This window comes from Oncorhynchus mykiss, chromosome 19 (genome assembly GCF_013265735.2).
Source record: "Oncorhynchus mykiss isolate Arlee chromosome 19, USDA_OmykA_1.1, whole genome shotgun sequence".
NCBI classification, from domain to species: domain Eukaryota; kingdom Metazoa; phylum Chordata; class Actinopteri; order Salmoniformes; family Salmonidae; genus Oncorhynchus; species Oncorhynchus mykiss.
This window is the reverse complement of record NC_048583.1, coordinates 45,543,563-46,120,278: the sequence shown is the minus strand read 5'-3', so window position 1 is coordinate 46,120,278 and position 576,716 is coordinate 45,543,563. Positions and strand designations below refer to the sequence as shown.

General features: G+C 42.4%; 20 protein-coding genes, 2 long non-coding RNA genes and 1 pseudogene across 47 annotated transcripts; 15 read left to right on the top strand and 8 right to left on the bottom strand.

The window, feature by feature from the left end:
* Positions 1–103,518: 103,518 nt before the first annotated feature.
* On the top strand, positions 103,519–106,559 carry LOC110498002 (MARCKS-related protein 1-A). The gene is made up of 2 exons (XM_021574527.2): positions 103,519–103,898; positions 105,222–106,559. The coding sequence occupies exons 1-2, from the start codon at positions 103,815–103,817 to the stop codon at positions 105,732–105,734; spliced, it is 597 nt and encodes a 198-aa protein (XP_021430202.2). The 5' UTR covers positions 103,519–103,814; the 3' UTR covers positions 105,735–106,559.
* A 7,683-nt stretch (positions 106,560–114,242) lies between these two features.
* Positions 114,243–116,213, top strand: LOC110498001 (interferon alpha-inducible protein 27-like protein 2A). The gene is made up of 4 exons (XM_021574525.2): positions 114,243–114,523; positions 114,670–114,699; positions 115,080–115,241; positions 115,580–116,213. The coding sequence occupies exons 1-4, from the start codon at positions 114,514–114,516 to the stop codon at positions 115,672–115,674; spliced, it is 297 nt and encodes a 98-aa protein (XP_021430200.1). The 5' UTR covers positions 114,243–114,513; the 3' UTR covers positions 115,675–116,213.
* A 2,320-nt stretch (positions 116,214–118,533) lies between these two features.
* On the top strand, positions 118,534–124,257 carry LOC118941484 (interferon alpha-inducible protein 27-like protein 2A). Its single transcript, XM_036954932.1, has 4 exons — positions 118,534–118,621; positions 118,768–118,797; positions 123,139–123,279; positions 123,618–124,257. Exons 1-4 carry the CDS (start codon positions 118,612–118,614, stop codon positions 123,710–123,712), a joined length of 276 nt encoding a protein of 91 aa, XP_036810827.1. The 5' UTR covers positions 118,534–118,611; the 3' UTR covers positions 123,713–124,257.
* Positions 124,258–136,189: 11,932 nt separating this feature from the next.
* On the bottom strand, positions 136,190–149,619 carry LOC110497998 (interferon alpha-inducible protein 27-like protein 2A). 2 transcript variants are annotated; one of them, XM_036954931.1, is made up of 6 exons: positions 149,481–149,618; positions 139,859–139,889; positions 139,676–139,703; positions 139,528–139,557; positions 136,524–136,688; positions 136,190–136,370 (listed from the first exon to the last, which is right to left on the bottom strand). In XM_036954931.1, the coding sequence occupies exons 1-6, from the start codon at positions 149,549–149,551 to the stop codon at positions 136,270–136,272; spliced, it is 426 nt and encodes a 141-aa protein (XP_036810826.1). In that variant the 5' UTR covers positions 149,552–149,618; the 3' UTR covers positions 136,190–136,269. The 2 variants fall into 2 exon arrangements, with proteins under 2 accessions (XP_036810826.1, XP_036810825.1); XM_036954930.1 differs by having other exon boundaries at positions 136,274–136,407; positions 149,481–149,619.
* LOC110498000 lies at positions 148,127–157,198 on the top strand. 3 transcript variants are annotated; one of them, XR_002469752.2, is made up of 6 exons: positions 148,127–149,162; positions 150,953–151,021; positions 152,595–152,703; positions 152,802–152,891; positions 156,502–156,633; positions 156,739–157,198. It is a non-coding gene; the product is annotated as an uncharacterized LOC110498000 (long non-coding RNA). The 3 variants fall into 3 exon arrangements; XR_002469750.2 differs by lacking the exon at positions 148,127–149,162 and adding an exon at positions 150,436–150,503; XR_002469751.2 differs by lacking the exon at positions 148,127–149,162 and adding an exon at positions 150,497–150,621.
* Positions 157,199–159,953: 2,755 nt separating this feature from the next.
* Positions 159,954–190,953, bottom strand: LOC110497997 (cytosolic 5'-nucleotidase 1A-like). Its single transcript, XM_021574522.2, has 6 exons — positions 189,442–190,953; positions 171,593–171,760; positions 171,346–171,475; positions 162,722–162,844; positions 162,120–162,307; positions 159,954–161,924 (listed from the first exon to the last, which is right to left on the bottom strand). Exons 1-6 carry the CDS (start codon positions 189,496–189,498, stop codon positions 161,544–161,546), a joined length of 1,047 nt encoding a protein of 348 aa, XP_021430197.1. The 5' UTR covers positions 189,499–190,953; the 3' UTR covers positions 159,954–161,543.
* A 10,650-nt stretch (positions 190,954–201,603) lies between these two features.
* LOC110497996 (protein L-Myc-1b) lies at positions 201,604–205,476 on the bottom strand. The gene is made up of 3 exons (XM_021574521.2): positions 205,176–205,476; positions 203,889–204,523; positions 201,604–203,174 (listed from the first exon to the last, which is right to left on the bottom strand). The coding sequence occupies exons 2-3, from the start codon at positions 204,475–204,477 to the stop codon at positions 202,594–202,596; spliced, it is 1,170 nt and encodes a 389-aa protein (XP_021430196.1). The 5' UTR covers positions 204,478–204,523; positions 205,176–205,476; the 3' UTR covers positions 201,604–202,593.
* An 18,942-nt stretch (positions 205,477–224,418) lies between these two features.
* Positions 224,419–248,440, top strand: LOC110497995 (sodium-dependent lysophosphatidylcholine symporter 1-B). The gene is made up of 14 exons (XM_021574520.2): positions 224,419–224,852; positions 226,931–227,059; positions 227,734–227,858; positions 231,826–231,949; positions 232,100–232,178; positions 232,286–232,455; positions 232,567–232,657; positions 232,988–233,106; positions 233,283–233,366; positions 234,085–234,168; positions 234,264–234,376; positions 234,494–234,637; positions 245,289–245,465; positions 245,775–248,440. Exons 1-14 carry the CDS (start codon positions 224,763–224,765, stop codon positions 245,827–245,829), a joined length of 1,584 nt encoding a protein of 527 aa, XP_021430195.2. The 5' UTR covers positions 224,419–224,762; the 3' UTR covers positions 245,830–248,440.
* A 306-nt stretch (positions 248,441–248,746) lies between these two features.
* LOC110497994 lies at positions 248,747–252,509 on the top strand. Its single transcript, XM_021574519.2, has 8 exons — positions 248,747–249,455; positions 249,550–249,659; positions 249,739–249,842; positions 249,974–250,148; positions 250,271–250,388; positions 250,576–250,655; positions 250,932–251,020; positions 251,158–252,509. The coding sequence occupies exons 1-8, from the start codon at positions 248,922–248,924 to the stop codon at positions 251,919–251,921; spliced, it is 1,974 nt and encodes a 657-aa protein (XP_021430194.1). The 5' UTR covers positions 248,747–248,921; the 3' UTR covers positions 251,922–252,509.
* A 5,189-nt stretch (positions 252,510–257,698) lies between these two features.
* LOC110497991 (uncharacterized protein KIAA1522 homolog) lies at positions 257,699–304,306 on the bottom strand. Of its 6 annotated transcripts, none has more exons than XM_021574507.2 (8): positions 303,985–304,306; positions 288,009–288,267; positions 264,282–264,422; positions 264,110–264,153; positions 263,811–263,967; positions 263,514–263,627; positions 259,981–263,355; positions 257,699–259,877 (listed from the first exon to the last, which is right to left on the bottom strand). In XM_021574507.2, the coding sequence occupies exons 2-8, from the start codon at positions 288,241–288,243 to the stop codon at positions 259,810–259,812; spliced, it is 4,134 nt and encodes a 1,377-aa protein (XP_021430182.2). In that variant the 5' UTR covers positions 288,244–288,267; positions 303,985–304,306; the 3' UTR covers positions 257,699–259,809. The 6 variants fall into 6 exon arrangements, with proteins under 6 accessions (XP_021430182.2, XP_021430184.2, XP_021430183.2 ...); XM_021574509.2 differs by having other exon boundaries at positions 288,009–288,260; positions 303,985–304,288; XM_021574508.2 differs by lacking the exon at positions 303,985–304,306 and adding an exon at positions 303,126–303,271.
* On the top strand, positions 302,501–325,023 carry LOC110497993 (syncoilin). 4 transcript variants are annotated; one of them, XM_021574517.2, is made up of 5 exons: positions 302,501–302,703; positions 317,550–318,111; positions 318,425–318,835; positions 318,914–319,038; positions 321,206–325,023. In XM_021574517.2, the coding sequence occupies exons 1-5, from the start codon at positions 302,666–302,668 to the stop codon at positions 321,249–321,251; spliced, it is 1,182 nt and encodes a 393-aa protein (XP_021430192.2). In that variant the 5' UTR covers positions 302,501–302,665; the 3' UTR covers positions 321,252–325,023. The 4 variants fall into 4 exon arrangements, with proteins under 4 accessions (XP_021430192.2, XP_021430193.2, XP_021430189.2 ...); XM_021574518.2 differs by having other exon boundaries at positions 302,502–302,698; XM_021574514.2 differs by lacking the exon at positions 302,501–302,703 and adding an exon at positions 308,448–308,617.
* Positions 321,467–326,389, bottom strand: LOC110497992 (histone-binding protein RBBP4). Of its 3 annotated transcripts, none has more exons than XM_021574512.2 (10): positions 326,158–326,389; positions 325,522–325,669; positions 323,838–323,983; positions 323,529–323,702; positions 323,328–323,443; positions 323,069–323,229; positions 322,795–322,921; positions 322,603–322,680; positions 322,226–322,471; positions 321,467–322,028 (listed from the first exon to the last, which is right to left on the bottom strand). In XM_021574512.2, the coding sequence occupies exons 1-10, from the start codon at positions 326,171–326,173 to the stop codon at positions 321,966–321,968; spliced, it is 1,275 nt and encodes a 424-aa protein (XP_021430187.1). In that variant the 5' UTR covers positions 326,174–326,389; the 3' UTR covers positions 321,467–321,965. The 3 variants fall into 3 exon arrangements, with proteins under 3 accessions (XP_021430187.1, XP_036810823.1, XP_021430188.1); XM_036954928.1 differs by having other exon boundaries at positions 323,841–323,983; XM_021574513.2 differs by having other exon boundaries at positions 326,075–326,197.
* A 4,619-nt stretch (positions 326,390–331,008) lies between these two features.
* Positions 331,009–333,573, top strand: LOC118941361 (protein archease-like). Its single transcript, XM_036953823.1, has 6 exons — positions 331,009–331,028; positions 331,342–331,417; positions 331,582–331,659; positions 332,033–332,070; positions 332,372–332,408; positions 332,685–333,573. The coding sequence occupies exons 1-6, from the start codon at positions 331,009–331,011 to the stop codon at positions 332,766–332,768; spliced, it is 333 nt and encodes a 110-aa protein (XP_036809718.1). The 3' UTR covers positions 332,769–333,573.
* A 12,660-nt stretch (positions 333,574–346,233) lies between these two features.
* On the top strand, positions 346,234–356,422 carry LOC110497990 (KH domain-containing, RNA-binding, signal transduction-associated protein 1). 4 transcript variants are annotated; one of them, XR_005037755.1, is made up of 12 exons: positions 346,234–346,605; positions 348,663–348,790; positions 350,989–351,105; positions 351,484–351,630; positions 351,798–351,940; positions 352,031–352,295; positions 352,935–353,011; positions 353,166–353,224; positions 353,441–353,610; positions 355,393–355,460; positions 355,883–355,917; positions 356,041–356,422. XR_005037755.1 is itself a non-coding variant. In XM_021574505.2 (9 exons), the coding sequence occupies exons 1-9, from the start codon at positions 346,446–346,448 to the stop codon at positions 353,545–353,547; spliced, it is 1,200 nt and encodes a 399-aa protein (XP_021430180.1). In that variant the 5' UTR covers positions 346,234–346,445; the 3' UTR covers positions 353,548–354,538. The 4 variants fall into 4 exon arrangements, 2 of the variants coding, with proteins under 2 accessions (XP_021430180.1, XP_036810821.1); XR_005037754.1 differs by having other exon boundaries at positions 355,883–356,422; XM_021574505.2 differs by lacking the exons at positions 355,393–355,460; positions 355,883–355,917; positions 356,041–356,422 and having other exon boundaries at positions 351,801–351,940; positions 353,441–354,538.
* A 15,783-nt stretch (positions 356,423–372,205) lies between these two features.
* LOC110497989 (transmembrane protein 39B) lies at positions 372,206–377,219 on the top strand. Of its 2 annotated transcripts, none has more exons than XM_021574499.2 (9): positions 372,206–372,387; positions 373,223–373,440; positions 373,765–373,984; positions 374,636–374,719; positions 374,974–375,128; positions 375,451–375,784; positions 376,196–376,383; positions 376,585–376,705; positions 376,839–377,219. In XM_021574499.2, exons 2-9 carry the CDS (start codon positions 373,310–373,312, stop codon positions 377,070–377,072), a joined length of 1,467 nt encoding a protein of 488 aa, XP_021430174.1. In that variant the 5' UTR covers positions 372,206–372,387; positions 373,223–373,309; the 3' UTR covers positions 377,073–377,219. The 2 variants fall into 2 exon arrangements, with proteins under 2 accessions (XP_021430174.1, XP_021430175.1); XM_021574500.2 differs by lacking the exon at positions 372,206–372,387 and adding an exon at positions 372,388–372,525.
* Positions 377,220–400,095: 22,876 nt separating this feature from the next.
* LOC110497988 (TOG array regulator of axonemal microtubules protein 1) lies at positions 400,096–435,421 on the bottom strand. 4 transcript variants are annotated; one of them, XM_021574493.2, is made up of 23 exons: positions 433,333–435,421; positions 427,128–427,205; positions 426,315–426,381; positions 421,358–421,483; positions 421,031–421,273; positions 420,635–420,936; positions 420,045–420,274; positions 419,730–419,830; positions 419,460–419,630; positions 414,072–414,137; positions 413,498–413,667; positions 413,168–413,345; positions 412,754–412,975; positions 412,131–412,254; positions 409,645–409,750; positions 409,125–409,360; positions 408,789–408,947; positions 408,547–408,673; positions 401,749–401,864; positions 401,329–401,509; positions 400,895–401,114; positions 400,722–400,808; positions 400,096–400,407 (listed from the first exon to the last, which is right to left on the bottom strand). In XM_021574493.2, the coding sequence occupies exons 1-23, from the start codon at positions 434,365–434,367 to the stop codon at positions 400,148–400,150; spliced, it is 4,605 nt and encodes a 1,534-aa protein (XP_021430168.2). In that variant the 5' UTR covers positions 434,368–435,421; the 3' UTR covers positions 400,096–400,147. The 4 variants fall into 4 exon arrangements, with proteins under 4 accessions (XP_021430168.2, XP_021430172.2, XP_036810820.1 ...); XM_021574497.2 differs by lacking the exon at positions 427,128–427,205 and having other exon boundaries at positions 433,333–435,418; XM_036954925.1 differs by lacking the exon at positions 427,128–427,205 and having other exon boundaries at positions 434,155–435,410.
* A 2,195-nt stretch (positions 435,422–437,616) lies between these two features.
* LOC110497987 (kelch-like protein 28) lies at positions 437,617–447,773 on the top strand. 3 transcript variants are annotated; one of them, XM_021574490.2, is made up of 6 exons: positions 437,617–437,738; positions 439,023–439,283; positions 441,506–442,143; positions 442,253–442,696; positions 443,488–443,696; positions 443,806–447,773. In XM_021574490.2, the coding sequence occupies exons 2-6, from the start codon at positions 439,023–439,025 to the stop codon at positions 443,967–443,969; spliced, it is 1,716 nt and encodes a 571-aa protein (XP_021430165.1). In that variant the 5' UTR covers positions 437,617–437,738; the 3' UTR covers positions 443,970–447,773. The 3 variants fall into 3 exon arrangements, with proteins under 3 accessions (XP_021430165.1, XP_021430166.1, XP_021430167.1); XM_021574491.2 differs by having other exon boundaries at positions 438,987–439,283; XM_021574492.2 differs by having other exon boundaries at positions 437,660–437,761.
* Positions 447,774–447,911: 138 nt separating this feature from the next.
* On the bottom strand, positions 447,912–457,137 carry LOC110497986 (uncharacterized protein C14orf28 homolog). The gene is made up of 5 exons (XM_021574489.2): positions 456,816–457,137; positions 453,989–454,513; positions 451,595–451,684; positions 449,699–449,833; positions 447,912–449,462 (listed from the first exon to the last, which is right to left on the bottom strand). Exons 1-5 carry the CDS (start codon positions 456,899–456,901, stop codon positions 449,279–449,281), a joined length of 1,020 nt encoding a protein of 339 aa, XP_021430164.1. The 5' UTR covers positions 456,902–457,137; the 3' UTR covers positions 447,912–449,278.
* LOC118941483 lies at positions 451,599–453,225 on the top strand. Its single transcript, XR_005037753.1, has 2 exons — positions 451,599–451,706; positions 452,820–453,225. It is a non-coding gene; the product is annotated as an uncharacterized LOC118941483 (long non-coding RNA).
* A 164-nt stretch (positions 457,138–457,301) lies between the features above and the next one.
* mthfd1b (methylenetetrahydrofolate dehydrogenase (NADP+ dependent) 1b) lies at positions 457,302–477,262 on the top strand. The gene is made up of 28 exons (XM_021574488.2): positions 457,302–457,587; positions 461,962–462,046; positions 462,414–462,473; positions 462,986–463,039; positions 463,202–463,338; positions 465,276–465,376; positions 465,483–465,619; positions 465,867–465,978; positions 466,192–466,319; positions 467,151–467,248; positions 467,493–467,666; positions 467,840–467,976; positions 468,097–468,143; positions 468,247–468,354; positions 468,482–468,556; positions 468,658–468,760; positions 469,076–469,152; positions 469,246–469,386; positions 469,504–469,572; positions 470,045–470,156; positions 470,255–470,394; positions 471,722–471,763; positions 475,455–475,555; positions 475,644–475,821; positions 476,207–476,314; positions 476,529–476,681; positions 476,833–476,945; positions 477,078–477,262. Exons 1-27 carry the CDS (start codon positions 457,550–457,552, stop codon positions 476,920–476,922), a joined length of 2,805 nt encoding a protein of 934 aa, XP_021430163.1. The 5' UTR covers positions 457,302–457,549; the 3' UTR covers positions 476,923–476,945; positions 477,078–477,262.
* A 7,853-nt stretch (positions 477,263–485,115) lies between these two features.
* si:dkey-248g15.3 (glycine-rich cell wall structural protein 1.8) lies at positions 485,116–486,645 on the bottom strand. 2 transcript variants are annotated; one of them, XM_021574486.1, is made up of 5 exons: positions 486,420–486,645; positions 486,221–486,265; positions 485,961–485,971; positions 485,848–485,874; positions 485,116–485,435 (listed from the first exon to the last, which is right to left on the bottom strand). In XM_021574486.1, the coding sequence occupies exons 2-5, from the start codon at positions 486,231–486,233 to the stop codon at positions 485,232–485,234; spliced, it is 255 nt and encodes an 84-aa protein (XP_021430161.1). In that variant the 5' UTR covers positions 486,234–486,265; positions 486,420–486,645; the 3' UTR covers positions 485,116–485,231. The 2 variants fall into 2 exon arrangements, with proteins under 2 accessions (XP_021430161.1, XP_021430160.1); XM_021574485.2 differs by lacking the exons at positions 486,221–486,265; positions 486,420–486,645 and having other exon boundaries at positions 485,961–486,157.
* A 20,087-nt stretch (positions 486,646–506,732) lies between these two features.
* LOC110497982 (coiled-coil domain-containing protein 9B) lies at positions 506,733–558,532 on the top strand. Of its 3 annotated transcripts, none has more exons than XM_021574482.2 (14): positions 506,733–507,070; positions 515,722–515,823; positions 517,391–517,495; positions 517,701–517,856; positions 518,055–518,219; positions 521,441–521,506; positions 551,860–552,044; positions 554,018–554,067; positions 554,190–554,240; positions 554,370–554,466; positions 555,670–555,703; positions 555,841–556,537; positions 556,871–556,953; positions 557,849–558,532. In XM_021574482.2, the coding sequence occupies exons 1-14, from the start codon at positions 507,059–507,061 to the stop codon at positions 557,906–557,908; spliced, it is 1,863 nt and encodes a 620-aa protein (XP_021430157.2). In that variant the 5' UTR covers positions 506,733–507,058; the 3' UTR covers positions 557,909–558,532. The 3 variants fall into 3 exon arrangements, with proteins under 3 accessions (XP_021430157.2, XP_021430159.2, XP_021430158.2); XM_021574484.2 differs by having other exon boundaries at positions 557,640–558,532; XM_021574483.2 differs by lacking the exon at positions 506,733–507,070 and adding an exon at positions 507,413–507,735.
* A 10,619-nt stretch (positions 558,533–569,151) lies between these two features.
* The window catches only part of LOC110498366, a 12,140-nt pseudogene continuing 4,575 nt past the window's right edge, over positions 569,152–576,716 (top strand).

Here is a 576,716-nt window from a genome sequence, read left to right as displayed (position 1 = left end):
AGGATCAAGCACGCCAACAATGTTACCCATAGAGAGGATAGAAATGTTTGTTTTTTAAATATACAGTGCATTCGGAAAGTATTCAGACCTCTTGACGTTTTCCACATGTTGTTCTGTTATTCTAAAATAGATTAAATACAAAAAAATCTCAACAGTCTACACCCAACACCCCATAATGACAAAGGAAAAACCTGTTTTTAGAACATTTTGAAAACATTTAGAAAACAGAAATACCTTATTTACATAAGTATTCAGACCCTTTTCTATGAGACTCGAAATAGAGCTCAGGTTCATCCTGTTTACATTGAGATGTTTCTACAACTTGATTGGAGTCCACCTGTGATAAATTCACTTGATTGGACATGATTTGGAAAGGCACACACATGTCTATATAAGGTCCCACAGTTGACAGTGTGTCAGAGCAAAAACGAAGCCATGAGGTGGATGCAAATGTCCCGTAGATCTCTGAGATAGGATTGTGTTGAGGCACAGATCTGGGGAAGGGTACCAAAACATTTCTGCAGCATTGAAGGTCCGGGGGAGAAGGGCCTTGGTCAGGGAGGTGACCAAAAACCCAATGGTCACTCTGACAGAGCTCCAGAGTTCCTCTGTGTAGATGGGAGATCCTTCCAGAAGTCAAACATCTCTGCAGCACTGCCCACCAATCGGGCCTTTATGGTAGAGTGGCGAGACGGAAGCCACTGCTCAGTAAAAGGCACATGACAGCCCGCTTGGCGTTTGTCAAAAGGCACCTAATAATTCTCAGACCATGAGAAACAAGATGGTCTGATGAAACCAAGATGGAACTCTTTGGCCTGAATGCCAAGTTTCACATCTGGAGGAAACCTGGCACCATCCCTACGGTGAAGCATGGTGGTGGTAGCATCATGATGTGGGATGTTTTTCAGCGGCAGGGACGGGAGACTAGTGAGGATCGAGGGAAAGATGAAAGGATAGAGAATATAGAGAAATACTTGATGAAAACCTGCTCGAGAGCGCTTAGGACCTCCGACTGGGTTGAAGGTTCACCTTCCAACAGGACAACAACCCTAAGCACACAGTCAAGACAACGCAGGAATGGCTTTGGGACAAGTCTTTGAATGTCCTTGAGTGACCCAGCCAGAGCCCGGACTTGAACCTGATCAAACATCTCTGGAGAGACCTGAAAATAGTTTTGCAGAGACAGTTTTTGCTTTGTCATTATGGGGTATTGTTTGTAGATTGATGAGTGGGAAAAAAACTATTTAACCCATTTTAGAATAAGGCTGTAACGTAACAAAATTTTGAAAAAGTCAAGGGGTCTGAATACTTTTCGAATGCACTGTATATATATATATATATACACAGTGGGGCAAAAAAGTATTTAGTCAGCCACCAATTCTGCAAGTTCTCCCACTTAAAAAGATGAGAGAGGCCTGCATCTCAGTGCCTTAGACCGCTGCTCCCCTCGGGTACAATTTAACAGAAGGCACTTACTGTAGTAATTTTTTATGTAACCTCGAGATGGGAAAACTTGTTTTTTATTAAGTTCAACATGTGCTCTTTATGACAGAATGTTAAAATCAGGTGAAATCAATGTTTTTTTTCCACCAAGTTACATATCTCAAAAGGCATTTCCGTTATGTGGCCAGTGATGTAGGCCTATAACTTAATTATTAAAATTCAAGATGGAGTGTTAAGTCCGTAAGGAATGAGTTGGACAGTGGTCAGTGGTGATAATTGTTTGTTTCTCTGATGAGAAGAATGTCTTGCTCTTAGAAAATCTCTGTGGAAAACACAGGGGCAATTCCTTTCTCTCCATTGACTTTGCCAAGGTGCAGAATTAAGCATTTCACTACACCTGCAATAACAGCTGCTAAATATGTGTATGTGAACAATAAAATATGATTTTGATTTGATTTAATCTCTAGGGATTTCGGAAACCCAAATTCTCTCAGCGTCTCTGTCTTGGCAACTCTTCACTGCAGTTTATTATTGTTTGTTAAGTTATTGTTGTCATTAAAACTTCATATTCATGGGAAGTGGAGGACCGGATATTGGTAAATCAACACATCCCAGCAATGTCGTTTCAACTATTTCCTGGAGTATATTTACACTTAATCTAATGGTGAGACTGAACAGAGGCTGAGTTTATTACAGCTATAACTAAGGCCTCCTAAACCTGACTGGCCTCATTGCAGTGAAATAAACGTGTGGATTGTCCTAGACTGCAAGTTGATATTGGATACCATGAAAGGCAAAAGAATGTTGTTGAGACAGATCTAACAGGCTAGTTTTCCTGCTTCTTGGAGAGCACATTTATATCTTTACAGAGACTTGTAAAGAGAGAAGAAAAAGCACAAAAGATGTTGCATAGCTTGCTACAATCATGTAGTTCACTTTTTTTCTGCCGGCAGTCAGCCGTTTATAAATTGTTTATAGTAAGCCTTGAATAACGGGCTCGACACTCACAGTGAAGGTCCCTTGGCGTGGCTCCAGCTTTGTGGGCGCACCACTGGCTGCATTGAGTGTTCATTGGTAACCGTGTCAGATCTCTGACCTGTGTCCTCTCTTAGCCTTGGTGACAGTAAGCAGGCAAGGCTGTGTTTACAGGAGCCAGGCGAGGTGTTGCTGCCAGACTCAAGGCGGACTTTCAGAACTTACCCAAGCGACAAATAGGACACAGGCCAGAGATGAGTGCACGCATACAGGCAAACACAGAGCTATGTGGACCTTTCAGTTCATGCAGGTCAGCTTGCAAAAATGAATGCATGCACAAATGTTTACCAGACGTACTATATTCAGACATGCAAACAGACATGGACAACACGTGCACACAAACAGAGGAAATTAAAATATGCACATTTGAAGCAGACAAGTGCAGGCATGCAACACACACTCACATAGAAGTGTCTTCTCTTAAGAGTCACGTGTTTCACAGCTCTTAATGTGAGAGGGTAAACAAGCACTTGTTTTTACTGCTCTGATGTCTCTCCATTCTCAGCTACTAGCAGCAGGGAATAAGGCAAGGGCAAGTAAGGTTACCATTTACAGTAGAAGGGAGTAATTAGAGTATTAGCTAATTGATGTAATAATCACCTACTGTGTATGTCTAGTGTTGAATATAGACTACTGTGTGTGATGAATTGAGTGTTATCAAGCAGCTAATGTGTTTTTTAATGCAATAAGTCAGTTATCCACACCCCGCTCTTTAGCAGTCTCCTACATGGGTTTGTTGAACACCACGGGATAGCATATATAATAGATGAATCAGTTGATTTAGTTTATGGGCAGGCGCTCCTAAAATGGCCTAGGACATGAGGGAAGGAGGACCGTATAGCATTCAACCTTTCCCCAGGTGACTTGATGTGGCTCTTGATAAAAATATGTTAACAAAGCATTTTACGTAAATAGGCAATTGAGCTGGATTAAGACCAGTGTTGGGATTAGTTATTTTGAAAAGTAATATATTATATACATTTAATTAAAGTAACATGCTACTTTACAATGTTACTTTGTGTGGAAAGTAACATCTTATGTTCAAGCAATAAGGCCTGGGGGGGTGTGGTATATGGCTTATACACCGCAGCTAAGGGCTGTTCTTAAGTACGATGCAATGCGGAGTTCCTGAATATTTATTCATTTATTTTATTTTAGTCAACCTTTATTTAACTAGGCAAATCAGTTAAGAACAAATTCTTATTTACAATGACGGCCTACCAACAGGTGAAAGGCCTCCTGCAGGGACGGGGCCTGGGACTTAAAGAAAAAATATATACAATATAAATAAATACAAAACATACATCACAACAAGAGAGACAACACAACACTACATAAAGAGAGACCTAAGACAACATAGCAAGGCAGCAACACATGACAACACAGCATGGTAGCAACAGAACATAACAACAACATGGTAGCAACAACATGGTAGCAGCACAAAACATGGTGCAAACATTATTGGGTACAGACAACAGCACAAAGGGCAAGAAGGTAGAGGCAACAATACATCACACAAAGCAGCCACAGCTGTCAATAGGAGTGTCCATGATTGAGTCTTTGAATGAAGAGATTGAGAATACAGCTGTTAGCCGTGGTATATTGGCCACATACCACAAACCCCCGATGTGCCTTATTGCTATTATAAACTGGATACCAACGTAATTAGAAGGGTAAAAATAAAATGTTTTTTCTTTCCCGTGGTATATGGTCTGATATACCACATCTTTCAAACAATCAGCATTCAGGGCTCGAAAAACCCAGTTTATAAAACTTGTGTTAGTTTGTGTTACTTCCACTAAAAACAACCTGACTGTCGGAGGGAGCAAGGCAAGCCGCCGATGCTCTACTAAAGATAGGCTACTTACTAAGTCAGGTTTGAACACTAGTTTCTCTTTTCATCTGTGGAGCTGCTTTCCTGTTCTAGTCTACAAGTGTTGCGCTATATATGGGCTGCTTAATTAGATATATATATATACTGCAAGCCAAACATCTGTACAGATTTCCTATATTTTCATAAAAAATCTTTCTTTCGAGCTACCTTTTCCGGTTATAGACCACACATACATGGACCCATAGAGATGTAAACAGGGCACACTTGCCACTAGTCAGGAAAGCCCTCTATGCGGGCTTTACTATCACCGAAGCGATCAATGGCAAAGAGTAGATGTGTGTCCTCTTTACATTTTTATGGACAGCAGCTGTCATGACATTTCTCCAAACAGCGTTTCTCCGCTTGCTCATAAACTAAATGAGGAAACATGTCGAGTTCGGATCATGGAAACACCTTACCTTAGCCCTAGGGTTTGTGAGCTAAAACATTCATCAACATTGAGAGAGAGAGAAAGAGAGAGAAAAAAACTGAAAGGAAGAGTCTGCGAGACAGACTTGGTTTTCTCTGGTAGGGAGGACAAAGTGGTGTGGGAACGCCAAGCCCAGCAGTCGGGGCTCAGCAGGAGGCCCAAGGCCTCCTTGGCAGGATGCAGGCAAAGGGGATTGTGGGAAATTACAGGGGATTAGAACAGGGCGTCTAATGGTTCTCATCCAGCGCAACATTTTCATCAAGGAGTAGGCCGCCTGACAGACAGAGAGAAAAAAGAACAGCAGACACTCTTTTCCAGTTCCCTGGGTTAGACCTTGCAGAACTTCATTTTCTCTTTTGTGTGGCTCTGGCAAGCTTGCGCCTCTCAAATCAATTGTCTGTGCACACAGAGAGAATGAATGAAAGAGGGAAAAAAGCTTGATGGTAGTGGGTGGGGAGAAAATCCTGCTGTTTAAGTTGTGATTAGATTGAATGCCCACCGTCCGTCCTCTCCTCTTCTCCTCTCCACATACACTCAGAGGTTTTCCTGGCAGAGTGGAAAGGAGCGAGAGCACAGAGCAGTGGAGAGTAGAGGCCTTTGTGGTGTGTGTGTGTGTGTGTGTGTGTGTGTGTCCCATGCAGACAAAGCAGCAAGAGCCCTATCACTGGACCAAGAGGTACTTCCTTGTTGAGATAACTGTGTCTATGGCCATTTTTATTGGATTGTTTTCACATGTTTAGTCTATAGTTCCATCTCACATGTCTTTACATCAAGATGAGGAGGATTCCCTCAGTTTAATTCCATGGTAAAGAGATTGTTTCACTTTAAATGTATGCCAAACAAAAACCATTGATTTCAAAGTTTAACAAACCAAACTATATGCAAAAGGACTACTTTTAACAATTTACACTGATGATTTTCCAAAAACACATTTACTGGAAGAACTGTGCAGATGTAAAGGTAGAAATATTCAATATCTTCCTTTGCATATTTGGGTATTATTGTACACACGGGCTATTATTCTAATGAGCTCCACCACCAAACTAAACCACATTTGGTTGGTCCGCACCGGACCAAATCTGAACCAATCAAAGATGTCTATGTTCCACAAGTTTGAACATCAAAGTACAGCACATTAGAGTACAGCTCAGTACAGTACAGTACAGTACAGTAAAGTAGTGTATAGTTCAGTACAGTACAGTACAATATATTGTAGTGTACTCAACTCATGTGCTCTACTGTGTACTGCACTGAACTCTACTCCTCTCTATTCTACTCTACTGTACAGTACAGGACTGTACCGTACTGTACTGTACTGAATTATACTATACTTTTGTTTTCTGTACTGTACTGAACTTTAGTCTACTTTTCTTTGCTGTACTGTAATGTACTGTACTGTGTTGTCTAACCTAACGTAGCAGGAGTAGAATGATGCCTGAGTGGAGTCCCAACCTCCGTTTTTCAGGGGAAATGGAAGTTAGGTTCAAAATACTGTATCCCTGAGAAGCAGAAACATCCGCTTTCTGCCAATGCTGCTTAGGGTTTGTGCTGTCCAAACTTGTGAAACATAGAAGTCTATGGTTGGTTCAGATTTGGTCCAGATCAGACCAAATTGGAAGCAATCATGGATGTCTATGTTGGGCCAAATGAATGTTGGTCCAAACATCTGTGGATGTTGAAATCAAGGCCAGGCTAGACTGGAACAAATATCAACTAGTTTACAACAGAAAGAGAAAGAAAACAGTTCCAAATTCCATATTTGTATTTCGTAATTCTGTTACCGATTTGGTTTTAATCACTTAATAATTCATAAACAAAATTGATATTAGTAAAGTCACTATAACTCATTGATAGGTCTAACTTTACTTGTTACATTTGTGAACTTTCTTTATCGTTAGAAATTAGAAAATATCTTTCCTTGAAACAGAATTTCAAGGAACAAGGCAATATTTCTTAAACTGACAGAAGGCAGAAAAACAATTTGAAATCTATGTGTTGATATTAGTTGATAGGGTTCTTAACTTCAACATTATTGTATTTTGATATATTTCTAATACCTTTTAAGACTTTTGCTGGTAGATGGTTTCTAGAACGTCTTTTGCATCTGTTTTACAAGAAATCAAAGCCTCCGCTTATTTCTAATTTTTAGGATGGAAAATGGTTGAAAATGTATACTATATATGTCTTAATGTGGTGATATGTTACTTTTTAGGCGACCTGCCAAATTCACATAGATATGTGAGTTATAAATCTATCATTCACCTTGAAAGTAAGTCCAAGAAGCGGTAGATCTGTTCTATGTATGTGCTATTTCTATCAGCCTATATCAAATTCCCCATTCCTCTCAACTTTTTTTTGAAAAAGCTGTTGCGCAGAAACTCACTGCCTTCCTGAAGAAAAACAATGTATACGAAATGCTTCAGTCTGGTTTTAGACCCCATCATAGCACTGAGACTTGTGAAGGTGGTAAATGACCTTATAATGCCGTCAGACCGAGGCTCTGCATCTGTCCTCGTGCTCCTAGACGTTAGTGCTGCTTTTGATACCATCGACCACCACATTCTTTTGGAGAGATTGGCAACCCAAATTGGTCTACACGGTCAAGTTCTGGCCTGGTTTAGATCTTATCTGTCGGAAAGATATCAGTTTGTCTCTGTGGATAGTTTGTCCTCTGACAAATCAACTGTAAATTTCGGTGTTCCTCAAGGTTCCGTTAAAGGACCACTATTGTTTTCACCATATATTTTACCTCTTGGTGATGTCATTCGGAAACATAATGTTAACATTCACTGATATGCGGATGACACACAGCTGAACATTTTGATGAAACATGGTGAAGCCCCAAAATTGTCCTCCCTGGAAGCCTGGGTTTCAGACGTAAGGAAATGGATGGCTGAAAGTTTTGTATCGTCTCAAATAAAATTGTGAAGGACCTCTGCATTACTCTGGACCCTGATCTCTCTTTTGACGAACATATCAAGACTGTTTCAAGGACAGCTTTTTTCCATCCACGTAACATTGCAAAAATCTGAAATATTCTGTCCAATAAGGATGCAGAAAAATTAATCCATGCTTTTGTCACTTCTTGGTTAGACTTCTGCAATGCTCTACTCTCCAGCTACCCGGATAAAGCAGTGCTAAACACGGCTGCTAGAATCTTGACTAGAACCAACAAAAAAATATCATATTACTCCAGTGCTAGCCTCTCTACACTGGCTTCCTGTTAAGGCAAGGGCTGATTTCAAGGTTTTACTGCTAACCTACAAAGCATTACATGGGCTTGCTCCTACCTACCTTTCCGATTTGGTCCTGCTGTACATACCTACACATACGCTACGGTCACAAGACGCAGGCCTCCTAACTGTCCCTAGAATTTCTAAGCAAACTGCTGGAGGCAGGACTTTCTCCAATAGAGTTCAATTTATATGGAATGGTCTAGCTACCCATGTGAGAGACGCAGACCCGGTCTCAACCTTGAAGTCTGTATTGAAGACTCATCTCTTCAGTAGGTCCTATGATTGAGTGTAGTCTAGCCCAGGAGTATGAAGGTGAACGGAAAGGCACTGGAGCAACGAACCGCCCTTGCTATTTCTGCATGGACAGTTCCCCTCTCTCCACTGGGATTCTCTGCCTCTAAACCCTATTACAAGGGCTGAGTCACTGGCTTACTGATGCTCTTCCATGCCGTCCTTAGGAGGGGTGCGTCACTTGAGTGGATTGAGTCACTGACGTGGTCTTCCTGTCTGGGTTGGCTCCCACCCCCCCTTGGGTTGTGCCGTAGCGGAGATCTTTGTGGGCTACACTCAGCCTTGTCTCAGGATGGTAAGTTGGCGGTTGAAGATATCCCTCTAGTGGTGTGGGGGCTGTGCTTTGGCAAAGTGGGTGGGGTTATATCCTGTCTGTTTGGACCTGTCCGGGGGTATCGTCGGATGGGGCCACAGTGTCTCCCGACCCCTCCTGTCTCAGCCTCCAGTATTTATGCTGCAGTAGTTTGGGTCGGGGGCTAGGGTCAGTCTTTTATATCTGGAGTATTTCTCCTGTCTTATCCGGTGTCCTGTGTGAATTTAAGTATGTTCAATCTTATTCTCTCTCTTTTTCTCTCTTTCTGTCTCCCTTTCTCTCTTTCTCTCTTTCTTTCTTTCTTTCTTTCTTTCCTTCTTTCTTTCTTTCTTTCTTTCTTTCATGCCTCAGGACTACCTGGCCTGATGACTCCTTGCTGTCCCCAGTCCACCTGGCCGTGCTGCTGCTCCAGTTTCAACTGTTCTGCCTGCGGCTATGGAACCCTGACCTGTTCACCGGACGTGCTACCTGTCCCAGACCTGCTGTTTTCAACTCTCTAGAGACAGCAGGAGCGGTAGAGATACTCTCAATGAACGGCTATGAAAAGCCAACTGACATTTATTCTTGAGGTGCTGATCTGTTGCATCCTTGACAACCACTATGATTATTATTATTTGACCATGCTGGTCATCTATAAACATTTGAACATCTTGGTCATGTTCTGTTATAATCTCCACCCGGCACAGCCAGAAGAGGACTGGCCACCCCTCATAGCCTGGTTCCTCTCTAGGTTTCTTCCTAGGTTCTGGCCTTTCTAGGGAGTTTGTCCTAGCCACCCCTGCATTGCTTGCTATTTGGGGTTTTAGGCTGGGTTTCTGTACAGCACTTTGATACATCAGCTGATGTAAGAAGGGCTTTATAAAAACATTTGATTGATTGATTAATTGATTGATTGATACAGTTGAAGTTGGAAGTTTACATACACCTTAGCCAAATACATTTAACTAAGTTTTTCACAATTTCTGACATTTAATCATAGTAAAAATGTCCTGTCTTAGGTCAGTTAGGATCACCACTTTATTTTAAACATGTGAAATGTCAAAATAATAGTAGAGAGAATGATTTATTTCAGCTTTTATTGCTTTCATCACATTCCCAGTGGGTCAGAAGTTTACGTATACTCAATTAGTATTTTGTAGCATTGCCTTTAAATTGTTTAACTTGGGTCAAACGTTTCAGGTAGTCTTCCACAACCTTCCCACAATAAGTTGGGTGAATTTTGGCCCATTCCTCCTGACAGAGCTGGTGTAACTGAGTCAGGTTTGTAGGTCTCCTTGGACGCACACGCTTTATCAGTTCTGCCCACAACTTTTCTATGGGATTGAGGTCAGGGCTTTGTGACGGCCACTCCAATACCTTGACTTTGTTGTCCTTAAGCCATTTTGCCAAAACTTTGGAAGTATGCTCTGTGTCATTGTCCATTTCGAAGACCCATTTGCAACCAAGCTTTAACTTCCTGACTGATGTCTTGAGATGTTGCTTGAATATATTCATGTAATTTTCCATCCTCATGATGCCATTTATTTTGTGAAGTGCACCAGTCCCTCCTGCAGCAAAGCACGCCCATAACATGATGCTGCCACCACCCTTGCTTCACGGTTGGGATGGTGTTCTTCGGCTTGCAAGCCTCCCCCTTTTTCCTCCAAACATAACGATGGTCATTATGTTCAAACAGTTATTTTTTTATTTCATCAGACCAGAGGACAGTTCTCCAAAAAGTACGATCTTTGTCCCCATGTGCAAACCTTAGCTTTTTTAATGGCGGTTTTGGAGCAGTGGCTCCTTCCTTGCTGAGCGGCCTTTCAGGTTATGTCGATATAGGACTCGCTTTACTGTGGACATAGATACTTTTGTACTTGTATCCTCCAGCATCTTCACAAGGTCCTTTGCTGTTGTTCTGGGATTGATTTGACTTTTCGCACCAAATCTCTAGGAGACAGAACGCGTATCCATCCTGAGCAGTGTGACGGCTGCGTGGTCCCATGGTGTTTATCCTTGCGTACTATTGTTTGTACAGATGAACGTGGTACCTTCAGGCATTTGGAAATTGCTCCCAAGGATGAACCAGACTTGCGGCGGTCTACCATTTTTTTCTGAGGTCTTGGCTGATTTCTTTTAATTTTCCCATGATGTCAAGCAAAGAGGCACTGAGTTTGAAGGTCTTGAAATACATCCACAGGTACACCTCTAATTAACTCAAATGATGTCAGAATCTTCTAAAGCCATGACATAATTTTCTGGAATTTTCCAAGCTGTTTAAAGGCACAGTCAACTTAGTATATGTAAATGTCTGACCCACTGGAATTGTGATACAGTGAATTATAAGTGAAATGATCTGTCTGTAAACAATTGTTGAAAAAATTAATTGTCATGCACAAAGTAGATGTCCTAACCGACTTGCCAAAACTATAGTTTGTTAAACCAGAAATTTGTGGAGTGGTTGAAAAACAAGTTTTAATGACTCCAACCTAAGTGTATATAAACTTCCGACTTCAACTTTATATGTATGTATGTGTGTATGTATGTATTTATGTGTGTATGTATATGTATTGTATATATAATGTATATATTATACATATTTTGGGATATAGAAAATATATTCCACAGTGATTTAGATTGTACAATTATTCTCTCCACAATACTAGCTTATTTTGTCACATGAACTGAAATTAGGCCAACTATTAGAGTTTTTTCAACCAGGAAATGGCGAAGCTATTTCTGCATAGTACAACTTTAATTTCTCAACAATATAGACTTAGCTTTGACATGTTCCAATGAGCTTCACATGCTTGTGATCCTTTTACACGGAAATCCCCTACAGTAAATAGGACAGGGAAAGGCTGAACAAAGAGCCAGACACATCTCCTCTGGCCAGCAAATTGTTTGCACAGGCTGACCGTAACTGATGTCCATGTTAGTGATTCCTGAAGATGGTTGTATATGTTCTATATGTTCAATGTGACCATAGAGCTCTTGGTTGTTGTGGATCCATCCTCAGTGGATGATCAGTTGGAAGCCAGTGGGCACCACATTTGGTAAGTGTGGAGGGGACTCCATAAGAAAGACAAGAGTGCAGTTCTGCTGCTTTTTAACACAGGTTATAAAAACAGATGGCTTTACTGCCATTCCGCACATCCTAACGATTGACAGCGTTTTTAACACACTGAGCCAAAAAACAGCCCTCCTTGGCTTACAGTACGTATCTCTGAGTTTCCTGAAAAACAGGAAGCCTGCGTCTTTATAAGCCCAAATAAAAAGTGAACAGTCTTTTTAATATTTCTGTTGCCAGGTGCTGCCTGCTCTGGCATGCATTTTTCCACGACATATAGAGAGTCCTATTCTCCAGGGTCCGTGTGGGGCTATTGAATGAATCCATATGAAGGAGCCTTTCTCTAACCTTGTGATGGTTTACATGGCCGTTAAATCAGGCTTAAACAGTGCCTATATAGACATGACTGCTTTGTGTAATTAGTCGTGGAGAGATGATTGCAAGGTCACTGAGTCTTATTGTAAAAATGGCTTAAAATGAACAAATGTATTGTGGACCACTAACTAATTAGCTGTTAAACCTTGAGAGAGAGAAACATAGCCTCTCTTTGAATTACAGAGTTAGGTGGAGAACGATTATTTAAATGTAACTTGTGTGGCATGACGTGATAAATGAAGATAATAAAGCCCACACAGTCCAGATTTGATAAGCCTCATAAGTTTAATGAGTTAAAATGTTTACACTTTTATGGGGATGTGTAGTCATGACTGGGGGCTTTGTGTGACATAAGGCAACCATGAAACAGTCTTATTGGACATCTTTTTAAATTTTAAGAAATATCTGTTATCCCTTTTCATTGGCAAATGGGAACCTCCCCATGACTATATACACTTCTGCTTTTGCTTTTGGTTAGCTCGCTTCCTCTCTCTCGCTTCCTCTCTCTCTCTTGCTCTCTCTTATCCGTTCTGTGTATTTTTTAAACGGTGTCATTTCTGGTGCCGAGGGAACTCCTGTGAGGACAATTGCCACAGGGGGTTTTACTAGACCTGGTCACATGCTGGCCTCTCCCTGGGGTTTTTTTCTCAACAGAGAGGGGTGTAATTTGAATATTCCATTTTGTGAAAGGGCTAACTGTACTGTCTGTGGGTGGGGGCATGCACAGTTAGTGATTCATTAAAATGTAACGGTATCTAAATATTCTGCTAAATGGCAGTTGAGTATTTTCTTTCTGTGAGAGAATATCATTCACAAACAGACCACATGCCTTGGTATCCTACTTCCAGAGAAAGCTCAGGACACACTTTCTCCTGAGAGGAGATTGTCATATCTGCTGTATAGTTAATGTGCCTATCATGTCATATGTCTTCTGAAGTAGGGGTTTACCCCTCAGGTACTGTAGGTATTTCCCTAAACCTCTCTCTGTTTGTCCTCCTCCATGTGCCTGTGTGTATCTGCGGTGTCAGTTCATTACCACAGCATTTGTAGAGGCGTCTTTCACACCATCTTAAACCTGTTTTGTCTACATTTCACCCATTTCCCTGCAGATAGAAAGTCAAGGGCAGGATGAGAAGTAAATGGGGCATAATATAAACAGTGAAATATGAGACACTGAGTGTGTGAAGTACAGAATGACAGGCTCTGGTACTATCTGGGTATGAACAACAGTGGAAAACCATCTTATCTTTATCATAACCCTCATACAACCTCCATCAGTCACTCAACCTCTGACATTAGAGGTGTTTCACATAGAGTAGTCACCCGCCCGCAGCCCATGACACAGAGACAATCTGCTGCCTGTCATGAGTGCTGAGAGGGTGAGTCACTGCCGTGTGTGCATTAACATGGGCAAGAGAGACAGGAAGTGACACGTTCTGCAAAGCTAAAATAAGAAGGAGAGGAAGAAAATACCAAACACTTGAGTTGCCCTTCTTGTGAAATTAACAGGAATAAGCATTTTAGTTGCTTCTCTTCTGAAATTCTTGGTATTTTTGAGTGTGATTGCTTAAAACTTGGGTAAAACTGTGATGAGGGAGCCAAGGGAGACCTGCATTACTATAATGTTGTCTTGTCTCATCCAAAAGTCTCCATGGTATTGTGTAGGCACTGTTGAAATAAAGTGAACTGAAAGGGTAAAGCGTTACACATTGTCTATCACAAAACAGGACTTGAATGTAATGGATATAGAATGGATAAGGTAGTGGACGTGATAAATGTTCACACCAACACACATATTCACACACCGACTGGCCAAAACACACACTTGGCCAGTGAAAAATCAACACAGTCACAGTTGGCTGGATGTTTACATTGCCTTACAACAGACAATCTCTTTAAACAATGTGAAAGTTTGGCAGCTACCCCCCCCCCCCCCCCCCCCCCCCCCCCCCCCCGCCTCCCTCTCTCCACTTGTTTGCATTCCCTACTGTATGACATCACCACACCACCCCCGGTCAAATCCCTGCGAGCTCACTCATTGGTTGACTGCAATGGAACTGCTGATCAGGTCCAAAGATCACAAAGTCTTTCCAAGAGGTGACGTCAGTGTGTGAAGCTTAGCCAACCAATGGCTGAGAGATGCCTGAATGGCTCTAAAGCAATATCCCATTGACACACACACGCCCAGTGTCCCAAAGCATACACCCACACCATGCACAGTGAGCTTTCCAGTAACAACACATTCAGCCATGTGTCCCTCATCTCCTCTCCTCTCTCGTCCATCTGTTATGAGGATGTGAGACAGCTGAGATGGATTCCTCGTAAATAAAAGATGTGCTTAGGTTATGATTTGGCCCTCTGTTTTTCTTGGAGTCACTCTTACCTTAGTGTCTGTGATGGGTTTGGCAAAATTTGACATGGTTCCCCAGATCCTCAAAACGTTTGACAGCTGCACCATCGAGAGCATCCTGATCGGCTGCATCACTGACTAGTATGGCAAATGCTCTGCATCCGACCATAAGGCTCTATAGTGGGTAGTGTGTACAGCCCAGTACAGCACTGGGGCCAAGCCATCCAGGACCTATATACTAGGCGGTGTCAGAGGAAGGCCCAAAGAATTGTCAAACACTTCAGTCTCCAAAGACTCTTCTCTCTGCTACTGCACAGCAAGCGGTACCGGAGTGCCAAGTATAGGTCCAAAAGACTCCTTAAAAGCTTCTACCCCCAGGCCATAAGACTGCGGAACTATTAATCAAATGGCTACCCCCGACTATTTGCATTGACCCCTCCCCCCCTTTTTTACACAGCTGCTACTCCCTGTTTATTATCTATGCATAGTCACTTTACCCCTACCTATATGTACAAATTACCTCGACTAACCTGTACCCCTGCACATTGACTCGGTACCGGTACCCCCTGTATATAGCCTCATTTTTGTTATTTTATTGTGTTACTTTAAAAAAATATGTACTTTAGTTTATTTAGTAGATATTTTCTTAACTCTATTTTCTTAAAACTGCACTGTTGGTTAAAGGGTAAGTAAGCATTTCACGGTAAATGTTGTATTCGGCGCATGTGACAAATACCATTTTTTAAAATTCGATTTGAGTTGACAATATGATAACGTGGCAGGCTCCCAGTCCACCCCTAGAGAGCGTGTGCATCTGCGTGTCCATTTGTGTTTTTCATAGGAAACTTCTCTGTTCTCTGTTACTCGGTAGCTTTGTGAATAAACTCATTTACCGGTGAGTCCCCTTTGATTGACAGCTTTCCTGGAACAGCTTTTGATTTAGGAAATATGTTTCTGCTTCACTCTTCAAATCTCTAGAGGTGATTTCCATTAGCTATTGAAAAGTCTGAATTCCTACATTGCAATAAGGAATTTTCTCTCATTGAAAACTGACTCTGATATACTCTGACCAATTAGCCCCCTAGAGAGGCCTGCCTACAGGTATCCAGGGTGCACAGCAGGAGGTCATGTTTACCCTGTTGTGGGCTGGTGTGGTGGTGTTGTGAAGGGGGTAAGGGAGGGGGGGTTAAGGCCCTGGTTATCCTTAGCGGATGGAGAGTAAAACGCAGTGGGGCTTGGGGCTTGGAATATTAGCCCAGTGGTTCCAGAATGTTTGTAGAATGTCTCCTAAACCTTCTACACAATGCTAACACCCTGACCCTGATACCATGGTCACTCCCCAACATGTTCCTCTTCTCGCCTCATATACCCAGACTGTTAGAACAGTGAGAGTGGTTGTGAAGTGAATATAGTCATGGTTCTGTGAGAATCAATGGATTCTAGAGTATGTGCATGTTTATGTTACTATCTAGAGCTTATGTTACTATCTAGAGCTTATCTTACTATCTAGAGCTTATCTTACTATCTAGAGCTTATGTTACTATCTAGAGTTTATCTTGATATCTAGAGTTTATGTTACTATCTAGAGCTTATCTTGCTATCTAAAACTTATGTTACTATCTAGAGCTTATCTTACTATCTAGAGCTTATGTTACTATCTGGAGTTTATCTTGCTATCTAGAGCTTATGTTACTATCTAGAGCTTATGTTACTATCTAGAGTTTTATCTTACTATCTAGAGATTATGTTACTATCTAGAGTTTATGTTACTATCTAGAGCTTATGTTACTATCTAGAGATTATGTTACTCTCTAGCTAGAGCTTATCTTACTATCTAGAGTTTATGTTACTATCTAGAGTTTATGTTACTATCTAGAGCTTATGTTACTATCTAGATCTTATATTACTATCTAGATCTTATCTTACTATCTAGATATTGTCTTACTATCTAGATCTTATATTACAATCTAGAGCTTATGTTACTATCTAGAGCTTATGTTACTATCTAGAGCTTACCACTTTGCCATTTTTGTCAAGTAAAGTGATGAAATCCATAATTCCAGTAGTCTGTGTCATAATTCTTTCTTGAAACAAGTGTTTATAAAGCTGTATCACATCCGGCAGTGATTGGGAGTCCCATAGGGCGGCGCACAATGGGTCCAGTGTTGTCCGGGTTAGGGGAGGGTTTGGCCGGGGTAGGCCGTCATTGTAAATAAAAATGTGTTCTTAACTGACTTGCCTAGTTAAATAAAGGTTAAATAAAATAAAACCTTTTTTTTAATAAAGGTTAAATAAATAAAATGCATTAAAAAAAGCGACATTTGGGATTAGGGGATTTTGGTAAACCAGCAGACTGTCAGGAGCAGGGAGGGCATATTAAACTGTCTGTAAACCTCTGTCTGTTTGGGGATTTCTACTGCTGCCTTTGTCTCACTGAGCATTCCCAGAGAACAAGGCAATCCAGCAGAATCCAGCATCTACAACAGAAAGTCTTACTCCACTAGTAAGAAAACTTACTCTACTAGCTTCTGCTTTTTGTTTTCTATTTCCATCACTGTTAAAAGCTATTTAACCTCTCAAAGCTTGAACTTTTATCCTATAAATAGAACAAGACCTTGCTTATTAGCCGATATCACAGACAACTTGTCCCACATTTCATAAGGGAAGCTACTGTTAAAATGTCATGGCTGCAAAGTATGTGGGAATGCCATAATTTCTGGGTGACAGATAGTGGCTGAATAATAGCCTTGTATTAGACATTACTGGGGGTTTACAGTGTGTGTTTACAGTGTGTGTATATGAAAGAGCATCAAATCCCTTCAGACAGTGCTGTCATGTCATCCCTCCCCTGCCCTGCCCTCGGCACTCTCAGCCCCAGCCTACTGCCCCCTACCAGACTGGTTTGACTGGGGATGTGTGGTTTGGGTGGCAGCGCTCGCTGTGTGAAGGGCTTCCATGCCTGCTGGCTGCCTGGCCAATAGGCATTGAGTCAGCTGTTTGGCTGGCCAATAAGCTTTGACTCAGCTGTCTGACTGGCCAATACGCTTGGACTCAGCTTTCAGGCTGAATGGACCTCCTCTGACAGTCAGAAGCCTTTAGTTACGTAATAATATCAATGAGATGACTGCTATGGGGTGGTGCTGAGGGGATAAGGGAGATGGGGCTCATTAATGCAGTGTTACAGTAAGTCTTAGGGGCTGGTTTCCCAGACCCAGATTAAGCCTATAGTCCTAGATTTAAAATCATTCTCAATAAAGGATCTCCCTGTTTAAAGTGTTTTTATTCCAGGAGTAAGAGCTTCACATGGGTCCGGGAAAATGGTCCCAGGAGTATCCTGACCAATAGGAGTGTTGTTGGAGCATGACTGCCATTAAAATATAACTTTATGAATGTTCTCAAGTGCATATGAATATCCTGGTCGCTGTCATAATTATGACTTCTCTGATAGTTGGCTAAATTGTGTTTTTGTTTATTCCAAATGTAGGTATGCCCACTGTCAGATTGGAGTCTAGGCGCCATTGGAGACGGTATCAGGAAAAGTATGAGGATGTACAGTACATTGTCCCTTCATCTCCAGACATCTTTGGGGGTTTAATCACACCTGGTCTGCCTTGTTTCTGTAGAGTCACTTGTGGTCATCTCTGTCTATATCAGTGCTGAATCATTTGCAGTATGTTGGCTGTGTTCTATTCAGTCAGCTGATGGGTTGTTTTTCTGTTCAAACTGTGAAAAAACGCCTGCAGCTCTGTAGGTTGCTGCCGATCTGGGAAAAGCTTGTGTTTGAAACCGTGGCCAAAGCTGGAGCCTGAGTCTTCACAAGCACAGAGCATGAGAGCTAGACTGGTGGGTTTCAAGGTGCCTGAGGACCCCTGTTGGCGCTCAAGAGAGTATGAAGGCTTTGATTTGGGACCCTTTCAGGTGCGTACATACATACATACATGAGTGTTTGTCGGCTTTTCACTGCCACCTGAGGTGGTTCGTTGGTTGGCATGATGTGCCCTTGCTTCCCCATGCAGAGACATCTCTGAGCAGTTGGGTATGTTCCACAGACTCAGTTCTGAGCGAGAGAGAGGCAGAGGGGTTTGGCAGGGAAGGAATTCCGTACTGCTCAATTTCACACTGGGGAGGAATCTGCTACAAGGGCGGTGGGAGAGGCAGGTGTGTGTGAAGATAACGGTACGAACAGCAGTCGCTTCAGCCACAACAGGAAGGAGAGAAGTGAGCTGAGGGAGAATACACACAGAGGATCCTATTCATGCACACACAATCAAGAACAAACTTACACACACAATCACACACAGATACACTCCCCTACTAACAGGTACAGTATTGTACTGTATCGGTGGAAGAGAGGTTTGTGTCGATGATTAATGAAACACCCTCCTCCTCCCCTCCTCTTCCTCCTTTCCTCCTTCCCCTACTCCTCCTCCCAACACTCCTCCCTCTCCTTCTCCCCTACCTCCTCCTCCTCCTCCTCCTCCTCCTCCTCCAAATATGCTCACTAGCATGGAAGTCCAATAAAACAGAGAGAGAAAAAGTAGGGCACGTCTGCAGATTTAATGAGGCAAAAAAGTAGTGTATGACAAGCTTATGTTTTCTGTTCCGCTCAGATTTCAGACTCGGTACACCTTTTGACATCTTAATTGAAAACCATGGAAATATACATTATTCCAAGAGTATCGTATACTTTTTAAACCATACAGAACACAGCTCAGGTAACTGAAACAAAACAGGCCCCAAATAATGTAGATGTACAGCCAATACGGCCAATGATTGAGTCCTGCTGATTGGGATGTGTGGCCAACTACGTCCTGAGGAAGGCTACAGTACAGTGTGTTTCATGATGTGGATGGTTGTATTGTGGATTATTGTTATGACATATCAGAAAAATGTCTTCCTCAGAGGATGATGTGTTCAAATCCCAGCCACGTTCTCTCTCAGTTGGCTCTGTAATGAGTGTAACTATAATTGAAGACATGAAGTCGCAAAAGGACATACTCATTCAGTGATATCATGTCACAACACGACAGTGACTGACGCCTGCCTGCATCACATCACAGCCTTCAATAAAGCACTACCAGCAGAATCCAGAGATCTTCAGCCAGAGTCCGATCCGGTCTGCTGGACACATCACACATACTCATGTTATGGCCTCCAGACAAGAGATAGCACCCACCTCCTGCATCGCTCCTCCCCCTACCTCGCAATGTTTTCTCCTTCCTTCCCACACTAAATAAGGCCTGCCCACCACCCCATAGCTTCCTCTCCTTCCTCCCTTTACTATGCTTAGAGCCAGGAGGCTTTCCTGGTCAGGCAATGTGGTCAGGAAAAACTCCAGGGCCAAACTGTGCCCTACCCCCTCCTCTCCTCCAGCCTGCTGATGGAGGGCCCAGCTAAGTTAACTTGTGGAGCCAGAGTAAATCCAGTGTCACCCTGTCTGGTTGGCACAGTGCCAGAACGCTGCTAATATTTGTGTGTAGGTGAGGACAGGTTTACTACTGTACAGACAAAGAGACAGAGAGCGAGAGAGAGAGAGGGACAGAGAGGGAGGAGAGATAAGGAAAGGTTTGACAGTTAGTATTTGCAGGCTTAATTGATAGTGTGAAATACCAGAAGCTTCCTCCAGTCATACGCATGTACATACGCACATGCATAGTACGCATTCTTTGGTGTTGTTAAGATACAATCTTAGAAAAAAGGTAGGAGAACCCTTTTTAGTTCCAGGTAGAACTCTTTTGGGTTCCATGTAGAACCTTCTGTGGAAAGAGTTCTACATGGAACCAAAAAGGGTTCTCCAAAGGGTTTTCCTATGGGGACATCCGAAGAACAGTAGTGAACAGTATGAAAGTAAGGCCAAGTTGTTGGCAGAGAGCTGCACATGTACAGGAATGTGGTGTTTCAATAGGAGTACAAGACAAGGAAATGAGTGTGTGTGCGTGTGTGTACTTGTGGGTGTGTACTTGTGGGTGTGTACTTGTGGGTGTGTACTTGTGGGTGTGTACTTGTGGGTGTGTACTTGTAGGTGTGTATTTGTGGGTGTGTACTTGTGGGTGTGTACTTGTGGGTGTGTACTTGTAGGTGTGTACTTGTGTGTGTGTACTTGTGGGTGTGTACTTGTGGGTGTGTACTTGTGGGTGTACACACGTATTCCTGAGAGCACAAATCTTGAAAGCTGTCATGAAGTGGCCTGGGTTGTCATCACTGCTCTAGAGAGGGAGATCACAGAAAGGCCAGGTGTCAGTCACCACTCAGCTACCTTATCAAGCCAGAGGCCCACAGCAGGCCCACAGCCTCTCATTTATCACTCTGTCTGTCAGCTAGGACACACTTTGTCATTGACTTACCATTAGGTCTGTCATCTACATGTAGGGCGGACACTCACATTCTGACCCTTTGAGCACTCTACCCTCGGCCCCCTTCCCCCTACTCTTACCGTGCCACTACTACTCCTATAACCACTACTACCACTACCCCTATCTACAGCCCCTGCTCTCCCTCTACGCCCTCTCCATCCCCCACCATGACCCCCACATCCCCGTCCCCTGCCCTTCCCACCATCCCAACCCACTATCATTACCTCCCGGGCGTTTTTCTCCTCCCTGGACACATTGACTTATATGGATGGGCGGTAATGGTCTCTATTCCTGATGCATCACTTTGTCACCATGGTTGGATGGTCAATCAAATCAAAATCAAATCAATCAAAGTGACCATGAGGGCCGTTTCCAACCAGCTACAGATGTGAACATCACTACTTAACAGGACCTTTCATTACTGCTCCATTCAACAAGCGTATCCTTGCAGGAGGATGGCAGGGCTGTTGCCTAGTCACTTTATTCCTACCTATATGTACATATCTACTAGGACCACCTCATACCCCTGCACATCAACTCGGTACTAGTACCCCGTGTATATAGCCAAGTTATTGTTGCTCATGTATTTGAATTGAATGTCGGCCCAGTTCCATCTCGCTCCATACACTCCCACTGCCGGCCACTGGGATTCCTCTCCTCACCATATTTCTATTTGTTCCTCGTGTTCTTTTTTAATATTTCTCTTTTTTTCTATCTGCATTGATGGGAAGGGCCCATAAGTAAGCATTTCACTGTTAGGTTAAGATGCATGTGACAAATAAAATTGGATTGTAGGAGTGAAATGAAAACCGATGAAGCAGAGATCCTACTGCTCTAAGACCCATTCGCCCCTGCCAGCCACAAAGAGCCTCCATGGGGGGAGGCAAGGATGGAGGGAGAGAAGGAAAGCCAAGGATAGAGGTAGAGAGAGGGAAAGATGTGGATAGAAAGAGACGGAGTGTCCGGAGAGGCGAGCTGAAGAGAGCCAGGGGGTTAATGGTCCTGGTCCAATCAATCGTGTGTGATGGCCACTTTAGACAGGGTTGGCTGACAGACAGAGCCCATCTCTGCTTTAGCTCTCCCCTGACTCCCACTATGGAGCTTCCAGCCCTCTGACCACTCCACTGGCGGATTTAACATTAGGCAGAAGAGGCAATTGTCTCAGGCCTCAAATCATCAATGGGCCTCATGAGCTGGGCATAAAAAAAGCTAGAGATACAGTGCCTTTAGAAACCTCTTGACTTATTATACCCCTCTGACTCACTTATAGAATGCTAGAATGCTACTGCACAGCTACTACATTTCAATTTAGGCGCTTGTGTCCAAATCTGCCATTTTCAACCTGTATACAGGTAGGAGTGTAAATTGCCACAGCAGGTGCAGCGAAAACACTTTTGTTCCTTGCTCCAGCAGTGCAGTAAATGTCACACAGACCATCACTGCCTTGCTGACTGGTTGGCTAATCAGCTCTCCTCACATCCTTTCAGGGTTTAAGAAAGAAATCCCAGCGTGGTCGGGGCTTTAATAACTGACATGGATGACGTTGAATGAGTGTGCAGCATTAGTTGTGGATTGATTCTCCATATACATTGATTCGACTAAATGTGAGCCGGGATTCATTTTATTTTGTCTTCATCTGACTGCCAAAGGGCTGGGTGAATTAAATACTACTCATACAATCACCTCCACCCTGTCGTCCCTCTAAACCTTAAGCCTTTTAGAGGAAATCAGGTTGGTATCTTACAGCACCATCAGGCCTGCCCAGCAGCTTGGATTAGCTAACAGGAGCTAGATACACAGAGGGGTAGGAGATTGTTAGAGTGAGTATGGGGCTCGGTTGAAGTAGCCAATACATCATTGACAGTCCAGGCCTGTTGTCCTCTATGTGGGGGGCTATTATCAGAGTCTCCGGACAGCGGGGGATGACAGTGGTGAGGGCTCGCTGACAGATGGATACTCAGCAGACCATCATTCTGTCCCCACTCTACCAGCACAGCTCCCGTCTCTGTCTAACTGTCTCAATACTCCACACACAACCTGTTATTAAGCCTGTGTGTTAACAGCTGCAGGACTCAGGTTGTTACAGTGCTGCTGTGTGTGTGTGCACTAGTCTGTGTGCGCACACATGCGTTTGTAAAGATATATACATCTTTCTTAGTATTCCAGCCACATTTACAGTATAATGTACAGCTGATCCTTTACAAGTCCAACAACTGTTTGGCCACCGAGCTGTCATGTCAGGAGAAAGTCAGGGTGGAATTCTGCGGCAGGGTGTCTTAAATCCCTTATTTCCTGATCCTGAAAAAGGGTCAAAGCAGAAGCACAGATGGCGGAGGCACGGTTGAGCTTTGGAGAAATCTAACTCTGCCCAGGGGTGGATAAACATAAGGCTAAAAAGGCAAAGTGGAAAAACACATGAATCTGGCTGGAAGTGAAAGAGGAAACATACAGGTCGTTCAGGTCCACTTCTCACACAGCTCTCGCACTGAAATACTAAGACTTTGACTTGGGTTATAACTTTTTGTCGCTCTTTATGTGGGTCACTTCTAAAACTATTCTGCCATGGTAGTGCTTAATAGGAAACCCTATTACAAAATGTATTAAAAAGTGAAACTACAACTATTAATTATCAGTTTAAATCAGTATTTATCTGTATTTTTCCATATGTTAAAAAGCAGATTGTGAGTGGAAGCCTGGTCATGAATAACCCCTTATGTCTCCATGACTTTGCCTGAGATGTTCAAGTATTGTATAAGTAGTTCATCACATGTCCAGGAAGAGGCTTATACTCTGGCATTATATTATGAAGGTAAAGTGTGGATCCCAGGCAGAGCAGGGGAGAATCACTTAATGAGCCTGCTAAATAAATGGCGCTGTTCTGACATCATTATCCCAGTTCAACTCAGCAAGGCCCAGGACACGCTCAATAACCACGTCTTTTGTAATTAACTCTGCTGATTAAAGGGATGATATCTAATTAAATTTGTCCTGAACAGTCGTGAGAATACACTGAAGTTCTGCCGTTGGCCTTTTGGCTACTCGAGATGAGAAACCTGGATTCTGAACTCTCGTTCTCTCAATGAAATGGATGTAGTATGGTTTCTTGTTGGTCCACGTTGATTCCAAATGGGCATTTATGCAGGAATCCTGAAAACCTGAATACCAGATGTGATTGAATATTTCCCGAGGTGTGTGTGGGTGTGAGGCTAAGTAGACCCTCTGGTGAACTTCAAAGTGTTGTATCTTTCGGATGGATTAGTCCTCATTGTTTGTAGAGTAGAGGATGATCTCAGAGGCATGAGACCCCCCCTCCTTTCCTCTGTGTGTAACAGGTGAGCCCTGTAATTACAAAAAATATACACATCAATGCAATATGAAAAAGAAAAACAGAGAAACAAAACCCAATCACAGAAAACAAACACATTCTTCTGTCAAAAAGGTCCTCAATCAGCAGTCTGAATTGCTCTAGAGCAGGTATTCCCAAACTGGGGTACGCCAAATAAAAATTTGATGCACATTTACAAATAAAAATAAACAGTCAAACAGTCCATTTATATTTTCCAACATTTGGGTGTGGGTTTTTCTCTCATCTGAGTAGCCTTGTTTCACTGCCAAAATACAATTAAAACCTTAAGTGTTCAGTGAAATAAAAACTCAATGTCAAGTACTGTTAGCCTAGTCAAATATTTAACATCCAATCACATTAACCGTTACTCTCTCATGGGAATTCTACTAACGGTCAGTATGTAGCCAAACGTAGCTGCTGCTCGTGTTGGTATCTGTACTGATGGCGCAAAAGCCATGACAGGGAGACATAGTGGAGTGGTAACGAGCATGCAAGCAGTTGCTCCTGCAGCATCCACCGAGAGGCTCTTGCTGCCAAAGGAATGCCTGACAGCTTGAAAGACGTTTTGGACACTACAGTGAAAATGGTCAACTTTGTTAAGCAAGGCCCCTGAACTCTTGTGTATGTTCTGCACTATGCAATGATATAGGCAGCGACCATGTAATGCTTTTACAACTTACAGAAGTGCGCTGGTTATCAAGGGGCAAGTATTGACAAGTATTTTTAAATTGAGAGACGAGCTTAAAGTTTCCTTTACTGACCACCATTTTCACTTGTCTGACCACTTGCATAATGATGCATTTCTTACACGACTGGCCTATCTGGGTGATGTTTTTTCTTGCCTGAATGATCTGAATCTAGTATTACAGGGATTCTCCACAACTATATTCAATGTGCGGGACAAAATTGAGATGAAAAATATAGGTGAAAACTCTCTTGATATATAGCGTGGTCTAATCAAAGAATGCACAGAATACAACAGGTGTAGTAGACCTTACCGTGAAATGCTTACTTACAAGCCCTTAACCAACAATGTAGTGATGGGCATTCCGGCTCTTTTCAGTGAACCGGCTCGTTCGGCTCAGCTCACCAAAAAGAGCCGGCTCTTTTGGCTCCCAAACGGCTCTTTAAAAAAATATATGTTTTGTATTTTTTCAAGTCAAACTGTTTGCGATAGTTTGACTATGATTGGTGTTAAAACAATTATTATTAAATTATTAAATGAAATCATACTCTACCTTAACCACAATGTATTTAAAAATGCATTGGTTATTTATGAAAAAGAACGCTATTAAACATTTGCACTTAAAGTCTAACCTTTTAATGTATATAAACAAAGTACATATAAATGTAACAATTCAAAACGAATACAATCTCAACAACATAATACTAGAATATAGCACCATATCAAAGAAAAATAAATAACAATGTGCAAAACTGCAGCATCCCACTTAAAACATTGAACTGGTCCCTCTTTTCTCTCTCTTCTTTATTGCCGTGTTATAACCAGCAGCACACAGCAGTGCTGACCATATTTTGCTTTTATGAGGGATTTGCATTCAGAAATGCAAGCTGCCTCACTTTCAAGGGGCTGATGCAGTTTCTTCTCACAGTAATTATTTGTCCCGTTTTCAAGAAGACCCTCTCGGAGGGAACGGATGCGACCATTATGCAGTCTCCCTGTCATGACTTTAGTAAGCCGTGAGTAGACAGAGGCCTTGTTCTTCCACCAGCTCAGATGATCTGCAGATCAGAGGATCTGGAGGGGCTCCTCCAAATAGGATCGGACCTCCATTATGGCATCTGCTGAGGTATTCCTTTGTGCTGCATCCCAGGTGCTCTCTCGTCAAACAGCATCCAAACAGCAGACGTTTGTAGCACTACTGCTGGTGCTTCTGCTCCATCTGATCCCTCTTCTTCCTGTTGCCCTGGTCCATGACTGCTGGGGCTGTCCCTCCCTGCTGCTGCTGAGGTAATTCTTTGAAGAGCCTCATCAATCGCTCTGGCATCACTGAAGGCTAACTTCTTAAACCTGGGGTCAAGTGCAGCGGTTTCTGAGAGCACGTGATTATATTCCATTCTGTGGAACGTTCTGTCCATTGATGAACATAGGGTGTCCATCAACTCTGTCACATGTCCTGTGGTTACATTTTCTTCTCTCTGGCGGCTGGCTGTGATCCGCTACAGACCCCTACACAGGAGTATCATTTTTGAGGCTGTCACAAAGCTGAAAAGAGAGAACAGTAACTTATTAGTTCAGGTTCATGTTTTGTCTCCTGATACTACATTCTCATCTACTGCTCATATACATACAGTTGAAATCTGAAGTTTACATACACCTTAGCCAAATACAATTAAACTCAGTTTTTCACAATTCCTGACATTTAATCCTAGTAAAAATTCCCTGTCTTAGGTCAGTTAGGATCACCACGTTATTTTAAGAATTTGAAATGTCAGAAAAATATCAGAGAAAATAATTTATATCAGCTTTTATTTCTTTCATCACATTCCCAGTGGGTCAGAAGTTTACATACACTCAATTAGTATTTTGTAGCATTGCCTTTAAATTGTTTAACTTGGGTCAAACGTTTCGGGTAGTCTTCCACAAGCCTCCCACAATAAGTTGGGTGAATTTTGGCCCATTCCTCCTGACAGAGCGGGTGTAACTGAGTCAGGTTTGTAGGCCTCCTTGTTCGGACATGCTTTTTCAGTTCAACCCACAAATGTTCTAAGGTCAGGGCATTGTGATGGCCACTCCAATACATTGACTTTGTTGTCCTTAAGCCATTTTGCACCAACTTTGGAAGTATGCTCGGGATCATTGTCCATTTGGAAGACCCATTTGCAACCAAGCTTTAACTTCCTGACTGATGTCTTGAGATGTTGCTTGAATATATTCATGTAATTTTCCATCCTCATGATGCCATTTATTTTGTGAAGTGCACCAGTCCCTCCTGCAGCAAAGCACCATCACAACATGCTTCACGGTTGTGATGGTGTTCTTTGGCTTGCAAGCATCCCCTTTTTTCCTCCAAAAATAACGATGGTCATTATGGCCAAACAGTTATTTTTTTGGACAGTTCTCCAAAAAGTATGATCTTTGTCTCCATGTGCAAACCATAGTCTGTCTTTTTTATGGCGGTTTTGGAGCAGTGGCTTCTTCCTTGCTGAGCGGCCTTTTAGGTTATGTCAATATAGGACTCGTTTTACTGTGGATATAGATACTTTGTACCTGTTTCCTCCAGCATCTTCACAATGTCCTTTGCTGTTGTTCTGGGATTGATTTGCACTTTTTGCACCAAATTACGTTCATCTCTAGGAGACAGAACGTATCTCCTTCCTGAGCGGTATGACAGCTGCGTGGTCCCATGGTGTTTATACTTGCATACTATTGTTTGTACAGATGAACGTGGTACCTGCAGGCGTTTGTAAATTGCTCCCAAGGATGAACCAGACTTGCAGAGGTCTACAATGTTTTCTGAGGTCTTGACTGATTTCTTTTGATTTTCCCATGATGTCAAGCAAAGATTCACTGGGTTTGAAGGTAGGCCTTGAAATACATCCACAGCTACACCTCCAATTGACTCAAATTATGTCAATTAGCCTATCAGAAGCTTCTAAAGGCATGACATTTTTCTGGAATTTTCCAAGCTGCTTACTGTACCTCTCTCCACTGATCTCCACAATGACCTGCTCAAAGGGTTCCAGGACTCTGCACAACTTTCCACCACCTTCCATTCCTCTTGGGTGTCACATTCTGACCTTAGTTCCTTTGTTTTGTCTTTGTTTTAGTATGGTCAGGGCGTGAGTTGGGGTGGGCAGTCTATGTTTGTTTTTCTATGTTGTATTTTGCGTTTGGCCTGGTATGGTTCTCAATCAGAGGCAGGTGTCATTAGTTGTCTCTGATTGAGAATCATACTTAGGTAGCCTTTTCCCACCAGTGTTTCGTGGGTGATTGTTTTCTGTGTCTGTGTTCCACACGGAACTGTTTCGGTTTTCCTTTCTGTCTTTCGATTTGTTATTTTGTATTTTCGTGTTCAGGGATTTTGTTCATTAAAACATGACGAACACGTACCACGCTGCATATTGGCCCGATCTCTCATACTCCTCGTCAGAGGAGGATGAATCCTGTTACAGAATCACCCACCACCAAAGGACCAAGCAGCGTGGTAGTGGGCAGCAGCAGCAGCAGCAGCAGCGATCTCAGGACTAATGGACAAGGGAGGAGATCCTGGACGGCAAAGGACCCTGGGCACAGGCTGGGGAATATCGCCGCCCCAAGGCAGAGCTGGACGCAGCGAAAGCTGAGAGGCGGCGGTATGAGGAGGCAGCACGGCAGCGCGGCTGGAAGCCCGAGAGGCAGCCCAAAAAATGTATTGGGGGGGGGGACACGGGGAGTGTAGCGAAGTCAGGTAGGAGACCTGCGCCAACTCCCCATGTGAAAGACCCATCACTACAACAATACAGCTTTAAGAAAATAGAGTTAAGAAAATATTTATTAAAGAAACTAAAGTAAAATGTTTTTTTTATAAATGAATTATTAACAATAAATTAACAATAATGAGGCTATATACAGGGGGAACCGAGTGAATGTGTAGGGGTACAGGTGAGTCAAGGTAATTTGTACATACAGGTAGGGGTAAAGTGATTATGCATAGACAATAGACAGTGAGTAGCAGCAGTGTAAAAATGAAGGGAGGGGGTCAATGCAAATAGTCCGGGTGGCATTTTGATAAAATGTTCAGCAGTCTTATGGCCTGGGGGTAGAAGCTGTTAAAGAGCCTTTTGGACGTAGACTTGGCGCTCGGGTAGCACTTGCTGTGCAGTAGCAGAGAGAACAGTCTATGACTTGGGTGACTGGAGTCTTTGCCTTTGTAGTCTTTTTTGGGGACTTCCTCTGACACCGCCTAATATATAGGTCCTGGATGGCCGGAGGCTTGGCCCCAGGGATGTACTGGGCTGTACGCACTACCCTCTGTACCTCCTTATGGTCGGATTCATTGCCATCCCAGGCGGTGATGCAACCGGTGATGCAACCGGTCAGGATGCTCTATGGTGTGGCTGTATAACTTTTTGAGGATCTGAGGAACCATGCCAAATATTTTCAGTCTCCTGGGGGGGGAAAGGTTTTGCCGTGCCCACTTCACTTTCTTGGTGTGTTTGGACCATGATAGCTTGTTGGTGATGTGGACATCAAGGAACTTGAAACTCTCAACCCACTCCACTACAACCCAGTCGATGTGAATGGTGGCATGTTCAGCCCTCCTTTTCCTGTAGTCCATGATCATCTCCTTTGTCTTGCTCACGTTGTGGGAGAGGTTGTTGTCCTCATACCACACTGCCAGGTCTCTGACCTCCTCCTTATAGTCTCCTCCCTAGCAGCATCGTTGTCGGTGATCAGGCCTACCACTGTTGTGTCATCAGCAAACTTAATTATGGTGTTGGAGTTGTGCTTGGCCAGGCTGTCATGGGTGAACAGGGAGTACAGGAGGGGACTAAGCACACATCCATGAGGGGCCACCGTGTTGAGGATCAGTGTGGTAGATGTGTTGTTGCCTACCCTTACCACCTGGGGGCGGCCCGTCAGGAGGTCCAGGATCCAGTTGCAGAGGGAGGTGTTTAGTCCTAGGGTCCTTAACTATGGTGTTGAACGCTGAGCTGTAGTCAAAGAACAGCATTCTCACCTTGGAGTTCCTTTTACCCAGGTAGAAAAGGGCAGTGTGGAGTGCGATTGAGATTGTGTCATCTGTGGATCTGTTGGTGCGGTATGCGAATTCGAGTGGGTCTAGGGTTTCCGGGATGATGGTGTTGATGTGAGCCATGACCAGCCTTTCAAAGCACTTCATTGCTACTGACGTGAGTGCCACAGGCGGTAGTGATTTAGACAGGTTACCTTCGCTTTCTTGGACACAGGGACTATGGTGGTCTGCTTGAAACATGTTGGTATTACAGACTCGAAAATAAAAGAGAGCCGCACACTCTAGGAGCTCAGATGCAAAAATGTAATTACTTAGGGTATACCCTGATGGTATACCCTGATGAAGACAGCTTGGCTGTCGAAACGTTGGTAATTACATTTTTGCATCTGAGCTCCTAGAGTGTGCGGCTCTCTTTTATTTTCAAGTTTTCTACTCCACTAGCCAGCACCTCGTCTTAACAGCTTGGCTGTCGAAACGTTGGTAATTACATTTTTGCATCTGAGCTCCTAGAGTGTGCGGCTCTCTTTTATTTTCAAGTTTTTTACTCCGCTAGCCAGCACCTCGTCTTAATAGGTGTGCATTTATTTTTCTTCTAGATCATATCACAGACTCGGTCAGGGAGATGTTGAAAATGTCAGTGAAGACACTTGCATGCTCTGAGTACACATCCTAGTAATCCGTCTGGCCCAGCGGCCTTGTGAATGTTGACCTGTTTAAAGTCGACCGATTAATCGGAATGGCCGATTAATTAGGGCCGATTTCAAGTTTTCATAACAATCTGAAATCGGTAATTTTGGGTGCCGATTTGCTGTTTTTTTGTGTGTTTTTTTTACACCTTTATTTAATCTTTATTTAACTAGGCAAGTCAGTTAAGAACACATTCTTATTTTCAATGACGGCCAAGGAACGTTTGATTGACTGCCTTGTTCAGGGGCAGAAAGACAGATGTTCCTTGTCAGCTCGGGGGATCCAATCTTGCAACCTTACAGTTAACTAGTCTAACGCAATAACGACCTGCCTCTCTCTCGTAGCACTCCACAAGGAGACTGCCTGATACGCAAATGCAGTAAGCCAAGGTAAGTTGCTAGCTAGCATTAAACTTATCTTATAAAAAACTATAAATCATTATCACTAGTTAACTACACATGGTTGATGATATTACTACATATTATCTAGCTTGTCCTGTGTTGCATATAATATGACTGAGTATACAAGCATACAAGTATCTAAGTATCTGACTGAGCGGTGGTAGGCAGAAGCAGGTGCGTAAACATTCATTCAAACAGCACTTTCGTGCGTTTTGCCAGCAGCTCTTCGTTGTGCGTCAAGCATTGTGCTGTTTATGACTTCAAACCTATCAACTCCCAAGATGAGGCTGGTGTGACCGAAGTGAAATGGCAGGCTAGTTAGCGCGCGCTAATAGCGTTTCAAACTTCACTCGCTCTGAGCCTAAGGGTGGTTGTTTCCCTTGCTCTGCATGGGTACCGCTGCTTCGATGTGGTGGCTGTGGTCGTTGTATTGCTGGTTCGAGCCCAGGGAGGAGCGAGGAGAGGGACGGAAGCTATACCGTTACACTGGCAATATTAAAGTGCCTATAAGAACATCCAATAGTCAAAGGTTAATGAAATACAAACGGTATAGAGGGAAATAGTCCTATAATAACTACAACCTAAAACTTCTTACCTGAGAATATTGAAGACTCATGTTAAAAGGAACCACCAGCTTTCATATGTTCTCATGTTCTGAGCAAAGAACTGAAACGTTAGCTTTCTTACATAGCACATATTGCACTTTTACTTTCTTCTCCAACACTGTTTTTGCATTATTTAAACCAAATTGAACATGTTTCATTATCTACTTGAGGCTAAATTGATTTTATTGATGTATTATATTAAGTTAAAATAAGTGTTAATTCAGTATTGTTGTAATTGTCATTATTACAAATACAGTATTTTTTTAATTGGCCGATTAATCGGTATCGGCTTTTTTGGTCCTCCAATAATCGGTATCGGTATCGGCGTTGAAAAATCATAATCGGTCAACCTCTAGTTTAAAGGTCTTGCTCACATCGGCAACGGAGAGCACGATCACACAGTCAACCGGAACAACTGGTGCTCTCATGCATGCTTCAGTGTTGCTTGCCTCGAAGCGAGCATAAAAGGCATTTAACCCATCTGGTAAGCTCGCGTCACTGGGCAGCTCATGGCTGGATTTACCTTTGTAGTCCATAATAGTTTGCAAGCCTTGCTGGTGTAGTAGGATTCAATCGTAGTCCTGTATTGAAGCTTTGCCTGTTTGATGGTTCGTATGAGGGCATAATGGGATTTCTTATAAACGTCTGGATTAGTGTACTGTTACTGTGGGGACGACATCGTCGATGCACTTATTGATGAAGTCGGTGACTTTGGTGGTATACTCCTCAATGCCATTGGATGATTCCCAGAACATATTCCAGTCTGTGCTAGCATCCGCGTCATCTGACCACTTCCGTATTGAGCGAGTCACTGGTATTTCCTGCATAAGATTTTGCTTGTAAGAAGGAATCAGGAGGATATAATTAGGGTCAATTTTTCCAAATGGAGGGTGAGGGAGATCTTTATACGCATTGCTGTGTGTGTGTAAGGGGGGGTATCTGGCAGGTAAGAGCGTTGGGCCAGTAACCGAAAGGTTGCTGGATATAATCCCTGAGCTGACAAGGTAAAATTCTGTCATTCTGTCCCTGAGCAAGGCAGTTAACCCACATTGCCTTGGATGTCGATTAAGGCAGCCCTACTCACCTGTCTCATTCAGAAGGGTTGGATTAAATGCGGAAGACACATTTCAGTTGAATGCATTCAGTTGTACAACTAGTATAAATTGCTGGTAGAAATGAGGTCAAACGGATTTAAGTTTCCCTGCATTAAATTCCCTGGCCACTAGGAGCACCGCTTCTGGATGAGCATTTTCTTGTTTTCCTATGGCCTTATACAGCTCGTTGAGTGAGGTCTTAGTGCTAGCATCGGTTTGTGGTGGTAAATAGACGGCTATGAAAAATATAGGTGAAAACTCTCTTGATAGATAGCGTGGTCTAACGAAATCAAATGTTATTTGTCACATGCACAGAATACAACAGGTTACCGTGAAATGCTTACTTACAAGCCCTTAATCAACAATGCAGTTCAAGAAATAAGAGTTAAGAAAATATTTACTAAATAAACTAAAGTAAACAAAAACTGAAATCAATCAAAAAGTAACACAAGAAATGTACATAACAATAACGAGGCTATATGCAGGGGGTACCGGTACAGAGTCAATGTGTGGGGGTACAGGTTAATCGAGGTAATTGTAAAGTGACTATGCACAGATAATAAACAGCAAGTAGCAGCAGTGTATAAACAAAGGGGGGGGGGGCATTGGGGGCCTGTTCAGCCCTCCTTTTCCTATAGTCCACGATCAGCTCCGACCACCTCATGATAAGCTATCATGAGGTACTCTACCTCAGGCGAGCAATACCTCGGGACTACCTTAATATTAGACACCACACACCAGCTGTTATTGACAAATAGACACTCATCCCCACCACTCGCCTACCGGACGTAGCTGTTCTGTCTTGCCAATGCACGGAAAACCCAGCTAACTGTATATTATCTGTGTCGTCGTTCAGCCACGACTTTGTGAAACATAAGATATTAGAGTTTTTAATGTCCCATTGGTAGTATAGTCTCGAACGGAGATCATCCAGTTTATTCTCCAGTGATTGCATGTTGGCTAATAGAACGGATGGTGGAGGCGGATTACCCACTAGCCAACAAATTCTCACAAGGCACCCTGATCTCCACCCCCTCTATTTCCTTCATTGACGGGTATTTGGGCCTTGTCTGCGAGCAAAACTATATCCTTCACGTCAGACTCATTAAAGAAAACATCTCTGTCCGGTTCGAGGTGAGTAATCGCTGTTCTGATATCCAGAAGCTATTTTCGGTCATAAGAGAGAGTAGCATCAACATTATGTACAAAATAAGTTGCAAGCAATGCGAAAAAACACACAAAATAGCACAATTGGTTAGGAGCCCGTAAAACGGCAGCAATTCCCTCCGGCGCATACTACTCATAAGCGTATTAAATGATTGATGTATTTTATGTTGGGACAAGATTGGGAAATAGCAATGGTTTGGTCAAGTTAATCAGTGTTGAAGAATGGTTTGTGGAAAGTTAATAATTTAGGCATAAATAACTTGAATGACATCACATAGATGTTATTCAAGTTGTATCAGTGATACAATCTGTTGAAAAATGTGTTGGCTCTCTTCCATATCAAATATCTCTTATGTCTTATCAACTTAATGTAATATTGTACTGACTGTACATTAGACTTTTGTTAATATAAATGTCAAAATAAAGTACTGTTGAAACTCAACACTTCAATGATGTACTATCTTGTTTTTCTATCTCTCTCTTTCTCTCTCTTTCGCTACATCCCCACCCTTCTATCCATGGCCCAGCACCTTGTCCCCTTTGACACAATGGGGAGTGCCAGCATTCTGTTACTTCACACTTACCTCGATCTTGTTCTTTCTTTCTGTCTCGCTTTCATTCTGTTCTTTTCTCCTCTTTGCATCGCTGCTGCTGTGTCTGTCATTACCCGAGCGACCGGCGCCGGTGTGGCACTCTGCCAATGCTGACAGCTGGCACAGAGAGAGACAGAGAGACAGAGAGAGAGAGAGAGTGAGAGAGAGGGAGAGAGAGAGACAGAGTGAGACACAGAGAGAGAGAGGGAGAGAGAGAGAGAGAGTAAAATGGACAGAATGAGAGAAAGAGTTAGAGGGGTCCGTCACTGTGGACAGCAGCAAAACTCAGACCAAAATTCCAATCACATTTGCCATTATTGTCTACAACCACAACAAAATACTGACAACAAGTGACAATTCTATGAACACTTTATATAAATGGCAATAATGAATGTACAAAGACAAATGTAATATCTTGCATTTCCCATTCCATCTTTTTATGTATCTCCATTCTTTTGACTCCGGTAACACTGTGGCAGTCTCAGTATAAAGATGTGATGCAGCCCCTCTCACAAGCCCTGTCTTTAGTGACTGTCATCCATCTTCCTATACATTGTTTTCCTATAAATCCGTGGGTATGGTGGTGAGTCCAATCAGAGAGCTCCAACTCAACTCTTCTCTTTCTTGACCTCTGTTTGTTTACAGGAGGAGATAAATAAACATCTGATGTCAAGCGTACGGGATGCTGAGGCACCCTTAAGGGTAGAATGCAGCTCATCAGTGGAGAGAGGAAGGGAGGGGTGTTGGAGTCTGTCAGAATGACATGGGCTACAGGGATCCCAGAGTGCACTCACTCCTTCACTCCATTCTGCTTCCACTGGGCTAAGGCTTGGAGGGTGGGACACCAGAGGTCAAGAGTGTCTCCATGGAATAGTGTTAGAACAGGCAAAATGTAGAGAGTTATGGTTGAGAGTTAGGAGGTGAACGTTAGAGGCCGAGGTGTCTCACGCTGACTGATATGAGGGATTGCGCTCTGAACTTTGTGTCCTGACAGTAAATCTCCTTCCCCTCATGTTGTACCGTCATCCCTGTATTGTTACAATGTCGAGAAAACCTTTTAGGTGACCAATCATGCAACTATGTGATTTAGTTCCACAGCGTTTATTTGGCTGCATGAGACATGTTTCACACTTTTCGGCACCCTGGTTATAAAAACAACAGTTGCATGTTTATTATGTATACATAGATATATAAGAGCTCCAGTGGAAAACTGGTTCTTAGTTACCAGGCTGGAATCTCAGGAATCATAAGGGTCCTAACTCTAACAGAGAGATGGAGAAGGGGAAGGGGTCAGGAGAAAGACAGAAAGAGAGAGCGAAGAAAAGAGTGAGTAGAAAGAGTAACTTTGGTCCAGTGACGACTGACTCTTTACAATCGTTCATACTGATACCAAACCTTTCCCATCGTGATGATCCAAGGCTCAAACAAACACTAAACAACATAGATCCATTACCCAGGAATCGTTCTCATGTCCAGGAGCAAACATGCTGTTAATTTGATTCGTGACAGATAAGATCTTATCAAAACAACTGTGTTTACAGGACACAGACAGTAATCCTCTGAAACGCTCATCCTTCACAAACACTCACATAATATGAGAAGATGCCCTTAAAATACCATAACTGAGGAAGTATATACACACATACAAACACACAGACACACATCCTTTTGAGAGAGAGAGAGAGAGCAGAGGGAGCAAAGTGCAGAGAACAATGATCAGAGAGACAGAGAGAGAGTAAATCTCAATTTTTCCAGCTGGAGAATTTGTGTCAGTGCTGCTGCTGCCGCTGCTGTGTATCCTGGCCTACATAGTATCTGTACCGTGTCACTGGGGTTGGGTCACTGCAGTACAGTAGTCCATGCCAATGGAGCAAATTCATATTCACTAAGCATACACAATCATTCAAACACGCACTGCACACCAAATGCTCCCATTGACTGCAGAAAATCATCCAGACACATGAGGAACAATGTCATCTGAGTTTCCTATAAACTTACTGTTGGACTCAAATCAGTCAATTCAATCACATTTCATATTTACATTGGCATATTTTCATATTTACAGAAGGTGTGTTCACAGTACCATGTTACATACAATAGAGGTATGTGATACAGAGGAAAAAAGACACTGGCCTAACTGTTATGTATGTTAGATATTTGACGTAAGGGTTAGCATTAGTAGATATTCTTCCTCTCCCCCTCTCAGACGGTGGGTTAGTAATGCAGAGGCATGCAGAGTATTCAGCACAGCAGAGGTGAAGCACATTTCCCTGATAAGCTGAATTATCCTCCTGTCTAACCGATCAATAAGACCGTAGAACGTGTTTCCTCGAGTAGTAATATCATTTAAATATTAATGGTTCTCCAGTGTTGGGAATCTCCCCAGAAAAAAAGACTAGAATCAAACTGAAGAGTAAATGAATGAACTATTTACAGAGTCCTCTGTGTGTGAGGTTTGGGTTAAATGCAGAAGACACATTTCAGGTAATTGCATTCAGTTGTACAACTAGTATAAATTGCTGGTAGAAATGAGGTCAAACGGATTTAAGTGTCCCTGCATTAAATTCCCTGGCCACTAGGAGCGCCGCTTCTGGATGAGCATTTGCTTATTTGCCTATGGCCTTATACAGCTCGTTGAGTGCGGTCTTAGTGCTAGCGTCGGTTTGTGGTGGTAAATAGACAGCTACGAAAACTCTCTTGGCAGATAGTGTGGTCTAATCAAATCAAATCAAACTAAATGTTACTTGTCACATGCGCCAAATAGCATTTAGACCTTACCGTGAAGTCCTGAACCAACAATGCAGTTCAAGAAATAGAGTTAAGAAAATATTTACTAAATAAACTAAAGTAAAAAAATCTATCAATCAAAAAGTAACACAAGAAATGTACATAACAATAACGAGGCTATATGCAGGGGGTACCGGTACAGAGTCAATGTGTGGGGGTACAGGTTAATCGATCTAATTGTAAAGTGACTATGCACAAATAACAAACAGCGAGTAGCAGCAGTGAATAAACAAAGGGGGGGTTCAATGTACACAACAAGGAACTCTCGACTCGCTTCACTTTTTAATTTTTAATTTAACCATGTAGGTCAGGTGAGAACAAGTTCTCATTTAGAACTGCAACCTGCCCAAGATAAAGCAAAGTAGTATGACAAAAACAACAACACAGAGTTACACATGGGATAAACAAACGTACAGTCAATAACACAATAGAAAAATCTGTATACAGTGTGTGCAAATGAAGTAAGGAGGTAAGGCAATAAATAGGCCAATAGTGGCGAAGTAATTACAATTTCTACATTTACACTGGAGTAATATATGTGCAGATGAGGATGTGCAAGTAGAAATACTGGTGTGCAAAAGAGCAGAAAAACAAATAAAGGGATGAGGTAGGTAGTTGGTTGGATGGGCTATTTACAGATGTGCTCTGACAGCTGACGCTTAAATTTAGTGAGGGAGATATAAGTCTCCAACTTCAGTGATTTTTGCAGTTTGTTCCAGTCATTGGCAGCAGAGAACTGGAAGGAAAGGCGGTCAAAAGAGGTGCTGGCTTTGGGGATGACCAGTGAAATAGACTTGCTGGAGCAGGTGGGTGTTGGTATGGTGACCAGTTAGCTGAAATAAGGCGGAGCTATAACTAGCAAAGACTTATAGATGACCTGGAGCCAGTGGGTTTGGCGTGTGGGTTTGGCGTGTGTAGCGTTGGCCAGCCAACGAGAGCATACAGGTCGCAGTGGTGGGTGGTATATGGGGCTTTGGTGACAAAACGGATGGCACTGTGATAGACCTCATCCAATTTTCTGAGTGTTGGAGGCTAATTTGTAAATGACATCGCCGAAGTCAAGGATCGTTAGGATAGTCAGTTTTACTAGGGTAAGTTTGGCAGCATGAGTGAAGGAGGCTTTTTTGCGAAATAGGAAGACGATTCTAGATTTAATTTTGGATTGGAGATGCTTAATGTGAGTCTGGAAGGAGAGTATACAGTCTAACCAGACACCTAGGTATTTATAGTTGTCCACATATTCTAGGTCAGAATCGTCCAGAGCAGTGATGCTAGTCGGGCAGGCGGGCGGGTGCGGGCACCGATCGGTTGAAGAGCATGCATTTTGTTTTACTAGCATTTAAGAGCATTTGGAGGCCACGGAAGGAATGTTGTATGGCACTGAAGCTCGTTTGGAGGTTTGTTAGACAGTGTCCAAAGAAGAGGCAGATGTTTACAGAATGGTGTCGTCTGCGTAGAGGTGGATCAGGGAATCACCCGCAGCAAGAGCGACATCTTTGATATATACAGAGAAAAGAGTGGGCCCGAGAATTGAACCCTGTGGCACCCCCATAGAGACTGCTAGAGGTCCGGAACACAGGCCCTCCGATTTGACACCCTGAACTCTGTCTGAGAAGTAGTTGGTGAACCAGGTGATGCAGTTATTTGAGAAGCCAAGGGTATTGAGTCTGCCGTTAAGAATACGGTGATAGACAGAGTAGAAAGCCTTGGCCAGGTCGATGAAGACGGCTACACAATACTGTATTTTATCAATGGCAGTTATGATATCGTTTAGGACCTTGAGCGTGACTGAGGTACACCCGTGACCAGCTCTGAAACCAGATTGCATAGCGGAGAAGGAACGGTGGGATTCAAAATGGTCGGGGATCTGTTTATTCACTTTGCTTTCAAAGACTTTAGAAAGGCAGGGCAGGATGGATATAGGTCTGTAACAATTTGGGTCTAGAGTGTCTCCCCCTTTGAAGAAGGGGATGACCGCGGACGCATTCCAATCTTTAGGAATCTCAGACGATACGAAAAAGAGGTTGATCAGACTAGTACTAGGGGTTGCAACAATGGCGGCGGATAATTTTAGGAAGAGAGGGTTCAGATTGTCTAGCCCAGCTGATTTGTAGGAATCCAGATTTTGTAGCTCTTTCAGAACATCAGCTGTCTGGATATGGGTGAAGGAGAAGCATGGGGGGGCTTGGGCCAGTTGCTGCGGGGGGGTGCAGAGCTGTTGGCCGGGGTTGGGGTAGCCAGGTGGAAAGCATGGCCAGCCGTAGAGAAATGCTTATTGAAATTCTCGATAGTCGTGGATTTATCAGTGGTGACAGTGTTTCCTAGTCTCAGTGCAGTGAACAGTTGAACTTGAACTTTACAGTGTCCCAAAACTTTGGGGAATTAGTGCTGCAGGATGCAAATTTCTGTTTAAAAAAAACTAGCCTTTTCTTTCCTAACTGATTGTCTGTGTTGGTTCCTGACTTCCCTGAAAAGTTGCATATCTCGGGGACTATTCGATGCTATTGCAATATGCCACAGGATGTTTTTGTGCTGGTCAAGGGCAGTCAAATCTGGATCAAGCGCTATATCTCTTCTTAGTTCTACATTTTTTGAAAGGGGCATGCTTATTTAAGATGGTGAGGAAAGCCCTTTTAAAGAACAACCAGGCATCCTCTACTGACGGACGCAGGCAATGAGGCAGTGATCGCTGAAATCCTGATTGAAAACAACAGAGGTGTATTTGGAGGGCAAATTGGTCAGGATGATATCTATGAGGGTGCCCATTTTTACTGATTTGGGGTTGTACCTGGTAGGTTCTTTGATCATTTGTGTAAGATTGAGGGCATCTAGCTTAGATTGTAGGATGGCCGGGGAGTTAAGCATATCCCAATTTAGGTTACCTAGTAGTACGAACTCTGACGATAGATGTAGGGCAATCAATTCACATATGGTGTCCAGGGCACAGCTGGGAGCTGAGGGGCGTCTATAAAAAGCGGAAAAATTGAGGGACTTATTTCCGGAGAGATGGATCTTTAAAAGTAGAAGCTCGAACTGTTTGGGCATAGACCTGGATAGTATGACAGAACTCTGCAGGCTATCTCTACAATATATTGCATTTTCACCCCTTTAGCAGTTCTGTCTTGAAGGAAAATGTTGTAATTGGGGATGGAAATTTCAGAATTTTTGGTGGCCTTCCTAAGCTAGGATTCAGACACGGCTAGGACGTCAGGGTTGGCGGAGTGTGCTAAAGCAGTGAATAAAGCAAACTTAGGGAGGAGGTTTGTGATGTTAACATGCATGAACCCTAGGCTTTTACGGTTACAGAAGTCAGCAAAGGAGAGCTCCTGGGGACACACAGGGCCTGGGTTACCCTCTATATCACCAGAGGAAGAGAGGAGGAGTAGGATGAGGGTACGGCTAAAGGCTATGGTCGTCTAGTGCTTTGGGAACAGAGAATAAAAGGAGCAGATTTCTTGGCATGGTAGGATAGATTCAGGGCATAGCGTACAGACAAGGGTATGGTAGGGTGCGAGTACAGTGGGAGTAAACCTAGACATTGAGTGACGATGAGAGAAGTTGCATCGCCTGTTAAGCTAGGTTCGGTCTCTACATGTGTGGGGGGTGGGACAACGGGGCTATCTGAGGCATGTTGAGCATGACGAGGGGCTGCGCAGTAAAATTAAACAATGAGAGCTGCCCTAAACAACAGTATACAAGGCATATTGACATTAGAGAGAGGCATAAAGCAATCACAGGTGTTGATTGGGAGAGCTAAGACAACAACTTGTGAGACAACAACGGCTAAACAGCTAAGAAAACAACAACGGGTAAATGGCGATAAATGGGCAGAGAGGGTCAGTTAGCTACACACAGTCTCATCGATGTTAATGGGGGCCTGTTTAGCCCGACTTTTCCTCTCCTATAAACCAGAGTGAGAGGGTAGAGAGAGAGAGCACTCAAACCTGTATCACATATCCAGGTCTGCTTGGTACAGACCCCAGTTCAAGGATGTTTTTGTATCGTAATAAGGTGGAAAAAGTGCTGATCTGTCAACCAGTTTGTTGCCGGTGGAAATGGGCTTGCTACGACCTATTCAATCCCAGTACAGTATAGATGAAACAGTAGGCTGGATAAAGAGAGAATTAAGTGTGATATTTTTGAGGAGAGCTGGTGTGTAGGAGCTCGTCTCTCCAGTTTCCTGTGTTTTAGGCCCAGTGCCCACAGCTGGGGGGGAAGTCAGAGTAGACATGGGGGTTTCAGAGTGGTGGAGGGGAGCGACAAGAGGGCTAGGGGGGTTTCAGGGCCCTGTTTCTGTCTGTCTCTGGCTCCAGCTTCCTGGTTGCAGGTGCAGTAAGATCACGTCCTGCTCCCTGGGTGTATCCGTCCATCCGTACGTGGTCTCCAGCTCCAGTGGTTTCCTGTCCATGGGGAGAGAGAGGAAACAGGATGAGCATCCCGGGCAGGCAGGGTCACAGGCAGGGTCAGGATGAGGTGGACCAGTAGAGGTAGGAGGGTGTGACCCTGGACATGGAGACAGCGAGAGAGAGGGCCAAGCAGTATGATGAACTACCAGGAGTTGTATTATTGAGGGCCAAACTAGTGTCTACTATGGGGCAATGTTCAAGCTCTTTATCATGGTCACTTCAGAAGTGTTGCCATAGACTATAGATTCAATGCTCCCCTCTCAACATTCCCTATTCATCCCTTCCTCTCGTCAATCATCAAAGTCAAACCATCCTCCCATCGTCTGCTCAGCTTCCTTGCCCACTCTCTCCCCAGGTGACAAGCCCTGCCCACCAGGCTCATAGGAGTGGAGGTGGATTGGTGTGGTGTGTGTCACCCTTCCAGTATGAGCACATGTCATAGGTCATGAACGATGATGTATCAGCCATTTCCTGTCCCCTACTCTGTCATTTTTCCTCTTAACTGATGAGAAACTTCCCCTTCACATCAACACGTCATGTCAGGACAGCCTCCGTGCTGTTCATAGTGAAAAGACAACACACTCACACACACATAAACTCTCTCACACAGAGTCATACATTGCCCAAGACCTTGGACCAGGTGATGGGCGTGCTCAGGCAGGTACTTGTCTGGATACTTCCGCTTGGTCTGTCTCCTTCTGCTCCTGTGGAAAACATGTAATCTAACCAATGATGCCATATACTATTTTACTTCAGTGAGGTTCAATGTGAGCATGTAGTTGCTTACAGTTTACTGACAAAATGACATTCAACATACGTTATATGAGCCTTTCCGTTATATCTGTCGTAAGTGGTCTGCACAAAATACAATTGGAAATTGAAAGGACGCACTTGTTCAGTATATTCCTTCTCCTTCCTACAGGCCAAATTTAGACTGTTATACAAGAACAATGTCCATATCAGATTTTTCATATTGTTCAGGAGTTAGCCCCACATATCTATGAACGGCTGAGACGTTTCCTATGTGGTAAGCTAGCTCATGAATTGATATAATGTATTCAAGTGAGCAGACACCTAAGGCAATTGATTCATGAATTGCCCTTCGTGTACGCTCCCATACCGTACAATTCTGGGTTTCTTTGTGACTAACTTCTATACAGGTAGACCAGAAAAGCCACATCCCTGATTGGCAGATAAGTGGCAAGCCTGTTTAGAAGCACCTGCTGCTCATCGGTTGTTCCCTACAAATGCTGTTTTGAATTCAAATAAAATGATATCTACACACGGAAAAAGACCGTAAAGCATCTCACTGAAGTAAAGTAGTGAATGCCACCATTGTTTAGGTGACATTCACCCTGATGCGGTGAAAATCATTTACAAAATTCTTATAATGAAGTAAGCTTTATGCAACATCTTTTTGAGTGCGTACCCATTACAGCTTTTTCTTTGTCATTATATTCCTCTGCCATGTTTGCTCAGTGGAATTCGTTTTTTAGTTAAATGCCTATCAGTAGGGTCACCTACCTCAGTTCAGCAGTCTAAAGCCTGCCCAGTCCCCACATGACTTTTACAACACTGTATGACAGGATTCTTGTTTCTCTTCAATAATTCTGTCTGATCTGTGTTGCTCACACCAACACCCATTCTGTCACACCACTCAGCAGTATGATGGGAAAAGCATTCCTCAGTAAGAACTCTCTCCTTTCTGGTCTCTGGTTATCAGAACATGGATCAGTCGCAAAACCAACGACTAGCCCATTCCCCGTCTGTCTCTGAGCAGCACAACCACCCACAGAGTCCCGATTTAAACTCAACACACAGCTGATTTCTGACCTCTCCATATCCTGTCCACAGTTTATGCGCATAAGTGTGTGTGTAAGGGTTTTAAACATGGAATTGTGGCGAACATACATTCATCTGCTTTACTGGTGGATTCCTTTGTGTGTGCATGTTTGTGTGTGTACAAGATTTATGAATGAACTCAATGGGTTGAATGGCAGCACTTCCTGACTCTGCTGGCGTGTGCGTCGTTGGAGCTTCCTGTCAGAAGATGTTTGACTTCCCGTCTTCTCGCAGCTGGTGCAGCAGGGCATGGGAAATCACCCCTGGAAATGAGGAATGGTTGGCTGTCCAGCTGCTAACTACACACCCTGCATACAGTACAGTCACATAGTGTACCACAGTACATCCTTCTACTCTTCTCTCTATCAGCGATCAATGTGGCATAGTTTTTGATAACAGTCATTGGGAAATGAGGGGGAAAGATGGAACTGGAACATTTCACGTTCCATGTATCCGAAACACTGCCCTAGAGCTTAGGTGTTTAAGACATGAAGTTTCCCAACTTCCAAAAATCCTGACATCCTCATGGCTGGAAAAAGGCCAGGAGGTGAAGAAGGTGAGAGACACACAGGAGTCCTTTAACTCGCTTAGCACACATTCCTATCAGCACATGTCATCAACCTCTTTCTCTCTCAGGCTGGTACAGAGAAAATAATACATGCTTGTATTGTTTTTTGTCGGCGCCATTCTCAAATAAAATAATATGTACGCTCACCACACTGCACCTTGGTCCTCTTCCTTCAACAACCGTGACACAAGCAGGCTTGATTACTGCAATGCTCTCCTGTTTGGTCTACCCAAGAAAGCCATTGGTTAAAACATACAGAATGCTGCTGCACGGGTACTGACCAAGACCAGACGAAGAGCACACATTACACCAGTTTTAAGGCCCCTGCACTGGCTGCCTGTGAGTTTTAGAATTAATTTGAAGATTATTCTATTGGTTTTTAAATCAATCCACACAGGTCCTCTGGCACTGGCCTTTTCACTATCCCAAAGCCTAGAACCAAGAGGCATAGAGAGGCAGCATTTAGTTATTATGCCCCCAGCCTCTGGAATACCATGCCAGAGAACCTGAGGGGGGCTGAAACACATATTTTTAGCTTTGCTTTCCTTAGGGTGCTTTTTAGTTCAGTTTGTGTCATTCTTTTGTTTTTTATCTTATGTGTGTTGTGTAGTAAATAGTTCATTCTTTTTCATGTGTTTTTTCCTGTTAAAAGCACATTGCGTTGCATTCCATCTGAAATGTGCTATATAAATAACGCTGGATTTGATTTGATCTACAGGCATGCCAATAGAATGCATGAAGAAAGAGAGAGAAGGGGAGAGAGAGAGAGATGGTAACAACCCAAAAACTCAATCAGGGAAACAGTAATGAAATCATGTGTTTTAGTATTGTGTCCGCATTCACAATACATTAAGCTTAATTAGGTTGGCTGTTATTGTCTTGTTTTACAGGTACATTAAGTGGATGTTGTTGTTTTGTACCAACCACACAACATCACTGTTGGCCCAGTCATGATGCTGACCCCTGACCCTTACCTTTAAAGTTCTGCCCTCAGAGAACTCTGACTCATGGAAAATGTTGTTAAGCATCAGATACAATACAATCTTGATGTTTCATCAGGTCAATGTGTGTGTGTGTGTAAGATGGCTTAAGTGATAGACACATGTTTTACTTTATTTGAACACTTGAAGTGTAACATGCGTTGTGCAATAATGTGGAGGGGACTTTTGAATGGCTGTAAATTCAGGCTCTCTAGTCATTCAGTATTCTGTAACTCACACACACAGATATGTTTGTGCAAGGTGAATTTATCACATTACTCAAACAAAACCAAGCAACTGTTTTCTATGGGCATGGCTTTAGGTAGATCTCAATCAGTGCTTCCCAGATCCAGAACTGTGGAATCCCACTCCACCAGTCTATACCCACCCCTCCCTGGAGCCCCCCCCCCCCCATTGTACTCCCTATCTAACATTCCCATCAGCCAGTATCCAGGGTGCCAGCCCAACCCTGACCCCTCACCCCTCCAGCTTTACCCTCCTCCTCTATCTTACTTATGGGCTTCTAATTGTTGCGAGCCAGCCTCTGGGGTCAGCAGGGATGGGGCCGCATGGAACCGATGTGAGATGGCTACTCAGAACTCTCCTGGGGGTAGGTTAACAGGCCAGGGTCTGGCCACCAGACAGAACATGAGTAGGGCCAGTCAGAGCTGAGAGGACAGCATGTCACAGCACTATTAAAACACTGCAGAAAGGGCGGCTTTGTAAGAGGTGTTGCGCCAAGTGGGGACGATACAGAGACGGTGTCGTAAAAGAGAAAACAACCTCACAAATGGAAGAGGAGGTCTGTCACGCGCTGATCTGTTTCACCTGTGATTGTCTCCACCCCCTCCAGGTGTCACTTATTTTCCCCAGTGTATTTATCCCTGTGTTTCCTGTCTCTCTGTGCAAGTTTGTCTTGTATATTAGTCAAGTCAACCAGTGTGTTTTTCCCCCTTACTCCTTTTCTATTCTCTTTTGATAGTCTTCTCAGTTCTGACCCCTGCCTGACTCTGGACTTACCTTCCTGCCTGCCTGATCATCCTGCCTGCCCTGACCTTGAATCTGCCTGCCCTTTGGTACCTATTGGACTCTGAACTGGTTTTGACCTTTTGCCTGTACATGACCATTCTCTTGCCTACCCCTTTATGGATTAATAAACATTGTATGACTCCAACCATCTGTGTCTGCATCTGGGTCTCGCCTTGTGCCTTGATAAGGACAAAAAGAGTGAAAGGGAATGAAAGTGCTCTGTTTTTCCTGATCATGTGACCAGACCCAGGAAAACTCCCAAAGTGTTCCTTGGTCAGGTAAAATGCTCAAAATAAACTTAAGGCAATAGAATTAGGATCTCTGTGCTCAGGGCCCTATGGTTAGAACTAGGCTTGGCATCGTTACAGGGCGTTGTAATAGAATCCTAAGGGCTAGTTAGATCCTAAGGGTGGCAGGTAGTCTAGCGGTTAGAGCCAGGTAGTCTAGCGGTTAGAGCGCTGGGCCAGTAACTGAAAGGTCGCTGCTTCTAGAACCCGAGCCAACAAGGTGAAAGATATGTCCTTGAGCAAGGCACTCCAGGGGTGCTATACTACTATGGCTGTTCCTATAAAACAACACATTTCACTGTACCTATCTGGTGTATGTGACAATAAAAATAAAACAATTGTTGAGGTTCGGGAAGTCCTGAGCTGATGAATCTGTAGTCAAGGTGGACTGGTGGCTAACTCACTGAGCTGGGCTCATTATCCATGAAAGGATTTCCTTTTTCCTCTCAGGACTCAGGATGGGAAGCTGTTTATCCACAAGTAAGAACTGCCCAGTTATTACTGTCACTTAATGTTCTGGACTTATCTGGACAATTAACTTACCATGTCATTGGAAATGAAGTGAGTTGATTTGGTGTGGTTGGTCTAGAGGGTCTCATTAGTCAGGGACTAAACATCAGCCCTATTACCCAATATCCTCTTCCCAAGACTCCCAGAGCTGCTCTAGACATACTGTTGTAAATTCCTGGAGAGTTTATCAGCTGTCTCGCTCTCTTTTTCACATGCGTGTCAGCCGCTCATATCTCCAGGGCATCGGAAGCTGAGGCATGGAGCAAACATGTGAAGGCACTTCCTGTTGGATGAGTGGTCAGCGTCCTGCACAGAGTCAGTTACCCTGCAGGATAATGTAACTTCCTGTAGCCTGGGGGGGGGGGGGGGGGGGGGGGACAGGGAAGGGAGAGTGAGTCCTCAGGGGTGGTGGAGTAGGGGTAAAGACATGAACAACATCTTAAGAATGAGTGGAATTGGATCCTGTGCATTCCTGAATGTGGGTTGTCGTAGCTGTGATAAGATAGAGATTGTGATAGTGTAAACAGTCAGAGTGACTCAAGAGCTCAAGAGTTTATGTCCTCAATCAGAACTAACGAATTACATGACTGTTTACTGATTCCAATTATTCATTAGGTAAATAGTTATACTATGAAAATGTTCCGCTGGCAGTCAGACGTGTCAGTACTTCAGCTTTATTCTGAGACATTTAGCAGTGTGCTCTGTGTATACTAGTGATTGGAAAATAAAGGCTTCCTGGCCCTTTTTACAGCTGTAGTCAACATGTAAGTTCCGGGTATAGAGAGGACTTTTAACACGTGACCAGTGTCTGGTCACAACGACCACAAAGACTGTAGAGCTCCTGTGTAATAACTACTAGAGAGGGAAGGCGTTCTATGTTCTCATTGTGAAATAAAACCATTAAGAAGTGTGGTACGGTTACAGATTGGAATGGAGTGAGGAGGTTACACAGATGACGCCGATTGGAATTGCGACACAAACATGAAGAAGAATGTGGTCAGGTACATACATGTTCACTCCCAAAATTGGCACTCCAGAAGTGTTAGCGAGAATGTAAGTCATGGATATTAGTGTGTGTGTGTGTGTGTGTGTGTGTGTGTGTGTGTGTGTGTGTGTGTGTGTGTGTGTGTGTGTGTGTGTGTGTGTGTGTGTGTGTGTGTGTGTGTGTGTGTGTGTGTGTGTGTGTGTGTGTGTGTGTGTGTGCGTGCGTGCGTGTGTGTGAATGTGAATTTGTGTGTCAACAGTGCCTTAGCAGAGTTGCCAACCTGATGTTCCAGTTGTCAGGAATACAGCTATTTTCAACCTAGCTTCCTTTTCCGCTGAAACTCGGCTGTTGGAACTCTGCTCAGGCGTTTCTCTTACGCCTGCTATGTTAGGTTAACAGTACCTAAACCATAGCTCATAGCTCAGATTCCTTTCGCTGTCGATGTTTACAAACAGCAGGCATAAGAGTTCCTCTCCATCCGTCTCCTTGACAAGCCTGAAGGAATGTTGGTGTTTAGATAGTGTGGAACTCTGAGGGTCAACGCCGGTTTACACTGGTCAACACTGTGTCAACCCAATTCCACCCTCGGCTAAAATACAAACCTAGTTCTCCTTTGTCATTGTTTCGTGTGTTATCAGTTGACTAATGGTCTTGAATGGTCCTGAATGTTATCATGCAGCCTAATACCCAGGAGACGGAATGTCTCTGAGGAAGCTCACATTTGGACAGGATGGCTCAGATTGGACCGAAACTGTCTCTCCCACCCTCTCTTTCCCCCTCTCCCTCTGGCCGTCTGCCCATTCACTCTCCCCAATCTCTCCTATCATACTCTTATTTTCTATTTTTTTAAGAAAGGTAATAATATTTTAATTTGACCTCCCATGACACAGATAATGTATGCATATAGGTGCAAGCAACCCCTGTATCAACATAAGCAAAGGCATACTACAACTTCAAATATTCAGAGCCTACCTCTCAGACCAGAGAAAGTGCTGAAAACGTGTGTCCAACCCACACACACACACACACATTTAAACACGTGTTCTCCCTTATGTGTTGCAAACTCACACGTCTATAGCATGTGAGTATAGCATGTGTGGTTGGCATAACAATCTTCCAATGGTTCCCAATGTTGGAAAGGAAACCTATTGAGATTATGTAACAGCTTCTGTTCATCACACTTTATTTTCAAGTCTTGGCAGCTTATCTCTCCCCATCTTCCACAAACCTCTTTGAACCTGCCCCCCCACCCCCCTTACTATGCCGTGATATGTGGTTGTCACACCTAGCTATTGTATCTTAAGATGAATGTACTAACTGTAAGTCGCTCTGGATAATAATTTTTTTACGTGTTATTTCTTACATTGGTACCCCAGGTAATCTTAGGTTGTAATACATATAGTCGGGAGGAACTATTGGATATAAGAGCAACGTCAACTCACCATCATTACGACCAGGAATATGACTTTCCTGAAGCGGATCTTCTATTTTGCCCACCACCCAGGACAATGGATCGGATCCCAGCAGGCGAAACAAAAACAAAGACGCCGTAAAAGGGGGGGACGAAAAGGTCTTCTGGTCAGGCTCTGTAGACAGGCACACCGCTCCTGAGCATACTACTCCCAATGTCCAGTCTCTTGACAAAAAGGTAGATGAAATCAGAGCAAGGGTAGCATTCCAGAGAGACATAAGAGACTGTAACGTTCTTTGCTTCACGGAAACATCGCTCAATCGAGACGCTATTGGAGTCGGTACAGCCATCTGGTTTCTTCACGCATCGCGCCGATAGAAACAAGCATATTTTTGGTAAGAAGAAGGGCAGGAGGTATGCCTTATGATTAACGAGACGTGGTGTGATCATAACAACATACAGGAACTCAATTCCTTCTGTTCACCTGACTTAGAATTCCTCACAATCAAATGTCGACCGCATTATCTACTAAGAGAATTTCCTTCGGTTATAATCACAGCCGCATATATTCCCCCCCAAGCAGACACATCGATGGCCCTGAACAAACTTTATTTGACTCTATGTAAACTGTAAACCACATATCCTGAGGCTGCATTCATTGTAGCTCAGGATTTTAACAAGGCTAATCTGAAAACAAGACTCCCTAAATTCTATCAGCATATCGATTGTGTTACCAGGGCTGGTAAAAACCCTGGATCACTGTTATTCTAACTTCCGCGATGCATATAAGGCCCTCCCCTGCCATCCTTTTAGAAAAGCTGACCACGACTCCATTTTGTTGATCCCAGCCTATAGACAGAGACTAAAACAGGAAGCTCCCACACTCAGGTCTGTTCAACGCTGGTCCGACCAATCTGATTCCACGCTTCAAGATTGCTTCGATCACGTGGATTGGGATATGTTCCGCATTGCGTCAAACAACAACATTGACGAATACGGTGATTCAGTGAGCGAGTTCATTAGCAAGTGCATCGGCGATGTCGTACCCAAAGCAACTATTAAAACATTCCCAAACCAGAAACCGTGGATTGATGGCAGCATTCGCGCAAAACTGAAAGTGCGAACCACTGCTTTTAATCAGGGCAAGGTGACCAGAAACATGACCGAATACAAACAGTGTAGCTATTCCCTCCGCAAGGCAATCAAACAAGCTAAGCGTCAGTATAGAGACAAAGCAGAGTCGCAATTCAACGGCTCAAACACAAGAGGTATGTGGCAGGGTCTACAGTCAATCACGGATTACAAAAAGAAGCCCCGTCGCTGACCAGGATGTCTTTTTTAAAAAAAATATTTATTTAACCAGGCAAGTCAGTTAAGGACAAATTCTTATTTTCAATAACGGCCTAGGAACAGTGGGTTAACTGCCTGTTCAGGGGCAGAACAACAGATTTGTACCTTGTCGGCTCGGGGGTTTGAACTTGCAACCTTCCGGTTTCTAGTCCAACGCTCTAACCACTAGGCTACCCTGCCGCCCCGTCTTGCTCCTAGACAGACTAAACAACTTATTTGGTCATTGCCACTGACATGGCCCGCTACCAAAACCTGCGGACTCTCCTTCACTGAAGCCGACGTGAGTAAAACATTTAAACGTGTTAAACCTCACAAGGCTGCAGGCCCAGATGGCATCCCCAGCCGCGCCCTCAGAGCATGCGCAGACCAGCTGGCTGGTGTGTTTACGGACATATTCAATCAATCCTTATCCCAGGCTGCTGTTCCCACATGCTTCAAGAGGGCCACCATTGTTCCTGTTCCCAAGAAAGCTAAGGGAACTGAGCTAAACGACTACCACCCTGAAGCACTCACTTCCGTCATCATGAAGTGCTTTGAGAGTCAAGGACCATATCACCTCCACCCTACCTGACACCCTAGACCCACTCCAATTTGCTTACCACCCCAATAGGTCCACAGACGACGCAATCGCAACCACACTGCACACTGCCCTAACCCATCTGGACAAGAGGAATACCTATGTGAGAATGCTGTTCATCGACCTCAGCTCAGCATTTAACACCATAGTACCCTCCAAACTCGTCATCAAGCTTGAGACCCTGGGTCTCGACCCCGCCCTGTGCAACTGGGCACTGGACTTCCTGACGGTTCACCCCCAGGTGGTGAGGGTAGGTAACAACATCTCCACCCTGCTGATCCTCAACACTGGGGCTCCACAAGGGTGCGTTCTGAGCCCTCTCCTGTACTCCCTGTTCACCGATGACTGCGTGGCCATGCAAGTTTGCAGATGACACTACAGATGTAGGCTTGATTACCAACAACGATGAGACGGCCTACAAGGAGGATGTGAGGGCCCTCAGAGTGTGGTGTCAGGAAAATAACCTCACACTCAACATCAACAAAACAAAAGAGATGATCGTGGACTTCAGGAAACAGCAGAGGGAACACCCCCCTATCCACATTGACAGGACAGTAGGTTGAAGAAAGGTTGAAGAAAGGAGGTTGAAGAAATTCAGCTTGTTAACAAAAAGTTGATGTAATACATGTATCACTAGCCACTTTAAACAATGCCACTTTTATATGTTTACCTACCCTATATTACTCATCTCATATATATATACTGTACTTGATACCACCTACTGCATCTTGCCTATGCCGTTCTGTACCATCACTTATTCATATATTTGTATGTACATATTCTTATTCATTCCTCTACACTTGTGTGAATAAGGTAGTTGTTGTGAAATTGTTAGGTTAGATTACTCGTTGGTTATTACTGCATTGTCGGAACTAGAAGCACAAGCATTTCACTACACTCGCATTAACATTGCTAACCATGTGTGTGTGACAAATAAAATTTGATTTGATTTGTCTACTAAATTATCAAAATGTAAAATGTTACCACGCAATATTTGTCTTCAGCATTCACTGTTGATCATTCAAATCAGTGTAGACTATATAGGACCCGCTTCGGATGACATCACAGTTTGACTACACAACCGCCAGTCATAACCTGCAATAGCCACCATATTTATGAACCTAATAGCTGCATGTTCTCCTAAATGTAGTGTCTGTTTACGAGGCTGAGGTCCGTGTGTAGCGTGGTGCTACTGAGGCCCAGCTCCTGTTTACGAGACTGAGGTCCGTGTGTAGCGTGGTGCTACGGAGGCCCAGCTCCTGTTTACGAGACTGAGTTCAGTTTGTAGCGTGGTGCTACTGAAGCCCAGCTCCTGTTTACGAGACTGAGGTCCGTGTGTAGCGTGGTGCTACTGAGGCCCAGCTCCTGTTTACGAGGCTGAGGTCTGTGTGTAGCATGGTGCTACTAAGGCCCAGCTCCTGTTTACGAGACTGAGGTCCGTGTGTAGCGTGGTGCTACTGAGGCCCAGCTCCTGTTTACGAGGCTGAGGTCTGTGTGTAGCATGGTGCTACTGAGGCCCAGCTCCTGGGGCTCTGTGTGTAGTCTCTCTAGCGTGACTGCAAAGAGGGATAGTGTGGTGTTGGGTATCAGCCCTCTCACGCCTGGCAGAGGACCTAAGTGGGGCTGGGGTTTTGACAGGACTTATTAAAAGGATCATGTTCCCGTCTGAAGACCCAGGGGCTTTGCTGCTTCCTGTGGCCAGCTAGTGGCCAGGCCATAAAGACAAGGCCAAACAGATGGGTCCTCTGGAGCCCCACATGTGAAGCCCTTCCGCTGGTCATAGCTTACCCTGCATCCACCCAGGCCCAGCCACTTCCACTGCTCCTATCACACACAAAACACACACACACACACACACACACACACATACACACACACACACTCTCCTCCTCTGTCGGTTTTCTCTGAACCTTCTTTCAAATCAAATCAAATTCTATTTGTCACATGCATAGACTTCACAGTGAAATGCTTACTTACAAGCCCTTAACCAACAATGCAGTTTTAAGAAGATACCTGAAAAAAGTAATAGATAAGAATAACAAATGATTAAAGATCAGCAGCAAATAACAATAGCAGGGCAATATACAGGTGGTACAGGCATAGAGTCAATGTCAATGTGCGGGGGCACCAGTGTCGAGGTAATTGAGGTAATCAAATCAAATCTAATTGTATTTGTCAGATGTTAATGCGAGTATAGCAAAATGCTTGTGCCTTTGGTTCCGACAGTGCAGTAATATCTAACAAGTAATCTAACAATGCAAATAGTCTGGGTAGCCATTTGACTAGCTGTTCGGGAGTTTTGTGGCTTTTTAGGAGCATCTTGAATCTAGACTTGGCACTCGGGTACCGCTTGCCGTGCGGGAGCAGAGAGAACAGTCAATGACTAGGGTGGCTGGAGTCTTTAACAATTTTTAGGGCCTTTCTCTGACACCGCCTGGTATAGAGGTCTTGGATGGCAGGAAGCTTGGCCCCGGTGATATACTTGGCCGTTTGCACTAGCCTCTGTAGAGCCTTGCGGTCGGAGGTTGGGCAGTTGCCATACCAGGCAGTGATGCAACCCGTCAGGATGCTCTCGATGGTGCAGCTGTAAAGCTTTTTGAGGATCTGAGGACCCATGACAAATCTTTGCAGTCTCCTGAGGGGGAATAGGTTTTGTCGTGCCCTATTCACGACTGTCTTGGTGTGCTTGGACCATGTTAGTTTGTTGGTGACGTGGACGCCATGGAACTTGAAGCTCTCAACCTGCTCCACTACAGCCCCGTCAATGAGAATGGGGGCATGTTCAGCTTTCCTTTTCCTGTAGTCCACAATCATCTCCTTTCTCTTGATCACGTTGAGGGAGAGGTTGTTGTCCTTGCACCACACGGTCAGGTTTCTGACCTCCTCCCTATAGGATGTCTCATCATTGTCGATGATCAGGCCTACCACTGTTGTGTCATCAGCAAACTTAATGATGGTGTTGGAGTTGTGCCTGGCCGTACAGTCATGAGTGAACAGGGAGTACAGGAGGGGACTGAGCATGCATCCCTGAGGGGCCCCCGTGTTGAGGAACAGCATGGCGGATGTGTTGTTACCTACCCTTGCCACCTGGGTGGCCCATCAGGAAGTCCAGGATCCAGTTGCAGAGGTGTTTAGTCCCAGTGTCCTTAGCTTAGTGATGAGATTTGATGAAACTATGGTGTTGAATGCTGACTGTAGTCAATGAATAGCATTCTCACATAGGTGTTCCTTTTGTTCTCACATAGGTGTTCAAATACAGTGCCACTGACACGGCCTGCAACGAAAACATGCGGACTCTCCTTCACTGCAGCCGAGGTGAGTAAGACATTTAAACGTGTTAACCCTCGCAAGGCTGCAGGCCCAGACGGCATCCCCAGCCGCGCCCTCAGAGCATGCGCAGACCAGCTGGCCGGTGTGTTTACGGACATATTCAATCAATCCCTATACCAGTCTGCTGTTCCCACATGCTTCAAGAGGGCCACCATTGTTCCTGTTCCCAAGAAAGCTAAGGTAACTGAGCTAAACGACTACCGCCCCGTAGCACTCACTTCCGTCATCATGAAGTGCTTTGAGAGACTAGTCAAGGACCATATCACCTCCACCCTACCCGACACCCTAGACCCACTCCAATTTGCTTACCGCCCAAATAGGTCCACAGACGATGCAATCTCAACCACACTGCACACTGCCCTAACCCATCTGGACAAGAAGAATACCTATGTGAGAATGCTGTTCATCGACTACAGCTCGGCATTCAACACCATAGTACCCTCCAAGCTCGTCATCAAGCTCGAGACCCTGGGTCTCGACCCCGCCCTGTGCAACTGGGTACTGGACTTCCTGACGGGCCGCCCCCAGGTGGCGAGGGTAGGCAACAACATCTCCACCCCGCTGATCCTCAACACTGGGGCCCCACAAGGGTGCGTTCTGAGCCCTCTCCTGTACTCCCTGTTCACTCACGACTGCGTGGCCACGCACGCCTCCAACTCACTCATCAAGTTTGCGGACGACACAACAGTGGTAGGCTTGATTACCAACAACGACGAGACGGCCTACAGGGAGGAGGTGAGAGTGTGGTGTCAGGAAAATAACCTCACACTCAACGTCAACAAAACTAAGGAGATGATTGTGGACTTCAGGAAACAGCAGAGGGAACACCCCCCTATCCACATCGATGGAACAGTAGTGGAGAGGGTAGCAAGTTCCTCGGCATACACATCACAGACAAACTGAATTGGTCCACTCACACAGACAGCATCGTGAAGAAGGCGCAGCAGCGCCTCTTCAACCTCAGGAGGCTGAAGAAATTTGGTTTGTCACCAAAAGCACTCACAAACTTCTACAGATGCACAATCGAGAGCATCCTGGCGGGCTGTATCACCGCCTGGTACGGCAACTGCTCCGCCCACAACCGTAAGGCTCTCCAGAGGGTAGTGAGGTCTGCACAACGCATCACCGGGGGCAAACTACCTGCCCTCCAGGACACCTACACCACCCGATGTTACAGGAAGGCCATAAAGATCATCAAGGACATCAACCACCCGAGCCACTGCCTGTTCACCCCGCTATCATCCAGAAGGCGAGGTCAGTACAGGTGCATCAAAGCTGGGACCGAGAGACTGAAAAACAGCTTCTATCTCAAGGCCATCAGACTGTTAAACAGCCACCACTAACATTGAGTGGCTGCTGCCAACACACTGACACTGATGGGAAATGATGTAAATATATCACTAGCCACTTTAAACAATGCTACCTTATATAATGTTACTTACCCTACATTATTCATCTCATATGCATACGTATATACTGTACTCTATATCATCGACTGCATCCTTATGTAATACATGTATCACTAGCCACTTTAACTATGCCACTTTGTTTACATACTCACCTCATGTATATACTGTACTCAATACCATCTACTGTATCCTGCCTATGCTGCTCTGTACCATCACTCATTCATATATCCTTATGTACATATTCTTTATCCCCTTACACTGTGTATAAGACAGTAGTTTTGGAATTGTTAGTTAGATTACTTGTTGGTTATTACTGCATTGTCGGAGCTAGAAGCACAAGCATTTCGCTACACTCGCATTAACATCTGCTAACCACGTGTATGTGACAAATAAAATTTGATTTGATTTGATTTGATTTGTCCAGGTGTGAAAGGGCAGTGTGGAGTGCAATAGAGATTGTATCATCTGTGGATCTGTTGGGGTGGTATGGAAATTGTAGTGGGTCTAGGGTTTCTGAGATAATAGTGTTGATGTGAGCCATGACCAGCCTTTCAAAGCATTTCATGGCTACAGACATGAGTGCTACGGGTCGGTAGTCATTCAGGCAGGTTACCTTAGTGTTCTTGGGCACAGGGACTATGGTGCTCTGCTTGAAACATGCTGGTATTTCAGATTCAGACAGAGAGAGGTTGAAAATGTCAGTGAAGACACTTGCCAGTTGGTCAGCACATGCTTGGAGTCCACGTCCTGGTAATCTGTCTGACCCTGCGGCCTTGTGAATGTTGACCTGTTTAAAGGTCTTACTCACATCGGCTGCGGAGAGCGTGATCACACAGTCGTCCGGAACAGCTGATGCTCTCCTGCATGTTTCAGTGTTACTTGCCTCGAAGCGAGCATAGAAGTTATTTAGCTTTTTTGGTATGCTCGACTATGCTTCCCTTCGTCTAATATTTTGCAGGCTCTGCCACATCCGACGAGCGTCAGAGCTGGTGTAGTACGACTCGATCTTGGTCCTGTATTGATGCTTTGCCTGTTTGATGCTTCGTCTGAGGACATAGTGGTATTTCTTATAAGCTTCCGGGTTTGAGTCCTTGAAAGAGGCAGCTCTAGCCTTTAGCTCAGTGCGGATGCTGCCTGTAATCCATGGCTTCTGGTTGGGATATGTAAGTACAGTCACAGGGGGGACGATGTCCTCGATGCACTTATTGATAAAGCCAGTGACTGATGTGGTGCACTCCTCAATGCCATCGGAAGAGTCCTGGAACACATTCCAGTCTGTGATAGCAAAACAGTCCTGTAGTTTAGCATCTGCTTCATCTGACCACTTTTTTATAAACCGAGTCACTGGTGCTTCCTGCTTTAATTTTTGCTTTCATATTTCTCTCTCTGTTAACCAAGATTCGCTCTCTGTCCTCTCCCTCCAGTCTGATTTAATGCCTTCTTTACTGTATGTCCTTTAAGTCTCACCTCTTCTTTCCAGAGCTCATAGGTTCATTCTCCTCTCCATTTTCCATTTTCCCAGAACATACTGTACACCCCTTCACATTTTCACTCTTTCTCTACAAGCTAATGTTCCCTTCTTCAATGTGTGTCTCTGTGGTCTCATGGGCAGTTCCAGTACCAGAGATTCCTCCAACAGCCAATGACAGAGGTTAAGGTGTTCAGGGGGGGCCATTGGCAGGGGGGATTAGTAGAGCGAGGGGTGGGGTGGGGGGGTTAATGATTCACACTAGGCATCTAAAAGGACGTGCTGTTAATAGATTAGGGCAAGTCTGCAGTTTATTTGGTAGCATACTACCCAGCATTGCAAGGGAGAGAGCTTAAGATCCACTAGTGAGAATGAGTTAGTCAGGAGGCCAACCCTCACAAAGTTATTACCGCTGAATGTATTGTAGGAGAGGGTTAGTCTGTCTGGGCTGGGGCATATGTGTGTGAGACTAGTGAAGCTGTTGGATGCTCCAATGTGAGAGTGAGCCGCTCTTAATGTTGACCTCCGACTTCTCCGTGCAGGGCGGTTGTGACCAAGCTTCTTTCCACTGTGCGTGCGTGTGTGTGTGTGTGTGTGTGCGGGGTGTGTGTGTGTGTGTGGAGGGGATCTCTGTGGAGTGAGTGACTGGGAAAATAATGATAATGTGAGGGCAATGAGGTCACAGGGCCCAGCTTCCCCACTCATCCACTGACCCAGATAGCAGTAATGGCCAGAGCAGACCCCATCCCCCACTGAGCTGACAGAGTGGCCCAGAGGCCTGTGTGGGGCCTGAGCCCCAGCTGCACACACACACACACACATGCTTACACACACGCTCACACACACACGCACACACGCACACACACACACACACACACACACACACACACACACACACACACACACACACACACACACACACACACACACACACACACACACACACACACACAGAACCTTTGCATAGTGCACACATTCATTCATGCCTACTGTGGTTTTCATTGTGAAACTGTCACACTCTGCTATTCTACTGACCACCAGTTACTATAACACAGGATGACGTTTGCACATGTTCTCACGTATGTTTGCTTCCTTTGTGTCTGTGCGTCTACAGTCAGTATGTCTGTTTGGTGTATTGTCAGTGCTCACGTATGTTTGCTTCCTTTGTGTCTGTGCGTCTACAGTCAGTATGTCTGTTTGGTGTATTGTCAGTGCTCACGTATGTTTGCTTCCTTTGTGTCTGTGCGTCTACAGTCAGTATGTCTGTTGTTTGGTGTATTGTCAGTGCTCACGTATGTTTGCTTCCTTTGTGTCTATGCGTCTACAGTCAGTATGTCTGTTTGGTGTATTGTCAGTGCTCACGTATGTTTGCTTCCTTTGTGTCTATGCGTCTACAGTCAGTATGTCTGTTTGGTGTATTGTCAGTGCTCACGTATGTTTGCTTCCTTTGTGTCTGTGCGTCTACAGTCAGTATGTCTGTTTGGTGTATTGTCAGTGCTCACGTATGTTTGCTTCCTTTGTGTCTGTGCGTCTACAGTCAGTATGTCTGTTGTTTGGTGTATTGTCAGTGCTCACGTATGTTTGCTTCCTTTGTGTCTATGCGTCTACAGTCAGTATGTCTGTTTGGTGTATTGTCAGTGCTCACGTATGTTTGCTTCCTTTGTGTCTATGCGTCTACAGTCAGTATGTCTGTTTGGTGTATTGTCAGTGCTCATATAGTGTATATGTATTTGGCGTGTGGTCTGTACTCATATACTGTATATATGTTTGGTGTATTGTCTGTACTCATATACTGTATATGTATTTATGTTGTTTGTTTATAATCAGACTATCTCACTTCTCTTGGCTCTGACTTTTAATGGTCTTTTGTGTTAGCTCCTAGGCTCCTTCCTTAGCTTAAAAACAACTTAAAAGGAAGGAAGAGAGACGAAAGAAAAATCAAGCCGAGGGAAGGATATGAAGAACAGGAAGAAGTACAGAGGGATATATTGTAGAAGGTATTTATAGGTGGTTCTCAGCAGGGTGTCGTGAATGAAGTATAGAAACGGCAGTATACAGATATGCACACCTTAGGTCTAACTTCCATGTTCATGTTGAATCAGCATGGGAAGGTGAACAATACTCTAAAATGGTGTACTTTAATCCTAGTCCACGGGGACCCCCGACCCCAAGGTATGTTAACACTGGGTTTAGACAATCCAGGACCAGGATTGAAAATGACTAAAATGACTATTCTAAAATGTCAAGATGTAAATGGATAAATCTCCCTAACAACTGACTCCATGTCAGACGTTTGCTGGAGAGACCAGGTTGGGAAGATTAGATCTTGGAAGGAGTGGTTGAAAGAGTAGAGGTGGGGTTGAGGGAGTGGTAAATGGAGGTCCTAACCCCACAGGCTCACAGTGAAGAGAACAGCGGGTGGGGGGGTTAGGCTATAACCTTTCTGCCCCTGAATTCTCACACAGCTGCCACCTCCATCCCTACCAATTACTGTCAAAATGGCTCTGCGCCAGCCACACACACACCTACACACACACACACACACACACTGTCAGAGCTGCCGTACACCAACGGGGGGTCTGAAAGATGTTGGTTCAGGCCTCGACAGGTCATAATAATAAAAACAAATCCACAAAAATAACCACACGTCTTATTACAAACGTACCCATTTAGATCAACTCTCTGACTCCTTATTTGAGAGGGAGGTCTTGTGTGGTCTGAGGATTTACTGAGAAACACTTGTCCAGCAGCAGTTTGAGATGGGTACACTGTGGTATTCATTCTCTGATTGGCACTTAAACTGCTTCCCTGGAACATTACATCAGTTTATGTTAAAAGAGGCAAGGCACCTGTATTCTGTACTTCACAGGCGAGGAATAGAAGTCCTAGAGACATCTATTGAAGGTCAAGTTGAGAATAGTTTAATGATGAGCACTTAGAGAAATGAATGAAGACAATCACAACATATCAACATACTAGGTTTAGAAAGAGGTGGATTGAGAGGATAGGTCCAGGTCTATTGTAATGGCCCAAAAACTTAGCCTAAGGGAAATAATCAGCATAGAAATGTGTGGCCGCGCCTGGGCATTAGATAGCAGGCCACGGTAAACCACGGTGCATTATAAAATAAACAGCTCAGGCCGACCTAACACAGTAATGTTATTGAGTTACCCCATAACTGGCTCAGCCAAATCTGCCTGCACTTTGCTTAATGTCCAACAGCTGGTGCCGGCTTGGGCCATGGCCGCCATGATGGATATGACGTCGCAATGTAGCCTTGCCCACTATGACCTCCCATGACTCCTCAGCTGCTCTACGAGGCCCATGTGTGTTGCCAGTTTGTGGTGTGTGTGGTGAGTAGTTTGTGGTAAGTGTTTGGTTGCACTTTGTGGAGATGTTAAGCTGTTGGGATGCAGTTTTCCTTTTCAGTTGACACTGTTTCTGGCATACAAATCAAGCCACTCACAATATTTTTGCTTGAACTCTCTCTTTATCCCTTCTCTCTCATTTCTCGCTCTCATCTTGTTTCTCTCTCTCTGTCACAGTGTCTCTTTCTTTCTCATTCAGTCTTGCCTTAGGGGAGGGCACGCCACTGGCCTTTACCCCGGCTGCTTCTCTCTCAGACTTTAATGCACAATGTTGGCAAGTCAGAGAGAGGTGGAGTTGAGGAAGGAGGGGTGGGGGTATTCTTGTTTTCCACCTCCTCAGTCCAACATTCCATTGCTCAGGTGTTTTCATTGAGGGGGGTAGTGATCTAGGTGAGGGAGTGAGAGAGATAGAGGGGGGTAGTGATCTAGGTGAGGGAGTGAGAGAGATAGAGGGGGTAGTGATCTAGGTGAGGGAGTGAGAGAGATAGAGGGGGGTAGTGATCTAGGTGAGGGAGTGAGAGAGATAGAGGGGGGTAGTGATCTAGGTGAGGGAGTGAGAGAGATAGAGGGGGGTAGTGATCTAGGTGAGGCAGTGAGAGAGATAGAGGGGGGTAGTGATCTAGGTGAAGGAGTGAGAGAGTTAGAGGGGGGTAGTGATCTAGGTGAGGGAGTGAGAGAGATAGAGGGGGGTAGTGATCTAGGTGAGGGAGTGAGAGAGATAGCGTTGGGTGGGGTTGCAAACACAGAGCTAGAAGGAAGAGACGGTGGGATGTGATTTGACCAAACATTTTGTAGAATAAACAGGACACACTACAAACATGCTGAAATATAGACTGGCTTGTAGTGACCCAGTGCCTTACATGATCCTCGTTTATGTCTGGCTGCTCTCCCTCCCTTTCCCTCCCTCCCTTTGTCTCTCTCTCTCTCTCATGCAGGGATGTTGGAAAGGGAGGTTGTACAGCAGGTCCATGTTTTATTATGTCCATGTTATTATGTTATGTCCAGGTCCATGTTTTAATTAATAATTTAATTAATCTCTATTTTGAGACTCCATATGAAGCGCTTACGTTTTCGCCTGAGCAGGCAAAAATCTACAGAGCACACAAACATTCCTCTCACAATTTTAACTTTCTCTCTCTCTCTCATACACATACTAAGCCATTGCACATATTGAATTCTCTCTCTCTCTCTCTTTCTCTCTCTCTTTCTCTCTCTCTCTCTCTCTCAAAAGGGGCTTTATTGGCATGGGAAACATATGTTAACATTGCCAAAGCAAGTGAAGTAGATAATATACAAAAGTGAAATAAACGTTTTCTTGTGGCAACAGGTCACAAAGCTTGCTGTGATGGCACACTGTGGTATTTCACCCAGTAGATATGGGAGTTTATGAAAATCGGGTTTGTTTTCAAATTCTTTGTGGATCTGTGTAATCTGAGGGAAATATGTCTCTAATATGGTCATACATTTGGCAGGAGGTTAGGAAGCGCAGCTCAGTTTCCACCTCATCTTGTGGGCAGTGTGCACATAGCCTGTATTTTCTTGAGAGCCAGGTCTGCCTACGGCGGCCTTTTTCAATAGCAAGGCTATGCTCACTGAGTCTGTACATAGTCAAAGCTTTCCTTAAGTTTGGGTCAGCTATTCTGACCCAAGTGGTCAGGTATTCTGCCACTGTGTACTCTCTGTTTAGGGCCGAATAGCATTCTAGTTTCTTTCCAATGTGTCAAGTAATTATCTTTTTGTTTTCTCATGATTGGGTCTAATTGTGTTGCTATCCTGGGGTTCTGTGGGGTGTGTTTGTGTTTGTGAACAGAGCCCCAGGACCAGCTTGCTTAGGGGACTCTCCTCCAGGTTCATGTCTCTGTAGGTGATGGCTTTGTTATGGAAGGTTTGGGAATCACTTCCTTTTAGTTGGTTGTAGAATTTGACGTCTCTTTTCTAGATTTTGACCATTAGCGGGTATCGGCCTAATTCTGCTCTGCATGCATTATTTGGTGTTCTATGTTGTACACTGAGGATATTTTTTGCTGAATTCTGCAAGCAGTTTCAATTTGGTGTTTGTCCCATTTTGTGAATTCTGGGTTGGTGACCTCACAACCATAAAGGGCAATAACTGAGTCAAGTATTTTTAGCCAGATCCTAATTGGTATGTCAGATTTCATGTTCCTTTTGATGCCATAGAATGCCCTTTTTGCCTTGTCTCTCAGATCGTTCACAGCTTTGTGTTAGTTACATGTGGCGCTGATGTTTAGGCCAAGGTATGTATAGATTATTGTGTGCGCTAGGGCAACGGTGTCTTGATGGAATTTGTATTTGTGGTCCTGGCGACTGGACCTTTTTTGGAATAACATTATTTTGGTCTTACTGAGATTTACTGCCAGGGCTCAGGTCTGACAGAATCTGTGTAGAAGATCTAGGTGCTGCTGTAGGCCCTCCTTGGTTGGTGACAGAAGCACCAGATCATCAGAAAACAGTAGACATTTGACTTCAGATTATAGTAGGGTGAGGCCAGGTGCTGCAGTCCCTCGCCAATTCGTTGATATATATGTTGAATAAGGTGGGGCTTAAGCTGCATCCTTGTCTCACCCCACGGCCCTGTGGAAGAAATGTGTGTGTTTTTTTGCCTATTTTAACTGCACACTTGTTGTTTGTGTACATGGATTTTATAATGTTGTAGGTTTTTCCTACAAAACCACTTTCCATCAATTTGTATAGCAGACCCTCATGCCAAATTGAGTCCAAGGCTTTTTTGAAATCAACAAAGCATGAGAAGACTTTGACTTTGTTTTGGTTTGTTTGTTTGTCAATTAGGGTGTGCAGGGTGAATGCGTGTCGTATGATAATTTGGTAAAAAGCCAATTTGACATTTGCTCAGTACATTGTTTTCACTGAGGAAATAGACGAGTCTGCTGTGAATGATAATGCAGAGGATTTTCTCAAGGTTGCTGTTGACGCATATCCCACGGTAGTTATTGGGGTCAAATTTGTCTCCACATTTGTGGATTGGGGTGATCAGTCCTTGGTTCCAAATATTGGGGAAGATGCCAGTGCTAAGGATGATGTTTAAGAGTTTTAGTATAGCCAATTGGAATTTGTTGTCTGTATATTTGATCATTTCATTGAGGATACCATCAACACCACGTTTTTTTGGGATTGGAGGGTTTTTATTTTGTCCTGTAGCTCCGTCAAGGTAATTGAAGAATCCAGTGGGTTCTGGTAGTCTTTAATAGTTGATTCTAAGATTTGTATTTGATCATGTATATGTTTCTGCTGTGTTTTTTTTGTTATAGAGCCAAAAAGATTGGAGAAGTGGTTTACCCATACATCTCCATTTTGGATAGATAATTATTCGTGCTGTTGTTTGTTTAGTGTTTTCCAATTTTCCCAGAAGTGGTTAGAGTCTATGGATTCTTCAATTACATTGAGCTGATTTCTGACGTGCTGTTCCTTCTTTTTCCGTAGTGTATTTCTGTATTGTTTTAGTGATTCAACATAGTGAATGCGTAGACTTAGGTTTTCCGGGTCTCTATGTTTTTGGTTAGACAGGTTTCTCAATTTCTTTCTTAGATTTTTGCATTCTTCATCAAATCATTTGTCATTGTTGTTCATTTTCTTCGGTTTTCTATTTGAGATTTTTAGATTTGACAGGGAAGCTGAGAGGTCAAATATACTGTTAAGATTTTCTACTGACAAGTTTACACCTTCATTATTACAGTAGAATGTTTTATCCATGTAGTTATCTGAAAGGGATTGAATTTGTTGTTGTCTAATTGTTTTTTGGTAGGTTTCCAAACTACATTCCTTCCATCTATATAATTTCGCTGTGGTTTGATAGGGGTGTCAGTGGGCTGACTGTGAACGTTCTGAGAGACTCTGGGTTGAGGTCAGTGATAAAGTAGTTACAGTACTACTGCCAAGAGATGGGCTGTAGGTGTACCTACCATAGGAGTTCCCTCGAAGCCTAACATTGACTATCTACATACTCAGCGTGCGACAGAGCTGCAGGAGTTGTGACCCGCTTTTGTTGGTTATGTTGTCATAGTTGTGCCTAGGGGGGCATATTGGGGAGGGAATGCTGTCACCTCCAGACAGGTGTTTTTCCCCCTGTGTGCTGAGGGTGTCAGGTTCTTGTCCGGTTCTGGGATTTCGGTCGCCAGACTAGTACATGTCCCTGGGCCTGGAAAATATTGATTTCCCCCTCCAGGATGAAGAGGCTGTCTTCATTAAAGTATGGGGATTCTAGTGGGGTGATATAGGTAGCACACAGAAGGACGTTTTTCTCTGTTACGATAATTTCCTTTTGAATTTCTAGCCAAATATCAAATGTTCCTGTTTTGATTAATTTAATGGAGTGAGTTAGGTCTGCTTGTCACGTTCTGACCATAGTTCTTGTGTGTTTTAGTGTTGGTCAGGACGTGAGCTGGGTGGGCATTCTATATTGTGTGTCTAGTTTGTCTGTTTCTGTGGTTGGCCTGATATGGTTCTCAATCAGAGGCAGGTGTTAGTCATTGTCTCTGATTGGGAACCATATTTAGGTAGCTTGTTTTGTGTTGGGGTTTGTGGGCGATTGTTTCCTGTCTTTGTGTTTTCTGCACCAGTTAGGACTGTTTCGGTTTTCACGGTTATTGTTTTGTATTCTGTTCATGTTGAGTTACCTTATTAAAATAACATGAACTCTAACCACCCATCTCTATGTAACCTAGAGGGCAACCAGTGGGTCTGTCTCCTCTGTACCAGGTTTCTTGTAGGATGACAATGTCTGTATTTCCGATTTCTTTGATGAAGTCCAGGTTCCTGCTCTTTAGGCCAAAGGCAGATGACCTCAGACCTTAGATATTCCAGGATGAGATAGTGAAGGCTTTGTGTTCCATAAAGTGTCCAATTTTGTTGGTCGTGTGGTTTGGCCTAAGGCCAGCAAGTGTGAGCAGCACCTGCTGAGCATCTGGTACATGCCATTGGCTTGGGCTAGGTCTGATCTGAGGGGGCCTAAATGAGGTGTGGCATGGTTGACTTGGGATTGTGTTGATTGGTTGAGGAGGGGGTGTGTATGTGGCTGGTGGTGTTGTGGTCTGGATGCAGGTCCTCTCGGCGTGGGTCCTCTATGTGTAGGTCTGGGGGTCCCGCAGGTCTGGGAGAGTGTCTCGTTGGGGGCTGCGTTTGGGGGCTGCGTTTGGGGGCTGCGTTTGAGAGCGATGTCCTTTAGAGTCCAGGTGAAGGTGGGCACTGCTGCCTTGTATAGGTGGACCTGGTCATAGAGGCTGTGGAGTGTGGAGTGATGGGCAAGGAATACATTTGGTTTTGAGCAGGGTGGTATGGTAGCAGGGTGGAAGTCCTGTATGGTAGCAGGGTGGAAGTATTTTCGTGGTAGCAGGGTGGAGATAACATCTTGTGCATTAGGGAAAGTAGAAGAAGGTTTTTCAATCATTCCCTTCAGTACTGTGGCCCTTCAGTACTGTTCTCAGGTAATTTGTGCCTGTGTGTATTTTTATGTGGCTAGGTGAACCTAGTTGGTCCTCAGAGAGAAGGTGTTGGGTGTTTGGACACCAGAGTTTAGACACCCTGTGTTTGGGAGAAATTATATTTTTATTAATTAGGTGAAAGTCCAGCTGAAACTGTTTGAGGTTGCCCTGTACCATTACTGTTCCAGACTTATAGGGATTCATATTAGCTGACTCAGAGTCCTAGTTGTCTAGTATCCTGAGTTTCCACCCCTCGTTAACACCCCCTCTCTTAACAGAGGGTTAGTGTGCTAATACATTACTGTGCCATGCCAGGGGATGGTTTGTGTGGAAGATGAGGTTGCTGATGTTCCCATTTTTATAATAATCAGCAAAAAGTTTCTCTTGATTTTCCATAAGGAGCTTCATTTTGTGATCTTTTCTTGCCTTATCATTCTTTAATACACAGGGTACTGTATTTTAATTATCTTTGAACAGCGGGAGGCAGCTTCTAAGGCCTCTCCATTTGGTTGGAATAGACTGCTTGACTCTCTTGCCATTGTTGGGCTAAAAGGCTTTGACACCTCTGACTTGACACGTCAGTGCTAATTGAAGTTTATCAAGCTTGGCAGCCTTAATTTAGCATTCAGTCCTTATAAAGTAATGTAATGTATTTTTCTTCTTGGCTTTCGGAAATAAAATATGGCTTCAGACAAAACATTACTCACTCAGTTCCAGGTTGGATGGTGTTTTCAGGTTTCTGTTGTTTTCCAGAGAATTTGCTGTATAGCTTTGGAATAATAATCTTTGGTAGTTGTAAGCCTTCCAGGTGATTCCGTAATTCCGTCCAAAATCAGGTTGTAGGTTTTGAGTTTTGATTTGGAGTGAAGGTTATGTTGTAGAGGGTAGCCTCCTGTATATGTTCCTGAAAAAAAATCCAAGTTTATCTAACTCTAAATCTACCTTTTTTTTAAGAACATGCTGAAAAATGCAGGAGCTCATCTGATCATGACCTCTCTATCTCTCTCTTTCTCTCTCTCTCTTCTCTCTCTTGTGAGACTGAGACACTCTAGGAATATGAACTGTGCGCTTATATGACCTGCAGGCTTAAAGTGAACCAACATCCTCAGACATGTTATTCATGGAGAATCTCTTGCCTTTATTCATGGACAAAACAGTGAAAATGATAGTCTGGGTCAGCAATCTAGCCTTGGTTTACATGCTGTACCTAGCTAACATACAACCAATGCAGAATATATGTTGCAGTGGAGTGGTCTAGAGTAAGTTGTATTCTGTATTCTCCATCTCTCCATCTCTCTGTAACATGACAGTAGTGCCTGTCAGATCTATCTCTGGATGATGTGATGATGCAAGCTGATGAAAAAGTTATGAAGATTCAGCAAGGGGTGTGGTTTGCTCTACTCTGCCAAGGGTGCATGCTTGGGGCTGGGCAGGTACGTTTTATCTGGCTGGTGGGAGGGGAAAACATTTTGGCTCAATTTACATGGGTTGTTTTAGTTTGTTTATTCATTCTTAAAAGTCTAAGCCGCTAGGGAGTGGTTTCAAAGAGTTTTTGTTTTAAGATGGTCATACTATGGACATTTAGCTATTTGATTTACAACTTTAGAACCCATTTAGGAATATATTTTTTTTTTAAATTTGGCCTTTACTACTATAGCCCAGAGAAATGCATTGAATAAAATTAATAAATGGCAAAAATGACAATAAAAAAAATAGGTTATCTAGGAGATATAAAAAATTTAAAAAGCTCAGGAAATATATATATATTTTACACATATTTAACCCCTTTTTAGGGTATGCACAAACCTACCTATACTTCTTTAATTTAAAAAAAAATGGTTACCTTCAGACAAGTCCCATGACACTTATGGGGGTTGTAGAGCAAAACGTAGAACACCATTGTGTTCGTGAGAATTTCCCCTTTCCATAGAGTTTCTAGGTCAAACCATTCGGACGCTACAGACGTAAGAAGACCGATTTTCATTGGCAGAGCCAGGCCGCTCTGGCTCTGCCAACTTTTACCGGAGATGCGGAAGTGCGACATCGGCGGATGCGGTGGATGGAAACCCATCCAATGCAAACAGAGGTCTCTAACTTAAACTGACGGATTTTGATGGAGATTTTTTAAACTATGTTACTTAGATTGACGTACCGGTGTGTCAATAAATTCTAGTGGGTACAAAGTTATTTTTATGGATAGCTGGAATATCTAGTTAGATAGAATATGTTAATAAATGTTGAATTAAAAATAAAATGTGGGAGATTGGGCTCAATACTTTTTCAGTAACACATCAGCAGTAAGGAGCGGTAGGTAGTTGTCTTGCTCGCCACTGCCCTCCACCCATCTGTTTCCCCCATCTGATAGGTGCATATTCATGTTGATTTCCGCTGGCCACCCAAAGCATGGCTCCCATGCAGCTGCTGCAGGTTAGACCGCATCCCTGACACTCAGCACATATTAACAATGAGACATTTCCCTTTGCTCTGCTTGGAATAGCAAGGCAATACATCACAGAAACAGTCACAACCTCACTGTCTCACACACCGGCCGATTACTGTGAGGCTGGCACCAACCACTTTAAGCCTTTATAAGGTTTCGCTCTCTTCAGATTGACCACACCAGCAGAGAGAATGGCTAAGCTCAAATGGGGAGTTTTTCCTGGTCAGGTCAGATGGCCCCGCTAACAGGGTTTGATCCTGAGTTTCCAGCAGTAAGAATGCCCTCCTTTCTCTGTCCTGTTTTTGTTTGTTGACAGCTCTGAGTGCTAAGGCACACGGCCCATAAACTCTCTTTACTCAATGTAAAGCCAACTTGTTGTGCCCCAAGATACCCTGGGAGTATGGTGTGACACTGCTCTGAGAGAATGTACACACACCATTGTGAGAGATAAAAGGGAAAGGGGATACCTAGTCAGCACTGTTACCTTGACAAATCTTTACCTTGATGTGACATTTTCATTCCTTGGCTCAACTTATATCCAGCTGATGCCCCGAACCTTTCGTGTGTATGTGTGTATGTGAGTGTGTGTGTATGTGTGTGTGTATATGAGTGTGTGCATGAGCATGCATGAAAACAAACACAAACCGCTGTGACAGGTAGTTGTGTTACCTTGGAGCATGCCCCTCCCCTTCAGAGAGCAGTGTGTTTAATGACAGCCTCAAAATGTGAGATAAGGCTCCTCTAGCTGCACCTCTGGGCTGATCATTAATTACTACAGATCAGCCTGGCCTTAAGGAGCCAGGGGTCGCCCAGCCCATTAGGAGGGAAAACTCACCTACTCCTCCTAACCAACTTTCCCTGACAGCCCCATCAATCTGTGTAAACAAATCTCCTGAGCATTCTAAACACAACATAAAACCAGACAGGCTAGTTAAATAAGACGCTACGCACTTTCCTTCTCTTTATTACATGCCCCTCCACCAGTGATACATTTATTATCCTGTTAGTTTGTCTGAGCATGTGTGCATGTGTGTGTGTTGCAGGTTGTGTTGAGCAGAGCTGAGTGACTACATATGATGCTGCTTCTCTTGGAGAATGAAATGTGGAATGAAGAAAAAAATAATTATCAGCCTGGGTTATTTCTTCTATACTGTACGTCCTTCTCTCTCAGGGAAGTGGAAGGTAGCTCCATGTAAGAGAAAGGTGGATCTGGTGACATCTGCATTTGTAAGTTTAGGGAAACATTGGATACACTGGAATGTTTAGGAACGAGCTCCTGTTAGGTCAATGGAGGAAAACGGAGCTCTCCCCAAAACCTGCCACATCAACATCAATCATACACAGAGATGACAGATCCCTTTCATCCAGAACACCTCCACATCACGGTGGACCTTATAGCGTCCATAGATCACCTAACTTTGCATTCCAGATTTTATTAACCAAGATATTATACCACTCTTCATACACCCCTTCATAACTCATGCATCAAGTCACAGAAATCAGGCCACGAAATCCAATTGCTCCAGTCATATACATACACCAAGCTGATCATCTCCACTTTGTGCATGTCACATGGCCATGTTTGTTACACATACACATCTATAGACCTAAATCCTCCCATTGCATCAATATGGGGAAGGAGATCACATCATATTATGGCCGTCTATATTTATCACATTCAATGTCATTGGATTCAATCAGATTATCTGCCCCACCACAGACCCTTGGTCCTCAGGCTGATCGGCTTACTGCTGTCTGGCCCAGCCCAGCCCAGCCCAGGGGTGCCGGGGTTACGCATGTCCTCAAGGACCACCAGATCACATGTTCCAGCTGTTACACAACCCCAAATCCCACCCCACCACCCCCACCTCCAGAGAGTAGTTGACTCCTACACCCCCCTGCCCCCATACCTAATACAAGGCCTCAGGTGACAGGTCCCCCCTTGATCCTGATCCCCCTCCATTGGTCACATGGGGAGTCCCCTAATTTTTCTCCCATTGATCTCCTGTCACAGTCACACAATCACATCATATCAAATCCATAATAACCTTGTTAAGTCAGCCCTGGAGGAAGGAATAGGAAAGTGACACTTTGTTCCTTTGGAACAGTGGGGCAAACGAGTATTTAGTCAGCCACCAATTGTGCAAGTTCTCCCACTTAAAAAGATGAGAGAGGCCTGTAATTTTCATCATAGGTACACTTCAACTATGACAGACAAAATGAGAAAAAAAATCCAGAAAATCACATTGTAGGACTTTTAATGAATTTATTTGCAAATTTGGTCACCTACAAACAAGCAAGATTTCTGGCTCTCACAGACCTGTAACGTCTTCTTTAAGAGGCTCCTCTGTCCTCAACTCGTTACCTGTATTAATGGCACATGTTTGAACTTGTTATCAGTATAAAAGATACCTGTCCACAACCTCAAACAGTCACACTCCAAACTCCACTATAGCCAAAACCAAAGAGCTGTCAAAGGACACCAGAAACAAAATTGTAGACTTGCACCAGTCTGGGAAGACTGAATCTGCAATAGGTAAGCAGCTTGGTTTGAAGAAATCAACTGTGGGAGCAATTATTAGGAAATGGAAGACATACAAGACCACTGATAATCTCCCTCGATCTGGGGCTCCACGCAAGATCTCACCCCGTGGGGTCAAAATGATCACAAGAACGGTGAGCAAAAATCCCAGAACCACACGGGGGGACCTAGTGAATGACCTGCAGAGAGCTGGGACCAAAGTAACAAAGCCTACCATCAGTAACACACTACGCCACCAGGGACTCAAATCCTGCAGTGCCAGACGTGTCCCCCTGCTTAAGCCAGTACATGTCCAGGCCCATCTGAAGTTTGCTAGAGAGTATTTGGATGATCCAGAAGAAGATTGGGAGAATGTCATATGGTCAGATGAAACCAAAATATAACTTTTTGGTAAACATTCAACTCGTTGTGTTTGGAGGACAAAGAATGCTAAGTTGCATCCAAAGAACACCATACCTACTGTGAAGCATGGGGGTGGAAACAGCATGCTTTGGGGCTGTTTTTCTGCAAAGGGACCAGGACGACTGATCCGTGTAAAGGAAAGAATGAATGGGGCCATGTATCGTGAGATTTTGAGTGAAAACCTCCTTCCATCAGCAAGGGCATTGAATATGAAACGTGGCTGGGTCTTTCAGCATGACAATGATCCCAAACACACCGCCCAGGCAATGAAGGAGTGGCTTTGTAAGAAGCATTTCAAGGTCCAAGAGTGGCCTAGCCAGTCTCCAGATCTCAACCCCATAGAAAATCTTTGGAGGGAGTTGAAAGTCCATGTTGCCCAGCAACAGCCCCATAACATCACTGCTCTAGAGGAGATCTGCATGGAGGAATGGGCCAAAATACCAGCAACAGTGTGTGAAAACCTTGTGAAGACTTACAGAAAACGTTTGACCTCTGTCATTGCCAACAAAGGGTATATAACAAAGTATTGAGATAAACTTTTGTTATTGACCAAATACTTATTTACCACCATAATTTGCAAATAAATTCATTAAAAATCCTACAATGTGATTTTCTGGATTTTTTTTTTCATTTTGTCTGTCATAGTTGAAGTGTACCTATGATGAAAATGACAGGCCTCTCATCTTTTTAAGTCAGAGAACTTACACAATTGGTGGCTGACTAAATACTTTTTTGCCCCACTTTGTCTCTCTTCCTGTTATATTAGCAAGTGCCTCTCATATTGTACCTGTCAGCCGGAGATATACTCAACAGGCTGTGTTTTTATGTGTCTGTGTGTCAGGGCTGTTCCTCAAGCTCTGACAAGGAGTGAATGTATGGGCAGAAACAGTAAATCCTCTGGGGTCTGACGGCACCTATTCCCTGATGAGTCATGCCTGTAAACATACCCCTGTCCCCCATCACCACCTCCAGACTGCCCCTTTACTACTGATCAATGGATAATCAATCACCTCCAATCAGTCCACCAGGAGGCGGACAGACAGAGCTAGCTAGCTATGGCTAGCCATGCCAGGCTAGTGGAGGTCAATGCTAGCCGACCATGTGTGAGCGTTGAACAAGCCCCAGCTCGCAGGCTGCCACTCGTGGTGTTATTAATCTAACGAGGAAAGGAGAGGAGAGGAGAGAAGAGTTGAGGGCACCCAGCAGCCCTCCTGGCTGGAGACTCCTCCTAACCTCATTTACATGAGTGACATCTGAGTTACCCAAGCAACCGCCTAAACCTGTGAGTGGAGAGAAGAAGCTCACAGGAGGGAGGTGGGATTGATACCTAACAAAAAATGAATATTCCATGCATTTAGGTTGTCAGTATGTATCTGGGTGTTATGGAATTCATGGGTTGCACCTCCATCACTCGGTCTTGTCGTTGCCATTGTTATCAATGTTCTAATGACGCCGCAGCCATATTAGTAGAACGGAGGCTAATGACTTTGAACCAGGGCTAATGACTGTGTCATCTAAATTACACTATACTTGGGAATATGATGACATTGGTAAAGTAAGCACATATTTAGTAGGAAACATTTTTGCCATCATCATCATGTCAAATTTACTTTAGACAGGTGGCAATGTTGTCATTGGCTAGCAAAGTTTGTCAAAAATAGCTAGCAATGCTAATGTTAGCTTGCTCAAATTGGGAGGTCTCCCCTCAATCTTAGCTAGCTAGCTAACATTATACTGCATCTAAAGTTAATCTGGCAAAATCCAAAGGATGACAAAAGGTTTTCTTACTTATTATTTGCCTTCTTTAGAAATGCCATTGTGTTTTCAAGCCACAGTAATAAACTTTATACCAAATCTTCTTCCGCCTCCAATGAGGATGCATTGAGTAGAATGCTTAGTTTGGCATCAGTCCTAAACCGAACATTCAAAACCACGTTGTGACGCAACGTGCAATCCATGAATAGACACATTCATTATCAACAAAAGCATGTCTCTCATATTAAGAGCTAAAGAACAAGACACTCCACAAACCTTTGATGCACATTTTGGCCATGTTTATATACAGTATAAAATATGGTAAGCTTCAAGTTACTATCACAAAACCATGGCCCTGTATTCCTTAGAAAATTACTGAAAATGTTGAATCGCTTTTAGAGTAACCCAATGCTGGGTCCTTTGCAGAGTAATTACATTATAGGGCTGCTTTTTAAATGCAACCATGTTTTGACAAACTGGAGGAGGCAAGAGAGAGAATTGGGGGCAAAAGATAGAGGGTTAAAAATAGGCCACTGTCAACTGAGCTCAACACACTGCCATGATGCTCCAAACCCAGATGCAATGGCAGATAGGTAAAACATTTAAATTGGAACAAAACGGCAACCAAATAATGAATGAGAGCAAAGCTGGTCGAGGTATAGTAGACCTCATCCTCTCTCTCGATCTCTATTTCTCTCTCTCTATCTCTCTGCGCTATCGCTCTCTCTCTCTCTCTCTCTTTCTCTCAATTAAATTTAAAGAGCTTTATTGGAATGGGAAACATATGTTAACATTGTCAAAGCAAGTGAAATAGATAATAAACAAAAGTTAAATTAACAATAAAAAATTAACAGTAAACATTACACTTACAAAAGCTCCAAAATATTAAAGTCATATAATGTCTATACACAGTGTTGTAATTATGTTAATTAAGTCTCTCTCACTGTCTGTACTCTCTCTCTCTCTCTCACTGTCTGTACTCTCTCTCTCTCTCTCACTGTATGTACTCTCTCTCTCACTGTCTGTACTCTCTCTCTCTCTCTCTCTCTCTCTCTCTCACTGTCTGTACTCTCTCTCCCACACTGTCTGTACACTCTCTCTCTCTCACTGTCTTCTCTCTCACTGTCTTCTCTCTCTCACTGTCTTCTCTCTCTCACATATAAATACATACATATACACATACATTCATATAAATACATATATATATACACATTTATTTGTTTAAATATATTTTCCTTTATTACCTTTTAACCCTACCACCCTTCCCCTAATTGGAGTAAACCAGTGAACAACAACGCTTAGGCTTCTACTTCCAGCTTATACATAAACTCAGCAAAAAAAGAAACATCCCTTTTTCAGGACCCTGTCTTTCAAAGATAATTCCTAAAAATCCAAATAACTTCACAGATCTTTATTGTAAAGGGTTTTAATACTGTTTCCCATGCTTGTTCAATGAACCATAAACAATTAATGAACATGCACCTGTGGAACGGTCGTTAAGACACTAACAGCTTACAGATGGCAGCCAATTAAGGTCACAGTTATGAAAACTTAGGACACTAAAGAGGCCTTTCTACTGATTCTGAGATATACCAAAATAAAGATGCCCTGGATCCCTGCTCATCTGTGTGAACGCAGATGTGAAGCAAACTGCAAGGAGGTCACTTGGTAAAAAGCCAATTTGACATTTGCTCAGTACATTATTTTCACTGAGGAAATGTACGAGTCTGCTGTTAATGATAATGCAGAGGATTTTCCCAAGGTTGCTGTCGACTCATATCCCACGGTAGTTATTGGGGTCAAATTTGTCCACACTTTTGTGGATTGGGGTGATCAGTCCTTGGTGCCAGAGCTAAGGATGATGTTAAAGAGTTTAAGTATAGCCAATTTGTGGTATATTTTATCATTTCATTTAGGATACCATCAACATCACAGTCCCGTCCGTCCGTCCCTGTAATCCTATTTGTGTAAGATGCTTTCTTTTTTGGGACAGTGAAGATCCACTGATGGCCCCAATAAGTGTGATCTGTTCTAGGGACGATTATTGCTCCTGGAAGTCAAGCGTGTTCATTGCATAGTATTGGGGAGTAGTTTAACCTCTAAATGTAGGTGATAGTTTAACCTCTAAACGTAGGTCAAAAAATAATTCATAAGGAATAAGGTTTTGAAGTTTCTGTCCTATATCTAGGAGATATAAGAAAGCTCAGGAAATGTTTGTGGTTTTTTGGACACATATTTAACCCCTTATTTGTGTGGGAACAAAACTACCTCCATACTTCCATTTATTTGTATGGGTTACCTTCAGACGAGTCCAGTGACACTTGTGGGGATCATGAGTCTATTCTTTCAAAGAAGGGCTCATATTAATTTGTAGGCCAAACGGTTCGGATGATACCGACATCAAATGAGTCCTGCCAGAAGAATGACGCTGTATAGCTCGGCCACCTTCCACTGCAGATGTGGAAGGCTGACAAGCAGCAGCCCATAAAAAAACTGATATTAAACTGACGGATGTTGATAGGGATTTTTTTATTACGTTACTTAGATTGACGCAAGGGTGAGACAAAAGACTCTAAAGGATTTGTTTACTTCATTTTGCAGTAGCTTGGTAGTATTGAACTAAATTTGAATCTTAGCAGTGTTTTCAGCTGTTAATTACCTTTTTGCCAGGTACCTAACTCCTGGAACTACACACAATTTTTTTTTGCAAAAATAAAACATGGGTGAAGAAGGCAATAATTTAATTTTGGGGGCCTGCCAAATTCTCACTTGAAAGATAGTTTTTGTGTTTTATAGGCTAAATTACATCAAAGTGATCTGTTCTTGCAATTTTTTGTCTATGAAATTTCTGATTTGCATATGATAATTAGTCACAAAATAGTTTGAATGTAGTGAATTACTTACTTTTTTACTTTAGTTAAGTAAACCGTTTTTGTCTTAAGGTTAGCTTTAGTATAGCTTAATTTATTGTAGTGTGAAGTAATTCGTAGATAGGTGAACTATATTTTCAGAGTAGTTACCCCAACACTAGCATTGTGTGTTGATCGAAAGGATCCAATGAAACAATGAACGAGGGAGGGACAAGAGAGCTGGGCTGACAATAATATATCAGTGTCTTTTTCAGTGAGATAAGGGAGTGGGTGCATACCCCACACGCATCATTGAAACACAATAGCAATGTATCGATTCCATACATTTGTCAGCCATCCTCTGTGTGGTTTGAAATGGTCAAACCACACAGGTGGTGAAGAAGGCATGGCGCACGGACTCCGTGGTCCGTGCTCCTGTCCCCCTCCTGCTCCTCCTGACCCCTCCTGCTCCGCCTGCCACCCTACTGCCCACCCTCCTGCCCTCCTGTCCCCATCCTGCCCCTCTCCTGCCCCCCTCCTGTCCCCCGGACTTGTCATTCACTTTTATTTTTTTGACCTGTACTGTTGGAGCTCAGAGGATAACAATTCCACTGTACCCTGCGATTATATCTGTGACCTTGTGCATGTGACTAATAAACTAATTTATCTATCCTCTATCTAAAAACGGTACCTGGGGAAGGCACGCGGCATCATGTTTATTCTATTCTACTGCTATTTACTGTTATTTACTTTATGTTCGTATTGTCGAGAAGGAACCTGAAAGTAAGCATGTTATTGGACAACGTATACCATATGTATCCCATACATACAACTAATAAAACACTATAACTTATTATAATTTTTACTGTTATTGTTGATGCCATTATCTCACTTTGCTTTAGCAACAGTGGCTTTTTCATTCATGTTAATGAAGTGTATCTAAATCTGAATCTGAGAGAGAGAGAAGAAAGAGAAGAGAGAGAGAGAAGAAAGAGAAGAGAGAGAGATAGAGAGAAGGAAAGAGGGGTAAGAGGGGGACTGGATTACTCTCCGACAGCTGGGAAGAGCTTGGGCAGAGTTTAAGCTGCAGACGTTATAAGAACCAGACAGCCCCCCACCCCCCAACACAACACACACACACATACACATGCATATACAGACCCATACATGTACCTAGACAGACAGAAAACACACACACACACACACACACACACACACACACACACACACACACACACACAAACAACTAGAATTTATAACAATTCTGTCTCAGTGGATCAAAAAATTCTCAATAGTCTTTTCTAGCCTTTCAAACTACACGGAAATCACATTGAGAGAACCCTCTCTGCTATGTATGGCTTTAATCCTGTTTTATTAGATATTACACTTTAAGTCAACAACAACAACACAACCTTTGAGCTGGAATTGAGATCATTATTTAAGAATTGAATTATACTATTAAGATGCAATTTGTTCTCCTTTTGAGACCATTTCTACACCAATACTTGTATGATGCATTGAAAAACAAGACATTGTTCTCAATTCCAAGATGGGGAGGTGATGGTGAGGGACTGAGAGAGATGCTTGATGTTTGAGTCATGCATACAGAGTGAAGGATTGCTGAGAGGAGGAGAATTCTAGATATCCCTCTCCGTCTCTCCCCTCCCCCAGGCCACGCCAGACACCCAGCCAAGCAGGGTTGCCAGGTCACACTTAACAGTAACACCACCCGAAAACACTCACAGAGAGCGCCTCTACCATCCCCCATATCTCTATCCCTCCATCCCAATCCCCCAAATCTGCATCACAATGGAGTCTCAGTGGCAGGGCTAGAGCGGAGGAGCTCAGCCAACCAGAAAGCAGGGAATGAAGAGGGGACAACTGAAGGGGGCTCAGAGTGATGATATCACAGAACACAGACACACAAAACTCTGGCATGCATGCTGCAGCAGAGGTCATAGCCAGCTACCCAGCCAAAAACACACTCCCAGCACTGAACACACCCCACTCATACTGTGTGTGTGTGAGAGGGGTTGTACTTATATCCTTGGGGGGGACCTAAAATCCTGATAGTAAAACAAGGAAAATTCTCCCTCCTGGGGACATTTCCCACATCCCCATGAGGACAAAGGCTATTTAAAGCTTAGGGGTTAGCTTTAGGGTTATGGTTACAATTATGGTTAGGGTAAGTGGTTAAGTTTAGGGTATGGGTTAGGGTTACTATACTTGTGAGTACCAAAAGTGCTCAAAAGAATAGTAAACCAACTAAAATTCATAGAAGTTGGGACATTTTTCCAGTCCTCACTGGTAAAAAGGCTATTTTAGGCATAGGGGTAAGCTTTAACTTCTTATGGCTGAAATCCCGCTACCGGGATCGATATGACAGCCAGTGAAAGTGCAGGGCGCCAAATTCAAACAACAGAAATCTCATAATTAAAATTCCTCAAACATACAAGTATTTTACACCATTTTAAAGATAAACTTGTTGTTAATCCCACCACAGTGTTCAATTTCAAAAAGGCTTTACAGGGAAAGCACACCAAACGATTATGTTAGGTCACCGCCTAGTCACAGAAAAACACAGCCATTTTTCCAGCCAAAGAGAGGAGTCACAAAAATCAGAAATAGAGATAAAATGAATCACTAACCTTTGATGATCTTCATCAGATGACACTCATAGGACTTCATGTTACACAATACATGTATGTTTTGTTCGATAAAGTTCATATTTATATATAAAAATCTCAGTTTACATTGGTGCGTTACGTTCACTAATGTTTTGCTTCCAAAACATCCAGTGATTTTGCAGAGAGCCACATCAATTTACAGAAATACTCATAACAAGCATTGATAAAAGATACAACTGTTAGGCATGGAATTTTAGGTCCACTTCTCCTTAATGCAACCGTTGTGTCAGATTTTAAAAAACTTTACGGAAAAAGCACACCATGCAATAATCTGAGTACAGCGCTCAGACAACAAAACAAGCCAAACAGATACCCGCCATGTTGTGGAGTCAACAGAAGTCAGAAATAGCCTTATAAATATTCACTTACCTTTGATGATCTTCATCAGAATGCACTCCCAGGAATCCCAGTTCCACAATAAATGTATGTTTTGTTCGATAAATTCCATAATTTATGTCCAAATACCTCCTTTTGTTAGCGCGTTTAGTAAACAAATCCAAACTCACGAGGCGCGGGCAAGTCCAGGCGAAAGTTAAGACAGAAAGTTTTAAAAAATTATAGTACAGTTCGTAGAAACATGTCAAACGATGTATAGAATCAATCTTTATGATGTTTTTAACATTAATCTTCAATAATGTTCCAACCGGAGAATTCCTTTGTCTTTAGAATTGCAATGGAACGCAGGTCGCTCTCAAGTGAGCGCGCGTGATCAGCTCATGCCACTCTGGCAGACCCCTGACTCAATCAGCTCTCATTCCCCCCTCCTTCACAGTAGAAGCCTCAAACAAGGTTCTAAAGACTGTTGACATCTAGTGGACGTCTTAGGAAGTGCAATATGACCCCATAGACAATGTATATTCAATAGGCAATGACTTGAAAAACTACAAACCTCAGATTTTATCTCAGGTTTTTGCCTGCCATATGAGTTCTGTTATATTCACAGACATCATTCAAACATTTTTAGAAACTTCTGAGTGTATTCTATCCAAATCTACTAATAATATGCATATATTAGCAACTGGGCCTGAGTAGCAAGCAGTTTACTCTGGGCACCTTATTCATCCAAGCTACTCAATACTGCCCCCAGCCATAAGAAGTTTTAAGTAAGATTTAGGGTTAGTGTTGGTGGTTAGGGTTAGGAGTTAGGTTTTACAGGTTAAAATTAAGGTTATGAGTTAGGGTTAATGGGTTAAAGTTAAGGGTTAGGGTTTAGGGACAATAGCATTTTGAATGGGAATCATTTGTTGGTCCCCAAAAAGTCCTCTCAAGTATAGTAAGACATAGCTGTGTGTGTGTGTGTTTTATATGTTTTAGAAGCAGCTGTGCAGCCCTTGATCTGCAGGCTGTTTCTCTGTTACTAGCGGACACATGGGTGTGTGGTCTAATATCAGTCTTTCTTCCATTCCACAAAATCTGTTTTGCAATTTAACACACAGTGATTTATTGCCCTTCCCCAACAGTGAGATATTTGTCAGGGTATCTTTGTACCAGGAACCGGTGTCACTTCAACACAGAAATACAAAAAACACCCAGTGGGCCAAGAGGGTAAAAAATAGCAAGGGATAACAAAAGGTTACTGTATGTCTAATCAAATGTCCTCTCATCACCATATGGCTCCATATCTTCATCTCTCCTGATTATATGCCCAGAAAGAACCAACATATATTGTATGTCTGCTGTTATAGCACTTATAAAGGCAAGGATTCAATCCAATCACACTTTATCGTCTATACACCTTTTAAAGGCAATATTTCCACTCTTGTTTTTCTTGCAGAAAATACAGGCGAGCACATTCAACCCTCTTTATCATTACTACATTAACAACCATCACTATACCTCTGTTTACCATGTCACCATCCTCCTCTGCAACTCTCTCAGTGTCTCTCTGTGGATAGCCAAATTAGAGTGCAGTCAGTATGTCAAATCAAATCAAATTGTATTAGTTACATGCTCCGAACACAACAGGTGTGTTGTAACCTAACCGACAATGCAATTTCGAAAAATATACGGATAAGAATAAATCAAATCAAATTAAATGTATTCATATAGCCCTTCGTACATCAGCTGATATCTCAAAGTGCTGTACAGAAACCCAGCCTAAAACCCAAACAGCAAGCAATGCAGGTGTTGAAGCACGTTGGCTAGGAAAAACTCCCTAGATAGGCCAAAACCTAGGAAGAAACCTAGAGAGGAACCAGGCTATGAGGGGTGGGCAGTCCTCTTCTGGCTGTGCCGGGTGGAGATTATAACAGAACATGGCCAAGATGTTCAAATGTTCATAAATGACCAGCATGGTCAAATAATAGGTCTGGGACAGGTAGCACATCCGGTGAACAGGTCAGGATTCCATAGCCTCAGGCAGAACAGTTGAAACTGGAGCAGCAGCACGGCCAGGTGGACTGCGAACAGCAAGGAGTCATCATGCCAGGTAGTCCTGAGGCATGGTCCTAGGGCTCAGGTCCTTCGAGAGAGAGAAAAAAAGAGAGAAAGAAAGAAAGAGAGAATTAGAGAGAGCATACTTAAATTCACACAGTACACCGGATAAGACAGAAGGAGTACTCCAGATATAACAAATTGACCCTAGCCCCCAGACACATAAACTACTGCAGCATAAATACTGGAGGCTGAGACAGGAGAGGTCAGGAGACACTGTGGCCCCATCCGATGATACCCCCAGACAGGGCCAAACAGGAAGGATATAACCCCAACCACTTTGCCAAAGCACAGCCCCCACACCACTAGAGGGATATCTTCAACCACCAACTTACCATCCTGAGATAAGGCCGAGTATAGCCCACAAAGATCTCCGCCACAGCACAACCCAAGGGGGGGGCGCCAACCCAGACAGGAAGATCACATCAGTGACGCACCCCTCCTAGGGACGGCATGAAAGAGCACCAGTAAGTCAGTGACTCAGCCCCTGTAATAGGGTTAGAGATAAGAGATAAAATTAAGAAGTAATTAAAGAGCAGCAGTAAAATAACAATAGCGAGACTATATACAGGGGGCTACCGATACAGAGTCAATGTGCAGGTCACCGGTTAGTTGAGGTAGTATGTACATGTAGGTGGAGTTATTAAAGTGACTATGCATAGATGACAACAGAGAAGAGCAGTGGTGTAAAGAGTGGGAGAGGGCAAAGCAAATAGTCTGGGTAGCCATTTGTCTAGATGTTCAGGAGTCTAATGGCTTGGGGGTAGAAGCTGTTTAGTAGAAGCCTCTTGGATCTAGACTTGGTACTCCGATACCGCTTGAGGTTGCGGTAGCAGAGAGAACAGTTTATGACTAGGGTGGCTGGAATTGTTGACCATTTTTAGGGCCTTCCTCTGACACCGCCTGATATAGAGGTCCTGGATGGCAGGAAGCTTGGCCCCAGTGATGTACTGGGCCGTTCACATTACCCTCTGTAGTGCCTTGCGGTCGGAGGCCGAGCAGTTGCCATACCAGGCAGTGATGCAACCAGTCAACCATGCTCTCGATGGTGCAGCTGTAGAAACTTTTGAGGGTATGAGGACCCATGCCAAAGCTTTTCAGTCTCCTGAGGGGGAATAGGTTTTGTCGTGCCCTCTTCTCCACTGTCTTGGTGTGCTTGGACCATGTTAGTTTGTTGGGGATGTGGACACCAAGGAACTTGAATCTCTCAACCTGCTCCACTACAGCCACGTCGATGAGAATGGGGGCGTGCTCAGTCCTCTTTTTCCTGTAGTCCTCAATCATCTCCTTTGTCTTGATCATGTTGAGGGAGAGGTTGTTGTCCTGGCACCCTATAGGCTGTCTCGTCATTGTCGGTGATCAGGCCTACCACTGTTGGGTCATCTGCAAATTTAGGTCATCGGCAAATTTAATAATGGTGTTGGATTCGTGCCTGGCCCGTGCAGTCATGAGTGGACTGAGCACACACCCCTGAGGGGTCCCGGTGTTGAGGATCAGCGAAACGGATGTGTTGTTACCTATCCTTACCACCTGGGGGAGGCCTGCTAGGAAGTCCAGGATCCAGTTGCAGAGGGAGGTGTTTAGTCCCAGGGTCCAAAGCTTATTGATGAGCTATGAGGGCACTATGGTGTTGAACGCTGAGCTGTAGTCAATCACATACAGTGCCTTGCGAAAGTATTCGGCCCCCTTGAACTTTGCGACCTTTTGCCACATTTCAGGCTTCAAACATAAAGATATAAAACTGTATTTTTTTGTGAAGAATCAACAACAAGTGGGACACAATCATGAAGTGGAACGACATTTATTGGATATTTCAAACTTTTTTAACAAATCAAAAACTGAAAAATTGGGCGTGCAAAATTATTCAGCCCCCCTTAAGTTAATACTTTGTAGCGCCACCTTTTGCTGCGATTACAGCTGTAAGTCGCTTGGGGTATGTCTCTATCAGTTTTGCACATCGAGAGACTGAATTTTTTTCCCATTCCTCCTTGCAAAACAGCTCGAGCTCAGTGAGGTTGGATGGAGAGCATTTGTGAACAGCAGTTTTCAGTTCTTTCCACAGATTCTCGATTGGATTCAGGTCTGGACTTTGACTTGGCCATTCTAACACCTGGATATGTTTATTTTTGAACCATTCCATTGTAGATTTTGCTTTATGTTTTGGATCATTGTCTTGTTGGAAGACAAATCTCCGTCCCAGTCTCAGGTCTTTTGCAGACTCCATCAGGTTTTCTTCCAGAATGGTCCTGTATTTGGCTCCATCCATCTTCCCATCAATTTTAACCATCTTCCCTGTCCCTGTTGAAGAAAAGCAGGCCCAAACCATGATGCTGCCACCACCATGTTTGACAGTGGGGATGGTGTGTTCAGCTGTGTTGCTTTTACGCCAAACATAACGTTTTGCATTGTTGCCAAAAAGTTCAATTTTGGTTTCATCTGACCAGAGCACCTTCTTCCACATGTTTGGTGTGTCTCCCAGGTGGCTTGTGGCAAACTTTAAACAACACTTTTTATGGATATCTTTAAGAAATGGCTTTCTTCTTGCCACTCTTCCATAAAAGCCAGATTTGTGCAATATACGACTGATTGTTGTCCTGTGGACAGAGTCTCCCACCTCAGCTGTAGATCTCTGCAGTTCATCCAGAGTGATCATGGGCCTCTTGGCTGCATCTCTGATCAGTCTTCTCCTTGTATGAGCTGAAAGTTTAGAGGGACGGCCAGGTCTTGGTAGATTTGCAGTGGTCTGATACTCCTTCCATTCCAATATTATCGCTTGCACAGTTCTCCTTGGGATGTTTAAAGCTTGGGAAATCTTTTTGTATCCAAATCCGGCTTTAAACTTCTTCACAACAGTATCTCGGACCTGCCTGGTTTGTTCCTTGTTCTTCATGATGCTCTCTGCGCTTTTAACGGACCTCTGAGACTATCACAGTGCAGGTGCATTTATACGGAGACTTGATTACACACAGGTGGATTGTATTTATCATCATTAGTCATTTAGGTCAACATTGGATCATTCAGAGATCCTCACTGAACTTCTGGAGAGAGTTTGCTGCACTGAAAGTAAAGGGGCTGAATAAACTTGCACGCCCAATTTATCAGTTTTTGATTTGTTAAAAAAGTTTGAAATATCCAATAAATGTCATTCCACTTCATGATTGTGTCCCACTTGTTGTTGATTCTTCACAAAAAAATACAGTTTTATATCTTTATGTTTGAAGCCTGAAATGTGGCAAAAGGTCGCAAAGTTCAAGGGGGCCGAATACTTTCGCAAGGCACTGTAGGTGTTCCTTTTGTATGTTGGGGCTGTATGCAAATTGGAGTGCGTCTAGGGTTTCTGGGATGATGGTGTTGATTTGAGCCATGACCGGACATTCAAAGCACTTCATGACTACAGACGTGAGTGCTATGAGTCAATAGTCATTTAGGCAGGTTACCTTAGTGTTCTTGGGCACAAGCACTATGGTGGTCTGCTTAAAACATGTTGGTATTACAGACTCGGACAGGGAGAGGTTGAAAATGTCAGTGAAGACCCTTGCCAGTTGGTCAGCGCATGCTTGCAGTACACGTCCTGGTAATCCGTCTGGCCCTGCGGCCTTGTGAATGTTGACAGAGCGTGAGCACACAGTCATCCAGAACAGCTGGTGCTCTCATGCATGTTTCAGTGTTATTTGCCTCGAAGCGAGCATAGAAGTAGTTTAGCTCGTCTGGTAGGCTAGTGTCACTGGGCAGCTCTCGGCTGTGCTTCCCTCTGTAGTCTGTAATGGTTTGCAAGCCCTGCCACATCCGACGAGCATCAGAGCCGGTGTAGAACGATTCGATCTTAGTCCTGTATTGAGGCTTTGACTGTTTGACGGTTCGTCAGAGGGCATAGCGGGATATCTTATAAACTTCTGGGCTAGAGTCCTGCTCCTTGAAAGTGGCAGCTCTAGCCTTTAGCTCACTGCAATGCTGCCTGTAATCCATGGCTTCTGGTTGGGGTGTCTATATACGGTCACTGTGGGGACGATGCACTAATTGATGAAGCCAATGACAGATGTGGTGTAGTCCTCAATGCCATTGGAATAATCCAGGAACATATTCCAGTCTGTGCTAGAAAAGCAGTCCTGTAGTTTAGCATCTGCTTCATCTGACCACTTTTTTATTGATCTAGTCACTGATGCTTCCTGATTTAATTGTTGCTTCTAAACAGGAATCAGGAGGATAGAATTATGGTCAGATTTACCAAATGGAGGACGAGGGAGAGCTTTGTATGCTTCTCTGTGTGTGGAGTATAGGTGGTCCAGAGTTATTTTTCCTCTGGTTGCACATTTAACATTCCGATAGAAATTGGTAAAACGGATTTAATCTTCCCTGCATTCAATTCTGTGGCTACTAAGAGTGCTGCCTCTAGGTGAGCATTTTCTTGTTTGCTTATTGCGGAATACAGCTCATTCAATGCTGTTTTAGTGCCAGCCTCAGTCTGTACTGGTATGTAAACAGCTACGGAGAATACAGATGAAAACTCTCTCAGTATGTAGTGTGGTCTATAGCTTAACATGAGATACTCTACCTCTGGCGAGCAATAGCTCGAAACTTCCTTAAAACCTCTTAAGGCTAGGCAGAATACTGCCCCCTTTGGAGGAATTGCGTGCCCATAGTAAACTGAAAAAAAATCTGTCCAAAATTGCTAATATATGCATATAATAATTATTATTGGATAGAAAACACTCTAAAGCTTCTAAAACCGTTGGAATTATGTCTGTAAGTATAGCAGAACTCACAGGGCAGGCATTCTTCCAAACTAGTTTTGGGATCATGAAAGTTGGGGCAACTTTGACGTGATCGCCCCCACCCTTCCCAACCAGCTATGGATCTGGGGACACTTTCTATGTCTTCCACTAGATGTCCTCATTCAGTAGAGTGTTCAAATCCCGCGAGTTTTGGCCCTATGGGAGTAAATTGAGTGAGTGTCGCGAGAAAATACCTGTGCGTTAGGGCGCGAATTGGTCCCATCCATTCCTTTGTTCCAGCACTCCGGAGGAGAACTAACAATGAAAATTGTTTTGTACGTTTAGAACATCCTAAAGCTTGATTCTGCACTTAGTTTGACCTGTTTAGTCGACATATAATATGTAATTTTGAAGTTTTGATGCGCAACTTTTCGGGACCAGAGGACATTTTGGGTGCATTTCAGCTGATATTGTTAGCAGATGCTAATACAAAGACACAAGACTTGAAACCAAACAATGTTTTGGGTAAGTATGAACCCTTCCAGTACATTCTGAACGAAGACCATCAAAGGTAAGGGAATATTTATGCTGAAATTGTGTGTTTCTGTTAACTCCAACATAGCGGAGAAATATTGCTTATGTCTGAGCGCCGTCTCAGAATATTGAATAGTGAGCGATTTCTGTAACGTTAAAAAGAAATGTAACAAAGCGATTGCATTAAGAAGCAGTGTATCTTTCTAACTATATGTAGAACATGTATATTTAGTCAAAGTTTATGATGTCTATTTACGTTATCTTGCGGCGCTACCTATATTTTCTGCGGACATTTTTCAGTATTTTCTGAACATGAATTCAATGTAAATTGGCATTTATGGATATAATTATAATTTATGGATATAATATAAAAAAAAAATTACTGTGTAACATGTCCTATTACTGTCATCTGATGAAGATTTTCAAAAGGTTAGTGAATGATTTATTTTTTAATCCTGCTTTTATAATTTTATATTTTCTGGGACAAAATGGCTGCCTCTTGTCTTCGTTTCGGTGGTGGTCTAATATAAATATGTGGTGTGTTTTCGCCGTAAAACATTTAAAAAATCTGACATGCTGGGTAGATGAACAAGGTGTTTATCTTTCATTTGAGCTATTGGACTTGTTAATGTGTGGAGGTTAAATATTTCTAAGAATATTTTTGCGTTCCATGCGCCACGTTCCAGCTGAACGTGGGAGGGGTCGTTCCCAAAAGGGAACCCGTCATCAGGTTAAATATCGTGCACCAGCTGTTATTTTCAAAAATACATAGTCTGCCGCCCCTTGTCTTACCAGACGCCGCTGTTCTATCCTGCCGGTACATTGTATAACCAGCCAGCTGTATGTTGATATTGTCATCGTTCAACCACAACTCTGTGAAGCATAAGATGTTACAGTTTTTAATGTCCCGTTGGTAGTTTAATCTTCCGCGTAACTTGGCAATTTTATTCTCCAAGGATTGCACGTTTTCTAGCAGAATGAAGGGAAGTGGGGGTTTAATCGATCGCCTCCAAATTCTCAGAAGGCAGCCCGCTCTCCGGCCTCTCTTTATCCCCTTCCTCTTCATGCAGATAACGGGGATCAGGGCCTGTTCCCGAGGAATCAGTATATCCTTCTCGTCTGGCTCATCATCGTTATGAAAGGAAAAAAACGATTCTGCTAGTCCATGGTGAGTAATAGCAGTCCTGATGTCTAGAAGTTATTTTCGGGCATAAGAGACGGTAGCGGCAACATTATGTATGAAATAAGTACAAAAACAAGTTACAAACAACGCAAATATACGAACAAAAACACAAATCGGCTGAAGGCACGTAAAACGTCTGCCGTCTTCTCCGGCGCCATCTTACATGTATTAGTATGTGTGGGAGGGAGGGGTGGAAAGAGAGAGATGGAGCGAGAGAATAGCAAGCAGAGCTAGCTGTAGTGTTGATGAATGAGATGATGGCACACTGACCCACTAACGCTGCAGCTCCACTGCCAGTGGGGATGAGCTGCCCTACCACTGTACGTACACCGTTTACACAGAAACACCACCTCCTCTCCCTCCCTGACTCTATGGATTTCTACTTCTCTATCAATCTCTATTTCCTCTCTCCCTCTCTCTCCCTGTCTCTCTATGTACCTATCTCTACCTCTGTCTTTCTCTACTCCAACTCTCTCCATTTCTCTCACCATCTGTATTATAATTTTGCTCCCTCACAGTGCAAATAAGAGGTGAGATTTGTGTGTGTATGGCGATGGAGTGTTATATGTCCTTGGACATCAACTGATTGACCTCAAATGCAATGTTATGACAACAGATTCAAATGAGGGACAATTGGTTTCATTTGTATTCAATAAACCACGCCACCATACCTGGGGCTGAGACAGAGGTAGACAGACGGAGAGGGAGATACAGAGGCAGCCAGAGAGAGAGAGAGAGATAAAGGATATTCGCCTATCGATTTCTCCCGCCAGAGCGGCATCTGTTGTCAAAATGGGAAAGCTGTTCTGACTTTGTGGCTGTGTTATATCTAGTAGAAATCACTCTGTCATCTCCTGGTTGCAAAAATGTAAGAAATGTAAGAAAACAAGCACTGAATAGTGTAAGGAATCACTGTACCATCTAAATCGCTGTGAAATATATTTTCAATAACAAACAACAAATGTTTTAACAGCTGTTTGAAGCTGGTGGACCAAAACCAAAAGTAAAAGGTTCATTTAAAATATATATATATATTTTTTAACCTTTATTTAACTAGGCAAGTCCGTTAAGAACAAATTCTTATTTACAATGTCGGCCTCATGCGCGAGTTGAGCCTTTTACTTAGCACATGTAAAAAGACTGCTAGCTACATGAGAGAGAGAGAGAGAGAGAGAGAGAGAGAGAGAGAGAGAGAGAGAGAGAGAGAGAGAGAGAGAGAGAGAGAGAGAGACATGGAGAGAGGAGAGAGCAGGCCATTCTGCACGTACTAGACTGATTGCTGCTCAAGGTCTCTGCACGTTCCCATCTCTTAAGGGTTCCTGTTGTGCTTGCAGCCCCCTTGCAAAAGCATTTTTATCAATGATGCAAGAAACATGTCAGCACAGGCCTCTCTGGGATGGAGCCCTGCCTGGATGAACATCGGACATACAACTAGCATCCCATCATCATTCTCAGAAAGAGAGGCTGTATTTCTACCAACCCTGTCAGGACTGTTGAAATGTTTAGCTTGGTGTTTAGTACTTTTGTCAGTCAATAAGTCACTTGATAAACTCTATTAGAAATACAAAGGGCATTCTTGTCTAAGTGTTGACTTGTATTCATGTGAATAGTTGACAAAATAGAGAATCGTGGGAAATTACATATTCATTGAGCAGATATGCTCAACCGATCTATTCAAGGTGACTCAGAAAAAGTATTTATGATTACGCTCTCATCCCCCCCATCTCTCCCACCGCCCCGCCCGCCCTCTCCTCCCGCTCCCACCTCTACTTGTGATGCTCATCAGTTGGCTGGCTGAGAGAGGAACAATGGAGTCTTTTTGCAAGGAGAGCTCATCATGTGTCAGGGGATGAAATATGGGCATCCACACAAACAGATGCATTGACTGTGTAAAAAACAGAACTCCAGGAAGAGAAGGAAAAGGAGCACCGTGTGTGTGTGTGTGTGTGTGTGTGTGTGTGTGTGTGTGTGTGTGTGTGTGTGTGTGTGTCAGAAACCGTAAAGGACATTGTAATTATATTTATTCTGACACTATGCCATGTTGAATGAAAATAACTGTATAAACACTTATCAATAAAGTAATCCAAACATATTTGAATTGTCACATTGTGGTGGTGGTGACAGTGCAGAACCGCCAATCCAAATGTCTATCTACAGTTTACAGCCCAACCTACTGCATGAGTCTGTGTACTGTCTTTTAAGGCATTCTGTTCAACCTGTCAACTAAAAAAATGCTATCACCAGAATTAAACTCAATTCAAAGGGCTTTAATGGCATGATCTGTGCACATGCTTTGCAAAAGTAGCAATGTGTGGTCAGCATATTTGACAGGTCCGCTCTCCAACCAGTCTTCTCCTTCTCTCCGTATCTCTCAACCACACCATCCAACATTATCTCCCTCCAACCTTCCACCTACTCTATCTTTCCTCACTACCCTATATCTATATTGTGCCAAACAGACTTCTTCAAAAAGGATCCTTAAGGATGGGAATGTGAATTTCCTGCGTGTTTTCTGGATCCATTGTGTTGTCCACTTCCGTGTGAGGACATGTACTGTAGGGACATCTGTGCTAAGCGAGCAAAAAGGCACCTTCAATATCTGACATTGGAGAAAATGTCAGATATAATAAAGCCTTGATTCACATCCCCCAACATCAAAAAGCAGTGAGGAATTCCAATGGGATGATTGTGTTATGCTGGGTGAGGAAGGAGGGGGTTAAATGAGGACAGGCCATTTTTTAACAACTTTCAAGCATTTGTTCTCTTTCTTTCTTTGGTGTGGAGATTTTTTTTTACCCTTAAGGGTCTATTCCGCTCTGGGAGGCTTAGCCCACTCAAAGGGGGCAGATCGTTCTCTGGGTGGCGTATGCATGCCAGTCATTCCACTGCAGCGAACTGGAGGAGGGTGGTCTATGTATCATCAGCTGACCCAAGGGGGGTGGGGAAAAAGGGGAGGATTATGGAACCAAAAAAAGGGGTTCCATTAGAATTGTTTTATTTAACTAGGCAAGTCAATTAAGAACAAATTCTTATTTACAATGACTGCCTAGGAACAGTGGGTTAACTGCATTGTTCAGGGGCAGAACGACAGATTTTTACCTTGTCAGCTCAGGGAGTTGATCCACCAAACTTTTAGGTTACTGGCCCAACGCTCTAACCACTAGGTTACCTGGCAGCCCAAATAGGGAGCTTCAGAAAAGCTTTAATGGAAGGAAATCATACATTCCACTTAATAAAGTCCTAGAAACATGGCAGCAGTACACAGAAAGCCCTTTGTTTTGCACACACAAGGATTCATCTCTTAGACATGCTTGTAGATAACAGAGAGGAAAGAAAGGGCACAGGCAGTATTTGGGGGGTCAAGAATTGTCTCGATTAGGATAAGAGACAATTTGTTCATGTGTAAACCCACACACAGGCATTTACACACATACACCTATCCCATGACCAGTAGAATAACTTCCCATACATCTTGACCTGATACATGACCTTTGACACCCTCAGCAGTAACAAGACGTTATGTTCTCATCTCATTTGAAGTCCCAACAAAATAAGAATTCATGAATTCATGGTTGTTGGACCCAAATGGGTCTGGCCTAGCCTAGTATTGACAATGGTGACTGACCATACTCACCTTGTAGCTTTGCTACTAGATAACGGCAGAGTGAATGTGACAAAAAGTGAGGTGACATGGAGGTAAAACTGGTCTCCAAGCGTCCAGGCTGAACAGCAGGCCTAGTAGGTAGGTAAAGGCCTAGCTGAGACGTGTCGTCATAATCTGGCCATGATTGGATTTGTTTTTTCGTGTATCTGTCTGTCAGGGGCTATGTTCAGATTCTCCACCACTCTCTCAAAGTTTGCACTTGCCTATAAAGAGCAGATCCACAGCTGAAAATTAGAACGACATTTTACATGTAGATTTGAGTTATTTAGCAGACACTCTTATCCAGAGAGACTTACATTCATCTTAAAACAGCTAGATGAGACAACAACACATCACAATCATAGAAAGTACTCCACTGTCCTGACATTAGGGGGAAGCTTGTTCCATCATTGGTGTGCCATGAGAGAGAAGAGCTTTGACTGGGCTGAGAGGGAGCTGCCCTCCCTTAGGGGTGGGAGGGCCACACACTATATTAATGTTTCTCCAGGCGTTATATTTAAAGTAAAGAAGGATTGATGTGAAGATAATAGATTTAAATGCAATGGCCTAGAATACAAAACAGCATTAATGAATGTGCTTTTCAAGTAGTAGGCCTAAGCCCTGTAGTGAATATACTGGGTGTGGGTGTCTTGTGTGGCGTATTTCCATGAAGGAGGTGACTATTAGGGGAGCTGAGAAAGCTGCACCTTACTAAGGGGATATATTCACGATGGCTTCTGAAATCTACTCTAACAAGAAAAGGTCTGTGGAGGATCCTTCAGGATAATACAAGGTTTTAAAAAAATAACCTTAAGTTTAATTTAAGAACCAATATTCTGCCATCAGTTCGTTTTGAACTTTTGTAGACTTAAGGGGTGCCTTAAAGAATCATACATATAATTCAAATGGAGAACGTTGGTTAAAAGACAACTGGAAGCGGGAAGCTCGCAGATGGATGGAGAGACGCGACAGATAAGAGATGACTTGAAACGGATCAACGTAAAAGGTGAGTGAACCTTCGTTAACTTCTCTAGCTGAGATAATAATTAATCAAACTACTATCAAATAACAAAAAAACAATACATAATGTACTGTACTTTTCGTTTTTCATCAGCTAGCCAAGCTGCATAGCCTGTAATGTTAGATGGTAATTGTTGTTGTAAGTGTTTTAGCGAACTTAGCTAGCTAGTTAGTTGCTGTAACATCAGCTAACTTTAGCGAGCTAGATTCAATATTGACACATTTTGTCCTCATTTAAACCCATGATACACTCTCTCACCATCTCCTCCCTTTAGTACCTGGATTATCCTGCCCCTGTCCAGTTGGTTTAGTGTTTGGGAGCTGTGAGCTCTGATAGAGAAATGTATAAACCTCCACGAACAGGTAAGACACACACACACACACACACACACACACACACACACACACACACACACACACACACACACACGACCCAATGTAGGCTATTCAACTTGACAAAAAGAAGAATACATAAGACTGATCAGATTAGTTAGATGCATTTGATATCGAATACTCATGTTGGTTATGTTGTGTTTGTGTGTAATTAACCAGTTAGAGCTCTAGGGGCGCTATTTCATTTTTGGATAAAAAACGTTCCCGTTTTAAGCGCGATATTTTGTCACGAAAAGATGCTCGACTATGCATATTCTTGACAGTTTTGGAAAGAAAACACTCTGAAGTTTCAGAATCTGCAAAGATTTTGTCTGTAAGTGCCCCAGAACTCATTCTACAGGCGAAACCAAGATGATGCATCACCCAGGAATTAGCAGAATTTCTGAAGCTCTGTTTTCCATTCTCTCCTTATATGGCTGTGATTGCGCAACGAATGAGCCTACACTTTCTGTCGTTCGCCCAAGGTCTTAGCAGCATTGTGACGTATTTGTAGGCATATCATTGGAAGATTGACCATAAGAGACTACATTTTCCAAGTGTCCGCCTGGTGTCCTGCGTCGAATTCGGTGCGCAATTGCCAGCTGCTTCTACTTTACCATTTGATTCAGGGGAGAAAGCATGTGTCCAAGAACGATGTATCAATGAAGAGATATGTGAAAAACACCTTGATGATTGATTCTAAACAACGTTTGCCATGTTTTCAGTCGATATTATGGAGTTAATTTGGAAAAAAGTTTGCGTTTTGAGGACTGAATTTATGGATTTTTTTTGGTAGCCAAATGTGATGTATAAAACGGAGCTATTTCTAATACACAAGGAATCTTTTTGGAAAAACTGAGCATCTGCTATCTAACTGAGAGTATCCTCATTGAAAACATCAGAAGTTCTTCAAAGGTAAATGATTTTATTTGAAGGCTTTTATGTTTTTGTTAATGTTGCGTGCTGGATGCTAACGCTAATGCTAACGCTAAATGCTAACGCGAAATGCTAACTCTAGCTAGCTACTTTTACACAAATTATTGTTTTCCTATGGTTGAGAAGCATATTTTGAAAATCTGAGATGACAGTGTTGTTTACAAAAGGCTAAGCTTGAGAGATGGCATATTTATTTCATTTCATTTGCGATTTTCATAAATAGTTAACGTTGTGTTTTGCTAATGAGCTTGCTGATAGATTTACACAATCCTGGATACAGGGGTTTTTTCATAGCTAAACGTGACGCAGAAAACGGAGCGATTTGTCCTAAACAAATAATCTTTCAGGAAAAACTGAACATTTGCTATCTGAGAGTCTCCTCATTGAAAACATCTGAAGTTCTTCAAAGGTAAATGATTTTTTTGAATGCTTTTCTGTTTTTTTGTGTAAATGTTGCCAGCTGAATGCTAATGCTAAATGCTACGTTAGCCATCAATACTGTTACACAAATGCTTGTTTTGCAATGGTTGAGAAGCATATTTTGAAAATCTGAGATGACAGTGTTGTTAACAAAAGGCTAAGCTTGAGAGCTAGCATATTTATTTCATTTCATTTGCGATTTTCATGAATAGTTAACGTTGCGTTATGGTAATGAGCTTGAGTCTGTATTCACGAACCCGGATCCGGGATGGGGAGATCAGAAAGGTTAATGTCTTTCAGGTTGGTGTATTGGGGCGGCCTGTTCTGTCCTCTGTATTTCAGACCAAAGCAAGACGAAGTTTAAAGCTCACTATGGGGGCCTTCAGAGTGGCGCAGCGGTCTAAGGCACTGCATCACACCACTAGAGGAGTTACTACGGACCCGGGTTCATTCCCAGGCTGTGCCACAACCAGCTGTGTCAGGGAGTCCCGTAGAACAGAGCACAATTGGCCCAATGTCGTCCGGGTTCGGGGAGGGATTGGCCGAGGGGGGCTCATCGTGCTCTAGTGACTCCTTGTGGTGGGCCAGGTACCTGCAGGTCACCAGTTGAATGGTGTTTCTTCTGACACATTGGTGAGGATGGCTGGCAGGTGTTAAGGAGCGCAGTTAAGCGGGTTGCCCGCTTGTTGCAGTGATGAGACAAGATTGAAAAAAGGGGAGAAAAATATGTATATGTATATTTTCAATAGCTCACTATGGATCTACAAACAGGTTTGCCTCTATAAAGTCTTTGGATGTATTTGCAGTGTGTTTATAGTGTGTTATTTCTTTACCTTTTCCAATATTAACTAAATGGTGAATGAATGTATTATTGTTTGTTCTGGTAGTCTGATGTCTTTGTCTTTTTAAATACCAACTGAATGGTGAATGAATGTATTTACAGTCAATCAATCAATACAGTGTGACTATTGTGTGTTCTGTGTAATTCCTTTGTATTTTCCAATCCTAACTGAATGGTGAATGTCTGGTGTCATGTTGTCTTCTTTCTGTATGTGAGAAGAGAAGTTGTTTCTTAGGGGAAGGGAAATGTTTTTTTTGAATTCTGTAAATTCGAACAAAATTCAACACCAATTTAAGAACTGGGATAAGCTACAAATCTCATTGTGGGGTAGTCCTCATGTTACAAAGATTACGTCATCAGCATGTTTCCACTGTCCATACCTGTCTACACCTTTAACACCATTGTAACGCTCGTCCTCTTCTTCTGACGAGGAGTCACAAGGATCGGACCAAAGCGCAGCGTGGTACGTGTTCATGACGATATTTATTCAACTCAGAACACTAAAACAAAAATAACAAACGACAATGATACGAAACAAAACAGTGATGGTGACATACACAAAGACAGAAAAAAAACACCCACGAAACACAAGTGGGAAAAGGCTACCTAAGTATGATTCTCAATCAGAGACAACTAACAACACCTGCCTCTGATTGGGAACCATACCAGGCCAAACACAAAAACACAACATTGAAAACGGAACATAGACAACCCACCCAACTCACGCCCTGAACATACTAAAACAAAGACATAACAAAGGAACTAAGGTCAGAACGTGACAACCATAGACAAAATTATGACTCTTTAAATCTGTCCTGAGTCTGCACAACTCTGCCAGGACCTAGGATCAAGGGACTCAAGTGTTTTAGTACCATATCTCTTGACACAATGATGAAAATGATCATGGCCTCTAAACCTTCAAGCTGCATACTGGACCCTATTCCAACTAAACTACTGAAAGAGCTTCTTCCTGTGCTTGGCCCTCCTATGTTGAACATAATAAACGGCTCTCTATCCACCGGATGTGTACCAAACTCACTAAAAGTGGCAGTAATAAAGCCTCTCTTGAAGAAGCCAAACCTTGACCCAGAAAATATTTCAAAAACTATCGGCCTATATCGAATCTCCCATTCCTCTCAAAAAAATTGAAAAAGCTGTTGCGCAGCAACTCACTGTCTTCCCGAGGACAAACAATGTATACGAAATGCTTCAGTCTGGTTTTAGACCCCATCATAGCACTGAGACTGCACTTGTGAAGGTGGTAAATTACCCTTTAGTGGCATCAGACCAAGGCTCTGCATCTGTCCTCGTGCTCCTAGACCTTAGTGCTGCTTTTGATACCATCGATCACCACATTCTTTTGGAGAGATTGGAAACGCAAATTGGTCTACACGGACAAGTTCCGGCCTGGTTTAGATCTTATCTGTTTGTCTCTGTGGATGGTTTGTCCTCTGACAAATCAACTGTAAATTTCGGTCTTCCTCAAGGTTCCGTTTTAGGACCACTATTGTTTTTACTATATATTTTACCTCTTGGGGATGTCATTCGGAAACATAATGTTAACTTTCACTGCTATGCAGATGACACACAGCTGTACATTTCGATGAAACATGGTGAAGCTCCAAAATTGCCCTCCCTGGAAGCCTGTTTCAGACATAAGGAAGTGGATGGCTGCAAATGTTCTACTTTTAAACTCGGTCCCAAGAAACAAAGAGATATTCTGTTGAATCTGACAATTAATCTTGATGGTTGTACAGTCGTCCCAAATAAAATTGTGAAGGACCTCGGCATTACTCTGGACCCTGATCTCTCTTTTGACAAACATATCAAGACTGTTTCAAGGACAGCTGTTTTCCATCTACGTAACATTGCAAAAATCTGAAATTTTCTGTCCAAAAATGAACCGAAAAATGTATCCATGCTTTTGTAACTTCTAGGTTAGATTACTGCAATGCTCTACTTTCCGGCTACCCGGATAAAGCACTAAATAAACTTCAGTTAGTGCTAAATACGGCTGCTAGAATCCTGACTAAAACCAAAATATTTGATCATAGTACTCCAGTGCTAGCCTCTCTACACTGGCTTCCTGTTAAGGCAAGGGCTGATTTCAAGGTTTTACTGCTAACCTACAAAGCATTACATGGACCTGCTCCTACCTATCTTTCTGATTTGGTCCTGCCGTACATACCTACACGTACGCAATGGTCACAAGAAGCAGGCCTCGTTACTGTCCCTAGAATTTCTAAGCAAACAGCTGGAGGCATGGCTTTCTCCTATAGAGCTCCATTTTTATGGAATAGTCTGCCTACCCATGTGAGAGATGCAGACTCAGTCTCAATCTTTAAGTCTTTATTGAAGACTCATCTCTTCAGTAGGTCCTATGATTGAGTGTAGTCTGGCCCAGGAGTGTGAAAGTGAACGGAAAGGCACTGGAGCAACGAACTGCCCTTGCTGTCTCTTTCTGGACAGTTCCCCTCTCTCCACTGGGATTCTCTGCCTCTAACCCTATTACAGGGGCTGAGTCACTGGCTTACAGGTGCTCTTCCATGCCGTGCCAAGAAGGGGTGCGTCACTTGAGTGGGTTGAGTCACTAACGTGGTCTTCTTGTCTGGGTTGGTGTCCCCCCTTGGGTTGTGCCGTGGCGGAGATCTTTGTGGGCTATACTCGGCCTTGTCTCAGGATAGTAAGTTGGTGGTTGAAGATATCCCTCTAGTGGTGTGGGGCTGTGCTTTGGCAAAGTGGGTGGGGTTATATCCTGCCTGTTTGGCCCTGTCCGGGGGTATCATCGGATGGGGCCACAGTGTCTCCTGGCCCCTCCTGTCTCAGCCTCCAGTATTTATGCTGCAGTAGTTTATGTGTCGGGGAGCTTGGGTCAGCCTGTTATATCTGGAGTATTTCTCCTGTCTTATCCAGTGTCCTGTGTGAATTTAAGTATGCTCTCTCTAATTCTCTCTTTCTCTCTCTCGGAGGACCTAAGCACTAGGACCATGCCTCAGGACTACCTGGCATGATGACTCCTTGCTGTTCCCAGTCCACCTGGCCGTGCTGCTGCTCCAGTTTCAACAGTTCTGCCTGCGGCTATGGAATTCTGACCTGTTCACCAGACATGCTACCTGTCCCAGACCTGCTGTTTTCAACTCTCTAGAGACAGCAGGAGTGGTAGAGATACTCTCAATGATCGGCTATGAAAAGCCAACTGACATTTACTCCTGAGGTGTTGACCTGTTGCACCCTCGACGACTACTGTGATTATTATTATTTGACCATGCTGGTCATTTATGAACATTTGAACATCTTGGCCAGTTTCTGTTATAATCTCCACCCGGCACAGCCAGAAGAGGACTGGCCACCCCTCATAGCCTGGTTCCTCTCTAGGTTTTGGCCTTTCTAGGGAGTTTGTCCTAGGCACTGTGCTTCTACACCTGCATTGCAGGTTTCTATACAGCACTTTGAGATATCAGCTGATGTATGAAGGGCTATATAAATACATTTGATTGATTACTCAGTTTATTTGGACTATTAAAATGGCAAGGATTCACCTAGATTACAGGAAAAACTTGGAAGGGAGGATTAAAGCTCCCTAACATGTCATTATATCAAAAAGCCTTTATAACTGCCCAAATAGGCTCTCTTTATTGACAACTCTAATAGGCCAATTTGGGTTGACATGGAAGAAGAACTTATTGCCCCATTTGGAGCATCATATTAGCTGAGTCAACACTTGTGGGACTGCAGAATCCTATAATGTTCCATACTAAGAAATATGGTGTCAGATAAATAAGAGAGAGACATCTTTACCTTTCCTGACAAGCTCTGCTTCGTTATGGAACAACCATAAATACAAATTAGGAGGACAGGTGGTTGTCTCGAAAGAGTGGCATATGTTTTGTTTTAGCCTCAACAATAACCTTTGCTATTAGTGTCAACTTCAATTTCAGAGTGGCTGTGAAAGACTGGTCCCTTGATGATGTCTGCAAGTGGCTGAGTACTAATAATCTCCATGATTCCAAGGTTCACAATCTGTCTGAAGAATGCCAACTCTATTCAATTGTCCACTTTGCAACAAACATCAAGACTACTCACACATATTGGCCTCTATCACCAGCATGAACCATGTTTTCTATTTATCTGTGGACTTAATGAACGTTGGAAAACAAATAGATGTTTCAGCGCCTATCGGTCACACATCTATCGAAACCACAGAGAGCTTTTAAACGCCAACATAGAAGAGAATTGCCCTCATTATGAATTTGAGACTGGGACTGATCCCATTGAAGATGACGTGAGCGATGTAGAGAGTCTACCAGAGGCTGAACATGTTCAGGCCACAGAGATCAACACTGAGCAGCTAATTGAAGTACTCAAAAATAATATCTGTCTTTTTACTTTGAAAATTAGGGAGGAACACTGCACCCCAGCTACGGTACAGAGTAGCATTGTTAAGGACCTCAGAACCATTTTTGGTGCATTTATGACACACTACAGTGATGCCCTCAGGTTTCACCTTACAAATAAGCAAATAAATGTGGATGAAGATGGCAATCTCAGGGACTTGCTCAACAACGCTGCAGTATTTGAGGAATGCATTAGATGCATAAGCTCTGAGAGGATGCTGGAGCATTACTGTGTGAAATAATTGGGTATGGTCAGGCCAATTGAAGTATGGCCATCTATCCGGACGTACATCAGAAAAATGTACACTTTTCCGTTTACTCCCTTGTCAGCACACTACAAAAATAGCAAGTAATAAAGAGGACTGGGTCACCTTGAATCAAGACCAAAACCCACATAATGATGAAATTCCGGAAGACTTGACTGACAGTGAATTGTTCAAATCAAATCCCAAGCTAACAAAGCAGAGCCAATGTCTGCAGTTCTATGTTGATGAATTTGAAGTAGTCAATCCACTGGGTTCAAAAAAAGGCACTTACAAAATGACCACAGTGTATTTAAGATTAGGAAATCTTGACCACAAGGATACTTCCCGACTCCAAAATATATACCTCTCCACACTGATTCATCACTGCGTCATTCAAAAACAAGTCAACACCTATGAAGAAGTATTCAAGCCTTTGATACATGACATCCAGGAATTGAAAACAAAGGCTATGAAGTTATCATGCAATGGTGAAAACAAAACCTTCCAAGGCACAATCACAACAATCTCAGCAGATAATCTCTCTGCACATGCAGTTATAGGGTTGAGCAAAAAAATGTGTTGCTTCTGCTTGGCTACCAAGGAGGACATTTGCTCAGAAATCACTGAAGAGGAATTCACTATGCATGACCCAAACAACTACAAGTACCATCTGCAGGCCGTGGAAGATAATCTAGACAATGCATCAATGTATGGCATCACAAAAGCCTGTTGCTTCTCTCTGAATCATGTGCCATCTCCAATTACCTATCTGTTTCCACCAGATGTCATGCATGAACTTCATGAGGGCATCATACCCACAGTGCTCAGACTAGTGCTGCAACAACTAGATCAAGAGAGGCAAATTACTCTTTCCCAGATTAACTATGAAATTGAGAACTTGTTTTATGGCAAACGAGATGTGTTTTCTAAACCTGTGCCACTACCTACTACTATCTATTCAGAAGTGCATCAGAAAAATGTACACTTTTCCGTTTACTCCCCCAAATGGCAGTGCTCCTGATCTCTACCTCCTGCTTGGAGAGATATCCGACATCTTGGCCTCAGTTTTAAAAAGATCCTGGATCCCATATGAGGCAGAACAAATCACTGAATTTCGAGCTCTCTTCCAGGAGCTGTTTCTAGGGAAGACAGTTACAAAGACACACTTCCTCGTCCACTACCCTAGCCTGCTACTTGCCTATGGACCTTTGATCCACCAGTCCACCATCTGATTTGAAGTGAAACACCAATATTTCAAGAGGCTCAATCAATGTAATTTGTATTACAAACAGAAGTGTTAGTCAAATGCAATGTTGTATGTTTCTCATTTGCTTTAGGTATTCCACTACCCAGCAATACATGGATGTGTGCACAGCGCTCATTCAAAAGTACCCCTCGTTGAGAGAACAGACAGGGAAGGGATACAGTTGAAGTCAGAAGTTTACATACACCTTAGCCAAATACATTTAAACTCAGTTTTTCACAATTCCTGACATTTAATCCAAGTAAAAATTCCCCGTTTTAGGTTGGTTAGGATCACCACTTTATTTTAAGAATGTGAAATGTCAGAATAATAATTGAAAGAATGATTTATTTCAACTTTTATTTCTTTCATCACATTCCCAGTGGGTCAGAAGTTGACAAACACTCAATTAGTATTTGGTAGCATTGCCTTTAAATTGTTTAACTTGGGTCAAACGTGCCAGGTAGCCTTCCACATGCTTCCAACAATAAGTTGGGTGAATTTTGGCCCATTCCTCCTGACAGAGCTGGTGTAACTGAGTCAGGTGTGTAGGCCTCCTTGCTCGCACACGCTTTTTCAGTTCTGCCCACAAATTTTCTAAGGGATTGAGGTCAGGGCTTTCTGATAGCCACTCCAATACTTTGACTTTGTTCTTAAGCCATTTTGCCAATAACTTTGTAAGTATGCTTGGGGTCATTGTCCATTTGGAAGACCCATTTGCGACCAAGCTTTAACTTCCTGACTGATGTCTTGAGATGTTACTTCAATATATCCACATAATTTTCCATCCTCATGATGCCATCTATTTTGTGAAGTGCACCAGTCCCTCCTGCAGCAAAGCACCTCCACATCATGATGCTTCCACCCCCATGCTTCACGGTTGGGATGGTGTTCTTCGGCTTGCAAGCATCCCCCTTTTCCTCCAAACATAACAATGGTCATTATGGCCAAACAGTTATATTTTTGTTTCATCAGACCAGAGGACATTTCTCCAAAAAGTACGATCTTGGTCCCCATGTGCAGTTACAAACCGTAGTCTGGCTTTTTTAATGGCAGTTTTGGAGCAGTGGCTTCTTCCTTGCTGAGCGGCCTTTCAAGTTATGTCGATATAGGACTCGTTTTACTGTGGATATAGATACTTTTGTACCTGTTTCCTCCAGCATCTTCACAAGGTCCTTTGCTGTTGTTCTGGGATTGATTTTCACTATTCGCTCCAAAGTACGTTCATCTCTAGGAGACAGAATGTGTCTCCTTTCTGAGCAACATGACAGCTGCGTGGTCCCATGGTGTTTATACTTGTGTACTATTGTTTGTACAGATGAACGTGGTACCTCCAGGCATTTGGAAATAACTCCCAAGGATGAACCAGAATTGTGGAGGTCTACAATTTTTTTTCTGAGGTCTTTTGATTTTCCCCATGATGTCAAGCAAAGAGGCACTGAGTTTGAAGGTAGGCTTTGAAGTACATCCACAGGTACACCTCCAATTGACTCAAATTATATCAATTAGCCTATCAGAAGCTTCTAAAGCCATGACATCATTTTCTGGAATTTTCCAAGCAACTTCTGAACCACTGGAATTGTGATAAGGTGAATTATAAGTGAAATAATATGTCTGTGAACAATTGAAAAATTACTTGTTGCCAAAACTATAGTTTGTTACCAAGAAATTTGTGGTGGTTGAAAAACGAGTTTTAATGACTCCAACCTAAGTGTATGTAAAAATCCGACTTCAACTGTATGTAAGAATTCTTTACATTTCCTACTCACATTAATTCACACTAATAACCTTAATACACCATTGTGCTTACCCAGACCATAATGTGCTGGCTTGGATATGTTCTTCTCACATTGTTATACCATCACATTTACAGCAGCATAACAAGGTCATTTTAGTCTGCTCCTCTGACCTCAAGCCCCAATAGTCCGTCATGACATTTCTCCACTCCACATTTTATTCTTTAAGGAGGCATGGCATGATAAAGAATACATACAAAAAAATAACGACATCCACTTGCTCACATTGCACAAGTACAGGAAATGCGGAAGAGGTTTGGGAGGCAAGGGGGAAAAAATGATCCCAGATGACACCAAAAGTGAAGACCCGATCAAAATAGTTAAAGTAACTGCATATAAATAATGGCCCATATTCAGTGTGTCAAAGTCGAACCGCTGAACCCGAATCAGTTTTTAAGATAAAAAAATAAGATTGTATGGACAGGTGGGGGGGGGGACCTGATCCTAGATCAGCACTCTGAGATGATTTGTGAATACTGGACAATTTGCATTTTTCTATGTGAATAAAATGAATTTGTGACTTTACAAGTTTGCCACTCAATATTATTATTCATAATATAATACATGGGACATAAAAGATTCCTACAGGAACCTTAACACCCTAAACGGTTCTTTGAGGATCTTTTATAAAAGGTTCCTCAGGGAAAAGGTTCCTGGCTGGAAGCACCTTTAGGGGTTATGTTGGTGTTGCAATCTGAGTAACCCCTTAAAATGCCTCCAGGAACCTTTCATTTTTAAAGTGTAGAATTGCAGTGCACTGTATGGAGGATTTTCTAATTAGATTAATTTGGAGTAAAGTGCTTGGAAAGTGCTAAGATATGATACTAGTGTTATTTACTATTTATGTTCAATAAAAATATCTGATAATAAAGATACAATTCTTACTTGCTCCGTCGCCATATTCATAACATCTGTAATAAACACTCTCGTTGCAGCTGATAGGGGGTGAGGAGGGGATTCCAACCCCAATCCACGGTTGCAGATTGTGTGTGTCCGTGTAGTCACGCCCATAGGTGGAGTCTTCCACAATTTTGAGGCACGGTTGAAATACTCACACTTGTAGCCCTAGCCTTCTTTAATTTGTGCTCAGCAGCAGTGAGGTTAGTAGACCAGAGTGGGGAAACTTTTGTTGCTTCCCAAACGTAAAAGGGATCAACACGGATTTCAAAATCTGGCAAGATCTACCTATCTCTGGCTGGATTTAAAACCGTAAATCGTCTCGGTTTTTCTTTTAGATTTTCTTTTTGTTTAGGAAGCATAAAAGATGGGAGCTCAGTTTTCCAAGGGTGGAGTAGCTGTTGATGGAAAAGCCGTCGACGACCCAGCTGTCGCTAAAACTAATGGACAGGTAAGAGAAACAGTTGTATGCGTCCACATTGGCACCCAATGCCCACCTCCAGCGTGAGTTGGATGGGCAACGTGATACCAGGCTAGCGATACATCACGGCTAACAGTTACATTACATTTGACTAATTAGCAAAAGCTTATTATGATAAAAATGACTATTCGCTGTCGAACAACCTGTTTTGATTGCAGTGATTACATTTTGTAATTAAATTGTTTAGCTAATGCTGTGCTTGGTTGAGTGGCTAATTGATGGTGCCATGCGCCACAACCACCACCTTTTTGTTAAATTTGTCTCTAGTTTTTAGTCTATCTAATCAAGTACAGTGGCTAATTGTCCGTATTATAACACCAGGACTAAGTTACATAGTTATCATCTGAATGGAAAGCGGATTTATTTTAACTAGCTTTCTCTCATGAGTTGGTGCTGGATGCCGTCAGCGGTCGCCCTCTCGGATGGGCGACAAAGGATGCAAATGAGGACGGCTCGTTGCAAACAAAGCGCACGGGCAGGGCAGCAAAGCGTTCTGTTGAAAAAAGCAAGCAAGCAGACTTGTGCAATTTTCGATGTAATTTGTAGCGCTGGAAACATTACATGATCTACTCAAACCGTGTTTTATTGTACATGCCCGTATGCACGTTACCTGGACAATAAATCGCTATGTTAACTTCAGCTGACGGTTTTAGAATGGGTGCAATTGCCAGTCAACCATCTCATTGAGGCGGCTCGTCTACCAGTTGGTGCATTCTTTAGCTAACGTTAGCAGAGATGGTTAATTTCCTCCTTTATCCTTGGCCAAAAGGCTAGAACATGTCATCATCATTTCAATTTAATATTACAAATTGAGAGAAGTTAGTTTGGATTATTCGAAAGGCTAGAATAGAACGATATTGACATTTTGCAATGAACTGCAAATGTAGCAATCTCCTAGATTCCATGGGGATTCCTTTGTTCCAAAATTCATTTTGCTGTTCGACTGGTTGTGGTGGAGTACGACTGCCCCCACGTGGTCGATGCGAGTAATGCAAACCTGCTGTGCATATGAAGCTTTTTGCTATGCATTTGACCGAGTCAAGTAATCGTCCACAATGACAAACCTCTGATACGTCGGTTGGACATATCACACTGCCTTATCACAGAATTAAAATAGTCTTGATTTTTATCTCCTGAGACACTTTCTTGATCAACAGTGACTTGTAGATTGAGTCAATTTGGTATGGGCTGCTTATAATGGTTAACTTAATTTTCTCCCCATACCAGTTTATTTAGAAAATTCTCATTATTGTTCTCCACATCTGTAAATTGTTCTATCACTGTTGTCCACAGGAGAATGGCCATGTTAAAACCAATGGAGATGTCTCTGCCAAGCCCGATGGGGACACAGCTCCCGTAGACGGGAATGGCACAGCCGAGCCAGCCAAAGAGGGCGAGACAGACTCCATCGAGGCTGCCCCTGCTGCCGAAGGAGAGGTGGCCAAGGTCGACGGAGAGGCCGCCAAGGATGCCAAGAAGAAGAAGAAGTTCTCCCTGAAGAACTCCTTCAAGTTCAAGGGCATCTCGCTCAAGAAGACCAAGAAGAGCAGCGAGGAGGAGGCCGCCTCCCCCACGGCGGAGGACAAGCCAGAGGAGAATGGCCACGCAGCAAAGGAGACGTCAGCCGCCGAGCCTGTGGCAGAGGCCAAGGAGGCCACCCCGGCCCCAGGGGGTGAGGCTGCAGCAGCAGAGGCCGCTCCCACAGAGGAAGCCCCTCCCACAGAGGAAGCCCCTACCGAGGAGGCCGCAGCCCCCGCAGAGGTCACGACACCCGCAGCATCTGAGACCGAGCCCAAGACAGAGTGACCGTGACTCGTCGCAGCTACTTGAACTGTTTTTCCAAGATTAAAGTATATAAATATATGAGACTCGTGCCACGTTCTTAAACTTATAAACAAAACTACAAACGAAGACAAATGAAGAAGGCTATATCACGTTTGCTGATTCAGCCACCAGTTCACTGCCTTTATCATTTCTCTACTGACGGAATCTCACTGGCCCTCTCACGAAAGTGTTGGCTTACAGCGCCCCCTCATGGTACACACTGGGACTGGCGTGTGGGGAAGGTATTGGATTGGATGTAGAATGAATCAGGAATACTGACTTATTTTCCCAATTCATGGAGAAGCATACTTTTAAACGCGTGGCAGTCCTATAACATTTTATTTTTCTTTCTCATCTCTTGGGATTTAAAAATCGACAACGGTTATGGAGCAGGGCATACCACCTCCTTCTCTCGAAATGACTGTTATATGGACACAAACCTTTCAAATCATCATCTAAAAAAAATATATTCTACATTACTATGTTTTACCCCCAAATTAAGTGTTTTGTGCTGTATAGAAAAACAAAATTCAAGGAGGGGGAAAGGAAATGTCTTCGTTCGTGCATTCTGGTTATTTTCTGGCTAAAACACATTTGAGCTTCTGAGTCTTGCGGTGTTCACATTTCAGAGTTTATGATGCAGATGTTGGGGTCGTGTACAAAAATGTGAGCTTTTTATCTGCAATTTGTCTCTGTAAATATGTTTTGGCCAATATTTTTGGTTCTCTTTATTTTGCTATCGTTTAAAGATGCTAATTGTTTTATTGTAACTTTTAACAAGGGTAAATAAATGTTTGATCCCCTATGTGTTTTGCCTCTGTCATCCTATGCCACGTGGCTGTGGGAGACCGGTTAGTCTTGGGATAGGATTATCAGTGGACTGTTTTTTTACACGCACAGATCTTAAATGGCTGAATGCACCACATTCGTTTCCTCTGTGACCTTTCGACCAGTACATCTTCACCTTTACAGAACTCCAGGAGGATGCTTGAGGTAAACAACTGACAAATCAATGACTGACAAGGTACTGTGCTTATGAGCTGAGCCACAGCATGTCAGTATATCACATCACACTTGGCTATGATCGTTCTCTTCTCACAATTTTTTTACTTAAACACTCAACTAGAGCAGACTACACTTTCAATCATTACAGCGGTATGACTTTACAGCTTTATAACAAAAGCTGTATGTGAGGGAAAGCTTGGCAATTTTTTGTTGTTGTTGATGTTTCACTAATTGGCACCAATCAATTTCATATTTGACATTTATTTTCAAGTATGTGTCACAGTACATAACAAGGACTGAGCCTAGACCTCCAAACTGCAACAGTGGTAACCGGTGAGGTAGAAGCCTATGTTGAAGATTGGTGTTTTTTCTATATGAAGTAGCCTTGGTTGGAAATTAGGAGAGAATCTCAATTGGTTTTGCTCGTCTATTGTTTTTAAGGTCAAAGGTTATAGAGGCAGCGAGGAGAAGAAACATACGCGTCTGTGAAATTACTCCAGTCAGCGTCAGACAAATTGCGTTTGCAGGGGTGGAATCACGAAATGTGACAATAAAATGTGGCTTAGTTGTGCAATACATTTTCTAGATAAAAGGTGAAGTAGCATATTTTTACATTTGAGCATGCTTTTCCCTTTTGATAAAACACCTGATTCAAGAGGTGTGGTGGATTTTAAAACATGAGGATACTCTTGTGCCTCCTGCCAAAGTAGGTAAGTGAGGGGAACAGACTCCTTTGTTCGCCTACTAACAAATTACCTCCTTGACCACTTGTTTTCTGGGTCATGGAGGAAAGGTGGACAGTGTCCAATTCAATTGAGAATCTCCCTAGGTTGTGTGGAAGACTGGGTGATCTGGGGTGTATTCATTATTGCACACCAACGAAAACAAGGCGTTCTATAGTACAAATTCAGGTAGGTCCCTCAGTGAATGGAATGCTATAACAATATGACAGAAGCTCCAACTTGCCCTCTCATAGGTGTGTCATATTTACCATTCTGCTTAGAAGTATCCAAGTATAATCTTCAATAAGAGGGACAGCACACGCATGAATAAAGAAACAGCATTTATATTTTGTGGAAGAAATCTGCACAAAAACCCAATGATACCATGTCCTACATATTTGTTACAGGTGGTGACACTATAAACTACCAGTGGATTAAAGGACTGAAGGTCTTTCAGAGACACAGTTCTACCACAAGGTGCAAGTTTTAAGAAAGACAACAGTACGTGTAAACCCGATATATCTCAGCGATGATGTGGCAGAAAATGAGAGTGATAACCCTACTGGGACTGGAATCTGGGTCCCTGCATCTGACAGTCTTAAGACCTTAGCAATTACACTCAAAAGAGGTCCAAACCTAGAAGGGGTTGCACTACTAGATGCTACATATTAAAAGATACGGTGCATTCGGAAAGGATTTTGTTACGTTGTAGCCTTATTCTAAACTTGATCCCCCCCCCCCCCCATCAATTTACACATAATGAAAAAGCAAAAACAGGTTTTAGAAATGTTAGCAAATGTATTAAAAACAAAGAACTGAAATATCCCATTTAGATAAGTATTCAGACCCTTTACTCAGTACTTTGTTGAAGCACCTTTGGCAGTGATTACAGCCTCAAGTCTTCTTGGGTATGATGCTACATGCTTGGCACACCAGTATTTGGGGAGTTTTTCCTTTTCTTCTCTGCAGATCCTCTCAAGCTCTGTCAGGTTGGATGGGAGTGTCGCTGCACAGCTTTTTTTGGTCTCCAGAAATGTTTGATCGGGTTCAAGTCCGTGCTCTGGCTGGGCCAATCAAGGACATCCAGAGACTTGTCCCGAAGTCACTCCTGTGTTGTCTTGGCTCTGTGCTTAGGGTCGGTGTCCTGCTGGAAAATGAACCTTCACCCCACTCTGAAGCCCTGAGCGCTCTGGAGCAGGTTTTCATCAAGGATTTCTCTGTACTTTGCTCTGTTTTGCTTTCCCTCAATCCTGACTAGTCTCCCAGTCCCTGAAAAACCTCCCCACAGAATGATTCTGCCACCACTACGCTTCACTGTAGGGATGGTGCCAGGTTTCCTCCAGATGTGACGCTTGGCATTCAGGCCAAAGAGTTCAATCTTGGTTTCATCAGACCAGAGAATCTTGTTTCTCATGGTCAGAGTCCTTTAGGTGCCTTTTGGCAAACTCCAAGCGGGCTGTCATGTGCTTTTTCCTGAGGAGTGGCTGCTGTCTTGCCACTCTACCATAAAGGCCGGATTGGTGGAGTGCTGCAGGGATGGTTGTCCTTCTGGAAGTTTCTCCCCAGAGGAACTCTGGAGCTCTGTCAGAGTGACCATTGGGTTCTTTGTCTCCTCCCTGACCAAGGCCCTTCTACCCCGATTGCTCAGTTGGCCGGGCAGCCAGCTCTAGGAAGAGTCTTGGTGGTTCCAAACTTCTTCAATTTAAGAATGATGGAGGCCACTGTGTTTTTGGGGACCTTTAATGCTGCAGAAATGTTTTGGTACCTTTCCCCAGATCTGTGCCTCGACACAATCCTGTTTCGGCGCTCTACGGACAATTCTGTCGACCTCATGGCTTGGTTTTTGCTGTGACATGCACTGTCAACTGTGGGACCTTATATAGACAGGTGTGTGCCTTTCCAAATAATTTCCAATCAATTGAATTTACCACAGGTGGACTCCATTCAAGTTGTATAAAATCTTAAGGATGATCAATGGAAACAGGATGCACCTGAGCTCAATTTTGAGTTTCAAAGCAAAGGGTCTGAATACTTATGTAAATAAGGTATTTCTGTTTTTATTTTTAATACCATTTTCAAACATTTCTAAAAACCTGTTTTCGCTATGTTATTATGGGGTATTGTGTGTAGATTGAAGGAAAAAATAATTGTATACATTTTAGAATAAGGCTGTAATGTAACAAAATGAGGAAAAAGCGGTGTGAATACTTTCTGAATGCACTGTATACAATGAGCTACAAAAGCATTGGGACAGTGACACAATTCTTTGTTGTTTTGGCTCTGTACTCCAGCACTTCGGATTTGAAATTATACAATGACTGATGTTGAAGGTATTTTCCTCCATATCGGGTGAACCTCTTACCAATTAAATCACTTTTTTGTACATAGTGCTACCTTGATTACGGATAGTCCTGAATGAATCATGAATAATGAGGAGTGAGAAAGTTATACGCACAAATATCATACCCCCAAGACATACTAACCTCTCACCATTACAATAACAGGGGTGGTTAGCATTTTTGGGGGGAGGGGGGGGGTGATATTTGTGCGTCTGTAACTTACCCCCTAATCGTTATTCACAATTCATTCAGGACTATCCGTAATCATGGTAGCATCCACATATATGCAGAAGTATTCAAATTCTACTCTTATTTACAATAAAAGTGACTCAAATGATAAAATACATGATTTACCATTCATTTCTAAAGGGCCGAAAATGATCTGAAACATAAAATAATGTGAAGCACAACAAAACAAACAGCAAATGCATCCAACAAGTTTGTAGAGTCCCAAGATTGATGTAATCATTGCATGCTAGGAATATGGGACCAAATACTATCTCAAATGAGTGCAGGAAATGCAGAAAATTAGGTTGAAGTTGAATTGAACAGTATATAACAATCAGGATAGAGAAAGACCCATTGAAATCATTTAGAATATGTGTTGCCACCCTAGTGTCACGCCCTGGTCTTAGTTATCTGTGTTTTCTTTATTATTTTGGTTAGGCCAGGGTGTGACATGGGTGATTTATTGTGTTTCAGCCAGTCCACTGTTTTCGGGTTTTCACGTTTATTGTTTTGTATTTCTCTCCTTCCCAGGAGGAAAGCCGTTAAAGAACCACCCACCAAAACAGGACCAAGCGGCGTGGTAACGGGCAGCAGCAACAGCGGCCGAAGAATCAAGACTCTTGGACATGGGAGGAAATCCTCGACGGGAGAGGACCCTGGGCACAGCCAGGGGAGTATCGCCGCCCCAAAGAAGAGCTGGAGGCAGCGAAGGCGGAGAGGCGCTGGTATGAGGAGGCAGCACGGCGGCGTGGATGGAAGCCCGAGAGTCAGCCCCAAAAATGTCTTGGGGGGTTGCACACGGGGATTATGGCGAAGCCAGGCAGGAGACCTACGCCAACTTCCTGTGCTTAGAGAGACCGGGCAGGCACCATGTTATGCTGTGAAGCGCACGGTGTCCCCGGTGCGGGTGCATAGCCCGGTGCGGTACATACCAGCTCCTCATATCGGCCGGGCTAGAGTGGGCATCGAGCCAGGTGTCATGAAGCCGGCTCTACGCATCTGGTCTCCAGTGCGTCTCCTTGGGCCGGCGTACATGGCACCAGCCTTACGCATGGTGTCTCCGGTTCGCCTGCACAGCCCAGTGCGGGCTATTCCACCTCGCCGCACTGGCAGGGCGACCGGGAGCATTCAAGCAGGTAAGGTTGGGCAGGCTCGGTGTTCAAGAGCTCCAGTGCGCCTGCACGGTCCGGTCTATCCAGTACCACCTCGCCCATAGGTGCGTGTCCTCGGGTTTTCACGTTTATTGTTTTGTATTTCTGTTCATGTATAGTTTCTCTGATTTAAAGAACCATGAACTTTAACCACGCTGCATATTGGTCCTCCGATCCTTCTCGCCTCTCTTCTTCGGAAGAAGAGGAGGAAATCCGTTACACCTAGGGTCAAGCACTACTAATAAAGCAAATGTAGAATTTTTATTAATGAAAAACAAAATACCGTAATACTGTCAAAAATTTGACATATACCATGATATGATATTTTGGCCATATCGCCTTGCCAGATATAATGTAAATATTGTCTGGTGTCTTTGTCTCTACATACAGTATGTGTCAGCTAGGGATGGAAATTAGTTTAGTCTTCGCAACAGGATGTTTTCCAATTGAGTTGATTAGGCTGATGTCTTCAAATCTGCACCTCACTGGTCTGTTGTACATTGCAGTGGTGTAAAGTACTTAAGTAAAAAATACTTTAAATACTACTTAAGAAGTTTTTTGGAGTATCTGTAATTTACTATTTATATTTTTGCGAACTTGTACTTTTACTTCACTAAATTCCTTGTTACGGATACAGGTATCCTGGGGGTATTAGTAGGCGGCTTTCTTCAAATCTGTACCTCATTGGTCTGTTGTGCAGTGGTGTAAAGTACTTAAGTAAAAAATGCTTTGAATACTACTTAAGAAGTTTTTAGGGGTATCTTTACTTTACTATTTGCCAACTTGTACTTATACTTCACTACATTCCTAAAGAAAACAATTTACTTTTTACTCCTTACATATTCCTTGACACCAAAAGTGCTCATTACATTTTGACAGGAAAATGGTCCAATTCACACACTTATCAAGAGAACCTCCCTGGTACTCCCTACTGCCTCTGATCTGGCGGGCTCACTAAACACAAATGCTTAGTCAGTAAATTATGTCTGAGTGTTGGAGTGTGCCTCTGGCTATCAGTCATAAAAAACTAAAAAATAAATTGTGCCGTCTGGTTTGCTTAATATAAGGAATTTGAAATGGTTTGTACTTTTACCTTTGATACTTAAGTAACATTTTAGCAATTCCATTTACTTTTGATACTTAAGTATATTTAAAACCAAATACTTTTAGACTTTTAATCAAGTAGTATTTTACTTGTTGACTTTCACTTGAGTCATTTTCTATTAAGGTATCTTTACTTTTGCTCAAGTATGACAATTGAGTACTTTTCCACCAACGGTACAGTGTCTATGGTTGCATTGGTATATCCTCCTTTAAGTTTTAATGGCAGACTACACCAATTGCCGTCACATTCTGTACAATCCATTATACTTTGTGATACAGTAATACAAAATTGGGGAAAAGGAAATTTACCCTGCCAACTATTAGCCCTATGACAATTTAGGACTTTTTCCTCCACTGGTACAGTGTCTTTTTGCATTGGTTTGTCCTTCTTCTTTAAGTTTTAATGGCAGACCGAACCAATTGCTGTATTGCAGTCCCCTACTGTACAATTCATTGTACTTTGTGATGCAGTAATACAAAATTAGGGAAAAGGAAATTTACCCTGCCAACTATTATCCCTCACTAAAAAACTCACCACCCCATTCCACCATTTAACCCTATCTTATCCTACCCCAGACCAGCTGTCTGGGAGGACAGAACACTACCACTCAACACCCCCTGGTATTTGTGTGTCTGTAACTTTCTCACTAATCATTACTCACAATTCATTCAGGACCATCTGTAATCATTGTAGCATCCACATTCATACAGAAGTGTTTGGAAACATATTCTATTCTTATTTACAATAAAAGTGACTCAAAAATGACACAATACATGATTTACCATTCATTTCTATAGGGCACAAAATAATGTGAAACACAACCAAATTCAAACAGCAAATACATCCAACAAGTTTGTAGAGTCACAAGATTGATGTAATCATTGCGATCTAGGAATATGACACAAAATACTAAACGTTTGACTACTTTATTACACATATCAGGGAATTTTTCCCAATACTTTTGGTCCCCTAAAATAGGACGATGTACAAAAGTACTGTAATTTCTAAACGGTTCACCTGATATTTATGAAAATACATTCAAATTAAAGCTGACAGTCTGCACTTTAACCTCATAGTCATTGAATCAAGTGCTGGAGTACAGCAACAAAACATGTGTCACTGTCCCAATACTTCTGTAGCTAACTGTATATTTTCAAAGACTCACTCAAATGGGTTCCTGTCAATGTTTTACTTTCTGGTCAATGTGTTCCTTTATTCTGCAAAATCCCATGGCCTGGTTACAGTCAGTTTACCAAAACAAACATTTGTTACAGTGCTCTCATTTGACAGTGATGCTTTGTATTGTAATGCCCTTACTGAAGAGAAGATAGCTTTTGTTTTACAGTAATAAAGGTTAAAGAAACCACAGTGCCACCTGCAGAGTAACTGTTCACTCATAGTTGTAGTTGCAGTATTGTCAAATGCAAGCCTTTGGCGCCACCTAGTGTCAAGGGATGGGCCAAAACAATCTAAATACTGTCATGTCACTTACAGTATTTACTGTAAAGCCACATAGAAGAATATTACTTAAAGTGTCATATAAGCTTAGTACAACTGTCTTATGTCAAAAATTACGTTTGTTTTACTCCACTGTTTGTAAACAATGTCTTCGTGGACAAACATTACTTCAAAACTATAATTTTAATATCACGGCAGTCATTGCATTGCAACGCACTATAGCTGCGTTTTGCATCTGTAGTTCCATCTATGAATTTTAAAGTGGTTACATTTCTCGAACCCCATCCCTCAGTTTTATAAAAAGCCAAGCGGCGGGGATTCCGTTCGGCTGGAAAACGAATAAAGGATTGTGCCTTTCTTTACTACCTTTGAACATAACCAAAAGCCTATTCGCCTACACTATTGGCTCGATTGTCCTGTTTCATGTTCCTTTCACGTGATGGCCGAGCTATCTTAGATCCTTATCTAATATCCTTCTCACAGGAACAAGAAACGGTTGACTTTCGTTTCTGTTTGTGGGCTTGACGACAATCGACACGGAACTCGTTCCGGCCAGTTGTGACAACCAGCACCCTGTCGATCAAGTTTCCAATGCGGAATGCTTGTAATGTTCAATATGCGCACCGAGATGGATACAGACACACCCTAAATTGGAGCACCTAAGTTTCGTTTCCCAAAAAATCTAGGCACTGCATTATTTAACCCGGACCCAGTCTTTTCTCCTGCAGTCACTGATACAGTCACTGAGGAACCATGGAACTTCGTGAGTAACCTAAACCCCTGATGTATCTGGCTAAATCTAAATTGTGTGAAGTAGGCTAGGCTACAGTAACCAATGCATAAATGTGGCATACAATTTTCATGTAATTATATTTGCTCATTGTACATCCTTGATTTTTTTTTAAACAGTTACTGTTATTGCGGTCACAGCAGGAGCAGGTGAGCCATTTGTCATGCTATTTAAAAATTGACTGACATAATTAAAACGGTAATATATATAATCAGATTACCCTGTGTCAGTTTCATTTCAAACTAAAAACTGATAAGACAATATGAAATTCCATGGAAATACCAATATTGTGGATAGCCTAGTTTAATTAAGTAGGCTAAGCTACCAGCAAAATGCCAATTCAACTCATGGTTAATGTTACAAGTGCACAATAAAAAGCATAGCTAACTACACATGTTAAATCATTTGCCGTTTTCACAGCTAATTTTGAGAGATTCCATTTTTTGTTAACATTTTACCCAATAACTTCAATTTGCTACTTGGCCAACTGTAGTAGGCTACAATTGAAATGTTTATTTGAACTTTTAAGGGGTAGCGGTGGTCATGGCTCCAGTTGCCCTAGGCGCTGTAGGGTTTACCGCCGCTGGCATCGCCGCAAACTCTGCAGCAGCCGGCATGATGGCATCTGCAGCCACTGCAAGTGGCGGTGGTGTGTTGGCTGGAAGCATCGTTGCCGTTCTGCAGTCGGCAGGTAATTACAGTCACATTTTCATGTGTTTAAATATCATATTTAAAAATCAGTTTACATAATTGTGTTGTGTTCAATACATTGGCAACTTTACAGAGAACCATATTGTCAATTAATTGCTATTAGTCACAGAATCAATAGGAATATGATCTTGTGATAATCCCCAACTATACCTTGATCATCTCTCTTTAAGATTGATCTCTTCCACCTTGATTTTGCATATTAGAACATTGAAGACCTCTTATTTTCAGACAAGACAAGGCTATGATACCCTGATGCCTGAGGTACATTCTGTTGTGAATGCCACAGTGACCAAAGTATGTTGTGTTGTTTCCCTCTAGGTGCAGCAGGATTAGCTGGGTCTACAACTGCAGTGGTGGCTGGTGTTGGAGGAGCAGTGGGATGGCTCACCGCTACAGCAGCTGCACTCATCTGATGATCCAAATATTGATGATTGATAGCTGTCTTGGGACAGCTCTCGTCTAAGACAATTTTAATCACAAAGATCACCTCTTTAAATATATATATATATTTTATCCTTTATTTAGGGATACATATAAACACTTGATAAGACGGTGAAGGAATGCTTAGTGTTAAAAAATATATATTATTGAAGTTCATATCCTCTATTGTGTGCAATGAAGGCAAATTATGACTGACTTGTTCTGTTTGGACATCTTGGTCAGCTGCACTTTCAAGCCCAGGGCTTTTTTATACCGTACTTTTTCATATTTCAGTTTAATACCTTCTTTATCTCAATCAAAGGTCAAGTGTTGCCAGATATAATGTAAACATTAGTCTGGTGTCTTTGTCTCTACATACAGTATGTGTCAGCTAGGGATGGAAATTAGTTTAGTCTTCGCAACAGGATGTTTTCCAATTGAGTGGCTTAGGCGGCTTTCTTCAAATCTGCACCTCACTGGTCTGTTGTACAGTGGTGTAAAGTACTTAAGTAAAAAATGCTTTAAATACTACTTAAGAAGTTTTTGGGGGTATCTTTACTTTACTATTTGCCAACTTGTACTTATACTTCACTACATTCCTAAAGAAAACAATTTACTTTTTACTCCTTACATATTCCTTGACACCAAAAGTGCTCATTACATTTTGACAGGAAAATGGTCCAATTCACACACTTATCAAGAGAACCTCCCTGGTACTCCCTACTGCCTCTGATCTGGCGGGCTCACTAAACACAAATGCTTAGTCAGTAAATTATGTCTGAGTGTTGGAGTGTGCCTCTGGCTATCAGTCATTAAAAAAAACTAAAAAATAAATTGTGCCGTCTGGTTTGCTTAATATAAGGAATTTGAAATGGTTTGTACTTTTACCTTTGATACTTAAGTAACATTTTAGCAATTCCATTTACTTTTGATACTTAAGTATATTTAAAACCAAATACTTTTAGACTTTTAATCAAGTAGTATTTTACTTGTTGACTTTCACTTGAGTCATTTTCTATTAAGGTATCTTTACTTTTGCTCAAGTATGACAATTTAGGACTTTTTCCTCCACTGGTACAGTGTCTTTTTGCATTGGTTTGTCCTTCTTCTTTAAGTTTTAATGGCAGACCGAACCAATTGCTGTATTGCAGTCCCCTACTGTACAATTCATTGTACTTTGTGATGCAGTAATACAAAAATAGGGAAAAGGAAATTTACCCTGCCAACTATTATCCCTCACTAAAAAACTCACCACCCCATTCCACCATTTAACCCTATCTTATCCTACCCCAGACCAGCTGTCTGGGAGGACAGAACACTACCACTCAACACCCCCTGGTATTTGTGTGTCTGTAACTTTCTCACTAATCATTACTCACAATTCATTCAGGACCATCTGTAATCATTGTAGCATCCACATTCATATAGAAGTGTTTGGAAACATATTCTATTCTTATTTACAATAAAAGTGACTCAAAAATGACACAATACATGATTTACCATTCATTTCTATAGGGCACAAAATAATGTGAAACACAACCAAATTCAAACAGCAAATACATCCAACAAGTTTGTAGAGTCACAAGATTGATGTAATCATTGCGATCTAGGAATATGACACAAAATACTAAACGTTTGACTACTTTATTACACATATCAGGGAATTTTTCCCAATACTTTTGGTCCCCTAAAATAGGACGATGTACAAAAGTACTGTAATTTCTAAACGGTTCACCTGATATTTATGAAAATACATTCAAATTAAAGCTGACAGTCTGCACTTTAACCTCATAGTCATTGAATCAAGTGCTGGAGTACAGCAACAAAACATGTGTCACTGTCCCAATACTTTTGTAGCTAACTGTATATTTTCAAAGACTCACTCAAATGGGTTCCTGTCAATGTTTTACTTTCTGGTCAATGTGTTCCTTTATTCTGCAAAATCCCATGGCCTGGTTACAGTCAGTTTACCAAAACAAACATTTGTTACAGTGCTCTCATTTGACAGTGATGCTTTGTATTGTAATGCCCTTACTGAAGAGAAGATAGTTTTTGTTTTACAGTAAGAAAGGTTAAAGGAACCACAGTGCCACCTGCAGAGTAACTTGTTCACTCATAGTTGTAGTTGCAGTATTGTCAAATGCAAGCCTTTGGCGCCACCTAGTGTCAAGGGATGGGCCAAAACAATCTAAATACTGTCATGTCACTTACATTATTTACTGTAAAGCCACATAGAAGAATATTACTTAAAGTGTCATATAAGCTTAGTACAACTGTCTTATGTCAAAAATTAAGTTTGTTTTACTCCACTGTTTGTAAACAATGTCTTCGTGGACAAACATTACTTCAAAACTATCATTTTAATATCACGGCAATCATTTTATTGCAACGCACTATAGCTGCGTTTTGCATCTGTAGTTCCATTTATAAATTTGAAAGTGGTTACATTTCTCTAACCCCATCCCTCAGTTTTATAAAATGCCAAGCGGCGGGGATTCCGTTCGGCTGGAAAACGAATAAAGGATTGTGCCTTTCTTTACTACCTTTGAACATAACCAAAAGCCTATTTGCCTACACTATTGGCTCGATTGTCCTGTTTCATGTTCCTTTCACGTGATGGCCGAGCTATCTTAGATCCTTATCTAATATCCTTCTCACAGGAACAAGAAACGGTTGACTTTCGTTTCTGTTTGTGGGCTTGACGACAATCGACACGGAACTCGTTCCGGCCAGTTGTGACAACCAGCACCCTGTCAATCAAGTTTCCAATGCGGAATGCTTGTAATGTCCAATATGCGCACCGAGAAGGATACAGACACACCCTAAATTGGAGCACCTAAATTTCGTTTCCCAAAAAATCTAGGCACTGCATTATTTAACCCGGACCCAGTCTTTTCCCCTGCAGTCACTGATACAGTCACTGAGGAACCATGGAACTTCATGAGTAACCTAAACCCCTAATGTATCTGGCTAAATCTAAATTGTGTGAAGTAGGCTAGGCTACAGTAACCAATGCATAAATGTGGCATACAATTTTTATGTAATTATATTTGCTCATTGTACATTCTTGCTTTTATTTTAAACAGTTACCGTTATTGCGGTCACAGCAGGAGCAGGTGAGACATTTGTCATGCTATTTAAAAATTGACTGTGACATAATTAAAACGGTAATATATATTATCAGATTACCCTGTGTCAGTTTAATTTCAAACTAAAAACTGATAAGACAATATGAAATTCCACGGAAATACCAATATTGTGGATAGCCTAGTAGGCTAAGTGTCATTTATACATATATTCATATATATTCATAAAGTATTTAAATAAATCACTGAACAAATCCTAATAAAAAAAAAACGGTCCCTAAAGTACTAAAATTATTCTGACAATTGTTAGAATTTATTGATATATTGTTCCAAAAGGAAGTTACTGAATTATTTCTAGAAAGTACTTAAATAAGCCGCCGAGCTGAGTACCGACTTTGAGAGGGGGTGGCAGCACCGATCATCCTACGACCAAGGAACCTCCATGCACCCCTGGCCAGGACGGCTGAAGCCTCAACAGCCTTTGCACTCCTGAAAACAGATCTATCAGCGGCAGCTGATTGCACCTGACTACAACATTAAGTTCCATTTGGATGTTTCTGAAAAGGAAGGATTCACCTCGTCCGTCCTATTCCAGAAACAAGAGGGGGAGAGAAAGGTATTGATGTACCACTCCTCAAAACTTGACCACATTGAGGTAGGACAGACAACATGTTCCAGATACGTTGCTGCAGTAGCAAAAACTATTGAAAAAAAAACAGCTCACCTCGTGATGTGTCATCCATTGGAGATCCACACCCACCATGGCGTCGCTGCGTATCTGATGAGTAAAGAATTCACGTTCAGTGCTGAAAGAAAAACCAAGATCCAGAACTAATGCACACAGTCACATATCACGTTTGTGAACACCGACAAAAACATGGCAGATGCACTCAACGCAGAAGAAGGACTGCCCCACTCTTGTGCTGAAAGAGCGGCACAAGAACTAAAACTGAGACCAGACCTGAAGAATGAACCACTGACTAATCCCGACCAATGTCTGTACACTGATGGCTGCTGCTACAAAGGAGAAGAAGGAAACAGAGCAGCCTATGCGGTGGTACAGCAACTCCCAGACGGCTCACATGTCACCCTTGAATCAGCCATCATCCTTCAACCAGCATCTGCCCAATTAGCTGAAATCATCGGATTGACGCAGGCCCTCATCAGAGCAAAAGGAAAGACTGTGAACATGTACACAGACTCAGCGTATGCCCATGGAGCAGTCCACACGGATGGATCACAGTGGGTAAGAAGGAACTTCACTACAACAGGAAACCTCCCCAAGACACAGATGGAGAAACTAATAGCATCGGTATCACTACCGGCGAAGATAGCCATCATGAAGTGTAAAGGACACCAGCAATTGAAAACCAGGATCAGTGCGGGAAATGATGCAGCCGATAAAGCAGCCAAGAAGGCTGGAGGTTACGCTCCCAAACAGATGATACTGCAACCACAGCTATCACAAACAGAGCTTACCCAGCAAGACATAGTGGTGCTACAACACTCAGCAGGACCCTATGAACACTCAGTCTGGGCACAGAAAGGGGCGACCAAAGGACCAGATGAACTATGGAGATGCCACGACGGCAGACTGGTAGCCCCAGCAAACCTTTGTCCAGAACTTTTACGAGAAGCACATGGCCCTACACACGAAGGCAAACTAAAGACCCTCCAAAAGGTCTCGCACATCTGGTGGCACCCTCACATGAAAGAAATTACTGACTTATTTTGTGACGAATGCAACATATGTGGCAGCCACAACCCAAAGAAACCATATCAAACACCAATGGGCTCATACCCAGTACCTAATGCATGTTTTCAGCACATTAGTATAGACTACACCGACATGGGCCCCGACAATGTATCTAAAGGCAAACGCTATCTCCTAGTTATGGTAGATAGGTTCTCCAAATGGGTAGAAGCAATACCAACAGCAAAGGGGGATGCTAGGTCAGTCGTTAAGTGGCTACAAACCAAACTAATACTCAGGTATGGCATCCCAAGACAAATCAAATTTGACAAATGGCTCACATTTCAGTAACAAACACCTATGACAGGTGGAAGAAAGATTTGGCATAACACACAGATTTGGTTCTGTGTACCATTCCCGGTCCCAAAATCTGGTGGAACGTCAAACCAAAAGCTGAAAGCTAAGATAGCTAAAGTGTGTGCAGGTTCGAGGTTGACATGGGTTGAAGCCCTGCCTCTGGCGTTGATGGCCATGAGAGCCTCACCAGGAGCAGGCACCCATCTCTCTCCTCATGAGATAATGACTGGAAGAGTCATGTCTGGTCCACCAAGGGAGGGAGGTCATATGCCCGCTCTTGATGTACAACAAATTGTAATGTCTGATTATGTGAAAAAACTGACGGTTCTCTCTGGAGCACTCTCTACCCAGGTTCGCAAGGTCCAGGAGGGGGAGCTGCCGGGGGACACGCCACTACTGAAGGTAAAGGTTGGTGACTGGGTGAGGGTTAAAGTCCACAAGAGAAAGTGGCTGGAACCCAGGTGGACTGGACCGTACGAAGTGAAGGAGGTTACTTCACACTCAGGTCAAAGGTAAATCAGGCGCACCTTGGCACCACCTTACACATTGCACTCCAGCCCCAATTCCTTCTAGAACACTGACAGAGGTCAGAGCTGATTTGAGCGGCCTAATTTCGATTCCAAATGAAGACACTCCTTACTCAGGTGATGCGGCATCAAACTCCGCCTCCCCTGAAAAAGAAACCTCGCCCAGTTAGAGGGACATTTCTCCCTCCCTGGGTGAGGCTGGGGATATCTGGCCCCTTATTTGTGATATTCCTACTGATATTTGGAGTAACCCTAGGCACTCTCACATGGTTAATAGAACAACAAACACATACTAAAGCATCAACCCCTCTCACCCCAACCCCTATCCCTGATAACATTCCTAGCACCACTCCCTTCAATCTCACACGCACCAAACTACACCTACAGACCCACCATGCACACCAGACAAGGTTAGAAGCACCACCTTATGTATACCCACGAATGCAACCACCACCATTGCACTACCTTGGGGGACATGGGGAGACAAGAGGATTAGGAAGGGACTGACGGCTCTTTAACTATAAGACCCTGATCTCCTCTGTCCTAGTGTCCTTAGCTGTTTTTGTGGCTATCCTAACCCTGTGTGGTTGTTGCTGTATTCCTTGCGCACGCACATTAGCCACTAGAGTGATCACCACTGCCATTACCCCATTGCCCAGCAACCAGACCCACATGTACCTGCTTTTGATGGTTGATGACCCTGATGAGGCGTTTCCACCTTTTCAGGAACCCCCTCTTCCTGACTACTCCTCTTGGCCACTCCAGGTGTAGCACTTGGAATGGCCTCCTTTTTGTCCTTGCTTATTTACCTCGCTTCGCTGCATACTTGAGGGGGCTTCTTGTTTCCGTTATATCCATTTTGAGGGGACTCAAAAATGTGGTTCCTACCAAATTGTTTGGTTGCTTCATATTTTAGTTCTATTGTTCACGTCTAATAGATGTGAAGAGGGGGATTTGTCATATATACATATATTCATACACATAGCTCATATATTATACAGCGCCAAACTAATCCGCCTGACTCAAGTCATTGCACGTATCCCTGCCCAAACAGGAACAAACACATATACCCAACCATAAACTGCCCCTCTCAGTTCTCTTATCTCACGACCCCAGGACACACACAGACATTCCATGGCACGAACACACACACCCAGCCATAAAACTGCCCCTCTCAGTTCCCCCTACCTCACGATCCCCTGACACACAAATACCTTCTTGCATAAACACACACACTTCATCCCCCCTATACTGGTCGGGTGCCCAGAGCAGAAGACTCTGCTGTGCACCAATGGGGCTCCTGCTCTGGCTAGAGCAGGTCCGCCTCCAACCCTTCGGGACCATTCAGAAGGCGACACGACAAGACTCTACCTACATTATTCCATGTATAAAAACTGCTGTAACCTTTGTCTAAGCGCTTTTTCAGCTGACTCCTTACTGAGTCATATGACTAAGTCCGTGCACGTTAAACTGCAGGACAAGATATCTTTTGACTCAATAAACTGCCATTTTGCTACAACTGAAATCCACTCTGTCCAACGTCCATGATTTGGTCTCGTTCTCCTGTATTTGAACATCAACATAAGCTACCAGCAAAATGCCAATTCAACTAATGGTTAATGTTACAAGTGCACAATAAAAAGCATAGCTAACTACACATGTTAAATCATTTGCCGTTTTCACAGCTAATTTTGAGAGATTCCATTTTTTGTTAACATTTTACCCAATAACTTCAATTTGCTACTTGGCCAACTGTAGTAGGCTACAATTGAAATGTTTATTTAAACTTTTAAGGGGTAGCGGTGGTCATGGCTCCAGTTGCCCTAGGCGCTGTAGGGTTTACCGCCGCTGGCATCGCCGCAAACTCTGCAGCAGCCGGCATGATGGCATCCGGTGTGTTGGCTGGAAGCACCATTGCCGTTCTGGAGTCGGCAGGTAATTACAGTCACATTTTCATGTGTTTAAATATCATATTTAAAAATCAGTTTACATAATTGTGTTGTGTTCAATACATTGGCAACTTTACAGAGAACCATATTGTCAATTAATTGCTATTAGTCACAGAATCAATAGGAATATGATCTTGTGATAATCCCCAACTATACCTTGATCATCTCTCTTTAAGATTGATTTCTTCCACCTTGATTTTGCATATTAGAACATTGAAGACCTCTTATTTTCAGACAAGACAAGGCTATGATGCCCTGATGCCTGAGGTACATTCTGTTGTGAATGCCACAGTGACCAAAGTATGTTGTGTTGTTTCCCTCTAGGTGCAGCAGGATTAGCTGGGTCTACAACTGCAGTGGTGGCTGGTGTTGGAGGAGCAGTGGGATGGCTCACCGCTATAGCAACTGCACTCATCTGATGATCCAAATATTGATGATTGATAGCTGTCTTGGGACAGCGCTCGTCTAAGACAATTTTAATCACAAAGATCACCTCTTTAAATATATATATATATTTTATCCTTTATTTAGGGATACATATAAACACTTGATAAGACGGTGAAGGAATGCTTAGTGTTAAAAAATATATATTATTGAAGTTCATATCCTCAATATTGTGTGCAATGAAGGCAAATTATGACTGACTTGTTCTGTTTGGACATCTTGGTCAGCTGCACTTTCAAGCCCAGGGCTTTTTTATACCGTACTTTTTCATATTTCAGTTTAATACCTTCTTTATCTCAATCAAAGGTCAAGTGTTGCCAGATATAATGTAAACATTAGTCTGGTGTCTTTGTCTCTACATACAGTATGTGTCAGCTAGGGATGGAAATTAGTTTAGTCTTTGCAACATGATGTTTTCCAATTGAGTTGATTAGGCTGATGTCTTCAAATCTGCACCTCACTGGTCTGTTGTACAGTGCAGTGGTGTAAAGTACTTAAGTAAAAAATACTTTAAATAGTACTTAAGAAGTTTTTTGGAGTATCTGTAATTTACTATTTATATTTTTGCGAACTTGTACTTTTACTTCACTAAATTCCTTGTTACGGATACAGGTATCCTGGGGGTATTAGTAGGCGGCTTTCTTCAAATCTGTACCTCACTGGTCTGTTGTACATTGCAGTGGTGTAAAGTACTTGAGTAAACATACTTTGAATACTACTTAAGAAGTTTTTTGGGGTATCTGTACTTTACTTTACTATTTGCCAACTTGTACTTTTACTTCACTACATTCCTAAAGAAAATAATTTACTTTTTACTCCTTACATTTTCCCTGATACCAAAAGTACTCGTTACATTTTGACAGGAAAATGGCCCAATTCACACACTTATCAAGAGAACCTCCCTGGTACTCCCTACTGCCTCTGATCTGGCGGGCTCACTAAACACAAATGCTTAATTTAATATAAGGAATTTGAAATGGTTTTTACTTTTACTTTTGATACTTAAGTAACATTTTAGCAATTCCATTTACTTTTGATACTTAAGTATATTTAAAACCAAATACTTTTAGACTTTTAATCAAGTAGTATTTTACTTGTTGACTTTCACTTGAGTCATTTTCTATTAAGGTATCTTTACTTTTGCTCAAGTATGACAATTGAGTACTTTTCCACCAACGGTACAGTGTCTATGGTTGCATTGGTATATCCTCCTTTAAGTTTTAATGGCAGACTACACCAATTGCCGTCACATTCTGTACAATCCATTATACTTTGTGATACAGTAATACAAAATTGGGGAAAAGGAAATTTACCCTGCCAACTATTAGCCCTCACTAAAAAAAACAACACCCCTTTCCACCATTTAACCCTATCTAATCCTACTCCAGGCCAACTGTCAGGGGGACAGAACACTTACACTCAACACCCCCTGCTATTCTTCTGCAGTAAAACCTCGCAATCCCAAGTACTTCTCTGCAGATTCCACCACAAACAATATTTTCTGTGACTTACGTTCCATTTCTGCAGTACAGTTTATGACCATGGCTATGAATACTAAGAAACTCACCTTACTGAAGCAAATATTATTCTCATCACTCACTATTGGTCTCTGCCTACTCACAGGAATCTTCTCAGGATCCCTCATCCTGTACCCATCTTCCTCTACCACTCTCTTAACTGCTTCAGTATGACACTTTCTGTACTACTCTGACCCTGCTAACCTCCACCTGCCTTTCTCTCACCAGACACCTCAGATCTCCAGCCCCATGGGCACCCCCATAGATAACGCAACTTTCTCCACCGATACTACACATTCCTGCATCTCATGCCCTCCTGCACACTTCTCATATCTAGCAATCTCCCTCCTACACACTGCTGCAACATGACCATAAACTTCACACCTAATACACTGTAGTATTTTTGGAACAAAAGCTCTCACGTGATAACTGATACATCTTAACTTGACCTTGTCGGACAAAGACTGCATCAAAACTCAGCAGGACAGACAATGTCTTCTCCTTTTCACCGTCCTACCTACCTGGCCGGCTGGACCTACCTACCTGTACATAGGGTAGCAGTCTTTTAAGGTGCAGGGTAGAGTACCGGGTGGTAGCCGGCAAGTAACTGACTAAGTTCAGGGCAGGGTACTGGGTGGAAGCCAGCTAGTGGTGACTATTTAAAGCAGTTTATATTTTTTTAAGCAGTTTTTCAGTCTGTCGGTCCCAGCTTTGATGCACCTGTACTGTTGATGCATTTTAGATGGTAGTGGAATGAACCACTATTTCGTCCCTTCGCTATATCGGCATTGAACACGTCACCCTTCCTATGAGAGGGGGTGACCTTGACAATTTATTGTTAAAAACGAGAGGCCGCCTGGATTTTTAATTTAAAGACCCTTTCTCCCTTCGGTCTCAACGTAGACATTGCTCTGAAGCCATTCTTGGGATTATTGTGATTTTGCTATTCATTGTAAATGTTTGTTGGCCTATGTAGCCAAATTGTATCTATGAATGTATGCTATCCATTCATGCTTTTTTATATGTTCTATTTATGTCTGTAAATCAACCAATGAAATCAAGCTTGGTTCAAATCAAGCCACCATGATTACAGACACCTGTGTGTCTCCTTTCAAAGGTTATAAATTAGTGGCCTGCAGTGTTTGTCATTATACCCTGATGAATACAGCTTGTCTGTCAAAACATTGGTTATAAAATGATTGCATCTGTGAGGCTCTCCTTTTCAAGTGTTCTACTCCGTTAGCCATCAACTTGCGTAAACAGGTGCTGTTTATTTTGTCTCCAGTAGGGTGAACAGACCATAGTTTGGGTGGCTGAGGTCCTTGATGATCTTCTTGGCCTTCCCGATGATTTGGGCTGACCACACCACCCTCTGGATAACCCTGCGCTAGTGGACGGTGTAATTGACGTACCAGGCTGTGATACAGCCCGACATGATGCTCTCAATGGTGCATCTGTAGAAGTTTGTGAGGGTCTTAGTGGCCAAGCCAAATTTCTTCAGCCTCCTGAGGTTGAAGAGGCGCTATTGCGCCTTCTTCACCACATTGTCCAGTAGCTACAGTGCATTTGGGAAGTATTCAGACCCCTTCCCTTTTTCCAAAATGTTTTACTTCCACAGCCTTATTCTAAAATCAATTAAATACATACTTTTCCTCAACCTACACACAATACCCGATAATAACAAAGCGAAAACAGGTTTAGAAAATGTTGCTAATTTATTAGAAATCAAATTAAAAATACCTTATTTACATAAGTATTCAGACACTTTGCTATGATACTAGAAATTGAGCTCAGGTGCATCCTGTTTCCATTGATATTCCTTTAGATATGATTGGAGTCCACCTGTGGTAAATTCAATTGATTGGAAATTATTTGTCTATATATAAGGTCCCACAGTTGACAGTATATGTCAGAGCAAAAACCAAGCCGAGGTCAAAGGAATTGTCCATCGATCTCAGAGACAGGATTGTGTCGAGGCACAGATAAACCCTTTTTGTTTGCTGCCTAACCAATGACTGTGCTGTGTACAGCGGCACTTAAGGAGGGGAGTCAATTTGTAAAAAATAAAAGAAACAATCTGTGCGCTGACTAGGCTTACTGATGTCTATTCAGTTTGAGAGGGAGAGCGTGAAGATGAGGAGGACCAGAGGTATTTAAATGTTTTATTTTATTCCACATTAAGTTAATCCTCCTGGGGTCAAAAGTTTGCTACTGATTTAATTGATTTTAATTCAAATTAAATGGACATGATTATATAAAACCACGCTTTAGTCCGCAATGCTTTATGCTAGAAACAAGCTGATATGACTAAGACGTGACTCCGATGCATTTGCAATATCTTTGGTTTGTCTCTATGACATTCAGAGGCTGTGCTACAAACTTCTATAGTCGAAGAGCAGTGGGTTTACTGCAATTTTTTAGGTGTCCCAAGTGGGCTTCCGAGTGGCGCAGCGGTCTAAGGCACTGTATCTACAGTGCTAGAGGTGTCACTTCTGGTTCGATTCCAGGCTGCATCACGATTGGGTGCACAATTGTCCGGGCTGGTGTAGGCCGTCATTGTAAATAAGAATTTGTTCTTATCTGACTTGCCAAGTTAAATGAAGGTACAATTTTTTTTAATTAACAAAGAGTCACTGACAACAACCAAAACTAAACAGGTGGGGTATTAGGAGGGGTTCTGAAAGACAATCATGGGGGTGTCCACTGAAAGTTACATAGCAACAACTGGGACGTAAAAGACACCCACCATGAACGGCCAATACATTTGTCCACTAAGAGGCAAACAAAAGAGAAATCCACACCAAACTTAAAGACAGGAAGCAAACCAAAAAAATGTGCAAAACAAAAACAGGGAAAATTAGACAAAGGAATATTTTTCTAGAAATCAAATAGGGAGAGACAATTAAAGGTGTTCAACATCCACATCTCTCAAAACAACTGGAGCACTGGGCCATCACAGGTGAAACACCTGACTAATGAGATGAACAAGCCAGCAACGGTGTAACACATACTGACTAACGAGGTGACAACAAGCCGTGCGCCATACATGCTAACGTGCTAAAAGTCCAACCTCAAAACATAAATGGTAAAACCAAAACCTGTAACACAAAGCATAGCCTGCGTTGTTGAGTTTTGGCTGCATGAGGCAAAATATTTGACTATGCAGCTTCAGATAAGAAATGAGTGAGAATGTGTTTTGGTGTAACATATTATAGGCCTACTATATTACAGTAGGCTTAGGCCTATATGCTATTACATTCGGATCTGCTATGTAAAATACTAATGAATCATTGTGTGATCTTGCAGGACATTGATTCAGCTTTTTCTTGCAAGACATTGATTAAGCTTTTACTTTACTAAACCAGCATCATTGTGAGAAATTATAATCTTCTATTTGTAATAATAATAATAATAAGTGATGAATAGGACTATTAGATCTAGAATTCATTGAGGATCAGCTATTTCAGTTGTAACTGGTTCTGTTGCGCTACATTTTTTCAGTTGATATACAATTTTAGCACTGTTCCAAACTTAGACAATCAAATCTAATTTGATTAAACAGGTGTAGACCTTACAGTGAAATGCTTACTTACGAGCCCCTAAAAAATAGCACAGTTTCAAAAAATATGGATTAGAATAAAAGAGCAGGAGTAAAAAATAAAATATCAATATATACAGGGGGGTGCCGGTACAGAGTCAATGTTCAGGGGCACCGGTTAGTTGAGGTAGTATGTACATGTAGGTAGAGTTAATAAAAGTGACTATGCATAGATGACAACAGAGAGTGGCAGTGGTGTGGAGAGAGGGGAGCTTCCTCTGACACCGGCTGGTATAGAGGTCCTGGATGGCAGGAAGATGGGCCCCAGTGATGTACTGGGCAGTACGCACTACCCTCTGTGGTGCCTTGCGGTCGGAGGCTGAGAAGTTGCCATGCCAGGCAGTGATGCAAACAGTCAGGATGCTCTTGATGGTGCAGCTGTAGAACCTTTTGAGAATCTCAGGACCCATGCCTATTCCCTGAGGGGGAATAGGTTTTGTTGTGCCTGCTTCACTACGGTCATGTTGTGCTTGGACCATGTTAGTTTGTTGGTGATGTGGACACCAAGGAACTTGATACTCTCAACCTGCTCCACTGCAGCCCTGTAGATGAGAATGGGGCTGTGCTCGGTCCTCTTTTTCCTGTAGTCCACAATCACCTCCTTTGTCTTGATCACGTTGAGGGAGAGGTTGTTGTCCTGGTACCACACGGCCAGGTCTCTGACCTCCTCCCTATAGGCTGTCTCGTTGTTGTTGATGATCAGGCCTACCACTGTTGTGTCATTGGCAAATGTAATGATGGTGTTGGAGTCGTGCCTGGCCATGCAGTCATGAGTGAACAGGAGGGGGCTGAGCACGCACCCCTAAAGGGGCCCCTGTGTTGAGGATCAGCATGGGGCGGCCCGTCAGCAAGTCTAGGATCCAGTTGCAGAAGGTGTTTAGTCCCAGGGTCCTTAGCTTATTGATGAGCTTTGAGGGCACTATGGTGTTGAACGCTGAGCTGTAGTCAATGAATAGCATTCTCACATCGGTGTTCCTTTTGCCCAGGTGGGAAAGGGCAGTGTGGAATGCAATAGAGACTGCATCATCTGTGGATATGTTGGGGTGGTATGCAAATTGGAGTGGGTCTAGGATTTCTGGGATGATGATGTTGATGTGAGCCATGACCAGCTTTTCAAAGCACTTCATGGCTACAGACGTGAGTGCTATGGGTCAGTAGTCATTCAGGCAGGTTACCTTAGTGTTCTTGGGCACAGGCACTATGGTGGTCAGCTTAAAACATGTTGGTATTACAGACTCGGACAGGGAGAGGTTGAAAATGTCAGTGAAGACACTTGCTAGTTGGTCAGCGCATGCTTGCAGTACACGTCCTGGTAATCCGTCTGGCCCAGGGGCCTTGTGAATGTTGACCGGTCTTCCGGTACAGCTGGTGCTCTCATGCATGTTTCAGTGTTATTTGCCTCGAAACAAGCATATAAGTAGTTTAGCTCGTCCGGTAGGCTCGTGTCACTGGGCAGCTCTCGGCTTCCCTTTGTAGTCTGTAATGGTTTGCAGGCCCTGCCACATCCGACGAGCGTCAGAGCCGGTGTAGTACGACTCGATCTTAGTACTGTATTGAGGCTTTGCCTGTTTGATGGTTCGCCGGAGGGCATAGCGGTATTTCTTATAAGCTTCCGGGTTTGACTCCCGCTCCTTGAAAGCGGCAGCTCTAGCCTTTAGCTCAGTGCGGATGCTGCCTGTAATCCATGGCTTCTGGTTGGAGTATGTACGTCATTGATGCACTTATTGATGAATAGATGTGGTGTAGATGTGGTATACAGATGTGGTGTACTCCTCAATGCCATTGGAGGAATCCCGGAACATATTCCAGTCTGTGCTAGCAAAACTGTCCTGTAGCTTAGCATCTGCTTCATTTGACCACTTTTTTAATGATCTAGTCACTGGTGCTTCCTGCTTTAATTTTATATCCTCTTTTTTAACAATAGCCTGTATAGGAATCAAAACCTCTCCGGTGCTGCAACATGCACTCATTCATGCTCTGTTGTGGTTTAAAAAAATATTCTGTTTGTCTCCAGTCATGTAAAATGACATAGAATTGCATGAAATGTGTTTTATAAAAGGCAATTTTTTCTCGGACTGAATATAAGATGATTGATTCATGCAGTCCTTTTATTATAATGGATATATTTTCACCCCCCACTTGTCTGCCGGTAGTCTGCGAACCCACAACCTTCTGGCTACTTTTCCATGTAATGCTTGCAAAACGAAGAACAGTTTCTAAAACTGCACATTTATGGCTCTGGTCTTTTCCTAGGAGTGAGGGTAAATGGTAGGCATGTTCTCTGCTATTCACTTTGTTTTAGTTATTATTTTGGGTATAGGGAAGGGTCACTTCTTTTTTTTCAAGTGTTCAGGGTAGGTCAGGTAAAAAATATATATTATTGAAGGGAGGGCCATCCATTTTCATTTCAGAGAGATCCGATTTTCTACAGGTATCACTCATTATAAATAATGTACAGTCCCTTAGCCAGCTTATCTGGTGGCAATCAAATGTGTTACCTAACTAGTTAGCTATTGCCAAACACATCTGATTAATCTGTTCACTCGTCATGCCAATGACAAGGTTAACTCATCTATCAAGTAGAGATCACATGGGGAAATAAAAACAAGAGACTAAACATTGTCAGATTCTCGGTTAGCCAAACCAATCTAGCTACCTAGCCATTTAATTTGCCCCCCTCTGACTCCAGAAATATATAATAATACAAATGTCCAATTAATGAATGTCCAACTTAACCTCTGATCGCGTTTGGCTAAGAACCCTCTCCTTAGGAGTGAAGACATGCACTTCTATTCAAGAGCCATGGTGGAGATTTATATTTAACCTTTATTAACTATGCAAGTCAGTTAAGAACAAATTCTTATTTACAATGACAGCCTACACCGGCAATGCTGGGCCAATTGTGCACCGCCCTATGGGACTCCCAATCATGGCCGGTTGTGATACAACCTGGAATTGAACCAGGGTGTGTGTAGTGACACCTCTATCACTGAGATGCAGTGCCTTAGAGCGCTGCACCACTTGGGAGCCCAAAGATTCAGGGTTTGATGGACAACTTTGAGAGCCAAAGGACTTTAGTTAGTTTTGATGACAAGCTCATTTGAATACATTTAATTGGTCAATTGGTCGTGAAAGGTTCTTGCAGACTTAAAGGAGAATCAATAGTAAAAATATATAAATCACAACATTTGGAGTGACAAGGTTGTCATCTGACAGCGATGATATAATAATATAAATCTATGTAACTGAATTCATTTTGTAAAATGTAACCGAGTAAAAAGCAAGTTACTTCCTTCAGAAATGACTAGAGTAAGAGCACAAGTACAGCCCACAGAGAGTAACTAGAAAAGTACTAGTTCCTCCCAAAATGTACTTAAAGCTGCAATATGCAACTTTGTGGGCGACCGACCAAATTTACATAGACATTTAAGTTATAGATCTGTAAATACTCATTGAAAGCAAGTCTAAGAAGTGGTAGATCTGTTCTATGTGTGCTATTTTTTTGCTTCCCGTTCTTAAGTTTTAGTTTTTGCATCATTTACTTTCGGTTTTGTACACCAGCTTCAAACAGCTGAAAGAAAATACAATAATTTTAGTTATGGAAAATATATTTCACAGCGGTTTAGATTGTACAATAATTCTCTACACAATGACTGCTTGTTTTGTACCAAACTGAAATTAGGCAAACTTTTAGAAGAAGTTTAGCAACCACGGAATGTCGGCCCAAGCATTTTTTTAATTTATTTATTATTTATTACATTATTATCCCAGAAAATGTTTTGTGTTATTAGATACAGCCGGCAAGAACTATTGGATATCAGAGCAGCGGTAAATCACCACCACTACCAGCATTACCACCAGGAATGGGACTTGAATTGAACTGATTCCAGAGGCCGACCCAAAACAAAGCAGGCGATGGAAAGGTACTTGGAGTGGTCTTATAGTCTGACTTAGGAGGCACACACACCACCCACCGCTTCCGAATATATTACTCGCTAATGTCCAGTACCTGGATAATAAAGTTGGTGAGCTCAGGGTGAGGGTTTCTTTCCAGAGCAACATCAGTGATTGAAACATACTCTGTTTCACAGAAACATGGCTCTCCTGGGATATATTGTCTGAGTCGGTCCAGTCAGCTGGGTTCTCAGTTCATCGAGCAGACAGGAATAAGTATCTCTCCGGGAAGAAGAAGGGCAGGGGTGTATGCTTCATGATTAATGACTCATAATGTAATTGTGATGACATACAGGAACTCAAGTCCTTTTTGTTCACCTGACCTAGAATACCTCACAATCAAATGCCAAATATCTCCCAAGAGAATTTTCTTCAGTTATAGTCACGGCCGTGTATATCCTCCTTCAAGCAGATACCATGGTGGCCCTCAAAGAACTTCACTGGACTTTATCCCCCTCTCACACTCTCCTAAACCCAGGTTCTGTTATCTCAGGTTGTAAATTCCTGTCGGAGACTCCCCCTGGCCATGCAGAAAGAGAGACCACAGAGTGAATAAAGGAGTTCACGTGGCAGAACTCCTAAATCCCCAAAATGGGAAAACAAAAAACTATATGTCCACTTGTGAGAATGTGGGAAATGTCTGTGGACACTTAAGGGACTGGTATGAAGAGTGTGTTTCATTGGGTGACCTCATGAAGGGCAGGAAACATACATAACTATATATCTGAATGTGTACATCTCAATTATGGTGTTTGCATCTAATTCTTGTATAAAATGAATGAGTAAAGATGAAACTATTTTCGAAATGATGTAATCTGATGTTTAACCTTTAATGTGAGAGAATTGTATTCCCTTTAAAGTTTAACTAAGTCATTGGTCTGCCCCCGTGAGCACAAACATGATCAGGCGTCATAGAGCCTTTTCTACTGTTACGAATAAAAGCTCCTTCTAAGAAAATCTTCTTTAGACTGAGCAAACCCACAGCGTGAGCTGTGATTGCGAATAGTTTACACCACACATACCTTGGTGTAAGCTGAGGTGGCACAGGTTTGAGTACCAAAACTAGAAATGGTTAATGGTTCAACTCTGAGACTATCGATCCCTACAGAATAAGAGCAAATCTTAGATACTAATTACTAGTCTGCAGCTAGAAATGATGTAAACCTGGGACGAGAATAATCGACACCCGCCGAAACATCTATTCTTTGAGAACATCTCTGAATGGTACTCTGAAGTATCCATTCTAACCACAAAATACTTCAGGGAAACAGAAAGAGAGAGACTCGGATGAACTCTTCAGCAGACGGACCTGATTCCAACAGAAAGATCACAACGACGCGTAAATGTATATTGATTGCAATTATTCCCGAATGAGTGAGCGTTCATGTGCAAAGGATTCGAATTTCAATTAATATATTTAACAACTGTGTGTTGTGATCCCTTTTGTCTTTCCCGCTTCATTCTCAGTCCACACCCACTTCCATTCGTCCACCAAGCCGTCATATCGGCTTAGCCCACTAGGGATTCTTCCCTATCCTTTGTTAGTAACCAATACTGACTGTTGGTTTGTCTGTGATTATTTAGTTAGTTAGTAAATAAATTATTAAGCCAATTGGTGTATGTATGGATGATTTATATTAAAGGATGGGTTCGTGTGTAGATAACCAACAATTTACGACGTTTGGAATGAGACTGAAGAATAATTCATTAATAGAAGACTAATTGATCAGATAATAAAGTATCTGAAGAGTTGTATTCGGAAAATTAAAACTTTGTAATCTGAAGATTTTCCATGGTGCCCCGACTTCCTAGTTAATCACATTTACATGATTAGTTTAATCGAGAATTTATTTGAGAAAATAACAGTCTTCACTCTTAATGATGCCAAAGACACGACACCACATTTCCTGAGTCCGCATTTATTGAAGCTGGGGATTTTAACAAAGCAAATTTGAGTAGTCAATGAACAGCATTCTCACGTAGGTGTTCCTTTTGTCCAGTTGGGAAAGGACAGCGTTTATGTCATCTGTGGCGGCAGTATGTGAATTGGAGTGGGTCCAGGGTCTTTGGGATGATGGTGTTGATGTGAGCCATGACCACCCTTTCAAAACATTTAATGGCTACAAATGAGTGCTACGGGGCGGTAGTCATTTAAACAGATTACACCTTGGCATTCTTGGGCACAGGGACTATAGTGGTTTACTCAAAACATGTAGGTATTACAGACTGGGACAGGTAGAGGTTGAAAATGTCAGTGAAGACACTTGCCAGCTGGTCAGTGCATGCTCCGAGTACGCATCCTGGTAATCCGTCTGTGGCCTTGTGAATGTTAACCTGTTTAAAGGTCTTACATCAGCTATGGAGAGCATGATCATACAGTCATCTGGAACAGCTGCAGGTGCATTGTAAAGGAATTCACAAATTGGTGAAAGGATCTCAGGGACTTTAGGTCACCATTTCCAAATGACCAAGTTGGGCATCTCATTTAGAACGTGAGATTACATAATATAGTGGTCAGATTCATGACCAACTGGTCATACGGTCAGAAAAATGTAATATTCTGGTCGTTAGAAAGACCAACATTTTAAAGGGAATTTATCAGTTTGTGACCAGAATAAGACGTCACAAAAATAAATCATATTGACATCTTTTCAACCAGATTTTGCCCACTGGGTTCCCGCTTACTTAAAAGGGTAGTCCACACAATGCACAAAATGCAGGCCTGTTTGCAGAAATAGTACATTCCACACTTTGGGTTGGTTTACCTAGCCACTGTCAAAGAGCATGCATTTTCTATTAAAAAGACTGGAAGTGAATATGATATTTTACATGTAAATGCCCAAATCAGTGATCTCAAAGAAATGTCAAATCAAGACAATGAACTGATTTATTTATTTAACGAGGCAAGTCAGTTAAAAACAAATTCGTATTTATAATGACAGCCTACCCCAGCCAACGCTGGGCCAATTGTGCTCCGCACTATGGAACTCCCAATCATGGCCAAATGTGATACAGCCTGGATTCGAACCAGGGACTGTAGTGGCACCTTTTGCACTGAGATGCAGTGACCACTGCACCACTTAGGAATGGGCCCCCATCCACATTAGTTGGCCTACCATTATTTTTTAGCTTATAAATCTGCAATCACAAATGTAATTTCATACAGAAATTGAATTGACCAATAACTACAACCTCCTTGACAAATGTAAAATATATTTACTTCAGCAAGGCATTGCAATACTCACTGATCTTTCACATTCACTAATCAACACATCCTCTTTATCGGTCAGAAATCAATGGAAACATTCAGTAGCTTCAACACTATGCTATAGTCAACTTCTCTATCCTAAAGCTCAGCACATACAGTATGGGACAAAGACACATTTGAAGTATAATCAAATTTATTATCAATGTAATCATAGCGAGGATGAGACCCCAGCGTCAATACGGCTGAATATTGAGGTCACCCCCTAAACTTAGAGGACACCCATCCCACCGCTCCACCGGCTGCCGCGCCGACACTTCCCACAACAGCTGTGGCCACACCGGTGAGTCCTGCAGCTCCTAGAGGAACAACGAGATAAATTGGACATAAATTGGACATAAATTGGACTTATGTCCAAACCACTAGTTAAAATCATGACCACAAGACAGTCCTGATAAATTCAGTTTCCAACTATTTACATTACATTGAAAAATAAAATGTATTGTCTTTACCTGCTGACTGTAGAGCAGCAACAAGACTCCCTGCTGCTACCCCACCTCCATTGGCCACGGCTGCAGAAGACATCATGCCTGCTGCGGTTGATCCAGCTGCAACCCCAGCAGCACCGAATCCCATCGCTCCCAAAGCAACAGGGGCAATGAGCACTGCCGCCGTACCTGTCAGGTCCAAACAAACCTTTTAACTTGCAGACCAAAACACAGGAGTTCTGGGTCACACCTCCCATAAGGAGATATGGCACTACGGTCATGTGCAAGAGGGCAAAATTACAGTGCAGAATGCAGACGGGTCTTTCCACACGGTTGTTTACATTTTAACAAACATTTGTTTTGACAATGGAGTATTTATAGTCCACACAACCGCTGCACTTTCATAGTTCACACTACTGTTAGTTAAACCATGGGAAGTTCTAGAACCTGCTAGAAGACTCATAGACGGTCCTCTGAGGAGTAAGACTTGACTCTGCTGCACCAGAAAGATCAGGTCTCCACCAGACCAGAGAAAGGGGCATAAATCTAGCCTGCCAGAGTAAGTTTCTCTCTCTCTCTCTCTATCTAGAGAAAAGTTCATATGTTTGTTGATTTGTATATGCTGCTATGTGAATATCCTTTGTTCCTGAGAGAGAGATGAGATATATATAAACTCAGCAAAAAAAGAAACATCCTCTCACGGTCACCTGCGTTTATTTTCAGCAAACCTAACATATGTAAATATTTGTATGAACATGAGTCATCAACTGAGACAAACTGAGCAAGTTTCACAGAAGTGACTAACAGAAACGGAATGTGTCCCTGAACAAAAGGTGGGTCAAAATCAAAAGTAACAGTCAGTATCTGGTGTGGCCACCAGCTGCATTAAGTGCTGCAGGGCATCTCCTCCTCATGGACTGCACCATACTTGCCAGTTCTTGCTGTGAGATGTTACCCCACTCTTCCACCAAAGTACCTGCAAGTTCCCAGACATATCTGAAGGAGAATGGCCCTAGCCCTCACCCTCCGATCCAACAGGTCCCAGACGTCCTCAATGGGATTGAAATTCGGGCTCTTCGATGGCCATGGCAGAAAACTGACATTCCTGTCTTGCAGGAGATCAGCCATACTGCTCATTCTGTGCACGGTGGCATTGTCATGCTGGAGGGTCATGTCAGGATGAGCCTGCAGGAAGAGTACCACATGAGGGAGGAGGATGTCTTCCCTGTAACACACAGCGTTGAGATTGCATGCAATGACAATAAGCTCAGTCCGATGATGCTGTGACACACCGCCCCAGACCATGACGGACCCTCCACCTCCAAATCGATCTCACTCAGTGTAACAGGCTGACTACACCGCTCGCGTCACATGCATTGCAAAATAAATTTAGAAATCTATATTATTAAATTATTGCACCCACACTGCGCGCACTCCAACAAGCGTCTACATTGCCAAGGGCTAAAATAGAAGTCAGTTCTATTTCTGACGCAGATCACACAGCAAGTCCTGCCTCTCTCATCTCCTCATTGGTTATACCCACGTGGGTGACTGAAATACAAACAAGGTTGGTGGCGGTAATGCACCTAATTTATGAAAGTTGCCAATTGCAATATAAAGTCAAGAGAAGAAAAAGCCTAGGAGGAGAGATGACTAGAAACGATTCAGTTGACCGTTTGTGTGGATTAAATGTCGGAGTAGAGGACCTTGTGCATTTCAAGTAAAATAACAATTCAATGTTTATATCCCAGGACAAATTAGCTAGCAACAGCAAGCTAGCTAAATAGGACAAATTAGATAGCAAGTGCCAGCTAGCTAAATTGCCATAAAGGTTTCATGTTTTTCAACATGTCCCCAAATTACTGTAATTGGTTCAGAGTTTGTTTTGATATTCTAACCTGCGTGTCATGATCACGTTTGGTGTGGGGGAACAAAATACATTTATGGCACGCACGCAGCCGGTTTGGGTTCCGTGTAACGCTCATTCCTTCGACCATAAACGTGAATCCAACCATCCCCCCGGTGAGACAAAACCGCGATGTCAGTGAAGAGCAGTTTTTGCCAGTCCTGTCTGGTCCAGCGACGTTGTTGCCGGTGAGGACCTGCCTTACAACAGGCCTACAAGCCCTCAGTCCAGCCTCTCTTAGCCTATTGCGGACAGTTTGAGCACTGATGGAGTGATTGTGCGTTCCTGGTGTAACTCAGGTAGTTGTTGTTGCCATCCTGTACCGATCCTGTGCAGTTGCACGTGGTCTGCCACTGCGAGGATGATCAGATGTCCGTCCTGTCTCCCTGTAGAGCCGTCTTAGGCGTCTCACAGTACAGACATTGCAATTTATTGCCCTGGCCACATCTGCAGTCCTCATGCCTCCTTGCAGCATGCACAAGGCACGTTCACAGAGATAAGCAGGGACCCTGGGCATCTTTCTTTTGGTGTTTTTCCAGAGTCAGTAGAAAGACCTCTTTAGTGTCCTAAGTTTTCATAACTGTGACCTTAACAGCTTACAGACGGTAGGCAATTAAGTGTCTTAACGACCGTTCCACAGGTGCATGTTCATTAATTGTTTATGGTTCTTTGAACAAGCATGTGTTGTAACCCTTTACAAATGAAGATCTGTGAAGTTATTTGGATTTTGACAAATTATCTATGAAAGACAGGGTCCTGAAAAAGGGACGTTTATTTTTTTGCTGAGTTTATATCTACATACAAATATATATGAATACTGTCATATCTATACATGTTTCTTTCATTTTAGAACAAGTCTATTCCTAAATAACTGAAGAGCGTGTGTGTGTGTGTTAAAACTCTGGATATGAACATATCTGCCTGGTTCTTGCCGGACCGCCTGTAGTGGGGTCAGACCAAAGTAGAGTCAGCATTATGTGGTGGTGTCAGACCAAAGTAGCATTAAGTCACTAATGGGTGAGGGCATGTACAGCCAATCGCACAGATGGCTCCAGCTAGCCGTTTTTACAGTCATATCTGCAACTGTTCATTCTTAGAAGAATTGATTGAAGGATACTTTACCAGTCCCAACTGCCATGGCAATCACAGATACTAAATAGAGGAACAAACATACATGGGTCATCATCATTATGGTTAACTAATGCAATATTTTTCTTAGACAAAGCAGTTTCATTGCCAAAACTTACATCAAACAATTAAATATACTCACCAGACACCATTTTCTTGGATTCAAATAGCTAAAAGTGTGATAAAGATTCAGTTAATGTTGTTGTTAGTGACAAAAGATCTGCCAGCATTCTCACTTAGGCTATATCAGAAGAACACTGCTGGTACAATGCTAAAACATGGCATACAGCATTATAACAGAATAAATCAAATATGGACATTTTACCTTCCCGTTGTAGGCGTTGTTCAGTGGTAGGCTATAATAAATGACAAAAAAGCAGATAAATCAAAATAAGACCACTTCTTGTAAGATCACATTCAGTTTCAAAATGTTTATTATGATCAAGTCCAGAGTACAGTCAATAACTTTGTGCTTGCCTACAGTGAGTCAGAGCTGTAACTAATCTACTGGACAAATACATTTATGGAAAGCTACGGAGTTTAACAGCATTGGCATCCAATATGTTGCATTACCGCCCCCAACTGGACTACAATATCAACCCATTACACTGATACAAAAAGGGAAAAGGATTACCAAAGATGTACTACAACTAAACCAAGATAAACCACAGCCTGTCATTTAAAATGGGAACAAATAAATCAGTAGGCAGAACAAGAAATGGGGTGGGCAGAGCCAAGCACGAGCTAGCGAGATCCTATCTGCTTATTTCCGTTAGGGAAAGACTGCTCTGAAACGCACATGTGCAATAACTCAATACGCTTTTGCACTCCTAAACAACGCAATTTAACAACTTTTACAAAAGGGTAAACGCTACAAAACTTTGTCCACTCTGTTCATAACATAATCTAGTTTTGAGAACAGAGAAATTGTATTGAGATCAAATATTTCATTGATGAGAAATTGTGCAGAATGTCAGCCAAAATCCATCTCGTTCCACCTTCTCATATTTGGTAGTGGGTGGAAACACCAAGCAGATGATCCACATTTATACCTCCGGTGAAATATCTGTCATTGTTCTGTGGGATTACTCCACCTCTATGATATCATAGCGGTCCACAAACCAACATTTAAAGTGCATGCTGCCACCTACTGTGTTGGAATGTACGATCAATGATCATATGCCCAATTCTGAACTACCATGAAAATAAAACTCTAAATCAAATAAATCCTCAACTTCTACCACACCATCCTCTTCCCAACCCCATTAAACTTGATCTATATCATGCTGAAACACTCCACCCTTGTTCAGCATATCAACCACAATTTCAACAATCAACAAAGCTTGATTACCAACAACGACGAGACGGCCTACAGGGAGGTGAGGGCCCTCGGAGTGTTGTGTCAGGAAAATAACCTCTAACTCAATATCACTAAAACAAAGGAGATGATCGTGGACTTCAGGAAACAGCAGAGGGTGCAGCCCCCTATCCACATCGACGGGACAGTAGTGGAGAAGGTGGAAAGGTTTAAGTTCCTCGGCGTACACATCACGGACAAACTGAAATGGTCCACCCACACAGACAGCGTGGTGAAGAAGACGCAGCAGCGCCTCTTCAACCTGAGGAGGCTGAAGAAATTTGGCTTGTCACCAAAAACACTCAAACTGCACAATCGAGAGCATCCTGTCAGGCTGTATCCACCGCCTGTTACGGCAACTGCTCTGCCCACAAACGTAAGGCTCTCCAGATGGTAGTGAGGTCTGCACAACGCATCACCGGGGGCAAACTACCTGCCCTCCAGGACACCTACACCACCTGATGTCACAGGAAGGCCAAAAAGATCATCAAGGACAACAACCACCTGAGCCACTACCTGTTCACCCTGGTATAATCCAGAAGGCGAGGTCAGTACAGGTGCATCAAAGCTGGGACCGAGACACTAAATACCAGCTTCTATCTCAAGGCCATCAGACTGTTAAACAGCCGTCACTAACATTGAGTGGCTGCTGCCAACATACTGACTCATCTCTAGCCACTTTAATAATTCAGTTCTGTCCTACTATCCAGGTCTGTACCCAAACAATTTGAACTTCTACTTTTAAAAATCCACCTCTCTAAAAACAAGTCTCTCACCGTTGCCGCCTGCTATAGACCACCAATGCCTTCCTAACCATCTTAAATAAACATGGCCCATTCAATAAATTTAGAACCACCAGGAACAGATATAGCCCTTGGTTCTCCCCAGACCTGACTGCCCTTAACCAACACAAAAACATCCTATGGCGTTCTGCATTAGCATCGAACAGCCCCCGTGATATGCAGCTGTTCAGGGAAGCTAGAAACCATTATACACAGGCAGTTAGAAAAGCCAAGGCTAGCTTTTTCAAGCAGAAATTTGCTTCTTGCAACACTAACTCAAAAAAGTTCTGGGACACTGGTCCTGTATTTGGCTCCATCCATCTTCCCATCAATTTTAACCATCTTCCCTGTCCCTGCTGAAGAAAAGCAGGCCCAAACCATGATGCTGCCACCACCATGTTTGACAGTGGGGATGGTGTGTTCAGCTGTGTTGCTTTTACGCCAAACATAACGTTTTGCATTGTTGCCAAAAAGTTCAATTTTGGTTTAATCTGACCAGAGCACCTTCTTCCACATGTTTGGTGTGTCTCCCAGGTGGCTTGTGGCAAACTTTAAACGACACTTTTTATGTATATCTTTAAGAAATGGCTTTCTTCTTGCCACTCTTCCATAAAGGCCAGATTTGTGCAATATACGACTGATTGTTGTCCTATGGACAGAGTCTCCCACCTCAGCTGTAGATCTCTGCAGTTCATCCAGAGTGATCATGGGCCTCTTGGCTGCATCTCTGATCAGTCTTCTCCTTGTATGAGCTGAAAGTTTAGAGGGACGGCCAGGTCTTGGTAGATTTGCAGTGGTCTGATACTCCTTCCATTTCAATATTATCGCTTGCACAGTGCTCCTTGGGACGTTTAAAGCTTGGGAAATCTTTTTGTATCCAAATCCGGCTTTAAACTTCTTCACAACAGTATCTCGGACCTGCCTGGTGTGTTCCTTGTTCTTCATGATGCTCTCTGCGCTTTTAACGGACCTCTGAGACTATCACAGTGCAGGTGCATTTATACGGAGACTTGATTACACACAGGTGGATTGTATTTATCATCATTAGTCATTTAGGTCAACATTGGATCATTCAGAGATCCTCACTGAACTTCTGGAGAGAGTTTGCTGCACTGAAAGTAAAGGGGCTAAATAATTTTGCACGCCCAATTTTTCAGTTTTTGATTTGTTAAAAAAGTTTGAAATATCCAATAAATGTCGTTCCACTTCATGATTGTGTCCCACTTGTTGTTGATTCTTCACAAAAAAATACAGTTTTATATCTTTATGTTTGAAGCCTGAAATGTGGCAAAAGGTCGCAAAGTTCAAGGGGGCCGAATACTTTCGCAAGGCACTGTACTTAGGTGTCTGGTTAGACTGTAAACTCTCCTTCCAGACCCATATCAAACATCTCAAATCCAAAGTTAAATCTAGAATTGGCTTCCTATTTCGCAACAAAGCATCCTTCACTCATGCTGCCAAACATACCCTTGTAAAACTGACCATCCTACCAATCCTCGACTTTGGCGATGTCATTTACAAAATAGCCTCCAATACCCTACTCAACAAATTCGATGCAGTCTATCAGAGTGCAATCCGTTTTGTCACCAAAGCCCCATATACTACCCACCATTGCGACCTGTACGCTCTCGTTGGCTGGCCCTCGCTTCATACTCGTCGCCAAACCCACTGGATCCGTGTCATCTACAAGACTCTGCTAGGTAAAGTCCCCCCTTATCTCAGCTCGCTGGTCACCATTGCATCTCCCACCTGTAGCACACGCTCCAGCAGGTATATCTCTCTAGTCACCCCCAAAACCAATTATTTCTTTGGCCGCCTCTCCTTCCAGTTCTCTGCTGCCAATGACTGGAACGAACTACAAAAATCTCTGAAACTGGAAACACTTATCTCCCTCACTAGCTTTAAGCACCAACTGTCAGAGCAGCTCACAGATTACTGCACCTGTTCATAGCCCACCTATAATTTAGCCCAAACAACTACCTCTTTCCCAACTGTATTTAATTTATTTATTTATTTATTTATTTTGCTCCTTTGCACCCCATTATTTTTATTTCTACTTTGCACATTCTTCCATTGCAAAACTACCATTCCAGTGTTTTACTTGCTATATTGTATTTACCTTGCCACCATGGCCTTTTTTGCCTTTACCTCCCTTCTCACCTCATTTGCTCACATTGTATATAGACTTGTTTATACTGTATTATTGACTGTATGTTTGTTTTACTCCATGTGTAACTCTGTGTCGTTGTATCTGTCGAACTGCTTTGCTTTATCTTGGCCAGGTCGCAATTGTAAATGAGAACTTGTTCTCAACTTGCCTACCTGGTTAAATAAAGGTAAAATAAATAAATAAATAAAAATAATGAAAAAACCGATGCTATTATCTGAGGATAGCACCTCCGTAAACAAGAGAGAACATATTTCAACCCTGCAGGCGCGACACACAACGCAGAAATAAAAATATAAATCATGCCTTACCTTTGACGAGCTTCTTCTGTTGTCCCATAAACATCACAAATGGTCCTTTTGTTCGATTAATTCCGTCCATATAGATCCAAAATGTCCATTTATTTGGCGCGTTTGATCCAGAAAAACACTGGTTCCAACTTGCACAACGCGACTACAAAATATCTCAAAAGTTACCTGTAAACTTTGCCAAAACATTTCAAACTACTTTTGTAATACAACTTTAGGTATTTTTTAAAGTAAATAATCGATAAAATTGAAGACGGGATGATCTGTGTTCAATACAGGAAGAAAACAAACTGACGCTAGCTTTCTGGTCATGCGCCTCAATCAAACAGTACACATGAAGTGACCCTTGTTTTGAACAGGGCTACTTCTTCATTACACAAAGGAAAAACCTCAACCAATTTCTAAAGACCGGTGACATCCGGTGGAAGTGATAGGAACTGCAAGCAAGTCCCTTAGAAATCTGGATTCCCAATGAAATCTCATTGAAAAGAGTGATCTCAAAAAAATAAATCTGAATGGTTTGTCCTCTGGGTTTCGCCTGCTACATAAGTTCTGTTATACTCACAGATATGATTCAAACAGTTTTAGAAACCTCAGTGTTTTCTATCAAAATCTACTAATAATATGCATATCTTATCTTCTGGGGATGAGTAGCAGGCAGTTGAATTTGGGCATGCTTTTCATCCAAAATTCCAAATGTTGCCCCCTATCCTAGAGAAGTTAAACAATGCCACTTTATATCATGTTTACATACCCTACATTACTCATTTCATATACTGTACTCTACAATCTACTGCATCTTGCCTATGCCGTTCGGCCATCGCTGATTCATAATTGTAGTTTTTAGTTGTGAAAATTTTAGGTTAGATTCCTTGTTAGATATTACTGCATGGTCAGAACTAGAAGCACAAGCATTTCGCTACACTCACATTAACATCTGCTAACCACATCTGCTAACCATTATCCCAAGGGCATAAGATGGGTGTGTCTTTTAAGTGTTTGGACCGCAAGCAACATGTGGCCAGAATAATATGCACCTCTACCTGTTTATAGCGTTTTTTTATGGGGAAATCAGAGTAGCGCCACAAAACCAACCAGTGGCCGGAATTCTATTACATCCGGGTTAGTTTAGAAACCTTATTGACAATGCATGGGAAACTGTTTAGCGAAAGAATCCCCCGCGCGAGAGCATGAAGTAATGCAAGAGTTGTGGATTTGATTCCCACGGGACCAGTATGAATAAAAAGTATGAAACTGTATTCACAGATAAGGGCATCTGCTAAATGACTAAAGTGTAATGTAGCATCTTAGCTAAGCCTAACAGTAACCCTTTTCCTAACCCAAACCTCATTCTTTTAACCTGCCACATTAATTATCCTAACCTGTTGTATTTGTAGACTTCTTGCCATCCAGGACCTGTATACCAGGCGGTGTTGGAGGAAGGCCCAAAAAAATGGTCAAAGACTCCAGCCACCATAGTCATAGACTGTTCTCTCTGCTACCGCACGGCAAGCGGTACTGGAGCGCCCCGTCTCCTGAACAGCTAATGAAATGGCTACCCGGACTATTTACATTGTCCCCCAGTCATAGACTGTTCTCTCTGCTACCACATGGCAAGCGGTACAGGAGCGCCAAGTCTAGGTCCAAGAGGCTCCTAAATAGCTTCTACCCGCGAGCCATAAAACACCTAATCAAATGCCCCTCCCCCCAATCTGGAAAGCTGCTGCTACTCTTATCTATGCATAGTCACTTTAATAACTCTAGCTACATGTACATATTACCTCAATTGCCTCGACACCGGTGCCCCCACACATAGACTCTGTACTGGTAGCCCATGTATATAGCCCTGCTATTGTTATTTCCTGCTGCTCTTTAATTATTTGTTCTATTTTTTGGGGTATTTTCTTAACTACATTGTTGGTTAAGGGCTTGTAAGTAAGCATTTCATTGCAAGGTCTACACCTGTTGTATTCAGCGCATGTGACAAAGAACATTTGATTTGAAGAAACTAAAAACATTAATTGTACTTTTTGTGTTGAGCATTCAGAAACAGTTTTGCATTTATTTTGGCATTGTCTACATGTAAATACATTATGGAAAGATATTCATAGTTTTATACTTGTTAATAGTTGATGACTTGTTTATGGGAGAATGTGCTGTTCAGTTTCCATAACTATAAAAAGGATAAAGAAAAACTATTTTACCTCAAATCTAATTGTACTAATGGAAAAATGTCATATTCATAAATGTAAATTCAGTAAACATTATAAAAACTCTGTTTTCTATAAGGAATTCACACAGTACATTAAGACCATTCTACATTCTTCTAATATGAAAGCTGTTAAAACAATGTGTGCCTCAAGGTCTTTGTATAATCGGTACCCCCTAGCATATGTTATCATTGTCTGTTTGTATACTTCTTGTATGTAATACTGTTTTTTCTGCAATAACTAAAATTATAGAATGGAAGGCGAGTTGGTGCCACTGACCTTTTGCACAACGAAGCAAAGCCCACTTCAGCTCAGCTTCCTACCCGATACATAGCTTCCTGTCCCAATCGCGTTGTCAGCCTGATTGTAGCCATACTAACCTCGAAGTCACTCGTTTTATCATTAACTCGGTATATTAACAATCATTTCTATAACCTTATTTTATTCACTCATTCAATTCTGTTTATCCATTCAGTTAGTGATTTTTGTAATTTGATTGTGTTCTGTCTTTTTGTCTCTTTAGCTAGCAAACGTTAGTTACCAGTACCTAGTTAACGTTAGTGCTAACGACGTTAACGTTAGTTGGTGCGGCATCTTTATTGAAAGTTAGGAAATTAAGATTCCATTATACCTTCGTGGGCTTCGACATCTGAAGAAGGGAGCAGTACCTTTGCTATTCCAGTGGAATAACTACCATGTCCAAGAGATCCTCATGTCACTAATGGGAAGCATCAACTGAATCTGGGTTGTGGCTTGACTTCTCACAAAACTACCAGTGTGAGACTCTTGTGAAGGCGTGGGCCAAGGAGTTACTACTGCAATGCATCTTTCCTTTTTTTGCTTTGACCGTTCACTTTGTCTAACACCCTGTAGTCCATTTATTGGTAATAAACAGCTCTGTTATACTCCAAACAAAATGTTAGAGTTTTTTATTTACAGTGACAAGAGAACAGAAACATTTAACTGAATTATTTTTGAATGATTAATTGCACAGACAGCTGTTGGTTTGTTTCTCTTTCATTCATTGAAAGATAAAGGAGCCTGTCCCTTGTTATTGAGTTTTTCCTGCCTAAGAACTTTTGCATGTACACAAGTAGTACCAGTCACCCTTCTCTCTAATTAGTGAGAACACCACTGGGTCTCTATGTATTCTCTCACCTGAATAGTCTATGTGAAGCTGGTCTTCTTCACTGAACACAAAGGTGCAGCCTTGAAAGTTGCTCTCCAGTCTATAGCTATTCGGGGGCAGTGAGGGGAATGGTGGGGTCTCCTTATGGTGAACTATGTGTCACCCTACACAAACTGTGTGGTTTCTCATTTTCCCTCATGGACCTGTCGCAGCAAGCCCTTATGCTGACCTCTCCTGTCACTCTGTCCCTGTTCAAAACTGGAATAAAAATAATGAGCAATCATAATGTTAGCTAGCTACTGTAAAAGGCATGTCTTAAACTACGTCACAGCTTTGAATAAACGTCCTTGTCTGGTCTGATAGGCAACTTACCTTCATAGTTGGAAAGGTAACTGGAGACAAAGTTTCAGTCCCTTTTCCAACTTGAAGTTCAGTGCTTTTGTTAGTGTTTAAATACTGGAGAGTTGAGACCCAATCACGGACGCTGGACAGAGTGGATTTCAGTTGTAACAAAAGACAGTTTTAATGAGTCAAAGATATCTTGTCCCGCAGTTTTACGTGCACGGACCTAGTTCACATAACTCGGCAAGGATTCAGGTGAAAAAGAGGCCTTATACAACGGTTACATTCATTTTTATACATAGAATAAAGTAGGTGGAGTCTTGTCGTTTCGGTCTTCTTGACTGGTCGGAGGGTTGGAGGCGGGCCTTGCTCTAGCCAGAGCAGAAGCCCCATTGGTGCACAGCGGAGCCTTATCCTGAGCATCCGACCAATAGAGGGGGTCAGTCTTGTGGCTGGGTGTATGTGTTCTTGCGACGGAATGTCTTTGTTTATATGAGCTATGTGTATGAATATTTATATAACACTTTGCTACTTGTCTTGGCCAGACGATGTACATCCCTCACTTATATTTGTCAGCTCTTGCACGCGCCTTGAGTATAACACTGCCATGGTTGGCTAATTGCTAGCCACCTTACTAGTTAGGGCGTTAATAGCTAGCTAAGAGACAAAAGAGAACACAATCGAATTGCAAAAATCACTAACTGAACGGATAAACTGAATTTAACAAGAATTATTAAAAAAAAGCTATAGGAATATGATTAATATACTGAGAATGATAAAACGAGTGACTTCGAGGCTAGTATGACTAGTCAGGCTGACAGGACGCTATGTATTAGGTAGGAAGTCGACGTTGTACAAAATATCTATGGAACTAATAGGAGCTGGCAGGGTGGGAAATAACCTCATAGGGCCTGTTTTTTCGTGATTACTTCAAAACTACGGCAAACTGCTCGGGAATATGGTCATATTATGAAACTGGGCTCCACGGCGGAGGCAATGAACTAGTTATCAGAAGAACAAAACAGTTAATGTCATGTGTCCAGCCTACGGTTGTCATTGGTTGTTTCTTTGCAGCTAGCTAAGCTAACATTAACTAAACATCGAACTTTTGTACATCGCTATATTCCGTACACTTTACCTTATTTTAGCGCTTTAATACTTCCAGATCAACTGTAATATGAATACCATTGTAAAGCACAATTTCTCCCCTTTCAAGCAAAATCAATGACGAGACCTTCATGCTGCCCGCCTCTACATGATTGAAGATAGCAAAGGAGCTCCACCATGTCTTTTTTTAAATGTCGGGTGGGGAAGCGGAAAGCTATTGCGTGAAAGTGAGATATATCATTTGTTATTTTACCTTTATTTAACTAGGCAAGTCAGTTAAAGAACAAATTCTTATTTTCAATGACGGCCTAGGGACAGTGGGTTAACATGTGGAGAAACAGCCTTTTTCCATTTTATAACCTCAAATGTTTTTTTTTAAATACTATAAATAGTTAATGTCTCATTACATACTTATTTAAAGGTTTATCGAATTCCAATAGTGTTAAGGTGGCGCAAAATTACTTCAAGTTAATTGCGGCTGTCACGGTTTTTCAGTCATGATGGTGCGAAAAATGAACAACTGATTGAATTGTCTTCACACTCACCCTTGATCATTTATTGTTTTTAATCTTCGAGAGAGGCGCTGCTCCTGGTGGAAAGAGGCTGTACGGCACATAATGAGTTGCAGAACAGTATCATTTCAGTTGAGCGTACTAGCTGTTCCCCTGTCTACTGGAAGTTGATGCTGTTGTTGTGCAACCTCTAGTTAGCATAACAAATGACTAGTTAGACATTTTTACGACTTCGGGTGTGTTCTTAAATTCAATCTGGAGTGCAGGAGTGCTCGTTGTCAGATTATCCGTTTGTTAATTCAGAGCGCACTCTGTATGCTTGGGCGGAGGAATAGGGTCGATTTGAGCGCACTGACCATACAACAGCAGTCAAGTACCCAAGCTAACGTTGGTTAGCTACTTCCAGACACAAATGAAACCACTCTGACCAGTATTCATGTTTTCTAAGAGCGTTAATGACTATAACTGCTGCTGGCAACAATTTAATTACGTATTTTTGCTGACAAATGCCATATTCAATGGGTGTTAGCGCTAGTAAATTCATTATTCTGCGCTCTTGTACACTCAGAGGAGAGTCCTCTGAAGTCGGAGTAGATAGCCAGAGCGAATTTACGAAAGCACCCGAATGTCCATTGAGAACGCACAACGACTATACCATTTAGCTAAGAGTGACGGGAATAATCAAGTCAATAAACGTTGGTTAGCCTATAGTTAATATACTGGCAAATTTGATGTATAAGTAGCCAACTAACATACTGGTATATAATGTTCATTCTGTAATGATATGCTATGTGGTTCGTAAGGACAGCATAGCTAAAAAAAATTGTCAGGCTACATAACGTGTAAGTGTAACAGTATAACTTTAGACCGTCCCCTCGCCCATACCCGGGCGCGAACCAGGGACCCTCTGCACACACCAACAACAGTTACCCATCGCTCCACAAAAGCTGCGGGCCTTGCAGAGCATCGGCTGCATATTTTCCGCCATTTTCTTCAAATCTGAAAGCAATGTGAAGCCACGCCCATCTTCTGAAGAATTGCATTATGGTCCCTAAAGTAAGGAAATAGTGTCTTCTGTGTGTACTTCATATTTTTGCAAATTTAGTACGACATCCGGGAACTTTTGGCATACTAACTATATCCATACTATGACCAATTAGCATACTATATTGCGGTTAGTATGAGTATTCGAACACAGCTATTGTCCTTATCCATACCATAGCTGCTGCTATGGATATGCCTTTTACTTGAGAGCTCTGTCTTCTTTTCCAGGTCTCCCTTGACAAAATTAGGTTATTTTTTGACTTGGTAAAATAATCTAACGGTTGTGTGCACTCTCGCTAGATAGAATTGTGTAGTTTGGTGGCAGATTTTTTAAAGAAAATATAAATATACAGTATATCATCAGCAAATCTCAATCAGATGAGATACACAGCTAACCCAAATTGAATTTCATTCATTCATAAATGTGGACACTAATTATTGTTAATATTACAATTCTCTAGGTCCTTCATTCCAAAACCTGAAGCCCCCTGTCCTCAGCAGGAAAGACCAGGAAAAAGTGTTGGCTTAAGGTACATGTAAGATAACTCAATGTCATATTTAGAGTTACTGACATGAATAGCAGCATATACAAGCAATCTATCAAATGTATTTTATAAAGCCCCTTTTACATCAGCAGTTGTCACAAAGTTATTATACTGATACCCAGCCTAAAACGCCAAAGCGCAAGCAATGCAGACGTAGAAGCACAGTGGCTAGGAAAAACTCCTTAGAAAGGCAGGAACCTATAAAGAAACCTAGAGAGGAACCAGGCTCTGATCGGTGGCCAGACCTCCTCTGGTTGTGCTGGTGGAGATTATAAAAGAGTACAGCCATTTAGACCAGATCGTTCTTCAAGACGTTTAACGTTCATAGATGACCAGCAGTGTCAAATAATAATCACAGTGGTTATAGAGGGTGCAATAGTTCAGCACCTCAGGAGTAAATGCCAGTTGGCTCTTCATAGCTGAGCATTTAGAGGTTGAGACAGTAGGTCCCGTAGAGAGACAGGATCAACCGGCATGTCTGGGACAAGGTAGTTCCTTCGGTGAGTCCAGAGCAGGTAAGGGTTCCATAGCTGCAGACAGAAACAGCAGAGATTGGATCAGCAGCACGACCAGGTGGACTGGAGACAGGGAAAGCCAGAAGTCGTCAGGCCAGGTAGTTCTGAGGCATGGTCCTAGAGCTCATGCCTTGCATCCTTTATTTAACCTGAGTGTAGACTAAGCCCTAGAGGTTTGTAGCTTCACATGATTTAGCCTACTTGTCAATCCAGATCTGAATATTTAATATCCTTTTTATTATACACTGTTGATAGTAATTTTTTCTGAAGCTAATCACTGAATGTCCTACTTCAAGGATGTGGTCAGGTTGACACTTTAAGTCATAATAACACCGAGTGGCACAGCGGTCTAAGGTACCGCATCTCGGTGCTTGAGGCGTCACTACAGACACCCTGGTTCAATTCTAGGCTGTATCACAACCGGCCGGGATTGGGAGTCCCATAGGGCGGCACGCAATTCACCCAGCGTTGTCCAGGTTTGGCCGGTGTAGGCCGTAATTGTAAATAAGAATTTGTTCTTAACTGACTTGCTTAGTTTAAATAAAGGTACAAAAATTAATAAAATGAAGTCTGCTGCGTGGTTGCCAGGTACACACAAACTTAATACATTTTTTGTATTGTATTTATCATGGATCCCCATTAGCTTACTCTTCCTGGGGTCCAGCTAAATTAAGGCAGTTATACATTTTTAAAAACATTACAATACATTCACAACACATTGTGTGCCCTCAGGCCTTTACTCTACTACTCTACTACTCTACTAATTCCATGTGTACGTGTGTGTACAGTGCATATGTTATTGTGTGTATGCCTGTGTTTCCCTTCACAGTCCCCGCTGTTCCTTAAGATGTATTTTTATCTGTTTTTTTTTAAATCTAATTTTACTGCTTGCATGAGTTACTTGATGTGGAATAGAGTTCCATGTAGTCAAGGCTCTATGTACTACTGTGTGCCTCCCATAGTCTGTTCTGTTTAGGTTAGTGTGAAGTCAAGGCTTTGTCATTAAAGAAATATTGTGCCTATCTTTCAAATCTGCCAACCAGGCTCGGTGGGTGACCGGTAACAATGATTCAACCAAGCTGTTCCAGGCCTGGAGTGGCACGCTGGAACTTCCAGAGGCTTGTAGACCTGAAGCAGTGTGATGTGATCCAGGTAATTATCACACACACGTATACTCACTCACTCAATCACTCATTCTGTTTTGTTGTATAATTATTTTAACTTAAGAAAATTCTTACTCTCTCTTTTAGATCTGACATCCCTATTACCTCAACCACAGTCCTCACAGCTTAAGTCGTCTGCCCCTGCACCTGCTACACCAGCCACGACAGGTGATACAGGTAATCATCACATGCATGTATACACCCATGCACACTCTCCCTCACTTGGGGCTCTATTCAATCACATCTGCTTTAGCCGACATCCACATAGCGGTTGTTTTGGCGGTGTGTGAGGTGTAACTGTGTTAGAGCTGTCAAATTCACAAGCGTCTCCTGGCATTATACCTAAAGAGGACATTGCCTGCACGGAGTCGCAAGATAGAACTGCCAAAGGGGGAGGAGTTGCAGTCTACTGCAGAGATAGCCTGCAAAGTAATGTCATACTTTCCAGGTCCATACCCAAACAGTTCGAACTACTAATCTTGAAAATTACTCTCTCCAGAAATAAGTCTCTCACTGTTGCCGCCTGCTACCGACCTCCCTCAGCTCCCAGCTGTGCCCTGGACACCATTTGTGAATTGATCGCCCCCCATCTAGCTTCAGAGTTTGTTCTGTTAGGTGACCTAAACTGGGATATGCTTAACACCCCGGCAGTCCTACAATCGAAGCTAGATGCCCTCAATCTCACACAAATCATCAAGGAACCCACCAGGTACAACCCTAACTCTGTAAACAAGGGCACCCTCATAGACGTCATCCTGACCAACTGGCCCTCCAAATACACCTCCGCTGTCTTCAACCAGGATCTCAGCGATCACTGCCTCATTGCCTGTATCCGCTACGGAGCCGCAGTCAAACGACCACCCCTCATCACTGTCAAACGCTCCCTAAAACACTTCTGTGAGCAGGCCTTTCTAATCGACCTGGCCCGGGTATCCTGGAAGGACATTGACCTCATCCCGTCAGTTGAGGATGCCTGGTCATTCTTTAAAAGTAACTTCCTCACCATTTTAGATAAGCATGCTCCGTTCAAAAAATGCAGAACTAAGAACAGATACAGCCCTTGGTTCACCCCAGACCTGACTGCCCTCGACCAGTACAAAAACATCCTGTGGCGGACTGCAATAGCATCGAATAGTCCCCGTGATATGCAACTGTTCAGGGAAGTCCGGAACCAATACACGCAGTCAGTCAGGAAAGCTAAGGCCAGCTTCTTCAGGCAGAAGTTTTCATCCTGTAGCTCCAACTCCAAAAAGTTCTGGGACACTGTGAAGTCAATGGAGAACAAGAGCACCTCCTCCCAGCTGCCCACTGCACTGAGGCTAGGTAACACGGTCACCACCGATAAATCCATGATTATCGAAAACTTCAATAAGCATTTCTCAACGGCTGGCCATGCCTTCCGCCTGGCTACTTCAACCTCGGCCAACAGCCCCGCCCCCCCCGCTGCTCCTCGCCCAAGCCTCTCCAGGTTCTCTTTTACCCAAATCCAGATAGCAGATGTTCTGAAAGAGCTGCAAAACCTGGACCCGTACAAATCAGCTGGGCTTGACAATCTGGACCCTCTATTTCTGAAACTATCCGCCACCATTGTCGCAACCCCTATTACCAGCCTGTTCAACCTCTCTTTCATATCGTCTGAGATCCCCAAGGATTGGAAAGCTGCCGCAGTCATCCCCCTCTTCAAAGGGGGAGACACCCTGGACCCAAACTGTTACAGACCTATATCCATCCTGCCCTGCCTATCTAAGGTCTTCGAAAGCCAAGTCAACAAACAGGTCACTGACCATCTCGAATCCCACTGTACCTTCTCTGCTGTGCAATCTGGTTTCCGAGCCGGTCACGGGTGCACCTCAGCCACACTCAAGGTACTAAACGATATCATAACCGCCATCGATAAAAGACAGTACTGTGCAGCCGTCTTCATCGACCTTGCCAAGGCTTTCGACTCTGTCAATCACCATATTCTTATCGGCAGACTCAGTAGCCTCGGTTTTTCGGATGACTGCCTTGCCTGGTTCACCAATTACTTTGCAGACAGAGTTCAGTGTGTCAAATCGGAGGGCATGCTGTCCGGTCCTCTGGCAGTCTCTATGGGGGTGCCACAGGGTTCAATTCTCGGGCCGACTCTTTTCTCTGTATACATCAATGATGTTGCTCTTGCTGCGGGCGATTCCCTGATCCACCTCTACGCAGACGACACCATTCTATATACTTTCGGCCCGTCATTGGACACTGTGCTATCTAACCTCCAAACAAGCTTCAATGCCATACAACACTCCTTCCGTGGCCTCCGACTGCTCTTAAACGCTAGTAAAACCAAATGCATGCTTTTCAACCGATCGCTGCCTGCACCCGCATGCCCGCCTAGCATCACCACCCTGGATGGTTCCGACCTAGAATATGTGGACATCTATAAGTACCTAGGTGTCTGGCTAGACTGCAAACTCTCCTTCCAGACTCATATCAAACATCTCCAATCGAAAATCAAATCAAGAGTCGGCTTTCTATTCCGCAACAAAGCCTCCTTCACTCACGCCGCCAAGCTTACCCTAGTAAAACTGACTATCCTACCGATCCTCGACTTCGGCGATGTCATCTACAAAATGGCTTCCAACACTCTACTCAGCAAACTGGATGCAGTCTATCACAGTGCCATCCGTTTTGTCACTAAAGCACCTTATACCACCCACCACTGCGACTTGTATGCTCTAGTCGGCTGGCCCTCGCTACATATTCGTCGCCAGACCCACTAGCTCCAGGTCATCTACAAGTCCATGCTAGGTAAAGCTCCGCCTTATCTCAGCTCACTGGTCACGATGGCAATACCCATCCGTAGCACGCGCTCCAGCAGGTGTATCTCACTGATCATCCCTAAAGCCAACACCTCATTTGGCCGCCTTTCGTTCTAGTACTCTGCTGCCTGTGACTGGAACAAATTGCAAAAATCGCTGAAGTTGGAGACTTTTATCTCCCTCACCAACTTCAAACATCAGCTATCTGAGCAGCTAACCGATCGCTGCAGCTGTACATAGTCTATTGGTAAATAGCCCACCCATTTTCACCTACCTCATCCCCATACTGTTTTTATTTATTTACTTTTCTGCTCTTTTGCACACCAATATCTCTACCTGTACATGACCATCTGATCATTTATCACTCCAGTGTTAATCTGCAAAATTGTAATTATTCGCCTACCTCATGCCTTTTGCACACATTGTATATAGACTCCCCCTTTGTTTTCTACTGTGTTATTGACTTGTTAATTGTTTACTCCATGTGTAACTCTGTGTTGTCTGCTCATACTGCTATGCTTTATCTTGGCCAGGTCGCAGTAGCAAATGAGAACTTGTTCTCAACTAGCCTACCTGGTTAAATAAAGGTGAAATAAAAAAAAATAAAAAAATAAAATAAAATAGAAATCTCATGCAGCCCTGTTTACAAGTTAGAACACTGGAATTTGAGATGTAATCTACACCTCAATTAGGCTGATAGAAATCCTCATTATTTAGTTTAATGATTTTGAATTTGAGCGTCGTTATTTATACTATATAACCTACACTTTCTAGTTCTGAACATGTAACGCGAGTAGGACGGTGTATTTACGTGACAATGATCAAGAGCTGCTGCTTACCGATTTGACAGATCAATACACTTACACCTCAGACACCGCCAAAACATCGGCTATCGCTGGTTAACTCTTCATCTGATTGAATCTAGGCCTTACACTCATTGTCTGTTTAGTTGTATGATTATTGTCAGTTAAGAAAATTGTGCCTCTCTCTTTTAGATCTGCCACCCCCAGCAGTTCAGCTGCAGTCACAGCAGTCCTCTGCTGTGGTATTTCATTTACCGGCTGCACCAGTTCCTACTACACTGGCCATGAAGGGAGATACTATTGAGGAGACCCAGATGGATACAGGTAATTCAGAATTATGTTGCATATGCTCACTCACACCAACAGATGTGTACACAAACATGTTGTTGAGCTGTATACTTACTCTCACTTTGTGCATCTCTCTTTCAGATCTGCCATGCACTCCACCAGTGCCTGACAGACTCATCTCTGAGAAAACAGAGATGGGTGGCTGACAAGGAAAAATAAAACACAACACACACTCTCTCTCTCTGTCATACACACTCACACACATTATTCCCAGTGTAAATGAGTTGTATTTACTTGTTTATTTTATGTTTGCTCAATTTGATTTTAGGATTTGAGATATCTATTCCTACATATCCATTCTCAATATCTACATAATTACTCTAAATATCTATCAAATCAAAGTGTTATTGATATTGTAAAATACTTGCTTAATTTGTATAGTTTGAGGAAATTCTGTGTGCTTTTTAAAAACATGCCTCCCTCTCACACACACATTAGACCCAATGTAAATACATTGTTTATTTTATGTATGCTCCATTTTGTTTGAGGATTGTCAAATCAAAGTTTTTTTGTCACGTGTGCTGAATACAACATGTGTAGATCTTACAGTGAAATGCTTATTTACAGGCTCTAAACAACAGTGCAAAAAAAGTATTAGGTGAACAGGGTAGGTAAAGAAATAAAACAACAGTAAAAAAAACAGGCTATATACAGTAGCGAGGCTATAGAAGTAGCGAGGCTACATACAGACAACGATTAGTTAGGCTGATTGAGGTAGTATGTACATGTAGATATGGTTAAAGTGATTTTACATACATGATGAACAGAGAGGAGCAGTAGCGTAAAAGAGGGGTTGGTGGGTGGTGGGACACAATGCAGATAGCCCGGTTAGCCAATGTGCGGGAGTACTGGTTGGTCGGCCCAATTGAGGTAGTATGTACATGAATGTACATCGATGGAACAGTAGTGGAGAGGGTAGTAAGTTTTAAGTTCCTCGGCGTACACATCACAGACAAACTGAATTGGTCCACCCACACAGACAGCATCGTGAAGAAGGCGCAGCAGCGCCTCTTCAACCTCAGGAGGCTGAAGAAATTCGGCTTGTCACCAAAAGCACTCACAAACTTCTACAGATGCACAATCGAGAGCATCCTGTCGGGCTGTATCACCGCCTGGTACGGCAACTGCTCCGCCCACAACCGTAAGGCTCTCCAGAGGGTAGTGAGGTCTGCACAACGCATCACCGGGGGCAAACTACCTGCCCTCCAGGACACCTACACCACCCGATGTCACAGGAAGGCCATAAAGATCATCAAGGACAACAACCACCCGAGCCACTGCCTGTTCACCCCGCTATCATCCAGAAGGTGAGGTCAGTACAGGTGCATCAAAGCTGGGACCGAGAGACTGAAAAACAGCTTCTATCTCAAGGCCATCAGACTGTTAAACAGCCACCACTAACATTGAGTCAACTCAACTCCAGCCACTTTAATAATGGGAATTGATGTAAAATATATCACTAGCCACTTTAAACAATGCTACTTAATATAATGTTTACATACCCTACATTATTTATCTCGTATGTATACGTATATACTGTACTCTATATCATCTACTGCATCTTTATGTAATACATGTATCACTAGCCACTTTAACTATGCCACTTTGTTTACATACTCATCTCATATGTATATACTGTACTCGATACCATCTACTGCATCTTGCCTATGCCGCTCTGTACCATCACTCATTCAAATATCTTTATGTACATATTCTTTATCCCTTTACACTTGTGTCTATAAGGTAGTAGTTTTGGAATTGTTAGCTAGATTACTCGTTGGTTATTACTGCATTGTCGGAACTAGAAGCACAAGCATTTCGCTACACTCGCATTAACATCTGCTAACCATGTGTATGTGACAAATAACATTTGATTTGATTTGTATAGTTAAAGTGACTATGCATATATGATAAACAAAGAGTAGCAGCAGCGTAAAAAGAGGGTTTGGGGGGCACACAATGCAAATAGTCCGAATAGCCATTTGGTTACCTGTTCAGGAGTCTTATGGCTTGGGGGTAAAAACTGTTGAGAAGCCTTTATGTCCTAGACTTGGCACTCCGGTACCGCTTGCCACGTGGTAGTAGAGAGAACAGTTTATGACTGGGGTGGCTGGTGTCTTTGATCATTTTTAGGGCCTTCCTCTGACACCGCCTGGTGTAGAGGTCCTGGATGGCAGGCAGCTTAGCCCCAGTGATATGCTGGGCCGTACGCACTACCCTCTGTAGTGCCTTGCGGTCAGAGGCCGAGCAATTGCCGTACCAGGCAGTGATGCTCTCGATGTTGCAGCTGTAGAACCTTTTGAGGATCTCAGGACCCATGCCAAATCTTTTTAGTTTACTGAGGGGGAATAGGCTTTGTCGTGCCCTCTTCACGACTGTCTTGGTGTGTTTGGACCATTCTAGTTTGTTGTTGATGTGGACACCAAGGAACTTGAAGCTCTCAACCTGCTCCACTACAGCCCGTCGATGAGAATGGGGGCGTGCTCGGTCCTCCTTTTCCTGTAGTCCACAATAATCTCCTTAGTCTTGGTTACGTTGAGGGATAGGTTGTTATTCTGGCACCACCCGGCCAGGTCTCTGACTTCCTCCCTATAGTCTCGTCGTTGTCGGTGATCAGGCCTACCACTGTTGTGTCATCTGCAAACTTAATGATGGTGTTGGAGTAATGCCTGGCCATGCAGTCGTGGGTGAATAGGGAGTACAGGAGGGGACTGAGCACGCAACCAGCGTGGCAGATGTGTTGCTACCTACCCTCACCACCAGAGGGCGGCCCGTCAGGAAGTCCAGGATCCAGTTGCAGAGGGAGGTGTTTAGTCCCAGGATCCTTAGCTTAGTGATGAGCTTTGAGGGCACTATGGTGTTGAACGCTGAGCTGTAGTCAATGATTAGCATTCTCACATTGGTGTTCCTTTTGTCCAGGTCTGAAAGGGCAGTGTGGAGTGCTATAGAGATTGCATCATTTGTGGATCTGTTGGGGAGGTATGCAAATTGGAGTGGGTCTAGGGTTTCTGGGATAATGGTGCTGATGTGAGCCATGACCAGCATTTCATGGCTACAGACGTGAGTGCCACGGGTCTGTAGTCATTTAGGCAGGTTACCTTAGTGTTCTTAGGCACAGGGACTATGGTGGTCTGCTTGAAACATGCTGGTATTACAGACTCAGACAGGGAGAGGTTGAAAATGTCAGTGAAGACACTTGCCAGTTGGTCAGCGGATGTTCAGAGTACACGTTCTGGTAATACATCTGGCTCTGTGGCCTTGTGAATGTGGACCTGTTTAAAGGTCTTACAGCATGATCACACAGTCGTCCGGAACAGCTGATGCTCTCATGCAGGTCACCAAAATGTCCCTTATGGCTATACATGACTGGCCCTACCAGTAGTAGTTCATGGCTACAAACTGTAGTTTTTCTTGATGTGACTAAATGAAGCTGTACTGACAGCCACAACCGTACAAACCACCAGTATCATAACACAGGATATGGGATGATTGAATGGAATAAATGTCAATAAACAAATATAAAAGCCATATAATTTACACATTATGCCATCTCCTCACAGAAGCCATGTTTTTACAGAATGGCTCAGTGCCCATGTTTATAAAGTGAGAGGAGGTTGTCCATTTTTGCACTTTAAGTTAACATTGCATAGGCTGCGTTTAGACAGGGTATCCAAGATTCTTAGGACGTCCCTACACCATTTAAATGGACATTTAGAATTGTTAAGGTTAGGGTTTAGGCTAGGGACGTCCAAAGGAGCTAAGATTGCACTAAATGTTTACACAGGCTGCCCAGTTCTGATCTTTTTTTATCACTAATTGGTCTTCAGCTCTGAAAAATATCTAATATCTTGGTCAAAAGACCAATTATTGGAAATAGATCAGAATTGGGTTGTCTTTGTAAACGCAGCCATACAGCACATATAGTAACTTGCATGAGGAGCAAACAAAAGTACACCAAAGGTACTAAATAAAGTTTCCTAGATTAGAAACAAAATAATAGAACAAACAATGACGTCAATAACATGCCATACATATTCCGTAAACATGTTTTCAACCTAAGATAAATGTGATATGCTGAAATGATACAGGTACAGTCTACTGTAGGTTTATAAACACCCCTCCCCCTCAATGTTACAAATACTGTATTGCCAAATATCTGTATAGACTGAGATAATGCATTTATACATTTTGGGGTTCTGGAGTTTCATCATGATGTTGCTACAATTCACAGATCTGTAAACTCCACAACTATTGTATAGTCTATATTTGGGTGGATTTTTGGATGTAAAGGATGGTTTTCGGAACGTTAATGCTATGGTAAAGTTCCAATGGAGCTGTTTCCATCTAAATATTAAATCATTTCTGGGTAACAATTAAGTACCTTACGGTGATTGTATTCAATTAAAATGAAACAAAAATAGCTTATTAGCAAAGAGACATTTATATTCAAACATTTCTAACACTAAAATGGTATTAAAATTTTCACAATTTCACAGCATTATTACATCATTGCAGGACTGGCGATAGACCTTGCAATTGTGTGCAGATTCTATTTGAGGAATTGCTGTAAAATTGTATTTTTCCTGGTCTGACAGAGTTAATTAGATACAATTCCAGTTCTTTTACCTTGGTAGGTCAAGATCTGGATATGTACGTACAGCACTTTTTGGGCATACGATATTTGACGTTTTGTTTTACATCTACTGGCACTGTCTCTTGTGATGACACATGACACGGGTGAAAATGGCATGCCCTCCCTCTATGCTTCTCCCATTGTCATGTGATTCTCTCCCCAGAAAACTGAGGGCACTGAAAAGGACTGTCTCATTCAAATACACAATGTTGTTTTATTGTCCCTTGGGTTAGGGAAGAGAGTGAAATCCAGACTACTTGGTGGCAGCGTTAAAGTCTTTCGTGTTCTCCTTAGCAGGCTTCTGCTGGGGCAGTTTCTGAGCCACACCATATGGCACATGAGCTGCCACGGTCCCCAGCTGCGAAGCTCCCTCCACATGGAACATCTGATCGTCAAAGAATATGTGAGGCCGGATCTTCTCCAGCATTGGCCCCTTAGGGGCCCCAGCAAGGAAGAGGGCCTCGTCTGTCTCCAGGCCCCAGGATCGCAGTGTCTTCAGGGCCCGGGTGCCTGAGCTGGCTGCGCTGCGTGCCGTCACCAGGTAGGTACGGATGGGGCAGTCCAGACGCTGATCCTTGGCATAGAACTTCTTTTGCAGCTTCCCCAGAGACTCCAGGAACCCTTTCAGTGGTCCCTGAGAGGAAGAGAGAAGAAGAGAGAGGGAGTTGCTGCACGATGGGCCCAAACACTGAACATGTGTCACTTAAAATCGACAGAGACACCAAACCTCTTCTGCCCGCACTAGATTCCTTAATCCATATGAAGTACAGAGGGATATTGCTTTGTCAATTTACAAACTATTGTGTTATAGAATGATACGTGAACATACATGATCAAGAAGCGTGTTTTCGTGTGTCTTCTCATGCTCAAAGAACTTGTCCAGTCCGTGGGCCTTAAAGATGCGCTCTGACTCGTCAGAGAAGAGCACTGCGTCCCCATCGAAGGCCACCCGCAGCTGAGTCTCTGACACTTCTGTTCTCTTCTCTGGTGGATTAAACATGGTGGCTGCTGCGATCCCTGAGAGAGAGAGATAGAGAGGCAGAGATAAAGGGAGAGAGAGTGAGAGAGACAGACAGTGGGAGATTACTCAGTATCACTTGATCAAGGTAAGCTTATTTTGCTGTATTAAACAACTAGATAACTGTCTTACGTGTCCATCGATAAGACTGACAGTACATTCTTAGAGAAAAAGGTTATTCGGCTGTCCCCATAGGAGAACCCTATTTGGTTCCAGATATAACCCTTTTGGGTTTCATGTAGAACTCTCTGAGGAAAGGGTTCTACATGGAACCCAAAATGGTTCTATCTGGAACCAAAAAGGTTTCTTCAAAAGGTTCTCCTATGGGAACAGCTGAAGAACCCTTTTAGGTTCTAGATAGCACCTTTTTTCTAAGAGTGTAACTAATAAGACTATGCTCTCTGTCCACTTACCCTCCTCCAGGGCCTCTCGGACCTTCATGGGGTCAGCAGACAGGTACAGGTTAGTGTGGTAAGCCTTCAGGTACCCAATGGGACTGTTCCCACCCGTCATACAGAAACGCTCAATGAAGAGCTCTGCAGAGGAAATAGAGAAGGGCATAGAGTCAGTGTTATGGTTTCTGGCTGTAATTCAGAAATTCGTCAGGCTGTGGCCAGATGGATTATACTCCCAGAAAAAGGGAGTGTGGTGATTGTATTGTTCGATCATAAAAGCTTCAGTGTTGCACTGAATCAATGAGCTGCAGCCCAATACCAACAGTGCCAGCAGAGTCTGAGGAGAGCCAATGGAGCTGTGTTTGAGCAGCTGTATATCTGATTACACTCCGGGGATGAGATAACAGTTGCCAAAGGCTAGGGAGATACAAAGAGAGAAAAATCCCTAGAGAGGAGTAGGGAGAGAAAAAAGTGGATTGAGGTTTGAGATGGAAGGAAAGAGCCTGAGATAGGGGCTCAGGCAGAGCAGATGTTTCCACTTGGCCAGGGTATTTTAGTGAGGGTAGGGGGTGAGAGGACTGACCCCACCATTACCCACACCCCTCCACACCCAGGGCCCAGAACCTCAGGTGAATACACCTCAGGGTGTATTCATTACGGAAACAAACAGAGAAAAACAAGAGGTTATTTTCGACAAATTCAGGTAGATCCCTCCCCATTGTTCCGCTTGCTTCCATTTAAGAAACATTTTGCAACAGAATTGGAGTAATGAATACGCCACGCGCCAGTGGACAGCAAGTGAAAAATGTGTTTTAGTTTCTCCCTTCTTAAACTCCGCTGTGGTATTGTGCTCCATCTGGTCCATATCTAGTATAATTTATGAAGACCATGAATGGGGCTTTTATTTTCTTAATAGAAAATTACCATCTAGTTTTTCACATGCAAGTACCAATTTTTGGTAGTGAGTCCATCAGTCCATCATGACAAAAAACAACAACAACAGATTAGGATAATTAGACTTTTGGGTTATGCTCAGGTAAAACAATCTGGCTAAACTATATTTTCATATTTCCAAGTCCTACTCTTGAAGATCAGGGAGTATTAAATTAATTGGAAAGACTGGAAATCTGACAGACTCCTTTTTTTAATATAAAGATATAGCCTAATCATATTATTATCTGTAGTGGAAAGCAATGGTTTAGAAGAAGCCTACATAACCAACCCATAAAGTAAAGCGCAGCATCCATTTATGGCCAACTATATCAACTCTAACATAGATTTCTCCTGCAATAGATGTCGTTCAATTGGTAATATTCATTATTGTCTTATTCTAATGCCTTTTAAAACTTCTTAGTGATCCCTTTGCGCGGCAATTTGACAACACCCAGTGAAATAGCAGCGCGCCAAATTCAAAAACAGAAATACTCACAATAATAATTCATGAATCATACAAGTGTTATACATTGGTTTAAAGATGAACTTCTTGTTAATCCAGCCACAGTGTCAGATTTCAAAAAGGCTTTACGGCGAAAGCAAACTATGCTATTATCTGAGGACAGCACCCCATCAAACAAACACATGAAAATCACATTTCAACCCACCAGGCGCGACACAAAAGTCAGAAATAACGATATAATTCGTGCCTTACCTTTGAAGATCTTCTTCTGTTGGCACTCCAATATGTCCATTAAATATCACAAATGGTCCTTTTGTTTGATAAATTCTGTCGTTATATCTCCAAAATGTCAATTTATTTGGCGCGATAGATCCAGATAAACACCGGTTCCAACTCGCGCAACATGACTACAAAGTAAACTTGATCCAAACATTTCAAACAACTTTCCTAATCCAACTTCAGATATTTTTAAACGTAAATAATCAATCAAATTTAAGACGGGATGAACTGTGTTCAATACCGGACGAAAACAAAGTGGAGCGAGCTTTCAGGTCGCACACCCCCAACCACAACAGTACACTAGACTCGACCCTCGTTCTGAACAGCCCTACTTCTTCATTTCTCAAAGGAAAAACATCAACCAATTTCTAAAGACTGTTGACATCTAGTGGAAGCGATAGGAACTGCAAGCAATTGCCTTAGAAATCTAGATCCACATTGAAAACTCATTGAAAAGAGAGTGACCTCAAAAAAAAAATCCTGGATGGTTTGTCCTCAGGGTTTTGCCTGCCAAATAAGTTATGTTATACTCACAGACATAATTTTAACAGTTTTAGAAACTTTCGAGTGTTTCTACCAATTATATGCATATCCTAGCTTCTGGGCCTGAGTAGCAGGCAGTTTAGTTTGGGCACACTTTTCATCCGGACGTGAAAATAGTACCCCCTAGCCTTAAGAAGTTTTAAGCATGTTGATGTTTATTGGGATGAGTCTTATCCTTGAGGCAGAACTGTGCAATTTCTGATAGATGGGCCAGCTGCAAAGTCAAAATTTGCTATATTGTAAAAATGTATGAAAACATAAATGAGCTTTTTAGTCTTAATTCAAGGATAGAGTTAGGCATTAGGGTTAGCAGTGTGGTTAAGGTTAGGTTTAAAATCAGATTTTATGACCGTGTAGATGTGCCAGATACTAATCTGCGCCTCCTAAAGGGAAAGTCATCTAAAAGTCACTGAAAGTAATCAGATTTGGTTAATCCAAATCCATATACGTTCTGGTAATCCAAAAGTTACGTTACAGGTAGCTAGTAACTGTAACAGATTACATTTAGAAAGTAACCTTGAAGTGTCACCAGCCACATCAACATGATGATGCATTTGGACAAAAGGACCCAAACAGTTAAAGTTATTAAGTTTTCATTAAGCAGACGTGTGTTCTGAGGGACACTAGCTCTTACAGTCTGTGTGGAAATGGGAATGGTCAGCTGTGTGGAGCACCCAGAGCACCATCATCTGTTCAAGAGTAACATGTGTTACAATGTTTGAAATGTTTGTATTTTATAGTTGTGTTTTTGGTGCAATGCATACTTTTCCTGCTCTTTTAACAGATTAAGCATGGCTCTGATAACGTTGGATTGGCCAAATGTTTTGGAATCTAACTGAATTATGTGATGTCACAAATACGTCCAGAAATACCCCAGAGACTCTGAATGTGCTTGTTTCTAATTCAAGATCATTGATAAGCAAAGTGGATGCATTTGAACTTCTACTTCAATCAGTAAATGCAGACATGGGATGTGTCACTGAAACATGGGTCCACGAAAATATCCCAGATGACTCTCTTTTTCATAGAAGAAATGACAGGTCCAGAGAGGAGATTAGAGGAGGGGGCGTAGCTATGTATGTGAATCACAGTATGCAGGAAAAGATAAGAACTGATCTAGAGAAAGAGGAGTTTGAGTGTGTGTGGCTTCAGCTTCGTCCTAGACGACTCCCCAGCCCAGAACAGAAAGGAGGCCTTGGCACGATGTATGGCCAGTACTTACTGGTCTGCCAAATACGAGGTGGTGATCATCAATGCACAGGGGTAGACGTTCAACTCCTGCATTCAAACTGCACTTGATGTATGCATGCCAATAAGAAAACAACAACACTGGACAAGCCCTGGATGACCAAAAAAATAAAGGCTGCCATCAGTAAAACAGATTTTCAACAGATGGAGGGGGAAAATATTGAAATGCAGAAAATACAGAAACACTGCAACTGCTTATCAAGGAAGCAAAGAAAAACTACTACAAAACTGAAATCCAGGACCTAAAGAAGAGAAATCCTAAGGAATGGTGGGACTTCATTAACAAAGGACTGGGATGAAAGAAAACATCAGGAGTTAGAATACAGGTTGAGGGAACTGAAGATGACGACGTGGCTGATGTTTTAAATGGCTTCTTTGCTGAGGCATGGACAAGCACCACACGTCTTGACATCTTCCCCCTGCGCATACCTACAAGGCAGGTTGAGCTGTGCAGCATTGGCTAGATAAAGCAAGCTCTGACCAGATCAGCCCACGTACAGCGGGTGGGCCTGATGGCATTCCAGCCTGGCTACTAAAAGAGCATGCAGAAGATCTAGCCCCTGTCATCACACACATAGTTAACACCACCTACGGGCAGGGGGCTGTTCCTGCTGCCTGGGAAACTGACAATGTGTGTTCCCACACCTAAATTGTCAAACCCATGTCCAAAGAGTGACTGGAGGCGGATCACTCTAACTTCATGCCATGGAAAAATCCAGAAGAGCTTCATCATAAAAAAGTGCACAAATCAGTATGCCTATCTCCTAAAGTCCAGCACTACTGCCACCCTTGAGAAAGCCACACACTCCTGGCTGGCAGCTACATATTCCAGAAAACCAACAATAGTGAGGGTGTTAATAGCTGATATGTCCAAAGCCTTTGATTGAGTAGATCACGCAAAGCTCCTGCAACATCTGTCTGACATCGAACTGTATCCAAGGTTACTAGCCTGGTTCCACAGCTACACCACCGGAATAAGGCAGAGGGTGATGGCAAATGGCACATTTAGCCCTTAGTCAGAGGTCACCTCTGGTGTACCACAAGGGGGCATGGTTTCACCATATCTGTTTCTCCTTCAGATGTCCATCAAAAAAGTTGTCTTCAGTGACACTCTGGACACTGGATATGCAGACGATGTAGGGCTGTCCTGAGCCATACCATTAACCAGCATCCAAGAGGACACTTCTATGGGCTTGAAAGCAAAGCAGCTGGAAGAGTGGATCCCATCCAACAACATGCTCCTGAATGGGAAAAAGTCTGTGGAAATGTGGATATGTTTTTCTAGAGATCATCCACAACCTGCACCACTAATCATAGTAGGACAGAAAATACAAGTGGTAACAACAACCAAGTATCTTGGTTTTCATCTAGACTCTAACCTCAGTGACGCACATGTTTAGCAGTCAGTGAGGAAAGCCTCAAAACCCCTGCACTTTGACTGTTCTTGCCAGAAATGGCCTACCCACTGAAGATTTGGTCACAGTATACCCTATACTGGTTAGGCCTTGTCTGGGATACGGTGGAGTGCTGTTAGTTGGATGCAGTAAAAAGCAGCAGGCCCAACTAGACAGGGTACAGAGGAGGGCCTTGAGGATCATCTCCAGAGGTGGAGCAGTCCAACCACAGCTCCCTTCACTGCAGAGCAGCGAGAGCAGGCTGCAGTGCACCTAGTGAAAGACAGTGCACACCATGCATTGAACAACCTGCTCCCTCCAAAAATAGGTAACTGCACAAACAGGCTCCTGAGAAACACAAACAGGCTCCTGAGAAACACAAACAGGCTCCTGAGAAACACAAACAGGCTCCTGAGAAACACAAACAGGCTCCTGAGAAACACAAACAGGCTCCTGAGAAACACAAACAGGCTCCTGAGAAACACAAACAGGCTCCTGAGAAACACAAACAGGCTCCTGAGAAACACAAACAGGCTCCTGAGAAACACAAACAGGCCCCTGAGAAACACAAACAGGCTCCTGAGAAACACAAACAGGCTCCTGAGAAACAGCCACAAACTGTCCTGTATAACAGCCTGCACAAACCGCCTGTGAAACGCCACTCTACCCACTGCTATCAGACTGTATAATAACTCTAGTTCTTAAATGTTTTCCCCAAAAATTATTTTATTTTTACAATCACATTTTAACATTTCAATTTCCATCATGAAAAATGTCCGGTGATGTTTCAAGTGTTCTGTATTCTATTTATGTCACGTATTGTGTATTTTAAATTAGTGTTTTGCCATTATTAGTAGGGATGCATGATGTAGTCGGTAAGCATATCGGAATCGGCCGATATTAGCTAAAAATACCAACATCGGCATGTCTAGTTTAACGCCGATGTGCAAAACAGATGTCAAAGCTGCCGTGCATACCTATATAACGTAGGTAGATGTCGTGCATACCTACAGTGCCTTGCGAAAGTATTCGGCCCCCTTGAACTTTGCGACCTTTTGCCACATTTCAGGCTTCAAACATAAAGATATAAAACTGTATTTTTTTGTGAAGAATCAACAACAAGTGGGACACAATCATGAAGTGGAACGACATTTATTGGATATTTCAAACTTTTTTAACAAATCAAAAACTGAAAAACTGGGCGTGCAAAATTATTCAGCCCCCTTAAGTTAATACTTTGTAGCGCCACCTTTTGCTGCGATTACAACTGTAAGTCGCTTGGGGTATGTCTCTATCAGTTTTGCACATCGAGAGACTGAATTTTTTTTCCCATTCCTCCTTGCAAAACAGCTCGAGCTCAGTGAGGTTGGATGGAGAGCATTTGTGAACAGCAGTTTTCAGTTCTTTCCACAGATTCTCGATTGGATTCAGGTCTGGACTTTGACTTGGCCATTCTAACACCTGGATATGTTTATTTTTGAACCATTCCATTGTAGATTTTGCTTTATGTTTTGGATCATTGTCTTGTTGGAAGACAAATCTCCGTCCCAGTCTCAGATCTTTTGCAGACTCCATCAGGTTTTCTTCCAGAATGGTCCTATATTTGGCTCCATCCATCTTCCCATAAATTTTAACCATCTTCCCTGTCCCTGCTGAAGAAAAGCAGGCCCAAACCATGATGCTGCCACCACCATGTTTGACAGTGGGGATGGTGTGTTCAGCTGTGTTGCTTTTACGCCAAACATAACGTTTTGCATTGTTGCCAAAAAGTTCAATTTTGGTTTCATCTGACCAGAGCACCTTCTTCCACATGTTTGGTGTGTCTCCCAGGTGGCTTGTGGCAAACTTTAAACAACACTTTTTATGGATATCTTTAAGAAATGGCTTTCTTCTTGCCACTCTTCCATAAAGGCCAGATTTGTGCAATATACGACTGATTGTTGTCCTATGGACAGAGTCTCCCACCTCAGCTGTAGATCTCTGCAGTTCATCCAGAGTGATCATGGGCCTCTTGAGTTTGCTGCACTGAAAGTAAAGGGGCTGAATCATTTTGCACGCCCAATTTTTCAGTTTTTGATTTGTTAAAAAAGTTTGAAATATCCAATAAATGTCGTTCCACTTCATGATTGTGTCCCACTTGTTGTTGATTCTTCACAAAAAAATACAGTTTTATATCTTTATGTTTGAAGCCTGAAATGTGGCAAAAGGTCGCAAAGTTCAAGGGGGCCGAATACTTTCGCAAGGCACTGTAACATAGGTAGATGACCTGCATACCTATATAATGTAGGTAGATGACGTGCATACCTATATAACGTAGGTAGATGACGTGCATACCTATATAACGTAGGTAGATGACATAATGACGCCACAAAAAATACAGAGCTACACAGAACAAAAGCTGAGAATACTAAGCACACACTTCCAACAACTAAACAAGTTCAAGTTTAGCAATAATTTGAAAGAGTAAGAAAATTTCAGCGAGACAACTCAAAGGTGAAATCCATTAACGCCAAGATAATGTAATTTATTGCCCTTGACAATCAACTGTTCTCTGTCGAGGATTATGTTGGCTTTCGCCAACTGGTCGAGCACCTCGAGCTCCGGTACACACTACCAAGTAGGCACTATTTTTCAGATGTTGCCCAAAACAGTATTGTTGAAACACATATCCATAAGCTACTTGCTATGGGCGTCACTGCTATTAGCTTTATGACTGACATTTGGACCAACGACGTCAGCCCCATGAGCATGCTGAGTCTGACAGCACAGTGGGACGATGAGGATTTCGTACTGAAGAAAACCGTACTGCAAGAAAGTGCTGGTTCTCATAACGCTGCTGCCATTTCAATGGCATTTGAGAACATGTTTGAAACTTGGAAACATGAACACACTCCTAGCTCCATTCGAACAACTGACTCGAGAAATAAGATCATCAACTGCGTCTGCAGCAGACGTGATACCCTCTGTCATGGCATTGAAACGCCTGCTCAACAAAACTGCCAACACAGACCGTGGGGTTAAAACTTACAAAAGTACTCTACTAGAGGCTGTGAACAAACGATTCGTTGGCATTCACTCTGAGCCTTTACTGTGTCACCACCATGCTCGATGCTAGGTACAAGGACCGCTACTTCGATGCAGACAAGAAACAGGGTTTCCGTGAAATGTTACAGATACAGCTGGACAAGATGGAAATGGACACAGTGACAGTGCGGACTGAGGAAGAGAGGCCACAGACAGACAGAGCTGAAACTTCACTGCTTGACATGTATGATGAAATCCTGGTTGAGACTGGACAAATTAACAACGAAACAGCACAGCAAGTTAAATAAATAGGTTTTGATTATGTTTTACTGGTAATGGGGACATACACAAATGCTAACAAAATAACTTTTTGGTCAGCGTGTGTGTGGGTGTGTGTGTGTGTGTGTGTTTGATTAAACTCTTTAACTGTACTAGAATGCTTAAAAAATAATGTTTTATATCAGTTATCGGTATCGTTTTTTGGCCAAAAATGTCATACCGGTGCATCCCTAATTATTAGTCATGAAAATTCTGCACTTCTTCAGTTTTATCTGTGAGCAAGAATAAATCAACTGAAACTTCATCATCAGTGCACCAGAACAGCCCTCATCTCCTGGTACCCTTAAGCCCAACCTACCATCAGGGCATAACAATGAATTTGAATGAAAGATGTACTCATTCACAGCACAATGGCCAGGTTGTGTACATGTGTGCACGTATTTATGGGTGTGTGTGTCTGTGTGTGATTAGGCACTCACGATGGTGGTTGATGGTGTTTATGAGTCGGAGACCGGCGTGTGCGTGGCTGTTGGTCATGAGCACAACGTCAAAGAGCTCCTCACTCTCAGGGTACAGCTCCCTCAGCCGAGTATTCACTGCCTCCAGAGCCTGAGGTCATGTCAAACAGAAGCTCTCAACATACATCATTCACATTGGCGAACATGGTTGGCAATGTCAAAGCTCTGGGTGTATTTCTGTCTGTCTGTGTGTCTTTATTTCCCTGACCTTAACGAAAGGAAAAGCAGGGCCGGGGGCGAAGGGCTCCATCTCATGCTCTATCTGGTACTTGAGGTAGTCCTCCATGCCTTTCTGTTCGTAGATTTGCTGCTCCTTATCCATGTTGAAGAGGACACGCGATGACACCGCAATGGTGATGGCATTCTGAGGCTTTGGCTGTTGGATGAGGGGACACAATGCTTAATACCTGAACACACAATGCAACACACACATTAGCTCACAGAAATACATAAATACAAGTAGGAAGGGCGATTCAACGCCAGGAAAGCGCAAAAATATTTTGGGTATCTCAGATTGTTCTGGCAATTCTCACATATAAACTTCATTGGGAGGAAGTATGTTTTGTATGCTTTTTTGTTTATATGTCATACCCTTGTTAGAACCAAAGTATTGAGTTTATTCTTGTTAGAACCAAGCACTGAGTTTTTGTTATAATTAATTGGCATTATATTTAAAAGGGGATTGAATTGCTCCCGAATTGTAATGTGGTTAATTAATGCATTTCTTTTGAAGAAATATTTATTTAATGTATAAGTGAATAGGTTGGTTTACTTTTAAGTTTGACCAATAAGGTTGGTTGTTAAGCTGTGGCCAATGGGAAAGTTGACCTGGTTAATGGTAGGCCTGGGAAGAAAAGAGAGGCAGAGAGACATTGAGAAAAGGATGGACATTACATTATGACCGTTGGTGAAGAAAAATGAAACAGAAGATGATAAAAATAGAACAAAACCCATGCCGAGTTTTGATGGGAAATACCGATTTTATTTTATAAGAGAGTTGTTATAATTTTGTTAAGAAAGACTTAGTAAAGACTGAAGCTACCGTCTCATCGTGGAGGTATTTGACAGCCTTGAGCTTAGCCTAGCATCGTGTGAAACTGAGAGAGAATTGCTTGGGAAAGATTAACGAGTTCATGTTCCCATGGGATATCGGTTACTGCTAAAGAGTACTGTCTGCATTGATAGCTGTGCTTGCTGTGGATCTTGTGAGGGAATCTACCAGGAACTGCCATACTACACTGAGGGAATATCTACGAGTAGTGAGTAACCACAACGGTGGGGTGCTTCGGGACTTTGTGTGTCGTCATTTTTTTTTTAACTCCAACGCGCGCCAACGGGGTTAAGCAAGCTTGAAATAATTTGAACATGGGTTGTGCATGACTCATTGAGGTTTATTAATACAGAAAATACCCGAGCTCTGAAGCAAGCTTCCAGAAAGATGGAACGGAAATGGCGCCACACCAAACTGGAAGTCTTCTTAGAAAGCAGCATTCCCCAAGAGAGGATGGCTTTCACTTCAGCAGTAATAAATTCATGAACTTCTTTGAGGAAAAGATCATGATCATTAGAAAGCAAATGACAGACTCCTCTTTAAATCTGTGTATTCCTCCAAAGCTCAGTTGGCCGGGACCTAGGATCAAGGGAGACACTCAAGTGTTTTAGTACTATATCTCTTGACACAATGATGAAAACAATCATGACCTCTAAACCTTCAAGCAGTGTACTGGACCCTACACCAACTAAACTACTGAAAGAGCTGCTTTCTGTGCTTGGCCCTCCTATGTTGAACATAATAAACGTTTCTCTATCCACCGGATGTGTACCAAACTCACTAAAAGTGGCAGTAATAAAGCCTCTCTTGAAAAAGCCAAACCTTGACCCAGAAAATATAAAGAACTATCGGCCTATATCGAATCTCCCATTCCTCTCAAAACTTTTAGAAAAAGCTGTTGCGCAGCAACTCACTGCCTTCCTGAAGACAAACAATGTATACGAAATGCTTCAGTCTGGTTTTAGACCCCATCATAGCACTGAGACTGCATTTGTGAAGGTGGTAAATGACCTTTTAATGGCGTCAGACCGAGGCTCTTTATCTGTCCCCGTGCTCCTAGACCTTAGTGCTGCTTTTGATACCATTGATCACCAAATTCTTTTGGAGAGATTGGAAACCCGAATTGGTGTACATGGTCAAGTTCTGGCCTGGTTTAGATCTGATCTGTCGGAAAGATGTCAGTTTGTCTCTGTGGATGGCTTGTCCTCTGACAAATCAATTGTAAATTTCTGTGTTCCTCAAGGTTCTGTTTTAGGACCACTATTGTTTTCACCATATATTTTACCTCTTGGTGATGTCATTCGGAAACATAATGTTAACTTTCACTGCTATGCGGCTGACACACAGCTGTACATTTCAATGAAACATGGTGAAGCTCCCAAATTGCCCTCGCTGGAAGCCTGTGTTTCAGACATAAGGAAGTGGATGGCTGCAAGTTTCCTACTTTTAAACTCAGACATGAGATGCTTGTTCTAGGTTCCAAGAAACAAAGAGATCTTCTGTTGAATCTGACAATTAATCTTGATGGTTGCACAGTCGTCTCAAATAAAATTGTGAAGGACCTCGGCGTTACTCTGGACCCTGATCTCTGTTTTGACGAACATATCAAGACTGTTTCAATGACAGCTTGTTTTCCATCTACGTAACATTACAAAAATCAGAAACTTTCTGTCCAAAAATGATGCAGAAAAATTAATCCATGCTTTTGTCACTTCTAGGTTAGACTACTGCAATGCTCTACTTTCCGGCTACACGGATAAAGCACTAAATAAACTTCAGTTAGTGCTAAACACGGCTGCTAGAATCTTGACTAGAACCCCAAAAAATTATCATACACTGCTCAAAAAAATAAAGGGAACACTTAACAACACACTGTAACTCCAAGTCAATCACACTTCTGTGAAATCAAACTGTCCACTTAGGAAGCAACACTGATTGACAATACATTTCACATGCTGTTGTGCAAATGGAATAGACAACAGTTGGAAATTATAGGCAATTAGCAAGACACCCCCAATAAAGGAGTGGTTCTGCAGGTGATAACCACAGAGAACTTCTCAGTTCCTATGCTTCCTGGCTGATGTTTTGGTCACTTTTGAATGCTGACGGTGCTTTCACTCTAGTGGTAGCATGAGACGGAGTCTACAACCCACACAAGTGGCTCAGGTAGTGCAGCTCATCTAGGATGGCACATCAATGCGAACTGTGGCAAGAAGGTTTGCTGTGTCTGTCAGCGTAGTGTCCAGAGCATGGAGGCACTACCAGGAGACAGGACAGTACATCAGGAGACGTGGAGGAGGGCAACAATCCAGCAGCAGGACCGCTACCTCCGCCTTTGTGCAAGGAGGAGCAGGAGGAGCACTGCCAGAGCTCTGCAAAATGACCTCCAGCAGGCCACAAATGTGCATGTGTCTGCTCATTTGAAAGAAACAGACTCCATGAGGGTGGTATGAGGGCCCGAAGTCCACAGGTGGGGGCTTACAGCCGAACACCGTGCAGGACGTTTGGCATTTGCCAGAGAACACCAAGATTGGCAAATTCGTCACTGGCGCCCTGTGCTCTTCACAGATGAAAGCAGGTTCACACTGAGCACATGTGACAGACGTGACAGTCTGGAGACGCCGTGGAGAACGTTCTGCTGCCTGCAACATCCTCCAGCATGACCGGTTTGGCGTTGGGTCAGTCATGGTGTGGAGTGGCATTTCTTTGGGGGGCCTCCATGTGCTCGCCAGAGGTAGCCTGACTGCCATTAGCTACCGAGATGAGATCCTCAGACCCCTTGCTGGTGTGGTTGGCCCTGGGTTCCTCCTAATGCAAGACAATGCTAGACCTCATGTGGCTGGAGTGTGTCAGCAGTTCCTGCAAGAGGAAGGCATTGATGCTATGGACTGGCCCGCCCGTTCCCCAGACCTGAATCCAATTGAGCACATCTGGGACATCATGTCTCGCTCCATCCACAAACGCCACGTTGCACCACAGACTGTCCAGGAGTTGGCGGATGCTTTAGTCCAGGTCTGGGAGGAGATCCCTCAGGAGACCATCCGCCACCTCATCAGGAGCATGCCCAGGCGTTGTAGGGAGGTCATACAGGCACGTGGAGGCCACACACACTACTGAGCCTAATTTTGACTTGTTTTAAGGACATTACATCAAAGTTGGATTTGGGTTTTCCACTTTAATTTTGAGTGTGACTCCAAATCCAGACCTCCATGGGTTGATAAATTTGATTTCCATTGATAATTTTTGTGTGATTTTGTTGTTAGCACATTCAACTATGTAAAAAAATAAATAATTATAAGAATATTTCATTCATTCAGATCTAGGATGTGTTATTTTAGTGTTCCCTTTATTTTTTTGAGAAGTGTATTACTCCAGTGCTAGCCTCTCTACAGTGGCTTCCTGTTAAGGCAAGGGCTGATTTAAAGGATTTACTGCTAACCTACAAAGCATTACATGGGCTTACTCCTACTTATCTTTCCGATTTGGTCCTGCCATACATACCGACACAAGAGGCAGGCCTCCTAACTGTCCCTAGAATTTCTAAGCAAACAGTTGGAGGCAGGCCTTTCTTCTATAGAGCTCAATTTCTATGGAATGGTCTGCCTACCAATGTGAGAGACTCAGACTCGGTCTCAACCTCAGACTCGGTCTCAAGTCTTTATTGAAGACTGATCTCTTCAGTAGGTCAAATGATTGAGTGTAGTCTGGTCCAGGAGTGTGAAGGTGAACGGAAAGGCACTGGAGCAACGAACCGCCCTTGCTGTTGCTGCCTGGACGGTTCCCCTCTCTCCACTGGGATTCTCTGCCTCTAACCCTATTACAGGATCTGAGTCACTGGCTTACTGGTGCTCTTCCATGCCGTCCCTAGGAGGGGTGCGTCACTTGAGTGGGTTGAGTCACTGACGTGATCTTCCTCTCTGGGTTGGCACCCTCCCTTGGGTTGTGCCGTGGCGGAGATCTTTGTGGGCTATACTCAGCCTTGTCTCAGGATGGTAAGTTGGTGGTTGAAGATATCCCTCTAGTGGTGTGGGGGCTGTGCTTTGGCAAAGTGGGTGGGGTTATATCCTGCCTGTTTGGCCCTGTCCAGATGTGTCGTCGGATGGGGCCACAGTGTCTCCCGACCCCTCCTGTCTCAGCCTCCAGTATTTATGCTGCAGTAGTTTATGTGTCGGGGGGCTAGGGTCAGTCTGTTATCTCTGGAGTATTTCTCCTGTCTTATCCGGTGTCCTGTGTGAATGTAAGTATGCTCTCTCTAATTCTCTCTCTCTTTGTTTCTTAAGGAAGACATCCTCTTCTGCAAACCAGGACAACATGAGAGGATATTTTTTAGAACTGGACAGCTTTGTGACATGTGTTGGTTGGTATCTGTGTTGGTATCTGTACTGATGGCTCAAAAGCCATGACAGGGAGACATCGTGGAGTGGTAACACGCGTGCAAGCAGTTGCTCCCGACGCCACTTGGGTACGCTGCAACGTCCACTGAGAGGCTCTTGCCTGCCAAGGGAATGCCTGACAGCTTGAAAGACGTTTTGGTCACTAGAGTGAAAATGGTTAACTTTGTTATAAAGCATGGCCCCTGAACTCTCGTGTATTTTCTGCATTATGCAATGATATGGGCAGCTACCATGTAACGCTTTTACAAGGGGCAAGGTATTGGCACATTTTTTTAATTACTGACATTAATTTTCACTTGTCTGACCGATTGAATGATGAAGTTTCTCACACGACTGACCTATCTGGGTGATGTTTTTTTCTCACCTGAATCTAGGATTACAGGGACTCTCCGCAACTATATTCAATGTGCAGGACAATATTGAGGCTATGCTTAAGAAGTTGGAACTCTTTTCTGTCTGCATTAACAAGAACAACACACAGGTCTTTCCATCATTATGATTTTTTGTGTGCAAATTAACTCAAGCTTACGGACAATGTCATTATGTGATACAGCGAAGCACCTGAGTGAGCTGGATGCGCAATTTATCAGGTACTTTCCCGAAATGGACAACACAAACAACTGGATTGGTTATCCCTTTCATGCCCTGCCTCCAGTCCACTTACCAATATCTGAACAAGAGAGCCTCATTGAAATTGCAACAAGCAGTTCTGTGAAAATTGAATTTAGTCAGAAGCCAATGCTAGATCTCTGGATAGGGCTGCGCTCAGTTTCTTGCCTTGGCAAATCGCGCTGTTAAGACACTGATGCCCTTGGCAACCACATACCTACAGTGTATGTGAGAGTGGATTCTCGGCCCTCACTAGCATGAAAACTAAATACAGGCACAGACTGTGTTTGTAAAATTATTAAAGACAGACTCTCTCCAATACAACCCAACATTGCAGAATTATGTGCATCCATCCTTTCAAGCACACCCTTCTCATTAACCTGTGGTGAGTTATTCACATTTTTTTATGAACAAATAAAGTTTTATATGTAAGATGGCTAAATAAAGAGCAAAATGATTGATTATTATTATTATATTATTATTTGTGCCCTGGTCCTATAAGAGCTCTTTGTCACTTCCCACAAGCCGGGTTGTGACAGCAACTTTACAAAAAGTTTGGGAACCCCTCTTTTAAATAATATACTCTACAAGTACATCACATTTCCAGAGTGGGTGCTCTGCTACTTTGGAAGTTATGATACATTTTAGGAGCACCACCAACATAGTGAATGGGAAAATGGATTCAAAGGGAAGTGCTGGTGATTTGATGAATGTAATTGGTTAATGACTTATAATGTCAATTTCTATGAATAAAATGGTTCACATCTTCAAAAGTAAGTAGCAGAGCACCCACTCTGGAAAAGTATATGGTTCCAAAAAATGTCCAAATCAAAAAGGATACTTTCAGGAATACTCTATATTTAGAGCACACTATAAGGAGTATAGTGACCAAATGTTGTCTGTATCATGTACGGTTCACGGAACATAGGTTCTTACCGGATGCATATATAGGTCTAAAAGGGGCCTAAAATGGCCACGTTCATCATGATTTTCTCAGAAATGGTTTGTGATTCAAATGTAAAAAGCATATCAAACATCCTTCCTCCCAATTAAGTTTCTATGCCAGAACAATCGGAGATACCAAAAAATAGTTTTGGGCCTTCCTGGTGTGGAATCGCCCAGAAGCTCTGTGGATCAGTCCACTACTGTCGGAGACAGTGACTCTTTAGTAGTGATGATGGAGTTGGAGCGTAAATAGGTTAAGTGGCCCCCAGCCAGGAACAGGGTACTGTGGCGCCAGAGTGAGACAGAAGGTGTACTGGTGTCCATAGTTCTACTTGTTTTATAGCTACAGTGTCAAAGTGAAATACTGTACACCAGCTGATTAAAAGGCATCTCCTATGAGCAATATGGAACCTGTGAGGATAAACTAAGGGACATCCTTGGAATTAGGGGGAGGAAAAGTACTTGGCAGTCTAATCACATTTGTTCGCTTTGTCAATTGGCTTGCTCAGTTTCAATTGGATCATATTTTACAGCAAAGGAGATGCTCTACCTCAGTGATTGAACCAACTATTTTTACGAAGATAGAACCTATTGTATTTGCATATCATGTAAGCGTATCTTAACCACTGGCTAAGGCTAGGGTGGTGGGCTGGAGAGAGCAATTTTATTTTAAACATAACTGCAGAAATCTAGCCTGGGTTCCAGTCTGTTATGGAATTGATATTCAAAACAGTTGGGCCTTTCTGTGAATCTCAACAATTCAATATGCATCTGAATATTGTGCAAGGTCACTGATCAGCTGCTGAATATAAAATTGAATAATTCCATGACAAAATCTGGAACCTCAATTTAGAATTACATTTTTAACAACAACATGAAATATTGAGATGTTAGCTAGACAAGCACTTGTATTTTGATGTTTAAATCAAAGCGTATACGTGTTGTGGTTGAAATTGCAGTTTGTATTAAGTGACTTGACCAGGCAACTTTTGACAGATTGATTTGGCTTGACAATGGAGTAGGCAAAAGTCCAAACAGATCTGGGACCAGGCTAGCAGAAAACTGCCTTGAAGAGCACATTAACAAACTCATTACATGAGTAGGTTCCAATTTAAAATGCTGGTCGGTTGCGCCCCACGGGTTTCAGACTAGTCAAAGTGAGAGAGCTGTGTGATAAGAGCTGAGGTGACTGTTTGACATGACTACCTTCCCACAGCCAGATTGATAACACATTGTTAACACTTGTTAACCCCTTGAGTACCTGTATAGGGTTCAAACCAGAGTATAATACCACATTTAAAGCTGCAATATGTAACTTTTTGTGCGACCAGACCAAATGCACATAGAAATGTGTGTTAGATATGTCATTCTCACTGAAAGCAAGACTAAGAAGCCGTGGATATGTTCTAGGCAAGCTACTTCTATGCTTCCCAGTTCTTAAGTTTTTTTTTGTGTCTTTTACTTTCGGATTTTTACACCAGCTTCAAACAGCAGAATTATTTTTGGTTATGGAAAAGACATTTCCGAGCGGTTTAGATGATATAATGATTATCTACACTATACTTGTTTATTTTGTCAGATACTGTACATGTAAACTGAAAATGGAAGAACTATTAGATTTTTAGCAACCAGGAAATGGCAGAGCGATTTTTGCATAGTGCATCTTTAAATGGTTCTTGACTTTCTCTCTCCATTTAGTTGCTTTGAATCAGTTGTATGGATGTTTTGGAATGACATCAGTTTAACATTAATGTGCTTTGTTTTATATATTAACTCAGCAAAAAAAGAAATGTCCCTTTTTCGGGACCCTGTCTTTCAAAGATAATTAGTAAAAATCCAAATGATTTCACAGATCTTCATTGTAAAGGGTTTAAACACTGTTTCCCATGCTGTTCAATGAACCGTAAACAATTAAGGAACATGCACCTGTGGAATGGTCATTAAGACACTAACAGCTTACAGACGGTAGGCAATTAAGGTCACAGTTATGAAAACTTAGGACACTGAAGACACCTTTCTACTGACTCTGAAAAACACCAAAAGAAAGAGGCCCAGGTTCCCTGCTCATCTGCGTGAACGTGCCTTAGGCATGCTGCAAGGGGGCATGAGAACTGCAGATGTGGCCAGGGAAATACATTGCAATGTACGTACTGTGAGACACTTAAGACAGTCCTACAGGGAGACAGGACGGACAACTGATCGTCCTCGCAGTGGCAGACCATGTGTAACAACACCTGCACAGGATCGGTACACCCGAACATCACACCTGTGGGACAGGTACAGGATGGCAACAACAACTGCTCAAGTTACACCAGGAACGCACAATCCCTCCATCAGTGCTCAGATTGTCCGCAATAGGCTGAGAGAGGCTGGACTGAGGGCTTGTAGGCCCGTTGTTAGGCAGGTCCTCACCAGACATCACCGGCAAAATGTTGCCTATGGGCACAAACCCACCGTCGCTGGACCAGACAGGACTGGCAAAAAGTGCTCTTCACTGACGAGTCGCGGTTTTGTCTCACCAGGGGTGATGGTCGGATTCACGTTTATCGCCAAAGGAATGAGCGTTACACCGAGGCCTGCACTCTGGAGCGAGATCGGGTTGGAGGTGGAGGGTTCTTCATTGTCTGGGGCGTTGTGTCATGTATGCTACCTTTTTTTCCAAATTCCAATAGCTCTTTAACCATTACTCCTAAAACTTTCAAAACTGGTTGTAGCTAACCCGATGGCATAGACACACATTGCACACACTTTTTTTGTTGTCGATTTACATTTTGGAATTTCAATAGCTCTTTGGTCATTATGACCTACTGACTTCAAACAAGGTTCAGAATGTACACTCAGTGGGCCTACACATTGCACACCATTTAGTTTGTCAATTTTCCTCTCACTCGATTTTACATTAATTTTTCAAATATTCAAATTTCAATAGCTCCTTGGTCATGTGTCCTACTGACTTCAAACAAGGTTCAGAATGTCCACTGACTATGTATTGCACACACTTTAGTTTGTCCATTTTCATCTCACACGTTTTTACATGAATTTTTCAAACTTTGAATTTGACTTAAATTTTTCAAAGCATTTTTACATACCTTCATAATTGTAATACATACTGTGAAAAACTCTCTTGGCTGCTGGCTCTGTCACTTTCAGACATGCGCAGAGCAGACTGAAAGGGGAAGGGTAGCTCTTGACTTGAACCACATGGTTCTTCTCTGTAAAGAGAGAGTAATCCAAAAGGCACAGACACACACCTTGACTTTCAATTGGCACCCTTGACCTGTGTATTCTCTCCTGATTGGCTCTGTGGTGCTTAGTCAATGGGAACTCCGTTGCCGGCCCCATCATAACGTTTTTACACAGTCTGGCAGTCTGACTAAAGTGCCAGAGGTATGAGGAGAGACATCCTCCTTTGTATTTATGGGAACAAATATTTCCCAACACTTTGGATCCTATTCTTGGACAGTTAGAAGACAATGCGTCAATGCAATTTTTTTACTAAATACTGTCCATGACTAAACCCAACCTTGTGGGTCTGTGGGAGTTTGGGCCAATAAAGTGCCAACTCAATTCTACCACTGACTAGTCTCTCATGCCCCTATGAACGGGGACACAGGGCAATAGTGTTTAATCTAAACCAGCCTTTTTTTACTGGAGTACACTAACCCCTAATTGGGGCTCTTTTCTTGACACACAGTAACTGTTTACCAGATAAGAAATCAAGAAGAACAAAAGTAGATTGTTGTAAGGGCAATCCTGTGCTGGCCCCATTGTCAAATCCATTCTGGATTCTGAGTGGTAAAATCATAGCTGAAAAATGCCTTCATCAACTGCATATCATAAAGTGCTATTGCAAATATAAGTATTATGTTCAAAAACTGACATTTTCAGATATTATTTTGACAAACACACTTTAACACACTTTGGTGTTTACAATTCATTCTCTATTGTCATAGACTTAATGGGCCCTGTCATCTTTGTGATATGACTTTCTTTAAGCACGTACTGATGAAACTGTCACTTAATATTTTTTTCTTAAAGTCTACAAACGCTCTACATTTATTCACTCTGTGATAGGGTTGGATCCTATCTGCTACTTTTATTATTCTCCTGTAAATGGTTCAGTGCCTATAATTAAGGCTGTGTGTAGAATGGGGCATGCAGTAAATTACCTCTATTAGATTATAGTGATAAGGAAATCAGCATACAGTATTAGCCTGTGTATTCATTTGCCTATAACTAATCAGAATTCCATGTTCACATAAAAAAGAGAATACTTCAAAATGAGAAGATCCTGCCATGGAAAAGACAACTGGGTGGACATAAAGTGGAAAGGAGGAGAAATAACTCCCATCATGCAGCAGGACACTTTCAGCTGCACGGTCTTTGTAATGCAGGTTTGATAGTTATATTTCAATAATGAATGGTTAGCAGTTATATGACAATCAGGTCAAAAACTCTTTATTTTATTTTTTGGTGTAGATGGCCAAGGAAGTTCCATAGAAGTTCTCCAACATCCCCTCCCAAATTGACATAGAACCATCACAAAAACACATGGAGCAACTGCGAAAAATAAATGGCTGAGGATATCCTACAAATGTCTGGTATGTAATGACTTTTAATTCAAAGTAAATGTAAATTCTTAATTTTTATGTAGTTGTGTGGGACAGCCATATGTTCAGTTCATGCCTATGATTTCAGAGTTCAACAAAGCCAACAACTGCTTCATGTGTGCCACTGATAAAGAACCTGGATGTGGCCCAAAGACTGACTGGGTTAGTAACTTTATTTAACATGTTTATAATCTTTTGACAACAGTGACGGCATGTAAGACAATTTATGATATAACACAATAGATGGCTAATTCGTCATACTGCATTGATATTTTATATTATTTACAACGTGTTATGCTTTGTTTTGTTTTAGATTTAATGTTTTGCATGCCAATGGTGGTTCCATGTGCTGTGCCTAGGAATGAAGACAAAAGAGTGATGAACACAAACTGGAAGTGCTGTCGGTTGTTGAAAATGTATGCTATACCCTATCCACAATATACCCTATCCACACTGAAGAGGCTCTGAAATGTACATAAACCAGGGATAAAGAGAGAAAGTTAACACAAATGTTTTGTACTTATTTGAAGTAAAGTGTCTGTTGACATGTTGGAAAAGATTAAAGGTCTACAATTTCTGTTAATTTGTCATAATTACAGTTTTATTCATTGATTTACTGGCCAGCATTACTGTGGTTACATGTTCAGTATATGTATTGACCAGCAAACCCACTGCAGCCCACCTCACTAGCTCACTCTCCATCCCTGCTTTGGACAATTAATAACATGACTCTAGTACTTTGCCCTTTTCCTTTATGGTTGATATTAAAGATGAAAGGAGATATTATCTGTCTATCTCCTATTGTGTACCACTGCTAAATACTGTGGAAAAATAGAAAACAGCAAAATAAGTACTTAGAACTACCAATTATTATAGATAAATATTAAAGAAAAGGGTAAACACAACACTCGACTGAACCCCCTAATTGTCAAACTAATATTAATGTACAACAATATAGAAGATACATGACTAGAGGTTATGCAATATGGGTGTATATTGTTATGGGTGTAAGATGGCACAGTGATGCCATCTGTTGGTAAATGTTCATTACTGCAACTCTTGTGTTTTACCGGGGTGCTTGAGATACCCGGATGTGTTGTGATGTACTGAACAAGACTGGTTACTCGCATCAATGCCTCTGTCTCGTCATTTAGCATTCAAACATGGTGTCAGAGTCGGATAACTAACCATGCTTTCCGCAAATTAGAGTCACCTGCTCTGGTTTACAAACAAATGCTTATTTGTGTAAAATTTCGCCCGGAATTGGCCTTAAGCTAGAGTGAGTTTGCTAGTTAGCTTCAGTGTTGTTAGCACCGGTTAGACATGGCAGCGAACATTCCCCCTCCCGCCGTTATGAAGCTCAGCGGGGATTGGAGCACGAACTGGGATACGTTTAGAGGTGAATGGGAGGACTATGCGCTAGCAACGGGACTTCTGGAAAAGGAAGATGAGGTAGTGGCTGCCACTTTGAGGACTATAATGGGAACTGAATGCCGACACGTATACAAACACAACCTGAACCTAACAGCAGCACAGCAAGGTAACGCTATAGCTATTCTTGATGCTCTTGAACATTACTTTACGCCAGCAAAGAACGTCATCTACGAGCGTTATGTTTTCGGTCGTTGCAAACAGGAGGACGGGGAGTCCATTGACAGCTTTGTCACTAGGTTAAGGGAAAAGGCAGCTACATGTGACTATGGTGCTTTAAGAGATGAACTGATCAGAGATACGATTGTGCTTGGCATAACGGATGAGGGCACCCGCAGACGTTTGCTGAGAGAACGTGACCTGACGCTGGCCTTGGCAGTGGAGACATGCCGTGCAGCAGAGCTTACTGATATACGGATGAGGTCCATGGAGCTAGAAAGGCAACATACGGACAATGTAAATGCTACATTCAGGCAGCCAGTAAAGAAATTCCCCTTTGCCACAGCTAATGCTAATACTACAGCCAACTCTGCAGTAGACAACCCCAATACATGCCGATATTGTGGCATTTCTCATGGACGAGGAAAAGAACACTGCCCAGCCTATGGAAAAATATGCAAATCCTGTGGTACAGCTAATCACTTCGCAAGGGTCTGCATGAAAAGCAAGAGAAAGGAGGGTAAAGTGCACTCCATGGAAACAAACACAGATGAAGGGAACGACAGCACAGAGGATGTATATGCTAGCGAGTGCATAGGGGCAGTGAGGGCAAAAGGACAAAAGTGGTTTGTCACTCTGCTACTTAATAATAAACCACAGCAATGCCAGCTAGATTCAGGGGCCACATGCAACGTTATGAGCCTTAAAGACAAAAGGAGGCTTGCGCCCAGAGACAAACTCACACAGAGTAGCACCAAGCTGAAACTGTATTCAGGCCAGTTCATGACCTCTTTAGGCCTGTTTGTGACAGAGTGTGTTTTACGTGGCCAGAAATACACCCTTGAGTTTGAAATAGTTGAGGCTAGTCAACAGCCATTACTGTCAGGTTCTACATGCGAGCGCCTTGGACTTATTAACTTCACCATCCCAGCTGATCTTAACATTATAGACAAAGTCCAGGCTGGGCCCCTGAGCAAGGAGACACTCCTAAGCAAGTACCATGATGTCTTCAACGCACCGGTCGAGTCAGTTCCTGGGGAAGTCCACTTTGAGTTGGACGCAGAAATCCAGCCTGTCCAGTGTGCACCCCGCAATGTACCAGTGGCCATGAAAGCAGCTACGAAGGCTCAGCTTGACAAATACGAAGCAGATGGCCACATCATATCCGTCACCGAGCCTACGGACTGGATAAGTAATATGGTTATCGTCAAGAAACCAGACAAGCTACGGATATGCATTGATCCTAAACACCTCAACCGGGCTCTGCGACGTTCACATTACATTATGCCCACGTTGGAGGATGTTCTTTACAAGCTCCCAAAGGCCAGAGTCTTCACGCTCGTGGATGCCAGAGATGCCTTTCTGCAGTGCAAGCTCGACGAGCCCAGCAGCTACATGACCACCTTTTGGACACCCTGGGGCAGGAAGAGGTGGTTGAAGCTTCCGTTTGGTGTCTCCGTGGCTCCAGAGGTGTATCAGCGGAAACAGCATGAGCTGTTGATGGGACTTAGTGGCGTGGAACCCATAGCAGATGACATTCTCGTAGTGGGCTGTGGGGACAGTGATGAGGAGGCAGAATGTGACCATGACGCCAAGCTGCTGGCCCTGATGGTCAGATGCAGACAGGTCAAGCTAAGGCTAAGCATAAAAAAGCTTCAGTTTAAAGTGCCAGAGGTCCGCTTTCATGGGCACATCTTGTCCTCCACCGGATTGAAGGCGGATCCTGAAAAAGTGAAGGCTGTCTTGGAAATGCCCCACCCATCTGACGTGAAGGGAGTGCAGCGCTTCGTCGGATTCGTCACCTACCTGGCCAAATTCCTACCGCGGCCCTCTGAAGTGTGTGAGCCACTGAGGAGGCTCATGGACAAGGACACCATCTGGCATTGGCTCCCAAAACATGACGCAGCGGTGAGGGAAATAAAACAACTGGTCACCCAGACACCTGTACTGCGATACTACAATGTGTCAAAACCTGTCACGATTCAGAGTGACTCAAGCCAGTATGGACTTGGCTGTTGCCTCATGCAGGAGGGCCAGCCTGTGGCATTCGCCTCTAGGGCACTCACCCCAACAGAGCAGAACTATGCCCAGATAGAGAAGGAGTGCCTCAGCATTGTGTTTGCATGCCAACGCTTCCACCACTACCTGTACGGGCGCGACAATATTACCGCAGAGACCGATCACAAGCCCCTTATTGCTATATTCAGCAAGCCTCTCCTGAATGCCCCAAAACGACTGCAGAGCATGCTACTGGCCCTACAAAACTACAACCTCAAGGTGGTGTATAAGCCAGGGCCAGAGATGTATGTGAGTGACACGCTCAGCAGGGCTACTGCATCAGGCACTCACACACGCTCCATGCATGAACAACACGCAGTGTGCAGCTTGCAAACAGAGCAAGTGGATGTTGAACACATCAACCAGGCTGACTACCTTAATGTTACGGACCAGCGCTTTATACAAATCAGACAGCACACAGACAGGGACGGGCAACTCCAGGCATTGAGGTCTGTGATTCTGATGGGCTGGCCCGACTGCAGGGAAGAAACTGCTTTAGCCGTCAGAGAATATTGGCCAATCAAAGAGGAGCTCAGTGTTCAAAACGGAGTGATATTCAAGAGTCAGAGAGTCGTTATTCCCCGGTCTCTGCGCCCTGAGATGTTGGCACGCGTGCACTCAAGTCACATAGGAGGTGAGGCCTGTTACAGACAAGCACGTGACACACTGTATTGGCCAGGAATGCAGAGTGAAATTAAAGACTATGTCAGTAAATGCACAATCTGCAATGAATATGCCATTGAGCAACAGAGAGAGACGATGATGTCCCACGAGCTACCGATGCGCCCCTGGCAGATAGTAAGTCTAGATCTCTTCCAGCACAGTGGCAAAGACTTTCTGCTGGTAGTCGATCATTACTCAGACTTTTGGGAGATCGACCTCCTCCCCGACCTCTCAGCAGAGACAACGATCAAACGCTGCAAGGCTCAGTTTGCCCGCTATGGACAGCCAGATAGGGTAATTTCAGACAATGGACCCCAATTCTCAGGAGTTGAGTTCCGAAAATTTGCTGCAGGATGGGGATTCGAGCACGTCACTTCATCACCACGACACCCAAAAGCTAATGGGAAGGCAGAGTCCGCAGTAAAAATCGCAAAGAACCTCTGCAAAAAGGCTCTGCGAGAGGGCAAAGATGCCTGGAAAGCAATCCTGCAGTGGCGCAATACCCCGACAGAAGGCATGGACAGCAGCCCGGCACAGCGCCTCATGGCACGGCGCTTAAAAGCAGCTCTGCCAGTAGCCAGCACTCTCCTGGAGCCATGTGTGGTGACAGACGTGCTGGTGAAGCTACGTCACAGAAGACAGGTCTCCAAGTTAATCTACGACAAATCAGCAAAAGACTTACCTGAGCTCAGGGTGGGTGAAACGGTGCGAATGAAGCCACTACCAGGGGACCGGGCAGGCCTCTGGAGACTCGGATCCTGTGTACAGAAAGTGGCACCACGCTCCTACTTGGTCGAAGTGAATGGATCACTGTACCGTCGTAACAGGGTTGACCTTCGGATTGCTGAGCCAGCACCTACTCAGAACCCTGATGGTCAAAGGGGTCGCATGACAAAAGACAGAACCCCAGCAAGTCACATGGGGCCTGAGGCACTGGGCGAAGAGCCAGGGGATCACAGGTCGGCCGCTCCCTCACCCATCAATTCTCCCCTTAGACATTCAGGTGACACGCCTGTGCGGGAACCCGCAGTCCTCGCAGACAAGCCCCCTGTCTTTTCACGATGCGGGCGTCTGTCCCAGCCACCAAAAAGACTTAATCTGTAGGTTTCCCATCAGGGATTGTTGACAGAGATAAAAGTGAAGAGAATATCAAAATGTGTTGTTGTTCTGGAAAAAAAAAAAAAAAAAAATAATACTAAACTGTTCATGTTGGAAATTGTTACTAGGTTTGTTTTGTTAGTGAATTGACACCTCCTGTCCTATTTTATTAAAGGGAAGATGTTATGGGTGTAAGATGGCACAGTGATGCCATCTGTTGGTAAATGTTCATTACTGCAACTCTTGTGTTTTACCGGGGTGCTTGAGATACCCGGATGTGTTGTGATGTACTGAACAAGACTGGTTACTCGCATCAATGCCTCTGTCTCGTCATTTAGCATTCAAACATATATCTACTGCATGCTTCTTAGATGTGTAATTGACATGAACAAGGAGCTATTGAAATTTAAAACTATGAAAAATGTACATTACACTGCGTGATTTTACAGCACACAAACAAGAGTGTGCAATATAGATGGGTAGTCTGTGGACATTCTGTAGTTTGTTTGAGTCCAGTAGGTCACATGAACAAGGAGCTATTGAAGTTATAAATTCTGAAAAATGAATGTAAAATCAAGTGAAATGAAAATGGACAAACTAAAGGATGTGCAATGTGTAGGCCCACAGAGTGGACATGCTGAACCATGTTTGAGTCCAGTAGGTCACATGAACAAGGAGGTATTGAAATTAAAATGTAAAAAAAAAGTTTGTACTTTGTTTTATGCTCCATAACTAATTCAACTAGGAATACAAAATGCTATAACACTTCCACGTGTATTAGCTTTGGAAAGTGAATTCGTCTCCATATCGTGAAAATAAGACCTGTGCAATGTTGTGCGCAATTTTTTCCAACATCATGACACTAATTTTGAGTCTATGGCTCAAGTGGTTTGAAAGCGCGAATATACAACTTGAAACCGTCTTTACCTCGGTTGACTTTACTCACATAAAAACTGTGGATGGGAACCTGGTTAGGCTACTACAATCACCTAAAGTGTTGGATGACTTTCGAGATAAAAAATCATAAGAATTCACTTACTAAGAAGATCCCTCCCTGCAACTTGCGTGTAGTGGGAGCGGTATCGTTTCGACGCATTGTCCTCTCCGAAATTAGGAAGGTGAGATGTATCTGTGGGGTTGCTGGTCCCTGTCTGCGATATTTCAACAGTTGGACTAAATATTATTCAGATCCTTTTCGACCAGTTTGAGGTTGTCACAATGCGTTTGCCTCAGACCATTCAGGACGGCATTTTGTCAGGCTACACTTCTATGACGTAATGTTATATTCTACTAGCAATTAAAAATATTGGACATGGATAAATATTTGGTCATTTTAGTCGTTGATTTGACCGGTTAGGCTGCTTAAAACAACTCCCCGCATCACCCCCAGGCAGGCGCATTTTAAGTCATGAATGTGTCCGTCTTCGATAATTAAGCGCAATGGGTGACTGTAGGCTGCTAGTGTCATTACAGACATGATAACTAACAGATGGACCCTCTTCCAAGGTAGCTAAAATCCATTATGAAAGCCTTATCTAGTAGCCCTTCTATTTTATAACAAACGTTTTAAAAACGAAGTAACTGGTTTCTTATTTGGTGTAAATGTCAATGATAATTACCACATGACAGGAGATACAGTACATTCAGTTAACGAATTGATAGGTAGGCTAACAGATACATATCAAACATTGAACATGGATGAACCTTTGGCAAACTCCCCCACAATACAGACTGAGATGTGCATGACGCCTCTGAACATGTTACTTTAGGCCTATTGCCATTGCGTTCCAATGTATGCGTTTATCAGTACCCAAATCTGCCATTTTCAAGTCGTATACGGGTACGAGTGTAAATGGCTACAACCCTCAGAGATCACCAAAGCGGAGGCTTGTTCTCCACTTTAAATGTAGCTAATTGTGATTGTTAGGTTCAAGACAGGCAGTTTATTTACCCATGGTTGCCCAGCCCTCACACCACTCTACTCCCCTTGGGTGCTTAGTAGCATTGTCCTTTTCACTGTTTAATGGGCGGGGAAAATGGTGCCACTGGATCATTGGTCTCCTCTGGGTTTTATGATGATTTCTTATTGCCTTTCTTCCGAACCCCTGCAGCTCTCTCATCTGGTAGAATTACAGTACAGCAGCAATTGCTTAGCAACCATGGGACCCCTCATGTTGGAAGCTGATTGGCTGCTGTGTTCCTTGCTCCGTATTTAGCCTGATAAACAACGTAACAGAGGCAGACGCCCCAGGAAAATAAGATATAGGTGTCGCTTTTACTTTGAAGATCACACATGGAAAATCATATCCGCCTTGGTTATATGGTTTTACCCCAACAGAAGCAGTTACTGTAAAATCTGTTACTTGTGACTGGAATAGATATTACACAGACATCCTGTAAAAGGCTTAATCAAGACACAAATTGATAAATGGGTTACCAGATGCACTTACATCTTATTCATGTTTTTCTGTTAAATGAGATGTATCAGAGATGATTAACATACTCTGGTACATAAATCCTTGAAATGGGTGGCCAAAAACACACATTTCCCCATGGCAAATTACAAATCTAATCTATACAATATGCAAAGTTTGTTACATTTTCTATCCTTGCTGTGTGAGCAGTAGCAGGATAATATGACCTGCTGTGAGCTGTGACCATCACCTCCAGGCTGTCTGGGGAATAGACACAGAGGGCACTTTGTTGATCAACTCAGACATTTACAGGCTGGGGTGGAGTTTACAATCCTGTTGGGAAAGCATTTGTGGCATTGAAAAGGATAGGACCACTATAGAAGAATTAGAGCTTTTGATCTAATTTGTGTTGAACAAATGAGAAACTTGACATAATTCCTTCATTGCAAAAAGTATCTGCTTACCATTTAATAAAAATGTTATGCTCTTTGAATTCTAAATATTATAGTTTTTGGTCTTGTCATTTAATAAATTACTATAAGGACAATGGACATAATACAGATCCTAGCCATTACGTTCAGGAATATTACCATAACATTAAACCAAATGTAATTATGACTAATAGACAGTTTGGGTGTGTAGCAACAAAACCGACATGTGCGCAACTATGGGGCAAAACAGATGGGGCTGGCTTAGATTGTTGACAACATGTAAACAATATTTATCTCCAATGTTTATTGAAACATAAATACATTTGCACAATGAGCACTTGTTGTCTCTCAAATACATCTTTACTGTTGTTGGTTAGCTAGCTAGCTAGTGAATTTGAGCCATATTAGCATAAGGTGACAGTCAAAACACCTCAAAACAGACATGGTATCAAGAACAAGATAAACTGGGCTGAAACGAGCCACTTACTATTCCCCACATGGCAGCGTCTTGTCATTGTTGCTAGCTATCTGGCCATCCAGAATAACAACAACACAAGGTGTTCCGAGCCACATTAGCGATTCTTCAATAAAATCTTTGTTGAGAAATACTGCACCAAACATCTTAGTCAGATGTAAGACTAAGATCTCCTTGGCAAAAAAAACCCATCAAAATGAATTATAGACTTCTTGAGTTATCGTATACTGAACAAAAATGTAAACGCAACAATTTCAAAGATTTTACTGAGTTACAGTTCAGATAAGGAAATCGGTCAATTTAAATAAATTCATTAGGCCCTACTCTATGGATCTCACATGACTGATCAGGGGTGCAGCCATGGGTGGGCCTTGGAGGGTATAGGCCCACCCACCTTGGAGCCAGGCCCAGCCAATTAGAATACGTTTTTCCCCACAAAAAGTTGTTATTACAGACAGAAATACTCAAAATAAATACAGAAATACTCTTGAGTTTTTATTTCAGCTCATGAAACATGAGACCAACACTTTACATGTTGCATAAATATTTTTGTTCAGTGTAGATTCATTATGACAATTTTGAGGAAGTGTATACTGGCTACAGCGTCTCAAAATGGACAAACAGTACTATTGCCCTGTTCTCTCATTTTTTTAAGCGACTGTCTTTTAAGGGAGTATACGAGCACATTCGTTAGGCTAGGCGCCATGGCGCTGCATGGTCAATCTGTCGTCTGCATTGGCCGTGTACCATTTAAGGTGATACTGCCTCTGCAGAAGTCAGGGCATTCATACTACTTGCGCGCGCAGAGCTGTTGTGAAGGAAGTTGTCAAGGAAATTAGTTTGTGTTTATACAGGACCTCCCGCCCCTACCTACCATCAACCAATCATGTCAATGCAGAGCCCTCCGCATTGTTACAAAATTTGGGAGGTCATAGCTCCGTACAGCGCTCAGTTTGACCTCTGCATGCCCCCATAGGCTCCGCAATGGTGTTGCACCCTCCATATGGAGCCTCCGACCACATTTTCGGATCAAGCATAAATTGGCTTTTAACTCTGTAGCTTTCAAAAAATTCTATAGAGTATTTCATTTCAGAGAGGGGGAACTTTATTAGCAAAGCTTAATTTTTATAGCCTGTTTGACATAGTTCATGGTGTTTGTGTGCCCTTGTAGCAACTTTAATTATTTAAAACAAGACTTAAAGAGGACTCTTTTTTGGGGAGACATTCACGTTTTATTATTATTATCCCCGCTAGAGGGCAGCATTGTACAAGTCAAATTCCTTTCCCCAAAATGTCCAGAAACACAGGATGTGAAAGAACAATGGGGGAATTTTGAAGAAGTACATCTAAAATGACTTTAACCTGCGAATTTATGGTTTAGAATTACATATGATTACATCACATGCAATGTGTTCTGGTGTCTTCTGCAAACGACGGTGCCATATAAATTATTTACAGCCTTTTAGTGTATCATGTAGCAGTAAGAACTGAAAAATACAGAATTCTGGCTCTGCTGTCCTAAATTTGAATCATGACACATTCATTTTGAGACCCTGAAAACATTATAACATTTTTAATAATGTGGCTCCAAGACAAATTCCTTATGATTTATTATGCCCATATAAAATTAGTATTTTCAGAGGGATGATGATCTGTCATAGTTTTTACTGGTTTTCTGAAGCTAGAGAGTGAGAAACCCTATCCACTGTGTCCGATAGGCTACAGGAGAGTATCTATTTTAGAGTCAAGCCTAGTCTTTGTGATCTCTAAACAAGCTCACAGCCCTCTGGTGGTGTAGGGGTTAACGGGATGGAGGCAGTTGAAAGCAAGTCTTCTTAATACCTACCGCAGGAAGCTCCTCCCCCTGTTGTGGCGGGAAATGCTGGTGTGCGAGAGAGAGCGAGAGAGACAGAGACATGTAAAACATATGTTTCCCATGCCAATAAAGCCCTTTTAATTGAATTGAAGAGAGAGAGAGAGAACTGCAGTGGCTGAACCTAAAAAGGAGCGTATCTACTACTACTCTACCTGCTACCACCGGGTTGCCCTGGCAACATGCCAGAAGCAAGCACCTAGGAGGAAGGGGAAGAGAAAGAGATAGCTTTTACAGCCCCAGCCCCACACCCTCCCTGTTTTGGCGCGAGAGGGACAGAGTGATAATGCTATGTCATAGCAGTAGATGGGCGGGGACTAAGCAGGCATGAGTGTAGGGGAAGAACAAAGAGGGTAGAATAGAGACACACACACACACATCTCTGAGGGTAGGAGCCAAATTACTATCTTAACGGTAATCAATCTCCAAAATAACTGCCCAGGTCTGTCTATTCATCCATTGACCCCGCCCCCTCCATACACACATAAACACGCACCTTTTCCATGTTTATATAGCCATGTATTAACAGCTGACTCAGACTCAAAAAGTGTTGAAAATCCACTTTCAGAGAGGCCATTCTATGGAACACAGACTAGTCCAGAGACACCACCACTGTCAGGAGAGAGAAGGCCCTCAAAGCAGAGATCACAGTCCAGCCATTCCCTACACGTTCTGCCTCGAAAGGAGCCCTATACAAAATCAGGAAGCGTGAGCTGCCTCTTTGTTCCCACTTCCCAGAGCTAGAACCACAACCTATGCAGTCTACAACTCTCTGACAGACAGAGAGGTGAAAGGAGGGCATTGATTATTACATAACCAGATTCTACAGCACCAAACACATTCAGCTGCTGTTCGAAGAAAAGACTGGTGACTGTTGTCCATGGAGGCAGGACAGAGAGAGACTGGTGACTGTTGTCCATGGAGGCAGGACAGACAGAGACTGGGAGCACAATGATCTAAATGCTTTATGTTCAAAATCTGGTATTCCACACACTTGTTCTCTCAATTAAATTGCAATTCAAAGGGAAGTATTGGCATGGGAAACATATGTTTATATTGTTGTCTCTCCAGTCTGTCTATCTACTGTAGCCCCCCCCCCCCCCCCCCCCCCCGCCCCCCCTTCTTTTTCTATTTCCATCCGTGTGGTAATTAGCCATTGTTTGCATGGTGGTGGTGGGGTGGAGAGAGAAACTGATTAGTGAGGGTTTGGCTGTCGCTTCATAAGGGACAAAGAACAGGGAGAGAACCAAACAGAGCCTCTGTGACAACTATGGGGTCTGCAGGGGATTAAAGGGGGTGGGGGAGGGGTTAATACCCCTCTGAGTAGCTTGAGGGTATGCAGGGGGAGGGAGATCTTCAATGGGAAGAGATTCAAAAGATGCAGCAAGTGTCCCGACTACAACTGATGCAACTTTATACTGTGAAGCACTGCGGAGCCGAACAAAGGAACATCTGCTTACTGACAAAGCATTCAGACACAGCAATGGCTCTCAGCTGGGACGCAATGGCTTCAGATTGGTTTCAAAACTAGCAACAGGTTAAGAATTGAGAAAATATGAGAGAAAAGAACATGAGTTAGGTCAGATTTATGGCAGACGTTGAGTTAAAATATGAACTATATTTAACTGTTGTCAAAAACGTCATATGCACATCATATTACACATAGGTACTTGTTGAAGAGGTTTACACTATTTTGCACATTGTAGTTCCAATTAGTGGTATGGGAGAGTACAGTGTGCAATCCTTTCTGTTTCAAAATACAAACCACAGCCCTAGAGATCAGTCTTTCACAGTTCACTTGCACATGCACAAGAACACACTACACACACTCTTACATTCTGTATGGAACGTTGCCAGGGTGAGGGTAATAGACCAGCTGTAAGAGCTGAGGCCCGTTCCTCCTCTCCTGTAGCCCTGATCAACCATTCACCAGCTCCATGGTTACATCACATGCTAAACCTACTGCTACATCACTGATAGGACAACCTACAGTAGGCCTACTCCTCCGTCTTCCAACAATGCTACTGTGCTTACATTCATTTACATTTATCCCACCACCATACCTTGCCCTTTGAATATGGAACTAGGCGGGAAATTTGATCTTTGACCCCGTATTGTCAGACTGGTCTCAGGCTACAGCTCCCTGGTTCAGAGTGGTTCTAGGTTCTACTAGGCCTGGGCTAGGTAGTGCTGCGCTCGTTGTCCAGGTCAGGGGACCTTATGACGAGTTCATTATTCTCAGTGATGGGGTCTGTCTGGGGCCAGATGGCCGTGGTGTTTAGACTAACGGGATTAGGATTATCTCCATATTAGACAGGCGAGCTGAGAGGCCAGCTCCCCACCATCACAGGACTGCTGCTTCAAAAATAACATCCCCAGTCACTACCAAGTCACTACTCTACAATGGGCATCTACACTATTTCCTCTATTGAGATTTGCCAAGAACAGTCAGAGCTTGATATTGTAATTTCACTGCATAAAGGGTGAAATTCCTACTCTTCTGTGAACACATTACTGTTTATTTTGTATTTAAATAGAACAAGATGATAGAGTTGCAAAGCTCAAATGCAGAACATGCATGCATGTATGTCACAAATTAGCAAGGGCCAGATGTAGAGAGACAGCGTGTCCCGACTGAATTATTCCTGTTATGTAACTTTGGCCTTGGGATGAGACAGAGTGAGAGAGAAACAGAAAGGGGCTGATGATTCTGGCCTATATCACAGAGGACCAGAAACACAGAAATATGGACCTGAGGGAAGGGCTGGAGTCTAGGAAGAACCTGTTGGTGAGAGAAAGATAGAGGGACTGGGAGACATGGAGATGGGAATACAGATGGAGAAACGAACAGACGGTGAGACGAAGTGATAAATAAAGCTAGAGAGAGTGACAGTGTGTGTGTGTGTGCATGTGAGTGTGTCCATATCCATTTTATACCCTGATGAAGACATCTTGTCTGTCGAAACATTGGTTATTATGTTATTAAATTATTGCATCTGAGCTCCTAGTGTGCGGCTCTCCTTTTTATTTTCAAGTGTGTCCATGTAAAACAGGCAAAATCTCCTCTTCTCTCTCCCTCGACTGCAATCGCAGTCACTTAAAAATAAAATGAGGGAAAAGGTGTGTTCTAAAAAGTGTTGATGTTAAGTAATACCTAGGCAGTCATTCAAAATACAAATTTTTTCTCAACTGACTTGCCTAGTTAAATAAATGTTTTTTAAAAAATACAGAAAAATGTTTTAAAATTAAAGACTACAGAAATGAAAGTAGGTCCACCCAGCAATATTCTCTCCATTCTCCAGCTGAACTTCTATTATTTTATCGCTATTTTACTGGAAAGAAACTGCAAAACACAATGTCCCAGAAGACCTCCAATCTTACATTCAAAGTAGACATAAGTTAAAGCATAAGGGAGAGGCAGTCAAATGTGTGATTGCAGCACCGTAAAGACAATATAATCAAAAGACCAAAGAAAGCCGCATGTTTAACAACATCTGGGTCAGATGGGCTCCGACCTGATAAGGAACCGTTTCAACAAGATCTATTGTGCTTTTAGTCGACTTCCTCTCTGAATCACTATGTAAAGACACTATGTAAACTCCGCATAACCAAGCCAGTGAGAAGAATACAGGGGAATATAATGACTTAACATGGCAGAAAAAACATTGCCCAATATCTCTCTGTGTTAAAGTGCAAAGGTATGGAATGTCTCACGACAGCTGAGTTACGAAACTTTCATCGACAAGAACAGAGATGCAGTTGTTCAGACATTGCTCAATGTTTACTGCTCAATGTTTACTGAGGTGTGTTGCAATCGTCACACCACCTTTTCTGGCTCCGGAAGTACTTTATATTATTTGCATTTATGCTGGTGGATAACCTGGCAGCATTCCTCATAGAGCTGTTCTCTGTGCTGTTCTGTGAGGAGGTTGGGCTAACGTTTATGCACTGTGTTAGCCAGACTGATTATTGTTCAGCTCAGTGATGAGGGAATCTATCTATTTGGGTAATCAATTGTGTGAAAATGAACCGTAACACACACTGGCACAGTCAAATATAAACACATACACACAGAGTAGCACATCATAGAGGACTGTTTGCTACCCTAGAACACTATCACTGCAGCCTAGTGCACACCCACACACACTTATCTGTTCTCTCTCTGAGCTGGGATACCATTGGCCCATTGACAAAAGAGCAGATACACAGACGCTCTGCTCTCCCATTGTCTCTTCTCTGATATCAGGCCACTGACCCTTGCCCTGGTCATCCTGTTAACCACAATTCTCAAATTATCCACACAGTAAATTATCCCCAGCCATTCAATCAACCACTAAGATCATCAAGTCAGCCCTCCTAGTCATTACCTATTGTATGTGAGCTGATTTGCTGGGAAGACCTCTATTCTTGATTTAAATAGGCATCGATGGCACCAGGTCAAAGTGTTTATGTCGACTAAAGTGGATGTTTTGGTAGTGCTGATTAGCAGTGTAGTGGAAGGAGAGGTGAAGGAGAACCAGCGTGTAGCGACTTACGTGGATTACATATTTGTGGAGAGAGAAATGGAGAGAAAAAAAGTCCAGGAGGAGTATGACGGTGTAATGAGGATACTTGCTTGTGTAGGGAGATTTCAACAGGGGAGAGGAATAACAAAGCGTTCTGAGGAGAGGATCTATAAATCAGGAAGATCAGAGTTCCCTGTACCGCCAACTGACCGAATCATCACCCTGATCAGACATACACTGTGGTCTGACCACCACTAGAGCTCACTTAGGCTGCATTTAAACAGGCAGCACAATTCAGATCTGATCTACTTGGCCTTTTGTCCAATCAGATCAGAGAGGTAGAAGATCTACGATTGCTCAAAATATCAATTATTGGGGAATACACACAGATTCAGGATACACAGGCCTCCATGACACATACAGTACATGATATGCCCACAGACACAATGACTTCACACCACCAGACACATGCAAGACAACCGACACGCATGCAGTTAAGAGTCGGGTTGTAATAGGGATAACTGTAGAACACGTGTGAGAATAAAATATTTGATCTTTAACACACACCAGGCCACCTCAAAAACATGTGTGGAAGTGATCACACATGCAGTATTTCAGAGGTTGCTGTGTGGGCGTGGCTTCAGACCAGAAAAGCCAGTTGGACAAGTAGGTTGAGTTTAACCGTCAGGGGCCCCAACACAACAGAGCAGCTCACGGGACAAACAGATTGTCTTACATCACCACTTACTACATGGGAAAGATCCTGACGCTATGGAGGGAGACACTCGAGACGTATACTTGACTTTTAACAGTGTTTGCACATGCATTTTCACTCATCGTTATTACTATCATTAGGTACTGCAGTAACAGTTGGAAACCGCCCCCAGTGACTCAGTAAAGACTGTGGGATGAGTACTTTCCATATTAGTTGCTTTATGCCTAATCGCAATTGCATAACCACTAAATAAACACAACTGTAAACAGAAAAGTGGGTTCTCTAGAAAAATATATTGCTTTCCCATGAAGTGTAGGGCAGCAGATAGCCTAGCAGTTAAGAGCGTTGGGCCAGTAACCAACTCACTAGGTGTGGTCTGGTAGGATGGCAACAACAAGAAACAATGACAGACTTCCAACACACAGAAGCACAGCTTAAACCAGGCATATTTATTTAAAATAAAAGGTTAACAAAGACTGTTCTCAAAATGTAACTGAAAACAAAACACTGTCCTTAACTGAACCTAAAGTTAGACTAATGAAACTAGCTGGGCTGATACCAAGTTTACCAGCTTCACTTGTAGTCCAGTTACTCCTTCCTGTAGAGAACTCAATTTCCAGGGGCTTCAAACAAATGTCTGTAAAGCTCTCTGTGCTGAACTACTGCAGCACCTTAAATGTCCCAGGTGCGTTTCAGCCTAACGAGGCTGAGTGGTCTCAGGTGTGGGTGTAGCGCTGCAGCCTACAATGCTGGTTGGACATGGCTGACGCTCCAAACAGTGGCTTTCCTCGGTCACATCGCCAGGGGAGCCACAGTGCTTTATTCTTTATATATTGTAACAATTATAATCAGGTGAGTTGGCTGAAGATCTTGGATCGGGCTAACTCACAACCGTATGAAATAGAGCATTGCAGCAGCTCTACTCAACACATTTCTATCTGAAATGTTCTGGAACGTTCTACTTCTTTGAGAAAGTCCATATACACAGTGTACAAAACATTAGGAGCACCTTCCTAATATTTAGTTGCACCCCGCTTTGCCCTCAGAACACCCTGAATTAGTTGGGGTATGTACTCGTCATGGTGTTGAAAGCATTCCACAGGAATGCTGGCCCATGTTGACTACAATGCCTCCCACAGTTTTATCAAGTTGGCTGGATGTCCTTTGGGTGGTGGACCATTCTTGATACACACAGGAAACTGTTGAGCATGAACCCTAGCAGTGTTGCAGTTCTGGACAGACTCGGTCCGGTGCGGCTGTTCAAAGGCACTTAAATATTCTGAATGGCACATATACACAATCCATGTCTTAAGAATCCTTGAACTCATCTGCTACCCTTCATCTACACTGATTTTAAGTGGATTTAATAAGTGACATCAATAAGGAATCATAGTTTTCACCTGGTCAGTCTATGTCATGGAAAGAGCAGGTGTTGCTAATATTTTGTACACTGTGTAGAACACATTCACAACAGAATGGGGACAGAAAAAGGATGCCCTAGGGCTCAATGAATGCAGGTTAACTACCAACCGTCAACAGTGGGACAAAGGGCTGTGTGGTGTGAGACGGTTGAGGGTGTGGCTGACTGGTCTATCAGGCTACAGTGCAATAAAAATCCTAATCCTCAAATTTCCAACATTCACTGTGCTCCTGTTCAGACAGGTTACTGACATCACCAATGGCAACCTGGGTTACTTCACTGAGGAAGAAGCTCACATAGGGTAAAATATTGCTTCAGAATTCTTTGTGGGCCATAGTTAAATCAAGAATCAACGCAACACGCTGTTCCAGCTTGCTATGCTAAGGACAGCTAAGTGCTAATTGGCCTTAGATGCTTAGCTAAGTGTTGCCTCATTCTATGTGTTTCTCAAGCATAATACAACAGAACCAGCTGTGAATTATGGCGGGATGGCACATGACACCTAGCTACACTTTATGGGTGGAAGAACAAAGGACCATGTGCCAACAGACTCATCGCAAAACATACACAAGCTGGGGGGGGGGGGGGGGGCGTGTTGCTGCCTTGCTATGTTGTCCTAAGTCTCGCTTTATATAGTGGTGTTTGTCCTATATATTATTTTGAATCCCCCATCCCCGCAGGAGGCCTTTTGGTAGGCCATCATTGTAAATCAGGATTTGTTCTCGACTTGCCTAGTTAAATTAAAAAAAATGGAACCTGCAGATCAACTGCACTCTGATTCCCTGCCCAGAAGTGTAGAATATTTATGACCAATTGGAAACTAAAGCAGAGACCGAGCTCCTTTCTTACATCTGCTTCTCCACTTGACCATCACAGCACCTTTCCCTTTTGCAGTCAAGGTTCAAACCGCTCTCTACCATGCATGCATACGTAGATTAAGAGCAAGGCTTCTCAGTCACTACATACTTGTTTATAATAGGATGACTGAACCCATCTCAGGATAGGAGATCACACAGAGACCCTCGCCACACACCAGGGACTGTTCTAAAGATTGTGTGTAACCTAGTTGAGAGCACATCAAGTGCCCTGCATGCAGCAGCCACTGCAGAGAGGAGGATCCCCCAAGGTATCACACATTTCAAGGACACACTCCCTCTAAATCCAGATTCTGCATGCTGCAATCTGGCAAGATGGAAGTTCAAACAAATACTACCTTCAAAGTCAATACATGCACTTTTTCCATAGGGCATGTCTCTACGGTTTAGGGTCCCATAGTATCATCCTATGGGAAACTTTTGACACGGACTGAGAAAATGTTGTTTGATAGGTTATGGAAACTGATGAAACTGAAGAGAATTTAAAACGGAATACTCTAGCTGCCAAATCAGAATGTTCTGAGACACTTGATCTGTATTGCAGAAGTGAACGCGTGTTTATGCATTCATCAGTCATCATACAGTTAATACATTGGATTGTTCTTTCAATAAGAATACACTGCTTCAATTCCCTGTTAACCATGTTGCCATATAATCTGATAGAACCATCAAAAGGACAAATATCACAATTATACACAAATGTTATCAAAATTTTATGAATACAGAAATCACATCTCAAACAGAGGAACAAGCAGTCAAAATAGCGTCAAAGTGACATGTAATTATAAAGTACAGCAGTGCTACTTTGACATTTATACAAAAAAAAGCTCCCTGAAGGCTGTTTTAGAGAACAACATTAATGTCTCCTTAACAGAGCAATATGCTATTATTTACAGAACAATTTGTGCATCAAATAAACCAGCCACGAAGAAAACAAACAATGAGTGACTCACTTTCTGTGTACACAAGGTGTCGCTACTAAACTTCAATCCAAGTGTGCGTTGATCATTCATCAAAGAAAGACTTTTACAACCTAGATACACAAGACAAGGCTATAAAATGAACTGACAAGCTACGAGACACTTATGACATTTGGAAGTAAGTTTCATTCTGGTTCAATCACAGCATCCTCTCACCTGTTCCTGTGAAATCTACAAATATCACCATCAATGCACACCAGGAATCAACACCACCACATGTCAACTACCGCCATGTCATCACTCAATGTGCAAAATGAGAAAACATGACTAACACAGAAATGTCCTTAACGCCAGCCTCCCCACCATTGGTTCACAGGCTGAGATCCACCTAATCCAAAGCATAATGAGTGAGGCCATTTCATACGCATCTTTTTTTGCATGAGGCATTGAGTTTGAGGAAATGTCCTAGCCTTTTGAAAGTGGCAGTTTGCTTAAAGAGAAAAGTCCATGGCTTTTTAGAATGAGGCTATTGATTTATTAAGAGTCCACTGCATAGTTTGTTTCTATCCTAAGGACCGTTTGAGGGTGGCTAGCCTCTGGAGGAGCTGCTGCTGGCGCGCTTTGAGGCGTTTCCTCTCCTGGGCCTGGTGCTTCTCTCTGCTGTGCAGCTGGAGAAGGTACTCTGTCGCCTGGGTCAGGATGGCCACCTTGGGAGTCTTGGCCGACTCTACCAGGCCCGGGATCTCATCCCGCAGTGCCAAGAAGCGGGAGCGAAGGTCGTTCCGCCTCTTCCGCTCCAGGAAGTTGTGGTTCTTCCGGCGGTCAGTGTCCTCAGCGTCAGAGCTCTGGGGGCTGTCTGCAGAGGACCCTTGGGGGGAGATGGAGGCTGGGGAGTCTGGTTGCTGGTGGTGGCTGGAGTCTGGACAGAACCGTTTACATTGTGGTTCCTCATCCTCCTCCTCCGGGTCACTTTCAGGGGAAGGGGCTGCATAGTTGTGCTGCTGCTGGTGGACAGACATGTGGAAACGCTGTGGGCAGGGGTCAGCGCGGACAGTGACGGTCACAGCCTTACGGCTTCCCAACAGTCGGGCTCGGCTCTGCTTGCTTTCCACAGTAACCACATCAATCTCATCGTCATCATCATCTGTTACATAAAAAGAAACAACCACACATCATTACACATGCACAGGGGAGTTCCCTCACTTCCATAAAGAGGAGTCTTAAAGCCTCAGACTTCTGACAGACTGTTAGTGGAGAGAACACTGGAAAATGATCTATTGAAGGATGAGGCAGTACTTGTCCTAAATCGGCAAGGTGTTCTGGGGTAAACTATTAAAGGACAATCTATATTCTCATGAGCAAAGGAGAAGACCTGCTTTAGTTTAGTGTTAATCAAGCTTCGGTCATTCATGTCATGCCAAAATGCTGTATTTTTTTAAGTTAATGCACCAACGCCGATTTCAGCAGGCAGAAAGTTTATCGTCATGGGGCCTGGCGCCACATAATAAATCTCCAAGAACCCCACCTCCCACACTGTCATACAATTCTAGGAGGGAAGCTTGGTGCACAAAGCTTGTAGGGAGGTGTTTGTTTTTTTACTGGGCCTCCTGCATCTGTGACCTAAGCATTTGCAGCAACCGTTTACAAATCTTGGCTGAGGAAAAGAGACATTCTCTGAAAGTGAGAGAGATTATAGTTTGTGCAGGAGATAAGGGCTTAAGTAAAGCTGAATACTTTGACTCAGCAAATGTCAACGTCCAGCCTAGTGAAGGCTTTCCCCTGGCGGCCTCAGCTTGACGCATTGATTAGGCAACATCTAGCAGAGGTGAATCTATTTACTACATGGCCAGTTTCTTACCAGAGGAATCGGAGCGAGACTCAGAGCCCGATGATGCCGGTTTCCTACAGCTGATGGCTGGGAAGGTGAGCACAGACGCTGGGTCAACGCATTCTGCCACGGTGCTGGGCAATGTCGCATCAGGTTGGGTCGGCAGGGTGCACTGCACTTTGCTCACAGTCGCAAAGTTCTGGGGTGCTGGTGGGGAGAGACGAGCCTGGGCTGCAGCTGACAGGCGCTCGTTGACTTTCTCCAAGTGCTGACTGGCCGAGAAACTACTCCACATGCAGTCCTGGATAATAATGGAACTCATGTTCCCAAAAAGCTCCTCGGTGTCAGGTCCCTCGTACTCCTCATCCTGACCCAAGACCTTGGACAGCCAGCCGAACTTGTCTCCCGGGGGAACGTGCATGTTACCACCTAATGTCCTGGTGGGAGACATGGGAGGGGTGGGCAGTAGCTCAAACTTCTTCCATATGTCCTCACTTGGTGCGGTTGACTTGTAGAAGTCCTCCTCTTTGTCAAGGTCATCTAAGAAATAGTGCTGATAGCGGTCGTACTCCATCTCCCAACTGTCACAACGTGATACTCTGGAGTTTATTCCAAGCATAGATGATCACACTCGACTCCGATATTGGAGAAAATCTTCACACAACCTAAAAAAAAGCAAAGTAGTGCATCAGTCCTATTCTTTGAATATTTCTGCTACATTAATACTAATCTACACATTGTCTTTAAGATACACAATAAATAATCTTGTCGCATCCAATGCTGCGCCTTTAAACACGGTTATACAATCATCAGTACCATCCAGGTCCTTTAAACATTGTAACAGTGCATTCTAATCTTAGCCTGGTGCCTCCTACAAATTAGACTAAATTAATAATTGATTTCTTCCTGTGGGCGGTGATAATCTGGCCTTGTCTGGACACATGCAGTCTATTACGTAATCTAGTTTTATGCCCCGGTTTAACCTTCTAAAACAATCGAGAAAAACAAGACTCCTTACAGGTAATTGCGTAAATTGGCCAATGCCCACCACCGGTAGCCTAGGTTAGCCAATGGGTAGAAACCTCCATGTTTTGTAGGTGTGCTGCTTCGTGCCATATTAATTGCCGAAAGCGCATTGACACAAAACAAAATAGGCTAGTCTACTTCATTGAAATCGGCTATATTCGCTTTGTCTGGATGTTAAAACGGAACGAAGTAGCAGCCATTAAGTTATACAGATATAAAGTTCCATCTTCTGAGATGTTTGTAGGCCATCGCTTCATGAGGCTAGCTAGATTAGTTGTCTAAAACACTCACCGCTTTATCTAAGGATCACACTGCAATTCCTGGCACTGGAGTCTCTCCGTATCAGCTGGTATACTAGTAGTTGGAACTCCTCGAGGAAAATGGGTAAAAACCGTAAGAGATCACGCCGAACGAAATGTACTTAAACAAAGTATAAATTCGGTAGCTATTTCTTTCAGCAGGGTGTGTGAAAAAGTGGTTGAATTGATTCCGCCCACAGTCTGATAAATAGTAGCCACACAATGCGTTTTTTCGCGCCAGTGTGAAGACGATAAAGTAGGGAGTAGATATCTGCACTGGCGCTAGATCCGGGTGAACCCCTAGGCTCATTAGCATAAACGGGTACGCCCAGTTAAAGCTACACGCAAAGCCACTACAATTCATAGGACTTGGAGATGCAAATTCCTATGGATGAGATGATGAGATGATGCCTTCTGTCGATCAAGGAAATTATATTTAGGCTATTCAGTACTGTAATAGTCATTAACTTGCTTTTGAAAAACCTACAACTTTTCTTTACATCCATAATTATTATTTTTTTGCCATTTATGTGTTCTAAATCATATCGTGGAACAGCTTGAGTCAGTGCCAGATGGGATGTGTGTCTTTACACAGCTCCCAGTGTCCTTCTTGTTTTATAATCCCCATGATCAATAACCAATATTGGTTATCCTGGGCTGAGGACGGGTGTGGGCTAACCCTGATACCAAATTTTAGTTGGTCCTGCACTCTACCCCACCCACCCAATCTGCCATGCCAGTACGACCCCCACCGATCTACACACTGCAGAGCTTTCTGGTACAGTATAGAAGTAAAAAAACGACACTCACTGGAAGTCCTGACATTTTAATTTTTTTATCTGATGATGGTTGAATAAAAAAATACCTCTCTCTTTAAAAAAAATATCATAATCTATCAAGATACAGTACTTTGTGTCCATACCAGATGAAGGGATTATTCAGTTGATTGCCCAAAAATGTGTGAAAAGTGATAAGAAAGGTTTGAATGTGGTGTTGATCACCTTTTTTGCATTCTACAAGACAAGCAATGGGAGGACATTGGGCAGATCCATCACTTGACTAAAGACAATGTAAATAGTTGTGCAGTATATGCAAGGAACATCCATCTATTTGCAAACCATTCACGCAGTAGATATTGGAGATTTCAGATGTGGGGGAGTTGCAAATTTGTGCAGCTGACATCTGTTTCTGATTTGAGACTGTTAAAAAGTGGGTCCTTGAGACTGGAGGATGAACAGGAGCTTAGGAACACAAAATAACCAACCAGAACACAATCAAAAACAACAGAAAGATAGAAAGAATGTTTAAGTCACTTTTCCTATTTTCACTTTATAGGACTCCTCTGTTTGGATTTCAGATTGAAATGCTCGTTACCACCGTGAAAAGATGAGCGAAAGACACAGGAGGATGTTTCAAGCTTCCGATGAATTGAATTCTAAAAGTGAATGGAACCACTTCTGAAACATTAGGGGTTTTGTTATTTAGAAGTTAATGTTTAACCCCTTCTGAAACATAATCCTCTTTTTAAACCAATTATTTTGGTAAAATAGATGCTGCTCTGTGAGCTGCTATGGCTGTAGTAGCAACAGACTAGCCTGGGTTCATTTGGCTTCATTGCCACAATTAAAACACAACATTCTGTAAAAAGGACAAACGTTTGAACACAGGGTAAAGCCACTACCAGGGAATGATGAAGTAGACAGACAAGCCCATTTTATTCCAAAACTGTGCTGATCTGATCTGGGGTGCAGTCAGTGAAGGGGAGATAAATGTTGAGTCGGATTCTGGCTTTTCACAGGGTTTAGGTCAAAAGTCACCAACGTCTGCCAAGGAGACAAGACAAGGTCACCATCACAAAACACTGTCCTCATCCCTCGTCCACCCCTCTCTACCCGTCATATTGATCAGAGCAGACCTTGGCATACCTCATCTTCTCCTTAATGATATATCTCTGCATTAGAGGGGAGATCCCCATGGGCCCTGTCCGTCCAGGACAAGTTAATGACATTGTTTAGTGATGGACATCTGTTGTGAGAGACGAGCCTGAGGTCAAACACACATCTACCCTGGGGTGTCACCACGCCAAGCCAGAGGGAACAACGTTCCCAGTGGGATCCTCAGGTCGCTGTCACAGTGTGGCTCCTGTCCACTCCTGCTGTCCAAATTAAGATCCACGGGGACCCGAGCTGCTCCTGTCAGGTCATGTGGTTCACTATGAGTCCGCTTGTATCCCTGAATGTATCACATGTAACACCCTTGCCTTTATGCACTAATAGGCACACTTATCTTTTCTTACTAGCACTGAGTTTGTTGATAGCTGCTTTAATAGAGGAAAAGTTGTACTTACTGATGCCCGTGATATGTGGTTGTCTCACCTAGCTATCTTAATATGAATGCACTAACTGTCAGTTGCTTTGGAAAAGAGCGTCTGCTAAATCACTAAAATGTAAGATGTAAATGTAGTTATGAAGTCTGCATGTTGAACTAATTGTGTGGACTAGCTAATCTCTTCTGCACTGGAGCCAGGACCACAGTCTAACACAAACCCTACTCAGGCTCATCACGCTATTCAAAGAGGACCACCCTCCAATCTGTTACTTCTGGAGAAATGCATCCCCACTACTAAGAACAAAAGCCTTACGGACCCATACAATTCCAATAAGGGCCTTTACTCCTCCTCTTCCTTCATAAGGAATGTAAATGTAGAATTTTTCCTCAGCAGGGGTATTGTTGGCGTAACAATGCTTAACACTAACAATAGCCTCATGGGGGTAGCTCCCCAAGTCAATTCCAGCTTCACTCCAAGTGTCTCCCATTGTCCCGTGTGGTCAGAGTAGCATATGTGTGTGAAGAGGAGGAAGACATGGGGAGGGGGTGCTGAACGGGGTGGGGGAGGAAACTCACCTTTGGAGAGAAGTCAAGCAGTGCACATTTAACACCCACACTCAATCACCCATAAAGAGATGTAGGGCACAGTGGCAGAGACATCAGAATGCACTGCTGGAATTCAGTGTCCCTTCGTTCTGTACCCTCCCATTCCCCATGACCCATTTGACACCCTGACCCCTGACCTTCTCCTCCCACCCCAATAGATACCATCGAACACAGATTGAAAGGTACCCTTTCACCCTCTACATAGAGAAAACCCGATAAAAAAACGAGTATTGCTCCCAAGGGAGGTATTGCACCATTTTCTGCCACACCCTTTAAGTGGGGTGTGATCTTGATCAGTATGAGAAAGGAAAAGGGGGATACCTGGTCAGTTGTACAACTGAATGCCTTCAACTGAAATGTGTCTTCTGCATTTAACCCTCTGAATCAGAGAGGTGCGGAGGGCTGCCTTAATCGGCATCCACATCTTATGGTGCAACAATTTCTAGCGCGGTATAATAATGGTATGAATCCTGAATATAAAAATCTTGAAGATTTGATTGGAATCATATATTTGGATAGATAAATAAGTAACATTGTTTTTTTTTTGTTTTTTTTATCTTTCTATCCAAACTGAAAACTACTGCCTGATCCTTCTGTTGTGTTAATAGAACACTAGGTTGATCATTCATAGAGTACTGCACAAGAACACAAACATCAGTTTACATTTCCACCAGAAGAAAATAAGAGCTGAATATAGGGGTCATTCCAAAGTGTCTATAAAACATATTTTTTACAAAGTTAGAAAGGCACCTTTGGAAAATGTTGCACATTAGAGAGAGATTTGTAATTGAAGTCTCAGTCAGTCAGAAGTCATTGTTTGCAGCTTACACCATGTTATAGACAATTATCGTAACACAAATAACAGAAAAGGTTCATGTAAAGGTAGAGAATGTCTTCAACTTGACGTCCGCATTGGCTGAGTTTGACTGCCATCTGGTGTTGATTATTGGTTAACACAACTTTTTAAATCGCTTTGGTACTCACAAGTCAGCACAACACTCAAAATAGAACATCTAAAAGGCTGTTTTTCAAAAATTAAAGCACATTTTCCATTGACTAAGTAGAACACACTAAATCACACAGTAACTTTTTCACCAAACCTAATCAGTGTTTCATCTAGAAATACCTTTCATATAAAGCCTTTCACAATGCAATGCTCACAGTACTTTTCATGAGTCTCTTCTCATTTGTTTAAAAACATTTGACCATCACTTAATCCAACTGCGCTTAATCACTTAACCGTTAACCTATAGATTTTAACTGGTTTATCTACTAAATCAAATCAAATATTATTTGTAACATGGTTAGAATATGTTAATGCGAGTGTAGCGAAATTCTTGTGCTTCTAGTTCCGACAGTGCAGTAATATCTAACAAGTAATTAACAAATTCACAACAACTACCTTATACACACAAATGTAAAGGGATGAATAAGAATATGTACATATAAATACAGTTGAAGTCGGAAGTTTACATACACATCAGCCAAATAGATTCAAACTCAGTTTTTCACAATTCCTGACATTTAATCTTAGTAAAAATTCCCTGTCTTAGGTCAGTTAGGATGACCACCTTATTTTATGAATGTGAAATGTCAGAATAATAGTAGAGAGAATTATTTATTTCAGCTTTTATTTCTTTCAATCATATTCCTAGTCGGTCAGAAGTTGACATACACTCAATTAGTATTTGGTAGCATTGCTTTGAAATTGTTTAACTTGGGTCAAACGTTTCGGGTAGCCTTCCACAAGCTTCCCACAATAAGTTGAGTGAATTTTGGCCCATTCCTCCTGACAGAGCTGGTGTAACTGAGTCAGGTTTGTAGGCCTCCTTGTTCGCACACACTTTTTCAGTTCTGCCCACACATTTTCTATAGGATTGAGATCAGGGCTTTGTGATGGCCACTCCAATACCTTGACTTTGTTGTCCTTAAGCCATTTTGCCACAACTTTGGAAGTATGCTTGGGGTCATTGTCCATTTGGAAGACCCATTTGCAACCAAGCTTTAACTTCCTGCCTGATGTCTTGAGATGTTGCTTCAATATATCCACATAATTTTCCATCCTCATGATTCCATCTATTTTGTGAAGTGCACCAGTCCCTTCTGCAGCAAAGCAACCCCACAACATGATGTTGCTTCATGGTTGGGATGGTGTTCTTCGGCTTGCAAGCCTCCCGCTTTTTCCTCCAACCATAACGATGGTCATTATGGCCAAACAGTTCTATTTTTGTTTCATCAGACCAGAGGATATTTCTCCAAAAAGTACGATCTTTGTCCCAATGTGTAGTTGCAAACCGTATTCTGGCTTTTTTACTTTTGTACCTGTTTCCTCCAGCATCTTCACAAGGTCCTTTGCTGTTGTTCTGGGATTGGCACTTTTTGCACCAAAGTACGTTCATCTCTAAGAGACAGAACACATCACCTTCCTGAGCGGAATGACTCTGCGAGGTCCCATGTTGTTTATACTTGCATACTATTGTTTGTACAGATGAACGTGGTACCTTCAGGCGTTTGGAAATTGCTCCCAAGGATGAACCAGACTTGTGAAGGTCTAAAAAAAAAATCTGAGGTCTTGGCTGATTTCTTTAGATTTTCCCATGATGTTAAGCAAAGAGGCATGGAGTTTGAAGGTAGGCTTTGAAATACATCCACAGGTACACCTCCAATTGACTCAAATGATGTCAGTTAGGCTATCAGAAGCTTCTAAAGGCATGACATAATTTTCTGGAATTTTCCAAACAGTTTAAAGGCACAGTCAGCTTAGTGTATGTAAACTTCTGACCCACTGGAATTGTGATACAGTGAATTATAAGTGAAATAATCTTGTCTGTAAACAATTGTTGGAAAAATTACTTGTGTCATGCACAAAGTAGATGTCCTAACTGGCTTTGGCTTGCCAAAACTGTAGTTTGATAACAAGAAATTTGTGGAGTGGTTGAAAAACAAGTTTTAATGACTCCAACCTAAGTGTATGTAAACTTCCGACTTCAACTGTATATGGATGAGCGATGGCCGTGCGGCATAGACAACATGCAGTAGATTGTATAGAATACAGTATATACATATGAGATGAGTAATGTAGGATATGTAGACATTATTAAAGTGGCGTTATTTAAAGTGACTGGTGATACCTTTATTAAATCCATTTATTTCATTTATTAAAGTGGCAAGAGATTTGAGTGTGTATGTTGGCAGCAGCCACTCTATGTTAGTGATGGCTGTTTAACAGTCTGATGGCCTTGAGATGGAAGCTGGTTTTCAGTCTCTCGGTCCCAGCTTTGATGCACCTGTACTGACCTCGCCTTCTGGATGATAGCAGGGTGAACAGGCAGTGGCTCGGTGGTTGCTGTCCTTGATCTTGTTTGGCCTTCCTGTGACATCGGGTGCTGTTGGTGTCCTGGAGGGCAGGTAGTTTGCCCCCTATATATGGATTTTGAGAACTACAGAAATAAAAATGTGTCTTTGTAAAGTATAAACATCAAAATTACATGTATGAAACATGATAGCCATTCATAATGACTACCGGTTATTGCTAATAGATTTCAACATGATTTCAACAGGATAGGCAGCAAGGGAAAGAAAGAAATCAAAGAGCTCGTGGACAAGGGGCCTGTCCGATAGGTGGGCATGGGCCCCATCAAACAGGTCAAAGAGGTGGACATGGGCCCTGTCAAAGACATCAGAGAGAGGGAGGCAGACAGCAGGGAACTGTTGTGTCTAATGAAGTCCAGGCCATCGTCGTTGGCCATGTGGTAAACAGAGGTCTTACCATGGCAGAGGCTGACAGATTAGTTCACCCCAATCTGAAACGATCAACTGTCAATTCGATCACGAGAACATTTAGCCAAGAAAACCAGTCAGTCTGCAGGATAAGCGCTATGCTTTACCATTACATTTACAGTAAATTACATATTGTAAGGCATGTAAATTCACAAAACATGTTACAGTATGATCTATTGACAGTATACTCTGTTCTACCCTCAGAATTGACAGAAGACCCCAAGGTGGTTGCCGTGCTGGTGTGCTGACCGACCAGCAGGAGTGGGCAGTGGTGGTGAGGGCCAGGAATGACATACGGCTGTCCGAAATAAAGCAGGCCATTGAGGAGAACGATTACACCTTTGGTAATGTGGCATCCATCATCCTAACAACAATCAACCGCCTTTCGAAGAGGCACCAGGTATCTATGAAACACATTTACCTGGTGCCTTTTGAGAGAAACAACGACTGGGTGAAACAACTGCGGGCCGAGTATGTTCAGGTACAGCACTATATACCGTATTACTGTTACTATTAATGCACATGCTACAATATCATATTGGAACTATACTGTAAAAATAAGTAACCAAAATATATTTTTTAGAGGGTGATGGTTCTTGATGCTGCTGTGAACCATCACAAGTATATCTTTGTTGAAAAAGCGGGCTTCAACCTGGCCAATACTCGATGCCGTGGGAGGAACCTCATCGGCCAAGTGCCTGGACAACATATCCATGTGTGCAGCGATCTCTGAAAAAGGTGTTGTAGGACATAGGCCATTACTTGGATCCTGCAACGGTACACACCTCATTGTTTCTCAATGAAATTTTGCAGGCCTGTCAAGGTGAAGGGGTCACCTATGTCATTGTGTGGGCAATGTCAGGTTCCACCATTCAGAGGTGGTTCAGGCATGGTTTCGGGCCCATCCCCAATTCGTGACCCTATTGTGAGCGGACCAAGTAATTGGGCGTCACTCTAAAGCGGGAAGGTGGAATAAACGAGTCAGGAGTAGGTTTTCTTGATTGATCACAGTTCTCTATTCACTGGGTAATTCTCTCAATATCTTGTCCACTACGAGAGTCTCTATCACATGTCCTACTCCCTTTCCAGGTTCTAGCCACTGTTTCGTCAGTCGTATTAATGCGAAGATCTGGGCACGGACGGGTTGATCAGCTGTATAAGTCCATTGATGGAACTTTACAGCCCTATCTCTGGCAGTCAGCTGGTACCGGGACAGGATCTCGGTTTTTAGTCGCCCATAGTCCGCAGCTTCGCGGGAATCCAGGTCAAAATAGGCTTCCTGAGCCACCCCGGTCAAAAGAGGGGCTAATGCACTCGCCCATTCTGTGGACGGCCACTCTTCCAAGGTGGCCGTCCTTTCGAAGGTCATGAGGAAGGCCTCAATATCATCCTCCTTGGAGAGACGAGGTAAGATGGCGTGAGCAGCCGCTCTTGGCTTAACTCTAGGTTCTTCGCGTCGGCTCAGCTGTTGTTGCAGGAGTTCTATGGTTGTCTGCTGTGCCGTGATCAATTGTTGTAGTAGGGCGTTATCCATCGTTCTTGAATGGTTCCTCCGGGTCTACTGGAAGAATCTTGATTTACTCACTTATCCTTGTGTCACTCGTCCACCTAGTGCCTGCATTCTCCACCAATGTGAGCGGACCAAGTAATTGGGCGTCACTCTAAAGCGGGAAGGTGGAATAAACGAGTCAGGAGTAGGTTTTCTTGATTGATCACAGTTCTCTATTGAGGGCATTTGGTCAACACAAGCACTCCAACATAATGCATGAAAATCTTCCAAGGAAAAACATACATCTTCTTCTCCAGATGAAACAAGAACATAATAGGATTATCTTTAAACTACAACAAAAAGTCACGGGATTGTCACCGTCTTAGTGGTTCTTCCTGGATAGCTCCTCTCTCTCGGTGGCCATCTTCCAGAGATAGTTTTCCCCTCCCTCTCTGCTGGTTCCATTCTCTCTCTTATAGGGGAAGGAGAGTACGTCATTAGTACCGTCAGCTGTGCTTAATTGCCTCTGGTTACCTTGTCTCCCATGCCTTGTTGGGCTACTATCCATGAGCCCAGCCTGCCCTCTGGTGGTCCTTCCACACTATACTCTTCCTTACTCAACCCTAGTGAGTAATTTTTTTTCAGCATGGAGGTGGAAGGTGAATGATCACCATCCCCATGAGTGTGCCACCCTCCTCCTGGCCATGGATTTTTTGTATTTATTGAACCTTTATTTTACTAGGCAAGTAAGAACAAATTGTTATTTACAATGACTGCCTACCCTGGACAAACCCGGACGACGCTGGGCCAATTGTGCGCCGCCCTATGGGACTCCCAATCATGCCCAGACATGATACAGCCTGGATTCGAACCAGGGACTGTAGTGACGCCTCTTGCATTGAGATGCAGTGTCTTGAACCGCTGCGTCACTCAGGATGAGGCATGCAACAACATCATTGCAGACCAATGTAAAACTTTGATTCACCACGCCAAAAGGTTTTTCCTGTTGTGCATGAACAATGGGAACATTCACTGTGATGTGGGTAAGAATGTATGTACAAATGCTCAAGACAGGCTTTAATGCCTGTTATGTTTTATTTTCATTCATTTAATTTGTTTCATATAATGTTTTACATTTGATTACAGACCTATGTTGCAATTATATCTGAAAAATATTTTTAGCATGAATGATTGTAGAGGATGTCTTCATTGATCACACCTTTGATTATACATTAGATAGATATTATGGAAATTATAGATTTTCTGTCTATTTTGTTGTGTAGTGTAAGTGTATTGCCTAATGTGTAAACTGTAATCTACTGTTATTTACAGTACTGTAACATATACAGTAACTTTCAGCACTTCTAAGGGCGATTTGAAACACATATCTCGCATTGTTTGCAATTGGATTAACTGGTAGTTAAAATGACTAAATTGAAAAGATATTATGTTGTGTTTTGGTGATTAAACCAATGTTCTCATTACATTTCACAATAAACATATGTTGAATCAATGGTTATGTGGTGAGAGATTTTTACAATCCAAATGAATGCACAGTAACAGGTTTTGAATGAAAAACTGGCTGCGTGTGACAAGTTTTGAGTTTTATACTAAGAGTTGTGAAAATGTACCACATACTTGTGAAAATAGTCCAAAAACGATTTAAAAAATATGAATGTAGGAAGAGAAAATGACATGCATGGCATTTCATTCCCTTTGCGTAGATAAGTACACCTATTAAGATGAATGAGATGTTTTCCCCATTATTTTCTTAGACATCGGCATATTGGATTGTGTAAAGTAAAACTGCAATCACTGTAAAACTGCCCACTCTCTCAGCCAGGATGTATTTTAGAAATGCCATCAATGTCCAACAGACATTAAGATATTTTCTTCACTGAGACTGTGGGCGTTCTTAACAGTTATTCTCAGGGTTGATTTCTGTCTGACACACTAAAACACACACACGGAGGCACACATGCAAGCTCACGCACAAACACACACACACACACTGCATTAGTCTGTTTTGTGATAACAGCCCCACCTCTATAACCAAATTTCAGTCCCACTGTCCACACCCCCTCCGTCCATGTGTGGTTACCTCCGATGTTTCCCTCTCTCCCTTCTGTCCTCTAGATCAGCTGATGTCTGAAATAGAAGTGTTGCATCGGTGGTGTGACGGGAGACGGGGCCGGACCTCACGCCACAATAACAGCATGCCTCCCCTCTCCATACGGAAAGACTTATCACGTGGCACATAGATCATACAGCATGCCTATCACTCACTAACTCATTCACTCACTTACATAGTTTCCATACAGCTTGAGTTTCCTAATAAAACATGATCACAGGAGGAGGAAGTAGAATATGTGCATGTGTATAGTTGACATTGGTGTTGACAAGCACCTTACAGACTAGGCCAATGTGCAACTAGGCCAATGTAAAAACTATAATCCGTTTTGAATAGGAGTCTGAGTCTGAGCCAGTCCAAGAAATAAAAACAAGGAGCCTTCTGCAAATAATGTTACCACAAAAACCACAGGAGCTATAGGAACACAAGATGTTCCCCTACAAGGAGCCATCCTTTTCATGAAATCATGATGCACTGGACCGTATGAGGCTTTTCAGCCTCCATGGTTACAGCGGGGGTTATACCATTATATAAATATTACGGTAACATGAGTCCCGGTTTTGCGGCGTAGGGTTCTTAGGGAAAGAGGGTGTATGATTTCAGGTCCCCACACCCACCATGTGCTCCTCAGTCTCCTTGCAGAGAAGGGTTGAACAGGATGGTCACTAAATGTCAGACTCAGGAATAGAAAGCAAACTGAGATCTACTGACCAGATCCCCTCACTGAGGTCATCTATCTAGATGGTGTGTTTGGTATTGACCAATGAGGACTGCACTACTTATTACACCTTTGAGGATCCATTTTCTGTGTCACAGGCAATGGCCAACATACCAATACAAATAGTGACACTCAACTTGATGATAAGCAGTGACCACATGTGGTGTTCTTATTGACCTCATATAATGGTGTTTAGGATTGATTTCAGTGTAAATTCACTATGTACCAGGCCTACTTTTATCACAGGTGTGAACAGCTATTCTCTAGATCCTTCATCAGTGGGTCTTGGGAACACTAAAGTGGAACTAGCTGAATGGTGCTGCCTGTCACTCAGGTCTATTTACAGACACAGTCATGTGGGACAATGGTATTACATCTTTCTGCTGACACATTGACTACTGTGGAGACTTGTAATATATGTAAGATATACTAACACGGAAGAGGAACATGTATTGGTGTGAAATCCTCTCAGCGTGTCAGTATGTATCAACATAGGCTATAAAACTAATTCCATTAGCCAAGCTCAAACCCTTACTCAGCCTGTGTAGAGAGGCTTTAGCCTAACAGGGATTTTTGACCAGAACTGGTGCCTCCGCTTGACAATGCTTTGCTCCAAAAGATTGTCTGTTTCGTGGTCATTGGCGTAGGCGTGAACCTATTTAAGTAAGTGACATACATTTTGAAAATGTAAAAAATTATTATGACTTTCGACCTGTGGCTCTCACTCCCCTTCTGGCAAAATACATGGAAAGAGTTGTCAGTAAGCACCTTACCTTGTCCATAGCAGATCAACTGGACCCGTTACAGTTTGCCTATCAGGCACAGAAGGGGACTGAGGACAATTTGTACGGTAATTTAAATGTCAACAAGTTCAATAATGGGCATAAACACAACATGAAACAATTTCTAAGATTTTACTAAGTTACAGTTCATACAAGGAAATCAGTCAATTGAAATAAATAAATTAGGTCCTATCCTATGGATTTCACATGACTGGGAATACAGATATGCGTCTATTGGTCACAGATATAGTATCTTTAAAAAAAAGTAGGGGCGTGGATCAGAAAACCAGTCAGTATCTGGTGTGACCACCATTTTCCTCATGCAGCGCGACACATCTTGTTCGCATAGAGTTGATAAGGCTATTGATTGTGACCTGTGGAATGTTGTCCCACTCCGCTTCAATGGCTGTGCAAAGTTGATTGATATTGGCAGGAACATGGTGTCAAACATGTCAATCCACAGCATCCCAAACATGCTCAATGGATGACATGTCTGGTGAGTATGCAGCCCATGGAAGATTTGGGCATTTTCAGCTTCCAGGAATAGTGTACAGATTAATGGTCGACCGATTATGATTTTTCAACGCAGTTACCGATACCGATTATTGGAGGACCAAAAAAGCAGATACCGATTAATCGGCCGATTAATGACAATTACAACAATACTGAATGAACACTTATTTTAACTTAATATAAGACATCAATAAAATCAATTTAGCCTCAAGTAAATAATGAAACATGTTCAATTTGGTTTAAATAATGCAAAAACGAAGTGTTGGAGAAGAAAGTAAAAGTGCAATATGTGCTATGTAAGAAAGCTAAGGTTTCAGTTCCTTGCTCATAACATGAGAACATATGAAAGCTGGTGGTTCCTTTTAACATGAGTCTTCAATATTCCCAGGTAAGAAGTTTTAGGTTGTAGTTATTATAGGAATTATAGGACTATTTCCCTCTATACCATTTGTATTTCATTAACCTTTGACTATTGGATGTTCTTATAGGCACTTTAGTATTGCCAGTGTAACAGTACAGCTTCCGTCCCTCTCCTCGCTCCTCCCTGGGCTCGAACCAGCAATACAACGACAACAGCCACCATCGAAGCAGCGTTACCCATGCAGAGCAAGGGGATCAACTACTAGAAGGCTCAGAGCGAGTGACGTTTGAAATGCTATTAGCGCGCGCTAACTAGCTAGCCATTTCACTTCGGTTACACCTGCCTCATCTCGGGAGTTGATGGAATTGAAGTCATAAATAGCGCAATGCTTGACGCACAACAAAAGCTGCTGGCAAAGCGCACGAAGGTGCTGTTTGAATGAATGTTTACGCACCTGCTTCTGCCTACCACCGCTCAGTCAGATACTTAGATACTTGTATGCTTGTATGCTCAGTCAGATTATATACAACGCAGGACACGCTAGATAATAACTAGTAATATCATCAACCATGTGTAGTTAACTAGTGATTATGATTGATTGTTTTTTATAAGATAAGTTTAATGCTAGCTAGGAACTTACCTTGGCTTACTGCATTCGGTAACAGGCAGTCTCCACAAGAAAACGAGAGAGAGGCAGGTCGTTATTGCGTTGGACTAGTTAACTGTAAGGTTGCAAGATTGGATCCCCCGAGCTGACAAGGTACAAATCTGTCGTTCTGCCCCTGAACGAGGCAGTTAACCCACCGTTCCTAGGCCGTCATTGAAAATAAGAACGTGTTTTTAACTGACTTGCCTAGTTAAATAAAGGTATGAAAAAATATATATATATATTATATCGGCATATCGGCGCCCAAAAACACTGATTTCTGATTGTTATGAAAACTTCCAATCGGCCCTAATTAATCGGCCGACCTCTAGTACAGATCCTTGCATTATCATGAGGTGATGGCAGCAGATGAATGGCACGACAATGGGCCTCAGGATCTCATCACAGGAATTGTGTCCGTAATTTATGCCTGCCCATACCATAATCCCACGGGACACTCTGTTCACAACGTTGACGTCAGCAAACCACTGATTTTAGTAGACGCTCTTATCCAGCACGACTTACAGTAGTGAGTGGATACATTTTCATACTTTTTTGTAACTTATCCCCCATGGGAATCAAACCCACAACCCTGGAGTTGCAAGCAACTGAGATACACAGTGTCTGCCATCTGCCCCATACAGATGAAACCGGGATTTATCCGTGAAGAGCACAATTCTCCAGCGTGCTAGTGGCCATCGAAGGTGAGCATTTGTCCACTGAAGTCGGTTACGATGCCAAACTGCAGTCAGGTCAAGGCCCTGTTGAGGATGATGAGCACGCAGATGAACTTCCCTGAGACGGGTTCGGACAGTTTGTGCAGAAATGATTTGGTCGTGCTAACCCACAGCTTCATCAGCTGTCAGGATGGCTGATCTCAGACTATCCCACAGGTGAAGAAGCCAGATGTGGAGGTCATGGGCTGGCGTGGTTACACGTGGTCTGTGGTTGTGAGGCCGGTTGGACCTACTGCCAAATTCTCTAAAATGACGTTGGAGGCGTCCTATGGTAGAGAAATAAACAGTAAATTATCTGGCAACAACTCTGGTGGACATTCCTGCAGTCAGCATCCCAATTGTATGCTCCCTCAAAACTTGAGACATCTGCGGCATTGTGTTGTGTGATAAAACTGCAAATTTTTAGCACAAGGTGTATTTGTGTAATGATCATGCTGTTTAATCATCTTCTTGATATGACACACCTGTCAGATGGATGGATTATAATGCAAAGGAGAAATGCTCACTAAAATGGATGTACATTTTGTGTGTATGGAACATTTCGGGGATATTTTATTTCATGAATCATGGGACCAACACTTTACATGTTTCGTTTATATTTGTCTTCAGTATGGATATCATTCAAGGGTTTTTCTTTATTTTTTACTATTTTCTACATTGTAGAATAATAGTTAAGACATCAAAACTATGAAATAACAGATATGGAATCATGTAGTAACCAAAAAAAGTATTAAACAAATATGTTTTATATTTGAGATTCTTCAAAAGCCACCTTTTGCCTTGATGACAGCTTTGCACACTCCTGGCATTTGTTGATGTCTTCACTATTATTCTTCAATGTAGAAAATAGTAAAAAATTAAAAATAAACCTTGAATGAGTAGGTGTTCTAGAACTTTTGACCGGTAGTGTATTTTACAGGACGTGAGCTATAATCATCAATGTCATGACACAGGTATAATGAAAGAGCCATGAGCTATAATATATGACAATCATAATGGATAATATAGCAGCACACTACATGGGAATTTCATCCTTAGGTGTTTCATTTACAATGTTATAATGTGTGTTACTGGTGAATTCTATCCTTTGGTGTTCAAATTTCACAATTTAATTTAGTGAACACATTCACAAATGGTGGCTTTGATAACAGTTTTGAAGTTTAGGTTTAGGTTGATTGAGGTTCATAGCTAGCTAGCAGCACAAGAAAACATTGGGAAATATCTCTTCACCCACCATCTTCACCAACAATATCTGCAATTCTTCTCCATGCCATTGACCTTCTGATTTTGTCTCTGTATTCTAGCAAAGAAACATCATCAAATAGAATTGGAAAACCAGACACAGCGATGATTGGCTTTGCGACATGTTTTTTGGTTTTGCTTGCCTGGAACAAATTACAGGCAGACCTATTATCCCTTTCATACACAGACCAAAAACACACTCATTTATATGAATGCTGTACGTACTGAAATGGTTTGCTCAGTTGGGAATTATTTTCCAACTAGTCATTGCCAACTGTGTGGAGTTTTGAGTTTGTGACAGCAACTATGTGAGCTTACAGCATTATAGACACAGTACCTTCTAATGACTCTTGTGTAGTTTGTTACATGTGCTTGTTCGTGGGAGTCTCAGCTTTTCATAGATAGCTTTTAATAGTATTTGTAGCTCTAACCATTCAGACTCTACGGGCGTTTTTGTAAAAAGATCCAGCTTAGGACCACTTCGGGATTCGCCCTTGTCTCACAAACACCACTCTGGCTCAGCCCCCATTATTCACACAGACTACTGGTTGGTATCTACAGATGCAGAGTACATAGATAAATCAAATGTTGCAACCCAGAAATAGCTCAAACACACAAAGTTTAAAATGGGTTAGAAGTCCCAAATGTGCCGGTGTTACCGGTGCGACTCACTGAGTTAATAACTCTTCGATGTAAGGGACCTGTGTGGTTCTAGTTCTGGTATTGGTTCTGGCCAACATTTTCGTTTATAAATCAATCTGTAGATACCATAGATCGAAATGGCATGCATTAAGCAATAGCCCTTGTTCCCACGGACACAGTAGTATATGTTTTGCACCTGTGCGACGTAGGATGTGAAATCTTAAACCACTTGAAGCTGGGATGGATCTCTTACCATTTAATTTGCTCTTCCTCCGACCGTCCATCAACTCCTGACTGAACCCTACATCACAGCCACTGACAAAGCAGATACCTGCAATTATTACATCGTAGCGCAACAGGTGAGAGTGGTTTCATCACAGTAGCATATTCAGAGATTAATCTAAAATAATTCATAGATTTTAAACACAAAAAAAAACACTTTCTGTTTGTCATAGATTAATATGAGATGAACGGAGACTTCCTAAGGAGTTCAGGAAGCCAATCTAGAGCTATGTGAGAAGTTCACAGCAATGGGGGCAGAAGTTTTAATTAAGAGAGACCTTTAGAAAATATGCACATTTTCTCTAACACTAAACATACAAATATGCCTTTTACAGTCATGAGGAAGGTGAAATCTCATAGTTAGTCATTTGATTATTTGATGATGCTATATTTAGAAAGCAATTAAGTAATTTCAAGCCTTATTCATACAGTTTTGTTGAATAGGAAATACATCATACAAAATATTTCATATTTTATTATATTTGTACTGTGGACTTGAGCTTGTGTCCTCAAAAGTGACTACACCTCAGCAATTTATAATTATCTTTACCAGAAAGGTGAGATTAGAACATTTCTTTGAGTATGCAGCATTTCAAGTTATTGTTTCTGTCCCTCTCATGATTGTCACACCCTGATCTGTTTCACCTGTCTTTGTGATTGTCTCCACCCCCCTCCAGGTGTCACCCATCTTCCCCATTATCCCCTGTGTATTTATTTATACCTGTGTTCTCTGTTTGTCTGTTGACAGTTTGTCAAGTCAACCAGCGTTTTGTCTCAGTTCCTGCTTTTCCCCCAGTCTCTCTTTTCTCGACCTAATGGTTTTGACCCTTGCCTGTGTTGTCTCTGAGCCCGACTGCCTGACCACTCTGCCTGCCATCCTGTACCTTTTCTCCACCTCTGGATTACTGGCCTCTGCCTGACCTGAGTTTGCTTGCCGTCCTGTACCTTTGCCCCACTACTCTAGATTATGGACCCCTGCCTGCCTTGACCTGTCGTAATTACTTTTAGGGATTACATAGATTACATTTTTAATGACATTTAGTTGCATTTAACTGTTTAAAACATCCATTGAATATGCACCATCACAAAGAAATCCACTATTAATTTGTTTTAGGCAGGTTCTTAAACATTACATAAGACTAATCAAATGTATTTTTTTATTATCATATTTTAATTATGTTACTGGTCTGCACCATGCACACAAAATCAATAGTTATTTTGTTAATTAAACAGACAAGATACACTTAGGCTGAAAAGTATTTTCAGTCAGTCAGGAGAATAAAAATATTTGACATGGGTCCTCAGATCCTCAAAAAGTTCTACAGCTGCATCATGACTGGTTGTATCACCGCCTGGTATGGCAACTACTCGGCCTCCGACCGCAAGGCACTACAGAGGGTAGTGCGTATGTCCCAGTACTTCACTGGGGCCAAACCTCCTGCCATCCAGGACCTCTATACCAGGCGGTGACTGCAGTAACTGCGATTACACTGACATGCACCGTTTTAGACTACTGCGGCACTCATTAGCCTACTTTATTACAATCATTTCATCAAAGGAGTGATATTTATTCCCACAGTAATTCTTTATGGATCCATCCAGTTGTGCTTAAGAAAACACTGCATGTGGTGAGCTATGCAAAGAGATGGGTGAAGTGACATGCCTCCAAAGTTTAGAACTGCCAGGAGAACAGTAGTAACAGGTGCTGCCGAGCAATCATCAAGCGCTTATGAGCGTAGTGATTGCCAATGGCGCCTCAGCATTACAGCTACATTTCATATTTGGCAGAACTTAACCGCAATCATGACTAGGTCGGTTGGCGGAAATAAAAGTAGAGGCTCTGTCGCTGGCAATACCTTTCATACCTAAAGAAAAGTCAGCAAAAAGTTGGCGGGATGCCAAAGTTGCCTGGAAAAAGTATTGGGTTGGAAGGTGTAGCCTACTAAAGACCTAGTCATGATTTCTGCATTTTCGCAAGCCCTGTAACCAAAATCTAGGTATTGGGTCTGTGTGAATGGCTTTTTTTGCAGGTAAATTCATTAACACTTCCATTGTTTAACACCTCCCTAATTTGAACTGCAAACAGCCCCCATGTTTTAACAACATCTCCCCTATAGAACCCAGCAGTGGTGTCATAATACCCATACAACATTGCAGTCAAACAGGGAAACGGTTCCAACCGTTTTTCCAACATTAATTTTCCCCATAGATGATTTTAGGAACACTTCAAATAAGGGCTGTGGGTCGTGCAGGCTTACCCTGAAGTGAAGTTTGACAACCATGTAAATCTCTCTTGGACAACGTGACTTTTATCAATATATTCGGCTCTATTTACTCTCAGATTTGAAAATGCTAATTAGCATCAAAGTAGACATGATGCAAAACTGCAAATGTCCGCAAGCTCCTGCATGCCATCTCTGGCTGACACATTTGCTTACAGGTATTGAGTCAATTTAAAACTTGCACAAGACAGTTTACAGAATTGTCAATTTAAAGAAATGTAGCCAATTTATTTATTACTACATTTAGATAACATTAGATAGTTAACCCAGAGATGTTTACCTTTGCCTTGATTCGGCAGTCTCGTCCGGAGCAACATGGCATTTGTTCTTTATGAATGCCACATTAGCAGCTAATTAGCATTTCATTTTTGCGGGTAAAACAGGCGAATATATTAATAAAAGTCAGCTTGTCCTAGAATGATTTACAGGGTTATCAAATAGTCACACCAGGGTAATCCTACACAAAACACAGCCTTTATTTTAAGTGTTCCTAAAATACCCTTCGCTATAGAGGAAAGTAAATAGTGGAAAAATTAGTGGAACCATTTCCCTGTTTGACCGCTAGGTTTTATTTAAAAGGTAGCCTATACCTGCAAATAAGTGGTCAATTAAGTCTATTTGAAAGGGGGGTCGGCTAAATATTTCCTTACATTTTTTTTTACAGGTAACATATCACATCTTCTGTTTTGAATGGGGTATGTTTCATGAAGATTATCAAGCAAACATCTACTCCTCGTCTGATTGCTTATAGTCAGTAGTGGCCGCATTACATTTTCATAAAATTGGCAAGAGCTGAACTTTTAGAACCCGCTCTGCTAGCAGCGGTCTTGTCGCCCATGTTCCCACAATCCTCCGCACATTTCACGCGTGCAATCATTGAAAATGAATGTATCCAACGTCAAGCCAAGGACACCAGCGTACCAAATTGAGTGTGGAACTCAGAGCTCAAACGGCTACTTAAGGTACTCGCGCGGTTTCAAGATTCAGTGAGGAGAATTGAAACATCAAAGGCTTTTCAAATTGTATCGATTTAAAACGATATGGCAAAAGGAGAGGGCGCGGAGCAATATGCCGCGGCAAGTCTATTACCAACAAAACCAATAAGTCAAGATGGAATCAAAATTGGCAAGGTAAGTACGATAATTTTATGGCTATTCATTTGTGGCATAATAAATTATCTTCATTTAGACTATAGATATCAGCAAATTATTATTTGACGAGCAATCTATTAATTTGCATCACATGCAGGGATATGGGTAGTCTATTGTAGCCGTAGGCATTATTATAATGGAGTTTTCAACGCACACAAATTCACTAAAATATTTTAACAATGAAACAGTATACAGTTGATGCGGGTTTGATATAGTTACGCTATTAACAGCGAAACTAACGGTTTTCCCAATCGGACAGTTTTCCTAATTGGCAGAAAGGCATGCGATGCCATTATAGGCTATTGAAATTACTTATATTTCAATCCCGTTTCAAGCCCCACACAGCCTTCATGGGATTGACATTAACAATGAGTGGCTTATAATGGTCTAACTGTGGCTAAACCATATATTACATGATTGGACATCATCACACCAAATATTCTCTAGCTTCATCGATGGGGCTTGATTTTCACCACGCTAGACCATCTGTCTTGGTGCAGCTGTTCAGGGGAAAAAAACTACCGGTTTTAAAGGGACATGCCTTCATTTAACCCGTATTTTAGCTATGAATGGGATTTTGTCTGAAGAATAATGTTTCCAATGTCGGCTGATGTAGACAAACTGTTATATCCCTCCATGTGGCTCAGTTGGTAAAGCATAGCGCTTGCAACGCCAGGGTTGTGGATTCGATTCCCACGGAGACCTGTACGACAATGTAAGCACTCACTACTGTAAGGCTCTATGGGTAAAGCGTCTGCTAAATGACCTAAAAGAAGAAACAGATGCATATAATAAGTCTGTTTTACTGATGTTCACTGACATGACGTCAGTACTGGATGTCTCTATGGGGCTCACCGATGTGCTGTCATACAGACAAAATGTCTGGATTTCTTTGTACCAGGTTTATTCCCAGTGTGTAGTGTTTCGTTTTGGCCATAGTGCAGGACTTGCTTCTTCAGGTTTAACCTTCTGGTCAGTCAGGTCTGCCTGAGGAGCTCAAAGGCTATTCACCCTTCATTCTGCATGTCATGGAGGTGCCATGTGTGTCACCTCAAAACCATTTTAGAGGTGTCACTGTTATATGGGATTTTCCATACAATTTGTCCTACACATGATATCTTTAGGCCACATTCCTGAAGGCAATATGGGACATAATTCCTGTTCTATGGGGGTATATTTCACCAGGGAAATTACCATGAAGAGGTCGGAGGAGCATGTAAAACCAGGTGTCTGCTCTCAATACTGACAGATCACATGGTGTCAGACTGGCTAGATGCTCTTTACAATGATTGGCTGTTGGCCTGGGTGTATTTACTCATTGACCAGCAGGATGTGTTTGTGATGGGAAGGATGGGGGTGTGTGCACTCCTGACTGTCTGCTGACTGTTGGTGGCCTCCGCTCAGGCCACTGAAGGAATCTCGGAATGCCTGATCATCCCATAGCCAGAGCCAATCGCTGCCTCCGGCACCAGGCAGAGTTGTACAGTGACTGAACTACAGTGACCTCCCAGTCTCACACCACTTTCTAAACTCATAGTGGCCCAGACTGCATAGTCAGAGGGATTTAGTACTAATCTGACATTCAATGGTGGGGTGAGGAGCGTTGGCCAATCTTGGGCTCACAATGAGACATGTTGTTTTACTAGCCGCTGTTGGGCCAGAAGTCTCTGAAATAAACCGGACACTCAAAGGGTCAAGTGGGTGAGTTTGGCCAGATGTGTATTTACCTCGACTGAGCAATCAAGACCCAGTTCAATGATCAAATCCACTTCCTGTACAGTTAGATCCTGCACAGAGAAATTCTACATGATCAAAGAAGTGATGCTCATATACCCAAGTGATGCCTCCAACATTTTGTCCGTTTTTAATACAAAGGCAGAGTTGGATAAAGACCTACAAAGATCCTGTATCACAACAGCTAAACTGTGCCTCATTAGCAACCCCTAATCCAATGCTTTCACAATATTCTGATTTTCTTTTTAAGTCTGTGTTTAGTCTATCACAAAACATTGTGTACTATTGTCATGCTATGTGCTTCTTCTCTCCCCATTTTCCAGCGGAGGGACAACAATGGCCGTCTGTCAATGTGCAGTAAGTTGTGCTATGCAATCGGAGGGGCTCCCTACCAGATCACAGGCAGCGCGCTGGGCTTCTTTCTCCAGATCTACCTGCTGGATGTGGCCCAGGTGAGTGAGATGGGATTCAAACGGAACCAATGACATCACAATGTCCCCATCAGACCAACTCCTTGAAATTTGCAGTTGTCTAAACATGCTCAAAACTTATTTTGTTTTACCCTTTAGTGTGTGTACTTTACTGTATTTATACTTGAAAAGCTTCTCAAGATTACTTTAAGGGCAAGGCCAAAGATCTGGTATCATTTTAACAGACTTTGGCATGACTCATCTAGTGAAGCAAATTAATTCTGACTCGCAGTGCTTTGCTTTGTCATTCAATTTGCAAGTGATAGACTGTACACTGTGTTCACTGTAGTGCTCTCACTGAATACAACTCTTTCAACCAGTGAGCTAATGAGCTCATTGGAATGGACTTAAACACCACATTGTTCAGATGGTAATGTTGCCAATGTGGCCTGGCCATGTATCATTTCTTAACATGACCTTGGCAACTTTTCAAATATTGTCTTAGTCATCTTGTTGCTAAGATGCAATCCAACTGAGTTATGCCTCTGTTTTATTTCTGTTTCAATAGCCACTCTTTGTTCTGTGAGGAGAGGTGATGGCTGATGTCTGTGATTGTAGTGGTCTGACAGACAATGACTCAAATTATTTATATTCTACCCCCCCCCCCCCCCACACACACACCTTATTTATCTCCCTTTATCTTTGTCTCTCCATAGCTGGACCCATTATATGCCTCTATCATCTTGTTTGTGGGCCGGGCCTGGGATGCAGTGACGGACCCAACGGTGGGCTTCCTGGTTAGTCGGAGCAGATGGACCAGGTGTGGCCGGATGATGCCCTGGTAGGTGCCTCTGCCTCGGTCACCCAGCGGACATATTACAGTAGGCAGGAATGAAAGAGGAGAGGAAATTAGATTTTTTTTACGCCAAACCTCTCGTCACGACTAGAGGGAAAACAGTAGTTGTAATTGAAATATGGGCGGTAATCGTGACAACGACGCTGAGGTGGAACAGTTTGAATAGAGAGATCAGGCTGTCACTGAATCGCAGTGATATGCCTAATTTGCTCTCTATTTTACATCAGTCGCTACCAACTCTATTACTCTGTCTTTATCTGCTGTTGGCCATTGTCCGTCTTAGGTTGTTGTAGCTTTTACCTTCTCATCTGGGTGCAAACCAGGACAGACTGGAACAAGGCTGTCTTATTTAGCTCCAGAGGACCTCATTTAGTTCTGGAATGCCCAGGTGCTTTTTGCTTTGTTGTTCTGTGCTGGCACTGGATGTTTCCACCAAAGGCTCTGAGTACTTTGAAGCCTGTGCCCATAGAAATAGATTTCTAATTCTTTGCTTGTGCCCCAGATGCCTTAAGCGAGACTAAGCCTAGTGGTGGGTGACATACACTACCAGTCAAAAGTTTGGACACATCTACTCATTCAAGGGTTTTTCTTTATTTTTACTATTTTCTACATTGTAGAATAATAGTGAAGACATCAAAATTATGAAATACCACATATGGAATCATGTAGTAACCAAAAAGGTGTTCAACAAATCAAAATATATTTGATCTTTTAGATTCCTCAACGGTCTTGAAGGAGTTCCCACAGATGCTGAGCACTTGTTGGCTGATTTTCTTTCACTCTGCGGTCCAACTCATCCCAAACCATCTCAATTGGGTTGAGGTCGGGTGATTGTGGAGGCCAGGTCATCTAATGCAGCACTCTATTACTCTCCTTCTTGGTCAAATAGCCCTTACACAGGCTGGAGGTGTGTTGGGTCATTGTCCTTTTGTAAAACAAATTATAGTCCCACTAAGCTCAAACCAGATGGGATGGCGTATCACTACAGAATGTTGTGGTAGCCATGCTGGTTAAGTGTGCCTTGAATTCTAAATATATCACAGACAGTGTCACCAGCAAAGCACCCCACACCATCACACCTCCTCCTCCATGCTTCACGGTGGGAACCACACATGCAGAGATCATCCATTCACCTACTCTGCTTCTCACAAAGACACGGCGGTTAGAACCAAAAATCTCAAATTTGGACTCATCAGACCAAGGGACAGATTTCCACCAGTCTAATGTCCATTGCTCGTGTTTCTTGGCCCAAGCAAGTCTCTTCTTATTATTGGTGTCCTTTAGTAGTGGTTTCTTTGCAGCAATTTGACCATGAAGGCCTGATTCACGCAGTCTCCTCTGAAGAGTTGATTTTGAGATGTGTCCGTTACTTGAACTCTGTGAAGCATTTATTTGGGCTGCAATTTCTTAGGCTGGTAACTCTAATGAACTTATTGTCTGCAGCAGAGGTCATTCTGGGTCTTCCTTTCCTGTGGCGGTCCTCATGAGAGCCAGTTTTGTCATAGCACTTGATGGTTTTAGCAATTGCACTTGAAGAAACTTTCAAAGTTCTTGAAATATTCCACATTGACTGACCTTCATCTCTTAATGGACTGTCATTTCTCTTTGCTTATTTGAGCTGTTCTTGCCATAATATGGACTTGGTCTTTTACCAAATAGGGCTATCTTCTGTATACCCCCCTACCTTTTCACAACACAACTGATTGGCTCAAACGCATTGAGATGGAAAGCAATTCCACAAATGAACTTTTAAGAAGGCACACACTTTGATACAAGGAGATATTGACCTTTTGTGGTTGCAATTCATATTTGGCATAATACTGTGACTTGCTAGGAATGGCATCGATAAAGGAGGTTTATTCATGGTGGTAACAACTGGATTTACTTGATATCTTAAGACCCTGGGCATGTGACATACAATAGTCTGCCTGGTGTGCCTGAGCTGCAAGTGTAGAGGGAGAAAACCGGCATCACCCTCTCTGATTGGTCCAGCCCTCAACACACCACTAGATTTAGGCCAATGGGTGTGTGTGTGTGTGAGATGGCAGTTGGGGAGTGGGCTGGCTGATTCAGAGAGAGGTTACCGCAGGTCAAGTAGAGGGGAGATTATTGGCTGAATGTCAATGAGGTCATTGTTAGGTTTCTGGTCTGTATAAACCACTACAAATCCCCCAGCGAATTCTTATCAGAGCCTGAACACAGACAAGGAGATGCATCACTTAACTAAACCTTGACTAAAGCTATTTCCCCTTCTGAATGCCTCTGCCTTTTTAATTAGCGCTATTAGTGGAATAGGTTTTTCCCAGAATTGTATTACCGAGTCATAAACAGCCTGTGGAATTCTAGACCTCTCTAGAATGTGAATATTGTTGTCATACACAGTGAAAATAGACAGCCTTCCTCTTACTTCCATGCCAGACAGACGGATAGCTGAGTAATTCATTTATCAGATCGGATGTCACAAAAATAACATCAAATTGTTGTAATAGAGAAAACATAGTTCTCTTAATGGACTCTGATAAGTACTTTAATAGTCTCTCTCCCTGAAGTATTAGGAGCTTGATAAGTCAATGTTGACCTAACTTGAAGAAGCACAGTAATGTTTCTCACAGACAGGTGGTGATCAAGTCTGTTTGCAGAATAAAACCTTGAGCCTTTTCCTCTTGTCCTGCCTACGTAGTTGTGTAGCTAGGGCGTCACCTCAAGGTCATTGGTGTGGGGCTGCCGTCGTGCTCTTGCTGTGAGCTTTGTGTATTCAACCATAGTGACAGTGTACAAAACACAGACAATCTAGGAGATATCTGACCTCCATTTCCAGTCAGATCAGTCTATTGACTCTTATTAACCCCATTCAGTCAGCCCATGTACGCTAAGGAAGCAGACAGAGGGTGCTTATATGGTGCTTCCCCAGTTCAGTGGATGTTGGCTACAGAGGATTGCCACTCCCATTGACTGGCCATGCGTGAGTGGGGTCGACATGTGTCGTGTAACATAAACAAACACGCATTTTCAGTTCAATGAGATGATAGTCCCCCTGGGGACTGTAGGCTCAAACACAGAGGACTGATGGAAAGAAACATGACCTATTACAAAGATATTGTTGTACATTGTTGTACAGTATTAATGTTGTAGTAATTAATACACTTGGCAGATGAGCATGTAATGTTACAGTGACTGCTGTTCTCAACTGTGTATTTTGCTGAGACCAGTGAGGGGCTGAGACGAACACCCACTGCCCTGCTGGCATAGAAATGTCTTAGTCAGTAGATACTTGTCTCCAAAATACCATTCCAGCAATGCCCCCAAAGTCTATTTTTTGAGCTGACTTGTCTTCTGGAAACCCAGTAGTGGATCCATAGTTCTCTATGGTTGTTCTGCTACTCTAGCTGGAATGGATTGGTCTGCTTTTCAGGTGTATTGTGGCTGTAGAGTGGGGTGAGGCAGGGTCAGTATGGTGCCCCCATAAGTACAACCCACCACAGTCTCCCTGGTGACACAGTGAACAGAGAAAGGCCCCACTGAGCCCATTCTGAGCCCATTCTCTACACACAGCCCCAAACAACAGATAATTAAGGGATTATTCACAAAAACCTGCTTTCAATAGAAAGAAAGAAAGAAAGAGTGAGTTCAAGTTAGTTACTTTACAGAGTTTAAAAATCTCAACCCTGTGCAGATGATGTAAGTTAGTGACCCAAACTCTGCTACCACTACTGCCATCACTACCAAGTGTCACACAGGTGTCACTAATTTACGTCATCTGGCAGGGACTCATGGAAATCATAATTGTGAGAAGTAATATTCACTTCTTCAATACCGTAGTAAATTGTGTTTGTATCATATTTCACTATACATTTCTGGTCACAGAGATGAAATAGACCTACTCAGAAACCCACCCATTTTAAATGCTCATCCATCATTACATTGTATTGATACTCTCCTGTTTTTCCCTCAGGATCCTCATCTCCACTCCGTTTGCAGTGCTCACCTACTTCCTGATCTGGTATGTCCCTCCGGTGGAGCAGGGGAAGGTCCTGTGGTACCTTGTCTTCTACTGCCTCTTCCAGTCTCTGCAGACGGTCAGTCTCGCCTCTACACAGTCTCTTGTTTTATTGATAAGAAGGGGCACATGTTACAATACATTGTTACTCAATCCCTATTGATTGTTACTGTAATGTGGTTTCATGGTTATTGTGCCAGCAATGCTGATGTTTTTTTTCTGTGTGCAGTGCTTCCATGTGCCGTACTCAGCGCTCACCATGTTCATCAGCATGGACCAGAAAGAGAGGGACTCTGCCACTGCCTACCGTATGTCAACCTGGACATCTTTACGGTTATGTAGCATCTCATGTAGTTGTAATGTAAGGTCTTCATTCTGCTCTTTCTCACTCTCCCCATCCCACTCTCTTGTTCAGGTATGACAGTGGAGGTGCTGGGAACAGTGGTTGGCACAGCAATCCAGGGGCAGATTGTGGGCGGGGCGATCGCCCCCTGTCTCCCAGGTGACCTGGATGTCCTTGACAACGGTAACTCCACACTGCTGGGGTCAGACGTCAACATCACCCACATCTCCCTAGATGAAACGGTGAGTGGGGGACCCTAGGGATGTCATGTTGTATAACATGGCATAACACTGTTATAGTAACGTTAGACGTGGAATGTGCCCCTACCCCTGCTCCTCCTGTCCCCCTAACAGAAACAAGCCTACCTCATCGCCTCAGCAGTCATCTGTACCATGTACGTTCTCTGTGCTGCAGTCCTGTTCCTGGGAGTCAGAGAGCAGGAAGGTGGGAATTGATTAATTTATTTTATTTTAAATTTTTGTCTCTTATCAGAATATCTTTACAATGACGTACTTCAAACAGTTTTTTTTTCTTCTCATATTTAGAGTAGGAAAGATTTCTGTTTGTTATCCACAAGCAAACTTTTCCACTTTCTCTCAACCCGCAAATGTTCCAATAATTATTTTGTTATAAGTATAGAAGAGGGACATATTTTGGCAGTCTGTAAATGCCATGGATGAGGGATAAGAAATAATATCAGATAAGTCTTCTTCAGCTGATGTTTGGCACAGTGCACCTAATCAGATTTAATCGCCAGCTTTGTTTTGGTCCTAGAGTGTGGGCGTCTGAAGACAGAACCCATGTCGTTCTTTGAGGGCGTGAGGATGGTGATGGGATATGGGCCGTATGTCAAACTGGTCATGGGATTCCTCTTCACCTCGCTGGCTTTCATGGTGAGTCACACTCAGAGATGGGCTACAGTTAAGCACACACATAAACAACCAAACAAACAATTCTTTATGACTAGCTATAGGGTGTGTAACCTTGGTGTTTAGTTTTATTTATGTATATTAGACCTACTTCCTGTTCATTCAGTTTGAGGTGTATTATATTGATCTCTTCCTGGCAGCTCCTGGAGGGGAACTTTGCCCTGTTCATCACCTACACCCTGGGCTTTAGAAATGACTTCCAGAACATTCTGCTGGTCATTATGGTGAGTGTAGTCTATTATTCTCTGAGAACCCCCCCACCCCCACCCTCCTGTTTTTGTTTTTTCTTCACGCAAGGAGACATGTTGCCATGGGGATGAGAGGGCACATTTTTGGGGTTAGAGGTGTTGTTGTTGTGGCCCCTGGGAACCTGTCCCCCTCTCACACACTCCATCGGTGAGAGAAAGGAGCACAGAGGGGTCTTTGTTGCCCAGGCGATCTGTCAGCACCACCATGGGAACCCTCGCTTTTCTATTCTGCACCGTCGCCTCTATCTGCCTGAGTAGGATCTAGAGCTGCCCTGCCCTGCCCTGGCTCGGCTACTGGAGCAGGAGATGTCACCAGATCTGTTTGTGTCTTAGCCAAATCCTCAAACTGCCATACATGCAAGACTAGGTCCTTAGATGCTGCTGGTTTTGGTCAGCACTGATTAATTATTTGATATTTCCCATAGTGATAGTTGCTCAGCCACTCGCTAATCCTTGTGTGATCATTTGACACACCGGTTGACCACACCTCTATAAGAGTTCAGGGGTCATGTACCCCCAGCAGGGTTAAATAAAGGGCCCTTTCACATTGTCCTTCTCCCATGACCTTTTAGCCCATCGGTCAGTCTGACCTATTCTGTTCCCACATTGCGCAGAGAAGTATTTCTATTCATTTTTATGGAAATTGTTTAAAAGTTAAATATCTTCATGCTCTTCTTTGGTGTTTTATTTCTAGCTCTCTGGGACTTTGTCCATTCCATTCTGGCAGTGGTTCCTGATCCGATTCGGGAAGAAGACTGCCGTCTACATTGGCATCACGGTGAGTAGTGTGTGTTGGTGTGGAGTTTCATGCTGTGTTATGGAACTCTCTCTCATGCCTCATTTCATGTCTATCCTATGCGTCTCTCTCTGCAGTGGGCAGTGCCCTTCATGATCCTGATCGTCTGCATAGAAAGCAGTCTCATTGTGGCCTATGTGGTCTCTGTGGCTGCAGGAGTCAGTGTGGCTGCAGCTTTTCTCCTACCTTGGTAAACAGACTACTGAATGTACCTCAGCACACCCACCTATAGATTATCTCCTGTGTCTCTTTACTTTTATCCAGTCTGTGGTGCGGCTTGCCTTTCACATATTTCCTTGTTTCTCAGGTCAATGCTTCCAGATGTGGTGGATGATTTCAAAGTGAAGAATCCAGACTCTAGTGGCCACGAGGCCATTTTCTACTCCTTCTATGTCTTCTTCACCAAGTTTGCCTCAGGAATATCCCTCGGCATCTCTACTCTCAGTCTAGAGTGAGTTTGTTTTTCTCTCTTGCAGGTATTGTACATGACAAACTGACGTTGTAAAAACTTAGCATGTTGACAAATTAATGAGCTTAGTTTGAAATCTAACTGTATTTTGCATTTCCTAAAAGTTTGAAACACACTCCATCACCAAACGTATGTGGACAACTTCTCCTCGAACATCTCATTCCAAAATTATGGGCATTAAAAAATAAAAAATCTTACATACATACATACACAGTTTAAGTTGGACGTTTACATACACCTTAGCCAAATACATTTAAACTCAGTTTTTCACAATTCCTGACGTTTAATCCTAGTAAAAATTCCCTGTCTTAGGTCAGTTAGGATTACCACTTTGTTTTAAGAATGTGAAATGTCAGAATAATAGTAGAGAATGATTTATTTCAGCTTTTATTTCTTTCATCACTTTCCCAGTGTGTCAGAAGTTGACATACTAATTGAGTGTATTTGGTAGCATTTTCTTTAAATTGTTTAACCTGTGTCAAACATTTTAGGTAGCCTTCCAAAAGCTTCCAACAATAAGTTGGGTGAATGTTGGCCCATTCCTCCTGACAGAGCTGGGGTAACTGAGGCAGGTTTGTAGGCCTCCTTGCTCGCACACACTTTTTCAGTTCTGCCCACAAATTTTCTATAGGCTTGAGGTCAGGGCTTTGTGATGGCCACTCCAATACCTTGACTTTGTTGTCCTTGAGCCATTTTGCCACAACTTTGGAAGTATGCTTGGGGTCATTGTCCATTTGGAAGACCCATTTGCGACCAAGCTTGAACTTCCTAACTGATGTCTTGAAATTTTGCTTCAATATATCCACCTCTTTTCCCTCCAAACATAACGATAGTCATTATGTCCAAACAGTTCTATGTTTGTTTCATCAGACCAGAGGACATTTCTCCAAAAAGTACGATATTTGTCCCCATGTGCAGTTGCAAACCAGTCTGGCTTTTTTATGGTGGTTTTGGAGCAGTGGCTTCTTCCTTGCTGAGCGGCCTTTCATGTTATGTCGATATAGGACTCGTTTTACTGTGGATATAGATTATTTTGGTCCTGTTTCCTCCAGCATCTTCACAAGGTCCTTTGCTGTTGTTCTGGGATTGATTTGCACTTTTCCCACCAAATTACGTTTATCTCTAGGAGACAGAACGCGTCCCCTTCCTGAGCGGTATGACACTGCGTGGTCCCATGGTGTTTATACTTGCATACTATTGTTTGTCAGATGAACGTGGTACCTTCAGGCATTTGGAAATTGCTCCCAAGGATGAACCAGACTTTTTTTCTGAGGTCTTGGATGACTTCTATTGATTTTCCCATGATGTTAACTAAAGAGGCACTGGCATTTTTGTTGGAAAAATGACTTGTGTCATGCACAAAGTAGATGTTCTAACCGACTTGCCAAAACTATAGTTTGTTAACAAGAAATTAGTGTAGTGGTTGAAAAATGAGTTTAAATGACTCCAACCTAAGTGTATGTAAACTTCCGATTTCAACTGTATCTTTCAACTATGCAGTGATGTTTAACATAGATTCAAATTGTATCTAATCAAATAGAATCCACAGATTGCGAGTTGAAGATAAATACTTTTACTAAGAGTATTAGAATATTAATAATTGACTGACTTGTGTAGTCTCTCCAGATCTCCGAACAGTACTATTTCTAGGGTCAATTTTAGATCACTGTTATGCATTTTCAACCATTCCTGAACCTGAGACCAGAAACAGGCTACCTGAGGGCAATACCAAAACATATGGTCTATTGATTCTGTATCCTCACAACAAAATCTGCTGAGTTTCGATGATTTCATGCCCCAAATGCTCAACATGTCGGTGACGAGAATTCTATATAATAATTTTAGCTGAAAAGGTACACTTTCCTATTTCTGCTATTTTTATTCCTCTGCAAGTTTTGATCCGCTACATTGGGCAGACAGACCTGTCCCCTACCTCCTCCCGCTGCCACCTGCCTACTTCATTTTTGGGGTAATGCTGTAATCAATTGGTTGTACTCTTGGATTGAGCAGACCTTCCCATACAATTATGATAACTCCATGAAATATGCAACTCTACCATTACAATTTACATTTTCATTTAAGAACAAAATACCCTTTTCAAAAATCTTTCCCATAAATACAGCTATTTTATCAACCAGCACATTTGAGTTCAGCCATAATATTTGTTCTATCTTTTCAAGGGGATGAAATTGAAATTGTAGCCAGCTGTGCAATGCTTGTTTGGGGCGGCAGGGTAGCCTAGTGGTTGGAGCGTTGGACTAGTAACCAGAAGGTTGCAACTTCAAATCCGCAAGCTGACAAGATACAAATCTGTCGTTCTGCCCCTGAACAGGCAGTTAACCCACTGTTCCTAGGCCGTCATTGAAAATAAGAATTTGTTCTTAACTGACTTGCCTGGTTAAATAAAGGTCAAATTGTTTGAAAAAGAGAGACACTTTGAAAAAGTATCATTTTCAATTAATCGAAAATGAGACATGGCAATCTGCACAAAGGCAAAAAGGCCATTTTTAAGCAATGGATGAGCTTTTCTTAGTAGTCTACCTGAGAACCATTTAGGGTTCAAGTAACTTTTGAATAAGTGAAACTTTTAGAGCAGTTTAGTGCTTTTATATTTAATAATCTCAATCCACCCAATTCATTATAGAGATAGGCACACTTTATTTTGTCTGGTTTAGCGTCCCAGATAAAGCAAAATATTTCTTACCCATATAATTTGAAAAACGAATCATCAGGAGTAGGCAGCGCCATAAGTGAGAACTGAGATTTGAATAAGGAGTTAATCAGGGCAATATTTCCATAAATAGACCGGTATTTACTTCCCTATGGTTGCAGGATCTTGTCTATTTTTACTAGTTTTCTATTGAAATTCATTGTGGAGAGCATATATCTTTTGTGATATGAATACCAAGTATGTCCACTTCACCGTCAGTCCATTTTATAGGTAAACTGCAGGGTAATAAAACGTATTTTAAAAGATCCAATATGTAATATTGTACACTTATCATAATTAGGTTTTAGTCCAGAGAGTACAGAAAAGTTATCTCGGTCTTCAATGAGACATGCAGGGATCTAGTTTACGGACTGAATATAAAACTTGAGTCATCGGCATACATGGACACCTTTGTTTTTAAGCCTTGGATTTCTAATCCTCTGTTGTTATTGGATCTGATTTTAATAGCTAGCATTTCAATGGCCATAACGAATAGATATGGTGACAGCGGACACCCTTGTTTAACTCCTCTTGACAATTCAAAACTCTCTGAGAAGTAGCCGTTATTTACTATTTTACACCTGGGGTTGCTATACATTACGTTTACCCATTTTATAAGGGATTCACCAAAATTGAAAATACCAGACCTGGCTTCTTAGATGTTTCATGAAGTTCTATTATTGTCCTGTCAGGATAAACAATACCTGGAAAACCCTTTTCATTCTGAGTGCTATTCATTTCGCTAGTATTTTTGCATCACAACATTGAAGTGTAAGAGGCCTCCAGTTTATTTTACATGGAATCTTTATATTTGCCATCTGGGTCTTGTTTTAATAATAGAGAAATCAGACCTTCCTGCTGAGTACCTGACAGACTACCATTTCTATAGGAGTAGTTAAAACAATCTAACAATGGAGCTTTTAGTATATCAAATAATACTTGATTTTCCTCTACCGGTATGCCATCAAGCCCTCGGTTTTTTCAGACTGAACGGATTTAATAGCCTCAAAGTTCTGCCTCGGTAATTTGACCTTCGCACTGATCTTTCTGTACATTTGTTAATTTTCCATTTTTTCTTTTATTTGGAAAGAATTCTTTACCATAATCTTCATTCAGTGGGAGAGGATCAGACGGAAAAGAGAACATCTACTTAAAATATTTACCTTCCTCTTTTAAAATATCATTCGGAGAATCAGTAACGAGTTTCTGCAAATAATTTCTGTTAGCGTTCCTGTGTTGATGAATTTTGTGCAGTTTTCTTCATATTCCATCCAGTTTGCTTTATTTTTTGTAATAGATTGCATTAGATTGGTCTTGAATAAGTTCCTCAAGTTATTTTTGTTTTTCCTCTAACTTATTTTATCTCTGTAGTATCATTTTATTGCTATCTACCTGTACTATTAGTTAATGTTAGTCTTGTGTCTTTAGCCAGAAACGGCTTTTTTATTATGGATGAATATTGAATTGAATGTCCTCCTGAAGGCACATTTAAAGGTATCCCAACAATAAGTGGATTCGCTGTTCCTATATTATACTGGAAAAATTAAGTAATACATTATTTTGTCTTAGTTAAAAATAAGATGTCCTCCAGTAAACTTTGATTAAATTTCCAATATCTCTGTCAACGTAGAAATTTTATAAGAGTTATGTGAAGGCCAATTAGATGATGATCTGATCGCATTCTGTCTTTTTTAACCTTTGATGCAAGAGAGAAAGAGACAAGAAAGTAGTCAAGACGACCAGCTTGATTAAGTCTCCATGTATATCTCACTAGGTCTGGGTTTTGTTAGTCTCCAAATATCCACTATTTCTAATGTTTCCATAATATTTGTGATTTCCTTTTTTATTTTATTTTATTTCACCTTTATTTAACCAGGTAGGCTAGTTGAGAACAAGTTCTCATTTGCAACTGCGACCTGGCCAAGATAAAGCATAGCAGTATGAGCAGACAACACAGAGTTACACATGGAGTAAACAATTAACAAGTCAATAACACAGTAGAAAACAAAGGGGGAGTCTATATACAATGTGTGCAAAAGGCATGAGGAGGTAGGCGAATAATTACAATTTTGCAGATTAACACTGGAGTGATAAATGATCAGATGGTCATGTACAGGTAGAGATATTGGTGTGCAAAAGAGCAGAAAAGTAAATAAATAAAAACAGTATGGGGATGAGGTAGGTGCAAATGGGTGGGCTATTTACCAATAGACTATGTACAGCTGCATCAGTTAGCTGCTCAGATAGCTGATGTTTGAAGTTGGTGAGGGAGATAAAAGTCTCCAACTTCAGCGATTTTTGCAATTCGTTCCAGTCACAGGCAGCAGAGTACTGGAACGAAAGGCGGCCAAATGAGGTGTTGGCTTTAGGGATGATCAGTGAGATACACCTGCTGGAGCGCGTGCTACGGATGGGTGTTGCCATCGTGACCAGTGAGCTGAGATAAGGCGGAGCTTTACCTAGCATGGACTTGTAGATGACCTGGAGCCAGTGGGTCTGGCGACGAATATGTAGCGAGGGCCAGCCGACTAGAGCATACAAGTCGCAGTGGTGGGTGGTATAAGGTGCTTTAGTGACAAAACGGATGGCACTGTGATAGACTGCATCCAGTTTGCTGAGTAGAGTGTTGGAAGCCATTTTGTAGATGACATCACCGAAGTCGAGGATCGGTAGGATAGTCAGTTTTACTAGGGTAAGCTTGGCGGCGTGAGTGAAGGAGGCTTTGTTGCGGAATAGAAAGCCGACTCTTGATTTGATTTTCGATTGGAGATGTTTGATATGAGTCTGGAAGGAGAGTTTGCAGTCTAGCCAGACACCTAGGTACTTATAGATGTCCACATATTCTAGGTCGGAACCATCCAGGGTGGTGATGCTAGGCGGGCATGCGGGTGCAGGCAGCGATCGGTTGAAAAGCATGCATTTGGTTTTACTAGCATTTAAGAGCAGTTGGAGGCCACGGAAGGAGTGTTGTATTTCCTTAAGGGCACGGTGATGATAGTTTGTAGGGTGATTTCCTTTACGGTCCTTTGAGCTACTTAACACTGTTATAGTCTCCTACCATAATGATTTGATCATTTGTTGTCTGTAAGTTCAATAAATATTTTCTAAGAAGTATGGATCATCCTGATTTGGACCATATAGATTAATGAGCCTAATCCCTTTTTCGTCCACTTCCATCTTCAAAATATCCCCCTTCCTTGCAAATCATTCCTAACTATTTTCACATTCAGATCAACATTTTTGTTAATTAAGATCATCACACCTTTTGAGTTCCTTTGTCTATGACAGAAAATTATTTCACCACCCCATTCCTTTTTCCACACTTCATCTAAAGGATGTAGAATGAGTTTCCTGTAAACAGTATACAGTAAGTTATTGCTTTTCTTAGATATATATAAAATTATACAACAGTTCTCGACAATAGAGAGGGAGAGTAGAGAGCGGGATCAAGTGTGTAAGTGAACATGTAATTGAGTATGTGTGTGTTCATATCCACTTCATAGTGTTTTTACAGTTCCCATACTTTCTTTTTTTCGTAACCTGAAATCCCTGTAGAATTTAGTACAGCCATGGTGTTATGGAGCTGTCTCGGAATAGCTGTCCATCTATAAAGAGTTTGTCCACAACGTGTACCCCTCTCCTTCTGTTGCCTCTGTACAGGATACAGTGTCTTGCGACGTTTGTTTATCTCCCGGGGACATTGGTCATTGAGACCAAATTTGGTCCCTTTGAGCTCCCTTCCCCTGCTTTTGATCAGTTCCTTTTGTTGGTAGTGTTCAAATTTTGCGATGATCGGTCGGGGACCCTTGGTCTTGTCGCTTCAAGTCTGTTAACACAGTGGAACGCCACCTTGTTTAGTCTCTAGAGGAAGTTTCAAGGCGGATTGCATGAATTGTCTGATCACGCCCTCTGGATTATTGGATGCGTCCTCAGGAATTCCAGAAAATATTAGATTTTTAGTCATGCTACGACTTTGTATGTCTAGCAGCAACTCCTTCATCACTCTGTTTTTCCTGAGTAGACAATCCATTTTGGAATCGTGGATTTTTACCTTGGCTGTGAGTGCCTTGTTCTTTCCTTGGAGCATGATAATTTCACTCTGGCTAAACTCCAAACTCCCCCTCAGCCCTGCTACCTCCTCACACAACTTTTCCAATGTTGCATGGATTCCAGCCAGAGCACTAGCCTCTACTTCAACGGTAAGTAAATCGTCCGTGTCTGGTTCGAGTTCTTTTTTGAGGTAGTCGGCTCTTTCCGTGATGGAGTATGTTGTTCCTCCATAGCGTAAAGCTGTTGGTACTTCTCGATTTCCCTCAGGATCTCTTTAGTATCCATGTTGGCTCTTTACTGCAGCCAGTTGTTTTTAAATTTTTTTTAACAATGCATCTTTCACACGACGACGACAGGTGTCTGTAGTACAGCCATCTAGCACTGTTTGGTTAGCGGTGTTTCCTAACTGTTAAAAGCTAAACATGTTGCGGAATGCAAAACAAGTTTCATATTCTTAATTAATAGCGGTTTTGTTTTAATAAAAAATAACAAACTGGGTGTTTTCCAGCATACGGTGTTCAGCTGCCCCTCTCTCTAGTATGGAGTTGGTCCCCCCCTTTGCTGCCGTAACAGCCTCCACTCTTCTGGGAAGGCTTTCCACTAGATGCTGGAACATTGCTGAGGGGACTTGCTTCCATTCAGCCACAAGAGCATTAGTGAGGTCAGGCACTGATGTTGGGTGATTAGGCCTGGCTTGCAGTCGGCTTTACAATTCATCTCAAAAGTATTTGATGGGTCAAGGCTCTGTGCAGGCAAGTCAAGTTCTTCCACACCGATCTCGACAAACCATTTCTGTATGGACCTCGCTTTGCACATGGGGGCATTGTCATGCTGAAACATGAAAGAGCCTTCCCCAAACTGTTGCCACAAAGTTGGAAGCACATAATTGTCTAGAATGTCATTGTATGCGGTAGCGTTAAGATTTCCCTTCACTGGAACTAAGGGGCCTAGCTCCGAATCAGCCCCAGACCATTATTCCTCATCCACCAAACTTTACAGTTAGCACAGCATTCGGGCCGGTAGCGTTCTCCTGGCATCTGCCAAACCCAGATTTGGCTGTGGACTGCCAGATGGTGAAGATGGCGCCAACGGATTGGGCTGCTGTGCTTCTAGCTCTTAGGAAACTTTGCAGTATTTTTTTTTTTTATGTGTTATTTCTTATATTATTAGCCCAGGAAATGTTTTGTGTTATTACAACCGGGAAGAACTTTTGGATATCAGAGCGGCAGTAACTCACCAGCATTACAACCAGGAATATAACTTTTCCGAAATCTGATCTTTTTCCAAAATCGGTTCCAAAACACTGCTGGTGCGATAAAGGTACTCGGAGTGGACTTATCGTACGACTCAGGAGGCACGCACACCACCCACCGCTTCAGAGTATATTACTTGCTAATGTTCAGTCTCTGGATAATAAAGCTAACGGGCACAGGGCAAGGATTTCCTTCAAAGAGACATCAGGGATGTAACATACTCTGTTATACAGAAACATGGCACTCTCGGGATATACTGTCTGAGTCCGGTCAGCCAGCTGGGTTCTCAGTTCATCATGCAGACAATAATAAATATCACTCCGGGAAGAATTAGGGCGGGGGTGTATGTTCATGATTAACTACTCACGGTGTAATTGTAACAACATACTTGAACTCAAGTCCATTTGTTCACCCGACGTAAAACACCTCACAATCAAATGCCAACCGTAATTCTCTTGGGAGATAATATCTTCGGTTATAGTCACAGCTGTGTATATTCCCCCTCAAGCCAATACCACAACGGCCCTCAAAGAACTTCACTGGACTTTATGCAAACTGGAAAATGCATATCCCGAGGCCGCATTTATTGTACCTGGGGATTTTAACAAAGCAAATTTGAGAAAAACATTACTGAAGTTCTATCAACACATTGACTCTAGTACCCGCGCTGCTAAAACACTTGACCACTGCTACTCCAACTTCTGGGATGCCTACAAGGCCCTCCCCTGCACTCCCTTCGGGAAATCTGATCACAACCTCATTTTGCTCCTCCTGTGCTAAGGACTATTCAACGCTGGTCTGACCAATCGGAATCCACACTTCAAGATTGTTTTGATCACGTGGACTGGGATATGTTCTGGGTAGCCTCCGAGATCAACAGAGGAATACACTAATACGGTGACTGAGTTTATCAGGAAGTGTATAGGAGATGTTGTATCCACTGTGACTATTAAAACCTACCCTAACCAGAAACTGTGGATAGATGGCAGCATTCGCGCAAAACTGAAAGCGGCAAGGTGACTGGGAATATGGCTGAATACAAACAGTGTAGTTATTCCTCTGTAAGGCAATCAAACAGGCAAAACGTCAGTATAGAGACGAAATTGAGATGCAATTCAAAGGCTCAGACAGGTGACGTGTATATGGCAGGGTCTGCAGACGATCACGGACCACAAAGGGAAAACCAGCCACGTCGCGGACACCGACATGCTTCCGAACAAGCTAAACACCTTCACCCGCTTTGAGGATAACACAGTGCCACTGACGTGGCCCGCCACCAAGGACTGTGGGCTCTCCTTCTCCGTTGCCGGCGTGAATAAGACGTTTAAGCATGTTAACCCTCGCAAGGTTGCTGGCCCAAAGGGTGGTGCAGTCTGCCCAACGCATCACCGGGGGAAAACTACCTGCCCTCCAGGGCACCTACAGCACCCGATGTTACAAAGGCCAAAAATATAATCAAGGACAACAACCACCTGAGCCACTGTCTGTTCACCCTGCAGAAGGCGAGGTCAGTACAGGTGCATCAAAGCTGGGACAGAGAGACTAGAAAAACAGCTTTTATCTCAAGCCATCAGATTGTTAAATCGCCAACACTAGCCCCACATAGACTGCTGCCCCATATACATAGACTTGAAAACACTGGCCACTTTAATAATTGGAACACTAGTCACTTTAGTAATGTTTACATATTTTGCATTACTCATCTCATATGTGTATATACTGTATTCTACTGTATCTTAGTCTATGCCGCTCTGACATTGCTCGTCCAAACATTTATGTATTCTTAATTCCATTCCTTTACTTTAGATTGTGTGTATTGTTAGGTATTACTGCACTGTTGGAGCTACACCCGCAATAACATCTGCTAAACATGTGTATGAGACAAATTTGATTTGATTGATTTGAAGCGTGATTCATCACGCCAGAGAACCCGTTTCCACTGCTCAAGAGTCTAATGGCGGCGAGCTTTACACCACTCCAGACAATGCTTGGCATTGTGTAAAGTGATCTTAGGCTTGTGTGCGGCTGTTCGGCCATGGAAACCCATTCATGAAGCTCCCAACGAACAGTTCTTGTGCTGACGTTGCTTCCAGAGGCTGTTTGGAACTCTGTAGTGAGTGTTGCAACTGAGGACAGACGATTTGTGCGCCTACCACTTCGCGCCAGAGCCGTTGTTGATCCTAGATGTTTCCACTTCACAATAACAGCACTTACAGTTGATCGGGGCAGGGCAGAAATTTGACGAACTGACTTGTTGGAAAGGTGGCGTGACCTTGCCATGTTGAAAGTCACTGAGCTCTTCAGTAAGGCAATTCTACTGCCAATGTTTGTCTATGGAGGTTGTATGGCTGTGTCCTCGATTTTACACACCAGTCAGTGACGGGTGTGACTGAAATAGCCGAATCCAATAATTTGAAGGGGTGTACACATACTTTTGTGTGTATTTTTTATGAAAGGGCCTATGATAACTGCGTTTTTAAAGATGACCTAGCTTAATTTTCTCAATTCACCGGTGCAGTCCTGTGGTGAACAATAACACAATCCACATTCATAATCAAACCAAACTGCATCTTTTTGATGTTATTTTTATTTTCTTCTCTCCCTGGAAATGTTTTTGCAGCTTTGCCGGCTATGTGACCAGAGGCTGCTCGCAACCCGACGCAGTGAATTTAACGCTGAAGGTGCTGGTCTCTCCTGCTCCTGTTGTTCTGATATTCCTGGGGCTGTTTATATTCAAGACCTACCCCATCGACGAGGAGAGGAGGCAAGGCAACCGGAAACTACTGCAGGAGATGCGGTGAGTTAGACCAAACACGCACACACGATTAGGGCTGATTGAGGCTATCTAAGCCAGACACTCATTGTAATAGAACAGGGTTCATGCAGGACCCAAGCTATTTCCTCCTAAATTAAGTAACCGAGTGCACTGGGGAGCTAAGCGATCCAGTGACCAATCTCTTCACAGGGGGACACTAAACTTAGTTCCGTTCTGGCATCTTTCTCTATACTTCAGCTAAATGCAAAGGACACACTTTAATCCTTAGCCACTCTGCGATGAATAAGTCCTTTGTTTCTAACGCTTGGCTGTGTTCCCATTCTGAAACAGGGCGAGCGATCAGGATTCCGAGACAGAGTCCACAGAGCTTGGGAGCGTTGTATAGGAACCCCCTGGAGAGAAGGGCGACCAACCAAAAGGCCACCGCTGTCCCGCGTGTTTGCAGTGGCAGGCTGGAGTGATGAGGCCACTGGGGAGCCTGGACAGAGTTTGTGAGTTTTGGGTTAAGCTGGACTAACGGAGGAGAAACCACAGACCACACTACTGCTACATGAACACAATGGCCCTCGTCTCCACAGGATTCCACAGGTTACAGAGACCTCTAGTGGACATTTTGAGTCATCGCTCTCTGTAGAGTACCTACTGTACTGTACTATGTATGTGATTCGTGATACTGGTTTATCGGTTTTGTTTGTTTACATGACAAACATTAGTTTGGGATTGTTAATCATGCATTTACCCATCAAATTCAAGATTTTTTTTAATGAGATGTTTGTCTACCTGAACCAAGGATATTAGGTCAAAGGGTGGGAAAGCTTTCTCTGCACTAAAACAATACTTTCCAATCAGCAGGATGGTCCTCATAGAGGGAGGATTTCAGCATTCATTTTTTGGGGCATATCAGTAACTGCACTGGATTTAAATGGTTATTTACAACAACAAAAAATAAATAAACTAATTTCAAGAGGATAGTACTCCTCTTTAGGGATGTGGAGAGCACATAACTATTACAATCTTATCCACTGGAATTACATTTGTGTCTCATGGGGAAAAGAAACAAGGAACCTTGTAAAAGAAACTCTAACCTTAATGAACTCATTAACATTGCCAATAATGTGTCTAGATTTCAGACTTACTATAGCTAGGCTAGCTGATTTCCACCTTTATAATTACTGGCTTAACAGCGCGGATTGTAGAGTTGTACTTTGTAAACCTTGTTGTCGCAATAAGATTTTCTGTACAAGTTTGAACTAAATTCTATTTGGTCAAAGTTGTTTCTCCCCCACGATACTAAGACTTTCCTTAAAAAGCCGTCTTTCTTGGTGAGTCCAAAGGCTAGTGGGGAGACTAACAACTTATCTCAGGCCTAACTTGATGTTTGATGCCTTCAACTGTATGTCTTAGAGGCCATCTTGGCCCAAAGCACAGAATCTTCACTAACTATTTAAAACTAGTTATGTTTCGATGAAAGCACACCGTACTAATTTGGTAATAATCATTGCAGATAATCAAATTCTATATACACTCGTCTGAATATGGATGTTTACATTTTGTGTGTGTGCACACAGTATATGACTAAACCCCCCCACACACACGTTGTATGATCATCAGAATGATTAGTTGACTGTCAACACATGATAGGCTTAATTTGTTTCTCATATTATTTAGAAGTATTTTCTAAAGATAATGTGTCAGTTGAGGCTGTGTCCTGATCTTATGGTGTGTGCAATGTGACCAACAATCAGTTTTTTAATGTCTGTACTCTTGTTATGAATCTTTTTGATCAGACCAAAGCCAAGTTTTCTATTTTATCAAACAAATCAAAATTCAGAACTCAAATGTTTTTTACTCTTGAATGTCTCAAGTATAAGTACTGTAATATTGAACAACCTTGACAAATCCTAAGCAGTATCTAGATATCTAAAAACAGAGTATTTTCTTTGGGTAGTAGCCTACAATGGGTACATAACCTCTTAGATGTAAAATCCCCTATTTAGGTGACCTGCGTGGTGGTTCTGGGACATTTATGCTCGTAAATTGATCTGTGAACACCGTAGATCGAAATGACTTGCATTGAGCGATGGCCCTTGTTCCCAGGGACACAGTGGCCTGTGCGACATAGGATGTGAAATCTGAAACCACTAGAAGCTGGGCTGTCTCTCCTACCATTTCATTCGCTCTTCTGAGTGTCCAACTCCTGCCTGAACCCTACATCACAGCCACTGACAAAGCACATACCTGCCATCCTTACATCGTAGTGCAGCAGGAGACAGTGGTTTCATCACTATAGCACATCCAGACATCGATTTATAGCTATTAATCTAAAATAATTCATAGATTTTAAACCAGTACACTGTCATAGATGTAAGATGAAAGGCGCTTTCCTAATGAGTTCAGGAAGCCAAGCTAGAGCTCTGTGTGATCACAGCTGTGGGGCAGAGAGACCTTTAGAAAATATGCACAGTTTCTCACACTAAACATACAAATATGTATTTTACAGTTAAAAGGAAGGTAAAATCTTAGTCCTTGGTTTTATAATTTGATTATACTGTATAGAGCATATGTCATTTCAAGCTTTATTCATACGGTTTTGTTGAATAGTAAATGTCAGAAAATTACGTATTTTCAGCAAAAATGTACTTGAGCTTGTGTCCTCAAAAGGGACTACACCTCAGCATTTAATTTATATATTTTTTTAATTTCCAGAAAGTTGAGATTTTAACATTTTCTTGGAGTATGCAGCATTATTAGTTATCGTTTATGGTCCTTGCATGATGAATAATTACTTTTGGGGATTATGCAGATTACAGTTTAGATTACATGAAGAGGTTTTTAAGAGCTTTCTCCAATGTGCTCCTCACTCCAGTATGGTGCTGTTTTGGTGTACATGTTTTGTGTATATATTGTTTGTAAATTGTAAATATGTTTGAAACTGGATAAAGTTTACAGCACTGACAGCTGCTAAAAAATATGTACAATAATAAAATGACATTGGTGTAACTCAGGAATTATTTCTGACAGAGTTTGAAATGTAAAGACAGTAATATTTTCAGACATATTGTCACTTGTCCTGACAGAACAATGTTTTTCTTTCTGCAAAAGTTGAAAAGACATGCCAATATTTCAGACATTCCTTTCTTCTCAGCTAATTGCACTCAATTAACTCTAAAAGGGCTGACCCCACATCTAATACCTAAAAGATGCATCCTTCCTTCCATCATTCGTTCCAATAATCACTGACCTCACATGACTGGATTGGTTTAATGGAACTCATACTTTCAGGTACAATCATGTTAGATCAGTGATTGGGCATTTATCAAGGAAGGAAGGAAGGACTCAAGCAAGGGTGTATTTCTTACATATTGGAACATCGTCCCAGTTCAGCCTACCTAATGACAAATCACCTCAAGCTGTGTTCGGTATAGAGGACACCCGTGTCTACAGAAAGGTGGAAAACGAAACATCACATTTCTTGCGATGAAAATAAAGTGGTGGCTCTGTATTTTATGGAGAGTATTTTCACTTAGTATTGCAATATCTACATCGGGTATTTATGGGTCTCCGTCTGTTTCACGTCCAGTTGGCAGGAGAAAAATCCTCAAACTGGGCACATCACAAGGCGTTGGTGACTTGCTTACAGCCCACCTATCATCCACAGCAAACAGAAAATCAAGCCCGAGGATACTCTCTCACAGTATCTCATTCAGAACACCCCAACTCACACCAGCGCCTGTAAGGATATATTCCTCTCCACCACCCGAGATCCAGCGCCCTACGCTTCTCGATAGGACTGTACCAAAGTCTCAACCTGATTTTGCTACGCTCCCGGACGTTTCGGTTACGTGTTCCAGTGGTGACTTCGTGGTCCGGGTCAAACGGAATTTTTATGGTTTTGAGGCCGACACAGATGAGTTGACGCTGGGAAGCACCTGCAAGAGTAACGGTGTTCTCATGCCTTATGGTGACTTGCTCTTCTCGTATCCATTGATGGAGTGTGATGGCAAACGGCAGGTAAGATTGTTGAAGGTGATTAAACTGATAGTCTTGTTGGAGTTAACGTTCTTGCTTGTATGAAATTATAACATTTTAATCTCATCACTGACAGATGCCACCGGGTTATCTCATCTATACATTTGTGCTCCATTACACGCCTCTGACCTGGTTCCCACGCAGAGCGCATCGCTTTAACGTGCAGGTCGAGTGTCGGTTTCAAAGGTTAGTCGCCTCATAATTTAATGATGCGGCTATATCTACAATATCACTATAAACCGATAAACCATATCCTTCTGCACAGGTATCATCATGTTTATCAGCTGGTGGTGCGCCCTACGTGGGAAACACACACCGTGCTTAAAAAGCTAAAGGGGCGCGTTAACTTCCGAATCCAGCTGATGGACGGTGAGGATAATGTTGTGGTTGGTTATGAGTGGATCAAGATTGAATTGATTTTTATAATCACTTTTAATGCAAACCAGTTGTGACATGTTTTTACATATTCAGCAATATGTCTTTTGTTTCATGTCTTTTAGATGCATGGGCCATGCCAGCCAAGTCCCAGGTGTACATGCTGGGACAGACCATTAATTTCCAGGTTTCTGCACTTAATCTATCCCATGGAGGAAAGCTTTTCATCAACCACTGCTATGCCACAACATCTAAAGACTCCAAGACATCCCTCAAGTTCACTGTCATTGACAACTTTGGGTATGTACGCATGGAGAACAGAGATTCCTTTGGGTTGCACCTGATAAGGACTTGGTTAGGAGGAATATAAACCTACACATTACACTGACCTGAGTGTAAACTCATTGTTCTCTGATCCACAGCTGCATGCTGGAGAGCCAGAAGAACCCTGGTGGCTCTCAGTTTGTCTCCCCCAGGACTGATGACACCCTCCGGTTCTTCCTCAGTGCCTTCCAGTTCACCTCTGACCCAGACACACCGGTGAGTATGGGAGACTTGTACCCTATCATTGAATCTCAATCACTCTGGACATTTATGTTGCATGTATGCATATTAACAGGGCTGTTCATTGTAAATAAGCAAACTAATTGTGGCCTTTGAGCAATAAAATAATTGACATTAATTTTTCAATTTCCTTTATCAGAGTTAATCTTTTCATCTCCTCTAGGTCTTCCTTCACTGTAAACTGCATGTGACATCAGAGGAAACCGGCCCCATACACAAGTCTTGCACCTACCAAGAGAACAGGTATGCTGGTAGGAGTAAGATGTTGCACTGTGGGAAATGTAGTCTGCTCTTGAATTTACTTCCTCCTTGCACTCAAGACCTTTACACCCCTAACACTTGCCTTTTTGTACTGACTTTGCTGATGGCGGCTTTGAGAAGTTTTACACACTATGTCTGAGATGTGGTTGTTGTTGTTCCAAGCAATCTTAAGTTGAATATCATAACTGCAAGTCACTCTGGATCAGAGCGTTTGCTAAATTACAAATATAAGTAGTCTCTTTGATTCCCCTTCTGTAGGTGGAAAGCTGTCATGGGAGAGGATTCCATCTGTGACTGCTGTGACTCCAAATGTGTGACACCGAAACCCAGAAGATCCATGGTGAAGGGTAAGTGACTCAACCTAACCCATAATCACTGGTTTGGGTATACAGCACTGACATCTCCCTTGTGCTCAAATAGGCCATGGTGATGAGGCCTCCAGTATTGATGACACTTCTAACCTGTTGATTTCCATATCCTGTAGGGTTTGCCAGCAGCGGGCCTCTACTGCTCTTAGATCAGCCATCCGCACCAAAGGGTGGTTTCCCACCAGTCAGTCCCTCACTAGTTGAAGACACTGTCTGGTTTGAGACCAAAATGGATGAGTTTGACAACCCAGATCTACTGGAAACCATTGACGTGGAGAAGTATCGTGATAAGGAAGAGGGTTATACTCGTTCCAAGGAGGATGAATCAGTGCCGTTGGAGGGTGAGGAGTCAGTGGTTCAGACTGTGTTTAGAAAGGGGGAGATATTTGAGGGCACACAGGGGTCAGGTGTGAGGGATTCACAGTTGATAAGGGGAGAGGGGTCAGGGTTTAGAGCTGAGGGGACAGGGTTGCGACTAGAGTTTCCATGGGAGAGGGCAGAGTTGAGAGAGAGGAATCCATGGGAGAGTAAGGGATCAGTGTTGACCGAGGAGGGCTCCATTGAAAGGCAATGGATGCATCCACAGGAGGAGTCCTCCCTGGGATCAGAGATGGGGGGAAAGTCTGTATCACAGGAAGAGGTGGTTTCACAGTCCATGAAGGAATGGGGATTTGGGGTGGGTGAGGTGCAACCACTTGTGATTCCTGAGGATGAGGGGAAGGAAGGAAGAGTGGAGTCTGGGGAAACAGATGAGGATGACAAGACGTTTCCACTCTTCTCTGAGACTGGTGAGGAGATCATTAGTGATTTTGACGGGCTGGTAGAGTCCGGGACTGACGGTGGGAAAGACTTGCCCAGGGTTTGGCATTTCAAGTGGTGATGGGGTCAGTGACTGAGACCATACAGTGGTTCATTCTAATCTTAACCATAGACTTCTACTACGGTACACCACTGATACAGTTGAAATAAATAATGCAACTCTTAATTTCTTCATCACCAGATGGAATGGGAAGTCTTTCTACAAGATTTGTTTTACTTTGACTTAAACATTTGAGGAAGTAAACTTTTCAGACAAAATTACAAATCCTTTCCTTGTCTTTATCTCAAAGCAGGAAATGCACATAACGGTAGGTGAAGAATACTGATAATGACATCAATAGGCCCACTGTTTTCCCAGTCAGACATTACATTAATACATTTGCCCCACAATGTTTGTACATACTACATGATTTTTCTGAGCATGCTAACTAGGGTCATTGTAAAATGTGAACATGGGATAACAAACCAACCACTGCTGTCCAAGCAGTATCCACAATATCTCCGCTAAGTGTGTCTTAAGTGCTATAAAGGAAGTTAATGTTTGTTTCCCTGTCGCACTGACTGAGAATCTTTGGTTGAAAATGTTCCAGATCACACCGACTGCATTGCCTCACCTTGATTGAGCTAATAAACTGACTGGTACAGAAAGCTATGGGTGATCTTTTTTACATTCCATTAACATGACATGGAGACTGTATTACTCACTTTCAGACTATTACTGTATGCTCAGTATATCATGACCTATCTAGTGTAAATCTAGTCATCCACTAAGCAGATAATTTATGAGTTTAACATGATTTTGATACTTTATATTTGTGATAACTTTTTTTGTGACTTAGCATGATCTCAATGCCACTGTTACTACTCTACCAGCAGTTCCAGTACAACCACCATTACAATCCTCATTATAGTTAGTGAAACTTGGCATTTTTCATTGTTTCAACAGCATCCATTGCATCATTGTCTGATAAATAAACAAAACAACAAATATTGGCGGTATCTCAGAACTTAAGTACCACCCAAATGTACATGGTAAACTATAAAGTAATATGGCAGTAACTTCTTGGGAAAGTACTCTGGGCAGCATTGCCAACAGTCTCAAAAATCAGACTCATTCATCTATATATATATATATATATATATATTCTTACATTTATTTTCCACTGGCCCACATGTTTTTCTCAGTGCTGATATTAATAGTACAAACAACAGCAGTACAAATGTCACTATAGGAACAAGAATTGTCCATATTTTTCTGTTGGCTTCAGAAACTCTTTCCACTTTTTCCACTGACCTCTCATTTCCTGGGAAGAAAATGTTTGAACATTGCGATTATACTCTACGTCTAAACAACTGACCTCTATATTTCTCTCTCTCAACATTTGTGCAGTAGAGAGGCAATGTCAAGGGTTTTTCAAATCCAGGATATTGTCTATTTACCTCTGAAGTGTGATCGCTCTTCTGATCTCCTGTCTCAGGTCCTTGTTCTTCAGGACGAAAGTGAAGGTCTTGTTGACAGGTCCCTGTAGGGTCAGTGTACTGAAGACAGAGTATAGTCCATGTGTGTCCTCTAAAAGATGTATGACTGTTTTATTAGTGACATCATCACCGCTGTCATCCAGCCACTGCACCAAGGGTCGGGGATACCCTCCCTGTGAGGTCAAGACTAGCTCCACATTGCTTGGAGATGCTGTGAAGTCCAGGTGTATGCTGAAATAGAGGTCATGGATACACTTTATATTCTTTCATGCAATTAAACTATCTCAGTAAGCATTTTACATCCCAAGAAACCCAAATTGGTGTGATAAAGAACAGTGCTTTTCTAGGACATCAGTCATTTTCAGTCCACAAAGCGGAGAATGTTTAATACTCTATCACACCTGCTAATTTCAGGGGAATGGTCTTCTGACTGCCCAGCACTGTGCTCACAGAGCAGGTATAGTCCCCTTTGTCCCCCAGGTTGGTATGGTCCAGCATGAGAGAGGCATTACCCCTCTTCATCTCTGAGTGGTACAGGCTTGTTCTGTTGGCATAATGTCTGCTCTGTCTGTCCAGTTGGTCCTGACCGTAGTAGAAGCTGTGGATCACCTCCAGCCCTCTCTCCCATGTGATCACACTGCTGGCCAGGTCCCAGACCTTTCCCACAGGAAAAGTGCAGTCTAGTACCACATGCTGCCCCACGATGGAAAGCTGGGGTTCACTGGGAACCTTGATCTCAAATTCAACTATAGACAGACAGGGACACAGACAGTCTCACTACCCCATCTAAGATATCATGATTACAGTGACACTTTTGATCAGATACACATTACTCCTTACATTTAAGTAGTTACCATTGGCAGTAAAAGAAGAGTACCATAGAAATGTGTATACCAGAATAAGATCCCTTGAAGAACAGGATTGAAACAAAACATAATTGAGTGACCCAGGATTTCCAACTCATGACAGAGTTTACTGTATTCAATCGGTATTTGTCAAATTCAAGTAAGTCCTTCAATGAATTAGCTGCAGTCCAGGCACTGGTGTCATGCAATGTATTTTGAAAATGAAAGAACCACTAATCTTTCATTCTGACACTGGCTCCATGACACTCAGGTACATAGCAGGCAGTAGTTTATTGCATGACTTGTCTATTAAGTTATCATTGTAAATCCAGATCCAGACCCATTCTGATTTGAACGTATAAAGGAATTTAGTTTTTAGCCCCCAACAAAGATCCACATGAATCCATTCCAATCCCTTATTTCTCAAGGAAGACCTTCTGTAGATGCTCATGTCTGAGCATGTTTCCTTTTTACGGCCTCTGATAGGAGAGTTTCGTAACAATAAACCTCTGGACTTGTTGCTCAACAGAGCGCTTTGGCCCACTAAATCAGGGATGGTCAATCGTTGGCCACACCCCTTTCGTAGGCCCACGGACCAATAAAAAATACATCATAGTATATACACTACCATGAAAATGTTTGCGGTCACTTAGAAATGTCCTTGTTTTTTAAAGAAATTTTTAAAAAATGTGTCCATTAAAATAACATCAAATTCATCAGAAATACAGTGTAGACATTTTTTATGTTATAAATGACTATTGTAGCTGGAAACAGCAGATTTTTTTATGGAATATCTACATTGGTGTATCTCATTATCAGCAACCATCACTCCTGTGTTTCAATGGCATGTTGTGTTAGCTAATCCAAGTTTATAATTTTAAAAGGCTAATTGATCATTAGAAAACCCTTTTGCAATTATGTTACCACAGCTGAAAACTGTTCTGATTAAAGAAGCGATAAAATGGGCCTTCTTTAGACTAGTTGAGTATCTGGAGCTTCAGCATTTGTGGGTTCGATTACAGGGTCAAAATGGCCAGAAACAAAGAACTTTCTTCTGAAAGTCGTCAGTCTATTCAAATAAACTCGGCAAAAAAAAGAAATGTCCCTTTTTCGCATGCTTGTTCAATGAACCATAAACAATTAATGAACATGCACCTGTGGGCCGGTCGTTAAGACACTAACAGCTTGCAGACAGTTGGCAATTAAGGTCACAGTTGTGAAATCTTAGGACACTAAAGAGGCCTTTCTACTGACTCTGAAAGACACAAAAAGAAAGATGCCCAGGGTCCCTGCTCATCTGTGTGAATGTGCCTTAGGCATACTGCAAGGAGGCATGAGGACTGCAGTTGTGGCCTGGGCAATAAATTACTATGTCCGTATTGTGAGACGCCTAAGACAGCGCTACAGGGAGACAGGACGGACAGCTGATCATCCTCGCAGTGGCAGACCACGTGTAACAACACCTGCACAGGATCGGTACACCCGAACATCACACCAGCGAGACAGGTACAGGATGGCAACAACTACCCGAGCTACACCAGGAACGTACAATCCCTCCATCAGTGCTCAGACCGTCATCGATAGGCTGTGAGAGGACTGAGGGCTTGTAGGCCTGTTGTAAGGCAGGTCCTCACCAGACATCACCGGCAACAACGTCGCCTATGGGCACAAACCCACCGTCGCTGGACCAGACAGGACTGGCAAAAAGTGCTCTTCACTGACGAGTCGCGGTTTTGTCTCACCAGGGGTGATGGTCGGATTCACGTTTATTGTCGAAGGAAGGAGCGTTGCACCAAGGCTTGTACTCTGGAGCGAGATCGATTTGGAGGTGGAGGGTCCGTCATGGTCTGGGGCGGTGTGTCACAGCATCATCGTACTGAGCTTGTCATTGCAGGTAATCTCAACGCTGTGCGTTACAGGAAACATCCTCCTCCCTCATGTGCTACCCTTCCTGCAGGCTCATCCTGACATGAGCCTCCAGCATGACAATGCCACCAGTCATACTCCTCGTTCTGTGCGTGATTTCCTGCAAGACATGAATGTCAGTGTTCTGCCATGGCCAGCGAGGAGCCCGGACCTCAATCACATTTAGCATGTCTGGGACCTGTTGGATCGGACGGTGAGGGCTAGGGCCATTCCCCCCAGAAATGCCCGGGAACTTGCTTTGATGGAAGAGTGGGGTAACATCTCACAGCAAGAACTGAAGAACTGGGAAATCTGGTGCAGTCCATGAGGAAGAGGTGCACTGCAGTACTTAATGCAGCTGGTGGCCACACCAGATACTGACTGTTACTGTTATGTCTCAGTTGTTGAATCTTGTTATGTTTATACAAATATTTACACATTTTAGGTTTGCTGAAAATAAACGCAGTTGACAGTGAGAGGACGGTTTTTTTTCTTCCTGAGTTTAGTACCCATAAAACACCAGTCTCATCAGTGAAGAGGCGACTCCGGGATGCTGGCCTTCTAGGCAAAGTTCCTCTGTCCAGTGTCTGTGTTCTTTTGCCCATCTTAATCTTTTCTTTTTATTGGCCAGTCTGAGATATGGCTTTTTCTTTGCAACTCTGCCTAGAAGGCCAGCATCCCGGAGTCGCCTCTTCACTGTTGATGTTGAGACTGGTGTTTGCTAAAGTTAAGATATCGTTGTCACCGGCAAACTTCAGTCAGTCAGGGAAGCTGCAGTCTAGGAAGCTGCAGTCTAGGAAGCTGCAGTCTATCTCCACCATGGATGGCAAGCTTGGACAGACTGGGAACAGAGATCTGAAACCAGTGGAGCCTGCTGAGGGGAGGATGGCTCATAATGGCTGGAAACCATGTGTTTGATACCATTCCACTAATTCCGCTCCAGGCATTACCACAAGCTCGTCCTCCCCAATTAAGATATCACCAACCTCCTGCAGTAAACGTATCTACAGACACAGGAACACAAACAGTTTTACTAACCACTCTGGATAGTGGTAAATTCAGCACACACTTAATGTTTGAGAAAGACTGTGCGTTTTAACTGGTAAACAACGTATTATTTAAACAGTAATATGGTAAATCATTGGTACTACTGATGTGTTATCTCATAACAAAATAACATAATGCTGTATATCTCAAATTCAACTACAGCGACAGGGACACAGACAGTCTTACATCAGTGTAGTTAGGTCCCATTGATAGTAAAACCAGGAGTACCATAGAAGTGAGTCTTACCAGAGAAGGAAGTCTTAAATCAGTGGTTCCCAAACTGGTTTGCAGGAGGATATTTTTTGTGCATTTTTACAATGTCATTAATATATAGTATTATAATTTTTTTGGTCTCTAGAACCCATACTCAAATCTACATTCAGTAATGTTTTGAGGGTTTTATTAATACCTTTTCTATACTTATTCTATGGTCTGGGTATGTTTTTTCACCACTCAACCATTTATGCTGGGTCACGACTCAACAGACACTTAAATTGGTGGGTCACGAAGCAAAACATTTGTGAACCACTGTCTTAAATAACTGGAGAGAAACAAAACATCCTTTGAGTGATTCATGATGTCCAGGTCATGACAGAGTTGACTTTATTCAACCAGCAATGCTACACAATAAAATAAGTCCTTCAGTGAATCAGAAGCAGTCAAGGCACTGGTATTTTACAGTTTATGCTGAGGAATGAATGACCTACTGATACTCCATGCACTTACTGCAACTCTTTGTCACTGACTCCGCCTAGCCCGGGCTTCCCTCTCGATGAGGTGAAAGCCTGTGACAGAAGCTAGAGTCCGCCAAATGACACACAACGTCAGTGACACAAGGACATTGCCAAATAATCTTTGACGTTATTCTAGGATCTTCTATGACCTGCTTATTCATTTGTCATTGTAAATCAAGATACACCCCAATTCATATCAAGGCATTTCGTTTTAAGCCCCAACAGAGATCCATCCACTCACATAAATTAAATCCCTTATTCCCCATGGATTCTCTCAGACATGCCCTCTAATAAGAGTTTATATAGCAGCTCAGCAACAATAATACAATAAACATCTGGTTTAAAAATAAACCTCGACAAAGGTAACAGATTATTTTGTTACCCCTGTCAAGGTTTGACACATTACCCAGGAGACAGACAAATCAAACATTCAAACGTAAACAATATATTATGTCAAATCTAAATAATAACAATATTAAAATATGCATTACATATACAGTCAATCTATTCAATAATTTGTCTAAATTATAACTGTCAACAGACTGTCAAAAGATGTGTCTAAGATGGACACTGGAAAACCAGACGTGTGTGAATGTGAAGTTTCAACATCCTGATAAGACAGAAAAGGTACAAACCTGGGGGAAACCCGAGAGCAGGAAGTGTGTGTGTGTGTCTCTCACATAAATGGATCTAACTGACTGATAAAATATTGACAGAACTTTTCTCAAAATGTTTCAGAAAAAGGGTAGAAATAATGATATGGCTGAATTCATTCATTGTGAATAAATCAATTTATTCGGTTATATTGAAATAAGTGAAACTATACTTAATCATTTTTCATAATCTTTTATCATTGAAATCACTTTGAATAATATTTAGTACTTCCAAAGCAGATTTCATTCAGTTGAGGAATATCCCAATTTCTGGACAATTTAGCAACATAAATGCAATGTATAATATAGCTCCTATCTGGTTGAAAGGAAGTGTATCTAAATCTGAGGGACAAGTAATTAAAAACAAGACAAATACCTATTTGTTCAAATACTCCTAGTGAAAGACTGAGATTTGATTTATACAAAGGATGAGCTTCCAGTACAAATCTATGAACATTCATATCAACAACAGAGAAACAAAATATGAACATGTAAATTGGGATTCTCAGCATGAATATGATTCTCATCCTCAGAACAAATGACATCATCCAGTTCTGATGACATCATTTTAGTTGCTAGGGAGATAAGAAAATATGATGACATCAGATGACTTCATAAAATATTGACATTATTGAAACGTAGAACAAAAGAAAAAAAACATTTATTTTTTTTCTCCCAAAATGCAATGGAAGATGTTTACAGGAAATGATATTAGGTAAATAATGTTTATTGCAAAAACATGAAGGATGAAATGGGAACTTAACACAATTTAATAGTGCATGATCTTATAATGATATGAATATATAAAAATACAACATTCTGGTATATAATCCAGACAAGTGGATTATAAAACTTTTCATTGTTTTGTGTACCAAACGGCAGTAGCTGTAACATTCCATAGTTGACACTAGAGGGCAACCTAGCCTTGTACCTAGACCAGAATGCTGTCCATGGCTGTCTATTGTTAATCAGACCAGTAAGAAGTCCTTCTGGCAAAGAAAAATACTCTAAAATAGAAAAAATAGTATTAGAGAAATTAAAGACCAACACCATTTTCATATAAACTCAAAGGATTGTTTTTGTTGTTGTTGACAGGGCAACATTTAGCTATGTCCTGTTGCCTTGCCTTCAGAAGGCTCTGTAGTTCTCATCCACTCACCCCTTGATCCATCTCTCTCCCTCTTGTGATTGACATATGGTGTTTGACACATTGGGTCTTCTCAATTTACAGGTAAAAGTCAGTCTGTCTTTGTGAATGATTAGTCCTTGCCAAGTGGCAGTGTTGCTCATGTGGATGATGATGATGGTGACACTTCAACACTAACTGCTGTCCCGTTTGGAGCCTCTGGAGCACCTTTGACAGGAGAGAAAGATAAGTCAGATCAGATCAACATGAATGGATAATAGCTGTAACAAAGGAAGCAAGTATGGTTGTGTCAGAATCACAGATCCCTTACCCTCAGTGTTGTCTGCTGGCTGTGCTTCCTGTCCCGCAGTTTGCACATGCTCAGTCTCCACACTGGGCTCTGCATCTGTGACCTTAAGCCTGGGTTTCCTTGCCACAGGTGGTGGAACCTTGACTGCCACCTCCTTCTGTGTTTCTATGGACTTGGATGGATTGGACATAGATGAAAGCTCTGCCACCAGCTTCTTTGTGAGATTGGCCTGGGCCTCAGGGGTTGAGAGGGTTTCTATGACAACCTTCTTTGTGCTCTTGGCGAAGATGAAACTGGCGGTAGATGAGGGGAACTTGAGACCTGTTGGGGAAGTTGGGGAGTGCAGGCTGAGATGAGAGGGAGGCCCCTCTTTACTTCTGGCCTCTGTCCTCAAGCGAATGGCCTCCTGCATTCTCATGGTGGCTGAGGCAGAAGGAGACTTACTTGTAGGAGAGTTGACAGTAGAGGACTTTGAGGGTAAATTAACTATGCTGGGCTGGAACTTGGCTGTGGTTGTGGTTGGGGCTGAGGTTAGGGCTGCCTCTGGGACAGTGGCTGAGGTTAGGGCTGCCTCCGGGACAGTGGCTGAGGTTAGGGCTGCCTCTGGGACAGTGGCTGTGGGAAGTTGTGAGACAACAGTAGTAGGTGGGGATGTGACAGTGGGAGGGGGAGCTGTCATGATCAGAGACCTTCGAATAGGCTTCTGTGGAGCCTCCCCGTTACTGGGTTGTTTGGCCCTCAAAGTGACCTCTGTATGGTTCTGTCCCTGACTCTGGTCCCTTTTCAGACCCTGGTCACCATTATTGACAGACCTCAGCTTGACCATCTGCAGAAGGGAGGGGGTGACCACAGGAGTGGGGGCCTTCTCTGGGGGAGTGGGAGAGCTCTTGCTGAGGGACATCTTCTCTTGGTTCTGGCACTCTGTGATCCCTGGACTGGGCTGCGGTATTCCCTGGGGTGCAGATGAAACTTCCTGTGGTGCAGGTCGGGCAGGGTTTGGAGCACCCACTGTCCCCTCTGAAACAGGGGGCACAGGTTCTGTCATAATAACCCCCTCCTCACAACCACTGGGTGGTGGGGGAAGGGGGAGGTCAAGCTCATCACCAAGGGTGGCCAAGTCCATGGGAGGTGGGGGAGGAGGCCAGAAGGATTCCCCAGTGGGGTAGACTAGTGGGAGCTCTGGAGCGGGTGAAGAATCTGAGGGGACCCCAAGTATGGTCACTGGCGGGGTCTGTTTGGAAGGGGGAAGGGGAGGATAGTGTGCTGGGGGAGGAGAAGGAGATGGCAAGACGCGTGCTAGAGCAGGGCTAAGCATAGACAACGTGTCCATTTTAAGTTGAGATTCAGTCCTTTTCTCTGTAGCAGGAGTCTGTATTTCTGTATTTACTTTTCCTAGGCCCCTTCCTGGAGCTACTGAGGCGTTCACTGACTTTTCATTTACCAACCGACTTGCCTGGACCGTCTCTAGTTTACCTATCATCTGACTTACCTTGACCTTCTCTGGTTCAACCACCAACTGACTTCCTTGTACCCTCTCTTGTTCAACTTTCTGTGCCACTTCACTATTCCTTTTCAAACCTTCAGAAGGCTCTATTTGAGTCGGTCCTTTATCTCCCACTTCTATAACCACTGGACTCAACCCATCTTTTTCCTGGACCTTTGGACTCTCCTGACCGTTTCCTGACACAGATGTTAGCGCTGCTGGATTACTGGTCTGCTCTTTAGACAGAGACTCAGTGACCCTATCTAGCACACCTCCTGCCTCCTGCTCTGGTGCAGATTCAGAATCCTCTCTTGATGTGGAAGGAGACTGCCTCTGCTGTCGTCGATCCTTTGGGTTCTTTCGCACCAGCGTATCCGTGTTGTTGGGGGCCGGGGGACCTAGCAGCAGTTCAAAAGTGCGCTTGTTGTGTGCCCATACCTCCGGGGGAGGAGGAGAGGGGGCACACACTTTGGGTGGGGGAGGGATATTGAACAGCTCTCTGAGTGCCATGACTGAAGGTGAGGAAGTTACAGTGTCGACTGGAGGGGATGGACTGACAGTCTTGCTGCTGTCAGAGGCCTGTGGCTGAATAACAGGTGATGGGGATGGTGCCTTGGGGAAAATGCTTGCTAGTTTAGCCAGGATGCCCCTCTTGTTTCCTGGGGATGAGTTATGGGTCTGTTTGGAGGGGAGGGTGGGCATGCTACCCGGGCTGGGATAGCAGCTGGAGGGGGAAACAGTCTTCTTCAGGATGTTTTCCTGGGGGGTCTGTTTCTGGGGAGAGAAGCCTGTGGAGCCTGGCTGCTCATTCCTCTCCTCTTCCCTGGCTGCTTGCTGTCGGGTGTGAAAGGAGTTGGTGGTCACAGAGCCCGAGGACTCATCCAGAGAGCTGGTGTCTGCTGTGTATCCAGGGCTACTTTTGTTGCTGGAGGGCTTGGGAGAAGAGCCGGTCTCCCCAGCACTGACAGCCTTAGCCTCCCCACTACGGACTGGGCTGCTTTGGGCAGGGGCAGCCACCCTGATGTCAGTCAGGTCTCGTGAGCGCCGCTTCATCTTGTCCATGTGTAAGGAGTAGGAGCGGCTGGGTGGGGCCGGTGCCCTCTTGGACTTCATCACAGATAGGCTTCGGATGAAGGGCCCCTCCTGTTTGCCATCATCCCCTCTGGCTTTCCCCTTGCCTTTGATGGTTGAGGTCCTGGAGGCCTTACTGACAGAGGAGTGGATACTCTCTCTGTCCAGGGCCATCTCCCTGGATGAGCCCTCCCCATCCCCCCCCTGTCTGGTGGTGCTGTTGGAGGAGACAGTGGAGGAGTCAGACACCAGGGTCTCAGAGGACTCAGAGTGGCTCCATCCAGAGCTGTCAGAGAAGTGTGGTGGGTTGTATCGGGAGGCAGAGGACATGGCGGAGGCGTGGGAGGAGGCTCTGGAGGAGGCAGGGCTGGCCAGCAGCAGTCTGCTCTTACTGACGGTACGGACACTGCTCCGGCTGCGGTTATGGCTAATCTCCACCACGTCGATGGAGGGTGGCAGCACGGCATTGGGGATGATCTTAGACATGTAGGTGGCCTGGGGGGACATGGACATGACGGGGCTGGGGGGATGGTGCGGCAGGCCGGACACCGTGGTCATCCAGGGGACGGCCAGGGAATTGGGCCTCTTCAGGCCGCACAGCTGGGGGCCCATGCGCTGGAGGAGAGCCAGGTCATCTGTGTGACCGGCCCGGGAGGGGAACTTCTGGACCTGGTCCTCACTAACGGGCTGCAAGCCTTCTACAGACTGGAGATATATCCTCACACCCTCCTGGGAATCAGCTAGGTGAGGCCCATCAATGGTGTGGATGTCCAGGCTCTCACCGTTATGGAGCCCATCCTCGTCTATAACCCGACGAGCTGCCCATGATGCTCTATCCAGCCCTTTAGTGAGGAACAACAGGACAAATCAGAATAAACAGCTACACAAGCAAATACAAGCACAGAAGCTTTTATTGAAGGTGAAATTATCCACAGATATCTTCACAATGGTCTATATTGACATTTCAATGATTTTAGAGCATAAATAATGAGTAGCGTACCCAGTTCCCTCTGGATGTGTTGTGGTATCCCCATAACTGTGGTTCTCCTGTGTCTCCTCCTGGCCTTGGTCTTCTCTGGCTTCTTCTCTGACTTCAGGGGCCTGAAGGTTGAAGCTGGTGGAACAAGACAAAAAGAAGTAGAAATATTAGGTCAAAATCAACAAAAAACCAACAGCCGCTTTCCCTCCAGTGTTTACTCTGAAACACATTGAAGACAAAGAAAATCAAACTGGTTGAAAAAGGTTTTATAGTGGTTCCAGTATGAATTGTTTTCTGGTTATGGTCATGTCATGTTACCTTGGCGGGTCAGTCCTGACCGTGAGGACCGTGTGGAGACAGCGGAGCGCGTTGAGACCTGGGACATGGTGTCTAGTATAGTGCTGTCTGACAAAGAGCCTCTCCTCTCTCTGTAACTGTCACTCTCAGTCTCGTCAGGCTGCCGGGTCACTGTTGACTGTAGAAATCACAGAAAATTCCAAAGTAAATTATTAGTATACACTTAATTAAAGCAGCTGTGAATGCTGTGAATTTGTGATGGGACAATGTTTAGTGATTTGATGTAGCACCATTGATGAAATGTAGAATGGGAAACTTACAGCGATGCTTTGGTCATCCTGGTAATCTACCCCATTATTTGTTTCTGAAATAAAGGTCAAAATATTTCAAATACAGTACCACACAGTACTTCACTTAAAGCATTAATCTTATCAGGGGTAGGTGTTGGATTAAGTGTGAGTATTTGGAGGGATTTGGAGGGCGCTTTAGTACCTTCTTGCTGCTGAAGTTTGAGTCCCTCCCGGGCCTCAGTGTGCAGGTCCTCCAGGTACTTGGGCCGGCTGCCCTCGATGAACACATTCTCCTGGACGTGTGAAGGGACGTGAGTACCCTCATCCTCCTGCTTTGGGACTGCTGGGAGGAGAAAGAGATAGAATGTGAGTGGATATATAATACAAAATAAAGAAATGTGTAAACAAATGAACAATACATTTGGCAAAACTACATTGCACCAAGATAAATGAACCACAAATCCCAGCAGGCTTCATTGACATAACCAGCCAGTATATTCCCCAAACAGTCCTACTCTCATATAATCCAGAGTAGCAGTGTCATAGGGTTATCATGAGGACAGTAGCAGGATAGTGTCCCTTGAGGACAGCAGTCCTGAACAGATCTAGGATCAGTGAGGTGATAACCAGTTAAGTAATGTTGAGAGTGAGGGGCAGCCGTGGCCATGTGGTAAGCCTGCAATCTTTAGTTAATCAAAGCTGCTTTATATTTAGCCATGTTCTGGACGTGTTCTGTGGGGCTAGGAAGACCATGCTGGAATTAGTCATGTGGACCATGTGCTCTGAGCGATCCCTGCTATAAAGCACCATCTCTGGCTGTTCACCCTGGAAATACACCCTCTTTGACCACTTTTAATTTTATCCTCCTAACAATAGCAAGTTCACACAAACTGTAAATTCAGTCAGAATGATTGATGAATGACATGTTTTTCAGACAGTTACAGTATTCCAGTTAAGTAAATACAACCTCTCAGTGACAGAGTCACCAAAATACATTTAGACAACATTTTAACATCATAAGGGGAGATAGTTTAGAATGGCTCTTCAGGGCTTACCAAGCCTCTGTATCACACCAATAGCAAACAGTTTTATACATTTTATGACAACAGGTATTCACTAATGAATTCACTCTAACTCATATCAATTGAACCAGTTAACCCTGCCCGTATCTCCTAGAGAAGGAACATTCACTTGACCATAAAACTTCAACTTCAATAATTCGAGGTATGTATAATCAATGAAAAACCTGTCTGGGAATGTCCAGGACTCAACCCATGAATTAGCCTATACACTGGAACTCACCTTTCCTCTTGAAAAGCAAAGGCACTGGCAGACAAACATTCTGAGTCAAAAGCACCACCATGGCTACTGAGACACCATGGTAATATAATCCCCCTTAAATTTAGAAAAACAGATCTTATCCTTAGAAAAATGACAGGAATTCAAAACTATCGCAGTGAGTAGAACTAAAAATGCAGGGTAGAACAACATCCAATACAGACAAAATAATTCAGTGAACCGGGTAGAAAAGATCTTGCTTGATGTTGTTGTTATTATTCCCCAATTCTAGTGATTACACTTCCATCACTAGACAATGAGAGCTCAGACACTAATCCCAGCAGCCTAATTCTGCCCATCCCTCACGCAAACACCCCCCTCCTCATACCCCAGGCAACTGATCCCATTGCTCCTTGTTTGTGGACATGCTGACCCTGGATTGGTCAGAACGTGATTATGACACCGACCATGCTGGGATCAGACACACACAAAGGGAAAGAGAAAAGTGGTTAGACAGTTGAAGCTCTTATCTGCTTGAAGCAGCCACTTATCATATTGACTAGCTACTGTGCCATTTCTGAAAACTACTCTGGTCTAACTGACAGAAGAGATTAGGAGATCTAGTAATCCTTGAAGAACAAGTTCATTTTGAAGTCTGAACCACAAGGTGGAGTAAAGGAGCTAGAAACTATGAAGGTTTTAGTTATCAAACAAGATCAATCCTGTTGGGAGAGAATACACAATAGAATAAATGTTACACAATGAAATCATGTACCTAACTACTTCTATCTATCAACACGGTCAATGGGATCTAACTGGACTGAAGTAATAAACTGAATACATCATTCCCTGCGATTTACTGCTGGCAAGAATTATGTGGTGAGGCTAATATCTCTTACTACTTTACATCCCTTTAGCAAATCTGCAACTGCCCCTTACTTCCCATGGGGCATGTCTGAAGATGTGTACTACTGTAATGTACAAACTTCATCTCAACCTGTGAAAATGGTCTATTTACCTCCTTGTGCAGTGAGCAAACATGACAAGGAATGTATAACATCTGAGCAAACATAAAACATTTCCATGTTATCATCATGCTGTATGACTCAGACCTTCACACAGTGCTCCAGGTATTTCACCAGGATGAATGGAACTTAGGCAACATGAATCATGTGGACCATCAGTGGCTCTGTCTGTGTTCTACCAGCATATTTTGCATAGATTGGTTGTTTGATTATGATTATAGCATCATGACATTGTCATTCATGGATAAGCGAGAAATGAGCCCTTTGTAGACCGGGACAAAACAGGAACAGGAGGAGGAAATGGAAAAATGTAAGTACAGCCACAATCACTAATAGATTTACAATATAAATACACCAGTGAAACACAGAGGAAATAGTAATACAATAAACACGCAGACAGACACAGCATGTGGAGGGGGTCTGATGATGTCTCACAGCCTTTTGTTCGTTCCTATTGTAATTCAGTTCATATTAAATCACAGTAGTAACCCATCTGTCACTGGAGTCTAATAGAACACCAGTAGGATTTAAGAGGGAGGCTGATCCTGTGAGCCCCCAAACTGATGTTTACTCCAGGGATTTCAGTGCCAATACCCAATCTAATATGTATGATACCCAACAGCTTAATGCTCTGACATCAAAGATCAGCTTACAGACTCAATGAAATACAAATAACATGTGAGATTGTGTGATATTATGAATGTACACTACATTTTACACATAATTGAATGTAGAGAACAATGCTGAGCATTTAACTATGTCCCTTTGCATTACAGTTACAGCTCTAGTCGATAATGCAAACTAATGGTAAAGTGCCTTCAAAAATAATTCACACCCCTTGACTTTCTCCACATTTTGTTGTGTTACAGCCTGAATATAAAATAGATTAAATGTAGATTTTGTGTCACTGGCCTACACATAATCGCCCATAATGGAAAAGTGAAATTATGTTTTTAGAAAGATTTTGAAATGAATTACAAATTGAAAGCTGAAATGTCTTGAGTCAATAAGTATTCAACCCCTTTGTTATGCCAAGCCTAAATAAGTTCAGGAGTAAAAATGAGCTGAAGTCACATAATAAGTTGCATGGACTCACTCTCTGTGCAATAAGTGTTGCACATGATTTGTGAATGACTACCTCATCTCTGTACCCCACACATACAAATAAATATCTGTAAGGTCCCTCAGTGGAGCAGTGAATTTCAAAGACACATTCAACCAAAGACCAGCTAGGTATTCCAATGCTTTGCAAAGAAGGGACACTATTGGTAAATTGTCCTACAAAGTATTGACTCAGTGGTGTGTATATTTATATCTGTATTTCATTATCAATACATTTGCTAACATTTCTAAAAACACGTTTTCACTCAGTATGGGGTATGGTAAGTAGGTGGGTAAGAAAAAAAAATATTTAATCCATTTTGAATTCAGGCAGTAACACAACAGAATGTGGAATAAGTCAACTGGTACGAATACTTTCTGAAGGGTAGGTATTAGTCTTTCAGGAATTAAGTCAATGACATGATTATTCAACCAGTAACAGAGTCTATTTAATGAGTCAGATTAGGCGAGAGGGAAATCATCAGAATGAGTTCTCGCCTGTTACCCTGGATCTAGCAGTTATCAGGTTGGCGCTGATACATTCTGACACAGGTAGACTTCATATGGTGCACACAAACACAGCTGACTCTGTCCTAACATGCCTCTCTGTGTTTTGAGAAAGCAATGGACAGACAGACAGACATTCTTTGCTGCTGTGAATGTTCGATCTGCTGCTGTCTGCCAGATCCCACAGACTTTTAACCTCCTAAATGTAATGTCCCCATATTTGGGGACTTTATTAGATTGTTTTATTCAATTCAGTCTGCTATGAGAACGGTAGCCCCTATCTGCAAAAGCAGGGTGTCTGCGGAAAGCTGAGTATCTTGGCTATTGATGTATGCCTTAAAACCTTTGGTGTGACTTACTACCATATTTGGCCATACGAATATATAAGAGCAGGCCGAGCCGAGGACCTCATTTCAAGATGGCTACAACCTAAATTCCATTTAGATTTCTGGAGAGTAAACAAAATAAAGACGGAACACGTCGATTCACACCGAAAGCCAGGACTCCACAGATCATGATGATGGCTTATTTGTCTGCCTGACCTACTGTTATTGATCACCAGCCACAAGAGTGAAAATGTTTATTTGACACGTTTTCACCAAACAGCAAAAAAAAATAATCCACCTTTATTTAAACCAGGTAGGCCAGTTGAGAACAAGTTCTCATTCACAACTGCGACCTGGCCAAGAAAAAGCAAAGCAGTGCGACAAAAACAACAACAACACAGAGTTACACATGGAATAAACGAACGTACAGTCAATAACACAATAGAAAAGGTCTATATACAGTGTGTGCAAATGGCGTGAGGTGGTAAGGCAATAAATAGGCCATAGTGGCGAAGTAATTACAATTTAGTAAATTAACACTGGAGTGATAGATGTGCAGATGATGATGTGGAAGTGGAAATGCTAGTGGCAAAAGAGTCGATAGGATGGGTTATTTACAGATGGGCTGTGCACAGCTGCAGCGATCGGTAAGCTGCACAGATAGCTGATGTTTACAGTTGGTGAGAAAGATATAAGTCTCCAACTTCAGCGATTTTTGAAATTCATTCCAGTCATTGGCAGCAGAGAACTGGAAGGAAAGGTGGCCAAAGGAGGTGTTGGCTTTGGGGATGACCAGTGACCAATACCTGCTGGAGCACGTGCTACGGGTGGGTGTTGTTATGGTGACCAGTGAGCTGAGATATGGCGGAGCTTTACCTAGCAAAGACTTATAGATGACCTGGAGCCAGTGGGTTTGGCGACGAATATGTAGCGAGGACCAGCCGACGAGAGCATACAGGTCGCAGTGGTGGGTGGTATATGGGGCTTTGGTGACAAAACGGATGGCACTGTGATAGACTGCATCCAGTTTTCTGAGTAGAGTGTTGGAGGCTATTTTGTAAATGACATCGCCGAAGTCAAAGATCGGTAGGATAGTCAGTTTTACGAGGGTATGTTTGGCAGCGTGAGTGAAGGAGGCTTTGTTGCGAAATAGGAAGCCGACTCTAGATTTAATTTTGGATTGGAGATGTTTAATATAAGTCTGGAAGGAGAGTTCACAGTCTAACCAGACACCTAGGTATTTGTAGTTGTCCACATATTCTAAGTCAGAACCGTCCAGAGTAGTAATGCTAGTCAGGCGGGCGGGTGCGGGCAGCGATCGGTTGAAAAGCATGCATTTAGTTTTACTAGCGTTTAAGAGCAGTTTGAGATCTTACAAGGTAAGCTTACATTTGGTCTGTGTTTGAGCTATAGCTACATGGAGATTATAAAATTAATCCTTAGGTTGGTATGAACAAATCTAGCCTATTACCAATGTTATCTGATGATGTATGACTTAATGGCAACATCGAACATCCCCCAAGTGACTATATCTTTGCGCATCAAAAATATGACGTTGCCCACTTACCGTAGGCATCCATTACACAGGGGATTGGCTACTATGGCACCTTGACAGTCTTGTAGCCAATGAGATAAGCTTTCCAGGGATATGCAGTTGACTTGGGTGGGACAAAGCAAGGCCTAGAACCTTTAATGCGAACTTTTGCTACCTGACTCAAGAGACGAGACGCACCGAGCACGCTACATTGTAAGCATATTTCATTGCTTTAGCATAAAAGATTGCTTCTCAGGGGGGGAAAATAATAGTAAAACTAAGAATATTGAACAGGAAGCTAAAAAAAAGGCAGCTATGATTAAGTATACTGACATAGAAGCTTTGAATACAATACTGGTTCGGAACAGGGGAGCGATTTGGGAGAACTAGTATTTTGACACGGCCGATGAAGAATGCTTTCTAGAAGGTTTGGATCAACTTTTAGATCTGTAAGTAAATTATTTTCATGACTTTATATTAGCTAATTTACGATATTAAGTTGTCTGCTTTTTGGGCTTTGGATTTAGTTTACATAGAATTTACTTGTTATGTTGGCCTACGTTTTATAATTCCAAAGTAGTTTTTAATTTTTAAATGTTTTTTTATTTCACCTTTATTTAACCAGGTAAGCTAGTTGAGAACAAGTTCTCATTTACAACTGCTACCTGGCCAGTTATTGTCAATGTTTCAAATTAGTTAATTGTTTGCTGTTCTAAGTTTCACCCTTGTAACTTTGGAGAGGCTACTAAACTCTCATAGCCATTGTTTATTTGTGGTTCTCACCTCTGCCTTTGTCTCCAAGGTGCTACTGTTTGCATTGTGTGTGTGTGCTTCACACCTATGTGAGTCACTGTACAGATAAAGTTTAGGCTTGGTGTTTTTACATTACAGTAATGTTGTTTTGTAAATTTAGTCAACTGTAATTCTGTGTGTCTTACAACAATATGTCCCTTTATTTTATTCACCACAGAGCAGAGGTTGTAGAGGATTTGGATGATGACATGTGGGAGCCACCCCTCTCCAGTAAGCGCCCCCGCCGATCAAGGTCTTCACCCCCCCGCTGCTATGTCAATCACCCCGTCTGATAATTCTACATCCACTTTCATAGACCTCTTCAAAAAGAAAATAGGGTCTGTGGCACCATTCGTCCTAAAATAATCAGCTTTTTTGTGAAATGGAAGGACACAAGGGAAGTAACCATGCTCACCACACAGCATAAGGCATTCAATAACAACAATGTCTGTCAAGGACAGTGAAAAAGGAAGAATGTCCCCATTCCTGTTTCTGTGAAGGCCTACAATGCCAGCATGGGGGGTGTCAACCTATATGAGGCTACTACCAGCTCCCCTCCACTTTGTGGACAGTAAAATGCAGTAAAATGCTTTCTTTCTCCACAAGCAGATGGCCAAAGCAAAAGGTCAAACCCCTCTCTACCAGTTGGCCTTCCAAGTGCAGCTGGTGTTGGAAACTGCTAAATTGGGGGCCCAAAGCAACCTCACAACCACCACAAGACCCCCCACTCAAGGTGCGTGCCACTATCCAACACACATGCCAAAAGACAAAGGGAAGCAGTGCAAGCATTGCACAAAACACAGGGGCGGGGGGGGGGGGGGGTGAAACGGTGAAAGTTACATCTAACCTTCTACACCTGGGATGTAAAACTAACACCATTTGTAAATAGTTTCGCTTATTTCTATTTTTGCACCTTTTTTTAGTGAAGGACACGTGTGTCACCAAGTTTGTGTACAAGACATTTTATTTTTTATGCACAGCACCAGTCAAAAGTTTGGACACACCTACTCATTCAAGGGTTTTTCTTTATTTTCTACATTGTAGAATAATAGTGAAGACATCAAAACTATAAAATAACATGTAGTAACCAAAAAACTGTTAAATCCAAATATATTGTATATTGGAGAATCTTCAAAGTAGCCACCCTTTGCCTTGATGATAGCTTTGCACACTCTTAGCATTCTCCCAACCAGCTTCAACTTGAATGTTTTTCCAACAGTCTTGAAGGAGTTCCCACATACAGTGGGGCAAAAAAGTATTTAGTCAGCCACCAATTGTGCAAGTTCTCCCACTTAAAAAGATGAGAGAGGCCTGTAATTTTCATCATAGGTACACTTCAACTATGACAGACAAAATGAGAAAATAAAATCCAGAAAATCACATTGTAGGATTTTTTATTAATTAATTTGCAAATTATGGTGGAAAATAAGTATTTGGTCACCTACAAACAAGCAAGATTTCTGGCTCTCACAGACCTGTAACTTCTTCTTTAAGAGGCTCCTCTGTCCTCCACTCGTTACCTATATTAATGGCACCTGTTTGAACTTGTTATCAGTATAAAAGACACCTGTCCACAACCTCAAACAGTCACACTCCAAACTCCACTATGGCCAAGACCAAAAAGTTGTCAAAGGACACCAGAAACAAAATTGTAGACCTGCACCAGGCTGGGAAGACTGAATTTGCAATAGGTAAGCAGCTTGGTTTGAAGAAATCAACTGTGGGAGCAATTATTAGGAAATGGAAGACATACAAGACCACTGATAATCTCCCTCGATCTGGGGCTCCACACAAGATCTCACCCCGTGGGGTCAAAATGATCACAAGAACGGTGAGCAAAAATCCCAGAACCACACGGGGGGACCTAGTGAATGACCTGCAGAGAGCTGGGACCAAAGTAACAAAGCCTACCATCAGTAACACACTACGCTGCCAGGGACTCAAATCCTGCAGTGCCAGACGTGTCCCCCTGCTTAAGCCAGTACATGTCCAGGCCCGTCTGAAGTTTGCTAGAGAGCATTTGGATGATCCAAAAGAAGATTGGGAGAATGTCATATGGTCAGAAGAAACCAAAATATAACTTTTTGGTAAAAACTCAATTCGTCGTGTTTGGAGGACAAAGAATGCTGAGTTGCATCCAAAGAACACCATACCTACTGTGAAGCATGGGGGTGGAAACATCATGCTTTGGGGCTGTTTTTCTGCAAAGGGACCAGGACGACTGATCCGTGTAAAGGAAAGAATGAATGGGGCCATGTATCGTGAGATTTTGAGTGAAAACCTCCTTCCATCAGCAAGGGCATTGAAGATGAAACGTGGCTGGGTCTTTCAGCATGACAATGATCCCAAACACACCGCCCGGGCAACGAAGGAGTGGCTTCGTTAGAAGCATTTCAAGGTCCTGGAGTGGCCTAGCCAGTCTCCAGATCTCAACCCCATAGAAAATCTTTGGAGGGAGTTGAAAGTCCGTGTTGCCCAGCAACAGCCCCCAAACATCACTGCTTTAGAGGAAATCTGCATGGAGGAATGGGCCAAAATACCAGCAACAGTGTGTGAAAACCTTGTGAAGACTTACAGAAAACGTTTGACCTCTGTCATTGCCAACAAAGGGTATATAACAAAGTATTGAGATAAACTTTTGTTATTGACCAAATACTTATTTTCCACCATAATTTGCAAATAAATTCATAAAAAATCCTACAATGTGATTTTCTGGATTTTTTTTCCTCATTTTGTCTGTCATAGTTGAAGTGTACTTATGATGAAAATTACAGGCCTCTCTCATCTTTTTAAGTGGGAGAACTTGCACAATTGGTGGCTGACTAAATACTTTTTTGCCCCACTGTATGATTCTCAATCAGAGACAACTAACGACACCTCCCTCTGATTGAGAACCATACTAGGCCAAAACAGAAACCAAACATAGAAACACAAAACATAGACTGCCCACCCCAACTCACGCCCTGACCATACTAAATAAAGACAAAACAAAGGAAATAAAGATCAGAACGTGACAGTATTCCCCCCCCCCCCCCCCCAAAGGAGCGGACTCCGGCCGCAAAACCTGAACCTATAGGGGAGGGTCTGGGTGGGCGTCTGTCCGCGGTGGCGGTTCTGGCGAGGGACGTGGACCCCACTTCACCAAAGGTCTAGTGCGCCTCTTCGCCCGCCTCCGTGGCCTCTTTAAAGCGGCGACCCTCGCCACCGACCTTGGACTAGGAACCCCAGACATGGGTCCCGAATGGACGGAGAATTCCGGCAGCGCTGGACAGGCGGGAGACTCCGGCAGCTCCAGAGTGAAGGACGACTCCGGCAGCTCCAGAGTGAAAGGCGTCTCCGGCAGCTCCTGGCTGGCTGGCGGCTCCGGCAGCTCCTGGCTGGCTGGCGGCTCCGGCAGCTCCTGGCTGGCTGGCGGCTCCGGCAGCTCCTGGCTGGCTGGCGGCTCCGGCAGCTCCTGGCTGGCTGCTGGCGGCTCTGGCAGGTCCTGGCTGGCTGGCGGCTCTGGCAGGTCCTGGCTGACTAACGGCTCTGGCAGGTCCTGGCTGAGTGACGGCTCTGGCAGGTCCTGGCTGTCTGATGGCTCAGGACAGGCTGGCAGCTCTAGCAGCTCAGGACAGAAGGGAGACTCTAGCAGCTCAGAACAGACGGGAGACTCTAGCAGCTCAGGACAGACGGGAGACTCTAGCAGCTCAGGACAGACGGGAGACTCTAGCAGCTCAGGACAGACGGGAGACTCTAGCAGCTCTGGACAGACGGGAGACTCTGGCAGAGCTGGACAGACGGGAGACTCCCGTCTGGAATAGGCCGCACTGGGCTGTGCTGGCGAACCGGGGACACCATGCGTAAGGCTGGTGCCATGTATGCCGGCCCAAGGAGACGCACTGGAGACCAGATGCATAAAGCCGGCTTCATGGCACCTGACTCGATGCCCACTCTAGCCCGGCCGATACGAGGAGCTGGAATGTACCGCACCGGGCTATGCACACGCACTGGGGAAACTGTGCGCTCCACCGCATAACACGGTGTCTGCCCGGTCCCTCTCTCTCTCCGGTAAGCACAGGAAGTTGGTGCAGGTCTCCTACTTGGCTTCGCCACACTCCCTGTGTGCCCCCCCCAAGACATTTTTGGGGCTGACTCTCGGGCTTCCAACCGCGCCGCCGTGCTGCCTCCTCATACCAGCGCCTCTCTGCCTTCGCTGCCTCCAGCTCTGCTTTGGGGCGGCGATATTCCCCTGGCTGTGCCCAGGGTCCTCTCCCGTCTAGAATTTCCTCCCAAGTCCATGAGTCCTGTGTCTTCGGCCGCTGTTGCCCATTACCACGCCGCTTGGTCCTCTGTTGGTGGGTGTTTCTGTAACGGCAGATTTCTTTCTCGTCTGAAGAGGAGTAAGGATCGGACCAAGATGCGGCGTGGTAAATGTTCATGGCGATTTTAATAAGAAAAGCACTGAACACTATGAAATACAAAACAATAAAAGATAACGTGAAATGAACCAAACCGAAACAGTACCGTGTGGCGAAAAACACTCACACGGAAACAAACACCCACAATCCAACAGTGAAACCCAGGCTACCTAAGTATGATTCTCAATCAGAGACAACTAACGACACCTGCCTCTGATTGAGAACCATACTAGGCCGAAACAGAAACCTAACATAGAAACACAAAACATAGACTGCCCACCCCAACTCACGCCCTGGCCGGGGCGGCAGGGTAGCCTAGTGGTTAGAGCGTTGGACTAGTAACCGGAAGGTTGTGAGTTCAAACCCCCAAGCTGACAAGGTACAAATCTGTCGTTCTGCCCCTGAACAGGCAGTTAACCCACTGTTCCCAGGCCGTCATTGAAAATAAGAATTTGTTCTTAACTGACTTGCCTGGTTAAATAAAGGTAAAATAAAAAATAAAATAAAAATAAAATAAAGACAAAACAAAGGAAATAAAGGTCAGAACGTGACACATTCAGTATTGTTGCAATTGTCATTATTAAAAATACAGTGCCTTGCGAAAGTATTCGGCCCCCTTGAACTTTGCGACCTTTTGCCACATTTCAGGCTTCAAACATAAAGATATAAAACTGTATTTTTTTGTGAAGAATCAACAACAAGTGGGACACAATCATGAAGTGGAACGACATTTATTGGATATTTCAAACTTTTTTAACAAATCAAAAACTGAAAAATTGGGCGTGCAAAATTATTCTGCCCCCTTAAGTTAATACTTTGTAGCGCCACCTTTTGCTGCGATTACAGCTGTAAGACGCTTGGAGTATGTCTCTATCAGTTTTGCACATCGAGAGACTGAAATTTTTTCCCATTCCTCCTTGCAAAACAGCTCAAGCTCAGTGAGGTTGGATGGAGAGCATTTGTGAACAGCAGTTTTCAGTTCTTTCCACAGATTCTCGATTGGATTCAGGTCTGGACTTTGACTTGGCCATTCTAACACCTGGATATGTTTATTTTTGAACCATTCCATTGTAGATTTTGCTTTATGTTTTGGATCATTGTCTTGTCGGAAGACAAATCTCCGTCCCAGTCTCAGGTCTTTTGCAGACTCCATCAGGTTTTCTTCCAGAATGGTCCTGTATTTGGCTCCATCCATCTTCCCATCAATTTTAACCATCTTCCCTGTCCCTGCTGAAGAAAAGCAGGCCCAAACCATGATGCTGCCACCTCCATGTTTGACAGTGGGTATGGTGTGTTCAGGGTGATGAGCTGTGTTGCTTTTACGCCAAACATAACGTTTTGCATTGTTGCCAAAAAGTTCAATTTTGGTTTCATCTGACCAGAGCACCTTCTTCCACATGTTTGGTGTGTCTCCCAGGTGGCTTGTGGCAAACTTAAACGACACTTTTTATGGATATCTTTAAGAAATGGCTTTCTTCTTGCCACTCTTCCATAAAGGCCAGATTTGTGCAATATACGACTGATTGTTGTCCTATGGACAGAGTCTCCCACCTCAGCTGTAGATCTCTGCAGTTCATCCAGAGTGATCCTGGGCCTCTTGGCTGCATCTCTGATCAGTCTTCTCCTTGTATGAGCTGAAAGTTTAGAGGGACGGCCAGGTCTTGGTAGATTTGCAGTGGTCTGATACTCCTTCCATTTCAATATTATCGCCTGCACAGTGCTCCTTGGGATGTTTAAAGCTTGGGAAATCTTTTTGTATCCAAATCCAGCTTTAAACTTTTTCACAACAGTATCTCGGACCTGCCTGGTGTGTTCCTTGTTCTTCATGATGCTCTCTGCGCTTTTAACGGACCTCTGAGACTATCACAGTGCAGGTGCATTTATACGGAGACTTGATTACACACAGGTGGATTGTATTTATCATCATTAGTTATTTAGGTCAACATTGGATCATTCAGAGATCCTCACTGAACTTCTGGAGAGAGTTTGCTGCACTGAAAGTAAAGGGGCTGAATAATTTTGCACGCCCAATTTTTCAGTTTTTGATAAAAAAGTTTGAAATATCCAATAAATGTCGTTCCACTTCATGATTGTGTCCCACTTGTTGTTGATTCTTCCCCAAAAAATACAGTTTTATATCTTTATGTTTGAAGCCTGAAATGTGGCAAAAGGTCGCAAAGTTCAAGGGGGCCGAATACTTTCGCAAGGCACTGTATATATATAAAAATTGGCCGATTAATCGGTATCGGCTTTTTTTTGGTCCTCCAATAATCGGTATCGGCGTTGGAAAAATCATAATCGGTCGACCTCTACTGTGTGAGAGAATTTATCAGTCCAGGTCTAAGCTTGTGGCCCACTGAGTTTTACACAACACTTGGCCTCTGGTGAAACTAGGAACAAACATTCAACAGTGCCCTCTTACGATGAAGAAGACTTCTCTTACGAGGTAGGCAGGTAGATATGAGCCTGTGTAATAGATATACCTGCAGATGTCTGGTCTGCCTCGTTCCAGTCCATTTCATCTTCAGACACTACAGGCCATGACAATCCCTCAGGTTTTAACATGTCAGCACACATGCATGCCGTGAATAAACACATTCAACTACACACACACCCCTAATGACTTGAGCTCACACAAATTTCAGAATTAGTAGCCAGACACAGTAAATGTGATAATCACAGTAATTACATCAATTAAAGCCAGAGATCCTGTGTAACAGACCAGAGTACTTCCCTGTCGTTCTCTAATTAAAAACACTTAAAGGTCAGGAGTGTTCCCCACATCCCTGCCAGGCAGCACCACAGCAAAGGGCTTAGCTAGTGATAAGCACCAGATAAAAGCCCATTAAAAAGAATGCAGGAGAACGAAGGAGAATGTGAAAAATTCAGTCAGACTTGCTAGGGCACGCACATTTCAGCAAGGCGCAGCTATACAGGTCACACAATCACTCGGGAGCTCAACATTTACATTACTAGACCAGCAGGGAGAACTTTCCAGACTGTCAGGAGACACTATGCCCTCAAGGACAAGTGTTAAGCTTCCATGCTTTACAGAAGTCCTATGGCAAGCTGTTTAAGAAAAACATTCAGGAAAATAAATACTTCATTATTAGTAAAACTAAAACAAACACTGCTTGATCATAATTGAATGTATTACGTTTATTGTAGGTCTATGTGTAGTACAACACAGATATGTAATACAACGTGGTAGATACCCTAGACCTCCGTTTAAGTGTATCTAAGACAAGCAGAATAAACTGATCTGGGACCATTACTCCTCCATGCACAATGCCTGCAGAAGTCAGTATTCTCAGTAACCTGCAACGGGTGTAGAAGCTGCAGCACAGTGGGAATGCTGGGTGGCGAGGTTCCACTGGGCAGGTCTCTCTCTGTGTGCACATGTACATGCTGCTTATCCCTACCTCATGCCTTGAGGGCATGAAAAAAACTGTGCGTTCTGTGAAGGAAAAACAATTACCCCAGTAACAACTCAACTTTAAGTGACCATTTTGTCAGAGTGGGATTGACATAAACTAAAGCTGCATTGCTCTATTTCTCTAGCATGCCATGCATGAAGTCGTGCATAAAAATATGTGTATCTTTTTAGATTAAAGTACCACCACAATGTCCACTGAAGACTCACAACTTCCTATAATGCAATCATCATGAAACTAGTTTGTGGACTGGAGTTTTAAATACATTTCCTGCCGTGACAGTAGTGTGTGAGAAGAAAGTGTAACGTATCTGTGTAACATTACAATAAATGCTGTATGATTTCATAAATAATAACGGTTGTTGAACGCCACGAGGCTTGGCCAGGTAATGATTAAACTAAGCATTAGACTCAATGATTGATGAAATCCAACCCCAACACATCATACAGATAGGACTAGAGGGCATGCATGCTGGCACTGTATAGACACAATCTGATCTCCTCAAAATCAGGGTGTGCTGACAAATATTCCCAAATATTCAAATGTAAATGTTATTACATGCTTCGCCATACTATATTATTAGGATTTTCATTAGCTACTGCTAACGCAGAAACTATTCTTCTTGGGGTCCACAGTCCATACAAAACATAAAACACAACACAATACAGAACATTAAAAGACAAGAACAGCTCAAGGACAGAACTACATACATTTAAAATAAGAATAAAAGCTTTCATACACTTATGCCTTAACATTCCGTGCATCATGTACTCAATCATCATCAACAGCTACACTGCAGCCATTCTTTTTTCCCCCACACATTTTTCCTGTACATTCTCTACTGATACAATTGCTTTCTCTAAACCGGCCTGCAAATGATTATATCACAATTCCAGTGTTCAGTAAGTCACACGGTACAATAACAGCGACAATCCTGGTTCTTGGTCCTTGTACCTTCAACAGTCTGAAACCAATTCTATTAACAGACATGAACGTTGAGTCTAATACCGAGTTCAAAACAACTGGGAAGTTGGAAATCTCCTGCTTCGGGCATCAGTGCTTTCAAGAAAACTGGGAACCTTGAAAAAATTTAAATAAAAAAGAGCTCCAACTGGGGAAATTAATTTTGAATATTCATCCAACTCGGAATTCTAGATTGAGAACTCAAGCCTCTTTCTAGAGCTCCGACTTTCCGACCTGAAGATCACCGACTGTCACGGCCATTGTTGAAGGAAGTGGACCAAAGCGCAGCGTGGTGAACGTACATTACTTTTTATTTTGTAAATGTCGTCAACAAAAACAATAAACAATACAAAACAACCGCGAAGCTTAAGGGCTATGTGCCGCAACCAAAGTTAACTACCCACCAAGACAGGTGGGAAAAGGGCTGCCTAAGTATGGTTCCCAATCAGAGACAACCATAGACAGCTGTCCCTGATTGAGAACCATACCCGGCCAAAACAAAGAAATACAAAACATAGAAAAATGAACATAGAATGCCCACCCAAATCACACCCTGAACAAACCAAAATAGAGACATAAAAAGCTGTCTAAGGTCAGGGCGTGACACCGACGTCACATTATCTGACATGAGATCCTCTTTCAGACTAAAAGGAATACGACTCTGGACATACATGGCAACACCTCCTCCATTTGCATTCTATCTGTCCGATATATTCTCGAATCATGTATAGCTACTATTGCATCATCAAAGGAATTATCTAAGTGTGTTTCAGAGATGGCTAGAACATTAATATTTTTTTATGTTAATAAGTTGTCAATTTCATTAACCTTATTTCTCAGGCTACATTTGGGCTTTTTTTTAGTGTTGGTTTCTCCTACAGCAAGTCAAAATTGTCACAAAAGGAGACATTCCTGTCTTTGCCGTTTCTCTTCGGGAACTCATTTAGGGCAGCGAGGCGGCTGTAACGTTATTAACCCCTTCTATAGTACAGCAGGGGGCCAGAGATGACAGTTCTCTTCCCTGTGCAAACAAGGGTGTTCAAGAGAATGTTGTAGTCCTTCAGTTCCTCAGATTTTCGAAAGCGAATGTCGTTAAATCCAACATGAGTGACAATAGTGCCAATATTAGAGTAGTTGGCTAGAACTGTGGGCAGGAGAGAGTTGATGTCTTGGACACGGGCGCCTGGGTGACAGTGGACCTTGGTCGGACCACAGACCGCAGCCAGGCCAAAGTCTCTCACTATCGAGCTGTCCACGACGGTGGTTATGATGGAATCCAATGGGGAAGAAAGAGGGGGAACAAAACGGTTTGCCTTGGGCAGGAGGAGTTGTGCTTTGATTCATGCCAGCCTGACTCACCGCACATGTACCAGTAGCAGCAGATGGCGTCGGAAACTTCGGGGAGATGGAGGGCCCAAGACCTTGATTCCTTTGGTCAGCAACCAGCTGAGCTGTGGATCGTGCCACTGGACGGCTGTTGGTGTACTACCAGGATCAGAGCTGACTCCCGGGGCCAGTACGTCCGCTTCCAGTGGGGCAAAGCTGTTTAATAGCTGGATCTGATCTTCTAGGATATATGGAGGCCGACCAGACTACCTCCCACCCAACTTCCTTTGCCTTGTCAGTGTTCAGTCTCCCTCTGGCCACGGAGTTGACCTTACCATCTGTCCAGTGGATTGGAACAGGTCAGTACCGCCTGACTCATTGACCCCTTGGCTGAAGGAGGCATTCAAAACTGACATTCTGTGTGCCTGGGCTGCATCAAAGTACTTAGAAAGGACGTCTTGTTTTTCCCGCAGCTAAGCTAGCAGTCGGAGAATCTCCTCCCTAAGCTACTTGATGATGATACATTTGGAACAGACAAAGAATTTAAATTAATTTATCAATTTTACCTTATTTTCCTCCTCTTGCGCAGATATCATCTCGCACCTAGCCTATTTGAGCCCAGACGTAGACACATAACACTGGTGTTTTGACTCTAGCACTGCTAGCGTTATCTTGCTCTGGTAGCATGATGGTTAACTGCTAACTATTGTGTTTTTTTTGTTGCAGGAATCCGGGATACGAACAAGCTAACTGCATTGCGGAATCCTTAGCTATCAGAACTTCTAATGGTTAACCTCTCTAGGGTATGTGGGATGCTAGCGTCCCACCTTGCCAACATCCGGTAAAATTGCAGAGTGCCAAATTCAAAAAACAGGAATACACATAATAAGCATTCATAAAATATACAAGTGCTATACATCGGCTTAAACATTTACTTCTTGTTAATCCAGCCGCTGTGTCAGATTTCAAAAAGGCTTTACGGCGAAAGCATACCATGCGATTATCTGAGGACAGCGCCCCATGTAAAAAAGCATACAAACATTTACCAGCCAAGTAGAGGAGTCACTAAAGTCAGAAATAGCGATAAAATGAATCACTTACCTTTGATGATCTTCATATGGTTGCACTCACAAGACTCCCAGTTACACAGTAAATGTTTATTTTGTTTGATAAAGTCCCTCTTTATGTCTGTATCTCTGGATTGTTGGCACGTTTTGTTCAGTAATCCAATGGCTCCAATGCGGTCACAGCAGGCAGACGAATACATACTAAAAGTACCAGTAAAGTTCATCAAAACATGTCAAACGATACTTATAATTAACCCTCAGGTTGTTTTTTGTCTTTATAATCAATGATATTTCAACCGCACAATACCATTTTCAATAGAATGGAAAAATAACAATCAGGTCTGCAAAGTTCCCCTGTCTTCTGACCAAAATGGCTGTTTACTCATCATTTTTCAAAATAAAAGCCTGAAACCATGTCTAAAGACTGTTGACATCTAGTGGAAGCCATAGGAACTGCAATCTGATTCCTAACCCATTGGATTTTCTATAGGCATTGAGTTGAAAAACAGCCACATGAAAACAATTCCACTTCCTGGATGGATTGTTCTCAGGTTCTGCCTGCCATATCAGTTATGTTATACTCGCAGACGTTATTTTAACAGTTTGGAAACTTTAGAGTGTTTTCTATCCAAAATTATAAGCATATCCTAGCTTCTGGGTCCGAGTAACAGGCAGTTTACTTTGGGCACGCTTTTCATCCGGAGGTGAAAATACTGCCCCATAACCAAGAGAGGTTAAAGATGTTGTTGTTGTTGTTATGATTAAAAACGATTTAATTAAAACTATTTCATAAAAACAACAGACTGAGTGTAGACATTGAAAGTCATAAATTAAATACTGTACAGCATTCCTCTGTAAAATTATAATACTGCAGGGCATGGCCGTGGTGTGGTGAAATCTGTGCAATCTTTAGAAGGACAAATCGCTGAGAACATTTGACCTTCCCTCTTTTTCTTAAACAAACACACACACCGCACTCACACACACGTACAAAGGAACACCATTGCCTGGGCTCTAAGGAAAAGTGTGTATAGTGCTGAGGAATGCATGGAATCTCTATAAAGTCTACAGATCAAAAGTCTACAGATCAAGAATCCAGGTGACCTTCTACAGGTGCCAGGTTTACAGCAGCACCATATAACTCTGGCATCTCCTCAGTCTCCTTATGCCCCTCTCACTCAGCTTAGTGTGAGCCTGCGGAAGTCCCACTGTAGAGAACACAGGATATGAGAGACTACAGCAGCATTAGGCGGGCTAACAGCTTGGCTTGACTAGGTTACTTACAGGATCAACTGGGCTAAAAAGCACTGCAGGCAAATAACACACTGTAGGAGTGCTGAGACACACGCAGGTGAAGCATACAGGGCACACAGGTAAATCACACAGCCAGCAACCACCCAATGGGTCAGTAGCCTATGTAATTCTGTGTCCTAGGCCCATGTGAGTCATTGTCCTGGTTATCGCAGGTCATCACGGGAGGATGTGTCAACACAGTTACGGGTCCAGGAGCATACCGTTATCTCTGCTAGCTACTGTGCACTCAAACATGATGTCTGGGTCAAACTCCATGGTCCATTTTTACCAATACATTCCCACCAAGAGCAAAGGTGGGGTAAACACTCTTCTGAGGGGGTTGCACTGGACGAAGGATTTGTTTAACAAAAGACATCCTCAATTTCTCACCGAAAGTTCTGAACAAGAGGCCATATGCCCGTGACAACCTAAAAAAAATTCTAAACCAACCATCGTAGATCCCCTCTCATTCCCCATCCATTGAGGATATTGTTTCAAGACACACATCAACTGTCTGTCAGACTGAGGTTTATAATATTAGCATTGTTTGGACACACCAACACGCACAATCCCCAGCCAGACACTGATCTCTGATAGAAACCTATTTCATCTCATTCATAGTAGGGTGAGGAGGGAGGGATCTATGTGAAGGGAGGTTGGGTCATAAGAAACAGAACCCCTTGTTCCTACTTACTGTAACTGTTCTGGCTGTGGCTTTAATTAACTGGGCGCATACCAACAGCAGCCCTCTGCCCAGGCCAGGCTGAGGTGGGGTGGGTGATGGGCCCCATCCTCTCTGGTATCACTGTGAATCACCATCAGAATGAGCTGGCATTCATTTTAATATGGTTAACCTGCAGGAATTTATTGTGAGCTTTTCCAGGAGCATTTCAGTATCTGATGCCTGGTACTATGCCTCTGGATGTTTTCTCATAGAATCGTCAGTTGCTTTCTTATTTGAGCCAGTCACGCTGTTGGTAAAAGCAAACTGCCTTTTGGAGTGACTTGCCAGCGCAAACACAGAACACACCACGTGTTCATGGCTGAGGGCTCAATGCCTTGGCTTGCAAAATAACATCTGGAATATAATGAATATAGAATAATGAATACTTCCTAGTTTATGATGATATATATAACCTGAAGGGAAGCTTTGTGGCCTACCTCTCATTACGGCTGCATCAGTGGGTAAGCCACTCACACCCATACTGAATCAATTAAGTGTTTCAAAAGGTGAGTAAATGTATCAAATTTACTTCTAATTCTCCTTCACCAGACAGGTAAACATTATTTCACATTTCCAGGTGTTACAGTTGTACACCATTGGAGAGCAGTCCATTCAATTAGTAGCCCCACCTACTGGTAAACCCAAATGGGAACACTACGCGCACTCTGAACTGGATTCAAAGAGATCTGAGGGAAAACGGAGGAAAATCTTCCAGGGGAGGCCTGTGCCCTGCTATGCACAATGTGGGAGGTAGCCCGTGCTGACCTTGGCAGGGGAGAAATACCTTATCTCCCCCGCTCACAGTTTACATTCTCTCACAGAACTCTTAGCAGATATAATGGTAATATTGTCAAAACTCTGCTTTTAACAACCAGCAGAATTGGTTAAAAAAAAAAAGGTTATGTATGTCAACATATTAGGCGATAATTAAGAGAAGGCAAAGTGATCATGTCTGGCGAAAATTATATCAAATGTTTTACCATTGCAACATTTGATGTACAGTCACATTCAGTGTGGTTGTCTGAACCGTGTTATAGAGTTCACACCTGCCGATGCCTCATTGCGATTGGTTATTCCCCATCATTTGCAACGTTAATGAGCATCACCACTATCTTTCCTTTGTGGTACCTCAAACTGTCGTGATTACCAGCTCAGATAAACTTTTATGAGTTGATTTTACTCCTGGCTCAGAGTTTGTCTGGACAGTGTCTTAACATCCTAATATAACCTACTCTGAGCTGGGAGTTTTTTTTGTCTTAAAACAGGTTTTAACAGAATTCCTATGACCTTTTTTGAGATGCTTTATGGATACGGGCCAAGGTCTATGGAGTAGTGTTGAGTGATTAACCAAAATGTCAGGGGGCTTTCGGTTAATTAAACAACTAATTAACTGAAGTCGGGTCAATTACTTGAAAACCATTTAGTTTTTTTGTGAGCTTAACGCGACATTTCTCTAGAGAGAAATCAAATGATTCACAATACATTTTTTGTCAAGTACTACGTGGGACGCTGGGCTGATTGGAAGTTGTAGTTGTAGGCCAGGGTGGGTACACACATACCATTTGAGTTATTTTCGACCTAAAATATATGAGACCTCATGAGAGAGGAAATTTACACAACGACGAGAGGGATAGAGACAGCTCGTGAGGTAGCTCTACCCAATTGATAGTTGTGGTAGTTGGCAATAAGCAGTCTTGAAAGTATGCCTCATCTACTTTGAAGAACTAGTAAAATAATTGTCAGCCAGCTAGCTACTAGCTTAGCTATATAGGATGACTTGTTCAATGGGGAGCACAGAAATAACATTACAGCCAGTCTGGCTGGCTGCTACTGCATGAGCAGGAGATGATGACTAAGGAATGGACAAATAATATAGACATCTAATAAAAACTAAGTAATATACACAATTTAAATATTTTCTTAAAGTAAACTAAGAAATGTGAATCAATTATGGTTGATATGTGATAAGCACAGTGGTAGAAAAAGTACTCAATTGTCATACTTGAGTTAAAGTAAAGATACCTTAATTGAAAGTTACTCAAGTAAAAGTCACCTAGTAAAATACTACTTGAGTAAAAGTCTAAAAGTATTTGGTTCTAAATATACTTAAGTATCAAAAGTAAATGTAATTGCTAATATATACTTAAGTATCAAAAGTAAAAGTAGAAGTATAAATCATTTAAAATTCCTTCTATTAAGCAAAGCAGACGGCACCATTTTCTTGTTTTTAAAATGTATGGATGGTCAGGGGCGCACTCCCACACTCAGACATGATTTACAAAAGATGCATTTGTGTTTAGTGAGTCCGCCAGATCAGAGAGAAGGGATGACAATGTGCTGTATTGATAAGTGTGTGAAATGGTACATTTTCCTGTCCTGCTAAGCATTCAAAATGTAACGAGTACTTTTGGGTGTCAGGTAAAATGTATGGAGTAAAAAGTACATTATTTTCTTTAAGAATGTAGTGAAGTAAAAGTAAAAGTTGTCAAATATAAATAGTAGATTATAGATACCCCCAAAAATGACTTAAGTAAAATTACTTTAATGTACTACTTAAGTACTTTACGCCACTGGATAAGCAGTAATGTATATTCACTACCATCATGGGGCTCTTATTAATTGTTTCATTCTGTGTTACACTATTCAACACACTGTCAGTGTCAGGAAAAAGACTGATGATGGCTGAGAAAAGCTCTAAAATAATTTAAGTCATTTTTTCATAATGGATTTCATAAAAATAAAAAACATTTAAATAAACACAATTATTTTTTTCATGATCTAACCGAAGCAACCTCAAAAAGCACTAATCCCTAGGCACTATTTTGGAGCAATTAGCCAAGACTACACTAGAACCGACAGATAAACAAACATAAAACAGCTCTTACTAAACCGAGCAGTGCTATTGTGCTCTTGCAAGAGCGGAAATAAATGACAATTAACAAATGGGCTCCCAAAGAAAACAAAAGTGTTGGCCTGTGTGTGTTTGTGCTTCTGTGTTGTGCTGCTTGCATCATTTAGATTGTTGGGGTGATTTTCCAAACATTACATTTAGCAGGAATGAAAGTCAAGCTGGTACTTACAGCGACTCTTAATCATTGAAAACATCTTAACCAAAAACGTGGCAATACCACGCGATACAGTACACTGACTAAACAAGGAATTACTGATATTGTTCAACATTCTCTCATATATAGCTATGTAATTTTCAATCTCATCGCAGTGCCTCTGATTGAAGAGCATTCTATGTGAATAAGCTATTAATTTCTCTATGTCTAAATGTGTGTATATTTCTTTGTCTTAACTTGTGTAAGTTTCTCTATGTCTAAACGTACATTTCTGTATGTCTTAACATATGTATATTTCTGTATGACCAAACGTAAGTAAGTGAGCCATATTTCATCCCTTCTATGAGTCTACGTCAATGTTTGACAGTTTGGAATCTGGACCTGTCTGCAACCTGAACACTGCTGGAGGTTGGTTGGGTATCACAGAACAGGACTGACAAGAGTTATTCACGGCAAACAATGTCTGGGGAGGTCAAAGGGTAGCTGGCGAGTCAGAAATTGTCCTCCAGAGAGCAAACATGCTTTGGTGTGCAAGACCAATATATTGAACTGTTTCTGAACACCCAACACCACAATCCAGAGACTAGTCTATAGCTACCTAGCCCCACTTGAAATGATATCAATAAACAAACAACCTGGTTCACAAACAGCAAGCTACAGTCTGTGCCATATCCTCTGAGCCACATACAGACTAGAAAGAGAGATATCAGTAAACATGTTTTGATTGCTAAACAATGTTAAAACATAGTCAATCACATAGTGGAGAGTGAGGATCCACATAGGTGGGTTAATGTTTTTCATCATGAATCTTGTTCTGGAGGCAGCTCTGCAGTGGTTACTAGCTGGCACAGCCACAACATCATAAACGCCATTTTAAACCTAACCCTAACCACATTGCTAACCCTAATGCCTAACCCTAAATTAAGACCAAAAATCTATTTTTTTCTTTCATACATTTATACAATATAGCCAACTTTGGACTTTGCAGCTGGCCCATCTAGCGGAAATCGCTCAGTTCTTCCTCAAGAACAAGACTCATCCCAATAAACGCCAACCTGCTCCACATAGTGGATAACATGTTAGGTTGTTCTTACCATGGCTGTGGCCCTGTGGGGAGATCTTGACAGTCTTTGGACCAACTGAATGAAAGTCCTGGATCTGTCCGTTAGCTTTGACCTCCTTCTTTTTCTTTCCCTTGAACCAGCTGAAGGCCCGACCCAGGGAGCCCCCACGCTTCTTCCTACGGCCCCCTTTGGTTTGCCTCTCATGGGCAAACACCTCCGCAACGTCCTGGGGGATCAAGTCTCCCACAGACTCACGGCCAGACATCCCACCTCACACTGCACCTACTCCCTTAGAGAGAGAGAAGGAGAAAGAAGGAGAAAAGAGAGGGAGTCAATTATAGAAACATATTTATGTAACCAAATCCTAGCTATTCCACTCATTTAAGGAAAACATTTGCATAAATACTTTTCCATTGTCCATTCCAATTGCTACATCAATAGTACCCAAGCATTGCACCATTGGTTTAAATCGACTTCAACTCTTTTGATCATGCCCCTCTCTGTGTTAGGGTGTGGGGGAGCAGAGCCCAGACCACACAACCAGCCTACTCAGACCCATCTTGCCTGCTTCTCAACCAAACTTCACTGCCTCTGCAAAGAATTGGCCCTGCTCCCTTCATTCCTGAACATGTAGTCATAATGCACAGTGCCCCACCCGAAGCCACACACACACAGACACACACACACATCCAGAAACACACACACACATTACCAGAGAACTAACCGTCTCGATCTCCAACACTAGCTCACTTTCTTTCCCGCTGTCTCTTATTGTCTTTATTTGGCTCCATCTCAACACCCTGACACAATGAGCTCACCACCCTCCCTCTCTTCCATCCCTCTTCCGCCCTGCCAAACTTATTTCCTCTAAGGCAGGTATCTCAATAGAGCAAGATATGACTCCATCTAAGTTACAGTACATGCAAAGCATATCAGCCAAGTGTCAATTCTTCAGAGATAATCTGTGTGTTTGAGACATGCAACCAACACATAAAAATCCCCAAATCACTGAGTCTTGGCAAGATGCCCCTCTACTGCCATCCATCCCTAATGCCAAAATGTCCAGGAGGAGCCTTTGGCCTCTGCAATCCCTCTCTAAGATGGGTCTCAAAATTATCATAAATGGGCTCTTCTCTAACAGAGCTCCATTATCAAAATATGCTTTTAAAGTATTGAAAGATTTAGGATGAGATGTAGTGTACTGTAACTAAGGCCCTGGTTTGGCTCTAAAACACTAGCTAAATGATTGCAGCAGATGCAGGCTGCCAGACACCCCTCACACTGGTCATAAATTAACCGTTAATCACTCCAATCTCCTAGAGGAATGTCAGCACTCAACCACTGGAATCTCCAAATGCTCTTAAATGGAGGAATATGGGGAACATCATCCCCACCCACCCAGACAGACAGTGACCATCACTGAACTAACACCACAGTACTGCTTGGCTCTGCTATCCCAAGCAGAGCATTTCACAAGGAATGTCAAGAGAGACAAGCTCATATCACATGAATGTCTTAATAGGAAATGGTTTACTTTCCCATGGATGTTCAGTGACATAATCAAAAGGATGGCTGGAGAAGAGCTCAGGAGTGTAAATTTGTCTAATTTGATTGATCAATGTTTGGTTCAGTCTGGTCGCAAGGAACTGACTCACATCACACCATGGTTACCTGATAACAAACCAATGACTTCCTGCTTCTCAAAATGAAGTACACACATTTTCACTGGGGTTGGGGCTAGAGGTCGACCGATTATGATTTTTCAACGCCGATACCGATTATTGGAGGACCAAAAAAGCCGATACCGGTTAATCAGACGATTTAAAAAAAAATGTATTTGTAATAATGACAATTACAACAATACTGAATTAACACTTATTTTAACTTAATATAATACATCAATAAAATCTATTTAGCCTCAAATAAATAATGAAACGTTCAATTTGGTTTAAATAACGGGCTAGCCATTTGACATCGGTTACACCAGCCTAATCTCGGGAGTTGATAGGCTTGAAGTCATAAACAGCTGCTGGCAAACGCACAAAAGTGCTGTTTGAATGAATGCTTACGAGCCTGCTGGTGCCTACCATCGCTCAGTCAGACTGCTCTGTCAAATCATAGACTTAGTTATAACTTGATAACACACAGAAATACGAGCCTTAGGTCATTAATATGGCGAATCCGGAAACTATCATCTCGAAAACAAGACGTTTATTCTTTCAGTGAAATACGGAACCGTTCCGTATTTTATCTAACGGGTGGCATCCATAAGTCTAAATATTCCTGTTACATTGCACAACCTTCAATGTTATGTCATAATTACGTAATATTCTGGCAAATTAGGCAGCCCAAACTGTTGCATACAGTGGGGCAAAAAAGTATTTAGTCAGCCACCAATTGTGCAAGTTTTCCCACTTAAAAAGATGAGAGAGGCCTGTAATTTTCATCATAGGTACACTTCAACTATGACAGACAAAATGAGAAAAGAAATTCCAGAAAATCACATTGTAGGATTTTTTATGAATTTATTTGCAAATTATGGTGGAAAATAAGTATTTGGTCTCTATTGCCAGAGAACTGAATGTACATTTCTCTACAATAAGCTGCCTCCAATGCAATTTTAGAGAACTTGGCAGTAAATCCAACTGCCCTCGCAACTGCAAACCACGTATGGCGTCGAGTGGGCGAGCGATTTGCTGATGTCAACATTGTGAACATTGCCCCATGGTGGCGGTTTGGGCAGGCATAAGCTACGGGCAACGAACACAATTGCATTTTATCGATGGCAATTTGATTGCACAGAGATAGCGTGACGCGATCCTGAGGCCCATTGTCGTGCAATTCATCCGCCGCGATCACCTCATGTTTCAGCATGATAATGTCGCAAGGATCTGTGCCAGTTCCCGCCAATATCCAGCAACTTCACACAGCCATTAAAGATCAGTGGGACAACAGTCCACAGGCCACAATCAACAGCCTAATAAACTCTATGCAAAAGAGATGTGTCGCACTGCATGAGGCAAATGGTGGTCACACCAGATACCAACTGGTTTTCTGATCCACACCCCTACTTAAAAATGTAAAATAAACAGTATCTGGGACAAACAGCAGCATATCTGTATTCCCAGTCATGTGAAATCCATAGATTAGGGCCTAATGAATTTATTTAAATTGACTGATTTCCTTATTCGCTGTAACTCAGTAAAGTACTTGAAATTGTTGCATGTTGCGTTTATTGTTGCATGTTGCGTCTACTGGCACAAACAGCCAGTCACATGTGTTTGTTTACAAAGAAGCACAATGAGCAAAACGGAAGCTTCGTGAGGTGAGTCACTCCTGCAGTGCAACTTAAGTGAGGTGATCAAGTTACACTTGAACGAAATTCACTACTGTTTGCCAGCTATATCTCTTATAACTGTTAAATTCACTAAGATTGGGTTTTGCTAACTTGCTAGCGTTGGTAAGAGCAGCAGAGATAATCCCCTCCTGGATTAAGATCCCTGCTGTGCTGTCTATAGTGAACAAAATTATAGACGCAACATGCAACGATTTCAAAGATTTTACTGAGTTACAGTTCATATATGGAAATCAGTCAATTTAAATAAATTCATTAGGCCGTAATCTATGGATTTCACATGACTGGGCAGGGGTGCAGCCATGGGTGCACTCACTGGGGAGCCAGGCCCAGCCAATCAGAATTATTTTTTCCCCACAGAAGAGCTTTTTTACAGACAGAAATACTCCTCCGCAAAAAATACTACCCCTTTTGTACACTGTTGGTAATACCTTATATTACGGGACGGCACAGGCATGGTATGAAGATATGGAAATCTGGATACACCCAACCCTAATTTGCACACATTACACAAGATTAAGTTAGGTCCAACAATGGATCATGCATTTCAAAATGAGAAGGTGCTACAAATCAGAGCAACAATCACAACATTCATGACAACATTGTATATAATTCCAGTGCATCTAGCACAATGCTGTTGCTGTGATTGATTTTCTCGTATTTGATGCATGGCCTTCCATAGAAATATTTGCCTAAGCATACAACAGAGCACTGTGGTAACTTCCCAACTAAATTGTTCAGAATATGCCTAAGAGACCCTCTTTCTCACACACACACAAATTAAGGATCAGGAAAATAAAATTCTCACAAAGTTTCCGATTCCAAAATTACACAGTTGCTTCATTGGCACGGTAATTGTAGGACTCCTAACCACACATCTCAATGGTGGCTGGGTGTTGAAACACAAACAATACACACATAATAATACCAACAAAAAGAGGTTTAAGGACAGAAGTTCCTTGAGAATTCCTTGAAGGTATAAACATTGGGACTATTTATTTAACTGCAGCCACACACACCATTGGCTTCTGCTGTGGTTTTCCAGCCCAATGCTACTGAAGCAGGCCTGTGCTCTGACATGCCGTTTACATTTCCCTCACAATAGATGTGGTGCTTTTACGTCAACCAAGAGAATCATCTCCTGAACAGTACTAAACAGCAGCAAAATAACTAAATGTACATACATACATACAGTGCCTTGCAAAAGTATTCACCCCCCCTTGGCGTTTTTCCTATTTTGTTGCATTACAACCTGTAATTTAAATGGATTTTTATTTGGATTTCATGTAATGGACATACACAAAAATAGTCCAAATTAGTGAAGTGAAAAAAATAACTTGTTTTAAAAAATTCTAAAAAATAAAAAACTGAAAAGTGGTGCATGCATATGTATTCACCCCCTTTGCTATGAAGCCCCGAAATAAGATCTGGTGCAACCAATTACCTTCAGAAGTCACATAATTAGTTAAATAAAGTCCACCTGTGTGCAATCTAAGAGTCACATGATCCCTGTTCTGAAAGGCCGCAGAGTCTGCAACATCACCAAGTAAGGGGCACCACCAAGCAAGCGGCACTATGAAGACCAATGAGCTCTCCAAACAGGTCAGGGACAAAGTTGTGGAGAAGTACAGATCAGGGTTGGGTTAAAAAAAATATCAGAAACTTTGAACATCCCACGGAGCACCATTAAATCCAATATTTCACCACAACAAACCTGCCAAGAGAGGGCCGCCCACCAAAACTCACGGACCAGGGAAGGAGGGCATTAATCAGAGAGGCAACAAATAGACCAAAGATAACCCTGAAGAAGCTGCAAAGCTCCAGAGCGGAGATTGGAGTATCTTGTCCATAGGACCACTTTAAGCCGTACACTCCACAGAGCAGGGCTTTACGGAAGAGTGTCCAGAAAAAAATAATCAAACATGATTGGCATTCGCCAAAAGGCATGTAGGAGACTCCCCAAACATATGGAAGAAGGTACTCTGGTAAGATGAGACTAAAATGTAGCTTTTTGGCCATCAAGGAAAAAACTATGTCTGGTGCAAACCCAACACCTCACATCACCCCGAGAACACCATCCCCAAAGTGATGCATGGTGGTGGCAGCATCATGCTGTGGGGATGTTTTTCCATCGGCAGGGACTGGGAAACTGGTCAGAATTGAGGGAATGATGGATGGTGCTAAATACAGGGAAATTCTTGAGGGAAACCTGTTTCAGTCTTCCAGAGATTTGAGACTGGGACAGAGGTTCACCTTCCAGCAGGACAATGGCCCTAAGCATACTGCTAAAGCAACACTCGAGTGGTTTAAGGGGAAACATTTAAATGTCTTGGAATGGCCTAATCAAAGCCCAGACCTCAATCCAATTGAGTATATGTGGTATGACTTAAAGATTGCTGTACACAAGCAGAAGCCATCCAACTTGAAGGAGCTGGAGCAGTTTTGCCTTGAAGAATGGGAAAAAACCCCAGTGGCTAGATGTGCCAAGCTTATAGAGACATATCCCAAGAGACTTGCAGCTACAATAGTAGTATCTGTTGAGTATCTGGAGCATCAGCATTTGTGCGTTCGATTATAGGCTCAAAATGGCCAGAAACAAAGAACTTTCTTCTGAAAGTCGTCAGTCTATTCTTGTTTTGAGAAAGGACGGCTATTCCATGCAAGAAATTGCTAAGAAACTGAAGATCTCGTACAACACTGTATACTACTCTCTTCACAGAACAGAGCAAACTGGCCCTAACCAGAATAGAAAGAGGAGTGGGAAGCCCCAGTGCACAACTGAGCAAGAGGACAAGTACATTAGAGTGTCTAGTTTGAGAAACAAGAGAGAGTTTGAGAGACAAGTCCTCAACAGGCAGCTTCATTAAATAGTACCCACAAAACACCAGTCTCAACGTCAACAGTGAAAAGGTGACTCCGGGATGCTGGCCTTCTAGGCAGAGTTGCAAATAAAAAGCCATATCTCAGACCTGCCAATAAAAATAAAAGCGAAAAAAATAAAAGATTAATATGACACTGGACAGAGGAACTCCGCCTAGAAGGCCAGCATCCCGGAGTCGCCTCTTCACTGTTGACATTAAGACGTGTGTTTTGCGGGTATTATTTAATGAAGCTGCCAGAGCATAAATTCCATGGGATATGTAGGTCTCCAGTTTTATATGAGTAAGCCTGGGGAGTTAAGACACTGGCACCTGCTTTGCCTGAAGAAAACATCAGACCCACACAGTACTTTGTACACTCCCCTATGTATTTATTTGGACAGTGACGCTAAAACTTTGAATTTGGTTCTATACTTCAGCATTGGATTTAAGATCAAATGCTTTATGAGGCGGCAGTACAGTGCCTCCTTTTGTATAAGGGTTTTTCATGTCTCTTTTACCATTTAGAAATTCATGCACTTGATCTAGTCCCTTGTTGTGCCCAATATAAATGAATGGTAAATAATGTACTCTGTCATTTTAGAGTTCATTTTATTTTAAATAAGAATAGAATATGTTTCTGAAAACTTCATTAATGTGGATGCTACCATGATTAAATATTTATTATGATTTAAATCGTGAATATTGAGTGAGAATGATAGAGGCATAAATATCATACACCCTCCCTGCTGTGGCAGACACATCCAGACCATTGTAATGCAACAGCACAATCTGTATATTAATGTCATAGTATTGTGCAAGTGAAGATTGTAATAAGTTTACACTACAGGAGTTGTTGCAAAAGTGACTCAGGGTGAGGAAGCAAACCTGGCTGGTAAATGCGCCCGTGGGGACAAGTCAAAGACAGGAGGGTGTGGCAGTGAAACAGACACCTTTGTTTAAAGAGTGAGTATAGCTTAGTTTAAACAAGAGCACATTCACATTTACCTCCAAGTCTGGACACCGGGATTTAAAGTGGCAGAGCAGTGTTCAAGGTTCTAGTCAACATTTAGTCCACCTTCAGAGATCAGTGTGGGACATAGATCCCCCCTCAAACCCAATGTCTTCTTAGGGTAGTATAATGTGGGCAATTCCATGATAAGGGAATTACACTTTTTCACTTGAAAATGTATGCCAAACCAAAACCATTGATTTCAAAGTTTAACAAAGCAAACTCTATGCACAAGGACTACATTTAATAATTTTTTACATTTTGTTATTTTTTAACTAATTTAGTGGAAGAACTGTGCAGATGCAAACTTTGGTGACAGAATTACGGTAAAATCTCCCTCAGTGTTTTATGCAACCACATTCTCCAAAAATTCTTACAATATCTGCTCAGAATTCAAATAAAAAATATGGGTTGTCAGCTATGACATGGCATCTTGAGTTTAAAAATATATATATTTTGGTTATGAGGCGGTAACGGAATTACTGTAATGGAATTACATCATGGGTCCCTGATCTTTACGACACAGAAATACATAATTATTCTCCTCATGTTTCACAACTTTGGACATCACAGCACAGCACAGCAGTTCAGTACAGTAGATATACTGTACTAGTGTATTGGACTACTGTGCTCAACTCACTGTACAGTACTGTATTCTACTCGATGTACTGTACTTGTGCTATGCAAACTTGTGAAACATGTCTATGATAGGTCCAGTCCGGACTGTCTGTGGACGTTAACATCAAGGCCAGGGTGAACTGACCAAATGTTTACACATTTTCAACATCAATGGAGGTCTGGTGTTAGTTGGTGCTCAGTGGGTGAGGATGTTGATTATAGTAAATGGAAAGAGGGGGATTATGGGTAGGTGTCAGTAAGAGCTGGGATAGGTGATATTAACTGGAGAGAGAGAGGGAGGAGTTGTCAAGACTTAGGCTGTTTTAACACTCTTGGTTTGACCACCAGACAACAGAAAGACAAAGAAAATAGTTGTGAGCTGAACATAACAGTATGCCATGGAAGGGAGGACAGGAGCAAGTGAACCAACTGTGTTTGTGACCATTGTAGCTAACTCAGTTGCAGTAATTCCGTTACACTTTTGGGGTAATTCTGTTACCAATTTGGTAACGGATTCACACGTTTTTTACTTCTGTGAACTTGTCAAAGCATTAAGTTATGCCATATTCCTTAGATGGAAAATGTTTGAAAAATGTATCTATGCCTTCATTTCCTAAAAATATAGACTCAGCTTTAATTTGACACCCAATATGATATGCTGCTATGAGCTTCACATGTTGGTGCTCATGGGCCGCTTTTGATGGAACTGCCCATGTACAGTTTTGAATAGAGTGAACATTATGTGAAATAATGGCGCGTGCTGCTGTAATAACTGATTAAGTGTCAACATTTTACTCATGTGAAAGGTGGCTTTACGGTACTGATTGATCAGAGGTCAACCGATTAATCGGAATGGCCGATTAATTAGGGCCGATTTCAAGTTTTCATAACAATCGGAAATCGGTATTTTTGGGCACCGATTTTGCCGATAATTTTTGAATTTTTTTTATTTAACTAGGCAAGTCAGTTAAGAACACATTATTATTTTTAATGACGGCCTAGGAACGGTGGGTTAACTGCCTCGTTCAGGGGCAGAACGACAGATTTTCACCTTGTCTGCTCGGGGGATGCAATCTTGCATAACGCTATATGTACAGTTAACTAGTCCAACGCTCTAACCATCTGATTACATTGCACTCCACGAGGAGACTGCCTGTTACGCGAATGCAGTAGAAGCCAAGGTAAGTTGTTAGCTAGCATTAAAGTTATCTTATAAAAACAAATCAATCAATCAATCACTAGTTAAACTAGTAATATCATCAACCGTGTGTAGTTATCTAGCGTGTCCCGCATTGCATATAATCGATGCAACGCTGGGGGATGATTTAACAAATGCGTATTTGCGAAAAAAGCACAATCGTTGGATGACTGTACCTAACCATAAACACCAATGCCTTTCTTAAAATCAATACACAGAAGTATATATTTTTAAACCTGCTTATTTAGCTAAATGAAATCCAGGTGAGCAGGCAATATTAACCAGGTGAAATTGTGTCACTTCTCTTGTGTTCATTGCACGCAGAGTCAGGGTATATGCAACAGTTTGGGCAGCCTGGCTCATTGCGAACTAATTTGCCAGAATTTTACATAATTATGACATAATATTGAAGGTTGTGCAATGTAACAAGAATATTTAGACTTAGGGATGCCACCCGTTAGATAAAATACCGAACGTTTCCGTATTTCACTAAAATAATAAACGTTTTCTTTTCGAAATGACATTTTCTGGATTCTACCATATTACTGACCAAAGGCTCGTATTTCTGTGTGTTATGTTATAATTAAGTCTATGATTTGATAGAGCAGTCTGACTGAGCGATGGTAGGCAGCAGCAGGCTCGTAAGCATTCATTCAAACAGCACTTTCGTGCGTTTTGCCAGCAGCTCTTCGCAAGCACAGCGCTGTTTATGACTTCAAGCCTATCAGCCTAATGGCTGGTGTAACCGATGTGAAATGGCTAGCTAGTTAGCGGGGTGCGCGCTAATAGCGTTTCAAACGTCCCTCGCTCTGAGACTTGGAGTAGTTATTCCCCTTGCTCTGCACGGGCCACAGCTTTTGTGGAGCGATGGGTAACGCTGCTTCGAGTGTGGCTGTTGTCGATGTGTTCCTGATTTGAGCCCAGGGAGGGGCAAGGAGAGGGACGGAAGCTATAATGTTACACTGGCAATACTATAGTGCCTATAAGAACATCCAATAGTCAAAGGTCTATGAAATACAAATGGTATAGAGAGAAATAGTCCTATAAATGCTACTAACTACAACCTAAAACCTCTTACCTTGGAATATTGAAGTCTCATGTTAAAAGGAACCACCAACTTTCATATGTTCTCATGTTCTGAGCAAGGAACTCAAACGTTAGCTTTTTTACATGGCACATATTGCACTTTTACTTCTCCAACACTTTGTTTTTGCATTATTTAAACCAAATTGAACGTGTCATTATTTATTTGAGGCTAAATAGATTTTTATTTGTGTATTATATTAAGTTAAAATAAGTGTTCATTCAGTATTGTTGTAATTGTCATTATTATAAATAAATACTTTTTAAAAATTATTTTCATCGTCCAATTAACCGGTATCGGCTTTTTTTGGTCCTCCAATAATCGGTATCGGCATTGAAAAATCATAAATCGGTCGACCTCTAGTACTGATATTTCATAAATCAGGGTGTGCCTCTATTCTGTGGGCATTATCAAATAAAGAAGAGCAGAACCACTCAAGTGAAGGGCATTCTACAGTGAGGCAGGTGATTAGAACACATGCACGTTCTGAACCAGAGGCGTGGTGTACAGTTGAAGTCGGAAGTTTACATACACCTTAGCCAAATACATTTAAACTCAGTTTTTCACAATTCCTGACATTTAATCCTAGTAAAAATTCCCTGTCTTAGGTCAGCTAGGATCACCACTTTATTTTAAGAATGTGAAATGTCCGAATAATAGTTGAGAGAATGATTTATTTCAGCTTTAATCTCTTTCATCACATTCCCAATGGGTCAGAAGTTGACATACACTCAATTAGTATTTGGTAGCATTGCCTTTAAATTGTTTAACTTGGGTTAAACGTTTCAGTTAGCCTTCCACAAGATTCCCACAATAAGTTGGGCCCATTCCTCCTGACAGAGCTGGTGTAACGGAGTCAGGTTTGTAGGCCTCCTTGCTTGCACACGCTTTTTCAGTTCTGCCCACATATTTTCTATAGGATTGAGGTCAGGGCTTTGTGATGGCCACTCTAATACTTTGACTTTGTTGTCCTTAAGCCATTTTGCCACAACTTTGGAAGTATGCTTGGGGTCATTGTCCATTTGGAAGACCCATTTGTGACCAAGCTTTAACTTCCTGACTGATGTCTTGAGATGTTGCTTCAATATATCCACAACATTTTCCATCCTCATGAAGCCATCTATTTTGTGAAGTGCACCAGTCCCTCCTGCAGCAAAGCACCCCCACAACATGATGCTGCCACCCCCGTGCTTCACAGTTTCATCAGACCAGAGGACATGTGCAGTTGCAAACCACTTTTTTATGGCGGTTTTGGAGCAGTGGATTCTTCCTTACTGAGGGCCCTTTCAGGTTATGTCGATATAGAACTCGTTTTACTGTGGATATAGATACTTTTGTACCGGTTTCCTCCAGCATCTTCACAAGGTCCTTTGCTGTTGTTCTGGGATTGATTTGCACTTTTCGCACCAAAGTATGTTCATCTCTAGAAGACAGAACGCGTCTCCTTACTGAGCGTTATGATGGCTGCGTGGTCCCATGGTGTTTATTCTTGCATACTATGATGTCAAGCAAAGAGGCACTGAGTTTGAAGGTAGGCCTTGAAATATATCCACAGGTACACCTCCAATTAACTCAAATTATGTCAATTAGCCTATCAGAAGCTTCTAAAGCCATGACATCATTTTCTGGAATTTTCAAAGCAGGTTAAAAGGCACAGTCAGCTTTGTGAATGTAAACTTCTGACCCACTGGAATTGTAATACAGTGAATAAGTGAAATAATCTGTCTGTAAACAATTGTTGGAAAAATTACTTATGTCATGCACAAAATAGATGTCCTAACCGACTTGCCAAAACTATTGTTCTGTTAACAAGAAATTTGTGGAGTGTTTGGAAAAATGAGTTTTAATGACTCCAGCCTAAGTGTATGTAAACTTCCGACTTCAACTGTATGTACATGATGTATGTGAGTCACCACTAGGGGAAAACTGGAACAACCCAATGAAATCCATCTCCTAAAAAGGATTGTCACATTAATAAGCAATGACAGCGGGTAAGACCAAAGGAATGTGCCTATTTTCGATGTGATGATTTCACTCAAAGTTACAAAAAATTCAGAACACAAAACACAGAGAGAGGTACGTTGTACAAGGAAAATGTCAGAACATTGCGTTAACAAATCATATTTTTTTTCCCAATGCATTTTTTCAAAAGCATTTTATGCACATGGCTCTGGACAATTCCTGGTCTTCCCATGGACTTTTGTAAAATTAGTGGAAAAGAGAAAACATTAAAAAACATCCAAGACACAAATGGCCTTCTAAAGAGACAGTGAGTTTAAACGCTAGTATTTCAAGGATATATAGATGTGCATTTTTCTTGAGGCAAAACCTTACCTACGTTTCTGTTTGCTATAATAAAGGATATGTGGATCAGGATATTGATAGAAATAAATTCAACACAACAATACATGCCAATACTAAACATACATAAAGAGTTGGATAAGACCCAACTGAAATGAGGTCAGTCGACAGTGAATCAGGGTCATTGTTGCTGTAAGGGTGAATATGTGGAGCTGTGGACAGATCTGTTCAAGTCTGAGTGCTGTTGGGCCACTGTAGCCATGCAGCAGCTTGTCTAAGAGTAGAGCCTGCATTCCTGAGAGATTGATAATTACTGAGGAACTCCTCTTTCCAAATATCCTTCACCCCCTCTCTCCCTCTTGTTCTCCCCCACCCACCTACCTACCTCCCGCTTTCTGCCTGACAGAGAACGTATACAGTAGCCTAGGAACCAGAGTCATAAAAACATAATGGCAAGGGCCATAAGAGAATACCATTGTAAGATAAAGTTTTAAAACTAATTATGCACAGGCTAAAGTTACCGGTACCCCTCATTACTTTCTCATATTGTTCACATGTTCCAATAGTGAGAGACTCTTGAGTTTCTCAGACTGGGCTGTTGAATCTGCCCATTTGTAGACCTCATATAAGTGTTGCCGTGGGCCTAAGCCTGGACCTCTGTATCTATGGGGATGAAGACCCTGGTCTGAGGGAACAAAACCAGGGGAGGTGAAGTCTTTTGACAGTAGTGACTTAGTGCCTGCTGGGATAAACACAGCTGTGGCTTAAAAAACATCCTCTCCTGCCACTGGCATCTCTGAAGTCTCTGTTCTCTCCAGTCAAAACAAGCCCTCTGTGCCCCAACCACAATAACACACACTCAATCACTAAGTCATAGACTGCCATACACTAAGCACTATGTAGGGTGAGAGGACTGGGAAATCTTATAGTAAGGACTAGATGGTATAGGGTTAGCAGACATGCAGACAGAGCAGACTAATCCAGCAGTGGACAAATGCAAATGTTCTCTATGTAAACTGTTTTGGCATTTCAGAGTGCCTAAATAGGCTACTAAAAGAAGGCCTGTCCCGTTTGGCTACTACTACTGAAACACAGTCCACCGACCTAGGAATGTTGGCCTGAGAACATGAGACACACGCTCACACACACATTAGCGTGGCTAACGTTTTGACTGATTGGATTTCCCATTAGTGCTGATCAATGGTTCAATGATTACAGATGAGTAAGTAAACCAATCCCACTGATTAAACAGTGTCTACCACTCTGTCTACACAAAGGAGGCTTCTCACTACACTACAGACCTGAGTCACTGCTGATTTCACCACATTCACGGGACTGTCGCCCATTCCAGACTGAAGCTAGAATGTCTACAGCCCATCATAATACTGAGACGTTATCTGTCCACACTGCTGTGAACTAAGTTCTACTGACTAGCCCTCCTCCCCACTGGTCACTGTGGTCATTTTCCCCTGAGTTCTCCCAAACACTAACCACTGTCTAGACTGAGCTATCCTTCCTCTCTTAAGATCCTCTTGATCTGTCATGCCCTCATCCCTCTATTCCTAGGGCCCTGAGTTTTTCTAGGTCAAGTCCCATGCTGGAAGAAAGGTCAGGGCCCTAGTTGTGCAAAGGAATCTCCCCCTGGATCTGTGGTTACATAAGGCACCTGTTATCTCCATGGGTACAAGCCCTGGCTTGGCAGGCAGCCGAGTGAGAAGGAAGAAACACCAGTGCAGGACACACCCTTCCTAAACAAAAGTATATTGTCTCCACTCCAGTTCAGAAGTCATGGTGAAGTCATCAGGGGCAGAGGTTAGAGAGGGGTGTTCTGAAATGATCAGGACAATTTTGTCAAAATAAACTATAGGCCAATGTTTATTAGCAGACTGCAGTGGTAATTACTGGTAATTATCAGGTTTTAGTTGTCCACAATCAAATTAATGAGACAAAACAAGCAACTGACATATTATGTGACAACGTCTAAAACGACTGAAATCTGGCCAATTTGTCTCCAAAAGGACTTTATCCATAGAAAGATGTGAATAAATTGGAGTCCTGTTTCATTTCACAATTGATCTGCAGTCAAAACAACTTTGTTTGCAGCTTTCAGTTCTAAGTCCATGGCCAGGCAATGTACAGTATGTCTACAAACAGAAGAAGTCCCCTCTCGAGAACTGAGACTGTCAGGTTATCTCCAGTCAAGTTAATAAATAATCTTCACTCAAGATAAAGGAAATAGGAAATACACGTATCAGACCGCCATGAGGCCATTGACTGGGAGAGATAATGTTATGGTAAGGTAGGTTGGCGCTATGTCAGTGTCCATGAGTCCTGCTCAGATAATTAATAGAAAACTAAATGTCTTTCATTGTAAATATCTCTTTCGTAAAACATGTTTAAGGTTATATGTATTTTTACCTGTCTGTTTGACAGTTCCAATGCAATTCAACATTGGGTCTCCAGGCTATCCACCACCCTGACCCTGCATGCCAAGTTGGCTGTACCTGTACTGTACCACCGATTGCCAATCATGTAGCCTATGTCAAATTAGGCCTACCTCACATAGTTCTAAAAGCATGATCTTGATTTGCCTGGAAACCCTATGTTGAATTGCATTGCATTCTACAAAGGGGAGAAATAAGCATTTGAATCAGGAACGTTTCCTCTCACGACCTCTACAAGCCAGAAAGTGTAATAAAATTATATTTTAATGTACTTTACCGTTTGGTCCTTTTGGCGGTAGGAATGTGAGACAATATATCCACAGGAAAGTATAATTACATCAACTTTTCGAAGCGCTTGTAGTGCATTCCGATTTCTATCAACTGAAGCATGCCCACAACATAAAAATACATGCAGGATTTGCTGAGCTCGTGCACGTGTTTCCATGGTTCAGCACATGCTTCAGGTGATAGAAATATGACTGCACTACCAGCCCTTTGAAAAGTTTATGTAATTATACTTCCCTGTTGATATAGCCGATTGTGCGACATTCCTACCATCAAAAGGACTAACCACAAGGCCAAGCTGTAAAGTATGTTAAAATATAATTGTATTCAACATTCTGGCTTGTAGAGGTCGTAAGAGGAAACTTTCCTGATTCAAACGATAATTTCTGCCCGATGTAGAATTCAATGCAATTCAACGATGGTTGTCCAGGCAAGATACGTCGTTGAGATCTTATTTTCCTCATTGTTTAGTAGGAAAGTTCAACTTTAGGATGAAAGTTATGAAATATATGACACTTATCATTATTGCCACGTTCATATGCTGGTCGGAACTAAGAAATGTCCGACTTGCTGATTCGTTGAACGCGGCACGCGTATAACTAGGCTACAACCATTAGAACGTTTCAGAGTTTCCTAGTTCCAACAAGTATTTGACCGCGGCATATGTCAGAGCTCATAAAAAAGTTATGACATTATGATGACACGTGAGTTCACGTTCCCCTCATCACACAACTGCCAAATTCAGCATGCTACACTACACATAACACACTGACTATAAAGTATTAGAAACTTGCCATACAGAAATGGCCTGCAGACGACGGCAAAAAATCATTCATTCGGAATATGTTTACCTTTGGATTAAATACTTTTAAATCCCGATTTGATAGTTCAAATTCTGCCTCATCTGCTTTCCATTTGAAGCGCTTCCACTGCGTTCCTCTCCAAAGTGGTTCACAGTCCGAACTGAAACACCAGGTAAAGCATTTCCGCTAAATGTGCCACATGAGGAGACTACAGTGGTATTTTCTGCTGACCGAAACACTCCAAGAATTGTTTTCCACAAACTGGCTCAATCGGTTTTTCGCACGAACGCTCCAATGGTTTCCCCCAAATTACACAATACTGTCCTATCGGTATTGTGCTGTCCTATCTGTGGCTGCAGTGCGCGCACAGGTGAAAAAATGATAGGGATGATCTATGATGTTGATATCCGCGCGCTGTGACAGCCACCTGGTGGCGGGCAAAATATCCTTCGTAGCTGAACATTACAAATGATTAATGTGCACCTCTTCTTCCTTGATATCATGGCGGTCCGCAAACAAACGTTAAGGTGCATGCCGCCACCTACTGTGCTGGAGTGTGCGAGAAATCATGGTCTGTCTAATTATGTACTACTATATATATATATATATATATATATATATATATATATATATATATATATATATATATATATATATATATATATATATATATATATAAATGTATTATAATAAATTCAACCTGCCATTTCTGCTTTCCACAATACAAGTTGTGTAGATAACCTTACTAATGAAAGCTATGAAGTTAACTTTATTCACAGTCAAAGTATCCTTTGACATAGCACATTCATGAGGTCAAGATTTCTGAACAGGTCTCAAAACCATACCAGGGCTAGCAGCAATACCAGTCCTCACATTAGGTCCACTTAGTACAGGAGCAGCCATGGAAGCTCCATCATTATGTAAAGTCCATGGAGAATAAGAGCACCTCCTCCCAGCTGCCCACTGCACTGAGGCTAGGAAACACTGTCACTACCAATAAATCCATTTTTCCATTTGCTTTCCATCTGGCTACCCCTACCCCAGTCAACAGCCCTGCACCCCCCACAGCAACATGCCCAAGCCTCCCCATTTCTCTTTCTCCCAAATCCAGATAGCTGATGTTCTGAAAGAGCTGCAAAATCTGGACCCCTACAAATCAGCTGGGCTAGACAATCTGGACCCTCTCTTTCTAAAATTATCCGCCGAAATTGTTGCAACCTAGCCTGTTCAACCCCTCTTTCGTATCGTCTGAGATCCCCAAAGATTGGAAAGCTGCCGCGGTCATCCCCCTCTTCAAAGGGAGAGACACTCTAGACCCAAACTGCTACAGACCTGTATCTATCCTACCCTGCCTGTCTTTGAAAGCCAAGGTAACAAACAGATCACCGACCATCGCCTGGTTCACCAACTACTTCTCAGACAGAGTTCAGTGTGTCAAATCAGAGGGCCTGTTGTCCGGACCTCTGGCAGTCTCTACGGGGGTGCCACAGGGTTCAATTCTCAGGCTGACTCTTTTCTCTGTATACATCAATGATGTCGCTCATGCTGCTGGTGATTCTCTGATCCACCTCTACGCAGACGACACCATTTTGTATACTTCTGGCCCTTCTTTGGACACAGTGTTAACAAACCTCCAGAAGAGCTTCAATGCCATACAACTCCCCTTCCGTCAACCAATCGCTGCCCACACCTGCCCGCCTGCATCACTACTCTGGACGGTTCTGACTTAGAATATGTGGACAACTACAAATACCTAAGTGTCTGGTTAGACTGTAACTCTCCTTCCAGACTCACATTAAGCATCTCCAATCCAAAATTAAATCTAGAATCGGCTTCTTGCGTTTTGTTGCCAACCTTACTTTGCTACCTGACAACTTTACAGTTTTTACTTTTTAATTACCGTTTATATTTTTAGTTTTTCCCTCACTCAACCTTTTTTTTCATTCACCTTTTTCACTCCGGATGCTTTATCTGGACATGGTTCGTCAGGGCCTCCAACAGCCGAAGCTAAGTAATAACAATAACATGATGCCTTCTAATTGCAGTCGCTGTACTCATAATTTACAGGAGAACGATCGCCTTACGGCGAGGATAGCTGCAGCCAGACAACTTTCTCATGACTTCTGGAGGGAAATGCTGTAGAAATGCTCAACCGGTGTCGTTCATTCAGCCGACAGAAACTTTCAACCGGTTTTCCCCATTAAGCAGCGAGTCGGAGTCTGAGGCCGAGCCTTCTCTTGTCTCTACTCCTCTCGTTACGGGGTCTGAGACGCCGAAGCTTCCCACCATTATCTCTAACAAATTGAAAACCCTAGTCATTGGCGACTCCATTATCCGCAGTATTAGACTTAAAACTAATCATACACTGTTTACCAGGGGCAGGGCTACCGACGTTAAGGCTAATCTGAAGATGGTGCTGGCTAAAGCTAAAACTGGCGAGTGTAGAGATATTGTTATCCACGTCGGCACCAACGATGTTAGGATGAAATAGTCAGAGGTCACCAAGCGCAACATAGCTTCAGCATGTAAATCAGCAGCTAGAAAAATGTGTCGGCATCAAGTAATTGTCTCTGGCCCCCTCCCAGTTAGGGGGAATGATGAGCTCTACAGCAGAGTCTCACAACTCAATCGCTGGTTGAAAACTGTTTTCTGCCTCTCCCAAAAGATAGAATTTGTAGATAATTGGCCCTCTTTCTGGGACTCAGCCACAAACAGGACCAAGCCTGGCCTGCTGAGGAGTGACGGACTCCATCCTAGCTGGAGGGGTGCTCTCATCTTATCTACCAACATAGACAGGGCTCTAACTCCTCTAACTCCACAATGAAATAGCGTGCAGGCCAGGCAGCAGGCTGTTAGCCAGCCTGCCAGCTTCGTGGAGTCTGCCACTAGCACAGTCAGTGTAGTCAGCTCAGCTATCCCCATTGAGACCCTGTCTGTGCCTCGACCTAGGTTGGGCAAAACTAAACATGGCGGTGTTCGCCTTAGCAATCTCACTAGGATAAAGACCTCCATTCCTGCCATTATTGAAAGAGATCGTGATACCTCACATCTCAAATTAGGGCTACTAAATGTTAGATCCCTCACTTCGAAGGCAGTTATAGTCAATGAACTAATCACTGATCATAATCTTGATGTGATTGGCCTGACTGAAACATGGCTTAAACCAGATTAATTTACTGTGTTAAATGATGCCTCACCTCCTGGTTACACTAGTGACCATATCCCCCGTCCATCCCGCAAAGGCGGAGGTGTTGCTAACATTTACGATAGCAAATTTCAATTTACAAAAAAAAAATGCTTCCTGTGCTTGGCCCTCCTATGTTGAACATAATAAACGGCTCTCTATCCACCGGATGTGTACCAAACTCACTAAAAGTGGCAGTAATAAAGCCTCTCTTGAAAAAGCCAAACCTTGACCCAGAAAATATAAAAACTATCGGCCTATTTTGAATCTTCCATTCCTCTCAAAAAAAATGGAAAAAGCTGTTGCACGGCAACTCACTGCCTTCCTGAAGACAAACAATGTACAGTGGGGCAAAAAAGTATTTAGTCAGCCACCAATTGTGCAAGTTCTCCCACTTAAAAAGATGAGAGAGGCCTGTAATTTTCATCATAGCTACACTTCAACTATGACCATCAAAATGAGAAAAATAAATCTAGAAAATCACATTGTAGGATTTTTTTATGAATTTATTTGCAAATTATGGTGTAAAATAAGTATTTGGTAAATAACCAAAGTTTATCTCAATACTTTGTTATATACCCTTTGTTGGCAATGACAGGTCTGCGTTGCACCAAACGGCAGGCGTCACACACCGGGAATCTTCAACTTTAATTGCTCCACCTCCACACTTAACACTGCCCCAGAAATCACTCCTTTCACTTTCACCATTTTCCTAAGAGCAAAGCAAGAAACAGATCTTGACCAAAGGGATGTCCCATTTAAAATGGTTAAGGTTAGGGTTAGCTAAGGGTAGGGTGATAATGCAAAGATTACATGATCACTTGTTGGTGTAGATAAGACTTTTAGACTGGCACGATATACTTCTGACAAAAAATGAATAAAGTGTAACTTCTTTTTTTGACAGCTATCAGAATGATTACAATTACATTTCTCAGAATATTGCATTATTTATCCTGGATGACATATTAAAAAATTATTTAGAGACAATTACGTTATCTCATATCATTAACATCACATTAGTATATACGTACAATGACCAGATAATTCAGAACCAATACTCTTCATCTAATGTGTGGGAATGATCAAACAGCAGTACATCCTTTTGTCCCATTGGTGCCTGATTCTTTAAGACTGCTCTGCATGGAGTCCACCATGAGATCAAGACTCTATCTTAGTTGTTTATAAATGACAGGCCATAAAAAACCTAAATATAATCTAGCTCTGCACAGGCTGGCCCAGATATGTGTCAGCAATGGCATCAATAACGTCTTGGCCTCTCTCACTGACACAGTGAGTGACCTCAGTTTACCATGTGGGAGATGAGAAAGTCTACCTCGGGGGAAGGATAGTGTTTCTCCGCTCCCTCGTATCTTATTTATGAACACAAACAGAATATATGTTTATGTTTAGACAAGCAGCTCCACAGAAAAGGTGGTCTAAAGAGGAAACTGTTTGTCTGTGTTGCTATCTACACTTCACTGCATCGTTGTCTAGAAAGTGAGTTGAAATGCTAATCGTTTCAGATGGGTGATTTTGCAACACTGTAATTCTAAAAACGGAACATTTTATTATTATATCCTTGGTCTGAGTTTGGTGGTCTGTGTCTTGACTGGGCAATGTCTGAATGACTTTTACATTTTTTTATTTTCTTTTTATGTTGGAAGTTTAAGGTGAGTGACACTTTTACAACCCTTGTTCAGAATATTTTTTTTTTATCTCAAATGTACTTACTAAATCAGTGGTTTTCTAACCTCTCATTGGGGACCCCCAGACGTTTCACCATTTTGTTGTAGCCCTGAACTAGTTCACTTGATTCACATATTGAAGGGCTTGATGATTAGTTGAGAAGTTGGATCAGGTGTGCTGTGGAACAGTTCAAATACATGGAATGGCTGTGGGTCCATGAAAAGAGGTTTGAAAACCCTTGTACTAAACGGATTAAACGTGATTGTAGGGGATTATGTTTTCTTTGAAAATACATATGGGTAAAATTGTGACATGCCTGTACAATTCATGAATATACCAATGTCTGAGAATGTCACTGTCATCATATCAAGAACAGATAGTGGTAAGAATAGACAGATGGCACAATCAGGAATATACAGTGATAAGGGATGATTAGATATATCTAGATAGAGGCTCCGAATGAAAACACAAACAAAGAAAATCTCTAACATTGACTGGGTCATCTTACTCTTCAGTCTATTTTTGTGCAATCTTATAAATGAAGGTCAGCCTTGATAGTGTTCCTATTCCCATTAATATGTCCTGCAATTTCACTGGGCTGTGTGGATCACAAAATTATCTGGCTTTTCCATAGACTGTTTCCATTGACTGTAAAAAGAATGGACAAAGCCATCGATGTTTCCTATGACTCATTTGAAGATCAGGAAGTGTTGTTTTAGCGTGTTGCCATCTTGTTTCATGGGCAATTTGATTACTTGCTATTCAGAATCATTGGGATGTCCCTACCCCATTGAAGTTGACATTTAAAATGATTACAGTAAGGGTTAAGGTTAGGTAAGGGTTAAGGTGAGGGTAGAGTTTAGGGTAGGGACATCCCAAGGATCCCGGATAGCATAATATGTTTGAGCTACTCTAGGATGTGACATTGCAGGTTAGCTTAGTGCTGCCCCATCTCATTGAGTATCTCAACTTGAAGACCGACTGGGGTACTAGTCAATGAGTATGGCCATCTTCATGGTCAATATTTGTGGGTATACAAATAGATTTTCGTTTTCATTGTTAACAAAACGTTCTTAAAAAATACCCACATAAAGGTCATCATCAAACCTGAAATAGTTATAGTTATATGTCAAATCATATTCAGCCAGCTCTAGAATAAAGTTTGTTGGTAGGTATTCGTTAGTATCTCTGTCTCTCAAATAGCGAGCTAGGGCTGCCACCCCCCGTATGGGGAATGCTAGTATATAGACTCTCGACATCTAATGTGACCAAATTGCAGTATTCTGTTAATCCTGTTATAGGTGAGATCTTGTTTATGAAGTTTATAGAATCTTTCACATATGATGGTAATTCTTGCCCATGAGATTTAATAAAGGAGTCTACGAAGGAAAGACAATGGCTCTAGCACTGGGCCTATTCCTGCAACCACTGGTCTGTCTGGATAATTTCCTTGTCTTTTAGGTTTGTGTAATTTCGGCAGAATGTACAGGCATGGATTTATGGGACATTTGCAGCAAATGTATTCATATTCAGGTTTTGAGATAAGGTTATTTAATAGGGTTTGCTCCAGATTAGAGCATATATCCCTTTGGAACACCTGTGTGGGATCCACACTCAACAATCAAGATGTATGTCCTTGAACTGATTATATTAAAATTGCACACAGAAGTTAAGGGTAATTTTCTGCCTGCAGTGTAATGGAGGATCCTGCTTTTTGAAAACATTACCTCCAGTACCCCAGTCGGCCTTGAACTTTACATCCCCAATCAAATCAAACTTTATTGATGACTTACACAGATTTGCAGAAGTTATCGCAGATGCAGTGAAATGCTTGTGTTTCTAGCTATAACAGTATACCTACCAATAACATTAAAAAAATACACACATAATTCCGAAAAACTGAAAATAAGAAATATCAGAATGAGCAATGTCAGAGACCGGAATATAAATATATATATACATATAAATATACAGTGCCTTCAGAAAGTATTCATACCCCTTGACCCCTCCACATTTTGTTGTGTTAAAGCTTGAATTCAAAATGTATTAGATACATTTTATTTTCTCACACATCTACACACAATAACCCCTAATGACAAATTGAAAACATGTTTAGATAAATGTTTGCTAATTTATTGAAAATGAAATACAGAAATATCTCATTTACATAACTATTCACGCCCCTGAGTCAATACATGCTAGAATCACCTTTGGCAGTGATTACAGCTGTGAGTGTTTCTGGGTAAGTCTCTAAGAGCTTTGCACATTCTATTTTTTTTCATTCTTCAAGCCCTGTCAAGTTGGTTGTTCATCATTGCTAGACAGACATTATCAAGTCGACTTAAGTCAACACTGTAACTAGGCCACTCAGGAACATTAAATGTAATCTTGGCAAGGTGAACTTGTCTCCCAGTGTCTGTTGGAAAGCAGACTGAACCAAGCTTGAATGTTTTTTATCTGAAAAAACTCCCTAGTTATTGCTGATGACAAGCATACAAGCATGACAAGCATATTTGTTTACCCATCTACCAATAGGTGCCCTTATTTACGAGACACCGGAAAACATCCCTGGTCTTTGTGGTTGGATCTGTGTTTGAAATTCAAGCCTCGACTGAGGGACCTTACAGATAATTGTATGTGTGAGGTAGTCATAAAAGTAATATTGAACACTATTATTGCCCACAGAGTGAGTCCATGCAACGTATTATGTGACGTGACTTCTTAAGCAAATGTTACCTCCTGACCTTATTAAGGCTTGCCATAACAAAGGGGTTGAATGCTTATTGACTCAAAACATTTCAGATTTTCATTTTTAATTCATTTGTAAAAAAATATCTAAAAACATAATTCCACTTTGGCATTATGGAGTATTGTGTGTAGGCCAGTGACAAAAACATCTCAAATGTGGAAAAAATCTAGGGGTGTGAATACATTCTGAATGCACTGTACATTCAGAAAGTATTCAGACCCCTTTACTTTTTCCACATTTTGTTACGTTACGCCCATATTCTAAAATGGATTAAATACATAATAATAATAATAATAATTTTCCTCATCAATCTTTTTTATTTTTTATTTAAACTTTATTATAACCAGGTAGGCCAGTTGAGAACAAGTTCTCATTTACAACTGCAACATGGCCAAGATAAAGCAAAGCAGTGCGACACAAACAACAACACAGAGTTACACATGGAATAAACAACCGTACAGTCAATAATACAATAGAAAAGTCTATCTACAGTACAGTGTGTGCAAATTAAGTAAGATTAGGGAGGTAAGGCAATAAATAGGCCATAGTGGCAAAATAATTAAAATGTAACAATTAAACACTGGAGTGATAGATGTGCAGAATATGAATGTGTAAGTAGAGATACTGGGTTTCCAAAATAGCAAAAATAAATAAATAACAATATGGGGATGAGGTAGTTGGGTGGGCTATTTACAGATGAGCTATGGACAGGTGCAATGATCTGTAAGCTGCTCTGACAGCTGATGCTTAAAATTAGTGAGGGAGATATGAGTCTCCAGCTTCAGTGATTTTTGCAGATTGTTCCAGTCATTGGCAGCAGAGAACTGGAAGGAAAGGTGGCCAAAGCAGGAACTGGCTTTGGGGGTGACCAGTGAAATATACCTGCTGGAGCATGTGCTACGGGTATTGGTGCGCTATTGGTGACCAGTGAGCTGAGAAAAGGCGGAGCTTTACCTAGCAAAGACTTATAGATGACCTGGAGCCAGTGGGTTTGGCGATGAATATGAAGCGAGGGCCAGCCAACGAGAGCATACAGGTCGCAGTGGTGGGTAGTATATGGGGCTTTGGTGACAAAACGGATGTCACTGTGATAGACTGCATCCAATTTGCTGAGTAAAGTGTTGGAGGCTATTTTGTGAATGACATCGCCGAAGTCAAGGATCGGTAGGATAGTCAGTTTTACAAGGGTATGTTTCGCAGCATCAGTGAAGGATGCTTTGTTGCGACATAGGAAGCCGATTCTAGATTTAATTTTGGATTCGAGATGCATAATGTGAGTCTGGAAGGAGAGTTTACAGACTAACCAGACATCTAGGTATTTGTAGTTGTCCACATATTCTAAGTCAGAACCGTCCATTAATTAGGGCCAATTAATTAGGACCGATTTCAAGTTTTCATAACAATCGGTAATCGGCATTTTTGGATGCCGATTATGGCCGATTTATATTGCGATTATGACCGATTTATATTGGAATATTGCAATCCACGAGGAGCCTGCGTGGCTGAACACCTGTTACATGAGTGTAGGCAGCAAGGAGCCATGGTAAGTTGCTAGCTAGCATTACACTTATCTTATAAAAAACAAAAAAACAATCAATCTTAACATAATCACTAGTTAACTACACATGGTTGATGATATTACTAGTTATATACTAGTTATATTACTAAATTGTGTCACTTCTCTTGTGTTCAGTGTAAGCAGAGTCAGGGTATATGCAGCAGTTTGTGTCGCCTGGCTCGTTGCGAACATTTCATCCTAACAAAGTCCGTAATTAATTTGACAGAATTTTACATAATTATGACATAACATTGAAGGTTGTGCAATGTAACAACAATATTTAGACTTAGGGTTGCCACCGGTTCGATAAAATAAGGAACGGTTCCATATTTCACTGAAAGAATAAATGTTTTGTTTTCGAAATTATAGTTTCCGCATTTGACCATATTAATGACCTAAGGCTCGTATTTCTGTGTTTTTATTATAATTAAGTCTATGATTTTATATTTGATAGAGCAGTCTGACTGAGCGGTGGTAGGCAGCTGCAGGCTGGTAAGCATTCATTCGAACTGCACTTTCCTCCGTTTGCCAGTGTCACGACTTCTGCCGAAGTCGGTTCCTCTCCTTGTTCGGGTGGTGTTCGGCGGTCGACGTCACCGGTCTTCTAGCCATCATCGATCTATGTTTCATGTTCCATTTGTTTTGTCTGGTTGTCACACTCACCTGGTTTCAATTCCCTAATTACATGTTGTATATGTTCCCTCTGTTTCCCCCATGTCCTTGTCGGGATTTGTTTATTGTAAGTACGTGCGCTTTATGTGACTGGTGCGATACAGGTTGTTGTGTCCATGTGTTTTGTTACTTTTGTATGCCGGTAGTTATGTATATTAAACGGCTCTGGCTATTTACCAAGTTCTGCTCTCCTGCGCTTGACTTCCATGCCACCAGTTACGCACCCCTTGACAGACAGCAGGTATTCGCAATGCGTGAAGCACAGCGCTGTTTATGACTTCAAGCCTATCAACCCCGAGATTAGGCTGGGAATACTTTAGTGCCTATAAGAACATCCAATAGTCAAAGGTCTATGAAATACAAATGGTATAGAGAGAAATAGTCCTATAATAACTACAACCTTAAACTTCTTAACTGGGAATATTGAAGACCCATGTTAAAAGGAACCACCAGCTTTCATATGTTCTCATGCTCTGAAGAAGGAACTTAAACATTAGCTTTTTTAAATGGCACATATTACACTTTTACTTTCTTCTCCAACACTGTGTTTTTGCATTATTTAAACCAAATTGAACATGTTTCATTATTTATTTGAGGCTAAATAGATTTAATTTAGTATTATATTAACTTAAAATAAGTGTTCAGTTAGTATTGTTGTAATTGTCATTATTCCAAATATATATATAAAAATTGGCAGATTAATCGGTATCGGATTTTTTTTGGTCCTCCAATAATCGGTATTGGCGTTGAAAAATCATAATCGGTCAACCTCTAGTCCAGAGTAGTGATGCTAGACGAGTAGGCAGGTGCGGGCAGAGGAGTTGAAGAGCATGCATTTAGTTTTACTTGCATTTAAGAGCAGTTGGAAGCCACGGAAGGAGTGTTGTATGGCATTGAGGCTCGTCTGGAGGTTTGTTAACACAGTGTCCAAAGAAGGGCCAGTATACAAAATGGTGTCGTCTGCGTAGAGGTGGATCAGAGAATCACCAACAGCAAGAGTGACATCATTGATGTATACAGAGAAAAGAGTTGGTCCGAGAATTGAACCCTGTGGCACCCCCATAGAGACTGCCAGAGGTCTGGACAACAGGCCCTCTGATTTGACACACTGAACTCTGTCTAAGAAGTAGTTGGTGAACCAGGCGAGGCAGTCATTTGAGAAACCAAGGCTGCCGATAAGAATGCAGTGATTGACAGAGTCGAAAGCCTTGGCCAGGTCGATGAATATGGCTGCACAGTATTGTCTTTTATCGATGGTGATTATGATATCGTTTATTACCTTGAGCGTGTCTGAGGTGCATCCATGACCAGCTCGGAAACCAGATTACATAGCGGAGAAGGTATGTTGAGATTCGTAATGGTCAGTGATCTGTTTGTTAACTTGGCTTTCGAAGACCTTAGAAAGGCAGGGTAGGATAGATATAGGTCTGTAACAGTTTGGGTCTAGGGTGTCTCCCCCTTTGAAGAAGGGATGACCTCTGCAGCTTTCCAATCTTTGGGGATCTCAGACGATACGAAAGAGAGGTTGTTGCTACACACAATACCCCATCATGACAAAGCGAAAACAGGTTTTAGAATTTTTTACAAATACATTTTAAAAAACAATACTGAAATACCTTATTTACATAAGTATTCAGACCCTTTGCTATGAGACTCGAAATTGAGCTCAGGCGCATGTTGTTTCCATTGATCATCCTTGAGATGTTTCTACAACTTGATTGTCTACCTGTGGTAAATTCAATTGATTTGGACATGATTTGGAAAGGCACACACGTTTCTACAGTTGAAGTCGGAAGTTTACATACACCTTAGCCAAATACATTTAAACTCAGTTTTTCACAATTCCTGACATTTAATCCTAGTAAAAATGTCTTATGTCAGTTAGGATCACCACTTTATTTTAAGAATGTGAAATGTCATAATAATAGTAGAGAGAATTATTTATTTCAGCTTTTTTTTCTTTCATCACATTCCAAGTGGGTCAGAAGTTTACATATACTCAATTAGTATTTGGTAGCATTGCCTTTAAATTGTTTAACTTGGGTCAAACATTTCAGTTTGCCTTCCACAAGCTTCCCACAATAAGTGGGGTGCATGTTGGCCCATTCCTCCTGACAGAACTGGTGTAACTGAGGCAGGTTTGTAGGCCTCCTTGCTCGCACACAGTTTTTCAGTTCTGCCCACACATTTTCTATAGGATTGAGGTCAGGGCTTTGTGATGCATTAACTTCCGAATGTCTTGAGATGTTGCTTCGATATATCTACATAATTTTCCATCCTCATGATGCCATCTATTTTGTGAGGTGCATCAGTCCTTCCTGCAGCAAAGCACCCCCACAACATGATGCTGCCACCCCTGTGCTTCACGTTTGGGATGGTGTTCTTCGGCTTGCAAGCCTCCCCCTTTCTCCTCCAAACATAACGATGGTCATAATGTCCAAACAGTTCTATTTTTGTTTCATCAGACCAGAGGACATTTCTCCAAAAAGTATGATCTTTGTCTCCATGTGCAGTTGCAAACCAGTCTGGCTTTTTTATGGCGGTTTTAGAGCGGTGGCTTCTTCCTGAGCGGCCTTTCAATTTATGTCGATATAGGACTCGTTTTACTGTGGATCTAGATACTTTTGTACCTGTTTCCTCCAGCATCTTCACAAAGTCCTTTGCTGTTGTTCTGGGATTGATTTGCACTTTTCGCACCAAATTATGTTCATCTCTAGGAGACAGAACGTGTCTCCTTCCTGAGCGGTATGACGGCTGCATGGTCCCATGGTGTTTATACTTGCATACTATTGTTTGTACAGATGAATGTGGTACCTTCAGGTGTTTGGAAATTGCTCCCAAGGATGAGCCAGACTTGTAAAGGTCTACAATGTTTTTTCTGAGTTCTTGGCTGATTTCTTTTGATTTTTCCATGATGTCAAGCAAAGAGGCACTGAGTTTGAAGGTAGGCCTTGAAATACATCCACAGGTAGACCTCCAGTTGACTCAAATTATGTCAATTAGTTTATCAGAAGCTTCTAAAGCCATGACATAATTTTCTGGAATTTTCCAAGCTGTTTAAAGGCACAGTCAACTTAGTTTAACTTCTGACCCACTGGATTTGTGATACAGTAGTGAAATAATCTGTTTGTAAACAATTGTTGGAAAAATTACTTCTGTCATGCACAAAGTAGATGTCCTAACCGACTTGCCAAAACTATAGTTTGTTAACAAAAAATTTGTGGAGTGGTTGAAAAATGAGTTTTAATGACTCCAACCTAAGTGTATGTAAACTTCCGACTTCAACTGTGTATAGGATGAGCCATGACTAGAATACAGTATAGACATATAAAGTGGGTGAAACAGTATGTAAACATTATTCATTTGACGAGTGTTCAATGACTCAATACAGTGCGTTCGGAACGTATTCAGACCCCTTGAATTTTTTACATTGTGTTATGTTACAGCCTTAATCTAAAATATATATATATTTTTATCCTCATCCTGAATACTTTCCGAATGCACTGTAGGTCAGCAGTCTCTAAGGTGCAGGGTAGACTACTGGGTGGTAGCCGGCTAGAACAATGACTAAGGTTCAGGGCCGGGTACTGGTCCGAGGCCGGCGAGTGGTGATTGTCCAATGGCCTGGAGATAGAAGCTGTTTCTCAGTTTCTCGGTCACAGCTTTGATGCAACAGATGAACAGGCCGTGGTTGAGGTCCTTGAGAGGGGGAAATCATTGGGAGCAGTCGTTCCCCCCTGAACTTATTTACTTCAACTTTTCAGACAGGTGATGGAGACACCAATGGCTGTTGAGGATCTACAGAGAAGGAGGGAAGTTGAGTCTAGAGAGAACTTGCACTCTGGAGAGGACTCCATGGAGGAGGCACATTCTGTGGAGAGCAGCCTAATGGCAGCACTAACCCACCATGAGAGAAGCATGTACGGTGCCGGATTTGCGGCCCAAGCACACATCACTGAGGTAGTAAGCCCCGTGGAGAGGTGTGTGGAATATACCTTTGTCCAGGTGCAGGGGAACATGGACAGTGTGGGGCTGCTCTTTGAGGAGTGCATCAAGAAGGTGGGCCATCTAGAAAGTCAAAGGGATGAATTGATACTGGAGCTGTTGCAGCTAGAGCAGCCCATGCTGCAAGCTACTGTGGCCTTGAGGGGACAGTTGTTAGAGGCACGTAGAGTTCTCACCAGTGTCCAGTTGGAGTTTATTCATCTGCAAATAGAGGTGGGACAAGTGAAGAGTAAGCTGTTTGTCACAGCCAGGGACTGTATCCAGAGCCAGCTAGCGCTGGCTGCACAGCAGTATGAGGTGGCCCAGGCTGCAATCACACAGGTAAGGTAGAGTGGAAACCCCACAGCATTGCATATAAGCTTTTGTGAGAATGCAGTTAATGTACCATTAACATACTGAGTGAGGGGTAACAGTATGAGGGGTGTTGACATTTTCCTGTGATTTGTGCTATTTTTTTGTGTGTTCTTTGTCATCCCTTTGTTGTAATGTTTCAGTGTTGACATGTTATATTGTTGATGGGTGCTACCACATAATTGTTATTGCTGTATTCATGGCTGTCTGTCATCCAGAGTTAATCACATTATTGTGTTAGTATGAGGGCCAACTACGCTGTCATTGCTTTTTCTGCCCGTAGGAGGAGCTCCAGGCCCACGTCCAGAATCTTACCGAGGAGGTATCCCAGCTTCAGGAAGCCCAGCACAACCAGCTGAACACCCTAAAGGACCGGGCCAGACAACCATCCCGTCCCCGGGCTATGAGCGATGTCACTCACTGCCGACGTGCATCCCTGGACCTGCAGAAGCGCCTCAGTGGCAGCATGAGGAATCTAGAAGGCTGGTATGAGCCACGCCTGCTAGCCCTCCTCCGGAGGAGGCAGGCTGGGAAGGAGACCCTGAGAAGGAGCAGGGATGTGGGCCGAGACCTTAAGGCCAGACTGGGGCCCCTGAAGGAGCAGACCCAGAGGCTGGAGCTGCAGAGAGCTTGTCTAGAGGAGAGGATTGCTCTGATGGAGTGGGAGAGGGTGGAGAGAGTGGCACAGTATAAGGTACAGGGGGATTAGGAACATGTGCTGTTTTGTAGCCCGTAAAGGTGTGGTGTAATTGTTCTAATTTCTTCTCATCAGGAGACTGTGGACTCGCTTGAGGAGACCATGAGGAATCTGAAGTTGGAGCTGTGCATTCAGAAAAAGGCAAACAGACAATTGGAAGAATTGAAGAAGGGACTTTTGAGTGAGCTGAACTATGACAGGTAGGGTGTGGTATGCTACTTACAGTGCATTCGGAAAGTATTCAGACCCCATCCCTTTTTCCACATTTTGTTACATTACAGCCTTATTCTAAAAGTGATACGGTCCCACAGTTGACAGTGCATATCAGAGCAAAAACCAAGCCATGAGGTCGAAGGAGTTATCCGTAGAGGTCCAAGACAGGATTGTGTCAAGGCACAGATCTGGGGAAGGGTACCAAAACATTTCTGCTGCATTGAAGGTCCCCAAGAACACAGTGGCCTCCATCATTCTTAGATGGAAGAAGTTTGGAACCACCAAGACTCTTCCTAGAGCTGGCCGCCAGGCCAACCTGAGCAATCGGTGGAGAAGGGCCTTGGTCAAGAACCGGATGGTCACTCTGACAGAGTTCCAGAGTTCCTCTGTGAAGATGGGAGAACCTTCCATAAGGACAACCATCACTGCAGCACTCCACCAATCAGGCCTTTATGGTAGAGTGGCCAGATAGAAGCACTCCTCAGTAAAAGGCACATGATAGCCCGCTTTGAGTTTGCCAAAAGGCACCGAAAGGACTCTCAGACCATGAGAAACAAGATTCTCTGGTCTGATGAAACCAAGATTTATCCCTTTGGCCTGAATGCAAAGCATCACGTCTAGAGGAAACCTGGCACCATCCCTACGGTGAAGCAAGGTGGTGGCAGCAACATGCTGTGGTGATGTTTTTCACCCGCAGGATCGAGGGAAAGATGAACGGAGCAAAGTACAGAGCGATCCTTGATAAAAAAAACTGCTCCAGAGCGCTAGGGACCTCAGACTGGGATGAAGGTTCACCTTCCAACACGACAAATACCCTAAGCTCACAGCCAAGACAACGCAGGAGTGGCTTTGGGACAAGTCTGAATGTCCTTGAGTGGCTCAACCGAAGCCTGGACTTCAACCCGATCGAACATCTCTGGAGAGACCGTGAAAATAGCTGTGCAGCGACGCTCCCCATCCAACCTGACAGAGCTTGAGGGGATCTGCAGAGAAGAATGGGAAAAACTCCCCAAATACAGGTGTGCCAAGCATGTATCGTCATACCCAATAAAACTCAAGGCTGTAATCGCTGCCAAAGGTGCTTCAAATGTACAGAGTAAAGGGTCTGAATACTTAGATAAATTGTGGTCTTTCACCTTTTTTTCATACATTTCTAAAAACCTGTTTTTGCTTTGTCATAATGGAGTATTGTGTGTAGATTGGTGAGTGGGCAATTCAATACATTTTAGATTAAGGCTGTAAAGTAACAAAGTGTGGGGGGAAAATCAAGGGGTCTGAATACTTTCCGAATGCACTGTATCTGGCCATGAGAAGTAGAGATCATCCATTTTGACCCTAAGGAATCTGACAGTTTTCATTGAATACATTAAATTAATATTTGATGTCTGGACTACTTACAATTGCCATTAAACACTGAACAAAAATATATACGCAACATGTAGTGTTGATCCCATGTTTCATAAACTGAAATAAAAAATCCCAGAAATGTTCCATATGCACAAAAAGTGTGTTTCTCTAAAAATGTTGTGCCCAAATTTGTTTACATCCGTTAGTGAGCCTTTCTCTTCGCCTAGACATTCCAACCATCTGACAGGTGTGACATATCAAGAACCTGATTAAACAGCATGATCATTACACAGGTGCCCCTTGTGCTGGGACAATAAAAGGTCACTTTAATATTTGCAGTTTTGTCACACAACACAATGCCACAGAAGTTGAGCGAGCGTGCAATTGGTATGCTGACCTCAGGAATGCCCCCCAGAGCTGTTGCCAGAGATATGTTAATTTCTCTACCACAAGCTGCCTCCAACGTCATTTTAGAGAATTTGGCAGAACATCCAACCGACCTCACAACTGCAGACCACGTGTAACCACGCCAGCCCAAGACCTCCACATCCAACTTCTCCACCTGTAGGATTGTCTGAAGGGAGGGTCAGTGGGTGGGCCCATCCATGGCGGCACACCTGCCTAATCATGTGAAATCCATAGATTAAGGCTGAATTGGTTTAAATTGACTAATTTCCTAATATTAACTAACACAGTAAAATCTGAAATTGTTGCATATTGCATTTATATTTTTGTTCAGTATATATAGACAAACATGTAGAATAAATATTCGAGGGAGTCTCAACATGCTGTTTTTTTTTTTTACAGGGGCTGTATTGAAGTGAGCGAAACAACTGCTGAAAGGGAGTCCTAACTTTTCCATACTTATCAATGGAAGTAGAACAATTGAAAAAATATCCAGAACCCCTCAGACCAAACATGTTTTACTGTGTTTGTGAGTATCCTTGATGGTGCATTTAGCCAATGTCACCTATTGGTATACTTAATCTGCTCTTAGTGCATCAACAATGGCGTTATGACAGTTGACCTCAACTATGAGAGCAGCCTGTCTTAACTGTACATTTAAGGTCTACCGTAAATACATTTTTATTATGAATACACTTACAAAACATGGGAATCCGATGCAGCATACAAAGAAAACAGACACATAGGGATGATATACATACAGCTTGAAAGCTGATTGTGGAAATCTACAATTCAGATATCATGGGAATAAAATCTATGTACAATTTCTTATAAAATGAAACTGGAAATTAGATTAGTTAGTTAGTTTAAATGACTCATGTTTCTAAGAATATGAGCATAATTTAACATGAAAGAAATAATAATTGGGTGCCTACTCAACTGTGGTGCTTGTCCCCCTGGTAAACCATATCAAACAGTAGGATCCTTTCTTATATAAATATATGCAAAACCTTGATGCCATGATAGTGAAACAAGCACTTAATGTTTCCCTCTACAAAACTGCAAAAGAACAACTGACTCTTATGCATAAAAAAAAAGACATTTGAATGTTGTTTTGAGGATGTGATCAAGGGAGGGGTGTTGTGTGATTGACAGATGTCACTCATGCCTGGACCTCAGTGTCTGCTGCTCCCTCTGGGTCCTCGTCATTGTAGATGTTCTCAGCCTTAAAAGATGGAAAGACATTCTTAGTACTCCTCCTTAGAAATCATTGTGATTCTACATATTACAGTAGAACACTTCTGCCAAGCTTTCAAAACTTACTTATGCCTCATGAAATGAATAAATATGAACAGAATACATTTAACTATTCTCTATAGCCTCCCACTGTATGACAGAGCCCAGTCTGTCCTGGGGTCTCACCATCTGCCAAACTTGCATGATGTTGTCCTCGGACACAGAGCAGATGACCCAGGGTTCGTTGGGGTTCCATGAGAAGTCAGAGATCTTAGCCGTGTGACCGCCATGAATGAACAGCAGTTCAGGTGGACCATCCTCAGCATCCTCTGGCGACTGCTCCTCCCCGATTTTACTGAGGTCCCACACATTGAGTCGCCTGTCTGTGCCACTGGAGGCGAGGATGGTTTCATTATGAGGAGACCACTGGACCTAAAGGGAGGAAAGGAGGTGAGATGGGTTTGAAGAGGCCTAGTAATAGATACAAAATCTGGTTCAAAACATACAGCTTTTGCAAAACAAACTTCATAGGGAATAATTGACAGCTTATTGACTTAACATACCTGGAAGATCTCATCTTTGTGAGACTCAAACGAATGCAGCTTCAGTTTCAGGTTCCTCAGGTCCCAAAGGGCTACAGTCTGAAATGGGAGAACCAATCAATTACAACCACCACCACAACAACCAGTTAGATCAACACTACATTATGAAAGATAATCTTGGAAGAATTAAGAGCAGTAAGAGATCCAGACTACCTTGTCTGCTGAGCCCGAGGCCAGGATGAACTCGCTGTAAGGGTTGAAGGACAGACAGTTGACCTCTGCAGTGTGGGCGTCCACAGCATGGCTAGGTTTGGACGTGTTGTTGGATCGCGTGTCCCAACTGCACAGTAAACAATGTTATTGTTCAATTAGCAACACCAAACAATGCGGATGGTGCAACTAATTTTAGTCACACGAGCTTAGTAAATTGTTTTTCTATTCAAATCCATTATCCACTGCGGGAGTTGCTCATCTCAGGGAGCCTTACATCATGAGTTTCTGGTCATCAGCTACAGATCCAAAGAGTGACTCATGCAGTAGATGCCAGGAGACGTCCTCCACTACAGCTGTGTGTCCAGTAAAGATAGTCTTTGCATCTACAACCTTTCCCTCCTTAGGAACGGCACTGATGTCCCACATACAGATAGTCTGCAGACAGATGGGAAACAAGGGAAGGTGAGAGGAAAGACATGGAGGGAAGAAGACTATTCAAGCACATGCTTTGGGTCAAGTGACAAGTCACTGACATGGTCATCAGAAGCACTGAGGAGGCAGCCACTCAGGTTGGGGTTCCAGGAGAGACCGTAGCCCTCTTTCTGGTGTCCCCTCAAACGCAGATCTGGGGTACACTCTCCAGATGGATCTGTAATACAGAGGTAATAGCATGTTATTTCAAAATAAATGAGAAAGGAAGACTGGGACTTCCTGACCAACCTCTAAATACCCACCTGGTTTGGAGGGATGTTTGGTGTAGTCAAAGACGAGCACGTCGCTGGTTGGGGTTTTGGTGGCAATGATGCAGGGGTTCTGGGGCATGTGGCGGGCTCTGTTCACCTCTCCCTCATGGTTGATCTTGATTTCAATCTCTATCTTACCACTGACTGAGCCAAAGCCTCCAAACTCTGAAGGGAGAGAGGCAGAGAAATTAGCTACAGGGATAAGGACCAACATATATCACCAGTTAAAATATTTTGAATGATCCAAAGACTGAAAACATGCAGAAAGGTTGTAATTGATGCAAAAACATTGTCCCTCACCACCTTTCTCACTGTCATAGTGAGAGGCATCAAACTGGGCATCGTCATTAGGCAGTTGCACGCTGGCGATGACCAGGTGATTCTGTTCATCTGAGGTGTGTGTGCCAAGAACCAACCTGTGTACGCTGAAATCCTTCCCTTCAGGTCTAAAAGGATAGAAAGAAATATGTTACAAGACAAATAGGTCCATTTAAATAAACACTTTTGTCATATGTAGTAGGGGGCATTAGCTAGAAACTCAATGTGGTACATACAAGGATTATTCTTTGCAACAACACATATGGAGACTGAAAACAATCTTCCTGAAGAAACCTTACCACTCCCAGTAATGTTGCAAAGGCAGGCTAATCTTTGATCGGCACAAGTATCTGGTATTCTTGGGAATTATAGCTAGATATGCTGGGATACCATAAAAAAAATGGACATGGGGTGTAAAAAATAAAATGCATATAATAGTGTAATGACAAAAATATATATATATATGTGTAATGACATTCAGCATTCGTCATTAGGCACACTTGCAGCCTGAATTGATTGATGCATCCACTGTGATCTGCGAGCGTCACGGTCCAGTCAACTCTGCCATGGCAAAATGTTAGTGCTCAGGTTAGATGAGTATATTAGTAAAACATTTAGTGTTCATGTCGAACCACACCCCATTTTGGAGCATATACCACCCATTTTTAAGTAAATCTGTTAATGTTTTGCATGTGGTTGACAGGCAGTAATGACACATTGTGGTGTAATAGCCTAGTTTTCTTGCCATCTTTGTTTTAATTGTGATAGGCACATGTTTTACCCCCACCATTTATTTTGCCAGTACTCCGAACCAGCTTACTTTCACCCCTAATTTAGATATGTTTCTGCTTATAATTTCCGACATTTGTTAGACTATTTGTTTGTCAACTTGTTAATACGTAGTAGATACATTCAGCTTCTCTTCTGTAATTACTTGTTGCCCTTGAAGACTAAATAAAGCAGAAAGCCATTAATCGATAGAATGAATGCATCAACAATAATCTAGTAGTTGACATCAGTAAAGTTCTTTCATTTCTGCTCGCAGAGCGAGGATGTGTAGAGACCGGGGAGAAAATGCAATAGCCTAAAACAGCAGACATATTTCCCTGGCAAAATGTCCAACTAACATCCATTTCAAAGGTTAAGGAAATAAAAGCTGTGAAAACAATCCAACATGATTTCAGTTTGTCTTGGATACATATTTTTTTTGTGGTTAAAACAACCTATTGCGCATTCCATTCTCTCAAGAGTCTGCAATAAATAATTACTCCATTCCTGTTTCCAAGATAGGTAGGCTAGTGGTTAGAGCGTTGGGCCAGTAAATGGCCCCTGAAAAAGGCAGTTAACCCACTGTCCCCTGGTAGGCCGTAATTGTAAATAAGAATTTGTTCGACTGACTTGCCTAGTTAAATTTAAAACGTTTAAAATATAATTCCATTGGGTGTATACTTTTACAGCAATAAATAATTCTGCAGGAATTTATATTATATAAGACTACATGTGGGAGTTACAGTCAGTCTCCAGACTTCAGTTACTATTCAATTAAACTAATTTGAACATCAAAAGGTGCGCAAACCAAGGGCTGCAGCCGCACCTGCCCCACACCTACTTCCACTGCTCCTGTAGCTTTGTATTCCTATAAAGGTGCCCAGACAGTGAACCCCACCTGTTGACATCGGGTAGCCACTGTGCAGTGAGGCTGGGCCACTCCAGGGCGTGGGTCATCACCAGGTCATAGAGGAAGGGTGTGTTCTTCTTCCATATCTTGTACTCCTCATTTATCACCCTCTCCTCCACAGCATCATCAAACGCTGCTATAAAATAGTATGAAAGTCATGTGAGACAGGAGGTTTAAATGTAAAGTATATTAGAAGCAACCCATTGTATGGAAATATAGGTGTGATTGAGAAGGGGAACCCTAATAACATTGAGCAAGTGTTCGGTAAAGTTAGCTAGGTAACTACGTTCCGTTAACACTGACAGGGTTTCGCAGTTGTGTTAGCATTGATCAACCGAGCTAGCTAGCTCATTACTCCCGCAAAAAGGGGTTGTGTCTCTGACAGAACAAATCTAAAGTTAGTATCTAACTAGCTTACATTTTGCTTACTAGCTAACGTTAGTGGGCTACTAGTACTAGCGAGCTCATTTGTATAAAATAATGAATTAAGTATCTTCACAATTGATACGCCGGGAGAACCTGTCCATCCACCCTGGCCTACCTTGGTAGCTAGCTAGTTTTCCCAAGTGGTCTGGGCGCTATTCTTGTTGAAGTAAATTGTGACGTAACGTTTCACCGAATTACCTTCTTTATCAGCCATGGCGTTGATAATACTACGAAAGTATGTTTTCGGGATTAGGGTTCTGTTGAGAGCAAACAAGGCAGCTGGACTACCTTGGCGGGAACTCCGTAGTGATCCAATAGCCAATCAGCGTCAACTAAGCCGGAAAACGTCGTATTTGCGTTTTTCTAAGAAAAACTGGATTCTGAAGCTTTTGTCAAATTGATTTTTTTTTTATGTTGCATTTTAGCTAACATTAACCATAAGGCTTTTCAACACCTTAACATAATTATCCTAACCTGCTACGAAAGGCAAATCCGACGTGAATATGACAAATCCCTTCTAGTCATCCAAAATACGTCACTAACCTACACTACGTTTTAAAAATAATGAAGGGACGGACGGTTTATGGTAAAGTTGGGGGTATGTAGGTCCCAAGGATCCCAGGTTGCGCTGACCACAGCATAAAGTCAGAATTGGCTATATCGTAAAAATGCTAACAAAAAATGCCTTTTGGTCTTAATTGAAGGTTAAGGTTAGGAATAAGGTTAGCAGTGTGGTTAAGATTAAGATTGAAGTTAGGGGTTGGTTGAAAATAATAAATGGTAGAAATGCGTGGGGTTTATGACTGTTGCTGTGGTAACTAGTGACGACTGCAAAACTGTTTTATTTATTTATTATTATTATTATTATTGTATTACTTGTATTATTATGAACAATAAAACAGAAATATACAAACAAGAGTACTTATCCTAATATACAGTGGTATTAAATGTCGAGAAATTGCTTTTTTGTTTTTACACTTCCTGAGAATTTCAAAATAATATTTCAATTCTATCTTAAACAATGTGAAGAAGGGTTTGTTCTCCACCCACTTCATTCTATGGATAAAGAATCTTCCACGAAAAATAAACAAATTAACAATAAAAGTTCATTTGGTGTCATTTGGATCAAAAATAAAGTCTCTGGCTCACAACCACAAAATACACATTTGTTATCAATAGAAATTTTGAATCTGTGTACAATAAAGGTCTTTACAGGGTACAGTCTAAGAATGAGTTGTGTAATACTTCTTTCATCTTATTAGATATACAATATTTGCCAGACAACAAAACTTTCCTCCATTTCACTTGTCCTAGGGCTGCATTCTTGTATATTCTAGCAGAGGGAATAGTAACATATTGACAGAGTTTTCTTATATATATATATATATATATATATATATATATATATTATTACATTAATAGTTTAAAATGTAAATTCCTTCTAGCTAAATTGGGGCTACAAAATCCTCAACAGTTGCACTTGGAATATTGCTATATTCTCCTAAAAGAAGAATAGCGCCTTAAGAGACAGCTCTAACAACTATTTGAAACTCCCCAGAAGTGGATGTAACATCTTGTGTTCTCATGAATTCTGGATAATCATATAGTTGTCCATCATTATTCAGTAATTTTTTTACCCAGATAATGCTGTTGTCAAACCAGATCTAGAAAAATAAAGACTTGTTTTTGTATTTTATGTCTTTATTATTCCAGATTGTATATCTATATATATCCGACTATCGCAAAACGCAAGATATATTTGTTACTTCCTGAAACGGTCAATGTTGTTTCAACAGCAAGTACAGTGGTGATTTCAAGACAACTGGAATCTCGGGAAAAACTAGGTCAAATCCTGACGTCGGTGATTTTCAGGTCGGAAAGTTGGCGCTCTATAAAGATGCCCCAATTTCCGACTTGAAATTTAGAGTTGGATGAATGTTCAAAACGATTTATCACAGTTGGAGCTGTTTTTTTTCCAAGTTCAGTGGTCTTGAATGCCTTGAAATCTGAGTTTTCTGAGTTCCCAGTTATTTTGAATGCGGCATACCTTTCAGTAGCCTGGCTGACGCGCGACCCACGTGACTACACAGCGATGTGATGTTGCTGCATTCAAGTGCTAGTCTGAACTAGTAAACTCGGAATGTCCGACCTGCTAGTTAGTTGTAATTATACACATTCCGCGTTCAACCACTTTTAGCGACTCGGACATGTCGGGTTTCTTAGTTCCGACTAGCACATGAACGCGGCATACGACTCAAGCCCTGCAAGTCTAACATTTCAGTATTTTAGGGATCAAATCAACTAAATAAGTCGACAATGAATGATCGTGAGCTTGATCTCAGAGTCATAGAAAGCTACCAAGTCAAAATACCCGGCGATCAACAATAAGTATGAATGGGAGTTGTGTAGCTAGCTAATGTTAAGAACATGCATGGTGGTTAATTGAACTATACTTTAGCTAGCTAACGTTAGTCTGATTTGTTCACCGACATAAATGGGTTTCTGTTGAAACGTACAATGGAAGAGAATCTTTAGCGGAGGAGACACTCACTTGAATTACTGAATAATGATGGACAACTAACTATATGATTATCCAGAATTCATGAGAACACACGATGTTACATCCACTCCTGGGGAATTTCAAATAGAAAAGAAAGAAGAGCACAGAGCAGGAGATATGAAGTGCAGATAACAAACCCTTAAGAGACACCATGGAAAAATATTTAACAGGGATGAAAAGGCGGAGAGAGACGGAGATAATGAGACAAACGTAAGTCTCCCGAAAGACGAGGAAATATGACGAAGCGTATGTAGCGCTTGGCTTCAATGTGACTACGGTGGGAGACGAGGAAAGACCGGTATGTTTACTGTGTCTAAAAATGTTGGCAGCGGACAGCATGAAGCCAAATAAATTAAGGCATCACTTAAAGACATTACACCCCAATCACGCTGATAAGCCCCTTGAGTTTTTTCAGCGAAAACGTGCCGAATATTGCCAACAATCGTCCCGCTTTGTGAATGCTGCTTCAGTAAACCAGCGAGCACTGTTAGCATCATATAAGGTGGCGTACCAAATTGCTCAGTGCAAAAAAAAACACTCTAAAGCAGAGGAGCTGATACTGCCTGCAGCATTAGACATGGTCTCTGTCATGCTGGATGACGCAAGTGCTGCAAAAATAAAAACTATCCCTCTGTCCAATGACACTGTCGCCAGACGTATAAATGACATTGCTAACGATCTTAAAGAACAGCTGGTAGATAAACTCAAAGACAAACGTGTTGCCTTACAGTTCGATGAAGCAACTGAGAGCAACAAAGACCGTTTGTTTATCGCTTATGTACGTTTTAACATGACAAACTCCCTGTGAGAGGATCTACTTTTTTGTAAATATGTCAGAGACAGAGCCACAGCTGAAGAGCTATTCAAAATGCTGGACTGCTTCCTGACTAAGAATGGGCTAAAGTGGGAGAACTGCATTGGTGTTTGCAGTGATGCACAGACCATGGCAGGGATGAGAAAAGGACTTCTGGCACTCATCAAGAAGGCCTCACCTAATGCTGAGTGGACACACTGTGTTATACACAGAGAAGCACAGGCATCAAGGCACCTTTCCTCTGAATTAAGTGAGGTTATGACTGACATTGTAGGTGTAGTCAATTTTATAAAGACCAGACCACTAAAAACAAGAGTCTTCTCTGCTATCTGTGAGGAGTTGGGAGCTGAACATCAAGCTGTGCTGTTTCACAGTGAAACAAGGTGGCTGTCACGAGGGAAAGTCTTGTCCTGAGTTTTTGAGCTCAGAGAGCAGATAAGAATGTTTTCGGAGCAGGAGCACAAGTATGACCTCGCATAAAAATTTAGTGATGAGAACTTCCTGGCAAAACTGGCCTACCTGAGTGACATATTTGGAAAGCTAAATGAACTAAATCTACAGCTTCAAGGGAAAGATAAACACCTCCCTCAGGTCACAGACAAGATCAGCTCTTTCACTCAAAAGCTTGCAATGTGGGGCAGGCGACTTGATGAAGGAAATACTGATTAATTCGAGAACCTGCATGAACTTGTTAACACTACTGACTATGATGCCACCTCAGTGATTCCATATATTAAGGAGCATATTTCATCACTGATGGGATTTTTTAAAAAGTACTTCCCTGAAAACAGTTCCCAATATGACTGGGTGAGAGATCCTTTCAATGCACCAGCTCCAACTGGTTTCAGCTCTGCAGAGGAGGACCAGTTCATTGATATGACGTCTGACTCCACATTGAGACTGAGGTTCACATCACAGACACTGAGTGAATTCTGGCTGAGTGTAGAGAGGCAGTATCCACTCTTAGGGCAGAGGGCCATGGGCATTCTTCTTCCTTTTGCAACATCTTATCTTTGTGAGACTGGCTTCTCTGCTGTTGCTGCACTGAAGACCATGTACACGTCCCAGCTAAACATTGAGCAGGAGCTGAGAGTTGCAGTATCATGCTTCAAACTCCGCTTCAAAAAGCTGTGCTCTACAAAACGTGCTCATTGTAGCCATTAATCCTGACTTCCTCATTTTGATTTTAAAATATCAGCACAAATTGTTTTATTCATTTTTGTTTTATATAGGTCAAAGTCTTTCATATATTGTGCTCCTGAGTTAATGTTGCTGATCAATTTGAATGTATTATTATTTGATTATATTTTATTTTTCAGTATCAAATGGTCCCAAAAATTTTTACAGTTTAAATAAGGTTTGAATAGTTTTTTAATTTCAAGGAAAATTGATGCACTTTAAGTCTTTTCTGTTACAGACTAAAACACAATGTTAATAAAGTTATTCTTTGTTGTAGGTTGATTTATATTTCTTTCTTTTTTCTTTTTCTTTAATGTTAATAAGTATACAATGTTATGCAGAGGTGTACTTATAACAATTTTATAGACAAATTATACTATTTACAGTCACGGCGGAGAGTTGGGGGGCGCGAAATGTTTACTTTTTCCTAGGAGGGGCGTAACAGAAAATAATTGAGAAGCACTGGTGTAGGGGGGACAAAATAAATGTATGCACGATGGTGAAAACGCGCAGCCGGTTTGTGTTCGTGTCGACATCCACGTCATTGGCGCCAAAACATGAGTTATTTATGTACTCATATTGTCATTTGGTTTCTCTCTAGATTTGGACCACACTGCTTAAGTACAGTAAGTTGATTACATTACATGAACCGCAGCAACTGCTGCTACTACCCTTAAACAGTGTAAGGTGGCTACTGGCAACACCTTTATTGTGAAATTCACAAAGCCTACCTGATAATGCAGAGCACCTTAGATCAGTGATCTGTAACTTCACCCTATTCAGCAGCTTTGTCTTGCATGTGTGTCATCACTCTTATGTATGTTCCTAGGCTCCACTCTTGGGGAGGCTCGCTGGAGGAGGCCTTTGAGCAGTGTGCCATGGCAACGTTTGGGTACATTGACACAGTAGAAGTGGAGTCAGAAGGTGTGATGGATTTACAGATGGATTAAAAACAGGCATAATACTCATAGGGGGAGTTCATGAAGCAGATTGTTTCATTTATGGGTCAATGTATTAAATACCATTGCATTCAATACATTCTTATAATTTCTCTCTATTTCTTGACCAGGTGATTACACAGAATCTCTTCCACTTCCTTGATGACTGGTTATTCAAATTCAGTGCAGATATTTTCTTTATTCCCAGAGTAAGGGCCTTCAACATAGTAACGATTAGTCATGTTAGCCAGTGGGACTTCATGGAGCTCGCTCTCTCTCCTACCCCCCATCAATAGATGTTTAGCTTTCTTGTGCCTGTCTGTATAATTGCATTGCAAAAACATGTTTCAGGTTCGAAACATAATTACAACTGGAAGGTAACATGTTATTACATTTACCACAAGTGTTCATTTATCTTGTATCCCTCCTCACAGCTAATTTATTTATCAACGAGCCATTGTTTGTTTCAAATATCTCCTGCTTCAAATGTAATACGCTTTAAAAAAGACATCATGGCAACTATCAATTTAAATTAGCAGTTACAATAATAAGGTATTGCCTGACATAAATTCTGTCTTCTAGGAAGTAAAAGTTTGCACATTTAAAATCCGCTCTATTGGGTAAGTTGATCTAAAGTTACACACGTCAGGTTTTAGTTTTCACCGTTTTTGCTCACTGGGTGGTACTAATTTACACTCGCATGTGATTGGTCCTCTTTTGAGCCACTTACATTACTCCTAGGTTAAACTGTGTGAGGGTATATAGTGGGTTGGTTTTAGGTTATTTGACTTTCTTCTACCCCTGAGAAAGACATGGGTTGCATGTTATCATTAATCCCTCCCTTAGTTTCTATGCCTGGAGTTCTGTTTCATTCTCAGCTTCCCTCCATGCCTATCATTCAGTTTTCCTCTGCTGTTGTAGGTGGGGAGAAGAGTTCAGCTTGGTCAAGCATCCACAGGTAAGCAAATGGGAGATAATCCTGATATCTTTCAACTTCTCTAGCCTCAACTGACCACACAGAGGTCTGCTGTCTGACTATCCTGACCATGAGACATAATTACTGTTATGCCCTGATGTAGAGCCAAAACAGTTTTTTTGAGATTTGTGTTCTATTACAAAAAAAAGATACATGATGACTGTATTCATTGATTGAGACGAGTCATTTCTGAATACAAATGTTTTTGTATTTTAGTGTTTTTGAAAGTGTCACTTAACCATCTGTTTGTCTCTCCAGGGGACAGAGGTGAAGGCCATCACTTACTCAGCCATGCAGGTCCATGACATCGACAAGCCTGAGATCTTTGCCATCGATATCTGACGATTTTCTACAGAGCAGCTGTCTGACGGGAACAGGACTATCAGAGCATGCCTGTGTGAATGGACATTGGATTAAGGGCAACCGCATGGGTTTTGATAATGAGCTTGTGAAGTGTGATGTTTTCCCCGTCAGAAAGCAAACCTGGTCCTAATACATGCTGATTATAGCTGCTCATACTAATCTAGCCGTCTGACTAGAGTTTACTGAGGAATGCCAATAATTAAGATTTTTGTTAGAATTTTTATGTATCCCAAATTAATCTCTGAATTTTCAAGACGAGACAGAATCATCACAATAAATCCAGTTTGCCTACTACTAGGGAACTTAAACATGAACGTATACCCCTTCTTGTTGACTAATAAATATTTTTGGTATTATGTTCTGTGTTTTTTACAGGTTGATATTTATTTACGCATTTCAATTGCCACCTCTCAGTGGTACAGATACTTAAAGGATTCATGCTGGGCACTACTCATTGTAAATAGTCAAATCACAAGTGATATTTGGATACTTTAGTTAAATAAGTATATCTGTTTGCAATTAAGCAATTCGTTTTATAATAAAAATATTTTCCACACTACAAGGTGCATGTTTTCAGTCATTTCAGTCTGCTGGTGCTTGGGATCACAACCGTGTGAGGTAAACGACATGCTAAAATACCCTTGAGAGAGGTTAGTAAAACATGGTTGTTGCCTATTTTGGCATTTAACAGGCTTCTTTCTATATGAGTGTGTTATCCAATCAATGGTATTGTGTTGCTAGATATTTAAAGAACTTAACATGTTTATTTATCTGTATCTAAGCATCAGACATACAGTATATTGTGAATGTTTTCAATGCATGCTTGACTTTTAATGTTAATCGTACAGACCATTGGAAGACGAGTACTTTACGGACATGACATGTTCAACCCCATTGGACCATCATTGAATGCTATTTTATGTCACACAGGTTTTCTGAATTTTGTTGAATCTATGACACAATAATGTTTCAATGGGGTTTAACATAAATGAAACCCAATGCAATGAATCCAATAGAAATAGAGTCCACACACAGTAAGTGCAATAACAGCTTCCGTATTTGAACCGCCCATTTTTCCGAGTGGATGAACTGTCAAACGCAAATCTAACGACAGAAAAATAAACGTTTGATTTGGCTGTTCCATTTCAAAATGATGAAAAACTTGAAACATTGGATGCCACCTGCTAGACTGAAGTTTCTTTCCCTAAGTCCTCCCCTAGGAGAAGAACAAAGGTAGACACTTCCCCATGCAGCTCCATCCCCAGTGATGAACTCTTATCTATGGAGGGAGTGATATTTACATAGTGTTATGGGAGTGTATCAGAACATTTTAGTGAATCAAACACTGGATTAGAAGACTGTATTTCTACCTGGGGAAGAATTCCAAGAATATGTACAGGAAATATTACTTTTGGCAAATAAGATCTGAAATTACTATTCCAAAACCATTGCTATTTATTCTCCTACCAATGTCCTAATTGAGGAGATAGCTGAATTGAGGTGGAGGAACTGGAATAACTAGTTGATGGAGATGTACTGTGGATTATGTGTAAATCTCACACATAAATTGACAAGTATGAATGTATGATTTTGGTATTAAGTTCTTTATCTTCCTTTTTTTTGCTGTATTAGAGATATTTATTATTCTTTACCTTCACAACCTTAATTTGCGGTATACATTTCCGTCCACTACAGGGCAGAAGAGTACTATTTCAAAGAACTTTATGGTAGCACAACACTACTTGGTGATTGATTGGCCCCATCAAAATAAAGGTAATGTATCATTGTGAGGCTTTGCTTAAGAATATTCCACTCTGTCAACTCTTAAACAGAGGAAGAGGTGGTGTACTGTGCTGCCCAATTATTGTCTTGTCTCTGCCAGAGCCCAACCGTCTTTCATTCATTCATATTCTGGAAATTAGCCTCTTTGACCATTAGAGATAAGGAGAATCCTGCTAATCAAAGTCCTGCTCTGCTTCACAATAACACATAGACAGTACACTAGGTGCATGGAGAATCAATTAGGCCTGTACATAGGTCTAGCCAGTTACATGTGGAGGAAGTAAATTGAAACGAGCACACCAAAATGGCATTGTCCTTGCACATCACTGTACTGATGATGTGCTGCTATTTGACTGTACCATTTACACGCTGTAGGATCCTCTGACAACCTACTCAGTGGAGAGGGATGGATATACAAAAACAAAGATAAACGAGTCCAAGATAAACTGACTGAATTTTTACAGCGCCCATTCTAATGAAACTCAAAATAGCACAAAGAACTTCTCTTCCCTGTAAATATTTTCCATGACATGTTCTGTCTTGATTCCACTGTTATTACTGTAGTCAGGCTGATATCAATGATGAATCAAAGAACAAAATGAGTGTTTGTTCTTCTTCCCCTTTTTTACACAAGTCAGTCTCGGAATGCTCTGTTCTCTGAGATGAACAATATGACTGTTTAGTGAGCATCGAGACATTTTGTTTTGTTTAGTCCTTAAAGCTTAGAGCTGGTGCGCTGTGATATTGATTGAGCTTCTATTCCCCATTTCAATGTGAATGCTCCCTCCCCCTGAGATTCAAGATCTTCCCATAATCTGGAAGATGCAGATGCCTTTCCCAGTGTGTGTCTCTGTGTGTATGTGTGCATGTGCATGTGAAAGAGAGAGAAACGTAGATACTTTGCTGAATCAAGGGTGCAGTCACTTTACCTTCAAATAAAAAATAGTTACCTTGTACATTGCTGCATTATACAGTAATGCGAAACATTGATTATAGCATTGATTATTCCGACTATTCCATTAGCCTCTTGTGCCATTAATTATGTATAGCTCAATTATTTATATGCCAATGATATCCCAAGTATTGATGTCAATTCCTCAACAGATAATGCACTGCAATCAATACTTACATTGCATTACCTCAAAACGTAACTTATGTGTGCATCTTTTTTTCCCAGGGCCTCGTACTTAAACCCTTTAAAATTCCCTAACATAGGCATGCACTCTAAAAGGGCATCAGTCAAATCAATATGGAGACCAGAGGAGCTTGTTCCTGCCTGTAGTAGTGGAAGAGGGAGCAGAGCACAGTGTGACAGGAAGCTTTTAATCGCCCTCTCGGTCCCGTGTGGGCCGGTGGGTTTTTGTTCATTCAAATCAAGTGACAAGATCTTTTAATAATAATGGATTTAAAAAAAAAAAATAGTCCAGCTTTTAACCAAAATCTAATGACATGGTTAACATTTCTTGATTTCATGTTGAATTCATGTTAGTTGACAACTCAATCAAATCTAAATCAAAATCGTTACACTGACGTCTGCGCCCTGTGAGGTGTGTAATACAATACTGCAAATTTCCTTAATATTTATATACATATTGTGTCACGTCTACTCCCGCTCCCCCACTCCGGAGCCAGTCTACTAACTACCTATCCTGGCAACCATCATTATGCACACCTGCGCCCCATTATTAGACACACCTGGACTTCATCACTACCCTGATTACTCCCCCTTTATTTAGCCTTCCGTTGTGATCAGTTCTTGGGTGTTATTGGTTTTCTTACACGTGGTCCATGTTTGTGTAGCTATTCCATATTAAACACACCTTCTGCACCTGCTTTCTGACTCCCGGCGTATACATTACATGTTGGATGCTGGTTCTGTGTATCTTTTAGTGTCGTCTCAATACACTCCACCTTTGTGCTTCCAGCTCCCACACAGCCTATTTAATTAAGTGTATTTAGGCATTTGTATTGTCTGCTGTTCACTTTAGATGAACATGCCAGAGCCTGGGAATAAAGGTATAATCTCAAACTGGTATCAGACTCTATGAATAGTTAATTCAATATCTACTGTAACAACTGGCAGAGATCATTGCTGAATATAATACTGAAACAGTGGAAACATTCTAGAGTAAATTTTCTCACCATTAGGCTTCTCCTTTCAGATCAACAGCACAAATCCCTCTGATCCTCTAGTGCCCAAATCTGTTTGCGTGCCATCAATAGTGTCATTTGTTGGTTCTCTGTGACACGATTCAATCAGTCTGTCCTCAGGGCTGATCTTAAGGGCTAAAACTGTAACCCTAATGGGAAGGTCCATCCATCCATAGACACCATTATGTCTCACAGGGCTGAGCTGTGGTGAGATATCACTGTTTAGCCAACCTTAGGAAGACCAGACACTGTTCCCTTGGCATTGGTTGGTGAGAGCCACAAAAGCTCACCACCACTGGCACAGTCTGTCAAGAGCACAACAATTTGAGGTCAAGTTACGGCCTCTTTGTTGATAATCCGAGCAGGCATCCATCAACGTGCCATTTTCAAGAACGAAAATTATACTGCTCAGTGTAAAAGATGTGTAAAGTAAAGGAGATTATATTTCTCCACATCTAGTCTAAAGACTGCTTACTCGTCTGTTTCCATCTCTATTTTACTCTGACCATTGTTGGCCTTTATGTGCTGTTTTGGTTGAGTTTGGCTTTTGAGAAATCCATCCAGCTAAAGAGGCATGCCAGGTTATTACCAGAGCTGCTGTTGAGAACACTGCTATTTTCCCATTCACTTGGCAAAGTCAGAAACAAATAATTGGTTTCAGGTTCCTTTGTATAAATTGATTAGTCATCTCCAACATGATCCATTGTGTGTAATTCTTCCAGGGACAGACTATATTAGTACTGCCGGGAGGATAATGTGAGAATGCATCCAAATAACTTACAGGAGCTGCTGCTGCAGTGATCTGAATTATCATGGGATATTTTTAGCACTCTTGCTTGCTACAGTAAGTTTGCTCTTTACTGGATAAGGACTTTCTTTTGGGGATTCAACCAGGACTATTAAAACCAGTTGAGCTGATAACCATATTTTTTACATGTATTTTTATTTAGCCTTTATTTAACGAGGCAAGTCAGTTAAGAACAAATTCTTATTTACAATGACGGCCTACCAAAAGGCCTCCTGCGTGGACTGGGCCTGGGATTAAAAAATAAATAATAATAAATACAATATAAATATAGGACAAAACACACATCACAACAAGAGAGGCACAACACTACATAAAGAGAGATCTAAGACAACATAACAAGGCAGCAAAACATGACAACGCAGCATGGTAGCAACACAACATGACAACAAGATGGTAGCAGCACAAAAACATGGTACAAACATTATTGGACAAAGGTCAAGAAGGTAGAGACAACAATACATCATACAAAGCAGCCACAACTGTCAGTAAGAGTGTCCATGATTGAGTCTGAATGAAAAGATGGAGATAAAACTGTCCGGTTTGAGAGTTTTTTGCAGCACGTTCTAGCCGCTAGCTGCAGCGAACTGAAACGAGGAGCGACCCAGGGATGTGTGTGCTTTGGGGACCTTTAACAGAATGTGACTGGCAGAACGGGTGTTGTATGCAGTCGATATCTCAGATAGCGGGAGTGAGGCCTAAGAGGGTTTTCATAAATAAGCATCAACCAGTGGGTCTTGCGATGGGAATACAGAGATTACCAGTTTACTGAGGAGTATAGAGTGCAGATTTGGTGGCAAATCTGATGGCCGTATGGTAAAGCACATGTAGCCTCTCGAGAGCACCCTTACCTGCCGATCTATAAATTATGTCTCCGTAATCTAGCATGGGTAGGATGGTCATCTTAATCAGGGTTAGTTTGGCAGCTGGGGTGAAAGAGAAGCGATTACGATAGAGGAAACTACATCTAGATTTAACTTTAGCCTGCAGCTTTGATATGTGCTGAGAGCAGTGTTGCCAACTAATTTTCAGGGGAAGTTGCTAGAGGCAGGTCGATTTGTTGCTAAAAAGTAGCTAAATTACATTGTAATGTTATTGCGTGATGACGTCATTACGTTATAACGTAAAACTGTGTCATTACGTAAAATACACAATAACGTTACTCAAATTGACTGGCCATCTCGGCGAAAAATATGATTTGACATTTGTTTGTTTAGATTTGTTTGTTTATTATCACATTTGTATTTGTAAAAGTAATATAAACACAACACGTTTTATATGATCATATATTTACATTTTTAAACACAACACATTGAATTATTGAACATTTACACATTACACATTATTGAACAATTCCATTTTATTTATTTGCTTTTTAACTAATAAACCTACACATTCTGAACAATTATAGTTTGAAGCAGTGTATTGGTAGTTAGTTAACATGCTACCTAACTGATCAACAATTATAGCTAATAAGCTAATAACAACATATGCTATCTTATTGAACAAGCAACTTAACTCAAAAAATTAGGCATCTCTCTCCAGCTTTCTCAAGGTTGTTGTGCTGCTTTCCTGGCTAGCTGCTCAATGGTATCCTCCAGATATTGCCACTGTTCTCACTGACACTGTAGTGCACACTGCCACCATCAGCTGTGTGTCTCCGCAAGTTCCAGAAAGTCCACTCCTTGCATACATACTGTAAATATGATGAATCATAGATTGGCAAGGAAATCCTCTTCATCTTCACTGTCCAACTGCATTGTCCCGGAGCTGGAACCAGCAGAAGAGGATGGAGTGGCCTTAAAGCTGCTGTGGTGCAAAACTGCTGCAGAACATCACTTGGTAGATTATGCTGGTGACAGGAATCACCGGCGAACTTCAGTCCATACCGCACCAGGAGTATGGAGTTGAGAATGTGCAGTGACATTCTATTTCTAAACTTTGACTTGACCACACTCATTTGGCTGAACAGCCGTTCAACCTCCGCATTTGAGTGTGGCAAGGAGAGGGCAGCGAGTGCAGCTTTGCACAGTTCTTCAAATGGATTTGACCCGGAAGAGTCCATGTAGTCATTCACTTCACTCCAAAACTTGACTGTATTTTCAGTTGAGTCCCACCTAAACAGATGGATGTTTCTCCATTGGGAAACAATTTTATCAATTGTTTGGGGCTGGTATCTCAGTAGCTCAGCTACTTTTAAGGCTTCTGGGTTGTCTGGTAGCCTTGTTTGCAGCTCCTTGCTTAAAGCAACAATGTAGTTGATACACTGTCTATGAATGACCTTTTAGTCCTCTGGCGCAAGACTGAGTTGGTACACCGTGCTCTCTAAAAGATACCAAAGGTATGGTGATGGACTGAAATGTCCATCAATGGTATCCTTCAGGACATCAATTTTTGCCATAGGGTTGACTACTCTGCTGCAAATCGATGTTAAGAGGTGTACCAGATTGTCCAAAAGCTTGACAAGATCTGTTTGCTCTCCCTCAAATGACTTCACTGCAACTTGTACGTCGGACAGGGTTGATTTCAAGAATGTCAGGTAGACATAGTTGGTCTTGTCCATGTACATGGTGTGGAGCACATCCGCCATGTATCAATGCTCACTGTCCTTTGTCAACTCAAAGTGGAGCTTGAGTTCTTCCCACTGGCTCAATATACGAGTTACCGAAGGCTCAATTGATAGCCAACGTGTGGCACACACTTTGGTGATCTGCAGGAGTTTCTGGCCACAATTAATGGTGGAATACACTGCTTTGTACGCCTCGTGCCATTTTGGGGAAATCGAAAACCAGTTGTAGGTTTCCCTGATTAAGTACTCAACACTCATAGGGATGTTTTTTTTGGATGCTGCACTGTCAGCCAATTGTAAAGAATTCCAATTCAACCAGCCAGAGAAATGTAGACACAACGGTAATTGTTTTAGCACTGAAATACCGAATCAACACACCCAGGTATTTCGAGACACTGACATCAATGGACTCATCCAAAAGGAGACTGAACTTCTCTTCCCCCACATCTGATGTTACCCTTTTGAGAAAAAAAAGGAGCCAGTATTCCCCTAACCCCAGGAGATTCTCTTTTTTAAGACAACACTTCTCGAGGAAAGCCACAAGAGCACGGGCTATAGATTTGACATCTCCTCCCTCCAACTCAACAAGCCCCAGAAATGCTGATAAAATTGTCTGCTTGATGTCACCAAAGTACCTTATCACAACCCCCAGGTACTTAAAAACACTTACATCCGTGGACTCATCGGGGAGGAGGCTGAAATGCTGGTCAACCACATCTGCGACTAACTTTTTCAGAAAGTATGGTGCTAGAACAGCATTAATCATTTCTGTGCACTCTGTTCTGTGCATTTTGAAGTGGGTAGCAGCAGTGGAGTCTGAGAAAGCAGCTCTGCATGCTTCTCCAATGTGATCACATGGCAGCATAGAACAGTGTTCAGCGATAGCTAATGCCATGGTGGCCTCAGCCTTTTTTGCAGAGTCAATTTTTTTTTACCATAAATGGCAGCTTGTTTTGGGTGGAACTGTTATGAGGCTTTGCATTTTGAGTATGTTTTTGAGTTGTCATGTGTTTTTTTACATCATTAAGTTTGGCGTAGAAATCAGCCTTACAATACAGGCAGCATGCCCGTGTATCATCTCCAATAAACGGCTTCAACCAGCCTTGGAATTCAGGGTTCGATTCCCACTCCTTTCTGTATTTTTAAGTGTACAGTTTAGACTGAGACATGATGAGCTAGCCAGCTAGATGTTTAGCTTATGTCACAGAGAGGCACACACACAGTGGGTTAGGTGTCTGAGGCTGTTAGAGTCAAATGCAGTGAATTATTTTGTATTTTTTTCTATTTAAAGTTTTATTAAGTTTTCTTGTTTTTCAATCAACCAACAAAACACATTCCATATTCACAGATGTGACAGGCTTAAAAAAAAAGAAGAAAAAAAAGAAGTTAAAATATATAATAATAATGAGAAGAAAAAAAATACAATTAAAATAAAAGATTAAGAAAAATAATACAAGTTTTTTTGTTATATATATATATATATATATATATATATATATATATATATATATATATATATACACACACACATACGTACGTATATATATACATACATACACACACACACACACACATACATATGTACATATATATATATACACACACACATACATACATACATACATACATACATACATACATACATACACATACCTATACATATATGCACATACAGTGGGGCAAAAAAGTATTTAGTCAGCCACCAATTGTGCAAGTTCTCCCACTTAAAAAGATGAGAGAGGCCTGTAATTTTCATCATCCAAACATCCAGAAAATCACATTGTAGGATTTTTAATGAATTTATTTGCAAATTATAGTGGAAAATAAGTATTTGGTCACCTACAAACAAGCAATATTTCTGGCTCTGACAGACCTGTAACTTCTTCTTTAAGAGGCTCCTCTGTCCTCCACTCGTTACCTGTATTAATGGCACCTGTTTGAACTTGTTATCAGTATAAAAGACACCTGTCCACAACCTCAAACAGTCACACTCCAAACTCCACTATGGCCAAGACCAAAGAGCTGTCAAAGGACACCAGAAACAAAATTGTAAACCTGCACCAGGCTGGGAAGACTGAATCTGCAATAGGTAAGCAGCTTGGTTTGATAAAATCAACTGTGGGAGCAATTATTAGGAAATGGAAGACATACAAGACCACTGATAATCTCCCTCAATCTGGGGCTCCACGCAAGATCTCACCCCGTGGGGTCAAAATGATCACAACAATGGTGAGCAAAAATCCCAGAACCACACGGGGGGACCTAGTGAATGACATGCAGAGAGCTGGGACCAAAGTAACAAAGCCTACCATCAGTAACACACTACGACCCCAGGGACTCAAATACTGCAGTGCCAGACGTGTCCCCCTGCTTAAGCCAGTACATGTCCAGGCCCGTCTGAAGTTTGCTAGAGAGCATTTGGATGATCCAGAATAAGATTGGGAGAATGTCATATGGTCAGATGAAACTCAACTCGTCGTGTTTGGAGGACAAATAATGCTGAGTTGCATCGGAAGAACACCATACCTACTGTGAAGCATGGGGGTGGAAACATCATGCTTTGGGCCTGTTTTTCTGCAAAGGGACCAGGACGACTGATCCGTGTAAAGGAAAGAATGAATGGGGCCATGTATCGTGAGATTTTGAGTGAAAACCTCCTTCCATCAGCAAGGGCATTGAAGATGAAACGTGGCTGGGTCTTTCAGCATGACAATGATCCCAAACACACCGCCCGGGCAACGAAGGACTGGCTTCGTAAGAAGCATTTCAAGGTTCTGTAGTGGCCTTGCCAGTCTCCAGATCTCAACCCCATAGAACATCTTTGGAGGGAGTTGAAAGTCAGTGTTGCCCATCAACAGCCCCAAAACATCACCGCTCTATCATGGTCTGAGAGTCCTTTAGGTGTCTTTGGCAAACTCCAAGCGGGCTGTCTGGTGCCTTTCACTGAGAAGTGGCTTCCGTCTGGCCACTCTACCATAGAGACCTGATTGGTGGAGTGCTGGAGAGATCGTCAGAGTGACCATCAGGTTCTTGGTGACCTCCATGACCAATTCCCTTCTACCCCGATTGCTCAGTTTGGCCGGGCAGCCAACTCTAGGAAGAATCTTGGTGGTTCCAACCTTCTTACATTTTAAAATGAATGAGGCCACTGTGTTCTTGGGGACCTTCAAATGCTGAATACTTATGTAAACAAGTTATTTCTGTTTTGTTTTTTTAATACATTTGCTAACATTTCTAAAAACCTGTTTTCACTGTCATTATGGGGTATTGTGTGTTGATTGAATTTAATACATTTTAGAATATGGCTGTAACAACATAATGTGGGAAAAATCAAGGGGTCTGAATAGTTTATATTACCTGTAAGTGATGTGTGACATCTTGTAGGCCTACAAGGCCTAGGTTCTTTATAATTTCAAGAAATCAAATAGATATAGATCGATCCCACGAACACATTGCTTTACATTTATTAAAAGGGCTAACACTTTCTGACAGATGGCTGCGTGGGTAAGCGGAGTCAGAGATAATGACAGTGGATTGGATCAGACACCAAAGTGGATGTCCAATTACTTGACGGGTTTATTCTAGGACGTTGATTCGCACCGTTCTTCGTTTTATTATAGTCTACTCTAGCCCAGATACTAGACACTGTTACAGTGTCTTGTTGTTGATTCTTCACAAAAAAATACAGTTTTATATCTTTATGTTTGAAGCCTGAAATGTGGCAAAAGGTCGCAAAGTTCAAGGGGGCCGAATACTTTCGCAAGGCACTGTACCTACACGTACTCACAAAGATCTTTTTTAAAACACACAAAAAACATATATAAAACTTGCAGCAGCACTCTCAAGGTTCTTATCAGCTATTTCTAGCCTTCGCTGAGATGACGAGCCAATACGTTTCCCAGATTGAATAGAACACAATTATTCCTTCGCCCCCTGTTTTCCAGGTCCTCTGTTTTCTCTTCCAGATGCTCTATGTTCTTTTTTCGCATATGCTATTTTTTCCATGGCATCTGTCAATAAGTTTTCCATGGATAGGATTCGCCCCTCTGCCTCGTCCAGGCGTCCCGGGTTTATGGTTATCTTGTTGTTGATGTCAGGCAAAGCGTTTTCAGGATTGTCACCTTGCCCCCTATCGCACTGAGCTGAGAATTAATGGCATCTAATTTAGTGTTTAGTTCTGTACGACAGAGTGCGAGGTTGGCATTCGTTGGGCCTCGGGGGGGAGCGGGTCCTCTTGCTCTTGGCTAATGGCGCTAGCTTTTTCTGAAGCTAGCTTCTTCATGGAGGCCTTTTCCGTCGCTAATGCTCGAGTCCGGGTAAAAATGTCACCTGTAGTGTCGCCTTTTGTAGCCGCCATTACTTTTTTTTACTAAAGCTAAATGAGTTTGAACTTGGAGTGGAGGTAAGAATAGGAATTGGAAACTACTTGTGCGGAGCTCTTAGTTCATGCGGCCATCTCGTTCAAGGGTCACGTGATCCCCAGTGATTTATTTTTGTGCAGTGATTTATTTTAGACAAAGAACATTTTACATTTACTGCGGCTTCCCGCATGCTCGATTCATTTGCAGTCTGGACACGCGGAGGGGTGAACATCTCCTGATCTGACTGCAGCTGGGAGGGACTGCTGCGTGAGGACTGGGCTGCCTGTGAGTGCTTTGGGACGGGGATGGGGCCCATGGCAGCACCCGCTGCTCGTTGAGAAGAGTAAGAACGATACCGTCAGAGACTCCGAAAGTCTCCAATAACACCCCAAAAAATTGCTAGATTTGTCGCTTGTCGATTTTTTTGAAAATGTGTCGCTAAATGGGTATGAATACTCGCTAAATATAGCAACAAAGTCACTAAGTTGGCAACACTGGCTGCCTGTGCACGAGCTGAGCGCCTGGTGCTGACTTCACTCACAATGCACTTTTGCTGCCAGGCACGTGTTGTGACTGAGTGTGTGACAGAAAATATATTTTTTGTGTCATTTAGAGGGAAAATGCGTGCATTTTAGCGTTTGAGTCACCTTTCAAAAGTTGCTAAAAGCTCCAAATAAATTTTGAAAAAGAAGTTGCCAGGGTAGTCTAAAAAGTTGTTAAATCTAGCAACAAAATTGCTGAGTTGGCGTCACTGGCTGAGAGAAGGACAGTGCACAGTCTAGCCATACCCCCAAGTACTTGTATGAGGTGACTACCTCAAGCTCTAAACCCTCAGTCTTGCACTGTTTCGCTGTGGTTTTAGTCATCAATCTAGCAAGAGGGCAATATAGAAAAATGTGAATGAATAAGCCTTTTCATATTTTATAGTATGTCCATATATAGTTATAATCTGTTTTAGGCCATTTAAACAGCTTGCATCCTACCCATATACAAGGGGAGAAGGGCTATGTAAATGGTTTTGATTTTTGACATTATGACCATATGTGTCTGCCTCCGAAATAAAACGAATGTTTGACTTCCACTCAAAATTACTTATTTAATTATTTTAGATTGAAAGAAGAGAGCAATCTCTTTATCTTAGAGCTATGAAAGTAGTGTATCTATTTCCGCCTGCTCAATATCTATTCAGCAAGTTGCTTTGACATGTCTTGTGCAGTGAAGAATTCGAGCTGGATAAATAAAAATAAATTTAAAAAACTCCCGTAGACGTAACATTGCAGTGACGCGATATAAAGGGACTTAATGATTCAGCCGACCACCAGAGGGAGGCAAATATCCGTTCATTCGACAGAGGACGCTGACAGAGTCATAGGAAAGTCTGGATGGTTGTCTTCTGAATTATAAAACGGTGGGAAATCTATAAAACAAGTAATGTAAACATATACATATATGTTTAAGTAATTCTAGTGCCTGATTTCGGGGACTGTCAGTTTGAGGTTAACTAACTAATATTCTGCCTAAGAAGATCTGATTTTTTTTTTAACTAACAAGGATGCACTTAGTCTTCTGCAAAGAGTTGTTCAGTTAGGTATCAGCTAATAAACCGTTTTTTTTCCCCCTGTACAGGCCAACCACAAATTAGGGCACAAACAACAAAATAAGTAGCTTCTATTCTTGCTTTCTTGACATAAATCTTCGGCAAAATGTGAACTTTGCCGACTCACTGGCCATCAACTCAAAAACACTGCCTCTTTAAATCCACTAGGCAGCCTCGTTTCCGATTTATAAAACATGTGACGTAATTATTTTTTTTGCACAAGAAGAACGTCGTCTGTTCTACCAACCTCTTTTGTTCACAGCCCGCTCTCGGTTACCGCTAAAATACGGACAACGTGTATCTAGCTAGTTACCGGGGAATAACATAAAGCTAGTAAACGTCATACAGTGTGTTGTTTTGGGGTACTGCCGACTGATTTGAAACTAAGTGAATGAAAGCTTTGCAGAACGTGAGCGACATGAGTTCCGACGCTAAGCCCGAGCCTAAAAAAGGCAAAATGGAGAATGAAAGCAAATATCTCCCCGAGCTTCTGGCAGAAAAAGACAGCCTGGATTCGTCATTTACTCACGCAATGAAACTGATATCTGCAGGTAATATATCACAAATATTTTGGTTGAAATGCACATTCGCAGTGACTCCTGAATTGGTTTGTTAGTTATAGTAGGCTATCTCTGGGGTAACGTTAGTTGAAAGAATGACGATGGCTAGCTAACGTACTGTAGCTACGTTAGCTAGTAGTCAAACCGTTCTGGTTTGTAACGTTAACCCATTGATTACTGAACAAATTATTTGTTAAACGTTGACATCTCGTTCATATTTGTCATAAATGAAACGGCTTTGGTTAAACATACACCGCTCTGTACTGTATAGTATTGTTTTTTTTTTAAGTATTCCCTTGGACAATGCTTGATATGGAAATAGGCATGTCGGCACGAGGTTCTAAGGTAGAGGCATGGCACAAAGTGGGGGGGGGGGGTGTAGTGATGTAACTAACGTTAACGGGATAATCCACCCAAAACCACTGATTCCTGTGATTTACTGTGTAAAGTAACAATTGAACGATATTGTTTTTATATAAGCTTGGTAGCAGCATGTGAACATCTCTATGGCAGGGCTGGGCCATAATTTTGTCTAGAGGACCACATGGGGATTAAATAATATCCAGAGGGCTGCACCGATGTTCTCATTCTTCCGGAACAATGTGCGCTTCTTTTTTTTTTTTACTCAAATCTGCCGGCCAGATTGAATGTTGCTGAGGCAACATATAGTTGGCGCTAGATCTGCACATCTAGGATTGTGCATTCCCGGTAACACGCGTGTGTAGACCGGCTCAGACATAAAGCATCCTTCATTCAGACTGCAAGGCATACTTTCCCTCGGCCATCTAATGGCGAACCACAGGGGAAAAACGGGAAACGTATCACCGTCAATATCCTAAATTGTCTGAAAATAGTGGGGAAATTGTTTTAAGACAGTACACATCCCTGCCATTTTTTTCCGACCGCTCGTAAATTGGGCTTCCGAGGCACTGCATCTCAACGCTAGAGGCGGCACTACAGACACTCTGGTTCGAACCCTGGCTGTATCACAACCGGTCGTGGCTTGCAGTTTTTGTTTGGAACAGTAGCTAGTTGGCTGACATTATATGAAATGTGGCTGCTTATTTGTTAGTGCTGTAAAAATGTGTAGTTAACGAAACTTAGTAGCTATCACTTTTTTCCCGACTTAGTTAACCATGACTGGTCGTCTCACCTAGAATGAATGCACTTAACTGTAAGCTGCTTTGAATAAGGGAGTCTACTAAATGACTTATGTAATTACAGCATTTACAGTTCAATTCCTGAATTTCCGGCAGATATTCGAAATCTATAGTAGACACCAGCTAGTGTGCACATCTGCAATTTGATATCTGCTGCAAAGTTACTGTACAATTCTTTAGGCAGGAAATTGTTACTATGTTGGGACCTCAGCCATGACATTGCTGGCAAAGTGTCAGACCAGGTGAAACCTGCGTTATCGCAGCTTGCCTCACCCCTGGCACCAATTTCTACAATTGGTGTTCCCCATTACCTGTCTGTCTCAAACTAAACACAAGTGTGCATTACAAGTTTGGATTCTACAGTCTGATCAGCCATTTTTTGTTAATTATGTCAAATTAACGGTGTCTCTGATTCTTGAGACTCACCTTAACAGCCCCACTGCACCCCATTGTAACAATTACAGCATCAGGGTTGAAGACTAAAGGCCAACTTGTCATTTTCAGTAGGATTTTGAGGCCTGTTTGCCAGTTCTGAGGCTTTCATAATTATACGGGTGTTTATCTAGTGAGCGGAGCTCAGTTTCCCCATAATGTTGTAGAGGATTAGAGACCAATTGTCACACAACTGGCCTATGCCAGTTGTCTTTGAGGAAATGCAGGTGTTAAAATGTCTAGATCAGTTGGCCTTTGTCTTGACTCCAGGATGTTCTCTAGTAGGGCAATGCTCAGATGTCGCTACTTTCATTATTTATACTTGGATTTGACCAAGCTCTGCTAATTGCTTGTGCATTATGAACATTTCATGAAGCACTTGCAATACGTTCAATCATTATCAATGGTACAGTAATGATTTACTCAAACTAAAAACCCATGTTTTCCTGCCTGTAGAGATTGAAAGGATTCAGAAAGGAGAGTCAAAGAAAGAGGCAGAAAGAGAAACATACTTGGACCTGTTTACCACAAAGAACATCAAGGTCAAAGAACGTGTGCTAATACCCGTCAAGCAATACCCAAGGGTGAGTAAAGTTTTCTTGGTCTCCATTGAAAGTTGGTCATTTAATTTTTTTCCTCAATCTTTAACCTAACATCTGAAAGATTTATGATAGAATCATGCAGTTTGGGACATTGTTTTTAAAAATTTGATTACTTGGGGGGGGGGGGGGCATAATTACACATTTGTAGACTACAGGAAGCCCAAACGGATATAGTATTGTACTAGAACATAATCTCAAACCTTGTTTGTATGTGGTTACATACACTCAGTGACCAGTTCACTAGGTACACCCATCTAGTACCGGGTCGGATCGCACTTTGCCTCCTGAACAGCTGGAATTCTTCAGGGCATGGATACGTTACTCAGTTGTCAAGGGACCTAACGTGTGCCAGGAAAACATTTCTTACACCATTGCCACCAGCATGTACTGTTGACACCAGGCAGGATGGGGCCATAGACTCATGCTCGATTGTCCACTGTTGGTGATTGCGTGCCCACTGGAGCCGCTTCTTGCTTTTAGCTGATAGGAGTGGAACCCAGTGTGGTCATCTGCTGCAATAGCCCATCTGAGACAAGGACAGATGAGTTGTGCGTTCTGAGATGCCATTCTGCGCACCACTTTTGTACTGCGCTCTTTGTGGCCCTCCTGTTAGCTTGTGGATTCTTGCCATTCTCCTTCAACCTCCCATCAACAAGCTGTCTTTGCCCACAGGTCTGTTTTTCAGTCAGCCGCATGCTTTCTCACCATTCTCGGTAAACCCTGGACACTGTTGTATGTGAAAATAGCAGGAGGCTGGACTTTTCTGAGATGTTGGCACCAGCGCAGATGACACTGACTATTATACGACACAGTTGCTTAGGTCACTTGCTTTGCCCATTCTAACGTTCAATAGAACAGTAACTGGATGGATGCCTGTCTGCCTGCTTTATATAGCAGGCCATGTGACTCACTGTCCGTAGGTGTGAACTGTTTTCATGAATTGGGTGGTGTACCTTAACAGGCCACTGGTGTACCTTAACTGGTGTATATCTCTATGCGTGGGAATAATTTAGAACAGATTTCCAAAATTTAAATCACTTGGCGCTGGTTTTATGTCGTTGTCCCCCCCAATTAATTGGGGGGGGGGGGGGGGGGGGGGTTGCTCAGAACTTGAAAAGCCAAATAAAATTGTCCGCCAGTGGGGCAACCCTGCTCTACTTCGTCTGGCTCTCCTTTACTGTCAAGGGACTCGTCACTGACATGGAATGAAAACAACTTCCACCCCTCCGGGTTTTCAGTGATCAACTTTAATGGATATGACTGCATGTAGTGGAATTATGCTTTTTAATTTCAGGGGAGTGAAGTTGAAATGGTATGTCACAGTGCTCATTCAGACATGCAGAATGAAGACATCCGCATCATTCCATTCTAGAACTACGTGCATATATTATGACTATGACATGTCTCTTTGTTGGTGATTGGTCAACAATGGGGATTGTTCAATGAAGTGTTGTCATTTGTGCAAATTTTCACTTTAAGAGAAATACCAAACATCTTAGTTGGATGTACAATTTGAAGATCTCTTCTAAGATCTCTTCTGCAAAAATGTAAATAAATGACAGATTTTGAGTTATGGTGAATTAATCTATTTCGAGGATGTTTACTGGCTATTGCGTTTCAAGATGGACAAGTGGTACTATTGTTGTTTTGCAAGCTCGCTCGTTCACCTAGCAGAATTTGGCTGACACGTGCAAAGCTTAAGGCGTCTAGATATGAATCAATACAAGATGGCCCACATAAATGGGCAATTGCAGAAAGAGCGGCGTTGGTTTGACCATCTGATAATTGAAATTCATTCATCTTAATTTCGATGTGCCGAAACAGCTCTCATATCTACCGCCATTAAACATGGACCGATCTCAGTCTCCTGGGCAGGCTCTCGCCCTCTTTTTCATTTGAGTAAGGAAAAGGGGTTAGGAGAAACCAAATGGCCCTAGCTATCACGTTAGAGGGCCTGAGTGACAAATTAATCTATTAATGTTAATGACTGTCTCGGGCAGCAGACTGACTGTCCCTGATCTCCCTTAGCCGGGGTGGGAAAGGAGTGCATCACACTATAGGTTGGATAGGCTGTGCTACGATATCTTCCTCAGCCTAGCAACATGATATATGACTCTGAATTAAACAATCTGCATCAAGAGGCTATTTGTGTCATCTCTTTTCAAATTCTTTTTTTTCAGTTCAACTTTGTTGGTAAGATTCTGGGACCCCAGGGGAATACGATCAAGCGACTCCAGGAGGAAACAGGAGCAAAGATTTCTGTGTTGGGCAAAGGTTCCATGAGAGACAAGGCGAAGGTAAGAATGTCGGGAGGAGCTGACCAGGTACATGCGTGGAGTCCCTTTGAAACAAACATTTAGCAATCAAATGTGTATTTGGGAAATGTACTGAGTAGCTTTGGACTTAATTTAAGCAATAAGGCCCGAGGGGTTGTGAATGAAATATGACCAATATGCTAAGGGCTGTTCTTAGGCACGACGCAACGCGGTGCGCTTTGACACAGTCCTTAGCTGTGGTATATTGGCCATACATCACAAACCCCTGAGGTGTCTTATTGCTATTATAAACTGATTACCAATGTGATTAAAGCATTAAAAAGTTTTTGTCATACCCGTGGTATACTGCTTTCGGGGCTCGAACCACCTAGTTTATGTAATTTTTAATGTTAATTTCAGGAGGAAGAGCTGAGAAAGGGCGGTGAGCCCAAATATGCTCATCTGGGCATGGAACTGCATGTCTTCATAGAGGTGTTTGCCCCCATACCTGAGGCATACCTGCGCATGGCTCATGCAATGGATGAGGTCAAGAAGTTCCTCATCCCTGTAAGTATCCCAGAGAGCATCCTGCTTCAGCCACAGACATTTTAAAGTTGTGATCTGTGGGTTGATTTATGATGGCTTAGCAATGGCCCAAGATTTTCCATTCTGCTGCCATGTTCTAATTATGGACCTGCCATGTTAATGTAGCTACTACTTTCTTTACTTATAAGCAGGACACCATGGATGGTATCTGCCAGGATCAGTTCATGGAGATTGGCTACCTAAATGGAGGTCAGGACTCACAATCCAGGGGAAGAGGGGGGCCCCCAGGCAGGGGCAGGGGAGCACCCCCACCCAACTCTGCAGGAGCCAGGTAGGATTCAGTGCCTTTGGCAACCCCTTATTTTACAAGACCACAATCTTTCCTACTTTAAATGTACAAATATATTTTGTTTTTCTTCAGGGGGCGAGGAATGCCACCTCGTGGAGGAGCCCCTCGTGGTGGAGCTTCCCGAGGAGGGCCACCCAGGGGTGGGTCTACCAGAGGGGCTCCAGCTGGTCGGGGTGGACCCCCCTCCACACCCGCTAGAGGAGGCACAGCTCAACGTTCCAGACCCCCCGCACAAGGGACGCAAAGGATGCTCCCATCCCCAGCCCACTCCCACCAGCAGCACCATCAGCAGCACCAACATGCGCAACCACCCAAGGCTGAGGCCTATGATGAATATGTACGTCAAACCACTCAATTGTTAAGTCATTGTGTTGTGTACCAAGTCTCTTTCAGAACTAAAGAGGAGCTGTCAGTTTAAGGTCGTATTTATTATAGGTCTATTTATCACGGCGGACATGTCACCTCTTCATTCACGGTTATCTTCCATTTGATTTTTTTCTACACTAGATCACTGAATCAACTGTGCCTCCATCTTGGCATTCCTAACATTGTAAAATATTTTGGGAGCAATAAATTATTGTCTACATTTGTTTTTGCCACACTTGTTATTTTGTACCACCTTGGTGCATATGTGAGCTTACATAAACAATTTTTCCTTACATTTTAATTTTCGATTAGTAATATTACAGACCCCACAAACTTAAATACAACTGCTTGTGTCCTTGAGAAATTATTGAACTACTGTAAAATCCCATTTATTAAGGAGGATTGCTCCTACTGGGGAGTGCCGCTGACCGTTTGCTTCAGTCTCAATGCCCAATGTATAGCATCAGCAATCCAGGGTTTATAGAAATCATTGGTATCAGCCCAATGGAACCTTTCTAGTACACTTGAGGTGTTTGTTCTGACATTACTCTAGCGTTGTACATGTACCCTGTCATTCTGTGGTTAATTGCTTATGTTGTCTTTTCCCCAGCCTGCCTATGAAGAAAGCTATGCTGAGCCTGCATATGAAGGTTATGACAGTTATTACAGTCAACAACCTCCACAAGCGTAAGTTTCTATTTCATAGTATAATGGTTCATTGTGAGTTTTTAAACAATGAAGTGGCCAATCCTCGGGACAGTGTAGGGGCGCAGACATTTCCTCTCACAATATTCAATGTAGTGTCAAAATGGTGGAAGACTGTTTGATCTTCTCTTCTCAGGGATACAGAGTACTATGACTATGGACATGGAGAGGCTCAGGAGGCCTTTGAACCCTATGGTAAGATGATAGTAAATTAATGGTGGTGAAAGTTGGTATAACCAATGTTCTTATTGTCACATACATTCTCAGATATTGAAATGACATAATTGGGCCAAACCGGTCATCTGTCAATGTTTTGTACTGAATGAATTGACCATCGCTCTTTATTGCCACACGGCGTGTATCCAAACATTGACCTTTGTTTGGGACTTTTGTGTGCATTTTCTCTCGTAGCCCAGGACGATTGGGAGGGTTCGTGGCCCACCACTGGAGGCAAAGCCCCTCCTGCAAGGCAGGACAAGCGGGGGTCCTACAGAGAGCATCCATACGGAAGATACTGAACGGCTCTGGTAGAGGGTTGCCCTGGCAACTGTCTCCCGTTGTAAATCACTTTTAACTCTGAAGTAATTTCCCTCTTTCTTTAATTTTTTTTTAATGGTTTGAGAGCAGGGTAATTGGATGTATCGCATCGAGTAGGCGTAGCAAGCAAATTCAAGGATTTTGATAAAACGTTTCATTCAATGTTTGTTTCCACTGCATCTTTGAGTTAAGATCTAATTTAATGGTTGCTTGAAGATTAAAAAAAAAAAAAAAAAAAAAACTTGATACCTTGTGTAGTTTAATGTTCAAAAATGTTATTTCAGTTTGTCTGTCATGAGAGGATTCAGTGGCAGTTGCAGACTCATTTAGGCTGCACTTCAAAAGTATTTTTAGCTAATAAACTTGATCAATGACATCAATGTAACATCGGCAACTTAGAATGAATGGGGAAGAACCTAAATAAATTTCTGGACAATTTTTTTTGTATAATCTAAAATTCCATAGGTTCAATTTTTTTATTTTTCTTATTGAGTTTTGAAATCTATCCTTATTAGACACTTGAGACAGTCTGTCCTAAAATATCTCGAGTCATTTCAATTTGACTTGATTGTGTAGTACATTCTACTATAGATATCTTTTGCGATTGGCTTACTTTAGTCTACATCTTATTGGGCTGACTGTAATTCTGGTGAATTACTCTATTTTGTGTCCTACCAAGATTTGGACATGGTCTTTATGTAAGAACTGCAGCCAACTCAATATTATGTACATAAACTAAGGACAATTGTATTGCTATCTAAAGTTGTGCAGTCTCCAAAATGCATAGTGCTATATGTGTACTCTTGCCTAAATAGGATACTAAATATATCCACAAATGTTTTGCTGCAGTGCGTTGTATCAATAAAGCCTAATTTGTTTTTGTTTTTTATCCAACTAAACCTGGTATTTTGCTTTTGTTGTATAGTAATGCCTTCCACTAATAAAACTGATCCTCATTTTGAGGTTCTTCACAAAACTCGAAAACAATCACCAGATTATTGCATGTACATAGAAGACAAAAGCAACCAAAAAGAACATTGCTCTATTTTGATAAAGAGCACATCCTCTTCATCTCTCTCTTTAATAGAGGATCTAGAAGAGACCCATTATGTCAAGTAAAATAACGATGGTTCCTTGAGGTAATGTATTTCCAAATACTTCGCCTGACAATGATAGTGCCTGGACTTGTATTACTTGAAGTCAATTGTTACGACAGCCCACTTCCTCAAGCTTCCCAATGATCCATGTATTTTTAGTCATTTGAAATAACTGATTTTCAACAGTATTTCAAGTCAAGCTTGCAGGATTCTTACTTGACTTTAATAAAACCAGCCAGCATGACTTTGCATCAAAGAAAAATATCGCAGGGGAGAGGATGCTAAAAGCCTAAAGATCACGTCAAGAAGGTAAAACGAACCCCAACTGTCATTTGTTAGATATTTTTTGTCTTATGCACAAAATGCTAGAACCTGCTAGTCATCCAAAACCAGTTGTCCAAAAATACATACCTGCATAATATGCTATGATGACCTGTTTCAAACAAAATAGCTGTACAAAATTATTAGAAATGATTGTAATGCAACTCTTGCTAAAATTGAAAACAGTTAATGGTCCAATCATTTCAACTGCCCTCCCTGGCTTTTTTGTTTGGTATTTTTTGAATAATGTTAAAATAATAAGTCTAAGTCATGGTTATAAAGACTTACAACCTCCGCTTGAGTTGCATGACATTTGCAGTGAAATATTAGTCTTGCATGAATGATCGTTTTCAAGTACATGTTGTCAACAGCACTTGCACAGGGGTCTCATTGTATTTCTGTCCCCAGGTATTCCGAGTAAGTCCCTCTCTGGGTTTGAGAAAGGCATCGGACTTGAGCTGAATAAAGTCCTCTGGGTAAGTCGTCCATTACTCTTCAGCAATGTCATGGAATTTGACTGGCTAAAGCTGCTATAGTATTTTAGGTTTTACTATTACTTAAATTGAGGAAAACTGATGAAACGATGAGTGAACAAAGTCTGCCATCCACATGAGTATTCCTCATTTTGCGTGTGCTTGTTGAAGTTGGCCAGAAAGCTCCTAGTCCTCTTCACAACTAACTGAAATGTTTTTGTAATGGACCCTCAAGCTGAATTTTGTCAGGGTCTTTACCAGCTGTAGTAAATCAAACCAGTGTTGTGACAAAGTACTTACTGCTAGACTGGATGAAGGTGGGTGGAAATGTTGGTGATCTCCAATTTTGTTCTCAATCAGGTTTTGGGAAGTGCTCCGTTTTTAGTTGCTCAACAGGGTGACTTGTGAATTTATCGTTTCAACAGGTTTAATCCAGTGAAAGGCCTTGAAGACTGCACAGGTAACTTAAGCCTGGCAGCCCCATGTTTTGTTTGGGGTTTAACTGTCAGGATTGCCACAAGGCTTTTCTTACACAAGATATGCCCATCAGTTTGCTATAAATGAGGATGTGTGTTTGCTCCAGCACTTATGGATAATGGCACTCCCTGGAATATGGCTGCTTAATGTCTGCAAGTCTCCAGAGAAAGAACATGAGGCTTACAGTGCATTCAACTTGAGAGGATGAAGTAAATGCACTGGTTCCTGACAAAGCAGCTTGGAGTAAGAGGAACTGAGTTGTATTCTGGGAAGTGATGCAGACAATTACATTGATAGAAGGCACAATCTGCAATATCAAAACGTATCTACCCCCTAAAATTATAATTGCTACATTTCCTTGACTTTATTTTTACCTCGTTTTACTTGTTTTTTGTGATTGTAAAATTGTAGTTGCCTCAGGAAGGTCTTGAATCATTTCTGTGCAGAATAACTTTCCTTTCTTAAATAAATCTCAATATTCTGATTAAGCTATCTTTTTGTCAAATTATGTTTTACATTTTAGTCATTTAGCAGATAGTTATCCAGAGCAATTTACATGAGTAATTAGGGTTCAGTGCTCTGTTCAATGGCACATTGACAGACTTTTCAGTCTGCTCAGATTCAAACCAGGAAACTAGATCACTGGGCCAATGGGCTCAACCTGCTGCTTTGAGGCTTGTATATAAGGTCAACCCTTCAGCTGCCTCCCTTATTTATACTGATAGAAAATATAAACGCAACCCTTTTACTGACTTACAGGAAATCAGTCAATTGAAATATTCATTAGGCCCTAATCTATGGATTTCACATGACGGGGTAGAGGCGCAGCCATGGGAGTGCATTGTCCCACCCACTTGGGAGCCAGGGCTGGATGTGGAGGTCCTGTGCTGCCGTGGTTACATGTGTTCTGGGGTTGAGGCCGGTTGGACATACTGCCAAATTCTTTAAAAATAATTTGAGGCTTATGGTAGAGAAATTAACAGCTGGCAACAGCTCTGTTGGACATTCCTGCATTCATCATGCCAATTGCACACTCCCTCAACTTGAGACATGTGGCATTGTGTTGTGACAACTGCACATTTTAGAGGCCCGATGCCTTTTATTGTCCCCAGTGCAAGGTGTACCGGTGTAATGATCATGCTGTTAATCAGTTTCTTGATATTCCACACCTGTCAGGTGACTGGATTATTCTGTGATCTTGTATTTCAGCTCATGAAACCAACACTACACATTTTATTTTTGTTCAGTATAAATATAAACTTGGTTACTCAACATTGACAACACATCTCTTGTATCATGCGCCCGTGTCCCATCTATTTTCTCACTCTAAATAAATAAACAGCATCTTTCTGTGGACCAGGTATCTTATGGCAGTATTGTGTGAGAGCAGCTGGTCTGGTTTCTCTTTCAAGCTCTCACTTCCCTCCACTGTCTTATGCTGGGAGATGTCTGGCCCCATTCTGTCAGGAGGATGGGAAGGCTGAATATTGACAAAGGCAAAGCAGTGGGAAGTAGGGGTGCTATATTTTTTTCACAATTTGTGCACTGGGCATTTATTAGTATTATCGAAACGATATAAACGTCTAGAGCAGGCAATTTTTTTCCAACACGTCCACTTTGGCAAGAAAGGTAGTTGTATAATTAAGAACAGTATCTTGCAGGATCCAATACTTTGAATTGTAAGAGTTGTTTCCCTCTGCGGTTGTCATTCAAATAGAGTCAAGAACGAACACAGTCCTGTGCCAAGTTATGGGCAAAGACGCAACTTCCATATAAAATGTAATATTTTTCTTGACGATATAAAATGGAAAACAACACTTTGTACAGTATTAATGTATCCTTACAAACCACTTAATGTACATTTATTACTGTATTGTACGTAGGCTGGTCATTAGGTTTGTACCTGTATAATGTATCACCAAGAAGAGGAAACGATGTACAATACAGTAATTGAGTTCTTTAAACAAGTGGTTTGTGATATCTGGCTCAGTTGGTAGCGCATGGCGCTTACAATGTTAGGGTGATGGGTTCGATTCCCACGGCAGACCAGTATGAAAATGTATACACCCCCTTTAGTATGTGCAACACGGGAAAAAAAATGAGCGTATTCCTTTATCGTTGGCTTTTCTAAATACATGTTTGGTAATCGACTAGGAATGCATCGACCGGTTGGTGACCACTGAGGATATACGCTGTAGTTTACCGTAGGATTCAAAAATCGAGCGGGCACGAAATGGCGCTTGAGTCGAGAGAAGAAATGTGGTCGAGCGAGCAGATGACGGGTGCCGCGAGCGCTGGCCAGCGTTGTGCGCGAAAATTCAACTTGAGTTTGTGATCGAGCAGAGCTGCATTTCTGCACACAGGCTACTTGCATTAATTCGAGAGTAGAAGTGCGTTTGCCTGAAGAAGTTCTTACATGTTAAGACTCAAATTATTGCACTCACAAATAAGGAGCGTCCCCACACGAATGCATTTTCACCTCACCAATTTTTCAGTTTGCTCTCAAATCTATTTTGCGCTCGCAACTGCTTACTAGATAATTTTATCAGGGAAAATGCTAGCCAATGAACGTAGCAGTCTACTGAAACGCGATTGGTCCGTTTTTTTGTTGTACCAATCACGACTTGAGTGCTCTCATCGGATTTTGGACAGTGGAGATGAAAGGGGACGGTGAAAGATGGCTGAGTTATTCCTACAAAGTGGTGCCTTTTATGTCCCCAGGAAATATAACTTATTTAGTGTAAAATTGTGGATTCCAAAAGGCCTTAGTAATTACATATTTAAAATCTTTCATTGTTTTATAGTCCTAGTTAAATTCTCTCTGCAAATATTGTATTTATTTAATTTAAGATTTTCAGTGTGTCCCTATTCACTTTCCACACTGTTAGTTTGCAGAGTCTGTGGATGAATAGTGCAGAATGCAAAGTCCATGGAGGAGAGGATGGTTGGTGAGGGCCACAGCACAAGAAACTGTTCAGGTGACGGTAGGTTTTGGTCGTGATTGACCTGAACCGTTTGCCAAGGAAGGGGAGGTGAACGGGGTCGGCGGTGATCTTTCCTGCATGCTTCCTTGCCCTGCAGTCGTGCAGAACCTTGATGGAGGGCAGGTGGCAGGCAATGACCCTCAGCAGACCGGACAATCCGTTGCAGTGATGGAAGAGATAAGGATGGACTTGATGGTAATTTAGAACTGAATCAGTACACTGCATTCAAGAGGGCTGAGGACAAAACAACACCATACATTCACCAAACATTGCACTGAGGAACAGATTTTTAATAGTAATTGTCTGACTGGGAACTACCGTTGTCTATAAATGACAGAATCCAGAATTATTTGTTTGGCATTGGACGTTTTATTTAATAGTCAGTAATCACATAGGGATTATGTGATGACTTGGCGGGCTGTATATTCTTTAAATTAGGTTTTTGTGTGTGTGGTCTGCAAGTAAAGAGGGAGAGATACAATAGTGAATGACAGAATACAATCTCCAATTCACATCTCTTATAAACAATGTGCATGGCTTTAACATGAATATGATGACAATGCTATACTGGACCATACGGCGCAATAAAACGTGACTGACTGAGATCAAAGGGGTGCTGCAGCACGTGTACTACAAAAAATAGTACGATCTTCAGTAAAGGGCTACAATTGCACAATTAACTTGAAAACCTCTAAACAGTGAAATACGATGTAAAACAGTGGTGATTTTAGCATGCAAATCGTGGAGGGGCAAAAAAAAAATAAGTGGGATGCATGCCAGCAGAGCCACTAAACAATACATTAATTGCACTATAACAGTGACAAACAGTGCCCACAAACTGTTAGGGCCTACATAAAGCTGTCCCAACATCTTACCACTGCTGCACCTCGTTACCAGCGGAGCCTTGTCTGGCAGCGGAACAGTTCATTCAGTCTCATTTACTGCCTTAAAAAAAACACATAGTCAATATAATTATTTGTTTAGCACTTTTGAAATGTACATCAACAGAATTCAGAACATGGGCTGTTCTTAAAGTGCTCTCCCTGTACACCAAGTCAGAACTGTATGTTAAATAAAGGGGACATATAAGCAGACAATGAAAGCTTTTACAATATTCAATGATTACCGTACATTTCTCTAAAACAGGTTATAAGCTACATGTGCACCACTAAATCAGAACAGTAGGTGAAATTAAGAGGGGTAAATAGACCAAATTTTTAGGGTGAGGCACATGGGATACTAACGGCTTACTACACAACATAAACTTAGTAATACTTTCTTAGCTACAGTATACATATCTCCCTGGCATATTACATAATTTATGCAGCAGCATATAATACATGTTTGCACTTGCCTTGTGCTGTGCTCACTTGAACAGGAAGGTGGTCAAATTTGATCATCAAAGTCTGGCATTCTCTGGATTTATGGTGCTTTCAAGACAACTGGTAACTCGGGAAAAACAAGGTTGAATAACGATTACGTCATTGATCTTCAGGTCGTAGCTCCAGAAAGAAGCCCGAGTTCCCGATTTTACAATTTTGAGTTGGATGACCATTCAAAATGTATTTCTCAGTTGGAGCTAGTTTTTTTTCAGAATTCCCAGTTAACTTTACTTCATTGAGTTCAAGACTGCAGTTCTGGGTTAAAAGTTGTTTTGAGTTTCATTATACCCCTGATAATTTGGTCAGATAACCGTGTGTGTCTGTGTGTACAGTAGGTGACATGTCCATTAATCTGCTTATTTCTTCCCTACACCTTTGCAGATTGTTAAGAGTTGCGTAAATTCGAATCTGGTATCAGGATAAATATGACAATGAGTCACCGATTGTATACTATGTATTTTTTATTAGCTAAGCAATAAATGGCAAATGCAACTTTTGTATATACAGGCTCACTGTAATACCACGCAGGGCAGAACAGGGTACTGACAGGATGTATGTAAACAGTGTTCTTATACTGTGATGGACATAGTTCCAACCCGTCTGTTGGCCTATCACAGTAGAGTGGTTTAGACTTGCTCAGGCTGGTCCCTGCCTCTTGGCGCTTCTTGGAGTCCTCCCTCCATCGATGTATCGATTCTTACTGTTCTGGTATCGCAGCCTAGTTATAACAGTTGCTCAGTTCCTGCTATTGTGTTGTTCAGTATTTTTCCATCTCAGTTAAACCTTGTGATGACGACCCCTCCCTATACCTGATTAACCACAACTTTGTAAGATACAGCAAGTCACACCATGTGCTCAGTATTGTTACATACAAACACAAGGACAAAGCATCTGCTGGGCTGTTATCTACAGTTTTGCAACATGCAGGTCACACCATGTTACTCAGTTCTTGTCACACACACAAACAGGCAAGTAGATGTAGCAAGCAGTTGTTTAATCTCATGATGATGCTCAAGTGCACAAATGCAGATACTTCACACAGCCAACATCAGATAATATTTAATCATATATATATATATATACAGTGCCTTGCGAAAGTATTCGGCCCCCTTAACTTTGCGACCTTTTGCCACATTTCAGGCTTCAAACATAAAGATATAAAACTGTATTTTTTTGTGAAGAATCAACAACAAGTGGGACACAATCATGAAGTGGAACGATATTTCAAACTTTTTTAACAAATCAAAACCTGAAAAATTGGGCGTGCAAAATTATTCAGCCCCCTTAAGTTAATACTTTGTAGCGCCACCTTTTGCTGCGATTACAGCTGTAAGTCGCTTTGGGTATGTCTCTATCAGTTTTGCACATCGAGAGACTGACATTTTTTCCCATTCCTCCATGCAAAACAGCTCGAGCTCAGTGAGGTTGGATGGAGAGCATTTGTGAACAGCAGTTTTCAGTTCTTTCCACAGATTCTCGATTGGATTCAGGTCTGGACTTTGACTTGGCCATTCTAACACCTGGATATGTTTATTTTTGAACCATTCCATTGTAGATTTTACTTTGTTTTGGATCATTGTCTTGTTGGAAGACAAATCTCCGTCCCAGTCTCAGGTCTTTTGCAGACTCCATCAGGTTTTCTTCCAGAATGGTCCTGTATTTGGCTCCATCCATCTTCCCATCAATTTTAACCATCTTCCCTGTCCCTGCTGAAGAAAAGCAGGCCCAAACCATGATGCTGCCACCACCATGTTTGACAGTGGGGATGGTGTGTTCAGGGTGATGGGCTGTGTTGCTTTTACGCCAAACATAACGTTTTGCATTGTTGCCAAAAAGTTCCATTTTGGTTTCATCTGACCAGAGCACCTTCTTCCACATGTTTGGTGTGTCTCCCAGGTGGCTTGTGGCAAACTTTAAACAACACTTTTTATGGATATCTTTAAGAAATGACTTTCTTCTTGCCACTCTTCCATAAAGGCCAGATTTGTGCAATATACGACTGATTGTTGTCCTATGGACAGAGTCTCCCACCTCAGCTGTAGATCTCTGCAGTTCATCCAGAGTGAACATGGGCCTCTTGGCTGCATCTCTGATCAGTCTTCTCCTTGTATGAGCTGAAAGTTTAGAGGGACAGCCAGGTCTTGGTAGATTTGCAGTGGTCTGATACTCCTTCCATTTCAATATTATCGCTTGCACAGTGCTCCTTGGGATGTTTAAAGCTTGGGAAATCTTTTTGTATCCAAATCCGGCTTTAAACTTCTTCACAACAGTATCTCGGACCTGCCTGGTGTGTTCCTTGTTCTTCATGATGCTCTCTGCGCTTTTAACGGACCTCTGAGACTATCACAGTGCAGGTGCATTTATACGGAGACTTGATTACACACAGGTGGGTTGTATTTATCATCATTAGTCATTTAGGTCAACATTGGATCATTCAGAGATCCTCACTGAACTTCTGGAGAGAGTTTGCTGCACTGAAAGTAAAGGGGCTGAATAATTTTGCACGCCCAATTTTTCAGTTTTTGATTTGTTAAAAAAGTTTGAAATATCCAATAAATGTCGTTCCACTTCATGATTGTGTCCCACTTGTTGTTGATTCTTCACAAAAAAATGGTCGCAAAGTTCAAGGGGGCCGAATACTTTCGCAAGGCACTGTAAATGTTCTCCGGTCCTTTTTGGTTTCAGGTAGAACCCTTTAGGTTCCAAGTAGAACCCTAATGGGTTCCATGTATAACCTTTTCCCCAAAGGGTTATACCTGGAACCAGAAAGGGTTATCCTATGGGGAAAGCAGAAGGATAATTTTGGAACCTTTTTCTCTAAGAGTGTATGTGAGTCCAATAAGAATGTAATGAATGACTGTAACTGTCTTGACCAACAATGGGTCCTGGAGAAGACTGGCCTACCTTCACCAGGACAGAAGGCACCTTTCTTTTCATTTGGTAACATTGCATAATTGAAAAAGGATTATAAACCAACTTTGGGAAAAGTTATAGGCCTAATGAACATTCTGTAAAAGTACATCTGATCAAATAGAGACTATTAACTAGAGAGCCCTTTAGCTAGCTAGGTTACACATAAAAACTATTTAAAATATAAATCAATTATGGTATCAAAGGCTTTAAAAATGTACTAGAACGTAGCTTACCGGAGACAAATCGCCAGGCGTTCAACTGGGCTGATGGACTCCCGGTAGTTGGTATCCATCCGGGCGATCCTGGCTCCAACCATCTGGAGCAGGTGATCAAACTGGCTTCGGTCCAGACGAAAGTAACTTCGGAATTCCTCTCCAAACATTCGAAGCTCTTGAATGAGACGGTGGAACTCCCCTGTCTGCTTTCGTGACTTTAACCATCTCTGGAACCACACAGACCTGCGCTTTCGGCCCGGCTGGTCCCGGCCCATCAGCGCGATCAAGACCCCCTTCCTCAACGTTGGTCTCATTGTTGAAAGAGCTTACTCTGCTATCTTGACTATTTATTTCATTTCGCACCAAAACTGCATTTTGGAGGGAAATTATATTATAGGCTCTCACAATGAATATGTGGATGTCATCGAATAAATAATATACTTGGCAAATAAATGAATAAAACATGTAAAGAAATTCTACAGTCAAACTTTTTTTATTACGTTATCCCACATTTTTTTTACTGGATATGTGTGCAACACAAGTTCAACATTCACATTTAGCTACTTTCTGTCAAGTCTACCATACAATTGGATGCGTACATTCACCATATGCACCACACAGAATGTCCAGCAACTGCCTCTGCAACGCAATGCTGAAAGGCAAACGCAGCGTTCCATTGGAAATGAATGTACTCCTGGTGTAACAAAACGCAGAACACACCGTTCGAAGCGTAAGACTTTGAAAGCTACAGCAGGACGCGGTAATGAAACTTTTAAAAAAAGAGATCACTGACGCCCAAACCATTTGCTATGAAAGTAGATCTGTTTAAATTCTTTCACAAGATTAAATGTAAGCACATGTTTTATCAAAACACTGTTTCAGTCCTAGAAACCCAACAAAGAACTGGTACCCATTTTAAGCCCAAAAGCTAATTCTGCCTTATAGTTAACAACTCTTCGATTAGGTTAGTCGAACAAGAAGCCATGTAGGAGAAAAACAAACCATTCATTCCATTCCATTCATTCAGAAGAACCCCACTAGGACAGAAGAACAGCCACTTAATGAACTAATGAAAGAGTCAGCTTTGGTTATCAAACCTGCAGATAAGGGGGGTGCTGTGGTCGTTTTAGACTATGAAAAATACAAAGAAGAGATTCAGAGACAACTCAGTAATGAACGTTTCTATAGAAAATTGAGTTTTGATCCCACACAGGTGTTCCAAAGGGATATACACTCTAATCTGGAGCAAACCCTATTAAATAACCCTATCTCAAAACCTGAATATGAATACCTTTGCTGCAAATGTCCCATAAATCCATGCCTGTACATTCTGCCGAAATTACACAAACCTAAAAGACAAGGAAATTATCCAGACAGACCAGTGGTTGCAGGAATAGGCCCAGTGCTAGAGCCATTGTCGACCTTCGTAGACTCCTTTATTAAATCTCATGGGCAAGAATTACCATCATATGTGAGAGACTCTATAAACTTCATAAACAAGATCTCAAATATAACGGAATTTAACAGGAGACTTCAATTTGGTCACATTAGATGTCGAGAGTCTATATACCAGCATTCCCCATACGGGGGTTGGCAGCCCTAGCTCGCTATTTGAGAGACAGACGAACCTACCTACCAACAAACTTTATTCTAGAGCTGGCTGAATATGATTTGATTTATAACTATTTCAGGTGTGATGATGATTCGCTCCGAGCTATGCTGACCTTTATGTGGGTCTTTTTTTAACAACGTTTTGTTAACAATGAAAGCGAAAATCTATTTTTGAATAAAATCCTGAAGTGGTATCGATACATTGAGGACTTTGAAGGAGCCAGTTTTTCAGTGAGTCGTATATGCCACTCCACAGAGGACTATCTAGAAAAGCAGCGGAGATACGCAATAGAGACTATTCTACGCAATAGAGACTATTCTCCACAATGTGTGGATGAAGCTCTTAATTCTGCATTGGGGAAAACACGAGATGAACTGCTTCAAAATACCCATTAGAGCTAAAGAACACTGTAATGTTCGCCACCACATATACTTCGAACTCGCGAAAAGTGATGCTGTCAAGAAACACTGGCATGTCTTAACATCGGACCCAGCTTTGCCAGCAGAATTTAAGAATCCACCACGTCTATATAGGAGAGGTCGCAATTTACGCGATAAATTGGTCGAAGCGAACTGCCAGGCACAAAAGAAAATCAACCAGGCTCTTTTACGCCCTCTTCCGAAGGGTAGATATAAATGCAGAGATTTCGCACAGTGCAATGTGATGAAGTGTGAATATTTCTGCCACCCACATACAGGAAAACGGTTCCAAATAAATTGCATTATTACGTGCTCCACCGCCCATGTTATCTACATGATTAAATGTCCACGTGGGCTGTGTTATGTAGATAAAACATCTCGTTCTCTCAAACAGAGAATGTGTTAACATAAAAGTTCAATCAGGAGAAACAACAGGGATTATCGTCGCAGTGCATTTTAATGAGTTAAACATTACAATTTTACCTTTAGATGTTGTGGCATAGAGAAAGTTAAGATATCAGACAGGAGAGGTGATTTAAAAATACTCTGAGCAAAATATAATGTTTTGGGATTTTCACACTCCAGACATGATTTCCTTAATGATGAAATGCCTATGTATGTTATGTTGTAAATGTGAACATGAATTATGCCCCCATTTCACGTTTTTCTTGCGCTGTACCCAATGTTTTATGAAAACCTATTTGGTAGGTCGATGTACTCATTGGGGTTTTACATGCGTTTTATGTACACACTTTATTCGAATATTTATGAAATGCACATTGTTATATTTGGTCGCACTTGTTTTCCCTCGACTCCAAACCCATTCGATGGGTGGAACGGATGTGGGTGGGGTTATGTCTCCATAAAGGTGCTCATTTAAAAAAAACTCACAAAGCTCTGACGAAGGCCTGTGGCCGATAGTATCATTGTTCTTGAATGATCTTTACTATTAAGAGCAGTGTGCGGTTTTCTTTTTTCTCATGTTATTCAACTGTTACCATGCACCTGCAAAAAAGATAGCTCAGATGTGCGAGTGGCTTTTGAATTTTGAAAGTATGATCTTGACATGATCAGTCCAATCAAAGCTACTGTAGATATAAAGTGATATGACATAATTTTATCTGTGGCCAATGACCTTGAGCCTTATTGGATAGGCACTTCTAATGTAACTCTATGGCAGCACCCAAGGGGCTTGAATTTTCGAGGTCTACCCTTAGACTTGGCAGTGACTTACTGTCGCCAGGAGTGACAGAACACTGAGCTAATCATGGCGCAACTAGAGAACATTACCAACACCTACGCTCTGAATTTTCCGCTGGCTGTCCCACCGCCACAGAAAGCAGTGAGCTAGGCTGAAACACCTGCCTTTTGGAGCTGCTTTGCTCAAGAAATCAAAAAATAGACCATGTTTGTATGCAGCTTTATTACCTACATATTATTATTATTATTTTATTTTTATTTAACCTTTATTTAACCAGGTAAGCTAGTGGAGAACAAGTTCTCATTTACAACTGCGACCTGGCCAAGATAACACAAAGCAGTGCGACACAAACAACAACACAGTTACACACGGAATAAACAAACATACAGTCAATAATAAAATTTAAAAAGTCTATATACAGTATGTGCAAATGAGGTAGGATGAGGGAGGTAAGGAAATAAATAGGCCATTAGTGGCAAAATAATTACAATATAGCAATTAAACACTGGAGTGATAGATGTGCAGACGATGAGTGTGCAAGTAGAGATACTGGGGTGCAAAGGAGCAAAATAAATAACAGTATGTGGGATGAGGTAGTTGGATGGGCTATTTACAGATGGGCTATGTACAGGAGCAGGGATCTGTGAGCTGTTCTGACAACTGGTGCTTAAAGTTAGTGAGGGAGATATGAGTATCCAACTTCAGTGATTTTTGCAGATCGTTTCAATGATAAATGCCAACGTATTAATGCGAAAATAACATGTGAAACAGATAAACCCTGTTGTTGTTTTTTACCTAAAAATGTGGGTCTCAAAACAGGTGTGGCTCGGTCCCACCTGTCCTGAAGGACAGGTTGCCACTGATGTAATACTCATATAATGATGTACCATATACAGTGGGGCAAAAAAGTATTTAGTCAGCCACCAATTGTGCAAGTTCTTCCACTTAAAAAGATGAGAGAAGCCTGTAATTTTCATCATAGGTACACTTAAACTGTGACAGACAAAATGAGAAAAAAAAATCCAGAAAATCACATTGTAGCATTTTGAATGAATTTATTTGCAAATTATGGTGGAAAATAAGTATTTGGTCACCTACAAACAAGCAAGATTTCTGGCTCTCACAGACCTGTAACTTCTTATTTAAGAGGCTCCTCTGTCCTCCACTCGTTACCTGTATTAATGGCACCTGTTTGAACTTGTTATCAGTATAAAAGACACCTGTCCACAACCTCAAACAGTCACACTCCAAACTCCACTATGGCCAAGACCAAAGAGCTGTCAAAGGACACCAGAAACAAAATTGTAGACCTGCACCAGGCTGGGAAGACTGAATTTGCAATAGGTAAGCAGCATGGTTTGAAGAAATCAACTGTGGGAGCAATTATTAGGAAATGGAAGACATACAAGACCACTGATAATCTCCCTCGATCTGGGGCTCCACGCAAGATCTCACCCCGTGGGGTCAAAATGATCACAACAATGGTGAGCAAAAATCCTAGAACCACACAGGGGGACCTAGTGAATGACCTGCAGAGAGCTGGGACCAAAGTAACAAAGCCTACCATCAGTAACACACTACGCCGCCAGGGACTCAAATCCTGCAGTGCCAGACGTGTCCCCCTGCTTAAGCCAGTACATGTCCAGGCCCGTCTGAAGTTTGCTAGAGAGCATTTGGATGATCCAGAAGAAGATTGGGAGAATGAAACCAAAATATAACTTTTTGGTAAAAACAAAACTCGTTGTGTTTGGAGGACAAAGAATGCTGAGTTGCATCCAAAGAACACCATACCTACTGTGAAGCATGGGGCTGGAAACATCATGCTTTGGGGCTGTTTTTCTGCAAAGGGACCATGACGACTGATCCGTGTAAAGGAAAGAATGAATTGGGCCATGTATCGTGAGATTTTGAGTGAAAACCTCCTTCCATCAGCAAGGGCATTGAAGATGAAACGTGGCTGGGTCTTTCAGCGTGACAATGATCCCAAACACAACGCCCGGGCAACGAAGGAGTGGCTTCGTAACAAGCATTTCAAGGTCCTGGAGTGGCCTAGCCAGTCTCCAGATCTCAACCCCATAGAAAATCTTTGGAGGGAGTTGAAAGTCCGTGTTGCCCAGCAACAGCCCCAAAACATCACTGCTCAAGAGGAGATCTGCATGGAGGAATGGGCCAAAATACCGGCAACAGTGTGTGAAAACCTCGTGAAGACTTACAGAAAACATTTGACCTCTGTCATTGCCAACAAAGGGTATATAACAAAGTATTGAGATAAACTTTTGTTATTGACCAAATACTTATTTTCCACCATAATTTACAAATAAATTAATGAAAAATCCTACAATGTGATTTTCTGGGTTTTTTTTTCTCAATTTGTCTGAGAACTTGCACAATTGGTGGCTGACTAAATACTTTTTTTGCCCCACTTTACTTATACAATTACAGGGCAATTACAGGGTGGGTGGAGCTACAGCTCTGATATGATAAGCTAACATTACTGATATGATTAACTACAAATACTTCACAGCCTTTTGTACATAGTAGAAGTCGCATGTAAGTGAGACTCCCTATCAGAATACAAAGATCACTTTGTGGTCTGATTGTGTTCAGATCTGGCTGACCACTTCAGGAGGTGGTCTGGGATGTACAATTTTGTGCAGATTTCTTCTCAGTCTGAACAGAGTCACTCTACCGAAAGCGCATACAGTGAGCGACCTCATCAGTACTCCTCCCACAAGTCTCCAGAAAACATGTGTTTTGGAACCGAGAGGCACCTTTTCATTATAATGTTGGAGGAAATATGTTAGTTACCTCATACAAGTACTTGGGAGTATGGCTAGATGGTACACTGTCCTTCTCTCAGCACGTATCAAAGCTGCAGCCTAAGGTTAAATCTAGGCTTGGTTTCCTCTATAGTAATCGCTCCTTTTTCCCCCCAGCTGCCAAACTAACCCTGATTCAGATCACCATCCTAGCCATGCTAGATTACGGAGACGTAATTTATAGATCGGCAAGTAACAGTGCTCTCGAGCGGCTAAATGTTCATTACCATTCAGCCATCAGATTTGTCACCAATACTTCATATAGGACATATCACTGCACTCTATACTCCTCTGTAAACTGATCTCTATATACTCGTCGCAAGAACCACTGGTTGATGCTTATTTATAAAACCCTCTTAGGCCTCACTCCACCTTATCTGAGGTACCTACTGCAGCCCTCATCCTCCACATACAACACCCGTTCTGCCAGTCACTTAGGTCCCCAAAGCACACACATCCCTGGGTCGCTCCTCTTTTCAGTTTGCTGCAGCAGACTGGAACGAGCTGCAAAAAACACTCAAAGTAGACAGTTTTATCTCCATCTTTTCATTCAAAGATTCAATCATGGACACTCTTACTGACAGTTGTGGCTGCTTCACGTGATGTATTGTTCTCTCTACCTTTTGTGCTGTTGTCTGTGCCCAATAATGTTTGTACCATGTTTTGTGTTTCTACCATGTTTTGCTGCTGCTATGTTTTGTTGTTACCATGTTGTTGTCATGTTGTGTTGCTACCATGCTGTGTCGTCAAGTGTTGCTGCCATGTTATATTGTTGTCTTAGGTCTCTCTTTATGTAGTGTTGTGGTGTCTCTCTTGTCATGATGTGTATTTTTAATCCCAGCCCCAGCAGGAGGCCTTTTGCCTTTCGGTAGGCCGTCATTGTAAATAATACTTTTTTTTAACTGACTTTCCTTGTTAAATAAAGGTTTAATAAAAAACGTTTTATAAAGCTCCTGTTGTCTGGGGCTAAGCAGTTCCTCAGATGCCTGAACAGTCGTCACTAGTTACCACAGCCACAAAGTCATAAACCCCGTCTATTTCTACAATGCATCTTCTTAAAATGTGATTTTGAACCTAACCTTAACCACACTGCTAACTAACCCTCACCTTAAATTAAGACCAAAAAGCACATTTTCTTTGTGGCTGTGGTAACTAATGGAAACCTTCCTCAACTGGAGGGCACTTCAGCTGGATGGAAATAAATCAGAGAGGAAGTGAGAGGATTTACTCTGCCCAAATTCTGTCCCCGTGAGATAAGCCTTTTTTGTATGGTTTGTGAGAGTCCCGAATTACTTGATGTTTATTTTATCTAATACAAGTTTCGTAATGTGTAGTCTGTTACAAATGTACTGACATAAATGAATGCATGTGGTATTCTGGAAACTTTCAGAAAAACGACTCACGCGACTATCTTGTAAATATAATAGATCATTTTTGAATAAATATAGTGGGGAATCATCTGTGACCTTTGAAAGGAATGAAAATATGTACATATATTTTCCTCTGAGCCCAACCTGCCTCCAAATGCATATCAACAATAATGCTATATCTCTCAAAGGTTCTTATCATTTCTCACACCTTGTACCCTTTCCCCCTGTGACATGCTCAGCCATCAAAAAAACTGCAAGCATGCACGATATCTGTCTCAGAATGGATGAAGGCATTATCAGCCATTTGATATTCTGAGGCTCATTGTCAGAAACAATATGCTGCTTTTTCCACAGTGATGACACATACCTTTTTTCTCACCAATATGTGCCCTATTAGAAAACTGCAGGCAGTTAACTCATTACCATACTTATTACCTGCAAAGAATTGCACATGCATGGCAAAATGCTGATTATTTAAGTTAATCAATTTGACAACCTAAAATGTGAGGTAGAAGTGGAAGGGTTCAGTAAAAGTACAAATGGCTCTAGGGACATGCTGCTGATTAGGTTAGATCTTTCAAGATTACATTTGAGGATTAGTTTATTATGCTTCGGATCAAAAGCATATGTATCTGGAGATTCATAAAATACATAATTCAAATTTTAAAAAATTATGCCTTTCCCATTACCAAAGAAATTCCCGTTTTTCAGACATGTTCCTATTTATAACTTTTTACTAGAACACAGCTAACTAAATGCTGACATCTAGTGGTAAGAAAATAATTACAATAACATAGCTTTTCACATAGTGGGTTCTTGTCCAATCATATTGATAGATGTCAAAGAGTTTGACAGGCGAAAACAAATTTCCAGGAGCCATCCACCCCATTGCATTCACCTGTCCTGTCCTACCAGAAATAAATGAAAGGGGATGCAGGAACGCAATGAAGAATCTTTAGATTGATGAGAATGAGATTTACAGTAAGGTCTTTGCAAAAGTACGAATTAATGCATTGAACAATATAGACTACATATTATGTTGATCTAATCATGAAAGCAAAGCAGTGTTCATACTGCACTGTAAAATGTATGGATTAAATTAATTTACTCTGGTACCACTTGCAAAAACACAATAAGTTCTATAGTTATATAAAACATATTTTGATTAAAATATAAAAGCTTTTATATCATAGCATTGTGGTAAAATTGTTAACTCCTGCATCCAGATGTAAATTATCAGGATGTATTACGTAAATGCAGAATTATCACCGATAGAACAATGAGCTATACAAATCTTTGGTATTACATGATCTCTTTAAAGTAAAGAAACACGCCCCTCCCTCGTGATGTCCTCAATCACGTCCGCGTCCCATCTCTATCACACAGCGGTAGTATCACGTCAACACAATGATCAACCTCGTTTATTATAATGGAAAACGCGCATTTTTTTCAACAAAGGCTCAGAAAATCTGTGTTGTGTAACTTGCTACTTCATATATTGCAACCGCATCTAAGATAAAATCGCTGTCCAAACTCCGGTAAGCCTAAATGTTGTATGATTTGGGTTGCTAGCTAGCTACCAGCTAGCCTGTTTATGTGGTTACGTTAGGCCGCAGTCTTTTGTATTTCGTCGAGCATGCATTTGCCGTCTTGGCGGAAAATACACGTTTTATCAGGTACACGCAACGATAAGATGCATTACATTTTTAAATATATTTATGACCTGTCACTTCATAATGATGCAACTATCTGTTTTGTATGTCAGCTTCCGCAAAAGGTGTTGGTCTTTCCTCAGTAAATTGTGTTTAGTTAGTTGATGCCAATACAATTCAGCAAACTTGTTTAACTAGTTAGTTAGCTGCATTGGGAAGGAGCACATGGAATCAACTAGCTGTTTACATACAAAACCCAAAACATGCATCGCAATAGCTACCAACTACAAAAATATTTGTTTAACTAGCTGTAGTTTAGCTTGTCTTATAGGAGATGCATGGGTTAGCAGATATTTCAAGATTTGTGTAGTGTTTTGGTCACATTGTACTCAGGCCACGTTATTATCAGGTCAGGTTGGAATGAATAAATTGCTAATCTACATTTCAAATGGAGATATTGTTTCTGTCACTGACATTCATTCATGATCTGTCACTGTACATGTTTTGCTTAATAGTGTCATATATAAACATGATCTGTTATTTGAGCATTATAAATGCATAATAACCTTTTATGATTGAAATATAAAGCCCCAATCTGGATTGACTACTGTTCATGTCATCACCAGTTTGCAGTATATCATACATTTAGCTGACTTAGCATAACTTTTGTGCAGTGGTGCCTATAGAACTAAGAAAATTAACCAACTTTTCAAATCATCAGGGTGGTTTCCTTCACTGTGATCAGAGAAAGAGGAGCGCTCAGACAAACTTAAACTCACAAGACAAAGAAACGTTGGGAGTCTCTGCGATGGCAGGCGGACGAAGAGGGGCGAACCGCACTGCTTACTGCAGGTCTCCACTGAGCAGTGAGCCAGGCTCGGTCGGCAATGGCAACCACTCTACCAGCTCCCCAGTCACAGGGGTGCGGTCTCGGACAAGGTGAGAGGACAAGGGCATAGTATGGGGTGTCTGGGTTCTGTGTAGAGCACTGTGATATGTGGTTGTAATGATATGTTGTTGTGAGAGTGATTTGTTTATGTTGCATAAGGAAAGGATAAGGGGGATACCTAGTTGTACAACTGATTGCATTTAACTAAAATGTGTTTTCCGCGTTTAACCCAACCCCACTGAATCAGATTGATGTGGAGGGCTGCCTTAATCGGCTTCCATGTCTTCGGCACCCGTGAACGTAGCTGTCTTTAGATATGAACGTGTAGTAACACAAAGTATTTCTGTAAGCCCCTGATCATGTGTGTGTTCTAGGAACGGCTCAGGAACGGGCATCTCTAGCCCCCCCTTGGCAGCCCATACGGTGGTTCCTCTGAAGCACTGTAAGATCCCAGAGTTATCCATGGACAGGAATGTGCTGTTTGAGCTGCACTTGTTCTTCTGCCACCTCATCGCCCTTTTTGTCCACTATGTCAACATCTACAAGACTGTCTGGTGGTACCCCCCCTCACACCCCCCCTCACACACCTCACTGGTGAGTCCCCCCACTCTGACTGTCACTGACTGATGATGTTATCTGACTGTGTTGCTGTCTGTCTGTAATCTGTCTGTTAGGGTTTGTTTGTGGCTCACTTCGGGAGGTTATTGGATTTTGTGTGAGTTTGTTTGTTTGGTTGTGTGGTGACTTCATTGCCATTGTGTGAGGGTTTGATTGTATTTGACCACATTGGTCTCCCAAGTGGCCCAGCGGTCTAAGGCACTACATCTCAGTGCTAGAGGCGTCACTACAGACCCTGGTTCGATTCCAGACTGTATCACAACCGGCTGTGATTGGGAGTCCTATAGGGTGGCGCACAATTGGCCCAGCGTCTTCCGGGTTAGGGTTTGGCCGAGTAAGACAGTCATTGTAAATAAGAATTTGTTCTTAACTGACGTGCCTAGTTAAATAAAAACATAATGGAGATAGTATCAGGTTTGATAATGGAGAGGAGAAGGTCCAGGTGTGCATATTTGCCGTCTCCATTCTTTGTACTTCGACATCTTACAAATTACATCTGAAAAGGGATTCCTTTCCAAATGTTGTCACTATACTGTTATAAATGATTTCACTTCTCATGGCATGCTAACTTCATTTCCAGTAAGTAATACAACATCATTATAAAATATTTTGTTTTGTCTAATGCAGAACTTCCACCTCATCGACTATAACATGCTGGTGTTCACAGTCATCATACTGGCTCGCAGGCTGATTGCAGCGATTGTAAAAGAGGTAGGAATTCACACCGCTTGGCAAGTTTGATATTATAGATTTGTTGTAAACAATTCCACCAATGTGCATCTCTTTAATAATGCAAGTGTTATTGTGTGATATTTGTCAATGTAGGATTTTTTCCTGCACCTCTATCTCTTTCTGTTTTTCTCAAACCGCTCAGGTCTGTTTCTGTCTCTCAGGTGAATAGTACCTTATTGGCATAACAAACATCATGTCTGTCTGACTCTGCCTCTCTCTCTCTGCCTCTCCAGGCATCCCAGAGTGGGAAGCTCTCGTTCCCTCACTCCATCTTCCTAGTGATGGCACGGTTCGCTGTGCTCACACTGACGGGCTGGAGTCTGTGTCGCTCCCTCATATACCTATTCAGGACCTACTCTGTCCTCAGCCTGCTTTTCCTCTGTTACCCGTGAGTATGGTCAGCCGTCAGACCTCAGTATCACAACCATTCAAGCCAGACTTCACAATGACACAGAGAGTCATACATAGCGTACTACTTGCCAAACAACCACATCACTAGTATCAACCTTCACTAGAGCTCAGAGCATTTGTCAAGCTCCACAATGTTTCAGAGCCACAGTATGTGATGTTCCCTATACAGTTCAAAGTTAGTCATCACAGTACCGACTAACTCCAGATTAGATTCCTATGATCTGAATAGACTATTATATACCCCTGTCAGTTTGGAATAGATTGGGACCTGAAAATTCTGAAATCCCCTGTTTCCATAGGTTCGGTATGTACATTCCCTTTTTCCGGTTGAACTGCGACTTCCGCCGGGTGGGGCCGCTCTCACCCATCACCAGCATCGGGTCGAAGGAGGTGGGCAGCGTAGGGCGCGGGCGGGACTACCTGACGGTGCTAAAGGAGACGTGGAAGCAGCACACCAGCCAGCTGTACGGGGTCCAGGCCATGCCCACACACGCCTGCTGCCTCTCCCCAGACCTCATCCGCAAGGAGGTGGAGTACCTGAAGATGGACTTCAACTGGAGGATGAAGGAGGTGCTGGTCAGCTCCATGCTCAGTGCCTACTATGTGGCCTTCGTACCTGTATGGTTTGTTAAGGTGAGTACCTATAACTGACTTCCACTGTTATAACTGAGAAGCCTCATGTTATGTATGTTGCAGGATGTGCTAGTCCAATTCCCTATGAAGTTGTGTGTTGCGCTGACTGAGATTTGAGAAATTATGGTCTGTCGTCAGAGCTGTTTGTTTTGCACCATAGGGCAGCGTTGTTATATATTGCCAACGATTTATGTCAACATCATTAGATGGAATACTTGCATTTCTTAATGCCTGCAGTTGTAATGGGCGGCGCACAATTGGCTCAGCGTTGTCCGGGTTAGGGGAGGGTTTGGCTGGGGTGGGTCGTCATTGTAAATAAGAATTTGTTCTTAACTGACTTAGTTTAATAAAGGTTAAACAAATAATAATGTAATGTATGTCTGAGGTGCTGTGTTTTTCTGTCTTCTGAAGAGCACACAGTACGTGGACAAGCGCTGGTCCTGTGAGCTCTTCATCCTGGTGTCTGTCAGTACCTCAGTCATCCTCATGAGACACCTGCTGCCCCCACGCTACTGTGACCTGCTCCACAAGGCCGCAGCCCACCTGGGCTGCTGGCACAAAGTAGACCCTTCTCTCTGCTCCAACGTCCTGCAGCACATGTAAGTACCACTAGTGAGGTGTTATCACGGCCCGAGGAGCACTAATGATATGTGTTCCTCAGTGTTTTGGGAGGGATTATAACACTAATTACTCTAGTAATAACATGTTAGTAATTGTTGTATATTACTACAGTTATTACAATGCTATGACAACTGAATATAAATCATTAATCTGGTATTTGAACCCTTTCTCTCCTACAGATGGACGGAAGAGTACATGTGGCCCCAGGGTGTCCTGGTCAAACACAATAAGAATGTTTACAAGGCCATGGGGCACTACAATGTGGCTGTCCCCTCAGACGTCTCCCACTATCGCTTCTATGTAAGTAACACCAACTGCAAGACGGTTCTTGTTTGAGCCTCAGGCAGCCACAGCTACAGGACTGGTTGCACTTCTAGACATTGTTTGTTCAATAACAACATGCCTCCTTTTTTCTTCTATTTTTATCCTTTAGTTTTTCTTCAACAAGCCCTTACGAATATTGAACATCCTCATCATCTTGGAAGGTGCTATGATATTCTACCAGCTCTACTCGTTGATATGCTCAGAAAAGTGGCATCAGACGATATCCTTGGCTTTAATTCTCTTTAGCAACTACTACGCCTTCTTCAAGCTTCTCAGAGACAGAATAGTCTTAGGCAAGGCATACTCATACTCAAACAGCTCATCTGACCAGAAGATAAGTTAAAGATAAGCTATTGTTGGTCATTTATTATGGAACAAGAAAAACACGCATGAAAGCTTTGTATTTTTTCTACAACTGCATTTTGTGTCACTGTTGTTTTTGTTCTGATCTGCCATAATAAAAATAAACATATTTTTGTATTCCTTTCAAGGTTGTGCCTGTGATTATTTTATAGTTGAACTCTTGAGTTAACTGTGCTCTCTGGTGTCTCCATGATCTGTTTCCCACTAGAGGGCTCTTTACAGTACCACTCCCTACAACTCTATACTTCTTTTCACCAACAGATGTCAATATAATTATTTTCTCAATATAGATATTAGATATGCAGCATTTCAATATATTCAAAGAGTGAACAATTGATAAAGTGTGGCCCCAGGGCCCCTATATATAGTATATATAGCTAGGCTGTGTTTCTTTTTTTCTTTAAAAAAAAGAAGTTTTTTCTCAAAAGAGTTTTGGTATTTTCCCAAGGGTATCTTGCAAAATAATCTTCAATTCACCCCTTTTTCTTGGCAAGCAGGTCTACCTGACTTAGCCACATTGAATGCACTTGAGCATCCTCCAACAACCATCCCATGGGACCTCAATTACCTGGCTTGCACTCCATCCAGGGCTTGACCACTCAGACTTGTGAGACCCTTAGAATAATATGACAATGGGTGGATTTGATTATGCTGAGCCGCAGGGCACCAGTCTATGGCCCACGACATGAATGGGCAAAAGTAGTGAGGGAGAAGCACCCTTCTCAAACCGAACAGTAATATTCGTTGCCGGCCATGTCAACAAGGCATTATGTTACATTGTCCAGAAACATTCAATATCTCTTTTCCATAAAATTAATGTTTTTACATTTTCAAATTAGTTTTAATTAGGAAGCCATATAAAGCGTTTTTATCAAAAGCAATCAGTTTTGCTTGTGAAAACACAGAATCCTACTCATTAGTCCATGTGCTTAATTACATCACTTTTGTTTTGAGACAACTTCACCATGGGCTTTGAAAGGGGCATCTGGCTCATGCCGGGAGGCAGCCTGGTTCCAAATGCAATCAACTTTCAATCGTTGCAAAACACGCCTACCTGGGCACCTGGATCAAAACAATCAGAATCCCCTCAATTATAGTGTATGTTCCCGCTCATTGGATCTCATTCCAATTGGGGAAAATGTAGTATCTGGCCCTTTAAAAGCTGCAATATGTACCTTTTTGGGTGACCCCACCAAATTCACATAAAAATGTGTATTATAGATATGTTATCATTGAAAGTCTAAGAAGTGGTAGATATATTCTATGTGTACTATTTCTATGCTTCCCGTCTGTTACTTTCAGTTTTGTATGCCAGCTTCAAACAACTGAAAATACAAAATGTTTGGTTATTGAACATATATTTCACCATGGTTTAAATGGTACAATGATTCTCTACACTTGTTGCTTGTTTTGTCACATAACCTGATATTAGGCGAACTATTAGAATTTTAGCAACCAGGAAATGGTAGAGTGATTTCTGTATATTTCGCCTTTTAAAGGTACCATCTAGACAGCTGTGAAATATATTTTTTAATAACCCAAAATATTGTATTATCAGCTGTTTGAAGCTGGTGTACAAAACTGAAAGTAAACTAAACTTATGAACGGGAAGCATAGAAATAGCACAAATAGAACAGTTCTACCGCTTCTTAGTCTTGCATTCAATGAGAATGGCAGATCTATAAATTAACTTTCTATGTGAATTGGTCGGTCACCCAAAAAGTTACATATTGCAACTTTAAATGCAAGATAAAGATGTCTCAGTGCGCTCCAAGTACCCCGCTTGGGATTCTATACTGAACAAAAATATAATCGCAACATGTAACGTGTTGGTTCGATGTTTCATGAGCTGAAATAAAAGATCCCAGAAATGTTCCGTACGCACCAATTGCTTGTTTTTCTCAAATTGTGTGCTCAAATTGGTTTACATCCCTGTTAGTGAGCTTTTCTCCTTTGCAAAGACAATCCTTCCATCTGACAGGTGTGGCATATCAAGAAGCTGATTAAACAGCATGATCATTACACAGGTGCACCTTGTGCTGGGGACAATAAAAATCAACTCTAAAATGTGCAGTTTTGTCACAACACAATGCAACAGTTGTCTCAGTTTTGAGGGAGTGTTCAATTGGCATGCTGACTGAAGAATTGTCCACCAGAGTTGTTGCCAGAAAATGTAATGTTAATTTCTCTACCATAAGCCATCTCCAATGTCATTTTAGAGAATTTGACAGTATGTCCAACCAGCCATACAACCGCAAACCTTGTGTAACCACGCCAGCCCAGGACCTCCACATTCGGCTTCTTCACCTCTGTGACTGACCACCCGGACAGCAGAAATGTGTATGAACTGTAAGTCAGTAAAGTCGTTGAAATTGTTGAATGTTGCGTTTATATTTGTGTTCAGTATATTTAAGGTGTTCTATGGGGCTCTTGTACACTAGTCTGTCGTTTTTTCCCAATTAGACAACCTCAATGAGAAACATTTTATTGGGAAAACTGACTAGGCGTTCATTCAACCGATTATTTTGTACGTTATACATTCGGTAAGTGATCCATTGTCTTCCGATAGACGCATTCATTTGTTCATGTCATTGACATGGTTTACTGCAAATGCGCCATTGAGATTTATATTTATTTATATTATGCACTTATTTTTCTTACTTCAAGTTTATAATATTGCGAGTGAGTTAATGTATTTTACAGCGTGGTGGTGAACAAGTTGACAGTGTGGTTAGTGGCCATCTTTGGAACATAGTAGTCCACTGATTCAAGTTCAGTTGGAGGATGGCTATATAGTCCATTCTGTATCCGTAATAACTAGTGTATGAAAGATAAAATGAATTAACCATTGTAATACAAAAAACAAATATACAGTGCCTTGAGAAAGTATTCGGCCCCCTTGAACTTTGCGACCTTTTGCCACATTTCAGGCTTCAAACATAAAGATATAAAACTGTATTTTTTTGTGAAGAATCAACAACAAGTGGGACACAATCATGAAGTGGAACGACATTTATTGGATATTTCAAACTTTTTTAACATATCAAAGACTGAAAAATTGGGCGTGCAAAATTATTCAGCCCCCTTAAGTTAATACTTTGTAGCGCCACCTTTTGCTGCGATTACAGCTGTAAGTCGCTTGGGGTATGTCTATCAGTTTTGCACATCGAGAGACTGACATTTTTTCCCCATTCCTCCTTGCAAAACAGCTCGAGCTCAGTGAGGTTGGATGGAGAGCATTTGTGAACAGCACAACACACCATTTTCAGTTTTCAGTTCTTTCCACAGATTCTCGATTGGATTCAGGTCTGGACTTTGACTTGGCCATTCTAACACCTGGATATGTTTATTTTTGAACCATTCCATTGTAGATTTTGCTTTATGTTTTGGATCATTGTCTTGTTGGAAGACAAATCTCCGTCCCAGTCTCAGGTCTTTTGCAGACTCCATCAGGTTTTCTTCCAGAATGGTCCTGTATTTGGCTCCATCCATCTTCCCATCAATTTTAACCATCTTCCCTGTCCCTGCTGAAGAAAAGCAGGCCCAAACCATGATGCTGCCACCACCATGTTTGACAGTGGGGATGGTGTGTTCAGTTGTGTTGCTTTTACACCAAACATAACGTTTTGCATTGTTGCCAAAAAGTTCAATTTTGGTTTCATCTGACCAGAGCACCTTCTTCCACATGTTTGGTGTGTCTCCCAGGTGGCTTGTGGCAAACTTTAAACAACACTTTTTATGGATATCTTTAAGAAATGGCTTTCTTCTTGCCACTCTTCCATAAAGGCCAGATTTGTGCAATATACAACTGATTGTTGTCCTATGGACAGAGTCTCCCACCTCAGCTGTAGATCTCTGCAGTTCATCCAGAGTGATCATGGGCCTCTTGGCTGCATCTCTGATCAGTCTTCTCCTTGTATGAGCTGAAAGTTTAGAGGGACGGCCAGGTCTTGGTAGATTTGCAGTGGTCTGATACTCCTTCCATTTCAATATTATCGCTTGCACAGTGCTCCTTGGGATGTTTAAAGCTTGGGAAATCTTTTTGTATCCAAATCCGGCTTTAAACTTCTTCACAACAGTATCTCGGACCTGCCTGGTGTGTTCCTTGTTCTTCATGATGCTCTCTGCGCTTTTAACGGTCCTCTGAGACTATCACAGTGCAGGTGCATTTATACGGAGACTTGATTACACACAGGTGGATTGTATTTATCATCATTAGTCATTTAGGTCAACATTGGATCATTCAGAGATCCTCACTGAACTTCTGGAGAGTGTTTGCTGCACTGAAAGTAAAGGGGCTGAATAATTTTGCACGCCCAATTTTTCAGTTTTTGATTTGTTAAAAAAGTTTGAAATATCCAATAAATGTCGTTCCACTTCATGATTGTATCCCACTTGTTGTTGACTCTTCACAAAAAAATACAGTTTTATATCTTTATGTTTGAAGCCTGAAATGTGGCAAAAGGTCTCAAAGTTCAAGGGGGCCGAATACTTTCACAAGGCACTGTAACAGTGTCTAGTATCTGGGCTAGAGTAGACTATAATAAAACGAAGAACGGTGCGAATCAACGTCCTAGAATAAACCCGTCAAGTAATTGGACATCCACTTTGGTGTCTGATCCAATCCACTGTCATTATCTCTGACTCCGCTTACCCACGCAGCCATCTGTCAGAAAGTGTTAGCCCTTTTAATAAATGTAAAGCAATGTGTTCGTGGGATCGATCTATATCTATTTGATTTCTTGAAATTATAAAGAACCTAGGCCTTGTAGGCCTACAAGATGTCACACATCACTTACAGGTAATATAAACTATTCAGACCCCTTGATTTTCCCACATTATGTTGTTACAGCCATATTCTAAAATGTATTAAATTCAATCAACACACAATACCCCATAATGACAAAGTGAAAACAGGTTTTTAGAAATGTTAGCAAATGTATTAAAAAAACAAAACAGAAATAACTTGTTTACATAAGTATTCAGCATTGAAGGTCCCCAAGAACACAGTGGCCTCATTCATTTTAAAATGTAAGAAGGTTGGAACCACCAAGATTCTTCCTAGAGTTGGCTGCCCGGCCAAACTGAGCAATCGGGGTAGAAGGGAATTGGTCATGGAGGTCACCAAGAACCTGATGGTCACTCTGACGATCTCTCCAGCACTCCACCAATCAGGTCTCTATGGTAGAGTGGCCAGACGGAAGCCACTTCTCAGTGAAAGGCACCAGACAGCCCGCTTGGAGTTTGCCAAAGACACCTAAAGGACTCTCAGACCATGATAAACAAGATTATCTGGTCTGATGAAACCAAGATTGAACTCTTTGGCCTGAATGCCAAGCATCACGTCTGGCTGAAATCTGACACCATCCATACAGTGAAGCATGGTGATGGCAGCATCATGCTGTGGAGACTTTTCAGTGGCAGGGACTGGGAGACTAGTCAGTATCGAGGGAAAGATGAACGGAGCAAGTACAGAGATATCCTTGATGAAAATCTGCTCCAGAGCGCTCAGGACTTCAGACTGGGGTGAAGGTTCACTTTCCAACAGGACAACGACCCTAAGCACACAGCCAAGATAATCAAATCAAATCAAATTTATTTATATAGCCCTTCGTACATCAGCTGATATCTCAAAGTGCTGTACAGAAACCCAGGCTGAAACCCCAAACAGCAAGCAATGCAGGTGTAGAAGCACGGTGGCTAGGAAAAACTCCTAATGCAGGAGTGGCTTCGGGACAAGTCTCTAAATGTCCTTGAGTGGCCCAGTCAGAGCCCGGACTTGAAAAAAATCTCTGGAGAGACCTGAAAATAGCTGTGCAGCGACGCTCCCCATCCAACCTGACAGAGCTTGAGAGGATCTATAAAGAAGAATGGGATAAACTCCCCAAATACAGGTGTGCCAAGCTTGTAGTGTCATACCCAATAATATTGTAATCACTGCTTCAACAAAGACTGAGTAAAGAAGCTGAATACTTTATTATATTATATATTATATATTTTATTTTTGTATTTTTATAAATGTGCAAAAATGTATAAAAACCTGTTTTTGAATTGTCATAATGGGGTATTGTGTGTAGATTGATGAGGGGAAAAAAACGGTTTAATCAAATTTAGAATAAGGCTGTAAAGTAACAAAATGTGGAAAAAGTCAAGGGGTCTGAATACTTTCTGAATGCACTGTATGTAAAATCATTACACCTGCCCGATTGTCCACAGGTTTTCAGCTACAGAAGTTGAAAGACTTGTTTGCAATGTGTTGTCAGACCAATTATAAGGAAATTATGCATTCTAAAAATACCTCTCAGTGGAACTGTTTGCACAAGCCTGTTGTACAGGGACAGGCATTCTAAAATGAATCCTCCCCATTGGATGTTTTCCACACAAGCATATATTATTACCTGGATGCGTGAGCTTGTCCACCTTAAATGTACAAAGCTAGTCAAAATGCTGAATATTTGAGAATATAGCTAAAGCTCAGGTGGGGGTATTAGGTCATGTACTTTCACCCTGGCAGCCATCCAGGCATGAACCTCCTGCAGTTAACCCCTGTGTTGTTTTCCAGAGGATTGTGTGTCAGTGATACAAGAGGCTACTTTAATGTAGCAGCCTACATTGACTGGCATAATTCAAGATACAGCAAGTATTACCTTTTAAAATGAGATAATTACATCGAGTTGACATTCAGCAGGTCTACCAAGTCAAATGTCTGTTGGCTGGTGGTTCACTCATTACTTTTGGCCTCTTAGGTCTGATTTTCCGTTTTCCTAGCTTAAAATCCATCGAGAAACTGTTATGATTGTACTGTACATGCATTTCCTTAGCTCACACCATGTTCATCCTCCAATCCCTCTCCAGTCTTGTCAGGGATGGGAAGCGCTAGATCCTGACTTCCTACCTTTGTTGTTGTTACAGGACGTCCTGAAGCTTAGGCAGGGGCCACTCATCTTACCCAGAGTGCGTCACACTGACAAGCCATGGAGGACAATCGCAATAAGTGGAGCCCCAAAGTGCCAAAATTTGCAGAAACACAACGGAACCTGGAAATACCATCCAACACAAAATTGAGTGAGTAATGTTCAGTCTGAACCTACTTACAGAAGCCAAAAAGAAAAAGACAATAATCTCTATAATTTTGTTATATAAAGCTTAATAAATAATACTACTAAACTACCAAGCTGCTCGGAAAGAATCTGACTGAAATTAGCACTGAAGTGTGAAGTGAGAGGTGTGAAAACTCTTGAGCCTAACAATGGCAGGAGAGTTTCACAGCCTCCTCCATCTGTGCAGAGAATATATCCTCCACAGAATCCCCAAAATACAACAGCCACAGGACAACTTTGTTTGGATACTGAAAATATATAGCTAGCTAATGACCTCCCTTTCCATGTGGAAAAGACAGACAGAGACTTGCTAGCTACGTTAGCTAGCTAACTGGGATTTTCTACAAGGAATCTGCCTCCTGAAAAAAACTTCTCCCAAGTGGGTGTGACACCTATACCCATTGCCTGCTGCACTGCTGCTTGGATGCCACCTGGCTATCTGTTCACCATCTACCCTGGCCTGTCTCCCCTGTCTGGTATAGGTACCCCCGTCACTCTCCCCCATCTCTTCTGAGATTTTGCCCGCCTCCAGCACACACGCACTGTTGAAGCGAGTGACTCTGAGCCCCAAGTTCTTATATTTTTCGCTTGTGCCTTATGCTATTTGCCTCATGACTCCTGCGTGCTTTGTTGACTAACTTGCTTGTTACCCCAACCGTGGGACAGTCTATGTTTTGTTCCCACACTCGAGACTCTGACTCTCTATTGGTTACACAGACTCTTGGCCTCCCATCCTATTCTAACCACCTATCGCCGGCTTTGTATTCATATTACCTGATGAAATTGCTGTACAATATGATCTTGTTGCCATCTAATGCACATTCAAATGTTATAAATCAACACTGCAGAGCTCTCCCTGTCCTCTGTCGTGCCCTAATTGTATTACTGCTGATTATATCTGGAAATGTGCATATACACCCTGGCCCGTCTACTGTTGCTCACCCCAATTCTGATTTGTGCTCTGATATCTGCTTCACTGACTTCTGCTCTCGTAAAAGCCTGGGTTTTCTGCACGTTGACACTAGAAGCTTATTACCTAAAATGGATCAATGGACAGTGTGGGTTCACAGCTCCAATCCAGATGTGTTGGTCATTACTGAGATGTGGTTAAGAAAGAGTGTTTTGAACACTGATGTTAACCTTTCTGGTTATAACCTTTTTCGTCAAGACAGATCTTCCAAAGGTGGTGGAGTGGCAATCTTTACCAAGGAACAACTTCAGTGCTCGGTTATCTCCACCAAGTCTGTCCCCAAACAATTAGATGTTCTGTTTTTACGCATTAAACTTTCAAATAACTCTTTGTTGACTGTTGCTGGGTGTTATCGGCCACCATCAGCACCGGCCTATATCCTAAGCTCTCTCCTGGCCCCTTACACTAAGTCTGAATGTGTCCTGCTAGGTGACCTAAACTGGGACATGCTTAAACCACCTGACCAAGTCCTAAAGCAATGGGACTCCCTAAATATTTCTCAGATTATTACCAATCCCGAAAGGTATGACTCCAAACACCCAGAAAAGGCTACTCTCCTTGATGTTATCCTTACATATAATCCTGATAGGTATCAGTCTGGTGTTTTCTGTGATGACCTTCATGATCACTGTTTTACAGCCTGTGTTCGTAATGGCTGCTCAGTGAAACGACCTGTCCTGACTTGTCATAGACTTTTGCTGCTGTAAATTGGTATAGAATCAGCTTGATCTTGATATTTTCAGTAGTATTGTAAACAAATACGCGGCCATAAAGAAAATCAGAATTAAAAACAGGTTCAGCCCCTGGTTCGACCGTGATCGTTACTCCACCTGGAGAATTCCATTTGGCAAATCGCTCGGCACACGCATACTCAGGCTGACTGGCTCTCGTTCAGGCAAATTAGAAATAAGTGCACTCAGGCTATCCGGAAGGCCAAAGTTACTTTAAGGAGCAGTTCTCTCTCTGTGGGTCTAACCCCAAGAAGTTCTAGAAAACGGTTAAAAACCTGGAGAATAAACCCTCCTCCTCACAGCTGCCCATGTCCCTTAATGTTGATGATGTGGTTGTTACTGACAAGGAGCTCTTTAACCACCACTTCATTAAGTCAGGATTCCTATTTGACTCTGACATGCCTCCTTGTCCATCCAACATTTCCTCATCTCCCACCCCTTTTAATGCGACTATCCCCGATGCTCCTCCCTCTTTTCCCCCTGCCCGCAACAAAGTTTGTTCCTGCAGGCAGTCACTGAGTCCAAGGTGCTAAAGGAACTCCTTAAACTTGACCCCCAAATATTATTTGGTTCAGAAGGTTTAGACCCTTTCTTCTTTAAGATTGCGGCCCCTATCATCGCCAATGTCACGTTCTGACCTTAGTTCCTTTGTTTTGTCTTTGTTTATATGGTCAGGGCGTGAGTTGGGGTGGGCAGTCTATGTTTGTTTTTCTTTGTTTGGTTTCTGTGTTCGGCCTAGTATGGTTCTCAATCAGAGGCAGGTGTCGTTAGTTGTCTCTGATTGAGAATCATACTTAGGTAGCCTTTTTCCACCTGTGTTTTTACGTGGGTCTTTGTCTTCCGTGTCAGTGTTTGTCGCCACACGGAACTGTTTCGTTGATGCACGTTATTTTGTTTTGTTCCAGTGTTCTGTTGTTTTTTTGTATTAAACATAATGGACACTTACCACGCTGCGTTTTGGTCCGATCCTTACTCCTCCTCCTCCTCAGAAGAGGACGCTATCCGTTACAGTCAAGCCTATCTCTAACCCTTTTAACCTGTCTCTCCTCTTTGGGGAGGTTCCCATTGCCTAGGAAGCAAGCCACGGTGTGTCCTTTATTTAAATGGAGAGATCAAGCTGATCCTAACTGTTTATGGCCAATTTCTATTTTGCCCTGTTTATCAAAAGTGTTGAAAAAACTTGTCAATAATCATCTGACTAGCTTTCTTGATGTCTATAGCATTCTCTCAGGTATGCAATCTGGTTTCCGCTCAGGTTATGGATGTGTCACTGCAACCTTAAAGGTCCTAAATTATGTCACCATTGCCCTTGATTCTAAGCAATATTGTGCTGCTATTTTTATTGACTTGGCCAAAGCTTTTGATACGGTAGACCATTCCATTCCTGTGGGCCAGCTAAGGAGTATTGGTGTCTTGGAGGGGTCTTTGGCCTGGTTTGCTAACTACCTCTCTCAGTGTATAAAGTCAGAACATCTGCTGTCTTAGCCACTGCTTGTCATCAAGGGAGTACCCCAAGGTTCGATCCTAGGCCCCACTCTCTTCTCAATTTACATCAACATCATAGCTGAAAGCAGTAGGAAGCTCTTTCATCCATTTGTATGCAGATGATACAGTCTTATACTCAGCTGGCCCCTCTCCATATTTTGTGCTAAATGCTCTACAACAAAGCTTTCTTAGTGTCCAACAAGCTCTCTCTGCCCTTAACCTTGTTCTGTACAGCTTCAAAACATAGGTCATGTGGTTTGGTAAGAAGACTGCCCCTCTCCCCAACGGTGTGATTACTACCTCTGAGGGTTTAGAGATTGAGGTATTCACCTCATACAAGTACTTGTGAGTATGGCTAGATGGTACACTGTCCTTCTTTCAGCACATATCAAAGCTACAGGCTAAAGTTAAAATCAAACCAAATGAAATCAAATGTATTTATATAGCCCTTCGTACATCAGCTGATATCTCAAAGTGCTGTACAGAAACCCAGCCTAAAACCCCAAACAGCAATCAATGCAGGTGTAGAAGCATGGTGGCTAAGAAAAAGGCCAAAACCTAGGAAGAAACCTAGAGAGGAACCAGGCTATGTGGGGTGGCCAGTCTTCTTCTGGCTGTGCCGGGTGGAGATTATAACAGAACATGGCCAAGATGTTCAAATGTTCATAAATGACCAGCATGATCAAATAATAATAATCACAGGCAGAACAGTTGAAACTGGAGCAGCAGCACGGCCAGGTGGACTGGGGACAGCAAGGAGTCATCATGTCAGGTAGTCCTGAGGCATGGTCTTAGGGCTCATGTCCTCCGAGAGAGAGAAAGAAAGAGAGAAAGAGAGAATTAGAGAGAGCATACTTAAATTCACACAGGACACTGGATAGGACAGGAGAAGTACTCCAGATATAACAAACTGACCATAGCCCCCCGACACATAAACTACTGCAGCATAAATACTGGAGGCTGAGACAGGAGGGGTCAGGAGACACTGTGGCGCCATCCGATGACACTCCCGGACAGGGCCAAACAGGAAGGATATAACCCCACCCACTTTGCCAAAGCACAGCCCCCACACCACTAGAGGGATATCTTCAACCACCAACTTACCATCCTGAGACAAGGCCGAGTATAGCCCACAAAGATCTCCGCCAAGGCACAACCCAAGGGGGTGGTTCCCAAACTTTTTAGAATCCCGTACCCCTTCAAACATTCAACCTCCAGCTGCATACCCCCTCTAGCACCAGCGTCAGCGTACTCTCAAATGTTGTTTTTTGTAAGCTTGCCATACACACACTATACGATACATTTATTCAACATCAGAATGAGTGGGAGTTTTTGTCACAACCCAGGTCGTGGGAAGTGACAAAGAGCTCTGATAGGACCAGGGCACAAATAATAATATTATAATAATCAATCATTTTGCTCTTTATTTAACCATCTTACATATAAAACCTTATTTGTTCATTGAAAATAATTGTGAATAACTCAATAATGAGAAGGGTGTGCTTGAAGGGATGCACATAACTCTGCAATGGTGTGTTGTATTGGAGAGAGTCTCAGTCTTAAATCATTTTCCACACATAGTCTGTGCCTGTATTTAATTTTCATGCTAGTGAGGGCCGAGAATCCACTCTCACATAGGTACCTGGTTGCAAAGGGCATCAGTGTCTTAACAGCACGATTTGCCAAGGCAAGATACTCCAGAAATCTGTCAGTGGCTTCTGATTAAATTACATTTTCACAGAACCGCTTGTTGCAATTTGATGAGGCTCTCTTGTTCAGATATCGGTAAGTGGGCTGGAGGCAGGGAATAAAAGTGATAACGAATCCAGTTGTTTGTGTCATCCATTTCAGGAAAGTACCTGCATAATTGCACACCCAACTCACTCAGGTACTTCCTTATCTCACATTTGACATTGTCCGTACGCTTGAGTTCATTTGCACACAAAAAAATCATACAATGATGGAAAGACCTGTGTGTTGTCCCTGTTAATGCAGACAGAGAAGAGCACCAAACTTCTTCTCCTTGATAACCAGCGCACTTCTGTATGTAGTAAAAGCGTTACATGTTCATTGCTCATATCATTGCATATTGCAGAAAATATATGAGAGTTCAGGGGCCTTGCTTTAACAAAGTTAACAATTTTCACTGTTGTGTCCAAAACGTCTTTCAAGCTGTCAAGCATTCCCTTGGAAGCAAAAGCCTGTTGGTGGATGCTGCAATGTACCCAAGTGAAGTTGGGAGCAACTGCTTGCATGCTCATTACTACTCCACTATGTCTCCCTGTCATGGCTTTTGCGCCATCAGTACAGATACTAACATGAGCAGCAGCTACATTTTGCAACAGTGGAATTCCTGCCAGAAAGTAACGGTTAATGTGATTGGATGTTCATTATTTTGACTAGGCTACCTGTATTTGACATTGTGTTGTTATTTCACTGAACAGTAGATAGTTTCATTTTATTTTTGGCTGTGAAACGAGCCTACTCAGGCAAGAAAAAAATCTCACCCAAATGTATAGCCCAGTTGGAAAATATAAATGGACTGTTTGAAAATGTGAAAAAATTAAATATATATACAGTGAGGGAAAAAAGCATTCGTTCCCCTGCAGATTTTGTACGTTTGCCCACTGACAAAGAAATGATCAGTGTATAATTTTAATGGTAGGTTTATTTGAACAGTGAGAGATAGAATAACAACAAAAAAATCCAGAGAAACACATGTCAAAAATGTTATCAATTGATTTGCATTTTAATGAGGGAAATAAGTATTTGACCCCTCTGCAAAACATGACTTAGTACTTGGTGGAAAAACCCTTGTTGGCAATCACTGAGGTCAGACGTTTCTTGTAGTTGGCCACCAGGTTTGCACACATCTCAGGAGGGATTTTGTCCCACTCCTCTTTGCAGATCTTCTCCAAGTCATTAAGGTTTCGAGGCTGACGTTTGGCAACTCGAACCTTCAGCTCCCTCCACAGATTTTCTATGGGATTAAGGTCTGGAGACTGGCTAAGGCCACTCCAGGACCTTAATGTGCTTATTCTTGAGCCACACCTTTGTTGCCTTGGCCGTGTGTTTTGGGTCATTGTCATGCTGGAATACCCATCCACAATGCATTTTCAATGCCCTGGCTGAGGGAAGGAGATTCTCACCGAAGATTTGATGGTACATGGCCCCGTCCATCGTCCCTTTGATGCGGTGAAGTTGTCCTGTCCCCTTAGCAGAAAAACACCCCCAAAGCATAATGTTTTCACCTCCATGTTTGACGGTGGGGATGGTGTCCTTGGGGTCATAGGCAGCATTCCTCCTCCTCCAAACACAGCGAGTTGAGTTGATGCCAAAGAGCTCCATTTTGGTCTCTTCTGACCACAACACTTTCACCCAGTTGTCCTCTGAATCATTCAGATGTTCATTGGCAAACTTCAGACTGGCATGTACAGTGCCTTGCGAAAGTATTCGGCCCCCTTGAACTTTGCGACCTTTTGCCACATTTCAGGCTTCAAACATAAAGATATAAAACTGTATTTTTTTGTGAAGAATCAACAACAAGTGGGACACAATCATGAAGTGGAACGACATTTATTGGATATTTCAAACTTTTTTATCAAAAACTGAAAAATTGGGCGTGCAAAATTATTCAGCCCCTTTACTTTCAGTGCAGCAAACTCTCTCCAGAAGTCCAGTGAGGATCTCTGAATGATCCAATGTTGACCTAAATGACTAATGATGATAAATACAATCCACCTGTGTGTAATCAAGTCTCCGTATAAATGCACCTGCACTGTGATAGTCTCAGAGGTCCGTTAAAAGCGCAGAGAGCATCATGAAGAACAAGGAACACACCAGGCAGGTCCGAGATACTGTTGTGAAGAAGTTTAAAGCCGGATTTGGATACAAAAAGATTTCCCAAGCTTTAAACATCCCAAGGAGCACTGTGCAAGCGATAATATTGAAATGGAAGGAGTATCAGACCACTGCAAATCTACCAAGACCTGGCCGTCCCTCTAAACTTTCAGTTCGTACAAGGAGAAGACTGATCAGAGATGCAGCCAAGAGGCCCATGATCACTCTGGATGAACTGCAGAGATCTACAGCTGAGGTGGGAGACTCTGTCCATAGGACAACAATCAGTCGTATATTGCACAAATCTGGCCTTTATGGAAGAGTGGCAAGAAGAAAGCCATTTCTTAAAGATATCCATAAAAAGTGTTGTTTAAAGTTTGCCACAAGCCACCTGGGAGACACACCAAACATGTGGAAGAAGGTGCTCTGGTCAGATGAAACCAAAATTGAACTTTTTGGCAACAATGCAAAACGTTATGTTTGGCGTAAAAGCAACACAACTCATCACCCTGAACACACCATCCCCACTGTCAAATATGGTGGTGGCAGCATCATGGTTTGGGCCTGCTTTTCTTCAGCAGGGACAGGGAAGATGGTTAAAATTGATGGGAAGATGGATGGAGCCAAATACAGGACCATTCTGGAAGAAAACCTGATGGAGTCTGCAAAAGACCTGAGACTGGGACGGAGATTTGTCTTCCAACAAGACAATGATCCAAAACATAAAGCAAAATCTACAATGGAATGGTTCAAAAATAAACATATCCAGGTGTTAGAATGGCCAAGTCAAAGTCCAGACCTGAATCCAATCCAGAATCTGTGGAAAGAACTGAAAACTGCTGTTCATAAATGCTCTCCATCCAACCTCACTGAGCTCGAGCTGTTTTGCAAGGAGGAATGGGAAAAAAATTCAGTCTCTCGATGTGCAAAACTGATAGAGACATACCCCAAGCGACTTACAGCTGTAATCGCAGCAAAAGGTGGCGCTACAAAGTATTAACTTAAGGGGGCTGAATAATTTTGCACGCCCAATTTTTCAGTCTTTGATTTGTTAAAAAAGTTTGAAATATCCAATAAATGTCGTTCCACTTCATGATTGTGTCCCACTTGTTGTTGATTCTTCACAAAAAAATACAGTTTTATATCTTTATGTTTGAAGCCTGAAATGTGGCAAAAGGTCGCAAAGTTCAAGGGGGGCGAATACTTTCGCAAGGCACTGTATATTTGCTTTCTTGAGCAGGGGGACCTTGCGGGCACTGCAGGATTTCAGTCCTTCACGGCATGGTGTGTTACCAATTGTTTTCTTGGTGACTATGGTCCCAGCTGCCTTGAGATCATTGACAAGAACCTCCCGTGTAGTTCTGGGCTGATTCCTCACCGTTCTCATGATCATTGCAACTCCACGAGGTGAGATCTTGCATGGAGCCCCAGGCCGAGGGAGTTTGACAGTTCTTTTGTGTTTCTTCCATTTGCGAATAATCGCACCAACTGTTATCACCTTCTCACCAAGCTGCTTGGCAATGGTCTTGTAGCCCATTCCAGCCTTGTGTAGGTCTCCAATCCTGTCCCTGACATCCTTGGAGAGCTCTTTGGTCTTGGCCATGGTGGAGAGTTTGGAATCTGATTGATTGATTGATTCTGTGGACAGGTGTCTTTTATACAGGTAACAAACTGAGATTAGGAGCACTTTAAGAGTGTGCTCCTAATCTCAGCTCGTTACCTGTATAAAAGACACCTGGGAGCCAGAAATCTTTCTGATTGAGAGGGGGTCAAATACTTATTTCCCTCATTAAAATGCAAATCAATTTATAAAATGTTTGACATGCGTTTTTCTGGATTTTTTTGTTGTTATTCTGTCTCTCACTGTTCAAATAAACCTACCATTAAAATTATATACTGATCATTTATTTGTCAGGGGGCAAACATACAAAATCAGCAGGGGATCAAATACTTTTTTCCCTCACTGTATATATAAAAAAAGAAATGTGAATCACATTTTTATTTGTCGTACCCCAGTTTGAGAATACCTGCTCTATCGTAATCGCTCCTCTTTCACCCCAGCTGCCAAACGAACCCTGATTCAGTTGACCATCTTACCCATGCTAGATTTCAGAGAAGTAATTTATAGATCGGCAGGTAAGGGTGCTCTCGAGAGGCTACATGTGCTTTACCATACGGCCATCAGATTTGCCACCAATGCTCCTTATAGGACATATCACTGCACTCTATACTCCTCTGTAAACTGGTCATCTCTGTATACATGTAATCCCACTGGTTGATGCTTATTTATAAAACCCCCTTAGGCCTCACTCAGCCCTCATCTTCCACATACAACACCTGTTCCGCCAATCACATTCTGTTAAAGGTTCCCAAAGCACACACATCCCTGTGTCGCTCCTCTTTTCAGTTCGCTGAAACTAGACAGTTTTATCTACATCTTTTCATTCAAAGATTTAATCATGGACACTCTTACTGACAGTTGTGGCTGCTTCGCGCCTTTTGCCTTCTGGTAGGTCATCATTGTAATTAAGAATTTGTTCTTAACTGACTTGCCTAGTTAAATAAAGGTTAAATAAAAACATATTTTAAAAAGGGCAATGGTTATTTACATGCTGTCTGTAAATAAGCAGAGTGTGGTTGTTCCCACACATTCATGTTTACATCCTTAGCAGATGCTCTTGAATAAAAAAAATATCTATCACACTGACGTCTTTTGGACAACATCCAGTCCACAAATGTGATAATGCATGCTTTTCACATCCTATCCAGGCACGCAGTAGTTGGCTGTGGAGAGGCAGCATACACTGACAGACCAGACAGTTTGACCTCAGGCCCGAAATGTGAAATGTGTCCATTGTTAGTTTGATTTCTAGCATCCACTGCTGTGGTGTGGTATGTGTGAGTGTACAGTATGTGTGTGTGGTGTGAAAGCCCTTCAGCTCATTAGAGATATGGGTGCCAAGAATACTCTGTAGCCATAGCAGCAAGCAATAATGTAGCAGCAAAACAGATGGGCTGTGAAATGAATTTTCTACTGTGTATGTTAGCTAGTAGAATTGACTAATTTGGGCTGATCTAGGGTTTACGAACAGTGATACAGTGATTGATGTGGTGAGATGTCATGTATTGAGCTAGCATTCTGTAGGCTATTGTTCTGTTAGCCTATACTTCCATCTAATTATGTTTTACTCTGATTACCCCAACATGGCACTATAAACATGAAAATGTTGCAACAAGTTCCTAATAACACCTGTATAAAGTAAAAAAAAGCACTGCAACGTTATTTGCCTGTTTGTGGTCCGCCTGTTATTTTGCACGATTCTTGCCATTCTCCTTTGACCTCTCTCATCAACTAGCTGTTTTCGCCCACAGGACTGCCGCTGATTGGATGTTTTTTGTTTGTCGCACCATTGACGGTAAACCCTAGACCAGTGGTTACCAACCTTTTCTGAGTCAAGATCACCTTCTGAGTCCAAAAGCAAGCCGAGATCTACCGCACAGATTTGTTTTCAAATGACTTAAAAAACCTATGCAAAATAAGCCTATGCAGAATTAACCTATTAAAAACAGTTCTGTAGCAATGTTTGTGCAGTAGGCTATAGGCCCAATACATTATCATTGCATATCGGCAACACCTGAATTGCCCTGACAATGTTGTTCTTCTCAGACCATTACTTACACTGGTAATATATATTTTGTTGTATTACTTGTGAGGCACAGCTGAGTGAGCATAATCATTACCTTTTCTTTTTTTACTGAACTGATGGCCTGCATCTGATGGTCAGATAGGGGATGGCGGGAGGGTGATAGCACTGGTGAGGCTGCCTCTCAAATGACTCACCTTCCCTCCTCTCTCCCTCCCTCCGCTGAGAAAAGAGGACACAGTCTTCCAGCTGATGGCGATTCATGTTATCACTCCGATGACCGATCAGAGACAGTGAAATATTCCTCGATATTAAAAAGGACAAGCCGCTAATAATAACAACGCAAGCTTTGGAAATACTTTGCTGTACTCATTCATTACAGCTGCAGTGCTGGTTGTAGTGTGAGTGGAAGTAGTGGGAACGCTAGCTTTGGGACACAAAATCAGGAACACGCTTATAGGCCTAAAAGTGTTGAACAAAATGTTGACCGTGCTGAATAACAATTTAACATGAACGTACTTAGAAGCTCTTTGCTGTATTAGAAGCTCTTTGCTGTATTCATTGAGTCTCAAGTCATCAACTTTGCTGTGCGCTCAAGGCTTCTTTTTCCAGCCTATGGTTTGAGGAAACTGTGCAGACACAGTGATCTAAGCAATAAGCAGACACATTAAATAGTTCAAAATGCTGACACTTTCCCTTCCCGCTGCTATGGCTGCTGAATCAAGTGCACCTAACACCAACAGCACAAAACACAAGGCTTTATCGTAGTTTTTACAGAAATGTTTGGTGATCATCTACAAATGCCTTGGTGATCACCTCCCTAGACACTGTCGTGCGTGAAAAGCCCAGGAGGCTGGCTATTACTGGCGCATAATGGAACCTGCGCACCTGACTCAGTGTCTGTAGGAGCGAACCATTTTTGTGAATTGGGTAGTGTACCTAAAACTGGCCACTGGGTGTATACAGTACCAGTCAAAAGTTCGGACACACCTACTCATTCAAGGGTTTTTCTTTTGTGAAGACATGAAAACTATAAAATAACACATATGGAATCATGTAGTAAACAAAAGTGTTAAACAAAACAAATCAAAATACACTACCGGTCAAAGGTTTTAGAACACCTCATTCAAGGGTTTTTCTTTATTTTACTATTTTCTACATTGTATAATAAAAGTGAAGACATCAAACCTATGAAAAAAAACACATATGGAATCATGTAGTAACCAAAAAAGTGTTAAACAAATTGGGTTGATGTCGGGTAATTGTGGAGGCCAGGTCATCTGATGCAGCACTCCATCACTCTACTTCTTGGTCAAATAGCCCTTACACAGCCTGGAGGTGTGTTGGGTCATTGTCCTGTTGAAAAACAAATGATAGTCCCACTAAGCGCAAACCAGATGGGTGGCATATCGCTGCAAAATGCTGTGGTAGCCATGCTGGTTAAGTGTGCCTTGAATTCGAAATAAATCACAGTGTTACCAGCAAAGCACCCCCACACCTCCTCCTCCATACTTCACGGTGGGAACTACACATGCAGAGATCATCCGTTCACCTACTATACGTCTCACAAAGACACGGAGGTTGGAACCAAAAATTTTTACATTTGGACTCATCAGACCAAAGGACAGATTTCCACTGGTCAAATGTCCATTGCTAGAGTTTCTTGGCACAAGCAAGTCTCTTCTTGTTGTTGTTGTACTTTAGTACTGGTTTCTTTGCAGCAATTCGACCACGAAGGCCTGATTCACGCAGTCTCCTCTGAACAGTTGATGATGAGATGTGTCTGTTACTTTAACTCTGTGAAACAATTATTTGGGCTGCAATTTCTGATGCTGGTAACTCTAATGAACTTCTCCTCTGCAGCAGAGGTAACTCTGGGTCTTCCTTTCTTGTGGCGATCCTCATGAGAGCCAGTTACATCAAAGCGCTTGATTGTTTTTGCGATTGCACTTGAAGAAACTTTAAAAGTTCTTGAAATTTTCCTCATCGACTGACGTTCTTGTCATAATATGGACTTTTACTAAATAGGGATATCTTCTGTATACCAGCTGGTTGAGAGAATGCAAGTGTGCAGAGCTGTCATCAAGGCAACGGGTGGCTACTTTGAAGAATCTCAAATATAACATTTATTTTGATTTGTTTAACACTTTTTTGGTTTCCAAATGATTCCATGTGTTATTTATGAAAAACCCTGGAATGAGTAGGTGTCCAAACATTTGACTGGAGCTGTATGTCAATGAGAACTAGCTTCTCAAGGAACTTGACATTTTCTACAATATTTTGCTTTGCTATTATTTGTCATGTAACTAAACACATTTTTGTATTTATTTACATGTAAATAAAAGCAAATCGTGTAAATCAGTGACAGTTGTCTTGTTTTAATAACCGACTCAGATGCTCAATCTTGCATGTCTAATCCAACTAATTGGAAATAGATCCTTACCTTACAGCCCCCTCTTCCTCAAGACATTAAAGAACAGGAGCACACATCTTTTCCCCCTTTAGGTGATACAAGGCAACAAGGCCAACCACACTGAGCTGAGGCATTACAATGATAGCATAGGAAAGTTATCTTTACAACAAAGATGTGAAGCAATAAAGTACATAAATAAAAAAACAAAGCATATAGTTTATAGAAATACACACTTTAAATATCAGTCGGTCTTTCATCTCGTTAACAAACAATTTCAATATAATTTAAACATAGAATAGTGAAAGGCTACGTTAAGACTGGCACTATACTGAAACAGAATCACAGACCTGGGCTTCACCGTCTCTGTATCAGTCGTTAGTTTAAAGATAAATTGTTTCAATGTTACACTCAGACAGTATAATTGGTTTACACCCAAAGTTGAGCTAGGCATCAGTGTACACACATACATATACACACAGTGGGGCAAAAAAGTATTTAGTCAGCCACCAATTGTGCAAGTTCTCCCACTTAAAAAGATGAAAGAGGCCTGTAATTTTCATCATATGTACACTTCAACTATGACAGACAAAATGAGGGAAATAAATCCAGAAAATCACATTGTAGGATTTTTTAATTAATTTATTTGCAAATTATGGTGGAAAATAAGTATTTGGTCACCTACAAACAAGCAAGATTTCTGGCTCTCACAGACCTGTAACTTCTTATTTAAGAGGCTCCTCTGTCCTCCACTCGTTACCTGTATTAATGGCACCTGTTTGAACTTGTTATCAGTATAAAAGACACCTGTCCACAACCTCAAACAGTCACACTCCAAACTCCACTATGGCCAAGACCAAAGAGCTGTCAAAGGACACCAGAAACAAAATTGTAGACCTGCACCAGGCTGGGAAGACTGAATTTGCAATAGGTAAGCAGCTTGGTTTGAAGAAATCAACTGTGGGAGCAATTATTAGGAAATGGAAGACATACAAGACCATTGATAATCTCCCTCGATCTGGGGCTCCACGCAAGATCTAACCCTGTGGGGTCAAAATGATCACAACGGTGAGCAAAAATCACAGAACCACACGGGGGGACCTAGTGAATGACCTGCAGAGAGCTGAGACCAAAGTAACAAAGCCTACCATCAGTAACACACGACGCCGCCAGGGACTCAAATCCTGCAGTGCCAGACGTGTCCCCCTGCTTAAGCAAGTACATGTCCAGGTCCGTCTGAAGTTTGCTAGAGAGCATTTGGATGATCCAGAAGAAGATTGGGAGAATGAAACCAAAATATAACTTTTTGGTAAAAACTCAACTTGTTGTGTTTGGAGGACAAAGAATGCTGAGTTGCATTCAAAGAGCACCATACCTACTGTGAATCATGGGGGTGGAAACAACATGATTTGGGGCTGTTTTTCTGCAAAGGGACCAGGACGACGGATCCGTGTAAAGGAAAGAATGAATGGGGCCATGTATCGTGAGATTTTGAGTGAAAACCTCCTTCCATTAGCAAGAGCATTGAAGATGAAACGTGGCTGGGTCTTTCAGCATGACAATGATCCCAAACACACCGCCCGGGCAACGAAGGAGTGGCTTCGTAAGAATCATTTCAAGGTCCTGGAGTGGCCTAGCCAGTCTCCAGAACTCAACCACGTAGAAAATCTTTGGAGGCAGTTGAAAGTCTGTGCTGCCCAGCAACAGCCCCAAAACGTCACTGCTCTAGAGGAGATCCGCATGGAGGAATGGGCCAAAATACCAACAACAGTGTGTGAAAACCTTGTGAAGACTTACAGAAAACGTTTGACCTCTGTCATTGCCAACAAAGGGTATATAACAAAGTATTGAGATAAACTTTTGTTATTGACCAAATACTTATTTTCCACCATCATTTGCAAATAAATGCATTAAAAATCCTACAATGTGATTTTCTGGATTTTTTTCCCTCATTTTGTCTGTCATAGTTGAAGTGTACCTATGATGAAAATTACAGGCCTCTCTCATCTTTTTAAGTGGGAGAACTTGCACAATTGGTGGCTGACTAAATACTTTTTTGCGCCACTGTATATACATATATATACATATATATATATATATCCTTAACAAAAATATAAATATATTTTTTGATCACGTCAGTACATTTTGGTCAAGCAAAAAGTAAAAAGCTAAGACATGCCAGAACACCACTTCATTAACAAATTGTTACAATAAGAATTACAAACCATATACAATAGATACTGTACATTATATACCGCAACATCGTACAGCATACAGATTAGGCTAATACTGTGCAATCACATATTTGAGCTATACAAAATATTTGAAATCATTAATCTTCACTCTGACAAATCTTTTAAACAACCGTATAAGACATCTTAGAAATTTCACATCAAATGAAACAGCTAAAATATACATCTTTCAGGTCCCGTTTCCTTTTTGTGCATTTCAAATGTACATTCTTCATAATGTTGTCTCCGAAATGCGTACAATAAGATTAATAAAAAACAACAGCAACAATCATATGACGATACATACCAAGCCATATTCATGACGACAACTATCATGATAGTGAGCGACATCTTCAAAGTGCAAAGAGAGCAGGTTGTTGAGAGTGTAAGACCTGATGCCAACAGCTGAAGTCTCTGTCTGCCTGTGCTCCTTTATTAAAGGACACCATAGCTTGCTGAGAAGAGGGTTGATTTAAGGGCTCTCATCTTAAGGACTTTCTATACTCTGTAACGTTAAAAAAGTGCAGGCACTATCAGAAATGTAGAACATCTCTGTCTTTAAGGAAGGTCAGTGTTTCTGTTATTCTGTCTAGGGGGGGGGGGGGGGTGATTGTGTTTTGAAGGTTGTGTTTTCTGAGGGGCCCTCAGGGGTAGGAGAGGGTCCTCATGAGCTCGTTGAGGCTCTTGTGGACGTTGGCAGACTGGGAAGCGGCGAACTCTGCCAGCCCAGGCCCCATGTGGGTGTAGAGGGCTTGGCACAGGTTGGAGGTGGCTCCTCGCACGCTGCCACCCCGGCCGTGGACAGTGCCACTGTGGCTGGATGTGCCCAGGAGGTGCCACAGCAGGGGTAACGCCTTCTGTTCCACCACCTGGGGTTTACGTGGATATAATTCTATCACCAGATCTGAAAGACAGACCAGAGGAGGGAGGTTGGAGGATGAGGAGTCAGCTGGCAGAGTTCAAACATGTTGTAACAAGGAACTTATGAAATGCTGAGAGCATATGGGCCTGACATATGTTTCTCCCTCCTTTTAAGAGACTAAAGACTCTTTGGGTGAAAGGAAAGAAAGACAGTTGCCAGTGCACTGCTGCTTAAGAGCTTTTGTCAACTCAGATCCTAATCAAAATGTTAAAAGCCAAATGAAGTTTACAAAGTGTCATCTATGTAACTTAGGTACTGAAGGGAATATCTCAAGCAAACTGTTTCAGTGAACATACCTGCAACCTTCTCTATGAGATCCACCTTAGCCTTACCACTCAGGAACTGGGCCTTGGTGCAGAAGGGCTGGAGGAGGAGAGCGTTATCTGTGAACAAAGTCAAGCACAAAAAGTCAAGCTACGTTCAAGCCTCAAACCAGATGATGTGATGGGAAACATCATCAGACACCCACCCAGGTTTTGGATGAGTGTGTGGATGGCTCCAATAGCAGCAGTGTAGATAGCGTTGTTCTTGGAGTTGAGGTGATTGTCCACGATGGCTGGGACCAGGATGTAGATTACCTGGGCAAGGTTATCCTTCATCAGAGTGACAATCTTCTGCAGAGACTCTAGAGCGTACAGGTTGACCTTACTGTTGGACTCCTGCAGTCTGGCCTTAAAGGCATCAAACACCTGCGAGAAGGACAGAGATGAGAGAAGCATTACTACAGATTCAACTATGACCTGCTTACACAGGCCATTTTATCTATGGTACTTTGCATGGTTGATTTCGTCAATAAAATGTATAGCTAGTATTTTTTGTGATAGTCAGAGGATTTCGGCCTTTAGGATGTTAGGGTATATGAGGCAAAAAAATATCCAGTTTTGTTCAGCTGACATCAGTTACCGGAAAGATACTGCTGATGACCATGTTGGGGTTGTGCTCGCAGTCCACCATTAGCTGGTCGATGCCCTTGATGCGCTCTCTAAAGTCCTTTGAACCCAGCAGGGCTGTGAGCTGCTTGATGTACTCGATCTTGTCTGCAATGCTGTGAGCTTGAGGTCTTCCGTTGTACTGCCCAGACTGCCTGCAGATACACAAACAGTAGGTAAGATATGGAGACGGAGTTCATACTGATGGATACACACATGAACAAACTCTACATTCATTGACACAAACTGTGCTAATGCAAAAACAAACAGCAAGGCTAGCCATGGCTTCAATCATAACAGTTCAGTATATAAGAGATGTTGACTTGAAGAGAGACTAAATTCAGGGATAGTATGGAAAGTGCTACATGTTTCAGTTGGTGGTGCGTTTTCCCACCTGTTGATCACTTTGAGTGGTTCCCTGTTGAGAGATGAGGCCCTCACTGTCCCACTGCCAGGGTGGGAACGCCGGCCCCTGGCTGACGGGGTGTCCTGGGGCATCTCTCCCAGGCCCTGCAGAACACATTAACACACGTAACTCATAGATCACACAAATGTACAGTACCAGTCAAAAGTTTGGACACCTACTCATTCAATGTATAATTTGTTTTATTACTATTTTCTACATTGTAGAATAACAGTGAAGATATCAAAACTATGAAATAACACATATGTAATCATGTAGTAACCAAAAAGTATTAAACAAATCCAAATATATTTTAGATGTTAGATTCTTCAAAGTAGCCACCCTTTGCTTTGATGACAGCTTTGCACACTCATGGCATTCTCTCAACCAACTTCAACTGGAATGCTTTTCCAACAGTCTTGAAGGAGTTCCCACATATGCTGAGCACTTGTTGGCTTCTTTTCCTTCACTCTGCGGTCCAAATCATCCCAGACCAGAGGAGGAGAGGAGGGGAGGGAGGTTGGAGGATGAGGAGTCAGCTGGCAGAGTTCAAACATGTTGTAACAAGGAACTTATGAAATGCTGAGAGCATCTGGGCCTGACATATGTTTCTCCCTCCTTTTAAGAGGCTAAAGACTCTTTGGGTGACAGGAAAGAAAGACAGTTGCCAGTGCACTGTTGCTTAAGAGCTTTTGTCAACTCAGATCCTAATCAAAATGTTAAAAGCCAAATGAAGTTTACAAAGTGTCATCTATGTAACTTAGGTACTGAATTCTCTCAACCAACTTCAACTGGAATGCTTTTCCAACAGTCTTGAAGGAGTTCCCACATATGCTGAGCACTTGTTGGCTTCTTTTCCTTCACTCTGCGGTCCAAATCATCCCAAACCATCTCAATTGGGTTGAGGTCGGGTGATTGTGGAGGCCAGGTCATTTGATGCAGCACTCCATCACTCTTCTTCTTGGTCAAATAGCCTTTACACAGCCTGGAGGTGTGTTGGGTCATTGTCCTGTTGAAAAACAAATGATGTGTGCAAACCAGATGGGATGGCGTATCGCTGCAGAATGCTGTGCTAGCCATGCTGGTTAAGTGTGCCTTGAATTCGAAATAAATCACAGACAGTGTCACCAGCAAAGCACCCCCACACCATCACACCTCCTCCTCCATGCTTCACGGTGGGAACCACACATGCCGAGATCATCCGTTCACCTACTCTGCGTCTCACAAAGACAAAGACAGATTTCCACTGGTCTAATGCCCATTGCTAGTGTTTCTTGGCCCAAGCAAGTCTCTTCTTCTATTGGTTTCCTTTAGTAGTGGTTTCTATGCAGCAATTTGACAATGAAGGCCTGTTTCACACAGTCTCCTCTGAACAGTTGATGGTGAGATGTGTCTGTTACTGAACTATGTAAAGCATTTATTTGGGCTGTAATCTGAAGCTGGTAACTCTAATGAACTTATCCTCTGCCACAGAGGTAACTCTGGGTCTTCCTTTCCTGTGGCAGTCCTCATGAGAGACAGTTTCATTATAGCGCTTGATGATTTTTTGCGACTGCACTTGAAATGTTCCGCATTGACTGACCTTCATGTCTTAAAGTAATAATGGATTATCGATTCTCTTTGCTTATTTGAGCTGTTCTTGCCATAATATGGACTTGGTCTTTTACCAAATAGGGCAATCTTCTGTATACCATCCCTACCTTGTCACAACACAAATGATTGGCTCAAATGCATTAAGAAGAAATTCCACAAATTAACTTTTAACAAGGCACACCTGTTAACTGAAATGCATTCCAGCTCTTGAAGCAGGTCGATAAAATGCTAAGAGTGTGCAAAGCTGTCATTTAAGGCAGCTTTAACATTAGAAGCCTCCTCCCTAAGTTTGTTTTATTCACTGCTTTAGCACACTCCACCAACCCGGATGTCCTAGCCGTGTCTGAATCCTTGCTTAGGAAGGCCACCAAAAATCCAGAAATTTTGATCCCTAACTATAACATTTTCCGACAAGATAGAGCTGCCAAAGGGGGCGGAGTTGCAATCTACTGCAGAGTTCTGTCATACTATCCAGGTCTGTGCCCAAACAATTCAAGCTTATACTTTTAAAAATCCACCTTTCCCAGAAACAAGTCTCTCACCATTGCTGCTTGTTATAGACCCCCTTCAGCCCCCAGCTGTGTCCTGGACACCATATGTGGATTGATTTTCTCCCATCGATCTTCAGAGTTCGTACTGTTAGGTGACCTAAAGTGGGACATGCTTAACACCCCGTCGGTCCTACAATCTAAGCTAGATGTCCTCAAAATCAAACAAATTATCAAGGAACCAGCCAGGTACAACCCTAAATCTGTAACCATTAGCACCCTCGTAGATATGGTCCTGACCAACTTGCCCTCTAAATACACCTCTGCTGTCTTCAACCTGATCTCACCGATCATTGCCTCATTGCCTGCGTGCGTAATAGGTGCGCGATCAAACGACCACCCCTCATCACTGTCAAGCACTCCCTAAAACACTTCAGCATGCAGGTAATCAACCTGGCCTGGGTATCCTGGAAGGATATTGATCTCATCCTGTCAGTAGAGGATGCCTGGTTGCTATTTAAAATTGCTTTCCTCACCATCTTAAATAAGCATGTCCCATCCAAAATTTTTTAGAACTAAGAACAGATATAGCCCTTGGTTCACCCCAGACTTGACTGGCTTTGACAAGCACAAAAACATCCTGTGGCGTTCTGCATTAGCAATGAATAGCCCCCGTGATATGCAACTTTTCAGGGAAGTCAGAAACCAATATACTCAGTCAGTTTGGAAAGCTAAGCCTAGCTTTTTCAAACAGAAATTTGCATCCTGTAGCGCTAATTCCAAAAAGTTTTGGGACACTGTAAAGTCCATGGAGAAAAAGAGCACCTCCTCTCAGCTGCCCACTGCACTGAGGATAGGAAACATTGTCACGACCGATAAATCTACGATAATCGATCATTTCAATAAGCATTTTTCTACGGCTGTCCATGCTTTCCACCTGTTTACCACTACCCCGGCTAACATCTCAGCACCCCCTGCAGCAACTTGCGCAAGCCCCCCCCCACTCCACCTTCAACCAAATCCAGACAGCTGATGCTCTGAAAGAGCTGCAAAATCTGGATCCCTACAAATCAGCTGGGCTAGACAATCTGGACCATCTCTTTCTAAAATTATCCGCCAAAATTGTTGCAACCCCTATTACTAGTCTATTCAACCTCTCTTTCGTATCGTCCGAGATCACTAAAGATTGGAAAGCTGCCGCAGTCATCCTCCTCTTCAAAGGGGGAGACACTCTAGACCCAAACTGTTTAGACCTATATCCATCCTGCCCTGCCTTTCTAAAATCTTCGAAAGCCAAGTTAACAAACAGATCACAGACCATTTTGAATCCCACCATACCTTCTCCACTATGCAATCTGGTTTCCGAGCTGGTCATTGGTGCACCTCAGCCACGCTCAAGGTCCTAAACGATATCATAACTGCCATCGATAAAAGACAGTACTGTGCAGCCGTCTTCATCGACCTAGCCAAGGCTTTCGACTCTGTCAATCACCGCATTCTTATCGTCAGACTCAATAGCCTTTGCTTCTCAAATGACTGCTTTGCCTGGTTCACCAACTACTTCTCAGACAGAGTTCAGTGTGTCAAATCGGAGGGCCTGTTGTCCGGACCTCTGGCAGTCTCTATGGGGGTGCCACAGATATCAATTCTCAGGCTGACTCTTTTCTCTGTAAATATCAACGATGTTGCTCTTGCTGCTGGTGATTCTCTGATCCACCTCTACGCAGACGACACCATTCTGTATACATCTGGCACTTCTTTGGACACTGTGCTAACAAACCTCCAAACGTGCCTCAATGCCATACAACACTCCTTCCGTGACCTCCAACTGCTTTTAAATGCAAGTAAAACTCATGCTCTTCAACCGATTACTGCCCCGCACCCTCCCGCCTGACTAGCATCACTACTCTGGATAGTTCTGACTTAGAATATGCGGACAACTACAAATACCTAGGTGTCTGGTTAGACTGTAAACTCTCCTTCCAGACTCACATTATTAAGCATCTCCAACCCAAAATCAAATCTAGAATCGGCTTCCTATTTCGCAACAAAGCCTCCTTCACTCATGCTGCCAAAAATACCCTCATAAAATGGACTATCCTACTGATCCTTGACTTCGGCAATGTCATTTACTAAATAGCCTCCAACACTCTACTCAGCAAACTGGATGTAGACTATCACAGTGCCATCCGTTTTGTCACCAAAACTCCATATACTACTCACCCCTGCAACCTGTATGCTCTCGTTGGCTGGCCCTCACTACATATTTGTCGCCAAACCCACTGGCTCCAGGTCATCTATAAATCTATGCTAGGTAAAGCCCCGCCTTATCTCAGCTCACTGGTCACCATAGCAACATCCACCTGTAGCACGCGCTCCAGCAGGTATATTTCACTGATCATCCCCAAAGCCAACACTTCTTTGGCCGCCTTTCCTTCCAGTTCTCTGCTGCCAATGACTGTAACTAATTGCAAAAATCACTGAAGCTGGAGACGTATATTTTCCTCTCTAACTATAAGCATCAGCTGTCAGAGCAGCTTATTGATCACTATACATGTACACAGCCAATCTGTAAATAGCACACCCAACTACCTCATCCCCATATTGTTACTTATCCTCTTGCTCTTTTGCACCCCAGTATCTCAACTTGCATATCTATCACTCCAGTGTTAATGCTAAATTGTAATTATTTCGCCCCCATGGAGTCTATTGCCTTACCTCCCTACTCTTCTACATTTGCACACACTGTACATTGATTTTTTGATTGTGTTATTGACTGTACGTTTGTTTATGTGTAACTCTGTGGTGTTGTTTTTGTTGCACTGCTTTGCTTTATCTTGGCTAGGTCGCAGTTGTAAATGAAAACTTGTTCTCAACTGGCCTACCTGGTTAACTTTTTTAGGATAGGATAGCATTCGGAATTTTGGATGAAAAGCATGCCCAAAGTAAACTGCCTGCTACTCAGGCCCAGAAGCTATATATGCATATTGGTAGATTTGGATAGAAAACACTCTAAAGTTTCCAAAACTGTTAAAATAATGTCTGTGAGTATAACAGAACTGATATGGCAGGCGAAAACCTGAGGAAAATCCATCCAGGAAGTGCCATTATTTTGAAATGGCTGTTTTGCCAATGAAAGCCTATTCACCATTTAAAGGGATAGGACCCAGATTCCGTTCCCTATGGCTTCCACTAGTTGTGAACCGTCTTTAGTCATTGTTTCAGGCTTTTATTCTGAAACATGAGGGAGAATGACCACATTGAGTGAGTGGACCCAGGGGTGACCCCAGAGCTGGTTACTGCGCACGACCGAGAGCGTGCCTTTCTTGTTTTTCTTTTATATTGACAACGTTATCCGGCTGAAATATTATCGATTATTTAGGCTAAAAACAACCTGAGGATTGATTGTAAACATTGTTTGACATGTTTCTACGAACTTTACGGATACTATTTGAAATTTTCGTCTGCCAGTTGTGACCGCATTTGAGCCATTGGATTACTGAACAAAACGCGCCAACAAAATTGATGTTTTTGGATATAAAGAGGGACTTTTATTGTGTAACTGGGAGTCTTGTGAGTGCAACCATACGAAGATCATCAAAGGTAAGTGATTCATTGTATTGCCATTTCTGACTTTCGTGACTAATCTACTTGGCTGCTAACTGTTTGTAATGTTATGTGTGCTGAGCGCTGTCCTCAGATAATCGCATGGTTTGCTTTCACGGTAAAGCCTTTTTGAAATCTGAAACGGCAGCTGGATTAACAACAAGTTAAGCTTTATTTTTGATGTATTGCACTTGTGATTTCATGAAAGTTAAATATTTATAGTAATTTAATTTGAATTTCGCGCACTGCAATTTCACCGGAAGTTGATCCATATGAAGTTAAATAAAGGTAAAAAAAAAGTATAAATAAAAAGGCATAAGGTGGCTTCTTTGAAGAATTTCAAATATTAAATATGTTTTGATATGTTTAACACTTTTTTGGTTACTACATGATTCCATATGTGTCATTTCATAGTTTTGATGTATTCTCTATTATTCTACAATGTAGAAAATAGTACAAAAAAACCCTGGAATGAGTAGGTGTGTCCAAACTTTTGACCGGTACTGTAAATTAAGTGCAGCAGGTTCATACAGGAACCCCAACTGATAGCATCAGCTGATATTGCAGCAATTAGATTCATCACGCTACCTTAATATGGCGGTTTATTTGGTTGACCGGGTTCTGCACACACATTCTGATGGCTGCTGCCCAGTGCCATGTGCTGGTGTGACATGCCATTGCTGTAACACGTTACTCGCCATTAATTTCTGTTTTTTGCTTTCCCACCACTCTCCCCAGCCTCCACTTGTTTGGGCTCTGCTTTTGTACAGTCAGAGGCATTGGTATAGTATACTTTGGCATTGGTATAGCTGCCATGAAGGAGCAGAGCCTAACGCAAAGACTAATGTACTGCATTTATTGTCGTCTTTTCTAATAAATGGTTAAACGAATGTGGCGTTTCCTGTCTAAACTGCTGCTTTCTTACAGTAACAGTGTCTTGTCTCAAAACGCAAGTCCCCAGCAAGGGGAGACTAAAATAGACAGGAATGACTCATAACAGTCCCACACACCTTCTCAGTTAGACAGTGTTCTGTACCTTAGTGTTCAGTGTGGAGACAGTGTGCTGTACCTTAGTGTTCATTGTGGAGACAGTGTTCTGTACCTTAGTCTTCAGTGTGAAGACAGTGTCTCTGATGGGAGCCAGGTCTTTGGCAGGGATATATTTCTCCAACATCTTATCGAAATCACTGTGCAGTGACAGAAATAACAGCATCCGGCGCCCCTGGTACCTGAGGAGCAGAACAGCCTCAGAGTCAAACAATGTCACTCACTCTATTGATAACAGACACACCTGCTACTATTAAAACAAACACTCATTGGTATTGAACAGAATTCCCTCCCTACCTAGCTTCCTGGGAGGAGTCTTGTGCCAGCTTGGTGACGGCAGGTAGTATTCGGTCGGTGAGGTCTTTCCCTCCAGACAGCAGGCGGGCAGCACCAATGTTCTCCATCAGGTTGGCCATGTGATGACCCGCGCACTTCCTCACCACAGAGTTCAGGTGACTGTTCACAAGAGACAATATCAGGGATGTGGTCAGCGCCACATAGAAAATAAAGCCTAATGACCTATTTTAATGATAAGATACAAGCATAATAAAAATGTAATGTCTACACGCAAAGCATGTAGCCCTAATTCAGGTAAAGAACTGCTAAAAGTGCTTTCTTGTGAGTGTGTCTGACCTGAGGCCGCTGGTGAGCAGAGCATTCAGGCTGCGTGTCGGGGTGCAGTGTTGCACCATGCTGTCCAACGCTGCATCCACATCCTGTCTGATGAAGGCGTTGGACTCCCCAGCTTTCTGCAGCAGAGCCTTGGCTGTGCCCTCCAGCTCCTGGTCCATGCCCTTCTGCAGAGCAGTGTACAGCTCACCCATTACCCCAACCGCAACACGGGACACACCCGAACGAAGGTTCCTCACCTGAGGAGCAATACACTCAGATGATATCATTAAATCAGTTAGATAAAAAAAATTCTAATCAGACATCTGAGGAAGGATGGTCAAATTAATGGTCAAATGTCCTAATCAGGACATAGGAAAATCAATCATTGAGGGCTAAAGTCTACAAGAACCACCCTGTATTGAATTGATTGAGGCAGAGATTATGAATAGAAGGGGATTGGATGAAGGTCCCCAGGACAATGGACTGCCGTTTCACGTGAACATTTATAGAAGACTAAAAGAATGAGGAGTCGTGGTCGTACCTCTTGGATGAGTGCGAGACAGACGTCATGCAGCCTGTTAAGCAGTATGTCTGAATGGTACTGCGTCAGACCACGGAGAAAGGTCAGGCCCTCAATCTTCTTCTCCCTTCAATCAAAAATAGAGAAATATACATTTTGTAAATCCAATCCATTGCTTATATGCATAGAACAGTCATACATTGACTTTTGACATAGGGTCTTACTAGACAATGTTGAAGTATAGCATCTGGTTAAAGTAACTGTCCAGTTACAAATGAAAAGTCCAGTGAAATGTTGTTGACTCGTCCTATACTCGTATTTCTGGCCAAAGCATAATTTGGAGAGAAAACACTTAAAAACTCAAACTGCAGCAATTTGAAAGAACATTTAAAAAATATATTATGAAGGCTACAACCTTCTGTCTGCTGTAACACATATTACTGTAGAACAAGCAAGACGCAGTCTACACATTGCATTGGGGCAAATCTATCAGCGTTTCAGTCATATGGCCAGAGTTGCTGAATAAAGAACACTATGACATTGACTGCCTGTCTGCCTCCCAATAGCCAATGTTTGCACATTAAATCAATGTTGACTGCCTGTCTGTGTCTTGCTTGTTTGATATGCTGCATACATATAGCTTGCCTAAATAGCTGCATATAGGCTAACTCACCTGAAAAAAGAACATGAAATCACTACACTGCATGTTATGTGGTGCTTATGTTTGCAATAGATTACTGTTACAACAAAGAACTACGTGTGTTCAAACTGTCTTTCGTGTTTACGCAGCAGCGGAGCACTGAGCCGCAGCTGAAAGGAGGAGGAAGCGGTAGCGGATCCTGCAGGGTCCTCGGGATCCTCCCGAGTGGCGCAGAGGTCTGTATTTCTTTGCTAGAGGCATTCCCTGGTTCGAATCCAGGCTGTGTCACATCCGGCCTTGATTGGGAGTCCCATAGGGCGGCGTCGGTTTTGGCCGTCATTGTAAATAAGAATTTGTTCTTAATCTGACTTGCCTAGTTAAATAAAGGTTACATAAAAAATGTAAATAAAAAAAATGTGCAGAAATCCCTATATACACTATATAGAAAAGTATGTGGACACCCCTTCAAATTAGTGGATCTGGCTATATCAGCCACACCCGTTGCTGACAGGTGTATAAAATCTAGCACACAGCCATGCAATCTCCATAAACAAACATTTACACTATAATGGCCTTACTGAAGAGCACAGTGACTTTCAACATGGCACCGTCATAGGATGCCACCTTTCCAACAAGTCAGTGCGTCAAATTTCTGCCCTGCTAGAGCTACCCCGGTCAACTGTAAGTGCTGTTATTGTGATGTGGAAACGTCTAGGAGCAACAACGGCTCAGCAGCGAAGTGGTAGGCAACACAAGTTTACAGAATGGGACCGCCGAGTGCTGAGTACAAATCGTATGACCTCGGTTCCAACAGTTATTAACAAGTTCCAAACGCCTCTAGAAGCAAAGTCAGCACAATAATTGTTTGTCGGGATCTTCATGAAATGGGTTTCCATGGCCGAGCAGCTGCAAACAAGACTAAGATCACCAACGTGCAATTGCCAAGTGTTGGCAAAAGGGGTGTAAAGCCCGACGCCATTGGACTGCAGTAGAGGAAACGCATTCTCTGGAGTGATGAATCACGCTTCACCATCTGGCAGTCTAACGGACGATTCTGGGTTTGGCGGATGCCAGGAGAATGCTACCTGCGGGCCTGTTTTTCATGGTTCGGGCTAGGCCCTTTAGTTCCAGTGAAGGGAAATGTTAACGCTACAGCATACAATGACATACTAGACGATTCTGTGCTTCCAACTTTGTGGCAACAGTTTGGGGAAGTCCCTTTCCTGTTTCAGCATGACAATGCCCCTGTGCACAAAGCGAGGTCCATACAGAAATGGTTTCTTGAGATCAGTGTTGAAGTACTTGACTGGTCTGCACAGAGCCCTGACCTCAACCCCATCAAACACCTTTGGGATGAATTGGACTGCCGACAACGAGCCAGGTCTAATCACCCAACATCATTGCCCAACCTCAGTAATGCTCTTGTGGCTGAATGGAAGCAAGTCAGCAATGTTCCAACATCTAGTGGAAAGCCTTCCAGAATACTGGAGGCTGTTAGGAGGCCCATGATTTTGGAATGAGATGTTCAATGAGCAGGTGTCCATATACTTTTGGTCGCGTAGTGTATTTATTTACAAAAAATTGGGTTTCAGAAAATTCAGAATCGCAGACATGCCGCTCTGTTGTTGGGGTATGCCTACACCATTCCAACACAGAAAAGCTGTTTTTTTAAACACCCTTAATTACAATTTTTGTGAAGAAAAATTATTTGACTCATTGTAATTAATTATTAGCCATATTTCATAGACATCCGGAAACACTGGACAGTTACTTTAAATGCGGGAGGTGGGGTTCAGTTGGACCCCAGGAAGATTTGCAGTTGATAAAGCGTCAGCCAATAGGGATCCAACTGAAGAATAAAGCTCACCAGTCGTCTGAGTTGAGGAGTTTGAAGCTCTGTGTCAGTGCTAGCTCAGGTTTGGAGAAGGGCCGTAGTTCAGGCTGCTCTGTCAGGTCTCTCTTCTGGCTGGGAATGCCTGGGGACATCTCATCTGGAGGACAACCATATCATTAAACACAACACTATAATAACGTATCTCTATGGCCACAACAACACACAGCAGATTGTTACATTACACCTCTATTGGTACATTACAGTTGTATCAGTCATTGGCTAAATGAAGCAGCGTGCGTGGGAGATGTATTAATAGAATGTGTGAAAACAAAGCATTGCACTCCATTATCTACATCTCATTTACCATTGCTAAGCTCTGCTACTGTTGGGGGGCTCTGAGGGGCTAATTAGTAGTGCATTAAAACACTTTCGAGTCAGGCTATACCTAAATGCCTGAGTGAGATATGATGTGTTGACTTATTAATCTATTCACCATGTTAAAAAAACATCATTAAGTTGCTCAAATTAATGAGAGAAATCACAGAACAAACAGTTCTGTATTGAACGATATAATGAAAAACAGTGTAGCGCTTTAGCTGCTATAACCCTATAACTGCAAAGATATTACATGATGACTGCCAGAATGTTACACTGACCTGAGCTGTGTGAGAGAGACAGCCGTGTCCTGCTGAGACTGGGAGCCCTCCTCAGGCGGGGCAGGGTGCTCCCGGGGTTGGCAGGGACCGTGGGGGGGCTGGGCTGGTGGGGGGGACTGAAACATTTAATAGGGCTCTGGGATCCCTGGGGGCTGGTGGGTGACTCGTCTTGGAGAGAGTCAGCCTTGGTGGACGTCACCATGCTACCATTCAAATGAAAGTCTGTTAGGGGAAGAAAAAACATTTTAGAGATGAGCCAAAAGCCCACGCAGGAAGACATCCTACTGTCAGAGTAGAATTACCCAAATTATTGCAACATAACAAAAGCCAGTTTATTTAGATTCTAGTGCATGAAGTGAAAGCTTGTACTAGGGTAAAGGATAGTCTTGGAGGGTTAAGGAAGAAATATTGCACCGTTGGAAATGGCTGCTGTATCCTCTGTAGCCACGTCATTTTGCACCTGTCTGAGGCGCAGACGCATCCTATCAGCTCTCTGGCGATCCCCCAGGGCAACCTGGCCCTCCTGCTGCTCCAATCGGTGCTGCCGCATCTTGTCCCGAGCAAACCTTGTCATTCTCACCTTCTCCTTATCCTGCACACAAACACACAACCCCCAGTTACACACATTCCACAGACTGATAGCAGTGGTAGAGGGCAATTTTTTTCAAGCTGCAAAGCCTGATGGGAAATGTAGTATCAAAGAGGTTGTTGGTGGTGTATGTACAGTATGTTGGACCTGCTCACCCTGGCCACCTCTGAGGCTGGGATGTCGTCGGGGTCCAGATGGTTGCCGGGGACTGCATGGCCATAGATGCCAGTTGGGGGGTCACTGGGCAGCCTGGTCATACAGTCACCCTGCTCCATCGACATGGCAACCCCTGGACGGCTGGACAGAACCACCGAGCCAAACACTCCTGCAGAGGGGGGAGGTGAGTAAAATTCAAGAGTGCTTAAGCTCATTTTCATTGACACCATTATTCAGCAAAGCTGAAACTTTAAGCAGCACAGTGTATTCACATAGCTAGAAAATACTGTAAGCAGTGATGACTTCCAGAATATGGCATGCTCTGTCCTTTGCATGTCTTAGCATCTGTTTATCTGCCAACAGTAAGTATATTGCCAACCACAAGAGTTATTCCAAACAATTCTTTAAACTTGGCCCTGATACTGTGTGGCCCCAGGCAGGGCCTTGTGTACTGTGAGACTTGGCGATCTGTTGTTAAACACAGCCCTGAACCAGAACATCACGACCTCAGAACACAATATTGGATATCTGAACAATGGCACAGAGTCGTAAATAAGACGGATGTGGCCTGACCTCTGCCAACCACACCTTCAGGCATGTCAGTGGCTGGTGAGTTCCTGTTGCTGTAGCTCTGGGAACCTGAGGAACAGATAATGGAGAAACACATATACTGAACAAAAATATAAACTCAACATGCAACAATTTCAAATGTTTTACTGAGTTACAGTTCATATAAGGAAATTAGTCAGTTGAGATAAATTCAGTAGCCCCTAATTTATGGATTTCACATGACTGGGAATACAGATGTGCATTGGTTGGTCAGATAATTGTAAAAAATGTAGGGGCGTGGATCAGAAAATAAGTCAGTATCTGATGGGACCACCATTTGCCTTATGCAGCACGACACATCTCCTTCGCATAGAGTTGATCAGGCTGTTGATTGTGGCCTGTGGAATGTTTGGGGTTGCACATGTTGGGGAATATTCAGAAATGGAAACTTTCCGTGGGAATTAACAGGAATATATGGGAATTAATGGAAATATTTGCAAATTGATATTACAGTTTTTCTCAATTGCTAAAACACTAAAACCCATTGGCTGAACAAAGTTATCAGTTGCCTGGACTCATTTAGCTAATTATGCAGTCTGTTGTCAATACCTTAAACCATTTCACATGATAAAACACAATTTGCAGATCTCACTTAGACTTTTCAGCAAAACTCTAAACACATTCTCATTCTCAAAACACATTCTGCACTCTAATGCACATGTCATCCATACTGGTAAACACAAGTGGCAACAATCAAATACAAATAGAGAACATATGTCATTGATTGAACACAACCACTCAAAATTGATTTAACCTGTTTCAAATGATGCCAATATAACCAATATAAGCCAGTTCAGAGAGCAAACAGGTTGTTGAAGGTGGGAAGGAGAAAGTCTGAGAATGGATACTGTAGTACAGTGCATTGTAGGCTGTATACTGTACAATGGATGAATTGTATGGCCCGGAACATTGTGCTTTCCATTTATTAACAGTACTGACTGCTCAATAGATTTTGACTGGTTGTAGGTTCATATCAACAAAGAACAAGAATTACAGTATCACAGAGACAAAGGACAAGTTTGTGAGATGCAGGGTACAGTACTGTAAAAATAGGGGTACAAGGAGGAGGAACAAAAAACAAAATTGCAAAGAGCAAAGCCAGAGTAGTAATTTCTGATCAATTTTGAGCTACTATGATAGAACATGTTTTCGTTCATCAAAGGACAATGATGGAAAAATATGAATATTTATTTTGATTAAAAATGTACTTCTCCCTGAGAATTGTATGTTTTGAACAATGTGTTTTCTATTTTTTGGTATATTGTTTATTGACTGCTTGAGAGTGTATATAATTTTGATCACTTTGTTTATGATTTGAGAGCAGTGTTTGATTTTGAACACAGGTAAAAAAGTTTTGAGGCGAATGTTTCATTTTGCAAGAGGAGTCAAAGGTTATGTAAATAGTGCTTGAAGATGAGGTTTTGTGTTTAATGTTTTCAAGAAATGGAGCAAGGTTTCAGTAATTGTGTTTTAGCAATTGAGAAAAATTGTAATACCATTTAAATGTAGATGTTTTTTGCATTGGATAGATTTACCATATCATATGGAAACAGAAACAAACATTTAACCTTATAAGTAGACATAATTGCAAATGACTAAATCCTTCCAATATAAATTAAAAAATATATTTAGTTACGAATTGAACTTTAATTAAATGAGTTGACACTTCACATGGGATGATTTCACTGAGCAACAAAATAAAGGGAATGTTGAATGATCCCCAATGATCCATCACATCTCCAAAAAACATTTTCAACATATACAGTGCCTTGCGAATGTATTCGGCCCCCTTGAACTTTGCGACCTTTTGCCACATTTCAGGCTTCAAACATAAAGATATAAAACTGTATTTTTTTGTGAAGAATTAACAACAAGTGGGACACAATCATGAAGTGGAACGACATTTATTGGATATTTCAAACTTTTTTAACAAATCAAAAACTGAAAAATTGGGCGTGCAAAATTATTCAGCCCCTTTAAGTTAATAGTTTGTAGCGCCACCTTTTGCTGCGATTACAGCTGTAAGTCGCTTGGGGTATGTCTCTATCAGTTTTGCACATCGAGAGACTGAAATTCTTTCCCATTCCTCCTTGCAAAACAGCTCGAGCTCAGTGAGGTTGGATAGAGAGCATTTGTGAACAGCAGTTTTCAGTTCTTTCCACAGATTCTCGATTGGATTCAGGTCTGGACTTTGACTTGGCCATTCTAACACCTGGATATGTTTATTTTTGAACCATTCCATTGTAGATTTTGCTTTATGTTTTGGATCATTGTCTTGTTGGAAGATAAATCTCCGTCCCAGTCTCAGGTCTTTTGCAGACTCCATCAGGTTTTCTTCCAGAATGGTCCTGCATTTGGCTCCATCCATCTTCCCTGTCCCTGCTGAAGAAAAGCAGGCCCAAACCATGATGCTGCCACCACCATGTTTGACAGTGGGGATGGTGTGTTCAGCTGTGTTGCTTTTACCCCAAACATAACATTTTGCATTGTTGCCAAAAAGTTCAATTTTGGTTTCATCTGACCAGAGCACCTTCTTCCACATGTTTGGTGTGTCTCCCAGGTGGCTTGTGGCAAACTTTAAACAACACTTTTTATGGATATCTTTAAGAAATGGCTTTCTTCTTGCCACTCTTCCATAAAGGCCAGATTTGTGCAATATACGACTGATTGTTGTCCTATGGACAGAGTCTCCCACCTCAGCTGTAGATCTCTGCAGTTCATCCAGAGTGATCATGGGCCTCTTGGCTGCATCTCTGATCAGTCTTCTCCTTGTATGAGCTGAAAGTTTAGAGGGACGGCCAGGTCTTGGTAGATTTGCAGTGGTCTGATACTCCTTCCATTTCAATATTATCGCTTGCACAGTGCTCCTTGGGATGTTTAAAGCTTGGGAAATCTTTTTCTATCCAAATCCGGCTTTAAACTTCTTCACAACAGTATCTCGGACCTGCCTGGTGTGTTCCTTGTTCTTCATGATGCTCTCTGCGCTTTTAACGGACCTCTGAGACTATCACAGTGCAGGTGCATTTATACGGAGACTTGATTACACACAGGTGGATTGTATTTATCATCATTAGTCATTTAGGTCAACATTGGATCATTCAGAGATCCTCACTGAACTTCTGGAGAGAGTTTGCTGCACTGAAAGTAAAGGGGCTGAATAATTTTGCACGCCCATTTTTTCAGTTTTTGATTTGTTAAAAAAGTTTGAAATATCCAATAAATGTCGTTCCACTTCATGATTGTGTCCCACTTGTTGTTGATTCTTCACAAAAAAATACAGTTTTATATCTTTATGTTTGAATCCTGAAATGTGGCAAAAGGTCGCAAAGTTCAAGGGGGCCGAATACTTTCGCAAGGCACTGTACATAGTCTAGAAACTAAAGCTTTGGTTGTCTTCCTCTCAGGTTTCATGTCTTCTCCCTGGTCCTCCTCAATGTCCACCTCTTGAACATCAGACTCTGAGGCCTCATCTTCACTGTCACTTTCCAACCTTGTTGAGGATGGCTCGTTGTCAGGCTCAAAAAGCCTCAAATTTGCCCGGATGGCCACCAATTTTTCAACCCTTGTATTCGTCAGCCTGTTGCATGCTTTGGTGTGTGTTTCTGAGGCGGCTGAAGTTGGTGGGATTTAGAGGATGATGGAGGCAACAGGGGAAAGAGCCTCAGATCCACAAAGTCCCTTCCACCAGGTGGCTGATGAGATATGTTGGCATGACTGCCATATTGCATCTCCATCTCAAAGCCCTTGCTTGGAAGTGTACTTCACCAGACTACCAAGAACCCTTCTCTCATCCAGGCCAAGGTGGCGAGACATGGTAGTGATGACACCATAGGCTGTGTTGATCTCTGCACCAGACAGGATGCTCTTTCCAGCATACTAGGGGTCCAACATGTACTCTGCGGCGTGCATGGGCTTCAGACAGAAGTTTTCAAGCTTTTTGATGTATTTCAGAACTGCAGTTTCCTCTTCTTGAAGCAACAGTGAAGTGGGTAGGGCAGTACGGATTTCTTCACTTGTATCTGCAAGCAGAGTCTGAACATCAGACAGGATGAAATTGTCTCCCTCAATCCGTGCAATGGCTACTGCTATAGGTTTCAGGAGTTTCAGGCTGCTTACCACTCTCTCCCAAAATACATCATCCAAGAGGATCCTCTTGATGTGGCTGTCCATATCGGTAGACTGTGTTATGGCCATTGCTTGGAGAGGCTCCTTCCCCTCCAGGAGACTGTCAAACATGATGACAACACCATCCAAAGGGGTGAAGCTTCAATGTGGTGCTCTTATTCTTCTCACTTTGCTTGGTGAGGTAGATTGCTGCTATAACTTGATGACCCTTCACATACCTAACCATTTCCTTGCCTCTCTTGTAGAGTGTATCCATTGTTTTCAGTGCCATGATGTCCTTGAGGAGCAGATTCAATGCCTGAGCAGCACAGACAATGGATGTGATGTGAGGATAGGACTCCTCCACTTTAGACCAAGCAGCCTTCATGTTCGCAGTATTGTCCGTCACCAGTGCAAATATCTTCTGTGGTCCAAGGTCATTGATGACTGCCTTCAGCTCATCTGCAATGTAGAGACCGGTGTCTCTGTTGTTGAAGGGTGGAGATTATGTAGTTAATTATTCCTTGCCCACGAACATTCGACCACCCATCAGAGATGATTGCAAAAGTCTGCTTTCTCTATGACTTTCTTGACCTTCACTTGAACTCTGTTGAGGACCATGAGCTGTTGCTATCAATAAGGTGTCTGATTCATAATTTTCACCTGCGCTAGCGTGGTTACATGTGGTCTGCAGTTTGGAGGCCGGTTGGACGTACTGCAGAATTCTCTAAAACGACATTGGAGGTGGCTTGTGGTAGAGAAAATAACATTACTTTCTCTGGCAACAGCTCTGGTGGACATTCCTGCAGTCTGCATGTTAATTGCATACTCTCTCAAAACTTGAGACGTCTATGGCATTGTGTTGTGTGACAAAACTGCACATTTTAGAGTGGTCTTTTATTGTCCCCAGCACAAGGTGCACCTGTGTAATGATCGTGTTGTTTAATTCTTGATATGCCACACCTGTCAGGTTGATGGATTATCTTGGCAAAGGAGAAATGCTTACTAACAGGGATATAAACAAATGTATGCACAAAATGTTAGAGAAATAAGCTTTTTGTGCATATGGAAACTTTCTGGGATCTTTTATTTCAGGTCATGAAACATGGGACCAACACTTTACATGTTCTGTTTATATTTTTGTTCAGTGTAGTACTGGACAAACAACATATTGCAAACATAATGAAAATACACTGTTTTTAGACAGCGATATGCCTCAATGGAGCAGACCTCTTTGCAGTGACTGACCTTTGGCAGGCCTCAGGGCTCTGATTGGCTCACGGCAGGCTAGTCTACTTGGGGGTGGAGAGTATTCTGTAGTCCTGTCCTCTTCCTCAGGTTCCATTGGTCCGTTCGAGTAGGTGACTCTTTGACCAACCACACTCACTTCAGGTATGATTTTATCTCTGAGTGGAAAGCCTGGTAGAGAAAACACAGAAACACCATTAGAGCTAAATAGAAACAACGACTCAGCCAGTAATAAGAGAGATCCTTTTACATGTTAAATCCTCACTGTACCTTGAAGAGCACTGAAGTCCATGGAGACAGAAGATCTCAGCTTAGCAGAAGGCACTCTAGCAATGTGAGGCTTTGTTGAAGAGGAGGCAGAATTCCCAGGGCTTTTGAAAGAGGTCAGAGGTGAGTCATCAGGAGGGATATCAGATCCATCATACCTTGGGTGTGTGTACTTGAAAGTGGGACCATCATAGCATGGCCCCTTTGCCCACCATAATTCTTGAAACAGGATCTCATTTGGTTCAACCTAGTTGAACCAAATGGTTCAACTTAGTCTACTGGTTGTCTACGTAGGTCTAAGAATCTTGTGGAATGTACCTGGTTTTGGTGCCATTGAGGGTGGTGTTTGGGGGTGAGTAGAGGCTGGAGAGGCCGCTCTCGCTAGCTGGACTGGTGACGGTGGGGGAGTTGTGAGAGGGGGAGTCCAGAGCCAGCTCCAGTTTCATGGCCGAGTCTGGGCTATCTGGGTCAGGGTCTGAGCCACTCAGACTCACCTTGGCCTTCTTCTTAGCTGCGCTGCAGCGCAGAGAGCGCAGGGAGTTCAACATCTATAAACAACAACACATTAGCTCATCAGTAACCTGAGAGCAAGGCAAGAGGGTGCTGTGCATACAGATAAGATTTTATGCATGGGTGTTATATCCATGACAATTTAGATGTCGAGTACTATTCCCCCAGCACTAACATTACATCAAGGATACTTAGTCCCAAATATGACCCATTTCACCACCACTGCAGTAATGAAGGGGAAACATTATCCACATTGCATATTCCTGCACTGAGTTATTCTGAGTACAGATATGAATTAAACCCTGATGGCAAGATGGTAGCTTTAAGACAGTGTCCTAGCTAAATCCATCTGGAGACTTCACTAAGCAGAGCCTTGTGTGTAAAACATTGATCCTGACCTCCTGCCGGTCCAAGGGGTCCTCTTCCTGGTCTTGGTCCTGCAGGCTGAGGTGATCCAGGTCTAGGTGAAGGTCCCTCTCAGACAGGTGGTCCTGCAGGCTGGATGGAGACGGAGCTAGAGGACTAGACCACTGGCCATTCTGAGACAAGCCCCGCTCTGGCAGGAGAAGGCCTGGGGATGGGGAGATAGGCAGCCCGGTCCGCGTCCTGCTCAGAGCCTGTCGGAAAGACGAGGCAGATGAGGAGCTCACCAGAGAAGCACGGTGAGGCCGTGGAGAACACCTGCTGGATGAGAAGTCACCTGTGGGGACAAAGAAAGCACTCAACAACATGCCTCAAATAAATTACATGACTATCAAGATCTACCCAATATGCAGAAGACACCAGACCCATACTTGATATGTCTTTCCAGGGGCTGGGGTCTCGTCTTTGAGGGCTGCTCTCTCTCTTGTTGGGCCAAGTGTTGGACATTGACAGTGAGGAGTCAGCGCGGCGGTGGGACAGTGTTGGGGTCAGCAGGCCCCCGGGGAGTGTAGCCAGAGGGTAGGAGGGCAGTAGGAAGGTGCCCTGGGCCGAGGGGTTGGATAAGGTGTGCTCAAAGCCGGAGGTCCCAGAGAGGAGACGGGCCTTGTGTACCACTGCAACACAAAGATCCTTCAGTTACCTTTCAATGAAACTGTTCTGTAGAAGGCACAGATTGAGCAGAGTAAAGACTTCCTCACCTCCCTCTGTGTCAGAGAAGTTGGTAGATTTAAAGATGTCAGGGTCTAAGTCAAGGCTCCCACTCCTTCTCAAGCGTCCAGGGGATTCCCTCCTAGAGGACAGGGTTTTATGGGGCTCTGCAGAACCTAGAGGACAACAAATCAGCTATTACTGTAGTGTACCTCAACCATCATATATTGTCTATCAATACAATACGATGACTGGTTGCTTCAGCAACTCATGTTAAGTTTCAAAGTGATATGGTCAATGGAGTCCTCTTCATTGAGGCCAAGCTAAAGCTGGGGTCAGGCTGGCTTGTGAGCCCAGTTCCTGGCATGGGGAATGTAATCGGATCCTAGTTTGTTTCACTTGATAAATTATTCTGTCTAGGTTTAATACCTTTGGCTAAGCCAAAGCTTAGTTAAAACATCCATTGATTCGTTCAGTGATGTTTGAAAACAGACTTTATGAGAGAGCAGCGAAGGGGGACATTTGTTCGGACACTGTTTGTTTATACTGTGCAGTAAAAGTTGTTGGCGTGTTCTGTAGCCTGCTTTAAAAATAGCCAAGTCCAGTCTTGCCTGCAAGCACAGGCTAATCTTGTAAACAGTGGCTACGTAGAGGGTCACAAACACTCCCGACCCCAAAACACATAACTAAGTCACACAAGTTTTACTTTTGTATTTCACCGCATGCTTTACAGCAAAAAACATACAGCAGAAATATTGTATTATCATTTTACATTATTTGTAGGCTACTTTAGCAAAGTCTTGTACAATATTTTGGACTCATTTCAAATTCCCAATGCACCCGATTCAATAGTATTCACTAGTATACATTCAGCATTGTGTTAGATTACATACTGTAGGTATACAGTACAGATGGGCAATACAGTACCAGTCAAAAGTTTGGACACACCTACGCATTCCAGGGTTTTTCTTTATTTTTACTATTTTCAACATTGTAGAACAATAGTGAAGACATCAACACTAAACTCAGCAAAAAAAGAAACGTCCTCTCACTGTCAACTGCGTTTAACATGTGTAAATATTTGTATGAACATAACAAGATTCAACAACTGAGGCATAAACTGAACAAGTTCCACAGACATGTGACTAACAGAAATTGAATAATGTGTCCCTGAACAAAGGGGGGAGGGTCAAAATCAAAAGTAACCGTCAGTATCTGGTGTGGCCACCAGCTGAATTAAGTACTGCAGCACATCTCCTCCTCATGGACTGCACCATATTTGCTAGTTCTTGCTGTGAGATGTTACCCCACTCTTCCACCAAGGCACCTGCAAGTTCTCGGACATTTTGGGGGGAATGGCCCTACCCTCCGATCCAACAGGTCCCAGACGTGCACAATGGGATTGAGATCCGGGCTCTTCGCTGGCCATGGCTGACATGGCCAACACTGACATTCATGTCTTGCAGGAAATCACACACAGAATGAGCAGTATGGCTGGTGGCATTGTCATGCTGGAGGGTCATGTCAGGATTAGCCTGCAGGAAGGGTACCACATGAGGGAGGAGGATGTCTTCCCTGTAACGCACAGCGTTGAGATTGCCTGCAATGACAACAAGCTCAGTCCGATGACACACCGCCCCAGACCATGACGGACCCTCCACCTCCAAATCGATCCCGTTCCAGAGTACAGGCCTCGGTGTAGCGCTCATTCCTTCGATGATAAACGCGAATCCATCACCCCTGGTGAGACAAAACCGCGAATCGTCCTGTCTGGTCCTGCAACGGTGGGTTTGTTCCCATAGGCGATGTCAGGTGAGGACATGCCTTACAACAGGCCTACAAGCCCTCAGTTCAGCCTCTCTCAGACTATTGTGGACAGTCTGAGCACTGATGGAGGGATTGTGCGTTCCTGGTGTAACTTGGGAAGTTGTTGTTGCCATCCTGTACCTGTCCTGCAGGTGTGATGTTCGGATGTACCGATCCTGTGCAGGTGTTGTTACACGTGGTCTGCCATTGCGAGGACAATCAGATGTCCGTCCTGTCTCCCTGTAGCGCTGTCTTAGGCGTCTCACAGTACAAACATTGCAATTTATTGCCCTGGCCACATCTGCAGTCCTCATGCCCCCTTGCAGCATGCCTAAGGCATATTCACGCAGATGAGCAGGGACCCTGGGCATCTTTCTTTTGGGTTTTTTCAGTTAGTAGAAAGGCCTCTTTAGTGTCCTAAGTTTTCATAACTGTGACCTTAATTGCCTACTGTCTGTAAGCTGTTAGTGTCTTAACGACCGTTCCACAGGTGCATGTTCATTAATTGTTTATGGTTCATTGAACAAGCATGGGAAACAGTGTTTAAACCCTTTACAATGAAGATCTGTGAAGTTATTTAGATTTTTACGAATTATCTTTGAAAGACAGGGTCTTGAAAAAGGGACATTTCTTTTTTTTGCTGAGTTTATGAAATAACACATATGGAATCATGTACTAACCAAACGTGAAAACAAATAAAAAGATATGTTATATTTGAGATTCCTCAAAGTAGCCACCCTTTGCCTTGATACCAGCTTTGCACACTAATTGCATTTGAGGTTTGGTCCAACAGAATCGGTAATTTAGACACCAAAAGACATTAAGAGATTATTTTACTGTAATAGAAGAGTAGTTAACCTTTCCAACACTACCCCTTTTATGAATAAACTCCTCAAAGTGTGTGCAGAGTAGACGCTACTAAAACAGGAGTATCAATGAACATTGATTCTGGAAAATGAATGCTCAGTTTGACACGCGCGGCATTAAGCCAGCATTTTAGCCAGACTGTTATACTGGCTGTCTAGTCCGTTTATAAATGTGCAATAAGCATAAAACAATTATACACTGAGTGTACAAAACATTAAGAACACCTTCCTAATATTGATTTGCGCAGGGATGCTGGCCCATGTTGACTCCAATGCTTCCCACATTTGTGCCAAGTTGGCTTGATGTCTTTTGAGTGGTGGACCACTCTTGATACATACGGGAAACTGTTGACCATGAAAAACACAGCAGCATTGCTAAAGGTTAGGGTTAACATACACAATCTATGTCTCAAAGCTTAAAAATTATTCTTTAACCTGTCCCCTCCACTTCATCTACACTAATTGGAGTGGATTTAACAAGTGACATCAATAAGGGATCCTAGCTTTCACCTGGATTCACCTGGTCAGTCTATGTCACTGAAAGAGCAGGAGTTCATAATGTTTTGTATACTCAGTGTATAAGGAATTGGCAATTCGTTCTCATTCTGAGAAATAAGTAAGTTCACGTGATTTCAACATCTGAACAAAGTGGACAAACTAGCATGCTGTTCAAATGTAGTGTGCAAAGCTGTCATCAAGGCAAAGGGTGGCTACTTTAAAGAATCTCAAATATAAAATATATTTAGATTTGTTTAACACTTTTTAGGTTACTACTTGATTCCATGTGTTATTTAATAGTTTTGATGTCTTCACTATTATTCTACAATGTAGAAAACAGTACAAATAAAGAAAAACCCTTGAATGAGTAGGTGTCCAAACTTTTGACTGGTACTGTATATATATCGTGATTTGCCCATAAGCAAAAATAATAATAATTGAGATGATTTTTAGGGCATATCGCCCAGCTCTAGTATACCAGAAGGTACTAAAAGTAGTGGAGGTACTAGTTTCTAAGTCCTATAACAGAACAATTCTTATTATGTCCAAATCAACCAACCATACAAACCACATCAGGAGTGTAGCATGCATCTTATTCTCCTGTCACTATTCCGCTGCTTCACTGTAAGGTATCTTGACGAGAGGTCAAGTTACACAAAAATACCCTGGCAATTGAATACCTAAGTACGATCGCTAGCATTCCCGCTTCAGATGATACCAAGTTTATGACACAGTATCTGCTGTATAATCTCTATTGGCTTCCCCACCTAGTCTGGTCCTTTCCATCCTTTGAGAGCTTTTCTCCTGACCACTGCTTCTGGTTGTCTGACTGGGTCTTTTCAGTGAGCCAAGTCAACCGTGGGCTAGTTGACTGCAATGGGAAGGAAGCCTCCGACAGGGTGGTGGCCGTGATCACAAACCAACTGTGACTGCAAAGTGGAGGAACTCTGATAAATCACTGAAGCTAACTATTGCTTTCATCAACTTTAGTAATTACTGGCCTTCCTACCTAAAAATCAATACCTCATATATTCTCCTTTGTCAACAGAGAACACAAAATGAATGTATTTGATCACACTGTTTTCATAGTGAGAACCAGATCAAGGTTTAGTACTAACTTATTGCATTCTCAACAACTCATTCTCAATGCCAGCCTCCATGCCTCATATTAAGTGTCTATTTATTGAACGCCTACGAACGGCATTGGCGCTAAACAGCAGGAACATGAAGAGGAGTGACTGACTGACTCCCACTGACACATCAACCATGTTTAGAGAAAGCACCACCCCATCACTTCAATGACACCTCCATATATTGTCACAATACATTACACAACTCTCCATCTACCTATGCATTCTTGTAGAGACATTTTTACACCAGTTCAAGATGGAAAGCACAACAGTGGTTAGGATTTCAAGGGTGAAGCATGCTAATGTCCATACTGGCCTTGCTTGGTACTTGTCTTGTGTACTCAATGTCTTCCCAACAATGGCAGCAAAATATAGGCAATTACGCCATGGAATTGTTAAATACTAGTTTCTGATTGGCTTAAAAGGCGTTCTACTGGGCATTATTTCCCTATAATGTACAGCAATAACCAACGGCTATGAATTTGTTTAATCTTTGTTGCGCGAGACCTGCATGGCACTCTTCTTTCTACTCAGTCATGTCAGTGCTCTGAATGGCATGCAATGGTGTGGATCCATTGACTCTGTGTGATAATCCTATTCAAAACTGGTTTAATCTATAACCTGGCTAACTTCAGCACTGACAGCAACTGAACTGCATCTTGTGCGGTAGCTCTTGATTCATGGAAGAGACAGAAGTGGGCACTTACCGAAACTGGGGACATATGTCTCCGGACTCAGCTTCCGGGTATGGGACAGGCAGTCTTCACTGATGACCTGAGGAGATAAAATCAAGGGGTAACAATGGTGACACTTATCCATCACTGAGAGCTACAATACTGGGTCAAGTTCACATGTCAAACATAAACGATTATTTGAAAACATAGAGAGCCTACCATGGATCAACTGTAATTTCATCCATTGGTGTCAACAAAGCTATGTTTAGCTCAAAGTAATTGTGTGCTCTGGAACTGTCAGTGTATAGACACGAGCTCAAATTGGCGTCTGTCTACATCAATGACATGTACCACTCTTATTAAACTTTTAAAGGTGTTGCCATGGCACATTTGTAAGCCTCACAGTAAAATAGATCTCTGAGGTAAGGAGAGTGATGTGCAGTTTTCACCTCAAACACCAAAGCTTCCCTCAGACAGGGTGTTGAGATCCATCTCACGGCTATCTGATTAAAAGCAACTCACATTGCCTTCAGACGAACCCACTGGGATCTTAATCAACATTAGGGACGTAAGTGGTTGATGTTCCACAGGTGCATCGGGCCCTATGATCTTCACATGCATTGCGAATTAAGTTTCAAACCCTCTCTGAATACAAGTGTGTTGTGTGGCAAAGATGTTGCTGGGAGATGGGGACTACTGTAAACATAAGGTTTCACTGGAAGGCTCCAAAATGACTTTGGGGAACAGAGCAAACAAAACGCCTCTGAACAAGTAGCTCTAGTTTTCACCTATTGTGATCAATGAAGGTCATTCTTGCAAATTACAATGCTTTGCCTTTGATAGTACCTGAATGCTCACTGAAACTTGTTGCACAGTGTATTCCAGACATTTTGGTGGCAAACTGCTCCAAGGGAAGGAGATCATCTGTGAGAGGGGTTTCATTTTCAAAAACATAGAAATTAATAGGTTTAAAAACATTCAATCGAGTTGTTTTTTTATCTTCCAAGTTCATGGTTCGTTACAACATCAAGACTGCTGAGACAGACATCAGCGATGGTTTCTGCAATCCACATGACATAGTCCCGTGAATGAAGAGATTAATAAAATATGCCAGCCAGCCCCTCCCACCTAGTCTACAGTCAGCGTCGTGTGGGGGGTGAAACCAGACCTTTAGTCTGTTATCCCCACCAGTCTCTGTGACAGTGCTGGGATTTCTCCCCCGCAGATCTTCATCCGAGTGCATTGCCTATACTTTTGTTGCATCTTTGCGACTATTCAGTAGTCTAAGTAGGCTACTCTCTATTATGCGAAACAGGGAAGATGGCCAGTGTTTCCCACTACGAACCTATGCCACTGTCTGACACTGACAGCTGGGTGTTTCAGTATCTGAGAGAATGAAACGTGCAGATTAGTAAATTGACTTCCCTGATGAGAGGATCTTGGAGTAAACCCATTGTAGCCTGGGGTTCCCCGCAGCTACATAGATAAAGCTCTTTGGATTATCACTCGTCGAGGAACAGGTGCCCTGTAATATTAGGTACTTATCTCCCCCAAGCAGTCAAATATGTAGTCTCACCTATTCTGTCTAATGTGGATCATGCAATAAATATGTATTCAAACCCTCTATCGATGTACAGTAGGCCTACATTATTATCCTACGTATTCTTCAGATATACTACATATTCTATCCATGTCTACACATCCCATCACTCACACACACATATTTTATACAACGGACTCCAACATTACTCGTCCTAATATTTCGTGCTCATGAGTGGCGCAGCGGTCCAAGGCGCGGCATCTCAGTGCTAGAGGCATCAATACAGACTCCCTGGTTCGAATCCAGGTTGTATCCCAACCGGTCGTGATTGGGAGTCCCATAGGGCGGTGCACAATTGGCCCAGCATCGTCGTGTTTTGGCCGGTGTAGGTAGTCATTGTAAATGAGAATTTGTTACTGACTTACCTAGTTATAATATATATATATATATATATATATATATATATTTCTTAATTCCATTCCAACTTTTTTAGATGTGTGTATTGTTAGATATTACTGCACTGTTGGAGCTAGCAACCCAAGCATTTAGTTTCCCCCACAACCAATGTTCCCTTTAAACTGCGCTGGTGTGCAGCTCCCCTCAGACTGCCATGCAAAAGAAATATCAGCCCGCGCAGAGAAGCACAAGGTTGAACTTCACTCAACTTTCCAGAGATTTCCACTTCAGTCAACACTATCAATGTTTCGCTCTACTGCGGGAAATGTGCTTGAATCAACGCAATATTAGCCACTTTCAATGTAACATACCGAAACAAAACAAACTATGCAAGACTTAGTATGCAAAACTATGCAAGAGATTTTACTGTAGGCAAAGCGCATTGGAGTAGGATTCTATTGCATTGACAGACAAGACTCAGGCTCGTGGGCCTCCCGGGTGCAGCGCCAGCTGTGCCACCAGAGACTCTGGGTTCGCGCCCAGGTTCTGTCGTAACCGGCCGCGACCGGGAGGTCCATGGGGCGACGCACAATTGGCCTAGCGTCGTCCGGGTTAGGGAGGGTTTGGCCGGTAGGGATATCCTTGTCTCATCGCGCACCAGCAACCCCTGTGGCGGGCTGGGTGCAGTGCACGCTAACCAAGGTTACCAGGTGTACAGTGTTTCCTCCGACACATTGGTGCGGCTGGCTTCCGGGTTGGATGCGCGCTGTGTTAAGAAGCAGTGCGGCTTGGTTGGGTTGTGTATTGGAGGACGCACAACTTTCAACCTTCGTCTCTCCCGAGCCTGTACGGGAGTTGTAGCGATGAGACAAGATAGTCGCTACTAACAGTTGGATACCACGAAATTGGGGAGAAAAATGGGGTAAAATTTTTAAAAAAGAAGAAAAAAAAAGACCTGTGCACATTTGTTCATATTCTTTGCTAGTTATTAAGTTATTAGCCCAGTTATCGCTCATTTCTAGTCAACAATGGGTGAGTGGTTGCTTCCTATAAGAGCACAAAATGTGTGCATTTTAAAATAGTTTTTTTTATGTCTTAAAGGAGCAGTGTTGTATTTTGAGACGGTTTTGAATAGGCGAAGTAGCCAATAGGCAGAGGGTAGCATAATTTGTCTGTTTCTCTAATAATGGTATGGGAATAATAATACATTTTATTTTGTAAAGTGGTTTCTTACATCAAACAACATTTTCAGTCACGTACTTGTATGAAGGACAAGTGGATAAACAGGTTAATGTCAAGCCATGCATGTTTTTTCAAAAGTCTCATGGAATGTAGGGCTACATTGAACACCACACATTTGCTGCTACTGACAGAACAGCTATTTCCATTTTAAAATATTATGGGATGCATTTTTCTCCATTGTTTTTGATGGTAGGCCACTCTGGTAGCCCTACATTATGATCAAATAGCCACAGAAGCCTACTTGGCCACTGTTAAAACTGTAACTTAAAGTGGGTACAGCCTCAGTGTTCACAGTGAACGCGCCCCGGTAGTTGCACAGAATTTTCAATGTTCTAGTTTGTGCTCAGCAGACCTGAAATTTGCTCAGTGCCGGAATTTTTTTTGAAGAAACATTGCTCGCAATAACATCTACTAAATACAGTGGGGAGAACAAGCATTTGATACACTGCCGATTTTGCAGGTTTTCCTACTTACAAAGCATGTAGAGGTCTGTAATTTGTATCATAGGTACACTTCAACTGTGAGAGACGGAATCTAAAACAAAATACCAGACAATCACATTGTATGATTTTTAAGTAATTAATTAGCATTTTATTGCATGATATAAGTATTTGATCACCTACCAACCAGTAGGAATTCCGGCTCTCACAGACCTGTTAGTTTTTCTTTAAGGAGCCCTCCTGTTCTCCACTCATTACCTGTATTAACTGCACCTGTTTGAACTTGTTACCTGTATAAAAGACACCTGTCAATCACACTCAAACAAACAGACTCCAACCTCTCCACAATGGCCAAGACCAGAGAGCTGTGTAAGGACATCAGGGTTAAAATCGTAGACCTGCACAAGGCTGGGATGGGCTACAGGACAATAGGCAAGCAGCTTGGTGAGAAGGCAACAACTGTTGGTGCAATTATTAGAAAATGGAAGAAGTTCAAGATGACGGTCAATCACCCTCAGTCTGGGGCTCCATGCAAGATCTCACCTCATGCGGCATCAATGATCATGAGGAAGGTGAGGGATCAGCCCAGAACTACACGGCAGGACCTGGTCAATGACCTGAAGAGAGCTGGGACCACAGTCTCAAAGAAAACCATTAGTAACACACTACGCCGTCATGGATTAAAATCCTGCAGCGCACGCAAGGTCCCCCTGCTTAAGCCAGCGCATGTCCAGGCCCGTCTGAAGTTTGCCAATGACCATCTGGATGATCCAGAGGAGGAATGGGAGAAGGTCATGTGGTCTGATGAGACAAAAATAGAGCTTTTTGGTCAAAACTCCACTCGCCGTGTTTGGAGGAAGAAGAAGGATGAATACAACCCCAATAACACCATCCCAACTGTGAAGCATGGAGGTGGAAACATCATTCTTTGGGGATGCTTTTCTGCAAAGGGGACAGGACGACTGCACCATATTGAGGGGAGGATGGATGGGGCCATGTATCATGAGATCTTGGCCAACAACCTCCTTCCCTCAGTAAAAGCATTGAAGATGGGTCGTGGCTGGGTCTTCCAGCATGACAACGACCCGAAACACACAGCCAGGGCAACTAAGGAGTGGCTCCGTAAGAAGCATCTCAAGGTCCTGGAGTGGCCTAGCCAGTCTCCAGACCTGAACCCAATAGAAAACCTTTGGAGGGAGCTGAAAGTCCGTATTGCCCAGCGACAGCCCCGAAACCTGAAGGATCTGGAGAAGGTCTGTATGGAGGAGTGGGCCAAAATCCCTGCTGCAGTGTGTGCAAACCTGGTCAAGAACTACAGGAAACATATGATCTCTGTAATTGCAAACAAAGGTTTCTGTACCAAATATTAAGTTCTGCTTTTCTGATGTATCAAATACTTGTCATGCAATGAAATGCAAATGAATTACTTAAAAGTCATACAATGTGATTTTTCTGGATTTTTGTTTTAGATTCCATCTCTCACAGTTGAAGTGTACCTATGATAAAAACATGCTTTGTAAGTAGGAAAATCTGCTAAATCGTCAGTGCATCAAATACTTGTTCTCCCCACTGTATGTGTATGCGATCAATAATATTATTTGATTTTCCCTGACTGACCACAACTTGAAATGCCTGAGAATGCATCTCGGAAATGACAAACAAATGAATGTTCAATGTCACATCAGGCATCAAACAAATAGTTTGCTTGCCTTCAGAATATGGTAGAGCCCCCCCCCTTTTCTTATCTCAAATTTAGACTAAGGTGATTGATAAACACTCACATGGTAGCTGTCATCTCTCTCCTCCTAATTGGCCACAAGGCAACTGACTGCTCACCAAATGGTTGTCATGGCCACAAAACAAAATAAACTACCAGCCCTTGCAGACAGGTGACAGTCCTTTTCAGGCCCTTTGCAATCAGTGCACTAGGGCTTTGATTGTGGAGACAAACAAATCAACTAAACCACAGCCCCTGAGGTGGATGGTGAAGTCAATAGGAAAGATGCTACTCCAAGAGCACAGTAAATCAGTGACTGATTGAAAGGCAACTTATTCCATTGGATCTGCATTAATATTTTTTAGAAGCCCTTTACACCATTAAACATGTGAACTTTGATTGCTGAGTCAATAATGTCAACTAAAGGGAAACATTTGCATCATCACTACATACATAACTACACTGAACAAAAACATAAACACAACATGTTAAGTGCTGGTCCCATGTTTCATGAGCTGAAATAAAAGATCCCAGAAATGTTCTTAAACACACAAATATTATTTCTCTCAAATTTTGGGCACAAATTTGTTTATATCCCTGTTCGTGAGAATTGTATCCTTTGTCAAGATAATCCATCCACCTGACAGGGGTGGCATATCAAGAAGCTGTTTAAATAGCATGATCATTACACAGGTAAACCTTGTGCTGGGGACAATTAAAGGCCACTAAAATGTGCAGTTGTCACACAACACAATGCTACAGATGTCTCATGTTTTGAGGGAGCGTGCAATTGAAATGCTGACTGCAGGAATGTCCACCAGAGCTGTTGCCAGAGAATTGAACATTCATTGCTCTACCATAAGCCGCCTCCAATGTCATTTTAGAGAATTTGGCAGTATGCCTCACAACTGCAGACCACGTGTAATGGCATCATGTGGGTGAGCGGTTTGCTGATGTCAACATTTTGAACAGAGTGCCCCATGGTGGCGGTGCAGTTATGGAAATGGGCGTAAAACAGACAATGAAAACAATTACATTTTCAATGGCTATTTGAATGCACAGAACTACCGTGATGAGATCCTGAGACCCTTTGTGATGCCTATTTTTTTTTTAAAAAGGTATCTGTGACTAACAGATGCATGTCTGTATTTCCAATCATGTGAAATGCATAGGTTAGGGCCTAATGAATTCATTTCAATTGACTGATTCTCAAATTAATTGTAACTGAGTAAAATCTTTTAAATTATTGCATGTTGCGTTTATATTTTTGTTCAGTATATTAGGCCTACCATTTTCACAGTATGCAGTGAGCCAATTAATATAAATTGTGTCCTGGATTTTTGCACGTACAACTCCATATAGTCCTAACACAAGTATTCGTCAGTATCTAGTATACTGCGTGTTGTATACTGATGTAGTATACAGCGTGTTATTGATTCAGTGTAGACATGTTTGGGGTCGTTTTCATCAGGTTCCTGCAAACTAATATTTGATAGATTTGTACTTTGGGTGGTTGCAAACCTCATTCTATTTGCACCTTATTCAATGGAATTATGGTGCCTCTATGGAAATAAGATTATTATACCTATATAGCCTAGAGAGGATGTCTTGATATTTCTTTCTCTAATGAGACTTTGCTAAATCAAAACAGCTAGATAGACCAGTGTCGTCTTCAGACTTTTGCTTGATGTAACCTTGCGGTCATCGATGACCAACCTGATCAGAGGATTTCCCCTTAGGGGCACTGCATGGCTGGGTGTTCACTGTGGAAGGGAGGCTTGACCTCTCCCAGGGCAGCTTGTTCTTCCCTTTGCCTGCACTGACAATTCTCCTCTGCAGTGGAAGGTCATCAACAAGGGAGCCCAAGCTTCCATAACCATGATACAGCCTGTCAGAGTCTGGTTCTGTCCTGATGCTCCTGGCGCTGCTGATCCGCCCACCATTGAGCACCCACTCCAGGTCAGCTCCCGACCCAAACTGAGGTGAGCATCGTTGTCCTGGTTTAGGGATTACAAGGGCATACTCCACCATTCCATCCGAGGACAGTCTGGGAAGTATGTGCCTGGCTCTTCTTGCTTGCACAGCTGCCATAAGACCCTCCACATCCCCATTGAGCTCAACTCTGTTTACAGCCTTCATTAGGGGCTGTTTTTTCCCTGTGTCAAGGCAATGGTCAAAAACGGCAAATAGTTCTAGGGCTGCATGGCGGACCTTCTTCTTGCTGTCTGCCAGGTATGGTGCAACTTCAAAGCAGAGGCTGGGGATGTTGAAGTCCTTCCTGGGGTGGGTGAGCATAGCTGCTGTGATGATGTTGATGACATCCTCTCTGACCCGGGAGTTCTTGTGTCTCAGGTGTCCAATAACAAGGTCCAACACTTTCTGTGGCCCTACAATTCTAGTCAACTGCCTGAACACATTCATATACTCATTCCTGGTGACAGCGCGGGTGTCCCCAAGGGTTTTCAGAGCCACACACGCTAACTGTTTGAAATATGTGTCTACATTGTAATCCAATTTCTGAATGAGTAGGTTTATCACCTGTAAAGTGCCGTACAAAACTTTGAAGTTGCTGTCATCTAGAAGTCTGCGGAGAAAATTGATAAACTCCACAATACTGTCTGAGGGGACTGGCTTCAAGTCCAATCCAAAGAGGATATTTTTCAGCTGTTCCACACCATTTGTTCGATTTTGGTAGTTTTTGAGGTCTAGGAGCTTTTCGTGTAACTCTTGGGATATCAATCCAAAAATCATAATGGATGGTCCTTTGGATGTGGTCAAATGGGGAAATCTAATGAAGCATTCACATTTCTGTGAGGACAGCAATATTGTCCTTTACTTTGAATCGTCATCTTGGTGGGTAGATTTAGCCTCTTCGGTGCTGTATTTCACAGTGGCAATACTGTGGTTGCCGTCCAGTACAATTGCACTCAGATATGTCTTTATATGGTAATAGTCAGTTCAACAATAAGTTTTAGACCTGTAGGCAGCTGGTATTGGGAAAGACATTTGAACATGTCCAAGCATAATCAATGCATGACATTAAAATACTTCATATTTGCAGCTTCTTATGAATAAATGTTATTTGTTTTGTTCTACGAGACAACTGGAACGTGAACAGTGAAAGCAACGTTGAGTGAAAAATAAAACCACTTGTAAGGTTGCTGTGCTTTCCCTACATAGCCACGACGGGGGGAAAAAGCAGAGTGGAATGTTATATTTGAAAGCCCCTGTTGTATTTCAGCTAACTGTATTGGTAACTAGGTAGCCCACAAAATGTTTCCATTGCTTCTAACATCATTCATTGTTCAGAAATGGAGTGTCAGGGCGACGTCGCTGCCAGTACCTCTTCTGATTGATGTTTTCCATATAATTCAATATCATAGATAGCTTTTAGCTACGTCTTCAAGGCTTGCGGCTGAGTAGCAACCTGGTGGTGGCTATCTTGGCTAACTACTTAACGTTAACTGGCAAAGTTAGAAAACAGACAAATTCGGACTTCGCATTCCGATTAGTCGTTCAAATTTGACGTCCGGGGTACGAAAACGTTTTCCAAATCTTCATGACCTCCTCGGTTAAATGTCCGACTAATAATACGAATTAAAATCCCCTTGTAACTGTATGAGATTCTATGTTGAATGTTTGTAGCTAATCTAGCTAGCTGCGCTGAAGTAGAGACGTTCGTCGCCGTAGCCCACGCCAAGAAGCATCAAAATGGCGAATTCAACATGACACAAACGGACCGCTTCCATGGTGACGCGAGCGGTAGGTTGAGTATCGGATGGAATTTGATGTATACCATTCCAAGGTTTCTTTATTTTTTACTATTTTCTACATTGTAGAATAATAGTGAAGACATCGAAACTAGTACCTCCACTACTTTTAGTACCTTCTGGTATACTAGAGCTAGGCGATATAACGTAAAAATAATCTCAATTCAAATGTTTTGCTTATGGGCGAATCACGATATACAGTACCAGTCAAAAGTTTGGACACCTACTCATTCAATGTTTTTTCTTTATTTGTACTATTTTCTACATTGTAGAATAATAGTGAAGACATCAAAACTATGAAATAACACATGGAATTATGTAATAACCAAAAAAAAGTGTTAAATCATATATTTTATATTTGAGATCCTTCCAAGTAGTCGCCCTGCCTTGATGACAGCTTTGTACACTCTTGGCATTCTCTCAACCAGCTTCACCTGGAATGCTTTTCCAACAGTCTTGAAGGAGTTCCCACATATGCTGAGCACTTGTTGGCTGCTTTTCCTTCACTCTGCGGTCCAACTCATCCGAAACCATCTCAATTGGGTTGAGGTTGGGTGATTGTGGAGGCTAGGTCATCTGATGCAGCACTCCATCACTATCATTCTTGGTCAAATAGCCCTTACACAGCCTGGAGGTGTGCTGGGTCATTGTCCTGTTGAAAAACAAATTATAGTCCAAATAAGTGCAAACCAGATGGGATGGTGTATCGCTGCAGAATGCTGTGGTAGCCATGCTGGTTATGTATGCCTTGAATGGGGTGGTACCGCTGGGGTCATCCTATCCTACCTGATTTATTGAATTCTAATAAATCACTGACAGTGTCACCAACAGAGCACATCACACCTCCTCCTCCAAGCTTCATGGTGGGAACCGCGCATGCAGAGATCATCCATTCACCTACTCTGCGTCTCACAAAGGCACGGCGGTTGGAACAAAAAAATCTTACATTTGGACTCATCAGACCAAAGGACAGATTTCCACTGGTCAAATGTCAATTGCTCTTGTTTCTTGGCCCAAGCAAGTATCTTCTTCTTATTGGTGTACTTTAGTAGTGGTTTATTTGCAGCAATTCGACCATGACAGCCTGATTCACGCAGTCTCCTCTGAACAGTTGATGTTGAGTTGTGTCTGTTACCTGAACTCTGTGAAGCATTTATTTGGGCTGCAATTTCTGAGGCTGGTAACTCTAATGAACTTATTCTCTGTAGCAGAGATAACTCTGGGTCTTCTTTTCCTGTGGCTCTCCTCACGAGAGCCAGTTTCATCGTAGTGCTTGATGGTTTTTGCGACTGCACTTGAAGATACTTTCAAAGTTCTTGAAATGTTCCGCATTGACTGACCTTCATGTCTTAAAGTAATGATGGATTGTCATTTCTCTTTGCATATTTGAGCTGTTCTTGCCATAATATGGACTTGGTATTTTACCAAATAGGGCTATCTTCTGTATACCATCATTGTAGAACGTCATTGTAAATAAGAATTTGTTCTTAAATGACTTGCCTAGTTAAATAAAGGTTAAATAAAAATTAAATAAAAATATACCACCCCTACCTCGTCACAACACTGATTGGCTCAAACGCATTAAGAAGGAAAGAAATTCCATAAATTAACTTTTAAGAAGGCACACCTGTTAATTGAAATTAATTCCAGGTGACTACCTTATGAAGCTGGTTGAGAGTGTGCAAATATGTCATCAAGGCAAAGGGTGGCTACTTTGAAAAATCTCAAGTATAAAATATATTTTGATTTGTTTAACACTTTTTTGGTTACTACATGATTTAATATGTGTTATTTCATGTATTCACTATTATTCTACGATGTAGAAAATAGTACAAATAAAGAAACACCCTGGAATGAGTAGGTGTGTCCTAACTTTTGACTGGTGCTCTATTGCATATCCGTACACGGTATACCAGTAAAAACAGATTCATAGATTGATATGGTGGGCACCTCTCCATGGCACCAGAGGACGAGTGCAACTTCTTGAGAAGCTGATGACGATGTCGCCTACCTGTATCTGCAAATGCATGTCAATTATATACATCAAACACGTAATATCAATGATAGGATTTTTTTTATGCTGACCATTTTATTTTCATTGGGTATTGCCTTCTTTCACTTTAAGCTCTCCCCTAACTTGTATTTTGTATTATGGTTGTGCACAAAAAAAGACGATACATTTAAAATGTGTGCGAAATAGCTACAAAATTACCATTCCTCTGAAGTCGCCCGCGCGCTCCCGGAAGTTACGCCGCATAAAGTGTTTGGCGTTTGTTTCCTGACAGACGCTGGGGTTCCTGCCGCTATTGCGATAAAAACAGCTATTGTCGGGACATCTGACGCTCAACACAGGTTTCTCTCCGTTGCATATTCCTGTAAATGTTTGGACAAGTGAAGTTTGATAGCTACTACATAACTGATTACCGCTCAACTAGATGGAGAACAATGTATAGCTTGCTTAGTACTGTTTATTTTTAGCATCAAATTTGCACTGGCGTGCTCTGCAGTGCCAATGCATTGGACATAGCATGCCCTTGTTATTGTAATTTCTCACAAGAGGCCGCAGAACCTTCGTACATCCGATAGCCTGGCTATTCCAGCCTACGCCAATATTACAATGTTGTAAAATATAATATTCATCAGCGGATCTGAAACATCTGAACAGTACTTGTGGCTTGCAAGGCTGATGCTAAAAAAAGTGGACCGACGACTCGAAGGCAGCGAACGTTAGCTCGCTAACGAACGTTATTGGACAGATTATATGTCAAGATAGCTGGCTAAACTAGTAAACGGATGTTACCCTTAGCTTGAGAAATGTCATGTTTATTTTTTACGTTTCTATTCTACAAGCCGTTGAGGGGTTTTGAAAGAATTTGATCACCGAAATTTGGCAAATAGATTGTTGCGCTAGCTGGCTACTAGCAAGGTTAGCGTGTTTGCTCGCTCAGCTGAGCTATAGCTACGGTATCTAGCTAAGCAAATGTAGACTAGCTTGCTAACAACATTTGACAGCTAGTTGATTTGAGCGATTTTGAGGCGTCACTCAAGCTTTGTCCATTGCTGCGAATATGCTAAATACTAATGGCATAGCTAGTTACTATTATTTAGTAACCGGGGTTATTAGCTCACTAGATGAGCCAAACTGTAGAGTGAAATAAGTATTTTTATCGTGAGGATTATTATAAATGTAAACTGATTTCTTATAAAATTTTCACCGTGAAAAAAACAAAAAAAACAGGTTTTTCCATCTTTCGTCAGGACAGTTTTGCAATGCCATTCGCTATTAATCAGATCTATATAATTAGCCTGTCTGTTAACTTGGCCATGTTCAGGGTTACACATGTCATCACACATTCTGATAATATCTGGTATGCAGTGCACTGCCACTGCGTATAGTATGTTGTACTTGATTCAGTTAACTTATTGGCATGATGCATAGTCACTTCAGATTGTGTAAGTGATGGCTCACATTGCCAGAATTTCCTTACAAATTGCTTCTGTCATTCCCTTAGATTTCACCTGGAGAGGAAAATGTGGTCTTGAGTGTCTTCTTCAACTTGTCCATAGTTCTGTGTTTTTTTTCTCCTGTGTCTTTGACAGGATGCTAATGATGTGCATTTCCCCCCCCCCCATAAGATGGACCAGCAGGCCCAGTCCTACATGCTTGCCAGTCTGACGCGGCCCCACTCTGAGCAGCTGCTGCAAGGCCTACAGCTGTTGCGGCAGGACCATGAACTGTGCGACATTGTGCTGCGAGTTGGGGATGCTAAGATCCATGCTCACAAAGTGGTGCTGGCGAGCATCAGCCCTTACTTCAAGGCCATGTTCACGGGAAATCTGTCAGAGAAGGAGACCTCTGAGGTGGAGTTCCAGTGTGTTGATGAGGCTGCGCTACAAGTAAGGCTCAATTAAACAAATCAAATGTTATTTGTCATAAGCACAGAATACAACGGGTGTAGACCTTTCTGAAATTCTTACTTATAAGCCCTTAACCAACAATGCAGTTCAAGAAAATATTTACTAAATAAACTAAACTATTAACAATAACTAGGTTATATACAGCGAGTACCCGTACAGAATCAATGTGCGGGGGTACAGGTTAGAAGTAATTTGTACATGTGGGTAGGGGTGAAGTGACTATGCATAAATAATAAACAGCAAGCAGCAGTGTAAATAGTCCGGGTCGCCATTTGATTAATTGTTAAGCAGTCTTCTAGCTTGGGGGTAGAAGCTGTTAAGGAGCCTTTTTGTCCTAGACTTGGCACTCCGGTAGCAGAGAAGTCAATGACTTGGGTGATTGGAGGCTTTGAAAAAAAATTGGGCCTTCCTTTGACACAGCCTAGTTTATAGGTCCTGGATGGCAGGAAGCCTGGCCCCTTTGATGTACTGGGCCGTACGCACTACCCTCTGTAGTGCCTTTCGGTCAGATGCAGTTGCCATACCAGGCGGTGATGCAACCGGTCAGGATGCGCTAGGTGGTGCAGCTGTATAATTATTTTTGAGGGTCTAGGGACCCATGCCAAATCTTTTCAGTCTCCTGAGGTGGAAAAGGTGTTGTGGTCTCTTCACAATTGTCTTGGTGTGCTTGGACCATGAGTTTGTTGTGGACACCAAGGAACTTGAAACTCTCGCCCCGTGTCACTTCTGACCCGTCGAAGTCTACAATTGGCTCCTTTTTCTTGCTCATATTGGGGGAGAGGTTGTTGTCCTGGCACCACACGGCCAGGTCTCTGACCTCCCTGTAGGCTGTCTCATTGTTGTAGGTGATCAGGCTTACCACTGTTGTGTTGTCTGCAAACTTAATAATGGTGTTGGAGTCATGCTTGGCCACGCAGTTGTGGGTGAACAAGGAGTATTGGGGGGGACTAAGCACGCACCCCTGAAGGGCCCCAGTGTTGAGGATCAGCGTGGCAGATGTGTTGTTGTCTACCCTTACCACCTGGGAGCGGCCTGTCAGGAAGTCCAGGATCCAGTTGCAGAGGAAGGCTTTTATAGTCCCAGGGTCCTTAGCTTGGTGATGAGCTTTGTGGCCACTATGGTTGTTGAATACTGAGCTGTAGCCCATGAACAGCATTCTCACATGGGTGTTCCTTTTGTCCATGTGGGAAAGGGCAGTGTGGAGTGCGATTGAGATTGTCATCTGTGTATCGGTTGGGGCGATATGCGAATTGGAGTGGGTCTAGGGTTTCCGGTCTGATGGTGTTGCTGTGAGCCATGACTAGCCTTTCAAGGCACTTCATGGCTACCAACGTGAGTGCTACGGGGCAGTAATCATTTAGGCAGGTTACCTTCGCTTTCTTGGGTACAGGGACTATGGTGGTCTGCTTGGAACATGCAGGTATTTCAGACTTGGTCAGGGAGAGGTTGAAATGTCAGTGAAGACACTTGCCAGTTGGATTGCGCATGGTTTGAGTACACATCCTGGTAATCCGTCTGGCCCTGCGGCTTTGTGAATGTTGCCCTGTTTAAAGGGCTTGCTCACATCGGCTACGGAGAGCGTGATCACACAGTCGTCCGGAACAGCTGGTGCTCTCATGCATGCGTCAGTGTTGCTCGCCTTGAAGCGTGCATAAAAGGCATTTTAGCTTGTCTGGTAGGCTCATGTCACTGGGCAGCTCACGACTGGGTTTCCCTTTGTAGTCTGTAATAGATTGCAAGCCCTGCCACATCTGACCAGCACCAGAGCCGGTGTAGTAGGATTCTATCTTACTCTGTTTTGACGCTTTGCCTGTTTGATGGTTCGTCTGAGGGCATAGCGGGATTTCTTAGTGTCCCTTTCCTTGAAAGCAGCAGCTCTAGCCTTTCGCTTGGTGCGGATGCTGTCTGTAATCCATGGCTTCTGGTTACGGTCACTGTGGGGACGACGTTGTTGATGCACTTATTGATGAAGCTGGTGACTGAGGTGGTATACTCCTCAATGTCATTGGATGCATCCTGGAACATATTCCAGTCTGTGCTAGCAGAAGTCATGTAGCGTAGAATCCGTGTCATCTGACCACTTCCGTATTGAGCGAGTCACTGGTACTACCTGCATTAGTATTTTGAAGATTTCACTGTTTACTAAAACAAGCCTTTTCTGGCTTTTTCGCATCATGATTGTTTTATTTTCCCTCCTGTAGGCCATCGTTGAGTATGCCTACACTGGCACAGTATTCATCTCACAGGAAACGGTGGAGTCCCTACTGCCAGCTGCTAACCTACTCCAGGTCAAGCTGGTGCTGAAGGAGTGTTGCTCTTTCCTAGAGAGCCAGCTAGATGCTGGAAATTGTATAGGCATCTCTCGCTTCGCTGAGACCTATGGATGCCATGATCTCTGCCTGGCTGCCACTAAATTCATCTGCCAGAATTTTGAAGAGGTGTGCCAGACAGAGGAGTTTTTTGAGCTGACACGGGCAGAGCTGGATGAAATAGTGTCAAATGATTGTCTGAAGGTGGTAACAGAAGAGACTGTGTTCTATGCCCTGGAGTCGTGGATCAAATATGATGTCACTGAGCGGCAGCAGCACCTGGCTCAGCTACTGCACTGCATCCGCCTGCCTCTCCTCAGTGTTAAGTTCCTTACCCGCCTCTACGAGGCAAACCACCTTATCCGGGATGACCACGCCTGCAAGCACCTGCTCAACGAAGCTCTCAAATACCATTTCATGCCTGAGCACCGGCTCTCCTACCAGACGGTGTTGTCTACACGGCCACGCTGTGCTCCCAAGGTGCTCCTTGCTGTTGGAGGCAAGGCTGGACTCTTCGCCACCCTCGAGAGGTAATGCTGAACCCCAAACAGTAGTTCAAAATTGTTTTTTAGCAGTTTCGTATGAATTGGAAATGCATTTAACAAATGTAACTAATGTTTTCATTTCTTTCTCTTGTAGCATGGAGATGTATTTCCCTCAGACGGACTCATGGATTGGGCTTGCCCCTCTCAGTGTGCCCCGCTATGAGTTTGGAGTGGCATTGTTGGACCAGAAGGTGTATGTGGTGGGTGGCATTGCCACACACATGCGACAGGGCATTAGCTACCGGAGACATGAGAGTACAGTGGAGAGATGGGACCCTGACAGCAACACCTGGTCCACAGTGGAGCGCATGGCAGAGTGTCGCAGCACCCTGGGGGTAGTGGTCTTGGCTGGGGAGCTCTATGCCCTGGGGGGCTACGACGGCCAGTACTATCTACAGTCTGTGGAAAAATATGTCCCCAAGGTGAAGGAGTGGCAGCCTGTGGCACCCATGACCAAGTCACGCAGCTGTTTTGCCACCGCTGTGCTGGATGGCATGGTCTATGCCATCGGAGGCTATGGCCCAGCCCACATGAACAGGTACGTTTTAATATAGTCAATCTGCGGTGGAATTAATTTAATTTAACAGGTAGTTTTGCTCATGTGGTTCTAGTAGGTTTTTGAAATACTATGTCTACTTCAACCTGCCGTCAACCTCCATTTGTTCCTACACATGGTAATGCTTACATCAGGAAGGTTATTTATGGTAGACCCCATAAGACCTTTTGAGGTCTTTGATCCATGGAAAGGGTTTCAGCCACCCTTTCAATCATGCTCTGTTACTAGCCTGCAATGCAACCCATATTCTGTAGGATCAAAATTCGTCTTGTATTCAGACAGACATAGTTGCTTTTGTAGAACGAGCTCTCTTGCTGGTTAGACCCCTGTTGCTGTCTTTGCTCACTAGATAGAGAGATGTTGTAGTTACCAGTCTCCTTGACTCCCCAAACCCCTCAGGAGAATGTGTTTGGACAGGGAAGCTGTTGAGGGTTTCAGTACTTGATATTTCCAGCAAAATATAGACCTGGAATAGATGGCCTCATTAAATTGAGCTGTGACAATGGTACAGCTATATAGTATCTACAAGCAAAAAGGACCAATGGTGAATTGTATTGGCTTAGATTCAGAAAACGTTAGTCAGTCATTTTCTTTTATATGATGGACTATTAGTATTAGTCTTGCTACTGTACTAACCTGTTAAAAAAACTAACATCTGCAGTGACTGTCAAAATGCACAGTGTAACTGTACCCTTTTATTGACTGAGTATTATTTCTTGAACTCTTCAAAAAATATATATATATTTTTGTAATCTTTTTTTTTTACTGTGCAGTGTGGAGCGGTATGACCCCAGCAAGGATGCCTGGGAAATGGTAGCCCCCATGGCAGACAAACGGATCAACTTTGGTGTTGGGGTCATGCTAGGGTTTATATTTGTGGTTGGGGGACACAACGGGGTATCACACCTGTCCAGCATTGAGAGGTATGACCCACACCAGAACCAGTGGACAGCCTGTCGGCCCATGAATGAGCCACGTACAGGTGAGTTGGGAAATGACTCAAACAATGTTTGTTATTTTGATGCAGAGAAGTTGACCATTCAGATTGCATGGCCAGAAATAACCATTTTATGATATCCATATTTTCCCAGGGGTTGGCTCAGCGATCGTGGACAACTACCTCTATGTGGTGGGGGGTCACTCGGGGTCATCCTACCTGAACACTGTCCAGCGGTACAACCCCATCACAGACAGCTGGCTGGACTCTAGTGGCATGATGTACTGCCGCTGTAACTTTGGGCTGACTGCTCTTTGACCCATGATACCCCTGGGTAGGACTCCTTAAGAGAAGAGTTGGACGAAAGGCTTTTCTTTTCTTTTTTTCCCCCCGTTCATCACCAGCAGGCTGAGGGCGGTGCCACACTGCCGTGAATCCCGGCGAGCAAGCTTGCTGCTGGATGAATGTGCCCAGCTGGCGACAGGGGACCACCGAGATGGCCAGAGTGAGAAGGGTCTGGTTTGGGTGGAGGAAGGCGCGGGGCAGATCACCATGGATCTTGTCACAGAGATGACCACTACTGCTGCTGGACCACAACGAGGACTCTGCCATTTTACAGAGGACTGTGGGAGAAAACTAAGTGGAGGGGGGAGAAAAAAAAAGAGAAAATAAAAAGTGTAGACTTACGTTTATGCCATTATTTCTGTTAAACACTCCAGACTTTTTTTTCTTCTTCCTGCTATGAGCAGAACATGTGTTCCAATTTTCTGGATCCTTAAAGTTTGTGTGTGCGTGTGGCGCAGAATGTCTGTATGCTTGTGAGTAGATGCATGTCAGATTAAATGATTATTTTGTTTCTGTGTGCTGGACTAAAGCTCAGGCAAGGTGATTGGCTCACACACTGAGTTTGAAATGTCTGCATCTAAATCAGTGCTTCACAAAGAGAAATTGGAATCTTTATATATTCACTTACAAGGGCTGCCTTTTTTCTCTGTAAATGAAAAGAAATATATATATGAATATATCCTCTAGTGCATTGCCTGTAAATGTTTTTTGCACTGGTTACTAGTGTGTATTTGAATCAAGGGTTAAAGGAGAGGTTAGGAAGGATAAGCAAACCCCAATGAATTCTCCTGAGAGTACTTGCCACCTGTCTGTTTCCTCCTTGGAGAAATTCTGAGATTCCCCCCCCCCCCCCCCCCCCCCCATGTTACTGCTTCTATTACATCATCCTGTGGTAGGGTCACACTTCATCCCTCTTCATAAGCATTCAAAAGTGACCCTGTCCCTCTTCACTGTTGGGTTTGTATGCTGCTAACTGGTGCTATATTCAGGATTCTCTTATTTTTATTATTTTATTTGTTCCTCTGTTACTGTTGTAGATGTATATGCCCCAACTTGACAAGCTCCCATGCAATAAAGCAGTGTCTTTGCTTTGAGCCCCATGTTAAATTAAACTCTTGAGGCAGTTTATCAATACATTACTAATCTGATGATTTCATTCTTTAGCCCCAGGGATGCCATCTGTTAAGCTATGGTTTGCCTGAAACATTGTCCCTGCAATTAAATAGTAGTGCATCTGGTTGCCCACTATCACTGCCAGTTTCCTTACAAAGAAAGTCTGAGATTGTGCTCTAATGGGTTAGGAACGAGCCTCTTGTTTAGCATGTGAATGATCCCTACACCCTTCTGCTTGCTTGCCACCTCTCTGCTGAAGCATGTGTGAGGAGCTGCATGTGGCCAAGGGCTTCCTGACGAGCTCAGGGAAGAGTGCATATACAAAGCCTCATGAGACATGCCAAAATATGCGTTCACAAGTCTGGTGTAACTTTCCCACCTACAGACAGAGCTACAAATAGCTTTCCTCTGTGTGCCAGAATCAAAGGGTAATTTTCACTGCTAATGTATGGTACGTGTGACATACTGCCCTGCTGTCAGGGGTGGATGTGGTGTCTCTGTCAAGGGAAATTGTCACTGTCACAAAGTCTTTGACAGACCGACAAGGGCATGGGGACAGAGCTCAAAGTACACCCCCCCCCCCCCCCCCCCCCCAGAAGGCTGCAGGCTGAGTCTGGGTGTTGTAGCTTTGGGTCACTCTAAAGGACAGGTAACATGAGGCAATAGAGAGAACTAATGTGATGTGTAAACCTCAAGAGTCCCTGTTGTTGGTCCAGAATGAAATAGTTTTTTTCCTTGTATTGTACATTATAGATGTTTGCACATGTGGAAAACTTAAATGGAGCTCTGCATTGCACTTACCAAACTATTTGATATGAAGTGTTATTTCAATTTGTACATAGGTCTCGATTTAGGTTTATGGCATTTAAACAATGCAATATTGTTTTCAGTGGATACAATTTTTGCTTTGAATTTGACTTCCTCAAAGTCAGGGTGTCTCATATTGCTGTGATGTTATCACACGTGGCATGTCTGTCTGTTCACATGTTTATATTGTCTGATGAAAGACCACTGTTATTCAAACCTCTGTTTTCCTCATCCCACTGCATTGCATGCTCTTGTCTTTGGGAACATTTCCAATGTTGTGCCTGTCAGTTCACATGTACTAGGAAAAGTTTGCAGACAGATGCATTGTGTACTCCAGTAAAAATACCAGTTATTGTTTTGCATTTTTCACAAGTAATGTAAGATTGGCACAAGACTTTGACTGTGTATGGGTCTTGCTCTAAGCCATCTTATCGGTCTCACCAGAGAGCAGCCTTGCAGTTACAGTACTGCAGTTTTGTGTGTTCTTCCATTTAACACACTTGTCAGTTGTGGTTACAAATGACAGTACACTTTAGCTCTTACCCTCTAACTTTACCTTGGACTATTTAGTCTTGCTCTAGCAATAAGAGGCCGAGTACGAGCTTGTCCAAACAAGTATGTGAGTTCTTCACTTGATGAGGACTCTCTTTCAAAATACTTCATTTATTTTTGGTTTAGTCTTAGGGGTAATTCAATTGGATTTCAAGGTGTCAGGGTTAGATGGCTGCTGCTGTGTGTTTTTTTCTCATCCTGGAATAGTGGGCTTTATTATTTCACACTAAACATCTCCAGCAATCCTGTCATTTTCTTCATGTTTTCTTTTTAAAGACGCCATTGTTAAGTTGTCACGGGATGCAAGTAAATGGTGAGCCATTTTAACCTGCATGACTGTACAGCTCCTCTTCTAAATGCATACTATTTATCTGCATAACTATGAAATGATTCTGTCATTTCTTTGGATTTTACTCATTTGGAATAATGTTAATGCAAATCTAACATTGCAAACAACTAATTGGGGAAACTTTACATTCTTGGGAGATCCTAAGATAGACAAACAGTGCATTTTTGGGGGGTGAATAAACGGCCATCTCATATAGTTCAAAAGGATCTAATACTTTCTTTTAAACATTTGCCATTTATTGAATATTTCTTCCATTTAGATTGTGTGTACTTTTTAACACTTGATGTTAGGTAAATGAGGCATTTGTCTATCCACAACAGGCTGGTAGGATGAGCCTGAACATCAGAACAGTGAAAATCATGCAGGCGTGATTGTCTGCAGCTACCATCTATTGTCAAGCATTTGTTTCACTAGCATGTAGGTTATCCTTGTGGGGATATTGAAAACCACAATGTTAGGGATGTATTTATACTGACTTATTCACTGCGTTGGCTCTTGGTCATAACTCTTGGTCATACGTGGAATCTGAAAACATCAAACTGCAAAATGAAGGGATGTATAGATGTGTGTGAAGTTAATTTACTTATTTATCATGGCCTAACCATGTCTTGTTTTGACAACTCACCAAAGTGCTTGTTTTAAAGAATGCAGAGGGAGTACTAATATCAAGTCTGGAAAAGACTCACTGCTGTCTTGTCTAAAAAAATAAAAGAATTGAAACCGATGTCAATGTTAGCCAAATGAACACTGCTTCATTTCCATTTCCCATGAGTGTGTCTGAAGGGGATATTTTTGAATTGTATATCCTGTGGATTATTACTGGAACTACAAGAACCTTGCTGTAGAAGCTGCATTTCCCCCACATGTTATCATGCTTTGAACATCCATTTTAGCCAGTTTATTTATTTGGTGCAGTTGTACCCTGTTAAAATGAATAAATGCCTGCCTTAAAGGTACGCTTTGTTCTTGTCTCTAGTTTTATGTGCAACAAACCAACATACAAATGCTAGAATATAAAAATATTTGTATTGCTTAAAACTTCAATGACTGCATAGAAAGAAAAAAAACCCACCATTCAATACATAAACAAGGATTGTTGCTCAAAGAGTTTCATTATTTAGTTCTGACAAAGATGAAACTGGCAGAGGTCAATGCTTAACAGTACATATGTGCATATGAAGCCTGTGATGAGCAGTAGTGTTATTTCCAAATGATCAAATGCATTACAAAATCACATTTATTTACTAATGCTTTGACATCTTGTTTAGATTGGGATGTAACAATGTACCATATTGAATTGTGCAGAATAATTTGAATTCAGGGTATTATATGCTACTGTGAAAGGTAAGCACTCAAGAAGCACTTATGTAACATCACTATGCTGGGGTACTTGTAAGTACAAGTAATTACTTACATTTAAGACAGAACTGAAATTTTATCCAATGATACATTCACACAATATACAAATATTTGAGCAGGTATTCATTTTAATACAAGTTAACGCTGTGTGACTCACTTCCAAGTTGAAGCCCAATGGACAGCTTAAAACAAGCAAGTAAATTAAGGATAATGATTGAATTTCCACAAAATGCAAATACTGTTTCAAATGTTTTTAAACAGGGGAAATAGTACAAAAAAAGCACCAGTTTGATCTGAGGTCAGGGCTAGTATGCACAAAAGGATTGTAGTAGATGAGTCCTGTACAATCTCAGATGCTTCACTAGTCTAGCCTATATATACACACACACACCCTGTTGACAATTCTACATCAAAGTTTGATTAGCTGAATTTGCTTCTCGGAAAGTGCAACCATTTCACCCAAGACAACTAAACACGCTGCAAACCTTTGTTTTTGTTGCAGTGGAGCTATTTAAGGTTGAGTTGATTCTTTAATATGCATACCTCCCCAGAACTATTATAGTCCATGCATATATTCTTGGATTCCAAGCATGCCCAAAGAGAAGATGAACTTATCATTTTGCACAGTGAGTGTTTGAGGCAACAGTCAGGCAAAATGGAGCACATAATTCCAAAAAGTAATCTCAAAGTATAAAAACAAGGAAGTTGTTGACATGATCTCCTAAAAAGTTTGGAAATGTGGTATAAGCCTTTTCAAACTAGATAAAAATTTCAATAAATATGATTAGGTGATAAAAGTATCTGGTAAGAGCTCACTGAGGAATGGAAGACAAAACCCATCATGAGCCAAATGTAAAGTAACTTGGATACTATTTCTGTGAACGAAGGGCAATAAACAGGAAGATGTTAGTGTGCATTTTTCAAAAGATGCTTCCCTATCAGTGTTGTCTAGTATCTACCTCCTTCCTTCTGGACCATGGTGACACAATTGGGGTCAATTCCTTTTCAATTCAAGTAAATTCAGGAGAATTTATTTTCATCCTGAAATGATGGAATGAAAAATGGAACCGACCCCATCCCTGCTTGGTTACATTAGTGCATCTCATTTGTCTGAGGCGCGGATGTAGACAAGGGAAGAGAGAAGGAGGAGTTCAGGGGGCTTGTTTAACAGAATCAGGTTGTCGCTCCTCAGCCCGTCATAGTGCATCCAGTAGCCGTCTATCTGGAAGGCTGCAGAGTAGTGATGCTCCTCCTTGTTGAAGAGTGTGGCGCCCTCCAGTGAGTACCTGTGGAAAAGCAGAGAGTTGCAATTGGATTTTTCTGCATGTTGAAGACCATTCTCGGTTACCAGAAAAAGCTTAAAGAAATCGGGGCAAATAGCAAAGTACATGCAAGTGGGTGCTGTTTAAACAAAATAAAAACAGATAGCCAATCAATTACATTTAACATCCAGGGAGAAAAATAAACAGCACCTAAGACAATGAGGCTGGGATACGAGTCCTGCTCTACAAGATTTCTTTACCTGTGTTGGGATAGGGCTAGATGGTAGGGAACATAGGACAGCTCCTCAGACTTCCAAAGCTGCATGTTGAGAATGACAAAAGGAGGTGGTCCATGGCAGAAGACCCTCTGAGAGAACTCCCTCAACCCATTACACCTGAAGAACAGACAGCAAATCAGTCAGAATCAGAAAGAACATAAAAAAAAGATAGTGATTCAACATTATGTCTCTCAGGTGATTTGGAAAGCCACAGACAATCAACAATATAATAATACTATTGGATTAAAAGTGAGAGATCTGTAATAGGAACAAAAACACCATATATACAGTGCATTCGGAAAGTATTCAGACCTCTTCCCTTTTTCCACATTGTTACATTACAGACTTATTCTAAAATTGATTTTTTTTTTAAAATCCCCCCCTCAATCTAAACACAATAGCCCATAATGACAAAGCGCAAACAGGTTTTTAGAATTTTTTGCAAAAAAAACAACAGAAATACCTTATTTACACAAGTATTCAGACCCTTTGCTATGAGACTCATAATTGAGCTCAGGTTTCATCCTGTTTCCATTGATCATCCTTGAGATGCTTCTACAACTTGATTGGAGTCCACCTGTGGTAAATTCAATTGATTGGACAGGATTTGGAAAAGCACACACCTATCTATATAAGGTCCCACACAGCTGACATTGCATGTCAGAGTAAAACCAAGCCGAAGGAACTGTCCGTAGAGAACCAAGAACCGATGGTCACTCTGACAGAGCTCCAGGGTTCCTCTGTGGTGATGGGAGAACCTTCCAGAAGGACAACCATCTCTGTAGCACTCCACCAATCAGGCCTTTATGGTAGAGTGGTCAGACGGAAGCCACTCCTCAGTAAAAGGCACATGACAGCCCACTTGAAGTTTGCCAAAAATGCACCTAAAGGACTCTCAGACGAAACCGAGATTGAACTCTTTGGCCTGAATCCCAAGCGTCACGTCTGGAGGAAACCTGGCACCATCCCTACAGTGAAGCATTGTGGTGGTAGCATCATGCTGTGAGGATGTTTTTCAGCGGTAGGGACTGGGAGACTAGTCAGGATCGAGGGAAAGATGAACAGAGCAAAGTACAGAGATCCTTAATGAAAACCTGCTCTAGCGCGCTCAGGACCTCAGACTGGGGTGAAGGTTCACCTTCTAACAGGACAACGACCCTAATCACACAACGCAGGCGTGAGTTCAGGACAAGTCTCTGAATGTCCTTGATTGGCCCAGCCAGAGCCTGGACATGAACCCGATCGAACATCTCTGGAGAGACCTGAAAATAGCTGTGCAAAAACACTCCCCATCCAACCTGACAGAGCTTGAGAGAATCTACAAAGAAGAATGGGAGAAACTCCCCAAATACAGATGTGCCAAGCTTGTAGCATTATACCCAAGAAGACACAAGGCTGTAATTGCTGCCAAAGGTGCTTCAACAAAGTACAGAGTAAAGTGTCTGAATACTTATGTAAATGTGATATTTCAGTTTAAAATGTGTATAAATTAAGAAACATTTCTAAAAACCTGATTTTGCTTTGTCATTATGGGGTATTGTGTGTAAACGAGGGGAAAAAGATGTAATACATTTGAATAAGGCTGTTTATGTAACAAAATGTGGAAAAAGTGAAGGGGTCTGAATATTTACGAATGCACTGCACTAATGTATACCATATATGTCGGAGTATCTTTTAATGTGTATATGAAACTGTATTTTTGTCATGTAAAACTGTGTATAAAAGTACCATGTATGTAAAAAAAAATGTATGAATAATGTATCTGTAACATAATAGCGATAAAAAACTCAAATGTAAAACGAATTTACTTTTGTTCTCCATAGAGGGGGTGTGGTGGATACAGTATATAAATATATATTTTTAAACATTGTCTCTCACCCCAGTTCTTTGCAGAGAATGATCTTGGGACAGAAGAACTCATCCACAGCTGACTGAATGGGATCTCTAGGGGGCAGCTCGTGAGGAGGACTGGGATGGAAGAAAAAAAAGGGTAAGAAGGCTAACTGAACACCATGTAGTGAAACCAGGTAAAAGCTATGATCCTTTATTGATGTCCCTTGTTAAATCCACTTCAAATCAGTGTAGATGAAGGGAAGGAGACATGTTAAATAAATATTTTTAAGCCGCAAGACAATTGAGACAGATTGTGTTTGTGAGCCATTCAGAGAGTGAATGGGCAAGACAAAATATGTAAGTGCCTTTGAACGGGATATATATATATTTAACTAGTAGGCGTAAGCACCAGTTTGTCAAGAACTGCAACGCTGCTGGGTTTTTCAAGCTCAACAGTTTCCCATGTGTATCAAGAATAATCCACCACCCAAAGGACATCCAGACAATTTGACAACTGTGGGAAGCATTGGAGTCAACATGGGTCAGCATTTCTGTGGATGCTTTTGACACCTTGTAGAGTCCATGCCTCAACAAATTGAGGCTGTTCTGAGGGCAAAGGCAGGGGAGGTTCATGCAATTCAATATTACGATGGTGTTCTTAATGTTTTGTACACTGCGTATTTATAACTCTCTCAAGATAGTTCATCTGTGTTGTTTTCAATGGGAGCAAATAAAGCATAGTGGGTAGCACACGCAAGGAGCTCCTATTGTCGCGTTCTAGCATGCATTTCAATATTTCTGTTAGAAAAATGTATTCTCTGTGAAGTGCGTTTGCAATAACTAAATTCGCCCTTGCACTCCTTGTAAATCTACCTCATCCCCATATATTACTTACACTCTTGCTCTTCTGCACCCTAGTATCTCTACTTGCACATCATCATCTGCACATCTATCACTCCAGTATTAATGCTAAATCGTAATTATTTCACCTCTATGGCCCATTTATTGCCTACCTCCCTAGATTTGCACATAGATTTTTCCATTGTGTTACTGACTGTACGTTTGTTTATGTGTAACTCTGTGTTGTTGTTTTTGGCGCACTGCTTTGCTTTATCTTGGCCATGTCGCAGTTGTAAATGAGAACTTGTTCTCAACTTGCCTACCTTGTTAAATAAAATAAAAAGGTGAAAAAAATTCAAATAAACAACGCAATGTTTTTAACTTTGGCAGAGTGTACTAAGTTATGTAGACGTGCCTATGTTCTTAACAGATTGGAGTTTTGGGAACAGAAAACTGGACTGAGCTTGGGCGTTTCTTCGATGAGAAAAATCGGCAGAATGTCGGCCCAATTCCATAGATGGGTTAGCTGATAACGTTACCAGAACGAAGCCCACGCTACAAATGGGGCAGAAGACCATGTGTTGTGATTCTGGACGGCCTGATAGTTAGTTTCGTGTTATGGTTGCTGTCACGTGGGGAATAATAAATTGCTCGTTTGTTGGTTTCATCATGTTCTTGATACCATGTCTTGTTTTAAGGTATTTGACCGATTTCATGACAATGCTAATACGGCAAAAAAATTGCTAGCTATCTAACCAACAACTGACACGATGTATTTGAGAGACAAGTGCTCATTGTGCAAATGTTTTTGTTTTCAATAAACATTGAAGACAAAATATATTGTTTACATCATGTCAACAATCTAAGCCAATCCTGTCTGTTTTGCCAAATAGTTGCTCAAGTGGCGGTTTTGTTGCTAAAAAACAACAACAACCTGTCTGTACTCTCCCACTGCTGGCCACACTGGGCTTCCTATCCTCACCATATTTGGTGGGGAGTGGAAATTCCAACCAGAGGCTTCAGATTTATGAATCCAGTGAAACTCTATCCACCACCAGTATCAGGCAGCATACATGTACTGTATTTACACTAACCTAATCCACGTAATCTCCAACCTGAAAGAAAAGTACCAATAAACATTTAAAATAGTGGTTGGGATTTGATAATGGGCACAGTATAATCCACTGTCGACATGCAACCCACCGTGGGTAAACATTACTTTATTAGGCTCTGGCAGAGACTAGACCAGAGCTGTTAAGAAACCAACCACACTTCATCATTTCATACTATGATCATTAGAAAGCTGAACCCTATTTTAGTCAAGCAGCGTGTCAAGGGGGCAAAATAAAAGCCTCTTGAAGACAGAAGTGTAGACCAGCTGTCCAGAAGAATTAGCATTGCAAGCAATAGAGACATGGAAGGTCCTCCCATTTGAACTCATAGCTTTTTGGCTACCTTATTTATAGTGAATCGCTATTGGTTTTCATTCATTTTTACAAATTAAGGATTACTGGTCTCTGATCAGAAGCTGAACAAGCTCTGGATCCTCCCACACTGACCAGAATACAGATTTTGGCTTACAGCTTTTGCCTCTCTTACTTGATGTTGATGGTTTTCTGTATGAACTCCTGGAAACGAGCAGGACAGCTCCAGTTGGTGCACAGACTCTCCTGCATGGTAGACATCATTGTCTCCAAGTTCTTGGTGAAGTTCTCATGTTCATTACCAAACAGGTCGATCTCCAACGCTGCATGGTGGATCACTGAGCGGTACTGCCTCTTGGACATCCTGTCCCAGATCCACAGCATCTTAACGGTGGTGTAGTCATACGAGTCCATCAGGTAGAGGAAATGCTCCACAAACTGCCTGCCCAGGAATATGCCCACCTCCCGGGGAAAGCTCTGGTTGTCTCTCAAAATTACATAAAGAATCATGAGGAACCCATCGATGGTGCAGGTGTTCTTTAGGCTTATCTTAACATACAGAGGGGTGCATGAGATGGCCTTCCTCCCTGCCCTGATGGTGTAAACGCCCCCCCATGGGAGCACAGGCCTCCAAAAGGAACGGTCCTCTTCATCATTGTTGTTGATGGATGCACGGATCTCCTCAAACAATGTCTTGGTCCTAGGGAAACAACATGAAGGTACGTTATCATTCACTCTGGGTTGAAGTTTTGCCCTTAAAAAATAACTTATCCTTTACAACCAAATAAAACAAATTGTAAATGGAATGTTATAGAAGGGTCCACACACTTTTTCCCCACATTTTACAGAAACTTACCCCTAACAGCATTCCTTCATTCTTGTTGTGTTGTATGGGGGCCCTGAATTTTTTTTAACAAAATCTCCCAAAACGTCCTTTTATAGACGGCAAAGCTGTCAGTATTGTGATGCATGTCTTTAGATGTCGTTCCATTTTTCGTGTATCCTGCTGCGACAGGTAACTAGCAAAATAAAGGAAACACCAACATAGTGTATTAATAGGGTGATGGGCCACCACAAGCTGCCAAAACAGCTTTGCTGTGCCTCGGCAGAGATTCTACAAGTGTCTGGAACTTCCTGTGTGGAAGCACCCCATGCTTTCAATATACACTACATGTCCACCTACTTTTGGCCACCTCCTCGTCAAACATCTCATTCCAAAATCTGGGGCATTAATATAGAGTTGGTCCCCCCTTTGCTGCTATAACAGCCTCCACTCTTCTGGAAAGGTTTTCCACCAGAATGTCATTGTATGCTGTAGTGTTAAGATTTCACTTCACTGGAAGTAAGGGGCCGAGTCCGAACCATGAAAAACAGACCCAGACCATCATTCCTCCTCCACTTCACAATAACAGCACTTACAGATGACCGGGGCAGCTGTAGCAGGGCAGACATTTTATGAACTGACTTATTGGCATCCTATGACAGTGCCATGTTGAAAGTCACTGAGCTCTTCAGTATGGGCCATTCTCCTGCCAATGTCTGTTTATGGCGATTGCATGGTTGTATGCTCGGTTTTATACACCAGTCAGCAACGGGTGTGGCTGAAATAGACGAATCCACAAATCTGAAGGGGTGTCCTCATACTTTCGGCCATGTAGTGTACTTTGTATCCCTCAAGTGTTTATTTTTTTTGAGGAGTGACCTGCAAAATGGACCGAGTGGTAGCGCTCAAGTCGCAACAAAATGGAATATAATGTTGCGGATAAAGTTTGGAATTACATAATTTCGTGTACAATAGCTAAAGAAATGCATCACTACACTAACAGCTTTGCCGTTTCTAAAAGGATGTATTTGGGTGTTTTTGGAGCCTTCGTTCATACTTTTCAGGGCACCCATACTACACAAGGATGAGGAAGTGATTTGCTGTTTGGGGTAAGTTAAAACATGTCAAATCACTAAAAAGCTGTCTGTGCCCTTCTATAACATACCATTTACATAAAAAAATAATGAAATGTGGTTAAAAAAAACTCCCAAAAAACACTTATCCTTTTAGCACAGTTCGATGATCTCAAATCCATACCTTCATCTTCCTTATGATTAATAAGGGTTTACCTGCATGGGATTGGTTAAGGAAGGTATTCATAATTTACTAAATAATTAAGCTACATATGAGTGTGCATGGCAATACATCCCTCATGCCAGGGGTCATCCCATCTTGTAGCAAGCCAACTGTCAGATCTGAGGATGACATGCATAATTGCAATGCAAACCCCGGTAGCTAGTTACATAATGCATATTTAACAAAATATGATAAACGTTTAGTCAGCATTATTTAATAAATCGAATTGAAGACTAACATGGCAGCTAGATATAATTAATGCTCTCCTGCATGTAACTTCGATACTTTTGACATCCAAGTTGCAACAAACACTGGGGTGTAATCAGTCCAAACAGTTAAACCCAACGAAAACGAGAGTTTCTATTGGACAAATGCAGGTAGGTCCCTCCCGTTTCGTTCGCATCCGTGTAGGTAACGTTTTGCAACAGAATCAGGGTTTGACTAGCCTGCTGCATAAATTCTCCTGACCTGCAGCTTTATTTCAGATTTGACATTTACGCATCAGGTTAGGAGAATTATGTTTAAGATTAGGAAAATGTTTAGGGCTAGCTAAAATACAAAAAAACAATCAACTTTTGACGTTAATTTGATAAAAGCAGTATCCCTTCTAGCCATTACCACATAACCAGCGTAATGAATACGCCCCTGGTATACACCAGCTGCTAGTACACGTTAGCTTAGCAGACCATCTAACGTTACTAGCTAGTTTGCTAACTCCCCTCCCCCACGTTTAGTGCCTTTACGTGTGGATGCAATATTACCAAATGTTGATGTCGGATTATCTACCAATGTTTTCAAATATATGTGTTGGTTGGTTAGTCTAGCTAGCTAGATCACATGCAAGTTAGCTTAGCAGCTGGCTACCAAACGTTAGTAACGTTACCTTTCAATTTGCAGACTCTCTTCGGTGCTCGAAATCAGGGTTTTGAGGTCTTCTGTTTCGGTCAAAATGCAGAATTTGCTCTCCATCGTTCTCTGTATTTCTTCATGTCTTAATTCAGGCCAACAGCCAGAAATCCTTCTATGTAACCCTCGAGAAAGCTTGGCACTCAGCAAGCTTCAAAATATCCAGAGCAAAGTTACGCCCATTGCTTCGCGTGAACACGCCTATAAACAGTGGTTGGTTTACGCCCTTCATCTCTTTCTTTCAGCAATTCAATGCTGCCACCTGCTGTCTGAGACATTTTTGCTTTTCATGACATTTTCCTTCCAACATTTTCCTTCCTGCCTCCTTCTCTTGAGGGGGCGCGCAGGGGTGGAAAGCATATTACGTCTTCTTATTGGTTGTATTGGATTGGCATGATTTTGAGACTCGTGATTGGTCAATAATTCCTGCCCTCAACTCAGACTGTTCTCTGACGGGTTGACAGCATTTGATAGCCATACAGATTACTCCACCCAGTACTAGCTACGTCTTTAGTTACGTGTGCTAATATTCTCAGAAGTTTTTATGGCCATATTGAGGCTTTTTTACAAGCATTATTGATTTGAGCTACTCTGGCACGGTATATAACTTACAATACTATCTCTACCGCCATAAGTAATCAGAATCAACACTCAGAGGGAAGAAGATAACTAGCTAACTGTGTTTAGGGGACGAGCTGGTTTAGCCTAACGATGTCAGCACAAATCATTAGTGGAAAAGAAGTTTCAGCGTAAGTGTACATTTTTAACTAATCTGTTGGACGTTTTTGTAAATTTTCTCGCTAGCACACATTTATGGTACAGATATAACAAAGCACCATGTTGATTTTGTGTAAGTTAACGTTATCTATAGGAACATTGCAGGCATGTTTCGAAGCAGGCAGGTTTCGTCACATACCTAACGTTCTGTTGCAGTCCATAGAAATAGATTATGTATTTGATATTGGGTCAGTGTTTGGATCGTTAACAGCCACGTGCATCAAGCATGGTTTGGCAACCTCACATTCTATTCTCAGGATGTTCTGTAGAATCTCATCCCAATATATTGCAAACATCAAACGAGGTTGGATCAGATTCTAAAAAAACATAAGATTTCTATATCTCATTCTCATGAAGTTCTAAATGCAACAGTGTCCATTTTGGTGATGTCGACGTGAACGACCCTCCAACTGGTAATTACTAGTTGGAAAGTCGTCCTATAATGCTGCGTTCATAACCAAGTGGAATGACCAGTGCTGATGTTGTAAATGCCAGTTGGATGCATTCACGTGCTTTGAACTAGTTGATTGGCTAATGGCCAACAAGCTGTTAACCATAAACTCGAAGTACAGCCAGCATTCTTGTAAACCCCATTATATTAGATATTTTTTAATATAAATAATGTTTTGTTCCATTTAACTGCTGGAAATTATGTGATCCATTTTGGATAGATTAGTTTCCCACAAGTAATTACCAGTTGGAGGTGTGTTCAAGTGGAATTTTCCAGTTCTATGTGGTAAATACCACCTTCTCACTTGGTTATGAATGCAGGGTAAGTCTCAGGTAAAGTAGATGGAAACAATATTGCAGTAATTTTTGCAGCTTCACTGGAATATTGTGAAAACATTCTGGGCAAAGTTGGTACCATGAACTAGAATGTTTCATTCTATTTTTATTAGGGGTGGGTGATATGGCCAAAATATCATGTCACTGTATACAAATAAAAAAGATGGATGGTATTTGACGGTATTTTATGTTTTTGATAATAAAAGTTCTACATTTGCTTTAAGAGTAGTGTGTGACCTTAGGATGGCAACACACACATTCTGTTGGATTTCAATGGGTGTTTCTCCATTTGGATAGTTTTTTTTTACTGATCAGTTCAAACTAAAAATATCTTTCAGCATTTTCATTGATTTCTACATTTCCTGCACTCATTTGAGATCATTTTCACACTGCCACGTAGGGCTGCACAATATGAGCAAACAATCTAGGATTTATTTTTAACCAAATGATGCAATTGCAATTTGACTTGTGATTTAGAGCAAAACACTTGGGTGAACTGTTGGAATCATGGAAATTGAATGATTTTTCTAAAGTAAGAATATAATACTGGGCACCTTGGATATGGCATTTGACATCACAATTAATGAAAATGCTAGGGAGGAGTTATTGTGACAGAGTAGGAACCAAAGGGTTGATAAGTGATTCCTAGGGGACCCTATAATCTTTGGCTACATTGAATGTTTTCTGTTAGCTACTTCATTTATATTGAGAAGCAAAGTGAAAACAGCGTTGTTGTCATCAACACAGCTGTATGTGATGCATTAACCATACAAACTGAAATAGTCTCTTGTGGTCGAGGAACAACTAATGCGCTCCTTGAGTGACAGGGGGCGGGACTAGGTCTGTGGAAAGCAACAGGGAGAAAGAATGAGAACGAAGAACGACGACTAAAGTAGCGATTTTAAACTATAAAAATGGATGTTGCGCACAACGTGTCACATTTAACAAACCAAACATTCAAATACTTTTATAGAAGTAAAAACCCAAACCATTCCGTGCATCAATACAGGTATATCGTAAAATATGGTATACCTACCGCCTAGCCCTACATTTTATGGTTGCTACATTATTCCCAACCTTGATACATTATTATGTAACGGAAGGTGGCCTTTGACCAATTATTTTATTCATGTGAATATTGACCTCCAGTGGATGGATAGATTGAACAACACTGATATGCTTTATTAAATTGTATGTAATCCAAGATTTACCTACATTTAATTTCAATTGATTTGTCTGGTAGATTAATTTGTAATGTCAAAAAACATAGAACAAGTAACAGCAAAGTTTCTCATCCGTGCCATATTTGTTTCCCAGCAGTGTTTTCAACAGGGCCTGGTTTCCCAAAGGTATCGTAAGGCTATTTTCATCATAAGATCCTATGGTTCGAACAAATTTAGCCTTAAGATGCTTTTGGGAAACCGGACCCAGTTCAGTTTTGAACAGTTCTAAGTCCAGTTCCACTTGATACTCACCTGACTGACTATGTCGTTTTATCAAGAGTATTTTAAGTGACAACCTGACTTTTGATATCTGAAGGGACTTTTATTCAGCAACTCATGCTTGTCACAAGACTCGACTGCCAGTACCCTCCTAACTGTGTAACTCATACTACCCATTAGTCAATTAGGCCTATTTCAAGCTGAGTGACCGAAAACCACATATTCTTCAACTTACATCCTTTTCTTTAAGCAGTTCAGTTGTGCTGTTCATTACCTAAATAATTTCAGAGGGAACATTAAAGCAGTACTGTTGTAATCTGTGGACTAGGCTGTTGCAGAGTAGCTGCAAAGGAACTACTACACTGTGGCCTTGATCAGAGTACAACACTTGTTTGATGGCCTTCTATGGCCAGTGTTGACCAATAAAGGATTAGATAACTCCCTTGTACTGATACAATATAGACTAGTGTTGACACCACTGTTATCTGCAACATTTATAGAGAACCCGTAGTATTGTCAGGGTCAGAGATCTGAGGGTTGGTGACTCACTGGTTCAGCAAATTGTTAGTTGCTTTAATTGTGTCAGCCTTTTGTATCAATGAGTGAGAGAAAGCATAGGGTCCTATATAGTTAGCCTGTGCTTTGTAACAGTTTGGTTATAAAACAAGTTGAGCCTAGCACAGTATAAGTTATTTTATAGTAATGTTTCACAGTAATAAACATACTATTAGGCTATAAACAAATGCTGATTAAAATGGTGGATACAAACTGGTGTTAACTGTACTGGCTCCATGGTGGAAAAATACTTGTAAAAAGTATTAGTCCCAGACATACATCAGTTTCTCTCTGAAGGCAATATTATTCACATGATGCATTGACATGTGACACTCCTTATTTTATATTGAACAATGTTGTTTTCAGGGTCAAAGGTCTAGAGAAACTTTCCTTAAAAATGCCAATATGGTAAAAACACTGTTCTGAGCAGTAGCTGATGTTGAAATGTGTCTGTAGGGCCTACCTTGATTATTGGGTATTCTCAATTGTGTGCAGAATGTGCAAACAAAATCATTGATTTCTCAATAGTAGTTGAAGAAACCAACTTTCAACCTGTCTGCAAGCAAGTCAATCTTGCAGTCATGAGTGAGTTTAAGCACTTGTTAGTCTTTTTGTATATTTTGTATTGCTTAGTCCCTGTCAATTAAATTACCTTCCAAGACATCATTATTTGATCTTGTTGAAGACCAGAGGGTGTTTTAAACACAGAAAAACATATGTATTACCTCACACCAATCTGTTGGGGACTATGATAGGTTGATAAAGCTTTGTCCTTATCTCACACATTTTGCTTTGGTATCTGTTCATCCAACTCTGTGCACTGTGGTTTTCAGTTGCATCTATGACTGAATCAAGAGGTCTTACTGTGGCGGTCTGCATCCAGACCATGAGAAGTTGCTGAGGACCCTAAAATCCCTCTTAACTCACTCATGTAACTGTTTTAGTTGCAATAAAATGCTTAAGATGCTGTGCTGCTGAGATGCCCCTTCCAGGTGGCCTCATTTGGGTGGACCGAAGGATTTCCGTTGACATCATTTAGTGTAGGGCAATTCCATGGTAACGGAATTACGCGGAGACTTTAATGTATACCAAACAAAAACCATTGATTTCAAAGTTTAACAAACCATAGAACTCTATGCACAAGGACTACTTTGAACATTGTACAAAACACATTTACAGGAAGAACTGTGCAGATGCATAGTAATGAGTTCTAAAGTTGTTGCGTAGGACATTGCGGTCTCTCCCATGCCAAAATGGCCAACTACATCCAAGATTGCCTGTGGTCTGAGTACCTACGTGCCATTAGGGCTCCTTCCCAGCATTGCATTCCTGGGGGTGCTCTCCTCCATACCCCTGTAGTTGTCTCTCAGCTGGTAGTCATGCTGTACCTCACCTATTGGATGCTCCAAGGTGCCATGTGGACGGTTGAAGGGTGGAGGTCCATGGCTTCAGAGGTCTCTGGGCACACCACATCCCTGTAGGACATACCAGGTTCTAACCCTGAATAACTGTCCCCCTGCTTTCTTCCTGAGAGATTGACCGCAGCTCCTTTTGTGTCCACAGGCAGGTAAGGGAGAGGCTGAAGAAGGATGTGGCGCAGATGAAGACGCAGGACCCAAATTTTCGACCAGGTCTGGTTGTGTTACAGGTAAGTGCAAGAGTATGTTGTAAGGGCTCTAGTTCAAATCTTGATTCTGATTCTTCCCATGGCCCGTTTCCTTAAATGGGAAATGGGTAGGGTTTTGTATCATTTTGAGAGTCACAAATTTGTGCTCTATGCTAAAATGATTACAGAATATAGCCTTGGGTCATATCTTGCCTCAGTCAGATTCAGAACCACTAGCTCCGAGTGGAGGGGCTAATTCCATTCGTATACTTTGTCTGTTATATGGCGCTAGCTAAAATATGAAACATAATTTATTAATGGTCTAACATTGGTTATTGACTAGTTTGTAAAAGCATTATTGGAACAAACAAAGACTACAGATTTCTCAATTTTGCTGTGCACTTTTCAGGTGGGGGACAGAGATGATTCAAACCTCTACATCAGCATGAAGCTGAAGGCAGCAGCTGAGGTAAATAACAGAATGCCTGATGTGATCGTTCCTGTTTCATACATATTCCAAATTGTTCTCTGTTTAGTTCTTAAAGGGATACTTCACGATTTTGGCAATGGCCCTTTATCTGGGGCGGCAGGGTAGCCTAGTGGTTAGAGCGTTGGACTAGTAACCGGAAGGTTGCGAGTTCAAACCCCCGAGCTGACAAGGTACAAATCTGTCGTTCTGCCCCTGAACAGGCAGTTAACCCACTGTTCCCAGGCCGTCATTGAAAATAAGAATTTGTTCTTAACTGACTTGCCTGGTTAAATAAAGGTAAAATAAAAAAAAAAATCTACTTTCCCAGATGCCATAGACTTCGAGTCATTGAGCTTACGGTAGTTAGCATTGGCTGGCGAAACTACCTCTAAATTCCTTTGTACTGGATGCAGAGCCATAAAAATGGTATCAACAAATTCATCTGACGCTGGGGAAGTAGATAAAATCCCGACGTATCCCTTTAAACTCTGTTTTTCTTGTGCCTACTGTAGATTGGAATTAATGCCACACACCTGAGGCTCCCCAAGACTGCCACAGAGGATGAGGTGAGGAGGGATCCTGAAGGGGTTAATTAACTTCACAGCTTGCATAGTGTTTCTGCTTGGTGGTCTCTGCAGGCCTCTTTCTGGCACTCTGTTTGTCTGTCATTCTCTCTCTATAGCTTTCTTTCCCTCCCACTCTATTTCACACACCCCATCACTCTGTAGGTGCTGCACAGCATTATGGAGGTGAATGAGAACTCTGCTATCCATGGCCTCATCGTTCAGCTGCCTCTGGACTCCATCCACAAAATAGATACTGAGAAGGTGACCAACGTTGTGGCCCCAGAGAAGGATGTGGATGGGTGAGCCCTGAGATGTGTTTTGTGTGACCAGTTTACAGATTTACTTGTGAATATTCTAAAATCTGCATGAAGAAAATATGCCCGTTTTCCCACCGGTGGTGTTTCCACCAAGCTGACTTGGGATGAGATTATTATGGATAAGAGCAGGAATATTTGTATTTGTCAAACGACAGTCAAGCATCGATCATCATTTACCCACAATCAGAACCTCGCTATTTATTGGAAAGGAGCATCAAGATCACTGCACTTTCACCACTCTGTGAAGTTCATCAGAATTGATTTAATCTGTAGCCTAATGAACTGCATGGTTTGCCAAGTCGTAGTGGGAGGACCACACACCATACCGTCCATTGACTCCAAGTTTACTGCGATATGATGGTTTTTATATCAATAGTTGCGCATAATGGAATTTCCACTACCATTTCTCACTTAATTAATTTTACAGACACAAAAAGATCCCACCATGTCGAACGAACAAATGAACTGTCTGCATTTATAAAATTGTAACGAGACTTCCTGTTTCCATCACAGCTGTTGTAATTAATTTTTTTAATCTGGTATGACTTTACTCGCATAAACTGTATGTTAATTTGGTTAGTGAAACCATTTTTTGCCACTGGAAGTGTTCTAGTTCCATTTGTGTAGTGTAAGCCATGATTATATTGTGTTTATTGGACAGTGATGCTGATACAGGCTGTGTGTTTAGAGGATGCAGGCCTTTTGTGTTGGTGTTTAGGAAGCTCCATTAATCTCTTGCTCCTCTAATTGACTCTATTGATTCAGATTGTTCTCTGGACTTACTGAGAGACCAGTAAAGGAGCTTCTGTACTGCACTTATCTGGGCCTGTTAAAAAGACAGGGCCTGAATTATAACCAGTGTGCAAACGATGAGGACATTGATTTATGTCGTCATCTCAAAAGAGTACAGATTTTTTTTTCTTCCTGAGGGTTTTAATCATGCGTAGCTTGTTAGGGAGACAATGTTGAAAAGGGGAAACGAAAGAAGGCTTTCTAGGAAATACAATGTACCATCAGAAAGAGTTTGTGTGTATATAGTACGTGAAAGTATGACTAACTCTTATTGGTTAGAAACTGGATGGCGGATGCTCATAATGAGTGTACTCTGTGTGTTTTTATTTATTTCTTTCACCTTTATTTAACCAGGTAGGCAAGTTGAGAACAAGTTCTCATTTACAATTGCGACCTGGCCAAGATAAAGCAAAGCAGTTCGACACATACAACGACACAGAGTTACACATGGAGTAAAACAAACATACAGTCAATAATACAGTATAAACAAGTCTATATACGATGTGAGCAAATTAGGTGAGATAAGGGAGGTAAAGGCAAAAAGGCCATGGTGGCAAAGTAAATACAATATAGCAAGTAAAACACTGGAATGGTAGATTTGCAATGGGAGAATGTGCAAAGTACAAATAAAAATAATGGGGTGCAAAGGAGCAAAATAAATAAATAAATTAAATACAGTAGGGAAAGAGGTAGTTGTTTGGGCTAAATTATAGGTGGACTATGTACAGGTGCAGTAATCTGTGAGCTGCTCTGACAGTTGGTGCTTAAAGCTAGTGAGGGAGATAAGTGTTTCCAGTTTCAGAGATTTTTGTAGTTCGTTCCAGTCATTGGCAGCAGAGAACTGGAAGGAGAGGCGGCCAAAGAAAGAATTGGTTTTGGGGGTGACTAGAGAGATATACCTGCTGGAGCGTGTGCATGCTGGTGGGAGATTCAATGGTGACCAGCGAGCTGAGATAAGGGGGGACTTTACCTAGCAGGGTCTTGTAGATGACATGGAGCCAGTGGGTTTGGCGACGAGTATGAAGCGAGGGCCAGCCAACGAGAGCGTACAGGTCGCAATGGTGGGTAGTATATGGGGCTTTGGTGACAAAACGGATTGCACTGTGTGTGTGTGTGTGTGTTCCTAGTCTGACCTGTATAAATGCTGGGAAGCTGTCCCGGGGGGACTTGGGTGACTGTTTCATCCCCTGTACTCCTAACGGCTGCATGGAGCTCATCAGACAGACTGGTGGGTACAGCAGAGAAACTAGTTATGAGCCAATGCTAATGAGCTGAATTACTTCATATGTAGAAGTGCTTAATTTAATGATTGACACTGCAGTGCATCTGTGCAGGTGTTTCTGTGGCCGGGAAGAGAGCTGTGGTGATTGGCCGCAGTAAGATTGTGGGCGCGCCCATGCATGACCTACTGCTGTGGAACCACGCTACCGTGACAACCTGCCACTCAAAGACTGCTGACCTCGCTGCTGAGGTAACCCAAGCCCAGGATATGTCACATGCTCACTCAGAACATGAAAACACTTAACCATATATACAGGCCATTGCTATCCATATAAACATGTACTACAGGCAACTCATCATGATGATGTATACAGGTAGATGACATGTCACATACAGATCCCACATACCGGAGCACTACTGTTTATTAGATTGACAGACTTGTGCCACGAAACAAACTAGTATAGTGAGGAGATCCATCCAGTCCCCTCTCTTTCCAGGTGGGCAGAGCAGACATCTTGGTGGTTGGGATTGGGAAAGCAGAGATGGTGAAGGGGGATTGGGTGAAGAAGGGAGCGGTGGTCATCGACTGCGGCATTAATCACATCCCAGGTTAGTATGGTCCCCTCCATTGGATTCCATTTTGACAAGTACTCTTTTCTTTTTTTTAAAGATTTTTTTAGAATAAATGTGAGATAAACATGGAGTGAATCATCGGTTCTCCATCGAGCTGGTACTTCTCTTCATGGGTAACATTTAGGGGCATTGTAGGTAACATTTAGGGGTGCTTGTGTTGACGGCATGGTTCCTTTCTGTGCTCCTCAGATGAGACGCGGCCCAGTGGGAAGCGTGTGGTGGGGGATGTGCACTACTCCTCTGTTAAGGAGCAGGCTGGCTTCATCACTCCAGTACCAGGAGGAGTGGGGCCCATGACTGTGGCCATGCTCATGCAGGTAGTTGGGAACAACTGGGTATTGAACACGGCGGTTGTCTGTATACCTTATAAGTTAGTCCAGCAAGCTAAGGCTTAGGAAAATGAGTCCTCAGATCTTAGGCAAGGTTACTCATCACGTGAGTGTAGCTTACCGATCCACCTCCACCACAAAGGCAGTGGCATCCCTACTAGTAATCACACAAACCACACCGCCTCCAAAATTCATCCTGTGAGAAATTCACATTTCAGGGGAAAAGTGGTATTTATTTGTGATGGAGCAGCTCCCTGTCCTGTGACTTCATCAATGCCATTCGCTCAACTGTTTACGCAGCATGACATCATGGCAAAGACAGACTCTGTTAAACTGAATGTGGAGAATTTTGTAGTAGATGAGGTGTTATTTCAGACACTCATTTGTTTATGTCTGGTAATCCTCTGAGGTAATGGAATTCTAACAACATAATATATGGAAAGCAATGTTTTATTCACTTTTATGGCACTGTGCAATCCACAGTTGCACAGAGCACATTCAGTGAGAATGAATGGCTTTTGTCTATAAGGCATAACCATAGAAGCGAATTGTGTTTCGAGTTTGGTACAAATTCCAATCTATACACACATGCGCACTATACTCACATGTGTACATGGATTTGGTGTTGTAGAGTAGTGGCCTGAGGGCGCACACTTAATGTGTTGTAAAGTTTTCTGTGTAATGTATATAGCTGCCATATTTTTTGCTGGACCCCAGGATGGAGGCAGCAGCTAATTGGGATCCATAATAAATACAATCTAAATGTGTAAACTGAGCTTTTCATTGGCTGTGTGCTTTGTTGTTTCTCTTCATCTCCAGAACACAGTGCTAAGTGCCAAGCGCTTCCTGGAGTCTCACCAGCCAGGCAAGTGGAGCATCACCTACACCAAGCTCATCCTGCAGAAGCCTGTGCCAAGGTTTGTCCCCTCATCCTCTGCATAACTTTCCCTCTGATGTGGAATCACTTTATTTTTTAGTCGTTTAGTAAGTTTTCATACTTTTCGTACTTTTTTCAACCTTCCACTAAAGTATGTGCTCTAGTCTAATTTTGGTTCTCTACTTCATGTTTGAAAGCCCTAAATTTGGTCCTCAGGGACTTCCATGACATTTCCTGTCTGCTGTTGCTGCTGAATAAATGTGTGACCTGACTGTGGCCCTCAGTGACATTGTGATCTCGCGTTCCTGCGTGCCCAAGCCCATCGACCGACTGGCCATGGAGGTGGGGCTGCTGTCGGACGAGTTGGAGCTCTATGGGAAGACCAAGGCCAAGGTGCAGCTGGACATCATCAGTCGCCTGCGGGCACAGCCTGATGGGAAATACGTGGTGGTCACTGGGTATGCTCTGTACAATAAACTTGTGTTCTTGTTGTGTTGTAGATGTAACATGGAAAATGTGCTCCTTTTCGACTACAGTGGCCTGGTACAGAACTCTTCATTTATCAAGATTGATTATCTATTATGCTCTCGGAAATGTTTCACACCAGTGTTAATGTTGTCTGTACCTCTAGAATCACCCCCACCCCACTGGGAGAGGGAAAGAGCACCACCACCATAGGACTGGTCCAGGCTCTGGGGGCTCACATGAAGCTCAATGTCTTCGCCTGTGTCCGCCAGCCCTCCCAAGGCCCCACCTTCGGAATCAAAGGTGAGCACTGAGTGATGCTGCCCTTTACTGACTGGTTGGATGCCTTTTGTGGGAAAATATAAGGCTTTATCAATGCTCAGTTGTTATCAATGCTAAATGCCTGGAATGTTCTATCTACAGGAGGTGCTGCTGGAGGTGGATATTCTCAAGTAATTCCCATGGAGGAGGTACAGCACTGAATGATTTCCATTCTGTTCCAGACATTGATCATTCAGGAAGGGGTTTCAGTATAAAGCTATATTTGACTATATGGTTTAATTATGATTTCAGTTCAACCTCCACCTCACGGGAGATATCCACGCCATCACAGCTGCCAACAACCTGGTGGCGGCCGCCATAGACGCCCGTCTGTTCCATGAAGCCACCCAAACAGACAAGGTGAACCCTCTCGGTTGCTGACATCTGTTCTTGAGAAAGATTGCACTGCACAAGGTGGTATTCCATGTTTGATTAATGTGTGTGTTGGTCCATTTCTTATCTTTCTCACTCATTCCCTCTCCCACAGGCTTTATATAACCGTCTGGTCCCTCTTAGTGGAGGTCAGAGGACATTCTCCCCCATCCAGATAAACAGACTAAAGGTACAAACTCAATTGTATCCGTGGATGACAATGCCATTATTATCTTGACTGTCTTAGGGAGGGAATTTCTCTACTATTGTCTCTGTATGTGATCCCTGTAGAGACTGGGCATTGAGAAGACTGACCCCACCACTCTGACCGAGGAGGAGATAACCCGCTTTGCCCGACTAGACATGGACCCTGACTCCATCACCTGGCACAGAGGTACTGAAGACTACTGGATATGTACCCTGAGTGGCCTGACTGTTGTGTATAATGTATACTATACTACAGGGCTCTCGAACCCTGGTCCTGGAGAGCTACAGTCCTGTATGTTTTCACTCCTACCCTAATCTAGCACACCTGATTGTAATAATTAGCTGGTTGATAAGCTGAACCAGGTTAGTTACAACTGGGGTTGGAGTGAAAACGTACAGGAGGGTAGCTCTCCAGAAACTGGGTTGGAGATCCCTGCTATACTATGACATGTCAGTGTTGAGATGTAGAACAGTGTTTTAATGGGTCTTTGTGTCATTTCAGTGTTAGACACCAATGATCGTTTCCTGAGGAAGATCACCATTGGCCAATCGCCAACTGAGAAGGGACACACTAGGGAGGTATGTAAAAGTTCATAGTACACATGCTTTTCTTTCATTAGTTAGTCGCCCACTGATACTGCTGTTGACTCTAGTTCTGTCCTCCTCCCCCAGGCTCAGTTCAGCATCACAGTGGCCAGTGAGATCATGGCCGTGCTGGCTCTCACCAGCAGCCTGAAGGACATGCGCCAGCGCCTGGCCAAAATGGTGGTGGCAACCAGCCGCAGTGGGCAGCCCATCACCACAGAGGACCTGGTAATTGGCCCTAGTCTCCCCCTCACACTGTCAACCAACACATAGACAGTTGAGGTTTGTGATGAGTGCTTGTTCCTTAAAAGATTCTCACCATTTCATTGTTCCCTCTGTGTGCAGGGTGTGAGTGGAGCCCTGACTGTGCTGATGAGGGATGCCATCAAGCCCAACTTGATGCAGACTCTGGAGGTGGGCGGGACAGAGAGGGGAGGGAGGGAGCTCCTCAGGGTGGAACTGTACTGGCCTGGCAACTGGAGGAGAGGAGAGGGAAGCAAAGCCATGTGGGAAAATGGGTTTCAGATTATTTAATTGGTTAGGGTAGTGTGGATGTGAAGCATCCTATGTTCTCACAGAGCAGTGATGACACAGTCTGGAGAAGACAGATAGCGTGTGCTTGTGGCTGTTTTTAGTTTAGTTACTAATCCCCTGTTTCTCTTTGAGAAGTTCTGAGGGCAGGATTGGGTACAAAGTAGCTAATCTATTTGTATCATATCAACAGATATTCCAAAGCCTAGAACTTGCTTAGCTAAGTTTGTTGACTGCAGATATGTGATTCTGTGTTTGATGTGGTAGACTTGACTTCTGTGAGTCAGAGTGGGGACATTGCCACTGGCTGAGTGTGTGTTCTGCTGCTGGATGATTGAGAGGAGTTTCTCTACAGGGAACCCCCGTGTTCGTCCACGCCGGACCTTTCGCCAACATCGCCCACGGCAACTCCTCCGTCCTGGCTGATAAGATAGCCCTGAAGCTGGTCGGCCCGGAGGGATTTGTGGGTAAGTGGAGCTGAAACACACAGCCTCTCCCTTGGCAAGAAACAAAATGATGAACACCTCTTGTAATGTGCGTGTTGGTTGTTTCTCTCATGGGACAGTGACTGAGGCTGGGTTCGGCGCTGACATCGGCATGGAGAAATTCTTCAACATCAAATGCCGCTACTCCGGCCTGCGGCCTCACGTGGTGGTGCTGGTGGCCACCGTCCGTGCCCTGAAGATGCATGGAGGTGGGCCAACGGTGAGTGACTGCACAGTTTACTGGGGGTCTTTGAAATCTTTCTATCCTTGTTCTAATGGTGGTGCCAATGGGCAGCTTTCAGAAAGACTGCTTCAGAAAAAAACTATTAAAGGGCAGGTTTGCCCCCTCAAAAGAAGAGTAGCGGTTGCTCAGTGTGGTCAATTATAATCATCAGAACAACCTAGAGAATGTTCACATATTAATGTCATATATACCGTTCAAAAGTTTGGGGTCACTTAAATGTCCTTGTTCTTTTAAAGAAAAGCACTTTTTAAATGTTTTATTTAAAATAACATCAAATTGATCAGAAATACAGTGTGAATGTTGTAAATGACTATTGTAGCTGGAAATATTCCATTTTGCATAGAAGGCCAGCATCCCGGAGTCGCCTCTTCACTGTTGACGTTGAGTCTGGTGTTTTGTGTGTACTATTCAATGAAGCTGCCAGTTGAGGACTTGTGAGGTGTCCGTTTCTCAAACTAGACACTCTAATGTACTTGTCCTCTTGCTCAGTTGTGCACCGGGCCTCCCACTCCTCTTTCTATTCTTGTTAGAGCCAGTTTGTGCTGTTCTGTGAAGGGAGTAGTACACCGTTGTACGAGATCTTCAGTTTCTTGGCAATTTCTCTCATGGCATAGCCTTCATTTCTCAGAACAAAAATTGACTTTTGAGTTTCAGAAGAAAGGTCCTTGTTTCTGGCCATTTTGAGCCTGTAATCGAACCCACAAATGCTGATGCTCCAGATACTCAACTAGTCTAAAGAAGGCCAGTTGTATTGCTTCTTTAATCAGAACAACAGTTTTCAGCTGTGCTAACATCATTGCAAAAGGGTTTTCTAATGATCGATTAGCCCTCTAAAATTATAAAATTGGAACCATTGGAACACAGGAGTGGGGGTTGCTGATAATGGGCCTCTGTACGCCTATGTAGATATTTATTAAAAATCTGCCGTTTCCAGCTACAATAGTCATTTGCAACATTAACAATGTCTACACTGTATTCTGATCAATTTGATGTTGTTTGCTTTTATTTCAAAAACAAGGACATTTCTAAGTGACCCTAAACTTTTGATTGGTAGTGTATATATTCTCTCCTATAGAATGTCCTATCCCGCTTCAATCAATGCAGGTGCACTGTTGAGAATGTAATTCCATTTCCTGCTTGGCGGTCACACAGGAAGACCTGTCATTCTGCTGCTTTAGCTCTATCCCCACAAACACTAGTATGTTTCATGTCCTTGGACAGGGAATAGGGATACGGTCCCTTATTGTTTGTTCTAGGTTAGTAATTTGATAGCTTTTTGACTGATCTTTCTCCTTTGATGCAGGTTACTGCTGGGATGGCCCTGCCCAAAGAATATGTGGAAGAGGTAAGACACTTCTGCGCCTCACCCCCACTCTCTCACTTCAGCCCCAACCTTTTTACACCGCATCACATCAGGGAAAGAGCAGCCATCCTAAATGTACCACTTCCCTTTTATGATAATGTTCTGTTAATGGCATATTGCTCATCCTCTGCACAAGTTGGTTTTAAGTAGAGCTGTGGTGGTCATGAAATTGTCAGCCGGTCATAGTAATTGACCGTTAATTAACATAAACACGTTTAGCATCTGCTGGCCTCCATGCATAACCTACAAGCCACTGATGCAGATCTTTTGGAACATCTCAATTTTAAAAAGTATAATAAATCCATGTAATATAGCCTACACCAGAGGAACAGTACAGCATAGGTTGATCTTATGTTAGGCTGTGATCTGGCTATGCCATAATTCTGAGGGCTACGCTAGTTCATTTAGCAGACAAGATTGGCTTAGAATTCAATGGCATTATTTATAGTAATCGGAATACAATTGAACATAGCTGAATAAAATAGGAAGGATATTTTCTCTGAACAATTTGAGGGAGTGCGCACATGAGGCAATTCTGTGTTGAGTGGTTAATAAAGGAACATGCTTAATTTAGAGTTATTTATGTAACTTCAGTTATGGGCTAGATTTTTAATTCATTCTTAGGCTGCATGATGCAACTAATGATTTGAAAAAAGTTGCATGAAAGGCATGAGCTCTGCTTTGTTTTTTTTGCGTAGGCTGTTCACACTTCATCAGTCTCTCATTCACAATTTGACAAGCACTTGATAATGCCTCAAATTTCCAGGCTGCATCCCCTTTGTGTGGCCGTAATGCCCCCTAAAAAAATCCATTCCTTTTGTGGCCATTGTGCGTTTGGGCTGAATATAATATTTCCATTCTCCCAGCTGTATGCCGAAGCACCTTTCACTCACATAGCTCTCATTCACATGATCAGGCCTTTCTCACAGGCTACAAGTGAAGACAGACACATCCGGGATGCAACTGCGCATGTCCTTATTCAATTCCGAGGAGCATTTTGGAAGAACTGTCCACATTTACTTTTCGGCAGCCAACAAGATGAGTAGGCCTAACGAACAGCAAAAGCCCTAGCCTACTACAGTGCCTTGCGAAAGTATTCGGCCCCCTTGAACTTTGCGACCTTTTGCCACATTTCAGGCTTCAAACATGAAGATATAAAACTTTATTTTTTTGTGAAGAATCAACAACAAGTGGGACACAATCATGAAGTGGAACGACATTTATTGGATATTTCAAACTTTTTTAACAAATCAAAGACTGAAAAATTGGGCGTGCAAAATTATTCAGCCCCTTTACTTTCAGTGCAGCAAACTCTCTCCAGAAGTTCAGTGAGGATCTCTGAATGATCCAATGTTGACCTAAATGACTAATGATGATAAATACAATCCACCTGTGTGTAATCAAGTCTCCGTATAAATGCACCTGCACTGTGATAGTCTCAGAGGTCCGTCAAAAGCGCAGAGAGCATCATGAAGAACAAGGAACACACCAGGCAGGTCCGAGATACTGTTGTGAAGAAGTTTAAAGCCGGATTTGGATACAAAAATATTTCCCAAGCTTTAAACATCCCAATGAGCACTGTGCAAGCGATAATATTGAAATGGAAGGAGTATCAGACCACTGCAAATCTACCAAGACCTGGCCGTCACTCTAAACTTTCAGCTCATACAAGGAGAAGACTGATCAGAGATGCAGCCAAGAGGCCCATGATCACTCTGGATGAACTGCAGAGATCTACAGCTGAGGTGGGAGACTCTGTCCATAGGACAACAATCAGTCGTATATTGCACAAATCTGGCCTTTATGGAAGAGTGGCAAGAAGAAAGCCATGTCTTAAAGATATCCATAAAAAGTGGAAGAAGGTGCTCTGGTCAGATGAAAACAAAATTGAACTTTTTGGCAACAATGCAAAATGTTATGTTTGGCGTAAAAGCAACACAGCTCATCACCCTGAACACCCTATCCCCACTGTCAAACATGGTGGTGGCAGCATCATGGTTTGGGCCTGCTTTTCTTCAACAGGGACAGGGAAGATGGTTAAAATTGATGGGAAGATGGATGGAGCCAAATACAGGACCATTCTGGAAGAAAACCTGATGGAGTCTGCAAAAGACCTGAGACTGGGACGGAGATTTGTCTTCCAACAAGACAATGATCCAAAACATAAAGCAAAATCTACAATGGAATGGTTCAAAAATAAACATATCCAGGTGTAAGAATGGCCAAGTCAAAGTCCAGACCTGAATCCAATCGAGAATCTGTAGAAAGAACTGAAAACTGCTGTTCACAAATGCTCTCCATCCAACTTCACTGAGCTCGAGCTGTTTTGCAAGGAGGAATGGGAAAACATTTCAGTCTCTCGATATGCAAAACTGATAGAGACATACCCCAAGCGACTTACAGCTGTAATCGCAGAAAAAGGTGGCGCTACAAAGTATTAACTTAAGGGGGCTGAATAATTTTGCACGCCCAATTTTTCAGTTTTTGATTTGTTAAAAGAGTTTGAAATATCCAATAAATCTCGTTCCACTTCATGATTGTGTCCCACTTGTTGTTGATTCTTCACAAAAAATACAGTTTTATATCTTTATGTTTGAAGCCTGAAATGTGGCAAAAGGTCACAAAGTTCAAGGGGGCCGAATACTTTCGCACGGCACTGTATGTCAATCTACTATCCTCCATAGTACAAAAGTTGACTTATTCTGTGCGATTTTAAAAATAAATATTCCAAACATATTTTAGGGCAGTTGTGGGATGTGATAGATCTCGAATTAATACAACCACTAGCATCAAAAAACCTGTTTCAAGCAATGAGCCTGACTCGATAGATGAGCAGGTTTAGCCTAAAATGTTGAACTATTTGGTTATTTATTCACATAAGTGCAGCAATGCACACACTGCAGTCGGTTGTGGGAATGTTCCATTAGCAGAACACACCATTCTCAAATGTGACCACAAATGCAATTATGCATGTAATGCTTTTATTATTAAGGTGCTTTTTTATAGTGAAAATGAACTTCCCCAAACTTGAAACTCACGCATGTATGTCAGTTAGGCTCTACACCCGTTGTAAAGCGGATTAATGTGCTTCATTTTAAGAAGTTTTTTGATTACTTTAGTTGTGATATCAACCTTACCGAAACAGGTCAATGGGCTAGGCTATATGAGGTGTGCGACTATGATTTGAAAAAGTAGGAGGAGAAAAAAAGCATGTGCTGTTTTCCTTATGATGGGCATCATTCACAAGTGATGGGTGAAAATATTAGCTTATCACACTATTCTTGATTTAAGCTTGTCTTTACATACATTATTTAGTTTGTGAAATTTGTTTTGATTTAGAATGGACCATTATCATGTGGCTGTAAGACAGTCACCGTAAGCACCCTAGTCGTAAGACTTCATTAGAAGGCATCAAGAGCGTGTGTGTGGTATTTGCTTTGTGTCTTGTGACACAATTCTCATCTGATGCAATTAGTTCATCCATTATGCAGTGCAATTAGGTCCAGTTCACATGCTACCTTGATTTTACATGGACCATGGCTACATGTGATCATTGATGTGAGTAGAAAATAGCTCCACTTAACTCCCTCTCGAGTGTCTCTACAAAGCACGACTGTACATTATATAATAGCTGTATATAAAAAATAAAAAAAACTTGTGTGTTTCTGTGTAGAACCTTGAGCTGCTGGAGAAGGGCTGCAGTAACATGAGGAAACAAGTGGAGAATGCCAGGCACTTTGGAGTGCCAGTGGTGGTGGCCGTCAACGCTTTCAAGTAAGTCCTAGTCATGGTGAGCATCTGAAACTATTTTACCCCTCTTGTCCAGTGTTTTGACCTCTGACCTGTGTCTCCCTGACTGTAGGACGGACACTGAATCAGAGCTGGACCTGATCTGCACCCTGGCCAAGGAGGTAGGGGCCTTTGATGCGGTGCGCTGCTCTCACTGGGCTGAAGGGGGTGCTGGTGCCGTGGCCCTGGGACAGGCTGTGCAGAGGGCTTCTGAGGCCCCCAGTGACTTCAAGTTCCTCTATGATGTCGAGGTAAAGCGAGTGTCGGCCTCAGTCAAAGACCTTGTTTTTCACTATATTACATTGATACTGATATTGATTTCATCCTGCTCAGGAAATCAATTGATGAAATCAATAATTTGTCTTCCATTCATCTCATCAGTCATGTCTGTAGATAAAATAAATCACTGATTTACTTCTGAGACCTAGATGACTGTTTTGATCATAATATTTATACATCAAGTGATTTCCCAGAATAGTATAACTTAATCTTTCTCCTCATGTACTGTTGGTACTGTTGCAAATGCGTGCATTACATTTAAACATGTTGGAGAACCAGTGTAGATGACCTGAACCAGTTCTATGGTACTCCTATGTTGTACGAATGTGTATTTTTGTCTGTCTGAATCGCTTGTAGCTGCCCATTGCGGATAAGATCCGGATCATTGCTCAGAAGATCTATGGGGCTGATGACATAGAGCTGCTGCCAGATGCCCAGCACAAGGTGGAGCTCTACACCAAACAGGTACAATAGCTGTGAGACCAAGGCGTTTAATGGAGACGGTTCTTTGTTTACATGTTTTGTATAAAACCTATTTGTTTGTAGCACACTATTCATTGATTTCTGGAGCACATTTTCAACCTTTACCTTGAAGGTTCAAGAAAACAGTCTGGAGGGTTCACATCTCTATTTGAGGTTTTACTCTCCTTTCAATGAACGCCATATTTGTTTTGTTCAGGGCTTTGGGAATCTGCCCATCTGCATGGCAAAGACCCACCTGTCCCTGTCCCACGAGGCGGATAAGAAGGGCGTGCCCACAGGTTTCGTCCTGCCCATCAGAGACATCCGTGCCAGTGTGGGTGCTGGGTTCCTCTACCCTCTTGTTGGCACGGTAAGAAAGCACTGGCCTGGAGAATAACTATATTTAAAATATCCATGAGCTCAACAGAAAATCAACTGAATCAATGAAGAGTCAAATCAATCTCTTGATCAGAGGACACAAAGTACTTGTACAGTTTATTAATTTTTTGGCCCCATCCTAGATGCCCACAATTCCAGGGCTGCCCACAAGGCCCTGTTTCTATGACATTGACCTAGACCCTGAGACTGAGCAGGTCAACGGACTCTTCTAAGAGGGGCTCCACCCTTTTTAACGGTAAGGAATCCGCTACATTACAGCTATACAAATTATGCAACAACCCATACAAGCATACAGATATGGTTGATGTCTGTAATGATTCTTGTTATTTTTCTCTCTGTTGTGCTATCTTTATCTTTCCATTAACAGAGGTGATCTGTGGTCTGCAGCCCCCAAAACAAGCCCTAATGAAATGTGATGGAGTAGTAACTGGAAGCTCTTCTCTCCCTTGTCAATAATGTCCTGTATTTTTCACTGTCGCTGACGTCTGTCAATAGTACATTTTCTCTGCCCATGGTCACTGAAGGGTAAAATAAAGAAACTTAATTAAGAAACGGTTTGTCCTCCTGATATTATTCTGTATTAAATTCTAGATGGGGGGAAATTGCCTGTTTACATTCATTTAAAAAGATTATCCGGTACCTTTTTGTATACTTTTTTGCCAGTAGCTCTGAAAGTAGCACTCATGAGACAAAAGCTGTCCCTGAAAAATGTGTACTGTCACATATGTACACCACGTCATTGCCCTCTCGTGTCCACTGAGCCATTGGGCCCACCCTGCAAACTAATCTGATAACGCTGGGCAGGCCTCTTACTAGCTGTTGCTCAAATGTGAGGGGCTGAAGCTAATTGGCTAGAACTCGAATTGCTAGGGTGCTGGCCCACGTGCAGGGAAATGTAGGGAAAATGGCGCGGCACAGCTTCCAGAAAAGTTGCTTTCAAACTAGGGATTTCATGGCTAATTGAGTTAAAATATTAATTTTGCTCTTAGATCATTCATCTATGAACTACACATTGAGACATACAGCCCAAAGTGGGAGGTTTAAAAAAATACTTTCTCAATCACCGAAGTACCAGAGCATGTTTTTTAATAATCACCTCTGAACATAAACAAACCTTCCCAGGAGCTACTGTATCAGACCCTTCAGATGTTCAGTGTTGTCTGATAATACTGTACATTGTAAGGAGACACTGGGGAGAGGGAGACCTCAGCTCATGAATCAGGTGGTTATCAGTGTGATTTGTGTGTAAATTAGACTGTCTATTGCCATTGGGCTGGTAAAGGACAGTTTTTTTTTGTTTTTTTTTTGGATTCAAAACAATGTTGAAAATTAGGCAGAGCAAATTCTGACATTGCTTCCTTAAAACGTTCTGTGACAGTGACTATCCTTGTGGTTTAAAGATTGGTCGTAATAGTGTCTCTTCAAATGTGTTCTTGTTGCCATTCTTTGTTCGGTATTCTAATGTAGAATGACTAATACTGTTAAAGTACTGTACACCAATTGATTCTGTGTAATTTGAGCATGTTACTTAATGACTTTTATATCAGAACATTTCAATGGATAAGGTATTTTTAAATGTCCATAATGACAAATCGAAACAGGTTTTTTGGATTTTTTGCAAATGTAGTAAAGATAAAAAAAATTAATTAAAAAAATAATGATTTGGAAAGGCACACACCTGTCTGTATAAGGTTCTAGAGTTGACAGTGCATGTCAGTAAAACCCAAGCCGTGAGGTTGACGGAATTGTCCACAGCGCTCCGAGACAGTGTTGTGTCGAGGCACAGCTCTTGGGAAGGGTACCAAAACATTTCTGCATCATTGAAGGTCCCCAAGAATACAGTGGCCTTATATGGAAGAAGTTTGGAACCACCAAGACTCTTAGAGCTGGCCGCCCGGCCAAATTGAGCAAACGGGGAGAAAAGACTTGGTCAGGGAGGTGACCAAGAACCCGATGGTCACTCTGACAAAGCTACAGAGTTCCTCTGTGATGATGGGAGAACCTTCCAGAAGGACAACCGTCTCTGCAGCACTCCACCAATCAGCCTTTATGGTAGAGTGGCCAGACGGAAGCCACTCCTCAGTAAATGGCACATAGCCCGCTCTCAGACCATGACTCTCAGACCATGACATACAAGATTCTCTGGCCTGATGAAACCGAGATTGAACTCTTTGGCCTGAATGCCAAGCGTCACGTCTAGAGGAAACATGGCACCATCTCTATGATGAAGCATTGTGGTGGCAGCATCATGCTGTGTAGATGTTTTTCAGCGGCAGGGACTGGGAGACTAGTCAGGATCGAGGGAAAGATGAACAGAGCAAAGTACAGAGATCCTTAATGAAAACCTGGTCTAGAGTGCTCAGGACCTCAGACTGGGGTGAAGGTTCACCTTCCAACAGGACAAAGATCCTAAGCACACAGCCAAGACAACGCAGGAGTGTCTTTGGGACAAGTCTCTGAATGTCCTTGAGTGGCCCATCCAGAGCCCAGATGGGCTATGTACAGGTGCAGTGATCTGTGAGCTGCACTGACAGCTGGTGCTTAAAGCTAGTGAGGGAGGTAAGAGTCTCCAGCTTTAGTGATTTTTGCAGTTCGTTCCGGTCATTGGCAGCAGAGAACTGGAAGGAGAGGCGGCCAAAGTAAGAATTGGCTTTGGGGGTGACCAGTGAGATATACCTGCTGGAGTGCATGCTACGGGTGGGTGCTGCTATGGTGACCAGTGAGCTGAGATAAGGCGGGGCTTTACCTAGCAGATACTTGTAGATGACCTGGAGCCAGTGGGTTCGGCGACGAGTATGAAGTGGGCCTGCCAACGAGTGCATACAGGTCGCAGTGGTGGGTAGTATATGGGGCTTTGGTGACAAAACGGATGGCACTGTGATAGACTGCATCCAGTTTGTTGAGTAGAGTGTTGGAGGCTATTTTGTAAATGACATCGTCGAGTTTCGGTAGGATGGTCAGTTTTACGAGGGTATGTTTGGCAGCATGAGTGAAGGAGGCTTTGTTGCGAAATAGGAAGCCAATTCTAGATTTAATTTTGTATTGGAGATGTTTTAATGTCAGTCTGGAAGGAGAGTTTACAGTCTAACCAGACACATAGGTATTTGTAGTTGTCAGAACCGTCCAGAGTAGTGATGCTGGACGGGCGGGCAGGTGCGGGCAGTGATTGGTTGAAGAGCATGCATTTAGTTTTACTTGCATTTAAGAGCAGTTGGAGGCCACCGAAGGAGAGTTGTATGGCATTGAAGCTCGTCTGGAGGTTAGTTAACACAGTGTCCAGAGAAGGGCCAGAGGTATACAGAATGGTGTCTGCATAGAGGTGGATCAGAGAATCACCAGCAGCAAGAGCGACATCATTGATGTATACAGAGAAGAGTCGGCCCAAGAATTGAACCCTGTGACACCCCCATAGAGACTGCCAGAGGTCCGGACAACAGGCCCTCCGATTTGACACACTGAACTCTATCTGAGAAGTAGTTGGTGAACCAGGCGAGGCAATCATTTGAGAAATCAAGGCTGTTGAGTCTGCCAATAAGAATGTTGTGATTGACAGAGTCGAAAGCCTTAGCCAGGTCGATGAATACGGCTGCACAGTAATGTCTCTTATCGATGGCGGTTATGATATCGTTTAGGACCTTGAGCATGGCTGAGGTGCACCCATGACCAGCTCTGAAACCAGATTGCATAGCGGAGAAGGTACGGTGTGGTTCGAAATGGTTGGTAATCTGTTTGTTAACTTGGCTTTCGAAGACCTTAGAAAGGCAGGGTACAATACATATAGGTCTGTAGCAGTTTGGGTCTAGAGTGTCTCCCCCTTTGAAGAGGAGGATGACCGCGGCAGCTTTCCAATCTATGGGAATCTCAGACAATATGAAAGAGAGGTTGAACAGGCAAGTAATAGGGGTTGCAACAATTTCAGCAGATCATTTTAGAAAGAGAGGGTCCAGATTGTCTAGCCTGGCTGATTTGTAGGGGTCCAGATTTTGCAGCTCTTTCAGAATATCAGCTATCCGAATTTGGGTGAAGGAGAAGTGGGAGAGGCTTGGGCGAGTTGCTGTGGGGGGTGGAGGAAAGCATGGCCAGCCATAGAAAAATGCTTATTGAAATTCTCAATTATAGTGGATTTATCGGTGTTGACAGTGTTTTCTAGCCTCAGTGCAGTGGGCAGCTGGGAGGAGGTGCTCTTATTCTCCATGGACTTTACAGTGTCCCAGAACTTTTTGGAGTTTGTGCTACAGGATGCAAATTTCTGCTTGAAAAAAGCTAGCCTTAGCTTTCCTAGCTTCCCTGAAAAGTTGCATATCACTGGGATGTTCGATGCTAATGCAGAACGCTACAGGATGTTTTTGTGCTGGTCAAGGCAGTCAGGTCTGGAGAGAACCAAGAGCTATATCTGTTCCTGGTTCAATTTTTTTTTGAATGGGGCATGCTTATTTAAGATGGTGAGGAAGGCACTTTTAAAGAATAACCAGGCATCCTTTACTGACGGGATGAGGTCAATATCCTTCCAAGATACCCGGGCCAGGTCGATTTAGAAAGGCCTTCCTCGTGTTTTAGGGAGCGTTTGACAGTGATGAGGGGTGGTCATTTGACCACAGACCCATTACGGATGCAGGCAATTAGGCAGTGATCGCTGAGATCTTGGTTGAAAACAGCAGAGGTGTATTTGGAGGGCATGTTGGTTAGGATAACATCTATGAGGGTGCCCGTGTTTACGGATTTGAGGTTGTACCTGGTGGGTTCATTGATCATTTGTGTGAGATTGAGGGCATCGAGCATAGATTGTAGGATGGCCGGGGTGTTAAGCATGTTACAGTTTAGGTCACCTATCGGAAAGGTGTGCCAAGCTTGCGTCATACCCAAGAAGACTCAAGACTTTAATCGCTGCCAAAGGTGCTTCAACAAAGTACTGAGTAAAGAGTCTGAATACTTATTTAAATGTGGTCTTTCCATTTTTGCTTTGTCATTATGGTGTATTGTGTGTAGATTATGTTATGTTGTCAGGGAAGTCAAGGTGCATTGCTCTGAGACATGAACAGTGAATGTGGATGTGACTGAGAGCCATGAAGTTAGAGAACAGTGAGGTCGGAGATACCATAGAAACAAGTAAAGAAACCAAGTCTTATGAAAACCCTGCCCCTATAACTGATAAAATGGAACCGAAAAAATCTCCTGAACATTGACTGAAGCAGGTGGATGAGATGCTGGTAACCCAATATCCCATAGAGACCTATAGTGGTCCCAGGAATGGTGGGGTGAATCCTTTCTCAGAGGAAGTGGAGGTGCAGAAACTTGCATCCCCCAGGGGATCTTTAGTGCAGGATATCGTAATAAAGGTTATTGTCAAACACATAGACTTAAATGCAATTTGCAAGTGAACTAAGTTACCACAGTGAACCAAGAAAAAGAGTGCTGAATATTCAGGTGCAAATTCCAAGATCCAACAACACTCATTCAGAAGTACCATGACCTTTGCAAATAGTCTGGGTAGCCATTAGATTAGAAGTTCAGGAGTCTTATGGCTTGGGGGTAGAAGCTGTTTAGAAGCCTCTTGGACCTAGAATTGGTGCTCCAGTACCACTTGTTGTGTGTTAGCAGAGAGAACAGTCTATGACTAAGGTGGCTGGAGTCTTTGACAATTTTTAGGGCCTTCCTCTGCCCTGGATGGCAGGAAGCTTGGCCCCAGTGATGTACTGGGCCATACGCACTACCCTTTGTAGTGCTATGTGGTCGGAGGCGAGCAGTTGCCATACCAGGCAGTGACGAAACCTGTCAGGATGCTCTTGATGGTGCAGTTGTAAAGCCCTTTGAGGATATGAGGACCCATGCCTAATCTTTTCAGTTAGTTTGTTGGTGATGTGGACACCAAGGAAGTTGAAGCTCTCACCCTGCTCCATTACAGCCCCGTCGATGAGAATGGGGGCGTGATCGGTCCTCCTTTTCCTGTAGTCCACAATCATCTCCTTTGTCTTAATCACGTTGAGGAAGAGGTTGTTGTCCTGGCACTACACGGCCAGGTCTCTGACCTCTCTGACCACCTCCCTATAGGCTGTCTCGTAGGCCTGATCACCGTCAATGACAACTGTTGTCATCTGCAAACTTACTGATGGTGTTGGAGTCGTGCCTGGCAATGCAGTCATGAGTGAACAGGGAGTACAGGAGTGGCCCCTGTGTTGAGGATCAGCGTGACAGATGTGTTGTTACCTACCCTTACCACCTGGGGGCAGCCTGTCAGGAAGTCCAGGATCCAGTTGCAGAGGAAGGTGTTTTGTCCAGGATCCTTAGCTTAGTGATAAGCTTTGATATTTGTGAATGTTTTATAAATATTATGACATCATGGATGGATAATATTTGATCAGCTTTTTTTCTGTCATATTGCTTGTGTGAATGTAACACTATAACTTTAGACCATCCCCTCGCCCATACCCGGGCACGAACCAGGGACCGACTGCACACATCAACAACAGTCACCCACGAAGCGTCGTTACCCATCGCTCCACAAATGCCGCGGCCCTTGCAGAGCAACTACTACTTCAAGGTCTCAGAGCAAGTGACGTCACCGATTGAAACGCTATTTAGCGCGACCACCGCTAACTAAACTAGCGTTTCACATCCGTTACATCCCAGATTGTGGAATACTTGTTTCCATAGCAATGAGACACTTAAAATGTGATTTAGGTTATTATACTGTACTTTTTCATAGATGTGCAAGACACTTTTGTCATGTTTTGTTCAACTGAACTAAAATGTATACATGTTATCTGTGTACAAACATTGGAGGAAATTGGCCCTTTTACTGTGGCTGCGTTCCTACGCTTAGACGTTGCTTATGCCTGACAAATCTTACAACGCGTGGATAGGTATTTTAAGTATCGGCTAACCACATACGTTATAGCAATTTGTCAATCGATGACAAAGTCGAAGACGGAGCACGCAATTATTATTGCCTTGCCTTATGGTGGTTTCAAGACAAATGGGAACTCGGAAATCCTCGACTTCAGTGCTTTTAACTGGGAACTCCACAACAACAAAAACAAGCGCTGACTGGGAAAAATCGGTTTGAACGGTAATCCAACTCGGGAACTCTGGCCTTTTTCTAGAGATCTGACTTTCCGACTTGAAGCTCACCGACGTCATGACACTAAGGTTGGAAGTGAGATTTCTGAGTTCCCAGTCGCTTTGAACGCGGCATTAGCCGACCATCATTTATCGATTCAGGCTGGAATAGTAGCCTATTTTGCGGGCTTTGTTGAAAACTAGTTATTTTTCTATCCAATTGGCGACAGATTTTTATGCGAATATTTTTTAAAGCCGTTTAAACATTAAACATAAACATAAACATTTACGTTTTCCATCAAATGTATTTGCTGCGTGATGACGTAGTGCACAAAAATATATATTTTGCAGTCAAATAAATTGACAAGTAAATTGTTTCCATCGCATTTTCAACTCAGATTTTTTTGTGCGTTATATAGCGAATGTGCTCACTCTGGTATTGGCACGTGCTGTCTAGCCAACAGTTTGCAGATATATATACTACGTATTTGAAATTATTATGAACAAAAGAGCGAGATCATTTTAATTTGTTAAACGGCAGCCAAGAATCGATCATCATGTCACCAGAATAATACCCTCGATATTTATTGGAAAGGAGCATCAAGCTCATCACCTTTCACCACCCTGTGAAGTTCATATATTTAATTTGTGGTTGCCTAATAAAATGTCTGTTTTCTTGAGTCGTAGTGGGAGGACCACGCAACATGTCATGTCGTGACTTTACTTGATATGATGGTTATTATATCAATATTTGCGCATAAAAGCGTTTCCACCGTAATTTTACCTAAACCTAAAGATCACACCATGTCCTATTTTGTTTTGACGACATTTGGAAAGTTTACCGACATTTTCTTTCCATCAGGCCTATTGTGACATGTTTTTATCCGTCAAGTAGGCCTACTTTACCGCTTAAAAAATGTTGGATGGTTAATAAAACATTGGGATTTTCTTCCTGATTGTTGTCCACATGGAAATTATTGATAACAACGGTTAAACAGAGTGGTGCAAGGGGAGACAAATATCCACAAGAAAGGATTATATTTCCAAGACTCAGGGACATACATGGTCATTGTTCCGGGTTTATTACTACCCCGTTGGTTAATGTTCTGTATGTGAGTAAAATGATAAAAATGGCGTTGAGCTGTCCTTCACTGAATGTTTGATGTGTTGGTCTGGTATGGGCTACACAGGAATGGTGAAGTATGATAGTATCTCGACGCCTCTTGACAGTGACTTGTTTAGATGGCAAAAAATGACACATTTTGCAATCATTTTTGTGTTTCTATTTTGTAAAATGTTCATTGTATTGCATGATTATTATGCATTAAGAAGTTATACAAACATATGACTCTGTTTTATAAGTAGGTTTTATTAGAGGTTTGTCAACTTTAATAAATCGCTCAACATGTTTTTTTCGTAATAGCTACCGTGATGAAACAGATGCAAATGGTACATGATTAAATCTTTAATGTCCTCCACGACCTGCTTTTCCTCCGTGGTCACCTCCTTTTCCTTTATGGTCGCCTCCATGATCTCCTCCATGCTCGCCTCCTTTTCCTTTATGCTCGCCTCCTTTTCCTTTATGGTCGCCTCCATGATCTCCTCCATGCTCGCCGGCTTTTCCATGCCCATGGCCGTGTCCCCCTTTTCCACCTTTTCCCTTCTTCCCCTGGAAATTACAAAAATAACATTACTAGACTCACCTATTGGTATCGGAAAACCTTTCCTTTATGAATGGAAATGTTTTCCCTTCAATTGTCTCAACGATTACACCCATTACCCTGACATGTGAAAATCTAAATTCCATTTTTTGGGGGGGTTCCGAAACAATATTAATGTTATTACGTTAATGTGTATGAACTATTATTTTGTAAGCCTCCTAACTCTCCCTTGCCCTCTCCTCCGGAGCCCTGTGAAACAGACAGTATTCTGTTGACATCCACCAGGACAACACTGGGATCTAAGATATAGCAAGCTAGAAAATAGTTTTGTTCTTTACTTAGCTTGATTTGAAATGTTTTTTAAGACTGAGTTGACTGAAGTAAAGAAGCAGAGATAGACAAATAATGCAGATATCTTACATCATCAGTCCCAGGTGTGGACTCCGCCTGGAACAACAACACATTATGTCAAACACATAGCACACATGTCTGAAGGTATTTTCTGTATTTGAAAAGTAAGTTAACTAACTTACCGGTTTCTTTGCTGTGGATAAAAAGTAAGGAATATTTTGAAGTTATTCAAATAATAGAGGAATGCATTGTCATTGTTTCCCATTAAGCATCGAGAAAGCATGTATGGCCATACTAGTCTACTCCTTGAAATCGTAAATGCAATGTCAATGCAATATATACTCAACTTCAGGGTTGAGTTGTGAAACTACATAACTACATAGTCATTTAAAACCTCAGTGCACATAATACAGTAAATGAAGTGAACAACTTCAACACTTACCTGGATCACTCATTTTCTCAGACAAGAACTGGCACTGAAATCACACTGTTGGACAAATGAATAGTATATTTACAAAATAATCAGTATATCAAATTAAAATCCGGTATTTTCTTATCCTTGTAAATATCAAAGTTACTTTTGTCATATAAACAAGAATTGCACAAGAACCCCTACATTTACACATTAAAGCAAGCCTCACCTGGTACTGGAGGTTGAAGGACTGTACATAAACTGTATTTTCAGTCTGTATTTATAAGAGAGTGTCGAGTATGTAAAAACCACACCCAGTCCTTTTAATTACAGGTGGAAAGGTGTTTGTAGTCGGACAGAAAAAGCAGGGCGGAGAAATGAGATGATAGGTGACCCAAAATATTGGCATGGTAATGATACTGACAGTTAAAAACAAGGTGGTTAAAAACAAAGACAAAACAGGGACATCATAATTATGTCAAACCTGAAGATTGATGATGAAAGCAGCAATCTACCCAGCTTTGTTTCATAGAGCTTGGTGAGAGTGTGGTTTTCCTATTATTATTTTCCATACAACCATCCCACAATCTTCTGGGAATGGTGCAGGATAGCTGTTTGTTTTTATGTAATTCTTAGCACATTTAAGAAACTTGACAAAAAAAAACATTTTCTTGATACACTACATGGCTAAAAGTATGTGGACACGCCTTCAAATGAGTGGATTCTGCTATTTCAGCCACACCCGTTGCTGACAGGTGTATAAAATCGAGCACACAGCAATGCAATCTCCATAGACATTGACAGTAGAATGGCCTGTACTGAAGAGCTCAGTGACTTTCAACATGGAACCGTCACCTTTCCAACTAGTCAGTTCGTCAAATATCTGCCCTGATAGAGCTGCCCAGGTCAACTTTAAGTGCTGTTATTGTGAAGTGGAAAAGTCTTGGAGCAACAACCGCTCAGCCACAAAGGGGTAGGCCACACAAGTTTACAGAACGGGACCTCAGAGTGCTGAAGCGTGTAGCCTGTAAAAATCGTCTGTCCTTGATTGCAACACTCACTACTGCCTTTGGATATAAGAACTGTTTGTTAGGAGCTTCATGACATTTGTTTTCTATGGCCGAGCAGCCACACACAAGCCTAAAATCACAGTGCGCAATGCCAAGCGTTGGCTGTAGTGGTGTGAAACTCGCCACCATTGGACTCTGGAGCAGTGGAAATGTGTTCTCTGGCAGTCTGACGGACGAATCTGGGTTTGGCGGATGCCAGGAGAACGCTACCTGCCCCATGCATAGTACCAACTGTAAAGTTTGGTGGAGGAGGAATAATGGTCTAGGGCTGTTTTTCATGGTTCAGGCTCCTTAGTTCCAGTGAAGGGAAATCTTAATTTTAAGCGTACAAAGACGATTCTGTGCTTCCAACTTTGTGGCAACATGACAATGCCCCTATGCACAAAGCGAGGTCCATACAGAAATGGTTTGTTGAGATTGATGTGCAAGAACTTGACTGGCCTGCACAGAGCCCTGACCTCAACCCCACCGAACACCTTTGGGATGAATAGGAACGCTGGCTACGAGCCAGGCCTAACCGCCCAACATCATGCCCGACTTCAGTAATGCTCTTCTGGCTGAATGGAAGCAAGTTCCCGCAGCAATGTTCCAGCATCTTGTGGAAAGCCTTCCCAGAAGAGTGGGGGCTGTTATAGGAGCAAAGGTGGGACCGACTCCATATTAATGCCCATGATTTTGGAATAAGATGTTCGACGAACAGGTGTCCATATACTTTTGGTCATGTGTATTTTCAAGCAATTTGAAGTCAAAACAGTAACTAGGCCACTCAGGAACATTCACTGCCTTCTTGGTAAGCAACCGCAGTGTATATTTGGCCTTGTGTTTTTGGTTATTGTCCTGCTGAAAGGTTAATTTGTCTCACAGTGTCTGGTTGAAAGCAGACTGCTCCAGGTTTTCCTCTAGGATTTTGTCTGTGGTTAACTCCATTCTGTTTTTTTTTTGTATCCTGAAAACTCCATAGTCTTTGCCGATGCCAAGTATACCCATAACATGAGGCAGCCACGACCATGCTTAAAAATATGGAGAGTAGTACTCAGTGATGTGTTGCGTTGGATTTGCCCCGAACAAAACACTTTCTATTCAGGACAAAAAGTGAATTCCTTTGGCACATTTCTGCAGCATTACATGTTTAGTGCCTTGTTGCAATCAGGATGCATGTTTTTGGTATATTTTTTTATTCTGTACAGGCTTCCTTTTCATTTAGGTTAGTATTGTGGAGTAACAAATGTTTTTGATCCGTCCTCAGTTTTCTCCAATCACAGCCGTTAAACTCTGTTACTGTTTTAAAATCACCTTTTGCCTCAAATCCCGAGTGGTTTCCTTCCTCTGCTGGCCAATCAGTTAGGAAGGACGACTGTATCTTTGCAGTGACTGGGTATATTGATACACAATCTAAAGTCTAATTAATAACTTTGAATATCCCTTTGAGCATGGTAGTGTCTGCCTATTTTTTTTACCCATCTACCAATAGGTGCTCTTCTTTGCAAAGCATTGGAAAAGCCCCTTGGTCTTTATGGTTGAATCTGTGCTTGAAATACATTACTCAACTGAGGGACCTTGCAGATAATTGTGTGGGGTACAGATATGGGGTGGTCATTAAAAAACAAGGGTGAGTCCATGCAACTTATATGATTCCTTAAGCACTATTTCAATCTTGAACTTATTTAGGCTAGCCACAACAAAGCTAGTAACCAAGACATTTTAGTAGATTATTTTGTATTCATTTGTTTAAAATATATATATATATATATATTTTCACTTTGACATGAGCTATTTTGTGTGGATCAGTGACAACATTTTTCAATTGTATCCATTTAAATCTCACTTTGACTCAACAAAATGTGAAAAGTTCAAGGGGGGTGAATATTTATGATATGCACTGTATATGCAGAAACTAACTTTAATATTCACAAGGATAAGAAGGTACCAATGACCCAAGCCCCTCTCAGTTAATCCCTACCATTGTGTCACTGAGTCATCATAATGCTTTAGCAAATGTACATTATACCAGGGGCATTGTTAGACACAATGTAAGTAACCAATTTGATGTCCCTCTAATTGCCTTGAATGCCTCTGCTGATCCTACAGCTATTGTATGCAGCAATCATGTGTCTATGAACCAGGTTTATGCTGTTAGCACTGAGGCGGTGTGCCCCAGTAGGAAGTCCAACTAACATAAATAACATATATACTAGAATATATACTTCTGCTAAGCTTCCCAGTAAAGCAATGAAAACAAGCAAGCATCCCAGAAAAGTGCTCAAAATAGCCCACATTAACATATGTTGCTTAAGAAACAAGGTCCATGAAATTAATAACTTGCTCGTAACAGATGACACTCAATAGAATTGCCCTGATAAGCTTCTTACTTTTTTCAATCTTTATTAACAACATGCTACAGGCTTTGAGTAAAACCAGTGTGTCTATGTATGCGGATGACTCAACATTATACACATCAGCTACTACAGCAACTGAAATGACTGCAATACCTAACAAAGAGCTGCAGTTCGTTTCAGAATGGGTGGCAAGGAATAAGTTAGTCCTAAATATTTCTAAAACTAAAAGCATTGTATTTGGGACAAATCCTTCACTGAACACTAAATCTTGAAATAAATAATGTGGAAATTGAGCAAGGTGAGGTGACTAAACTGCTTGGAGTAACCATGGAACTGTCATGTTCAAAACATATTGCTATAACAGTAGCTAAGACGGGGAGAAGTCTGTCCATAATAAATTGCTTCTCTACCTTCTTAACAGCACTATCAACAAAGCAGGTCCTACAGGCCCTAGTTTTGTTGCACCTGGACTACTGTTCAGTCGTGTGGTCAGGTGCCACAAAAATTGACTTAAGAAAATTGCAATTGGCTCAGAACAGGGCAGCACGACTGGCCCTTCGATGTACACAGAGAGCAAACATTAATAATATGCACATCAATCTCTCCTGGCTCAAAGTAGAGGAGATATTGACTTCATCACTACTTGTATTTGTGAGAGCAAATTGACATGTTGAAAGCACCGAGCTGTCTGTTTAAATGACTAGCACACAGCTCAGACACCCATGCATACCCCACAAGACATGCCACCAGAGGTCTCTTCAAAGTCCCCAAGGCCAGAACAGACTATGGTAGATGAACAGTACTACATAGAGCCATGACTACATGGAACTCTATTCCACATCAGGTAAATGGTGCAAGCAGTAGAATCATATATATATAGTGTGTGCCCTCAGGCCCATACTCCACCACCACATATCTGCAACACAAAATCCATGTGTACATGTCATCATGTGTGTGTATGCATGTGGTTATGCCTATGTTTGTGTTACTTCACAGTCCCTGTTTTTCCAGAGGTGTGTTTATATACCTGTATATATATATAAATACACCTCTGAAAAAGCAGGGACTGTGAAGTAACACAAACATAGGCACAGCCACATGCATACACATGTATACACATGCATCCATGAACACATGGATTTTGTGTTGTATCTATGTGGTAGTTGAGTAGGGGCCTGAGGGCACACACTGAGTGTTGTGAATTCTGTAATGAATGTATTGTAATGTTTTTAAAATTGTATAACTGCCTTTATTTTGTCGGACCCCAGGAAGAGTAGCTGCTGCCATATAAATACCAGATTTTGATTTGATATACAGAATATTTGGAGTATAGGCCTATACTATCAATTTAAGGAGGACTTGGAGTTTGGTATCAGCCAGGAAATGTTCTCTTGAGACGAGAAGGGCGTGATTACTCGCCAAAGAAGCAGTGAAGGAGAGAGAGAAATTATTTACATTTCTCAGTGGTGAGGTGGATAGAGTTATGGGTGAGACGCCCTGGCCTTAGGCAATTTGCAACCTGAGAGAACATAAAACCTCGTTCCAACAGAAATAGCTTTAAAACTTAAAAAAATGAAATGTCTTTTGAGGTGTAAAACTCCAATTGCATTGGAGTAGGTTGATTTAATAGAAATGGAAAGAGCAGCTGATGTTTCAGCAATTTTGTGAATCCATGATCTACAACTTCCTCATAAAAAAAATCTGTATTTTTATATTTTAATTTTTTAACCTTAATTTAACTAGGGTATGAATTGACAACTGCCAATCATGTTGTCAACGAGTAAAGAGTTTACCCAGCTAGCACATAACCTTCTGAGAATCATGTTGTCAAAGAGTAAAGAGTTTACCCAGCTAGCACATAACCTTCTGAGAATCATGTTGTCAAAGAGTAAAGATTTTACCCAGCTAGCACATAACCTTCTGAGAATCATGTGTCTTAGAACGTGTTGAGAGAGTATTAATGTGAAACATCACAGCACAGCTGAAAAATATATGGAACATGACAATCTTAAGAGGGCGGTTTACAGAGATACTGTAGGTGGGATGGACTGAGAGTAGCTGAGGGGTGGGTTTAAATGCTAATGTTCTATAATAGTTATGATTGAAAACAATGCATAATGTATAAGTACTATATATCTACATGTGGCTGGATGGATATCAAATTCATTAATAGTTGTTATGTAATAAAAAAAACAAATTTACATGCAACAAAAAAAGAAAAAGCTGTAAAAACAAAGTTTATTTTGGTCCTCTGAAGAGGTAGGGGTGGTGGATGGGCCCCCAAAGAGAAAAATAAATACAGTGGGGTAAAAAAGTATTTAGTCAGCCACCAATTGTGCAAGTTCTCCCACTTAAAAAGATGAGAGGGGCCTGTAATTTTCATCATAGGTACACTTCAACTATGACAGACAAAATGAAAAAAAATCCAGAAAATCACATTGTAGGATTTTTAATGAATTTATTTGCAAATTATGGTGGAAAATAAGTATTTGGTCAATAACAAAAGTTTATCTCAATACTTTGTTATATACCCTTTGTTGGCAATGACAGAGGTCAAATGTTTTCTGTAAGTCTTCACAAGGTTTTCACACACTGTTGTTGGTATTTTGGCCCATTCCTCCATGCAGATCTCCTCTAGAGCAGTGATGTTTTGGGGCTGTTGCTGGGCAACACAGACTTTCAACTCCCTCCAAAGATTTTCTATGGGGTTGAGATCTGGAGACTGGCTAGGCCACTTCAGGACCTTGAAATGCTTCTTACGAAGCCACTCCTTCGTTGTCCGGGCGGTGTGTTTGGGATCATTGTCATGCTGAAAGACCCAGCCACATTTCATCTTCAATGCCCTTGCTGATGGAAGGAGGTTTTCACTCAACATCTCACGATTCATTCTTTCCTTTACACGGATCAGTCGTCCTGGTCCCTTTGCAGAAAAACAGCCCCAAAGCATGATGTTTCCACCCCCATGCTTCACAGTAGGTATGGTGTTCTTTGGATGCAACTCAGCATTCTTTGTCCTCCAAACACGACGAATTGAGTTTTTACCAAAAAGTTATATTTTGGTTTCATTCTCCCAATCTTCTTCTGGATCATCCAAATGCTCTCTAGCAAACTTCAGACGGGCCTGGACATGTACTGGCTTAAGCAGGGGGACACGTCTGGCACTGCAGGATTTGAGTCCCTTGCGGCGTAGTGTGTTACTGATGGTAGGCTTTGTTACTTTGGTCCCAGCTCTCTGCAGGTCATTCACTAGGTCCCCCCGTGTGGTTCTAGGATTTTTGCTCACCATTGTTGTGATCATTTTGACCCCACGGGGTGAGATCTTGCGTGGAGCCCCAGATCGAGGGAGATTATCAGTGGTCTTGTATGTCTTCCATTTCCTAATAATTGCTCCCACAGTTGATTTCTTCAAACCATGCTGCTTACCTATTGCAAATTCAGTCTTCCCAGCCTGGTGCAGGTCTACAATTTTGTTTCTGGTGTCCTTTGACAGCTCTTTGGTCTTGGCCATAGTGGAGTTTGGAGTGTGACTGTTTGAGGTTGTGGACAGGTGTTTTTATACTGATAACAAGTTCAAACAGGTGCCATTAATACAGGTAACGAGTGGAGGACAGAGGAGCCTCTTAAATAAGAAGTTACAGGTCTGTGAGAGCCAGAAATCTTGCTTGTTTGTAGGTGACCAAATACTTATTTTCCACCATAATTAGCAAATAAATTCCTTAAAAATCCTACAATGTGATTTTCTGGATTTTTTTTCTCATTTTGTCTGTCATAGTTGAAGTGTACTTATGATGAAAATTACAGGCTTCTCATATTTTTAAGTGGGAGAACTTGCACAATTGGTGGCTGACTAAATACTTTTTTGCCCCACTGTAAATGTTCTTCTCTGGGAATTTCAGTACTTCAGCATAACGTTTTCTGCAGGTTTCCTCATGGTTCTGTGAAAAGTAATGTTCTCAGAACAATAAGAAATAAAAACCATAAAAACCACAAGAAAAATATTAGTAACGTTCTATGGAAAGATGAGACTCTCACGATGGTGTTCTCCGTTTTGCTCTACGACCCCCACAAGCCCCACGGGACTTGTCTGAAGTTGGTACCATCGATGTGTGAACCGTTTGGGCTACAAACTAATATGACCCCACTATGGAAAGGGGACACTCCCACAATGGTGTTCTCCATTTTGCTATACGACCCCCATGAGTGTCACGGGACGTATCTGAAGGTAACCTGGTATCGTCTTTAAAAAATCATGGAAGTAAGGAAGTAAAATTGTGCCGCCCGCCCAGAAAAGGGGTTAAATACCTGTCCCAAAAAATACATATATAGTTCTTGAGCTTTTTTATATCATAGTCATAGGACAGACACTTCAAAACCTTGTTCTTTATGATACATTTTTTTTTACTGTTTGTTTTGCCATTTATGAATGTGTTATTCAATGCATGTCTATGGGTTATAGTAGTAAAGGACAAATTCTATATTTGATCAAATAATTGTTAAATATTTTTGTTGTATACCTACAGAGGTCCAAAATCTCAAAATCAAATAGCTAAATGATCTATGGTATGACCAAGAAGACAATGAATGTTCCTTAGAGGCCTCGGTACAGTTTGGACTTGAATCTGCTTGAAAATATATGTCAAGACTTGAAAATGTCTGTCTAGCAGTGATCAACAACCAACATGACAGAGCTGGAACAAAATTGCACAATACAGGTTTGCAAAGCCCTAGAGACCCAGCTAGCACATAACGTTCTGAGAACCATATGTTTATTAGAGCTTAATGAGAGAGTGGTTGTCCTAAGGTTATTTTGCATACAATCTGCCCACAATGTTCTGGGAATGGAGCAGGATACCCAGCTAGCACATAACGTTCTGAGAGCCATATGTTTCTTAGGTTGGAATTTCAGTACTTCAGCATAACGTTTCCTACAAGTTTCCAAATGGTTTTATTTAAAGTAATGTTATCAAATTGTTCAGAGAACATTAAGAAACAACGTTCCTCCTTTGAAATTTCAGTACTTCAGCATAATGTTTTCTACAGGTTTCCTCATGGTTGTATACTGAACAAAAATATAAACGCAACATGTAAAATGTTAGTCCCAAGTTCCATTTGCTGAAATAAAGATCACAGGAATTTGACATCCTCACAAAAAGCTTATTTCTCTCAAAACGTGTGCACAAATTTGTTTACATCCCTGTTAGTGAGCATTTCTCCTTTGCCAAGATAATCAATCCACCTCACAGGTGTGGCATATCAAGATGCTGATTAAACAGCATGATCATTACACAGGTGCACCTTGTGCTGGGGACAATGAAAGGCCACTCTAAGGTGTGCAGTTTTGTCACACAATACAATGATATAGACTTCTCAAGTTTTTAGCGAGCGTGCAATTAGCATGCAGACTGCAGGAATGTCCACCAGAGCTGTTGCCAGAGAAAGTAATGTTCCTTTCTCTACCACAAGCCATCTTCAATGTCGTTTTAGAGAATTTAGCAGTATGTCCAACCAGCCTCACAACCACAGACCATGTGTAACCACGCCAGCCCAGGACCTCAACATCTGGCTTCTTCACCTGCGGGATCGTCTGATACCAGCTACCCAGACAACTGATGAAACTGAGTATTTCTGTCTGTCATAAAGCCCTTTCGTGGGGAAAAACAAATTCTGATTAGCTGGGCCTGGCTCCTCAGTCGGTGGGCCTGGCTCTCAAGTGGGTGGGCCTATGCCCTCCCAGGCCAACCCATGGCTGCGTCCTGCCTAGTCATGTGAAATCCATAGATTAGGGCCTAATTCATTTATTTCAATTGACTGATTTCCTTATGTGAACTGTAACTCAGGAAAATCTTCTAAATTCAGCATAACGTTTTCTACAGGTTTCATCATGGTGCTATTTAAGGTCATGTTCTCATTTTTATGAGAACATTAAGAAAACGTTATTCTGTGGGAATTTTAGTATTTCAGGTTTCCTCATGGTTCTATTTAAACAGTCCTGTTCTGAAAACATTAAGAAAACTTTCCATAAAAACCACAAGAAAACATTAGTAATGTTCCATGGACAGATGGTGTCCTCCGTTTTGCTCTACGTCCCATATGGGAATCACTGGACTCGTCTGAAGGTAACCTGGTACTGGTTTTAAAAATGATGAAGTATGGAAGTAGTTTTGTGCCAACAAAAAAAGGGGTGAAGTACAGTACGTGTCCCCAAAAATATATATATTTATTGAGCTTTCTTATATCTCTAAGATATAGGACAGACACTTCAAAACCTTATTCCTTATGTTTTGCCATTTATGAATGTGTTATTCAATTAATTTCTATGAGCTATTGTAGTAAAGGCCAAATTCAATATTTTATCAAATATTTTTTTTTATATATTTCTTTATTCCTACAGGGATCCTAAAGTTCAAAATCAAATAGCTAAATGATCCATGATATGACCAAGAAGACAGTGAATGTTCCTGAGTGACCTAGTTACAGTTTTGACTTGAATCTGCTTGAAAATATATGTCAAGACTTGAAAATGTCTAGCAATGATCAACAACCAACTTCACAAAGCTTGAAGAATTTTGAAAATAATAAATGCATTGCAAACATCTCAACCAGCTGGTGGAGTTACATAATTAGAGTAAACTAATTTTGGATTGGAATTTCCATCATCTAAAACAGTATACATTAATTTACATTATTTCTGCTTAATTTACTTTTAATGTAAGACAAGCCTAGTTAAATGAGGACTGATGTCAAATTTTAATAGCATATTATACATTTTTCTGTCAAAATATGAATATTAGAATGCATGTAAATTCATGTTTTTACAGTTTATATGCTTAGAATACCAATAACATGGCATATGTAGAATTATATTGTGAAACATATTGAAGATAATAGGCTGTCACGCCCTGGCCATAGAGAGGCTTTTATTCTCTATTTTGGTTAGGCCAGGGTGTGACTAGGGTGGGCATTCTAGTTTCTTTATTTTTATGTTTTCTATTTCTATGTTTTGGCCGGGTATGGTTCTCAATCAGGGACAGCTGTCTATCGTTGTCTCTGATTGGGAATCATACTTAGGTAGCCGGGTTTTCCACCTTAGTTGTGGGTAGTTGACTTTGTTAGTGGCCTGTATAGCCCTAGTAAGCTTCACGTTCGTTTGGTTGTTTCTTGTTTTTGTTGGCGACATTCTAAATAAAAAGAAATGTACGCTCGCCACGCTGCACCTTGGTCCGGTCATTTCCCTGACGACGTTAGTGACATAGGCAGACAGTGAATAATGTTATGGATTTGAAAATATTTGAGGATTTGCACAGACAAAAAAAATGCCATTACAATATTTCTCCATTATTACTAGCTTTGACTTAATAGCCTTGACTAAACGGTGATTGACTCTATACCGGTACCCCCTGTATATAGCCTCACTACAGTTATTTTACTGCTGCTCTTTAATTACTTGTTACTTGTATTTATTATTTTGTTAACTTATCTATTTTTTACATACACGTTTTTCTTAAAATTGCATTGTTGGTTAAGGGCTTGTAAGTAAGGATTTCACTGTAATGTCTACACCGGTTGTGTGAACTGACAAATACAATTTGATTTGATTCCTTTAAAGGGAAACTCAGCCATCTGGTAGATATTATTTTCAAGAGTTCCTAATTTTGTAAAACAACATATTAGTAATTTAATCATTCTTAAATTATGTTTTAGAGGTCAATATTTTACAATGTTGTAATTTCCCATTTTATACACAATTAGTCATTTTAAAAAGTGTGATAAGTGAGGTTCGGTTTTGCTCACGTTCACTTCCTGGTTTTCAACCATAATTGGAGTCCAATAATGAAAACCAATAGGCATGTCTTAGAGATATCCTTTATTGGGACAGTGGTTAGGGTGTTTGTAACTGATGCTGGTGGCCTGGGTTTGAGACTTGCTAGGGCAGTCACGGTAATCTTATGGAAATATGTTAATGTCATTATTTAGCAAACACATCTATCTGATCTAATTAAAAGGAGTTTCTCATTGAAAGATGGGAATCTGTAGGATTGTCCCTTGAGGACGAATTATGACCACATTTCCACTACCTAAGCAGGGCTGAAATTCAATGGAAATGTTTCTTTGGGATTCAAATCATTTGCATCGCAAAGAGGGACATTGCAATTAATTGCAATTCATCTGATCACTCTTCATAACATTCTGGAGTATATGCAAATTGCCATCACAAACTGAGAGGATGGAGGATGGCCTGGTGTCAAGAAGGGCAGCAAAGAAGCCAATTCTCTCCAGGAAAAACATCAGGGACAGACTGATATTCTGAAAAAGGTACAGGGATTGGACTGCTGAGGACTGGGGTAAAGTCATTTTCTCTGATGAATCCCCTTTCCGATTGTTTGGGGCATCCGGAAAAAAGCTTGTGAAAATTAATATTTGTGCCATTCTCAAAACTTTTTGCCACGACTATATATATATATACGTATATATATATTATATATATATTATACATATATATATATATAAACTCATCAACATGTGTAAATATTTGCATGAACATAACAATATTCAACAACTGAGACATAAACTGAACAAATTCCACAGATATGTGGCTAACAGAAATGAAAGAATGTGTCCCTGAACAAAGGGGGGATCAAAATCAAAAATAACAGTCAGTATCTGGTGTGACCACCAGCTGCATTAAGTACTGCATTGCATCTCCTCCTCATGGACTGCACCAGATTTGCCAGTTCTTGCTGTGAGATGTTGCCCCACTCTTCCACCAAGGTACCTGCAAGTTCCCAGACATTTCTGGGGGGAATTCCCCTAGCCCTCACCCTCCGATCCACAGGTCCCAGACATGCTGAATGGGATTGAGATCCGGGCTGTTCGCTGGCCATGGCAGAACACTGACATTCCTGTCTTGCAGGAATTCACGCACAGAATGAGCAGTATGGCTGGTGGCATTGTCATGCTGGAGGGTCATGTCAGGATGAGCCTGCAGGAAGGGTACCACATGAGGGAGGAGGATGTCTTCCCTGTAACGCACAGTGTTGAGATTGCCTGCAATGACAACAAGCTCAGTCCGATGATTCTGTGACACACCGCCCCAGACCATGACGGATCCTCCACCTCCAAATCAATCCCACTCCAGAGTACAGGCCTTGGTATAGCGCTCATTCCTTCGATGATAAACATGAATCCGACCATCACCCCGGGTGAGACACAATCAAATCAAATCAAATGTATTTATATAGCCCTTCATACATCAGCTGATATCTCAAAGTGCTGTACAGAAACCCAGCCTAAACCCAGCCTAAAACCCCAAACAGAAAGCAATGCAGGTGTTGAAGCACGTTGGCTAGGAAAAACACCATATAAAGGCCAAAACATAGGAAGAAATCTTCTGGATGTGCCGGGTGGAGATTATAACAGAACATGGCCGAGATGTTCAAATGTTCATAAATGACCAGCATGGTCAAATAATAGGTCTGGGACAGGTAGCATGTCCGGTGAACAGGTCAGGATTCCATAGCCGCAGGCAGAACAGTTGAAACTGGAGCAGCAGCACGGCCAGGTGGACTGGGGACAGCAAGGAGTCATCATGCCAGGTAGTCACGCGACTTGTCAGTGAAGAGCACTTTTTGCCAGTCCTGTCTGGCCCAGCGACGGTGGGTTTGAGCCCATAGGCGACGATGTTGCCGGTGATGTCTGGTGAGGACCTGCCTTACAACAGGCCTACAAGCCCTCAGTCCAGCCTCTCTCAGCTTATTGTGGACAGTCTGAGCACTAAAGGAGGGATTGTGCGTTCCTGGTGTAAATCGGGCAGTTGTTATTGCCATCCTGTACCTATCCCCGCAGGTGTGATGTTTGGATGTACCGATCCTGTGGAGGTGTTGTTACACGTGGTCTGCCACTGCGAGGACGATCAGCTGTCCATCCTGCCTCCCTGTAGCGCTGTCTTAGGCGTCTCACAGTACGGACATTGCAATTTATTTCCCTGGCCACATCTGCAGTCCTCATGCATCCTTGCAGCATGCCTAAGGCACGTTCATGCAGATGAGCAGTGACCCTGGGCATGTTTCTTTTGGTGTTTTTCAGAGTCAGTAGAAAGGCCTCTTTAGTGTCCTAAGTTTTCATAACTGTGACCTTAATTGCCTACCGTCTGAAAGCTGTTCGTGTCTTAACGACCGATCCACAGGTGTATGTTCATTAATTGTTTATGGGTCATTGAACAAGCATGGGAAATAGTGTTGAAACCCTTTACAATGAAGATCTGTGAAGTTATTTGGATTTTTGAAAGACAGGGTCCTGAAAAAGGGACGTTTCTTTGTTTGCTGAGTCTCGCGGCTAAGTTTTCACCTCCAAAGAGATTTCTCTTTTCAAAAGAGAGTTTGAAATGTATTTCTGTTTGAATGAGGTTTGACATTTGCTCTCAGGTTGCAAATTGCCTAAGGCCAGGGAGTCTCAGCCATAACTCTGCCCAGCTAGCATATTTGGTTCCTTGGAAGTTGTGGGAAGGTATGTTTTTTGTTTTACATTCGTTGTACATTTCCTGACCAGTAAAGCTAAATGTTTTTTTTTTACGTTCTGAGGACAGAAGTGAGAATTTAGCCTGTCCTGGGAATGTTTATTTTTTGATTGCAGGGAGGTTCTGTGAACATTTTACTCTGCTTCTTTGAGGTTTTAGAGAGAGGTTTTATTAATGGTCTCAAAACAGAAATGCTGTAATGGCCGTCGTTGGTGGAAGAAGGTAAGGACCAATGCGCAGCGTGGTACGTGTTAATCTTTTTAATAAAGTAAATTGAACACTGAATAACAAAACAACAAAGAAACAACCGGAACAGTTCTGTCTGGTGTAGACACACAAAGACTGAAAACAACCACCCACAAAACACAATGGCAAACAGGCTACCTAAATATGGTTCTCAATCAGGGACATCGATTGACAGCTGCCTCTGATTGAGAACCATACCAGGCCAAACACAGAAATAGAAAATCATAGACAAACTAACATAGACAACACACCCAACTCACGCCCTGACCATACTAAAACAAAAGACAAAACAAAGGAACTAAGGTCAGAACGTGTTAAATGCTAGGTTATTTGGAGGTTTTGAATACTTCCTTACAACTTTCACTGAATGTTTTAATCAGGTTTTTAATAACACTGCTAGCTTATTTGGGGTTAACTTGTTTTTTACTCCAAGCACAGATGGGACACATGGAGATTAATTTCCATAGGCATTATTCAAGGAAAAACATGTATTTTTTATTGGGACATGGCCTCAGTGAGATTCAAACTTATAATCTTCTGTTCTCTATCCATGGAATTAGTCCCTGCAACACCAGGATGGAGCAACTGTAGCATGCCATGTTTTTTACGAATACAAAGCTGTTCATATTAGTCTATTCAATAGATCCCATTCCAAAGGAAACAAGTACTCCTTAAGATCAGGTGTGGCCAATTAGTGGGTGCGGCCAACACACCTGAACACACTTAACAACATCGAGGATCGATTTTTGTTGATGCTGAGAAGTGAATGCATATATTTTTAAATAACATTCTTATAATGTTATTTAAGTTTGCTTGAGGTTTGTATGGAACGTTTTCTCAAAGCTCCCGGAAAACAATTTGAGAACCATGAGGAAACTTGTCGGAAATGTTATGCTAAAGTGCAGAAATGCCACAGAAGAACGTTGTTTCTTAACGTTCTTTGAACTATTTGAGAACGCTTCCAATGTCAAACCATTTGGAGAACGTTCCTAGAACATTACCAAAATTGAAATGAAATGTAACCATGTTTGAACTTTTAGGAAACGTTCTGTTAAAGTCAGTAGTGTAATGTACTTAAGTAAAACTACTTTAAAGTACTACTTAAGTAGTTTTATGGGGTATCTGCGCTTTACCTTACTATTTCTATTTTGAGCAACTTTTACTTTTACTTCACCACATTCCTAAAGAAAATAAAGTACTTTTTACTCCAAACATTTCCCTGACACCCAAAAGTGTTTTGACAGGAAAATGGTCCAATTCACACACTTATCAAGAGAACATTCCTGGTCATCCCTACTGCCTCTGATCTGGCAGACTCACTAAAAACAAATGCTTAGTTTGTAAATTATGTCTGAGTGTTGGAGTGTGCCCCTGGTTAACCGCCAAAAATAAAATAAAATAAAATAAATTGTGCTGTCTGTTTTGCTTAATATAAGGAATTTGAAATTATTTATACTTTTACAGTTGATACTTAAGTACATTTTAACAATTCCATTTACTTTTGATACTTAAGTATATTTAAAACCAAATACTTTTAGACTTTTACTCAAGTAGTATTTTACTGGGTGACTTTCACTTTTATTTGAGTCATTTTCTATTAAGGTATCTTTACTTTTACTCAAGCATGACAATTGAGTACTTTTTCCACCACTGGTTAAAGTAATGCAATAACATTACTTTTTGTCAAGTTCCTTAGATGTGCTGAGAATGTTCCAAATAAAATGCAACTATCCTGCACCATTCTCAGAAAGTTGTGGGAAGGTTGTATCCAAAATAACCATAGGACAACCATGCTCTTGCCAAGCTCTAAGAAACATATGGTTCTCAGAACGTTATGTGCTAGCTGGGTATCCACCTCACCACATAGAAATGTACAGAAAATGTATCTCCCTGTCACATCATGCCACTGCTTCTATGGGAAGTAATTATTCCCTTCTCATCTCAAGAAAACATTGCCTGGCTGATACCCAACTCCAAGTCCTCCTTACTTCAGCTTGGCTACACCAATCATTGATGCAAACAAATGAGACACACAGTTTTACTGATAAATCCTTGTCTTATTGGGTCTATTCTATAAAATATTTTTGTATGTGACAGAGAGCTGACTTGTTTAGCACTTCACCAGACTGACCCACTAATCCATGGCCCTATGTAACACAAGTGACAATGGTCTCATTGGGGCTATCTAACCCTATAGTCTAGTTATGCCTTAAATTATTAGTATATACTGAAAATAATCTGTATATCAAATCAAAATCTGGTATCTTCTTGTCCTTGTAAATATCAAAGTAATTTTCTGCATATAAACAAGAATTGCATAAGAACACCGCCATTCTCACATTAAAGTGAAAGCCTTACCTGGTGCAGAATGTTGACAGACTGGACATAAGATATATGTTCAGTTTGTATTTATAAGATAGAGCGTTTTGATACATCGGTAGAGTATAAAATAACCACACCCAGACCTAATTTGATTACAGGTGGATGGGTGTTTGTTGTTGGCCAGGTAAAGTAGGGCGGAGAGATGAGACAATGAGTGATAATTGAATGACTGAGAGTACCACCCTAAATGTTGTCATGATGATGATACTGACTGCTGAAAATGAGGTAGTTGAAAACAAAAACAAAATTAGGACATCATAACTATGTCAAACCTAAAGATCCAGGAGCACATTTCAAAAAGAAGATACGATGAAAGAAGTCATCTGAGGACAGCTTGACTTGGCCCACCCATCTTAATACTGTACATTTAAAAGGAAGAGCATAAGCTAATTGTAGCTAAAGATGATCGACAACTCCCTTAACTCAAGAGAGAACACTAAAACCAACAATCTCTTTAGTCTTTGACAACATGATTGACAGTTAACAATTCATGCAAATTGCTGAAACATCAGTGGCTCTTTCCATTTATGTGAAATCTACTATTAGTTTAGTGAATATTTTAGTATGTGACAGAGAGCTGGTTTATCTAGCACTTTATCAGACCTACCTCCGCTAACCCATGGCCCCATATGAGACCGGTGACAATGGTCTCATTGGGGCTCTCTAACCCCATAACCTAGTTGTGTCTTTCAGTTGAATCTCTAAAGGTTTATCATAGGCAATAAATATGATATATAATATATAAAATGGTCTTTCCTTCATCAACAATGATATGACAATATAGACTTATGCATGAAAACATGCAAACGAAGGCTGATTGATGCAAGCCTGTGAATACCTGCAGTATGGCAAGTGGGGTGTTTACACTACCAACCAGAAGGATAAAGCAAGTACTCCACCTAGAGGGTAAAATGCATCCTCACTTGCCATATTTCCACTCAAATTACATCTGCAATTTGCACAGATGCTGAACAATTTTTATTTGAATGAAGGGTGCACACTTCGCCATGATGATATGTTAAAGTTTTGATAGCCATATATGTCAAAGAGTTGAGATAAGCTTTCAATAAAACACACTGCAGTCACCATCTATCCTATAGCAGATACAGTTACCAAAGTGTTTTACCCTGACGAATGTGACAAATCATCCATCGTGGCTTGCAACATCTCAGGTATAGATTGCTAGCAATATTTTGCTCTCTTGTCATTAAAATAATTTGACTTGCTAAATTGCAATCCGTCGAGGACAGTTATATTGTATATTTAGCTAGTTCAATTCATCATGCATGCAGGTTATGCATAACAATTTATAATTGAGTGTCACTGCAAATCTTTTAATGTGCTGTTTAATGCAGTTATTATTGTAAGTATGCAACCATCTTTTTAGCAAGCCAACTTTCAACAGTTGGGCAAGTGGGTATGGAATACCTGCACGATGAGATTGGCTATGTGGAAGAGGGCCTAGCCCTGTAGTGACCGTGCTGTGAACCAGGGCGTGAGTGTTTTTTCATCTTCACTTCACCTGCTGGAACTCAGTGAGCCTATGCAGCCTGTGACAAGGCCGGCGACATTCCCAAGGTCTTTTTAAACATGTGAACTATGTTTTAAGAGGTCATAGTTTATATAACAAGACTAGCCAACTTGTTCTCACCTGTCCTGACATTTGAAAGGTTTCCACTAGTTACAGTGCCTTGCGAAAGTATTCGGCCCCCTTGAACTTTGCGACCTTTTGCCACATTTCAGGCTTCAAACATAAAGATATAAAACTGTATTTTTTTGTGAAGAATCAACAACAAGTGGGACACAATCATGAAGTGGAACGACATTTATTGGATATTTCAAACTTTTTTAACAAATCAAAAACTGAAAAATTGGGCGTGCAAAATTGCAATGCCGTCGGGGGTACGCCCCCAAAAAATGTGTTTCACATTTTCAAACAGTCCATTTAGATTTTCCAACAGGGTGATTTTTTGGTGATGTTTTTTTTCTCGCCTGAGTATTTTAAAAATGTTACCTTTATTTAACTCTCTTGCGCGGACATTTTGAAATGAAACATGGAAATTTGAAAAATAAGTCTATTGAGCGTGAATTAAGACTACTTTCATGTAGTAAGACATGTATAAAAGCAACAGATACCATTAATACGAAGGGGCTAGAAGCGTCTTACATGTATATGGTGAACTACCGAGTGGCTAGGACAGGCAAGCCCAATACTATTGTGGAAGACTTCATTCTTCCTGCTGCCGTGAATATGGCTGGGACAATGCTGGGGGAAAAGGCAAAAAAAACTATACAGACAATACCTTCATCAAACACTGTTTCACGACGCATCAGAGACATGACAGGAGATGTTTTGAAACAATTACTTCTTTGCATACAAGCCAGTGAATTATATGTGTTACAGCTGGATGAGTCCAACAGACGTGGCGGGCCTGGCACAGCTGTCCGTTACGTTTATGGGGGGTCAATTAAGGAAGACATCTTCTTCTGCAAACCACTGGAAACCAGGACAAATGGACTTTGGTGGTCAAGATGTGTTGGTCTCTGTACTGATGGCACAAACGCCATGACAGGGAGACATAGGGAGTGATACTGAGTGAGCTGGGTGCGCAATTATGCAGGTACTTTCCCGAAACGGACGACACAAACAACTGGATTCGTTAGACCCTTTCATGTCCTGCCTCCAGTCCACTTACCGGTATCTGAACAAGAGAGTCTCATTGAAATTGCAATAGCAGTTCTGTGATAATTGAATTTAATCAGAAGCCACTGACAGATTTCTGGCTAGGGCTGTGATCAGAGTATCCTGCCTTGGCAAACCGAGCTGTTAGGACACTGATGCCCTTTGCAACCAGGTACCTATGTGAGAGTGGATTCTCGTCCCTCGCTAGCATGAAAACTAAATATAGGCACAGACTGTGTGTGGAAAATGATTTAAGACTGAGACTCTCTCCAATATAACCCAACACTGCAGAGTTACAGGTATGTGCATCCCTTCAAGCACACCCTTCTCATTAACCTGTGGTGAGTTATTCACAATTTTCAATGAACAAATATGTTTTTATATGTAAGATGGCTAAATAAAGAGCAAAATTATTGATTATTATTATTTGTGCCCTGGTCCTATAAGAGCTCTTTGTCACTTCCCACGAGCAGGGTTGCGACAAAAACTCACACTCATTCTTATGTTTAATAAATGTATCGTATAGTGTGTGTGTGGCAGGCTTATAATGATGGCAAAAAAACAACATTTGAAAGTGCACTGACCCTGGTGCTAGAGGGGGTACACAGCTGGAGGTTGAATGTTTGAAGGGACTATAAAAAGTTTGGCAACCACTGCAGGAAATTACATTTTGCTGTTTTTCTAAAATAATAATCTTAAAGTATTTGTAAAATACCACTGTTGAGAGCATTTGATATGTGTAATCCTCTAACAATGTTTGCTATGTGGGCCTAAGTGTTATTTAACCCAGAATAGTGTTCTGGGATGGTAACGTAATACTCTATCAAAGAAGCTGTCTGTCTGAAGCACTCTGGGAAAACTGAGCAACTGAGTGCAAGTCGTAGTGTTTTGATTTCCCTGCCGCTTCCTTGAGCAGTCTGGCATTTGTCTGCCTGGAGCATGCCCTTCAGGAGGAGTCGTGGGAAATCCTGCAGTCAACCCCCCACCCCAACTGATACCCTGCCTGGGCACTCACGCTCACAGGCAAAACAGCTGTTAAAGAGATGGTAGGGGGATTGTTCTAACGACCAAATACATCCATCTCATTATGGGCTGGTACATGTTTGGAATAACATTATGACAGGCTGCAAATAGAACGCTGAATGGTACTTACTGGACTGCTGTTATTAGTATTGAGGGACTGTATCACTCTTAGAAAGACCAAAGATTTGCTTACTAAAAATAATCTCCCGTTTCCCTTTAAATTCAGAGAGGTGGGTAGGAGTGAGTGTATTGGTAGGGGAACAGTATTTAACCAGTGTGTTCTGAGCAGAGGACAGAAGGAGGAGGGGACAGGCAGGGACAGGCAGGGAAAGGGGTGTGAGAGGTAATTTTAACTGAGAGCAAGTGCTCCAGAGAGAGGGAGAGAGCAAGAGCATGTGTGTGGGAGGGACAGAGAGTGAGAGAGTGGGAGAGCAAGCCAGCAGACGGGGGCTGTAAATCCGTTAACAGGGGCGCTCTGTGCATTTGTTAGACATCTTGGCTGTCAGCCCAACTTGGCTCATTGTAATCAAGGCATGATCGTGGACTCCAAGCAGCCCTCTCCGCCACCTCGGCTGTTGCCTCGCGCTTGGACCCAGCCCAGGTTTCAGCGCTGACATGGAGAGACCTGTGAGTGCCTTCTCGCTCTCTCTCGCAATCTTTCTCTTGCACTCTCTCTAGCTCTTTCTCTCCCTGCCTCTCTCGTTGTCTCCTGCTACAGGCTAGTTTCTCTGCTCCCCCCTTCCTCCTGTCTCCAGATGGAGGTTATAGCTGTAACTAACTGCAGTGCTTCAGTCAGACATCCTGTCTCTATTCTCCTTCCTGGCCTACCAGTAGGTGCAGGGGATGCTGGGTGGGAAGGGACTAGAGAGAGAGAGGCTCTGCCGACCTCGGTTCTGCAGGCCCCCCTGCCTGGGCATGGGTGCCATAAACTGGCAGTCTCACAGCCTATGTGGGTGTTTACGTGTGTGGGGCTCAGCCAGCTACCGTGTGCTAAGGACCTGCCTCCTTCACAGGCGATCACAGTGACAGGGGCTCGGAGAGAGAAAGGAGGTACCCCAAACCCAGACGGGTACATCCACATCCCCCTCACAGCATTTTCCATGTGTGGTGTCTCTCCCTCGCTGTGATACTGTAGCTGGCTGTTCTTGTGAGCCGCCATTTGCCTGCATGAGTGCTGGTGGTGTTCCTTTCCCTCTCTGTCCTATTCCTGGTGTCATCATGGCCTGTTTTGTTTGGATACCCTGACAACCAGAAACTCTAAAGCAGCTCGGCACTTCCCGCCCTGCCTCTCTGTGAGTCCCAACTTCTATCTCACTGTTTTCACAGGCTTTAGATTTAATTTGATGCTATCTCGTCCTGTTAAAGCTATTTGCTAATGTTCAGTTTGGGCTGTCTGGGAATCATTGCCATTGGCTACACTGCACTGGAAACATACTTAAAGATTTTCAGTCTGTCCATTTAAAAAAAATAGCATGGCTGATGAATGTGCCATTTTCCGACTGCATGTTAAGGTTTTTGAGGAATGTGAATGTTGGTCTTAACATGGAGCTTCAAATAATATATTCCTTTCCTCAGTCAATTTTAAAACAAGATATTTGACCAACACCTCTCTTCCAAAATCTCCTACCATCTGCGCCAGGAGTGTGGCAGCCACTCTTTGTGGCCAATGCAGTGGCATTGGAACGGCTTGGAAGGATCCCGTGCAGAGTCAGAGTGCTGTGTGGTGTAGGCTACGCTGGGAGTCATTGTTCTGCAAAGTGGAATTTCACATGGAGCAGCCAGGATCATCTTTTGTCGTCACTTTGGTGGCGGTGGGTGACTGGCAGGCAGGCAGTTTTGCAGTGAGTGCCACCTCCTGGCTCTCTGTCTGTGGCAGTCGAGCTGTTTGCTAGGTCTGTGCTGCAGACCTCACCGTAGTCCCTTTATATGGGGGAATTGTACAACATGGGGTTGAAAGGGATATGTTTGTTATGGTTTCCTCCCTGGTTAAGATTGTTGTCACACTGCCTCTCTGATGTCAAGTCATTGTATAACTAGATTTGAGGAGGCCTGGGTCTAGCTTTGTTATGGCCACTTGTTGGTTTTGTTGTTTGTTTAGACTGTCACCATTAGCGTTATTTGCTGTATATTTTGACCTTTCATACTCTTCATGATAAACCCATTACAAGGATGACAGGGGGAGGACAATGACAGAATTGTCTTTGAAAATCCACTTTATTGCCCTCCTGGCTCTTGTTGGTGTGTGTGCATATGCATTTGTGTGTGTATTGTAGGAGCTCAAGGTTTACTCGCCTCGTGTATACTAGCCTTATATGAAGGATCTAGTGAACTTTGGGAATTGTATCCCAGAGTGGTGTTTCTGCTGTGCCAATACAATCTGGTCACTTTCCTCTGAGCACTGTGTGTGGCTGTTATTTGTTCAGAACTGACACTACAGTATGTGTGGTGTGGGCGTTCACTTAGCCTGGAGAGGAAACAAGTGTTATTCAGCGCTACGTCATTGGCTCTGCTCAGGGCATCCATGTGCCTTTTTAAAATGTTCTCCGTTTGAGTTTTACTCGTCATACACAAGTGTCAGCACAGACACTGCTGGAGTTACATCTAAAAGGACCCACAAGGGATAGCAATAATGCAATTTCATACCAACGGCAGCATTTAATTAGCAGATAAAATAATCATAAGTTGAGCTCAAAACCTGCTGCTTGTACAGTTATCTGTAAGTACTTGTTTGCAGCTCCCAAATAATATTTTTGATTGAACGTAGTGATGGTAGGCTACTTCTTTTTCCATAGTATCCCATACAGTACAAGTCAAAAGTTTGGACACACCTACTCATTCCTAGGTTTTTCTTTATTTTCTACTATTTTCTACATTGTATAATAATAGTGAAGACATCAAAACTATGAACTAACACATATGGAGTCATGTAGTAACCAAAAAAGTGTCAAACAAATCAAAATATATTTTAGATTATTCAAAGTAGCCCCCCTTGGCCTTGAACACTCTTGGCATTCTCTCAACCAGCTTCATGAGGTAGTCACCTGGAATGCATTTAACTTTTATTTAACTAGGCAAGTCAGTTAAGAACAAATTCTATTTACAATGACGGCCTACCCAGGCCAAACCCGGACGACACTGGGCCAATTGTGCACCGCCCTATGGGACACCCAATCACAGTCAGATTGTAACGGCTCTCGTCGAAAGGAGTGGACCAAAGCGCAGAGTGGAAAGTGTTCATGATTTTTATTTTCAAAAAACAAAAAACAAAGTGAAAATGAAAGCGCACAGTTCAGTCAGATAGAGACACAAAACAGAAAACAAGATCCCACAAAACTAAAAAGGAAAATGACAACTTATACGTGATCCCCAATCAGAGACAACGATAGACAGCTGCCTCTGATTGGGAACCACACTCGGCCAAAACAAAGAAATAGAAAACATAGACGTTCCAACCCGAGTCACACCCTGACCTAAACAAACATAGAGAATAATAAGGATCTCTAAGGTCAGGGCGTGACACAGATGTGATGCACCCTGGCTTCAAACCAGGGATTGCAGTGACACCTCTTGCAGTGCCTTAGACCACTGTGCTACTCGGGAGCCTAAATTAACAGGTGTGCCGTGTTAAAAGTTCATTTGTGGAATTTCTTTCCTTAATGCATTTGAGATAATCAGTTGTTGTGACAAGGTAGAGGTGGTATACAGAATATAGCCCTATTTGCTAAAGGACCATATTATGTCAAGAACAGCTCAAATAAGAACTGTGAAATGACAGTCCATCATTACTTTAAGACATGAAGGTCAGTCAATGTGGAAAATGGCAAGAACTTTTAAAGTTTCTTCAAGTGCAGTCACAAAAACCATCAAGCACTATGATGAAACTGGCTCTCATGAGGAGTGCCACAGGAAAGGAAGACCCAGAGTTACCTCTGCTGCAGAGAATAAGTTCATAAGAGTTACCAGCCTCAGAAATTTCAGCCTAAATAAATGCTTCACAGAGTTCAAGTAACAGACACAACTCAACATCAACGGTTCAGAGGAGACTGCGTGAATCAGGCCGTCATATTTGAATTGCTGGAAAGAAACCACTACTAAAGTACACCAATCATAAGAAGAGACTTGCTTGGGCCAAGAAACACAAGCAATGGACATTAGACCGGTGGAGATCTGTCCTTTGGTCTGATGAGTCCAAATGTAAGATTTTTGGTTCCAACCGCCATGCCTTTGTGAGACGCAGAGTAGGTGAACGAATGATCTCTGGATGTGTGGTTCCCACCGTGAAGCATGGAGGAGGAGGTGTGATGTGCTCTGCTGGTCAAATAAAATTTTATTGGTCACATACACATGGTCAGCAGATGTTAATGTAAGTGTAGTGAAATGCTTGTGCTATCAAATTCACAACTACCTTATACACACAAATGTAAAGGGATGAATAAGAATATGTACATATAAATATATGGATGAGCGATTGCCGTGCAGCATAGGCAAGATGCAGTAGATAGTTTAGAATACAGTAAATACATACATATGAGATGAGTAATGTAGTATTAAGTAAACATTATTAAAGTGGCGTTATTTAAAGTGACTAGTGATACCTTTATTTCCATTTATTTAAGTGTCCAGAGATTTGAGTCTATGTAGGCAGCAGACTCTCTATGTTAGGGATGGCTGTTTAATAGTCGGATGGCCTTGAGATAGAAGCTTTTTTCAGTCTCTCGGTCCCAGCTTTGATGCACCTGTACTGATCTCGCCTTCTGGATGATAGCGGGATGAACAGGCAGGGGCTCGGGTGGTTGTTGTCCTTGATGATCTTTTTGACCTTCCTGTGACATCGGGTGCTGTTGGTCTCCTGGAGGGCATGTAGTTTGCCCTTGGTGATACGTTGTGCAGATGGCACTACCTTCTGGAGAGCCTTGCGGTTGAGGGAGGTGCAGTTGCCGAACCAGGCAGTGACACAGCCCGACAGGATGCTCTCGATTGTGCATCTGTTCAAGTTTGAATGTTTTAGTTGACAAGCCACATTTCTTCAGCCTCTTGAGGTTGAAGAGGTGCTGTTGCGCCTTCACCACGCTGTCTGTGTCGGTGGACCATTTCAGTTTGTCCGTGATGTGTACACCGAGGAACTTAAAACTTTCCACCTTCTCCACTGCTGTCCCGTACATCTGGATTGGGGGGTGCTCCCTCTGCTGTTTCCTGTCCATCATCATCTCCTTTGTTTTGTTGACGTTGAGTGAGAGGTTATTTTCCTGACACCACACTCCGAGGGCCCTCACCTCCTCCCTATAGGCCGTCTTGTCGTTGTTGGTAATCAGGCCTACCACTGTAGTGTCATCTGCAAACTTGATGATTGAGTTGGAAGCGTGCATGGCCATGCAGTCATGGGTGAACAGGGAGTAGAGGAAAGGGCTGAGAGCGCACCCTTGTGGGTGGTGTTGAGGATCAGCGGGAGTGGAGATGTTGTTTCCTTCCTTCAACACCTGGGGGCGGTCCGTTAGAAAGTCCAGGACCCAGTTGCACAAGGCGGGGTCGAGACCCTGGGGCTCGAGCTTAAGGACGAGTTTGGAGGGTACTATGGTGTTAAATGCTGAGCTGTAGTCAATGAACTGCATTCTTACATAGATATTCCTCCTGTCCAGATGGATAGGGCAGTGTGCAGTGTGATGGCGACTGCATCGTCAGTGGACCTATTGGGGCGGTAAGCAAAATGGAGTGGGTCTAGGGTATCAGGTAGGGTGGAGGTGATATGATCCTTGACTCTCAAAGCACTTCATGATAACAGAAGTGAGTGCTATCATGGGACAGGATCGATGGTGGCCATCTTGAAGAATGTGGGGACAACAGACTGGGATAGGGATTGATTGAATATGTCAATAAACACACCAGCCAGCTGGTCTGCGCATGTTCTGAGGACGCGGCTAGGGATGCCATCTGGGTCGGCAGCCTTGCGAGGGTTAACACGTTTAAATGTTTTACTCACATTGGCCATGGAGAAGGAGAGGCCACAGGCTTTGGTAGCAGGCCGTGTCAGTGGCACTGTATTGTCCTCAATGCGAGCAAAGAAGTTGTTTAATTTGTTTGGGAGCAAGACGTCAATGTCTGCAAAGGGGCATGTTTTCTTTTTGTAATCCGTGATTGACTGTAGACCCTGCCACATACATCTCGTGTTTGAGCCGTTGATTTGCGTCTCTACTTTTTCTCCATACTGAAGCTTAGCTTGTTTGTTTGCCTTGTGGAGGGAATAACACTGTTTGTATTCGGTCATGTTCCCAGTGGTGGTTCGCGCTTTCAGTTTTGAGCAAATGCTCAAAAAAAGAAAAACCCTTGAATGAATAGGTGTCCAAACTTTTCACTGGTACTGTATACATTTTTTGCTATTTAATGTTTCAACCAGTTCATGTGGTTGTTGTATTATACCAGTTTTTATTCAAAGCCAATCTGATGTTTTATTAAGTTATTGTAACGTGCGTTGTTTGAAGGAGACCAAGGCGCAGCGTAATTGGTGGTCATCATATTTATTTAAATGAGAACCAGCAACAAAATAACAAAGTGAAACCAAAACGACCGTACCATTCCGTAGGCTACAAGAGCTGTACAAAAACAAGATCCCACAACATAGGTGGGGGAAAAAGGCTACCTAAGTATGATTCCCAATCAGAGACAACGATAGACAGCTGCCTCTGATTGGGAACCATACTCGGCCAAACACAAAGAAATACAAGACATAGAATGCCCCCCCCCCCCACATCACACCCTGACCTCACCAAATAGAGAAATAAAACGTCTCTCTAAGGTCAGGGCATGACAGATATTGACAGTTATGTGTAAATTCCTACTAGTGGCCAATTTCAAAGCTGCAAACAAACTTGTGTGGAGGCGACACTCGGCTAAACATCTTTTTCTGATATTTTTCAGATAAGTGATCATACTTAACGGAAAATATCTTGCCAGTTGAAAATATGGGATTTTCATGCGCGCAGTCGTGCCACGTCACAGTCAATACAGAAGCAACATAACTTGGTGAACCACAACAATATAATAGATTTTAAGCACTGACAGCTAACATTTCTTTTTATACATTTAGGCTTATTTTACTGTGAAATTAACTTTGAATTGTTAAACTTTGTTGCCTTTGGTAAATTTGACATTTATCTCAGGTGGGCTTAAAGGGTAAAGTAGCACAAAAAGAACCCTCTATACAGAATATAAATGGAAATAAATAAATATTGTTCAACATGATCAATACTGACTTTGAATAATATTGCCATATATAGTGTATATGAATACCCCAAACCATAGGTTTCCAAATATATTCTAAGTAAACTTTGCTATAGTGTCTTTTTTACCATAAATCATTGTTGTTCCAGTATGCTCCAATTATGCCCCGTTTGCATTGCAACACGTGTCAATGGTGTATTGGAGGCAAAGTCACGTGCAGGAGAGTAGAGTATAATGAACAGGCACACTTTTATTATAGTTCCAAAAACGAGAGCACTACATAAATCAAACGTGCTCAAAAAACGAACATAATGGGAAACAGGATGGGAAACAGAGGGTAAAATACAAGTAGATTGATTGGGTAAATGAAAACCAGGTGTGTATGGAAACAAGACAAGACAAATGGATATGTGAAAAATGGCCGGGGCGTTGTCATATTGTTGTCCCTCATTCATCCAGGTGTTTCTATTGTTTGGATCACCCTTTGCAATACAACAGCAGAGCGGAAGATTTGAAACAGTCTTCAGATAGGCAAGTTAAACTAATTAACAAGTATAGGAATACAGCAAATGTTAAACAGCTTTCAGATAATTCCTTAAAAGTTGTTTGTGTTATGGTCTTCGTGGATGGTGTCTTATCCACAGAGGGCCGGTGCAGGTTTTTATTCTAAACAAGCAGTAAGACACCTGATTCAACTAATCAAGTTTTGATTGAAGTCTATGATTAGTTTAATCTGGTGTACACTGGATGTCAAGAACAAAAGACTGAGCCCAAATTGATCTCTGCGGATACAATTGGACACCACTTTTTATTAATGCTACTTCAATGATAAATAGTAATGATCATTTTATTTTAATAATTTTAGGGGAGATTATTGTAATTGTAAGCTTACATAAGAAATGTCATTTTGTAAGTGTTTAACATTTGGAAATGAATTACAGTTGATTATTAAAGAGTGGGCTTATCTGGAACAACCATGGGCTTAAAGGGTACATTCAGTACCCATTAAGTTTAGTATGGACTTAACATATTTTATCAAATATTTTGATGTCACATTAAAAATATTGTGAAATTAAAACTTCACGAGAGATTCATCTTTCATCTTATCTCCACTTTCCTTATGAAAATTAGGGCTGTGTACGTTAGAAATGTCTAAACTTAGATTTTGGTGGGCTAAATAGGTACACTTACCCTAATATCACCAGAGAGTGCTACGAGAATGCTCAGGATCAGAAGCCCAAAGTTGACCCAGATTGTTTTTTTGGATCAGATTCTCCATCCCTGTGATTTGTGTCCTGAATACATTTCAAAATGGTGTGTCTGTCAATTTACCAGCTGTAGTTTTTATAGTTCATTGGATTTGTGTTAAAAGGCCTAGCGGCCATCATGGTTACTGTAATGACTATTGTTCAGTCAAAACCACAGAGTGCCACAGTGGTATGACATATGAAATGCCTTCGGTTTTAAAAGTGGCGTAACACACACCCTGTTTCAGCCCCATAAGAATTCAACGAGGCTTTAGTCAAGGCCTTTTGTCGTATGAGGAGACATGCTGCTCTGTTCTGTAGTGCTGACGGCATCAGGATGTTTAGGATGCTATGCTTTGCTCTGGTATTCCTACTGGGTAACTGAGCCCAATTATGAACAGTCCATGAGGACACGTATGTTTGTGGGTTTGTGTGTGTTTACTACTATTACTGTGCGTGACTGCAACAGACACCATTGGTGTAGAAAGATGGAGATAATATTTCATACTCATGGATGGATCCTTCTGTAAATCACATCAAGCCGAGAATTGTAAGAAGATCATTTCATCAGTGCTTGCTACATATTGTTGGCCGGATTTTGCTGAGAGTTAATCATTCTGAATGCCCATCATGCACTGGATTGTTTATTGTAGATACTGTAGACACTCACAGGTAGGCTTGGTTTCTGTACAGCACTTTGTGACATCAGCTGATGTAAGAAGGGCTTTATAAATAAATTGGATTGATTGATTGAGGTACCAATAAGATTCTACATTAAAGCTCTGATGAGCTGAGTAGTCTCTCTCTCGTCTCCAGACCCTCAGTGACGTCATGTTGAAGAAAGAGAAGGATGTGGAGCTGGATAAGAAGATTGAGGCTCTCCGCAGGAAGAATGAAGCACTCATGAAGAGGTACCAGGTGAGTTAGTGTTCAACTGTTCTTACTCTGAAACAGAGACACCGTTTTAAACCTGCACTGAGAACATGGAGAAGTTAGAGAATTGGGGTTGACAGACCTGACATTTTTTATTTAATTAATACAAATTATTATACAAAATTCTTGCAACCAATATAATGTTATATATATGGGGGATACAACCATCCCAGCTCTACAGATTTTGCTGCGAAGAGACAGAATAAATATATAATTTGTTCTGGTACTGTCCAAATTATGTAGCTTGTTTTTTGTCGCAAGTTCAGGAATGGCTGAAGTATCGCAAAATCTACCTGGAGCTAACTCTGCAAATGGCACTGCTGGGTGATTTTGAAAAGTCATAGTCAATCGATAAATAATATAATACTACTTTTAGCAAAAAATGTTATCTTTAATTTACAACCTGTGGAACACATCACAGCACAGTTGAAAAATATATGGCAAACAGAAATCAGAACTGGATGGTCTTCAGAGATAGATGGGAGGGGCTAAGCGTAGCTGAAGGATGGGATTAAAAACAAACAAAATATAACTATTTTAAAATACATTGTGTCTGTAAAATGTATATAGTATGTGTAAGATGGAAGTAGAAGCCAAAGTGGTGTTGCCCATTAGTTTGCTCCAATTAGGGGAGGGGTGGTAGGGTTAGGGGAAAATAATAAAGAAACATGTATTTTAAAGCATATACAGTACCAGTCAAAAGTTTGGACACACCTACTCATTCAAGGGTTTTTCTTTATTTTTACTATTTTCTACATGTCTTAAAGTAATGATGGACTGTTATTTCTCTTTTCTCATTTGAGCTGTTCTTGCCATAATATGTACTATGTACCAAATAGGGCTATGTTCTGTATACTACCCCTACCTTGTCACAACACAACTGATTGGCTCAAACACAATAAGAAGGAAAGAAATTCCACAAATTAACAAGGTACACCTGTTAATTGAAATGCCTTCCAGGTGACTTCCTCATGAAGCTGGTTGAGAGAATGCTAAAGAGTGTGCAAAGCTGTCATCAAGGCAAATGGTGGCTACTTTGAAGAATCTCAAAAATATTTTGATTTGTTTAACACTTTTTTGGTTACTACATGATTCCATATGTGTTATTTCATAGTTTTGATATCTTCACTATTTTTGTACAATGTATAAAATAGTAAAAAGAAAGAAACACACACACACACACACACACACACACACACATACATACATACACACACACGTAAGTATGTATATGGGGGATTGGTAATCATGCAGACAATTACATTGATTCAAGCTACAATCTAATATTAAAGCTGATCTACCCCCTAAAGAAAGAGAAAAATAGACCTGCCGTCTTTCTGGATTTGTTTAATCCTCATATCCCCAAACCAAGTGACATTGGAAACCTTGGTATCTAAGGATAATTATCTAACAACTAGCCTTGTATGGAGTGAAGATCTAAGACAAATACTACATTTTAACTCACATTTTTTACAGAGTTTGTTGACGACTAATAATAATATCAGGTTCCTGATGTTGTCAAGTGTTTCATGTTCTGTTTCATTCCATGCAGGAGGTAGAGGAAGACAAGAAGAGAGCGGAGAAGGAAGGAATGATACTGCAAAGCCCTAAGGGTAAAGCAGGGGACTTAACCATCACCATCAACAAGTCAACCAGCGTGAGTTGCCCCGTCTGCCTACAGAGATGTACACAGAGATGCTTTTACATACCGAATAGTTCTGAAATATCAATATTCATACCAACACAATTACAATGTCCATATTGATGAACGAAACCATATGCATACACATATTATCAGCAATAGAGATGTATTACTGAGATACTGTGATTCACACTGTTATGTTCACTTTGCTATTGAGTAGGATCCTCGTGTTGTGATGACCAAACCAGGGACGGGTGGTTCTCCCACCCCAAAGTGGGTCCAGGAGCTTGGGGAGAGGGAGACGGAGGGGAACCTGCTGGGCTCTGGGCGGGGCAGGAGGAAGCAGCTACTGGTCACCATGGCTGGCAACACAAAGGTAAACAACATGACGAGCCTATGAGGTACAGCAGGAATTCTAAAGTTCTGTGGCCAACTGTAGTCAAATGATGCCATTGAATGGATACAAATTATGTTTAGGGCCAGGACTTTTTTCTGATAAGGTCACTTGGTCAGGGGAAAGTTCTAACCTCATTGAAATTATTGATATTGATGATCCATGGTTGTTTGATCCCAGGGTAAGAGGGTGGTGAGTGAGAGGCTGGAGAGAAGACCAGGTCCAGGTCCCCTCAGTCCACTGGATGTGAAGAGCCCTACAGAGGACAACCAGCACCGTGTGGAATCAACAGCAAGAGGAAAACACCAGCACACTCACACAGCAAAGAGGGACACAGGACCACAGGTCATCAGTGCATACTTTGGGCCGAATCCTAGCTTGAGACATGAGACTCTAAACTGAGAGTCCTTGGGGAAACCGATAGGCCTATGTCATAATAGCCTGCTTTTTATAGATTGAGAATATGGCAGTTGGCTATGCACTTTTTTACACTGTCAAGACTTTGGCTAGTTTATATTGCTTCCACATCATTCCCTGCTCTGTACCTTGTTGTCTAGCCACCTTCCCCCCCCCCCCCCCCCCCCTTGTGTCTGTCCTCTCATACGCTGCTGTCTTGTTTTACATAGTTGTCAGACATGCCGGCTGGCCCCTCCCCTCCTGTAAAGAAGCACAAAGACTGTTGGACAGAGGGCGGGCTGCAGGGGTGGTGATTGACTGGGGGGGGGGGGGGGGCAGGACTGTGAACTCTTCTGTCACACTGGTCTGGCCTGGAGCTATTTGGGCCTGCTGTTTTTTTTTTATTGTTATTTTATTTAACTTGGCAAGTCAGTTAAGAACAGTCTTATTTACAATGACGGCCTACCCCGGCCAAATCTGGACGACGCTGGGCCAATTGTGTGCCGCCCTATGGGACTCCCAATCATGGCTGGATGTGATACAGCCTGGATTTGAATCAGGGACTGTAGTGATGCCTCTTGCACTGAGATGCAGTGCCTTAGACCACTGTGCCACTCGGGAGCTCCAAGTGTAGCTAGTAGCTTCTGTAGTCAGAGCTGAGAGTGCTCAGTTGACATAGTTTGTTGAAAAATAAAAATATCACATTTGATGGTATATGGTGTATTGTTTTCCACAGTGTTCTGATCTGGAGGGCCATTATACTGTAGCAGAGCCCCTCAAGCAGTCCTGCTGGGATGTAGCTGCTGTATTCAGACAGAGCCGAGAGCCCTCAGCAGACAGCAGACATACAGCTTGTTAGTCCCTCTGTCTCTACAGTGGCATGGCTGTTATCCTCATGAGACTGTAGGGAGAAGTATTTATCTAGCTGATCCAGGGCTTTCGTTATATCCCCTGACACTGGGCCGGCCATTGAGAATGGCTGCAGCAAATAACTTGGAAAATAGATCATAAATGGCTTGTGTGTGTTTTCCTCCAAGGATTTTTCTTTCTTTAATTTTGGTTTTCAGAGCCATTGTTTAAGCTTACCATTTAAGGACAATTAAGATGGTCCTTATTGAGTTACTGTATTTCAAGTCCCTAACATCCTGCCTGTTAGGGCTGCTCTTAGCTCTCTATTACTTCATGAGTTATGATTCGGCGATGTGATATGGTCGTTTATAAATACGTAGATGGAAACGTTTTAAAAGAACTGCCTGATGCAGGTGGATTCATAGAAGCTGTGCAGGCACACATACGCATGTATGCGCGCGCACGCGCACACACACACACACACACACACACACACACACACACACACACACACACACACACACAGTACTCCCAGCTGCTCTGTGAAATGCCACACGGTTTCTGATTTAGAGCCCTTGGGCACACAGAGTCTTTGGGACAGCTGCTAGTGTTCTGACTGTCGTCGGGAACACACAAGAACACACACTCTTACACGCACATGGCCCAATCAACACACTGACGCACACTACCGGCAGTTGATCCTCCAGCACTAAAAAGTGAAACCCAGCCAGTCCATCAGGCTCTGTGAACAGAGAGTGGATCTGTGCTGCAGGAAGAGTGGAGAGCTGCACAAAGCTGTAGTGTGGGACAGGACAGACAGACCATGGCTCCAGAATGATCTAGAACACAACCCTGTGTTTACAGGCTGCTGCTGCTACTGCCAGGTCCAGTGAAGTTAACGTGACAAATGTACAGGGTGAACAGGATGTTCCCTGGCTGTGTTTCTGGCCTATATCTATCTGGACAGACGCTCATAGTCATGCCATGTACACTGAATCAGCGTTTGAGCCATGGCCAGTGTTTGATACAGCCGTGAAAAACTAGGCCTGTTTGCCAGGTCCACTTCTATTTGGACCCCGCTTACATAATGTTGTTCAGCCTCTATATGGGGGCGATTGCTCTGCGGAACACTCTCTTCAGACAGCCAGCCCTGTTACTGCAGCAGCATGGGATGAGAGTGACAAGGAGAGCCTCAGGGTGGTACTATCACTACAGTCCCTGGGATAGAGCGAGAGGAAGAGATGGAGAGAGAGAGAGAACCAGGCTTGCAGACAGGTTTTTCCAGTCTCTGTTACTCTCCTAAACCACAGAGAGCCTGCTCTCCTCCGCCACATTGCTTCCCCATTCCTGCCGTCATGAAAATCATGATTTCATCTAATTAACATTTGGCTGCCTTTTGTTCAGAATGGGCTCATTATGCCGCCAACGACAGGACAGAGTGGGCAGCATGCCAATGAAGGGGGAAAGAGGGATGGAGATAGGAGAAGAAAGCGAGTGGAATAAAGCGTGTGAGAGAGGGGGAGGAAAAGTGATTTACAAGAGTTGTAAGAGAGGGAGAGGGATCCTTTTTGAGTGTGTGCGCACAGGGGAACAAAACCCCAGGCTCAATGGTATGAATCCGAAGGTGTTCTATCATTCCTCGGACAAGCTTCCTGACTGTTTACAAAACTCCCTGTACCTCTCTCACTCTGTCTCACACTGTTCTGGATATGGCTGTTAGTAGCACCAGCAGTCTAGGGTTTATTCAGTAGTGGAACGTTTAGAAGGTTGGCAGTAGAGACGTTGAATTTAATGGATACTGGGAAGAATATTGCCTTAAGAATATAAATAATCCCAAATCATATATGAAAACGGTCATTAAAAAAAGATTGGGTAAGGGTCAAAGTAAAACTTTTTTTTTTTAAGTCTCTTGCTCCCACCCACCCCTCCCCAGGGCTTCGCGCCGGGATGTATATAATGGATATATCGGCAAGAAATTGGTACAATTGGGACTGTTTGAAAGGGGATTAATTAAACATTGCCTGTTTTATTTTTTCCCCCCCCAGTTAATATTCCGTGTAAAATCGATATTTCATAGTGTCTTTGAAAAATACTATGATACCATGTGTCCACTTGGGGGCAGTGTAGCTCTTTGAAAGGCTGAATTGTGCTGCTGAGGACAGGAACAGTTCATTTTTGTGACAGCAATATCAGTGGCAGCAGTGGGACCTGCTGTAGTATGATCCTTCTGTATAAGGACTTAGTTGATAGACATCATCATTGTTTTTGTCGTGCTGATAACGTCTTTCTCTCTCCTCCATTCTCTCTTCTCTCTCTTTCAGGATGAAGTGGGGAAGTGTTTGACAGAGGAGTGTCACTGGCTGTCAGAGTGTGAGCCTCACCACCAGGTAAGAGACCAGACCCCTTCTTATTGGCACTTAATTGCTTACTGTCCTAAGCCAATCAATTACCATGAATATAAATGTAACCTAAGTACCATATTACCAACATTTCATTATGCATTCTTTCACATTTTGTTTATTTGTCCAATTATGCATACTGAATCTTCTTTTGAAGAGTGTGTGCATTGTCCATCATAGGATAATCCATGTCAAATCAGTGTGCACATGTCAGCGTAGGTGTTGAGCAACTCAGGAGTTTCGTGTTGAAACCCAGAGGCGGCAGCTCAGAGGCACGTTCACTTCAAACGGTGTTACATGCAGTCTGACTGACATCGTCATCAGGTTATTACTGCCTTATTACTACTCCATTACTGCAAACCGAGCTTGCTGATGAGCCTCTTCAGCTCACTGGTCTTGGTCTTTAAAACACACACTGCGTACCAGACCTCTGGAGTCTGCCATCGTGTCAATGATTCGCCCCATGAGTTACGTGGAGCTGTAGCATCCACAATGAGAACAAAGTCTCTGAAGGTGAAACTCAGCTTTGTGCTGTTCCACTTCGGACGATCCTGCATCATTGACAGATACTCCCATGTCCATCTTCTACAGAAGAGTTCTGCAAGGTACTGGGCTTGTTTCCATCTCCTTCGAGCATACAAGTCGTCCTTCTTGACCAGAGCTGGTGGCAACAATGGTTATCCTTTGAGTTGAATGACGTGATTTGGCATTAGGGAATCCAAGACACTTGGGTCATTCGAGACCTAAGTTATTAGGCAGTCATTAAGAATTGCCTCCATCTTACATGGAGCTGTTTACAGGGCTTCGCCATCAAACCTGCATCATGACGGGTTGAAGAACACTCTTTACTAGCTGGATGAGCTGTACCACACACACCGGCATGGTGAGCACCATTAGGAGTGTTGAATCTCCACTTTATGCAATCCTGCAACAGGGCCTTTTGAATTTTGTCTTGGTTTAGATCCTTCAGAGCTTCTCTTAGCTCACGGTTAAAGCTGACACATTTTATTCCATTGTCCTCTCCTAAATTCAGCAAAAAAAGGAAAGTCCTCTCACTGTCAACTGCGTTAATTTTCAGCAAAATGAACATCTGTAAATATTTTCAACAACTGAGACATAAACTGAACAAGTTCCACAGACATGTGACTAACATAAATGGAATAATGTGTCCCTGAACAAGGGGGGAGGGGGTCCAAATCAAAAGTAAAAGTCAGTATCTGGTGTGGCCACCAGCTGCATTAAGTACTGCAGTGCATCTCCTCCTCATGGACTGCACCAGAGTTGCCAGTTCTTGCTGTCAGATGTTACCCCACTCTTCCACCAAGACACCTGCAAGTTCCCAGACATTTCTGGGCGGAATGGCCCTAGCCCTCACCCTCTGATCCAACTAGTCCCAGACGTGCTCAATGGGATTGAGATCCGGGCTGTTCGCTGGCCATGGCAGAACACTGACATTCCTGTCTTGCAGGAAATCATTCACAGAATGAGCAGTATAGCTGGTGGCATTGTCATGCTGGAGGGTCATGTCAGGATGAGCCTGCAGGAAGGGTTCGGCATGAGGCAGGAGGATGTCTTCCCTGTAACGACCAGCATTGAGAGTGCCTGCAATGACAACAAGCTCAGTTCGATGATGCTGAGACACACCGCCCCAGACCATGACGGACCCTCCACCTCCAAATCGATCCCACTCCAGAGTTCAGGCCTCGGTGTAAGGCTCATTCCTTCGATGATAAACACGAATCCAACCATCACCCCTGGTGAGACAAAACCGTGACTTGTCAGTGAAGAGCACTTTTTGCCAGTCCTGTCTGGCCCAGCGACGGTGGGTTTGTGCCCATGGGCGACGTTGTTGCCGGTGATGTCTGGTGAGGACCTGCCTTACAACAGTCCAGCCTCTCTCAGCCTATTGCGGACAGTCTGAGCACTGATGGAGGGATTGTGTGTTCCTGATGTAACTCGGGCAGTTGTTGTTGCCATCCTGAACCTGTCCCGCAGGTGTGATGTTCGGATGTACCGATCCTGTGCAGGTGTTGTTACACGTGGTCTGCCACTGCGAGGATGATCAGCTGTCTCTCCTGTCTCCCTATAGAGCTGTCTTAGGCGTCTCACAGTAAAGACATTGCAATTTATTGCCCTGGCCACATCTGCATTCCTCATGCCTACTTGTAGCATGCCTAAGGCACGTTCACGCAGATGAGCATGGACTCTGGGCATCTTTCTTTTTGTGTTTTTCAGAGTCAGTGGAAAGGCCTCTTTAGTGTCCTAAGTTTTCATACATGTGACCTTAATTGCCTACCGTCTATAAGCTGTTAACGACTGTTCCACAGGTGCATGTTCATTAATTGTTTATGGATCATTGAACAAGCATGGGAAACAGTGTTTAAACCGTTTGCAATGAAGATCTGTGAAGTTATTTTGGTTTTTACTAATTATCTTTGAAAGACCTGAAAAAGGGACATTTCTTTTTTTTGCTGAGTTTACAAATGAACCGTTGAAGGGGACTGAAGCATGAGTCTGTGTCAAAGGAATGAGCCATTTTGAGAAGGATGGCTCAGCAGGTCAGATGTGAATATTACTCCATACCTCTTTACATTACTTTGTCCTCTCTTAACTTCAGTAGGTCCGCAGTAGTCAATGCCTACATGAGTGAAAAGTGATAGATCTGTAGAGATCCTGTCTATAGGAAGAGAAGCCATTTTCTGCTGTCCTACATTTCCATGTTTGCGTTGACAAGCCAGACATTCCTGTATGATGGAGCTTGCTGCAGAGTTGCTACGCAGAACCCAGTATATGCGCTGCAGCCTGGAGAGCATGTCATTTCTCCTGCTGTGGCCAACCAGGTCATGACAAAGGATCAGTTTTGAGATGTCTCTGTCTTTGGGAAGAATGGCTGGGTGTTTTTAATCTTCAGGCATGGCAGAGCTGCTAGCCTTCCACCTACCCTCAGGACACTGTTCAACAAGACTGGATCCATTCTGTACAGCACCAGTCAAAAGTTTGGACTCACCTACTCATTCAATAGTTTTTCCTTTATTTGTACTATTTTCTACATTGTAGAATAAGAGTTAAGACATTAAAACTATGAAATAACACATATGGAATCATGTAGTTACCAAAAAAGTGTTAAACAAATCCAAATATATTTATATTCTTCAAAGTAGCCACCCTTTGCCTTGATGACAGCTTTGCATACTCTTAGCATTCTCTCAACCAGCTTCACGAGGAATGCTTTTCCAACAGTTTTAAAAGAGTTCCCACAAATGCTGAGCAGTTGTTGGCTGCTTTTCCTTCACTCTGCGGTCCAACTCATTCCAAACCTTCTCAGTCGGGTGGTTGTGGAGGCCAGGTCATCTGATGCAGCACTCCATCACTCTCCTTCTTGGTCAAATAGTCATTACACAGCCTGGAGGTGTGTTGGGTCATTGTCCTGTTGAAAAACAAATGATAGTCTAAGCGCAGATCAGATGGGATGGCGTATTGCTGCAGGATGGACAGATTTCCACCTGTCTAATGTCCATTGCTCGTGTTTTTTGACCCAAGCAAGTCTCTTCTTCTTATTGGTGTCCTTTAGTAGTGGTTTCTTTGCAGCATTTCAACCATGAAGACCTGATTCATGCAGTCTCCTCTGAACAGTTGCTGTTGAGATATGTCTGTTACTTGAACTCTGTGAAGAACTTATTTGGGCTGAAATTTCTGAGGCTGGTAACTCTAATGAACTAATCCTCTGCAGCAGAGGAAACTCTGGGTCTTCCTTTCCTGTGGCACTCCTCATGAGAGCCATGTTCATCATAGCGCTTGATGCTTTTTGCGACTGCACCTTAAGAAACTTTAAAAGTTCTTGCCATTTTCCACATTGACTGACCTTCATGTTTTAAAGTAATGATGGACTGTCATTTATCTTAGTTTATTTGAGCTGTTCTTGCCATAATATAGATTTGGCCTTTTACCAAATAGGGCTATCTTCTGTTTACCACCCCTACCTTGTCACAACACAACTGATTGGCTCAAACGCATTAAGAAGGAAAGAAATTCCACAAATTAACTTTTAACAAGGCACACCTGTTAATTGAAATGTTTTATAAGTGACTACCTCATGAAGCTGGTTGAGAGAATGCCAAGAGTGTGCAAAGCAGTCATCAAGGCAAAGGGTGGCTACTTTGAAGAATCTCAAAGGTGTGTCAAAACTTATTTAGTACTGTAAATGTTGCTGATCTGTTAACTGTGCCTTTGCTGAATGCAGCAATTCTATTCTTGGACAAAGCATACAACAGCTTCCTCTGCCTGGGCAATGTCGTCCACTGAGAGTCTGAGTGTACAGCTTTGCTTTGAACTGACATTTGTGATCCTCCAACATTCTCCAGCTCCTCCGTGTGCTTAATGTCCTGCAATGTGTGAGAACAGCCTTTCAAGAACAATGCATACGAATACAATGCCTTCCCATCTACTGGCTTAATGACCAGCTCAGAGCTTTTTCCATATGTGCAGTTTTTTTCCTTCATTTCATTGACCAAGTTGAACTCAAGTGGTTTCTTTGCTTCATTGTATAGCCTTGCTGGATTCATGTGCAAACAGCTACGAACAAGTTCTCTTGGTTGATCACTTTTATACTCCGCTAAATAATAAAGCCTGTCTTGCATGGTGTCAGTTTTGCATTCAATACCATGTTGGAAAGCTTTAATGAATGACCTGTAATGAAGTGGGTCACCATCGAACACTGGTAGGCCTCTTGTTGGCAATAGAGTTTTTGCTTTTTAGCAGAAATTCAGTGATGCCATTCAGTCTTTGGTTAGCATGAAATTGTGGAAAAAAAGGGGTAAAAATACAAAAAAACATTAAAAAAAATAGCATCTTGGTTGGTAGTAGCATTAGCATGGTAGCTAGTAGAATTATCTTGGTAGTTAAAGGAACGAGGAAATAGTAGCATCAGCTTGGTTGCTAGTAGCATTAACCTGGTTGGAACCTGCACTTTGAGTTGCTTGCCCATTAGCGCCATTTGTGGGTGTTGGTGGCTGCTGCTGTGGCTGCTGCTGTGCTTGTATGGTGTTGGTTGCAGAATGTAGCCTTGGTGCACCATGGTTTGTTCTCCCTGTTGGGATCCTGTAGGAGTAGGTTTCAAGTTTTATTAGTCATATGTACAGGATACGCATGGTTTACATCGTCCAACAAAATTCTTACTTGCAGGTTCCTTCTCGACAAGGCAACAACAATAAGAAATCAAATATAAGAATACAAACATAAAGTAAATGGCTCAGTAGAATAGAATAAACATTTCAAATCAAACTTTGTCACATGCGCCGAATACAACAATTGTAGACCTTACCGTGAAATGCTTACTGACAAGCCCTTATCCAACAGTGCAGTTCAAGAAGAGTTAGGAAAATATTTACCAAATAGACTAAAGTAAAAAGTAACACAGTAAGAATAACAATAACGAGGCTATATACAGGGATTTTTGTTTTAGATTCTGTCTCTCACAGTTGAAGTGTACCTATGATACAAATTACAGACCTCTACATGCTTTGTAAGTAGGAAAACCTGCAAAATCGGCAGTGTATCAAATACTTGTTCTCCCCACTATAGGTGTTCCTTTTGTCCAGGTGGGAAAGGGCAGTGTGGAGTACGATTGAGATTGCATCATCTGCGGATCTGTTGGGGCGGTATGCAAATTGGAGTGGGTCTAGGGTGTCGGGAGGATGCTGTTGATGTGAGCCATGACCAGCCTTTCAAAGCACTTTATGGCTACCAACGTGAGTGCTACAGGGCGGTAATCATTTAGGCAGGTTATCTTTTCTTCCTTGGGCACAGGGACTGTGGTGGTTTGCTTGAAACATGTAGGTATTACAGACTCGGTCAGGGAGAGGTTGAAAATGTCAGTGAAGACACTTGATAGTAGGTTCGCGCATGCTTTGAGTACACCTCCTGGTAATCCGTCTGGCCAGCCGCTTTGTTGACCTTTTTAAAGTTTTTTCCACATCGGCTACCGAGAGCGTTATCACACAGTTGAGCATAAGTAATAATACAGGAAGGCACAATTTATAGTACAATATTGATATTTGTATTGGGGAAGAGGTGGGGGCAGTGTATAAAATGAGCAGTATAATAAGAGTCTGGTAGCAGCAGTTGTGGTGTGTGAGTGCATGTGTGCTAAAGTGCGGAGAATCAGAGCAGGTGGTCAGTCCAGTTCAAGTGTTCATCAGTCTGATGGCTTGTAGATAGACACAGTCTCTCAGCCTGTTGCTTTCAGACCTCAAGCTCTGATACCGTCTACCCAACGGTAAGGGAGAGAACAGCTCATGGCGGGGGTGTGTGGGGTCCTTGATAGTACTGCATGCCTTCCTCAGGCACCGTTTTGAGTAGATGGGAGCATGGTCCCAGTGATATACTAGGCCGTCTTCACCACTCGCTGTAAGGCCTTGAGGTCGTGGATGAAGCAATTCCCATACCAGGCTGCGATACAACCGGTCAGGATGCTCTCCTTCGTGCAGCGGTAGTATTTGGAGAGGACCTGGGGAAGCATGTCAAATTTATTCCGCCACCATAGGAAGTAGAGACACCGATGCACTCTCAAGAGTGGTGGTGTTGTTGGTCCATGACAAGTCCTCAGTGATGTGGACCCAGAGGAACTTAAAACTTGTGAGTCTCTCTACTGCAGTCCCGTTGATGTGTATCGGGGCATGCTTCCTCTCTGCTTTCTGAAGTCAACAATCAACTCCTTTGTTTTGCTGACGTTGAGGGGGACGTTGTTGTCATGATACCACAATGCCAGTTCACTTACCTCCTCCCTATAGGCTGACTCGTCATTGGTGGTTATCACCCCCCTATAACTGTGGTGTCATCAGCAAACTTGATGATGGTGTTGGTGTCGTGCAAAGCCACGCAGTTGTTGAGTACAGCAGAGGACTGAGGACACACCCCTGGGGGGCCCTTGTGTTAAGAGTCAGTGTGGAGGTGTTGTTACCAATCCTTACAGCATGTGTTCTACCGTCAGGAAGTCCAGGATTCAGTTGCCGAGGTGGTGTCCAGACCCAGGGCACTGAGCTTGGTGTCGAGCTTGGCTGGAACAATAGTGTTGAATGCTGAACTGTAGTCAATGAACAGCACTCTCACATAGGTGTTCCTCTTGTCCAGATGTGTTACGACCATGTGAATAGCAATGGAAATAGAATCTTCCGTGGAACTGTTAGAGCGGTAGGAAAATTGGCATGGTTCCAGTGTGCCTGGCATGCTGGCCTTGATGTGGGCCATGATCAGCCTCTCAAAGCCCTTCATGATGACCAAGGTGAGTGCGACAGGGCAATAGTCACTTTGGCATGTCACCTTGTTTTTCTTGGGCACTGGGACAATGGTGGTCTCCTTAGAGCAGGTGGGGACTACAGCCTGGGACAAGGACAGGTTGAAGATGTCTGAAAAGACGTCCACCAGCTGGTTAGGACACACTCTGAGGAGCGGCCAGGGATGCCATCTGGGCAAGCAGCATCAGAGAGTGAAAACACTTGGTCGGGTCGGAGTTGTCTTGGATGGCTCCGTATTTTCTGCCTTGAAGCGAGCATAGAATGTGTCAAGCTTGACTGTGAGGGAGGCTTGGTGTCACGGCACAGCTGGATTTGCATTTGTAGTCTGTGATAGTCTGTAATCCTTGCCACATGCGACACGAGTTGGAGTTGTGGAACATCAGCACTTAGCTAAGTTTGAGTCTGTATTGTCTTTTTTTAGGGATGCATTGTATGGATATCTCTGTTCATCCAGGGTTTTTGGTTGGGGTATGTCCGGATTGTTATTGTGGCTACAACATCAACATTTCCTAATGAATGAATATTTTTTTTTTTTTTATGGATAATTTCTTACATTGTTAGCCCAGAAAACCTTAAGTGTTATTACATACATCCGGGAAGAACTATTGGATATCAGAGAGACGTCAAATTACCAGCACAACCAGCACTACGACCAGGAATATGACTTTCCCAAAGCGGATCCTTTGTCTGCATCTCCCAAGGCATTCAAACTGATTCTAGAGGCCGACGCAAAACAACCGCCGGAGGAGAAGGTGTTGTAAGCGGTCTTCTAGTGAGGCTTCCGATGCGTGCACACCACCCACCGCTTCCGAGTATATTACTCACTAATGTCCAGACCCAAGTTAACAAAGTAGGCAATTAGGGCAAGAGTTGATTTCCAAAGAGATATCTGGGATTGTAACAATGTTTCACAGAAACATGGCTAGCTTGGGACATGCTGTTGGAGTCAATACAGCCAACGGGATTTTCAGTTTATCACACCGACAGGAATAAACATCTTTCCGGTAAGAAAAAGGGCAGGGGTGGATGTTTCATGATTAACGACTCATGGTGTAATTGTAACAACATACAGGAACTCAAGCCCTTTTGTTCACCTCAACTAGAATTCCTCACAATCAAATGCCGACCGTATTATCTCCCAAGAGAACTCTCCTCCGTTATTGTCACAGCCGTGTATATCCCTCCGCAAGATGATACCAAGACTGCCATCAAGGAACTTCACTGAACTTTATGCAAACTGGAAACCATATATCCTGAGATTGCACTTATTGCAGCTGGGGATTATAATACAGCTAATTTGAGAACAAGGCTACCTAAATTCTATCAGCATATCGATTGCAGTACACGAGCGAGTAACACTCTCGACCATTGCTACTCTAACTTCCACGATGCATACAAGGCCCTCCCCCGCCCTCCTTTTGGCAAATCTGACCATTCTTGTCGCCCGTGCTTAGGTCTATCCAACGCTGGTCTGACCAATAGGATTCCACGCTTCAATCACGTGGACTGGGATATGTTCCGGGTAGCCTCAGATAACGTATATGCTGACTCGGTGATTGAGTTTATAAGGAAGTGTATAGGAGATGTTGTACCCACTATGACTATTAAAACCTTCCTTAACCAGAAACCGTGCATTGATGGCAGCATTTGCGCAAAACTGAAAGCCCGTACCGGCAAAATTAATCATGGCAAGGCAATTGGGAATATGGCCAAATACAAACAGTGTAGTTATTCCCTCCATAAGGCAATCAAACAAGTGTCAGGATAGAGACAAAGTGGAGTTGCAATTCAATGGCTCAAACACGAGACGTATGTGACCGTGTCTACAGACAGACAATCACGGATTACAAAAAGAAAACCAGCCCCGTCGCGGATATTGACGTCTTGCTTCCAGAAAAAATAAACAATTTCTTTGCGCGCTTTGAGGACAATACAGTGCCACCAACTACCAAAGACTGTGGGCTCTTTCTCCATGGCTGGCGTGAGTAAAACTTTTAAACGTGTTAATCCTCACAAGGCTGCTGACCCAGATGGCATCCCTTGCTGCATCCTCAGAGCATGCGCAGACCAGCTGGCTGGTGTGTTTTATGGATATTTTTTATCAATCCCTATCCCAGTCTGTTGCCCCCACATGCTTCAATATGTCCACCATTGTTCATGTTCCCAAGATAGCTAAGGTAACTGAACTAAATGACTGTTGGCCCGTAGCACTCACTTCTGTTATCATGAAGTGCTTTGAGAAACTAGTCAAGGATCTCTCTGTACTTTGCTCCATTCATTTTTTCCTCAATCCTGACTAGTCTCTGTCCCTGCCGCTGGAAAACATCCCCACAGCATGATGCTGCAACCACTGTGCTTCACTGTGGGGATGGTGCCAGGTTTCCTCCATACATGATACTTGTCATTAATGCCAAATAGTTCAATCTTGGTTTCATCAGGCCAGAGAATCTTGTTTCTCATGGTCTGAGAGTCCTTTAGGTGTCTTTTGGCAAACTCCAAGCGGGCTGTCATGTGCATTTTACTCATGTGCGTCCGTCTGGCCAATACCAAAAAGGCCTGATTGGTGGAGTGCTGCAGAGATGGTTGTCCTTCTGGAAGGTTCTCCCATCGCAACAGAGGAACTCTGGAGCTCTGTCAAAGTGACCATCGGGTTCTTGGTCACCTCCCTGACCAAGGCCCTTCTCCTCTGATTGCTCAGATTGCCTGGGCGGCCAGCTCTAAGAAAAGTCTTGGTAGTTCCAAGCTTCTTCCATTTAAGAATGATGGAAGCCACTATGTTCTTGGGGACCTTCAATGCTGCAGAAATGTTTTGGTACCCTTCCCCAGATCTGTGCCTCAAAACAATCAAATTTCAAATCAATCACATGTATTTATACAGCAGCAGATGTCATAACGTGTTATACAGAAACCCAGCCAAAAATCCCAAACAGCAAGCAATGCAGATGTAGAAGCACTGTGTAGAAACAATCTTGTATCGGAGCTCTACTGACAATTCCTTCGACTTCACTGCTTGGTTTTTGCTCTGGCATGCACTGTCAACTGTGGGACCTTATATACAGTTGAAGTCGGAATTTACATACACTTACTTAGGAGTCATTAAAACTCGTTTTTCAACCACTCCACACATTTCTTGTTAACAAACTATAGTTTTGGCAAGTCAGTTAGGACATCTACTTTGTGCATGACACAAGTCATTTTTCCAACAATTGTTTACAGACAGATTATTTCACTTATAATTCACTGTATCACAATTCCAGTGGGTCAGAAGTTTACATACACTAAGTTGACTGTGCCTTTAAACAGCTTGGAAAATTCCAGAAAATGATATAATGGCTTTAGAAGCTTCTGATAGGCTAATTGACATCATGTGAGTCAATTGGAGGTGTACCTGTGGATTTATTTCAAGGCCTACCTTCAAACTCAGTGCCTATTTGCTTGACATCATGGAAAAATCAAAAGAAATCAGCCAAGCCCTCAGAACTAATTGTAGACCTCAACCAGTCTGGTTCATCCTTGGGAGCAATTTCCAAATGCCTGAAGGTACCAAGTTCATCTGTACAAACAATAGTATGCAAGTATAAACACCATGGGACCTCGCAGCCGTCATACCGCTCAGGAAGGAGACACGTTCTGTGCAAAGCAATCCCAGAATAACAGCAAAGGACCTATTTAAGATGCTTGAGGAAACAGGTACAAAAGTATCTATATCCACAGTAAAACGAGTCCTATATCAACATAACCTGAAAGGCTGCTCAGCAAGGAAGAAGCCACTGCTCCAAAACCGCCATAAAAAAGCCAGACTACGGTTTGCAACTGCACATCGGGACAAAGATGGTACTTTTTAGAGAAATGTCCTCTGGTCTGATGAAACACAAATAGAACTGTTTGGCCATAATGACCATCGTTATGTTTGGAGGAAAAAGGGGGAGGCTTGCAAGCCGAAGAACACCATCCCAAACGTGAAGCACGGGGGTGGCAGCATCATGTTGTTGGGGTGCTTTGCTGCAGGAGGGACTGGTGCACTTCACAAAATAGATGGCATCATGAGCAAGCAAGTGTATGTGGATATATTGAAGCAACATCTCAAGACATCAGTCAGGAAGTTAAAGCTTGGTCGCAAATGGATCTTCCAAATGGACAATGTGTCAGGTGCGTGAATGAGGACCCAAAAGCGAATTAACAAAACAGAGTTTCTTTAATGACGAAACACACGTAGGCTCAGATGGACAGGCAGATTCCGACAGGACAGGACAAGGTTAGATGAACATGCAGATTCCGACAGGACAGGACAAGGTTGCAGCAAACACAACGATAGTCTGGTTCAGGCATGAGTAACACAAACGAGAATCCGACAAAGACAGGAGAAGAAACAGAGAGAGATATAGAGACCTAATCAGAGGGAAAAAGGGAACAGGTGGGAAAAGGGGTGAACGAGGTAGTCAGAGAAGACAAGGAACAGCTGGGGGAAAGAGGGGAAGAAAAGGTAACCTAGTACGACCAGCAGAGGGAGACAGGGTGAAGAGAAAGGACAGAAACAAGACACAACATGACAATACATGACAGTACCCCCCCACTCACCGAGCGCCTCCTGGCGCACTCGAGGAGGAAACCTGGCGGCAACGGAGGAAATCATCGATCAGCGAACGGTCCAGCACGTCCCGAGAGGGAACCCAACTCCTCTCCTCAGGACCGTACTCCTCCCAATCCACTAGGTACTGATGACCACGGCCCCGAGGACGCATGTCCAAAATCTTACGGACCCTGTAGATAGGTGCGCCCTCGACAAGGATGGGGGGGGGAAGACGAGCGGGGGCGCGAAGAACGGGCTTAACACAGGAGACATGGAAGACCGGGTGGACGCGACGAAGATATCGCGGAAGAAGAAGTCGCACTGCGACAGGATTAATGATCTGAGAAATACGGAACGGACCAATGAACCGCGGGGTCAACTTGCGAGAAGCTGTCTTAAGGGGAAGGTTCTGAGTGGAGAGCCAAACTCTCTGACCGCGACAATATCTAGGACTCTTAGTTCTACGCTTATTAGCAGCTCTCACAGTCTGCGCCCTATAACGGCAAAGTGCAGACCTGACCCTCTTCCAGGTGCGCTCGCAACGTTGGACAAAAGCCTGAGCGGAGGGGACGCTGGACTCGGCGAACTGAGATGAGAACAGCGGAGGCTGGTACCCGAGGCTACTCTGAAAAGGAGATAGCCCGGTCGCAGACGAAGGAAGCGAGTTGTGGACGAAACGACGATAGAAGTTCGCGAAGCCGAGAAAGTGCTGCAGCTCGACGCGTGACTTAGGGACGGGCCAATCAATGACAGCTTGGACCTTAGCGGGATCCATCTTAATGCCTTCAGCGGAAATAACAGAACCGAGAAATGTGACGGAGGAGGCATGAAAAGTGCACTTCTCAGCCTTCACAAAAAGACAATTCTCTAAAAGGCGCTGGAGGACACGTCGAACGTGCTGAACATGAATCTGGAGTGACGGTGAAAAAATCAGGATATCGTCAAGGTAAACGAAAACAAAGATGTTCAGCATGTCTCTCAGGACATCATTGACTAATGCCTGAAAGACAGCTGGAGCGTTAGCGAGGCCGAAAGGAAGAACCCGGTATTCAAAGTGCCCTAACGGAGTGTTAAACGCCGTCTTCCACTCGTCCCCCTCCCTGATGCGCACGAGATGGTAAGCGTTACGAAGGTCCAACTTAGTGAAAAACCTGGCTCCCTGCAGGATCTCGAAGGCCGAAGACATAAGAGGAAGCGGATAACGATTCTTCACTGTTATGTCATTCAGCCCTCGATAATCTATGCAGGGGCGCAGGGACCCGTCCTTCTTCTTAACAAAAAAAAACCCCGCTCCGGCGGGAGAGGAGGAGGGGACTATGGTACCGGCGGCAAGAGCTACAGACAAATAATCTTCGAGAGCCTTACGTTCGGGAGCCGACAGAGAGTATAGTCTACCCCGGGGGGGAGTGGTTCCCGGAAGGAGATCAATACTACAATCATACGACCGGTGTGGAGGAAGAGAGGTGGCCCTGGACCGACTGAACACCGTGCGCAGATCGTGATATTCCTCCGGCACCCCTGTCAAATCACCAGGCTCCTCCTGTGAAGAAGAGACAGAGGAAACAGGAGGGATAGCAGACATTAAACATTTCACATGACAAGAGACGTTCCAGGAGAGGATAGAATTACTAGACCAATTAATAGAAGGATTATGACAAACTAGCCAGGGATGGCCCAAAACAACAGGTGTAAAAGGTGAACGAAAAATTAAAAAAGAAATGGTTTCGCTATGATTACCAGAGACAGTGAGGGTTAAAGGTAGCGTCTCACGCTGAATCCTGGGGAGAGGACTACCATCCAAGGCGATCAAGGCCGTGGACTCCCTTAACTGTCTGAGAGGAATGTCATGTTCCCGAGCCCAGGTCTCGTCCATAAAACAGCCCTCCGCCCCAGAGTCTATCAAGGCACTGCAGGAAGCTGACGAACCGGTCCAGCGTAGATGGACCGACAAGGTAGTGCAGGATCTTGAAGGAGAGACAGGAGTAGTAGCGCTCACCAGTAGCCCTCCGCTTACTGATGAGCTCTGGCTTTTACTGGACATGAAGTGACAAAATGACCAGCGGAACCGCAATAGAGACAGAGGCGGTTGGTGATTCTCCGTTCCCTCTCTTTAGTCGAGATGCGGATACCTCCCAGCTGCATAGGCTCAGCACCCGAGCCGGCAGAGGAAGATGGTAGTGATGCGGAGAGGGGGGCAACGGAGAACGCGAGCTCCTTTCCACGAGCTCGGTGACGAAGATCAACCCGTCGCTCAATGCGAATAGCGAGTTCAATCAAGGAATCCACGCTGGAAGGAACCTCCCGGGAGAGAATCTCATCCTTTACCTCTGCGCGGAGACCCTCCAGAAAACGAGCGAGCAAAGCCGGCTCGTTCCAGCCACTGGAGGCAGCAAGAGTGCGAAACTCAATAGAGTAGTCTGTTATGGATCGATTACCTTGACATAGGGAAGACAGGACCCTGGAAGCCTCCTCCCCAAAAACAGATCGATCAAAAACCCGTATCATCTCCTCCTTAAAGTCCTGATACTGGTTAGTACACTCAGCCCTTGCCTCCCAGATTGCCGTGCCCCACTCACGAGCCCGTCCAGTAAGGAGAGATATGACGTAGGCGATGCGAGCAGTGCTCCTGGAGTAAGTGTTGGGCTGGAGAGAAAACACAATATCACACTGGGTGAGGAACGAGCGGCATTCAGTGGGCTCCCCAGAGTAACACGGCGGGTTATTGATTCTGGGCTCCGGAGATTCGAAAGCCCTGGAAGTGGCCGGTGGATCGAGGCGGAGATGGTGAACCTGTTCTGTGAGGTTGGAGACTTGGGTGGCCAGGGTCTCAACGGCATGTCGAGCAGCAGACAATTCCTGCTCGTGTCTGCCTAGCATCGCTCCCTGGATCTCGACGGCTGAGTGGAGAGGATCCGAAGTCGCTGGGTCCATTCTTGGTCGGATTCTTCTGTCAGGTGCGTGAATGAGGACCCAAAAGCGAATTAACAAAACAGAGTTTCTTTAATGACGAAACACACGTAGGCTCAGATGGACAGGCAGATTCCGACAGGACAGGACAAGGTTAGATGAACATGCAGATTCCGACAGGACAGGACAAGGTTGCAGCAAACACGACGATAGTCTGGTTCAGGCATGAGTAACACAAACGAGAATCCGACAAAGACAGGAGCAGAAACAGAGAGAGATATAGAGACCTAATCAGAGGGAAAAAGGGAACAGGTGGGAAAAGGGGTGAACGAGGTAGTCAGAGAAGACAAGGAACAGCTGGGGGAAAGAGGGGAAGAAAAGGTAACCTAGTACGACCAGCAGAGGGAGACAGGGTGAAGAGAAAGGACAGAAACAAGACACAACATGACAATACATGACACAATGACCCCAAGCATACTTCCAAAGTTGTGGCAAAATGGCTTAAGGACAACAAAGTCAAGGCATTGGAGTGGCCATCACAAAGCCCTCAATCCTATAGAATTTTTTTTGACAGAACTGAAAAAGCGTGTGAGAAAGGAGGTCTACAAACCTGACTGTTACACCAGCTCTGTCAGGAGGAATGGGCAAAAATTTGGGAAGCTTGTGGAAGGCTTCCTGAAACGTTTGACCCAAGTTAAACAATTTAAAGGCAATGCTACCAAATACTAATTGAGTGTATGTAAACTTCTGACCCACTGACCCAATGTGATGAAAGAAATAAAAGCTGAAATAAATCATTCTCTCTACTATTATTCTGACATTTCACATTCTTAAAATAAAGTGGTGATACTAACTGGCCTAAGACATAATTTTTATTAGGATTAAATGTCAGGAATTGTGAAAAACTAAGTTTAAATGCATTTGGCTAAGGTGTATGTAAACTTCCGACTTCAACTGTACATGTAGACAGGTGTGTGCGCCTTTCCAAATCATGTCTAATCAATTGAATGTGGACTCCAGTCAAGTTGTGAAAACATCTCAAGGATGATCAATGGAAACGGACTCACATGAGCTCTATTTCGAGTCTCATACCAAAGTGTCTGAATACTTATTTACATAAGGTATCTGTTTTTTATTTTAATGCATTTTCAAACATGTCTAAAAACCTGTTTTGTATTTATTATGGATCCCCAACTACTCTTCCTGGGGTCCAGCAAAATTAAGGCAGTTTATTAACTTTTAAATACATTATAATTCATTCGCAGATTTCATAACAGGCCCCTACTCCACCACTACCACAAATCTACAGTACACACCCGTGTGTGGGTGTGTATGTCTGTGTGGCTTCACAGTCCCCGCTGTTCCATAAGGGGTATTTTTTTAATCAGTTTTTTAAATCAAATTTTAGTACTGGCATCAGTTACTTGATGTGGTATAGAGTTCAATGTAACCATGGCTCTATGTAGTACTGTGAGCCTTCCATAGTCTGTTCTGGACTGTGAAGAGACCTCCTGTGGTATGTATTGTGGGGTATGTATCGGTGTCCGAGCTGTGCGCCAGTAGTTCAAATAGACAGCTCGGTGCATTCAACATGTCAATACCTCTCATAAATTCAAGTAGTGATGAAGTCAATCTCTCCTCCACTTTGAGCCTGGAGAGATTGACATGCATATTATTAATATTAGCCCTCTGTATACATCCAAGGGCCAGCCGTTCTGCCCTGTTCTGAGACAAAAGCAAAGTCCCTTTTTGTGGCACCTGACAATGACTGAACAGATCCTGTAGGACCTGCCTTGTTGATAGTGCTGTTAAGAAGGCAGAGAAGTGCTTTATTATGTACAAACTTCTCCCCATCTTAGCTACTGTTGTATTATGTTTTGACCATGATAGTTTACAATCCAGCTTTTCTCCAAGCAGTTTAGTCACCTCAACTTTCTCAATTTCCACGATTTAGTTTAGTCAATGATTTGTCCCAAATACAGTGCTTTTAGTTGTATAAATATTTAGGACTAATTTATTCCTTGCCATCCATTCTGAAACTAACTGCAACTCTTTGTTAACCTCTCTTGGGTATGGGGCAGTATTTTCACGTCCGGATGAAAAGCATGCCCAAAGTAAACAGCCTGTTACTCAGGCCCAGAAGCTAGGATAGTCAAACCATCCCCCCCCCAAAAAATAATTGTAATTATTTATTCAAAATAGGAACAAATTCTTATTTTCAATGACGGCCTTCTTATTTTCAATGACAGCCTAGTGGGTTACCTGCCTGTTCAGGGGCAGAACAACAGATTTGTTTGTACCTTGTCAGCTTGGAGATTTGAACTTGCAACCTTCCGGTTACTAGTCCAACGCTCTAACCACTAGGCTACCCTGCCTCCCCAAAAAGAATTCAGCCTACTACTGTTTTCAATGGCTGTCACTTTTATTACAAGGCGAAATCCTCCCAGATTGCAGTTCCTAGGTCTTCCACTAGATGTCAACAGTCTTTAGAAATAGTCTCATGCTGGTTTATGGAAAAATGAGCCAGAAATTGTAGTTTTTCTAGGTGGCTCCCATCTTGGCTGTAGTGTTTCCAAGCGCTTGGAAGAGAGCGCGTTCTTTTGTATTTTTCTCCGGAAAAGACAATAACGATTCTCCGTCTTAAATTGTATAGTTTATTTACGTATTAGGGTACCTAAGGTTTGATTATAAACGTTGTTTGACTTGTTTGGAAAAGTTTATTTGTAATGTTTGGGATTCATTTTGTATGCATTTTGATGGAGGGAAACTGGATGGATTATTGACTGAAGCACGCCAGCTAAACTGAGTTTTTATGGATATAAAGAAGGACATTATCGAACAAAAGGACCATTTGTGATGTATCTGGGACCTTTTGGAGTGCCAAAAGAAGAAGATCATCAAAGGTAAGGCATTTATTATATCGCTATTTCTGACTTTCGTGGCGCACCTGCCTGGTTGAAATATGTTTTTCATGCTTTTTAATGCGGGGCGCTGTCCTCAGATAATCGCATGGTGTGCTTTAGTCATAAATCCTTTTTGAAATCTGACACAGCGGCTTGATTAACAAGAAGGTAAGCTTTATTTTGATGTATTACACTCGTGATTTTATGAAAGTTAAATATTTATAATTCTATAGTTTGAATTTCGCGCTCTGCAATTTCACTGGATGTTGTCAAGGTGGGATGCTACCGTCCCACCTGCCCATAAGAAGTTAAGTGTTGCAGACATTTCAGTCACTGTAGTAGCTGACATGTGTAGTGTTGAGTCATCTGCATACATAGACAGACTGTCTTTACTCAAAGCCTGTGGCATGTCATTAGTAAAGATTGAAACAAGTAATGGGTCTAGACAGCTGCCCTGGGGAATTCCTGATTCTGCCTGGATTATGTTGGAGAGGCTTCCGTTGAAGAACACCCTGTGTGTCTGTTAGACAGGTAACTCTTTATCCACAATATAGCAGTGGGTGTAGTCAACACATACATTTTTCCAGCAGCAGACTATGATTGTCAAAAGTTGCACTGAAGCATAACAGCCCCCACAATATTTTTATCATCAATTTCTCTCAACCAATCATCAGTCATTTGTGTAAGTGACCTGTGCTTGTTGAATGTCCTTCCCAATCAGCGTGCTGAAAGTCTGTTGTCAATTTGTTTTCTGTAAAATAGCATTGTATCTGATCAAACATTTTTTTCCAACTTTAAGGGTTGGTAACAGGCTGATTGGTCAGCTCTTTAAGCCAGTAAAGGGGGCTTTACTATTCTTAGGTAGCGGAATGACTTTTGCTTCCCTCCAAGTCTGGGGGTTCACACTTTCTAGAAGACTTAAATTGAAAATATGGCAAATAGGAGTGGCAATATCGTCCGCTATTATCCTCAATTTTCCATCCAACTTGTCAAACCCCGTTGGTTGATAGTGTCATGACCTTCCCTCCTGTGTGAGGATCAGAGAGAGCCCCTCTCTCTCCCACCAGAGAGGAGGGGGGTGGAAGTTGACCATTTTATGATGGTCTTAAATACCTTGCAGGAACTTTCTCTCCCACTCTGCAGAAATGGAATTTAAAAAATCCCTTTTACAACAGAGATAATTATTGTAGAGTACTGTAACATCCAATATTGGATAATGAAACAGTATTTCTGTAATCCAAACATTTGGAATTGTCCGTGGGTATTTAAATAACAAATCTTAATTTCGATTTTGTGATGTCATTAAAGACGATAGAACAACATAACTATCTCTGAAAGTGTACATTTCCAAGTTGTCAGGTTTACATCTAAATGCTGTGGAACTTATATGATTAAATATGAAACTATTTGTGATAAGATGAAATGTGATTTTAGCCTTCTAAATGAGAATAGTTTTTCATAAATGTTCTACCCAGTCAGTGACCACACCCACATGAGCACAGACATTATGTTGGCATCATGGAACGCCCCCTTTTACCAGCGTGCATAAAACCCCTTTCACATTAGACCAAGCAGAATACGGTGTAAGCCGGATGTTGCAAATGGTTAGACTCTACCAGACCAGTTAAGTGCAGCACGAGCTGAATACGTCACAAATCCTCTTCTGAGGAGGAGTAGTAGGAAGGATGGGAAGACCAATGCGCAGCATGGTAAGTGTCCATATTGTTTAATAAGAATAATGAACACTGAACAAAACAATAAACGACAACGTGAAATAACAAAACCGAAACAGTTCCGTGTGGATCAAACACTGACACGGAAAATAATCACCCACAACTCAAAAGTGAAACCAGGCTACCTAAGCATGGTTCTCAATCAGGGACAACGATTGACAGCTGCCTCTGATTGAGAAGCATACCAGGCCAAACACAGAAATCCCAAAACATAGAAAAAGGAACATAGACAACCCACCCAACTCACGCCCTGACCATACTAAAACAAAGACATAACAAAAGAACTAAGGTCAGAACGTGACACACACTCACTTTAAGGAATTCAAAATTACAATATATACTTGGCTGTGTAGTATCAGCGTTTATTGCTGACAAATATTCTTTACATCAATAACATAGGAATCACTATAAAACGTATCGTATTACTTCATATACTCTATATTAGGCCCAGCCTTTGGAAATCTGTTTTTTCCTAGATATGGCTACTGTATTGTGCTCACTACATCCGATGGATCTGGATTCTGCTCTCAAGCAAATTTCTGCAGCCTTAGTAAAGATGTGATCAATACATGTTCATGATTTCATCCCTGTGCTGTTTGTAACTACCCTGGTAGGATGACTGATAACCTGAACCAGGTTGCAGGCACTGGTTACAGTTTGAATCTTTTTCTTGAGTGGGCAGCTTGATAAAAGCCAGTCAATATTTAAAATAATCCAGAAAAGATACCTCTGATATCACATACATTATCAAGCATTTCACACATGTTATCCAGATACTGAGTGTGAACACTTGGTGGTCTATAGCAGCTTCCCACCAGAATGGGCTTTAGGAGAGGCAGTATTTAACATGAGATCCTATCTAATCTTTACAGGAATGTGGTTCTGATTATAAACAGCAACACCTCCACCATTGGCATTTATATATTTTCTGTAAATGTTATAACCTTGTATTGCTACCACTGTATCATCAAAGGTATTATCTAAGTGAGTTTCAGAGTCAGAATATGAATGTCATCTTTTACTAGCAAATGATTGATTTCATAAACCTTGTTTCTTAAGCTACACATGTTAACTTGGGCTATTTTGATCACTTTTCCTCTAAGGATGCTTACTTATTTTTATTGCTTTACTGGGAAGCTTAGCAGAAGTAGATATGTTCATGTTATTTATGTTAGTGCAGGGTGAACTGCAAACAGTGAACTTCCTCCTAGGGCACACCGGCTCAGTGCCAGAAGTATACATCTGGTTCATAGGCACATGATTACTGCATACAATAGCTGTAGGATCAGCAGAGGCATTCAGGACAGTTAAGAGAGACATTAATTAGGTTACTTACATTCTGTCTACCAACGCCCCTGGTAATGTACATTTGCTGAAGCATTATGACAACTCTGCGTCACAATGGTAGGGATTAGCTGAGCTGGGGTCATTGATAAGTCATTGTCTCAACACAGTCTTATAATGCTGTGAAACGGTCCAGGAACCCAAATTATTTAGATCCTTATAAAAAATGTGTTTTGTTTCCAAAAGTTATCGAAATTGTCAACAAAAGTTACACCCATTGAGTTGCAATGATCACGTAGCCATTTGTGAAGAGAGAGAATCCTGCTAAAGTGTTCAATGCCATGATTCAGAGGCGGCACAGGGCCAGATATGATGGGTATTTTGTTAGTGTCTAGCTAGATAGGATCGATTTCAATGTCCTGACGTAGTACAGTCGGGAGCAGCTTAGTAATGTATTTTACCTGAGCTCCGGGGTAGGACGTTGTTTTTGCACCAGGAATGGTCACATTTCTTACCAGGGAACTACCCAAAATCATATCTGGCGAGAATGACGAGGAAATCCACCCACTCCCACGCTTCACAGGATTTGGAGAACCCTTTATGGATTGGCGAGAGGCAGGATAACTTGAGCCCGTTGCTCCTGGTGCAGTCCTCCAACAGATGGAGAAGCCCTGCTTGATCCAGAGCAGGGACGGAAGGTTGCCGACGTCGACTTTGAAATCGTAGTAGTATGCACTGCGGCCACAGACACCGGCAACCCCAGCAACGAAGGTGCAAGAAGATCAGGCTCCAGGACGTCTAAACTATTCATTGTTTGTATCCGCCCCGGGCCACAAAGCAGTTTAGACTAGGGAGGCCGCTGTCTTTGGCTTCCACGGCTCGTGACATGCGACCATCATTGATTGCCTTGCTCCTCTTGCTGTGCTCCTTCGACTCCGCTATCTCATGGGGGAGCTCCGGGCAACATCGACCAGTCGGATAGCAAGGCAGAGATGCATCCAACAAGCGTGAATGTTGTCCAGACACCAGCGTATAAAATGTAAACATTCCACTCTGTGTTTCTTACATAGGCTGGCGACCTGCGTGATCAAGAAAGCCACCTCAAGCCTATAATCCCTGGCAAGTAAATAATTGCATTGGAACTCTGAGTGATCCGGTTTGTCCCGAAACAAAGCGTAGTAGATACAGCTCCTACAGCACTGGAATTGTTTGTTTATTTCTCCAGACAAAGAGGGCTCCATTGCAAAACTAATCTGGTACCAAATTAATTAGCTTGATGGCTAACAGCTTAGCATCTCTGTCAAGCAGGCTTCAACCTGTCTTTTAAGCGGGATTCCGGGTCAAGAAATAGCGGTCCTAGCTGTTAAAAGGTAACCGATATGAGCAATCCACGCAAAAATAAGTTTGGTTTTCACTTTATCATTATGAGGTATTGTGTGTAGATTGACGAGGAAAACAATTAATTTAATGCATTTTTAGAATCAGGCTGTAATGTAAAAAAATGAAAAGGGGAAAGGGTCTGACTACTTTCTGAATGCACTGTATTTGACCCGTTTCAATAAGCTCGACGTATGTCGCACCTCACTATTTCACAGGAGTAGCATTTGAAGTTTTTTTTTTCTTTCAAAATGTATTTTTTTTGTTGCAGAAATACCTTCTGGAACATGTGAACTTTCATGTGCCTTAATAACAAACTTGTATGCCATCTGTAAATACGAATACAATTGTTACATTTTGAGCCTAGTTGGTTTAGCCACTAGCCATGATTGGCTGAGATTATGGGTGGGCTGGACATGGCGAGAGATGAACTCAGATTGGTCTGCCATTTAGCATGCTTCTGTCTATAACATGAGATGCTCAGTTTGTATAGATAATCCTTTCTACTGCAGCTTTTAATATATATATTTTTTAAGATGCCATGAATAACTGCACGTTTTGCTACTGCTCTCAACAATGCTGCCCTGAAATTAGTTGCGCTATCAACATAGCTCAGTGGGAAAAAGTTGGATGATGATCGTGCCATGCTGACACTCTCGGACTCTGAAAATGAATCAGAGGAATAAGGAAATCCCTGATTTAGGTAAAAAACATTCTCATTGAATCAGACATTGTAGAGTCTTTTGATGACAATGGTGGCGAAGAAACGGTGTCATTGTCACGGAAGAAGTTGACAGTTTTGAAATCAGTGGAAGCAGCAAGATTGCCAAAATCCGGAGAGAGTCCAAAAAGAGAACACACCAAAGGCTGTTGTGTAAAATACCTCACTCCGGATTACATCTTCAAACTAAGGGCAACCATGGCATCCATGACAGAGGGAGAGAAGCGTTCATCCATGCATACGGGTAAGAGTCTCACTACATTTTCAGATATTAAACGTTTCTAATTTGTATGAAAGTTGCCTTCATTGCAAGTTAAAGGATACTGTTAGCTAGCTCGCTAACATTAGCTGGCTGGCTCGCTAGCTAACATTACTTGTTTGATCTGTGTAGTAATACTATTAGTTTCTCAGAAATCCATTTGTATTACTAGATATAGCCTAATGTTAGCTAGCTAGCTAACATTGAACCTAGTTGTTAGCTTTAGCTTCCTCCATGGTAGTATTGATGCATTGAAAACAACTGGGAACTCTGAAAAAAATACGAGGTCAAAGCATGACGTCAGTGATCTTCAGGTCGGAAAAGTCGGAGCTCTAGAAAGAAGCCCGGTTTCTCGAGTTTGAATTCTGAGTTGGATGACAGTTCAAATCTATTTTTCCCCAGTCGGAGCTTGTTTTTTTAGGATATAGGCAGTTCTCAGTTTTGGACTGTTTCGTTCCGGAACCTATTTGCGAGATTCCGGTACCTGACGTGGTATGACAAATAAATGTTCACTGTTTGCAAAGTAAAAATTCAAATAAAAGCAACCAGCATTCATTTGAGTTTCCACCTCTGTAATTATCCTGCCCCCTAAAAAGCGTTGCCTAATGTGAAATGTGAAAAATTGAGACTGCCTCTGTCCAGGGCCTCACTACTGTCTGAGTTGGTGGCTCCTTCTTGAGTTGCTGCTTGTTGGTGGAGAATAGGAACAGAGAGACGTGATCTGATTGGCTGAAGTGGGGCCGGGGGGTGGATTAGTATGTGTCACAAATGTTTGTGTATACATGGTCAAGCACGCCGGATCCTCTTGTGGGGCAGGATACATGTCTTAGACTGCTTCTGGTTGAGAGGATTCTTCTAATATTCTTGTACAATTCACTGAGTGCCACCATTGGTGTTTGCTTGTGGCGGTATGTACACAGTTGTGATAATAACAGATGTGAATTCCCTCTGCATATAGTGGGGTCAGCATTTTATCGTCAGAAACTCCAGGTCAGGTGAACAGGAGCTCGCAATGTTTTCAACTTCGGTACACCAGGAATTGTTTGAGGAAACATCCCCCAACCCCCCGAGTCTTACCAGAAGCCGCTGTTCGATCCATTCGGAATATGGTGAAGCTGTCTGGCAGACGAGCGTATTATCCGTAAGGCACGTCTCAGTAAAAACAGACACAGCATTCTCTGATATCCTGCTGCGAGCCTTGCTCAGTTCAAAGTAATACAATTCCAGCAATTGGACATTAGCCATCAGGATACTAGGAAGAGTAGGTCATGTAGTCCGTCTTTTCAGCCTCGCTTTCCTTCCTCCTCTTCTTTGCATGCTTTGCCTTAGGTCATCTCGGCCAGGGGGAACAGGTAAGCCCGCTGTGCGTGGAACAAAGTAGCGAATCTACTATTCCAGATCTGGGAGACTAAGCTATAAGTGTGTAGCTTCCGATTCATGATCCAGAAGTGTTTGTCGGTATTAGGAAATTATTACAAACATTCTGAGCAAACAAAGTAATAATTAACTCAAATAGCCATAAAGTTGAGCAGGAATCGGCAAAACGCGTGCCCTCCTCATCGCCACCAACCCTGTGTTTTAGGTGTTGGTGCAGGGTTTTGTGCCATAATTTGCATTAATGCTTCAGATGAGGTGGTCAAGTTCATTCCAGTTTCTTTTGTCATCAATTGAACTTTTCCTTGCCTGTGCAAGAGGATTTTTCACATTCCTCTTAGACTTGCATTTTGGCACAAATTCCCTATTTGCCTTTATTTTTGTTTCTTCCATATCAAGGACATTATTTCCCACAACTGCCTATTTAGCTTTCAAAGCAGCATTCTCAGACTGTGCTTTCATTCTAGCACCGGATCACTTGACCTTGTGCTGGATGCATGTGACTTTTTTGATAAAGCAGATGCGCTGTCATGTGGACCAATAACTTTTCGACTTGGATGCACTTTCTGATACAACAGAGACACTTTCATCTGAACCAATGACACTTTGCAGGTATGAATCCTTTTTCCCTTTACCATGCAACCAAAACACCACTTGATCTAGAAACTCCTTTGAAAAGCAATCATTTTTGTTCCTACCAATCATCATGATCAGACTCTTTCCTCTTCAGACAATATATTATGCACAGCCACATACAGTTCCATAAACTCAGCCAATTAACCATTGAAACACATTAACATTACTACTGACAACGTCATCATTTTCGCTACCATCCATCAATGCTTGAATTGCATTATTTTTCTTTGTTAGTCGAGCTTCCATCCACCTTTCCAACTTTTTTTCCACCAGAGCTTCAGAATGGGTGCCTGCCATTTCCATTCAAAATGTTCAGTTCCACACTTCAATATCAACAGTGCATTTCCAATAGCGCTTAACAGCTTCCCATCGCACGGATGGTTCATTTACAGTTGAATAGCTTGTGACAATGTTTCCAAACCAACATCACAAAGAAGTGGCTTAACTTGAAAATTATACCCGTACTGTACTCACAGTTTCTTTGGTTTGCAGCGCTGATTTGCTCCAGGTGACTTGATAAATCTATAAAGTGTGGAACTCCACTAAATCCATGACATTTTAACTTAAATGTGGTGGCTTTTGAATAGCCGTGGGAAAACTAGTTCCACTTTTGAGACGTACATCCAAAATCCGTTTTTAGAAAACCCAAGAATCCAAATGAAATCGATGGCATGATGAATCAAACTTGACGCTTTATTTGTAGAATCCAAAATGTTAAATGCAAGGCAAACAGGTTTCAATATTCCAGGTAAACAAGAAAGATCAGGGTAAAAAATGTATATGGTTCAGAAAATGTATGCCATCCCAGTATCACAAACATTTTCCATAACTAGTAGGCACTTACTTCCCCTCCTTATACCCAATATGCACCTATCTGGGAAAGCCCACCCGTACTTCCAACTGATTGAGCCCTGTACTTCCAACTGATTGAGCCTAGAGGGCGTAATTGCCATATTTTAATTCAAATTATAGGATCATAATAAGAGGCCACATAACCAAATAAATGTAAACACCATATATGTATATAGAAATGCAATATTATATTAATTGGCAATATCATCTAATAAACACATGTTTGCATAACCAAGGAAATATAGAAACAGTCTCCAACACTCCCGGTCTTTGGAGTTGAAGAAGACTGCATCTTTCCCCCCAAACAAGTATCGCCCCCTCCCTTACACCCCCCTCTGGTAAGTTGTCCCCATGTGCCACCTGTGCTCTTGGTCTGTTAGTGTTGCTAGTCAAATATAGGGTAGGAGCAGGGCAGGTAGGGTAACAGATCAGGAGTGTGATAAACACCCAGAAGCAGGAGGCAGGCAGGGAGGGAACAGAGCCTTCAGAGGAAAGGGAGATGCGTAGTCAGTTGTACAACTGAATGCATTCAGCTGAAATGTGTCTTCCGCATTTAATTGACATCATTGGTGCCCGGGGAGTAATTGTTCTTAGGGGTTAACTGCCTTGCTCAGGGGCAGAATGACAAATATTTACCTTGTCGGCTCAGGGGGATTCGACAAAGCAACCTTTCGGTTACTGGCCCAACGCTCCTACCCGCAAGGAAGGAGCCACATGACAAGTGATGTTGTTCATGTCCCACTCTGGTATACTACGTTGGTGTGTTCTCAGCCCGGCTGTGGAGAATGCTATGAGTTACGCAACCTCTTCCATCGTGGCTGGTTTTTGGATGCCAGAGTTGCATAAGAAGAACATGATCAGAGCTATGTTAGCAGTTATGATCTGATATAGCCTAGATATGAAGTTGTTCTGTTTTGGGAGGTATCCAACACCGCTTCAGAATAAGTATGGTCATACAGTTCAAGACAAGACGGAGCCCAGGTTATTCAATGGACACCAAATAGAATAATAAATATAAAACCTATTGAACTTAAGTCCAATTAGTCTTGTTTTCATTTTCTGTTGAAAAATGTTTTGCTACAATGCCCTAATGAATATGACCCAGGTTTTTTCTGTTGGCCAGTGTGCTGCTCCTCCCTGAACCCCTGCAATCCTGGGAGGGTGCCCCAGCAGAGGCAGGAAATTGAAAGTGCTAACTAGTGGTGTGCTTGACGGAGCCAGCGGGAGCAGGCCTGCTAGAACATGTGAGACTTGCCGTCCCCTGTGGCCCATACATCCCCCAGGACCGGGGAAGAATAGACAAAGAAGAGCGAGGAGAAGCAAACCGAGAGATGATCACGGATGCCACGTTCCCGATACTGCCTGCAGGAGAGTCACATGTTTACCTGTCTCTGATTGGTCCACACCGTGGAGGAAAACATCTTTCTGCCTGTCCCTAGTTTATCCCTCTGTGCCCAATCAGTGGTTTTCGTCTGTCTGTTGGTCTCCATTATTCTTGTCTCCTGACTGCTCCTGTCCAGTCGTAAAAACCCTTCACAGAAAGAACATGAATGGAACCACACATCGATTCTCCTGGTTTGTAGAGTAGTATCTACATTACATGGCCAAACATTTGTGGACACCCCTTCAAATTAGTGGATTTGGATATTTTAGCAGTAGAATGGCCCGTACTGAAGAGCTCAGTGACTTTCAACGTTACACCGTCATAGGATGCCACCTTTCCAACAAGTCAGTATTTCTGCCCTGCTAGAGCTGGCCTGGTCAACTATAAGTGCTGTTATCTTGAAGTGGAAACGTCTAGGAGCAACAGCCGCTAAGTGGTAGGCCACACAAGCTCACAGATCTGGACCGCCGAGTGCTGAAGCGCACAGCGCGTAAAAATCGTCTGACCTCGGTTGCAACACTGATTATCTTGTTCCAAACTGCCCCTGGAAGCAATGTCAGCACTATAACTGTTCGTCAGGAGCCTCATGAAATGGGTTTCCATGGTCGAGCAGCCACACACAAGCCTAAGATCACCATGCGCAATGCCAAGCATCGGCTGGAGTGGTGTAAAGCATTGGATTCTGGAGCAGTGTGTAAGTTATTTTGTCTGTAGCAACACACTCTCAGGAGACACACCCCTCACCTGCACAGTGCGCACACTCTCAGCAATGTCAAGCTCCAGCCTTTTTCCTTACCCTGCTGTTGCCAAGCATCTAGTCTCCCTAAAGACAGGAGTTTATTGATATTTGAGATGCATCTTTGGGGCCATGTGACAAGCACATCCATCAACATCCCTGTGTCCCTGAGAATGTTGTGAAGGGCATTTCTTAGAGCTCATATTAGTAGCAGTTTAGTTTGGCCAGCCATGGAAGCCTTACCACTAGTATCATCACGCTACATTACCACTAGTATCATCACGCTACGTTACCACTAGTATCATCACGCTACATTACCACTAGTAACATCACGCTACATTACCACTAGTATCATCACGCTACATTACCACTAGTATCATCACGCTACGTTACCACTAGTATCATCACGCTACGTTACCACTTGTATCATCACGCTATGAAACCACTAGTATCATCAAGCTTCGTTACCACTAGTATCATCACGCTACGTTACCACTAGTACCATCACGCTATGAAACCACTAGTATCATCACGCTACGTTACCACTAGTATCATCACGCTATGAAACCACTAGTATCATCACGCTACGTTACCACTAGTATCATCACGCTATGAAACCACTAGTATCATCACGCTACGTTACCACTAGTATCATCACGCTACGTTACCACTAGTATCATCACGCTATAAAACCACTAGTATCATCACGCTACGAAACCACTAGTATCATCACGCTACGTTACCACTAGTATCATCACGCTACGATACCACCAGTATCATCATGCTACGATACCACCAGTATCATCACGCTATGAAACCACTAGTATCATCACGCTACGTTACCACTAATATCATCACGCTACGTTACCACTAGTATCATCACGCTACGTTACCACCAGTATCATCACGCTACGTTACCACTAGTATCATCACGCTACGTTACCACTAGTATCATCACGCTACGTTACCACTAGTATCATCACGCTATGAAACCACTAGTATCATCACGCTATGAAACCACTAGTATCATCACGCTACGTTACCACTAGTATCATCACGCTACGTTACCACTAGTATCATCACACTACGTTACCACTAGTATCATCACGCTACGTTACCACTAGTATTATCACGCTACGTTACCACTAGTATCATCACACAAGAAGTCTTCATGGATCCACCTGTACCAGAATACCCAAGACCTGATCCGAGACCAGAACGGGTCCAGATCCAGAATTCTAAATTGTCAGTGGTCTTGGGTATGTGTAATTTTAACTGACTTGTCCGGAAGGGCTTGTACAGATCCGAATGCGACAACAGGCTAAAGTCAAAGAGCCTCCATGGTGGCAAAAGTTAGGAGATATCTAATCAATGGAAATGGAATTAAAATGATGGAATTCAAAGCTGAGAGCACACAGGTAGGCAGGCTGCTACTTTATATTCTGAACGGAAGCGTTGTTATTTGTAACTTTAGGATGAGAAAGCGCATGCACTGCAGCCTCAATTAACCTAGCTAGCTGACATTAGCTAGTTTAACTAGCTTCTCTTGGTTTTGATGCAGTCAAGACAGGTACTGTGCAATCATATTTGATAATAGCCTAGCTATGGCAGCTGTTAGTCAACTATAACGCGAGTCGGCTTGGTTGGTTTCTGTCCCTCGTCTCTACCTCTCAGTGTCACTTGCTCACAGTACAGCTCCTCCCTCGCCTGCTAGAGCATCACCTCTCTCCCTCTCACGCTGTATCAGTTCCGGTTAATAAAGTGTGTGTAAAACATTTTTATGCATATTGGGTCCGGGTGGGAAAGCCCCAGTTCAATTTTGGAACAGGTCCAACATTTTGCACCCATGAAGACCTCATCACACTGTATGTCCACTACCAACACTGGTCAGGCAGGGTGATTCTCAATTTGAAGTATATTAATGAGTGAAACAAGAGGATAACTTGGATGAAAGCCTTCAGACAGTGTAGCACTCTAGGACCCCGGGTGACTAGTCACAATGATGTGATGAAAGCCCATCCAATCTACAGATATGACCTCAGTTCATACATAAAAAAGAGCACTTGTTCAGTTCTCCCTCAGACCCCTGCTGTTCCTCTGATCTTCTGGACTGCCCAGAGGCTTCACCAACCCAAGGCCAATTATTATATAAGGCTGTTATTTTGACCTGTATTGCCACTGTCTCACACAAAGTGTTTGAAGAAAGCTTACTCTCACAGCCGAAGTACAGATTGGATATCTGACCATGGTAGGCCTTTTGCAGTTTTCACCACTGGCACTAAGCTATGACTGGTACTTGTGTTCTCCTTGCAGGAGTCTGAGAGGCTAGACCCAGCGGGCGACACAGACCTCACCATCCCCACGTCTAAAGTGGAGCAGCAGGAGTACTTGTGCTGGAAGATGGAGCGTGAGCAGATCGACCGTGAACGCTTGGCGCGCCACAAAAATGCCAAGGGCCAGTGGAGGCGGGCATGGGACATGGACAAAACAGAGAATATGTAAGCCCACTCCCATCCCTGGCTGCTTTGCACTTCTTCACTTTAGTTTCCTCTGTCAATCATTTCAGTTTGGCTATTCTGTTTGCTTGATGCATGTCTGAGTGCTCAAATTCCATTTCGAATATAAATTAATGTTACAATTAAACAATTAGTACTCTTCTGTATGTGCTCGTCTTCTGGTCTTGTTCTCACAACAACTACAGCTAACTACCACACATCTCATCTCTTACTATGCAAAATAGGCCATTCTCTTTTCATTGTAACTAAACTAAAACATTAACTCATTCACTCATCAAGCAGATTACCTTCTCTATTACTTCCTCTATTGAACAATGATGTATCTCAGTCTTTCTATCTTCTGTACTTCTAAACTTAGAAATGGTTGCATTGAATTTTCTAAAGAAGCGCAGAATGGTGTCTGCAGAGAGAATATAGTGGTACAAACTAGGTACTTTCAGAATGCTAATTTACTCTGGTGGAAGATTTCCGTTGTTGGAGGTATTCACGCGATCCACATTTTGGACCATGCCCTATCCCATGATACTGATTTCACACGGTCACAAGACTTAATCCAATCAAGTCACAAGACCATAAATAACAAGTCACAGCAAATGTAATGATGTTGGATGGAGACTGGCAAATAACGCTATTAGAGAGGGAGACGGAATGACCTGGCAAAAATGTGTTTGTTCTCTTCTGAGGTATCGTCCTTATTGGATCACCTCTGTTTATGAGCCGTTCTCAGAAAATGGCTTTGATAAATCTTGAAATGGTATTTATCCTATAATCTAACTACCCTCTCTCCCTAGTACTCTTACCACCCTCTCCCTTTGTCAGCTATGCTAGACATTGGACACTTTCACTAGAAGAAGTTTGTAACAAGCTGACATGCAATGTTTTGGAACCATGGAGAAAGGACAAAAGTAGGCCAGTTTTAGGCCTTGAGCGCCACGGAATGAAAACATCTGCTTATATATAGGTTACATGATTTTAATTTGGAACCCAGTATTTTACTATGTATGGAGCCGCTGTCCTTTTACACAGTGGCGTCCTTACTGCTTAGGAGCAAAATATATGAACACCCCTCTTTCTGTTCCTTGTTCAAACACAACAGATGTGCTGTGAGCGGTACAGTGGCTGGATAAATAAATGTTCTGTTTAGAAGAAAGAAGCATCAAACTTTAAAGAGACAAGATAATAGGATACTTTTAGCTGGGGCTGGGATGCCTTTCCTTTTGTGGCATGGTTTAAAAAAGCCTCAGAGACTAACTGGAGTAGGAAAAATATTTTTGATTCAGCAGTTTAGATGTTGTCAATGAACGAGGAGTGTAGGATCATGACCTGATCATGATTTGTAACGTGATTCTCCATTAGCCGTTACAGGAAAGTTACTGTTTGGCGTAGAGCAGAGAATTTTCAACCAACCTTGACGTGGCGATACTATCTTCATTCTCGACTCGGCCAAACATGAATCTTCTAAAATGTTTTTGTCCAGTTGCAGGTGGTTTGTTTGAAGTTATAAAATGCACCGTTATTAAAATAAATATAGTTTTTGCTCCATTAAGTAATCCAACAATGTGTAAGCAGCCGTCTTGTCCATTTCAAATCTTCTCTCATTGATTGAGAGCGTTTCAAATCTGTAGCTACATGAACTCAAGATACCACAGTCATCTCTGTACAATGTCTCATTCTAGCTCTGAGCTCAGCATGTAATGATTACTTGGAAATGAAAATGGCTGTTGAATGAAAGTAATGGAATGTAAATTGTTAGGTTAGTGGAACAACACAGATACTTGAGAAATGTCTAACCAAATGCATTGGACCCTTCATTAACCCTGGTAGGTAAGATTTTGTCTGTTTACTTTAACACCAAAACCATGGCCTCGTTATCTGGTAGTTCATCTGTTAATGGAACATCCCAGCTGTGTATTAGGTTTTAATTATTTCACTGTAAACTAAATGTCTCTCTTTAGGTTTTCAGATAAATCTCCTAGGGAGAGAGAAAGGGGGCCTACAGCCAGAGGTGAGAAATTCACTCTGTAGTAAATTATTTTCAACTCAAACACTGAGGAATAGTCAGACCATAATCAAGTATGTCTTATTTCCAGTGATACCCAATAATTGTTGAACTTGTTTGATTTCCAGGAGGAAGAAATGCAAAGAGAGGTCACCCCAAATCAAATGCTGATCCACTGGGTGAGTGTGAATGCTTTATACTGTGTACCAGCAGCTGAATCATTTAAATCCTCAGTACAAGCAACCAATCAGCCAATGATGGAGAACTATTCTGCTGTTTCTCTTAGCTTTGCTTGTTTTCATCTCCAGGTCAGCAGCTGTGGGGCAAAGACAAGCGGGGTAAAAATGTTCCAGTGGTCAGCAGTAAAGCCAAGGGCAAGGACCGGCTGACTGGGAGGGCCAGAAGGTGAGTAGCAGTAACAGCAGATTTAATCATAACAGCCTGTGTTGATGTAAGGAAACCACACAACTAGCCTTGCTGTATGCAAAACACACTGGGACTTACTCTAAAGAGCACAACGTGTCAAATGACCAAAAACAGCTAATTCACTTGTGCATTCTTCTGTTTTATTTCAAAAAGCCCACTGTTCCAACTTTTTGCTCTGAAGCCATTGGTGAGGCTAGACTACTTTTAGGTTCTGTTAGCAGAGCTTGAGAGGCAGGTATTGGTAGCTGTGCGGTCCTCTGTGAGATTGAGCTGACCAGGGGGAAGAGTAGTCAGGTATGTCCAGGCAGAGTGGTCTCTTGCCTCAGTTGCCTGTTATTAGGTTTTGCTGCTGGTGCTAATTGGAAAAGACCAGAGCGTGAAGAGAACTGCTCAGACCAGCCTTACCTCTTAGAAAAAAAAGTTATATCTAGAACCTTAAAGGTTCTTCGGCTGTCCCCACAGGATAACATTTTGAAGAACCCTTGTTGGTTCCAGGTAAAAACCCTTTTGGTTCCATGTAGAACCATTTTGGGTTCCATGTAAAACCCTTTCCACAAAGGGTTCTACATGAAAACCAAAATGGTTTTACCTGGAACCAAAAAGGGCTATACCTGGAATCAAAATGGTTTTTACCTAGATCCATTTTTTATTTAACTAGGCAAGTCAGTTAAAGAATAAATTCTTATTTACAATGACGGTCTATACAGGCCAAACTCTAACCCGGACGACGCTGGGCCAATTGTGCACCCCCCTATGATACTCCCAATCACGGCTGGTTGTAATACAGCCTGGAATCTAACCAGGGTCTGTAGTGATGCCTCTAGCACTGAGATACAGTGCCTTAGACTGCTGCGCCACTCTGGAGCCACAAAAGGTTTCTCCAATGGGGATAGCCTAAAAACCCTTTTGGAACCCTTTTTCTAAGTGTAGACTGTAGAGTCTTTCTCAGGATGTACAGAGGGCAGCCATGATTAAACACACAGGTGTGTAAGTGTACCTACAATCATCCTTCTCTATTTTGTCTCACTCACACTCTCTACATATCTCTCTATATCTTTGACCCCACACAGAACAGATGTCATAACAAAAGTATTTTCTGTGTTCATAGCACTCACTTTGTTATCAGGATACTCAGGAGACCACTCATTCTGTATGTTTCTAATAATTATTTTAATATTTCAGATGGGATGCCAGCGAGGATGGGGAGGATTTGCAGGTGAGAGGTTTAAACTGAATGCTTTGCATTGATGTTATAGCTGTGCTTGGGTGAAAAATGGCTGTGCTTGGGCTTAACAAAGACATCTTTGTCTTCTTTATCATATAACTAATGGAATTTTATTTTTTCTCCTTCAGGCCTCCAAGACTAGTTTGGAGGAATTCTTAGAAGAGCTTGATGCTTTGGCTGACCCTGACATAGATGACTCCACTGCAGAAACTCCAGAGGTCAAAGAGGGTGACCTCAAAATGGAGTCTTCACTAACCCTGGATGTGGTGAAGACCGAGAAAGTGAGTGGAAGCGTCAGTCCTGGCCTGGACAAGGCCGAGACGGCTCAGGCCCCAGCCGACCCCCTGGAGGACGGGACATCCAGACAGGGGAAGGCTGAGGCCTCGCCCCCTCAAGCTACAGAGAAGAAGGTCCGCTTCTCAGAGGAGCTCATCAAGGGGCCCGGGGCCTACGAGAAGTCCAGTACTGGAGCCCAGAACTCTGCCCGCTCAGAAACCAAGGGCACCAGCGTGTTAAAAGTTGCCTCCCCCATCAAAAACGGACAGAAGTTCGAGGAGCAGAAGCAGTCCCCCAAGGGCGACCAGAAGGATGCTGGTAATGCCCTGGACTGGGGGGATCGGCAGGCTGCAGCTGTCCAGGCACAGAGCTCATCTGATGGGCATAGACAGGGTCAGGAGGGCCCTCCGTTTCTTGATGCCTCCAAAACAGAATGTGCTGAAAGCGGCCATGACTGTGTGCTCAGCCCTGTTCTTCTCATTTCACACAGCGATGCCCCTCCACAGGATAATTCTGTCCAGCCTTTAGAGCATGCCAAGAGCAATACAGGTGGGCAATGGTTTATCCATATCTACATATACATACTACCTCAATCAGCCTGACTAACCGGTGTCTGCATGTAGCCTCGCTATTTTTATAGGCTCACTCCTGTATTTAGCCTGTCTTTTTACTGTTGTTTTATTTCTTTACTTACCTATTGTTCACCTAACACCTTTTTTTCACTATTGGTTAGAACCTGTAAGTAAGCATTTCACTGTAAGGTCTACCTACACCTGTTGTATTCGGCACATGTGACAAATACATTTTGATTTGATTTGAAATAGGTACAGTGTATAGTTATCACTATGATGCAATGTAAGTAATGCTTGGTTCCCTTCACAGAGGAGCTGATTGACTCCAGTCTGTCTGTTCTCAGCCTGGAGTCAGGAGAGACTCACCCAACCCACACCACCAGTACCGATAAGGTCAGTATGGACTGAGAGAATATGAACAACTGGATGGATGGATGGAAAGAAATGAGTGCATGACTCATCTGCATTGTAGTCTGGACTATGAGAGGGAGTGAATGAAAGAAGGAAACTGGATGGATTGAAAAGGTGATGAGTGTATGTATCATCATCACTGCAAATTTGGGATTTTTGATTGCTGCATGAGTGCATTCCCTATGGTCTTCTGTAGTGTTTAAGTAGATTTGGAATAGACAAGAGAGACAATGCATGTTCAGAACTACTGTAGCAGGGTGATAATGCATTACCAACCACTGTGGCAGGGTGACAATGCATTACCAACCACTGTGGCAGGGTGACAATGCATTACCAACCACTGTAGCAGGGTGACAATGCATTACCAACCACTGTAGCAGGGTGACAATGCATTACCAACCACTGTAGCAGGGTGATAATGCATTACCAACCACTGTAGCAGGGTGACAATGCATTACCAACCACTGTAGCAGGGTGACAATGCATTACCAACCACTGTAGCAGGGTGATAATGCATTACCAACCACTGTAGCAGGGTGATAATGCATTACCAACTGTAAATATAAGTACTGTATATGCCTTCCTTTTGAGTAAAAACAATAATGTACTTTTACACCTATTTTTAAAAACCACATTGTTTAACCCCTTTTTATTGTTTTGTTTCATAGGCAAGAGAAAATGGGAAGATTGTTTGAAGGACTTTTGATGTTGCTATAACATTTTCTAGAACTGAACAACAACTTGCTTAATTAATTCAAGTGTTTACCATGAGCCTTTTAGTTTAATACAGCACTTGCTTCCAATAACTCTTCGTAGATGTCCTGTGTCTAGTTGGTCAGGTTAAGACTAACATGCGCAATGTTGTTTCTTTTGAAAGGATGCTAGCTGCTCAAGGTGGGAAAAGGAAACAACACATGTTCAAGTGAAGTCATTTTGAGCCTTTTGTCTGCTTGAAAATACTTTGCTTACAAGCACTTTATTCTTTATGAGGTATGAGTACTGACATGTCATACATTACTTAAAGTTGGAATCCTTAATGGTGAAACAGCTGCGTCCGTTTGCGATATTACAATAACAAAGAAGTTACTGCAAACAACGAATACAGTTTTTTCCCCTCGGACATCATTACACGCGTGATAGAAGAGCACAATATGTATTGCAATTTTTTTTTACCATGCTGCACGGTGCTCCTCAGCTCAGCAACAGGAACAATGGTGGTGGTGGGGCGGCCAGCAGCGCTGTTTCTCCTTATTGCGGATTCCATCTTTAAGTGTTATTTAAATGGCTGTTTTTGTTTACATTTGAAGTATTATTTCAAGGTACCAGTCCCAATGCTTGTATTAGTTCAGTTCCTATGGATGACTAACCTACATAACCTGAACAGGCCCTGCCATTAACCTTTGCCAGCCTTAGCAGTTTGAATGACAAAATATAATTAGCATTATATGCTAATAGTTGTACACTGACTTTATTTACAGTACTAGTCAAAAGTTTGGACACACCTACTCATTCCATGGCTTTTCATTTTTTTTTACTATTTTCTACATTGTACAAAAATAATGAAGACATCAAAACTATGAAATAACACATATGGAGTCATGTCGTAACCAAAAACGTGTTAAATAAATCTAAATATATTTTATATTTGAGATTATTCAAAGTAGCCACACCTTGCCTTGATGACAGCTTTGCACACTCTTGGCATTCTCTCAACCAGATTCATCAGGTAGTCACCTGGAATGCATTTCAATTAACAGGTGTGCCTTGTTAAAAGTTAATTTGTGGAATTTCTTTCCTTCTTAATGCGTTTGAGCCATTCAGTTAGGTTGTGACAAGGTAGGGGTGGTATACAGACGATAGCCCTATTTGGTAAAAGACCAAGTCCATATTATGTCAAGAACAGCTCAAATAAGCAAAGAGAAATAACAGTCCATCATTACTTTAAGACATGAAGGTCAGTCAATCTGAAAAATATCAAGAAAGTTTCTTAAAGTGCAGCTGCAAAAACCATCAAGCGCTATGATGAACATGGCTCTCATGAGGACCACCACAGGAAATTAAGACCCAGAGTTACCTCTGCTGCAGGGGATAAGTTCATTAGAGTTACCATCCTCAGAAATCAGCTATTAACTGCACCTCAGATTGCAGCCCAAATAAATGTAACAGACACATCTCAACATCAACTGTTCAGAAGAGACTACGTGAATCAGGCATTCATGGTCAAATTGCTGCAAAGAAACCACTACTAAAGGACACCAATAAGAAGAAGTGACTTCCGTGGGCCAAGAACTTGAGCAATGGACATTAGACCGGTGGAAATCTGTCATTTGGTCTGATGTGTCCTAATTTGAGATTTGTGTTCCAACCAGTGTGTTTCTCTGAGACAGAGTAGGTGAATGGATGATCTCTGCATGTGTGGTTCCCACTGTGAAGCATGGAGGAGGTGGTGTGATGGTGTGGGTGTACTTTGCTGGTGACACTGTCTGTGATTTTATTTAGAATTCAAGGCACACAACCAGCATGGCTTCCACAGCATTCTGCAGTAATATGCCATCCCATCTGGTTTGCGCTTAGTGGGACGATCATTTGTTTTTCAACATCAAAATGGCCAAAACACATCTCCAGGCTGTGCAAGGGCTATTTGACCAAGAAGGAGACTGATGGAGTGCTGCATCAGATGACCTCACCTCCACACTCACCCGACCTCAACCCAGTTGAGATGGTTTGGGATGAGTTGGACCGCAGAGTGAAGGAAAAGCAGCCAACAAGTGCTCAGCATATGTGGGAACTCCTTCAACACGGTTGGAATATCATTCCTTATGAAGCTGGTTGAGAGAATGCCAAGAGTATGCAATGCTGTCATCAAGGAAAAGGGTGGCTACTTTCAAGAATCTAAAATCTAAAATAGATGTTGATTTGTTAAACACTTTTGGTTACTACATGATTCCATATGTGTTATTTCATAGTTTTGATGTAATCACTATTATTCTGCAATGTAGAAAATAGTCCAAATAAAGAAAAACCCTTGAATGAGTAGGTGTTCTAAATCCTTTGACTGGTACTGTATGTAACTTTTCTAATTAGAAAGCTCTGACCATTGCACTTAACTACTGAGATATGATAGCTCATTCATTCATATGGTAGTTTACAGCTTGGTTTGGTGAAACCAGTTACATGGAGTAAAAGTAAACTCAAGTGCATTATTTTAGTGTGGGAATGATTACTTTGTAATACAAAATTCAATAGTTATGGTTTTCAAATGCTAAAAAGATCAAATATAGTTCAAATTGTTTCATATTTATTAAAATGTTTTTGGGGAACCCTTTGACTTTTAATTTTGAAATGTTGTGGTATTAACTAACTGTCATTATTGATTTTATTTATTTATTCTCTCATTTGGACTACTGATTGTCAAATATAATTGGCTGGAGAATAAACCCTTGTTGACATGCATTAGTGGCTGGATTGTTTTATTTTAAGTAGGGAAAGGCAATTTATTTGTACCCCTTTGTTGTTTCATTATACTTTAATAGTCTGACAACATCATTTGACAAAGAGCCTTAGCATATAATAAATAGTGTGTTAACGAAGCATATACTTTGTTCTTTTTAGAGCACTTATTTAGGCAATTCAGTGTACAGCACATGTTGGAGAGGGAACGGTGGCAGTTAACATCTTTAGCTATCTTCAGACCTGCCAAAGCAATTTTACTTTCAGTAGGACTGGCTTTCCTCAAGCATTACAACACTGGCATTAAATGTGCATTGCCATAGCCAGGTGACAAGTCACAGTAACAGGTTGAGGTCATTTAATTTGTAATTGAAATGACTTTTGGAGCTGTGAAGGTGAAAAAGAAAAGAATAGCTGGAATTGAGAGCTAACAGAACTGAAGTTATTTGTTGGGAGAAAGGAGAATTTCCTCAATGCATTGTAGTTGAACGGATCAAATGTATCCTGGGAGAGGGAGAAATGGAAAGAGTTGAACATAGGGATATTTTTTATGAGAAGTAGTGGAATTGACTTCAACCATGTGACTAGTGCAGAACATACTTCCCTGTTCCGTGACTGTTTGCTTATACATAATGGTTGCAGTTTGTTTGGTAAATGTATTTATTCAAGGTTCGCTTGATATTTATGTTATCACCAAGCCTTGTCTAAGGCCTCTTGAAAATTGAGAAGTGATTTTGTCTGACATTACTGCTCCTTTTGACATCCGTGTGCATCACCCAACCATGTGCTTCATGGACTCACACAGGGTGTGTGTGTGTGTGTGCATAGAGCTTAATTCACAGCTTTTTTACTGTCAAGTTCTTTGTTTGTTTAACTTGAAAGTTAGCATACAGCACGTTAATAAAGTACCCGCTGCTACAGATTCTGTCTTGCTCTTTTTGTCGTGCTTTACTAGTGTTGCAAAATTCTGAGAACTTTCAATAAATTCCCTGGTTTTCCAGAAATCCTGGTTGGAGGGTTCTGGATTTCCTGTTAATTCCCCCCTGATTCTGAGAAGACCAGGGAATTTATTGAAAGTTCCAGGAATTTTGCAACCCTATCTTTAGACAGAGTATGTCTTGTACCCTGTCCCTGCCCTATAACAGCATGAAAACAGAGTTAATGTGAAAAATATTTTTCCTATGTTATATACACTACGGTACAGTGCTTCCGGAAAGTATTCAGACCCCTTGACTTTTTCCACATTTTGTTACTTTACAGCCTTATGCTAAAATTGATTTAATAGACCCCCCCCCCCCAATCAATCTACACACAATATGATGACAAAGCAAAAACAGGTTTTTGAAATTTTTGCAAATGTATAAAAATAAGAAACTGAAATATCACATTTACATAAGTATTCAGACCCTTTACTCAGGACTTTGTTGAAGCAGCTATTACAGCCTTGAGTCTTCTTGGGTATGATGCTACAAGTTTGGCACACCAGTATTTGGGGAGTTTCTCCCATTCTTCTCTGCAGATCCTCTCAAGCTCTGTCAGGTTGGATGGGAGCATCGCTGCACAGCTATTTTCAGGTCTCCCCAGAGATGTTTGATCGGGTTCAAGTCCGGGCTCTGGCCGGGCCACTCAAGGAAATTCAGAGACTTGTCCCAAAGCCACTCCTGCGTTGTTTTGGCTGTGTGCTTAGGGTCGTTGTCTTGTTGGAAGATAAACTTTCGCCCCACTCTGAGGTCCTGAGCGCTCTAGAGTAGGTTTTCATCAAGGATCTCTCTGTACTTTGCTTTGTTCATCTTTCCCATGATCCTGACTAGTCTCCCAGTGAAAAACATCCCCACAGCATGATGCTGCCACCACCATGTTTCATCGTAGGGATGGTACCAGGTTTCCTCCAGACGTGACACTTGGCATTCAGGCCAAAGATTTCAATCTTGGTTTCATCAAACCAGAGAATCTTGTTTCTCATAGTCTGAGAGTCATTTAGGTATCTTTTGGCAAACTCCAAGCGGGCTGTCATGTTCCTTTTACTGAGACTTTTGCTTCTGTCTGGCCAATCTACAATAAAGGCCTGATTGGTGGAGTGCTGCAGAGATGGTTCTCCCATCTCCACAGAGGAACTCTGAAGCTCTGTCAGGGTGACCATCAGGTTCTTGGTCACCTCCCGGACCATGCCCCTTCTCCCCTGATTGTGGAGTTTGGCCGGGAGGCCAGCTCTAGGAAGAGTCTTGGTGGTTCCAAACTTATTCAATTGAAGATTTATGGAGGCCACTGTGTTCTTGGGGACCTTCGATGCTGCAGAAATATTTGGTACCCTTTCCCACATCTCGAAACAATGTGCCTCGACACAATCCTGTGTCAGAGCTCTATGGACAATTCCTTCGACCTCATGGCTTGGTTTTGCTCTGACATGCATTGTCAACGGAGGAACTTTATTTAGACAGGTGTGTGCCTTTCCAAATCATGTCCAATCAATTACATTTACCACAGATGGACTCCAAGTTGTAGAAACATTTTCAGGATGATCAATGGGAACAGGACGCACCAGGGCTCAATTTCAAGTCTCATAAGCAAAGAACCTGAATACTATTTTTAAAATATATTTTTTATAAATTAGTTTTTCGCTTTGTCAAAAAATGTAACAAAAGGTGGAAAAGGGGAAGGGGTCTGAATACTTTCTGAATGCGCTGTATGTCACGTTTTAAATACAATTGACTTCCCATACTCAATTTGGGGACTGATAAGCAGCACCAGTGAATTTCCCAAGAGAAGTTTCTGATGATTCGCATGCATATCAGCTGCCAACTTCCCCATATTGGATAGCTTATGCAAAGTACTTAACCACCACTGATACAGGCCAACTTTAGAAAAGTATGATACTGTGTGACCTGTGTTCCATAAGAGTTGGATTGAATAATGTAATATGACACGATAGCAGCACACGATAACCCTTGATTTGACTGAACTTGAAGGCAAAAACTAATTGTGTTTCAGAATGGGGGACTGTGACAGTGTGGTGTTAAGCTGCCTCCATTTGGGAGTCATTTCTGATTAATTTCAAATGAGCTCTCCATGGGCCTGCTCTAACAGCCTGTTGTGTTGGAGACAGTTCCCTCCATCTTCTCTGGTGAGAATCCTCCAAGGTGTTAATCTTTTAATGACCTTTTCCTCTGGCGTTCACTAGGGCCACCTGTCATTAATAAGGCCCTGGGTCCTGTGACTTCAGCATGGTGCTTTGTGGCTCCTTGTTTTTTAGTTGCATCTGCATCAGCCCTTACTTTCATGTTTCATAGCCTTTTACCTGGTAGAAAACAATAGGCAATTTATCCTTTGTTCCTTTAAAATACCGGATTCTCATTTCATGGACATGGGGCCACCGTCTCTAGGTATTCATTCCAATAATGAAAATGAATTAACTCACTGAGCCACCAGATATAATTTACAGTTTGAACACAGTGGCGACTAATAGTTTTTTAGGGGTGTGATGCACCTCTATGCTTTAACAGTGTGAGTATGAGTAGCTTTGGAAATAAGTGGTACAAACTGATGAGGGATTAAAGAGGAGTATGGGACTATGCCACCTGTCTTCACACACAGCAAGATAAGAATTGAAACGCAGAGCGTTTTCTGTCGTAAAGGATGTGACAGTAGCTCGGCTGTCAGTCCAAAGCACCCTAACATTTGGTAGCAGAGTCTCTGAGAGGGAAGCCAATCCTGTCACCATGGGTGATGCTGTCACTGCAGGAAACAGGGCCTTTCAAGGGCATTAACACGTTTCAGTCCTGACTGCTGCATTCTCCCCCGGGGCTTGAAGAGAGGCCTCACCAGGAGTAAGCTGTCTCCTTCAGACAATCATGTTCTGTCAAAGCAAAAGCCTTATCTGAACCAGGTTCAGAAATTATTGTAGCCCTAAATGCCTTGGTGATGATAGTAAGCTCCTAAAGCTACGCTCTGGATATGCAACCAACTTTCTCTCGCATGTGTTAGGGTGATAGTGAATCTGAGGCACCATGACATTTTTATATCTCTATATCTGTAGTTGTAATAACCTCTTTCCGATCATGGTCTGGTTAATAATCATTGCATTGATTGGCGTGGGTTATCCAGCCCTGTGGCCCTGACACTCTGTACAGACAGGTGGATTTTGGCAGGCCTCTTCCCCTACTGAGCGTGTGCGTCATCCCTCTGCCCTTATATGGCGGCCCAGGCTGTACCAACCAAAGACGCCTCAGCAGCTGGCCTGGTCCATCACAGGCACACGGGAGGTATCTGAACGTGCTCTGCTCTTCCTTTTCTCCCGCCCCCCAGAGAGGGGGCTAACAAGGCCGTCAATGTACAGCTTGCCTTATTGATCTGAGCCATGGCGTCATGGTACCTCCGCTGGTACTGTGTCGTCAAACAGCTCCAGCAGACAGCCTGTCAGACTACCATATTGATTGTTACTGCGATGTTTTGTATGAAATAAATGTATTGCTTTTCCCTGAAGTTGTATTTTGTCACCCTCTGATATTTCAGCAGGAAACCCTCCATTGGCGAGAGGTCAGTCCTCAATCTAAAGGTATAAGCAGCAGCCTTCTATATAACAGAAAATGGTGGGTGTCAGTAACAAGCGTTTTACCTATTCATTTTTTATTAATCTATCCTATAGGGAACCGCAGCTAAACTGACTGAAGACCAGCACTTCCGTTGTTCCTTATAGAATAAATGCATTGTTATGAAATATCAGCATAGGGTCTTGGCAGGTGTCGTTGAGATGTTCAATAGACAGCCTGGTTCTAAAAAAAATAGGCGGATGAAACGTCTACCTCACCATGTGCTTATTGCATTGCGTCATGGTTCTACACCTGTGCCCCATGTTGTAATGGTGAAATCATACACACTTTCATAGTCCAGCAATCATCTGAGATGTCCTGGTTAAAAAGTCCCTGAAAACAAAGGGCTCAACTCAACTGAACTCGTATTGAGGTATTTACACAGTAGCTCTATTTCCCATGGTCAAATAAATCCCAGAATGGTTTGAGGCACTGTATAAACCTCGATACTTTACCATATGGTATCTTGTGGGAAAGAGTGACTATGACACCATGGGCTTGTCTTTAGTTTGATTAATAAAATCTGGGCCGATAATTCTTCCCGGACTTTAATAATTGAAGAGCCTATTATGAGCTTGCTTCATATTGTTCTCCTGTGTTGCAAGAGCTCATTAATTATTCACAATTCCTGTGATAGTATCTTGTTCAGACAATGGGGTTCTAAACTTTGATTATTTTGCCTTTGTTTTAAAAGTCTCTCCAGGGTGGCATTTTGGCACATTAAAATAATGCTTGGTGTCACTGCAGTGCATGCAGAGACTGATAAACATAAGAAGTTCTGGGATATCCAAAGGCAAGTAGAGGAGAGCTGCTGTGCAAGAGTAATGCCCTGATGACTAACACTGTCAACAGTATCAACAGTCACTCATCCTCCATAGCTGGCATTGAGCTAATCCCCACTGGTAGTGTAACTCTCAACTCCCTGGGACCCAAGATGTTGTCCGCTCAGCTTTGCATTGTCCAAGTAGTGGTAGCTGTGCTTGAGCTTCAAATACTGTAACATAATCCAGCTGGAGCTGTGAGATTGAGCAAACTGTTGTTTTTTAAACGGATGCCTTAGAAAAGAGGATAACAGGACATCTTTCATCTTTTCTAGAATCTCTGACTCAGGTGTGATGTTTTGAGAGTAGTGGGGATGACTTGGGCCAGGCCACATGGTCAGGAACAACTCCTGGCCCCAGTAATGACAGAGCAGCAACCCCCATCTCCTACAGAGTACTCCATCATGTAAACATTCTCCGGGGCGACTGGGTTTAGAGGTCAAAAGGTCACTTGCACCTCCCCCTCTTCTTCATGGGCCGATATAGAAGAATAAGAACATCAGATGAGACCATCAGATCCACTCCTTCATCAATATCCTGCTCCATTATTATTTTCATCCATAAGCATAGGGTTTTGTAAGCATTTCACGGTAAGGTCTATTCGGCACAATCATTTTTTGTTGTTGATTTGATTTTACCAACTGAAATATTCAAAACATGTCACTGCCGTGTTGTAGCGCCTATGGGGAAACAGCTGTAGCGACATCCACTGTGTGCTGTGCACAAATCTGTTCAAAGTATCCTGCTTCTTGTGCCTGCTGTTTTACAATAGTCCCAAGTGTTTACATTATGTTTGTTTACGTCTCAGTGTAACAGATACCCACCATGACAGGTTTTCAGTGCAGCACTACTCAACTGAGGCTTACATTTCACTGTGATACAGTGTGATGGTCCGACCAGCAACGGAACCTCCCCACCACTCAGTGAAAAATAAGCCTTTCAAAGAGTGTTTGCTGGAAATAGTACCGACCCAGTATTATGTAATGCGTTCCTCTTTCCTTTGTGGACTGTAACTACAGAGCGTTCAATCAATACACCTCCCTCACATGCCGTTCAGTTCAAGTAGAAAGCATACATACATACAGGCTTGTTTTTCCCCTCTCCAGAGTTCACCAGAAGTGAGTCAGAAGCAGGAATATGAAAGAAAGAGAGAGAACGAGATATATCTGACTATGTGCTGTGGCAGACTGATAAACAATGGGCCTTGCCTCTGTTGAACACATCTTAGCCTGTTCATACTGTAAAAATCATAGATTTGAGGCTCACTTGAAGACATCGACAGTAAACTGACTGTCCTTTGAGCTGTAGGACAAAAAAATGGACGGATTATCACTGGTTCTTAATTCAACTTGGTAGCTGGTTAAGAGTTGACTAGGTCTACAACAAGCCCTTTGACTGGAAAGTGATATAACATTGCTTATCTAATATATCTAATATATCAGACTACGCGATTTGAAAACAGCTTCTATTAAATTTGATCAGAGACCTGTATCAAAACTCCAAAACACCAACACAATTTCTTTACATAGTTTTTCATAAACGATTTCAGATCTCTCAAAATAAAATGTTTAATATGAAAGGTGTTATTATTAAGTTGCTTTGCGTGAACTTTCTTTAAACAAAATCTAAATGATGAAGCATTTTACAAGGAAGTTTATTTGCCTCGTAATATATGCCTAGACCTAACATAGTCTTAATAAAAAGTGTTGAATTAGACTAAAAGTTTGATCAAGGCCAAAGGATGTTCAATATCTCAATATACATGACCAAATACTCAATACGTGTCCATGGTTATATGCACATACCTGAGCTTAACTCAATAATACAGGTTCCTCTATGCCAGCAATCCAGATGTATCTATAGAGGACAAAATGCTATATAAATGCTTCCTGTTATTCAACAGCTCGGCCCATCAAAGGCAGTGATAAATGGTTGTGTTATAGAATAACATTGGAGGCCTATAAGTAATGCGTAGTTTACATATCCTGCAAAGGCATATATCCTACCAGTTAAATACAGGTGTGTCATGTCCTTGTCCATAATATGGTTATGAATAAATTACTTGGTGGAGCTGTCCAAAGGAAAGATGACTTACATCAATTAAGGCATACAGTAACAGAAAACGCATAGTATTTTAGGAGAAACAATATTTCTTTTAAGCAGTTTAAGTCTATAATTGTCAGTCATACACATTCAGATTATTGGTATGTAAGATATCAATAAAATACGTGCATGTGCAATTCTCGCAGCATCATCTGTTCTTTGATATATCTTCCACGAAGACCACTATCTGTAGGCTATCCGACCCTCTGCATAAGTCTGTCAAACACTCCTGGTTCGATTCCTGTTTAATGGCCTGGTTACTCTCCTTTACGCAAACCTTGTTGTCTCGTGGTGGAGGTGCGCTGCGGAACCTTTGTGGATGAAGGAGCAGCATCCGCCGCTGCTTGATCCGCATTGCCAGTAGTTTGTCGGTCCGCATCCTTCTCCCCTTTTTCATTATGCATGGTGTTGTGGGCTCCAGTGCGCAACGGGCTCCGATTGTCCTCAGCAGGCTGAGACGCCTGGTTATCTCTCCCCGCAGTGTTTGGTCTCTCCGCAGTTTGTGCGGCTATGTGGCTTTGGGCAGACGTGTAGAGTCCTTTCGGTTGCGAATGCGCACTTTCTGAGAAAACGCCGTCGGAGATGACGGCGGCGCTCTTGCTTCTGCCCTCCCAGTGAAATGCCTTGGTCTGAGTCTTTACACCAAACCTGGTTTCATTGACAGATAAAATGTCTGTCTCTGTAGAGTTAGTGTCTGAGACGTTAGTGCTTGTGGATATGTTTGTTGAGATGTTAGCAGAGGCTGTGACCTCATCGGGCATCCCTAGCTTCCCCGCTGGAGAGGATGCGCTCGTTGGCTTCCATATCAAGCTGTAGTAAATGGCTAGAATGATGGCTGCTAAGGACACAGATAATACATATGCGAAGACAGTGGCTAGTCTCACCCACTTTTTGTTCGTCTTCGCAGCCATTTTAGCCTTTTTGTCCCCTGTATAAGTGGCAGGTTTGCCCCTCTCCATGTTGGGCATAAAGTCCCGCTCTCTCATATTGCCCCGATGTTTCCCTCGATGCTCCACTACCCCGTCCGTCTTGAAGATTTCTTGTTATCCACAATCCAAGAGAACACGGGAACCTATCCGGTCGAGAGAAGACGTCAGGCTTACTGTGGACCATATGCGTTATTGAACAGTTTACTGCTAAATATATTTCAGGTTAATTAATTTCATCTTAGAAGGCACTGCGGTTTGTCTCAGAAACCAAGTTTAACATTGTGTTTCATAATGTACATCATGGATGAGGCAGGCAGCTCAGGGTCTCTTGAGAATTTCAGCATCCACCAGCAGAATCCCAGTCCCGTACGACCAATGTTTATTCCGACGGCATTTCCCAAGGAATCATCTATACAGCGAATCCGCAGTAAAGGATTCGATGTCATTTAAAAAATCGATTAAGTGAAATCATACGGTACACAGCTGTCTTTACCGTAGCCTACAACAAATTAAGTGGTTGTCTCAGCTAAAAATATAGGAGAGGGGGCGGGTGAAGGTTCTTAAAGAGCCAGCAGCTATATGCAGCGGGCTGCATTAACTAATGAAACCGCACCAAACGCACCCCAACACTAGAGTTAAAAATTAAATGCATGTATGCGGATGGTGTAAATTGTCCAGACCAAGTAGCCTATGATTGCGTCATGACATAAACGTGGAACTGGTACTAGGAATGAAGCAGTGTGTGTTGCGGTGTAGAGTCTAGACTGTATTTATGAGAATGAGGGATGGAAAGCTTGAAGGGCAGGTACTGAAGGCTCAAATTAAACGTCACCAATGGCAGTGCCAACGCTTGGTGCCGTGGCGCGCATGATTTCAGCCCCTTGTGATTTCAGCACCTTGGACAGTGGCCGATAACCTATATTTACGCATAGGCCTACTGGTGCACATGGCCACAACGGATCCTAAATTGTCGGAACTAGAAGCACAAGCATTTCGCTACACTCGCATTAACATCTGCTAACCATGTGTATGTGACAAATACAATTTGATTTGATTTGATTTGATTTGATAAATTGGCAGAGCAGAGGACATTGGGTCCAAATGAAAAACATGTAATATAGTATATGTGGGTCATATACAAACCTTTTAATAAAACATAATTGGTTTTACGGATTGATTCAACAGCTTGAAAGGTCAGACGTTTAAACAAAGCGTGGCAGCTCAGCAGGATCATCTGGGGGTATTTGTCTCATATGTGTTTGTTTTCGTGCGCGTGTTCGTGTGGGATGGAATCTATATAGATGACGCAGCCAGGCTAGCTCAAGTGTCTCTAGTCCAGCGGTGCCCAGCGCATGGTCAGGTGACATCACACAACACACCATCTCAGGTGACTGTTGGATGGGGGGGGGCTTGACTGACTTATTTGCCTGCTATATGGTGCCTGCTATATGGTAACGGGGAGTGAGGGGTATGAGTGAAACACCGTTTTTCTTCTGATCCTTGCCCATCTATTCATTATATGAATTACATACTTTTGACTGAGGATCTCTACAGTGTAAATGCTTGATATTGTCTGTTGTAGGTCTACCATACTGTATGCTTTTATTGCTGCATTGGAAATCATTTCCACTGGCCTATCAAGTTTCCCCTTGAAAAGTGTGAATCATGTTCTTTTTGATATAATTGGTAGATGGGCAACTTTGATGGGGTGTGGGGCTGGGGGCCACAAACACATCTGAATTCATCATGAGGGGCCACAGTAAAACATTTTAGTGACTCCCCCTCTTGACAGCAGATATATATATATATTTGCCATGGGCATGGAGAAGATTTAGCAATTTCATAACAAATTTCATGTAATTCTACATGACATTTGCCCATCCCTGATCTAATCTAATGGAAGTAAGATACATTATTATTACCCCAAACACTTTTATCCTTATGTAACTTGGGTCCTCCGATCCCTATACAATTTGCCTAAGGTATTACTTGCTGTTAAAATGAATTTTACCCAAATGACAGGGAGGGAGGAGTCAGGAGCAGAGGCCATGAATCAACATTAATCAGTGCCCTCCCTGCCACATCTGGACATCTAACATGATGCAGTACATTTAATTTCTCATCTCCACAATACTGAATGCAAATTAAAATCAATATACCGGTAGATCAGCAATCACAGATTGAACAAGCATCCTGGCTATTGTCTCTCAATATTGTACAGTATGGCAGTCTATATTTGGGTACTGATTGTTATGTGAGGTATGCAGTGGAGAAAAACAAGACAAAACAAATGGAAAATGAAAAGTGGATTAACGATGGCTAGAAGACCGGTGACGCCGAGCGCCGAGCGCCGCCCGAACAAGGAGAGGAACCGACTTTGGTGGAATTCGTGACACCTGTCACCATGAAGATGGACCCTAAGGGCTAGTACAACCAGAAATTACTTGGAAATAATTGATTTACAGTGAGTAAATATTGTCACATTATATTATCTGCCTGGTTGTTTAGTTCAACAGTTTAGATCCTTATGTATTGAATCCAGACCAATAGAAACGTGTCCAGCAGCTGTGCTGGCTGCTTCAGACTCCACAGCTCTGGAATGGGGTCCGTCAGGATTTGGGATGACTCAGCGCCGCAACCACTGTTACCACAATATATGTTAACAGATGTGAATTGGATCTAGTTGTGAGATGGTTCAAAACTCTGCATTACGCGTTTACAGTCCCAGCAGCCTCGTGAATTGTATTGATCACAGCTGATGTGGGTTTTACCAGCCTGTTGTTGCACTGCACAACGTTCACTGGGCTGACAGCTGCTTCCTTCTCTCTCTCTCATTCTACTGTAGTGCTCTCTCGTTTGCTCTTTTGCTTTCTACCTCTCTCCATCTTGCTCCTCTCACAGCACCTTCTGTTCTGCAGTACATCAGTCTGTTAACCACTTGTTCCGTACAGAGGATTCAGGCAAGTAGTAGAACGCATAATTCAATTTACTATGGGTGCTGCAGATGCCTATCTGTTCATGCAATCATAAAATAATAATTGTTCTATCATAGTCATTGGCTTGTGGATTTATAATTCCCCATTTCTAGTAGACAGAGCTCCTGGACGTTGAGAACACATCAGGAAAATATGCAAAACTTTCTAAAGTGAGTACCATTGTCTAAGATGTGCACAGCTTCCACTGCTGTGTGATCCACTCAGTAAAGCCAGTCTTTATCTGCTTTCCTGTCAAAGCCTCTAAAGTGTGTATTGTGTAACTGAGAGGGAATTTGTATTGCAAAAGCAGCAATAAACACAATGCAAATGCACACATACTGGCCACACAGTGTTGGTGATGTGATTGCAGCTAAAGCGAGAGAGCCCAGATTTGTGATTTCTGTGCAGCAGATCAAGCTGTAGTGAGATGATTGAGTTTGACAGTTTGAACCTCTCCCACTGCTTGCACCCACCCTGAGCTGTCTACATAGAGAGTTTCAGTGTGCAGCCATTTACTCCCTACTACTGAGGGAGGTCACAGCTATTCCCTGGGGAATAAACAACATCATCCCTATAACTGGTGTGCCATCGGATGACACTCTATCCTCTGTTCTGCTTTCAAGGGGATCAGTTGCTCCTCTGTAAGCCACGGATACTGTATCAAAACAAACACTTGATCTGTTGAAGATATAGTAGATCCCCAGTTCCTCTGCTGAGCTGCTGCTCTTATCTTTCTCTGCTCTTGTCTGGAGTTTTCTTGCAGTGATTTGCCTGTCTCGTCAGGCTTGAGCTCCCAGGCGTCCTGTGTATGGAAGACAGACACCAGGATGTAGCAGGCTTCATTTCCCCCTTTCCAAATATACATGGAGACCTAGAGGATAGTAGAGGATGACAGGGAATACAAGAGAAAGTGTCAAATGATGTACTTTTTTTACTGTGTGAAAGAAAGAGATCATAAAAACACAAACGAAATGCTTTGCCTACACAATAATCATCATTGTGATAACATAGGAACATAGGAATTACTTTTGGTCCCTCATCTTTGTTTTATTCATGTCTGTCCGTCCTCATCAACGGCACCCTAAAGTCAGGAATGTGTTCAACCTGCATTTTCCAAACAGCGACCATCTAGTCAAAACCCTGACTGTTGTCACAGGCGTGGTGAAATTTGACTTACCACAGCTTCTTTGCTTACAAGGAGAATGTGATACAGGTAATACACATCACAATCCTTACGTCATGACATCTTTCCCCACAGCAACATGAAATAACCAGAGCTCATTCTACACATACTGTATGTAGCATAACTTAAAATCATTAAGTGTCATAAACATGCATCAATAGGTATGTAAATGTCTAGAGTACATTTGCTTATCAACATCACCTAACCGCCAACATTTGTTTATATTAGTTGCCAGATTCCAAACTGGCTCTGCAGCACTAACCTTGCCTCAGGTCAACCACTAATATGAGCCTTCATTTCCTCCACAAAGCATCCTCTGTCCTTGCACTCTTTATGAGTTTACGACTACAATATCCAGTTTTAATGAACTCTAATGAAAATAACAATTGGTTCTCTTCCTGAGGCACTGTGACTGATCATTTCTACGCCCTCTAGTGGTCAAAAACGAAACAGTTATTATCATGACAAGTAGTAAATCCAGACAGCAATTTCATGCGGTTGTGGTCTGATGTTATAGAACTGGGCTGCTGATATCCTGTCCATTGCTTACAACCCATCGAGGACCAACGCATTCAGACATGTCTTCATGGAGAAAATGTTAGTGGACAAGGACAGGTCTCTCTTTATGTTGAATGTAAAAAATCAAGGTAAAAAAATGATGAACCTCTCCATCCTAGGTATGTCTGTATCTCCCTTCAGACCAATACGGATGTTAAGATCCCTGTCAAAAAGTGAGCCACAGACAATTTTGTTGAATTTGTTGAACAGCTCCCACAACAGTTCAACATATTAAATCAATTTAAACTAGATTTATGTGTTGTCTTTATTTTCATCTTCAGTGTTTACAAGATGTTTCTAGCCGATAAGTAGAGGGTGGAGAGTGCCCTGGCTTCAGCACACCTCCCCACAATTCTGAGTTTTGCATCTGTATAGGGCGGCAGGTAGCCTTGTGGTTAAGAGTATTGGCCTGTAACAGAAATGCTGCTGGTTTGAATCCCAGAGCAGACTAGGTGAGAAATCTGTGCTCTGAACAAAGCACTTAACCCTAGTCGCTCTGGAGAAGAGTGTCTACTAAATGACAAACATATATAGTTCAAGTACTTATAGTCCTTTCTGAATGTGTGTCATGAATGATTTCCAGTGGAATGTAATAATGTGAGAGGTAAATTGTGTGTTCTCTCAGGGTGACACTATGAACTGGATATCTTCCATGAAGCTGCTTTCAAGCTCATCCTGATGAGTTTTTGTCCCTGGCCTGAGATATATGAGATATTTACATCCTAGTAAGTGAAATTCGAAATTGACCGAGCAGTGTGATTCTTACTAATTGGAGAATACAGGCATGAGGCGATGCCAGGTGTAATTGTCATTATGTTCCCCTCAACAGTTGCTCGGTTGGAGGGTCCAGCTCATGCAGTGGTTCCCTGGCTTAGGGTTTGGCGTGGTCAACAAGAAGCAGCGTTACCCCCGCCTCACTGAAGAGCTCTTCTCCCGTATCGGACCTGACCAGGTGAAGGCCCTCATCGAAAAGTATGAGCCCTGCTCCTCCAACGCCAACAGAGGAGAGATACACATAGATGCAGTCTGATTACTACAGACAGGACAGGAGAACTAACCAATCATCATTGACTGCACTTTATTCCCAATCATTACTGTATTTTCAATCCAGTGTTTTATAGAAGAGAGATGTGTAACACTGCTATAATGTGCATGTGTCTTATTCTACAGGTCAGCTGTTCTATCTGACTGTAAATCTTGTCTGTAAATGTGAGCTCAGAGCTAGTAATAGAAGCAATAGAAAGTCTATGGATGAATGATAATTTATACAATCCTTTTGGGTTATTTCATTAATTAAAATGACTGGAAATCGTACAGACGGTTGCTTATGCCTTTGAGTGTCTCTAGAGTGTAATGGAACATATTTCCCTGTGATCCCTCCACAGTAGGTCAGTTTTCCGGCGTGTCGGCGCCGCCAGTGTCTGCTGGCCGGCTGCCGTTGCCTGGAGCTGGACTGCTGGAAGGGAAAACCACTGGATGAAGAACCCATCATCATCCACGGATTCACCATGACAATCGAGATCCTGTTCAAAGTCAGGTGTCAGTCAGTCCTCATCTCTCAGTGCCAGGCAGTGCAGTAGTGCTGTAGTAAACAAATGATTCACCCATTTTCAATGGAATATGCCACCTATGTTGGGGGATTCTAGCCCCAGTCCTAACACTTACCCTAATGCTATATTGGACCTTAATGCTAGAGAATAGTCCTATTGATCCGATATGGTGTGTGCCAACAAAAACAAAGCATCTAACTAATGTAGACCAATGACCAATTGTCGACCCATCTTGTAGTCCCCATAAACACATACCTCATTCATTAAGACTCACAGACAACAGAGATAGAGTGTTACTAATGATATAGAGTGTTACAACCGTAGTCCAGACCCCAGTGCCTACAGAAACAGTGTACCAGGAAGTGGCCCCTGCTTTACATCTCGCAGTGACAGCTTTCTTTGTGGCTCTGCCAGCAGGTGTCCATTGAGACACAATACAGAGTGTCATATTGGGCCTGGGCACTGGAGCATGTGTGCAGCACAGCAGCCTCTCCACTCCACTCCACACCACACCACACATCTCATGGCCCCTTCACTCAACACTGCCATTTAAGGGCACCCAGAGCTCCGCTATAACTGGTACACAGACCAAACCAAACGCCTCAGCATAGTTTACTGTCACACACTGATTTCCTCCAGGCTTGACGATGTTTGGCCTGCCTCCAGCTCATTCAGGGAGTGAACGTTATTTATAATAAGGATTACATGGAGAAAATCGGACCTCTTTGAATTGAAAATGGATGTCCCTCTCTTCAGCAAAATATATTTGTAAAAAACAGGTGATCCTCCCTTACACCCAAAATAATAATGAAAAGATAAAGTGGATACAGAGAACATGTCTACCGTTTACCTTCACTTCGTGGACAGACCAGAGCCTGGATATGCAGTACTAAAAACGTTTCTTCATTCAGTAAGCATTACATGGCAACGCAGGAATTTTGATAGCGGGCCATAAACATATTATGCAAATCCACGTTATTTGACACATATTAGCATAATATTTTTTAATACCACACAAATCACTGAAATGTCAGGCTAAGAATGAACAGAGAGATAGGCCTATGTGTTCATCTTATCATATTTCTCCAGTGCCACTGTGTCTTGTTTGCATTGAATCTGTCACGCCTGCTCCCGCTCTTCCCCCCTGGCGCTCGAAGGGCGCCAGGGTGATTTGCTGATGTTAAGTTGGGGCAGGAGTTAGATGAGGGTAACTTTTGCCTCTACAGAAATAGGAATGAGAGATGCAGTTTTTGTCAAAATAATAACCTCATATGATTAAAAACAAACTTTACACAAAGTACATGTTATATATAGAACCTGTTAATCTAGTTGTTGTTGCTGACGGAAAATAATATTCTGCATGATCCCTCTGTCACAACTTCCGCCGAAGTCGGTCCCTCTCCTTGTTTGGGCGGCGTTCGGCGGTCGACGTCATCGACCTTCTGGCCATCGCCGATCCACTTTTAATTTTCCATTAGTTTTGTCTTTGCCTTACACACCTGGTTTCAATTCCCCAATTACTTGTTCATTATTTAACCCTCTGTTCCCCCATGTCTGTTTGTGAGTAATTGTTTGTATGTAGTATTGCAT

Coding starts and splice junctions, on each gene's coding strand:
- si:dkey-248g15.3 (XM_021574485.2), bottom strand. CDS start 486,061: ATGCTTTCTCGATGCTTAATGGGAAACAATGACAATGCATTCCTCTAT. Junction 485,875..485,960: donor TATCCACAGCAAAGAAACCG/GTAAGTTAGTTA, acceptor TTGTTGTTCCAG/GCGGAGTCCACACCTGGGAC. Junction 485,436..485,847: donor CCACACCTGGGACTGATGAT/GTAAGATATCTG, acceptor TGTAATTTCCAG/GGGAAGAAGGGAAAAGGTGG.
- LOC110497982 (XM_021574482.2), top strand. Junction 554,068..554,189: donor AAGGGGGCCTACAGCCAGAG/GTGAGAAATTCA, acceptor TTTGATTTCCAG/GAGGAAGAAATGCAAAGAGA. Junction 554,467..555,669: donor CTGACTGGGAGGGCCAGAAG/GTGAGTAGCAGT, acceptor TTAATATTTCAG/ATGGGATGCCAGCGAGGATG.
- LOC110497987 (XM_021574490.2), top strand. CDS start 439,023: ATGGACCAGCAGGCCCAGTCCTACATGCTTGCCAGTCTGACGCGGCCC. Junction 442,144..442,252: donor CTCTTCGCCACCCTCGAGAG/GTAATGCTGAAC, acceptor TTTCTCTTGTAG/CATGGAGATGTATTTCCCTC. Junction 442,697..443,487: donor GGCCCAGCCCACATGAACAG/GTACGTTTTAAT, acceptor TTTACTGTGCAG/TGTGGAGCGGTATGACCCCA.
- LOC110497996 (XM_021574521.2), bottom strand. CDS start 204,477: ATGCTTGGAATAAACTCCAGAGTATCACGTTGTGACAGTTGGGAGATG. Junction 203,175..203,888: donor GTCTCGCTCCGATTCCTCTG/GTAAGAAACTGG, acceptor TTTATGTAACAG/ATGATGATGACGATGAGATT.
- LOC110497994 (XM_021574519.2), top strand. CDS start 248,922: ATGAAAATAAAGTGGTGGCTCTGTATTTTATGGAGAGTATTTTCACTT. Junction 250,149..250,270: donor ACTGTCATTGACAACTTTGG/GTATGTACGCAT, acceptor TCTGATCCACAG/CTGCATGCTGGAGAGCCAGA. Junction 250,656..250,931: donor TGCACCTACCAAGAGAACAG/GTATGCTGGTAG, acceptor CCCCTTCTGTAG/GTGGAAAGCTGTCATGGGAG.
- LOC110497991 (XM_021574507.2), bottom strand. CDS start 288,243: ATGTCTGGCCGTGAGTCTGTGGGAGACTTGATCCCCCAGGACGTTGCG. Junction 264,423..288,008: donor CCCACAGGGCCACAGCCATG/GTAAGAACAACC, acceptor TTCTCCTCCCAG/CAGTCCCAAAGCAGGAGGAT. Junction 263,968..264,109: donor AGGATGACCAAAGCATCGCT/GTAAGTTTCCCA, acceptor TGATTTCTACAG/TCAACAGTGACCCGGCAGCC.
- mthfd1b (XM_021574488.2), top strand. CDS start 457,550: ATGTCAGCACAAATCATTAGTGGAAAAGAAGTTTCAGC. Junction 467,977..468,096: donor CCCCACCTTCGGAATCAAAG/GTGAGCACTGAG, acceptor TTCTATCTACAG/GAGGTGCTGCTGGAGGTGGA. Junction 476,315..476,528: donor TGGAGCTCTACACCAAACAG/GTACAATAGCTG, acceptor TGTTTTGTTCAG/GGCTTTGGGAATCTGCCCAT.
- LOC110497997 (XM_021574522.2), bottom strand. CDS start 189,498: ATGCGTCGAAACGATACCGCTCCCACTACACGCAAGTTGCAGGGAGGG. Junction 171,761..189,441: donor TGCAGGGAGGGATCTTCTTA/GTAAGTGAATTC, acceptor CTCATCCAACAG/CCAAAGCCTCAGAATGCCAT. Junction 161,925..162,119: donor AAAACACGCTTCTTGATCAT/GTATGTTCACGT, acceptor TCTTCCTCTCAG/GGACCACTGAAAGGGTTCCT.
- LOC110497988 (XM_021574493.2), bottom strand. CDS start 434,367: ATGATTTTTGGATTGATATCCCAAGAGTTACACGAAAAGCTCCTAGAC. Junction 421,274..421,357: donor CTTCTCTGACACAGAGGGAG/GTGAGGAAGTCT, acceptor TTTGTGTTGCAG/TGGTACACAAGGCCCGTCTC. Junction 414,138..419,459: donor AGCCCTGAGGCCTGCCAAAG/GTCAGTCACTGC, acceptor TCTGTTCCTCAG/GTTCCCAGAGCTACAGCAAC.
- LOC110497995 (XM_021574520.2), top strand. CDS start 224,763: ATGGCAAAAGGAGAGGGCGCGGAGCAATATGCCGCGGCAAGTCTATTA. Junction 233,367..234,084: donor ACATTCTGCTGGTCATTATG/GTGAGTGTAGTC, acceptor TTTTATTTCTAG/CTCTCTGGGACTTTGTCCAT. Junction 234,169..234,263: donor CCGTCTACATTGGCATCACG/GTGAGTAGTGTG, acceptor CTCTCTCTGCAG/TGGGCAGTGCCCTTCATGAT.
- LOC110498002 (XM_021574527.2), top strand. CDS start 103,815: ATGGGAGCTCAGTTTTCCAAGGGTGGAGTAGCTGTTGATGGAAAAGCC. Junction 103,899..105,221: donor TCGCTAAAACTAATGGACAG/GTAAGAGAAACA, acceptor TGTTGTCCACAG/GAGAATGGCCATGTTAAAAC.
- LOC110497990 (XM_036954926.1), top strand. CDS start 346,446: ATGAAAGCTTTGCAGAACGTGAGCGACATGAGTTCCGACGCTAAGCCC. Junction 353,012..353,165: donor AGTCAACAACCTCCACAAGC/GTAAGTTTCTAT, acceptor TTCTCTTCTCAG/GGATACAGAGTACTATGACT. Junction 353,225..353,440: donor GGAGGCCTTTGAACCCTATG/GTAAGATGATAG, acceptor TTTCTCTCGTAG/CCCAGGACGATTGGGAGGGT.
- LOC110498001 (XM_021574525.2), top strand. Junction 114,700..115,079: donor TGCGGTCACAGCAGGAGCAG/GTGAGCCATTTG, acceptor TGAACTTTTAAG/GGGTAGCGGTGGTCATGGCT. Junction 115,242..115,579: donor TGCCGTTCTGCAGTCGGCAG/GTAATTACAGTC, acceptor GTTTCCCTCTAG/GTGCAGCAGGATTAGCTGGG.
- LOC110497992 (XM_021574512.2), bottom strand. Junction 323,444..323,528: donor CAAACATCCCTCCAAACCAG/GTGGGTATTTAG, acceptor TCTGTATTACAG/ATCCATCTGGAGAGTGTACC. Junction 323,230..323,327: donor TCAGTGCTTCTGATGACCAT/GTCAGTGACTTG, acceptor ATCTGTCTGCAG/ACTATCTGTATGTGGGACAT.
- LOC118941361 (XM_036953823.1), top strand. CDS start 331,009: ATGGTGAAAACGCGCAGCCG. Junction 331,029..331,341: donor ATGGTGAAAACGCGCAGCCG/GTTTGTGTTCGT, acceptor GTATGTTCCTAG/GCTCCACTCTTGGGGAGGCT. Junction 331,660..332,032: donor ATATTTTCTTTATTCCCAGA/GTAAGGGCCTTC, acceptor TCTGTCTTCTAG/GAAGTAAAAGTTTGCACATT.
- LOC110497998 (XM_036954930.1), bottom strand. CDS start 149,551: ATGTGCCGTACAGCCTCTTTCCACCAGGAGCAGCGCCTCTCTCGAAGA. Junction 139,558..139,675: donor ATCCAAGAAAATGGTGTCTG/GTGAGTATATTT, acceptor TCCTCTATTTAG/TATCTGTGATTGCCATGGCA. Junction 136,408..136,523: donor TGCTGCTCTACAGTCAGCAG/GTAAAGACAATA, acceptor GTCCAATTTATG/TCCAATTTATGTCCAATTTA.
- LOC110497989 (XM_021574499.2), top strand. CDS start 373,310: ATGGCAGGCGGACGAAGAGGGGCGAACCGCACTGCTTACTGCAGGTCT. Junction 373,441..373,764: donor GGGGTGCGGTCTCGGACAAG/GTGAGAGGACAA, acceptor TGTGTGTTCTAG/GAACGGCTCAGGAACGGGCA. Junction 375,129..375,450: donor CTGCTTTTCCTCTGTTACCC/GTGAGTATGGTC, acceptor CTGTTTCCATAG/GTTCGGTATGTACATTCCCT.
- LOC110497986 (XM_021574489.2), bottom strand. CDS start 456,901: ATGGAGAGCAAATTCTGCATTTTGACCGAAACAGAAGACCTCAAAACC. Junction 454,514..456,815: donor GAGAGTCTGCAAATTGAAAG/GTAACGTTACTA, acceptor TTGTTTCCCTAG/GACCAAGACATTGTTTGAGG. Junction 449,834..451,594: donor ATTCTCTGCAAAGAACTGGG/GTGAGAGACAAT, acceptor TCTGTTCTTCAG/GTGTAATGGGTTGAGGGAGT.
- LOC118941484 (XM_036954932.1), top strand. Junction 118,798..123,138: donor TGCGGTCACAGCAGGAGCAG/GTGAGACATTTG, acceptor TAAACTTTTAAG/GGGTAGCGGTGGTCATGGCT. Junction 123,280..123,617: donor TGCCGTTCTGGAGTCGGCAG/GTAATTACAGTC, acceptor GTTTCCCTCTAG/GTGCAGCAGGATTAGCTGGG.
- LOC110497993 (XM_021574514.2), top strand. CDS start 308,517: ATGTTTATGTTTAGACAAGCAGCTCCACAGAAAAGGTGGTCTAAAGAG. Junction 308,618..317,549: donor ACTGCATCGTTGTCTAGAAA/GTGAGTTGAAAT, acceptor TCAACTTTTCAG/ACAGGTGATGGAGACACCAA. Junction 319,039..321,205: donor AGTGAGCTGAACTATGACAG/GTAGGGTGTGGT, acceptor TTTTTTTTACAG/GGGCTGTATTGAAGTGAGCG.